This window comes from Erithacus rubecula (assembly GCF_903797595.1).
Source record: "Erithacus rubecula genome assembly, chromosome: 1".
NCBI classification, from domain to species: Eukaryota; Metazoa; Chordata; class Aves; order Passeriformes; family Muscicapidae; genus Erithacus; species Erithacus rubecula.
In genome coordinates this window covers 66091975-66621224 of record NC_136658.1, presented here as the reverse complement: position 1 = coordinate 66621224, position 529250 = coordinate 66091975, and the positions used below count along the sequence as shown (strand labels likewise).

The 529250-nt window shown below is 39.3% G+C and overlaps 9 protein-coding genes and 1 long non-coding RNA gene across 22 annotated transcripts; 5 read left to right on the top strand and 5 right to left on the bottom strand.

The window, feature by feature from the left end:
* Nucleotides 1-33038: 33038 nt before the first annotated feature.
* On the top strand, nt 33039-212044 carry VWA8 (von Willebrand factor A domain containing 8). Its single transcript, XM_079301747.1, has 45 exons — nt 33039-33210; nt 44994-45071; nt 54805-54935; nt 57006-57116; nt 69241-69408; nt 71842-72006; nt 72418-72467; nt 72784-72892; nt 75782-75886; nt 82608-82739; nt 84057-84191; nt 84272-84349; nt 88975-89135; nt 90297-90410; nt 97732-97900; nt 98225-98302; nt 101177-101292; nt 102226-102332; nt 104246-104352; nt 107839-107910; nt 117391-117467; nt 129384-129459; nt 130080-130215; nt 130868-130987; nt 132380-132585; nt 140366-140517; nt 149176-149284; nt 150239-150377; nt 152094-152296; nt 158836-158952; nt 159423-159487; nt 159585-159710; nt 160337-160446; nt 162482-162636; nt 164361-164562; nt 170747-170828; nt 172756-172960; nt 187839-187947; nt 188698-188854; nt 191565-191673; nt 196335-196460; nt 198286-198444; nt 206118-206216; nt 207374-207612; nt 209978-212044. The coding sequence occupies exons 1-45, from the start codon at nt 33066-33068 to the stop codon at nt 210084-210086; spliced, it is 5718 nt and encodes a 1905-aa protein (XP_079157873.1). The 5' UTR covers nt 33039-33065; the 3' UTR covers nt 210087-212044.
* A 23481-nt stretch (nt 212045-235525) lies between these two features.
* Nucleotides 235526-248981, bottom strand: RGCC (regulator of cell cycle). Its single transcript, XM_079301952.1, has 5 exons — nt 248862-248981; nt 248550-248726; nt 239262-239369; nt 237685-237747; nt 235526-236123 (listed from the first exon to the last, which is right to left on the bottom strand). The coding sequence occupies exons 1-5, from the start codon at nt 248896-248898 to the stop codon at nt 236116-236118; spliced, it is 393 nt and encodes a 130-aa protein (XP_079158078.1). The 5' UTR covers nt 248899-248981; the 3' UTR covers nt 235526-236115.
* A 10582-nt stretch (nt 248982-259563) lies between these two features.
* Nucleotides 259564-321087, bottom strand: NAA16 (N-alpha-acetyltransferase 16, NatA auxiliary subunit). 4 transcript variants are annotated; one of them, XM_079301793.1, is made up of 20 exons: nt 320799-321071; nt 308724-308808; nt 306379-306483; nt 305649-305806; nt 304430-304564; nt 298391-298544; nt 296796-296915; nt 294584-294679; nt 290947-291053; nt 271640-271712; nt 271232-271401; nt 270717-270869; nt 268681-268809; nt 267925-268138; nt 266007-266200; nt 265469-265577; nt 264855-264953; nt 264119-264262; nt 261631-261728; nt 259564-261365 (listed from the first exon to the last, which is right to left on the bottom strand). In XM_079301793.1, exons 1-20 carry the CDS (start codon nt 320850-320852, stop codon nt 261165-261167), a joined length of 2598 nt encoding a protein of 865 aa, XP_079157919.1. In that variant the 5' UTR covers nt 320853-321071; the 3' UTR covers nt 259564-261164. The 4 variants fall into 4 exon arrangements, 3 of the variants coding, with proteins under 3 accessions (XP_079157919.1, XP_079157918.1, XP_079157920.1); XM_079301792.1 differs by having other exon boundaries at nt 268681-268805; nt 270713-270869; nt 320799-321069; XR_013773741.1 differs by lacking the exons at nt 259564-261365; nt 261631-261728; nt 264119-264262; ... (5 more) ...; nt 270717-270869; nt 271232-271401 and adding an exon at nt 281046-281217 and having other exon boundaries at nt 320799-321087.
* A 6407-nt stretch (nt 321088-327494) lies between these two features.
* Nucleotides 327495-337983, top strand: MTRF1 (mitochondrial translation release factor 1; the record flags this gene model as incomplete). The annotated part of the gene is made up of 9 exons (XM_079301866.1): nt 327495-327930; nt 330347-330438; nt 331250-331331; nt 331533-331640; nt 331732-331904; nt 333080-333197; nt 334341-334477; nt 336087-336185; nt 337762-337983. The coding sequence occupies 9 exons, from the start codon at nt 327495-327497 to the stop codon at nt 337879-337881; spliced, it is 1365 nt and encodes a 454-aa protein (XP_079157992.1). The 3' UTR covers nt 337882-337983.
* A 6829-nt stretch (nt 337984-344812) lies between these two features.
* On the bottom strand, nt 344813-363544 carry WBP4 (WW domain binding protein 4). Of its 3 annotated transcripts, none has more exons than XM_079301877.1 (10): nt 363406-363544; nt 356995-357067; nt 355525-355587; nt 355301-355424; nt 354285-354497; nt 353435-353490; nt 350530-350596; nt 348415-348554; nt 347169-347398; nt 344813-345858 (listed from the first exon to the last, which is right to left on the bottom strand). In XM_079301877.1, coding segments are annotated over exons 1-10 (1176 nt in total). In that variant the 5' UTR covers nt 363408-363544; the 3' UTR covers nt 344813-345650. The 3 variants fall into 3 exon arrangements, with proteins under 3 accessions (XP_079158003.1, XP_079158004.1, XP_079158005.1); XM_079301879.1 differs by having other exon boundaries at nt 345727-345858; nt 347163-347398; XM_079301878.1 differs by lacking the exon at nt 355525-355587.
* Nucleotides 363545-363557: 13 nt separating this feature from the next.
* ELF1 (E74 like ETS transcription factor 1) lies at nt 363558-448147 on the top strand. 5 transcript variants are annotated; one of them, XM_079301828.1, is made up of 9 exons: nt 363558-363666; nt 412564-412873; nt 421101-421275; nt 429206-429313; nt 429919-430083; nt 434839-434922; nt 437880-438072; nt 439136-439603; nt 447511-448147. In XM_079301828.1, exons 2-9 carry the CDS (start codon nt 412802-412804, stop codon nt 448121-448123), a joined length of 1878 nt encoding a protein of 625 aa, XP_079157954.1. In that variant the 5' UTR covers nt 363558-363666; nt 412564-412801; the 3' UTR covers nt 448124-448147. The 5 variants fall into 5 exon arrangements, with proteins under 5 accessions (XP_079157954.1, XP_079157951.1, XP_079157950.1 ...); XM_079301825.1 differs by having other exon boundaries at nt 363560-363666; nt 447508-448147; XM_079301824.1 differs by lacking the exon at nt 363558-363666 and adding an exon at nt 384769-384945 and having other exon boundaries at nt 447508-448147.
* Nucleotides 448148-451527: 3380 nt separating this feature from the next.
* Nucleotides 451528-476935, top strand: SUGT1 (SGT1 homolog, MIS12 kinetochore complex assembly cochaperone). Its single transcript, XM_079301892.1, has 13 exons — nt 451528-451683; nt 451764-451809; nt 455179-455269; nt 455952-456021; nt 456338-456408; nt 460398-460451; nt 462163-462179; nt 463150-463184; nt 463595-463691; nt 464621-464728; nt 474197-474287; nt 475612-475793; nt 476392-476935. The coding sequence occupies exons 1-13, from the start codon at nt 451640-451642 to the stop codon at nt 476491-476493; spliced, it is 1008 nt and encodes a 335-aa protein (XP_079158018.1). The 5' UTR covers nt 451528-451639; the 3' UTR covers nt 476494-476935.
* On the top strand, nt 465882-473024 carry LOC306800127. The gene is made up of 2 exons (XR_013773763.1): nt 465882-472584; nt 472793-473024. It is a non-coding gene; the product is annotated as an uncharacterized lncRNA (long non-coding RNA).
* A 4499-nt stretch (nt 476936-481434) lies between the features above and the next one.
* Nucleotides 481435-495913, bottom strand: CNMD (chondromodulin). The gene is made up of 7 exons (XM_079314047.1): nt 495770-495913; nt 495426-495560; nt 492896-493036; nt 489771-489884; nt 487031-487184; nt 485689-485891; nt 481435-483370 (listed from the first exon to the last, which is right to left on the bottom strand). Exons 1-7 carry the CDS (start codon nt 495839-495841, stop codon nt 483155-483157), a joined length of 1035 nt encoding a protein of 344 aa, XP_079170173.1. The 5' UTR covers nt 495842-495913; the 3' UTR covers nt 481435-483154.
* A 19616-nt stretch (nt 495914-515529) lies between these two features.
* On the bottom strand, nt 515530-519825 carry PCDH8 (protocadherin 8). 4 transcript variants are annotated; one of them, XM_079303210.1, is made up of 3 exons: nt 517354-519825; nt 517017-517227; nt 515530-516550 (listed from the first exon to the last, which is right to left on the bottom strand). In XM_079303210.1, exons 1-3 carry the CDS (start codon nt 519763-519765, stop codon nt 516177-516179), a joined length of 2997 nt encoding a protein of 998 aa, XP_079159336.1. In that variant the 5' UTR covers nt 519766-519825; the 3' UTR covers nt 515530-516176. The 4 variants fall into 4 exon arrangements, with proteins under 4 accessions (XP_079159336.1, XP_079159337.1, XP_079159338.1 ...); XM_079303211.1 differs by having other exon boundaries at nt 517017-517224; XM_079303212.1 differs by having other exon boundaries at nt 517495-519825.
* Nucleotides 519826-529250: the final 9425 nt, after the last annotated feature.

Below are 529250 nucleotides of genomic sequence, written 5' to 3'. Positions count from 1 at the left end.
CTCTTCAAGTGGATGTTGTATCTCCTTTGTACTCAACACTTTCACTTATTTGTTTCTCCCTGTGGTTGGGGAATAGTGGGATATGTGAAAAAGTAGGACTGGAGGAGAGAGAAAAAAAAGGAAGCTTAATGACCATCCAAAATAATGATGTTCTTCACTCTACTTTCAGCTTTTGAATTTGCAGCTACCATGTTTGATTACAACAAGTTATCTTCAGATCATCTACTTAGTAAGTGCAAACATGGACAAGAAATTATTTCACAAGAAAAAGTAAAGGCATCTGCATTTGTAATAGTTTTATTTTTATATATTTTCATTTTCTTTGTGTTTTAAAGCTTTTTCATACCGCAAAAAAGGGCACACTGACATCTGAGCTTTAGCTTTCACAAAATACATCAATTTACAAAGACGTAGGAGTACTATTGGTGCAAAAAGATCAATCTTATCTACCCATATGACTAAGGCTATAAAATACTCCCATGAAGTTAAGATGGTGTGCCACTAAGCCAGGCCAAAGAATTGCCACAGCAGCTCAGCTCATTTGAGGAACCGAAATTGCTGCACTTCTTTCAGATGTAGAAAAAGGAACTATTTTTGTTGATAATAAGTTTATCAGCAGTGAGTTGATGAACTGCCTTGATGGTAAGAGTGTAACCTCAAAAGGAAGAAAACAAGATGACTTAACAGCATTTTGGTTTTTTGAAGGTAGCTTTCTAAATCTAATGGTGAGCAACAGTTAGTTGCACAAGGATGTCTGGTCTCCTTCCCTATGTTCCCTGAGTATGAGAGACTGCTGAGGAATGTCATGTTATAAAGGGCTTTACACTAAGAAGGAGTGTCAGAGTAAGATTAGTCAGCTCCCCTCCTTCCCTCATGATGCACAGGAGGACCTCACATGATGGTTGTTTACACCTCTCGACATCTGGCCTCTTTAGCCTTGGTCATGCTGGAGCTTTGTGGCAAAAGTCACCTGCCATGAAATATATGTCATTTATAGTCTCTCGCATTCCCTTGCTTGGTGAACCACAAAAACTGAGTCTCTTAAAACTCTAAGAGTCTCGAAATTACTTCTTCAGGTCACACACTATACATCCCCTTTTGCCCTGAAATTCAGGTTCTTGCTGTGCCTCCGGCCCCATTTTCTGTTTGGTCTGCCCTAAATCTTATACCCGTGATGAGATATGCAATTGTGTTCACCTCATTTCATCCCCTGGAGTTCAAACCTTTCCACTTTTTCATAAGTGAAAAGCTAGTAGAGGCCCCAGAAGATTATAACAACCTACTTAGGTTGGAGGTGTATTTCAAGGTCTTGTTGAATAAGGACAGGCATCAGTTGCTGCACAGATCCTGCTGGGTCTAAGTTCAACCTATGCAGTGCAATTCAGCTCAGCCCTGCCCTTTTGGGCTCCTGAATGCCAAATCAGATTTTTCAGTTCTTTCTGTTAGTGTGACAGATTTCTGTCTTTGTGCCCTGTGTGATTTCCCTCTGCTCACTGAGTCGAAGAGCACAGTTCCTGATGAGACTGAGGTCTCTCTGCAGCTTGACTGAACTGGTTGAAAACCACAGGCCAAGGATTTTGCCGGAAAATGTAATTCTGTCAAAGCCTACAAAGAATTTAAAGATAGATGTCATAATCACAGAATTATTGGGGTATTTTTGTTGAGGGGCACACTGCATTTACAGAGTGCCCAGGGAACTGAAGTCAGGCCCAAAGCAAGGATGTGACAACCCATCCTTATGGGGAAGAAAACACCCAAGGTATGTTAGTGAGGAGTAGAGGGGGATGTTCAGTGCCTGCTAAAACAAGGACTCACCAACGGTTTCCTTGGGAAGATGGGAAGCTGGACTGGGAGAAGAACCCTGGAGGCAGCTGGAGCAGGAGCAGAGAGTGGTTCTCCTATCAGGTCTACCAAACTGCATCAAAACATCTCCAACACAGCCTGGGGGTCGACTTAATTTAATTCTGATTTTTTTTTCATTTTGTTCCAAGTCATGTTATTTGTTGCCTGCATTTTCTAAGCAAAATATTGTGGATATATTGGGCACACTTAAACATATGAGCTTTGATTCCAGTGCTGTGTTTGGACATCCACAAGAAGGTCCCCACCACTTTAAGCATTTCCATTCTCTGGGGGTGGGAAAAGGAGCTTTCAATTTTTTTCCTGAGTTGAGGTAGAAAGGCACTAAAATAATGAGCTTTTTGTATTTTTCCACCAGCATTACATTTAGCATATGACATAGCACATATATACTAATTCTCATCCATTTATGCTAACATGAAAGTCCCATCTTTAGTTCACATATAGTATCAAACCTGATTTGAGTAAATTCTTGAAACAAAATGTTGTTCTTCATTCTCTTCATTGTAAACATGCCAGTTGGCCTTTTTGAAAAATAATTTTGCATACCATTTGAAGGCATGATTTTATTAACATGGGTAATTCCTGCCAGAAAGACAGATAGCATCAACCTGCAGTGGGACATTAAAATGAAAAATATTTTAAAAGCAGAACAAAATGTACGTACCTCTCTGGTAATCCTTCAGATAGAACTGAAGTAACAAAATAGGTAATTTTAAAAATAAAGGTATATTTTTTCAGTAACATCCTGTTCAAGTTGCCTTGAAATCAACTACTTTCTGCTTGTAAGATCATCTAAACTATTGAACAAATTCTGCATTTCTCCCAGTTTACAGGGCCTACTGCCTGGAGTCACATTGGCACCTGAGAAATCTTTCTAGCCTACAGCTTTCTTTCATGGACTTCCTCCAACGTGCATTCTTCTTCATTAATATTATTCCTCTTATTAATCTTACAACAGCTTCAGCACATACCTACCTGTAAGCAACAGGATAGTTTTAAACAATTCCCTTGATTTTTGGATTTTACAAGTGGGAAATTATTTATGCAGCTGGAAGAATTATTTTCTAAATGAAGTGCTTTAGAAAGAAAGAACTCACTGAGAGAAAAGCCTTGGAACAAATGTTTTACTGGAGCAGCAGTAGAGTTGTGGAAGGACAACCCATCATCCATTTAATTTTCCTCCAGCGTTATTATTTCCCCTCCTAAATTCCCTATCCCTGCTTGTTCTGCTGGCGTGGAGAATGACCTCAACACCTCTTTCTGAGCACCAACATCAGAGACTAATGTTGTTGAATGGTATTTTCCTTATGGACTTTATTCTGAGACATTGGGGTGAAGAGGGGGGTTTGTTTTTGTCTTCCCACCCCTTTGACTACGTTGGCTTTGTGCTGCAGTCAACAGATATCCTGAAAGTCAGAAGAAAAATGACATGAAAACACAGATGGCTGTAGATGATGCTTACTCAAACCACTGCTAACCTTCACTAACCACCTCTGCCAGTGCTCCTGGTGGAGACCATGAGCATTTATTTAAGGATATTGGTGAACCCGGCTCAAGACATTCTATCTTCGTTTCATAAAAACATCCTCAGCAAGAGTAATTTACTCCAATCTCTTAGACCCCCAATGGCCAGGACTTTAGATCCTTCCTGGAGGATATACTTAGTAAATGACCTAAACCTGCTGCCTGAAATTTGTATCTCATTCCCCATAAATATGTGGAAACCATTCCACGCGTCTTCACCAATAACTTTCGGTGGGTTTAGAAGTTGTCACACACTTCTACTCTCAACCAACCTAATTTCATTCTCATTATTGACCTCTCAGCTCACACTTCAGAGATGTTCCTTCTGGCTTGTTTAAATGCAGGGTCCGTTGGACACCATGCTCCAGCTGAGGCCTCACCTTGAATAACATCAGCCTGGGTTTGCCCAGGTGTGATGGACATACACCTTGATTGATCATCCTGACCATTGATGAGGATATTCAGACATCCTTCCTATTTGTGTGTAAGGAAGAACTTTCTCCTGGTGACATCTCTTTAGATCTGTGAGCTCCAAGGAATATTTCAGGTGAAACAGGGTTTCCTATGAAAATATCACATCGGTGTCAAAAGCTTCAGTGGGTCTACCCCATCCACAGGCCTGATTTGTTTGAAATTATTTGTCATTGAAAAGCCTGTATAAATTACACCCTCCCTGTTATCTTCTAAGTAATTAGAAACATTTAATTTTTATTTTGTGAGGAATATAAGTTTATGTGATGGATCAGTAATTCCCAAGTTCCTTCTTTTGATCCTTATTTAAAGTTTCACTTCATAATACAAGATCTGAAATGATTAAACACAGGATGTGTTCTAACCTCATTTTTACATACGAGCCAAACATGAAGCTTTGCATTTGTGGTTGCCCACTTTGGGATGCCTGGCACAAACTTTTGTATCCGTTACTTTGAACTCATTCAGACTTTGCAGATAGAACTTTTTGACCAGCATTTATTCTAGAAGAGAAAGATAAATGACTAGTAAAGCATGAAGGTTACCAATGTGATAATGATACTTTTACATCATGTAAAAATTAATAAATATACTACTTCGGAAAGGCTCAGAACTAAAGTAGCTGTTTTAGTTAAACAATCTCTAAAAAGCTAAATAAAATCAGGAATGGGAGAAGAGACCTTTTTCCTAGCACTGTAAAAGGAGAGAACAGGTGGCAAAATTATTTGATTGGAAAAAGGAAAGAATTTAGCCCACCAAACAACTTGGCACTTACATGGAGCCATTTCTTTTATTGTGTTCTAATAAGCAAAGTATTACTTTTCAATTACTTTCCAATATAAAGTTCCTACTTTGGTAATTTTTCTTTTCTAACTCTATCAAGGCACACATTCAAATAAAAATTAAAACAGATCTTTTTTAGTCCAACTCCCCTGCTTAATAGAGGAAAGAGACAGAATCTAGATGTGTGGAAGTGGTGGGTAAGTATGAATGCATTTGTGTGGCAAATCTGAATAAGCAACACAATAGACTCACATCCATGGTTCTGATCTTTGGAGATGAGCTAGAGGATACCGAGACAAATTTGTGCCCAGCACAAAAAGAAAAAAACCCCAGAAAACTAGTTTCCCCCAGAGCTGGTGGATGTAGTTCTGAAAACCACAGTATTTCTGTGGCCAAACCAGTGAGGTATATGTTTACTTTTAAGGATGCAGTTTGTCCCTTTTATTTCACTGCCAGCACATGCTGAAAGAACAGTCTCAGTGGGGAACCCTGCAAATTGACAGATTTCAGAAGAGAAATATCTGCTGTATAAAGAAGGTATGAAAGGAAGAAAGGAAGATGTCTGTGAGAAACAGTAGAGAATGAAGGATGTGCCTGTTTACTTTTCTAAGATGATACATTTTTCTGACAGTAACAAATAAAAGAAGTTAGTTACTCCACAAAGACCAATATTAAGTAAAATAGATGCTTTCAGCAATTGAGGCAAGAATAACAAGATTAAAGTAATTCTTACTATAAATCCTGTAATTTAAAATTAAATTATCTCAGGGACAAATTGCTCCAGAAAGTTTTTCACAGATTCTATTAACTAAGTGTGGAGTTGAAATTCTGGCTTTGTTCTAACAGTCTTCCCACATTACTTTCAAGGGATCCCATCAGATGGTTTGCATAGCTATTTTTACTTTCTAATATAGAAAGGGTGTGATGTGACTTAGCAGAAAAGAAAATATTTTTTTGTTACTTTAGCCTTATTAAAGTTATATTTCTAATTTAAAGAAATAGTACTAATCCATGGAACAGCCATAGGGAATGGGAGAACTCCAAATTAACATTGGTTAGATGTATCCAAGCCTAGTTTAGGTAAACTAAAAACTAAACAAAAAGGATATTTCTCTATATTTTAGATTAGAAAAGCTGGAATATACAGGGGTGAAGACTGGTGTTAATGGGTCCTGAACAGGAACACCATTGTGTCATTTACCACAGAAATTGCTCATGAGTAATGCTTGATTTTAGGGAAAAATATTTTATTGTCTTACTGAAGATTTGCACAGTTAAAATTTTTATATTATTAGTACTACAATGATGTGCAATGAGCAAGTATGTATTATTATGAGGGACTTGCAGCTTTAAGGAGTTTATTAATAGAATTTATCAATTGGAATTACTACTGCCAAATAAAACCATGCCCAGGCATGTATACTTCCACCCTCTCATTGATATTTAGGACCAACCATGTTCCCTAGAACCTAATTGGTCCTAAAATCTTACTTCACAGTGGTGAATTGAGACTAGTGCGATTTTTCCAACAGTAGTGGAAATCTCTAGTCACTGGATGGAAAAATTGTGACTGCTGGTGGGTTCAGCCATCCCAGCCCACTGAGGGTGTGGAGCAGTGGGAAAAGGCATGTTTGTCAGTCCTGCTGAGATGCTGTGCAGCATGGGAGACAGATCTGTTTGCTCATGTCACAGTGAACAGATCTGCCAGGCTGTGAAATATCTGAGGAACTAAATCTTCCCTTGTGAGGAATGGTGGAGTGAGGCAATGGGGATTAGCAAATACCCTTTTGACCAGGTGAATAGCAAAAGGATAAATTAAGGACAAAGTTTGAAGATGCTTTATGCTTTATGTTTTTCTGTACTACTACAGTGTCAGAAAAGTGATATGATTTACAGACAACTTTTTTCCTGTGTGATGTTTGTGAAACTTAGAGGGTGTTTCATTTCTGCAGCCTGGTGGGTGAAAGTATGCCAGGTGGAAATGTTTATGACTTGGATGGAAAAGTACCATTCTTATGAACCTAGGAGAGACTGAGCAGCTCCTGGTCAGCCAGATTTATTAGGCAACAGTTTCTAGGATGAAAGCATCTGAATCCCATGGAAACAAGCAGAGAAGGAGTTAGAGACAGGCAGGCTTTAAGTGATAATATTTGTAGATGTCATGAAGACCAAGGGGATGATGAACCATGAAAATGGCAAATCATTGAAATAAATTATTTGGATTGGTTGGTGAGATGAACATAAGCAAATATATTTCTAAACAGAAAAATGCAAAACTTTGCACTGAAATAAAAATTTTGTAGGAAATCTATATCTTTATAAGGGATTCCTTATGACATGTCTCCATTTTGATAAGGTTGTAGGGCTCACTGTCACTAATCAGCCATGTAAGTTCTAAAGCCAGAATCAAATAGTCAATTGGATTTATGGGTAGAATTTCTGGCACTTGTGAGGAATATTGCCTGTGTACTTTGCACCAAGGTACACATAGCAGCAGCATGGCCTCTGGTTCTGTGGTACACAGTCCAAAACAAGTGATTACTGTTTAGAAAGGGTGCAGGGAAGAGCCTGCAAAGCACCTGAAAGACCACAGAACATTCTTTGCAGTTAAAAACTCAGGAAATTTGTCCTGATTAACATAAGAATTTGAGAGACTTACGTCAAAGCTTGGAGGTCACAATACAGAGAAGAGGGCAAGGGGTTTCTTTGTTCCATGCATGATCTATCAGAAACTCCATCTACTTTAAGTTTAAAAGTAGCACTAGAAACAAGGAACAGATTTTAAACCAATAATAATCATTGGAATAACACACCTAGGTTTGAGTTCAAACATTTCAATCAGAGGACTGTGTGTTGTTTTAACAGAAGTTCTTATTCAAACTCAGATGTATGTCATGAGTTGCCCTACAGAGAATTAAATCATCAACTACCACTTTTCTATGTATGTGTGTCGGGTTTGCATGGCCAGATTTTGGTAATGAGGGGGTCACATGGGTGGCTTGTGTGAGAAGGTGCCAGAAGCTTCTCCCATGTCCCGCAGAGACAAAGCCAGAAGGCTCCAGAATGGATGTGCTGCTGGCCAGGGCTGGGCCGGTCAGAAATGGTGGTGGTACCTCCTTGATAACAGATTTAAAAGGGGAAAAAACAGTTATTGTGCAGAGGTAATTGTTGCCAGAGAAGAGCAAGATAAAGATGTAGGAGAGGAACAGCCCTGCAGACACCAAGGTCAGTGGAGAAGGAGGAGCAGGAGGTGCTCTAGCTGCCAGAGCTGAGATTCCTCTGCAGTCCATGGTGAAGGCCATGGTGAAGCATCTGTCCCCCTGCAGTCCACAAAAATCTACAGGGATGATGAGATCCACCCACAGCCCATGGAGGAGCCCATGTTGGAGCAGGTTTGCTGGTAGGACTTGTGAGCCTTGGGGGGACCCAGAACTGCACCCTGTGGAAGATTGACCCATATTTCAGCAGTTTGTTCATGGGATGGACTCACATTGGAGAAGTTGATGGGGAGCTGTCTCCCATAAACATGAGGGGGTCCCCACACTGCAGCAGGGGAAGGACTCCTCTCCCTGACCAGCAGCAGGAACAATGTGACAAAGTGACCATAATCCCCACTCCCTGTCTCTTTGAGCCATTGGGAGAGGAGGTAGAGCTGGAAAGGAGGGAGGGGTGGGATAAGGTGTTTTTAAGGTTTATTTTGCTTTTTATCCTGCTCTGATTTTGCTGGTAATGAATTCAACTAATATTCCCAATTCAAGTCTGTTTTGCCTATGATGGTAGATAGTGAGGGATCTCTCCCTACCCTTATATCAAACCATGCACCCTTCATTATGTTTTCTTTCCCTTGCCAAGCTGCAGAGAGTGGCTCTGGTGAGTGTCTGGCATCCTGCCAGGGTCAACCCACCACAGCAAGTAAAATCTCCTGTAGCATATATAGTATATAATATTTTCTGATCAGATAATCAGCAGGGAATCTTTTGAGTTTGTAATCACAGAAATATGATATATTTTCTTTAGGTCAGAAAAAAAAATCTATTTTATTAGAGCAAATAAGGGCATACAAATATCCTTATCCTATCACAAAAGCAATATATTTTGTCATTAAAAGAGGTCTGGGTAACAATAAAAACAGACTACTAAGAATTCTACAGCTGAAGCACGTTTTCTGCATCTTCCATCTTATTCTCCCCGTGATATCCAAGATAGCAATGATTGAAGCTGTCTTTTTATTAGATATGACAGCTTCCACTGATGAGGGTGTTTGTAATTCTCAGTGAAGAGCAGATGTTAAGATGAAATGTCTTCAGTTCTCTAACCACAGGGTTGGTTTTTTGGTAGACTACTCAGACAGTGGTTCTGTGATCATTAAATACCAGCTCCACACAGTTGTACATCATTTAGAAGTACAAATTTGATAAAAATCAGGCGAGAGCATATGATTACATTTTAGTTGGTTTAGCCGAGCACACAGCAGTGTTTACATTCACTTTACAATTTTATGTTGATTTTATGCTGGCTTCAGAAAGACAGCATGAAGTTAAAGTTGCCTAAACAGAGAATTACTCCCTCCACATTAAATCTACATTAATCTGCTAGGACAAAATTCTCTCTTCAATTTATTGTTAACAAATCAGTGGAATGACTCTGCACCCATATAATGCATTCTTATGATTGCAGTGGCTTTAAGATTTGACATTAAGTTCCCCAAAAGTTGATTCACTGTGTTGTTAAACCACAGCTTGAGAGCCAAGCTGGACTGAGAGTATAAACAGAGATAGCAAAGAGTAATCTTATTGTGCCTTGTCTTCAACAGCAAATGCCAAGCCCTGGGATACCTTTGAATTTGCCAGTGATTTCTGAAAAGAAAAAAAAAAAAGGGAAAGGAAATTCTTCAGCCATAACAGGAACAATTTCAGGAAAAGAGCTGGAGGTAAGGACGGTTTACTTTGAACTTGTTCTTTCAAAGTCAAGTTATGCATCTTTAAATGTAGAGCATTATTTGGAAGAGGTTAAATTCCCTCCAGTTTGACCTACATTGAGTTCTGCGGTTTGGGAGGTGCCACGTCAGCTGGGCACACCAATTAATTTTAAGCATGGTAGTAGTCTTAGTAAATGAATGATATAAAAGAATGAATGACTTCTTTGTCAACTGGCTGAACAATTTTAGAAACCATCAAGGTGAGTTAGTTGGAGGTGGGGTCACAATGATTGTACTATTATTAATAGCCAAAAGGAGCCGTGGTGACAAAGATCTGCTTTGAAATTAGCTTGGGAGGGAGTGTTCCATAAATCCCAAGCAATACAAACATCACCGTGGCTAGTGTAGGAATGGATTTTGGTGACTAATTTTTAAGGAAGAATGCCTTGGCCAGTCTGGTATTACAGTATCAGAATTTACAATGTAGGAAACATGAGAAACAAGGACTTAAAAAGACTGGGCAGATAATGAGCACAGTCTTTATGGTGTAAATCTGGAATGAGACCACTTATATTCATGCAGACAAATGAATATATCTCTGTGACAGCCAGATCAGGTTCTATGCCATTACTCTACATTTTGAAAATTAATTTAAAAAACCTGTTTCAGAGCATGGAATAGTCCAGAAATGGTAGCTTCACCCCTGATCTGCTGGATTTCACACATCTTTTATTATGTGAATCCACAAATTGATGTCTTTGTGAAGAGTCATTAACCTCCAGGTGGATAGAACAGTAGCATGCCAACTCCTCAAAGCACAAAATTCAGTGCTACCAGGTAATCTTTGAAGACCCTTGAAAGCACCACTTAACAAAAATATGCAGGAAATCTGGTGGTCTTTTTCTTCTTTTATTTGGAGATTAAAGAGCTCCATTCTCTTGTAGTTTTGAATGCAGTCTCTCACACACTCATACAGTACATAGGATAAATCTTGCCTGGTTTTCTTGACTATTTTCATCCCACATTGAGAAAACGCATAGCTAAAAATACTTTATGATGCTTTCCAGGGAATACCACCCATGTGTCCCTCAAGAGACTCTTCTTTAATTTCCTTAACCCACATGGTATTCAACATTTCCTGTGACAGACTGTGCCTCCACAAATAAGCTGCATAAGTTCCTAGTATGAGCTGTGCACTGCATACAGTGGAATAATTGCCTTAAAAGAATGTTGAGGCTACAGAACGAAACAGTCATAGAGGTAGGCAATGCCAAAAGTAAGGCAGTCTGTGCAAACTCAATATGGTCCTGTTGTTCAATAGCCTAGTCTGAGCCAGTGTCTCAACATGTTTTTATCTCCTGATTCATTCCAGCTACAGGTACATCCTGCTATTCAGTGTATGGGAAGCCACTTGATATTTCTTTATGTTCATAATTTGTAGTAACCCTTCTCAGTGGCATATTACCTTATACTTGCCATCCAAAAAAAGAGAAGTTAGTCAGCATGAACCTGGCTCACTTGACAAACAAAATTGACCCTGATCCTCTCTGCATACCTTCCCTCTCTGGTGTGGCAATGCTGTGTTCAGATCATCTACACTTTAAGGACTTCCCCTGCTGTGCTTTTAAATACCTCCCTTCAAACAAGATCCTGGTTTCCCTAACAGTGGAAAGCATTATGCAACCCAAGCTACAGATGCTACCAGCTGTTTTTCTGCCTCACATAGTATGCCCTTCACATCTGCCATAGGAAGGAACCTTACATCACCAATATCTATTCTAGAGCTATTACCTTAAGCTACCATGTGGAGTTATTTTCTTGGGTGAAGCACAAAATCCTGCTTCTCAATGCACCAAGACTCTTTATTGAATATCCCTCCTTCCATCATCCTTCTTGACTTCAGGCAGCCAAATCCTACAGCATGGGTCCCAGGGGGAAGCAGATTTTTATCTAAATATCAGGTCTGTGTTTTTTTTCTGTGAGCCAACAACTATTAGTACCAGGCTGTAGAAAAACATCCAAACACCCAAACCCTTTGAACAGGGCATAAAAGACTTTCTGTTGGAGAAATCAATGGAAAAACAGATGTCTAAATGAGTGCTAAGCGGTGCTGCTGCTATTAACAATGCAATGATTAATGAATTCAAGTATTTCAGATACAGTTAACCCTTTTCATAGACTCATCTAGGCATATAAATAGAACTTGTATGATTTGACTTCTTCCTAAGCCACACAAATAGCTTATTTTGCATTGGGTTACAACAGATTCAGGGACAAACAAGGCACTGACATGCAGAACTTTGAAGAACCTCTCTTAGCATTAAAACAGGCAAAACATCCCTCCCTCCTCTCCCAAACCCGCTAGGCTAATGGCCAAAAAAAAAAATAACACCACAGCTTCAAGCAGCCCCAGACACTCTGCTCTGGTTGCTGCAGTCTTTCTGTTTGTCCTCTGAAGGGGTGAAGTAGCCCTTTCCCATGTCTTCTGTGGGTGTGAGAAGAAGACAAGCCCTACCAGCCTATTTTAAGTCCAGTGTCTTTGAGAGAGAGGAAGCTTTTTGGAGTTGGAAAGGAGAGCTGCTGGCTTTGCCCTGAGCTGCTCTTTTCTACCTAATGATATTGAATGTGTCTTCAAACAGGGCTGTGCAGAAGCTGTAAGATGGTTTCCCTCCCCACCACTATTTTCATAAGCTAGTTTTTTTGCTATGAGATCAAACATGTTGCTTATTTGTGTCATACCATCTCAGATATGACTCCTTTGAAGTGAAGCAGTTTACAAAGGTTATCCGCAGTTGTCTGCAGCCTCCACTTTCTCCAGGAGCCTGAGTAATCTGCAGTTAGAGGGATAAGACGCCTGATAATTCTCCCTCCAAAAAGACAGGGGAAAAGCATGCAGAGCCTGCCTAGTGCTGATAGCAATTTTACTTGTTGTTGTTGAAGCTGAGGAAGCTGCAGCTGCCAAAAAAAAAAAAAAAAAAGGAACATTTTTAAATTAAGACACCACACAGACCCAGGAAAATTCTCACTTAGTAACTGGAATGAGGACAAACAGCAAAAGAGAGGTACTTCCTTACTGATTTTAGCAGCTAACTTTCCCTCAAGAGTGCATCAAGCTTCTTTTTTATTTCCTAATCGACTCTCCTGGCAGGTGTACAAGAGGGGAGAAGTGCAAGAGCTCAGTCATCCATTCAAATCTGGTTCACACCGTAGGTGTGCAAGGAAAATCAGTACCATCACTCCAATCCTTGTTTTGCCATGAAAAGGCAAGACTTCAGTGCTCTTCACCTTCTGTACTCAGACAGAGTGGCATCTCCTTTCACACTTCCTCCTGCTTCCACATAGCTGCTGCTTTTGAATTCTGCAGAGCACGGTGTAGGACTGAGCTGCTGAGAGTTACCACAGGGGACTGGAACTACAGTGTAAAAGTGGCCAGGCATGCAGTTATTCGGCTATATTTATCCTGGTGGGAAGGGAAGTGGAAGTAATGAGGAGAGGTATGTTGGCGGAACTGAGCAGCAGGAAGGACATGACATCTCAAAGCAGGGAAAATGCAAATGAGAATCTACTGAAGGCTAGTTAAAGGGAAGGGAAGAAGAACTGAACAGAGGAGGAGTGTATGTATCCAGCAGGAAGAGTGCTGTGGTGTTGTGCTCTGTGCCTCTGCATAGCTTTCCCATCAACAAAGAACTGAAAAGAGTATACAGATTTCTTTTCACACACAGCTTTCTCATTCACTCAACCTTACCACTTCTTTCCACCTCAAGTAAGCAAGAGTACAAGAAGACTGAAATAAATGAGAAAGTAAGAAAGGCACACTCACACTCTTAGGCTTGTCAGACTAAATGTATCATTTCTGCAGCTCCATAGAAGGCAATGAAGCTGAAATTACTTCTTCATGCATGGATTACAGTATTGCGTAGTGATTTTTAGGCATCCATAAAATGCAGTGCAAATAGTTTATGCTCAGTCCTAAGGGTGAGGCGCTATGTTTGTTTACTTCTATTAGCTCATGGTTATTCTGCAATCTCAAGGAAATATCTGCTTGGAAGTTTTAATACAAATGAGGGAATTATTAAAAAAAAAAATAGAAAGTATTTGCAGAGTGGTAAGATGAAAACGTAAAAGTACCTCCATTTAAAGAAAGCTGGAAAAATAGTTTAGAAATATACAGCAGAATTGTGCAAGCCCAGGCAGTACAGAAAGAACAAATAAAGTTATTTTTATTTGTTTAAGACAGGAGAAAATCAGAGAGACATGAAAGGCAGAAGAGACATCATGCCAGACAACTTTCTGATAGATAATGGGCAATCTAAACTTGCTATCTTGTGCTTTTTCTTAGCTTATGTCTGACATCCATCTGCTAGGTTTAGCTGTACATCACACCTACATGGATTCAGTTCTATTTTCTTCCTGAAGAAATAAAAAAAGTTCATTGGGGTGGAGGACAAATGAAAGTCAGTAATCTTTAATGTGGAACAGACTTCATACTCAGGTTGTTTCATGCCAAGTAATCAAAACAAAAAAAAAATTGCAAGAAATCGGATTAACAGGATAAAAACATAAACATTGAACACAATAATAATAGATTTAAATTAAACACAAGTGCATAAGGAGGCTAAACCTTTCAGTCACAATCTGTTGTGTTAGTGTAGATCCACAGACTGGGAAATTCTGTGGTGTCTGGTTCTTAAGGAATAAATGTCACTTTGTGTCCTCTGAATGCATCTGAAGTCAATAGATCCATCTGCTGCCTTTCACGCATGTAGAATGCATTTTCATCCCCTCCAAGCCATGTTTGTTGGCCAGCTTGCTATAAATAAATGACCTGCATGACACATTCATATCCTTGAATTTCAGCCATTAATTTAAGTATGCATATTGCAGTCTCTCCCAGGTACAGGAGAAAAGGGGAGCACCAACAGCAATAGTCCTGAGCTTCTTTGCTTACCATTACAGATTGTCAAATGTGATTTCAAAATATTTGACAAATTATAAATAAAGACAACAGGTAATTTCAACAAGAACAATCTATTTTAATTTCTTTTTGTGATACCTTTTCTCAGAGTCCCTGGTAGCACCTCTGTAGACTGAGGGGAATATGGAGAATAACTTACATCTCCTTCCATTAAAGGAATGCAACACCTTTATTTCATCATAATGTGTTAACTTGTCAAAACTCATCATCTTCATGATACACAATAAAACACTCCTTGATGCAACACAGTACTGTGTTGACACCCAGTGCACCTAGAAGAAAAATTCCCCATAAATTATTTGTACCCTTTGTTGTTTTGCCTTGCCAAATTTTCCCTTTAAAGATAATGTATGTGAGATGTTAATTGACATATTGTTTGGAAAAATTCTGAAGAAACCTCTTCCATTGTATCAGTCTTGGCCTACTGAATTAGTTTTTATTCTTATGTGTTTGTATTTTTCTTTTGATACAAATCATATTTTCTCCCTTTTTTTTTCTCAGAGAAACCTGAATTTTATTCCAATTTTGAAGAAATTCAAGCTAGTTGTCGATAAAGAGTGTCCCATCTTACTAAAGACCAAAACTAAACAGAATTATTGGTCTTTAATATTGCTCCCACATGCAGTAGGGCTGCTTTTCATCACTAGATGTGGGCATGATTTCTTTTTTAGAATAACGCTATTGCTAAGACACCCACACAACTCCCCTCTTGACTTGCTGAATTTCTAACTTATGTTTTATATCAGGTTTTTTGGCATAGAAGCAGACTGAAGACAGAATATTTTTATGGAAAAAAGTGCTCTTCTCAATCAGAAGTATAAGGACAGTCTGGGTACACTTATCCTGCATGACTGAAGTTTCGTCTCTGCTCACATTTTTGGTGAGAACTGAAATATCCTCCACAAGAAATTGTGGATCTCGAGGGAGAAAAGAAGGGAAGAGGCTGCAAGCTATTATTCACCAGGACGTTACGAAAATATCTTTCATGTGTCAAGTGGTACGACGTAGGTGGTGCAATTTAGCATTATCTTGCAACACTACTCGTCTATCACCACACTTTTAAAAACTATCCCTGTCCTTGGCATGGTGTTTACACACAAAGTGATTTCACTTTTTACTTTCCTGCAAAACAAATCCAGGTTTCAAAACAATAGAAGCAGCCTAGGATAAAACTAATTAATCTTTATTAAAATTTGTATACTTATATATACGTATAAAATGGGATTTCCAATTTTTTTATTTCATAGGCACTGATAGAAAGAGAGAATTCTATTTTAATAACCTTAAGAATGACTTTGCAAATCTTTTCAACAAGGATTTAAAGAAAACCCATGCAGTAATATGGAACTGAATTTGGAGGTTTAAATTAGATTATTCTCAGAATGAGCTATTTTACAACCTACTAAAGAAAGTAGCAGGCAAAATGTTCACATGGAACTTTGTCCTTCTATGACTTATGTAGCAATATTGGCTCTGGTAACTCAGGCAACTGATCAACAACTTCACCTTGGCTGTAAATGAAGTGCTGGGAAGAGATTAAAATAAGGAAACAGGAAAGAAGGAGATAATTTCAATAGAAAGAGAATAATGCTTAGGATCATGAACAGACAAGTGGTTTTATTTTTTTGTCAGTACAAGAAAAAGGACTTGATTCTTACAACATGACAGTATAAAGTGGCATTTAAAGAGGCGCCAAGAGAGTTTCAAACCCCTTACATATTGAGTCTTACTGAAAATGCCAGATTCAAGTTATATAGAGGATAAAGGGAATACTTTGTACAAAATAAAACATGCAGACATTATCCTCTTCTGGCAGTAGGGAAGCTTTTAACCTGAGAAAGTCTAGATTGGTTATCTGGGGCACAGCACACTGTTCTGAAAACACATAGTATATATTTTAAAACTACTGGATATCACTGGAGTAAAACCTAGGGGTTTTCAACCTTATAATAGTGACTCTCTGATTCAAAGAGACTGGATATACACTATATATTTACTTGAATATTATCAGTTACAAAGATTAGGAATACAATTCTATTCTTGTTTTTTATTCTATTTTGTCTCCTGTCCACAAAGTCTGGATTGATTTTTTTAAACTCTTTTACAGCAGTAAAGTCCATGGGAAACTGTTTTTTACCTTGAACTGTAGAGATCCTTTCACCACTAGGGCAGAGAGGTATGATCTTAAGAAGAACTAGGTCAGTATGAATCCAAGTCTCCAACACTCTCTACACTTCTAAGGAGACCAGAATGGGAAACAAGACAATAACTAAAATAGTGTGGGATGAAGTCTTTAAACTAAAAGCTCACATAGCAAGTGTGGAAATGTGCGCATATTCTATAAGGCACCTGATGTGGTACCTCTTGGCAAGGTAACTGAGAATTTAGAAAAATAAAAAAATAAGATAATAATCAGTGATTTAAAACTGCACTGATTGAAAGGTGCCTTATCTTTAAAGGGCTGCTTCAGGTCCTAAAGGGATTTGCTATTATTCTCCACTACCATCAGTAATTCCAAAGCAAGCAAGCATACTGTGTTATAACTGCTTCCAGACGATACAAATTTTGCAGGAATGGCAAATACTGCAGAATACAGGTGACTGAGCCATCTCTGCCAACTACTTGATAAGCTAACTATGAAAGTTTTAGGGCAGTCATGTGCAAAACCATACTTTGAAGAAAGATGGAAAGCATCTGAGGTCATGGAAGCTAGAGACTGAACATATGCTCTCAGCCTGATCCTCTTAGTAAGGGTGGACAAAATCTTTGCTGTATAATAGAAAACTGTATCATCTCTGACATTGGTGCAACAGCCACTGTAATATAACAGCCAGCATTGATGCTGGCCTGAACACTGTGAATGTCCACTAGACTCACAAATAAAGAATCAAAAGGTTACAAAACAGAAAGTATTTGTTCCACCATCAATGTTAGCCTTAATTTCTGATCATTGGAATTCCTGGCACATTTCTCTGTAGAAAGAAAGACTCATCTCCAACTAAATCACTATTCCATGTACTGAGAATTAGAAATTGTGATCAAGATAAATCAAACTTTTTGTTAGGCAACACTTTAAGAATATTAAATTCACTGTGTTGTTATTATTTTACAGCAATATCTGATTTTACTTTCTTGACCCATATAGGCTCTGGCTATATGCTTTTTTTTTTTGTTTTTGTTTTTTTTTTGTTTGTTTTGTTTTGTTTTGTTACTGGTGGGAGGTAGAAGGGCCAAGGGGGTCTTTTCTGATACTTGTGTTTTGGCTACAGTTAATGCAAAAGGATCTCCTTGTGTCCCGTGAGGAGGAAAGCTGTGACAAAAAGGTAGGGCCTGTTCCTGTAAACAGTGCTTATGTGTTTATTTCTACTTCTATTAATCCAATTATTTTAGCATGTATGCTCACAGACATATAACCTCAGACTAAGGATTATCCTGTGAAGGTTTATGTACAAATTTGACTTGATGCACTGCAGACACAAGGACATGACATTCCTGCTGAGTATCACCAAGCACCTGCCAGTTCTTTGACCCCAAACTTCCCACTGTCTCTCTGTAGAACCCAGAATGCTGTTGCAAATGCTGGCGTGAACATTAAAAAGCTTGCAATACCTCAGAGGTAGACTTGTCCCTTCTGTGAAGATTAGTTTTCTTGTGGTTTTGAGGGTTTTGTTTTCAAACTAAGCACTGAGGGCAAAACTCTCCTCCTTTGAGGAACCCAAAGCACGGAGCTGACTTCTGCAGATTGTCTGCTCTGAAACTGAGGAAAGCTCAGTGCAGGGACACAAAGAATTGTCAGCTGAGAGCTCATTTGCTGGATCATCTCTCCTTTTTAATTCTGCTTAATTCTATCACTGAAATAAGGACAACAGGGTCTATTTTGGGGTTTAAATGTAATTTATTATGTAATTGTTGCTCAGTAAATGAGTTTACGTGGGATACAATAATACAGAATTTCAACTGTACTTTAAAGTCTCTTGCAAATCACTGTCATGTTTCTACTTGTTTAGGATCAGCGCTGTCAAATATTAACAATATACAGGAAATATGTCCTTTTTTTTCAGGAAATTCTTGTATCATTGAGTCAGTAAAACTGTTTCAGCTTAAGAGAATCAGATTTAAATACCACTTAGAGACATGCCTAACATTTATAAAAACAATAAATATTAGTGGTACATTAAGTGTTTGCTTAAATTCAGAAGCTAACAGACTAACTACCTCTGTGTTACTCTTTTTCTTTCCATATACAACATGATATAACAGCTTGATGAAACATTTACTATTAAACATTTCTGAAAATGTTTTCAGGACATGTATATTCTGTACAATACAGCAATTTTGGGTCTTGTGCAATACTGCAAATAATATATATCTGTATATTCTTTGTATATTATGGGTATGTGTTCCTTGATAGCTGGAGGGAGAAAAACAAAGAAAAAATCTTCTGAGGATAAACAATAGTATTTAATTTCACCAGCAGAGATTATGTTATTTGGTTTTGAATCCTAAACAATTTTATTTAAAATTTACATTTATTTAAATTGAAAATATAGTGGTATCACTAAACTGGTGAAACTACTGATAGTAACTCTATACCTCAAATTGTCCCCTTCTTCTGCTCTATAACTGGAGACCGGTTATAAGGTGCAGGCTGGATTCTTTATTGCAATTTAGTTTTGCTGGAAGGAAAAGGCTAATGGGAATGTCACACTTTTAGTTCCCATCATTAGCTCCACATACTATTTACTTTAACTACTTCTTTACTTCGTCCTTCTTGCCATGGGCAAATGAATGATTCTAGTCCCACTTTCCACTGACAGTATTAACTCCATTTATGCCTAGGAAACTTTGTGAAAAAGAAATAAGAATAACAATGTCAGATCTATGGCAGTCTGGGAACTTTCTTTATTCTCCAGCCACAGTTTGGTGATTGATGCAATTTATTGCTCCAACAGGTCTTTTCCAGATATAAACCAGAATATTTTGTGTCCTTGTCTTGCTTTGTAGAACTGCAACAGTAATTTTCCAGACATTATTTCCCTTTTGTATTTTTCTGTCATTATGCTTCTCTCTCTTCCAGATTATTTCACATATTCTGACATAATCCAGGAAAACAACAGATGGCAACTTCATCCAAGTGGGTGTTATCCACTGCAAAACAGGAGCTTGTTTTCTAGTAACTTCCTGCCTTTCAGGTTAAAAGTTGCAGAACCTACTGCAGTGCTCTAATGTGACTCTTAAATGTGTGTTAGGGTTGGATTGTCTTAGGCAGAGTTAAGTCTGCTGCTTTCAGTAAGATGAGATGGAGCCCTGCCCTCAATCAAAATTTTGAATCCAACCTCACTGACTAGACTTGGATGTGGGATTTCTAATGTGTGATGCATGAGTAGCAGCGATAATGCAGTCCAGCAGAAGAAACAGAGGTAGTATAAAGAAAAGCAGAATATTGAGAAATTGTGTGGTTATGTGGGAAACAAAAAACAGTTGGCAGATTAAAAGGCTTGGAAGAGAGGCAGTAAGAGGAGGAAGGGAAAAAAGAAGGAAAGGAAGGAGGGTCAGGCAAAGGAGAAGGAAGGGAGGAAGGAAGGAAGGGAGGAAGGAAGGGAGGAAGGAAGGAAGATATAGGAGGGCATATTTAGCCATGCGATGGTGTTGCTGAACTCCTCCTGACTAAAGTTCCATTTCTTCAAAACTTTAGGGTTTCCAGTTGTGCCAAAAAACCCCAATGAAAATAAATACTCTAAAAGTTACAAACAATGAGACACATTTTTATTTGACTTCTTCGGATAGAAGTGGGACAGTATCTGTATTTTGCCCTGACAAAAAACTAAAGAATTATTTCCTTCTGGTCCTCAACAAAAAACATCCTTTCATCAAAGGATGAAAGAGAGAGGAGTGCAAATACGTTGAGCTGCTTATGGCAATTAGCCATGAAATGGGAAAGTGCAGAAGCACGAGAAAATTTATCTCCGGTCACAGATAAATTTTCAGCTGTTTTTTTTTGCTGCGCCTTCTCAGCCTACAGCTTAACTACTACAGCAGCTACAACTAATGTACATAATAACTGCTACTGAAGAAAGTGGTCTGTGTTACTAAAAATAGTGTCAGAAAAAAATACTGAGAATATAAAAGCAAAAGTAGGGGATAATCTTTAATGCTAGGATAAAGGGGAAGTAGAATACAGGGCATGTCTTTTGTCACTGCTGAAGAGGTTTCAAAAGGCATATAAAAAACAGCAATTCAAATCAGACAAAGACATAAGTAGTTAATTGGCTTCACCTCACCTGCCTTTGGGTGTCTAAAGTAACCCATTTGACCTGAGCTGGTGAGGCAAAGCTCCCATTGGAAGGAAACAGGTGTTTCAAAGTAACAGTTCATCTGAACTGTACCTGCCTTAGGTTAAGAGGAAGTGTCCTTTCAGGCTGTCTGGTTTTTTTTTGTTTTTTTCTCTAATGTGGACCTTCTGCTGGCTGCTCAAACTTTGGTGACGTTTCTATTTGCTCAGGTTAGAGCAATACCAGGCAACCCAGGATAGGCATTGTCACAACAGAAAGCATCAATACCTTGTTGAGATGAGGAAGACTGTACTGGGTCTGGGAGAACGGTGGTGAGTGAATCCCAGCCAACACCCGAACACCCACACAGCAACTCACTTATCCCCTTCTCACAGGAGGCAGGGAATAAACAAGCATCTGTGTAGCATTGACACTTGGCCAAAGTTAATTCACCACATAAAGTGGGACTAACCAACTTTCTGTGTTAGTCAGTCTTGTACTAAAATCCTTTATTTCACCTACTTGTCAGGAGAGTTTTGTATGTTGATCAACTTGTTGAATTAAAAGATTGCTAAATAATTATTTACAAACCCTGAGAGCTATAAAAGCAATCTGAAATATTGCTATCATTAAACATATTTTGCACTACACGTTTCTTCCATCAAGAAACAGAAAGAATCTAAATGATGGCTCTTTCCCATGGACTTGTTAATAATGAGAAATCCTTACAGAACCAAGCAATAGGATTTGTGAAATACAGATGTCATATTTTTAGTGGCAACTTTTTGACACCACTTTTTGCCTGAGCTAACACACTTGGCAAGAAATTAAAATTAAATTCCACATTTCTTGATACTGACAAGGAAGTAAGAGAAGCGAAAATTCTGATTTACTTACACACATTCCCAAAAACAAGTTCGCTATGTTTAGTTGTCTAAACACTTTTCCTGTTTTTGCTCCAGTTAAATTCTTTGATTTCAACTGCAATAGATTCTTCAATTTGTCTCCCTCTAGTGGATCACCCCTTTTGTATGTCAGCAGATACTTTATTTTCAAATTTTCATTTTTCCATCACTGATATTATGTGGCTATAATGTTGTTATGATAATTGAATAATCTATACACAGAAATTACTCTATTTCATTCCTGATGACTGCATCATTTAAATTTATATTTGTTCCTATTGCCCCAGGTATCAGCTGTCTGGGCTACAATTCATGCAAAGTATTCTCAATCTTCTTCTCATTTAAAAAAATGGCAATTACACTGTATTGCTTTTTGGTCATTCTTCTGTCTTCTAGATGAGTTCAGGGACTGGATCAGTAGAGACCTATGTAAAGCAGCCTTTTAAGTGGTCTAAATTAGGGCCTGGTGAAACAAAATTAACCTAGGCACAGTTAAATCATGTCACAAATACAGAATGCCTTGTCTAAGCCTCCAGCAAGTATCATCTTTCAGCAAAATAAATATATTTTATTGCTTGATGAATATAAGACAATGTGGCCTGGTCTTATTTTTCAAAGGACCCATATGTAATTTGGGGAAGAATATATTTAATTATAACCAATGTAGAATCTGTCTTGGGCTTATTTGTATCATCTGCATTATGATCTTAGTGTTTCTGTGGTGGACCAGAGCCCTTCTGTGTTTACCATCTATAAACCACAGCAAAAGGCTTATTTCCCACCTCAAAGATCTTATTCTACAAAAGATAGGGCAGCCAAAAAAGTGAACTTGGCAAAGAGAAGGTGGAAATGGATGAAGAAAATAAGAACTGATAATTGAATTATTGCTGAATATTATTAGTATTAGCACATGCTGCCAAACATCTTTGTGACAGCTGTATTTTATAAGCAAAGAAAAGGTTTCAGGTTTACAAATGCAGATCTGAAGAAGGAAAATTTAATGACCACTGGTACTGCTGAGTCTGAAGGGGCATAACTATTCCAGAGCAGAAGTTTCTTCCTGTGAATACATCCAAATTATACTGTTGATTTTCTTTCCTTTTGTGCCCATTCCAGATAGCACTGCTGTTCAAGTAGGACATAAAATAGATTCTGTTGTAATTGAGCAATTAGCTGCACAATTAAATCTGAAGTTAGACAGGTGGTGTGAGCTGCACATCAGAACTACTTGTGAAGTTATTCTTGGGTTTATTTGCTCCCTGTTCACTGGACTCCCACCTTTCCTTCTTCAAATTCCTTTTAATACTTATGGGAACAATAATTAGGAACAATAGCAAAAAATCTCACTGTCACGTTCCTGCATACTGAGATACTAAGCCACCACACTTTTACTTGGGCCCATTATCTCACATGGCAGAGCTGATTCATCTTGCACCAGCTTAGAGAGTGGAGAGAGAGGAGCTCATACCTATTCTTACTTCCCTTTTTATGTTTACTTGGGAAGGGATTTCAGGGGTTGATCTGGACTGAAAAATTGCATTAGAGGGCATTAGAACCTTCCCTTCCTTACCTACTGTACTCCCTGCTTCCATAGCACACAACATAGTGGTAATTAGATTGCCAGCTGTTGTTTGTGCAATAGAAAACACAGCCAAAGCACTCTCAAGCTTTAACAAAAAAAATCCTCTCTCCCATGAACTTGTGTAATTGTTCTCCTTGGATCGATTCTGCTAACGCCTACCCACTTGAATAACTGTATTCATTCTTTGAAATCCAAGTATGACTGACTAGTTGCATGCAAACTGGCTTAAGCCCTTAAATTCTAAGCTTTTGAAGACAAAACTGCATCTGACATGCTTTGTGCTGCTCTTGAACTAGTTCAGCACACTATGAAGTAAGGAAATAAAAGTAGAAATGGAGGCAAGGCTTTTAAAATGTCCTTAAACTGACCTTCAGAAAGAACCAACAACGAGCACTAAGAGAAAATTTGTCAATGAAGAGGAATATTGTCCCAAGTATAAACAAAAGCTCCACAATCCCATTTAAGCATTCTTAGAACATTAATCCATTTAAGATATTAGGACAGAAAAAGACCATTGCTGAGAAGAGCAAGTGAAAGTTGAGATGCGTTGGGTTACTCTGTCCAATTCAGACAGCCATATTTCAATTCTGAAAATACATTCAGAGGAATTTGAGGTCTTTTCTTATTTAAGAGGCTCCATTGTGGACTTTAAAAGTGTTTATTTTATCATACAGACACTTGTAAAACATAGGAAAAAATCCACCTCCTAATGTATGAGCTAATGCAGGTAGTTTAATTCTTCTTAATTATAATTTTCACATTTCTTTCACTTGTCATAAAATTGAATCTTCCCAGACAGACTGTCTGATAAAATTACATAGCTAGTTACAGTACATCAAAGAGAATAAGTGAAAGCAAGTTTCATACTCACAGACACTGAAATTCTGAACACTGAAATTGACCTAAAAATACAGAGTTTTTTGTATCTCCTTCCTATTGAGGAATCTATCCCTGGTTCACGCAGTTAATATCTCTAATTTTCAATTTGAACTGTTCCATCTGAATGTGACAGAAAAGTAAAACAAAGAGCTGAAACAACAGATTGTTAAAGGTTTGTTTTTGTCTATTGTGTAAAAGATAATGCTGCTGTATTAAAAATGAGAAGAGAATTCTATGGAAGCTGGAATTTCCCTGGAGGACCTGTGTTCAATAGTTGTCCTGAGAAAGTAAAGATGGTACTTCAGATGTAGACTTTGAGTGACAAACATTTTCAAGGACTTTTCTTTAAGAAAAAATTCGTATCATGGCCTCATAAGAGTTGGCTTGACTTTTTTATTTTATTAATTTCTTACAATTTTTTAGGCCATTCTTTAAAAACAGATTTAATCAATTTTCAGTTTAAAATTCCAGGAAAAAAAGTAATCTCATTCATTCTAATTTATATTAAACACAAGAGACTATACTAATACAACTCTGTGGGATTTCAAATCTCAGCCCAGGTCATTTAGAGCTATTTTAAATCTGCATTTCTGTACATGCATAGGCTGTGAAGGTTTTCATTCTGTGTTCATGTAATGCTAATGCAGTCATGATATGCAGGACACACTGCCTCTTCCCACAGATGACTGCACAGAAAGCCCAATTTTGTGTATTTTATTTACATTGACAAGGTTGAGGGGTCAGACTGCTGACTATGAACTTTCCTGTTAGATGGACCCAGAACATATGCCAGCAGGGAATTCACTGGCAGCTCCATTAAGCAAGGACCTGGTATATTAATCTCTAAATGGAACAGCTGGGTGCTCACCTCAGCTTTCATTCTGGAGTAAATACTTCACTGTGTGCCACTCACAGCTCTGCCCTGTGGCCAGCCAGATGTGTTGACAATTTTACATAGAAGTAGTACTACAGACAGGTCAGATTCAGGAATGAGGCAATAGGTATTTTCAGTAAGTAATAAGTACTTTGGGGAATATGTAAACCCCATAAAAAGCCTCAGGCTCTACTGCACTAATGTTGTAAGTTCTGCAGCTAGAGTATGGTAAAAGCTGTATTCATTAACAGCAAACATGGGCTTGTGAAATTGTCTCACAGTTTATTGAAACTTTGTGGTACATGGAATTAGCCTGTGCTTCACAGGGATGATCCTGAATTATAGGGGAGGAATATTATTCCTGTCTTCAGGAAATCTGCCATTTTACTGATGATGTTGGGTCAATGGTACGTGCCACAAGTGACACTTTGGAGGTTATTCCATGCAATCTTCTGTAGACAGCAAAAGGCAGTCCCTCAAGACATAATCATTAGGAAAAGCCAAGTTGTTTATAAATTCAGGAAAAAGTAAACCTACCATTTCAACATGGAAAGGGATTAGGATTTCAGGTAATAATTGATCAGATTTTGCTTAATTCTTATTGTATTAACAGCTCTTCTAACATTTTGTGGCTCCTTTGAGCTGTGGGCTGCATCAGATAAAGCTTTAGAATATAGGCACATAAGACTGGGATGAAAGTAATGTATTTTACCCAGATACTACCTGTCCATTCTACTAACCAGCTTTGTGTACAGTTGATAACACTTCAGTTATAGAGTCAAACACTAAATACAAACCAGGGGAGTTATTTGGCAGATATTTTACACCTGTGTTGAGGTGGGTGAAGAGGATACCAGATTTCTTTTAGAGGACCCTGACAGCCATGAAGGACACAGGAAGGACACAAGTGTCAGTGAGCATATGTCTGATGCAAGTAACAAATAAATCAAGTAAAACACAAGTGAGCTGATACCCTACCTTGATGATTAATGTGTATCAGAGTGTGGCCAGCAGGAGCAGGACAGTGATTGTCCCTTGTACTTTGTACTGGTGAGGCTGCACCTTGAATCCTGTGTTCAGCTTTGGGTATCTCACTACAAGAAGGACACTGAGGTGCTGGAGCCTGTCCAGAGAAGGGAAACAAAGCTCATGAATGCTCTGGAGCACATGCCTTATGAGGAGCAGCTGAGGAATGTGGTGTTATTCAGCTCAGAGAAAAGGAGGCTCAGGAGAGACCTTATTGCCCTGTACAACGTAGCCAGGTGGGGGTTGGACTATTCTGTCAAGTAACCAGTGATAGGACAAGAGGAAATAGCCTCAGGTTGTACCAGAGGAGGTTTTGTTTGAATATTAGAAAAAATTTATTCCAGAAAGAACTGTCAAGCACTAAAACAAGCTGTCCAGGGAGATAGAGGTATTCAAAAGACATGTAGGTGTGGTGCCTAAGGACATGGTTTAATGCTGGACTTGGCAGTCTATCTAACAGATAGACTCAATCTAAAGGTCTTTTCCAACCTAAATTAGTCTATAATTCTAAAACACACATCCTGAAGTTCCTTAGAAGGTTGTAGTCACTGTCCAAGTATTGTCATCTTTGGATGGCACCAGGATCTCAATTTCTGGATTTTCTGTCTCTCTCTTCTTGAAGGGGTCATTGTCTTTGCTGAAGTGCTAACACCTGAAGTGTCAACACTATGCTAGATAGTCCCTAAATCCATTAGCTCATCCATGCGCATTGTCAATGCATGCTAGGTTTATCAATCTGTGAATATCTGTAAAGCCAAAGAAATCCCAGTGTCTCGTCATCTTACTAATTCTGAAAGAAATTTTTGTATCAATGGCAATGACAACACTATAGTTATAGCTCACACATATTGTTATATATCAACAATATTGTTATATTTCATGTAACAATATCATTTTGGTATTTAATTCCAGAACATTTAACTTCATGCAGTTCTGAAATCACTAAACTGCTATATTAGTTTATTGTAGCATTTCTAGTTTTTGTTAAAAGAAATAAAAATTACAGAAATCAAATAAAAACAACCCTACTGACTCGAAGTCCAAGTAATTCTTCATCAGAAGAGCAGAGATGCCCCATCAGACAAACATGAGTGAACCAGTTCAGTACATTTCACAACTATTTGCACAATTTTCACAACTAGCAGAAGAATACTGGGGGTTCCAGTGGTTCTCAAGAGATGTAAAACAAAGTGGTCATGGTCCTTTCAGCTTCTGTCTCAACCTCTTGTTACTACTGAAAAACAGTTGAAAGACAATGTAGTAATTGGTCACAGCCAGAACAGCTTCATGAGAGGCAAGTCCCATTTATCAGACCTAATTTCCTTTTATTTCAAGATAACTCACCTGATCAAAGGAAGTCATTAGATGTAATCTGGATTTCAGTAAAGCTTCAAATACAGTATCTCACAGGATCCTGCTGGATAAAATGTCCAACTCACATCTGGATAAACACATCATGCAATAGGTGAGCAACTGGCTCACAGGCTGGGCACAAAGGTTTGTAGTGAATGGGGTGACATCAGACTGGGGACCTGCCACTAGTGGGGTTCCACAGGGCTCCATCCTCGGCCCTGTGCTCTTCAATATCTCCATAAATCACTTGGACACTGGGCTGGAAGGGATACAGAGCAAGTTCTCAAATGATTCAAAACTGGGAGGAGCTGTAGGGTTTCATGAGGCCAGGAAGGCTCTGCAGAGAGACCTGGACAAATCAGAGGGCTGGGCAATCACCAACCCAGTGACATTCAACAAGGGCAAGTTCATTCTGCACCTGGAATGGGGCAACCCTGGATGTACAGACAGGCTGGGGAATGAGATGCTGGAGAGCAGTGCCATGGAAAGGGACCTGGGGGTGCTGTTGATGGCAAATTGAACAGAGTCAGCAGTGCCCTGGCAGCCAGGAGGGACAGCCCTGTCCTGGGGGGCATCAGGCACAGCATCACAGCTGGGCAGGGAGGGGATTGTCCTGCTCTGCTCTGAGCTGGGACAGCCTCACCTCCAGTGCTGTGTGCAGTTTGGGTGCCACAATGTCAGAAAGACATTAAACTGTTAGACAGTGTTCAAAGGAGGGCAGTGAGGATGGTGAAGGGCCTTGAGGGGAAGCTGTATGAGGAGCAGCTGAGGTCACTTGGTCTGTTCAGCCTGGAGGAGACTGAGAGGAGCCCTCACTGCAGTTACAACTTCCTCCTGCGGGGAAGAAGAGGGGCAGGCACTGATCTCTGCTCTGTGGTGATCAGTGACAGGACCCCAGGGAATGGCCTGAAGTTGTGTCAGGGGAGGTTTAGATTGGATATCAGGAAAAGGTTCTTCAGCTGGTGGGTGGCTGGGCACTGGAACAGCTCCCCAGAGAAGTGATCACAGCCTGACAGAGTTCACTAAGTGTTTGGACGACTCCCTCAGGCACATGGTGTGACACTTGGGGATGTCCTCTGCAGGGCAAGCAGGCAGTTGGACTTGATGGTCCTTGAGGGTACTTTCTAACTTAGTGTATTTTGTGATTCTGTGATAACTTTTTACTCTTACCCAACATCCATGTAATGTTTTTTTTCATGCTCCCCTGCCACCTTCCCCTTCGGGTTCCTTGAGCTTAATTCATCATTTTTTATTTGTCCCTCTAGGCTTGGCTCCTAATCCTTCTGCTCTGAAGAAGCACAGAAAGTACATCAGAGAAGGAAGGAGAAATAAGAGGGGGAAGTCCAGCTTAACCAGTGCAGTCTTCTTGTAGGTCACCCTTCATACAAACAGAATATGTTGACCTACCTGTTAAACTATTATATATTTCCCCAGTTTTCAGCAGCTCATGATTCACACATACAAAAAAAATGGGTGCCACCAAAAAGCATCTTTTTGAAACAAGAATGACTCTCTTAGCAGAACTCTACTCCTTGATGTAAAGCTCATGTATGGTGAACTACCTCATTTTAGAACTGTTTTCATGTGGGTAAAACCAGATGCAGATTTATCAGGTAGGATGAAGGTTGTAATCTTTATTCTCCCCTCCACTATCCAGGGAAGGTACTAAGTATTTCCTTCATGTGAAGTGGCTGCTCAGCCATGCAGCCTACCCAGTCACATAGGGGTTATAGCTACTCCTGAGTGAAACATTCTCTTTTCTTTTTCTGAAAAGTGGCTAAGCTATTTTTGTTCCAGTTTTCAAAAGAAGTGTTCCGCCTGCGGCAGAAATCCAGCATGAGAAATTTCTGCCCAAATTATTAAAGAATGGTGGAGTAACAAACTACTGAAAACAGATGGAGTTTGGCATAAGAAATTACAGATGCCATCACTCATGGCCTTTATACTCCCTAAGCATTTATAGCGTAACACATATTCAAATGTGCACTACCACTCAGCAGAGTTCTCATTTCTCTTACCTTCTGTGTTCCTTAAAAAAAAACCTAAATACAGGCTTTCTGGCTGTAATACTGATCTTCAAGAAATGTACTTGCAAGTAGCTAGAGGCTATTAGGTCAACCTTCCACTCCCCAGTCAGGTGGCAAGAACCCACTTACCTCAATGCTATGATTTATTACAAAAATTAATAATGACTTTATCCTTACTCGCTGTTTGAGCTCAGCATAACAGTGCAAACAACACAGAAAAACTCAGAGACAGAGGGATCTGAACAGATACCAAGAAAGCTAACAGAGTGGATTTTAATAGAGTAGGTTTTAATTTCTTGAAGGACGTTGCCATACAAACAGATTGCAAAAATCTTTCAATCCTTAACTGAAAAGGTAGTAATTATACATTCTGAGGTGGGAAATCTATCATAAACACCACTTATAGAATGAATTATAGTACTGCCTCTTGCTAAGAAGACTGCAGAGGAAAGAGGTGGATATTCTAAAAACCATTAGATACAGAGAAAGGCATAATAGTGAAAGTTTAGCAAGAACTAGGAGATTTTTTTACATTAGAATCTTCATATCTTATAGGTGGATCCATTCTTTTTTTATATCAAGTTGAATTAAACTAGGGGACAAATCTGGGATTCTAGTCAACAAAGAAACAGCTGTGAAATTCCATTTTTATTTGACTTATATTGTTACAAATCAATTTCATACAAGAGAAGCACCTTCTGGTATATCAAATACTCACTATAGTGAATTAGAGTGGTTCCATGGAAATAATAGTTTTATTTGTTCCAAATTGATACACTACAGAAGAAAACAAGTCTGGCTCTCTCTACATCTATCTAAAGCAACACATTGGTGGCTATAGCTAATTTGGGAGAACAACTCTGTTTAAATCCAAGGAATTAATTTTTTTGAACTGAAAAGAAATGATACAGAAGTATCCCCGTCTTCTAGAAAAATTATTGGTAAGCAAGGCTTGACTTTCTCTCTTAATATCACCAGATGGAATCCACACCACTAGGGAATTGTATGAATTCTAAGAGACTTTTATTTTTTGTTTCTTCGCAGTCTCTGGATATAGTTTCAAAGGAGTTTAGTGTGAGACCTCCCCTCTAGACAAAGCTTTAGCAGTAAATGAAGACTGACTTATTCCCACCAATGCAGTCCAGCCAGACCATTTCAGTAAAATCCAGGCCTCAATGCATTCAGTAGGAGATTTCCTATGAAGTTCAGATGAAGCCAGAATTTCATCTCAGCTTCTCTGTTCTTGTGTAGGACAACTGACTACAACTAGGCAGAGATGATGCATTGTTCTTTACAGTCTGCACCTGTGTCTAATTTAGTCTTGCACTGAAAGCTACACAGAAAAGCACTTGACAGCTACTAGAGAGAATAGTCTGGAAACTGTCAACTCAGGGGGATGCTTTTAGAGCTCTCACTCTTTGGAGAAAGTTCTTTTCTGTTTAATCAAAGGAAAAGTATTTTTGTTAAAAAACTTGACATTCCAAATAAGAGTGCTGTTAAGTCAGGGAATGAAAATATGAAATCGCTGTTTGTTCACCAGTGCTGTAAATCTTGCTGAAAGCCTTCACAAACACACCAGATGCAGACTGCTAAATCCTTCCACTTCATGATAGCACCAAACCATTGATGGTTTTTCCACAGAGAGGATTGAGCAAGAATCAGATGTGTAAAGCCTGTATGCATCAATGATGATTAGCAAGTGAGGCGGATGCCACACTCAATCAATAATTTAATATTGCACAGTCAGATAAGATTTCACACATACAAGAAAAAGCTTGATTCTATACATTCACACTATTACATTAAATCTTGAGTGCTGTCAGGACTGAGTGTATAGACTAAGAATAGTGCAACACTCAAGTTGTGTATCTGTTTGTGTATACATGTATACATGCAACAAAATTTCCACATCATAATTATGCACAGAGATAACAATGTTTCCATTATATCTCACAGCAGCAGTTTGAAAACCAGTAAGTACAGTTTTCTCTTGCTGCAGATGGAAAGTTCGAGGCTGAACTCCAGGCTGAATTTGAAGTTTTGGAAAAGTGGATTAATTCAGAATTTTAAGACAATGCTTTAAAAAGCTGAGCATTTTATAGATATATGACTCAGAAAGGGCTGAAATTTAAAGCATTTAGCTTGACAGGTGCATATATATACACACACACAGAGGTAAAAGAAGGCTTTGTACATTCACAGTATGAAATTACTGTGAAAATACCGTGAATCTGTAAAAAACTAAAATGTCTCCTTATTTACAGCATGGCATAAACCTATTCAGCATCCAGGTGATGCATTTAATTGCTTGCGTATTGCTTGCTATTTATTCCTTTTTATATAGCTATGTCAAAGAGGAAAAATGGAATCTTCTAATTTAATATCCCAGATTGCTAGGATATATTCATAAACCATTCCATTGTTAATTTTCCTCACTGGCCTTCTAGTCTGTTCCAGCAGACCTTCTTGTTACTTAGCCTATCTTTAGCCTCCAGCATTTGTGATCTTCAGCTTACAAGAAATTAGGGCAATATCCATAAAAGGATGTTTCAATTTAGTTTATCCTGCCTTAGACCCAGAAAACAGGTTCACAGACCTATATTAGGTACTAAGAATAGAAATTACACCTAACCAATACCCTAGCCTACAGGAAATGCTGAAGATCATGAAATCTCACCTCCTGTAAGTGTTCAATGCACCCAGCTGCAATGGGCTGCAGAAATGTCTGGGTCGAGACCAACATTCCCAGTTCATACTGTCTTATGGGGGCTTAGAAGTCTAGGTTGTCCAGGTTTAAACTGATGCTTAGCTCCCACTTTAATGTCTTTCCTTTGGGATAATAGTTCAGTGTTGGAAACATGCAGGAAATTGAAGGTTTATGGGAGCAAACCCCTCCCCTGAAACAGACAAAATCTGAAGTACTGCTGATAACAGTGGCGGCTTCACTCTGGCTTCTACTTCCACAAAGGTTCCTCACCGTCTTTCTACTGCTGCTGAGATGCAAGTCTCAACTGGATTTTCCATGGAATTAGGCTTAAGTTATCACGAAAGCTTCATCCTTCCACAAATTATTCTAAAATTTACTCCTGAGCTTTTACATAAATCCAAGAGCACTACCTTTAGCCGGAATAAGCCAGTTTTGAAGTCTATTTCTGCAACGTGACCTTTTACAAAAATCTCACATCTAAGCCAAACGTCACTCCGGAGTAACTCAAATTCCTGCTGAAGTACGAAATGCCTGAATCCCGAGAGAGCAGGCGAGGAGCGGCCCTGGGGCAGGAGAGATCAGAGGTAGGAAATACCTTGGGCGCACGAACCCGCCGCTGCCCGCCTGCCTCTCCGGGCTGTTTCAAACGCTTCCAGCCGCGCAGTTCAGCCCCTCACACAAAAGAAAACACGCTGTCTCTCAGCCAGGCTCCCACCCTCCCGAGGGGCGGCCCCGGTCTGTGGGGCCGTGGGGCCGTGGGGCCATGGCCCCGCTCCGCCGCTCCCGCACCCGGCCGCCCCGGCCCGCGCCCGCCCGGGCCTGGTTTCCGGCGGGACTTTGTGCGGCTGCGCTTCCTTCCCTTCCCCGCGCCGGCCGGGCCGGTGTCGCTGTCACCCCGCCGTCCCCATGCCGTCGCGGGTGCTGTGCCTGGGCGGCGGGCCCGGGGGTCCCGCTGCGCGCAGGGTCCGCCTGCTGCTGCGGCAGGTGGTGGGCGGCGGCGCGGCCGCGGCGCGGTGGGGCCGCTCCGAGGTCAGGGCGCTGCACAGCTCAGGTAACCCACCCCGGCCCCGCAGCCTGCCCCGGCTGCCGCCGCTCCCGGCACAGCCCCGGCGGGGCCCCCGCCACCGCCTTGTGGAACAGGCTGCGGGCTTGTCCAGGCTGCCTGCCGCCCCTCTGCCTCACGCTCCTGGGTGCGGGGGGTCCGGAGAAGGGCAGCAGAGCTGGCGAAAGGTCTGGAGTGCAGGAGGAGCTGGCGTTGTTGAGCCTGGGGAAAATGAGGTCCAGGGGAGATCTGGTTCTCTACAACGCCCTGAAAGGAAGGTGTGGCCGGGTGGGGGTCGGTCTCTTCTCCCGGCTAACACCTGACAGGTTAAGAGGGCATGGCCTCAAGCTGCGCCAGGGGTGATTTAGGTTGGAGTTTAGGAAGGATTTCTTCACAAGAGGTGTGAATAAGTATTGTAATGGATTCCCCGGGACGTGGTGGAGTCGCTGTCCCTGGAGGTGTTTAAGGAACGACTGCACGTGGCATTGGTGCCATGGTGGTGTTCGGTCATAGGTTGGACTCGATGTCAGAGGTCTTTTCCAACCTGATTGATTCCGGCCTGGCATGAAGAGAAGGACAGAGTTCAGTCACAGGCTTGCAGGGACACTCGCTGTGGCTCGTGATAGCTCCTGGTCCAGGTTTGGCCGCAGTGAAGCAAAGGGCAGCCCTGCAGCTCCTGCCTGTGAGAACCACCCTGCTCTGCTGAGCGTCTGTCACTTCTCGCCATGCTTTCTGTTCCTGCATCACATGGCTTCCTCTTTCGGCTGGGGCAGAGCCTCCGTGTTTGTCACTGCACGCTGCCAAGGCTGGTGCGTGTCTGAGTGTGCCGGCAGCATGTGGTAATGAGATACAGGGTTGACCTTGAGCCTGCAGATGCCATGAGGAATGACCTGAACTGCCCTGGAATATCCTCTGGTGACCTTTGAGACAGGTGATGAGCCTGTGCAGTGTAGAAGTGGTGTCTGGAAAGGGTGACATATGGCTGTGGTAACTGACACTTCTCAGGATGAATGCCAAAAGCAACAAAGCTCCTAAATACAGAGGGAGTGATGAGTATTGATTCTGATGGAGGAGTACTTGCTCAAGATCTTAATTACATCCCTTTAATCCGATTTCTCTCCATTTTAATATTTTTTAATCTGTTTATTAGTTGACTAGTTAATTTCTTTAGTTTCTGAGAAGTTATTCAAGAAAGAAGTCTTTGAGGAATTGATAGCCATAAAATTCCTTCAAGAATTTGTGAATAGATAGTATTTTATTTGTGAAAAGTACTAAAAAAACCTGGAGTTATTTAGCATCAAACAAATTAGGGTGAAAGAAAACAAGTTAACAATGAAGTGAGTCGAGTAAAACAAACACCTGAAGAAGGTAGTCGCTCAGCACTTTCCAGCCTTTGGTTGGGAAACAAAAGAACAAAAAGAAATGTAACAGTGTACAGTGGTAGGAAATGCAGCCATGTTAAAAATTTCATCACTTTAAATATGCTGTGGAATGCAGCTGAGTTTAACTCAGTGATATTTGTGAATACACTCTGTATATATGTGAATAGTAAGAGTATTCCCAGTTACAATCAATGATGGTAGGAGTTTTGGTAGAAAGATTTAAGTCTCAGAGCTCTAGAGAGTCTTGCAGATAGTATTAGGGATATTTGCCATCCTGACAGCTGAGACATCTCATTCTTTGTAGTGCTTCCTGCTTTTCTGTGAATTTGGGACTTTGGTATTAAGAATACTGGTTTTTTTCCTGTTTTGTGGGTGATTTTTATATCCATTTAAAAAATGTTTGCGTGTCCTCTTCCAGATTCTAGCATTTCTTTGAGAATACTGAAGTTACAAAGGATGATCTGAAATTTTTTGTACCAATTATGTTTTTGCTATTTCTGTGCAGCAGCTGTAATTACCATTCTTGTTGTAAGTGGGGTTGAGGTTGCATGTCTCTTCCATAAATAAACAAAATGTGTCTTAAAAGGTTGGAAGCTGTTAAGAGTAAGCTAAACAGCAAATTGTGTGTGCAGTAATTTGGATGTGACATCCCTGCCAGGTTGGATTTACTGTCTGTCCTGATGCCTTTTGAGAGTAAGGGAGGAACTGTTACCTGATATTGTGCTGTTACACGTGCAGAAGCCATCCTTCTTAGCTTTTCAGCCCAGTCTTTTTGAAATAAATGTGGCTTGATGGTTCACTGGGGACTGGGGAGCAGTCGCTGAAGCTATCAATGGGTAAAGCTCAAGTGAAGTCTCAAACTGAAAGGCACTGAATGTCAAAAGGGTAATGGCAATATCTAGGAAGGGTTTTGGGTTGCACAAGTTAATTAATGAGGAAAATAAATTATTGTAGCAAATGTTGTAGAAGGCTGACTGCAGAATCATTTTTAATGCAGGTGTCATGTTTCCTTTTAAAAGACTAAAAAGTGTCAAATATTTGTGGACTGTAGAGTTACTTGTGATGAATCAGTTTAAATGCATCATGAGCTAAGTAAAGTGAAGCTCTACGTGACTCAGTCAGTGCACTTATTTGTTTTAATCTGTATGTAAGATGAATATTTTTAAAAAGCTGACAGAATACACAATATTGGAGTTGCTTTAAGGGGCTAGAGGGAACAAACACGGAATTTGATGTAAACTGAAGAGCTGGAAAAATAAAAACCATTGCCAGCCAGATAGTATGAGTAAAGGAACGTCTCTCATGTACTTTCCTGCTCAGTGTACATCAAATAACTTATGTTTTGTCACTTGTGTAGACTGAAATATAACAACTTCTTTCGCTGTTTTCTGCAATGCTGCCTCTCCAGGTTCACTTCCTCTACTTTGCTTGTATGAAATTTCTGGTCAATTCCAGTTCCTAATCAAACTTGTGTTTAAGCCTAAAAAAAAAATCTCAGTAGTACATACAAGTCTATCTGCTGAGTAAAGCAATCACTTGTGGAAATTGCATCACACTTCAGAATCCTGTAATGTATAGGATTCTAAATGATTGTGGTGATTGTGGTAAAAATCGATAATCTGAAAGAAGACAAGGAATTTGACTGTATGTTTATAAATAGGGGTTTTTTTCCAGGTTTGTCATTGTCCAAGGACTAAAGAATTGGTTGATGATGAGTGTAAATACTTTCTGACACATTGCCTTTTCTAATTTTACCCGTGTCATTATCTTTGTTGAAGTTCACATGTTGGCAGCTGTATGTGTGTTTCTGACAATATTTTCTTTTGCTGGCAAAATCTATTTATAAAGAGACTTCATTCTTTCTTCTTTCTCATGACATTCCAATAATTGTTCATGGCCTCCATAGTTGTACTTAGGGGGCTGCATTGTAGTGACTGAAATGATTCCAGGGACTTGATTTATGGTCAACCTTGTGTACGTTGTTGCGTCAGCACAACTCAGAAGGCAGCAAATGGAGATGGGAATTTTCAAAGCCAGTTGTCTGAAAGTTTGCAGAGTTATGCCTGGGTTATTTCAAATTATTCTAACATTTAGAAAATAAAAGGTTCATGGTTAAAAAAGTATACTTTATTAGACATGCTAATGTAGCTGGAACAAAGGAGTGACATGTCAGGTCAACTTGTGTAGGACTTCACTTTTGGTTTATAACTGGATGTCAGTAAATACTTTCTGAGTGTTAATATTTGCCAGTTGTTTGAAATTTATTTTTTTTATGTTAAACAACTGTTACAGGCCTGATATGTGTTGCTGTGTTCTACAAGTTGTGCCCAGTTTAATGCATAAGATTGGAGTTATAGCTGCTTGGCATACTCAGAGACTCAGGATAGTTGTACACAATGCCATAGCTAAATTTTAAAGCTGTTTTGTCAGTTTTGGATAGCTTTTCAGAAATGTGAAATTTCAAAAACATTTCTGTTGATTTTCAGTTGTAGAGTCATTTTGGTTGAAATACATTTTTGAAATTATACTAATGTACTTGTTATCTAAGCTCAGTTTAGAATAGATAGTCTGTTTTTTCTCCACTGAGCAAAATGTACTTCAGAAATATTTATGGAGTTTTAAAACACTCTGAGCTAATTTTCACAAAAGTAGCACTGGCTACAGAAGATTTGAAGGGGTGCACTGGTGATGTGGTGGGCATCTGTTACTGTGTGACTAAGAGGAGCTGGTGGGTATTGCTTTCTACAGACAGCTAGCAGTAACCTCCCACTCATGAGCTTTCATGCTCACGGGGGATTTCAGCCATGCAGACATCAGCTAGGAGGGCAATCTGGCATTGTGTGTGCACTCCTGGTACTTCCTAAATTGTGTTGTTAAAAATTTTGTAACTCAGATGCGAGAGTTGGGGTTAACTCTTTGCTTTGTCTGCCCCTTTCAAGTAGGGAAGAGCTGCAGTTTGGTCACAGGTGGCAGCCTGGATCTCAGCATTTGGAACGGGACTGAGTTGCACATCTGAAGGAAGGCTGGGAAAGTGAGCAGCAGAATTAGCATCCTGGACTTGAGGACTGCAAGCTTTCACTTATTCAGGAGATTGCTGGGTAGAATCCTTTGGATAACAACCATGAAGATGGAAGGAGAGCTCAAAAATTTTTAGAGAAAACTTAATGGCAGCTCAAGAATGAACCATTCAGCAGTAACAAAATGCCTGTTTGGCCAAGCAGGGAACTTCTCAATGTCCTAAAACACGAAAGGAGAATATACAAAAATGCAAGTAAGGACAGAGAGCAGGAGTGTGAAAGTGCAATTTAATATGTAGGGACAAAATCCCTACCATCTTGCCAGAGTGCTGACATTTAGTCCAGAAGGACCCTGATGAACATGAGAACTGGGACAATGGAAACCTCAGAAAGTTTACGAAATATGAAGATCTGCTAGTGGACTAAAGTGTTGCTGGGAAGGGACTAGCTGAGCAACAGCTTTGATGAAAAGGCTGTGGGATTGCAGTCATGTTGAATACAGCAGGGGAAGAGTTTGGCTAGAGTGGCTGTGGAACATCTGTCTTTGAAGGTTTTTGAGATTCAATCAGACAGAGCCACAGCTCATTAGATCTCATCTAGTGGTAAACTGATGTTGAGGTTGAAGATGACCAGTGTTTCTGCAGTGTTTCAATATTTCACGAAATGGACAGCTTAACACCTCTCTCACATGTAAATGTATTACAAATGTATTACAAAATTCTGGAATTTATGAAGTCTGTGTAAGATCATCATGGTAATAAACATCTAAAATTGACTTTTCATCTTATAAGACTTCTGTAATTGGGCATTATCAGACTCCCTACTTTCAGAGTATTGGCCCAAACAAATACTAGCTCTTGCTAAGTGAAGATTGTATCTTCCTGCATGGCTGGATCATAGAATTATAGAACATGCTGAGTTGGAAGGGACCCCTAAGGTTCATTGAGTCCAGCTCCTGGCCCTCTGTGGGTCACCCCAAGAGTCACATCATGTGCCTGAGAGCATTGTCCAAATGCTTCTTGAGCTCTGTCAACCTTGGTGCTATGATCACTTCCCTGGCAAGCCTGTTCCAGGATTCAACCACCCTCTGGGTGAAAAGCCTTTTCCTAATATCTAGCCTAAATCTCCCTGACACAGCTTCAGGCTCTTTCCCCAAGTCTTATCACTGGTCACCAGAGCGCAGAGATCAATGTCAGATAAGATTCTGAGTTCATGTTGTTGATCTACTAATGCAGAAAAATGAATGAAAATTATCTTAAAAATAAATATAATATAATAAATATTATTATATTATTTATTATATAAATATAATAAATAATAATATTATTATCTTTCTGTAGAAACCAAGATTTATTTTTTGTGATGCCTTGAACTATAACCACTAAAGACACTCATTAGCCAGCCCAAAATTGGAAAAAATTGGAAAATCTAGTGTTAGCTTCAAACCTGAAAATTAAAAATAGAAGGTCTAAAAAGAATGTTAAGTAGAAATTAATAATGTTCAGATTTTATGTTTAAAGCAATTGTTTTAGATTTTTAGAGGGAAAGACTTCCTTTTGGCCATAAAATACCAGAACTTTAATGACTTTTTTTGGTTAGCTTGGAGATAGGTTTTGTCATGTAAACATTCATGTATTGCAGTCAGCAGCAGCTGTCAGACTGCAGCATCCTGTTGACAGAAGCTGAGCTCCACTTCATCTGTGTGTGAAGGCACTGGTGGTCAAGGAACAAACCTAAACCTTGTGAGTGCAGGGCATAGGTTTCTGTCCCTCTTATTCATGTGTCTGGGAGGTTTCCAATACTGATGTGAGGTGCAGAATAGGTAACAGTGTTGCATAAACATGGCCAATAAGAGCTGCTGTGAAATGTAAAAAAGAAGCAAGTTACAGGGTTGCCTTTTTTTTTTTCCCCTCCCCTGAACAGTGTACTTGGAAAAGTTAAGGAACCTGGAAGGTATCATTTCTGTTTCTTCAAACTTCTGTTAAAAAAAAAAAAAAAGCTCTTCATGGATTAATAAGAGCTGATACTCTTGTCTGTTTCTTTATGGAAGTGTGCTGAATAAATACCGATTCAAAGCATAATTTTTTCCCCCTCCTTCACATTAGAATAAAATTAAGACCTGGAAATATACATTTGAATATAATATAGATTTCAGACTTTCCTTTAACAGGTGTGGCTTTGTCACAAAGAAATTATTATTAGTGGAGCTTAACACCTTCATGGTTTTAATATTCTCTTGCTGTTGCAGCCTCTTGAAACCAGATGGATAGCCTGTGTACAAGTGAATGTATAATATACTAAGGAGAGTGTGTTAATCTCACCTATTTTCAGTACTCAAGAGGCAGAAGGCAATAAATTGAGCAACCTAAAAACATGGTATTCCTGAAGCTTCATTGTAGTGACTTACAAAAACACAGATAATACAAATATGATTTACACACGAGATTGGAACTATTTGTATTGTGTACTCAAAAGCCTAAATACATGTATAGATCTCTTCTGGTTGTTTCCTTTTATAATAGGATTTCTTTATTTTAAAATGGCCTTTTCAAATGTATTAATTTTATTTTTATTAAAGTGTTATTTTAACAGAAAAATAGCAAGTAGAATAAATCTTCTTTCTACTTTGTAAGTTCTTAATGTGTGGTTGATATGCAATCTTTTGATCTTTATACGTGACCAGTGTTGCTGTAAATAATTTAAACAACAATGGCTTTTTCTTTTCAGCATAAATAAATAATAAATTCTTCAGAATAGTCTCTTCTTGGGAAGTAAAGAGGTGAGGAGGGATAGTTGCTGTGACACTGGCTTTTAAGATCAAGCATGCTGAGTGCACAGTGAGACTGCATGTTCAAGCTTTCTCACTGGGATTGTAGCATGACATCATCCACAGTGGGTCAGAACAAAGGTCCATCAAACCTACTGTTCCATATTGGCCAACAGTGAGTAGGAGATGCTGAGGGAGAATAAAAGCTCAGGGTGTTCATGCAGGGTTCCCTGCCAAAGTACCTTCCCAGCCTCCAGCTGCCTCCTCTGCAGCTCAGGGGCTTGGAGCTGGAGGTGCTGCCTTTCTGTTCAGACCAAGTAGAAAAAATAGGCTTGCTTGTCTGCAGAGCTCTTCTCAGTTACTGTAAAAAACAGATACAATAATGTTGTTTTGGTTTGAAATGTAGGTCTAAAGAAGAGACCATGTCATTCCATGTTCTGCAGTTACTGGGTGGCTGTATGTTCATGTGTGAATTTCCATACTGCCCAAGGTGCAATTCACACCTGTCTTTTTCAGGTGCAGTGGAAAGAGATCATTGCATGTATTGAGGCTATCTCCAGTTGTTTTTTTTTTTTTTTTTTTTTTTTTTTTTTTTTTTTTTTTTTCCGGGGTGTCTCTTCAGTATCCTGTTGCTGATTTCAGTCTTTATGTGCTGCCAATTTTTGACCCCTATTCCATAGACTCTCAAAAGGTCTCCTGTGTCTATATCCTGTCTGTCCCATGAATGGGATGTCCCCTTTACCTTTTGGGTTTTGGCTCTTGTTTTGTTTCAACCATGTTTCTTTGTGTACATGATGGGCTGCTTGTATCCCACTGTCTTCCCCCAAAGACTGTGTTATCTGAGGTTACTGTTTTCTGTGTGGGAGTCTTCACTTCTTGCCCAAGCAAGCCTGATACAGCCTACAAAGTCTCCATCTCAAAATCCTGTGGATATGGCTCTTTTCTGCCATAGTTTGGTAGTAGCTTGTGGAATGGGTTGGAGTATACATGGGCTGTTCCATAATTTGCCATGTAGCCAAAGTTTGGGATACATGTGCTCAAATTATGGGTTTTGCTGATCTAACACTAACATTTTACCAAGCAGGTTGTTATCAGTTCTTTGCCAGCTGGTGAAACATTAGACCAAGCCTGTCCAGAATGACATCTCTGTTCAAAGGATTTGGAAATGCAGTGGAAATGTAGTAACCAAACATGAGTTTTTAAACAAGTACAGAAGAAACAAACAGAGACAAGAAAATAAAGCCCAGGTGGAAGTGTGTGATAAGATTAGTGGGCTAATTCTCCCTATGCACATTTAGCTAGGAAAATGGACTCTGCTGTCTTGGTTTATTATTGCTTAAGGTTCTATTAAACACTGCTAACATTTTTGCTTTTTGGACTGATGCAAGCTGAAGGCAACATTTGTATCCAGGCAGCAACAAACAAAATACTCTGACTGTGTGTTCAGCTCTACTACATCTTACATATAGTTCTCTTCCAGTCTATTTTTCATGAAAGCTTGTAGAGTCCATTGATGTCTAGAATACTTGTGGGATTTTTGAACATGCTTGGATGTGTTGATCAAGGGTTAGTGTGATATGGACTGTCATTTTAAGGGAGTATAGGAAATCAACTAAGGCTTTTCAGTACCATGCTAATAAACTAGGTAACTGGAATTCTATCCTGTAGATGATGTCTATGATATTTGGAAAACTGTGTATGCATGAAATAGTATTTACTATTGAGCTGAGGTAATTTCAGCTAGGAGTTAATTAATCATATACTCTTGTCTCTGTGTGTTGGCTGGAGAATTCTGAGAAAATAAACTATCACTAAAATTCTAAAAAGAGCAGGTTGCCTTACATATCCCTAAGAAATTAAAGTTGTTCCAGGCTGAGCTAATGAGAGATGTCAACTTTTGCAGGAAACAGTGGGCTCCTAGGGTGTTTTCATCAACTTGGAGGCATTTTCATAGAACCATAGATTAATAGAATATTCTGAATTGGAAGGAACCCATAAGGATCATAAACTCCTAGCCCTGAACAGGAATTTGTCCCTAGAATCCCACCATGTGCTTGAGAGCATTATCCACACACTTTCTGAGTTCAGGCTGTGACCACTTCCCTGGGGAGCCTGTTTCAGTGCCCAGCCATACTCTGGGTTGAAGAGCCTTTTCCTGAATTTCTCTTGACACAACTTTGTGCTTCCCTGGTCACCAGAGGTACGAGATCAGTTCTTGCCCCTGTCCTTCCCATCACGAGGAAGCTGCAGACTGCAGTAAGTTGTCCTCTCAGTCTCCTCCAGATTGAACAAGCCATGTGACCTCAGCCACTCTTCATATGACTTCCTTTCATCCCAACACCATGGGTAGCCCAGAGTAAAGAGGTGTGGTGGCCTGCCATGATCCCTGTTAGCTGCTACCCAGTGAGAAAGAGCGAGCCTGGAACTGCACTAGAAGAAAGTGAAAGGGAGTAAAATAGTTTTTCATATTTTAAAACTCAAAGAAATGGGCAAAACAATGGGATAGCCAAAGAGTAGATTTTAGTCCCTGCAGTGCTTGTGTTTGTTGTTCAGTGACTTTAATTTATGTAAGAGTTACTAGAGTCAGGACCAGGGCTCTAGCTACTGCAGGACTTTCTTTTGGACTGCTGGAGAGGGCACAGTACTCTTTGGCACATTTGAAATGAAAATTCAGCAAGGGTCAGGAAAGGAGCTAAAGCCTTAGAAAAATGTCTCAGCTTAGCCCAGCTCTGTATAGAACCCTTCCACTTCTGGGCTCTTGCACAGTCAAAGAAGGGTGCTTAGTTCAAGTGTGGTGAGTGGGAACTGCTTGGTTCTGCTTTCCCTGACAGCCAGGGATAAATCCTTTCCTGCATTTTATACAGCAGTAGTGCTGTTGCCTGTGTCCCACTTTCTGGCAAGCTACTGTTGCATAAAATGTATTATATTGTATTGCAGAAAATGTGGGGACAATCACCAGCTTACTACCTTTTGCCATTATTTTAGGTAAGAATGGAGGGCTGAATATTTATACTCTAGAAGCAGTGTAAGGACCCATGTGCAGGTGTGTATGTTGGGCTGTGAATCACAGCCTCTGCATTCAAGTCAAGCCCTTCAGTTTAGCAGGAAATCAGCTATAATCCTTTCTTCACTGCTTCCTGTTTGTTACTGTAGATGATTCTACTCTGGGTATTTTAAATCTAGCCCTTTGCCATGAATTGTTTGAGCCATGTCAGAGCCTGGGGATTCTCAGTCCTGAGCAGTAACATCTGGGTATGCTGAAAGAGTACTGCATTTGAGTGCAAAACTAGAGTCATGGCTGACTGAAAGGAAAATTACTGCATGTGTCGGAGGAGTTTAATTGTCTCTTTTAATTTGGGCAAGCTGCTTCTCCAGCATCTCGCTTTCTGGTTCCACCATTGGTCTTCCAAACTGTTTGGCTTCTTTCATGGTACTGGAGATAGGCAACTGTAGATTGGGTCCTCTTGGATGGAGTAGGACAAGGGCATATCTGCAAGAGGATTGGATCCTTGTTTGATCTTGTCTGTGGGCTCTGTACTTTCTGCATCTCACTTCTGAGAAAAGCATAAATACATGAGACCATTCCAAAACTTGGTCTCAATTCATGAAAAGGAAGTGTAATTAGTGCAATGGCAAAACTATACCCCTGTGCAGCAGTCTTACTCCACCAATCCTCTCCATCTTCATGTGTGCACTGCAATGCAGTGGAGGCAATGTTATGTTTAGCAACAGTAATGGGAAAAATGTCATTTTGCTAGACATCTTCGTTTCATGGTCTTAATACTTGTGGACTCATTTTTAGGGCCCAAACCCTTGAAAGAAAATGATAAAATAAAAGTTAAACTTTGGTGTTCTTACTAGTCTAAACCTAATTTTACTGGATTTTGGGTGTTGTGCTGTTTTTCAGTGTGACTACTGCTGAGTTGGTGCTTGCCTATTTCCATACTGCAAACTAGATTTCACTTTTAATTTCCATGAGAAAGTGCACAGGGCGTGCCCTGCAATTTAATTCTAGCCTGTGGTTGCAGAAAAATAGATAAGACAGGCAGATCCTAGTGAAGAGACCATTAAGTAAAATGGCCAGATGCTTTAGGTTTGTTGAAACTCAGAGCAAGAAGTGCTTGAGACCACTCAAACTTTGGAAAGGTGCCAAGTTCAGCAGCCATATAGTGAGGGAATGCAGGAAGGGCCTACTGTCATTTTGTACCTCCAAAAGATACTGTTCCAGGCTGCTTGAAAAGATGGGAAAATCATCACCCCTACAAGTGTTTGTCGCCAATAGCTCTACAGGCAAACGTGCTAAAGTTTTGATTTCAGTTAGTCAACAATCATAGCTGGAATTGTGTTCTACAGTGGGCTTGATTTCCATAACTCCCAACAGCTTAAGGGTCTAATAGCGGCAATAAAAGAAAAAATAGGAAAAAGTAATATTAATTAAATTTAAATTGTCCTGATATTCTGAAAAGCAGCAGAGCCTAATTAGTAAACATAAACACATTGGAGGCTGCTTTGTGAGCACATAGTCAGCCTCACAAAAGCAGGCCTATGATTTAAATTTTAAGGACTTTAAATAGTTAAAAGTATCTAAATATGTAAGAACTAAAAGACTTATTTTCTTTATTTTAGGTGATACTGTCACTATTGGAGATGTGTCTTTTAAACTCAAAACACCAAAGAACCCAGAACTTGTTCCACAGAACTACAGTAAGTATCTGCTTTCTCTTTGAATGAGTTTCAAGGCTTTATTCAAAAAAATTCTCCTCACTCAATCACCTCGCTGACTTTACTGAAATGATCTAAGAAATATATTTTGAAGAGTCATGCAGTTTGGGGGAGGCTGTCTTTGCTTAGTTCATTACTGTATCTGGTTCAGCTGGCTGTTTAGGAATCTTAAGTTTGAATATAACAGTAAGAGAATAATATGTATGTTCAGAAGGGTCTTATCCAGAGATTACTTCTAGAAATAATCTCAAGTTGTTTGGTCATAAAACTGTGGCCATTTAGAATTATCATTCAGTTGTGATACGATTATATGTCCTAGGAGTTTGCAGATGTATGGTGTTTTTCTACTGTGATGTTTAGTATTCCCAGTTTATCACATAACTGTTGTCAGCAAATGTAACAGATCTTTGTGATCCATCAAGTTAATGAGAAGTCAGTTGCATGGTCATGAAAGATGCTGTCAAATGGAAAATACACAGCCAATTATGCACATTAACAATGCACACACATGTACGTAAAATTGATTCACGTTATCTTTTGATACCTTATTACAGTCATCACTGGTTTGGAGCCATCCTTATTTCCTGACTCTTCATGGAGAATACATGCTTCATGAGCTTTTCTTTTTGTACCATGGATCACAAGTGGATCATATTTGCATTGTGGCTTTTCTCAGTACACAGGCCAGATGTTTCCCAAGGATCCAGAATGATTAGCTGCCATTTGTTCAGTACTTTCACATGTAGGCTGCTGGATATCCAGAATGCAAGTTAAAAAACATCCCCTAACAACTGATTTTTCCATTCAGATAAATTTGCAGACCAAAGCCAAGCACGTGTGGCATTCTAAAAGGGCATGCAAGTCTTATACTACTGTTTACACTGGGAAAAGCACTGAGAACACCCAGTGACAGTCATTGCACAATTCTACAGGTGGAAATTGGGTGTACTCATTGACTTCAAGTGGATTTACTTTCTTCATTCTATGGCATTTTGAATCAAGAAAACTCCTAGGGTACTGGTCTTTTTGTTTGTTTGGTTTTGTTTATTTTTTAAAAGGATGGCATTGATAATATCAACAATAGACTTCCCACTGCACAGCTGGCAATATAAAAAGTTTACATTGTTTTCTTAGGCAGTAGTGTTGCGGTTCATGAGACAGGCTTTAGGTGGTCCTGCTTGAGCAGGAAGGTTGGACAAACTGGCACCAAGAGGTCCTTTCCAACCACAACCATTCTGTGATTCTGTGATTCCCGATTTTGTAATAACTGGGGTAGTAGACTGTTAGTATTGCCATGTTTAGATAATTGTTTCTTACCTCTATTTTGTCACACAACATTTCATGTGAAATACTTTCCCTTGGAGTCGTATAGCAGAAATGCAGGATCATAGAACACTTTTGGTTGGAAGGGGACCTTTAAAGGTCATTTAGTCCAACCCCCCCCCTGCAAAGAGCAGGGACATCTTCAGCTTCAAGTTTTTGAAGGGGACAATATTAAAAGGAAGATTTTGTTTGCTTTGACTATATGACTGGTGTGAAATCTGCTAGTAGTCTGGTGGCCCAGAACACTGATCTGCATCTGGACTGTGGGCTGCTGAAGTCTCATAACTCTGCAAGCATCACACTTTCTCTTTCCTACCAGGTGATCTAAGGTACCAAAAATTCCCAGTGCCCTGTGCCAACCCTTGTTACAGAGTAGCGCATGAGGAAAGGGTTTCTGTTTTAGGCAGTAATGACGCTTCCCATTCCTCGTGAGTTCCCTGGGAATGCAGCCAAACAGTTGAGAAATGTTGCAGAGTATTATTACTTTTTACAGCTCCTTAAATAATAGATTTTTGCTTTTCACCCTTTATTTTGTATGCCTCTTTTCTCATGTTGATCATCAAGGACATCAGTTGTCTATGCTAATCTGTTTTACTTATAATTCTGTTAGATTGATTTGCTTTCTTGTTTTCTGTGCTGTGCCCAATGTGTTAATTATAACAATGCTTTACCAATCACTATTATATATTTTGTTCAACCTGCACTCTTCACCAAGTTAAATGTTAGCTCTAAGTTAATTTTAACTGCATCTTTTTTCAATTTTTTGGACTGAGAATGTAAGAGAATTATGAAAGTGTTTGGTAGAATCATAGGAGAGATTTTTCTGTTTAATGACTATAAGAAGGAAAAAGTGCTTGAAAACTGATAGTGAAGGTTATTAAGCAAGTAACTGTATGGAATGAGATCTTAGCTAAAATTTGATACCAGGTAATAATAATGTTATTGTTGCTAACATAAGTCTGATACCAAGTAACAGCAACATTTATTAGAACATATGTATTATTAGTAGTTTCTATCTTTTTTCTAATTTTTAATAATCATGATTGAAAGGAGCCTGTGTCATGCTCGGGATACTGTTGCTCATTAGTAGTGATGTACTGAAAGAAGGCTTGCTTAAGTTACAAAATTTTGCTTGTAAACATAAGTATCAAATGAGTTAAAATTAAGTAAGGTAGAGTACTAATGTATTTCATAGCAGAAAATCTATTTCAAATACTTGAGTGCAGTTTCTTTGTATATTTAGACTTAGGAATTTTTTTTTTTTTTATCCCAAGTTCTTTGATTGTCTTACTATGAAGAACAAAGATATATTTGTGTAATGAAGTAGATTGTATTGACTTCATGTTGATTATCATCTTGTTGTGAGATATTTAGAATGTATGTGCATTACTTAACATATGTTTGAGTACTTGTCTTTTTCCTGGGTGAATGACTGCTGTAGATACAAGTTGTTTTGGTGTAAACCAAATGAAAGTAATTGTATGTTTATACTAATTTATAAACTAAAACATCATATATTTTAAAATTTACTTTAGTAATTAATACTAAATTTAAGTGAAAAATGTACTTACCTGATTTCTTTTACACTAAGACTAGAAATAATTAGATAATTTGCTTAAGTGGGAAATATCCCTGAGAAAGTCTCTTACATTGCAATGTTTGTAGTGGAGTAAGAACTAGTAGGAGGGAATTGAAGCAATTGCAGTTCATTTACTAGTAGTGCATATGATATTGTTTTCTAGCTATTTGTCTAAAGTAGAATGTTTCTGCTTTAATTTTTCTGCCAGATAAGAACCATGTTAAAACATGATGATGTTGAAAGTTCATATCTATAATTTGCAGCAAATTTTAGGTATATTATAACATACTCTAAACTTAGCATTGTTTTGTAGGCTTAAAAGTAGCCTTAAGAATATGGAAAAAATCATAACACAGTAAAGAATGTAAATGTATTAAGTACCTACAAAACTTTACATATGTCCTTTTGTAACATAATTAATACCAAAATACTTCTTTGTGGTAGCAAATTTGATTGATTTTAACTCCTTTATTGCACCTTATTACATTTCACAGAAATGGATAGGATAGGATAGGTATTGCTGCTTGCCCCATGTTTCCATGTCTTTGCTTTTCAGGATTTTTGATAGGTCCCTAGCAAGTTCTCTATGAAATGCTCCATTCTGTATGTTAATGTGAAATATTAATTTGTTTTGCTGTTGTTGGCAAATAGCTTTTTCTTGAAAGACGATAATTGAAGGTACATCAAATTGGGGTTCTTTTTGTAAGTGACAAGTAAAAATGAGTCATGCATGAGGGAATTTTATTAATGGGATTTCTGTCAGAACTGTGTCTGACACATTTTAGAAAGAGGGCACTTATTTTTGCACTGCTTGTTCTTTTATCAGTAAAAATTAGCCCTACATTTTAAAGTCTCACTATGTCTGAAAACACGATTGTTTCTTTAATTATAGTTTGGAGAAACTTTGTATGATGGCAAATCCTCAATAGGGCAGGAAAAGGGATGTTCTTCTGTGACAGAACTTTGCTGCTCTGTGAAGATGCAAGTGCATTTGAGAGACTTTACATGAAAATGCTTTGAATTGTGGATGATTAATTTGAAACAGTGTCATTTTTGCCTCAATCTGAGCACCCCCTCCAGTGTGTGATCAGAAGTGACATGTGTAACAAAGGTCTAACTGATGGATTTTGTTCGTTTTTTTTCAGTTGAAATCTATGAAACAGTCATTATTGTGAGGAATTAAAACAGTTTGTGCATGTAATAATCTGTATGTCCTCACAGGATGGTATGTGGACATACCAGGATGCTGGGACTAGTGTATGTTCAGTTTTTGCTCTAAGTAGGCTCAGATTTTCACTGGAATGCATGCTTGTTCTTTTTTGTGTTAACTTTACATCTGAGTGTCAGGAGTGCAACATCTTCTAGACAGGTTATATTGCAGGATGACTGTAATTTCATGCTAACAAATACTTCAGTCATTACATTTCTTCATTCCTAGCCTCAGGGAAGGTGTTTGCAGTCAGAGATCATGATAATTTCAACAGTTTGAGTTTTCATGTGGGCTTCCAACTGTTCTGCTATTTGGGTGTTACCACCTCATCCAGAATCTGAAACAGTGGGCTATTTGTCAGTAGAGCTCTGGAAGTTTTACATCGTTATCCCCATTTTGTCTGTACTGAGTGTGAGGCACAGGCACACATGGGGTCATGGAAACCTACAGAGAAGGTCTGGATGGAGCTCAGGCAGTTGTCTGCACTGTTCTTTGTGCTTCAAAGCAAGGTCAGCTGAATCCAAACCACTCCTGAGAGATGTTCATTCTCCTTGTTCTTAAAATGTGCTTGTGATGTAGATTTCAGAGCTTCACTGCACACTTTGTCCCAGTAATTAAGGATTCTTTCATGATGCAAGCTTATCAGAATGCTTCATTTAAGAATTTTGGGCATACTTTTAGCTGCCAGGTTTATTCTATCTAGCATAATCTTGAAGCAGAGAACTTTTTTCCTTCATGGTGGTTCTGTCTTGCATATTGGAAAACAGTTATTTCTGTTCTATGCTCAATTCAAATGTCTTATGATAATTTTTCTTGTTTTTTATTCCAGGTTCTCTCATACTTTTGGTGCTCAAAAGCAGACACAGTGTGTACCTCCCACTAGAGTCTAAGCTCTGGATAACTGTTCTGATTCTGTAATTTTTGGAGTAGTACGTCCAGTTAGGAATAGTTTCATTTATTCCATGTTGTGTCACAGGGAGAAAGTTAGTCTTTAGAATCCCATTCAGGGTTTCTTCCAGAAAGCTATTTGGTTTTACATGTTTCCTTTATATTATGTTTTAATTTCTACTCACATGGAGAAATATGATTTATCTGTGTAGAACTAACACCTTCCTGTGAAGTAATCAACTCAGAGGAATTGATAATTGAGTTTATGCTCTCATCCAAGAAGTAACTTCCCCCTTCCTAAGCCCCTGCAAGAACTTGCAACTTGTTTCCTTAACACCGCAGGACCAAAAATTTTTGGAATGAAGAGTATTCCCATGAAAAATTTATGAGGAAAAATAGTATTTCAGTGTGAAGCTGTCTGTGATTTAACCACATTATGAGACTGAAAACACTTTGGGTTCTGTGCATCATCATAAAATGGGAAGAGCAGCAATATTTTATTTGCTAAATGGCAGCAGCTGAACACAGACCACATACGAGTGCCTCCCTCTCCACCTTGGCTGTGCTGCCTCCTTCACCCTCTCCTGGCCAACTCACTCTCTTTCCTCATTGTCCCCCAGCCTGAACAAACAGTGAAGTAAGTCTCAGTGAACTCATTTAAAAAGTAAAATAGCAATTCCCTTTTTGAAATGTATTTATGTTTTTAGACAAAGACCACCTTCCTTGTCCCTTCTCCCTTAGCTGTGTTTCACAGCTGCTGCTCCCTGTGTTGGAGGTACTGTTCACAGCCATGGACAGCTCCATCTGAATACCCCTCAGTATTCAGATGGAAGGCACATCTTGTTCCTGTCATTAACTTTTAGCTGTCCTGAAACCAGGAGTCATTTTTGGATTCTGAGCATGCCATGTAGTGAAGGTTCAGGGTATGCAGAGGTCTTTTCCTGCAGAAATTATGTATATTGATGTCTTCTAGGTGCCTGTTGGTTATTATGTGATTGAACAGAGTCATACAGGGACAGGAGTTTTGCTGTATTTTGTACTGCATCTAGAATAGGTATTCTTGGGAATCAATTTACCTGTCTGAACAGTGGTAAGAGTTACACGTCTCCTTCATTTATAGGATTTCTTCTGTAGATGGGACACAAGGACTTGACAGCAGATACTGTCTGGTATCTCAAATGAGTCTTATGGCTTCAGTGATTGTGTCAAGAATTCAAGTATGAGTGAACTGGAATATTTCTGAGGCTAGCATAGCCATTTCAGTCTTGGCTTTATCAAAAGCTGATTTGTGGATCAAACAAGAACATCTGCTGCATTTGCTTCAAAATCTATCTAAAACATTTTCTACTTTTCTTATTTGGGGATTTCTCAGCTGCTCACTTTACAGAATGTTTGTGCATATTCTGCTAGGTGCTGTTCTACTTACCACTTATTATGAATCAATAGAATGCAGTTTCTTTTGCTGTCTGTCCTTGGAACACAGGAATTGCAAATTGTAACACCAACTACTCTCCTGCATGTGCCAGATGGTGTCTTAGAGAATACACTGCAGAGGCTTGCTATGCACCATTCTGCAGATTAGGAATATAGGGCCTTCTATTTAACTGCTGCAAATCAGCAGAATGCCACTAAACAGATTGTGCAATCCCAGTTTGCATTAGATGCTATCTGATTCATCAGGTAATTAATAAAAATTGCTGTAATATACTTGCTGATGCTTTCCTCAGTGAATTTGACCTGTCTTCTAAATGTCATAGAAAATTATTAAAAGCCTTGCAATGCAAAGAACACAGTACAAGTAGTCTAGAATTATATAAATGATATACAAGATACTGAGTATGTGTGTCTGAGTTTGCTTTTGAAAAGCATACTGTGCCTTGGAAACTTTGCAGCACAGATTGCACATACAAGAAAATGATACATTCTAATTTTAAAAAGACAACTGGGCAGGTCAAGTAGGTTTAGTATCTAAACAATGTACAGATATTACATGTTAGAACTGAAGGAACTGACAAGTGGAAGCTGCTCTCTTGACAGTTCACCTTAGGGAATGCTAGCTTAGAATTGTTGGCATCATTTGTAACAGGCTTCCTTTGAGTGAGTTTGCAGATGTCAATGACCTACTTTGTGATTGAAAACATGTATTATAATTGATCTACCTGTCATCACTGTGAGGAGAAAGATGTGACTGGGGAAGCAAGTCCTGTTTTTTTCTACGAAATGTATCAATAAGGAATTGTCTTTTGTGATATTTTCTCAAAAAAAGCAGGAAATTCTCAGACAGTAAGTTGTATTTTTTATATTGCTATCAAAAACTACATTTGGACTGTTTAAGCACAATGATGATAATATAAGGGTCCTTAAATTCCTTAAGGTTTTCATGGGGATCACGTTCTAAGATCTTACGGTTTTTTGAATGCAGTACACTAGTGTTCTCTTTTACATGATAGTTTTTCTTGTAGATTCTGCTGAACATTCTAAAGTTGTGTTGCTATTTATGGTACTATTTTGAAGTGTGAACCAAGTTTTTTCTTGAGACCATCCTAAAAATGAAAAAGATAGCTGTACATATTAATGAGAATTATGCCAGAGGCATTTGTAGTCAGGCTGTGTCAAAGCTGGTTTTGCTGTGCTTCTAGTGCATGCATTTTGACATGAAAGAGTTCCAAGCTTATGTTTCCACTGCAAGCAAAGTACTTTTTCTTTTGAGAACAGCTATTGTATCGTACATTAGAGGTGGGTACTTGGCTTCATCCAGATAGAAGTAATAGTGAATATGAGGTCTGCCCTAAAATTTTAATTGTGCCTTGAAGATAATACTTTTTCTTTGTATTATGGTTTTCAAATTTCCATATCTGTCCAGAAGCAAAGTTTGGACACAGCAGTATGTGATCTATTACCCTTTATTTCCCAAAGAATATATCTAGTAGGAACTTCCTTAATTGCCTTGAAAATCTTATCAAAAGGAGTATGTTATTCCCTGTGAGGAACTGATTTGCACTTGGTCAGCTGTGTGTGGTACATATGCATTGCTTTTGAGCTACAGTACTTCATCAGGGAAGAAGAAAACATTTTACATTAATGTGATCTCACTGCACCATATATGAAAGCTAATCCTAATGACAGTTGTTCCGAAAACAAAACTAGACAATAAGGCAAACCTGAAATGCTTGTTTACAATTGATCTAATAATCCTAATGCATAGATTACTCACCTGCATGTGTACATTGCTTCTGTTCACATTGGTAGTAAGGGTGTTTTAAATTTCTGTCAAAGTAGATGATTTCAAATGGATTCCCTGAATGCTAGACTGAAGACCAAAACCTTCAGTTAGTTTTCCTTAAAATTTTCATTAATTTCCCTTTATGCTTGAAAAATCTTCCTTGATTCTCACACAGTCGTTTAATGCTGTTTCTGTGGTCTTACAAAAATGGATTTTAATTCTTGCTTGCAGAGATTCAGCAATGAGCTGGAACCCCCTCAGAACTGAGCGGCCCTTTTGCCTGTGCCCTGCACATTCTGGTTCCCCTGTATCAGATGTAATACCAGGGCTTGTTTTTGTAAATGTTGACTTGTAATTGCACGTAGTTATCACTGAAAAAATGATAAATAACCAAGTATTAGATTGGAGATTGCATGGCCTCTTGCTCCTTTCTTTCTGTAATTCAGCATCCCAGTCACTGCCCTTGAGCCTCCAGCTTCAAACCTCATCATTGGCCTTGTCAGACTGTTCTGAAAGCAACCATATACATACATGCATCCATAAATCTCCCTTCTGATTTGCTTGTTTGCCTTCTCCTCCTGAACAAGTGCTTTTTGCTTGTGGCTGAGAAAGAGCCAGGCTTTTCTGGGGGATTATGTGGAGGACTTTTCTGGGGACAGGGTGTTGTAGGGCAATGAGTGTGATGTATGGCTCCTTCAGTGTGCTGTTTCTGTATGATGCTTTCCAGTGCTGCCAACATTTGTACACATGTGGCAGATGTTTTAGTTTCATTATCATCAGGTTATTGTTTTTTAAATTAATGTATATGATGTTTCTTAATAGAAGTAAACAGATCTGCTTTGATTTGTTTTATTATGATAATTTTGGAAGCTGTATGGTATAAATGTAGTGATAGGGCAAAGTTTGGATTTCCTTGATCATTTAATTTTGTGGTTTATTGTGTCAAAATATAAACAAAAATGCAGTTGTCTTTTAAAAAAGTAACAAATTAATTTTGTCCCTGGACACTAATCTTAGTCTGGTGCAATCAGAGATTTGGGATTTCTTTGAGCTTCACAATTCACAGAAGCATTGGGATACAGGCTGGATAAATATTTTAAAAATTATATTTTGTGAATATATTATGTGAATGTATAATGTATTTATGTTGTATTAACCAATGCTGGAGAGTTCACTCAACATTGAGTAATAGAAACCAATCTTTATGCTGATCAGTTTAATGTGAAATAAAAATCTGAAACTTTTTTTCTGGTTCATGTTGGCTGTTGTTTTTTTTTGAAGGATGAAGCTGTGCACAGACAAATGCAATGGGTAAGACAGGTGTATAAACTTTTATACATAAGTTAAGTGGTCTGTGTGGAATTCTCTGCTTTTCAGCTGTCCAGATTAGGGCAGTACATCTTCATGGATTTTAATTTTGCAGATAAGCTCAAAGAAGGTATCTAACACTTTCCAATATTTAATAACTTGTTCTTTTCTTTGTGTTTCATAGTGACAGAGTCTCTGGCCCAGTCTGTAGTTCACCATTTAAGATGGATAATGCAGAAAGATCTTCTTGGCCAAGATGTTTTTCTTATTGGGCCTCCTGGGCCTCTCCGGCGATCTATTGCCATGCAGTATCTGGTGAGTATGTTGCTTTAAGTGTGTTGGAGATATTGTTATTAATGTCAGTCATTCTTATACTAGACAAATGATAAAAGGTAGAAAAAGTCCTGGAAGGCAAGCTACTTAGGAAGTAAATCAGTTTTTTCATAAATGTACTTTCCAAAGCTCACTTTTTGTTATAGACAAATAAAGACAAGACATTTTAATACATGTTTTTCTGCTTAAACTCCAGGGGAAATAAAAAGAGTTGGAAAACTGTGTTACCATATGCTATCACAAATGGAGAAACAGTTTGTTCTCGGCATTATGTGTGTTAGAAGATTAAGATATCTGCCTAGTGCTACAGACAACAAATCGTTTTTGCTTCATTACATAAAAAAAAAGAGATGAAGGAAAGGACTTGGGAGAGAAGTGTTCTGACTAACATTTGGGAACAGTTATTCTGAGTGTTGTATGATCCTCTCTTGTAATGTGGGAAGGACGTGCCTACAGCCATCTGCATAAACCAAGGCAGCACCATGTACAAAATTTCACGTTTAGAAAGTCAGTGCCCTTAAATGATCAGGAGATGGGGGTTGTCTGCCCCAAAAAGTGATGTGGGTAGGATTTGGTCTGCCATGAGCTCTTATCTGGGATCTGACTGAGCAGAGGGATCATAAATGGAGGCATATAAACAGTTAGTAAAAGTAAAGATCAGACATTCCTTTAAAAAATCAAAATGTACTAATTCAAAGGCTAGCTCTCTGAGGTAAAGCATAGAGGAGAAAGCTTCTAGAACTTTGTGAAGGAGAGAAATGGTTTTTTAATTCAGTAAACCAGATGTGCTGCTTTACAGTTTGATGCATTCCTTAAAATAAATGGCAAGAGTTTGGTATAACCTGAAAAGAGGACTTGGGAAAGCACCTGATATCCAGGCAGAGGATATAGAATGTGCCTGATTTATGCCACATACTGTATGTGCTTCAGACCTATTAGAAAGTTGCAGCTTACTGGTTCAATGCCAAAAAATTATGTGAAGGCTGGTCTTTCCAGCCTTCTGTGGTGCCTTGAGTGAAAATATATAAGCCTGGAAAACTTCTATTTGCTGTTTCTAAAAGTTGCTATATATTCCTACACAAAACTAATTGTTGAAAAACACTCTTCTTCCCCTTTCAATGAAAAGAAAGTGCAGCTATATCTACCTGCAACATAAAGGAATTGGTGGATTTGTAATCCAATAGGCACTGCAAAATTGGAAAGGAAATAGTTTTAATTGAATTTTATATTTTTGCTTTATATTTTTCATACAACTGTAGTTGAAAGCTGCCTGTTAAGAGAGGTCTGCTAAATGAATGACATCTTTAATTGAGGAGTAAGGGCTAAGAGCATTTCATTACAAATCTGTTTCCTAGACAGAATACATGATAAACCAGATATGGAAATAGCGGAAATATCTCTTTAAAATACAAAGGAATTATTTCTATTCCTTTAAGATAGCAAATTCTAAGTATTTCTTATACTGATGCAAAATAAGGAAAACAATAACCTGAGGGTTCTTCTTTTTTAAATAGTCTATAGTTATACAGATGCAGAGTGCATTTCATGACAGCCAAGGAGGAGAGGGTAAGTATAATATAGTTCATCAGTGTACTGACAGGGCATGTGCAGGCAATAATCACAGCTGCATCACAGTATAGGTGTTACTGAATTGTGAGAATCGAACGTTTCAATCTTTTACAGAAAACTTCTGATTTTTGTTTGTGATTTGTAGATGCTGGCTCTTTTTCAGAGTCTGGAACCAGAAGATTAACCCACAGCATGTTACAGATGTTCAATGGAAAGAGTATATAGCTGGTTATTAAGTTTTTAAAATAGGTTTGGGGAAAATAAAAGTTTATTGAGCAGGAATTCAAGCAATTTTGTTTGAGGCAGAACACACTGTTAGCATTTTAAAAATAAGAGATATTAGATTTTGTTCGGAGTTATTTCAGATCACTGTGCTGCTGCCTAGAGCTTTTTTGTACAATTATACCATTAGGTGCATTTTTAAAGTTGAGTCACTTGGGTTATAGTGTTATTTTTGCAATAACTTCAGGCTGTTGTCCACAGGAGCTGACAAAGCGGGAGGTTGAGTATATTGCACTGTCGAGGGACACCACAGAAACTGACCTCAAACAGCGACGAGAGATCCGAGATGGCAGTGCTTTTTATCTTGACCAGGCAAGTTGCAGTCACACACCACCTAGTTGTTACTCACAAGTTGTTTGAAGTCGTGATTTATGTTATGAAAAATCAGTATGTGGATTGGCATGTTTCTAATCCAAGCAGAAAGTCTTTTGCACAATGATCTCGTTATTATCATAAATGTTATCTTTACCCAAATCTAAGATTACTCTGTCTCTTAAGAGTACTACAGGGTTGATTTAGACAGACCATTTTTGATAAGAGTAAGATCCATTCTGTGCAAGATCAGCACTACTCTTGCTATTTCTCTTCCTCAACACTTGCAGCACATTAGAAGTATTCCTTAAATTAATTTTATAATCTAGTTTAATTGTAAAAGCATCTAGTTCATGTGTTTTATGACTGCTCTGTGTTGTGAAACCCAAGCACAGTAAAGGGACACAACTGGGAGATTTGATTTGAAACCTCACTGCTGATCTGGAATAAAATAAAGATTTAAACACTCCTGCCATCCATCTTGCCCCAGACCAGTAGCTTATTTAGCACAGACATAGACTGACTGTGGTTAGGTAAGATTTCTCTTCAAAAATTATCAGTGGCATGTTTCCTTTCTGATTGTGCAGGTAAAATACACATTTTATACAAACTTCATGTGAAATGTCTGTTTACTTAGATACCTAAAATTTTTACAGAAGTTAGATTTCTAGTTAGGTAGGATGAGTGAGTTCTTGTATGAACTTAAAGGAGTTATGTAAAAGAGTTTTCAATTGATGATGCTGTAGAGGTTAATATCACCATCATACAGGCGAATGGAAAGCTTTGTTCTCTCTTTTAGAGAAACATTTTTCCTTTCTTTTTTTTCCCTTAAATTCCAAATGATCTCTTTTAGCTTCCAAACTTTCAAGAAACCTTTAAATAGTTTTTTTGAAAACACAATAAATGACTTTCAGCAGTGGAAGATCATCAGAATGAAGAATTAACAGTTAATCTAAATATATTTTATTTTAGTTACTTCTAGGACTTCAAATGAATTCATGCTTATCTGGAAATTCGAGGATTGCACAATAGGAGATAATTTGAAGCACTGTACTGTGTATTAGGGCTGTAAATGGCTTCTCATTTACCAGAGGATAAGGCATTTGTGCAGCCTGTGGGATTAACTCATGGACTAATGTCAGCTCCACACCTGTCTGCTGTTATGGACAGTCTTATCCTCACACTAGCTACAGGATAGTCAAGGTAATTGACCCATGGTGTAAGAGCATTAGTTAACTAACATTTGTAAGAGCCCCTGTACTGAGGACTGTGAGAAGCTCACCAAGATGTGTGATGGTCTGTTACCTCTGTATTTGTATGTAGACATTTATCCCAGTGTAAGTATGAGACAGCTTCACGTTGTATAATCTATTTTGAGTCATCTCACTCCAGCATGAACACTCTGGGAAGATTTGCTTCTTAAAATCAAGGTCTAAGATGACCACCTTTCTCAGTGAGTTAGAAATTTTCAGTTGAAAGGTTTTTGCTAAATCCAGCAAAGTAGTACTTGAGACCAAGACTTTAGCAAGATAACAAAATGCTAAAATCAGTCAGAAGCATTTGCGTCTTTCCTGAGCTCATGTTTTACTCATCGTATTTATAACCAATGTATGTTTAAGCTCTGAATGGAACTTAGAAAAATACATACTTGGTATTTTGATGAACACTTTTAAAATACTGGGAACGTGAAAGATGAATCATGAAACATGAATAGATAGTGATGTTGCAGATGAAGTTTTCTCATCCTGCATTTTAGTTAAAGATGCATAAATATGGTACATAGTGATGTTTAAAACCATCATAGATCTAATTATTCCATTCTATTATTGAGCTATAAAGTTTTACAGATTACACTGGTGCTTGAATTTCAGTGAGTTCATTTAATGATTTTGAGGTTTGCAGGTGCTGTACTAATTCAGAGCATTACAGAAGCCAGAAACTACTCTTCTTTAAACTACAGACCATTGACTGAGAAAGGTATTGGTATGAAGCCTTACAAAATATTCCCTAAGGACCTTGGATTGCTACAGCAGGCATAGCTGTAGAGAAGGGGAATTCATGTGATGGACTGAAGACAGTAAACTCTGCTTTTAAGATTTTTGTACTATTTCCTTTCCTGTAGAATCTCATGCTTGCTCTTCATGTCTCCCAAGAGAATACAGGAGGGCTTGCAAGTCTTGTTTCCTGAACATCCCGTGTCTGAATTCTATGGGTTCACTTGTTGTTTCAGATATAGGAGGCTCTTTGTAAGCAAGTCTTAATATAATAATAATGTAGTTATTTTACACTTTGAATAATATACTGTAACAAAACCTGGCATCTTGTGACCAGAAAAAAACTTTAATTTAGTGGATCATCAGGTTTGCAGACACAGAAAGGTTTGCAAAGTTGTCTCGGAGTGATTGTTAAGATGTTATAGTTGTTTATAGCTCTACATTTAATAGTGACTGATTAAATGCTGTAAATTATTATCTCAGAGGTTTCAAAACATCTGCTATATTTTAATATGAAGTTGCAGATTGCAGTTACTTATTTAAAGTATATTTGACAGGTTGTTGTTTAGAAGCAGTTGTTGAAATTCCATATTGAAATATATATTGAAGGGCCAGCATATAAAATATTCTTGCATATCAGCATTTCTTAGTACTAGAGTGAATCAAGTGGGGGGATTGGAGTTAGGTAGTTAGAATAGTTATCTGATGAAGGCTGAAAAAAGGTGTTTATTTACCTCAGAACTAGATAATTAAATAAAGGTAAATATTGAATTATCAAATTCACTGACAATTGAAATACTGTAAAATAAAGAACTTAAGATGAGATAATGGTGAATTATTTGTTTTGATTCATGTACTGACAACAGAAAATTCTGTTTTCTTGTCTTTACTTTGGGCCATTAATTTTGGCTTTCAGCTGTTAATTCACTGTTAAAATCCTCAAAAATGTCATTATTGCTGTTACTGAGCTAATTAGGTAACCTCTTGGTTTTATTCTCTGATTTATTGCTTGGGTTAATTATATTTTATATCAAGTAATCAGTTAGAATTACTTTATGTTGCATAAATATTCAAATGGCACCTTCATATTTTACTTTTATTGATACAAGAGCTTGTCTTGCATATTAGTTTTCTGCTTCTATAACTGACAGTTGAGCTGTCAACTTCATTGAACCAGTAAGAATATTCTAATATCCTATTGTATTTCCAAAACTTAAGGAATTAGATTTGATTTTTTTGTCTTTTTTTTTTTTTCTCCATTTCTGATGTAATTTTTATTTTGTGTGTACGGCTACATAAGTCACATCTCTGGTTTAAACTCATATTGCTACATCCTCTTACGTTAATAATTATTTAATATAATGGGACTTCTAAGGAAATCTTACATTAATTTGATGTAGCAGGTGAATTTGGGAGAGCAGCCAAGCCATTTTGTTAGTGCTTGAGAGGTGTATTGCTCCAGGATTGTGTTGCACACCACGTTGTCCAGAATGCCCGTTTTTGTTTACCCTTTATCTTCCAGCATGTGCATTAAATGAAGGAAACTTCCCAAACACAAACCATGCAATAAAGTGTACAGTCTTTTCTGCTCAAGACAAATTAACTGAGGCTGGAATAAGTAGAAAGATGTCATATGGTTATGTGCTGAAAAATTGAAAATACAATGTCATGTTTTTGAAGATTTTCTGGTTAAGCTGCATCCACTGAGTGTATATAAATTTATCTCTGTCATTTCTATCTGTACAAAATTAGACTGTTTGCAGTGTCTTTGAACTATGTGAACATACTCGTTTTAATACCATACTTTTACATCCCTGGCTGCATCAGCATCATCAGTTATACAATGGTAAAATGTGAAATTGATTGTCAAGATACTAGAAGAATAATCTTCTGACATGACTTGAAACACTTCATGTAGTAAACAATCAAACACTGAGTGACAGAAATGACAGCTTGAACTATTCTGTCTGTTAAATGAACATAACATGAAATCCCCTGGAGTAGCACTACCCAGACTTGAGTTTGGCTTCTTTTAATAAAAGAAGATTAGAAAGGGGATTATAAAATAAAACATGAGATTATTTGAATGAAATTGTAATTGTCTTGAAGTGTGAGATTACAATATTTGATTGTGTGTGTGTATACACTTTGTATGTTTGTGTATAAAAATAAAAAGCTTTCTATATCTTCCTAAAGAGAGGTGTAAGAATGATTCAGTTTTTAACAAAAATTAACCTCTGAGTGGAAATTGTGTGATTCTGTGATTTATTAACTTACTGCCTTGGAGGTGACTGTGGGTTTTTGATGTGCCAGTAAGTTAGCCACAGCCACATTGTCACAAAGTGTAACTCCATGGACTGACTAACAGGGCAGTATCTGTGTACCTAGAACAAGAAATGAGATGGTGTAGTCTGTAGAAAGAAGAGACAAACAATGCCCTCCAAAAGTGTGGCTGTTGCTATTCATTTTCTTATTTTCTCCAACACTGAAAATGAAGAGGGAAATATTAGGTAGAAATGAACAGTATTTGGATGAAATTAATCTTTGTTGATGTTGACATAATGTATCTTTTATCTAAACTAAAAATGCATGTTAAGGACCCCTATATGGTAGCCTCTTAACTTGTAGAACTGATTTTGGTATAATCATTTGCAATATTTAATTCTTGCTTCTTAAAGTGTCAGCATTTAACTGCATTTGTTAGGCAGCTCAGACTCTTATCTTATTTTGATATACAGGGCATATAGATGAATGTCTGTGATGCAATGTGAGGAGTATTAGGATCATGTATTTATAATTCCTTATAAAAAATGTGAGATTCTTTTGTCTTATGATTTTTTTTTCTTACATGTATTTTCTATTCCCTTTTCAGCTGTTATTTACTACTATGGGGGAAGGAGCAATCATAATATCCATAGGCAATATGGTCTTGATGGATGGTGCTCTGAGTCAAACTGATTTAAAAGTGATAACTAACTTAATAATTTTTAGATATCTATCAAGTATTTAATTTAATTTTCCTACTCATCAGGAAGAAAAAATTTTAATTGCCCTTCTCCCTCCTTCCTGTACAGAAGATAAACCTTGCCTAGGTTTATTTCTCTGTAGGCATTTTTGCTAATAATCTGTTAAGAACCTCAGTTTGCTTTCTGTTGGGCCTGGGTTCTGCCATGAGGCAAAATGTTTCACGTGTCTGATGTAACTGTGCTCTCAAACTAAGATACTTGGTGTAAAGCAGCTAAAATGGCTGGACCCTGCCAAGGTTGGGCCATAATTTCTTGTAAATACAATTTGCAGGCACTGTTGCAAAAACACCTGGCTGTCATGTTAGGGTAAGGGGTAATAGAATTAAAAACAGATCACTTGATGTGTGGTACTTCAAAAATGAAAAAAAATTTCTGGAGGAAGGTGAAATCAGTGAGTGAGGAAGCAAAAATTAATGACTGAAATGAAGGACTGTTCCAGTTCTTGCCACATTTATATATTTATGCTCTCATCATATGTTGATTCACTTCCTAAGATATATTTTTCCAGATGAGTTTTCTGATTTGAAACTCAAATAAATTCGGGAGTTTATTTCTTTAGCTGCTTTTCATTCTGTGCCATGGTATAGCATCATGAAATAGATGCTCACCAGTTCAGGCCATTCATCCTCACTGAAACACTAACTACTGCAGACAGCTGGATTCTTTCTTTGGATACTAGCTAGCCTGGCTGACAGTACTCTGGTGTACTGCAATTTTTCTGTCTTTTGTGGGATTTTAAATAAAAAAGGGAGGTTATAACAGCATCTGCTCTGTAATTTTGCTAAACTCACAGGAGAAAAATAGCTATAAAAATACCCAGAAAACACTTGATTAACTCAGTGGGGAGGTAGGCTGAATAGTGAAGATGTAGCCTCCTGCTCCATTACAGAGGAGAAAAAGGTTGAATTAGTTCTTAAGTTACCTTTTTAATTTTGACTAATCTTGTTAGTTACTATTGCATTGATTTTCATTAAATATGAACATCTCATTTGGAATATGGTTAACTCAGTATATTTGTGGCCTAAGTTGAAAAATGTAAAACTGTAGCTAATCATCATCTACAAAGTGAAAAATTTTGTAACAAGAGATAGAATACACAGTTTTGGTGAATGTTAGGCCTGTTTGTCCTCTCCTTTTGGAATGGCATTATACATTCATAACTTTTTTATTAAATACATTTTATTTTAAACAACTATCATATTATTTCTAAAATATTTAAGGAAATAGATAACATTAAGTTTTCATTAAAAGGTGACACTTTAGCTTTTAAAGTGGCTGAATGTGGCTTTAGTAGACTTTTATCTTGCTACACAGTTTTTGCTGATACTTTTATTTTGGAGAAAGCCTGTTCTCATATTCAGTCATTTACTGGCAGTCCTTGTCAACTGTGGAAGTCCCAGATGACTGAAAGTTGGCAGATGTGACAACTATCTCAAAGAACAGTTAGAGCAAATTTGTTATTGTAGGATTCTATTACTTCAGTCCAGTAAGCAGTTGTCTGTTTTAGTGTGGTACAACCAGTTTCTACTTTGTTCAGTTCATAAGGGAAAACAACAGCTGGGGAATTAAGATGCCTTAAAGCTGAATAAATACATTGAAATATAGTCTTCAGTAGAGACATACCATTAGATGTGTCTTTTACACATATCTTGAAAATCTGACAAAGTAGTTTCCCCAGGAGGAGACAGTAAAACCTCCTAATATTCCATTCTGCTTCTCTGTCATTTCTTCTGTTTTCTTTTACTTGTTGGATAGTTCTAGCAATTTAAAATTTAAAGGTTCAATTAATTGTATTGGACTCAAGGAAACAAATTCAGATACCAATTTTTCTGAGTTTTGTGATACTTGTTATCTTGATAGTTTGCAGGGATTCAAATCTCATCTATGGAAGACAGACTATACCATGTATTTAGTAGTTCGAATTTTGTCAGCCTGCTTCAGCCAGTCAGTGTTGTGTTAGCTCAAAACCAGCACAAGTTTTGTGTTGTCTTTACCAGATAGTTGTTCAGGATCTCTTTTCATCGTAAGTGACATCTGGACATTACATTGTTGTGATGTTTGAGATGAGTGAAATGAGTGGAAAGAATTGGGTGGATGAGTTTGTGCAGGATATTGTGTGGGTGGTGGGAACAAGATACTGCATTGGAGGAGACATCTGAAATGTAGGCTGGTGATGTAGAGAATCCTTTCCTCATTAGTTCTCATGTTCACTGAGTTGCTTGTACTGTTGCTTTTCTACATTATGGTTGCTGTGCTTGGGATGTCATGATAAGGATCTAGTTTTCAGAGCAGGGGCAAGTCATCATCTAAAAAACCGTAAAATGTACCTTGATGTAGCTCCTGTAACAGACACTGTTATTGATTAGTGTTGAGCAACTTCTAGCCTTTTAATTATAAAACAGTTCTGAAATTTAGCCTGTTCATCATATTCTGAATGATGTCAAGATTAGAAAAAAGTCCATTGGAGTTCCCCAAGAACCTTTCTCATGGATTTCAGGACAATCAGAATTTTCTGGTATGGAATAAGCATTTTCCTGTGAGAAAAGAACTACCACTTGTGTTCTGGTATGTGAAAACTATACTGTTAAAATTATTGCGGCTTTACAAACTATTTTGGTAAGCTGTATAAAAATGTCTTCTTTCTCCAATGTTTTTGCACTTCAGCGTGTGCATTGTGGTGAGCCTTTTTCTGTCCTTCTTCCTGTTCTGACACTATATAACTTCATCCATATGCTTATACACTGTGATTTATGTCAAAATTGGGGCTTATAGCTTCCTGCATTTGTCATATTTTGCACTGTTCACCATGGTTCAGCTACAGGAAACTCAGTGAAAGGCTGCCTAGGGATGTCTTGTTCCTAAGGTGCTTTTGCCTTTAAAGATTTTTTTTTTTTTTGTAGGTGCAGTGTGAAACCATTGTAAGCATTCTGTGTAATGTATTTGTTGCATAAAGCCACTACAATGTAAGCAGTGCTGTGGGAAATGTTTCTGATAGCTGCAGGTATTCCCTGGAGCAGGTATCCAGGTTACCATCCTTCCAGAGCTCTGGGAGCACAGGTGGGAGGCAGCAGCATCTGTCCTCTGATGAGCAAAATAGTCCCTATGCTGCAGCGACAATAAATCTGAAAGTAAACGTTTATCAAATCCTTGGACTTTTAGCAGGAATTAATATGTTTAATGTCAGATTCAGTGACAAGATTACATGATATAAACCCCCCTGTCAAATTTGTGGTTTATGTTAGACAGAGTGAACAAAACTAATGACAGAGGGGGTCAGTGCAACTCTCTCTGGTTCTTATTACAGTATTATCAAGATTTGTTTCTTTGAAGCATTTTTAAAAATTATTTTCAGTGACAGATTGCGAATTTACTTTCTTTCCTCTGAGTTTTAAAATGCATTTTAGCTGCCATACCAATCCATCAATACACAGCTAAAACTGATGTTTTCAGAGGATGCCTTGTGGTACACCTAGCTCATTGGAAAAACTTAGTACTCATTACCAGCCAGAATGCAGAAATGGCATAATTCAGCAAGAGATATTTCAGCTGTTCTGATCTTAAAAAAGACTTTATGCTACTTTACACAAGAACTTCAGAGGCAGATGAAGTGTGCACTTACTTCATTGTATTCTAGAGAACAATTTCCAGTATTCAGATATGCTTTGAAGATGGAAGAAAGCACATCAGAAGTAAGTTAGTGCCCAGGAGGTGGTGGTGGTGGTGGTATCATTATTATGAGGTGGTTTTGATTAGGAAATAACCCATGGTTGTGCATTCAACCTTTCCTGAATCTGATTGTAAAAGGTGCATATAGGTAGGCAAAGAGCATTTGAAATTTTATTTTCTTGAGAAACAGAATTTTGAATAAAGACTTCAAACAGTTTCCAAGGTCTGTACTTTTAAAATTTTGGTCGTATGCTGATGATCGACAATCAGCACAATGTCTGTAGTAAGCAGCTTCTCAGGATTGCATTGCTAATGGAAAGCATTCTCTTTCTCAAAATTAGTGATTGTTATACACTTCTTAATATTTGCTGTCTACCCCTACAGCAGATTTTCTTCACATACCAGTTCAAGAGAGAGGTTTTTGTTAGTACTGGAAGCCTGTTACTTCAGCATCCATAGTGTGTGTGTCTCAACATGAGTCAACAAGATTCTATGGATACTCAAAATATTTTGAAACCATATGAACAGAATGTGTATTTTCCTCTGGCTAGTAAAAATCAGTCATAAAGTCTTCATAGACTTATAATATGCAGAATCCAACCAGCTTGGCAAATAAATTGTTTGTTAAAGCAAGTTCTGGCTGTGTCTCCAAACTGCATTTAGACAAAATAGCATTTTGTTCATGCCAGGTATTGGACTGTCTGCTGGAGATTCAGGTTTTCTATTCAGCAGGTTGGAGCAGACTTTTGACATGACCAATGACCTTCCTATGGAAGAATGTTAGTAGAAAATTTGTTCTTTGTACACATTTTATGGGATGAGGAGAGAGGTGTTTTGTGTTGCCTGTTAGGCAACATGATGTCCTGAATGAAGGAAAAAATTCATTGCCTTTTTTAAAGAATTAGTGATTCAGTGGAAGAGAAATAATCTGAGCTTTATTCCTTGTTTAATTGGTTTATTCTAGATTCCTCTGATACTAATTATGAGGCTAGATATAAAAATATTGTCTTTTTAAGGAGAGGACTTGATCTGGAGATCTGTACCTGGATTTGCAAGTGCTTTTCTTTGGTACTGTTTACTTGATACATTAGTAATTAGGAATTGTTTCTATCTTAATAGTGATGTAAAAAGTTTATTCCATGGCTAATTTGCCTGTTGTTAGTTATGCTTCTGAATTGCACAGAAGAGTCTTATTGTTTAGTGTTGTGGTGGTGTAACACCAGCCAGAAATTAAACCTCTGCCCTTCCCTCCTTCCCCTTCTGGTGAGAGAGGAACAAAGTCTGAGATATGGATTGAGATAGCAATTTACTGAAAGCAAACAACAATGGAATAAGAAATGCACAGTAAAGGCATCAATATTAACAGCAAAAGTACACACGCAGGGAAAAAAAAAGGCTTTACACACAAAAGGTGTTCACCACCTCATCTTAGTTCTGGCTTCCCCAAAGACAAGATGGCAGGTGCTCCCAGTCAGTGCTTCCCATCCCTAGCTCTGAGTCAATGAAAAGCAGTGGTGGGCAACCCCCTGGAAACCAGGTCACATTGCACCATGCCACCTGTTTCTGGACAGCTCTGTGGGACTCTGTTCCATGTGGCACTGCTGCTTTTGACCAGTCCATGCCTCTGAGCTTTGGTTTGGCCTGAGCTCCTCTCATCCTGGTTTTGCTGCCACTTCATTCCCCACGGCCACTTCCCACCCTGGCACCATGGTGCGCTGGCTCTGCTGAGGTTTGACTGTGCCAGCTCCACTGGCTCAGCTCTTTTCATCACCAAGAGCCACACTCTTCTGAGGAAGGGGATGGGCAGGTGTGAGGAAGGGCAGGGTCCACATGGCAACCTCTCCCAGAGAGAGAGGGGGTTGGTGTCCCAGCTGTGGTGCGTGCTCTCGCTTTGCTTCCCCTGAAGCCACACCCCATGATGACCTGTGTGGTATAGAACAGCAGCCTGGCCATGCCCATGTGGCTCTGAGCTCTGACCCCTCTCCCAATCCAGGTCAAGTGTCTTCTGTGTCTCAGATGGGTGTCTGAGTCAATTGTGTGCTTTAAACCCATGCAGCAATTAATTTGTTGTGCTGAACTCATCTTTGTTTCTACTTTCGCCATATGCATTTGTCTTTCATATATCTGCTTTCGTATGTAATTTTTTGTGGGTTATTTTTGTATTCTGGTGCTTCTTCATTATTCTTTTTTATATCTTCCTTCTTTCTCTCTGACCTATTTTTTGGCATCTCTTCTATTCATCAGAGATTTCCATCTAGCATTATATGTCATGTTCTTCTGTAGGAGTTTAGAGACAGACATGCTGGGAAAAGATTTCATTTGTACTCCCTTTGCAACTGTGCTTGTGTCTAAAATTGTGTTTAAATGTGATAGGAATGCAAAGAAAGACTCTGATGTCTCTAAATGTTGCCTATGCCCAAACCTGCCACATTGTTACCAGCTTAAACATTTGCAAATCAGAAGAAGACAAGAATGCATTGTATTTAAGAGTCTTTTACTGGGCAGTAATTATGAATATTAGCTATCAAGAGTACTTAATGTACCTGAGTTAATGTCATTGTAACAAAGTTGCACAAAACTGTCAGCATTAGAGGTTAGTTTTATGTTCTGGCTCTATGTTAAGGAGCAGCCATATACGAACGACCAACAAAGTAGAAAAGGAACCATTTTCTAACCCTAATTTTTCAAAGGATTATCAAGTTAATGGCTACATTTTTATTCTGGTTTTGTAGAAGACCATATTCAGTCAGGAAACATAAATTAAATTAATGTTTTTAATTTTATCACTCTTTTAAAAATCTGATTATTTGTGGCTCTATTTACTTTCATCATCCATGTTTGGTTTCAACAGACTTACATTCTAATAAGACTAAAGTGATGTACTGAGGATGAATTATGTTAGTGCATATTCAGAAAAATATGAAGGAATACTGGACTTTTTTCTAAACATCTTAATGTAATTGTATATAAGTTAAACTCCCTTAATTGTATGTTTTCTGTTAAAAATGCTATCCCAGAATTGTTTGATGGTGCTGAAATACTCAAAAATGCAGAATATTATGACACATCAAAAAGAAAGGATGCCACATATATTTATATATACTGTGTTTAGTCTAAAATTCTCCAAGGTTTTATATCTTATTCTGTTGGTACAAAATACTGGAACTTTTTTCTCTCAGTCCCCATAATAGTTAGGCAGTAAAACTCCAGCTCATGAATGTGTAGCACTGTTAAAGGTGATCAGATATCACCCTTCCTGATCACTACTGATATGAGCCATGTTGATTCTAACAGAAATAAATGTTATTTTGGGAAAGTTCTTGGTAGATTGGAGAAGTTCTTAGAAAGTTCTTGGAGATTCTTTTTTAACAGGATTGAATTAATTATGCAAAGTTTATTTCTATTGAAATATTGTGGGGCTTTATGTTTTTTTTAAAGTGTGCAGTTCGTGCAGCTACTGAAGGCAGAATCCTTGTTCTGGAAGGCTTGGAGAAGGCTGAGCGGAATGTCCTGCCAGTGTTAAACAATTTGCTGGAGAACAGGGAAATGCAGCTTGAAGATGGTCGCTTTCTCATGTCTGCAGATCGTTATGACAAACTTTTGCAGGTTTGGAAATGCTATTTGGATGCTATTTGGATTTTGGCTTTTTTTTCCCCTCCTCTTCTTGCTAGTGTTGGGATATTATTGTGAAGGAGAGAGTACATAGGAGTCAAATGGGGGAAATCTCACCAAGGTTTCAGTGGGTTTTTATGTTGTCTACATATGAAGAAGAGTAGTCCATGTTAACCTTGCATGAAGCCTGTATGTTTCTAAAATGTGAGAGTAACTGAAATGTCCTTGTGAAAAGATATTTAAGTTGAAATTTTTGCCATGAAGTTCAGATAATGCTTAGTGATGGTAGCCTTGTTGCTAAGCTTTTAAAATATTAGAATACCAAAAGAATGAGGTCAAGATGAGTATCTCTACATTCAGTCACTATATTGGTGCTGTTTTGCCTTTAATTTACAAAAGTATATGTATACAGCAGTCTAAACTAGAAGACGGTTGGAGGCTTTTCCTTTGATAGGAAATGGGGATTTCAGTGTCTGCTATCATTACTTCCTTAAACTATTTTCATTTTTTTGGGCTTTGAGTACCACTGCTTGGGTGGATACTCTTAAGGCTTTTTTTTTTTTTTTTTTTTACAGTTTAAGTAGTAATTTGCATCTTAGGTCCATGTATTGTAGTTCCCAGTCACATATCTGTCAGTCTGACACCTGCTTCCTCACCTTCCTCACCTGTCACACCAGTGGTTAGGTGTATGATTCAAACCTGTGTGGCAAAGCAAGGGCATTTGCAATAAGCCTTCAGTCACTGATCTTGATTGTATGAAATTACCAGCTCTGCTGAAGTACCATAGTGTATTTCTGAAAATATATCATTATTTCTTATGTCTTTCATCTGATCCATGCCTTTTTAAAAAAAAAAATTGTAATATTTAATTAGTAGACACAGTTACTGGAAGCATTATTATTATATATAAAAACCAAGCTTTTAAAATGTAGTTGTATTTAAAAAATTAAAATGAGAATTCAAACTCAGATTTGGTTGTTAAACATCTCTCTTCCTTTTAAACACTTTTCTGCTGATTAAGTGTTTTTAAAAAAGTGCCTCAGGCACACTGATGATAGTATATGAATTAAATAAATCTCTTGCCACAATTCTAAATCTAATATTGTTTTGTTGTTTGGGGTATATTGTATCACATAAAGTAATGTTCAATTTCGCTTCTCCTGTGTGAATAGTTACTGAGTATTTTGATCTGAAGGAAATGTATTCATATTCATAACTGTGTCCAGTTCTGGCCCCTCAGTTTGGGAAGGACGTTGAGACGCCTGAGCACGTCCAGAGGAGGGAACAAGGCTGGTGAGGGGCTTGGAAAACAAACCCTGTGAGGAAAGGTTGAGGGAGCTGGGGTTGTTTAGGCTGGAGAAAAGGAGACTCAGGGGTGACCTTATCACTCTTTATAAACTCCTGAAAGGTGGTTGTAGTCAAGTGGAGTTGGTCTCTTTCTCCAGGCAGCAACTGACAGAACGAGAGGACACAGTCTTGAGCTGCGCCAGGGGAGACACAGGTTGGATATTAGGAAAAAAAAAAATTCATGGAAAGAGTGATAAAGTACTGGAATGGTCTGCCCAGGGAAGTGGTAGAGTCACCATCCCTGGATGTGTATAAAAAAAGGTTGGATGTGGCCCTTGGTGCCATGGTCTGGTTGAGATGTTAGGGCATGGGTTGGACTTGGTGATCTTGTAGGACTCTTCCAACCTAGTCATTCTGTGAATATACAGTTTCAGGGAGGAGTTAACTGTGATATGGATAGATGGACAGCATTTTTGTATGCAAAAGGTCCTTTGCTTGGCAAATAATAATATAATATTATTTATAATAATTATATATATAATATATATTTTATATATATTATATATATTATAATATATAAAAAATAATGTCCTCATGAAGGAGACTAGTTCTGTATTATTTCATATAATAAAGTATAATTTGTGAATGAAGCTTCTGAAATGGAGATTTTAGTTGCCTTTACACTTGTAATAGAGGGAAAAAAAATTTAAAAACCTTGTTCATTGCAACACACTTCTAATGTTTTAGAATAAAATGTATTTTGTGGTTGGTTTATTTTCTGTTCTTTGTAAAAAGAGTGTTGTGTTTGTACATTTTCACAAGATGTAATGTAAGGTAATATCACAACCAGGCACCATCATCTCTAGGGTTTTTGGTCAGAATGCTACAGGTTTGAAAGCTCTACCTAATTAGTCATTTTTTCTGTGTTCATTTTGGAAAAACTTGGTTTTTTTGTCCACAGATTTGACCAGTTCAAATCTTTCTAGTCACTCTGCATCAAAGACAAGAACATTTGAGAGCATTAACATGTTTAGGCTGGGGACTGGGGCTTTTAGTTGAGCTGGAGCTTAGTCATCATAAGTTTTTAATGCCACAATGTGGGTTGTTTTCCTTCCTGTTGCTTTGTTTTAATTTATTTAGGAGCATACAAAATCAGAGTTAGATGCATGGAAGATTGTTCGGGTTAGCGAAGATTTTCGAGTGATAGCCTTGGGCCTGCCAGTTCCTAAATACTCTGGTAACCCTTTGGATCCACCCCTTCGCTCTCGATTTCAAGCTAGAGATGTTTATCACCTGCCCTTTAAGGTGAGTGTAGTAGCAGAAGAGTGGTTTGTTTGTGTTGGGTAGAGATAATGCCCTGATGTTATGTTCTTCTTATCTCACTTCTGAAAAGAATTATTGGATAACAAATTTGTCTTAAAGTGCATTTTTCATATTTTCATATCAAATAATAAATTCCTGGCATGCAGTCTTAGAGTTCCCATGGAAGTTCCCATGCTGTTCTGCAGCAGAAAAGTGACTTCCATAACACAGCCTTACAAGAAAGAATTTGATCTTTTTTTTATTCTTAAATAAAATTAATTCTGTGTCAAGAACTTAGTAGAATCCTCATGTCTAAATTAGAGGAAAAGATAGAAAATGCTGCATATCATGACCTGTGACCCACAGTATGATGACAAAATTAATTTACTCTGTGATTTTATGTTCTATTTCCAGGACCATCTTCAGCTGTTATATTCAATCGGATCAAACATTTCCACTGAGAGGTAATTTTTCATAATTAAAAAAAAAAAAGAATGAAGAAGCTATGTCCTTTCAGGATTCCATGCTATTTTTGTGTCTCTGTCACCACACAGAGACCAGAAGCAAAGAGATTTTTAATACATGTGAGCATATGCTCACAAGCTTTTTGTATGCAGCCTTCATATAGTGAATCCTTAGTGCTTTAGAACTTCAGTCGCATCTTACTTGTGTGCACTCAGAAGTAGTTCCAGCATCTTTTACTATATTTAACTTTTATGCTTTAGTATTTTAAATGCAGATAGCATGTATAAAACTCTGTAATTACTTTTTCATATGCAGAGTTTCTCGGCTCCTGTCTTTTGCTACAACTCTCTGCTCTCAAGAATCTTCTACACTGGGACTTCCAGATTTTCCTTTAGACAGCTTATCAGCTGCAGTTCAGATTTTGGTATGTACGTACACGTGCTGTGAAACTGTATGGGTTTAAAATTTCTCAAAATTAGAGCTGGTTTATTCATTTTGTTAGAAGAAGTTTAGCATGAATGTTTTTAAAAAAGCCTGAAAACTAAAAATAGTTTAAGGGAGAAAAGTCTCAGATATCTCTGGATAATACTTTAATCAAACAAACATATGGCATAGTACTGGAGAACAAAGTATGGTATGACATAAGATTTGTATTGTTTTTTAAATATATCTTAGTGCTCAATTTCCAGCCCACCTCCCCCTCCCCCAATAAATCATCTTACCTGACTGACTTCAGGACATATACAGTATATCTGATGGCACTGAGGTAGTGAGTGCAGAGAAATAAAAACCACAATCTAAAGGTGCTTTGGATTTAATATTACACATGTAAATCGGATTAATTGCATTATGAAAACACTTATTGATCTCCACTAATACCTTAAAGGACCCAAAACAAATATGGGCGTAGGAAACAGTTAAATTGTATGAGATGAAGCCTACATTAGGTCTTTGGGCTGACTGGTGGATTTAGAATGAACAGAAATGGAAGATTATGTGATGATGAAGGCTGTGCATGCTGAAAGATACAGTGCTTCATGGCAGCTAAGTCCAGAGGGAAATAGGAATTGTTCATTTGCAGAGTTCACAGTGACAGGTCAGGCAGGTCAGGACTAAAGCTGTTACAGTGTTTCTGCTTTCCTGGATAGTCCTTTGTGCCTTGGACTTTATAATTATCTGGTAAAAAGTCAAAGACAACATGAAAGATGCCTTCTGAAGGAAGTTATGGACATGAGATCTGTATAAAGAGGGAGGGAGTGGTATGAAGAAAGGTATAGTCAACCCAGAAGGGTAAAGTACCAGGAGAATTTCTCAAACCCACTCTCCAAGATTCAGGTGTCTGTAGGAGCTCTGCATAGTTCTTTGTCTCATGTGCAGTTATTTTATCTATGGTGCTGCTCAGCAGCAGAGCACTTCTTACATATTTTATTGTATTCTATACATTCAAGTATATCAATTACTTGTGTTACTGTGGTGCTCAGTCCCCTCAGTTGTGCTGAATACTTACAGACAGAATTTGTTCTTTGAATTAGGTGTCCTACATTAGATATTAAGAGGTGATGAAAATTTAAGTTCAGTGAAATGAAGTAGTATTTGAAGGCTTTGGGGAAAATACACTGTTGGATTTTGAAATAAATTGCAGCTTTTTATACTTTTGAGCCACAAAGTGAAGAATTATTTTTAAATGAATGCCAGATGGCTTTCAGAATAACAGAAAGGAAATGAGCCCTAAGCTATTATCTTAACTATGGAGTGAAGGAAGTATTTTATTTTACATTAGAGAATGTGAAGTGTTACCATTGTATGACAGTGTCTTTTGTAGATAAATGGAAACTGTTTATTTTAGAGTTAGTTTTAATCACTTGGATTTCTAAGCTGTGCTCAGTGATTTCAAACTACATCATTTTTCCTTTGTATGCTGGGTCAGTGCCATACTCTGCTTCTAGTTTAGTTAGTCTAACTGTTTAAAAGTGTGAAGAGAGTGCATTGTGTTGAGTAGTTTCTTATCTTCTGTCATAGAGTCACACAGTTCCAAAATATAATTTCTTAGTTTGAGAACTCCTGCCTGACAAAAGGGAAATTTTTTTGTAGGGTCTTGTTCTGAAGAGGCTTATTTTATACATTCCATTGTAATTATTACTAATTTGAGATAATGTGGAAAGATTACATGGCATGTCTTTATATATAGATGGAGGGCTTTTAAAATGCAGTAAAGGGCTCCCTGATCCTTGAAGCTGTACGTTAACTATAGTGCAATAAATGGTTTATTTTTACTGATTTTTTAAATGTGGAACATTATAAATAGTGTTACTGCTTATAAATTGAATTACGCATTTCATAAAATATGCGTCTCCTGGCTTCATTTCCAAGGAACTCTTCTTTCAGTTGTGTGTTTATGTAAACCCAAGTGTATAATTGAAAATCAGTTAATTTCATTTGAATTGTTTTATTTGCTTTGATGAAGGCTAAAAAGATAGTCAAATTACTGTTTTCCATCAGTGTTACACACAAGTAATCCTTAAAAATCTGCAAGTCATTTTTGAAGCAAACCATCAATACTTAAGTTAGAGAGTTTGAAATGCCTTTTTTTACCAGGAAGGCTAAGTGCATAATGTCTTCAATAGTCATAAATGCATTTCTTTTTCTTTTCGCTGCAGCAAAATAGTCAAATATTTTTCTAGTTCAGGCAGCAGTTGACAAAAGACTTAGTACTTAAATCTAACAAGAAGATAGTAAAAAGAAGTAGTTTGGCGTTTTTTTCTGTAGGAAGTACAAGCATACTTTTATTCTTTTCAAAACAAAACAGTTTTAATCAAACTGGTCAAAAATTTCTATGAACTGATTTGTTAAGTCGAATTGGTGCAATATAATAGAATCAAAATTAAATACTATAAATTGCTGTGGATGTGTAGACCATTACTGAGATACAGATTTCTTGTCATATGGTTTCTTTTCTTGTAGTACTGTGGAACTCATTTACCTGTGGTGGGATTTGTCTCTCTTGGCCGTATTTGTTTTTAGGTATCTGAGCCAGTCACTGTAGCTTCCATTTAAGCACAAGAAAGGAAATAATTTTTAGGACATAGTTCTTCTAATCTACTTTATTTAAATCTAATCTACTATATTTAAATTATAATGAACTACACCTGAGAAGTGCCTGTTTCAACTTCTAGTCAAATACTGCTTGTAGTGGTCCTTTATATATTGCCCTTACAGTCATATTTTATGTTCAGAGCTCTGCAGAATTTTGGGTTAATGGCTGGTGACAGAATGAGCCAATCATTTTTTCAATTTTTTTTTAAATTTGAATTAGGATTCCTTTCCTATGATGTCAGTCCAGCATGTTATTGACCGGCTTTACCCCTATAATCTTTTCCTTGGAAAGGAAGGCAAGACTGCAGTCAAAGACATGTTAAAAGTAAGTATTGAATTATATATTTGTATTACAATTCTAGGGAGTGATGGATTATGGCAGTAGTTCTCCTGACTAATGGTATATCCTGGTTTAGAGTGAATTTTGGGAGGAAGCTTTAGAATTGGTCTTTTCTGGAAAATAAATTCAAATGCACCTCCCCCAGCTGATTTGGGAGGTACACCTTCTTCAAGAAAAGTGGAAAAAACTGTTTATTTAACAAGCAAAGTACTCACAAACATGGAAAAATGAATAATATTAAACAATAAAACCTCTCTCTGTTCTGAAGAGATGGCAAGTTCAGAAAGTCTGTCATGGGGGGTATCTCGGCTCAGTCAGTCTCTTATCAATCCCTCCTGTGCTGGAAAATGCCATGTCCTGGCCCCTATGGGCTACAGATGTGAGCTCCCGGTGTTCTGGGTTTTCAGCCCAGAGCAGGGCTGATCAGTTCCAAGATAAAGGAAAAAAAAAAAAGGCACAGTCCAAGGAACTTCTCTGCCTCAGCTAGCTAAAAGCAAAGGAGAGCTCTCTCCCGCTGTCCGTGCTGCAGACAGCATGCACTGAGACAGTGAGGAATGCAGGAGAGTGAAAATGAATTTTCTGCACACACAAACTACGCGCCACTGCTTCCTCCTCCCTTCACTCTTGGATCTGGAATTAAAGGTGCAGAACTTATTTCTGGGTCAAACAGACGAATGGGGATACAATTCATCATCATAAAGTCACCACAGGACATGGTACTTCATTACTTCTGCATAGAACCAGAAATCTTAGGTAAATTAAATGACTACATTATTGCTGATGTTTAAAACTTTCAAAACATAATTTTTTAAAAAACATCATAAATTTCATTGTAGTGAAAGGTGAAACCTCTAGGATCTTTGAAATATTTAGAATTTTCATTTAAAGGCTATGGAAAAGTCCTCATTATGTAATAAGTGGTTAATTAATTTGAAAGTGGTTACTTGTATGGTTAAGGTAGTTAAATGCTTAAAAAATACCTCTGTCATTTGACATTTAAGCAGAGATTCAAAAAAGACTGTGGATATCACATGCACAAAGTAAATCCACTATTGCATTATTATAGATTGTATTGGTTTCTGGATTTGGTCTGTGTTATTTTTTGCTTATTGTTGATCAAGTCTGTTTTGCCAATTTGTCCATGTTTAATAGTAGTTTACAAAGCCTATAATGGGTTACAATGGGTTATTTCATTTATCTTTTAAAACTTAACCACAGTATAAGCTTTCTTTAACTTTTTAATATGTTGTAGGAGTTACGTATTTTGCAGAAAATTAACATTAAAACATTTTAACCCGCTCTTTCAGTCCTGAAAATTAGATACTATTTCTACATTCATATTTGGAAATAACCGACTTTGTAGCTAGCAAATATTTGGTTTCCCTAAAACCAAGTTTATGCATCAGGGAGATGTTTGCAGCCCATCCCTGCTGACACGTTCTTTCCCCCTTCTCCCTCCTCCTTTTTGCACTGGAGTTCAGTTCTGTATTCCCTGTGTAACTGGGCTGCTCTTCTACTTGTCTTCCTCAGTTTTGACATGGACAGTCCTTGCATTTGATTAGAAAGCTGTCCTGAATGACTTGCTAGCTTTTCTGAACCATCACAGCTGACTCCTATGGGGTCCTACTACCATTTCTCTGGGTAAGCCAATATGGCCTAAAGTGCAGGACCTGAAGTCATTTGTCACTTGCCTGTTGCACAGGAACTTCCACCTGCATATGAGGAAGAACTACTTTACTCTGTGGGTAACCCAGCATGGGAACAGATTGCCCTGAGAGGCTGTGGTGTCTCCCTCACTGGAGATATTCAAGAGCCATATGGACACGTCCTCTAGGATAACCCTGCTTGAGCAGGGAGGTTGGACCACATGACCCTCTGTGGTCCCTTCCAACCTGACCCATTTGGTGGTTCTGTGTCATGCTTTCCTTCCACCACAGTTTGGGATGATTGAAGTTGCCTATGAAAACAATAATCGGTGTGGAAATAGACTCTTACCTGTTACAGAACAGTAACAGTCACTTCTATCTTAATAAACCTTTATTTTAAATACTTTGTCATTTTGTTTTTTCCTTCAGTTACAGATGGTGAATGTCTTTGTGTTCAATACCATCAGCTTCATTTTCTTTTCTTTTCTTTGTGTTGTACATGCTTTTGCTTCTTGCATAAGACATTAATTTGGCTCGTAATATCTTCTTTCTCAATCATAATATACTTTTAAATACCTCATTAATAGATGTTTCTGCTTTAATCTTTCCTCTTTTTGAAAAAAGTTTTCCTCATCACTTCCTTCACAAACTTATGATATCAACAAGTACATATAATCTTATTTGGAATTTTATTCTATTTGCACACCACAAATCTTGTTAAGCAATGAACTTTAAGAAATACAGAAAATAACTGGTTGTATTGAGGAATGTCTGTTTATAATAATGTTATAATAATAGCAGCTCCAGAACTGTATAAAATTTTAATAAGAGATTATTTTTTGCATTGTCTAAGAATAGTGAGGGAGAAGAGTCTAGCAAAAGCAAGACTTCTTATTTCAATGGGTTTCCTAGGAGTGTCCAGGTAATAACTGCCACTGAATGCTTCTTTCCATGTAAAAGAAAATCTTAACTGGGTGGTAACAAGAGTTGAAAAAAAAATAGTGGAAGTATGTTGACATTGATGGATTAATTTGTGTATTCAATCACTTCTTAACATCAGCTAATATTTAAAGAAAAAAACCCAAATTTCAGGTAATGGAATGTAAAGTTTAGGTGTCAGACTCAGAGGCAGACATGGGGATGTAGTCATATAGCTGCTGACATACCCTAATTTCAGGCTATCTTCCCTTCCAGTCAGCTGTTGGAGCTGAGACGTGAGATAACCAGTGGTTATGCTAAACAGGTAGTTAGTTTGGGCAACTATTAGATGCTCTGTATGTTTCCTGAAGAGATCATATTCTTAAAGCACTATCTTCCACGTGTTATCTTCAACTTGGAGAAATCCTTTCCTTGCACACCTTGCTTAATGAGGCTGCACCAAGATCTAGGCTTTATTTGTAATTCTCAGTAATGAAATGTGAAATATTGACTTATACCTTCCCTGGCAGTGAAGGTAGTTTCTTGGGAGTATTTGTGGATGAGAAACTTTGAGCCCAGAAAGCCAGCTGTACCCTGTGCTGCATCAAAAACATACTGGCCAGCAGGTTGAGAGAGGGGATTCTGCCCTTCCATTCCTCTCTGATGAGACCCCACCTAGAATAAAGTTGGTGAAAAAAGGATGTCTATCAACCAGCGTTTTAATTTGATACAAATGTAACTCCTTGTTTCCAGTTAGCATAAAAAATGGTATTTAAGGATTGCACATTAATCCAACATCAGCAGTGGTCTTTAGAGGTGCTTAACATACAAAAGCATTTGTACAATGCTACAGTTTGCAGCATTCATTAGTTCACTAGCTTGCAACAGACAGACAGGGCAGAAGTACCAAAATAAACTTTCTGATTAAAGTGAACTTTATGATGCACCTTTGTTTACCCTTATTTGAAGTTTCTGCCTTTTGGCAACTGTATCAATTTGTATTCTGATTCTTAAAGATGATCCTTAATTCAGAAGAGCTGATGAAGGAAAACATGAGTTGCTTGGAATTTTGGCCTTCAAAATTATTCTGTACATTGACAAAATACTGACGTGACAAATTATTTTCACTGGCAGATGAACATTTGGAATATAATTGTAAAAATTAAGTAAAAATGTGGTTTTTTCTCTGCAAGACTGAGATGCGGAGAAATCGCTGATTTCAACAAAAACAGCTTCCAGTCAAATATTGTCTAACAATAAGCTTGAAGCATGTATGATGTGTTTCCCATAGCACTGGAGTTTTCTGTATGCAACTGAGAGGCTTTTATAAAACTGATTGGCTTCATTTTGGCTGTGAATTATGGCAAATAAGGGACTCCACATTTTCTATACTTTTTTTCTTCATTGTCCCATAAACTTTTAGTATTTTACTTCAGATTCATTGGATGTTTGGATTTTACTCTTTTTAATTCTCACATGACTTTGTGTGCCTTTTTTCACAGTGTTGGAAGCACTCACTGATTGAATTTTTTTACCTTCTAATCAGGAGAATTTTTCAATGAGATTTTAGAAAAATATATGCAGAACAGATTTGTCTTAATAAACGAGCAAGTTACTTTTAGCCTATATCTCTTTTTAGCTGCACTGTAAAGCCCTTGATTTTTTCTGCATTTTTTCATGCTTTGATTAATTCTATGTTTACTGTTTTGATCTTATATCAAAGTTTTTCTGTTGCCTTTACTCATTTTTGTATTACTTGCACACCCACTTTAATCTTACCTGACCTCCTCATTGAAAACTGTTCCCCTGCCTCATAGTACATAGGAACACTTGTAAGACTGCAATTCTATTTCATGTCTAGACAAGAAAGAATTCTTCAGGATTCTTTTCTCTCTTCTAAGATATTTCTGTTGCAAATTTTGTTCTAAGGAAGGATTTGTTTCTCTCTTACTCCTTCCAAAGTTTTTTATAATCTTTGGGGTTTTGCATTAATAAATGTTCTTAGTGCCAATACATACCATTGTAGTGGAATCTGTCAGACTTCATCTATCAATCCATCCCATCTTGCATTTACAGTTCGTCTTTTACTCTTTGTGAAGTAGTCCAGTCCTCTGGTTCTGTGGAAAATTCTCTTTCCTTCCCATGCAGAATCTTCCAGCCTTTGGATTATTCTTTTGAATAGCCTAGCTGCCTTGTGGGTTCAGCTGATTGATCATCTGCAGCTATGGCTCATTTAAGCTCTCTGTTCTTTTGGCCAGTTGGATTACTGGTGTGTTCTTTGCATTTTCCATTTTGGGATACTGCAAATCATTAGATACTTCCAAGTGGTCAGAATTCCTCTTCTTTTTTTCCTTAACTTCTACAGTTTGCCTTTTCTCTTGTGTTCTTAGGCATGCAGAACCTGGCCTGATGATTATGAGCTGCCAAACCACTTCCCCAGTTTTCGGTGACTGATCTATTCTTTTTGCTTTCCTCTGAGTTGATGAGGCTGCCTGCTTCTGGCTCTCCAAGTATCTCTTGAAATTTCTGATACTGAATGTGCTTGGTAGTTGTTCACTCAAACCACAAATATTTTTTCCTTTGCAGGTATCAGCCTGAACATTTTATAGAGTTAGATTTTAATATGTTGTACTTCTCTTTTATGCCACTCTAAATCCATTTCTGCCTATCATAATTCTAAATGAAGAGCTGCATCAAAGAGCTGCAAACAAACAAAAAAACAACCTATCAAAAAAAAAAGACTTTAGAAATTTTAAGATCCCAAGACCTTTGTATACAAGTTCTGCTGTTCCTGTCTCTAAATCATTGTTACCCAGAATCCAGCATCTGCTGGATTGCTGTAGGCAATCTTGCTTACTCAGTTATTTTCCCTTGTTGGTAAGGGTTTTGTGTACAAGCAGTTGGCAATTTTGTATGTAAGCACTCTTGACTCTATCTGAAATGCCACTAGCTTAGTAAGAATATTGCAATTTATTAATGAAGGCAAGAGTGAGAACATTTGGTAGTTGCTTTCACAGAATTCTAGATGGAGTTTCTTAGAATAGTACTTGGAGATCGTACTCAGCAGGCATTCCTGTCTTCTCTTCTTGTTTAAGAATTGAATGGTGTCTGATGTAGACTCAGCTGTTACAATAAGAATATAATTTAGTGCAGCCCTTTACTAAAGCACATTTATCTTAAATACATGTTGAAACAGTATTTTTGTACGCTTTTGCTCCAGAATGGAAATTTACAAAGTGATGAAGAGAAAAAACTATTATTATAAAAATACATCTCTGTTTTCTTTTGAAACTTAAATAGGCAATGCTATGAATCCTAGTAGTAATAATACTATATGCCTTTTAAGAGTGATTTTACATTAATGACTTCTGTTAAAAAAAACTATTTTCTTAGAATTCTAAGGAGTTGGACAGTACTCCTTTTTCTCTTGTTTACTCAACTTTCACTGTGTTGAATAAAAGGGCTCTATGAATTCAGTAGTTCCAGTTATTAGCTTTTTTTTTTGTGCAGGAAAGTCCCAATATGACTCTCCTTACTGAACATTTTTTAAATGGCTTTCGTGCCTTCTGTGTACAGCAGAAATAAAAATTATAATGCTCAGAAGAGGATTGAGAAAAGTATGTCCTGTTTCATGTCCTTAATATACCCAGAACATACTGAAGGCTTAATTTGTACAGGTTGTCCTCAATTTCCATTGTATGAAGCAACTAGGAAACTAAGTAAATGCAATGCTTGCTGGTTATTTTTATTAGTAGTCAGATGTTTAAATCTACAATTGGTTATAATGAGCTGCAGAGATAAGTGATCTATTATTACACATGCTAAAGGCTATGGTTCATTTCTTGTGTTGTTTTAGACCGTCAGATTAAGAACTTGGCAAAGTCACCATGTGACATTTTCACTTTACATCTGTCACTACAGTCTGAATAAGTATATAGTCTCTCTGCTTTGGTTTTAAATGTAAATTATATAGGCCATCAAGAATGTTAACACAGGCATCTGCAGTGAAAGTTGAAGTAAATGAATTTAGGACTTCACAAAGTATTAATCATTAATTGCTCCAGCATTATTTTAGAAGGAACAGTTTTAAAAACCAGGAAGTTGTATTTAATAAATAATTTCCTCACTCCTGAATTTTACAGCGCTTTGAGCTTCAAGATGCAGAAAAGCACTTGTTTCCCAGGAAGATTACTAGAGTAGAAAGTGTGCATGGAAACAAACCCTTCAAAGCTGATATAACTGTCCAAATTGGTGAAAAAGAAGTGACATTCCAGGTAGGAAATAATATATGAATCAAATTATACTATGTTTTTAAAACTCACTAACTTGTTTTTGTCTCTTCCAGAATTTGACACATTTGATACTTTAAGTCATTTGTACTGAACTTTTTGTAGAATAACACATGGTATTTATTGGAGACACATTTAGATCCTGGAATATAAGTTTATGGATACACATGATTTTATTTCTAGATAAACTTGTCGTTTCCTCCATGTGAATCATTGCAGTTTGGATGAAAAAGAAGCCTTTAAATTTCTTTTTTTTTTTTGTTTTATTGGATTAGAATAGTGGAGAGTACTTATGATGGTCTTAATGCTGCTTTCCCTTTTTCTTTCTATAAAAACAATAGTCTGTCTTTGTTTACACTTGAAATAAAATCTAATGAGTGCTTGGTAATGTTCCGACACAGGATGTTGGGAAAATGGAACAAAGTAATCACATCCAATATGATTAGTTTGAGTTTCTTCCAATTAAGTTTATGACCTGCTAGGTGTTGAAATAAGTTCTTAATCAGGAAACAGATGCTGATCTGAGAATTTGAAGTTCATGTTGAATTTGGAGAGTCTTGAGAATCTGTAGAGAAGGTGAATTAGTGGGAGTCCGAGAGATTAGAATAACATTGGTGAGGAATATCCTAAGAGAGTTTGTACTGTGACAAAATTAGGAGGGGAATAACAGCAAATGGGAACTTTTCAGGAAAAGTTGAGTCTGTAGGAACTTAATCAAGTTCTTTTCTGAAGCAAAGATTTTTGTTTTCATTTGATATACAGTTGATATTTTCTGAAAGTACTTCTGCAGAATGTCTCTCTTATGTTCTCTGAACTGGAGGGCATAAGAAGTTTACAGATGAAACTGTTTCCAGACCAGAGCAGGAAGTGGAAATGTAGAGCAAGTACATTAATGTGGTGAACAATTGAAACTCTTCAAAGTTCGGGTCAGATTTTCACAATGATAATTGCTCTATCTCTTCCCTCTTTCTCTGATGAGCAATGAATATTGGTGACTTTTTTTTTTTTTTGTCTCTGTCATGAAAAGCCTCAAGTTCTTTGCATACTCCAATGCAATTGTATTGATTCACCTTTTAAAAAATTTTCAGGAAGAGTGGGTGAAGGAATTTGTCTATTAGAAAGATGGTTTAATTTTGTGACAGTGTCAGTTTCAAGTTTGATGAATGACAATTATCAGCAAAATATTACAGTAGTTTTGGACAAGCATAACCTAGTTCATACGGAGCTTATAGTTATCACAATATAGCTCATTTATTTTCTGATTTTTTTTAATATATTTTGATTTACTTTTTTTTCTTATAGGTTCCAGCTGGAACAGGAATGTTAAAAAACCATTCTCAATCAGATACTTTCATACGGACTTCCAGCCATAATCAGCTGTTGGCAGAAATGATGCAATCCCATATGGTTAAAGATATGTGTTTAATTGGAGGAAAAGTAAGAATTTAAATTTCTGTTCTCCTTTCTTCCCATGATCTTTAGGATGTAGTCTAATTAATATTTTTTAAACTTTTTAGGGCTGTGGCAAAACAGTTATTGCGAAGGAGTTTGCTGATATACTGGGGTACAGCATAGAACCTATCATGCTATACCAGGTAAAGAAACTGTCTGCTTATAATCATGATTTGAATAAGATCTCAAATGGAGACTTTCTCACAACACTAAAGGTGTTGGGTGTTTTTGCAAGCCCCAGGTTCTGTCAAGCTTAAGAGCAATGTCATAGCCAGTGGTCACTCAGTACTTGTTTGGAAAGAATTGTCTGTCTTAGGTTGTAGTGCACTCTAACCTCATGACATAAGCTGAAAACTTGCAAGATTTAAAAGCAGAATTAATTAATTTGCTAGCTTTTCACACAGAGATCACATGTGTAAGGTTTTCTCCATAACCCTGAGGAATGAAAGTGCTTAAATAAAATATGAAGTCAAGGGTCTCCTATGATCTTATGAGTCAAAATATACCAAATATAATAGGATTTACAATTCTAAGTGAAGCAGGATTTACAGTTCTAAGTGATCATTTACAATGCTGCAGGAAAATATTAGCATCAGATTTAATGCAACATACTGGTCTCTTTCTTCGATCCCTTTTCTGCTTTATTTTTTTTCCCAGACAGCATGAAGACCTCCAGAGGAAGAAATGGCAGTGGCATCTGACTTGAATGTATATTGGCATGTAGGGAGAAACACTGACAGAGATGGGTGGTGAGGTTGAAGGATTGAAAAAATGAGAGGCAAATAGAAAAGAAAAATACTGATGATGATGATGATGAAAAAAGATAGTCCATTTAGTGCTTTCCTTCACTGTTGAGAACCTCCCCAGAAAAGATCCTACTGCTTTTCCTTCCACTTCTATGTGGCTTCAGCTGATAAGGGTGAAGACTGTCTGCATAACGGGAGTCACATGGATGACTTCTGCCCTTTTCTTATGCTTTGACATGGCTGACTGTGAGCAGATTTGGGTTCCAGTGCTACATGTCCTCTTCAGTGTTATGTTCATAGTAATATACGTGGATTCCCAGCGGTGCCAACTATCTTTTGTATAGTGGTCCATTAAAATAGGTGTATAGTTTCTGAGCCAGAGCTACTGTGTGTCCAGCTGCTCTGAGTACTTCTCTCTGTACTTGTCACTGTAAACATAGTTTTAAATCATCCCAGAAAAAGAACTTCTATAACTTGATAAACCTGCTCTACAGCAAGCACACTCTAACCCTTGTATTGTTGCACACAATACAATATTTGGTATTCACCAACAAAATTAGATAATTATTTGCTTAAAAACGTGGCCACTGTTTCTCAACTCTCTGCCTTTAATCAGTTTGGTTTAAATTAATATGAGCAGAAGGCTTCATTTTTGGAGTCACATGAGCAGAGCTGACAATGCAACTGTTTATTTAGTAAACATCATTCTTTGAAAGGCATCTGTAGTTCCTATAAAAATCTAGTAAAGGATTTGAGGTGTTTCTCACTGAACCTTTCCTTTGTTTTTACCAGCTGATTAAGCTCAGAGGGTAAAGGGGTTTTATAGAAAGGATTTTGGTGATATCAAAACAGTATCAATAAAGCAAATCAATGACTGAGAGCTGCATGTTCGCTGTAAATTCCTGTGTAGCCAAGCTAAGACCCACATGTGTATCTATACATAAAAATGTTTCCTAATGTACAATGTGTTATGTAAAGTCAGAAGTTTTTACAAAAAGCAGTGGATAAAAATATGAATGTAGCTGAGCTATAAATAGAATTTCAGAATGCATTTGTTTTTCTTAAAATATATAACCTATCAGGGACTTTGCATAGCAAAGTAATAGGATAATTTAATGATGATTTAACAAATGTTAAATTCATACACTAATTCATCAGTGAAAACTATTAAAAGTTTGATGCTGCTTCAATTCAGCATTTTTTCCTACTTTCATTCAAAAAAGGGTCTTTGGGTTTTTTTCAGAGAGACATAATATTGTCTTGAATCCATTTCTAAACTTAAGGAGCTTTTTTTTTCTTTGGTTCTTATTTACTTTCTGATAATTTTTGCAGGCATAACAATGAGTAGAGGGACATTTACCTTTGGTCTGTAACAATAGTACTGTTTCTCCTGAGGCTGCCTGAAGTAATTAATTTTGGAATTTATTTTTTAATATATGTGTTTATATATATATATGTATGTGTATATAGTCTTTACTTATAATATTTGCTTCATTGTTCTTTGGAACAGAAGTTGATTTAAGGACTTCAATAATGTGAAAAGATGAAGCTTGATATTGATTTCATAGAAAAAAACAACTCTAAAAGCTTTTATGTTGTGAAGTGGGAATCAAATTTACCTAAAGCAAACCTTTTGGAACATAAATCATCTCTTATACTAACAGTTGGTTGAGAGAACAGTTCCTGTCTCATTTGTGACATCTGACATCATTATATGGATTTCTCATTATATGTAGTTCTATGTAGGTAAATTGCTGAGAAAGGAAACTCATCCTGATTAGAAAAGGTTTGTTTTTAAGTTGACTCTTAATGCAGTTAAGCAACAGAAAATGAGAAGCAGTGGCCAGCTAGTGCTTTGTGGACTGTAGCTAGGGAACTTTTTGTCCAAATTGCTTAAAATAAAATATTTTCTCCCCCCCGCAGAATTTCAGAGGAGGAAAAAAGTAAGAGTCAAAGTGATGTTATAACAGTTTTTCCAGCAACTTGCTCCTTTTCTTCCCTAGCAAAAACAGATCTGTAAGCACTTCACTAGTGTTTGTGTACAGTAATGTTTTTGTTTCTAGGACTTTTTTTTTATGCCTGACCTCATATTTTTTCTTTACCAAATCCTTCCAGTTTTTTGTTTGAGAAATGCTAACAAAAGATGAGTCCAAATTGGCATGAAAAGCAGAAAACATAGTCTTAATGCATAATTGCCAAGAACATGATTAGTACTAAAAGCCATGAAAAATGGAGACTGGTTGGAGGCTTGTGTTGCTATAGCTGCTAGAGGGAGTGCAACAGAAGTTATCCCACTTGATTTTTCTCCTAAACATATTTTTTTCTGTATACAAACTGCTCTATAAAATAAACAGTGAAATGTAAAACACAGAAGTTATAATGACTGTTAAAAATTAAAGTAAGTTTTTTGTTTCACAAGGCAATATATTGTTGCCATTTCTTTGCCAAATAAGAGGAATAACTAATTCTTATACTTCAGTTACCTCCCCTCCAAAGGGAGATCTTCTTAGTGTTAGAGTATTTTAAGATTGGTTTTAATATCATATGTTATTTTAATAAAATTTATTAAAAAATGGGTAAGCATAAATAAATAAATAAATCTCTGGGCAGGTACTTAGTCATAAAATAAGTTCTTTACAAAATCTGTGCAGGTGTTAGTAATGGTATTCCTTTTTAATCATTCCTTAACTAAATCTCAGTCAACCATTTAAATAACAATATTATATTCATATTCATTATAGTTCAGAAAATAATTTGCATAAAATTCTCTTCAGAGTTTATATGCATGAAATTAATGCATGATTCTCATTGTTGGAATTAGAGATGAACATGCTGTATAGCAGTCAATTCGTACTGTATGTTCTTTCATGTCTCTAGAGGTGAATTATACAAAGGTGTGTTAGTTAAATATTCATTACAGCATTTACTAGCTGCTGCATGCACAGTTCTTAAGCAAGTCCTAAACCCAAATTTTTCTCTCTCCTTAATAAAAAACTTTCATATCTAATTCATTAATAAAATAGGATAGAGTGACTACAGCCATAAAACAATAGAAATACAACAGTAAAAATATGGTACATTTTGTGGATTTGATGTGAGACTTTTAATTAGATAAATGTGGAAGCACTGAAGGAACCAGACTTTGTCCTGTTATTTTAGGGCTTTTAAGGAAATGTGGAAAAAGGAAATGATTCAGGCCATATGACGTAATGTATTCTATTTTTATTCTTTGAAGTTCAAAGGGTTTATAGGTGTGAAAAAGACATATGCAAAAGCTACAATTACAATAGAAAAAATGTTTTTATCTGATTTTGTGTTGTATTCACAGCACAGCCTGAGGAAGGAATTTAGTCTTCCAGGTCACAAAATTACTATCATGTCTTTGTTTCTCTGGTGCTTACCTATTGTAATGGAACATCTACAACATGTGTGCTGGAGGATATGCTAGATTTTGTCTTTGGTTTTATTCCTTGAGCGAGCATTATTTTGTGATAGACTATATACTTTTGATATATTCTGTGTTATGAGCTTCTGTCTTACTCTGTTCCTTATTCTCTGGTGCTTCCATTGCATTTTCCTGCTGAGAGGTGGAATGTCATGCTGGTTTGTGTTCAAGATTAATGATAAAATCTTTGTTCTTTTGAGTGACTTCCATATGAAAGAAATCATTCTTGTTTGCTCCAGGTGTAAATTGCTGCCCCCTTCTGTACATGGGGCTGTACAAGTGTACAAGTTGTCTTATGCTTGTGTTTTGTTGAAGGGGCAGGGAGGAGAAAGGTTTTTGTTCTTGTTTCAAAGAGGTGATATTGGCAAGTCTAGAACTTCCAAAGACTATTTCACATTTTGTGAGTAGATTTGTGTGTGTATTTCTAATACTCTTTGGAAAAGTAATTGAAGATTTTCTGTTAATCTTCTTATATTCCTGGGAAGAACAGAATGTGGTTTTTTTAAGGGGAAAGCATGTATTCATAAATTAAGAGACTAGATGATAAATATATTCCTCTGATGGACTGATCCTGCAGGATATGACAGCCAGAGATTTGCTGCAGCAAAGGTACACTCTTCCGAATGGAGACACCGCCTGGAGACCGTCGCCGCTTGTCACCGCGGCTCTGGAAGGAAAGCTTGTTCTTCTTGACGGCATCCATCGAATCAACCCTGGCACTCTAGCTGTGCTCCAAAGGTCAGGCTCTGAGCTTGGATAAGCTGGGTGCACGTGATGTGTGTGTTGAGTACATGCCTACTGAGGCCTTCAGTTCCTGCTGGTGAATATGGCTTTGGAACTTCAGGAACACTGTAAAGATCAAGCTGAGCACTGAAGTTTCATAGAATATGTAGTGCTCATTTTTTTACTTAAGATCAGAAGCAGTCCTTAATTTTTTGTAAGCCTAAAATAATACAGGAATTTTCGGCCTGTTGTAAATATAGAGCGTAAGTCTGAATTTTGGAATGACCTAGATTTTATTCTACAATAATGAAATCTAAAAATTAGTAATATTTGTGCAACAATTTTACAATGCAGGATGCCAGAAAACATTTGAAACAGTTTGAGTGCATTCTACTTCTAAATAAGCATGTTATGTGTTACATGGCATGCTTTACATTGTTTGCAAAGATCTATTTTTAAACATTATTTCATAATTCAATAAAAATAAATTAGACTTAGCAGGACCCAGTAATAGCAAATACTATGTTAGTAATTATTTAAACTGGCAGGTCAAATTTTTATGCCATTTCATATGTCTGCATCATATACTGCCTTTTGCAAATTAAAGGACATTTTGAGCTTTAAAAAGCAGGTTGTAGCAAAAATATTTTCTTCCTTCTCTTATTTTATATATATATGTAGAAGGATGGAATAGAGTTTTATACTTGTCTGTGTGTATGCCTTTTCATCTGTTTAGTGTTCCTTTCGGATTTTTAGTTCTGACATGTGCATACATTATAGCTAATTAGCTTCTGCATATCACAAAATAAAAGCTGGGTCTGTAGGTATGTTAATCATTAAAGCCAGATGAAAGAGAGCATTTCAAGAAATAAAAGTATATTTCTTGGTACAAGCATAACAAAAAAGCAGTTTTATGCAATTTATGCACACTGGTAAGACAGATTATTTTATTTTTCATATTCTTACCTTATGGATTTAAACTAAGTTGACTGACTATGCTCTAAAACTTATATATGTTATTTTACTTCCATGCCTGGATGCATCTTGAGTTGGTATCATTTTTTTCTTTTTACTGAGGTGTATTTTAACTGAGATAGCTTTTAAAAACACCCTTAGTTGTTATACGCATTATAAAAATGAATCAAAGTCAAGATAGAGCTTATTCTTTATTTTCAGACTAATACATGACAGAGAACTGACACTCTATGATGGCACCAGATTGTTAAGGGAAGATAGATACCAAAACTTAAAAGAGGAATTGCAACTCACTGATGAGAAACTACAGGAAAGGTAAAGTATCAGCTATGTCTATAGAATGAAAGCAAAATCTTAATTTTATAATTTTTTGCCTAATAAAAAAAAAACCTGTGAAATGCTTTTCTGATTCCTTCTAATTGCTAAAAGAAAAATCTTTTAAATATTGGGTTCCTCCTGAGCTCTGTTTCTTTTTGCAGTATGGAAAAATTATATCCTGTTTAGAGTGCTTGAACTAAAAGGAAAACATTCAATATCCTTTTAGAGAAGGAGTTAGAAACTGAAGAGAAATACTGACTAGGTAAAAAAAATAGCTATATAGCTATATAGTACTTAATTTTGGGACATTTTATTAAAAGTCTTGGGAAAATGAAGCTAAATTGAGGTTATAAACTACCTTTGTCCCATGAGCTAGAAAGCTGGTATTTAATTTACAACTAATATGGGGCAGGAAATCCTAAGGATGGGTTGGGACCCATTATGCTTATTCTTTTTGTTCGTTTACTTCCACTTGTCTGCTAGAAACATTCCACAGATAGAAATGTTTTCCAGTCCTCTGAGGCCATACTTGAAACATGATCAAACACTGCTGACCGATTTTAGTTAAAGGGAGGGGTATTGTTGGTTCTGTGTCAGAACAAATGCAATCTAATATGCAGTAATATATAGGGAGCTAAACATACTGTAAAAAGGATCTATCCTCTGAAAAGACAGTTGAAATTTTACGTCAGACCTCCATGCTCATGTTTATGCTGCAGGATGTGTATGTGTCCAAGCTTTGAGGACACCCAATGGTTTTATAGCAGGGGTACATTCATGATGTGTCACATGTTTTCTCTCAATTGTCTTGCTGAATCTGATTTTTTTGTTTGACTTTCATAGGCCACCCTTTAGAAAAGCTGCTTTTCTTTTACTTCCTAGTTGTTTCCATTTTTCTGGTTCCCTTTTTGATCAAAATACAGTGGGTTTAAAAAAACAGGCAAGAACTGCCCCTACAAAACCAACAAAAAACCTCAAACTTCATTCTAAGTTTTCTTGTTGCAAATTCTATCTTATCTGCAGAGGCCATACACCAAGCTAGATGGTCATTTAACTGCATTGGTTTTATTTGCATGAAGAACTATATGTGAGGGAAGTGTTCTGTTTATCAGGATTTTAAGCACAGACTTTGAAAAGAGCAGCAAAAAAGCTCCAAGGGCCCATCTGAGATGGTGTCCCTACTGTGCATTGGACTATGTACTATGAAATACATCTGTTGTGCCAGTCTGCTCCCTGCTCTGTGTTCATGGTCTTGTCCAAGGTGCTTTCAGGCAACATGGCAGTGGCTGTACTGTTTTGCCTTGTACCCTTTAGTTCATTGCCAATATACTCCAAAAACCTGGGCAGTTCATCACACAATCATCTTCAGAACTGCCACTCCTAGCAGATCAAATCTCTCTCACAAGAATAGAGATTTACATCTGGATCCTGCACATCCTTTTTTGTTCTAACAATGGCTGTTTTGGCAGTGGGCTCCCTTTAATCTTCATTATCTGTTAGGCCATGAGCACTGTCCAAGCTGTCTTCTTTAATGATTGTTCTGCAGACCCTTCTCCTTTGTGTCACCTCTGTATCTACTTTCCTTCTTTTCAGCCTTATTGAGAAATCTTTTGGTTCAGCTGTTCACTGATAACTGCATTGTTTTGGCTACTTTGGAGGCTCCAAAAGTTGGGGGTTTTTTTTGCTTTCCTTGAAAGGCTGTCTCTCTTTCCTTCAGATTTAATGTACGGCTTTTATCTAACCACCTCAATATTTTGTTATATAATGTTTCTGAGTTGCTAAGCTCTTAATTATCTGTTTTACTGATGGTGAATTTTCATTCTGTAATCCATAAGTGAAGGGTGTCTGTTGTACTAGACAGTACCTAGTCTTAGAAACAAACAGATACCTCATTGTGTAGACATTCCTATTTAGCACCGTCTTGGATGTAGATGAAAATTCTTGCTCCTGAGTTATTTGAAATCCGTTTTGCTGAGAATCTTCATCTCCTAGGTGAAGTGTTCAATTTGCCCTTGTTTTCTGTAATGACTTACTTTGAAAAGCTAGGTTAAAGTAATGCAAAATGTGGGTTCTTTGGCTTTGGCTTTGGGCTTTTTGGCATCACTGGATGACTCCTCTGTAGAGAGGGTACTGTTCTCATCAGCCCTTGATGACTGAAGGTGTTCCAGGACCTCATCCTGGTTTTGGTGCCTTTCTTATTCTGAAAACATCACTACCTTTTAACTTAACTCCAGGATGCAGTGTCAATATTTGCTGTTTAATTCTAGGACTGTATTCATTCTTGCTACCTATCCTTTTCAGCAGTAGTTACCAGTCACTGCAAATTTCAGTACCTTCCAGTGATGCAGAATCCAACAGAATTAATCCATCAAATGATATCTGAGGTACTGACAGCTGATTTAATCACAGATTTTAATCACAACAGTGCTCACCATTTCTCCTTTGCCTGCAATATGTTGTCTTTGGAGAAGCTACATAGAGTATGTTGTAATATGAATTTATTAGCAGATTGGCTAGGCAAATTCATGCCTAAATCACAACTAGGAGATATTTTCCATATTGATGAGAGAAATCTCTCTTGCTGCATGCCAATAACTGTGACTAGTGGCCTTAGCTGGATTTCTGGAGATAAGACAGCTTTACTTATCCTGATTTGCAGGATTTGACTAAAGTAATTTCAGTGACACTTCTTTTGGCAGGCCTGTAGAATATATGGTGTCGTTCTCAGTTTTGTTATGACTGAATCTGCAATGTTTGAGTGACACATTGTTTACCTAATTTTCCAATAAGGGAATATTAATTTGCTCCTGCAGTTTTATCACCTTTAATCTTTAGTGCTTCAATAGTCAGAATACTCATATGTGTAGTAGAAGAGAAAGAAGAAACCAAGGGGTTTGCTTGGGTTTTTTAACTTAAAGGGGTAGTATTTCCGGTCACTCTGTAATCTAGAGAAATCAAATGCATCTGTGTACAAATGCAAACAGTATTATAGTAGAGAATGTGAATGTGCTTAAACCATGATGGTGTTATTAAGGTGCTGGACAAAGAGGAAAGTATGGTTTGGTTTTGACATTGTTTTCAGTTTTTGCAGATTAGAGCACTATTATTCAAAAGTTATGTTTTTGACAACATTTCAAAGTTTTATTACTTTTGTAAGAGCTAATAAAGTATATTCTGATTTTAAATTAGGTTAATTATTTTCTTTGAGTATTATGTTCACTATTTTTTCATTATATTTCTAATCAGTAGAAAAATGTGCATTTTTCTAAGAAGAGCTTCAGGCTGATGGGTACAACAGCTCTCTCAGGAGTGACGAGTGCACATAGTGCATTGCCCTTGGGACATTTTGGGATACTCCTTGGTCTGCTGAAAGCCTCTGAGCTACAAAGTAACTAGTGTGTCCACAGAATCCTTTTTCCTATGTTCTTTATTATGCCAGTTTGGCTGTGAAGTTAAGTTAGCAAATGGTCATGGAACACATTTCCTTCTCTGAGGAAACTAAGAATTCATGTTTGTGAGTTTAAGGAGAAGAAAAAAAGCTGCCCTTGAGAAAGTGACAGATGGTCTTTAAAGATATTTTACACAGAAGGAAATTGTAGCTGCTGATACCTTATTCACTTAATGATTTCATGATTCATTTCCCTGAACAAGTTCAGAGAGTAAGAGAAAGTGTATCCAAGTAGTGTGCATATCCAAGATTTCTACATAGAATTTCTTTTGTAATCATCCATTACTTCATGAAGACAGATACTGTAAAGGTAGCACACAGCCTTTACAAGTCAAGCAGCACAGTGTGTCTCAGGATGCAGTATTTAACCTGTTTGTGTGAGTATGCCCTCTCAACACACACAGAGGCTAAGTTCTTGGTGTGGTGAGCAGAAAGGCAGCTATTATAGGAAAATCTAGGAGTAGTTCAAAAACTAAAAGAAGTGTCTCATAATGCATGGGTGGTTTTAATGCCTTGCAAACAGTGAACTATTTTCCATGTGGTTAGGTTGAAAGGCAATACACAGTAGATAAGACAAATATGAAGTGTGACAGGGAGTGAATTTAACAAGCAAAATAATTGTAATTGCTTACATTTTTTAGCTTTTATTACATTTGTTGTTTAGAGGTTTGGCTTTTTTCCAGTTTAATGAAATTTAAGATAAAGTCATCTGTTAATATTAGACTGTGGTGAAGTTTAAAAGAAACAGCAAGAAAATAACAATAGGTCATTTTGGTCCTAGTGTTACAATAATTCCCAACTTACAAAATTTGATAGAAAATGAAATTTATTAAATCATGTTACAGGAAGAGATAGCCAAAAATAATTTGGTCTTACAAAATGTGGCATTAGAAATGCCGTTCTGCATTCTATTCTATTCTATTCTATTCTATTCTATTCTATTCTATTCTATTCTATTCTATTCTATTCTATTCTATTCTATTCTATTCTATTCTATTCTTTAAATGGAAAGCTTCAGTTCCTCAAAACCATGGTCAATAACAAGAAATTTTTTTCCTAAAATCGTCCTGATTAGTGTGTGTGATTTTCATTATAAGAGCAATGGTGGTAAACCTTGGCTGAAATTAAACAGTGATGTCAAAAGAAGGACAATCATTTTATTAGGAGAGTGCCTTGCTGCCTGTACGGTCAGGAAATGTTTAATAAAGAGAAGGATAGAAACTCTTTGCATGAATCAGTTAACATCAAATCTTTCCACTGTGTTTGAGGCTCATTAATTTAAAAGATGCCAAGTTTTTAACAAGACACACTTACTTCATCTTCTTCTGTAAAACCCACAAGATTTCTTGTCATGTCAAAGATTTCTTTTCTATGAAATATAGCTCCATATAGGAGCTCCTCTATATTATATTATTTTTGAGACTTAATCTGGAATTTGATGGAACAACTTTGAAGCTCTTCAGCTGAGCTGATGGAAGATGGGAGCTTACAGAGCACTGAGTAGTTTATGATATTTAATAATACACTTAGCCTGACTTTTTCAGCATTGCAAACACCACTCCAAACAGTAGGCTTTTGAAATAGCCAAATAATTCTATTCATGTTTACAGCCTGGAAGCCTACAGCAGTGATATTGTCCAAGTCTAGAGAGTACGTCATTGAATTGAACTGATATCACCAAGTTAGCTTGCCCTGACTTTGCATCTCCTCTGCTCCCTCTTATTCCCATGCTCTCTTTGACTGTCTCCACCAAGCTCTTTGAGGGCAGTAGCTAGGAGGTGATACAAAAGAAATGCAATCCCTTTACCAGGAAATGATACAAAAGAAATATGATTCCTTCACCTGAAAAGCTGACTCCTTCTTGTGTTCTCTTATGGTATTGCATAAGGGCCAGAATTTGATGGATGCTCTGAAGGAGGGTTGCTTTTTTCTTAGTAATGTTAGGGAAGGTAAGTCTGAAAGTGTATTTATCTGATCTAGGAAATGTTTTCTTCTATAATAAAGTTAGCTAATGTTCCCATACCTTCTTTTATGCTTAGTGACAGTGACATTCCCACTGGTTCTTCTTTCATGTGATGTTTTCAGACATCTATTTCTATTTTTATCAATCAGGGAGTAGCTTCCAGGCTTATGACTTACAGCTGAGAATAACTCATACCACTGCCTTTGTTTGCTTTGATACAAGGGACTGCTGTAATTGCCCTGCTGTATCACAGGTTTATTGTTGTGATGTACAGATGAGCCAACTATGCTCAGTAGTTTTGTCAATTTTTGTCTTTAGTAATTTGGATGAAAAATGACATTGTAACAGCAATACAAACTGCCTAATCAAATTTCACTTGTTTTTTTCCAAATGAACATCCTCTATTTTAATATAAAATAAAATTAATATAAAATTAGTTGATGAAAGCAGGCCCTTCTTGCACAAAATTTGACTGGTTTTTGTTATTTGATGTGTTACTCCATTGTTTCTTCTGCTTCTGGAAAACACCTCAGTTGGTCAAAACATGGTGCTAATAGCACCAAGGTCACAGGTCTGATCTCTGTATGGGTCATTCACTTAAGAGTTGGACTTGATGGTCCTTCTGGGTTGCTATTAGCTCAGCCCATTCACTGATTCTGTGTGATGCTGTGATCTTGCAGGTATGCTGATTAATGAGTACCAATGAGTGCCCAGTCAGAGGAGGTGAAAATATTACAGAGATAAGAGAGACAAAAGATAAGAAGAAGGCAAACATATCAAAATCCAAGGCAGCAGTCTTTTAGTACCCTAACATATACATCTAGAAGTTGTGTATTTAAGTTTGTAGTGCAAGTTCCTATTATCTTCAGTGGAGTCAAGACTGTTAGTTACCAAATCCTCAAGTGAGAACTGGGAAACACTGACTTAAGCTAGGAGGTCAGTTCCATAAATATTTTAAAAGCAATAATAATAAAAGTACCTTTTGCAGCCAGGAACAGTGTGTGTTTTTGTTCACAGGAAGCTGTGGAGGCAGATAGGATGAAGAAGGGAAGTTCAGAATGGTATTAGAAAAAAATTCTGGGCGAAGAGAAATTAAAGCAAATAAAGAACTATCCTATGATGTCTTTGAAGATATGGTTAGGGGGATGCTGAAAGAATATGAGAGGGACAGACTACTGTCTAGTGGCTGGACTTTTGTGCTTGGTTGATTTAAGGAGCCAGGATGGCAATTCTGGAGATCCTGTAAATCTTAATCTTCCACTGAAGAGACCTGTCTCCTCATTCTGACTAAAATGAACCAGGGGCGAAGAGATTGGTTTGGTTTTTGGAGCATAACTTTCAAGAGTGTTATGAAGTTAGACATATTAATCCACAGACCACAAAGAGCATCTGTGAGGGAATGTTCCTAAACTGTTACTAAATTCAGCTTTTCACATTATCTAGGCAAATGTTTACAGTGTCATCCTTTCTGTCAGTCTAATTCAGTAAAAAACGTTGCTCAATACTGCAGCTCTGGTTTTTCCCTGCATTGCCTATAGACCCCTGTTCTAGGTAAAGCACTTGTGAAAGTCCATGAAATGAGTGAGATGTACCCATTTCAGACATACAGCACAGTAAACTGTAGCTTAGTTGGTGATATTTGTCCATCTTGAGGCATGCAGGTCCTGTTACAGATGAAGAGACTTGTGTGCACTTTTGAGCATAAAATAAAAGTGTAAATTAAAAATTTCAAGTTGCTTTATGCATTTTGTGTCTTTTTTTTTTAAATAAAGTTGCATTGCAAGTGATCTGAATATACTATGATATGTTTCAGTACAATGATTTACCTTGTTTTCATGTATTGTAAAACTTTAATCAGATATTTATTCCTTAAGCCAGCTAATGCATTTTTAAACTCTTTTTTGCAGGTCAATCTTTCCTATCCATCCTTCTTTCAGAATAATGGTCATGGCAGAACCTCCTGTCATTGGAAGTAGTACCCAACAATGGCTGGGTCCAGAGTTTTTGACACTGTTTCTTTTTCATAATGTTCAATCTTTAAGCAAGAGTGAAGAAATTGAAGTTATTAAACAAATGGTAAGTACATTCAATACTTTAGGTGCTTACTGGCTATTTGCTACTTATAAAATATTTGCTTGCTGGATTATTTGCTACATATAAAATATATTGCTATTTCAGTATAGTATAAAGGAGCTGAATTTTGAAACTTATCAAATCAACATACCTGCTTATCTTTTAATGGCATCATTCTTATTTTAATATTAAATGCTGCTGTAATAAAAATTACTCATTCGTCATAAAGCAACTGTGCCAATTCTATGTTTACTGCTTATGTGGAACTTGGATATCTTGCTTGGATATCAGAACTTAGATACCAGATTAATACTGTTTTTCTTTCAGATTCCAAATGTACCCAGTGTTGCTGTGGAAAAGTTGTTGTCGGTAACACACAAACTTCGGGAGACAAATGATGCTACCGTGAGCCCTTTCTTATTTTTTTTTTCTCTTTGAATTTACTATCTCCTGCTGCGACTGTTTTAACAAAGGCTAGTGAAACATGCCCAGCTATAGTGTTATTTCAAAGGCTGCCTGATTGGAAAACCAGCCCAGAAAGCTATTGCTGGCAATTACTGTGCTGCATACTATAAACTACTTTGATTTATGGTGTATGTATTTGGAATCTCCATAAATTTTAGGAATTTGCACAAATCCCAGAGAATCAAGAACAGAGCACGTTGTCAGTGAGTTTAGGTATGTGGTTCACAGTGAAACATGCCTGAGGTGCCTTTTGAATGTGTATGAATACCATCACGTGTGTCCTGGTATTTTGTAGTCATCATAAAATGTAGCCAAAGCTCCAGAACTCCTAGCTGTATTGCTGCTATAGGCTATTCTATTAAAGAAGTAATGTCAAGAAAAATAAGTTCTGCTGACAAAGTGACCACAGAATTCTTTAAGAAAACATAGTTAAATCATGGTGAAAAGAAAAAGAAATTATTCCTATGGTAGCTAAAACACAGCATGCCTTTGATGTAAGTAAAATGTAAAACATTTTTAGTGGAATCCAGCAGCACCAGCTTAACTAGTACACAAATCTAATCCGTTGTCCTTAGTTTTCATGATTTTAACATGGATAATAGTTTTTATAGTTTTGCTATTTAAGAGGCTGGGAGAGGCTGTTCTGTTCTTTTGAGCTTAAAAACATAAGTATAAAATTGACTTCTAGGTACATTGTTGGGATAGCTATTAAAATTATTGAGTGAGTTTCCTACATCTAATGTATAAATGTATTGGTTTTGACATACTTGGAGACATACCATGCTTGAATAGAGCATCATAAAAATATTTTACTATGTGGATATCTGTAGAATTGTGAAATATCTAAATGAATTATGTGATCCTGAATGAGAAGTGAGTCACAGTATGGTTCGAGAGAGGATTCTTGTAGATCAGTGTTGACATGAGGCACGTTGGGGACAGCACACCTGTGCAGAGAGATTAAATGTGTGCCTTATGTACATTAGGCTATTTATAGGGTTGTCTGAGTAAATAAGTCTCTGCCAGAGATTATCCTGAAATATTAACCATTGTTTAAAGTGATTTTATTAACAATAGAATACCTGTAGGCTGTTCATTCTGTGGGCGTTGTCTGCGTCATTGTAATTGTTTGCTTGATTTACAATAGAATATGGAGACCACAATCAAGATCCTGTTGAATTAGATGCCTCAAAGATACATATTAAAAAATTGTCACTAACACAGTATTGAGTTTGCAGTTGTTCAATATAAAAAAACCCAGACAAATCAGGTAAATCAGGAGGAAATTTTTTTGACAATACTTTCAACTACCAATTGGAAATACTCAGAACTTTTCATCAATGGTCCTATCCTCTATGGATAGTAAGGATTAAAACATTTACTCTTCCCCCTTCAGGCATGGCTGAGTAGGTCTTGAAGTAACTGACATATGAAATGCCATCATTTACATTGTAGTATCCACAGTGCTGGGTTGTAAACTGATTCTTCAGAAGGTGCTTCACAATCTTCTGTCAGTGAAAGCAGAAGGAGCAGGGGTAGTAATCATTGCAGTTAGCTCAATCTGAATAATTCTTGATTATTGCTCAGAGGTATGCTAAAAATATTATTCTTTCCTTCCTCACAATTTGAGAGAAGTTTTGTGTGATTTCATAGAATTTACTTTTTTTTTTTTCAATTTATTTAAATGCCTTTTTGTCACAGTTGTTGTTTTTCAGGGGAAGAAATTGGTTTGAAGTAATTTCTCATGCTTAAAAATTAAAAAAGGGGAAAAAAGGGTCTGAAGTTCATTAAATGTTGCTTTACTCTATTTTGTCCCCTGGATTTCAAATATCAAGAATTTTTCTTCCAATTGAAACAGCATCATATATTAAGACAATTTTAATGCTGTTATAAATCTTACATAAACTTGTATAAACCCAAACAAAACATTTTGAAATGACCTAATTAAAATATTTCACTTGAACCATGCAAAACACGGTGTGACTTATCAGATCACTCTCATTGTTGTGTGTTTCCTGCTAAAATAAGGAACCTATTTGTATTAGATACCTTCATCCGGTAGATATAATTATAGAATGATTTCTTTCTCAGTCTTTGGGTCTTTCTTTAAATACATGATTGGTTGTTTTCTGGTTCTGTTTGCTTACTTTTTAAAATTTTGCTGTGTTTGTTTAAGGTCTGCCTTCCCTAGCATTGAATAATTTCTGTAAATCTTTGCTGAATCATGTCCAGTTTTAAACATTTGTTTTAACATGTAGACAACAGCAAAGGACACAGTGTTCCAGTAATGGCCTGCCCAGAAGGCGTGTGCAGAGGTGATACAATCTCCCTACTGCTGCCCAGTGTTGTCTTGTTTATATGTCTAACAATCCTGCCAGATCTTTTTGCCAGAGTATTACATGTGGAGCTCTTGTTCACTTTGTGAAGAGCAGATGAGTTTTTAGCACATTGATCCTTTCATAGTATCTAACCTGCTTTTTATTGCTGGTATTAATGTTAGGGTTTATATTGTACATAAAATTCAGTTCACAGCACATTTTTCTTCCTGTTTCTTATCAATATAAAATATCAATGATATTTTAAAGTTCATCTTTTGATGATATAATAATTTCCATGACTGTGACTTACTGCAAAAAATACAGAATTGCAAGTTTGCCTATTAAAGTGCACGAGTTGCTGTAGAAGGCACAAAACATCTATGAATCAGGAGAAAAGTTGAAGTAATTCCTTTTGGATTATGTTTTTCTCCTGACTTGTTTGTTCTAAATCCCTCACACAGATTAAACAATTAAACTACCCTGTATTTTTTGACAGGCACAGTCACTGGCCTCGTTTTTATCTACTCGACAGCTGCTGCGAATTTGTCGTCGACTGTCACAGCATCCAGATGAAAGCCTTTATGATGCTATTAATAAAGCCTGCCTTTCCAGGTAGAACTGCTAGTTTTGGTGGAAGTTGAAGAGCTTCTTGGTCAGTTGCCAACATGCAAGATAGCTTCTAATGTGTTTTAGTAAATTCTTGCTCCTTAAAAGTGGTAATTTCTTAAAAAATATTTCGGTGGTATTCTCAAACCTAGAAAGTAAGTAGAAAGAACTTGGTACACTTTTCCCATCCTTATGAAGATATGTCATTACATTATATAAACTAGGGCACCATTATCAAGCATCACTGCACAGTCTAAAAACACTCAAAGCAGAGCCATATTAATGTCTAGTTTGATCTATGCCTCATGGACACTTGGTTTCAGTTTTAAAAGCTGTATCTAGAAAAGTTGTGAGGGTTTTGTTTGCTTTGGGATTTTGTTAGTATGTTTTGATTTGGGCTTTTGTGGTTTGTGGATATGTTTTTGGGTTTTCTCATCTTTTCAAAAGAAAGCTAGTTGTTATTATCAATAGGTTTGAAAAACTGAAAAGGTCTAGTTCTTGACACCTCAGAGCTTGCTCTTTCTCTTTGGAATCTGAGATCCAAGTGAATTGAGTCATGAGAAAAGGTATTTCCACAAAGCAATTGTTTCTGTTGTGGCTCTTATTTGCAAAGGAATGAGGACATTACAAGCCACCCTACATTGCAACCCTATTGCAATATTTGATAACACTAAAGCCTTTTAAGAAGAGTAGACTGCCACAAGTGTAGTTCATTGCCTATGAAAGAAACTGAATTCCTCTCCTTGGAGATAGGTGAAATGTGGAAGGCTTTTAGTGAAAGGAATAGACATTCAGGGTTTAGAGGTGCAAGTGAATCTTCATTTTAGATTTTAAATTACAGATTACATTAGATTTAGAATTTAGATTACAGAAAATACTTATAACTTTAAAAATAAAATCTCTTAAAATACAACCTCCATATTATTCTCCTTCTTTTAGATTTTTACCAAACCTCGCCAGATCAGCTTTACATAAAAATCTGAAGGATTCTGGTATTGAAAAAGGCCCAGACGACACAGAGAAACTAGAGGGAAAAGATTACTCATGTAAGCTTCTGCTGTTTTTTTTTTTTCCTGCTCTACATGAATGTTATTCAGTTTGCTGGACATATAAAGGTGTATTAGTTATCCTCAAAATTAAGTGCAGTTTGCTTCAGTTATGTCACTGACTTTGTTCTATCAGAATGTGTTGCTGCTCACAGTACGTTGTATTGTCTACTGAATTCCCTTCTTGTGAAATTTTGTTATCCATCATGTTTAAGTTTTTCTCAGTCTATAAGATCAATGGTCTCAGTGCTTTTAGTGCTTTTTCATTTCTTTTCATCACTGATCACTAGTCCTCTGTACAGTTACAGCCTTAGTTTGATCTTAACATTTCTCTGTTCTGTTTTTTTCACCATTGCTTTTTTCTTTCCCATGTCAAAACCGCCTTTTTCTTTTGAGATTTTTGTAAAAATTTTGTGCTATCATTTGCCTTCATTCTGGCACACACTTTGTTATTCTCTTTATTCTGTTTAAATTGCTGTAGTAGTTGCATGTCACCTTTATTGAGCAGGTCTTTGTTTCTTTGACTTATCCTTATCCAACTTGTACTTATTTGCAGTAGCCTTCAGGGCTATGCGTATATTTCTACTTCTGCCATTTTCCTCACTTTTATTTTCTCATTCTTGTATGACCCCCTTCATGCTACCTTTCTATCTTTTCATATCCTCTCTCAGGCAGCATACTGTGAGCAATTTGCCATTTTCCTTTCACAATGTTTTTCCTTTTCTCTGACTCACCAGTGTTATCTCTACTCTTGTTCTTCTGTGTGTTTGTTCCCAGTTTTGAGATGTAATAGATTTCTGTATTTTTACTGTTAGATCTTTCCAGTGGTAAACACATCTTTGGTTTTAATTCATGTGGATTCTATTTTTATGAATTTATTAATTTGTGTGTGTATATAGAAGTACATATGTAGATACCAGTATATTAATGGATTTCTATTATATGCAGTATAATATGTATGTATAACTATATAAAAATATCTATGCACCCATACATATATACATATATATATGCAACCATCTATATATTATTATATCCCTTATTCACATTTTATATATATATAAAACTATGTATACAAAATAATTTGAACCAGTTATGTGATGCTATCTGCTTAATCTTTTTTTAGTCTGAATACATCCCTTGAATTTTCTGTTTTATGCCATAAAGGCAAACAGCTAAAAACAGCTGTCTAGAAATAAGGTATTTTCAGATTTATACCATGCCGCATTCAGATATTAGTAGCAAAAAGAGATTATTTTTATTGCATATGTTATTATTTACACTTATTTGTTATTTCCCTAAGTAGTGAATTTATGGTTCCTTTTATCTAAGAAATTTTTTTAATGTACTTTTTCTCTCAGAGGTGTAGTTGAGGGATATTTCAACTATGCAGTGCTGAAAGGGAGAATCAGCAGCAGCTCTGTACTTGTGTGGTGGGCATGCTCCCCCTCTCAGCTGAGCACCCACAAAGCCACTTGTCACCTCACTCCACAGTGGGACAGAGACAAGGCAACAGAAAAATGGGAGTGTGAAATCTTCTGGCTTGAGGAAATGTAGCCTTAGCAGTATTGGTGATGTTCCTGTAATACAATGAGAGTGTGAAATTAGACCAAGGAAGTGGTCACAATTTCTGATGTTTCTTATGGTCCTTTTCCTGTAAGATCACCTTTTCATCCTTTATTGTAATGCACTTCTTTACAGTTTTAAAGAGAATTCAAATTCATGATAATGAAACCTTTTGTAAATTGATGCTCTTCCAGGAGTTCACTTTCTTTAGATAGAAATAAGTTACTGCAAACCACAGCCTTGTTAAAATTTGTAAATCATTACTTGCTAATGTTGGGTATTGATTGCATGCCTGCTTCGAAGATGTTGTAAGAAATGCATTTGCTTGTTTCCTGAAAAATTACCAGGTGAAATAAAAAATGGGGTTCTGAAGATTGGGTCTGTGACCATGCCAATTTATAACCCAGATGAGAAAATGAAAGTGCCAGATGTTTTGTTTTATGAAAATGCACAAGTAAGTATAAATCTCTTGAGTTCTGACTTGCAAAAGTTCATTAAATGGGTATTAATGGGCATGCTCGTATGTGTAGCAAATAATGTACTAACTAAATTTTAAGAACGTATTTCTGAAGTAGTTTCTTTAGTCTTAAATATTTCTCATAGCTTTTGGTGGTCATTTCAGACATGCATTCATCCCCATTTGAAGAGATTATAACAATTCTGTTGAACATTTTATTTATGTTTACTGCTGCTGGACTGATCCACCCTTAGAGCTGGATTGTAGATTACATCCTGAGATTGTATTTTACAAGCCTGTTGCATATAGTTGTACCTCCCTGGGATGAGGTGATTTTGGCTAAACTCCAGGTGCCCACCAAGCCAGTCTATCGTTCCCCCTTCCCAACTGGACAGGGGAAGAGAAAATAAGCTGAAAAACTTACAGGTTGAGATAAAGCAGTTTATTAAGCAAAAGGGAAAGGTTGTGTGTGGACAAGCAAAAATTAAAACCAACAATTTAATTCTCCATTTCCCATCAGCAGTTATGTTCAGCCACTTTCCAGGAAGCAGGGTGGTGGATGCTTGGGAAGGCAAATATTGTAAATAACAAATGCCTCTATTCCTCTCCTTTTGCTAGCTTTTGTATCTGAGCTGTTGTCATAGGGTATGGAATATACCTGTGGCTACTTTGGGCCAGCTTGCCTGGCATTTCTCCTCTCAGGATCTTGCCCACCCCAGACTACTGATGGAGTGGGAATGCTGGGGAGACAGTGCTGGTGCTGTGCCAGCCTTGCTGAGCCAAAGGTGTGTTATCAGCACCTCTCCAGCTACCAGTGCAAGGCACAGCACTGTGAGGACTGCTAGGGGAAAGTGAACTCATGGAATCATTGAATATGGTGTAATAATCACTTACTAATTAGATATTAGCATCAATTAGTTCATAGTAGTAGTAGTAAAGGTGGTTAGTGAAAACAAGGAAAAAGAAGGGCTTTGTGACTGTGAGTGTTTTGGTTTCTGTTTCTCCAGCACCCCTTTTGTAGAGCAGCTTTCATCTCTGTCTAGCATGGAAGCCTCAAAACCGTCAGACAAAAATATCCTTAGGAAGAGATTTACTTTCTTAATAACTTCTAGCATATTCTGCTACTGAAAGGCAACACTGGTAGCGTGAAAGACGTTGCTTTTAAAGGCCTGGTATGGGTTTTCATACTTTCCTAGTCTTTTTTCATACCTCACTTATAATTTTGCCCCAGAAAAACTATGGTTACATGGGTATCACCCATTAAAGGTAATGACAAACCATACAAGGGGAACTGATGATAGAGTTCTTAATCTTCCCTACTAATATTTCATGTTAGATTTTGTTCTGTGTTGCCATTTTGATAAAGCACTTAATTTGTGTCTGTTGGAAATGAAATCCTGAGTTCTCCTAGCACTTAACTCCTGCATTGCTTTTTCCTTCTTCTTGCTTATAGCTTCAGAAAACTGTGTTCAGTTTTTATTCAGGGAGCCTCTGTTAAAACTGTTGCAGAGAATGATCTGCTCCATATCCCTCCTTGAATAGCTATGCTTGCTAAATGCTGAAGGAAACAGCAACCAAATACCAGTCAGGATAGGTATTCCAATTTCTTAATGAATTCTGCTCTTATTTTCCATGCTGCTACTTCTCAGTTTGGTCATTCAAGTGCTGTAATGATCATTTAAGAAAACCTGCTGGAGACTGAATTTTATTTGAGTTTAGTGCAGTGCTTCATTACCTAAAAGCTACAAAAATAAACTGAAAACAGAGAATGTATATCCTCAGCCCTTTGCAGTGCTGCATGGTATAATGAAACATAGATTTTTGTCTTTGTATGTTTGGTCTTGAAACAATTCACATTACAATGAAATTTAGTTGCCATGAAACATTGCTGTTGGTCCACAACAGATGGAATAGGAATGGGAATATTTTTTATAGGTAATATGCCAAATGCCATTTTCACACAAGGCATTGGGGAACATAATAAAGGATTGATAAAGGTGACACATGTCTACTTACAAGTCCTTTGCATAAATAGCTAATATTAAATGTCTGCATACATCAACATACAATGCTAACTTAAGTCCTGGTGCAAAAAAAAACAAAAACAAAAAACAACAAAAGAAGTATTTCTTGCAGGTAATCTGCTTTGCAGGGGAGCCATAATGTATGCATATTTGTTTAATTTAGGTTAAAAAAAGTAATGAAAAGGATGTATTTGTGCCTTAGCAGTAAAATTTAAAAATGTAATCAGTGTATGTGATAAACTGACTCCTAGAATTTCTTCTGTATCTGATCAAATTTATTCTCTGTTTTAAATTTCTAGTGTGTACACATGCCAGAAAATAGAATATTTTGCCTTGAAGTGCTCTTTTTAAGTTGTGTGTTGAGAATTCAATAGTCTTTTGAAATGCATGGTTAGGATTTCAGGGTATTAAGCTGTCTTTACAAGAGTTTTTTCCCCACCCCCAACCTATTCTGGAGAGATTTGGAAATTTAAACTATCCTTCACACAAAAACTGAGGGTTTCTGTGCTCAGAAATTAGAAGCAAGCTGCTGATTTTTAATTTATATTTTAATCAAGTACTAGAGATGAGATGATAAAGTGTTTATTTAAAGGCAATCATTCATTTCTCTAAGTAGGTTGACTGACCTACTTACGGATGACCTATTTTTACTAGATACAGTGGAGAAATATACACGACTTCATCGCGAGTAAAGTAGTCTGCATTGCCACATTATCCTGAAATCCTTTCTATCCTTTTAAACAAATCAGAAGTGAGACAAGGTTAAATGATGTACAGTCTGTGTTACCTTTTATGATATTGGATATATATATGAAAAAAATATACCTCCAGTATTTTAGCTTCAATTAGGCACATATGAACTAATAATTCATAAAAATTGGATAGGCTGATATTGTATAACATGTGTAAACACTTTCAGACTTGAGCATGCATTTTCCTATCTTTGTTTTCTTTGAAAATAGAGTTTAAGTAGAACAGGAAATGTATATTTGTTATTAAGTTAGACTTGGTGTTTAATGTTTAATAAAATATATATGTGTGATTAACATATGTCTTTTATTCTATCTTTGATTTCTGTAGTGTTCTACTAGAATATTGCTGGAAAATTGGCACAAACTAAAAGAAAGTTCTTACACTCTGGGTGACAATCGTTCAACTAGGCTAAAAGGAAACATACAAGGAATGATTACAGAGAATTAGAAATATTTAGGGAAATCAAGTGCCCACAATGAGTTTGAGCAGAGGATGCAAATGCTTCTTTGTTCTAGTCACTGGATATATCACCTCTGCTATTATTGGCTGAGAGGCTCTTGCTGTGAAATAAGTAGCTGTAAATATAAAGTTAAAAATGTTTGGCCACAAATCCTTGCATTTAAGTTCCTCTGGTACCACTGTCATTAGTGAATGCATATACTCAAGAACATAAAATCAAGTGAAAATTGTGGTTTTGTTTCTGTAGCATATGATGGTAATGGAAGATATGCTCAAGGACTTTCTGTTGGGAGAACATCTTCTTTTAGTTGGCAACCAGGTGAGTTAAATACTTCTTGCAATGCATAGAGCAAACTTATTACTCAATAATGAAATTAAATCTCTGTTTTCTGCTTTGTAATTTAATTAATTTCTACTACTGAGGTATTTGGCCTGTTTTTCAATTCCTTATTTAACCGTGTCCAGGGGTTTTATGGGCACACATTTGTGGAAAATGTAAATGCCGTAAATGTGGTTTATATGTCTGTCAGAGTAAAAAGTCAATGCATTAATCATAGAATATTCTGAGTTGGAAGGGATCCACAGGGATTATAAAAGTATAGCTCCTGATCCTGCAAGGGACCATCCTCAGGAATCACATGCTATGCCTGAGAGTGTTAAGCAAATGCTTCTGGAACTCTGTCAGGCCTGACCACTTCCTTGGGAAGCTTATTCCAGTGCCCAAACATCCTCTGGATGAAAAACCCTTTTCTGATATCCAATCTAAACGTTTCCTGATATAGTAATAGCTATATGTAACATTATCATTAAAATCTTCAGTTAAGGGCTTTGATTATCCTTCTTGACTATGTAGGAAACCACTCTTTTAAAATCTCCAGAGGTAGGTAGGGAGGTGTGCACTTCAGTATTACTTAAATCTCTTCAAGAGCTAAATATTAGTTTTCTCTAAAAGAGTAACTAGTTTGTGTAGTTCTTTGGCTAGTGTCTTTGTTGATCGATACTTTATTGGTGAGGTTGGTTTTTCCCCAAAAACGTAATCCCCCATTAGTTTAGCTGTCCCTCAGCAAGGAAACAATAATTTTTTTAGTAGATGTTTCTCTTTTTGTTTTGTGATAGTCTTTAGAAAATGTCTAACACAAAGCACTAACAATCTAACCAACATGGCAATGAACATAAAATGCTGATTATTACTAATGTGTGTATATTGAAGTATAGTCTCATCTGTTTTGCATCTTTGTTATCAACTAGTATTTACAAAGATGGTGTATTTGAAACCTCTGTAGACTTTTGATGGATAATGCCAGTTTCTCCAAAAGGTTAAAGCTCTTCATAAATAGAAATTTATCTATTTTATAAATGAAACAAAATCTACTTTTTTTTATTTCATAAACAGTGCTGTCTATGTCTGCTTCCAAGCTGGTGTTGAAAATGTTACATAGCACAGATTGCCTCAGCAGCTACTGTTAAGGAATTGCAGGAGCAGGCTGAACTACAGGAAAATGGAAGCAGGGACAGAGTCCTTAATGACAACTTTTGCAGTCCCTCAGTACCGAAGCAAAAGTAGCAGGTCTAGGGACAGCAGCCATGGTCAGCCAAGTGCTCAGTGGCTGCCAGACTGGTCTGTGGTGAATGAGTCAGGCCTGAGATTGAACTGGAAAGTCCAGCCAGCAAGCTGGGATCTGCAAGATACAGGGCCCAGCACAGCATTGCCACAGTGCAGGTTGGGAAGGAACCAAGGAAAGGTCTTGAGTGTAAACGCTGCTCCCAAGGTGTGGCGGACAAATGGAACCCTGGCAAGGCAGGAAAACTGTGTCAGAGTGGACTTTCAATACCACAAGTAAAACCCTAGGTGTAGGGAAAGAGCTTATGTAGATCAGTGGTACAATCAGAGCTCTGACACATGCCTCATTCGGCAGAAAAAATTTGAAGACTATGCAAGTACAATTACTAGGATATAAGATGTTTTTACAGCAGTTATATTCTCATCCCTAATAAGTTCATGCATGTCACATTTTCTCCCATTTTTTGAGTCTGTAATGGAAGACAGCATTAAAAGATTTGACTGGATTGAAGTATTGGAATGTATTGCTTTGATTCCAGACATCAGCTCAGCTGTACCATTGAGTTGGAAAATAATTTGATTTGCTGAGCTTTCTCTTTGGCAAATCAACAATACAGTTGTTGTTTTTTTAATTGCAAAAATACTTTTGAGTACTCCTAGGTTTACTATTTACGAACTTGTTCCACAGTTTTTATGTGTGACTAAGAGGTCAACAGGCCTTTTCTTTTCAATATACTGTTTTTAAGTTTGAAGTGCCATTCTACAGTCTTTCAGAACCACAACAATCATTCTTCATTTCTCAGGAATGATCACTAACCATTTAGAAATTCCTTGGCTAATTCCCGAACTATTTTACTGTAAATTTTTCCAGCTTGTGATGAATCGTGTTCAAATACTTTGCAAGCAACCATATTACATCAATTGTGCATTCATGCAGCCTGTGCAGATACCTCATTGAAGATATTAGACTTTTTATCCATTTTTTGTAAAGAAAATTATTTTAAAAAGGATTCTATTTTTTTTCTGTTCAGTTACTTTTATCAGTTCAGTCTGTATAAGGAGCTGGGGTTTTGTGATTGTTATATATATACATCAGTGTGTGCCTGTGTTTCTCATTTGGAAGAAATAGATAATGATTTTGAGGAGATACAAAGTACTGTTTTGGGTTCCTTTGTAATAACTTCTTGTTAGTGAATGAGTGAATCATGGAAATGTAGTGTAATAACTGAATATTCACATTCTCTGAATGTGGATATTTCAAAACATAGGACTAACATCCTTTTGAATGCTTGTGTCATTTTCTAGATATTTAATTGAGTTGGCATTTACCTTAGGACATAATTTGGTCTTTCAAAATGATGACTGTGTATCTCCATTCGACTGTGATTTAATGTGTAAGGCTTGACCTGTAGTCCTTCTTTTAGAGTCTGGATTTGGTTTTGGTTGATTGACTAAATGTTGTTTTCCACCTTTGCCTCTTTTGTTTGCACAACACATGTACATATACAAAATTCTTGTTAGCTTAAGGCCTCCTCTGTAAGTGTGATTTCTTCTACAAATCTAAGAGCTGACTGATGAGAGCCCTTTTATCAGGATTGTTTTCAAGACACAAACGCTGACGATTAGTATCAGTAAATTATATTAAATTATCTTGGTGGATGTTAGGGACTGGCTTTCTTAATGATACAGAGGAGAGTTTGAAGACAAGTGTTATATGCTAACAGATATTTTTAGAAATACTTGGCTTCTGGAGTAAACTACTTTACAACACTTCATTCATGTTTGTTCCCTTGGGCTTATATGGCCCAGGATTTCACAGCATAGATGTTTTACATGAAATATAAATATTTGTTTACAGTGGTTCATGATTTACTTTGTTTGTTAACTGGAATGCCTTTCCATCCCATATACAAACAAACAGGTTTCTTTGAGTTCTGTGGATAGAAATGAATTTTCTTTGAAATAGAAAGCTATGAAATAGCTTCCAAGTAAAGGGCATGCCATTTTGTCTCACAGTTTTGAATGTTAAATATAACATTTCCCATATTGTTACATTTGAAGGTTATGTAAAGAGTTGTGTTGGGTGCTTTCACCTTTATTAGTCAAAAGTGAGGTCTTGGCAACCATCAGCTGTCTTTAAAGATACCAAACATAGTATTTATAGTTACATATTGTCTATGGCTTTCTGAATAGAGAAGGCTCACAACCCTTGTGCTTCTGAATTGTTTTATTGCCATGAAACTCTGAAACACCCAACAGCATGTTAAGCAAAATTGAAGTGATTTTATTTGGCATCACTCTGTTGCCATGATTTATTGAGTGAGCTCTTCAGAAGTAGAATGAAGAATTCTATGAAGGTGCTAAGTGTTGTAAATAATCTAAAAGAAACTCTGGCAGCACTTGTTAAATGTGTTGATGTGAGTCCACAGTAAGCAGACTACCAGAAGTACATGAGTTATGAGTACTGTGTCCAGCCTAAGAAAGTGATGAGTGGACTGGAGCATCTCTCTTACGAGGAAAGGTTGAGGGAGCAGGGCCTGTTTAGGTTGGAGAAGGGGATCTTGTCAATGTATACCAATACTTTAAGGGTGGATATGGCCCAATTCTTTTCAGTGGTGCTCAGTGATAGCACATGGGCAATGACCACAGACTGAAACACAGGAAATTTCATCTGAATATGAGGAAAAACTTCTTGAGCGGTGGAAGTGAGAGAGCATTGGAACATGCTGCCCAGAGAGGCCATGAAATCTCCTTCCTTAGAGATTCTCAAAACCCTCCTGAATGCAATCCTGTGCAACCTGCTGTAGGTGAACCTGCTTTGGTAGGGCAGTTGGTCTAGATGATCTCCAGAGGCCCCTTCCAACCCCAACCAACCTGTGATTAAATGAACTTAGAAATGTAGTGGCATTCTGGTACAAATTCTAAAATATATTTCCCTGACTCAAGAATGTAATTTCATCCTTTCTGCTGCCTTTCTTTAACTGGGAGATCAACTTACATGAATTCTTGGGCTCACACTAGGAATTTATTTTATTCTTGAAGAATTTAGTAGGACAAATGATTAAGTCTTTCTTAAAGATATTTAAAATGACATGCTTGATTAGATCTTTTCATCTAATATAATATTTTTATTCCTTACTCATTGTGAAACTGAATTAAGTACAGATTGGGAGTGTAATAATATCAGTCATCAAAAAACTTGAAATAGCAAATGCTTGGCATTTTAACTTTTCTAGAAATAAATCTTGTTTTCCTGCTTAAACTTGTTTAAAAATAGACAGTTTCCTCTTCAAGTCAAGAATGTACTATCCTAAACCAATTTTTTATTATTACTGTGAGCATGAAGAAACTGAGCTCCAAATGAGCTAAATTGGGCCAAATGCTATGATATTTCTTGTCTAAGGAATTAGGTATGACAGTTGGAAAACTTGGGAAATATTTCTCTTTGACTTGGTACAGTCAGTGTGTACACTGTAGGCATGCTTTTTAAATGTGTCTGTGCTTACAGTATTTCTGCCTTTACACTTAAACTGAAGAACCAGATTTGTAAAAGAAACAATGAATTTATTTTTCTTTTGGATATTTTTTTCTCAGAGATTCTTTTCATCATAAACTTTTCATATGCTTCTCTGTATTGGACCACAGTTGTCTTACCTGACTGGAAGTGTAATGATTGTATTTAGCCTGCCAGGGCTCTGGGTTGAAGGGCTCTGGTTGTACTTGAGGTCAGAAAAAGGCATAAACTCTACAAGCTTATCTAGAACTACAGTCAGAGATGTAGCCAAAGTATTCCATTCATGATTCCTATCAGGAAATTAGGTGAATTCTTGAGGTGAAGTTTTCTTCTTTTGCTGTCACTGTAATTTTTGTGTGGCTCAGATGATAAACATGCAATAAAAAAATGAGATCCTAAATCACAAAACACTTTTTTAACTGATAAGTATGTAGAATGCAGCTGGGGCAAGAGTTAAAATCGTCACTGCTTTTTCACCACTATTTAAATTTGTTGCTAACATTTGCAAGGTAGCCCTGATAGGGTTGATTGCAGTGATCCTCTGGTAGCAATATCTGGTGCCTGATGGTGGCACACCTTCTGCAGTTACTAAAATGCATTATTCACATCTGTTCCAAGCAGAGCTTCCCAACACCTGGAGTGTGTGAAATAATTTTGCGTAGGTAGTGCAAGTTGCTTTGCTGATAATAGTACCATTTTTATGAAAACCAGAGATAGATTCTCTAGTCTAAAAATTGCAGTCTCAACTAAAATACATGCATTGCAAATGTCTTTGACAGAAACACATACACTGTGGCCATGAAGGGTGGTTTGGTGCCAGACTCTATGTTAAAAATGACGCATTATCAAAAATGTTTCCATTTTCTTTATTTTCATTGTTTTGCAAAAACACTTTCTATGATGTTAGAAACTGAGAACGCTGACATGAGGGCTCTGTGTACAAAAATTGTTAAATTTGTCTTTCATTCTCTAATACTGTAATTTTTAAATTAATTCTAAAATGAAACTTCTTAGGTGATAAACTGCTTTTTTACCAGTTTCGAAATTTATTTAATTCTTTTGTAATGAAACAGGTGCTCTGATAAAGAGAAGGTGCAATTGCAATCTTTCAGCTGGAGGGCAGTACTGAAGAGCACAGCATGGCAACCTCTTTAGCTGCTTCAGTATGACCTGTAAATCATTTAAAAGAAAATAAAAATGAGGCAGCATGGTTTAGATTTTTTTTTTTTTTTTTTTTTTTTTGCCAAGCAGCAGACTGTTAATTTCAAAAGCTTGGGTCCATATAGTCCTTTGGATTATAATTTATTGTCTTTATTTGGGTTATGCAGGGGATAAATTTGTCCCACTACTGCCAGGTCTTCATCCTGAATTGCAAAATGCCTCCTGGGACTTGTAACAACCTCATTTATGTTTGAAACTTCAGCTTCTGCTAGGAAATTAAGCAGTTTCATCCTTCGTAGCAAGTGTTTACAGTATCAGTTAGAAGGATTTTTAACTAAGGGATTATTTTGCCTTCTAATTGCATAATTTCTTGTTTGTTATTCATTAGTGCAGATATTTACTTCCCATTTTTCTATTTCAGTTGTCCCATATGTCTGATTGAGTAAAAATCATCTAATATTTGCTTTCTGAAGTGTTTTTATTCTGTTCAGCTGAAATACCAACACAGATGTTCTTTTCTCTCTAATTAGCACATGTTTATATTGCTGTTAAATTAAGTAACTGCAGTAGTGTGTATATAAATAGCACACAGCAAGTGTTAATGGCAAAGTGGCTTGTCCTCTGAACATTGCCTTAGGCTGCAATAATTGCAAAATTACATGAGATTATCTTCTGAATCCAATCCAGGTTCAGCTCAGTCTTTTAGTATGTTCATAGGAAAGGTAGTTCAGGTTATTCCTGTTTAAATAGTTTACTGCTAGCTGTGTGAGTGTCCAGAAGACCCGGCTTGATCTTTGGCAATCAGGGCAAAGGAGAGTGACTTTCTTGCCATTTTTCTAATTTCTTGTTTCTTAAGTGCCTGTAACTAGAGTTGGTTTTGTTTGTTTTGTTGGGTTTTTTTTCCAAAATGTATTAGTGTTTTCCACATTTCTTGTTCACCTGAAGAAGACTACTACACATATTCTCTATCCCATGGAGGTCAGGTAAATTTGGAACAAACCTGCTATTTCTGGCCTTACACTAATGCATAGTACTTATGGAACAAACTCATCCAAGCTCTTGTTTTTTGCAGTTTCTTAATGGTACTAAAGAGCCCTCTGAATATCTTTGGTCTCTTCTTTCCTTTGTATTATATTGTTACTTCTCAGTAAAGTAGCTGAGACCAAGAGGAGTGGTAACTTGTCATGAAGTAGGAATGTAGAGGGATGGAATCAAAAAGCTTTGACGTGAACTTTGTTCCAGCTACTGTTGCCAACCGAAGATTTTATGTGGTACACCACAGCCTCTGTGAAGGCACACAATGTACCCTCTGAAGCAGTTCAGTCTAGAAGTTGGGCAATGTTAACTTGTTTATAATAGCTGAAACCTGGTGGGAATGCCTTTTGGCTTTTAAATACTGCATGCACCTTTTAAAAAATGTATGATGTTCTGAAATTGAAGTATACTTAAATAAGGGGAGATAATGTGAAGAGTGTGGCGAGATGTACAGATAAAAATGAAGAAGAGTGAGATGTGGTCACAGCACAGCTCCCATTGACTTCACAGGGTTACTTCAGTAACTGTATCTTTTTTAAATTACAGTAACCACTTTGTTTAGTATTAAGTATGTTTTACATTGATTCAGTATGTTGATCTATTTCATCATCTTTGTACTTGCCACCGCTGGCTGGAGTCCCACTCTGCGCTGAACAGGATACGCAGTCTGCTTGGGATCAGTACAGAAACTGTGCAGACATCTGCCCAGCCATCTTTAGCTCCCTTAGGAAAGGAAGCTGCTTTCAGCATGGGTGTTTTGTGCTTGACATTAGAAATATTCCTGTTTATTCACCCATTTGTGATGTGACTGCAAGCAGGAAACGTGAATAAAACTGCCTGTGTGCACCACTTGGGGATTCTTAGCCTGTTTCTGGTTGCTTTTAATGTCACTGATAAAATTTCTCATAATTCCCCCCAAATGGGTATGTCCTGTAAGTTCTTCCAAGAACCTGTGAGCCCAATTTCATCCCCTTTCACAGCAGTGGAGAACTGTTTCAGGTGACAGTTCTCAGAAACTACTGTGAAAGATGTTAAGTGTGTTGCAGATTCTTATTACACCTATATAAAGCTGTAGATTCTTCTGAAGAATCAGGCGGAACTAGATTTGTGAGGAGGCGTGTGGCAGGGCATTAACAGAGTTGCCTTTTCTGTGTGGGAGTCAAGTCTGCAGTAGAATGTAGGTAGTTCTATTTTTGTCTCCTCTGCAGTATTTTTTCCTCTGCTCTCATGGTGAGAACTCTCCTTCTGTGATTTTATTATACATATGTGTGTGATCCACTATTCTTAAAAATGTAGTCAGAGGAGAGACTGTGGTCCCATTTTAAGAAGCTTAAACAGTTTGCAGTTCTGCAGCTGGCAGTTACGATCACTCAGCTAGAACTTACAGTCATAAATATCATAACTTGCAGCTCTGAAGGCTTCTATTTTGTTTCAATGCCAAGTGAAACAGATTAATGAATCTCAAATTGGTTTAATCTAATCTCTTTAGTCTTTCTTTAGGTTATATTTATCTTCTTTACACTGGTGTGGACTACTGGATACATTCATGCAGTCAGAGTGAGAATCTCAGCAGAGCGATAGTGTCTTGTCAAACAGCTTTTGGCTGGTCTATAATTGAGCTTCTCCTTCTACTGTTTCCTTTTTCTTTGCAATCTGTAGCACTCTCACTGGCATTCTGAGCTTCCAAGTCTGCAGTCCCTCCTTGCAGGAGGATAAGAATTTCTGCATGTGAGCTATCACCTTGGTCTGCATCTACATTAGCATTTCAGACCAGATCTAGAATGTACTTTTGAAGGGAATCCCCTTACTGCAGTTCGGTACATACTCATCTCTCTTGGGATGAGAGTGGAGGATGTTCCCCAGCAGCCCACCTAATTCTTTGGTAATTCCTTCCCTGGGAGCAAGTTAGGCCTGGACTGAAGTACCAGTTGCTAGAATGTTTTTGTGGGGCACACCTAATTCACTGTCATCTTTTTCCACAGCTTGCTAGTGCAGACATCCTTCAACAGAGTTATAGATAAGTTTTATCTGTGGAATTCTGATTCCATCTAGGTCTCTTTTTGTAACACCAGTGGAATGGGATCAGCACCTACTACCAAGGCTGTGTCCAAATTCCATGTGACAGTTACACTATGTTTCCTATGACCACCAAAAATTAACTTTGCCCGTTAAGCACAAGACTACTTCCTAGCATTGACATTGCAATGCCTTTGTGAAATAAAAAGGCTGGAAAAACTTGTGTTAGTTAAAGGATGCATAGCATGTGTGACCTAAGTCTAGGGACACAATCCTATTTCTGGTTATTTCTAGAAAGACAGATAAGTATTTTGTGAATATATATATATAAAAAATAAAATACATGTAATCAACTTGTGTTCAGAATTTTCTGAAACAGATAGAAGTTGTATTTACCTATGAAGCAGTATGGAGAGTATTTTAACTGTTTTAGCAAGTTATTTTTTCTGTCTTTGTAACTCTTAAACATATACATCTGTATTATGTCTTAATATTATATTTGTTTAATGCAGGGCGTTGGGAAAAACAAGATTGTTGACAGATTCCTTCACCTTTTAAACAGGCCCAGAGAGTATTTACAGCTGCATAGGTAAGAATGTGTTAGATTTCCATACTTCTGTTTTTATTCATATTTCTCATGTTATCAAAACTCATGTTTCTGAAGTTTAATATGTTCTTACTGTTTGAAAAAGACTCCCTAATTGGCACACAGACCACAGGAATGTGCCTGGCAGAGGCAATAAGTTGACAGGTTGAGGAGTGAGTACAAGAATGTGACGCAATCATTGTTTGATACATGAGGAAGTAGAAGACAAACTGTGCTTATAATTGGGTTTGGGTGGTTTTTTGTTCACAAAACAAGTTATATATTGCTGTCATTTCTGGAAAGATTTCCCTAAGCATGAAGTATTGTGTAAGGGAGTAGGTGTTTGAATGTATCACTCAGACAAGAAACATTTTACATAGTAAAGGCTTTTTGGCTTTTTTCCTTTGGCACTCCTGCTAAGTGCATGTATTTCTTTCTCACCCATAAAAGTTTGGATTAGAAAATTACATCATAAGCTAAAAAACAGACTTCAAGACAATAAACCAAGTGAAAACAATTCAAAAGCTGAAATAATAGAAAATTATCTGCCTGCTTTTTATGACATGAACTTGAAACTAATAAATGGAAATAAAGAATAAATATGTCTAGGAGACATATTTTCAATTGAACTGAATCCCATTTTAGCTTCATTTCTAATCTTTATCTCTTTGTCTTCAACTTCCTCGCTTCATCACCCTGTCTCTTTCCATGATCACTGTTTTTTAAATAGTGCTAATAAAAATGTCGATCTTCAGTATTTTGCCCATTAACAACACAGTCTCTGTAACACTTTCTCACTTTCTCACCCAGATTTTTGTCTTCAAATGTCTTGTACTTCTATTCCTGCTACTTGGATAGCTCTATCTCATTACTTTTCTACTTGTGTTTTCCTTTGTACTCTTACTCTAGACTTCCATCACTTCTATATGAAATACTGCTTTTAAGACCTCCTACTTTCAGCTTTGCATTAGCTTTCCTGCTTGGAACACCCACCTACTTTGTCTGGATAAAATACACTGATTTTTACAAATCTCAATTATGTCACAAAGTACTACAGTATTTCTGTCCTTTTGTGTGTTCTCCATGAGAAGTGATGAAGCAGAACAGTCTTTAATAAGAATCCATATAGCTCAGGAGAATGTTGTATAAGCACCGTGTTTGGGGTTTTCATGTGGCTGTAGATGTGTAAATTACACCATGCTATTTGAGACATCACTAGGAAGAAAAATGTACATTTATTGTCATGCAAATTCAGTATTCTATGGTCTCTATAAGGTACTGCTTATGATTACAGGGTTTAAGAGATAGGTTGAAGCAAGAAAATTAAGCAGAAAATGAGCAGTCCTATGCAGTTTTACAAAAAATAATTTGTGAATATAGAAAAATCAGAAATTTTCATTTCCTGGGTAGCATTTTGGAATGCTATGTGAAGAACTCAGTCTACATAACATTTTGGTTATACTTTACAGGGTGTTTGCAGAAAACCCAAACAGTTTCCTAGTAAGCTTTTAAATACTTTATGGGGGAGATTCAGCTGGTAGCTTATGGCAGAGATGTACTTTATTAGAAAATATTCTAAAATGTGCACTTCATCTTTGACAGCCCTGTATGTTTCTTCAGATTTCCTAGCTAGCTACCATAAATACCTTTAAGTAAGCCAAGGAGAGTATTTCTAAATATGTGATGTTGCTCATATAAATTATAATGGTGCTCATATACCTGAATTACAGATCTTAACAAATTCATGAGGGTAGGGTTTTTTGTTGGTTTGGGGTATTTCACTGTCTTGATGAAAGTGTGTAAGGAGTTCTGCTGTTCTAACTCTACATATGTTCAATAACATTCAAGCAGGGAGTATTTACCTTAAAGGCAATAAGCTATTACCAGGTGTCATTTTAAAATTTCACATTTTATATCTTGTACTTCAAGAAGATGGGAGGAGATAAAAGACAGAAAAAGGGATGTGTATTTACTTGCTGTGTAATTGATTTACATGGGTCAGCCTGACCTAAAGGTTTTCATTGCATATGGAGGTTGTAAATCCTTTCTCTTAACTTTTCATCCAGCATCTCATTGAAAAGTTCTGTATTTTTCAAATCTGTAAGTCTTATAATTCATTTTGTTACCGTAAAGCAGAAAATATTAATGGAAGGAAGCTGCAATTAGATTCAATGATGACAGAAATTAAGAAAAACTGTGTGCTTATTATTCAAAAAGTTGGCTGCTTTCTCTTGCATACTTCGTAATATTAGCAGCTGCTCATGGGTTGACCAGCTCTCTCATTGCATTAACTGTGGGGTTATGGAAACAGGTAATATGACACAGGCTCAGCACAGCCTTTTCCTAGGACTGCACGTGTTAAGCATTTTGCTGCTTTTCTGTGTTAAGGAATCTGCCAAGATTTCCCTGTCATTCCTTTCCCACAAGAGTAAGTTTCAGCAGAGATATTCCATGTTTTGTTTACCCTCCTGGTATGGTTGTTGCACTTTTGTTCACCCAGGACAACAGCTACATGTTACAGAATAAAGAACAGCTTTAACTTGTCTAATATTAAAGAACTTTTAGGAGTTCTTCATAGAAATTAAACATGTACTGGTTTTACAGCCAGTGACTAAGAAACTGTCTGTAAAAGAAAATTTTATATTCTCCAAGCTAACAAAACAGACTTAAGTATTTGTGTTGCTTCTAAATTAGTGAACTCCGGAAAGCCTCATTATTTTATTAACCTTTCTGTTGCTACTTTTGCTATTCTCCTGTGTGTGATGTTGAAATAATTTTCCAGTGGTTCTACCCAAAAATCTGAAGTTAAATTTGGTGGACTGAAATGGTATTTTATTGAATCAGGGAAATAATTTTCATGGAGCCTGATAATCACAGAATCATAGAATGTGCTGAGTTAGATGGGAACCAGTAGGATCATCAAAGTCCAGCTGCTGGCCTTGTGCAGGACCAAGTGTCACACCACGTGCCCTAGGGCATTGTCCAAATGCTTCTTGAACTCAGACATGCTGTGTGCACTTCCCTGGGGAGCCTGTTCCAGTGCCCAACCTCCCTCTGGCTGGAGAACCTTTCTCTAGTATCCAAACTAAACCTCTCCTGACATAACTTTAGGATATTCCCTGGGATGCTGTCACTCATCACCAAAGAGAGGAGTTCAGTGCATGCCCTCATAAAGATATCTTTATTTTATATTTATATTTAATTCTATCATTACTTTTTTATTCTCTCATGATATCTTGCTTTGGACAAAGTCTCTAAACCCAAGAAGATTCCACAGAAAGAAGAAAAAAAAAAACAAAACTATTTTAGAGAACACTCAGGCAAGAACATATGCCCTGTTAAGACTGTAAAATCCTTCTTAGCACTGATGAGAGCAATAGATAAGTATAAAACAGTAAGTTCCCAGCTTTCCTACATAAAAATGTCAGAAGAAGGTATCACAGACTTTAAATAGTTGACTCCTTTGATATGATCATAGAAAAAAAGATTAACGTTACTTCTCTTATCATCAAATTGCTAACTAATTTCACTCAAGAATGTTTTTTCTGGAGTAAGATGTACTTTATCTGTCATTTAAACATTTAAGTTTGCATCTATTTGGCATTAAGTCATACTTTCAAGCTGTTTTTTGTGTTTCAACTACAATGATTTCTCCTCCTTACAGTTACTATTTTTGTGGTGACTATATATACAGAACTCTGCAGCATTTATCCTCTTGTTTTCAGTGCAAGCTTGATTTATTGTTTCAGTTTGGGAATTTTGGAAGGATTTTGTTTTGTTTTGTTTGGTTAGGTTTTTTTTTGGTTTTGTGGTGATTTTGGTCATTATGGAGAGACTTCTGATAGAAAGTTTCCTAAAAGCCTAGGTTCTGACTAGGAAGATGTAAACTTCAGTGACACAATTTTTATGGTAGTTTCTGGTGGTACAAATGAGATGCTAAATGTGTAGACATGTAGATTAATATTTATGTATCAATTTTTTGGAGTCATATGTTGTTATCTGGTCTTAGCTTTCATCAAAATACACTGCTACACTTAATACAAATGCATAAAAAGATAAAATAAATATTTATGTGTAGTTTATTCTGATACACTATGTCGCCTCAAGACCTGTGAAAATTGTCACCTCTGTTCTGCTGGTGTTGGATTTGCTTCGAGTCACATGGCAAGAAAGAGCTACAAGTAACATGGAATCTCTGAAATAATCATCTGCCATCATGAACTGTGCTCTTAATTGCTCTGATAGCAAACAAAAACCTCTCTGTCTTGATAGTGCCTTTACAAAAAATTAGTTGCAGAACATCTGTGCTGTAAGAAACATGTTTTTTAGGTTCAGGAAGGCGTGAAGTTCATTTTTCTATGTCAAAACGTTTTCTTTAAATTTTGATGTACATTGTGCTCCTTGAGTTTTATGAGATGTTCAGAATCTGGACACTGGACACTGTCTTGAGCACCTTGACTCTATGTGGCCCTCTTTAGCAGGGGAGTTGGGCTAGGTGACTTCCAGAGGTGCCTTCCAACCTCAACCACTCTGATTCTGTGATTTAACAATTTCTGCAAGGTAGCAGCTGGATGACCCCAGCTAGCTCTTGTTCAAGGTTTGTTGTAGTAATGTTGTAGCCTTCCAAAAAAAAAAAAAAAAAAGGTAAAATGAGTTTATCGTATCTTCATAAAATTATATAATCCAGCAGTGGTTATTGCACTGGGTGAGACCATTTGCACTGTCCTTAGCTGATGCTCAAATGTGTTATAGGAACAATAGGTAAAGTTGTGAGAATTAAGAAACAGCTTCAGACTCAACATTGTTTTCAGAACACAGAGTATTAATGACATTAAACGTGATAACTTCTAGATAATTTATTTGTTATGATATGCATGTAAATAATGAGTGATTGTTAAGCAGAAGTCTCTCAGATATGATTCCAGCTTCACGCTGTGTCAGCAACAGATTAGCTGTAGCAAATGCAAAATTTGGAGCCCACAATCTCCTCTGCAGACTGCCTATCACAGACATTCCTCTGTACAATTGAAAATGATCAGGAATATAAAGTACTGATCCTTTTCTGTTGTGATGGGAACTTGGTTGCTCTTAGCTAGTGGGAGAACTGGATCCCTCCTCTGAGCTGCTACAGATATTCAACTTCAACTCTGATGTTTTCAGTGTATAAATCTGCATAAGAACATCAGCATCACTTACAGAAATAGAAGCTTTTGATGTGAAGACTGCAGTGTAATCTACATCAATAATTTATTGATGGCTATGAATGGATTTTCTGCTGCTCAAAAACCTCAGTGATTCTGCAGAAAATATGAAATGATTAGTTCCATTCCATTGTTCTCCTTCTGTGTATCAAGAAAATAATCTTCTAGGAAATTACTTTATTATGAAAAAAGATAATATGAATCTTCACAGAGTCATGTGGCAAAAAGAGGGATTTTTTTTAGTGTATGAGGGTTGTTCTCTCTGAAGTCAAAAATGTTAGAACAGCTTGTAAATATGATGCAATACTTTTACCTGAAAATAGAGAATGTAGGAAGTTTTCTTCTTTAGCTTTTGATAAAACAGGTTTTACCCCTAAATTAGCCATATTAAGTCTTAGTTCACCATGTGATATCTTTTTTCTTACAAGTTGAGAGAACTTATTTTTCTAAGCATTTACATATACACTACAGCACTTTATCTTTGTTTTAAATGTGATGTTTGACACTGTCAATGGAGTACTAACTGCTATTGAAATTCTATTTTGTATCTAATGATCTTACTATTCTCTTTCAAGATATTGTATGTTGTTCTATGTGTCCCAATACATTTCCTTCCAAACAATTTGCTTATCACATCTTTATTTGATATCACATCTTCCTGTCAGAATTGCTGTATTTATTCTAGTGACCAATGATTGGAAAGTGTGATACAGAGTTCATTTAAAAATCAACTGCATTTTGTGTTATGTCTTTTCTAGTTCCCTAATAAATTACAGTAATCTGCTGATCTTTTTTCCAAAACCTACCTGAGTTTGCATATGTTATCCTTTTCAAAAGAAATGTAATTTTGGTGCGATCTTTAATAATCAAATTAATGGGGAGTTTGGAATAGGAAAATGAGCTTATGGTGTCCCTACAAGCAATACTTGCTACAAACTGTGCATTAGTCTTTAGATCTTAATTTTCTTTACCTCTTTTTCAGCACATGTAATAAGTATAAAATCTAATTATCTGTTTCCCCTATTGAGATAATTTAAAACTACCCTTTCAGCTGTATTGACTTAAGATTTTTTAAATTGTAATTTAAAAAGCTGTTTCAGAAGCAACAGTTTCTTTGCCCGAGACACAGGTGGACACTAGAATTATAGTGTGCCTGTTCTCAAAATTGCATGTGATTATTATCTCTTGAAAGAGTATAGGACCACATGAAATAATTTAAATGCTGATATAGCTCTGCAGGTCTGTTTTTTAAAATGAATAATACAGAAAAGCTTTCTCCATAGTGGGCTGTTGAAGGAAGTGTTCTATAGCTGCATTGGTTTATTTCAATTGAACACAGGAAAGTGGGGGAGGTGTTGTGTTTTTATTTATTGGCAGCCAGAAACAAAAATCTAGGTAATTTTTCCTCATGATTCATGAGTAATGCATGTTTAGATTATTTTCTTTTAATATTGTACTTTATAGTGTGTGCTTTATCCTTTTGTAGCTCATGTTGGGAAATAAGTAATAAGAGGACACGTTTTTGTCATTGAGATTTATGTAATGAAGCACAGAGTGCATTGATTATATAACAGATGTCCTTATGGTTTTTTACTTGTTTTTAACCTTTTTTCTTAAATACATTTTCAGTCAATACAGAGTTGCAATGCAAAATTTCCAAGATTTCATGCCAGCTGATGGCCCCTGTTTCCAATGTTAGCTTTTCAAAAGCTGGTTGACTAGCTCTGCTGTTGTCAGATTCCAGGTGTTAGAAAGCTACTTCATTTGTCTTTTTTTGTAGAAATTGAACTCAACTTTAATATCCTGCTGCATGGCTGGTAGGAGAAATAGCTCAGGTTAGAAGACCCTGTTGTTTCATTTTGCTCTAAAGCTGAAGTAAGATTTTCTCACTGTTTACTCAATTAAATCTATTCTTACAAGCAATAAGGGGATCTGCAGGGTGTCATGTTTCCCCATTTATGGATTTTACAATTAGGGTAAGTGAATTTTACATGTTGTTTTGGCAGATGGATCACGTACAAGTAATTGTGTAGCTTCAGATTTAAGCATATAACATGAATTAAACATAATTCCTTTTGACCTTTCTTCTGCCACCTGCAGTCATACTGAGTAATGAGTACCTTTATATTAAAAATAATTTCTTGCATTTTAAACAAACTTATGTCCTGCTGAGTAGCTGTAACAGCCTAGCAGTGAAAAAAAAAAAGCTGGATTTAATTATCAGTGCATACAGATAAGTCAAAAAGCCTTTGCAGGGTCATTTTTAAAGAGCAATGAGACATCTGGTTGGCTTTTCAGATACTTCAGAATTTCCTAAACATAGCAGTTAGATCATGCAATGCAATGCCTCTGTCATGGGTTGGCTAAAAAAATTAATTTGTAAATGTCAAAATCATGCAGATTGATTTTTTGTGTTGGGATTGCCTGCTTTTCATCAGGATAATCCATGAGTGGATTAAGTGACCAATTAACGGCTTCAAATGGCCTTTGGACTAATTATTCTTCAAATACTCTTTAAAATTAGGTCACAGCAGATGGATATATTTGTGATTGACATGCAATTGAGAAGAAATATGTACCTATGTACTAGATGCCTCCCAGAAATGAAGAAATTCTAGAGCATGTATTCTGCATCTCTGATTTTTTCCTCTCAACTACCGTAAGGTTTTTGTGTAGTGAATTGGAAAGCCAAACCTTGGTTATGTAACCTTGTTACCATGAGCAGGGACCCCTCCAACACAAAGTTGATTTGCACAAAGAATCTCTTACCCTTTTAGCCTCAGTGTAACTACATACAGAAGCCAGGAATTTTTCTGCACTTGTCAAGATGGAGTAATTCCAGGGAATGTGAGTGTTTGTGATATTGGCTGGGGCCCTGACACTGTGTCCTGTATTTGGGCATAAGCCTTCCCGGGGACTCAAATCTTAAAGTGTTGGAACACCTTTTGTTAAACAACAGAATAACATCTAACTCTCTGAGATTGATGGAAATTTCTCCTGACAGAGTTCATAGTTCTTCTCCAGAAGGAAGGCATTGCTGTCAGTAAAACAGAAACCATCACAGTTTGAGTCATTCTGCAGACCTCAGAAATAGCTGCCTTTAGGGTAAATAATGCAGCAGTAGTGAAAAATAAATAAAAGACAGTGATATGAGCTAATAAAAAACATGAGAAGAATTCTCAGAAGGCCTACAATGAATTGAGTGGTCCTGTCAGAAGAGCTGCTGTATTTCAGCAGTAAATATAGTTTTCTTTTTGTTTTCTTCCTTTTTTAAAAATTTTCTTTTTAAATGGAGCACTTGTGAGAATAGCTTCCTAGATGAAGTAAAAGTACATTCTTAGGAAAGACATTAGTGAGCTTTTCATATTTTTCTTTCCCAATCAGGTGAAGACAAAATCAGTTTAGTTGAGTAAGATGACAGTATGTCAGACAGTTTTCTCACTCACTTCTACATTCCTGCAGCCTTGCTTCTTTGTGTCTGACCTATTTTCATTTTGGGTGCTAAATGTGATGAAATTAGGAGGTTTTGGTATTCATGTCTTTGTCAGAGCCTGTTAGTTATTATTAAGGTGCTATTAGTACTAAGTGAAAGTGAATTGAAGTTTTTAGTTCCTTTCCTATGGGAATTTTGAGTGCCAGACATTTTAGACATATTTCACATTTAAGAAATGCTCCCTGTGTGTTGTTCAAAACGATTTCAGACTTAGTCTGTTTTTATCTTTCTATATTTCGGTGCCTTTACATTTACATAATTCATTACAAAGTGGAAATTTAAGAAGAAACCCTAAAGAGACCATTTATTTTAGCCATTCTTTACTGTGTTTGGGTCACGGTAAGTTTCTGAAGAACAGAAAGTAATGATATTTAGGTGTGTGGCATATGATTCTGAAAGGAAAATAACAGTAATCTGTAATAACTATTGTAAAATCATTCTTATATACATGTCTGAATGTAATAGCCTAAGCAAATACAGGAGTTTCACATACACTTATCAAGCCAATGGAATTAATATTTGACTTACATTTAACTTCTGTAGTACATTGCAAATCCCCCTATATATTTCCTTAAATATTAAGGCAAACTATCAATAAAGCAGAAGAAAGATAAAATAAGAAAAAAATTAGAAGATAGATTCAGGATGTCAATTTTTATTTTAGTTTGATACCTTCTGTATTTTTTCTGATTATACTACTTTTGCAATAGCACTTAAATAAACAGTAAGCTCTTGTAGTGTTGTTTATCCCAAAAAAGTATGTCAATTCTGTCTTCTCCAAAGAATGAGATCATCCTAAGGGTTTGTGTGGGCTGCTGATTATTATGAAATACTAAACACAATTTCGTATTCCATATTAGGGGGTTGTAAGTAATCTTGTAGACCCAGAGGATTAACGTGCTCTGCAACAGTTAATTACTGTTCCATGTTACAGTAAAACACTGTTTAGCATTTTTGTCTTTTCTTGTGTCATCACCTGTGACTGTCCACAGCATCACTAGAGATCTCCATTTCCTGATGTGTTCTGTTCACTTCATTGTTCTTCATGCATTATCTAGAGCAAATTTATGATCTGTAAAGCATCCTGTAATGTGTCTTCCTTTATGTTATTCTTGGCCTTTGCTATCCTTGGGTCCTCTCATTTTCTCACCTTTCTGTTAATTTTAAGAGTTCACAGTTCAAATTTGACAAATTCTTCCCCTTTTTACCTTGTATTAATTCCTCAAATGCTTTTCCTTGTATTATTTCTGACTAATTAGTCCCTGTGACTTTCATATACTCTAGTGTTTGGTTTACAAATATTAAAATTCTTTTGCATCTGCAGTGGTATAGGCTTGAACCAGAAATGTTAACTGATAGTGGAGGTAAGTTGATACATGCAACCTGAGAATTAAGTCCCTAAATATTGTGTATGTACAAGAAACAAAAATCATTGGTCTGTTGTTATTTTTGGATCTGTTATTGATTTCTCTGCCCAGCATATAGATGGGTTAGAGACGCAGGATGACAGTAGAAGTTTTGTTTTTGTGTCCACAGTAGGATTTCTGAGATAATAGATCACTGCTACTGTTTATTTTAGTGATCTAAAAAATATATGTTGCAAGTGAATACAATGATAATATAACTATTAGGGGCAGGGTTGCCTGCTTTTGACAGGGTTAAATGAAGTGAAGGTGATTCTGTCTTTGTAACCTTTCCCCTTCTGGACTGAAGTTCAGATCAAGTAGATAAATATTAGAAGTCTTTCTTTCTGCCCTCTGCTTTATTCCTGTGCATGGGAACTGTGAGATAAATCAACTGTGGTCTTAAAGCTAAACAAGAAATTATTAGTTTTTAGGACAGAAATCTTGCTGAACAGCAGGTTCAAATAAAGGAAATGTGCAAGTTATGCTCTCAGTTTAAAACTGTAATTGGAAGCTGGCCACTTAATAGTTGTGCTGCTAACAGTACTGTTTGATTTCCTGTACCCATGAAGCTTATCAGAATTGTTGGTTTTTACAATACATTGCGAAATTAAAGGTAGAACTAAGGGGATATTTGGAAGAGTGAGTCAGCTAGGCTTAAGCAAACAGTTTTGTTACACAGCATGGCTGTGAAAAGTAAGAGATTTTTGTTGCATCAAATGTTGCATACAGTGTAAAGGTTACCAACCTTACCAATGTGGATCTCAAGCAGCGTTAAGAGGGGTTTTCCTCATGGGTATGATCAGCTCATAATTCTTTTGACACAGACTAATCTAAATTTTGAAGTACAGGAGAAAAGGGATGGCAAAACCAACTGCCCTAAGACTGAATTTCCTGTTGCTCATGAAAGCGTGGGAGTCATGGGGACCTTCTGTCATCACCCATGTCTACATTATTCTCTAGCTCCTTGGTCCTTCTAAACCCCAAAGTAAATGGGGTTGATTATACATATCATGACAAAGGTCTGGGCAAGTATTTTATACAATCAGGAGGGACTTTCCGTAGGTTATGGACATGTTAATGTAGGTGAATCCATTGTGGTGGTGTCTGTTGCTTCACCTTTCTGAATTGCAACTATTTTTCTACTAATCTGTACATTTAGTGGTGATTAATATAAATTAAAATAGTGAAGATTAAGGAATATTTTCATTACAGATATTAATTAGCACTATTTTAAATTTGAAGAAAAGGTAATTGAGCAATTCAAAGACAAACACAATTTAAGAAAAAACAAACTGTGCTACAAAAGTCTCTGTCCCATCTAAGAGCTTATACTGTTTATGATATAAAATGTAGCAAGCTGGTAGAGCTTAATTGATTATAAGAATTATACATTATTGGTTGTTGGATATGTTTGTTTGTAGGATTTTTGCTTGATGATATGTGGAGAACAAGCTAGAACAGTATCAATTCTTGTTTGTCACATAAATTGAACTTTCAGCTAGAAAGTTTTACTATAAATAGTAACATCATTAATGTGCCTGCATACAAAAAATACTGATTCCTTTCTCAGTTATTTTGTTTTCAGGGTTTATGAGAAATGGAGAACTACTGTGAAAGTCCTGGCAGAGGCAGAATACTCATATTTGACCACTAAGCTGGCATACTGTTGTTCCCAGTTATTCAAGTATTCTAAAAAAAGATACTTTTTCCTTTTAGAAAAATAGACTATTCAGTTTTTCATTTATTCATTTTGCACTTTATTGTAACTAAAATTCCTGTGTTTTCTTTAATTAATATCATCTGCTTTTCCACATTTCAGGGATACCACTGTACAAAGCCTTACCCTACAACCTTCCGTAAAGGATGGTCTTATTATATATGAAGATTCACCACTGGTCAGTAACAGCATTTGGATTTTATATTTGGAAATGTTTTTGATTTTAAATGTTGGTGATTTGATTTTTCATGGCATAGTGAGTGAGCATAATAAAAAACATTTTATTAATTTTTATTTGGTCACATTTCCTGTGCTAAATGTGAACAAGATAATAATCTTGGGAGTCCCCACATACAAAATGAGTATGGAAAATAATCTAGTATTAACCTGGCACATTCTAACTGTTAGATTGGTATTTGACTCCTTCTTTGTAGCACCTCACACCTACATGCTAAGTTGGGCTCCACACAGCTGTTGCAGCCATTCTTCAGTTTTCAGCTACATACTGACAGTCTAGATGCAAACTGGCTTTGCACTTCTCTGTCTGCACTCCAAGTTGTTCACAGTCAGGCTCCTCACTTCCCTCCCTAGCACGCCCATTTTCATCCCTATCCAGGAGAAATGGAAGCACACAGCTTTTCTGCTTCCTCTTCCTTCTGTTGTGGTTTGGTCACAGCTTATCCCTATCCTGAGTCCCTTTCTTGTCTCAGTGCCACTGAGGTGTCACTGCAGCTCACTGAGAAATCAGAATGCAGCTCCTTGTAGAGTTCTGACTGGTAGTGATTCTTTCTCTTCTAGGTAAAAGCAGTGAAGTTTGGACACATTTTGGTAATCGATGAGGCGGACAAAGCACCAACAAATGTTACCTGTATCTTAAAAACTTTGGTAGAAAGTGGGGAAATGGTTTTGTCAGATGGAAGGCGAATTGTTGCCAGTAAGTAGAGTGAAAGAGTTTTCTTTGTTTCAGTAAAATGTAGCGTGTTGCTGGTTTTCAGCAGTCACATTGCTGAGTAGCAACACAGACCAGTCCAAATGGATAAATTGTTTGTTGCTCAAAAGTTAACAATTAAAGAATTTACAGTCATTTTCTTTACCACTTTTGCAGTAGCCACCATGGGTATTTTTTAAATTAGCATTCTTGTGAATTTTACCAAAGAATTAAAAAAACCTAAACCCTGGAAGTGTTACTTGATCAAATAATGTCAGATCTATATAAAATCACATTTTATTTACCATTGGCTTCACTATTTTAGTGAAATTAGATATAAAGGGAGCAGGTAGTCCACATCCTAAGAACAGTGGATGCATTTTTACGTTTTTTTACAATTAAAACCCTTAAGTTACATTTTTGTGAGACAAACCATGAAACTTAGAAATAAAAGCTAGAAAGCTCAGTTGAATTATGTGTAAGAAGCTATTGAGTCTTTTTTTTTTTGTAACTGTTCTTCTAATTCTAAGAAGAATATAATTAAATTAGAAGAATTTTTATTATAATTCTAAGAATTCTTCACCTAATCTAATTATGTTCATTCATTCAGTTTTGCAAAGCTTAAATATGCAAGTAATACATTTTATTTCTTTTCCAGATCATGCTCATGCAGAGGGGAGAGAAAACGTAATAGTTATTCATCCTGATTTTAGAATGATAGTTCTGGCAAATAGGCCTGGATTTCCTTTCTTGGGTAATGACTTTTTTGGCACATTAGGTAAGTGATTAATATTAATTTATGATCTTTAATAGACTTGACTAATAGAATATCTGTCTTTAATAATTAGATGGCATGAAGAGATGGGGCCTTATGCATATTGATGCTTTGTTCCATGTAAGACACTAAGACTATCATGTAAATATACATATCTTGATAAAAGTGCCCAGACTTGCCCTGAATAGAAAAGCTGTATGTAATCATCTGTGTTAAAACTCTTTTGTTGTATGGGATCTGAACAGATATTGCAGACATAAGGTAATGGGAAATCTTTGCTAATGAGTGTATAGAGTATGCAAATACAGCAAACAAGTTAACTGTAGCCTTGACACCTGACAGTTCTCTCAACTGCTCACTAGTTTTTCCCCCATATCAAACAAGCATCTCAGGTGCTGTCCTGTTTGGTACAAGAGATGGTAGCTTGATGGATGGTTCTCTTCTTTGCTTTCATCAGTAAAGGCTACTCTATTTTTTCCTGCTAGCACTGTGCTACCTGCTTCTTAATTCTCATTTGCTTCTCCATGCATATGGCCATATATGATAGCTTTAGTAAAATACATATATTTGAATAGATTCTTAATTTATCTCAATATCAGGTAAGGCTGTTCAAATTTCACATCAATGATTTTCATATCAACAGAAGCCTTATTTTGGAAAATTCTTGGTAGGTACCAGAAATTTTGTGCATCAACAAAGATTGCTTAGAGCTTCATCTCACAGCAAAAACAAGAAGTTGCACAGGGGCAAGTGGTGAAGAATTCATTGGCCTGTATAATCTGGTGTTGGTTTAAGCGGGCCTCTGGCATTGTTGCTACATGATTTTGAACTGAATACTCTCCAGACTCCACTGACTGTATAATCTATGTTAGCTTGGCCATTTATGTGCAGGAAACTTAATTTATGTGGTTTTGCCTGTTAAATTTCATCATAATGCTTGATCTGCAAGAAGTAACATACTCAAAAGAGCAGGTGCAAACCCAATTCCATATTATCTAGTAGTTTGTTTTTCAGATGAGGTTCCCACTGAATGTGCATTCCTTGTCTGAAACTCATTGACTCTTAATTTCACCAAGTCCTTTTTCTGCAGGATCTGGTCATGCTTCTTCAAAGTTTTGTGCAACTGTTTAGAGACTTTTTATGAATAAACTCAATTTATAGATCGTATGTTTGGGATCAATATAATGTCAGTTTATGGAAAGAATATTTTACCACATTTCTTACTTCAAGACAGGCAGGGAGAAGAGATAAGATAAATTCAGTATTTCCACTAGACCTCTTAACTGGGTTTGCATTAGAGCTTTCTGCATTTCAAGATTTCTCTGCATTCAGGATGTTGTGATGCTACTTCTTTATAAATTATCTAACTTTGTGCTTTTTCTTTTGTCTTTGTAGGGGACATTTTTAGTTGCCATGCTGTCGATAATCCCAAACCACAGTCAGAACTGGCAATGCTTAAACAATATGGTCCTGATGTTCCAGAGGCAATTCTGCAGAGACTGGTAGCTGCTTTTGGAGAGCTCAGGAGCTTAGCTGACCAAGGAATTATTAACTACCCCTATTCAACTAGAGAAGTTGTGAACATTGTAAAACATTTACAGGTGCAGTACATCAGATTTAATTGTAAACTTGAGTTCATCAATACTAATTTTTTTAATGCCTGAAGGCTTTAGAAAAAAGATGCCATTATTGTTCATGCATTTTTATTGTGAAACACTTGTGAAACACTTTACATTTTGAAAGAAGTATGATATTAAAGACATTCAGATAGTCAGAGGGTAAGGATCACAGATGTACACAGGCAGATATTTTTCTGCATATTTATTCATAGATAGGAAAAAAAAAGTAAATCTGTTTTTCTACTGTGGGAGAAAAAAATGGCATACCATTTGCAATGTTCATACTGGCCTTCTTTATAAAACTCCATATTCAACATACTTCCAGGACAGAGCAACTGTTCATTTTATTCTGATATAAAATTTGTGGGTTTGATCCTTTCCTGTGAACACACAAGTTCCTACTGCATAACAATAATACATCTGAAGTGGATCTTTTCTAAGAAAAATGCTGTGTGGATAACAAATCACCAAGGCAATATGTAGGATTCATTATTACTTCCTGCACACATTTAACTGTAAAATTCTAATTTAATGATGATCTGGTTTTTAAATATTACAGTAAACTCTGACTTCTGTCTTTATAAATTGAAGGATGCTTTTTGCCTGAAGTATTTGAAATATAAAGTGTCTTAATGCTCTTTGAAATAGCAGTGGTTTTATTTTGTTCTGTTTATAATCATAAAGTTGTTAATTTGTTAATTTATAGACCATTTCTTGAATTATTGAGTCCTAGATTTTTTTTTTAGTAGTGAAAATTAATGTAATTTATACAAATAGAATATAATTTCTCACAAATTTTGACCTACTGCTCCTGTGTTTTATACTGCATAGTATATAGCAGGATTGCATGATAATTTTGTGCTTCTGGTCATGAACATATTCACACATATAAAGATACATACACAGATATTCAGATACTGCAGGGTGAAATTACTACTTCTAAAAATCTTCATCTCCCCAGATTTCTGGGGAGAATAGATTTTTTGTGCTCTGTGTTCTCTAGAGTGACATCTTAAGACAAACTGATGCTACTATGTTATCAATACTATAAAGAAAAAATGACACACAGTTACATTCAAAATGACAGTGAAAAAATTACAGACCTCAGGAATATTTGCTGTGCTGCTGAGAAGCTAACTTTTTAGGGTGTTTGTTAAATGAATTCCTTTTTTGTACTCATACCTTTCTGCTGTCTCTACCTTCCTTCCTAGCTTCTTTCCTTCATTCCCTCTCTCCAAGTAAGCTGAAGGTTTACTGATTTCTGTTGATAACCAGTGCAGAAACATAAGACTTAATTCTTGTTTTATTTGAATGTGAGCAACATCTAATTGAAGATTGAAAGAGCTGCATTGCTAATTGTCTTAAAGGCTCTTACTCTCTGCTTCTGTCTCCTTCACTTAAGCAGATTGGTATGGTCACTTCAACCTGACCACTGGGTGCATTCACTGGGGAAGTTTCCCATCTGCTAGGCTTTCACCTCTTTTAAAGTGTAAATATCCAAATACATCTCCAACATGTATCTTTGATTTGTTTTGTACCATTTATTTTCAAGATCCCAGTCTCCTACCAAGAGTGCAACATTTTGTTTACTGTAACTTGTTTTTCAATCTGAATAATAAAAAAACTAGCCAAAGTAGCCAAATGTAAACAATGAATATAAACATAATGGTTATTCCAAAGTAATATCTGGTCTTCAGATAGAGAAGAAAGAGGAAGGAGGGAAATAAAAGTCAATAAAATTGCTGGTTCTTAGGAAGGAAGGAGGGAAGTTAGTCATGTTGTTAAACAATCCTTACAGCAGTTCCACAGCCCTGCTCTCTTTGTACTATTGTGATGATTCCTTTCACATAATTTTGGAATTTTTTTCTTGTGTAAAAAAAGGTTGAAAGTTTTGGAGGAAATAATTGCTTTTGATTACTGCTGTCTGAGAGCACATCTGAGCATTGGGTCTAGTCAGTTAAAAATATGCTGATTGCTATGGTATCAGCATATTGTTGGGCTAATCTCTGATGCTGATTAATTGTGATCTTCAGCATTTAGGATACACATAGGGAGTACAGTTACAAGATTATCCTCCCCTAAAGATTATGCAAGTAGGGAATATGTAGTAATTTAGTTGTAGCTTAGACACTGTGCTCAGAGCTAGGTTGCCTATACTACCTTTTTCTTAGGGGAAGTTTTTTTTGGTGATGCTTGAGATACCAAACTGTTCTGAAGACCCAAAACTGCAGGCATAGGGGGAGTTGTCTAATTCAGATACCTAATTTGATTGCTGCAACTTTTCTTCCTCACATACTGTATCAGGAATTTGGGTCTTGCTGCTCTAGTTGGCAGGTGACCTGGATACAGCCTTTTTGTCTTGCCCAGCTCAGTTTTCAGACTGTCAAATATCAAAAGGCTTTATGTTAATAGTAGCTTATGGGTAAGCTCAGATGCTCTGCCCTTGCTCTGTTGGGTTACCATAAGGTGCCTGTAAGCAGGGTATGCTATGACTGCTTCTCTGCAATCTAATATGCTGTTTTTCATGAGACCTTGGTAGATGTTAATCAGGAAAGCCATGTTAGTCTAGATAAAATGGCAATAGTTTTTTCTCAATAGTTTTTTTAACTCTTTTTAAGTTTCAGAAAGCTGAGATTTTTTCTTATAGTTTATCTTTCTTGTTTATATCTGAGATTGTTTCCTAATAGTAGGCACTAGTCTAAGAGTTTCTGAGCAGTAAGTGCCTAAGAAACCTTCTGGATCTGAAGTTTACTCATCATCACGTTTTAAGGCCTATTCAGTAAGGTTTTGTGGTAAGTTAGTGCTTTTTTTTTTTTTTTTTTTTTATGTTCAGCCAAATTTTAAAAGGAAACTAGGCTTATCGAGTAACAGTTTATTTCTCCTTCTCACTTTGCTGCCTAATAACCTTTTATCCTTTTTGGCCAGTCACAATATATCTAAGTTATCAATTTTCAAGGATAATTAGGTTTCTGCTGGCTTAATCAAAACCAGTGGCTATGTGACAGAGAGGAACTGGTTGAAGTTGCAGGGGGATAATTTATCTGTGTTGTTTGGCAGTAAGTGATGCCTACTAAGGTACTGGTTAATCCATTATGTCTGTCACTCAGGATGAGCCATAGGCATGGTGCTTCTGGCCCTGCTGAAGGACAACTGAGGAGACACAGAGCTGGCAACATTGAGTTGAAGGGCATAGGGGTGTGTGCAGGGGGAAACCAAGAGCAGAGGGGAGTGAGCAGGTAGGCAGAGATCTGTTAGTGTGCAGAGTGGGCCTGTGAGATGGTACATGGAAAATAGTCAGATACCCGAGGGCACCAAGATACATAGGGAAGTGAGTGTTAGTGAGAACACAAGGTAGAAGTCTAAAACAAAATGTCTGGACTCATTAGACACTGAATACCAGGTAATTTACCACTTTCTTTTCAGGGCAGTGGTAGAGATACACTAGACCTCAATGGGTATAGCATATTTAAATTAAGCTTCTTGATTTCTACTAGAAAATTACAATTTTGCTCATAGATTTTACACAGACTGTAGCAATACATATCCTCATGGAATGTTAGATCCATAAAAATGCAGCTTTTTCACAAGTCAAATTCTTTATTAAATAAAGCATACAATATATAAATAAAAATATAAAATTGTTGAAGGCAGAAAACTGTGTTACTGTTTAAAGGAATAGACAAGAATCTAAGTTTGAAAATAATCTAAGGTACACACAGAAGTGTTACTTGTAAGGGAAAGAATCAGTGAATGACAACCAGACAGACTGATAAGAGATCAATATTTTCTTCTAGTAATCTCATTTTAAAAATCAATAGAAACCAAATTTTTTTTAATGTTCAATTTAAACTCCAAAACATTCAACCTTTTTGGGTTTTATTGTCTTTTTCTTTTTTTCCCTTTAAGTGAACTCTCATTTCCTTTCTTCAGTAAGCAGTTGTCTAAGCAGTTACTAAAGAGGGATTAGATTTGTTCTGGTTGAAACTGGAGAACTGTGATTTTTTTTAATTACTGGAATAGAGGACCTTTGTACAAGTGGCTCAAGTGGCTTGTGTTTGTAGAAGCCCTCTGTTGTACCTCAGGAAATTTTTCATGATGTCCTGCTGGCACAAGAGGCATGGAACCATTGAGGTAATTCATTGAAGAAAAGTGCACTGATGACAGAAGTTATGCAATGATTAAAAAAACTATGACATGGAGACTCCTAGGGAAAACTGGATATTATTTGAAGATCTTGACCAAGGTTTCTGCAGTAGTTAGTGCAGGGCAGGTGAAAATGTAGTTCATGAGAAAATGAGATAGCTTGGTGCTAGTGTAATGGTTGTGCTTTGCACTGAGAAGAACAGAGAAAATGCAGTGTTCATCATATAAATGTTGTTTTAGAATGATACTTACTTTTGACTCAAAGGCAATTAAAAATACAGAAGTTAACACTTCTACTACTAAACATTGTCATGAACTTTTTGATTCACCTTACATGTGAAATGTTTATACAGTGTTTAGTTAGAATAGCTGATGGGAGAATGGGTTTCATTCAGTAAGAACTGGACATTGTAATAAGCATGGCACAGGTTGTAGAATGATTTTATATTACCCCACAACAACTTTTATTTTGCTAAGCTGAACTTCTAATCAGAACTTCTAATCAGTCCCTCAGGTTTAGAAAGCAGAACATAATTTAACATCTTTTTATAACAACACTAGTACTAAAATATTCTGTGCCACGTACACCACAGATAAAAAAAGGTTTGCACAAGCTTAATTTAGCAGTGGTATTCTAGTCTATCACAATGACTAGCTAATTTTAGAATTATTCATGTCACAGGTATTTTATTAGTGAGATCAGGTATTTATAAAGTTGGGACAATATTAAACTCCTAGGGCTGATATTTGATTAAGAGTACAGGTCATAACATTTCTGAAAATCTTCTGTTTCCTTCTGTTTTAATTTTTAAGTAGGATTCAAGTATCTGTATTTTTAATACATTTATACAATTCTCTGACTCTTAAGTCTGTTTTTCATGTTCTCTGTACCAGCCTAGCTCACTAATGGGGAAAAAAACAATTAAGGCTGCAATTTTCTAAAATACCTCTTCACAAGTTTATGTTCATCTCTGTGAATGTGCCATACTGAGCTGGAAGGATCTAGATCTTGTCTGAGAGATCTCAGACGTTTGAATAAAAGGCTGTGGAGAAAAAGTGAGATATTTTTAAATGGAAAGATTCTCACTCCCATCCCTTGCCAAAAAAAAAGGATAAAATAAATCAGTTAGGCAGCAAAATTCTAGGATATACAGCAAGTTGGTAAATTTTTTTAAAAATTCTTTTTATTTGGTTTGCTTCATTTACATCTGTGGTGGGCTAACCCTGGCTGGATGCCAGGTGTCCACCAAATCTATTCTGTCACTCCCCTCCTCAGCTGGGAAGAGAAAATATAATGAAGTGACTGTTGATGGAGATAAGGGCAGGGAGAGATCACTCAGCAATTACTGTCACAGGCAAAACAGACTTGACTTGAGGAAATTAGTTTAATTTATAGCAAATCAAATCAGAGTAGGAAGATGAGAAATAAACACAGATCTCAAAACACCTTCTCCCTACTCCTCCCTTATTCCCAAGTTCAACTTCTCTCCTGCTTTTCTCTACCTCCTCCCCTTCAGCAGCACAAGAGACTGGGTAAAGGCAGCTGTGATCAGTTGTTCACATGTCTCTGCCACCCCTTTCTCCTCAGAGGGAAGACTCCTCACTGTCTTCCTCTGCTCCAACATGGGGTCCCTCCCATAGGAGACAGTCCTCCCATGAGCTTCCACTTCCATGAGTTCTTCCCACTGGCTGCAGTTCTGCAGGAACTGCTCCAACCTTGGGGCCTTCTACAGAGTCACAAATTCTGCCAGCAAACCTGCTCCAGCATGGGCTCCTCTCCCCACAGAGTCACAAGTCCTGCCAGGAACCTACTCCAGTGTGGGCTTCCACAGCCAGAGATCACAGCCTCCTTTTGGCATATACCCACTCCAGCTTGGGGTCCTCCACCTCAGTGGCTTTCTTAATCAATGACATCAGTTTCTCTGGGTGGTTTTGTGATGTTGAAAATTCTTAATTTTTCTTATTTTGACTTACAGAATCCTAGAAGAGTTTTAGCTGGGAGGCATCTAAAAGATACTCTAGCTTTAATCCTGCTGCTGTGGGAAGGGACACCTTTCCCTAGACTAGGTTGCTCAAAGCCCCATCCAACCCGCCCTTGAGTATTTCAGGGGCATCCACAGCTTCTCTGGGCAACCTGTGCCAGTGACTCACCATCCTCATAGTAATGAATTTCTTCCTAATACCTGATCTAAATCTGACCTTTTTCAGTTTAAAGCCCCCCCCCCCTCCCGCCTTGTCCTGTCACTACATGCCCTTCCAGTCCCTCTCCATGTCTTTTATAACCAAAGGTCTCCTTAGAGTTTTCTCCAGTCTGAGTAACTCTCTCAGCCTGTTTTCACAGGAGAGGTGCTCCAGCCCTCTGATCATCTTTGAGGCCTTCTTATGGACTCAGTCCACCAGGTCCATGTCTTTCTTATGTTGGAACCCCAGAGCTGGAAGCAGCACTATGGGTGGGGTCTCATCAGTTCAGAATAGAGGGGCAGAATCTCCTCCCTCACCCTGCGCTGCTCTCAGTGCAGCCCAGGACATGTTTGGCTTTCTGGGCTGCAAGTACACATTGGTCATATACAACTTCTCACCTTCCAGCACTCCCAAGTCCTTGTCAGAGCTGCTCTTGGTCTGTTCATCTCCCAGCCTGTGCTGATGATACCCCAACTGGGTGCAGGACCCTGCACACAGCCTTGTTGAACCTCATAAAATTCCTGTGGCCCCATTTCTCCACCTGTCCAGGTCCCTCCAGACAGCATTCCATCCCACAAGCATGTTAGCTGTATCAGTCAGCTTGGTATCATCTGTAAATTTTCTAAGACTGCACTCAATCTCACTATGTCATTGATGAAGATAATAAACAGTCCTGGTTTGAGCACAGACCCCCCAAGGTCTGTACTGACCATTTGATGCACATCTCCATCAGGACCCTGAGCCATTGCCCTCTACCTTCTGCATGCAAACATCCACCCATTTAATTCCTCATCCAGAATAACCAGTCCAGCACAGTAACAAAACTTTAATTGCTGTTAAAGATATTAATGAAAGTCTGATAAATATTTGGGGTTTTTAAATGTACATAGCACATTTCAACTAGTATTTTTCCCTAAGGAAGAAAAAAAAAGTTTGTGAATTTCTGTGTCTACTAAAATCCATCATGACCTAAAATAGTTTTTGTTAATCAAACAGTGTATTATCTGCTTCTCTATATTCAACATTAAGAGTGAGAATTCTTAAATTAATTGTATGGGTGAAATGTAGGAATGTGTGTCATTATGTCTGATCTTTGTGGTTTACAGAAAGCCAATTTTTAAAATCCAGGTTATTATTAATTCTATTCTCCAATGATTACACCATCTTATTATGTGTATAATGGAAGTAATTCTTTAAACCATTAATGGTGTTTAGTGTTAAATAATAGTCACATGCTTTTTTGTTTAAATCAAGTTTAGTGTCAATAATTTCATTCTGACTTGAAATGATGTTTGGGAAAATAAAGGTAAAGATTACTTCAGCACTTGTCTGTCAGTCAAAGTTACTGTTACAGTCGTTCATTTTAGAAGTACTTAATGATATGCTGTACCTTAGTAAATTGTCACTAAAAGAAATTTGGTGGTCTGTTTCTTCACAGAAATTTCCGTCTGAAGGACTCGCAAATGTTGTCCGAAATGTGTTTGACTTTGACTCCTACAACAAAGAAATGTGTGAAATTTTATACAACACTTTGCACAAATATGGGATACCTATTGGAGCAAAACCGACCAATGTACAGCTGGCCAAGGAGTAAGAATAACATAAGATATATATTAAGAAGACATTTTTCTCATGATCACTTTTTACAGTGTGTTATCTTGCTGCTAATTGATTTAAAAACAACCTGGAATTCTTGGAAGTCAATCCTCCACTGGTTCAAATTTACAATCTTTCAAACAAGTTACAACAATATAAATTACTTCATGATCAAGTATTTGCTTATTATTAATATTTTATCTATAATGTCCATGTACATATTAATAGCTTGTAAGGTAAACAGGTATATCTTAATAAAGGGAAATACTTGTTTCTTCTCCTGTGTTTTTAATTTAATTGCAATACTCTTCTGTCCTCTTACTTATTGTGTAAGTCTGCAGAAAAAAAAGTTGTCTTCAGTGGTAGTTGGATTTTGTCTTTGGTGCTTACAGAGGGCTCTACAAAAGTATTTCTCCTGAATGGAGCAGTGCATGTAAGCTCCAAGAGCAGCTTTTGTATGTGTCTGTAAATCACTGTTATCCTGTAATTCTATTACTAGTTGACATATTACACCATATACTTCTCTTGCAGAGGTTAGAATCAAAGAATCAAAACAGCTACATGATGTAGTAATGCCCTCCTGTCTTCAAGCCACCCCTGACTCTCTGAAGGGGTCTTACCAGAAAGCTGGAGAGGTACTTTTTACAGGGGCATTAATTGATAGGACAAGGGGCAATGGCTTTAAACTTAAAGAGGGTATGTTTAGAGCTGATATTAGGAAGAAATTCCTTACTATGAGGGTGGTGAGACACTGGAACGGGTTGCTCAGAGAATTTGTGGATGCCCCAATCCTGCAAGTGTTCAAGGCAGTGTTGGACAGGGCTTTAAGCAACCTGGTCTAGTGGAAGGTGTCCCTTCCTATGGCAGAGAGGGTTGAAACCAGAAGATCTTTAAGGTCCCTTACAACCTTGTGTACTATTTATGGTTCTGTGAAACAAATGTAATATGTTCTTCCAAAATTCACAGAAAACAGGCTTAAGTAGATCATATTAAAAAGCAATTAGACAACTTACTGTCTTGAGCTTAATACATAATTCATTTATGAAGAAACAAATATTTCCCTTTCATGGAGAAAGCTTTATGGAGACATGGAAAATTGAGAAAATTGAGTTTGCAACATGACATGCATACTTTATATTTGCTAAGGAGGGACTGATTTTTATGGCATGATATATTGATAGTGATTCTGGTACCGGTGAGCGATGACTGGAACAATTGCCCAGAGGGGCTGTGGAGTGTCTCTTACTGGAGATATTCAAGAACCTTTGGATGCAACCTTGTGCCACATGCTCTAGGGTGACCCTGCTTGGGCAGGGAGGTTGGAACAGATGATCACTGTGGTCCTTTCCAGCCTTACACATCCTGTGTCCTTGTGTAGGTTTCTCCTGCTGCAGCACCACTGTTATCGTATCTAACACCCTACATATAATTATTAAAAAACTATTGGCAGCATAGTGTCTATGGTGCACCTCTTAATTTTGATGACAGGACTATTACATGCCTGGGGAGCCAGTATTTGAGCAATGTCAAAATCTGTCAAATTGACAGATCACGCTTGAAAGTCTTGCCCTAATTTCTTTGCTGAACATCACTTGGTAATTTCTATTTTAAAGAGTTACAATCTTTGTCATAATTTTTGAGAAATTTGCTCTGTGTATAATTTTAGAAGTATTAGATGTGGGAGAGGATTCTTTAGTAATGAGACAATCAGAGGTTTGGGAGATATAAGAGGAAGATTACTGTAATTGGGGCTGCTCAGTCTAGAAGTGAGAAGATAAAAGAAAAATGTAATTATATTGAATTAAAGATCATCACCTGATCATTTTGAATTCATCACTGAGGTTTTCCAGGACAGGTTACACCAAGGATGATGGACTTAGAAGATCCCCACAAGGTACTTATCAAAAACTTGACTAGGCAGGCAGCTGTGAGCCCATAATTTGTACACTGAAGGCCCAGGGGAGGAGAAACTGCAGAAGCAGTTCACACACAGCTCATAAAAGCAGCTTTTTCTTAAATCTCACCATGCTGAGCACCTGGCTTTGATGATCTAGCTATCTTGGTCTCAGTCTCTCACTTGCATCCACCCCAGCCAGCATTTCAGGTTCTTACCCCTCCATTGTAAGACAACCTTGGGTTTGGTCATGAGATTCACTCCTATGGAGCACATAAGCCACACGTAGATCACCTTGAATCACAGCCACATCTTTCAGGTTTAGGCACAGGTGATTCTGTTTTGAGATTAAAGGAACATTGAGATAATGTCTCCAAATCTGTTCCAGCCCATATTGCAAGCTCCCATGATAGACAGACACATTGAGGTAATTTGGTATATGTTTGGACTGCTGCAGAAAAGGTATTGGAGTACTGACTTCTGTACAGTTTTCCATGAATATGAGAATAGGATAATGGTTAATCTAGTCTGGCCCACTTCCTTCAGAAAAGATGCAGGTTATTCTAAAACCTTATCTCCTTTTTTTCATGATTCATGCCTGAAGACCTTCAGAGATGAAGTTTTATAACCACCCAAGGCAAGTCAGTCTAGTTTCTAAATAGCCTCAGCACTAGAAAGTCACCTCCCAGTCTTCCCTGTTTTTAAAAAAGGCCTCTCTTTGGTTTTATTTTGCTTTTATGCTCCTTGTCTTCACTTGGTGTGCGTCCCTCATTAAGTATTGGGTGTGAAACTGATCAAGTTCATTTTTGCTGGAGCCAAGTACAGTAGTATGAGAGTACAGAGTAGAAATGTATTGGCATTTTGAAAGTCCAACATATTTGTATTCCATGCAATATTTAACTCATCTCTCATTTTTCTAAACATAAACCTCCACATCCTTTTTGCAAAATCCTCCATAGTTCTTACCCCATTTTCACTTTATGCAATCAACTTTCTTCACATTTACATTTTTCTTACTGTATTGGATTTTTTCAGATTGGTTTCGTGACATGTCAGAATCACTTTCCATTTTAAGCTTGTTTTTCTACCTGCTTCTAGCCTCTCACAAGCTGGCAATCTGAAGGTGTGATTTCTATGTTTTTCCAGTGACAACACCATATCCCCACAGATGACTTCTGTGCCCCAGTCTTTTTTCAGTAGACTTTAAAGACTTACCAGCTATCATAATAAATCGCTCAGCAGTTCTATTAAGTAACATGAAAACTGGGATAATAGTCCAAACCAATTTTGCCTGAGGATGTTAGTCATACAACTAAAATCATTGTATAAGAATACAAATCCTGTACAATTAAATTTTGCAATACAGAAGCATTTCCTGGAGATTCTGGGACAGGAAAATCATTATAGTGAAATGCTGACTCCTTTATACAGGTGGTCTCTGGCACATCTTCACAATTTGTGAATTCTTATTTTAATAATCTTTGGAGAAGTCTGTCACCTATTACTGAACTGAAAAGAAAACTTGTATAAATCAGAATTATTTAAATTGCTGCTGCAACATAACTCCTGTAAATATAGGAAAAAAATCATGAGACACACAAGCAACAGGCTAAAATATTGGGTCTCAATAGAATTATTTAGGTATGCATCCAGCTGAAATTGCTGAAATCCAGGGGTAATTAAACAGAAGCTTGCAGTGACCCTTATGGGAATTTTGGATTAGACCCTGGAATTAATATACCTGCTCTTGGAAGGGAGATTAGATAGTGAGTAATGGTCATTTACAGAATGGTTCTTGAAGTAGTTGTAGAGAGAAATTAATTTGTTGATACTAATTTATTTATTCGCAAAATTAGTATAATATATTAGACCTGTAAAGGAGTGCTTTACTTGGTCTTTTTGCTTTTTTCAGTTTTTCACTTTTTTCCCAGGTAGGATAACCATTCTTCAAGGAACTGACATGTTCAGTATTGTCAGGTGTTAAAATACTGTCTCTCCTGGTACCACCTGTCCACTAGTTTATTAATTTTATCAGTATTGTATGTAAAGCAGATGGATTGCCTATGATGGTTTGCCAAGACATAGTAGGTAAAATGAATTATTCATGGTACTAACTCATTATCTTTCTTTATGTGTACAACTACATTTTGTTTTTCCCATTGACATCTGCTATGTCATATTTTTCTGAATTCATGTTAATCTGCCATTTTGATGCACAGTTCGGACCGCCTGCAATTTCTAGGTAAAACAGCATTTAATCCTAATTCTGACATTTATCCTTGATGAAATTGCCATTCTGTATTTTTTCTCCTGTCGCTATTCACTTTGTGCTTCCTATAATTTCAATGTTTGTTTTATATTAACTGGTTTTTTTGTATGTAATGTAAATATGTCAATTTTAACTGCTTTGTTTTTCTCTTGAGACTGTTCTTTTGTGTGGCTTCCCCCCCCCCCCCGCCCCCCAGGTAATCTGTAGTTAATTATTGGATATATCTCATATCATATATATCTGTTGTCAACCCTGTGTGTTGCAGGGCCAGCTGAGAAAGAGGAATTGTCAGGGAACAGGAGTTTTAGCATGCAACAGTTCTGAATGTCTGCTTCAGAATGTCTACTGAATGTCTTCAAATCAAAATATGTTTAGATAAATTATGGAGAACTGGTTGGCAAAGACTTTTCCTGATCTTAGTTAAGTCCAAAAAGGTTACGTGGGATGGAAATCTTTTTAGCTAGATGGAGCACAGGCTGTTACTGAAGGCCTGGAATAATACATTCTGTGCCAGCACTGAGCTGGTTTACAAGATCATGTATTAAGCAGCTTTGTTTTCTGTCTTAGTTCTTGTCCACAGCTGTACTAATATGATGTCTGGCAGTGAAGAATTTGCTTTCAGTGGATCTACAGTTTTACAAGATTCATAGCCATCTTCTAGTATGTTCTCTGAAAGCTAGACAAATAACTTCATAAAGCAGGTTCTGTTGACTGTTTGGATACAGTTGTTTGATGATTTAGGTTTTTTGCTGTTTGATAATTTTTTAAAATACTGTGAAACAAATTTGTTTTCTTAAATCAAAAATATAAAATTGAAAGAAATTGTATTCTATAGGTGTTACTTGAAAAAGTTTTCTAGCAGCACAAGGGAATTACGTTTAGACAGGTCATTTCCCATTTGATAGCTGTGCATGCAGAAATTCGGGCTAAATATTAATTTTTTGTAGAATTGCCCCATCAACTGTAGGTCTTGTGCAATCACTTTTCTGAACAAAATACCTGCCCACATATATATATATATTTCATGGGCAGCAGTAACCATGTGGAAAACCAGGATCTAAAATTAAGGGTGAAAAAACCATAAAAGCAATTTTGAATTTTCCTTAAGCAACAGGTTTTGATACATCCATATTTAAAGAACTGATCAGGAATAATTCCTTAGAACTTGCTTTTAAATCTTGGATTTCTTACAAGATTAACATTAACAAGATTAGATGCAGTTTACCTGTACTTTTTCTGTTCTAGAAATCATTTCCAGCTTTTGAGGAAGGCAAAAATCATGGATTGGTCTGTACACCCCAGCTTGGAGAGACCAATGAAGTTTTAGTACCGTTCTTACCCAGCCACTGCAATTTTGTGCCTATCAGATCTCTTTGTCTTACAGATTTTTGCTAGTGTTGACATTTCCATTGTATTCTATCAACCTTTTATGTAAATGCTATCTGGTTAATTAATTTGGAATACAGCAATGTGGCAGGAGCATCTAGTGAAGTTTTTACTCATCCTGTCACTTCAAGTTATTTTCAAAATCTGTTTCTTATAATTTGAAGTCCTGGGAAAAGAAGGTAATTCCCTTACTTCAATGTGTATCATAGGTATTCATAAGGGGAAGGCTACTAAATTGTATACACATTTTCAGTGTGAATATGTTGTTCTAGTCATTCTGCACCCTCACTTCCTTCCTGAAAATCGTCCAGGAAGCAGACTGATTGTAAGACCTTAATGCCACCAGCTTCTTCAATACTCTTAGTTTTTCTTAGACCAGACTTAACACGAGGGAGCAGTGAGACAGCAAAAAAAAAAAAAAAAAAAAAAAAAAATTGTCAGGCCCTGAAAGAATGGCTCTTGACAAAGAGCTTTGTATTGTGAATTCTGCTTTATGTTTTATTCTGAAATTAAGATCTACATTTCCCTCCTCTTTGCTATTTATGATGATTTGCTCTACTGCCTCAGAGAAACTACATCATTCAGGAACAGGGAGGAGAGCAAAACCTCAAAAATCTAGGAGAAAGTAGAAATCAGTTTTTGTGAAGGAATAGAGGAACTGTTAGCAAAGAAAATCTCCAGAAAGCTGAAATAGAGTGAAAATGTTTGTTTGGGAATGCAGTCTGCAATTCTGTTGCTATAAAAAGCAGGGTATTTGGTTAGAGCTGGTTATTAACATATGTTTTGTTTTAAATTTTAATAGCTATTCATGATCATTAGTAAAGTTGATTTCTAGGATGTTGTCCATGGGAGTAATGTGTAAGGAATTAAAACTAAAGTCCAGAAACTTGTGAGAGCTGATGTTCCACTGAGCTAATGGGAAATAACTGTTGCTGATTATAGGCATATCAGAGATTATGCTATTTGGAGTCATAGAGCAAAAGGAAGTCTCCAGAGTTTTTTGTACACAAGACAGCTTGTGGCTCAAGACATAACCAATGCTTTGCCAACAAATCATTTAGAAACCCGAACTGAAGGCTGAAGTAAAATTCTAGTTCATAGATATCTAAACTCACATTTAGTCTAGTGACTTGACTGCCTGTTTTTCTGGTTGCATGAATAAATGTATCTAAGAATTTTGTATATGTTAAAATACTGCATCATTAATGTTTTTTCCTAATGGTGTTCAATATTGTCATTTGCCATGGAAAAACACAACCCCATGTACTTGGGAGTTTTTGTTTTGTTAGGTTTTGGGTTTTTTTTAAGCTTAATTTCTCTTCTTCATTTGGGATGAATTTCGCCTATATTAGCTAGGTGTAAGAATGGAAAAACGCAGAATGAAGTGAGGAAAAGTGCCAAATTAATCACTCTACAAACATTGATATCTATGAATATTTTTAGTCAGGCAACAAACAGGCAATGAAGACTCTCCTGGCTCTTTGACTAAGACAGAGAATTAATGAGATACTCTTTCCTCATTACATGCCCCAATGGCACATTGCTGGCAGCTGGCCATTTATTTATCTGTGAGCACCAATGATCTATAGCATCCAGACCATTTTCTGTTTGCAAAACAGTGTCTTTGGCTGTCTGACTGCCTTGGCAGATGGTCCAAACACAGAATAGTAATGGAGGCTGAGTGAATGCCTGCAATTTCTGGCTTTTGGTTGCTTGAGGTTTGGTATCAAAATGGTATCAATATACCATTAAGAAATGTTAAGACATCTTTCCTGAATTAGTAACAAAGATTAAGAGATATCTGTATTCAGTCCCTGACTTTTCCCATAAGTTCTTAGGGGGAAAATAAAATAAAACTAAAATTCTCAGAGTTTTATATATAGTCCAGCTAATCTTCTATTTTTTTTTCTTGGGTGGGGGGGAGGTGGGGGAGGAGGGGGCATCCCCTTCTTATTCTGAAAATAATATAGAGAACAAATTAAACAAACTTCTATATCTTAAAGTGCCAGGTTGATTGGTGAGGAGAGGGGAAATAATTGTAATGGTAGGAAAAAGCATAATCAGATAGGACAGAAGAAACCAAGCAGATACTTTTAACAAACAGTCTAAGAGGACTTCCTTAAAATAGACTTTGAAGATATTTATAGAAACTGGGAGAAGGAATGTCGTCTATTCTCTTGCCAAGTCCTGTAGCTGTACAATAATGTGCAACAGCATGTAACACAGAATGCTGTTTTGATAGGAGGTCTCTTTAGGAGTGACTGGTCCCAAAGAAAAGAAGGCAAAAGTTATGAGTTTGTTAGCATGAAGGTATCTGTGCCAATTAATGAAGTCAAACTGCTTTCAGTGGTTGTAAATCACTTCAGAGGAAAGAAAAAGAAAAATTGTGCTGTCTGTATTTTGCTGTGATGCTGCATTGTCACACATCAGCATTCTCTTTTCCTGTCTAAATGAGCTTTGCTGTGATCCACGTATTTCTTCCTTAGATAAAAGATACAGAAATGAGGAAATTAGGCCAAGGTGAGCAAATGTGGCTGTTGAGGATGTCCCTGTTCTTTCTGTAGATTGTAATGGCCAGAAGGCTATGGGATAATCTCATGTCTCTATTCCTTTGCCTTTGTTCATGTGAGCAGTGGCAAAATAAACAGAACTAGTTCACAGAACTTTCATTGCATGCTTAGAGAGCCACCGTGCTTACTGTGCTTACTCTGCTGGTCTTTTAGAAGAGTGAGCTACTGACAGGAGTTCCTTTAAGGGGTGCTGTCACAACCTGCCTGATCCAAATAAAGCAAAGCAAGAGATGGTTTGGATATATCTCATAATTCAGACTGGAAAACTTTTCCTTTTGAGGGCGTATTATATGCATTGTTTCTTCTTTTATGATGCTGCTTAGATTGTGTCTGTATGAGTAGTCCAGAAGGCTAAAAGTTTTTGTGATTTATAATGTAAAAAAGGAATTAAATATTTTAACAGGGAAACACTTTGTGCAGGAGAATCTTCACATATATTTTATTGAAAAAATGTAGTTGTGTGACTTATTTATTCTGTATCACTTACTGGTTAATAAATATAAAAATTCATTTGTTCCTACATTATTTGACAGACTGCCATTACCAGATCATAAGTTTATGGGCTACTGGAAAGTTGACCAGCCAGGAAATGCACAAAAGAAAATGCTGTGTCCATCAGAAACTCAAAAAATAGATGTCAAGGTTCGTCTTCTTAAATATTTTTTTTTTATTCCTATAATACTGGTTTTATGTATTGGGATGTGAAGAATCTAAACTGTAATTAATTTCTTCAGGAAAAAAAGAGTGTATACAAGGCATGGTGCTTGTCACTTGTTCTTGAAGTTTTTACACTGACTAGAAAAATTTCCATTTTTATATACCTAGCCCTCACAGTGCAAGGTGTGCTTGAAAATCAGTAAGCTTGGCCAGAAGTTCTTGAAAATAAGTATTTATAAGGATATTGAAAGTACCTTATCTGAAAACACTTTGTAGTTGTTTTGGATGTTTGGGGATGGCCAGCTACAGGCCCCAGATCTCAAATTTTTGGCTAAGATCAGAGACTGAAAAGAAAGCTGGTTTCTGTTTCTATTTTGCCTGCAGCTGAAGTCTTATGAGTCTTTGGACACTGGCAAGTTTGAATCTTAACTTTTGGTACAATTTGATCTGCAGCCAAATTTTCTAAGTCCTTTTCGGCTCTGAGTTCTAGGATTAACTTCAGTAATTATTACTCCAGTGAATAAGAAAAAAACTGTATTTCTAATGTGGTTTATGGAAGAGACTTAAACATTATATATTAAGAAATTGCCATATAATGTCTTTGAAACAGAAATAGTCTGGTATTTTCCTTGTATAAACTGTGTTTTATCAGTACATGATATCTCCTTATGCTACTAAGTGATAATGGTTGCAAACCATGAAAAGACTAAAGAGGAGAGGCACAAGGTTTCTATACTGTAAAGGAAATGTTAGTGTAGATATTCAGAGTTTATAAAAAAGGCATTTCCTTTTCCTTTTAATTTGTTTAGTAATAAATAAAAAATATTTAGTTGCCTATTATTGTTAATAGTATTACAGCATAAAGAAAGTTTCTGTATTTTCATAAAGAATGGGAAGTGAAATATTTTAGGAAGCCCTCATGGTTATTATTTGTTTTAGGGCCCTGTGTACTTAAATATTCAACGCTTTCCAGTGGAACGACATGAAGCCAGGTCCATCAGTTTCACAGAAGAACTTGCTTTTTGGACACTGCCTTTAGATGAAATTAACTTAGTTTGTGATGTCACGGTAACAAAAGGTACAGTAAGAAAAGCTACCGACTTTTGTAATGATCTGCAGTTTTACAAAGAGGTGGGGTGTCCTGGGGATGAGGAAGGACTGGACTGTTGACTTTGAAAGTGCTTACCAATAGCCAGTGACAGAATATAAAAGGACAATATGAGGGATTTCAAGTGTAGAAAAAACATTCCAGTGCATTTACAGTAGTGTGTATTTCTAGATATCCTTGCAGTATAGTAATAATGATAGCAAATGTAATATTCCAATTCCTAGGAATAATACTAGGAATTAAAAATATGGAGTATGGGATTGAACTGTAGGAATAATAACTTACCTTTTTCCATTTTTTTAAATAGTAGGTGAAATGCAAAAATCATCCACTGAAATGAGTGCATAATTTCAATGAGTCAATGGTCATTGTAAGGATATGCGTCTGGCTCAAGCTAAGAGGAAGATGTGTAATTAAAGTAGAACACAGCCACAAAATTGCAAATTTGTTAAATTCGTATGTTCAACACTGCGTTACTTGACAGAAACAATTATTTTACTTTTCTTCTCTCAATTCAGTTTTAATACAAATCTTTTTACTTGGAGAGGGCTGTGCTTTATTTCCTCTGTGCTTATACTGATTCTTTCTCACTGGACCAGACCTGCCTTAGTTACCTCTACAGCTTATGTCCCAGAGGGAATTGCACCATTGGGAATATTCATAAATGTTTATAGAGTTCATCATTAAGCATGTCTTGATGCCTTAGGTTTTTAGCTTTTATATTTTTCAGATCCTGTATTACTTACATTAGTGAATAACCCTGAATTCCTTACAGAGTGTTAGTAAGCTCTCTTCACATTTTAGTCAGACAAAACAATCCTTCCAGGCCTGAGAACCAAAGTCATCATCAGGCCCAAAAAGTGCAAACAAAAGTAAATTGGGGAGTCACAAACTAGGGGAATATGACTTCATTATCTGAAGGTGTAATTGAACAATTAACCCCTGGTATGCAAATAGACCAAACTTATATCTGTCTGAAAAACTTGTGACCATCTTCCATCTTGAGCATAGCCTCTGCCAGGATCTTGCACTGCCCAAGGTGTATCTGTTAAAGGCCTTTAATAAATATCTACTTTATTCTCTAACTCTGTCTAGCCTCTGTTTTAGGTAGCCATTCCAAGGCATCAGTCTAAACATTATTATGCATTATAAACAGATCTTTAATGATCAGTACTGGAATACTTCTCTTTCTACTTGCAATCCAATTTGCAAATATATTAGCATACTTCCATAGAAATTAAACAGAATTTAGGTAGCTTAGTATTGGTTTCAGGAATTGTCTGAAATTATTCAGGAAGGTGGTTTATGTGTAAAGTTCTGTAAATTGTTTGCATTCAACCTATGTTTAATTATTAAATATATTAATTTAAAGAGAGGATAGGATAGAGAAAGAAGAAACAAGATTATAAACAAACAAAATCAGATGAACATACTAGCAGCTGGCAGACACTGCAGTCATGCCAAACAAATGTGTCTTGGACTACTTGTTTAGAGTTAATAGTGTTGTGGCAAGGTTCTGCCTGTTAACATTTAGTTAATATCAAGAGATCATTTCTTTTTATCTCATGTCACCAGTGGTAATTTTCCAGTACTTTTTGCTGTATCATCTGCCAAGTTTATGGCATGTCTGTTTTCAGAAGAGAAATGCACAATGCCAATAGCCTTTACTTTATTTTCTTATTTCAGAAGAGGAACCTGAAAATGTTCTTTATGTTACTACATGCAATCCTGTTTCCTTGTACTTCATGAACATTTCTAGTAAGACTGGATACTTTGTGGATCTTTATGACCTCTTCCCAAGAACAGTTGGAAGTGTCTGGCAACCTTTTGTGACTGCAGCACCACTGGGAAATCCACTTAAAGGTCAAGTGGTTCTACATGAAGAGGAGGTAAAAAAAAATTAAATTTCAGCTAAATGTTCAGTCATGGGCAAAGTAGTATCATGAGGGTATGTCACTGGGGATGCTTTCTCTACAGACTGGACAAGGCTATGTCCTGCTGAATCTCTTACTGTAATTTTTGCTTGGGAGTTGCCTCCAACTTTAGTTTTTAAATGGAGGTTTTCCTCTTGCACCCTTTGGCTGGACAATGTCCTCTTCTATTCTTGAAGCTGAGTTCTATTTGCTTATCTTCCCTTACTGATAGAGTGAGATTGGCATTATGGGGGAAAGGGGGAGAGTGGGTCAAGTTCAGGAGTTTCAGTCAAACTGCACATGTTCGCAAAGTACGGAGTAAAGTGTTTTATACAAAGAAAAGATCTGCTCAAATATTGTCCCCCTTTTACTTTGGAACCAGTATATAAAAGAGACATTTTCTGAGTTCACCAAGTAAAATGTTGCTTGTATTTGCCTCATATTTGTTTTGTGAATCCTTGTGTTTCTTCTTGTGTAATCTGTGAAGTGTTGAGACTAAAAGGAAGACTAGGCAAGCCTTGATATCAGCAATGCAAATTGAGAACCACTGACAATTTCAGTGTTGGTTTGGCTCAAATACTTTTTTATAAACAACTGTTGCATACTTTGCACCTTCCCTTACTGTCTGAATTTCCAATTCAAAACTTATTTGCCCAGGAGTGGGAAGAGACAAGAGTATATAGTAGGCTGCTGATGTTCTTTTTTTAACATTAATAGTAGTTTATTTTGCTACCTACCAGTCATTATGGTTTGACTCAGGCATTAAATCAGTCCATATTGTTGACTGTTTTTTCCTTTCTTTGAATTTCCCTGTCAATTTTTCAGTAGGTGAAAGACTTCAATCTAGAAGAACCTTTCCTACATTGAGTTGGGGTGTTAATAGTTTTCAGTCATTTCTGGTATTTCTGCAATAAGGTTGTTACAGGAACATTTTTCAAGTGTTGCTGCCACTTTCTGGTGTCAGATGCTGCAGTTAAACTCAGTGCCTTATGAGAAACCCAGTTCTTCTGCCTTTGGTAGAACTGCCTATGCAGGTGCTGCTGTCTATTGGATACTTTCCAATGCAAACTGGAAACAGAGGTTACCTGCTTGTTGAACAGCTATAGAAATATCATTTGGGCTATTTTGGGATGCACATACACTTTTTTTTTTCTAAATAATTCTTGGCTTACTTTGGTGAAGTTGATGCAGGAAACTAAAACAGATGGCAGTCTGTCTGGTATCTAAGAATGTTTAGAATGTCTAACACTTTTTAATATAAAGCCAGCAATATTCATTACATACTAAATCTCCAACATTCCTAGCATTTTGTTTTTAATTAAATCACAGTAGCATCTGGTGTCAGAAATGAAGGTTGTTCCATGAAGATTTAGGTAGTTATCTCAGAGTCTGGTTTTGGCTGTACTCATAGAATATACCTTTTAGTGATGGTGTGATAGATACCTTTTCCAGACTCTGAAATAAAATCTGTTCTGTAGAGAGACTGTGGTAGTTCAATGTCCCTTTACAGATGACTTCAGTCATGCTGTAACCTCATATTTTACTCTGACAAAGCTTAAATATTGCCAGTTTCAGACTTGCCTTTCTTGGCAAGTGCGACAGGTGAATACATTCTGTCTGTAAATAAGCCTGTTTTACACTGGAAAACAATACAGAATTAAAATATTCTGAATGTTGTGCATTATCTTAGGACTTTTTATGCATTTTTACCATTAAGGCAGACCTTATTCACTGTTTCTGAAAATATGTTTCATTTAATTCCAAACTTGTTTGCAAAAAGTCCTGTTCTTAGGACACCATTCAAAGTTAATTTTAGACTTATTGAGAACCTAAGCAAGCAACTTAGAAGACAAAAAAAGAAAAAAAAAGAAAAATTATTCTCTTATATGTTGCATGTTCATATCCATGGACTACGTTGGTAATTTATTTGGGATTGGTTCTTAAGTGAGGCATTAAAACATAGGTTAGAGTGCTGCTATTGTAGTCTTCACAGCCACTGCTATCCTTCCTTATGCTGGGTTCAAGTGTTAGGATCTTTAGTTCCCACTGAATCACAAGAGGGATTCTCTAGCAGTGTAATTTTTCTACACAGAGCTTAGGTTTTATTCCTAAGTCCTCCTGCAGTGGAGCCATGGAAAAATCATATGCTTTGTGCACCTGTGAAACAAGGTGGATGTTGCTGGGTATGAAATTTAATCCATTATTATTGATGTTAGCAGATGAGCATATGGTCTAAGATAATCATCTGGGTACCTTCTGTATTTGCTGGGATAGAGGTGACCTGAAGAGCATTTCATCTTAGCTAAAGTAGAACATTTAATTGCCCTCTGGAAGTGCCTCTCTCTTTCCACTGTCTACAGAAGGAGGCTTGGCATGCAGTCAAGATGCCTGCATTTGGGTATACTAAGATCACTGTCAGGTATAATCTCAGAACTTGCAGCATTCGGATGTTAAGAAAAGTGGATTAGTGGCACATCTGCATTTTGAGCAAGGCTACAAGAGTTGTGCATCAAACAAAACAAGAAAAGCTAGAAATATAAATAACGTATGTGAGGCTTTAGAGATTCATCTGTGTTTAGTTGCACAAAGACTAAGAAGTATTAACAATATTTGTAGAAATAAGAACTTCCATTTATTAAATAAAAGGGCCAGTTGACAGCTGCTATTTCATAGTAATCAATATAACCCATTAATTAGACAATACCAAAAGCAGCTTTTTCAATTTTTTTCTTTTCATAAAGGTCTTTGGAGATTAATGTTTCTGACTAAGTTGTAAAAAAGAGCAGTTTTAAATGGATGATAACCTTATTGGAAAATATGAAATGATGATATTGTGGCTCTTCAAATAAGTTTGTGTATTTTATCTTGTTCCCAGATGACATCCACTTAGATTCAGTAGAGCCCTCCAGTGAAATAAAATGAAAAATCGCCATTTCTTCCTGTCCTTTTAAATTAAAATTTACTGAAAGTAAACTCCTCAGGGTTTAAACTTAATGGCACAAGTGGGAGATTTATCTGATTTTATGCCACATTTACATCTTGGAAGAAAGGATAGAAAATTTTATTCCTCATGGTGGCCATTGGTCTCATTGTGTGCAAGCTGTTTTGACTCTTTTTGTTCAGACTAAACTCAAAGAGTTTGAAAGGACTCTGCAGAAATCTCAAGTAACTTCTTTGTAACATTGGAATTGCATTGATCTTTTCAAAGCAGCAATGCCTCTGCCATCTGTCCTCCCTACAAATACTTCAGGGCCTACTCTAAATTCCTGCTAAAGCTTTGTGTCCCCTCCTCCCCCTGTACACTTTTCTTTCTGCATCTATCACATCTACTGCTCAGAAGAACAACTACAGACAGAAAAAGATTTTGATAACTTTTATGCATTAATTTATATGGGGTTGTAGGAACAAACTGCACATAGAGAATTGATTTGCCCAGAAATTAACAGCACATTTCCAGAATTTTTAAAAAGCACTTTACTGTATTGAAAGGCTACAACTGGACAAACAGAGTAACCTACAGGCTACCTTAGGGAGCATAACAAGCTTTGTTCAGGCAATGTCCTGCTGGCATCCTTTAACTCTGCTTTTATCTTTCTTGGTCAGGAAGTGGGGTGGGGAGGGAGGAAAATACTTTTCCCTGTCCCACATGCTGCTTCAGTTCTGTCAAAGCTCTCTGATAACAAGGGAGTGAGGGAGTCTGTGGCACAGAAACTGACACAGAGATCTGCCTCACTGACCACATGTAAGAGATGGCAACCAGTTTTTAAAAGAAGATTTCTTTTAACAGTTTGTGATCTGGCCATGATGCACAAGTGAGGATCTGAATATGAAAGTACCAGAAACATAGCAATAGTAACTTCTGTAACCTCTAGTCCCCATGACATTCTGATGTATGTCATCAGAACAAAGGCTGTAGTTTCTTATATTTTTCAAAAACTAGTTATTTTCTTTATATTGTATAAGACTTTCCTTTTCTGCAAGTACACTTTATAGTAAAAGTCTGCGTATAAAGAAATGTAGGCACCTTCTGTAGAATGGGAGAAGGCTCATTTTTCATAAGCACAAAGCTTATACTACTACTCATTCTCAAATCACTGATGTCTCCAACACAGTAAAGTCTCCCAAATAATCTGAAAGACACCATTTGCATTAATTAAACACCAGCAACCTACTTGTGTACATTTCCCTACCTCTGAAGATGTGACAGTTTGAGTCCCAAACCATAAATTCTTGCAACAGACTTTTTGCAGTTGAACCTGATGAGCAGTGCGTTAATGTTTCTGTCTGTTCCTATTATTTACAGTGTCAGGGTTGTTGTGTTTCTATATTCAAGGGATCCTTGAGTAGTTCTAATAGAAAAGGTGGGACAGGATGCAAGAGGATGTATGATTTCCCTGCCAATCTAAGGATCAGCCTCAGTCTAAAGCAGACAGTGTATTTGCAAGCTTGCTTGCTTGCTCAGGACATGAACATTGAGGGCAGAACAGGTCAAAACTGACAGTGAGTTTGGGGAGAAGAATACAAGAATTTTAAACTGAGTTACTTGCACTGTCCCACTCTGAAACTTCCCCAAGCTCTCCCCTCTGTCTGCAAAACCATAAGGAACAACTTCCCATACCAGCAAAATGAAGTCACGGCCCTATTTGGTTTAAGAACTTTTTAGAGGAAAATGCTGGCTAAAATAAAAACAGCAGTAAGGAAAGGAAAACTTTGCAGTAACTAAAAATAAAGGCACACCACTTCACAAAATTGGTTATTGCATCTGTCCAGAGTTTGGAATTCCAGACACTGGGGTCGAGAGGTCGCCCAAAGGTTACTTTTCTCCCAGTCAAGAACAAACAGAGCAGAATTGCACACCAATGTCTTCTCCCAGCCCACTTGAAGAGTTGCCAGAGCTGCTCTTGGATGTGTTCACAAGTGACGCAAAAATCTATTCTTGAACACAGACAGAATATACATCAGTCACTTAGCACAGAAGGAAACCATTAACATCAAAAGGGGTGGAGTAGAGAAGCTTTTTATATTACCAACTGGTATCATAAATTTAACACTAAGTGGAAGAATATAATTGATTCGTATGTGTTCTTTATCTCACGTGGAAGTCTAATGCTGTTTCATAATTGTATAAATGAAATATGTCAGAAAACCAAAATCCAAAGCAAATGTCCTATTTTTTTCCTGAACCATATTTCTATAATTTCAGTTTGTAATACATAAGCAAGCTTCTTTTTTTAGAAATATTGAACTTGAACTGAAATTCCCAAATGCTCCAAATAACATAATATTTTAAATATTTTACCATATTTAGCTTCAAATTACTGTCATTATTAAAGTCAAGTCTCAAAAATATTTCTAGTGAAAGTATGAAGAGTCCCCAGAAAGAACAAAACTGCTGTGACTCAGATTGTTTGTATTTGTTTTATTTAGGGGAATTCGTGGGAATGTATGTTTTACTTCCTTAACGTCTTTTGTGCGTTATTGCACATGTTGTACGTAGGCAGTTTACTTTTAGTAAGTCCTCGCAGAACCTAATGTCCTTGCAGAACTGGATGTTTCCTTGAATGGCAAAGAAATAATTGAACCCAAGGCCTAATTAACTTATTCCTTTTTACCTTTTGATTTCATTTTATGTAATTAAGGCTGTCCCTGAATGATTATTGTCTTGAATTCTTAGTTAAACACATTAGGAGCAGCTATACTCCTTTGCAAAAAGAAATGTTTAAAAAGCCCCCATCATTTGATAGTATGTGTTGACCCTTGGGCATTGAATAACAAATGAGAAATCTGAAGTTCAAAATTTAGCACACCATATTTTCATGTGATATATGGAGATTTGCACCATCCCTGTCTGCTTCTGGTCTCCCATCTTTTTGAGTTGTCCTGCTGTCCTCCAGCAGCTGTCCTACCTCTGACAGTATAAGCTGTCAGAGAGTGCAGGCCACAAAAGGATTGTCGCACCCTGGGATATTTAATAGCCTCCACAGTATCAGGAGTGTGAATTTGGAGAGAAGGCACTAAGCTATTTCTTCTTTCACCAGTTTGTCACCTTCAGTGAGACTTAAGCAATAGGTACAACAGAAAAATGGTAAGAAAACATAAAAACTGAAATGAAATATTTTAGTGACTTGACAGAACTAATTGGTATGTCTCTTATCTGTAGCTGCATCTTAGACATAAGCCATACTAGTCCAGTTCCTAGAGGTTATGCAGAAGTGAATGTGATATGTATAGCATTTTATCTATACATTTAGATGCTATTAATAGATACTATTATATCTATACAGTGGAAAAACTGCCATATCATTCCAACCCTTGCATGTACTTAACCTCTTCAATTCGGATTCTCTACGAACTTCAAAATGAGCCAAGAAAATCCAGTTTACGTTTTGCAACAAAATCTAGATCGTCTTTTCAAGATATTCTAAGTGGCTTGAGTTGCAAAAATCTTTCAGATAGATTTGCTGTAATCTCTTAAACAAGCTTGAGATGGACATGGATCTGCTTTTCATTTACAGAGCAATGTTGTGTTGTTGCTGGATACAGGCAACAGTTCCCTTCACCGACTTGTACTCTCACCAGATGCTCAAGACTCTCCTAAGAGAACATCTTGGTGGAGCAACAAAGAAGAGACAGTAAGGAATAGCACCTACTCCTATTATACTAAGTTTTTTAAAAAGCAAATACCAGTGTTGGATAAATAGGGTCATTCAGTTTTTCCTGGTTTTACAGCCCAAGCATTTAATTGTTTACTCTTATGTATGTTTAAATGTCTTACACATAAAATAGCATTGTTATGGAATATTGATATAAAAAATATAAATAAATTTTATGAAGATGCATCTTTAAAATATCCCTTTTCAGGGCTAGAACTGGAAATAATGGAACATTTTGTTGCAATTAATTATGTCCAAAATAATGAACTCAGTCATGATACAATTAATAACTAGGAACAAGGCAAGCTAGATAGCATTTTGAGAAGTAATTAAAGCTGTGGATTCTTCTAAATAAAGAAAAAAAACTAGTGCACTTTCAGAGGAGTCAGGGAAACTCGCTGGGGCAAATCTAACAAACACTAATTGTCCTATGATGGATTTTTATACAGAGCAGCTACAAAATGTGCCGAGAGTTTTCACACAAAAACTGGCTGGTGTTCTACAAAGAAACAGGGTGAGTAAATTATGCCCTTGTATTCAATTGATTTATATCAGATCTCCTTGTGTATATCCCTATCTGATTATTCTTTTCTTGGCTTCCAATTTTATAGAAACCGCCTCATTGTACTGGATGTATTGGAGGGTCAAACTCACACCATCTCACTTCCAATCAGCCTGAAAGCTGTTTTCCTGGTGGCTGAAGACCGGTGGCTCTTGGTGGAAAACGAAACAAATAAGTCAGTTCAGGCTAGTTTTCTTGATGGCATTATTTCTTGTGTTTCATTTGTTTTCAGGAGTTTCACACCTGGTCTCAAACTTGGTTTTTTTTTTTTTTGTTTGTGAGACTGGCTGGACTTAAAAAGTGGATGTTTAAGATTTGCTCTGGTGGAAATGCAGGTAGACTTTTAGAGTAGGAAGTTAAGAGGATATTCCAGCTTCTGAAAGTCTAGACTAACTTTGATTATATATGTGTTAATATTAATTTTAATGAGGTGATATTGGTCTTTAAAAATCAGAATGTTGGTGGACCTATCTCTGGAAACACAGATGTTATCCAGAGTTAGTGCTTGTTTCCTTTACTTAATTACATGATTACATGAAAGTAGTGTTTCTCTGCTGTCTCATTTTTATAAATGCAGACCAAATGAAAGGGTGGAAATAGTTACCAGAAGACAAATCTGTCACTTGCTGGCTTACCCTTTCCTATCTCACAGATGTTTGGGAAATTGTATTTATTTTAGCAAAAGGTGTTGATAACCTTGTTTATAAAAATGTAGAATGTTTTCACTGTTTCAGAAGATAAAAGTCCTGTTTAGAGTGACAAGAGTAATCAGGAATTATTATAAATGTGTATCTTTTACAGGAAATTTCTTTTAACCAAGCGTGCCCATATGGAAGCTCAAGACAAGGAGGTTTGCCAGCTGCATGCATTGAATGAAGAGCCAGCTGACATGGGATTTGGCTTAACAGCAGGTACTGAATGCAAGCTTGGCTAGTTCCTTTTTTTGTTCTTTCTGTCATTTCTGTTTGCAGCTGAACAAACAAGACTCTTTAAAGGTCTAAGTAACCATCTTTCTGATTCTGTTTTTGCCCCCTTATCATGTTTGGTTAATAATAACTTTTCTCAAGGCATGGCACATTCTATACTCAAACTTCAAGTTGTTTGAATAAAGCATTTTTGTTTCATTGTAGCATTCAAGACCCTCAGTCATGGACTTTCAGCAAACAGACAAGCATGTAGAACGGAAAAGGAAGAAAGATGACTAGGCAGGAATTAGAACAGGAATAGAAGGGAACAAATATAGTAATGATTCCAGGCTGTAGACGGTTGCAGGTCTGCTACTCAACTCAGATGAGCTAGAAAACATTTCTCGACCCTTAGAAAAATGCAAACCACCTGCTGTTAAAACAGAGCAGAAGTCACAGTTTCTGTAGTTCTGTTGATAGCATGCAGGAGACCATTGGGGCCATCACACTTATGTTAAAAGATAGGGGGTATTTGATCAGTAAAATTCCGAGATGGGGTGCCAGGCATTGAGGTATGCCTTTCCTTACAGTAAGAAAGAAATCTGCAACAGTTAACATTCTGCCTGGTAAGATCTGTCTATCTTCAAATCTGATAGCATTGTCAACCCTGAGCATTTGATCACAGTGCACAAAATCTTTAGTCTACTTGGTTTAATAAGGCTGGAAGTTCATGTGCATCCCACCTAACAGTTCATAAGTTTTGGTCACTATGTATCAGAGAGATGGAGGAAACAAATAGAGAAACCACTTTATATCTCTTAAAGAAGGAACAAGTTTTTGCTCTGGTTCTTGTGGCTAGTATAACTAAGAAAAATTAGATTAACACAGTGTAAACATGGTACAAACAAATATTATTGAAGAATAATGGGGCTTTGTTTACATAAACAGCAACCAGGTGGATACCAAAAACTAACCATAGCCTAAATATCCAGAATCCATTTTAATTCTTGTACAGTTTACTCTACCAACTTATCAAGCGTTATCAGAGCACAGTAGTTTCCTTCCTCTTACTACCTTATTTAGAAACCATTCTGGAGTATCATCCCTCAGATGGATAGAAATGTTATTGTAATTTCCAGTCTCAGAGTATTTGTGTGCAGTTTATTGCTGCATGCTTTCTGTGCTATTTTTATCCTTTGTTATCTTGTTTCTTCTCTTCCAATCTGAAATGTTATCATATCCCCTGTCTACCTTTTTCCAAATCATCCAACAAACCCCAAATGTAACATCTTCAGCCTGTTCTTGTTCTTTGAGGCAGAATCTGTGGCAGTAGGACTAAAAAAAGCTAGGCTGGTGTGGGTTTACTGCTGGCCCAGACCATTTATCCTTTGAGGGAGGACAGATTTTCTCCCACTGCCATGTAAATAGGATAGTCTTGTGCCCATCGAAGTGGAAACAGTACAGAACTAAAGATAGCAGGTTCTGACTGTGTTGGTAATTTGAGGCAAGGTAAAGGGCTCTCATGGATGCACAGAATAAAATTTACTTTTTCTTAGCTTAAAGAAAAAAGAAAGAAAACCAGACAATTATTTGGACAGAAATGCATTGCAAACAACATTATTTAAATTGCAAAGACAACAAGAGACTCACCAAGAAATGTCACGTTGACACTTACCTGTGCAAACCTATATTTTGATTCTTGGTGCATTTGCATTATAACAACTTTCAATGAGATCACATAATGTTCTGTTCTATTCCGTAGGCTTCCTGCCTCATTTGTATGGTAGAAGGCAAAATTAAGTGGTATAAGCAACTACAAAGCTAGTATTTCCTGATTTTAAGTACTTGACTTTACAAAAATGGAATTACTTCCTTCTCCTCTGTGTTACAGTATAGTATAATCAAATCTTCTGCTTTTTAGTAATTTTATGCTCAAAGTAATAGCCAGTGTTCTATGCTCAGCACTCTTACAGTTAATATTGTTTCCTATTGCACATCTGGATGTAATGACTTTCATTTTGTTTAATTTTATCCTGTTTAGTGTCAGAACTGTGTGTGCCTCAAGCAGTTTCAACTGACCAGCTATCTTCTGAAAACCTCAGTGCAGCTGTGGGACAAAAGATCAGCTCCCCCAACAGGATCTTCTCAGATGAGCATAATTATGCTACTATTGTTATTGGTTTCCCAGACCTCTTGGTAAATACTCAGCATTATTGTTCAATGAAATAATATGGTCTCATTTATTCTGTAACTCATTAAGTACCTGTTTACCAAATGATTTGGAAAGAAGGGAATGGCAGCAAGGGAAAAATTCATGTAATGTACACCATTTTTTATAGCAGTCTAATCTAGAGGGATGTCAGTGGTTTTTTAGGTAATATGAAGTGGGAAAATACAATGCCTAGCACAGACAAAATTCATTTTTTGTAAGCTCTGAACAATGCTGGATAGAGTAATATTTTTAAAATCATGTTTTTTAGTTAAGTTTTTTAATTAAGCATAACCTCTGAGAAAAAGGATAAGTGTGAATTTTTTGCCCAGTGTGCAGCAGGCAGCAAGACTAGATAAAGAAAAAGAAAAAAAGATACAGAAAATTATAGCAAAACTATAAAACCTCTTCATTTCTGAATAATGTATCTAAGTGTAAATATTGCATGTAAGTGTGCTCACTGCCATGACACAGTTAGAAAAGGACCAGAAAAGAAAGTGAAACTTAGCAATTTAATGACTAGGGCTGTTGCAAGGAGTAAAGACAAATACAGGGAAAATACAAGCAGTATGTTTAATTCTTTGGACTTTTTTTTTATATTTGCTGCCTAATGGTACATAAAAAGGGTAGTGTTTATGGAGTAAATAATTGTATGTCATGTTTATTTGATAAATTGGGGCAAATTAGAAAATATAACAGACATGCATTTTGGGAAAGCTAAATGACAGCAGAAAATTCTTTGCAATCCAAAATGATTCAAAAATATGTTCTTGTCAATAAGACAGTCTTTGCAATTAGCTTTTGAGGTTTTCTTGGTTTTATATTACCAGATGGTTTATTCAAGCTTTTCATATTACTTACAACAATACATGTGAGTTTATTGCTGGGAAAGGGAGGTGGTCTAGAGGAGGGAGTAGTAAAGAAGCTGCACACTTCAGTACTAACACACAATGTGGGTGGTGAAGCACTTTTGCCTCTGCCTGATTTAGAGCTGGGTGCCATCTTTTTTCATACACAGTTTTAGATATCCATGTGAATTTCAAAGAGGAACTGCTAAGGGTGGGTGTAAGAGTGATGGGACAAAACTTTCAGTATTTCAGTACTTAGTGCTAGTGGTATAGGTATTTAGTATGAACAAGGTACCTGAGCTCTTATCTGTAATAGAATTGCTCAGTTTACCAAACACTGAGAACTTCAAGATGATTGTTTATGCCAGGTTCTTTCAACCATAGTGGGACATGAAGCCAATGGCTTTCATGTGGAGACCTACACTTGAATCTCTGAACCTGGAACTATGTTCCAGCCTTATAGCTTAGCTTTGAATTTGTTACTGAAATATCTGTTTGTATTTATCTATATATTTATCTATATTAGTGGAAACCTAGCAGTTTTTAGATAATTTGAATCCAAATTAGCTTTTTTCAATGCTTTTTGTTCCTGGTTCAACTTAAAAAAAGTTGATTCAACTTCAGATCTTCAGAGCATCTTAATGCCTAAAACTCATGTAGATGGTTTGTATGTTTTCACCCCTATAGGAGTTTTTGTTGGCAAAATAATCTGGGTCATTCATTGACATGGAGTAGCATAAGATGTAACCACAATAGCCACATTTTATGTAAAATTAAATGAGAAGTGGAACTTGTCAAGAAGTGTTTGTTCTTAGATTTAATAATAGTAATGTTTTCTTCAGTAGACACCTTCTCTTTTGCAGTCTCCCAGTGAAGTGTATAGCTGGAAAAGAAACTCCTCTCTGAGTCACAAACGTGCTTCTCCTTCTGATCCACTTTATTATGGAGCCCAGAGGAAAACAGGAGCTGCAAAACAAACCAATTGTGTTACTTTATTGGCTTCTAATCAAATAGTCAGAATTTTAGCACCTGGAGATGTGCCTCTGAAAGACATTTACCCAAAAGGTAAGAGGTTCATATACTTGTGATGCAGCACACGTTTTTGTTTTTTTTGTTTTGTAATCTACTATCATTCGTTAATCTTTCCAGAATGTTCTTAAATAGTTACAAAGCAAGTACTTGAGAAGGAATGAGTGTAGTTGTACTTTGTTTTAAAATTAACTTGGATCTTACCAGCCTGATGAATTATACTTCTGAGGAATTAACAGGGTTTCTACACTGTGGATATCTCAGTAGATGGGATTTCCCTCTGTCTGCAGAAGAAACCCAGTTAATAGAGTATGATCATTCCAGTTCAGCAATTGGCCTTCACTAATATTTCCAGCTTCTGCTCAGCATCATACAGAGATGCAGTGATAAACCTGTTGTATGACTAACTCAGAATTCTATCCCCAACAGGGGCAACAGGGAAGATTATTTTGGAAATGCACGTGAGCCTGTTCCTCTTCTTTGTCTTTCTCTTCACACTTTCTCAATATTTGTGCTTGTTTTGCTGGAGATGTTGCAGAGGGCATCCCTTCCTCAGGCTTTAAATCTTTTGTGGCAGTGTTGTCTACAAGTTTATCTGGTGCCCCTTTGAATCTGTGCATCTCCACAACAAACTCACAAGTTCATGATTTTTTGTGATCAACTGATCTCTTAATAGGTTTATCCAATGACCCTTATTCTAGCATTGCAGGCTTGGGAGAATAACAGTTCTGCCTTCACCTTAACCATCACCTTCATGACTTGGCAAACTTCAGCCACTCTTGCTTTCTCTCCAATCTGAAGAGACACAGACTGTTTAATTTTTCTCCTGTTCAAGAGAATGGTGCATGAACAACTTCCACATGCAGCTAAACCATTCTCCATTTTGACACAAATAAAGCAGGTGTAGACTACAGATGTTCAGACAATTTTATGCTTCTGTACCAAGCTTTCTGTTATCATTATAACTTTAGCTTCTTCAGCCAATTACTAAAAATATGCCAATTAGTGCTAAATAAAAGCATTTGTGAGTTTCACATTAATTACCTTTAGGAATCTCTAAAGTTCACTATCAAAAGAGAAAATGCCCAGAATATTTGCATATGGTAGAATGGCTTGATTTCATCAGCACAAGAAGCTATTTCTGATTTAGTCTCTGTGTGAATTCTCTGTCCCAGAATAAACATTTTATTCCAAATTAATTCAAACAGAATGAATGATCTAATCTCCCTGTCCTCATTTAACACAGATCAACTTCCCTATGTAGAGAAACCCTTTTATTTATTACCAAGAGGTTAAAACATTTACTTAACTAAAGAAGCCAAGTCAAGGATATCAACAGGGTAGAAAACTTCAGTTACCTCCTTTTGTAACTGAAGGAAAGATTACCTCTTAAAAATATTAAATTGAATAAAGTTAGTTGGAGTTAAAATCTTGGAACTAATTGTACAACTTGAGGCTGAATCCTCTCATACTTTATAAACAGCAGAAGGGTCAGACTGGGCCACTTTCTTTCAAGCCTTTGCAGAAAAAAAACCAAAACCCAATCTGAATCTGAAGTAGATGTTTTAGAAGGTAATCTTCTGAGCTTTTGTTAAAAGTAGTTAAAATTAGTTTTCTAATTTCGGAAGGAGTGAGATATCTTCCCTCAGTGCTTCCAAAAGATACCTAAATTGAGATCTTGACTGCTATTTCTAAAAGCCTTTTAAATTGCTGTGCTATGTAACACCTTGTATTGCTAAATTATCAAAATTACAAACCAGGGGTCATTCTTCATGAATCCAGGATACCAGTAACCTGAGCATGTTATCAATCTAAGAATTGGCTTCTGTCTGACCCAACAGTTTAATCTTTTTTCTCAGCTGTGATGAAATATATTTATGAATAGAGATTGATAGCTTTAAATGTATAGAAAGGTGTATGAGGTTTGTACAGTGTTTTATGACCATTTTTATATTGAAAGATTTCGTGCCTTGAAGATTGTTATCATTGATTTTTCTTTTTTGAATGATGTTTTAATTTAAGAATTACAAAGACTAATTTTAACTGAATCATGTTTAATATAACCTTACTGTTTTAATTAAATAGGACCTGAGCAAGACTCTAGGTTTTCTGTACCATGGCTTTTTTCAGGACTTTTTCAAGACATTTCCATTTATCAGTTAGTGGCTGGATTTTCTAGTGGAGGAGGAGCTACGAGGAAAATCCTACGGTGACCTGTGCTACACAGCATGTCATGAAAAAAATTGAAAAACTAATTAACACTGAAGTAATAGTGCTGATGTAGTTATTATTCATGGTAGGAAGGATTTACCATGAAGAATTACAAGAAGGACTACAATTCTGAATCTGATAGGAATAACAGGTGGAATTCAGTATCTGTAGGAGATAGGAAAAAGAAAAAATCCTAATTCTACATCAAATAAGATAGGCGTGATGAGAAATCTTATTTGTTTTGCTTTCACAATAGAGGGTTTCATTAAGATAGCAGTTCAAAGCTCAGGAGCATTTGTAAAAAGCAAATTAAATGTTAAGAATTACTAGGGAAGAAACAGAAAAATGCAGAGAACCTAATTTTGCTGTTGTACAAATCCATGTGTCCTTAACACTGTTCAGTTTTAGTCCTCTATCTCTAGGTGAGTAGAGCCTGAACTGCAATAAGATCAGAAAAAGACAACAAGGATGAGCAAGATCGTGTTGGCCTACCCTCCAACATGTGAAGACAAGATCAGGAAAAAGACATATGGTAGAGTCCTCAAAAACACATACAGTATGGAGATGTGGTAAACAGCTGCTAGTTTGGAAGTTGTTGGTGGCTTGAGGAAAAAACCATGTGCACTTGTCTGTTCTTACACATTTCAATCATCTAACTACTCCTGGAGACAGGATACTAGATTTGAGGGACCTAATATTGCCCTTATTATGGCACACATGAAAAATATTTCCAAGTGAAGAAGGGAAGACAGAAAAAGAGAAGCATGTGACTTTGTGCTCACTTGGAAGGTGACATAATAAGGTAGTAGCCCTTATGATGCCCATTTGAGATTCTGTTCTTGCAACCTTCTCTACTAGGCTGTTGTTTCTTCTGGAGTTTGCCTCTCAGTCTCACTAACTGACAGAATATTTGATTGAATACAGTCTTGGTCCCTTGAAATTCAATGTTGCTTATTCCTAATTGTGCTCCATTGTTTCTGTGTTGGAAACCTGTAGTTACTTACCCATGAAAGTTGTATCCTTCCCTGGGAGATGGTAAAGGCATCCTGCTACGTGAAATCAATTATGTGTCAGACCCTTGAAGTTCTTGCCCTATTGTCTTCTGTTGCCTTTGAGAAGTTGTTTTATTTTTTTGATTTTGTTTCCATATCTGTCAGATTTTCTTTCTCATCTTCTGGGACAACTGGTCAGCTCTGGCATACAGCCTTCCATTTCTATTAATAATTCAAAGTACTCAGCCAAACTCTAGCATACTCCAATATGTATTACTGAAGCTGTTCCAGGAATAATAAGCAAAGAAATAATTGCCTATATGTTTTATTGGAACTGTAAACCAAATTATAGTTATATTTTAAAATAAATTATAACAAGTAATAATTTCCCCAAAGACTGCCAAATAGATGTATGGACACAAGATATAAACTCAGACAAGAGATCACGGCAAAATTCAACAAAGAAGAATTAATGTTTATTCTAAAAACAAGACTGTAGAGATGAGGGACTATTGAGATCAAATATTTACTTGGATTCTCAACACTTTCTATAGATTAACATAAAATAACAGCCTATTAGTGAGTGTGTGTCTTTGTAAGGATGACAGTAACTGGAACAACATGTGGTGTAGCACACAATGTTACCAAAACAGCCTTGACACATCATCTGGTCCACCTCTTTATATAGGGACAGGATGACGTGTAGTCTCTTCTTAACTGATTTTTGTCAAACAATTGGCCTATTGCATTGCTTCATTCTCTTTGTGTGAGAAAAGCTTTTTATGGTATCCATCTTTCTCTAAACAAAACTGAGTACCTCATGTCACCGTCACTCAGGATGATATTGCTCTCTTTTTAATGATCTTCTCTATAGGATTTGATGTGTTTTTAAAAAAAAAAAAATCTCTGTTTATACAAAAAAAAACCAAAAAACCCCCAAAAAAACAACAACAACAACAAAAAAACCCTGACATTTGTCCTTATAATCCATCTGTTCTGACCTTTTTGTCATCCTCAGGACTCTTTCATGTCACAGAATCACAGAATGGGTAATTTGGGAGGGACCACTTGAGGTCATCTGATCCCATCTCCCTGCTCAGCAGGGTCCTCTAGTTACTCAGGATTGTGTCCAAACAGTTCCTCCCCAGGGAAGGAAACTGCAGTCTCTCTGGGCATCCAGTTCCAGTGCTTCAGCACCATCACAGTAAAGTATTTTTTTTCTCATGCTCAGATGCAACTTTCTGTGCATTATTTTCTGTCTGTTGCCTCTTGTCCCATTGCTTGGTGCCACAAAGGAGAGCCTGGTCCATCCTTTAACACCCTTCCTTTAGATACTGACAGACACTGATGGGGTCCTTTCTCAGTTTTCTTTCCTTGAGGCTGAGCAGGCTCTGGTCCCTCAGCCTTTCCTGTAAGAGTTGCTCCAATCTCCTCTTCATTTTCATAGCCCTCCACTGGACCCACTTCAGGAGCTCCATGTCTCTGTTCTGAGTAGCCCAGAACTGAACATTGTGTCTGTTTTCCCAAAGTTTGATGTCTGGAGCTGTGCATAGCTGTTCTTGTTGGTCAGGCTTTGGCAAAGGAAGAACTACACTTGTTCATGTCTGATGTTCATGTTTCGTCATCAAGATTCTTGACTGCATTTCTGGGAGCTAGCCAGCAGTTCTTGTGTAGCATTTAAACATTTGATTGCCTTTTTGTCCACTTCCTTCTCTGCAGTCCTTTGTCTTCTTATTATCTTGAATTTGTTTGATTTGCATTCTTTCTCTAATTTATTAACTCAATTTTTAATTCTTATCCCACAGTTCTATCCTTTCTAGTTCAGTATCTGCCCTTGTTCTAGATCTTCATCAGAATTTTTAATGTGTATCTTATTCTTCATTACTAACAAAAGAGGGAGCACATTTTAAAACAGTAAAAAAATCATACTTTCATTTTTCCAGATCTTTTTCCCCTGATTCTGATGTGTTTGATATTCCCATTTTTATGAAGATGAGTAAAGTTCATAGACATGCTGCTGTAGGCGTGTATATTATAGATCTATAAATACATTGGATATGCATAAAGTGCTGCTGTGAGTTGTTCTGTGTGCTCCTTTGAATATTAGATCTCCTTGTGCTGCTGATCTTACTGGTCTTTTCTGTCTGTGCTCTATGCAAGCCTGAACGCTTCTGCAGGCAAGGTCAGACTCCTTCATTGCAAGGAGGTGGAAGATAGGTTGTTTCAGAGGAAAATCTAGACTTGTTTTCATCTTGTGACAATGACATTTTGTATCCATACTGGGCAGTGCAATTCTGTCTTGTGGTTTCTTTTCTGAAAAACTGCCTCAATTTACTCCACACAGATGAAAGTCAGCTGCTAACTGGAAGCCACTTCTGAGCCCAGGCAGTACTTGTAAGTTGGCAAAAGCCAGTGTAGGCACATAAACACAAATTCATTTCTGAAGGAAGGACCATATATTAGCTGTATTCATTAAATTGTCCATAAACAGAATATTTAATGCTTAATAGTCTGAGGCCTGTAAGTTATAAAATCTTTGCATACCAAGAATCTGCCTCCAAAAAGAGTGGTTCAGTTTCAGGGAATAGTGTTTAGGTTACTATTGTTGAGAAGTTTTCAAGTGGAAGTCATAAACACAATGTTTTGAAATGTTCCCCAATATGCTTTTAAAGTCAGATATACAAGTGACATTCTCTTCAGTGACAGATCAAAACAGTGAGTTAGGGATTGCAGTAATGCTTGAATAGTGCTTTTGTGAGCAGTGCTGTATTTGTGTGCAATTTTGACATGTGCCATACAAATACGTTGTTCTTTTGTAACTGTGGCTATCTGATTACTCACTATCGTAATAATAAAACAATTCCTTATTTGCAAGTTATATTCCTGTACTGAATATGAAAGCATATCATTTTCTGACAGGTACTGTATAATAAAATGCTTAAATTTAATCTGCTAAATGCAAATGTAATAACCAGTTAATCATGCAGCTGGAAAATAACATGTTTGTTTATTTTCAGATGTCACTCCTCCACTAGCTGCTGGATACTTGGAAGTGACAGATCTTAATTCAAAGAAAGTCAAATACATTGCAATTCCTAGGTAACTGATTTTATTGATTAGAATACTGTCATCTTAAAAGAAGAGCAAAGAGAATTTAGTATTGTTGCTTCAGGATAAACAAATATTTCTTTTGATGGGAAAAGTAAGACTAATTCATACCTAGTGTAAAATTCTGCTAACATTGCAGTATATTTTTATAACATTATGCATCGGTTTTTACTAGGTACTGCTGATGAAAATGTAACAATTAATTAGTAAATATGAAAGGTAGCTTTATCTTCTGATTTTCATTTACTTTATTCATTCCTCCTCTTCCATCCACTTTATTCTCAACCCTCTTTCATTATGGTTTGCAGTCTTTATTTTCTTTTCCATTATCTCTAGGATCTGGGGAAGACAGGCAAAATGATCCAGTGCTAGGTGTTAGGAAACTAGGAATCAAGTTCTGGTCCAATATAAAGTCCACTTTGAAAATAATTTGAGTTTTTCTGTGGTTCTCCCTTTGGAAAGTATACATTCCCAAATATCTTACATGATACACAAATATCTTGTATGATAAATTAAACCAGCCAGATTCTATGGCCTCTGTTTGGTTTTAGCATCTGTCTCTCACAATTGTAGAGAGTGTTTGCAAATGTTTTATTGTATAAAGGTAGATTTTTGTCCCAAATTGTCATTTTCTAATGTAATGATAGTAATAAAGATTTTTGTTTTAAATGGTACTCTTTCCACTTTGCATATTTAAATAGCACATGTATGAAACACACAAAGAATTATTTTTTTATTCTATTCATTTGATGTTGATTTTGGAAATACTTATTTAAATTCAGCCTGGTTCTTTTTTTTTTTTCTGGGGAAAAAATTAATTAATAGAAAATTATTGTTGCACTGTTCACCATTTATAATTGGTTAATTGGCCTACATCTTACACAGTCATTCAAAAATGAAAGACATTACCATAAAAATAACAAGTAATTTTATTTTTCACTAGGATTTTGTAGGAAATAACAGAAATTACACAGCTGTATTTTAACATTAGTCTCCTTAAGCTAGCATTAGGATTTAAGATGTGTATGGCTGGTCTGTGCAGAAGTCCAGATTTAAAAATGTACTCCAGTAAAAACTAATGGGTAAAGTAAGTTCTCATCATATACGTATATGAATAGTTCTCTGTTAAAATCTAACAACCTTTCTTCCTTCTGCAATGTTAGCCCAGTAAAATGCTGAGACAATTCTAGTACATGGTGATTTCAGTCATAGGTATAAGCATATGTTTTGCTCCTTCTGACATTTTTGAAAATTATTAATTTTGCCATTAGTGCAGGCTGCCAAGTCATTTATGTATGTAATTGACAGTACTGAAAAATGCATAGATTTTTCCCTTCATTATCTAAATTTCCCTTCATATTGTGTACTTATTAGGCCCTGTCTTTTATCAAGCTTGCTACAATTCTCTGTACATAAAGCTGTGTCATCGTTAAATGAGTATTTAAGTCTTAATATTTTATTAATGCTCTAGAGAAAGGTGTTACTAAGTTAATGGAAATGTAGTTTCCTCAGTGCTTGGACCACGTTCTCTCTATTTCTTTTTTAGTCTTATATTTTTCTGAAGCATTTTTTTACTTTTTTTATATTCTTAATAATAGTTGGTTTTTTTTTTCTAAAGAGACTACTTTTAGATAGATTAGATACTGTAGTGTATCTAAACAACAGCAGTGGTTTTGGTAACATATTAGCTTTCAGCCTGGTCCTTTATACTGCTTCTTATACAGTCAGGTATCTTTTGGTTATGTCCAGTTTCAATAGGGGGAATGTTTCAGTTAAAATAGGGGGTCCACAGGGCTTAGTTATAGTCTCTCATGAAATGAGGATGTAATTTCATTTAATTGATGCCTTAACTGCAGAAATACTCATCTCCCTTTTAGTTGCAGCTTCGAGAAAAGTCACATTAATTCTTGTTTTTCAGTTCACAGTCTCTCTCCCCATATACATCTTGGCTCTCTAAGATCTCAGATGCTGATGCCCTGCTGGCACCGCTGGGCAAAGTAGGCTTGGTTACTGTGGACATGGGAGGAGGTGTGAGGCTTTGGGAAACTGGGCTGGAAAGCCTCCAGCAGTCACTGCAGGAGTGGAGGAACATGATTGGCCAAGAAGATGGTCGTCCTGTGCAGGTAGGACTTCACAAAGCTGAACTGGAAAACTAACAAAATGAGCTATGGATGAGTTTTCAGCTGGGAAAGGAGTGGAGAGCTGTGTTGAAAAACACTGTGAAGTAGAAGTGCACCTATTAGAAAAATTTGATGGACTTCTTCCCTGAAAAAAACAGGCACAGTAGCTTAATTTAAAAACATTTTGTAACCCTGTAATTATGGTTACTGACAGACTCTTTGTCTTACACTGTTTGTATTTTTGCCAAATTCTAGTGCAATTAAATGCAAATAAATTCTTTATCTCCTACTGATTTTTAACTGTAACTTCCAAAATGTAGAATAATGAAATTAATTTTTAAGAAAATTATATGCTTCTCCAGAGTTCAGATTCTTGGAAAAAAAAAATACTGGGGTTTTACTTTGAAAAATAAACTTGAAACCTAGGTGAAAAGTATCTTGATTTCACAAAGAGCCTTTGGCTAATCTTAATAATTTTCCCAGCTGAGCAGAGTTGCAAGGATCTCCATACAGCCATGTTCTCATGTGGAATGTTTAGATAGATGCTGAAAATACACAACAGATACATGTGTGGTTTGTGTGCATGTATGTATATATGTGTGTGAGTGTTAATGTATTGGCTAATATGTGTGATCACCATTGCAACACAGAGGGAACATTCAGGACTGTTCAGTTGCATCTTTAATTAGAATGGGAAAATAGAATGAGTCTATTCTTAATTAGATGTCTCTCTGGTTTTGGTTGGGTTTTTTTGTGAATGAGATGTATTAGGCCAAAATATCTTTTACTTTATTTTCCCACTCTTAGCTCCCTTTCTACAAGATGTTTTGTGGTTACAGAGACTTGGGCAAGAACTGCTTTTGTTACTGGACCTCAGCAAATGCCATTCATAAAAGTCATGAGAAAAGGGAGCTGTTTTCCAGTAGCACCTTTGTACTCCACACTTATGGCTTTGCCAGTGCCATGTTCATTGCCTGTGCAGTAGCACTAGCACCATCTTATGGTCAGATATAGTTGGTTTACACCAGCCCAGGGAGTTTAACTAGTTTTAATAGCTATTTTTTCGTTTTGGTTTTTTTGTTTTGTTTTGTTTTGTTTTTTTAAATATCTTGTTATTTTATTCAACAATATTGCTATATTCTCAATAACAGCCAGCAAATTATTAGATAATACTGACTTGGAAAGTACATGCTATTAGAAAATTTAAATCTTTTAACTAGAAATTTCAAGTAGCCATTTTAAAGAAGGCTAAGAAGTTTTCCCACAGTCAAAGCAGTTTTCAAAATCTGCTGTAAAATTTCTCACAACTGATAGCCTGCCTCACTACTAGGCACACTCCAGGGTAAAGTCTCCTTAGAAATCTTTCTTTTTTTTCTGTTTCAAACCAGTGACTTGTCAGAACTGAAATAACATGCTCTTTGATTTGTGCTAAAGGGCTGGAACAAAGCTTCCTATGTGATCTTCTGACTTGCATGATTATCACTAACTTCTGTTTCCCTACTTCACTTTTTCGCTTTGAATGGAGAGATAATGAGACCTAAGAATCTTTGTTTACAAAGGCATGGCAGAGCAATAAGAAATAAATTAGGTCTTTTATTTTATGTAATCACCAGTAAGATAATAGATATGTAGTTGCTGTGTAAACTCTGTACTTCCCTAATTGGCTAGAAAGGCTATCACCTTTCCTACTTAATTTATCAGTAGGTCTACACATAAAAGCAGTACTTCATTAAGGCATTCATTTCTGGAAATGAAAGGATTCTATTACCTTAAAAACACATTCATGTAGCTTCCCTGTGTAACTGAGTGTAGCAAGAACATATCTCTCAATCCAGGGACAATTACTTTGCTAAGAATGTTGCAGCTAAGTATTTCCTGATAATTTTGCAAAATTTTGCAACCATGTATTGATCTGATCATTCATGAAAATTATCTCCTTTTGTGTAATATTTTGTGCATGTGCTCGTGTTAAGTAACTTGGAGTCTAATGAGGTTTCTCTAGTTCTTTGACTAAACCCATCATGCCAAATCATCTTGTAGCAGAAACTTACTATAAGAATTGTCAGTGTTCTACATACCACACACCCACCTTCAATTTCCCCTTCCCTTAAAACTGCTGTTATTGCATCCCACAAGACTGTGACAGGCTAAGCAAAGCTTAGCAAAGCTAAACATCCCTTTGTGGTGATGTTCTTAGACAATCCAAGACTTGTCTATTTGGTTGGGAACCACTGATCTGCAGAAGCACAAACTCTTTGAATCTTCCTGACCCTTTAGAGAGAAAAATATTGGAGACCTTTCAATATAAATATCGTTTCAAAGAACTGGAATCAAATCTTCAACCAGGCTTAAGCTGGAACTCTTGATACTATCTTCTAGGGCTGCATTTTTGCTTTCATAAACATGTTAGCTCTGAGAAGGAGGCTGGATATACATAAGCAATGAAAAAGAGGAAAACAAACATCTGTTCCACTTGTAATCAGTAATTAGGCTCCCTTGATATAATTTGTGGCAATCTTCAAAACAGTCAACATTTGTTTTGTATTGTTGACATACTCAGCAAAGTTCAAACTGCTGAAGTCTTGAGGCTACCAAATTAGTTTATCAAAATGTGGTATGTGTTTACCTAAGCCTGCATTTATACAGGCAGGTCAGAATTTTTTGTAATTTATTGAAGTTTTAAACTCAAACTAATACTACAGTATTCTTAAAGAATTAAATTGGAGCATCTGAAATACTAAACCTAAACAAAGTACTATATTTTCTAAAGCTGTGAACTCTACTCCAAAAGCAATTGGGCTTTTTCACTTTTTGGTGTCGCTGACAAAAAGATCACTTCATTATCAAATTTCTGAAGAGGATTTGAAAGACAATTTATTTTTAAAATCTTGCCCTAAAAGTTTCATGGTAATAGGCAGACCTTGATAAGCTTGTGTTACTTTTTGCAGTGCAAGGGTTATTGATGGAAATTAAATACACCAGCACTGTAACATTCTGATATAGTTCAGATATTGTCTTTCAGTAAACACTATTTAGTAGTATGTCTCATTTAGATAAATTACAATGCTTAGACAAAAATAATTAAAAGGTGCATCATTTAGAGGTATTTCAATAGATGTTAAAGTATTTATGTGTGGCTATAGCAAAAAAGTTAGCTAGTTTAGTGCTATATTCACTCCACTTAGTGTTCTCCTGCTGTAGACTGCTGTCCAAAATGTTTCATGCTATGTACTCAGAATGTCATTGTTTTCAGAAGTCCCAGGACATATCCAAACCTGTAGAGTGCATAAAAATGTATTTAGTAAAAGATTGCAAAAGCTTTATCATCTAGTTTATGCTAATGTGTGTCTGAATTCAAAATCAAATTTACAACATTTTTTTAAATCCAGGTGTAGTCTTGATCTAGGTAATATGACCACGCAAAGTGACATCTTGAAGCTGAGGATAGTCTCCTGTCATTTCAATACCAAGATTGTCCAAAGAAGTGATCTGATTAATTTAAGAAAATAATAATAATTCCTGTAAACTAAGACTTCTTAGGGGCCTATTTGGGTAGGGGGGTTTTTTGTTTTGTTTTTTGGTTTTGTTTTTTTTGGTTTTTTTTTTTTTGTCTGTTGTTTAATGTATTTGTTGAAACTGCAGTATCATCTCCTATATGCATGAGATGGGTTTTTGAAATTGCAGTAGTGCCCTCTGTTTGTGGCTATATATAAAGGCCTAATAAGTTAAGTAGTTGTGATTGTAACTATTTTGATTTCCTATGCACTCTTCTCTCTCATTTTCAGTATAGGAAGCCTTCCTTATATGCATTCAGGTACTTAGTTGGAAATTAATTCATATTTATATCTAAGTAAATAGTTAGCAAGGGGGAGAAAAGAGAGACTTCTCTGCTTTTTCCTATCTTTCTGCTGTCCTAAAACAGGGTCACAACTTCCTGGTACATCCCAGGTCTTAAAGGTCAAGACCTGCTTGTTCTACAGTACACTTCTTCTTCAAGGATGGATATTGCTCATGTCTGTTTGGCTTATGACAGAACCCCACTCTAACATAAGTGTTCTGTGTGTTTTTCCTCAGAAACTTAAAAAGCTGTAACATTTGACCCAGGTTATGTCTCCTGTAACTCTAGGAAACTCAAGTGAATTTCCTAGAGGATTCAGGTTCAGCCAATATGATGTCAAGATCATATAGTGTAGGACTGAGCAGAGCAAAGATATATGTGAATTTAGTGGGCACCAGCTGTTAAAAAATTGATAAAGTGCATTTACCTGTGAGCAAGTGCATGTGCTATGTAGAACCTGAATAATACAAGACCTGTATCATCCCAGCACTCTAATTTGTAGACTGATGGCAACACAAATGACACTTATTTGTCAGTCCAAAGGAAGTGTTTGAGAGAGACACTGACACCTTCATGTTAAACCAGGCCCTTCCAAAGAAAAGGATCTGCATGGAAATGTTTTCTCCCATTTTTTCCTCACTTTGCTTTTATGGCTTCACCTGACATAAAGGTTCAACTGGAGTCAAAGTTGAGTACATTCTGGAGGTATTCAAAATGCCAGAAGTCTCGCATTCACTGTTAAAGTTAAAAGAAGGCCAAGCACGTTAAACAAGGTGAGGGGTGTGCAAATGTGGCTGAATGTGTGTACAATATTTATTCACACACAGGTACATGTATATATTTGCAGACAAACACACACTTGCTCATTTTTTTTCCCCAGCTGTCATACCTAGACATAGTTTTTTTGAGTTAGAATTACCTGAAGAGATCATCATAGCTTTGCAGGCAGCCAGTCCCACAGGGACTGTATTTCATAATGAGCAACAATTGAAAGTCGATTTGGATAGTGATTGTCTTACTCCCTTCCTTGAACAGCCTCATTTATTCCATTTGTATTCCATGCAGCTAATCATATAGAACTCTACATGAAGTATTCATCCCTTAAGTGAACTCATATTTTTTTTTATTTTATTGAATGCATCATTTTTTTCTTGTTATTTTCTTGAAGCTCTACTTTAAAGTTCGGGTTAATGTGAGTTCACCTGATGAAATTTGGTTTTTTAGATTGGATGTTTGTCTAAAGAATAATTTATTCTGGAGTTTCAGTGATTCCAACTTGCTAATGGTTACTGATCAGAATCTACTCTAATCTATACTGATAGTTTGGGGGTTTTCTCCATTTCTAAAAAGTGACATTGTACTTCATAACACAACAAAAATCCAGCCTTTTCCTTATGTTAAGAATGAACTGGGCAAAGCTGCAGTTCTTTAATCAAGACAAAAGCATGACCTTTAGCAAGAGTGGCCCATTTTTCTTCCCACCACCCTCTCCTGTTCTCTATTTTCTACTTTGCACCAAGCAGACTTGGTCTTCTGGCCACATGAGGGCATCAGTGGGCTAATAACAGTGATTTCCCTAAATTTTTAAATACTGTCAGTGCAAACCCCATAAATGATGAGAAATGCATGCAGTGGAGTGTTTCTGTGCATTTGTAATAACCATATTCTGCATTCTGCAGGTCTGCACAGGATTCTGAAAATCTTGAAATACTGCAGATTGCAGAGTTATCTAGTCAATAGGTGAATTCCAAGGTGTAGTTTGATAGCATTTCCAGTTCTGAGATCCATGATCCCCAAATCCACGGTTTAGTTCTGTGACCTCTTCCCAGACCATATAATTTATTCAGCTGAGGGCTAGTGGCTGTGTACCAGCCCTTGAATGAAGGCATCTGAGTATGAGGAAGCATGGGACTGGAAAGCTGTGATCTCACAGAGCTGGCTAAATGCATATCTCTAAAAGTATTTATGGGATAAAGCAACTCAGATGAAGATCATTGGTTCTCTGCCAGATACTTTTTCTATAAATTTCCTCAGCTTGAGTGAGGCCCTTGTTAGAAGCACAGTACAGACACATCTGAAATGCATTCTCTTTCCTAAGGAGATCTTCCAGTCTAATTAGAGCAGACATACAAAGAGCAGGAGGAAATAACCTTAACTTTGCTTTAGAGCAGACTGAGCCAGTACAAAGTTCTCTTTTCTTCCTCTGACTTTCCTGTGGAAGCCCAAAGTTCTCATGGGAGAAAATATTATTACCTCAACACACCATATTGAAAATCTCAAGAAGTCTGCAGCAGAGCACATTGCTGACATAAAAGCTGGAGCTCCTAACACCAGCAAAATCCAGCTGTCTCAGCAAGACAAATGCATACTAATAATTATGCCTTTATGAAAGTGGTTCCCTAATTAGTGAAAGGACAAGCATAGGAAAAATTTAAATTATCTGGTATGCTACACTATGCCAATAATAAGAGGCTTTCCTTTAGGAAAGAAAACAATGTAGTAGATACTAAATAATTTCTGCCTCTCTTTCTTAAGGACAGCATTGACAAGGTCCTAGGAATACAGAAAATCAGGCTTCTCTCCTTCCACATGTAAATTTTTTCAACTTTCATTTTACCCTGTGGTATTCAACCTGGACCATTCCAAACTGCCATAATGTGTTCACTTATCTTTCTAGCTGGTCTAGGAGGTGTGTAGTAGCCACAATAAATAACCAAGCTAGACATTATCCTATGAAAATATTTCATAGTGGATTAGAATACTAAAAAGATTATGATCTCACATTTTATAGTTGGATAGAACTGACTAGGGAATTTTAAATAATGACAGAGGAAAATGGACGTTAAACAGGTGTTTGCATAACAGAAGATCCATTAGATAAATGCATTATATTCTCTTACTACTTTATTTAGTTTTCCAGTTTTTAAACCACATGGTGTATATTTGTGGGCAAAATACTCTAATGTATCTGCTGTGCAGAGTTACTGAATTGGTTCTTCAAGTGACAGCATTTTGTTCAAAAAAGAAGCCACAGCAGCATTTTGTACAGTAGTTTGGTTTTCTCAGTTGATGTGTATAAACTTGATTTGCAAGCCAGATACATCTTTTTATAAGTTTCAGTCCAAATCTCCACCTCTTCCCCATCCAGATTCACTTTTCTAAAATGCCACCAAAGTTATGATGCTTTCAACAATTCTGGTATTCAAGGCAAAAGCTTAACGCCTGCATGAATTTTAAATGCTACTTTTAGAATTAAATGTTCTCAGGAGTCAGATAATGATGAAGCTTCATTAGTTCAGTTTGAACTCTTGCAAAGTTTTACAAAAAAGATAGAAAATCAAAATGAGGTCAAATGAAAAAAAAAAGAAAGCATATTAAAAGTTTTATACTGCAGTGCAATAAATGTTTTTTCATTTCAGGATACAGTTGAAGAAACGATGCATTTCGCACATTTTTTATTGTCTTGCCTAAGAGTGAATATCTTTTCTGTGGAAAAATTACTTGTGCTGTTGTTGTGAACAGAAACTATGGTAATAATTTTTAGTACATGGAAAAAATCTTTACATGATACAGTACAAGTGAACATAATACAAGCCATTAGAGGGGGCTTTGCCTGTTTATGCCTTTCTCTTTCTAGTTTGTGTAAGTAGATTATAAAAAGTTTCTTTCTCTCTTTAGTAGAATCAGTTTTACAGTAGAGTGTAAAACCACAATGCAACAGGCAGGTTAGCCTGTGATCTGCCTGATGTGGAACTTCTTTGCTCTTTGAGAATGTAATGCATATATCCATGCTGCTGATAAAGAATGTGTTAGAGGAAGCTATGTTCTTGTGACCTGTTACATGCAGCCGAGGATAATACTGAGAGATTAAGATTGGAGAAGCTCAGGAATAGAAGAAAAACAATTATTTTGTTTCAGGGAAACATCAGTCTTTTGCACATCTGCAGAAGTACATTCTGCATTCCATGGAATACATTTCCTAATCCTTTGTGCCACTGTGGGATGGGTTACTTAATGCATTTTTCACATGGAGCACAGTCGTGTTTTATTACAAAGGACATCTTTTTTCATAATAATGTTTGAGAGTGAAAGCAAGTTTTGTACTGATTTTAATGAAGAAATTAGCATCTCCAAAATCACCCATAAGGCAAAAATCTACAAGGTTTTTCCTTCTTTTCCTGAAATATTCATCTGATCCATGCTCAGTCTTTGTCTATGGCACAAATGAAGAAAGCAAGTTATTTTTTGCTTTATAGTGTTTCTAGTGGGCTTATATGCATATAATCATATTTTTCAGCAATAATTTAGTGCCTTCTCTGGAAAGTAACCCATATTCTTCACTGTCTATAAACTGCCCTGTTTAATATGTTTTATGTTAATGAAAAGGCAAAATACCTGATTAACCCTTTCATTCCGCATCTCAGATATGTTACAATAAGAGTGGATATGTTCTAATTTGAATGTTGGAAGAGTTCTTTGTTTTATGATAGAAACAGTAAATGAAGAACGGGATCTTGCCAGCCTACATCTACCTACTTTCCAGGGCTGTCTAATCATGCAACTAATTAAGCTAATGTATGCTTTCTTAATTGACATTGAACTAAGCACCTGAATTGTATGAATTATATTCTACCTCAGATCTTAGTGCATTCTTTCCCCTATTTTCTTTTGATCAACAGTAAGGAACAACCAGTAATACAGTATTATTACTAATAGTAGAATTAGTGCTTGTGAAAACAGTATTTGGGCACCCTAACATTTTCTTTTTAAAGATTTTCCTCCAAAAATATTCTTTACAGCTGTAAATACTGAAGCTGTGTCCCTGTTTGCTTGTATAATTTGTATGCATTTATTCAGTCGTGACACATGAAATCATGCTGGTTGCATCTTTAGTAAATGTTCTATGTGGAATGATCCACTGAATGCTTAAAAGGACTTAGTAGAGAGGTTGATTCCTTGTAGCCACATGCAACACAGAAGAATTCCATTTCTATTATGAAGATGTAAAAGCCTGTAAGGAATGCCCGGCTCTACTCTACATTCCCAAAAGGATAAGAAATACTTGATTTGTGGAGGTTTGAAGAATGGAAATACAGACTATTTTTTAAATTAAAACTTTCCTCCCTTTACACCTGCAGGATGTTAGCCTGGAATCAAAGTGGTTTTTTCTGGTTTTTCCTCCTTTTTATATCTGGATTATTAAAATAAGTATTGTGTTTTATGTGAGAGGATTAGATATGAGTTCACCCTGTCAGGGCCAGAGATAATTAAAATGAAGAGGTGAAAGGTCTGTTCCCCTGTGCACGAGGCAGCTCACCCCTATTGGAAACCAGAGTTTCTTTGCCATTCCTGAGGCAGAAACTTGCTTTGTGAGCCCCACAAAGGAACTTTCTGGCAAGCAGTCCTGAATGGGAGGCACTGACACCTCCTGTGCCCTTCAGGAATTTTAATGAAGTTAACCCTGTCAGGATACAAAAGTAAGCTGCTTTTGTAAAAGACCATCCACTCTGGCCAATTTGCAGTATTGCAGTGTCAGTTACAGAGCAGGATGGAAGGAATATCTACAACCAAAAAAAATTATTTACATCCCAGTCAGCATTAAGGAAAAAGCCCTTCACATTTTACTGGGAGCTGTCACTCACTGATTTCTTCTCTATTTAAAGCTAGAAACATTTTCAAGCTTGTCTGACTTCTGCTTACAAATTCTAAAAGGCATTTCCTAACCTGTAACCATGAGTTCTCTTTCTGCCAGGAGTTAAGTCTGAGTATATGTTCTGCCCTTTGTTTAGAGAGTCAGCTTTTTACACAACTGTAATGGAAGTTTGGACAGTGAAAGCTGTTGGCTCAACCTCTTGTATGAATCTCCCAGGAATAAATAACATTTCAAATGGGACAGGATGGGAGGAGATGAAATTCCCTCTCTTTCCCTGTCTCCACAATAAATACAACTTGAGGAATTTTAGTCTTAATTTAGTTGTAATAGACTTGAAGAATGAGGAGCTGATGTATAACTTAAAATTCATGAGGGAATGTTGTTAATAATCTGAAACACAAATGACTGAATAATAGATCTACTTAAATGTTCATTTCAGTTGACTTTGCTAAGTGTCTTTTACTCATTACATTGGATGCAATTATAAACATGTTAATAATAAGCTATTAATATACATTCAGTGCAGATGTACTTTGAACAGTACTTGCTAAAATACTAAAGTGCACAGTTGTGCTGCTTGGGATTCTCTTTAAATGGTGAATGCTCTTTTAAAGATTTTTTTTTTTCTTCTCAGTTTTGCTGCAATGTAGAATTAAGGATACTGGATGCTAAAATGTCATTAAGGTCACCTGCACAAAATCAGCTGAAGCTAAATTTGATAATGCTTTTGGTCAGTTTTACTCAGAAAGATTTTTTTGCAATGCATTAGAAGAAATCTGATTCTGAAATCGAAAGGGAAGTACTGTAATGTTAAAATAACTCATATGTTAGAATGAAATATTAGTATGTGTGGGACATCAGTAATTTTAATAATAGAGTACAGGATCCATCTTCATAATTCCCATGCTTTTATTGTGGGTTATTTTCTAATGGGTTCATGCAAGCTCTTTTCTTCCCATAGCTGTGACAGTGTCTTGTAGGGGCAATGCACAGTATATCTGGGTCAGCTGTGTGATCCAAACAAACACAGCCTCTGTCTTTACTGAGGGATTATAAAAGTGTCAAAAATATGCCAGTGCTTCCTTACTCTCCAGGGGTTAATGTTATTAAATTAGATGATTTCACACTGGAATTCAATAGAATTCAATCCCTCATTCACATAACTGGCATAAATATAGTTCTAGATCCACCTCAAAAATAGTTAAGATTTGTTTAGTATACAATATACCATAGTTTGTCTGACCAGCTGAAGTCTAGACAAAACTACCAGCCTTTGGCTCTTCTTCTCAGTGGCCACTATTACAGACTGGTATGTGTTTAATAGCTGTTTGGCATAAATATGGCACAGATGTGAAACACCTAGTTTCACTTTGTTGTTGAGTGCAGTAAATCATGTAACTGACTTTTTTGAGCCTCTTTATCTTCTTCATGAAGGATGATAAGACCACTTAGTTTGTGTCAGTTTTCCCTACTCTGCTCACTCTTAGAATCCCAATGTTGTCAGGAAGGAAAAAGGAAAAAAGAGTGTAGCCATGTAAAACTATTTTGGCATACATTCATTTTTTCCAGAAGGAAGAGGAAGTTGTTCAGATAGCATGTATTTCTCACTGAAAGTAAAATCAGTGTTTAGTTCAATTCCTGCCTGCCTTACTGTCAGGGGTTAATGGATGTGTAAGAGGCAGGATCAGAAAATTAAGTCAAAGCATTAAGAAGCCATGGTATTGGTTTCTTTCTTAATTTCCATTTTTCTTAACCACTCCTTTCATGCCATTGCCTCTTAAGAAAAGCACGTTCCTTTGGCATCTTCCTGACCTGAACTCTTCATATTCTTCTCACACAAAATTTTTATTTTTTTCCATTGAATCTGGAAGACCTACATAACTTGCATCACAAAATCCTTATGAATGCAACCATTACGTATTGTTGTAAGTGCCTGAAAATATAGAAGGAAAATGTGAGAACAAAAATATTTAAAACCAGAGAATAATATCATTGATGATTACTGACAATTAGGACTCTACAGGGAATAAAATAAGAATTGTATATTCCAGGAAAGGATGAAGACTTTGAAGAAAAATCTGCCCAAACAGGGAGTGGAAAAGCGCTTTTGCACTCTGATCGTGAATCACCAATATGTATAAACAAGTTTAGATAATTTACAATTGAAATGTGTGCCTTGAATGTTTTGGAAATAGTGGTTATTTTGGAAATCAAAAGGAACTTTCAGATGGAAAAATTCAGTTTTTCCAGCTATTCTACTCTGACCCGTGCCTCATAGCTGGAGCTCAAGGCTGCAAGACTGAATTCATGTGTTGTTTTACAAAGCCATAATGTGCACACCAGGCAGTATGGAATCTGCACAATGATGGAGTAATGAATAGTGCCTTTCAGTGCATGTACAGCTAGGAAGAGCACAGATTTCTCTTAAGAAGGGGTGATTAATCAAAACTTGTTGAAAGAAACAAAGTTCATGTAAGTCTTGCAATTAGATTCAAATGGAAAATATTCAGGAGGGGACAGGTCAATTCTTAAGCAAGGAAATAATTTATATATTTGAAAAATACCCATCATAACAGTAATAGAAATCTCATTGTAGAAATTACAGTCAGACAATCTTGGCAAAGCTAATGTCCATTTTATGTTTGCTTGAATCCTTTCTCTGCTTTTAGTACTTGCTTGTCTTGTTTTCTCACTCCAGGCAAACTAGGTATTTCCTACCGAGTGTTCTTCAGTTTCTCAGGTTTCTAATCCATGCCTCTTAAATCTACCTTTCCCATAGTTTCTAATGTCAAGAATTCCTCCAGTCCCAAGAGGGGTGACTTACCTATGGCTCTTCCATCTCTTTATATTTGTCATGCTAAAGAATGTATCATTGTCCAACAGTTTTTCTCTTCAGTTTTGTCTTCATCCTTCCTCTGATTTCATGTCAGAGCTTGTTGTTTATTTATTTGTAAAATATATCTTCAATTCAAATGAAGGTATTTGGTAGTGTAACTTCTAGTTTAGAGAGGTGCTTTCAGAGTAGATACAATTTGTTGGCTGTAAAATTACCTTGAAACTTGTAAAATTACCTTCCATAGATATGGGAATGGGAAGGAGAAAAGTCTGACAAGTCACTGAGAGAGTTATCTAAGACTGCAAAGAAAAAAAAAGGAAGTACATCCAGAAAATTATCTTCAGAGGATTCTATGGTGTGCTAATATAATGAAGTTTCTGAGTATATGGTAAATTTGAAAAATAATTACCCCAGCAAACCAATGCTAATAAAAATTAGTTGTTAAAGTATTCAGAGTTGGCAAAATTCTATTATCTTTTGTCTGCATAGGTGATACTTAAAAGTAAATTAAATACTGCAATTCACTGGCATGATATTTGCACATCTGCTGGTGGTATTCCATTCTAAAATCATTGAATTTTCAATTCTTTTATCTATTCAGCCATTAACTATATATAAAAAGAAAAATAGTGAAGAACTCACATTCTTAAGCTTGATAGTTTGTACCCATGTTTCTTTTCTTCTTTCTCAACCAATTTTTTTTTCAAAGTTTGAACAGAAACTAAATGTTGGATGTTTGGTGTTTTGCTTTGGAGAAAGCAAAAAAAATCTTCATAAGATAGAAGATTTTCTATTAACAATATGCCATTTCAAAGTTACAAATACCTACTTTAATGAGATCTAATCAATCAATACTGTTGTAAAATAAGTTTATACTAGAAACTTGTCTAGTGCATGTGTACTAGAAACACTGTAAACAACTTTTACTTGAGAAAGATTTATGAGCACCAAAGCTCTTTTGTCAACAGACCTTTTCACTGAAGATTTAAACAATGCTTGTATTTTGAAATTTTTAGTGGAATTTTCCAATGGAAAAACTTTACAAAAATAGAATACGACATTTGCATCACTGGTTATAGTTATGTTTGTTTGCTAAAGCTTTCTTTTGAAGAAGGAATATTTTTCTATGAGGAATACATTAGCATGGACATGTAAAATTTTTGCCTAATTTCATGTTTCTCATTGTAGAGTAATATTTTGTTTTGTTTCATGAGGCTGAAACTATCATTTTGGGGTTATAATTTTGTCTTAAACTAAATTCAGCAATTTTTGTTAACCGGTGTTTTTGATAGTTTTTAAATCTACCAGTTATGCAAAAAAAGAAGGGTTCATTTTAGAGGAAATCTCTTAAACCAAAAAAAGTATATAACCCTAAGGGTAACAGGCTGTTGTGGTTACATGTTTCTCCCTATACAAATGTTAAATGGATGTAATTTATCAGATTAGATCTTGATTTTACACTAATGACATGGTTCACAGAGGATGTATTGTACCTCTTTGAATTGATATAAATTCTGTAAAGGGAAAGAAAATGATGTTTTGAATAGTTGCCAGGACAGTGTTGTTAGAGCACATGTTTTCAGTTCAAAAACATGTGTGGAATTCATGTCAGCATGAAGTTGAGTCTGCAAGACAGCGAGTTCAAGGATTAAGCTGCTCTACAGTCAAAACCCTGATAATGCCAGTGAACTTCTGAGAAGGCAATAAATCATGGTTATTGGGACACATAAATTCATTGGAGAATTAAATGTATTATGGTAGATAAGAAGAAAGTTAATTTTAAGTGGTTAGAGACATTAATTTTCTATCTCAGTCATTGGGTTTCATTTTTAAAAAAAATCAAGTGGCACTAAATTATAGAAGCTTAGTAAGGGGCAGTTCACATATGATTCATTGATTTACTACCTGACTCAGTTCATAACGGGAAGGGGTATTTTTGCCTTCAGTCACCACTTAAATCCAGCCCCAGCCCCAAGTGACTCAGCCCTGACCATCTGGCAGCTGTTGGGCGTTCAGCTGTGCCGCGAGTCAGCAGCGAAAGTGCCGACAGCGGGCAGGTCCAGAAAACCCAGCATGGGAGACCTTCTGTGCTCCTGGCATTTCTGAGCATTGAGTGAGCCTGTCATTTGAACTGGCCATTTGCTGACCAGTCTCATCTCTTTAGTCCATGTTCATGAAGGGAACATCAATCTACCCATCAACTGTAGGACTGCAGGACTGCGGTTGGGTGCGCATGAGCTGTGTAAATGGATGTGCAGTGCTGTGGATATACAATACTCTGAAAAGTGTTTGAACTGCAGGTGATTCTGTCTACAGAGAGATTTTGAGTACATTGGGCAGTTACCAAGTAGTCTTAATTTGGGTATAGGTCTAATGTGCCACTCAGGAGCCCTGTTTTACTCTACTCTATTCTGAGGTGGAATGTTGCTTTTATTGAACTAATGCTGGTCCTACAGCTACTCAGCACATCTAGTATATTATTATTCGGTTGTTAGGGTGTTGGGGTTTTTTTTGCTATAAGAGATATTTACATCTCTCTTTCTCTCTTTTACAGATAACTATTGAGAGGGAAAGTGGTTTGGATGTCAGCTCCCCCAAACATGGAAAAGTGGATCCATTCAATACACCACATGTTGGTGGAAATATATGGGCTGGTGGAACAGGTTTGTTGTTGTCTTGTGATTTTTTTAATGCATCCTTGACAGATATCTAAGGGAGATTCTGTGCCAGTCAAAAATGGTTTTATAAAAAGCTGTCCTCTGCCTAGAGTATTTTGCCCAATACAGGGTTGCTTTATTACCAGTAAAAGAAAAGAAGTATTTGCAATGTCTAACTTAAACTGTATGTAGCAGACCTCTTGTTCAATTATATTGTTATTGGGTTTTTTTTACCAGTTATACAGAGAACAAGAAACTTGCAGCCACAAAAACTAGGCTGATTCAATTGCCATTCTCTTAGATGTCCCTGTAGCTGCAAAAATTCAGGTAGTGTAGGCAAGAAGTACACAGAACAAGCAAAGTACCTCCCAATTCCAATAGGCCATGATAGTGATTACTAAATAAAGTGATTTGGAAGCAGAGTAAACCAAAAAATTCTAGGAAGAAGACAGAGTCTGGGATCAGGAGCTTTGAGGAGATGTACAACATTTGTATGTTCTATGGTCCCCTTTGTACAGCATAGAAACCATTATGAATCTTGTCTCAAAGAACTATAAACAAGTATTCCATGGGAGTTCTTTATCATGATAGGTGTTTGGTTTTGGAAACATTGGGCAATAAATTATTCAACTGGGTATTGTTAGCAACATTTTTGGAACATGTGTAGATGACAATGGAAGCTTTAAAGAAAATGCGTTCTTATTTTTTTTTATCAAATGCGTGTTCCTAATGTTTTTTTTATCTCAACCATCATAGGTGGGAGAGACACTGCTGGGTTAGGTGGCAAAGGTGGGCCATATAGACTGGATGCTGGCCACAGGGTTTTCCAAGTATCTCAAGCTGAAAAGGATGCTGTTCCTGAGGAAGTTAAGAGAGCTGCTCGAGAGATGGGTGAAAAGGCCTTTAAACAAAGGTAATGTCTAAGTCTTTCTTTTCTTTACCATTTCCCAGAAGAATTTGAAAAAGATGGCTGAAAAGAATTTTGTTTCTTAACTGCATTTATCAGCTTCCTTACCCTGTTCATTATCGCTTAACAGAGATTACCAGCACCTGTTTAGCTATTCTCAATAAGACATGTGGAATGTTTTATTGAATTAAACCACAATCTTAAAATGAATGTGTTATTTGGTACAATAAAACATAGCTAGATGGAGAAGGAGATTGAGATAAATATTTCTCTTTTCAAAAGAAATAGGTTATATGAAAATTTTCTTGAATTATGATGAATACAGATCGTATGTTGTTAGGAATTCATCACTTAGCAAGTGTTTTTTGAAACGGACCACTGCAAACAAATTGCTTCTGTTTGAAAGATCTGTAGCCAGATGGTTAGAGCATGGTGCTAATAATATTGTGGGTTTGATCCCTGTGTGAGCCATTCACTTAAGAGTTGGACTTGATGATCCTTGTGGGTCCCTTTCACCTCAGAATATTCTGTGATTCTGTAATTTCAACTATTTAGCTTCAGCAGCTAATTAATATGAACAGCAGGTCTTCCCAGCATGAGTGTAATAATGTGTGATTACTGATCAACTTTTTCCCAGAATATGCACAGAGATTCCGATTTCTTCCAACAACTGTACTCTCAACTCAGTCTCTGATATTTTGTATTTTAAAAAGCTTTCCTCCTCTACAAAATTGCTTCTGAGCTGCTTCATAATAGAAACAATGGATATGTATGGTCTTGGGTACTGTACATCTGTCTGTGCATATGTCCATATACACACCTGGCATGCTTTGATGAGTTTTTACTGCCTGTGTAGTGATTTACTAAAATAGAGAAAATGGGATATTCTTGGCTCCTGCTACATGCTGTGGGAACAGTGCAGCTATGCCCTGTAAAATCTGGGTATCTCTACATGAGGTGACAAAACCCAAATGGGCTGGCATGTACCAGCTTCAAATGTAGCCTAATATGGAAACCACATTTGACTTGGATCATTATTCTGTACCACTTATATAGTTGTGGGAACTAACAGATAAGAGTAGGGAGATTGGATTTCTCAGGCTGACCAAAAAAAAAAAAAAAAAAAAAAAAAAAAGGAAACTGCAGATTTCACTGCTTTGTTTACACAGGATTATCTGGAATGGAGAAATTTCATATTAAAGTTATTGATGCTTTCCTGGCTAGATAGTATTTCTAGTAGTAAACATTCTAAATTGCCCTATTTGACAAAAACTAAATAAATGTCTAGTCTGGAATAGATGCAGTATTTTTCATGGTATTTTTTCTGAGCTGCCTTCACTTTGGATTAATACAGAGTAGCAACAAAGTAAAATGGCATTTTGTTTGAAACAAAATGTTTCTCTTATAGATCTGAAGATACTGAACTCTGTTGGCAGGATTCATGAAATTAGGTGTGCAGCACTGAAAGTTACTTTTTCCTACCTGTAATGAATAAAATGTGGCTATAATTACTATGTGTATGTAAAACTTTAAATAGAAAAAGACATCATGATAGAGACAACAAAGATTTGATGTTTGATTTTAATATTATCTTCAAAGGGCTAGTCTAAACAGCAGTTCTCAGGTATATTTTATGATCCAGCTAAATAATTTGTGATAGTGTTATAAAAATTTGCCATTAGAAATAAAATCAGCCTATACCTACTTTACCATCCATTTACAGTTCAGTTAAAAACACAGTATTTTTTAAACACTGTGAGTGAGATTATGCTGTTACAAAGTGCTTGTTTGAAATGGGCTGGGCACAAATCAGCCAATATGCTTTAGGTCAGGACTGAACCCAGCCATATGCTGGGGGTGGGATGGGCAGGTACCCAACTGCTGCCTCTCTGTGATGTTGGGTCATGGTAAGTACTGAGCAGTGAGCATTCCTAGCATATCTGCCTGTCCTCTAGCACATTGTTCACTGTTGGACCTCTGTAATTACATTCCAGTGGGGAATTTCACCTGTTCTGCTGAACTATGTTGTTTAAAAGGTGATATAGAACTTGAAATAGACACATTTTGCTTATAAAGAAAGCATGTATCTGTTTTCATGGTGCAGGTGTGCTCTCTTTTACATGCCTCTTGACAGGATGGTGCATGACATTTTCTATGGGGGAACACATTTTTGTTTATGTTCATTTAAAATTTCTTTGTTTCAAGGTTTCTTCATTTAATGAAGCATGAAGATAATATTTGAGACAGTTACTATTTGTAGGTCTTCAAAACAGATTTTATAGTGTGTCATTACTTAACCTTTGTGTTGAAGCATGAATGAGGATATGTTTAAAATACTCTGACTGTGAAGTAATGAATAGACACTTGTGATCCTTTTATGTACAGATAGCAACACCTGAGCCAACAAAACCTTTCAAATTTGATCACATTTTTCAGAACCTCTGATTTACTTTGCAAACTTAAAAGCAGATTAAGAGAGAGTCATAGATTAGTAACTTTAATAAGTTTTAATGTGATACAGTCCCTGTAGATATTGGTGAACATCTGCCTTATCAAAAATTCACAGGAGCGGCTGCCACTTCTCTGATTCTTTTCTGTGTACTTGTGCCAGTCTAAATTTCCCTGTTATCAAGTAAATAAACTTTTAGTTTACAGAAGTAAGTGGAAGATATGCTTGTTTCCTGAGCTATTCTTAGCTCCTTGTTCTTTCCTTTAGACTGAAAGAGATTCAGATGAGTGAATATGATGCATCAACTTACGAAAGGTTCTCTGGAGCAGTCCGGCGTCAGGTTCAGTCACTCCGCATCATCTTGGACAATCTGCAGGTAATCTTAGATTCTCTGATAAAGAAAACACAGGGAGGTCATTACATTAGGCCCCAAATACTATCCTGCTAATATCCTGTTAACATCTGGTGCTCATATCTTTGAAGGCTAAAAACAGGTTTAGGTTATAATCAATTAGGAAAAAACAGTTTCACGTAACTGTTTTAAAAGGCAGCCTACAACTGGATCCCAGTGCTCATCTCTACAAGTTGCAGTATTCCCATTCCACACCTGACAGAGATTACTTACTCAGGAGCACAGTTTTATGACAGAAAATACTACTACACATTATGAAAAGAATTTGTGAAGCTGTGTAGAGCCCAGTCTTTGTCTTTACCTCAATCCAGAAGAGTATTTTTTTAGATGTGAAGTGCAAATGCTATAGATGTTAGAAGAGGCATCCACTCCAGGTAGGAGCTTCACTGCATATGCAGTTGAAAACATTGATTTTTCTCAGGTTTGTTTTAACTCTTGCTAATAGAAATAGGTATAGCCCAAATCTCCTAAGTGGAAACTCACTAAAACCACCAATTTGCCTTTCTTTTGGTAACTGGTGTGGTGATTGTTCTGGATTTTCTTAATACTAGTGTTTATATGCAGGGTAAATAAAATTGTAAAAGCATTGTTTCTACAACAGCATTACTATAATGACATATATACACAGAGAACCATTAGGCAGTTTTATTATGAGTGTACCATTTGAGAGAACTCCTCCTGTACTGAACATTAAAGTTGGGTATGTTTAGGTGATTCATGCACTTAATATGTGTCTCAGTTCAGGTCACAGACTTTTGGCTTATAGAGACAGTTCTCTGTTGAAAAAAAATTGGATCATTTATATCCAGATGAGTTTTTTGCCATGTTTCTAGCACACGTGCTATTGGAAGCACAGCTGGGTATGAAATCAATAAGTGAATCTTCAGTTTGAAGTCTTTTTTTGAGTCTGCCTTTTCTGTCCCTTGGAGCCAAAATTCTTATGTTCAGGTATTGTGTTAATCATAAAAAATAATATATTTTTACATAAGGACACATATCCTCTTGCTTTTTAAAAAAGGTCATTCTAATGTCAAGGCAAAGTCTTATAAGGCATATTATTTTATGAGACTTCGTTAACTTCCTGCCAAAACCTGTCACAGCTAACCACAAAGTTAGGAAATGTAATTTATGATAAAAAAGCAAATCACTGAATTTGAAAAAGCTGGGCATAGAATAAGAGCAATAGTGAAAGAAAATGTTTTGCATTATAAATTTTTATAAAGATTCTGGTAGGGATTTTATAAGAAGGTGGTCTAGGAAAATGAATAGATGATAACAGGAAATAAATGACAATAAGTGTCAGTTGCAAAATGTCTTTTGTTAATAAGGAAGCTCAGTACAAACACGTTTCATATTATATTTTTGAGAGAGGAAAAAAGGTTGTTTGAATTCTTCAGCATGGTGATGCATCCAGCCCTCATGAAGAGCTGTGCATCTGTCTCCCATTATTTTCTGTATAGTTCTGAGTACACTATGAGTTCTCAACTAGAACAGTTTTCTTTCTGTTATCTTTCTGTCAGTCATTCTTCATATCTCAAATAAGAAACCAATGGCAAAGTCGTTGCAGTAAAATTTGCAAATCAAATGTCTATGTGTATTTAACTTTATGAAAATCACAAATTACCTTCTCAGTGGAGAGTGTTTGGCTTTTTAAACTTGTTTGAGTTTGCTTTGTTTCAAACTGTGTTCACATAATAAAAATATGTTGCCCATGTTTGTTTTACCTGGATTTTGTCTTCAATATATGCCCTTTTTATTGTTGCTTTTGTGTGCTTGTTTAATATATATTTATTTGATTAAATTTTACCTCCTTAGAATCAAGAGACTGAGATTCAAATCCAGTTGTCTGTGGCTTGCCAAATGTTAGTAGCAGCAGAAAGAGATTTTTGGAATAGGCAGATCTTGAAAGTGATACATAAACATAGTCTGAGATTGTCATTTCATTGTTCATTTTGCTTTTTATAACATACTAATCTCTGTCAGCTCTTTGAACAACATTATCAAAACATAATGAGTTTTTGTTTATCTTCTGTAGCAGTAGCAAAGCCAGAAGTCCAGGAAATCCTGTCACTGATGGGCTCTTTCTTCTCTCCCCTGAAGCTTGTCTGTCTGAAGTCCAAATTCAAAAGGTTATAATCAGTCAGTCACTCAGAAAGACCTTCTTTAATGTTAGGTGACTTGCTTTCCAGAAAGTACTTCTCTTGTTATTGATTATTGCAGAGGGAATTAGAGGCAACTGTCCTGTAGCTTCTGAGTGTCATTTAGGCCCTTTTTAAACTGGGCAAACCTGAGCCTGAGTTACTGAGCCTGCTGGGCACTGTCTGATTTAGACCATGTAGGAACGTTCTGGTCATAGCAGCAAGAATAAAATAGTAGCAGCCCTATAATAAGCAGGGCTTGGGGAGCTGGCAATTTGAAAAACCCTGTGCCCTGTCAGTAGCAGTTTCATGATTTCAGCAGCTAAGGGAATATTTGTGTCATGTTTTCCCAGAAACAAATGCAGACCACAACTGGCAATGTTTAATACATCCTCTACCATTATGAGCTACATATTTAGATGTGAAAACTTCACATACACAACTTTTTTCTGACATTTGCAGACATAACAGCTGTATTTTCAATTTTTTTTTTGTAAATATGCCTATGACATATCTTCCAGTGAAAAGAATTACTGTAGTGGTACACTGTGTTCAGCCACTACCATATTGATAAGATACAGTATCTAGCACATTTTTCTAATTTCAAAAACAGCACCATATTTTTCCATCAGTATGGTTGCAGTATATTGAAATTGTAATATGTTGTATGTCCTTCCTAGTCAAATATAAAACCAAGGTGTATATATATATTAGTTATGGTTTTCTCTTAAAACTGTAAATGCTTTTAAAGTTAAGTTGGTTTTAAACATATGAAAATTGCTATTAAAAAGGACTTGAAGTTTCTCTGTAATATGTAAAATGTGTGCATTGTATGACACCCTTGCTTAAGAGGATTATTTTCTTCAGCATTCATAATAGGAAACATTCTTAGTAGTTCTGCATGGAAGAGGCAGACACTAAATAGCCTGATTTTAGCATTATTTTGGAAAAAGGTAAGATCAGATTTAGTCAGGATTCTTTCCTATTTTAAGATAAGATGTCAACTCCATGTTCCTCCAATAAAATTTCAGCTCAAATTCTGGCTTTTGTTAAATAAACTTCCGAAGATATTAAACTGGTTTTAGCTACATCCATAGTTAAAAAACATTTTCTTCCCTTCTGAGATTTGCTAAAAGGCTGAGGTTGCCATGTTTTTTGGGAAACATTGTTTTTCGCTCCCATCAGGAAGCATCTGTAAGGCTTTTGATTTTGTTAATAAAAACATTTTTCTGCGGGTTTGTAGTTTTTCTTCCCACTTATTTTCATGGGCAAGTAGTCCATTAATCTTGAGTATTTACAGGCAATAGTCTAAAGTCAGATTTGTTTCCACTGAAACAAAAACTCACACATTTAATCCAAAGCAAAATCAAAGATTCTCTGAACCTGAAGTTGTTACCTGCCTGTTCAGACTACACAAAACTATAAAGATTCATCCTTTCAAATCCCAGTCCTGCACTTTACTGAGGATTTGTAATGTAAGACTTCCTGCTCATCAGAGAGGAGTTGATTTTCATTATTGAAAGTCAATGTTTAAGGCAGTTTGTGTCCTGTTGGATATTTGATTTTCGTGCAGTTGCTGACCAGCAGTTGCTGAGAGGGCAAAAGGATTATATATATATGAATTTAAAATTGTCTTTCCTTGTTTGGCTTACTACTGTAATGAGCAATTTTAAAGTAAAGATTTAAACAAATTAAATAAACCATAAACCCTATATATACAGACTGCTGTCTTTAGTATGTCTTATGTATGATTAACCTATCCTGTCTTATGTTTGATGAAGTTATCCTTTGGAAACATGATTAAATATGTTGCTTATAATATTATAATACTGAAGTCTTAACTGCATGCTCTGTGTACAGGAGTTCCATGGATATTTGAGTTCATGAATTGTAATGTATTTTCATCAAGTTGGGCTGTAGATAACCAATGTCCTTTTAACTAAAACAGAAGAAGTGTTTGTTGGACTGTCTCTCGAGTATCCCAATTTTAAAAGTAGGTTTTTAAAATACGTAGTTAGTTTATACTGCTAATATTGTTTAAAAAGCAGCCATTTACCATTGCCTAAAGTGGATACTCTTTAGTTTTACCATAAAGTCACCCAATGATTTTTTTGTTCAGTGTGACTGAAAACACCAAATGAGTGGTCAGTTATGTGTGTCCCTTCAGTTGTGTGTGTACCTGAACAGGCTTGCACACACATTTTCAGCCTTTTTGCAAGAAGAAGGGTTAACATTTCTGCAGTTCACAGTTAAACTCCCATAAATGAAACTAGACCAAGTTACAGAGGGAACATGTTCTTTGTCAGTGTTGATTTTTCTTTCAGAGGAGAAGACCAGGACAGCTGTGAACATGTGTTTGGATTTATTTGACTTACGCCAAAACTATCACATCATTCCACAGAAATTGATGCGTATGTCATGTGCAGTAGGTTTTAAATCGTCTAACACACACTCACATCACTGACTAAGATTTCTGTTCTGTTGTAGGCCAAGGGTAAAGAAAGACAATGGCTGAGACACCAAGCTGTTGGAGAGCTGGATGATGCCAAAATCATTGATGGGCTGACAGGAGAAAAAGCCATTTATAAACGACGTGGAGAACTTGAGCCACAAGTAAGTATCCAACAAGAACCAGGGAGAGGTGGAGAAGAACTTAACCAGTTTGCTGATTTCCTAGTGGGTGTACAGTATCTGTGGTTAGAGTTTGAGTACATTATATGGATGAGAAACTCAGAAGAATGTCTCTGACACAGAGGCAACCAGAACATGGAAAATTTGCTGTACCTCTTCATATAGTCTTATGTAAATATTTCCTGTTGACCACACCCAGAGAGAGGACACCAATCTAGGCAGTGCTAAATTTTGATCCAATGCAACAGTTTTTTATATTATTTCATATTTTAATGATCAGAAGGCAATTACCAGAAAACATATGTTTTGTTTGCATTTATAGGAAAAAGGAAAATATTTTCTCACAAGCTTAATTTTTGTTAGAAAGTAAGCGGATCCTCTCAAAGTTTTTTTTAAAAAGTGCTTTAAAAATGTATTTTCCTTATTCCATAGTATGAAAATAATTTCAACTTCCACAGATACTTGGATTTACAATAATAAAAATTTTGATAGAAAAAAAAAGAGTGAGGAAAAGCCAATAAAATATGATAAAATTGACTGCCTGATTCAGTGATTCCTTAGAAGCCTTTACAGTTAGACCTATGTGAGTCAGCAACAGAGAAACCACTTGAATCAGACCAACTAAACCTGGCCAAAACTAGTGGGGCTAGTCCATAATATTTAACAGTCATACTTAATGACAGATTGCAGTTTTTAAGTACACTAAGTTGGATTTTTTTAATGGCTGAGTACAGCATCTTTTTGCATGTCAGCTACCCACATGTGATAAATCCCTGGTATTATTTTTTATGCTATTTGGTCTTTATGTTTCTTTGAATGATTTTTGGAATTTGGCACTGTTGGTGTGAAAGATGAGTAATGGAAAAGTGATTGAATCTTAAATTTGTTTCAAATTGTGTTTACTCAATGTATTAATTTTAAGAATTTGTAAAAATAATTCAATTAGGGGAAAAAAGTACCTTTTATATCACAAAAAAAAGCCCAATTTTTCTATTTAAAAGGAGACATTTATAAAAACCAAAATAAATGTAGGATTTAATGGGTCATCTATTCCTTTGTTTCTGGGAAGGCAGGCCACAGTCCATTGAAAGAATAATTAAAAGAATAAAGTACACAAATTCTTTACAAGTAAAAAGAATATTTTTTCTATTTGTTTATATTGTGACTGGTTTTTTGTCAGATTATCTTTAATAGCTTCATACTTGAATCCAGGCACATCTCATTGCATGCTAAATAAAACACCTGCCTTGAATGTACTGTGCCAAAAATTATGAGAACAGGTGGGATTTGTTTTCAGGAAAAATAAAGGTTTCAGCATTAGAATGAAGATGGATCTAGTTGTTAATCAGAACAAGATTTCAAACATTTTTGGAATGTTATTAACCTCAGCAGAAAGTTTTTTACAGTCATATGCAGTTCCTGTTCATGCCAAGGAAAAACATTTCCATTATGAGCCTTGGCAGAAAGAGCAAATTTGAGAGTTTCTTTACTGAAATAAAATGTTAAGAATCAAAACTGAAACAGAAAAAGTATTTTCCTGACAAGCACGTGTGGAATTTTTTGAGGTATTTTGTTTCCAGTCATTGAAGGTGAGGGAAAACAGCGAGCTGAGTTAACTGATTTGAAATAGAAAAATATTTGGAATTTGTGTTGTGGGAAAACACCATCCAACAACAAAACCGAACAACGTTTGCCGCGTAAAGTTTTCGCGATTTGCAAAGCGCACGGTGTCCTCTTTTGGGCTGTGTTGTCCTTGCTGCTGTTTCCCTGCCCTGTGCTGGGCTGAGCTGTGCTGTTTGCCCGGCAGCCCGGGAGCCCGCAGGAGAAGCCCAAGCGGCTGCGGCTGGTGGTGGATGTCTCCGGCAGCATGTACCGCTTCAACGGCGTGGACGGGCGCCTGGAGCGCTCCATGGAGGCCGTCTGCATGGTCATGGAAGCTTTTGACAGCTATGAGCACAAATTCAAGGTAATTGCAGCTGGCCGGGAGCGCTGTGGTTATTGCAGAGGGCTGTGCGAGCGGTGGAAAAAGTGTTTCAGCAGCCAGTCTGGCCAGAGACTGTTATTCATTCCCACGAGGAAATAAAGACATTAATCTATTTCTAGCAACCTGAAAAGTAATACTAGTGAAAGGGTAAGAAACATTACACATTTCAGCAGGGGAGTATTCAGTCTAAGACTTTGATTTAGAGAGATTTGCTGAGGTTTTTTTCTGGTTTTATCTATTTCTTTGAGAAGAAACACTTAAGCCTACAAAACATAAGTAACATGAGCTTCATGACATGCAGAGATACCGCATCCTTCCATCCACCCAGAGTGCACACAGAAGTACTTGCATGGGAAGAGACCAGACTTTGTCTTTGTTTCTCCTCTCTTCTAGTTAACTGAAAACAAGAAATAATTTCTTGTCCTGAAACATACTAGGTTTCAGATGTTTCCAAATTTAATGGTAGCCTGCAAATAAAATGTTAATAAATGTAATGCTCTTTTTGTCTCACTAAGCCTAAACAAAGTCTAGGCCATGTTTCTTTACCAAAAAGAAGATAGAAATGGCAGTCTCTAGTTAATTCTGGACATATTCTGTGTTTAACAGAAGAATGGAAATGTCCACTACCTTTACTGAAGAGCATATCAAACATAAGAATTAAAATACATCTGAACAAAATGTAAAATCTCCTAAACAAAGTTAATAGATACTTAGTCCAGATCAACTCAGTCAGGTCTGCCTCACCTTGTTCCTCCAACAACATTATTCTACAAGTTTCTATTCTTCCATGGAATGCACAAAATCAGGCATGTGCTTTTAGAATGTCTTCTAAAGTACAATCATGCACACTGCTGTTTTTCAATAGAAAAGTCTACAAAAGGAAACAGGCATTATGTTTTTTCCTTAGGCAATAAGGCATGTGCTGCCATCTTCTTTGGCAGTAATGCTTTCTTGCTCTTAAACTTTTTTAAACAGAGCATGCTGCAGAATTTCAAACAAATTTGAAATTATGGTTTTGTTCCCAAAGTCACTACATTCCTGAAAACATAATGAAAATAGCCTGAGTAGAGAGTGATGTTGTGTAATCCTGTTACAGGAAAATGCAGTAACCATAAGCTTCTACCTTAGCTCAGAGAAGCCATGTGGGAACTCAAATGTAATTTAAAAAATAATTGGAAATCAGGGCTTTATTGGTTCTGCTGTTTATGTATCTCCTACTCACTGATAATAGAAAAGGGCAAATATTTACAGTGACAGTGCAACTAGGCAGTGTGATTTGTGTAGCTTGGTAAATCAGGCATATCTGAGCAACACAGATACAAGTATAGCAAAATGCAGGATCATCCACACAGAAAAGTAGTGGGCACAAGGGTAATATCATATACTGTCAACATGGTTTTGTAAAGGAAAGTAAAGTATCTGTGTGTGTGACAAGCAAGGTTGGTTGGTTGATTGGTTGGTAGGTAGAGCCCCCTTGGCCAAAAGCAACTGACAAAGTCCCTCACCAGAGGCTTTTGGGGATAAAAGGGAAAATGTTTAGATAAACAAAATGCTCCCAAAAATACAGGAAACTGACTGAGTGGTCATGTTTTAGTGGGTCAGTGGTGGAGCTGTGTTGGGATCTGTGCCAGAGTCCATGCTGTTATGTTGCTCTGTACATTTGTAAGTGATCTGTTAAACGTGATGAATACTGAGGTGACAAAAGTTGCTAATTATATGAAGTAATTTGAAAAAATAAAAAGGGAAATCCAGCCATAAGAAATTGGAGAAGGACCTGACCATAAATGGTGGCTGGGAAATAAAATGGTAGCTGATGCTTTTAAATGTAAAGTGCTGCAAGTGGAAGAATTTTTATTTTAAATACATGGTGAGAAAGGCTGAGCTTTCTGTTAGTCCTCACTCCCACCTATAGACTGGTGCCCAACAAAGATATCTTGTAATTATGTTGTGTGGTTCTTTGAACACTCCATTCTCACAAGCTGTGAAAAAAGCTAATAGAATATTCTAAACTATTAACAAAAGAAGAGAGAAGAAAGAATGCATGAGAGTTGTTATAAACATCCATAGTGCATTCCCATTAGGAGTAATGCATGCAATTTTTCTCCCCATCTCACAAAAGTTCTTGTAGAGCTGAAAAAGGAGAGTAACAAAGATTGCAATGGGTGTGGAAGTGTCCCTGTACAAGGAATAACTAAATAAATAAGCAAGTTACTTAGTAAGAACTGCTCAGTGTGGAGGAGATAAAAATCAAGGAGCTGATAAACTCTTGACTAAAACAGAAATGGTGACCAGGGGACAATTGGTCATTTTGCTCTTATTTTGAACAATGAATTATGTTACATTCACACAGCTGAGGAAAATGGCTTAGAAAGTGATAACCCTGGAGAAGAATGTAACACAATGGCAGAAAAACACTTGTCCTTATTTCCAGTGAAACTCTAAAGCTGAGAACCCAGAACCCCCAAGTGCATGGTAAAGGAATGACATGTAAAACTAGACATGTAGCCATCATATTGTGGAGTATTAGTTAATATCATTGCAAACTCTCATCAGTTCTGTGATTTTAAAGTCTGTGGGTCAGGTTTCAGAGAGCAGGAGGGGGCAGTGATTTTTTTAAAAATATCACTGACTCCATTCTGTACAACTCTTGACACTTTGCATGATGCTGCTGATTTTTCTCAGGACAAAGCTGAAGGTTTGATATGTCTGCAAAAATACATTTCTCATGTCTGAGAGACGAGCCATTTGAAAAAGAACACACAACTGTGTAGTGTGCAGTTAAAAATCTGCAGTTTATCACTTTTTTCTTTCTTCCTTTTCCTTATTCTCTTCTTCCCTGATTTTATAAAAATAGACTTTTTTGGCCTTCAGATATGCCTGCTGTTATCTGTTCCTGTTGTAGCCCCATCTGCACGATTCACAGCAACATATGCTGCAAATTTGAGGGGTATCTTGTAAAATGTGTTGAACCAAGGGGATGATCTAGCTTATGGGGCAAAGGGGCTTTACATAGGAAAGTTCCCTTCAGCTATCTAACTGCAGTGCAGACTTTGGAAGGCAATTCCTGGCATTTGGTAAGGATGACTTTTCTGATGGTTTGCTTTGTTAAATACGGTTGTGAATTAATCAGGTGGGCTTTTCCTTGGCTGTTTATCCTACCCAGCTGAGCTTTCCCCATGGGTATCAGGGATGATGTTGATTGTCTGATGATCTTAACAGCACTGAGTGAAGACAGAAAATAGTTTCTTCTTGCTTTCTCGTACTAGAAGAGCTGAGTAATGGGTATGTGGCTGCACCAAGCAGGTAATGAAGTTACCTTTTATAAAAGCAGACAAGTGCAGTAGGTCTTTTTCAGCTTTTGATGCTCATGTGGGACATCCTCCCTTACTTCCATTTCCCATAAATGCAGGTGGTGAATCATTCCTTGTCAAGGGAAAAGCAGGGGTGCCATCTTCTGAACATCCCATTTTAGGTGCCAATTGTCTGAAAATGCACAGGAGGGCAGTTTTTTCTCTTTTTTATCTGAGGAAGTACTATGTCTCACAAACTGTACGTTTTTATATCATCCCTGATTACTGTGATTTGCACACATAATGGCAGATTGAGGAGGCATGTCCAGTAAATTATCCAACAGCAATTTTATAAAGCCTTAAAAATATTGTGCCTCAATAAATAGGGTATTATGTAACTGGTAGGAAAAGCCGGAATTGTTATTTATAGCTATATTAAAGGGATATTGAAGATTTTATATGCCTCTTTTAGCATTCTGTGTTTGTAAAATTTACTGTGAAGGCAGCACTGCTAATTCAGGAAAAGAAGAAATGGTCCATATGGTTGGAAAAATAGTTTCTTTTAAATAATAAACAAAAGGTTTGAAATAAGCTCAGAAAAATAAAATGTTCAGTGTTGTCCAAAGAAAAGATGAATTTATAAAGATCTAGCCCTCCAGCAGAGTCTAATTCACACTGCCTTTCACATTCAGCACACATCTTCTTTCAGCTTTTTAAACGCCTTTAGAAATGAAACCTTTTGGCATGGCAGCTGCAGAAGACAAAGTCTTCCATTTTGCCCATTTTAGGCAGCAGCAACCATCCATTCAGTGCAAAATGTGACAGTGGAACAGAGATTGTTTTAACCTTTCCCTATGGAAAGAAACCAAAAAAGTTATGCTATTTCAAGATACATGTTTACATGTTGTGTACTCTGAATAGAGGAGTCTTTGTGTCAGTGTACCTGAGGCTATTGGAAAACAAGCTTCTGTGTACCACAATAATATATTATTTCAATTAAGCTGCACTACAGCAAATGTATTTTGCTGCTGGATTTGTCCTGAGTGACTTTGCTTGAAATTTTGTAAAGCAAAACCAAAGAGAGTTCCAAGTAAGATTGTATCACAACTTTTCTCTCACTTGTAACTCCATCCACATAAGTCCTCCTTAGGGAATTTATAGAGGGAAGCCATAGATTGGCTCTCTGCTTTTCAAAGGCACTTCTTCCGTGCTTCTCTTTAGCTACTGCAAAGGAAGAAAGCTGGCTTTGAGAAAGTCTGCTTGTGCCTGCATGTAATGGGGTTCCCAGTTGACCAGGACTGTGGAGCTGTCTGCACCTTTTCTTTACAATGAGCTCACCAAGATAATATGAAATCTCTGAGAGTTCATTTACTAGAATACAGATCAGGAGAGGTAATCATTTACTTCAGAAGAGATTTTAATTCTTTACCATTTCAGAGTGACCTTCTTTGCCCTAGTTTTGCTCCTCTCCCAAACTCTGTTTTCCTAAATTGTGACAGATTCAATACATTCCCCTGGGCAAACATCTTTCTTCTGTCACCTCTAGAACTTTTCTGTAAGCCTACTCCAATCCCCCCTTCCCTGGGAGAGTGTCCCAGCCTGCAGTCTTATGTTGATTCAAGTCAATCCAAGTCAGTGCAGCTACATTCCCTTGCCATGAACTCATCCAGCTTCACAGTTTGGAGAGCTGAGCTTCCCTAAAGCAAACTCACACTCATTCGATTTTTGTTACTCCTGGTCCTTGACTTGGCTTCCAGAGGAATCACAGGACCATGAGCACCAGCACACGAGGGCTGTTGACCACAGCTCCTCTCTTCCCCAGCACAGCAGGATCTGGAGGCCCTACTTGACCCAGAATGCAGCAGTCAGGATGAATCAAATAGCCACTTCTCCCCTGCTGCCTCACCAAATGTTTTTAAATCACAAATAGCATAGTAAGCTGTCAGCAAAGAAACAAGGAAACTGATAACATCTGTTAAAGATAAGCACAAGTATCGGTGCATGCATGGGCACACACAGAGAATAATAAGCAGCTCTCTGAGCAGGGAGCAGACAGGACATGATGTTCCCAGGTGGATGCCTTTCCATGCCTGCAATAGTTTGCTCAGATCATTTCAGCCTCGCCTTGCCTGTAACCAGATTGCCTGTTCCTGCCTTGTGCAAGAATGTGGAGGGGGCCCTACTGCAGGGTCAACATCTAGTGTTTCATCTAGGATATACAGCAATTCCTCTTACACAAGCTGTCACATTGGGTTTAAACTCACTGTTTGAGATGAAAGCTTGGTCTGTTACTAGTGTGTGTCAAGAACCACAATGATATTCCCAAACAGCAAAGTTTGGCCTATTCCCATGAACTCAGTATGGCAGAGCTGACTCAAGGACAGGCAGTAGGAGACATCCAGGAAAGATCCTTCTACAAAGGGATCAGCCTTTTTACACAGGAGAGGGGCAGCATTTTGCTTTGCATAGTTAGGTTGTTGATTTTAAAAGTGGTACTGAATGCAAAACTGCTCAGCAGAGGATATGCAAGATTTCATAATTAGGAGTCTACCCTCAAGATGTGTGGGCATTTCTGACATTGCATAAGAACCACGAGCACTGTATTTTCTGCTCCATTAAACCTCTGCTTTATTTAGTTCCTCTGATTTGAATAGTCTTTAATTTTTAAAACAATACTCACGCACACATTCCCTGTGCATGGTTCAGGTTTCATTAAACAGGATATATTCCTGTTTTATTTAGGAAGTATTTTTAATGTAACCTCAACATTATTTTCCAAATTTCTATATTTTCATTTGCGGTGTCTTCATATCCATCAAGAAAGAGAGAGTCTGAAGCATTGCTGGTGATAAGAAATAGGTTTTGAAGAGAAAGCACCTGGCAGACTGTAAGCTTTGCATGAGACTGGGTAGCAAATACTAAGCATTTGAGAGCTGAGGAGAGTAGAAGTGGGAAAAGCCAACAGAGCTGAAAGAAACAGGATTGTGTGGGGACTAGATTATATAAAGATTTCCTACGTAAAGGAAGTCTGATTTACGTGGGGCTGTCATAAAATGGTCTGACCTTGGGTGAAATAATCTACAGTATGTTGCACGTTTGCTCTTTAACAGAGTGAGGTGCCACCTTTAGAAGTGTTGTTCCAGCTGCTCTAGCTTTCTTTTGATATATTTTTAAGCAAATTAGTGATGTGGAAACAAAAAGAGCTTTGTCTGTAAAGACTGCTATTTCTCCTCTCTCTAGGACCTGACTTACACCAAATAAAGTGTCTTTCAATAGGAAAGAAAAGACAGAAAAACTGTGAGGAATAGACCTGCCTTTTACCAGATGATTATGTGGGAATTAGGGATGCTGAACCCAGCAGGAACCTGTAACTGTACTTGAAATAAAGAAAACAGAAAGATGAAATACTGCATCAGGGCTCCCTGTCAAGTAAAGGCAGGTCTGTGCCAGCTAGGCAGGGGGAAATACAGACATGTTCATGCTGAGGAATTGCCAGCTCAGGTCTCTCTGGGCTCAGATTTTGGACACTGTGCTCTCTTGCTCGGTGTAGACAGCTCTTAAATCCATTTTTGTCCTGCTCATGAATTCTCCCTGGGGTGACTGACACATCCACAACACAAAGGGCAGGTCAGGACCTTGCCATAACTCAGCTTGTCTTGTTTTTCATGTAACAATGAAGCTCTCACATAAAAGAGAGGCCTTTGCAATATTACGTTATTTGTTCAACGAGATATTTGAACTATTGCAGTTCCACGTGTCAGCTTTGCAGCATCTCACAGGAGAATGTGTCCACACCATCTCCTTTGAAAACATACAGGGGCTCTTGGAACTGGCTTCTTTACATACTTGAGCAATGGCTTTGATCTGTTATGCACAAAAGTAAGGGTACTGATTTTCAAGAAAGAGGACTTGTAGTACCTTTTTTTTTTTTTTAGAGCAGAATGAGGTCACCAAAAAGATTCATCAGACATAGGAGCTACTCTCAAACAATGTGCTTCTTGTTTGTCAGACTCAAGAGAACGAAAATTGCTGCTTTAAAAGAAATACGTAGACAATGTGAGAGGGCAAGGTCTTGATCTTACACATCACCGCTCTGCAGTTGGTAGGATGATGTGAAAAACAGACCATGGAAATAAGGAACTGTTCCTTAATTTCATTATTTAGCAATTCTTTCCTATGTTTTCATGTCAGCGAGAAATTGCAAGTAGTTCCCTTAAGCATCTCATAAGCAGAAACAGAGAACTGTACTTGGGGTCTTTTGTTGAAAATTGCAAATTACCTTTGATCTGTCTTATGTCATTGTGAGCCAAGGGCCATTTGTGACTAACCTGATGATTTGTGACTGATGATGTTTCTTTCTTGTAGTATGACATTGTTGGACATTCAGGAGATGGCTTCAACATCGCCTTGGTTGGGAGTGACAAAGTTCCCAAGAACAATAAGCAAAGATTAGAGATTCTTAAGGTAAATCCTACTGTTAAGTGATGCTGGCAATTAAGGATTTTATGACTGTAAAGATAAAACCATAGGCATGCAAAACATGAGGATAGTAAAATAAAAGACAAGAAAGGAAAAATCTGTGTATTTGCATAAAATTGAAACAGGACCTTTTAGAGACATGGCAGAAAAGAAATTGTACCAAAATAGTAGAAGCTGGGTATGCCTTATTCTGGACTGCTCAACCCTAAAAGTGTCATTTTGACTACCTGTCAAAGGATAGGGGAAGTTCCAAAGATTATACAGTGATATAGATAGCTCTGCCCAAATCATGTGATATTATTAGTGCATAAGTGACTCATTCAAAACTGTAGAGGGATCCCAGGTCAGTGTTTTAGCCTGGTACCTTCAAGAAGTTATGCATCACAGTAGCATTGGGAAAATGTGTCAATGCTAAATTGGAAACATGTTAAATCACAATGGCAAAGTGTATTCTCCACAACTTTTCTCTAGTAGGATGAAGAAAAATTGAATATATTGTAGGATTTACCTGGTTGGTAGCTTGATAGGCTAGAAGCATATATTTGAGCTTCCTTCAAAAACCATTTTTAAAATAGCTCCTTTGATTAGAAAAACCTGATTTAGTAACATCTAAAATTCCTGGCCTTCTACATAGGTAAAAGCTTCATCAATGGTGTATTTTTTTGAAACAGCTCTAACAAAATGTTTTATCATTTTTACTTGTGACTGACACTGTCAGGAAACAGATATTTGACAATAACTAAATCACTACTAGGATTTGGAAGTCTAGTGTAAATTATGAGCCTGCGGGAGCTGTTCATAGCATTAGGAAACTAAGCCTTGTTTTATTCCTAAAATACATAGGAATGTTTCTACTCACACTGCAGCTGACCAAAGTGTTTTACCTTACCTGAGGCGCAGTCTAATTGGGTCCCTATGCGGGTTTTGATTGTTTGTGTTTTTAAGAAGTGCTGCGTGTCTTAAAATAGGACATATTACGTACAAAAAGCTGCATCTTCTTTTCTATTTGGAGCACTGTCTGCATTTCTGATGGATCCCCTAATACAGCAGGGGAATGTTTACTCCCTCCTGTGCTAGCTTTAGTGAATGCTTGTCCCTGAAGTCACCTTACATGTTTCCACGTGGTTACATTGTGCACACAGACCATGCATGCCCACGCCCAGTTCTGCATGAGTGGAGACCACACCTTGGAAGGGACAGAACATGCCATTCGGGAAATCGCCAAGGAGGAGGCTGACGAGTACTTTGTCATCGTCTTAAGCGACGCGAATCTCGAGCGTTACGGAATTCCGCCATCCAAGTTTGCACAGGTCTTGACCACCAACACTCAAGTCAATGCTTTTGCCATATTTATAGGATCCTTGGGAGACCAGGCAGATAGGTAAGTGTGTTTGGTTTATGCCTAGTACTGTTTGCTTTCATTCAGCATAAATCTAAATTGTGCTTTTATTGCAGTGAGTTGCCCATGCTGTTGTTCTGCACTGAGGTCATAGTATCAAAAAATCATAGAATGGTTTGGGTTGAAAGGAACCTTTAAATATCATCTATTCCAGCCCTTCTGCCATGAGCAGGAATATTTTTCATTAGATCACATTGTTTAAAGCCCCATCCAACTCAAGTTTGAACACTACCAGAGATATGGCAAACACAGCTTCTCTGGATGACCTGTGCCAATGCATCATCACTCTCATTGTTAAAGTTTCTTCCATATCTCCAGCCTAAATCTACCCTCTTCCAATTTAAAACTTCTACACCTTATTCTGTCATTACAGGCCTAGTAAAAACTCTCACTATGTCCTTACAAGCCTTCTTTATTGTAAGGCCTCAATAAGGTCTCCCTGGACTTTCCTCTCCAGGCTGAACAACTCCAACTCTCTCAGCCTCTCTTCAGAGCAGAGGTGCTCCATCCTGCTGACCATTTTTGTGGCCATCCTCTGGACCTGTCCGAAAGGTCCATGTCTTTCCTGTGCTGTGGACCACGCAGCACTCCTAGGTGGGGTCTCACCAGAGTGGAGTAGAGGTGCAGAATCACCTCACTTGCCCTGCTACCTGCACTGCTTTTGATGAAGGAAAGTCAGGGTACAATTGGCTTTCCAGGCTGTAAGTGCACATTGATGGGTCACATTCAAGTTTTCACCCATCTCTTTTTTTACTATTATCATTATTACTATACTGGTGAGAAGCTGTGGCTCCTGAGTTGTGTCAGGGAGGAGACTGGCTTGTGGATCCTGCAGACATCCCTTATAGCCAGCACCCTCTGCATCCAAAGGGAGCAGCTGATGCCATCTTCCTGCTGAGCATGTGCACTATACCCTTAGGTAGTGTCACCAGGTAATCATAATAGAGATGTGGTACCTGTGTCATTGCCCAGTATATAGTTACAATGCATGTAGGCATAAGGAAAGAGATTAAAACAAAAGATGCTGGACTTAGTAGGTCTTCCAAAAAGCCAAAAATTTGACTCCGATATTGCACTTGTGTTAGAGACATAAATTCTTTGGAGTGTCTGAGACAATATGCCTAGGTCTAGTTCTACTACATAATTTTGCTTTAAAATGTTTGGGCACAAGGGAAAAAAAATTATTTCTGTCCCAGGTGTTCTTCTAGGTTCTATATCCACTGAGGACCAGTACCTGCAGCAAAAAGCTGATATAGCCACAAATATCAACAGTGTCTTTTCTATTTCTGTTTGAGTCTTCCACTGGAGGAGAATGAAAGAAATCTGAAAGGGAATTGGCCCTCAGTAGATAATTTTAAGCAGTAAAAGGTTGAAAGGTACAACTGCACAGACATCATGAGTTGTGACTGCAGGTCTGTACCTCAGAGCTGCATTATTCATTGAAAGAGAATCCATTCTGAAAGCTTATAAATCTTATAAAACTTAGAAAGTTCCTCTACTTTTGATAGGAATTTAAAAAAGAAAAAGTCTTTGACCGTATCCTGCTGTGTAAGAGATCTTATAATGGCTTAGTTTGCTGGGTATGAAAAATGCACACAATGCTGTCACTGAAATGCATTTCTATGTGTGTGGATTTGCAGAATTAGACAAAGCCTTCCTGTAACTGCTGTGGAGGAAGGAGACAGGAATTCTGGGTTTTTTTAAAGCTAATTTTAAAAGTGAGAATTTACTTAGTAATTTAACATTGAAAGAATAGTATAGAGCAAAATCTCATGCAAAAAGCAGAGAAAAAGTAAATCCCAAGCCTGCTAACTGGACATGAGTAAGATGGGGTTTTTGTAACATGCATCTAGTTTGACTTTAAAGTGGGTTAAGCTGTGAATAAAAATATGTCAGGTTAATATTGACAGAAGAATCCATTTCTATGTAATCTGCAGCAATGTCAAAGAAGAAATACAAACAGCACAGTTAGAACCATTGGACTTGCTGAACTGAAAGAGCTGTGTGTTCATGGTAGTTGATTTAGGATAAGTATCTTCATTTCCAGTGTAAATCTGTAACTGTCCTCAGCAAACCAGTTGCGGTGATGCCTCAAGGGATCACTGGTACCTTGATCAAAATGGAGTTCTGGCATGTCAGAAAGAGAACATGGATAGAAGTATCAGGAAACACTCCTGTTCATGTTGCTGAAAGGAACTCTGTGCCATACCTGCTCTCAGTGTTTTCTCCCTCTGTTGCTTTCCCAAACATTTAATTGCATGGTGACAGCGGTGTGAGGAATCCTGTCTTGTGGTAGGGAAGATAATTTGGGGTGTAATTGTGTCTTGTCCCTCATTCTGCTCCTTAGGCTGCAGAGGACACTGCCAGCAGGTCGGTCTTTTATTGCCATGGATACCAAACAGATCCCTCAGATTTTGCAGCAGATCTTCACATCTACAATGTTGTCAAGTGTCTAAGCATCACTGATATCACCAGGTGTGAACTCAAAGAGGAAATCCACTCCTGCTGGAGCTACAAATACTAAAGCTGAGGATAAACACAATTATTAATAAAATATGTACCCTTCTCTAATCAGCCAAGCAACCATAAATCTACATGATGGCCAGGCTGTTAATTTTTCCCCAGAATCTCTCAAGTGACTTAGCACACTCAAAGAGCTGCATTGGGGCAGAGGATGGCGACAGAATGAAGGTTTTTCCTGAGGGACAAACAAACAAAGGACAGCCTGTGATCATTCCTCTGCCTGCTGTGTTGCCAGCACTATGGAATCATCTCACCCTGTTTCATTAAACATGGTTCACTGGGATTTGGTAATCCTGTGCAAAGCAGATCCAGGCAATCTGTGTCAGTGTTTCGCGTGCATATGTTTGAATGGGTGGTTAACTCCATCTCTGATTTAAACAGGACTACCCTTGCCAGGCAGGAAATCCTTCCTTCCTCTCCCGTTGCTTTCTTGACTTGATGGGCATCAGGGCTTCACCCTGACGCTGGGAACAATGGAGCGGTTTGGAAACAGTGACCATCACATGTAAACATTCATTATCTGATCAGGCACGGTGCTCTGAGTTGTCAGATCTAAAGAAAGTGGCTATTAGAAGTAAAACAGCACAGAAATAGATTGGTTCAGTTCTGTCTATGAAAAGTAAGGGGAAAGGGTCAAAACACTGTTAAGAACCCAAGAGGCAGTGTTTCCAAGGAGGGAATTCCTGCCATATCTCCTTTGCACAGCTGGTGATGCTGCATCCACTGCACTGTCACACAGAATCCCTGGGATGGCTTCAGCACATGGGGGTGACTCCTCCATCACAAGACAGAAAGGTTGCTAGTGCTTTGCTAGAATGCATTCATGGTCTGTTTTTCTTGGATCATTTGAAGGTGAAACTGGAGGAGAGATTTAGGCATGAAAAAATAAGTTATTTTTTATAAAGCAAGAAGAAAGAGTATTTTAGCAAGATTATCTGTATTAGAATGTATTTAATATCCAACTTAGTTGTAAAGACTTATTTTATGATTCATCAGTTGGTGTTTGGTTTGTCCCATGAGGCGATAATTCCTCTTTATCTACTAAAGAAGAGATATTTTGTAGTTCTTTGGGAACAGTGGAATACTCGATGAATTGAATGTATGATTTAGGGGGATGTGCTGATACTCTGCTGATATAAATTAGAGAGTAACTGAAGAAAAGAACATTCAGGAAGAGACTTATAAAAATCTGAAGGAGGAATTGCAATTTTTTTAATATTTCTCTTAGTACTGCAGTTGATCGAGCTGCACCCTGAGCAGTATGTTTGGAAGGGAAGAGGCAGAAGATTAATTTGGCCTCATTAAATACAACCATTGGTGCTTTAAGCTTATGGTGGTCCCTCTCTACTCTGTCAATCCTGCAGAAAAAAATCTTAACCAGAGCATCAAAAATGTCCCGTTGTTTAGGGTGAGTTTCAAAGTCTGGTCAGCTTTTAAATTCTTTATGACAAAAGGGGACGGAAGACATTTTTCAAAGTCTTATTAGCATTGTTATGATAACCACATATGTGAAAACAAAGAGACTGAAGATGCGGTTCCTGTTTGGAATTGGGAGGAGAAGGTTATCTCTGGTTGGAGTAAATGCACGTGTACGCACATACATACAGATGCTGCTGCTAAGGGGAATATGCTTCAAAATAAAAATATCTTGGTCCTTTAAACATAAGATAAAATACTAAATGCAATAAAGAATTGATATATTAATAAGGCTGTTAATAAATACGTGTTTACATGGAAATTCCTTTAGCAAGTCTGCCTTTATTGATAGCAGTCCTGAAAAAAATAAGCTTTTTCTTGCCATTAACAAGTAAATGCACTGTACACTTCCTACATGACTTGTGTGGATAAACTTTCTCACCTCAGATCTACATGCAATAAAATACTGTTATCTTTATCATTAAAAAATTAGTGCTATTTAAGGGTAAAAACTGTAATAAATCCAGTTTTTAATCTTTTGTTTGGTTATGCCTCTAAATTATACTTCATGTATAAGTATCATTTACTATTACCTTTCTGTAGCGTTCGTGGTTTGTTTTTTTTTTTGTTTCGAGAACTGTCTGTGTTTCAGTTCATGTTCCTTGGGCCTGTAGGATACATAAAAGGCCATAAACCTGCCCTCTTTCAGTTTAATGCCATTACCCCTTGTCCTATTGCTACATGTCCTTGCAAAAAGTCCCTCTTCATCTCTCCTGAGCCCTCTTTAGGTACTAGAAGGTGCTGGAACATCTCCTTGGAGCCTTTTCATCTCCTTTGTCTGACCAACCCCAGCTCTCTCAGGCTGTCTTTACAGGAGAGGTGTTCAGCCCTCTGACCATGTTTATGTCCCTTCTCCAGACTCACTCCCACAAATCTGTGTCCTTTCTGTGCTGGGGCCCAGAGTCTGTCAGGAGTGGAGAGGAAAGAGGTACGGCACTAGATTTTGAGAGCAAAAAGAAATAAGTAAACCTTTTTTAAAATTTTCAGTTCAGAAGGAAAGGGCTTGGGTTTTGGCTTTAGTAACATTGCATTGCAGAGCATATTTGACCTGACAGCGTCTCTCTAAATTATAAAAATTCAGGGCAAAATTTCCCCCAGGCTGTACATTGCTCACCTGCTTTAATACCCATCGCTACCCCAGGGACATCAAAGCAGCAACTGTGCTTTTTCCCTGTTCCACTAGGACTTGCAGCATTATTTCACTGCTCAAAAAATCAGCAAACATTCCTCTTTTATGTTCCTGGGATTTGCAGAGCGTCCTAATATGCATTTATTTTTAATTAGTGGAATGCTTGAGAGTAACAGGGCTTTGTCTGGCTAACAGCAGCCCCAGTGGCTGCTCTCATTGCAATGCAGGCACCAGCTTTGTGTGTCACTCATCCCCTCTGAAAGCATGGTAAGGTATTTTTCATCTCTTCTCACAGTTTCATAAGGCACTTTTGCACTCATCAGTTTTTATGGAAAGGCTGTGTTTCAGCAGATGAATAGAGCTGCCACTTGGAGCAGGGCCTGGCCTATCTCTAATGCTTTAATAGCATTAGTCACATCAGCAGTAGTGATTTTAATTACCTCTTGTAATGCAGATTTTGGTCTAATTCTGTTTCTGTATGTAATGTGTTCATACCCACTTGCCAGTTAGTAGCAGTCCACAGTCATTTAGGATTATTATTTAACTTTGGTGCAAAAATTGCAAAAAAAAAAAAACAAAACAAAACAAAAAAAAAAAAAAAAGGAAACCAGAAAGTCCAGCAGTCCAGGCAGATGAGATTTCAATCAGAGCAAATGAAGGTGATGTCTCACTCAAGCATGTGAGATTGTTTACAACAATTTGTAGCAATAAAATTCCCCTACAGAAAAAACAGCTTGCAAAGCAAACTCACCAGCTGAAGGATTTCCTCTTGTAGGAGACAGGGTTCACACCACCAAAATAAACTGGTAACAAATTGCCTAATTCAGAAGTGGTTTTGCTTTTGAGATTGCTGTGTCAGTGTGCACAACATTGTCAGTGAATAAAATGTTTTAAAGTCAATTACATTTTCTGGGAAATAAGTATATGGGAAGATTGCAGAAGAGATTTGGCATTCTTCAGGATGAAGGTGATGGTGGGTTTTTTTCCAAAGAAAAAATTACAACATTTGAATAACTTCATTTTCATGACCATCTATTCTCCACCTTTTGACAGGACAAGCATATGAAAATGAAAATCTATTTTTAAAAACCAGATACTTTAACATTACTCACAACATGCTTAGTCTGAACATCTGGCATGACTGCATGCTGAAAAACTCTGTATCAGAACACAGATTTACTACTACTATTTGATCCTAGTAAAAAAAAAAAAAAAACAAAAAAACAAAAAAACAAAAAAACCTCATTGCAGTAAATGTAAATGAGAGTTGGAAATGTAAAAAAAAATTTTAAAAATCTGAGACATTGACCCTGGTTTTTCCATCCATCACATACAGTTTTTCTTCGGACAGGCTGAGCTGTGCAAATCCAGGTAGAGCTAGAAACCAGATCCAGACTCCAGTTGCCTGAGACTGTGGATCTCTACCAGCTGGGTGTAATCTGGCACCAGAGTCCCCTCAGTTCCAAAAGAAACATAAGGAGAGAGAACAAGCAAGGGGAAAAGGGACAAATTCCTCATTTTCAACCTGCTCAGCTTTCTGAAGTGACTTGGCTCAAATACCAAAGCAAGCATGGTGAGGATGGAGGTGAGAAAAGCAGATGAAGCAGCCAGAAAGATCCACCAGGCTCAGCCACAGCAGTAGAATTTCCCCCAGTGAAAGCCCCAGCTGGAGCCAGGAGAGGCTGCTCAGGGGAGGCACTTTGGGCTCCCAATCACAGTGAGGTGCTGCCATGTCCTGGCCAAGCCCCACTGTGGGCACCGAGCCCCACAAACCCACCCTGGCTGACGAGGGGCAGGCTCAGAGATGGAGCTCGGTGCCAAAGTCAGCACCACATCAGAGCTGTGAGGGCTCAGCCTCTGGCTTCAGACCTTCAGCCCTTGTGCTTAAGCCTCCTCATCAGCAACAGGCATCAAATAAACTTCCCAGGAACGTGCTCAGAACAAATTGAGGCTTGTTAACCTCGTGGAACAGTGGCATAGGGACTAGAACACATCTGTACTCCCTGCATTCAAATTGCAGGAGCTTTCTTTTTAAATATGTACAAGTTCATTCTAGCACAAGCCAAAATTTACTGGCCCCTGGAACCTCTTACTGAGGGTGGAAATATTCACTCAGCACCTATAAACTAAACACATCTCATAAACATGAAGAGAAAAAAAAAAGTTCTTTTTATATCCGGACTTGATACAAAGCCCATTCTTAGCAACAGCGTTTTCAGTTCAAATCATTAAATTAATATTTTATATGAACTACTTACTCAGCCAGGCTGAGTAAGATACAATATTATATGCAGACTGTGGTCTGGAAAAAGTCCACAAATAACATTCATGGTTAGGAAAATGTGTTACACTGAAGGGTGATGTAAAGAATGGTGTCCCACATATTTTTGCTGTCATCATGACTAAATCATGTTCCATGCCATCTGCACCAACATCTGCATTTCAGCTTGGATTGGTTCGACATCTGCAAGGTCACCTACTTTGATTTCCAAGTTGATAATTATAAACAAGTTAAGGGTTTTTAAAGAAATACATTTTGTTAGAAGCAAGGATGCTCCCCTCAAGTGCTGCATTCAGCAGCAGAAGGTGTGACAGAATTTTGATGCACCAAAATGATCATATATTTTTTTCCCATCAGAATTATCTGAAACTGCTCTGAAGGTCTCCCCCATTCCCCGCTGTCCCCCCAGCTCCCTTAGCATTCCTCAAGAGGGTGAACAGGGAATACTGAAACTCTGTCCTCAGCTGTACTGAGGACTGAGTACCTCACTGCATCCCTTTAGAAAGAAGTCATATAATGTGACCGAAACAGCAAAATCAGAGTAGTGATACATAGTCCTCACTACCTCAGTTTTCTGACATGACCCACTTTCAGCATCACACGGTTCCCAGAGACCAAGCCAAATGTGAGGAAAAGGGACCTCACATTCATCAATACATTTGCAATTAAGACCCTGGAGGCCATAGCTATGTTTAAGCACAGATTTCATGGGACAAGGGCTGAGCAGGCAGGCAATTGGCTGTCCCTGGTGAGGATGTGTTCTAAACTGGCTGTCAGCTTGATATCTGAGGGCAGCAATTGTATTAGGAAGAACAAACAGTGGAGTTCATGCTCGCCCAGGGCCATGCTGACCTGGAACACATGGGTCTGCCCCACTGCAGCTGCTCCCCATGTCATCACTGACTTCTCCTTGGCTGTTATCTTCTCATTTGGAGAGGACAGAGATTGTTTCCTGCTCCTGCTGTGATTTCAAAAATTTGCTGCAAAGGTTGTAGCTGAGCACTGAACAGGCACAACTGATGGAGCAATGAAGTGGGGAAATCACTGGAAGTGACTGAAGCAACTGAAATTTTTTTTCAAAAGTTGTCTGACTCTCCCTCATTCTTACATTTTTAAGTCCTCTCAATTGCCATTGCACTCAAGGAGGTCTCCATCCCCACAAAACAACAGATTTCCTCTGTGTTATAGTGCATTTAAAGATCTCAAAACTCCTCTCCTTTAGCACCAACTCAGAAAAAAAAAAAAAACATCATGCCCCCAAACCACTTCCCTCTCTGCTGCAAATAATACTAGAAGATCAAGGAGCCTGTGGGGTCTGGCCTTTTGCAAGCAGGACAAGTTGGAAGCCGGTCTTAAAATTCACCAGATCTGAATTAACACAGCAGAAGCTCCACACCCCAACACTCAGGAGCCAAGCCCTGAACTGCATCCATACCTAAACATGGGCCAGCATTAATGCTGCTTGTGAACTGGGTGCAGGGAGTGTGAATTATGTTATTACACCTTTAGCCATGTGATAATAAGTCTGAAGTCATTAAGGAGTTTATAATGCAATGAAAATAGAGTGTCCTTTCTCCTCTGCTTTTTAATTCAACAGTAAGTTTTTATCCACATGCATATTGCAGCTAAATCATTCAGTTAGAACTAGACAGTGGCAAAGGCCAAAATATAATTTAAAACTAGCATCTTAAAGTGTTAAGCCAATACCTGGAATCACAAAATATAAGCAAAACATTTCCATAAATGCATCTGAATGATTTACAAAGCAGCTGAAAGATTCCAGTGTTTGGTTAAAAGCAGCTCACACCTCATCAGCCTTTGTCCTTCTTTAATCATCTTTCCTGTTCAGTGCAGCTCCTAAGGGGTGTCTCAGGATTGACAGGCAGATTCACAGTTGCTTAGCACACATTAACTCTCATCCACTGGCACCTGCAAGTCCCCTCCACCAAACCCTGACTCCCTTCTCAGCCTCATCCAGATGCTTGGCTAAAAGAATGCACGAGTGGTTTGCTAAAGCAAAACACTGTAACGCACACCAAGCATCTGCAGCAGGTCTCTGCACTGACACCTGGGCATGGCCCTTGCAGAGAAGTGTCACATGAGCCTTTTGAGGTGTTTTGGCTCCCTCCACACAGCACACCTGCCCCAAAATCCGTTACACAAATTGGAGTCGGCGGTGGCGGGGTTTGAAAGCTTCCTACTTCTCAAGCACTGGTGTGTGCCCTCATCAGTCTGCCTCATTTGCAAGGTGGGAGGAAAAAAAAAAAAAAAAAAAAAAGGGAAGCAGAGGTGATTCTCTGTAAAAACAAAAGGGGAAAAGATCCTTCCTTTCACCACCACCACCAAAAATGAAGAGGGAAACCAGGAGAGAAGTTAATTTTCTAAAATAAATGAGAGCAGAAGTAGATGTGAGGGGCTGGCTAGAAAGAGGCAGGAAACAAGTCAAAACCAAGTTGACACAAACAAAAGCAAATGTCCAAGAATAAGTGTGCTTAGGCACAGATTGAGACAGAAGAGACCGAGAAAAGAGCTCTTTTCTATCCTCTGTTCCTCCTGAGTGCTGAGGACAGTGGCTCTGAGTAGGTGTCAGACTCCAGACTTGCTGTCTCCTTATCCACCCAGCAGCTGTTCCCCAGCCACCCTTTGGAGGCTTTGCAGGGCAGCATCTCCCTGGGCTTTCAGCTGAGACCTGCTCCAGAATGCTTCAGAAAACAAGCCCACTTCAGAGGGCTTGAGGCCTCCTGTCTGTCAGCTCACAGCCTGCAAAGCCCAGCCTAACTTGAGGTAATGGGAGACAAACCAAAAGGGCACTGAGCTCTTTCCATGCCATGGAGGGATCTGAAAGCATCATTATTTAACTCAGCTGGCTGCTCCTAACAAAAGACACATTGTTCCTCTGGATGACTTCTTCTAGGAAAAGCATGTGTGTGAATGTGGGAACTCAGACTGGCAAGGCAATGAAGGTCAAAGTTTAGTCATTTTTCCTCAAAACAGGAATTCAGCATTTCATCGCTTTAAAAAAAAAAAACCTTAACCAACCCCCTTTGAATCTCTCAATTTTCACACTCTGTCCAAAACTAGGTAAGCATCATTTGCTCAGCCCTTAAACTTTTTTTAATCTCCAGAGTTTTGAGTGGATCTGGACCCAAGCCATGAGGGACCAGACTCCAGGCCTGAATCTCCAGTTCCTTCCAGGCTGCAATACTCACTGCTGCTGACTTTCCACCATGAGTGATCTAGCCACTAACATCCTCCACTGCCTCAGTAACAGCTCCCATCCTACACCATTCCTTCCCATTTCTTATCTCCTGCATCTGCAGGATCACTGCAGGTGGGAAGAATTTGTGGTTTTAACCTTATTGATGATTGATTGATATTTTCACGTGCGTGCTAATCAGATGTGCCAGTGTGCTCCCAAGCCCCTGTAAGGTGGGCATGCCTCCTGCAGGAAAGGGTGGTGGAAAATGGAACAGGCAGAGGCTTTCTCAGCATTAAAGTATTATGGTACAGGATTACAGTAAGTCAAGAGAGGAATTAAGATTCTTGCAACAAACCCATGATTAAAACAATTTTAATTTAACAAGGGCTAATGCATGCAAATATTTAGGTATTTGAGTATCCCTTTCTAGTGACTGAAACTCCCAAGTAACCATTAGTCATGGAGCCTTGGTTAACACTGAAAAGTGCCAAGATGAAACAAACTCCTCAGGGAGTCACAGACAGAAATTCTATGCATAGGCATAAAAGTAACTTGTTCCATTACAGATGGGGTTTGAACATTACTTTTGCAGTTCAGATTCTGTGGTGTTTGTGGAGACACAGCTGGTGGTGTGGCTTAACCCTTTTCTGAAAAGCTAGTCATTTTATTAATATTTGTTTGATCTATGGGTGATTGCCACAAAGCATGCCAAGAGATACATAATGATCATTTGCTTATGGAAAAAATTTAAAAGCATGAGACATCCCTATGAATCACATTAACCCCTGCACAGCCAGAGGTTTGCACCAGGTTTGACACAATCTCATTGCACCAAGGTCCTCTAGGAAAAGTCCAGCTCTATCTTGCAGGCTCACCTGAAAATAAGTCTCTTCATTCAGGCTGATGGGCTTTGTTAATTTATGCCATTTGTATCTCATATATTTTTAAAAAAGAAAACAGCAATCAGAGGATTTGGGGGGTTCTCTTCCCTTCCTAATGGGCATGGCAAATATGTTGGCTCCTAGATTCAGAGGGCACCATGCTCCAAAGGGCAGCACAATAGCAAATTTCCGCTGGGATCTGAGAGGGTCAGCTCCAGCCCTCAGCATGCAGATACACAAGTGGAACCTAAGGGCACAGACAAGTAAGAAGCTCAATAAAATGGCTAATCCATCATCATCCAAGCTCCTGCTGACTGTTCAGCAGGGTGCCAGCACACACTGACCATTTCTGTTTGGACTTAGAACCCACAGTCAGTGGTCAATTCATTTTTTGCAATCCTCCTTTTCACCACAATACTGTTGGAAAACCCTTCTAATGAAAAAAAATCTCTACAACTTCTCCAAATACAAGGACAGAGTTTGGCATTAAACCCTCAAGAGATTTGATTTGTAAGCAGACACCTCATTGTGCTCTTGTGGTCACTGTCTGGATTTCGCGAGTTTTGTCCCTGAAAAACACAACCTCCTTTGTCTGAACAACTGGAAGAAGGAGGAATATAATAAAAATAGCTGAAAGACCCCCTGCCTTGGAGGTAACTCCATCCTCCTCTGGGTACAGACCACCAGCTGCTGCCCCATGGCTGTCAAGTCCCAGGCCAAATGGGGCAGCTCACCCTTCCCTTGGCTTTGGGAATACCAACAGGACACAGATCCTTCTGCATGGCCCTGGGCCAGGGGAGGCTGCTGTTGGCACAGAGCAGCCCCTGAGCCTACTGCCCCAAGGCCAGCCTTCCACATCCGTGTTTCTAGTATTTCCTAAGCCTCAGGAGTCCAGGAAATCCCAATCACTAACCAATCTCTCATTATCTTAAAACCAAAAATCCCGTTAATGGCTTTACCTCATACTCTGCAGCTCTGGAAACTTGCCCAGCTCCTTCTTGAGTTACTTACTTCAGCTGATGATCTTGGCAGGTTTTTCCCCCAGATCTTGGCTACTGTTCCTTGGTAAAACTGTGCCTAACCCTCTTGTTTTGTGGTTGTCTGTCCTCAGGCTTGACTCCACAGGGCATTCATTCCTGCAGCCATTCACAGACCAAAAGCTGAGCAGGCAATTAATCAGTGCAATTGAGGTTCTCAGGCACCTACAATCAATTAACGACTTCACCATGTGTTCATTAGTTAGGAAAATGTTTCCATGCATACACATGTGATAAAATCACTGTGAGTGGTTAAACCTGCTTTCCATAGCTTAATTTAAAAACTAAGCTTTATTGCAGTGGTTCTCCCATGGCAAGGCTGAAAGGTGCAGCCCTCACTCCTGTGATTCCTTTAACAAAGTTTAATAAAGTTCCATTTACAAGCATCTCTTGTGCCATTATGTGGCATGAGGTACATGAGATAAATCTCTTCAGAGCCAGCATCTTTATGAAAAACATTGTTAGGGTTTCATATGGGGCTCTTTTGAGGGTCAGTGGGATTTAATGACCATCCTTGCTTTCAACACCAAAAGCTGAGCAGGAGCTGTGCAAGCCTGAGACCTAGCCATGGACAATTGGTGGAAGAAAACAGCTCCAAGTTCCAAGGCAAGACACCATCCATCCAGAAATCAGACAGGAATGTAGGATGGGGTATAAACTCCCTGAAGACGTGCATTTGCACCAGACAAAATGTAATGGGCTTCTCCAGCTCTCATCTGTTTGGGCTCAGTTCAACTGTCTCTTATTAGGTGACACTTTTGGGGAGTTGCATCCAGTCAAATCACCCTATGATTTGCCCTTGGCGAGGTTTCAGGCAGGTTCAGGGCTAACCCCACTGGAATAATGCTTTCAGGAGTCACGGACAACACATAGGGGTGCTCATGTCACCTGCCACCATCCCCAGTGCAAAACCCACTGGGACTGGTGACAAGGACATAGGAGACTAAGCTGTATCTACTAAAAGAAAGAACTGGGATTTCTCTATCCCTTCTAAGACAAAACAGAAACAACTATCTCAGATAATTTGCACAAATGTTGCTTGCAGACGAGCTCTTTACCCTGCCACGTTATCCATAGGAGACCATTGCCCCATTGAGCCAGGTGGCTTGAAGGACTTGAAATTCTCTTGGCCATCATTCCCAGGCAGCCTCTGTCTCTTCTTTGTCCTGAGTAAGCAGCACAAGCAGATCTGGGAGTTGTGCTCAGCGCCAGCTGCTGCATAATGACGCACGGACAAAGGAAACCCGTGTTCCCAGGCCTGGCATGTCCCAGCAGAACAGTCTCCTCTTTGTGGCTTCAAAGAGCCCTGCACTATTTACAGCACTTCAGTTTCTGTTCTTCAGCAGTTTCATGTTCATTGAAAAACAACTTTCTAATTTTGCAATGCCACACAAAAAGCACAGACGGGATGGATTTGTCAGCTGCTCCTGCCTGTAAAAAAATAATAATTTTACCACCAAGTCTTCCTTCACCAGACTTTTCTTCCCTAATGTTCCCTCCTACCAAGAGCTTTCTCAGCTTCTGCCTTTGCAGGTGGACAAGTACCTCACCTCTGGCAAAGCACTTTGTGGAGGTGATGGTAACATTGCAAAGGAATGCACAGGGCAGGACTCAGAGAAAGTAATTTTACATTTCTGAGTCTGGAAGAAGCTGTGAAGCCTCATTAGCAGATTAATAGACCTGGGAGCTGCTGTGAGATGACAGTACAGCTCCTGACCTTTTGGGAAGTTTGTGGGAGGCATTGGTTTGTATTTATGGTGAATGCAATAAAGGGCTGCATATTGTTTGCAGCATAGAACCGCAGAATATTTTGGGTTAGAAGACACCAACCCCCTGCCATGGGCAAGGATACCTGCCACTACACCAAGCTGCTCAAAGCTCTGTCCAACCTGGCCTTGAACACTGCCATGAATGGGACATTCACAGCTTCTCTGGGCAACCTCTACCTGTGCCTCACCACCCTCATAGTGAAGAATTTCTTCCTGTTATCTGATCTAAATCATGAATCCGAAATTAGTGTCTCATGATGGGGGAATATTTGAGGGGAAGGTGAGAATGGCTACAAAGGGGCTACAAAAACAGCTGGAAGTATCTGTATGACTGTCATTGCTTACCATGGACCTACATACCTGTCACAACATGCTTGAGATGCCTAAAGTGAAATCAAAGGCTTATTTGAAGTCCAGAATTACTTACTGTCCAGTTCCTTAAATGGCACACTAGAAGAGAGCAAACTGAGAAGATCCTGCAGCGTTTCAGAAAGAAGCTTGTCTAGATAGTGAACACCAACAAAGACAGAACACTTGGCAAAGTCAAAGCCACCAAGTTTAAGTTGGTTATATCTGAAGAAATACTTTTCTTTTTCCACTTCTGAGCTCAAACTTACTGATTTTGGAGCCCTCCTTTTATTCAGAGGTCTACTTTGAGATCACATTAGGTGAAATTTCCCCCTTCTTTTTAGCAAAGCTTCCAGCCCTTCTGGTTTCAGGAAAAGTTGTAAAAATATGTCACAAGTTAAACACAAGTCCTTCTGGTTTCAGGAAAAGTTTTAAAAATATGACACAAGTCAAACAAAGGATTAAAATGGTGTAATAATTTCTGATGTCTGCCCTGAAATCAGGTTTGAGACAGTTTGGAGTGTCCTTGATTTGTTTTGAATACTTGTCATAGCTTTAGCTTTAGCTTCCTAAAATGTTCTTTTCTCAGCAAGGCAGACAAAAACATGGATGACTGTTTGACCTGAGCAGATCAGATACACCGTCCTGAAAGAGAACATGACTTTTGGCTTGGTGGTTGTGTCCTCAGCAGTTTGCTATTTGACCTTTCTTAGCAAACAGCACTTCAGCAGTGGGACTGGGAGCTATTCCCCAGGCAATTCTTTGAGCCACTCTGTCATTGTTAAATATTTAATTGTCCTTTTAAAATGCTCTCCAGATTTCATAATATTCACCATCAAGTGTTTGCACCTTCTTCTCTGGGACATCCTCAAAGACTCCTGGTTGTGTGAGTCTCTTTACCATGGAGGGGAAAACCTTGGACCAACAGTTTCTAAGGTTTTCAAAAAATAAATCAGTACAAACTTGTTCTGGCTGGGACATTTTATAGCTGGGGTGCTGGGGTGGTCTGAAGAGTTTGTTTTCCTCCCTTTGTGCTGCATTGAAACCCAAGACACATGATGAGGGGGCTGGAGAAGGTACTAGAGTGTTTCTGGTCACAAATGGGGGAGATGAGAAGCTTGGGTCCAAATCTGCCTGCAGCCTCCTGTTTCCAAGTCCAGAACATCAATTATATTGGATTCAGAGGTTTTAAGACAATGTCAGCTTTCACCAGAGCTGATTTGGCATCTTGGGGTAAAACATCAAGCATTTGGCATCCAAGGTTAACATGTTACTCAGGCAGAAGCACAGGTCCTTGGAGAGTGAGCACCAGAAGACAAAAATGAGGGGCACAGCCATGAAAAGCTCAGCAAAGGCAGAAAGGTATGCCATAAATTAATAATCAGATCAACTATCCAGAAAAACACAATTAAATTAGATGCAATTACTTAAAGTCAAACAAGTATGTCAAAACAGGGGTAGCAAAATAAGCTAGAGTTTTAGAACCCCTCTATGTGGTGCATTGGAGATGACCAGGTGGAGTCAGCTGGAGTCTCCTTGGAAGTCTTCCCATGCACTGGAAAGATTTTATGATTTATATTCAGTCTCCACCTCAGACTTTGGATACAGACCCATGTCCACGACCAGCCAGAGACTAAGGGCTTGGAGCAGAGCACTGGAGGGAGCCCTTAGTGTATGCTAAGCCCAGAAAATCAGAGTAAGTGCCCATGACAGTGCCTTTTTGTGCCCATCTGACACGTGAACTCAATACAAAATGGAGAACTTGAGTGTGGCCTGCAGGGATCTGAGCAACTTGGCCTATACCCACTGCATGGGAGAAGAATTTGGCCCAGAAAACACAAATCCACTTCTCAAAGTCATTTACATGTTTTGGGGTGAAACAAATCCAAAAAAGGCTCCAAAGGGTATCACAGATGTTGACTGCACCAAAGAGGGTGGAGGGGAATCTCCAGTGAGTCACATTCTTCTGGAAGAGGGACACATGCTTACAAGGAGTCTTTATTTTGGGCAAAGTCAGTCACTACTGAGTCATGCCAAAGCGAAACCACTCAGATGTTCAGGCAGAGAAAAATATCCACATTGCCTTTCCCAAACAGAGCAGGTGGCAAATGCCATGCAGGGAAGTGACAGTGTCCATCTGCAGCCTTGGTCCCTTTCAGAGAGCCCTTCCTCCTCTCTGAATCCTGAAACCCAAAAGTGGGCAGGAAAGAGGTGGAAAGAGGCGTGGGGGTCAAACTGGACCAGTTCAGGTCCCCAGGAGGGATGTGGTTGCCCCCCTGCAGTGAGTCAGGGGCTGGAGGGCACCCAAGTTGCACCACCCTGGCCCTTGTGCAGCTGCCAAGGACAATCCCTCCAGCCACAGGAGAGCCTGCCAGCCTGATTCCTGGGAGCAGCAGGAAATCCTGGGGCAGGGAGGGGTGCTGGGGGCAGCAATGGGGAGCATGGGAGGCAGGAGAGGAGAAAATGGATTGAGGGCAGAGAGGATATCTCTAAAGAAAGCCAAAAGACACCTACACATAGTATATAAATAAATACTTTCCTGTCCCTAATTTTGACACATGTGGAAATAAACCTTTTTTGCCGTGCGTGCTGGTAGATCTGGGAGTGGATCTCAACAGCTGCAAGAGGAGCACACATTCCTCAGTGACTCCTTTCACATCAGGATGAAGGCAAGGAGAGACCTGCAGGCTTCCACCCACTGCTCCTTCCCTCAGCTCCTGCTCACCCAGCAATCCAAAAGCCATGGATATTGGGCAACTTTAGCATCCTCAGGAACAAGGCAGAAGGCCCACACACATCTCAAAACTCTATTTCCTTTCACTGAAGCAGCTTCTACCCCTCCAGGCTGGAAGCTTAACAAAAAACCTTAAATGGTCTCCACTGTTCCAGGGAGTTTTCTCAAGAGAGAACACCTGTGAGTACGTAGGAGGACAGACCTCAGCTCCAGCTGAGGCACCCAGGAAAAAGGCCCACATCAAGCCCTATATTTCCAGCCAATGTAATTTTCCTAGAACTGGTAGGGATTTAGGTTAATCTGGCTTGCAGATGGGCAGAGGCTCTCATACAGGGTCAGGCACAGGAGGTCAGTGTCTTTGAAGCAGGCAGTAGGTCTGAGCATGGCGCTGGCAGTGAGTCAGGTCAACTCCTCATCCGGGCAGCTGAGGTTTCACAGCACGGAGTCAGCAACTTTCTCAGCTCCAGTTAAAGCACAGAGTGAGCTAAATATGAAAAAACTGCCTGAAGCCAAGCCTCTAAAAGCTGAGAATACATAATTTGATGCTAAAGTAGGTCTTGGTTTCTACTGAGCTGGCTCTCTGGTGCACATTCCTGCATTGCCTGCTTCACATTGCTTCAGGCAGGAGTGTCCACTATCACTTGCTCACTGCTTGCACTGTAGCTTGCTTTCTGAAGCAGTGAGCCAACAAGCCAGGTGGATTCAAACTTGCCACGCAGAGACTTGTGTCAGTGTTTGAATGTTGTTTGGGCAAGCTTCCATTAAAAGCAGTTTATTTTGCCCAAAGCTTTAGCAAGGAAGTAAGTATGCCAAAAGGACCAAGACACATATGGCCTATCCATCAGCTTCCTCCCTCTGGATGAATGACATTATTGCTATAATCCATCCATCTGGCATATCTGAAAATGGTTCAGGATCCATTTCTGTCAGCCCTCCTTGGATGGTTGCAGATGAGGGTACTCAAGCCAGAGGGTACTCAAGGCTTTTAGAGGGGTTTCATTCTCCCAGTCCTACCACCTCCCAAACTTCTCTTCATGTTCTGCTGGATGGAGGATGCCCTGGGGAGCCCTGCTCTTGTGGCAGCTCTGTGCTGTGACTGGAATCCTCATCGTTCTCTTGGAGCTGTGGTTTGGACTCCACCAAATCAGAGGCCCAGCAGCAACTTGGCAGAGGAGGAAGGAGAAGGACACAATGTGCTTGCAAAGAAAGAAATAGAAAGCAACAATGCAAATGTGGAAGAGGACAGTAAGGATGGAAATGGAGAAGGCAGCAATGTGGATGCAGGGGCAGAAAGCAATGCTGGCAGTGAAGCAAAAGAAAGCTCTGATGATCCAAAAGAAGAAGTAAACAATGATGAGAGGAGGGAGGAAGTCAATGCTACTGGAAATGAAGAAGGCAAACACCATGCAAAGGAAGAAGACGATGGCCACAATGTCCAAAGGAACCGTGGGAGCCTTTTAGAGGAGCGCATACAGTTGCCTGTTCTGGACCTGCACAAAGGTTGCTCAGTCATAAGAGACCTGATGGACCAACTCATATCCATCTTTGGACAAGGCTTGTCCAACGGCTTCTACCCGGTGCCACAACGAGCCATCGGAGTGGGCAGCGCCTTTGAAGGCTGAGTCCCCATGCACAGGACCTTGTGTACCATGTGCTTGTGCCACTGAGTCCCCCTCCAGGACATGCCTTCCACCTGGAGCTGGATGCTGCAGGGGTGCTCCAGAGGAACTGCTGTGTCCGTGTGGAGCTGCTTTGCACCGACACGAGGGAGCAGCTGGGGGAGGACATGCTGTGTTTCCTCCACCACTCTGAGGAGGAGATGCACCTCCTGAGCACAGTGCCCCTGACACAGTGGTGCAGGAAGGATTTCTAGTGGCGAATGATGGACACCCTGAAGTACCTCCACTGCTCACTGGACACAAAACAGCTGAACCACTTTGTCATTGGCAACGAGAGGTTTCCTATGGAGATCAGTTTGCCCTCCGACTTCCGTGTGGCTGAAGCACCCAACCTCTTCCAGCACCTAGCCAGCAATCCAGATGCCCACATGAAGGCCATGCAGGAGTATGTTCATCTGCTACATCAGCTCAAACAAATGCTGGTCTAAGCTCAGGAAAGAGATCCTCGTGCACAGAGCTGTGCTTGTGGGGCCTTCTAGTTAGTGAATTTACTGTATATATTAATATGCTCTAGTTCCATTCATACAGTTGAATTTGGGGTCAATCTTCCTTTGAGCCATTCAAGCTAACCCCCAGAATGACTGGATACTGTACCAAACAACTTCAGCAAAACTCAGAAACCATTGCTGATACTTGCTTGTGTCTGCAGGGAACTTGACACAGCAGAGGGTCATTGTAGGGCCCCAACACAACTGTGGCTTTGCTCCCTTTGGGGAAAACCCAGCATCTTGGGGTCTTTTCTTCACACAGCCAAGGTGACAGTGGCAAGGTCTCATGGGGCAGCAGAGAAACAGTGACCTGGTTAACACTTACACATGCACATACCACATTAACATATGCTTTTTTTCTATTTCTAATCTGGTTTCATGAAATTCGATGGGAGCATCACACTAGGCTCTGTATATAGGCTAGTAATTCACTCACCACATGAACTGGGGTTGTCTGGAAATCTTACTTCTTTTTTTCCATTAGGAACAAGAGACTGTTGTAATTCTGGCAACTGAGATGAGATGAGGACATTAGTTTCCACGCAAATCCCTATGATATCAGTCTGATTATGGGGGAAATAAAAGTTCAAAAACACAGGAACTGGAGAAAAGCTAAAGAATAGGAAAATGGAAGGCTGAGCCCTTAACTGAGCAAAGCTGAGAGAAGTCACTTTTCCTGTCTTCTCCCTTTAGCGTGGTCAGTTTGCAACCACACATTGCCACCAAGTAGTAGTGCTCCTTCTTGTTAAAAAATCTACATTTGCAAGAGTGGCAGGTCTGTCATCCTGCAATTTGGTTCTCACAAAAACCAGGAAAATTTATTTATCTTGAAAGTATTTACAACTTTGAAAAGATACACCAGAACTGGCCTGGCTTTAAGAAATGGCTTGTAAATTATAGAGGAAACTTCTGACATTATATCAGTGATTTAACAGACACATACTGCAAATGCATTTTTATGTATAGATATAAAGCAGGAATTGGTCTTTTGGGATCCCAGTTTCCAGTCTGTTAGCATGGTACTGCATGCACAGACACCAGCTTGTGTAACTCTGCCTCTGACAGCTCTTCAGAGAAAACTGTTGTGTGCCAGAAACTGAGAAAGCAAATCATTACAGCCCTCAAAATCCTACCCTGCCTTTTTTCTGCTTCTGCAACTTCACCCCTGCTCCTGAGCTCTTCTTTTAAGGACCAATACCACCCTACTTCAGGCCAGGCTTTTATGTATATTGCATATTTGTGCACATGAAGCCCCCAAAGGAAGGGCTTTCCTCGAGGAACTGGCTCAGTTCAAAGTCTGTTTCCCATTTTGGACATCATTATCACCACACCAACTGCTCACCCCTGGATGGAAAGAGAAAAGAAGACTGAGAAATAAAAGCTGCCTGGAAATTTTTCCATCAAAGTCTAGACACGTCATTATGGGGAAAAAATCTGCAACAGAGGTGCTCTGCAAGTAGAAATTCCTGAATAAATAAAGTATCTCAGAGGTTTCCAGAAATGTTTGGGTGATTTTATTCTCCCTTCCCCTCATTTCACGAGGTGCTAACAATGGCATGTCACAGGAGAGCACAGAAGCTTGACTGTCTCACTCTGTTTTGGATATCAACCAATAATCAGAACAAATTTAAGCCACCTTGTTTTTTTTTTTTTTTACATCAGGCTTTTGTTACATGGGAGCCAAGAGACATTTCAAAACAGCTATGTTATTCAAAATACATAGGGAAGTCTGCCTCGTTGGCTTGGTAATGTAGAATTTATTTTTAGTCAAAAAGAAGCCAGTTTTTTAAAAGGTGACTGGAAAAGCACAATTGGCAGAGGTTGAATGGCTTCTTATTTAACCACTCAGTCATGAGGACTAGGGAAGAGTGGCAGATGGTCCAGCCATCACTGTGAGAAAGGCTTGTTAGAGTCTTAAACATGAGTCCATAGACTCATGTGAGTCATTGTGGATGTGTCCTATTAAAGAAACACTAAAACAGATCTGACATTTAAAATATTTAAATGTTTTTCAATCCAAATTGCCCATTATCTGTGTGCTTGTTCCCTTCCCCTCCATCCCCATCCCTGATAGGGATAAATAAAGTAACACAAACACCAGGGCCCATCCTCTGAAGCTGAACCATTTAATTACTAAGTAAATTAAAATTAAAAAACAAAACAAAACAAAACAACGAAAAAAACCCACCAAAAGCAACAGATGTCAGATTCCAATAAACTGTGTTTTGGTGTTTGATGCTGCTCTAGCACAGTCAAGGCATGTACAAGGCTACAGGTGTGCCAGGCAGGGCAGGGGGGACAGGAGCAGAGTCACACCCCAGCCACACCTGGAGAAGGGATGTGATGAGGGAGCTGCTGCCCCTCCATGCACAAGGCACTTGCTGGGGAAAGCCAGAGTCCATGAAATTGTCTAAATGCTTATACACTTTTCCAGTGGCCCCACTAATCAGGGCATGGGGCCAGCTGGGATGCAGAAGGTTTAAAAACCTGGGGAGATGAGCAGGGTCTTATTTAGCTCAGCTGTGGCTCTGGCTGCTGTCTTCCTCTGAGGTTACAGACAAGGGGATCACATCTCTCACAGTTCTTTACCAGAGGAGACCATGTCAATTCTGAGCCACAAAAGAAGATCAAGGAGGAAAAGAAATCTGCAGCCTCTAACTGTGTATCTTCTTTCCTTTTGCCTTCTGTGGATGGACCAGCTGGCAGACAGCCTATAATGTCCATCTTTTGGTCTGAGTTGGGAAGACAGCTCTGCAAGAAGGAGTTTTGTTGGATACAAAGAGATGTAGAGAGAACTGTTCATGGGAAGCATTTTTGTTAAGAGGTACCTTCACAACTGGTGGAAGTGCATTTCAGCAATGCATTTCATCAGGGATCATGTGTTCCTTTATACCTTCATGGCCAGTGGAATTGGAAATAAACATATGGTCCATGATTAAAGCATTACTGAAAACACTAAACAAGGATACTGATGGATTTCTGACAAGTTTCTCAAAACTCTGCAAGTTTTCTCTGCAGTCATCTGGGCTGGAGTTACCTGGTAGCAAGCTCAGGAAAAACCCACAAAGTTGGATCTCCTTATTTCATTTAACAAGGGCTCAGGAGTGTCAGACACACTTGTTATGGCATTTCCTACAAAATTATTTAAAGATTAAGTGCTGTGAGCAAGAAGCTCTAATCCTAAACTCAGCATTAATGCAGCCTTTGGATCCCCCATGGACACAGCCAGCTTCTTCTGGCCAAGCATCAAACTTTCACCTCTCCCTCCAAACTGGGGCTGCTGCATGCTGGAGAGATCTGCCCTGAGCTTTATAGTGGAATTTATTTTTTGTAGTTTGCCAAAGTAGTTTGAGGCAGCTGATATATGGCTGCTAATGTGTAATAACTACTGTTGTATTTGCAGCACATTGTACCAGCTGTCAACAAAATAAATTATCTGGGATGCTATTTGGAGACTGAGAGCTGAGCTGTTTGCCTCTAACAAAAAACATGTATTTTGTTTCACATCATAAACTCTACACATAAACAAACATAAAGCTACTGTACATAAATCAGTTTTCCAAGAGCTTAAAACTGCTAAACTATACACAGCCTTGAGAATCATCTACGGAGACAGATTGCCAGCATCAGAGTCCACTAAAGTTACAGGCTTGAAAGCACAAAATGTTTGTGGGTATAAGCTCTTAGCACCACCCTGTTGCCAAATCTCATGGGGGAAAGAGCATCAAGTCCTGTCCACCCTCATGAATCACTCTGCTTCCCAGAGATGGAATAAAACCAGGGGACAGCACAATCATTCACTCAATTTTAACCAAGGCACTAGGCTGAATGTCACCTGAGATGTTCTAAACAGTGCTCAGAAACTCCTATTTGGGTTGCACAAGAAAGATGACACACTCCAAATTTGTAGACTTTCTGGAGCTCAGCTACACACTGACACAGGGATAAATCCCAGCCCACCTGCAAATTTCACCATGGACTTCAGTGGATTCATTCAGTCCTCAGCCACTGAGCCACACATTATGGATAATTAACCTAGAAATTGTCTGCAGCTGAGATAACCACTGGCATAGTCCTAGAATGCTTTCTATTAAAAAACAAAACAAAATGAAATAAAAAAAGGGGCTCCAGACATCCTACTACAGCAGCAGGGCTGGCCTGACTGTGAGCATGGGGTGGGCAGGAAAGGGACTGGAGCTGGGCTGCAGACAAGGAGCACTGGTGGGGAGCAGCAAATATAAGAGAGTGAGAAGTGCTCTGAGGGTGCAGAAAGCCAAAAGGCACCACAGGCCTGGGGTCAGCCCCGTGACACCCAAGCACCATCCTCAGCCTCCCCGTGGTTCCCTTGCTCCTGCCCAAGGAGGTCACTGGAGATTCCCACCCTGCCTAACAGAGTGGGAACCAGCAGGCAGTGGTGAGGATGAGCAGTGCCCTCCTCCTGCAGCTTGTTCTGCTTCAGAGCACAGGGCTCCCATGGGCTCATCCTGTCACATCCCACATGGGCTGTGCCCCCAGCACCTCCTGCCTGCCCCAAGTGCAGGGCAGCAGCAAGCTGTGATGCAGAGTACCAAACACAGGAACCCTGCCCAGCTTTAGGTGCTTCTGCCCCTGCTCTTCCAGCCCCACCAGCTGTTACACTTCAAGGCCACTCATAGGCAGATTTATTTTAACACCTACACTTTTCTTTAGTCAGAGGATTAAGAAGCCCAAGTGAAAAAATTGCTTAACTGTAGTGTTTTACAATATTTGCTGTAGCAAAGGACCATCATTAGGGGATAATTCAGCCTCCCCCTCCCTTCTGTAATGGCTGTTGAAGGAGCCAAGGGCAACATCCTAATCTCAGTGGTCTATGTAAGTGCTTAATTCAGGCTAAATTGGTCCTGACCTGATTTGATAGAGTAGCAAGATTTTCTTTTTAATGTGAAGATTATATATGTACCACAACATTTTAATTGTTTTGGGTTGTTTTTTTTTTCTTTTTTTAAAGACAAGGGCAACAGTTTTAATTAAAACTAATGATCTGAAACACATTATCAACAGAACCAAAGGGTGGCAATCAGTGTTACAGCCATCAGCTATGGAGAAGGAAATATGCACCTCCACTCTGAAGCCTATTTGAGCATCCTCAGGCCTCCCAGAGAAGACAATGGGCTCTGATGCATTGGGAGAATGGAGTCACAGGCCTCTAGTCTGTAGCTTTTAAAAGCTAAACTAATAAATATTTTAACTTTCCAAACATAGGTGTGAAAGAACAAAAGCAACCAAAGTACTGGGGTGCCTTTGTAAAGACTGGCCTATTTTACTCCCACAGGTCAATCTACAGCATTTGACTAATAGGTCTCAACTTCCAAGAAAGAAAAGAACCTTGAAAAGGTCTGGTTTACAAATTTGATTTACAGTTTAGAATCTAAACTGATGAGATGTAGCAGCCAGGATCATCTTACATTATTGTAAAGTTATCTAGAGAGCCAAAGCTGTTGGCCAGGCTGCAAAAAAAAAAAAAAAAATCAGTAATGTAGCAAGTAACATGGAAAACAGGAGATTTCCCCATTGAGAATATGGATTTCATGCTGTCAGTATGCAGAGCTGGATTTAGTTCAAGAGCTGCTGCAGTCACATTGGCTTTGCTTCCAAACTTTGCAACTTTGGAAGTTTCAGTTCCACACCCAGCATGTACCAAAAAGCCCAGAACTGTAACAAAGAGGAGAAGGCAGCAGCACATGGCCATGGGAGCCAGGAGGGGTCGAGCCCTTCCCTTACAGCCAAGTTCCATCACTGCCAATGCAATGGTTTTCCTCCTAAAAGCTCACCTGGCTGTCAGTGCATCAGTGGTGGTTACAGATGGACACAAACCCAGGCAAAACATACATCCCTCCTTTGTCTGGTCTCTCTCCCTCATTAAGGTCACTCAGCATAATGTGTAACCTGGTATCAGCTTGTACCAAGGACACACAGAGTCAACAGCAAAGCCAAGATAAAATACATTAGCTCAAGTCTTGGATGAGGGGTTAAACTAATCCATTTAACCTTGAATTTACAGTAGGTGAAGAGCACACATGCAAATAATTGTTTCACCTCACCTTCCACAGGTTAAGCTGTGGCAACACATCTGCTTAGTCTAAGCTGCTCATTTCCATTTCTGGGTGCATGGTCTTGGCACAAGAGTGCTGAGGCTCTGAACTTGACTGAAGTCAAATTCAGCATTGTAGCACGAGAGGGAGGTCAAAACAAGGATTGAAAATCCAGCCAGGCCCCTAAGGACAGTGCAGTCTCCAGCAATGTTCCTTTGGGATATAGTATGACAGAACTTTTTCCAGCAATGCATTTTTCACTGCCATATGTAATCAGATGATGTACTTAAGTCATAAGCATCCTCCAGTGAAATGAATCTACATTAGTGCCTTCCTTCTGACATATTGAAAATTGAACATAAACTGGCAGGAATTCAGATAAACAGCTCCACAGAAGATACTCCCAGATTTGCAGCTGATGATCTCCAGATCTGCTGTATTAGCAAGAAGCCTCCACCTGTTCATGCACAAACAAGATTTTAAAAACCCAAACAGATGGTGACTTAATCCCCAGCTCCATCACCACTGACAAAACGAATGCCTTGCTAAAACCTTTGCTGATACTGGAAAAACTTTGAAAATTGGGTGTCTGTAAGGACAAAGTATTGCCATTCCAAAGTGCTGCACTAATGTGGTGATTCCAATCTGTAAAGGGAGACATCTGACTTTAAATACTGATTATAGGTACAGAGTGTTCAACAGGATAAGCAACAAGTGAACATGTAGAAGTGGAAAACTGATGCCTCAATCCAGCCTGAGGATGAAGGAGCAAATAGCTGTCCATCTCCCATCACCTGAGGATCACCTGAAGAGGCGACCCCCTTGTTCATACTGTCAACTAGCATTAACATATAGAAAAACAGGCAAAACTATTGATATTCCAGGTTTAAAAACATACCTCATGCTAAGGATGCTCCTTAAAATGGAAGCACAAGCTTGTCCCTGCTGTCCTGGTTCCCCTTCCCTCAGCTCCTGCTGAGAGGCAGTTCCTCTACACTTACCACAGTCCTACACCAGCCAAAGGAGCCCCTCCACATCTGGGACTGGGATGGAAGGGCAGCACCCCTCTCTAGCTCCACAGAGGAAACACAAAGGACTAATTGCGCCTGTATGTTTACAGCACAGCAGCAGTGAATTTTACACTGCTAATAATGGGGTTCTTGGGATGCAGGAGCCTCTGAGAAGGTCCCAGAGCAAGAAGGATTTCACTGACTCAAACCAGAATCATAACTATTTCCTTCACAAATCTGAAAGTTAACCTACTGCAAGCATGAAACTTTGCCCTCCTAAATCACTTGGCTCCCTTTCTGTTCTAAGGAACAATTTGCCAACAGAATCTGCAGTAGGAAATGCTGAAAGGAATGTTCTCTCTTCAGGAACACACCCCCACCCCACACTGCTCCACTTTACATTGCCCTTCTGCCTGAAAGAAGGAAAAAACCCAAACAACTTCAAGACTCTCTCAGACCGATAAAAATCCACTCAATTTAGATGTTTTTCTTTCTTACTTATGAATACAGCAAGAGGAAAAAAATTATATGGTGTTTAATAAAAGCCAAATATTTTAGTAAATTTTTAGGAAATCTAAAATCCAGGGAGATGGATCTGCATCATCCTTATGGTGTTCCTATTAGGAAACACACATAACAGTAACAGGTTTTCTACAAGCTGCAGAAGGGCAGGTCCAATCTGTCCTTTAAAGTCCCCTAAGCAGGTACCACAGGTACACACACTCAAGGATGACACATCAAGGGGACACAGCAACTGAACCATTCAAGCAACTGCTCAGGAGACAGCTTTGGTTAAAATTAGGCAGGAGCTGAAAGCAGCCCAGCCCCAGCTCCCTTGGTCTGAAGAGACTGGAGAGTAGAGCTCAGGCAGCAGAGCAGGTGTGATGCCTGCAGCTGGAGGAGAGCTCACATAATGACAGTGCCAGAGCCTGATGCATATGGAAAGAACCAGGTTCCTTGTAAAAGCACAGGCTCACCTTCCCTCTTTCAGCAGCACACTGATGGCCAGGAAGTCTTTTCAGGTTGGTTGGCTGCTCCAGACCCAAGGGCCTGGTGTTAGGAACATCCAGACACAAGTGTTTTCTCAGTGGTACAGGACCTCCATGCCTTTAAACTCATGGGCCTAAAGGTCTGACCTTCCACATAGTGAGTGCTTCATGTCAAATGTCAGAGTTTAAAACCAGATTTTACATAGGCTTTCAAATAAATGTTATTGTTCAAATGTCTAGTAAGTCAGTGTTATGTCATTTCTATCAACACAACTCTGAAGTAGCAGTTTGACCAAATTTATTATTTTCTGATTGTATTAAATTTTACATAGTACAAAGTTCTCTTATTTAAGCAACCACATTAAACTAGCATAACAAATTTCGCCCAACAGAAAATATATAATTATCAAGATATTTTAAAGCATGTTGTTTTCAATAAGTTTAATTTGTACTTATATTTCAGAATTTGCATGTTCATAGGAAGCTTCTAGACATTTGGATTCCAGTTCAGGATTTAGTTGCATACAAAAATATATTATAATGGAAAAAAAAAGCATTAAAGTCTTCAACTATATAAAATTACAAATATATTTGCATAAAAGCAACTTTAAATTAAAATTCAAGCTATATTTTAAAGCAAAATACAGCTCTAACATTTAAGTTATCTTATTCCATCTGCTGCAAAATGAAAAAAAAATATATAACCCAAAACCAATGTTGCCAGTTAAATACTTGTAGGAGTTCAAAAAGGTTATGTTCAGAGGGTGTCTTGGGGAGCAAAGTTAGCAGACAAGGGCAGCAGTTCTCACTGAGTGATGTCACTTATCCTTCAGAGGACATTCACATACAAGCACAGTGCTGAAAATTCATTTCACATACCTGAAAATGCAGAACAAGAAAGATCATTAAGCTCTCTATTAAATAAGATTGCATGTTGTTGACATATCAGACACTTGCCTATGCCCAGCTTGCAAGTCTGCCTGACAAGCCAAATTATGTCTTTTTTTAAGTTAACATGAAAGCTGAAATGTTGGTGTGCAAAAAAGACAAGGCAAACACTGTTTTAACAAGGGCATTAGGCTTGGAAAAGTATCTGCACAAAGTTCTGTGTAACCTCAAGCATATACACAACTCCTCAAAAATGTGATGACAAATACCAGATGGAAGTTGGACTTCTTCCTCACTGTACAGTGATATTGTACAAATGGAACTCTGCTTAGATCACTGGAGATTTGTCTAGTTGGGATTTTAAAAAAAATAAAAAATCACACACAAATAAAAGCACAAAGCCACTAGAGCAGGTGGCAGTTCCTGCCTTCACTTTTGATGTGCTTGCAAAGGAAAAAATGAAACCTACACGTTACAGGCAGACCCTTTAGAGTTGCAGCATGGCTGTGCAAGATACAGCAATGCAAATATTTACTGGTTTGGGCTTTCAATTTTCCTGCACAAACCTTCAAAAACTTGGATTTTTTAAAAAGAAGAGTAGTCAATTAAATTTCAGTGGTAATAGAGTTAGTTCAAGCTTACATCCATGGCAGAAGACAGGAAACTAGAAAATGTATTTTAAGTATGAGAAGTGAAACCAGGATTAAAATACAAGTAAGACAGCAGGGAAGCAGGAAGCTCATAAGGGCAGCTGTCTTGAATTATATCCACATCTTCAAGAAATACAGGGAAGGGGAAAATACCTAATTAATACACAAAACTCTCAGTTCATAGCTTCAGAGGGCTTTGTTTATGTTACTATTTAGGTCTAGTCCTACAGCCTGTTGGTTTGGGCTCTATACCCAGTTCCACACAGAAAACCTTCCAACCTGAAACACAACAGAAATGGTATAATGTCCACAACAGAAGAGGAAGAAGCAAAAGGAATAGGCAGAGTACATGGCTGGCAATAGGTGGCCAGTTTTTTGATTGTTTTCCTTTAAAAATCATAATGAAGAATTCATTACTGTAGCTGAAAAATACAAGTTCTAAATAGTGGCAGAAAAAGTGATCCAAATTCCATTCCTGGTAAAGACAAGCACAAACAGGATTTTTGACATTTAGTTTCAGTCAATAGAGACAAATATCTGCTCTTTAAGTCTTTCATAAAGCAAAATCTAGAACAAAAATATTTTTCCTCGTGTAAGGATACTCCTCCAGTTACCCAGCTTTCTAATGAAGAAATAGGTCACCAGCTTTAAACAGAGTTTTGAGTATTTAAGAAACCAGGTGAGACCAGGGATTCATGGAGTTCAGCCTTTGTCACACAGGCTGAACTGCATGCCTTGAACATTCAGGCAAAGTCTGATTTTAGCCTGTTTTACCTTTTTATCCAGATAATGATCCACAGGAGTAGCAAACTAAAAGGAAGCCACATTATATAAACTGTTTCTATTGGCTTTCAACATTCTGTAACAAGTAAGAAGCAAACAACTAATAGAAATCTACTTACTTGCTAGTGTTCTGTCAAGATCAGCAATGAAGTCCTCCAGTTCTTTTGTGTCTCCAAGCTTTGCTGCAAAATAAGGGTCAATACTGTTTAGACACGATATGTTTCTCTGGCTAGAAGAAACGCACAAGCCTCCAAATAATTTTTGGGGGTACCAAACATGCTGTGGATTATCATTAGCAAAGCTCAATAGAGTTGCTGCAATGTCCAAAAGCACTTAGAAAACGTGGGAGACTGAACTGAAATTCTAGCTTTTTTGGTTTTCAAATAGAAAACAACAGATAGATAGCAGCAAAGCAATACTTCATGTAGTCTCCTTGAAAAGAAAAGGTTGCAGTGAAGAATAAGAGATACATATCAGCCAGTCCATGTGTTGGCTACAGTGGCCATCCTTCATCTCTTCAGATGCTGCATGCATGACCCTAATTAACCCTAATGCATTCCCAGTGCTATTCAAATCTCAGCCCTTTATAATCATGACAGTATCATAGGTTTGCTGTGCTGCCAGATCCTTTGATCATACACTATAAATTTGGAACTAAATAGCCACCAAATTTTCCACTCCTGGAAACACCAGAGGTTCCATTCAGCCTAGTTTTACTGCAAGTTGCTTCCTCATCTCATTTCTGTGGTCTTTTCCAAGCCAGTTCCACCTCCTTCTGTCTTCTCATCAGGAAGAACATCTTGTCCTCTAATGTAATTCTTCACCAAATATTTCATGTCAGTTTAATTGGGCTCTTTTTTGCTACTTCATAGAAACTGTTACTCACTACTTCTCCCCTAGCATCCCACTAAAAGAAAGCATTTAGCTTGTGGTTTTTTGTGGCTGGTCACTGTGGAAAAGATATGAAAGTGTGAAAGATTACTGAACATGCACCTGAGGAGAGTAGTTGTGACAAAAGCACCATGCAGTACCTATGTGTGAGTGTTCAATTATTGACATGTTTGCTCCAGGGTTAACTCAAGTTAACCTGAAAGAAACACTGTCCTGGGTAGGCAGATCAGCTGCAAGACAGAAGCCTCTTTGAAAGAGCACAGCTTCAAAGGAGGAAGGAATTGCTAATATATGGCTTGTATAAGCACTGTGTAAGGGCTCTATGGATCTGAGCAGTTGTGTTAACTGGCAGCACAAGGCTTCAGAGGAGTCCCTCTACCCCTGCATTCAAGCATTTTTACCGGGAAATGGGACACTAGCCACTGAGTTGCTTCAGTAAAGAAGTAACAGAAGTTAATAATTAATCCTTATCAGCCAGAAAACTCTAATTTTTTAGCTCAGTGTTTCAAAACTAAAAGAGTTGCCAGGCCACCAGCAAAGTGCAGATACAGAACGTTATTGCCTTTTATAAGCAAGACAACAATACTCAGATCTGTAGTGTGCTCAACAGTAATCCTGAGTTTTGTTTCACTTAAAAAAACCCAACAAAAACCAGAAACAACAACAACAACAAAAAAAAAAAAAACACAAAGAAAAAAAAAGCAAAGAAAAAAAAATCCATGCAAGCTTGTGAATCCTGGCTCCCAGCAAGAAGGTCATATAATTGAGGATTAGGAAGAAATGCCAACAGTTAGAATTAAGATACCTTTACAAGGAGTTACTGAAGGGGATGGCAAGCTTGGAGTAGATGCAGTGGAAGAGTTGAGCTTTTCATCACTGAGACTGAAGCTATTTCTGTAGAGGGAATCTGCACCTGTAAAAAAGAAACATTATAAAGTAAATTTGACACCTTCTGGAAGTTTGCAATATAATTGAAACCCAAAATGCTGACTCTTCTATACAGACTTCAAAGTCTGTAGGGCTCCAATTTAAAGTCTTCAGAACCAGAGAAGTGAATAAATAAGCCTTTTATTGTGTGAAGGCTGCTGCTCCCAATCCCACTGTTAAAAAGAAAGCATCTCTAGGCACAATCCTCATCCCTAGTAAGGAAAGTGTTAGCTTTCCCTGAAGTCAGCACCACTTGAAAAATTAAACAGAAATTATAATTATGCCACAACAGCAAAATTAGACCTGGTAGGACCTGCCTAATTCACAATATTCTGAGAAATCCTGTCACCTAATTTTTGCAAAAGTTAACAAAAAAAAAAAAAACCTGAATTGAGAGCTCCCAAAGACAGCCTCCCAGAATAAAGAATATGTTTAGTGCTGTCCTTTATCCCCAAAGCAAGCACATCCCCTTTCTCCATACATTACTCTGCTGCTTTAGGTGTGGCTTTTTAAATTCTTTTATTCTGTGACACTCTGGAGCTCATGAAGCAGTAGATTGGTACACAAGATATCCTTCAATCTTATTTTAGGTGATCTTTCAGAGGAAGCTTCATATACCCTGGCATGGAACAGAAAAGCACCCAATACCATTTTGATGTTCTTGTATTTTACAGGAGGCCTTGAGTTCAAAAAGCATCAAAAAGTATCTTCATGCACAGGGCACCCCAATTATTAGTCCTGGCTTCACTGGAAGGAGTCACCCTAAAAGAGACTGCTGGCCCTGCAGTTTCAAGCCAGTGACCTGAAAACTGTAATTCTACAAGAAGACACCACTGTGATACAAACACACAAACACATCCATGACTTCCATTTCCTTGGCACATTACTAGGACATCAATGTATGTCAATATACGGTGACCACTACTGCTTGCCACTGAGGCCAGCAATTCTGCTCCCTGCAGCACACACAGCACCTGTCCCTGGAGCCACTGCCTGGGAGGTGGCTCCACTGTGGCACCAGGGCCATTCAAGAGAGAACTGTCACACTTCCTTGGATGCCTGTGCCAGGAGAGGACTGCTTTAGCTGAATTAAGGGTGTCTGGAAGAATCAGCCAAAGGGGGCAGGACCACAGCCTGCCTTGGCAAGATTGCACATCTACACCTCCACTGAATGTCTGTGTGTCTCCAGACAGCAGGCACTGAGACCATCCTCTTAGAGACTCCTCTGCCTCCAGTTCAGCTGTCTTTGGGAAGAATGTGTGTCCACACCACACCTCCAGTAATCTGGTGTCCTTTCCAGCACAAAAGGACCTTCCACAGGAGCATACAGGCACAGTGTCAAGTCTGACCTGATAACTGAACCTACAAAGCCTCTCAGATCCTTCCTCAGCCACAAAAGCTGATTTGTTTCTTCTGTGTCAGCTTCCAAGCTCACCTGTTACAATACACACTGAAAAGGATTGCGGGAAGAGCTCCAGCCTGGAATAATGCTTTCCTCTTTCCCGTGCATTTTGGTCCACCACTGTGCTATATCTTTCATTTTCCTCTGCCTTCATCTCAGATCCTGTTCTGGCAAACACCTGTGACCCACAGCACCACAGAAACGTGACTGATGATGTGACTGACATCTGCCACCTGGGCAGCCACCACTTGGCATTTCTTGTTTATAGAGATGGGTATGCTTCTTCAAACTACCCTCTAACTGCAACTTCTTTACCTTCACTCTTAAGAAGTGCTGTTCTCTCTAAACTTCAGCAAGTCAAAACCCAGCCACTTGAAACTCCAAATACGAGAGAGACTTTGTGAATACAATGCAGAAATTAGATAATTTTAGATAGAAAAAAATGGGAAAAAAAGATAAGTCCTTTTTAAAGTAGCTCCTAAAAACAGGGGGAAAATGGGAAAAGAAAACCAAAACCAAGGGTGAAAGAAACCTGGTAATGCTCTGCAATTATGTGTGTCACCAGTGCTGTACTGCACCACTTGAACCCTGTATATCAACCGATACTTTCTCTCCATTAAAGGTTTGGCAATTTTCCTCTGAAATCAGTTTACAGAACAATTGCCTACTAAGGCCACATTTTTTGCAGCCCAGATGAAAACCCCAGTGACTAAGAAACACAGAATGGAAAATTCTAGCTGTTCAGGACAAAATCCCTACCGTCACCAGAAAGCCAAGTCACTTGTAATAGCTCACACAGTGCTGTAGCCAAGACTGCAATTCACTGGAACACTGACAGAACAGACCAAAGATAAAACACTTTTCAGGCCATTTATTTGAAAAATGAGAAAAAGAATTTCCAGATTAATTAATATTTTAAAGGCTTTATAGTTCATTGAATTAATAAATATACAGAGAACTGTAGTTATAAATCTGAGTATGCTTTTAATGTGAAATCTCTGCTATGAACATCCAGACACCAAATGTAGCAAAAGGCTGGGTTGACATCAGAAAATGTTATTTCATACAGGCTCCCACAAACCTTATGCTGGAAATATTTACAAATAGACAAAAATAAAAATATGACAAAACTGTTGCTTTAAATCTCAAAATGTTTTTCTACCAGTTTCAAAAGGTGAAATGTTTCCACATAATAGTGTTATCTTCTGATGACTTGTAATAGTTTCGGGAAAATATCAACATTTATCTTTCTCAGAGCAAAAATATACTTTAGCTACTGACTGTGGCTTATTCATGCCACCAAGCATCAGAAATTCTAGTGATGTAAGGAGAAATGCATTGACTCTACCAGCAAGGTCACCATAACTGCTGAAAACAATGTACTGTTAAAAAATACTTGTGACATCAGCCACAGAAAAATATCCTCTTTGGCAAAGTGTGGCTGTGGGGCAGAAAGCTCTGGGAAAAGTCTTTGCTCTCTACCAGCTGCCAAAGCCAAGATTTGTTCATTCACCTCCAATAATGGCCCTTGGAAGAGTTCCACTGCCAGACAAATACTACATCCTCTGAAACCAAATAGCCAGGGGCTGATGCCAGGGATCTCATTGCTGCTGTCCTTCCTCACCCAGCTCCTTCTCTCCCTCCACAAGTTTGCAATTCATTACTTATTATTCACTTTGTACATTGATTCTAGTCCCTGTGCTTATATAAAAACTATGCCACTTCCGCTGTTAAAAAAAAAAAAAAAACAACAACAACAAAAAAAAAAAAAAAACCAAACCAAACTCAAATTGCATCTTTAAAAAAAAAAAAACCTTAAAATCTGAGAGTTTTGTCAGTGAGCTGATTAGCATCACTCAAGCTACACTGCAAAATTAGGGGTAGGAATAAATGTGGGTGTATTTTACTTTGGCAAAGTAGTCTGTAGTTAGTATAACTTTACTGTTCTAGCATATGGTTAAACCACAAAATAAACCATGGCAACACCATGCAAATATAGAAATGTCCCCATGAAATGAGCAATTGAAAGGCTCTCAGCAGTAATGGACTGAAGGAGAAAAACCTCAAACTTTTCATTTTAAAAGAGACAAAGAAGTTCAGCTGTGTAGCTTCTTTAATACCATATTCTAATACCATGGCTCAAGATACAATTTTGAAGAGTACAGGAGTTGGTAAAATTCTTGCTGCAGTTTTCAGTGGGGAAGTTTAAGAGAGAAAAGCAAAATCACATCCCTAAAGCTTTCAGAGAGAAGTTTCACAAGTCCACTCAAGTGTCTACAAATCATGAATTCATTATAAAACAGCAACACAGCATTTAATGAACAGACTGCACAAGTAATTCCTGACAGAGCATTGCCTACTTGCTACAAAATCAGAAAAAAAATCTGGAAATTGTAATGTCACCAGTAGAAGTGAGAAATATTCACGATACAAACAGCCTGTTTCGCAATGTGTATGTTTCAGCCCCCAAGGACAGTGTTTATTTTTATCATCACCACACTTACACTTGGCTGCATTGTTTATTTTTGTGGGGATTTGCCTAGCTAACAAACATCTGTTCCAATACTGACAAAAAAATGACACTTTTCTCTATTGACACATCTAAGCACCATTATTTAAAAAGATTTCAAATCACATAGCTACACAAAAGTGATCTAGGAAGCCTGAAATCCAGATGTACAAGTATGTTTTCTCATTATACACAGAGGTTACCTTGCCACTCCTCCCCATGCTTAGGAGCTATGAGGCAGCTTCCAACTCCAGCCCTCCCTTCACTAGCCTTCCTTTCTAATGAGCAGAGCAATGGGTATGCTGAAGTGACAAGAGCAGGAAATCATATGAAAAACTGCATTTCTCAGCACACTGAAATACCTGTAGAGAAGGCTATGCACCTGAAAATTCCAATTTTTCTTCCCCTTGAACATATCAGTAATGTAATAAAAATTGATTTCTCAGATCATTCCATAAAAGGGACTTTCTCCGGAAGAGTCTCAATTCACTTTTTTTATTATAAGCATTTTATTGTCCTCCTGTTTGAGACAAGCCATTGGAAGTGCACAGACACAATCTACCTCCTTTTTGTGTTACAAGACTGGCATTTGCTGCAGAGACCAAAGGCTCATCTGCTTCACATCCTGTCTCTCACAGCAGATGCTGGTAGAAGAGTTTGAGTGGTGCAGCCACACACTGACAGCTGCAAGATGAGCTCTACCAAGTTCTCTCACTGCACACTCCAGTCTCTCTCCTGAGACAGCAGGGGCTTCAGCCCAAGCTGCCTCAACAGCCCCATCCCTTCTGCTGTGCTTTTATCAAGTAATTTTTGAAATAAATATTTATGTGAAATTTTAATATCAATAATACCTTAAGGCAATAAATATCTTTAACTGTTTATGGAAGAAATAACACCTCATTTCTTTGAAACATGCTAACTTGAGTTCCTCATACTGGTGAGGTAGCAGCCACTTTCCTAATGTCACTTAGGAGTCTCCAGAAAACTTTCTTGTCCCCACCCAAAGCATAATTTTTGCCTGACAATCCTATTTAAGCATTTGGAAAATAATTTCCATCTTCAATCATTTTTGTTGCCTTTTTCTTTGCCTTCTTTATGGTCACATATTACAAGACTGACAATGTAAACAGGTTTTTCAGGGTGAGTGCTAATAATGCAGTGCTAACAGATGCTTCACCTCTGGATAGGATAGACATTAGCATGAACACATGGAGACATCCACAGCCACATCCCTGTAAACACAAGTGCTGGCACTACACCAGGCACTGAGTGTTGAAAGATCCTGCTCAACCTCTGCACCTACTTGATGTTAAAAATAAAAAAATTAAGAGTTCTAGATGGACTCAGGATTTCTTTCTCTTGTTTAAGAGCCGTGAGACATTGCCCAGAAACCATTTACTTACCCCTAAAAAAGAAATACAAAGAAACACCACTGGCTATATGAGCACAAGAATTGAATTGATTAATTTTGCAATGCTTTTAACAGAGAGGCAGGAAGCTGAAGAAGCTGAACCTGCCTCAAGAAAACATGGAACTAAAAGTGTCAAACATTTCTGAGAGCATGACAACAGATTATGATGTAGCTTCTCAGGGTTATTGTAACTTTGGCCCAAGAAACACTAAAGCACTTCCCTTCTCAGCCTCTCATAAGTCCAACTTCCCATTCATTATCCTAAGCCTAAACTTGGAAGATGTCCTGACACTGCCATATACTGCACTGGCACTATGCACATTTTACACAGGAAAGCCTGTACTTTTTTTTGCAAGCTTATTTCAACACAAGGCAATAGATAGCACTATCTAATAAGTTCATTAATACAGCTGCATCTACACAAGTGGCTTCTGCCAGCACAGCACTCTGTAGCACAAATCCTCCTTTATCACAGCCGAGATATGCTGTGAATAGCAAAGAGTTATAAAGTATTCCTCAGCTTAGAAGTTCCAGCACAATTAATAACCTCAAGAACAAAGCTGCTGGGCTCTGATTCATTTGAATACATCAAGTTGAAACAGAACTGGTTCTCACTCCCAGTCCAGAATCTCAGGAATGCTGGAGTACCTCAGCAGTCATCATGATTTCCAGCACTGAGCCAGTCAACTGTGGTGGTTAATGTAATACTCCTGGGCCCAGATCATCACACACATCTGCATCTCTGTTACTGCAAGGTCTAGAGTCCATTGTGCTACGTACAAGGCTTAACCACAGCCAAGCCAGACCTCGTCCAAAGATCGATCAGCCAAATGACAGGACAAGATGTGGGAGAACAAAGTACTACTGCACCCACTTTCCACACAGAGTCTTCAAAACCCTACTTTTTCCCAAGAGCCAGAAATGTGTAATATAAGAATTTAAAGTAGGTTTTATTTTTTTTGAGCTATCTCCCTCAGGAGATTTTAAGGATAACAGAATATTTGCAGGATTAACTGCATTGACAGAGATCTTCTGTTGAATTTCTGTTGAATTAAACGGGCTCATGGCAGAAACCCCAGGAGAGAAAAGGCTTTTCTTACCCTCCTAAACAGTATTGTTCTAGTTTGGCCACTTGACATCTGTTAGCAGCTTCCCATGAAACTGAATTTAAGGCTGATTCAGGGGCACTGAAGCAACCAGTGGCAACAGTATAAAATGTTTCCTCCTCCTACAGTTCCATCCTTGAGTGGAAAGATATCACTGCAGGAGTGGCCAAAAGATACATATGCCTAACCTTCAGGCACACCACATCAGTTAGGAGGATTAGATTCAACAACAAACAACAGATAGCACTAAAACACAATAGCCTGATCTGTTCTACACACATGATAAAGTGTCTTGGCACTGGATAACAAGGTTTTGTAAAGATGTAAGGAATCTTCATGAACAAGATGATCATTCAAACTACCTGAAGATAATATGGTTTTAAAAGATTGCTGTTATCAGAACTTGCTCTTCCTGTGATAATGCTTAGGTTAAAATACCACTGCATAATCAAGGGGTAACTGGGCTGAAAGACTAAGGTCATGAATTCAGCACTATACTGGCTAACACTAAATTACAGAAATCAAAGGGAAAATAAACTCAAGAAATACTTGAGTTTGAACTGAAAGAACCTGGGTAAGTAGGCAACTCCCTGCATTTATTCTTAAAATAGGTGTAGGGAGTGTAGCTGGATTACATCAGACACTGGAGCCTGTTTTATAAAAGGAGTTCTTCATAAATGCACAATTCCTCTCCAATCCTACTCTAACTTCAAAATAAAAAGTTGACTGCACTGAATGACTCCTTTAGGAAGAAGTGTTATTCCTGAGCCATGAGCAGAGCTGGCTGGTTTTGCTTACTTTCCCTTAAAATATCCTCAGACTCTGGTGCACCCTCCTGGTGCCTTACATGCCAGTGATTTCAACTTCTCCAGAGCCACTTTTCACATGATGCATCACCAAGGGAGGAACTCTGGCACAGGACAGGATTATTTCCTCATGCAAGATCTTTGAGGACTTTGTATAGAGCCATAAAGCCCTGTTTCTATCCTACTACCCCACTACTGTCTTCAACCTAAATCCATGTGGATTTGCCACACAAATTGTTATTTCCCAGATCTTCCTGAAGATCTGTTTTGCCATTTTACATAAGCATGCTCTTTTCTCACCAGGCCTTCTGCTCTGCCAGAGAACACTATAATCTTCTTCCAAAGATCCTTCTTGTCAATTCTAACAGAGCAATTCTAAGGAGTTTTCAAGATTTAAGTTTTTTGAACCACAGCAGATAACCATCTGTAGTTACTTTGCATTTCTCCATACAAGAATAAGTTCTAGATACTGGATTGGGGTTTTTATAACTCTCAACAGCAGATTACTTTGCTCTGTCATTACAAGTGTCTCAACTGTGAGACACAAGAAGTGTATGTGAGAGGTTAACATATCACAATGATGAAGACTGCACAAGAAATAGTAACACTAGGGCTGCCAGTTTGACTGAGTAAAGGCAGATTTCACCTTACACACCCTCAGCCATCTGAGAGAAAAACATTCATTCTAAATTGGGCACACAGCTCTAAATCCTCCTTGGAGGTAGAGAGATTTTTAGAAGGAGTTCTACACTTGCTACATTATAAAATAGAAAAATAGCATCTTGATCCATCTGTTTGCACAGAAGAAACCCAAAGGCAGTGCTAGGCAAGGCATTCAAGTTCAGCAGGGGTAAAACAATACCTTTGTTTGTCAACAAAATGAATTACATCCACGATGATGAAATAAAGGGCTCTGATAATCTGGAGAATCAATGCTATTGTAGCTCAAGTACTGGAGAGATAGCACTAAGTCAACAGAGCTGCATCTTGAGTCTCTGAACTGATAAAAGGCAGAACAAATATTAGAAGAGCAGTCTTATTATAAATAGCTACAAAACAGGCAAGTTTCATCAAACTTCCCATATAGTTAGGAACTTAACAAAAACCAAAAAAAATAGAAGCCAAACGAAAGACAAACCCCAAACCTACAAGACTGGTTACAGTTTGCATTTAGCAGGACTCACTTCTGAGAAAGTAACCTACAGCTCTCAAAGAGAAGAGCAGTTTCCAGCCTCACTATCTGGAAAAGAAAGGATGCTTTCTCTCCCTGATTAAAGACAGTAAGAGGGGTTGAAATTTTTTCCAAGTTAACTAGGAAAAACTTATTTCCAATTCCACATTTTCTTGCTCCAAGTAGCTTTCTACCCTTTCTGTTCTATGTTCTGCACACACCATATATATCTAGTGTACTTGGGCACAAGCAAGCTTAAAATCAGCATCTCTGAAACAGTGGTAACACTGCCATCCATCCAGGTGAATGAATGAATGGATGGATGGCCGTTCCTCCGAAAGGAAATCTGGCTGAGTTTCCACCTGTTGTGGAAAGCACGTTTTAGCTCACTCACTCTGTCCAGGTGGTTCTGGTTACCGAGACACAGCAGACAGTCCCTGTGGAGCTCAGTTCACTACAAATACCAGGACGTCCTGGTGTCCCGCAGTCGGCTGCTAGCCGAACCTTGTCCCAGAGACAGCTTTTTAGCTCTCCCCTCCCTTCAACACCAGCTCGTAAAAACAACGGGACCAGACTGCGCATCCCTGCGGTTCTAACCCAGAACGCAAAAGAGAAGGCGCCGCTTTTACAGAAACAGACAAGATCCCGCTCCCGTATTCCTGCCTCTCTCAAAGAGAACGATGTGCTGGTTTAACCCCCGCTCTGGAGCCCCCCGCCCCCGGGACCGGCTCGGACAGACGGACGGACCGACGGACACTCACTGTCGGACTCGCTGAGGCCGCTGCCGTCGCTGACGCTGGCGCTGCTCCGCCGCTTCATGCGCTCCAGGTGCTCGCCGTAGAAGAAGCGGCGCCGGCCGGCGGGGCAGGAGAACTCCTCCAGCACCGCGTCGAACTCGCCCAGCGCCTCCGCCAGACCCCCGCCGTCCTCCCCCGGCACTGCCGGGCGGCGGCAGCGGCGTCAGGACCGGACCGGACCGACCCTGACCCCGCCCGCCCCCGGCGGAGGGAAAGGGAAGAAAGAGAAGGGGAGAAGGAAGGGTCCCGCCCGCCCCCTCGTCCCGCCGCTCCCACCTTGCCCCGCCGGGCGCTGGGCTGGAGGAGATTTCATGGTGGCGGCGGGCGGAGATGCCCCAGCGCCGCTGCCGCTCCCGCCGCCAGCCCGGGCGCCGGGCAGCGCCGCCCCTCTTATAGCGCGGGCGGAGCGGGGCGGAGCGGGGCCGGCCCGGGCGGTGCAGGTGCGCCGGGCCCCGTCCCAGCAGTGCCGCCAGCGGGGAATGGCACCGGAGCGCGGCTCCTGCGGAGCGCCGCGCCGCGCTAAGCCCGGAGTGTGCGGGGGCAGGATACAGCGGGAATCAGAGCCAGCTGTGAGGAGGGACTGTCGCGGGAGCACAGGGCTGGGTCAGCCGTACCCAGCCCCACGACTGCCAGCAGGAAGGGCACACAGCGCGACGAGGAGGCAGCAGCTCGCCCGTGGCTTTGCATGCAACAGCAGTGCTGCTCGGCCACCCGCGGGATCCCTTTCCTTCCCCATCCCCGTGGCGTTGTGCTGGAATCTGCCTGTGGTTATTGCTCTGTGCATTGGTGGGCAGTGGGCACGGCCGTAGGGGCAGCTGGGTCAGCTAATTGCAGAGGATGAGCCGAGAAGAGCAGGTGGCAGAGGACATGGAGGGAATGCTCATTCAGAGGGAGTCAGGGCCCCAGGTGCATCAGCCAGGGTGTTCTCCAGTTTTCCTTGTTCTTAGCAGGAAGATTCTAGCCCTTATCCTGAAGTCAGGTAACCCTGATGTCATACGTGCCATACGGAGTGTTGCTTTCATGCTGCTCTTGCTTGTTTTAAATATAAGCTGTCTGAGCGGCTAAAATACCAGTTCTCTGAAATACTCATTGGGGAAGACTCTGTCATGTTTAGTTATGGCCAGGCATACTGAAAACAAACATCAGGTGCTGTTCCATGAGAATGCGTCAGGAGTTAAGATTATGTTTGTGTGCTGATAAAAATATTTAGAATTAGAAGAGTCAGGGAGAAGTCAGAAAAAACATCTCTGAAAATTTTTGACATTTTCAGACATGCTGTCATTGCTTCTGCAAGACACAAAATGAGAAAAACAATATTCTAGACAATAAAACAGATTTGTCTACCTCTCCTTACCAGCTGATATGGAGGCATTTATTTATTTTTGCAGTGAATTAAAAGAAGTTCTCATGGCGAAGTTCAATCGTTATTTATTCTGTGGCTTCCTCCTCTCTGTGGTCTTCCTCTGTTTTTCTTTCTGCTAATAAAAGTGTCTACAAACAATTCTTTTTAAAGAGCATAGTGACACAGATGGAAAGCAAGGTTAAAAAGTAGGGGACAGGGAGATACAAGGGCATGACGTCAATAGCACGAGCAGGATGAAAGACAATGGGTGCAAGGCAGAAAGGGGAACTGTCGAGGACGTGACTGGGCACAGCTCACAGCCCAAAAAGACAAGGACCTGGCCCTACACTGATGTCAAATCTCTTTTGCTCAATCACATCTGATCAACCCTCCTGTACCCTACACATCCTCACCCAGAACTGGTGCTTGGTCTATAGCACAACCTGGCTCAGGGGCAAAAGGTGTTTGAGGTTAGGCTTGAATCTGTCCATTTTCTGAGGAACCCAGGCAAAATAACCAAAGGCTAAAAGTCCCCCTGTGCCCTTCCTGTTGGTTCTCATAAAGATGGTCAAGGAATTTCACAGAATTTTGGGACGGGGTCTGAGGTCATGTCACAAAGAGCACACATGGAGATGAAGGAGATGAAGAAGGTTTGTGTTGCTTGGGGCCTTGCTGCCATGAAAAGGGTAATGACCTGTCAACTTCTCTCTTCTTGTGCTCCTGGTCTAGACCTCCTTTCTTGTGCTCCTGGCCTAGACCTCCTGCATGTCCTTTCAGCAGGTTTTTCTCATCTACTGCTCAGCCAATTCAACACATTAGAACAGCAGAAAATTCATCCATCAAGAAAGTGAATGATTTCCTGTAAAACTGAGTTGAATGGGCTCAGCTGAGGGAGCTAATAAAAAAGGGGGGTGGATAGGTAGGGGAAAAAAAACCTGCTACCCTGGCATGCTCTCTAAATTATTATCTCACATTCAAATTAGCCATTTTTAGAATAATTTATAGGCATGGTGAAGAAATTATTCTATAAACTTCCTTTCTTTACAGCCATGTGTTTGGGAAGTCTTCTTTCCTTAAGGCAACCTGGGCTTAAAACTACTTAGCTGTGTTTACTGCTCCACAGACTAATCTCTTAACATTTCTTCCAGTAAATACTCGTGTTTTCTCCTAAGCAGCCTTGATTCTGCTGAATGCAACTGACACAGCTGGTAAACTTCAATTTTCCACGTAAACCATTAGTTTATACAAGGGGAAACAAAGATTCACTTCTATGCTTATTGGTTCTGTGTCACAGAACATGTAGCCATGCACATCCAGAAATATTCTTGAAAGGCCCCAGCATGCTCCAGCTGCACTTTTGCCACAGATGCCAACAGGAGCAGCCAGCCCACATCTGGCAAAAGGAAGAAGTCACTTTTAAGTGTATGGCCTGAAACGCTGCAGGCTGACACGCCTGGCTGCTCATGTTTATGGAGAGAAACATCCAACACAACTCCTAATGTAAACCTCAGCTACTGAATCCCTCTCATTTTCTAGGCAGCCGTCCAAGCTGCATTTAAAGTGAATTTCTTCTTGACCATTCGACACAGTGTCTCCAGATCCTCCTCAGCTGGTGACGCAGTGTTTACAGTGGTTTCCTACTGCATTTTTAACCTCACAAGCTTGGGAGCCACACAGCTATTTGAATCAACAAATCCTGCCTGTAAATGTGCTTCAGGGAAATGCTTTTAAGACAGGCACTTTGATATAACCAAGCTGCAAGGCATGTGAAGTACTGCTTTTCTAAATGAAGCATGGAGTAACTTGGGACACAAGACTTTGTCTTACTACACCAAAGTGACCCCTAGAATGGGTGTGAAAAGGCATTGATGCCATAGGTTGAATAATCTTGTTGCTTCCAAAGCATGGCCCAGAGATGCCCAGAGATCCATGAACAACTTCTGAGGTATTCATGTAAAACAGGGGAAAAATGAAGAGAAATGTACTGGAAATAGGTTAAAATTCACAGTACAGGTGCAGCACCATATGCACATACACAGAAACTGGAACTGCAGAAGGGGGAATTTGCAAATCTGAAATGGCTGAAAAGTTTTTGTCTAATGAATCATTTCTTTCCACTGCTTCAAAGATCAAGAATAACCCAAAATATCAATTCTGTTGAATAAGTACCATATTCCCACAGTTGAAAACAGATTGTTGTGAAACCTACACATATCATCTCATTGGTATTGATACTAGAGAAATGCCAGAGGGCCGGTCCCTGCCCATGGAAGCAACCTGGAGTTTTCAATATTTAATTTCCACAAGTCTCTTAATATATATTAGTCTGTGAAAATAATAATTCTTTACATAAGTAGCAATACCAAGTTGTTAAAGTAGATAATTTAAAATCTGTGAATGACAAACAACAGCCCATCATTGCCAAACTTCTTGCTGAAGGAAGCAAGGGAACCCCAAATTAAGACAGCTGTCAAAGAGAGAAACAAAAACTGCCAGAGGATGAAAAGGCACAGGTGCCAGCCAGGCTGACACACAGGGAAACCCAACTCCTTGGGCTGCAGAGCAGGAATAGAGCAAACATCACCAGCATAATTTGTCTCCCTGTGCAGCCTGGCCTCAGGCACAGCCCTGCCCTCAGGACACTCCTTTGAAGGGAGGCAGTGGCTGACACTCCAGCCTATTTTATCTTTCATGCTGCAAGTGGAATTGCCTATATGAGTTAATGGCTAAACTTGTTTTGTAGTGAGGAGAGCTGCCTTATTAAACCTTGTCAGAGATGAGCCATGCATTTTACATAGGCTGCCCAACTACCATCCAAGGTGTTTTGCTACTTTTGCTGCCAGCTGGGCTAAATGGAAGCCTATGATCTGTAGCTCAATCCACATCACCAGTGGGAAGAGTGACTTACAGCAATATATAGATCTTGAAAGATTGTGAAATAAAAAATCTTTTGCCAGAGGTCTTTCACAGGACCTTACTTCCTCTTCTCCCAACATGTTCTGTAGACCTTGAGCTGGAACCTGGAGTTATTACAGACTGATACATTTCCTTTTGGTTTTCTCTCTGCCCTTGACTGATGCACAGGGGATGCAAATTTGTGGACCTGCTCACAGCCATTCACAGCTGTAACCATGTGAGCAAACCATACACCTTCCTGCTGAATTCTGCCCAAACCCATTTTCTCTGGCCCATTATCCTTCTAAATTTTCTGCTTGTCAAATTAACCTCCTAAACGTGAACATGACATGGTCTGTGTCTCTTCCTCTGTCTTTCAGTAACTAGAGGGAGAATCCCCTGGAATTTTGAATGGTTGTCTTTAAATAAGTTAATTACACTGAAACATATTTATGGCAGTTTGGATTTAATCACCATTGTCATAGCTGGATTAAAAGTCTTTAAGTCTAAAGCATTAAAACTGATAAAGTAGACTTGCAATCTATATTGACATCACTGGAATATAGAGTTGAATGTTGAGCTTCTGTCCACAGCAAAACCATCCAAGACTTTGAATGTTCTGGGTTAAGGGACTTTGGCTGAGCACTGCCTGGGAAAGGGAAAGAAGTTCAGGTAAGGAGAGGAATGGTAGTGAGTAATTAAGAGACAAAGAAGTTTCAAAATAACTGTTTGCTGACTTGTGGAGGGAAAAATTAAGGATCCTTGTCTCTAAATGAAAAAGATGTTGATATTAATTTGACTCAGAATCACAGTAATTTTGTCTCCAGTTCAATTTCTAAGCATTTTTCTTGTGCATGAGCTGACTTCTTTGAAAGTAAACTGAACTCAAAGGCCAGCCCAAATGTACCCCAACTCCACAAGAGTTGGGTAGGTCCCAGCCAAAGTCTTGGACCTGAAAATATGAGGATTTTTCCTTCTGTACTCAGGAAAGTACTCCCTGAATGCATGGTGTTCTTCACATTAGTGTAACTTAAACCTAAATTTTAACTGTTTGGGTCAAAAGAGAGAACTGCTGACAACCTAACTCCTGGTCACATTTGGAGAAACAGCTTTTTCTATTGAGCTGGATGACAAGATGTTTTCACTTTTTCCTCATTGGTCATCTTTTTTTTTTTTTTCCAGTGATGCCTGTATTTATTTAGTTAGTACAAAATATTAGCCAAATCCTGGAAATAGAATGTGCAGGAGCAAAGGAAATGGAATTGATTGCATTATAAAATTAGAGTTACAAGAGTTAGTGGGCTATAACAGATATTACAGCTAGGTTTGAGGGAAGCTTCAATCTTTAATTCACTAAAAGTCACAGTAAAACTTCATGTCCATCAGAAAATCCTCAAAATCTAGCTGCATAGAACATGCACTGACTGTAAAGTATATAGGCAGTAGATAATGCAGGAGTGGCAATGGAGAGAGGTAAGAAGCTCCTTTACAGAGCGAGCTAACTTCAGATGTTGGAGAAACCAACCAAAACACTGCTTGAAAGCTGTGCTAGTGTTTCTGGATCTCAGTGCAAGGAGGTGGGTGTTGTCTGGTAGTCTTTCCCTGCAGTGCAAAGGAGCCAGCAGAGAACAAGCATAGAGAAGTGGACAAAAAGGCAAGAAAATGTAAGCAAAGGGACCATGGCAGTAAGCCAGGAGGGGGAGAGAGCCTGGCATTTGGAGTGCTGTGTGGCAATTTGAGGTGAAGAAATTGCCTCCCTTCTAGCTCTGTTTTCAGGAAAACAAGGCTGTGCACATATCCTTGCACAGGGAGGTTGCCCATGAGACTGCACAAGGCTGGGTGGAGGGAAGGGTTTGTTCTTCTTCCATTAAGTCCTCCCTCAGCAGAAGCCACCCAAAAGAATGCAGTAGCAGTAAATATGTTTTAAAGGGAAGTGTGGGGGAAAAAAGGAAAAAGCACACTTATGCATGCAAGGTAAGGAATTTTTTTCCTGTATTAGGTTGTGGGCCCAAGCTCAGGCAAACCACTATCTCTACCTCTACCTGGTGCTGCTGCCACCATACCAGGGTCCATATATATGGATCAGGAACTGGAGCTGCTGAATTCTTTACTTTTCTGCCAGTTTTGCATCAAAACCTTTCATGACTACCACTCCATCAAGAAACTTGTACTACTTAAAATACAAATGAAAAACAGTTGTTGTTTTCCACCTACCTTGGCTCTGAATTGTTCATAAATTGAGGAGTTAAAATTGCTGGATACTGTGCTACTTTAGAAAAAAAAGGCAATTTTGTCTGAGGGAGAGGTATGTTCACTCAACAGTGAGTGATTACATACGAGAAAAAACATGGGAATTGAGAGGCTTGTATTTAATGAAAAATATCTGACATACAAACCAACTTGGAAGCAAATTTAAAGCCTTGTGAATAGAAACATATAAGGAAGCTCTCATTTAATAAAACAATAAGACATCTCTCCTAATTTGTCTCCTCCAGTAGTAAAATAAAAGGCAGTGAATTTTTCTGGTAGATATATTTTACATCAATGCTATTTGCTGTGACTAAAAATTACACATTTTGTATTTTTTCAATTAAATTTCACACACTCACATGCACAGGGCCTGTTTGGCTCAGTCATCTGGTACTTCCTGTCCAATACTGCTTGTGGACTCTGTGTTTCCAGAGCCTTAAATCTGGCCAGGAAATAGAGATTCTAAATAGATGCAATTAATAGCTACAATGATAATAAAAAATACTTGTGGTCAAAATACCTAGCCAAAAAGACACTGACCACATTTAAAGGGATAAAACCACTTCTTGCTAAAGAATTCGAGTTAGATTTTCCTGGGAACCCTGAATACCCTTTGCATTTTGTGTTGGTTTTTTTGGTTTGTTTTAAAAAATGTACATGAGTTTCCATTTTGTTGTTTCTACTTGTCCTTGTGTTATTAAACCTATATTTTGAGTTTTCCATGGTGTATTGCACCAATCTCAAGGAAACTTAGACCAGTACAGTCACAAGAACAGGGCAAATTAGGAAAGGCAGAGGGTGCTGGATGTTGTCCCCATCTACCCCACTGAAACAAGCTACCAAAACAGGCTGAAAAAAACCAAGACTTACTCTCCCTCCCATGCTCTGTTGGCTGAAAGGCAGTAGGAAGCACAGGGAGAAGCCAAGACTGCTTGTTTGCTGAAGGCATGTGGCTGCAGAGGTTAGAACAGGAGAGGAGCTCTTCAACTGTTTGTGTTGCAGTAGTGCCAGTCATAGACCAGCACCCCATTGAGTCAGTGACCATACAAATGTGGAACAAAAGCAGTAATCCTTGAGCTTTGGTTAGCCAGCAATTCACACCCCTTTAAGGGGCAGGGATTTGCATGTTTATGGTTGGGAAATAAAAATCTTTGAGTCCATTGGAGCCTCTCCAGTTACCAGTGCACAGGGGAGTGTGTAGATGGGAAGAAAAGAATCGGTGTTGCCAATGACCATGTACTGCATCCAGCCCTTTCCTCTGAGTGAGGCAACCACACTTCATTTTAGGAATAATTATTGAGCCCTGGGTATTTTCCCCATTTTTCTCAGCTTCAAATAATTTTTGTGACAAGCCTGTGATAGTAGAATCCTGTTTTCGTCACAAATGGGAGTTAAGTAAAGCATGCTCTAATTCTCCCAGCCAGAGGGAGGATCCGTGACAGCAACTTCTTCCATATGCCCATTTTCTATTTTCAACTCTTATTTCATAAATAACAGGCTTTCAGAATTGCTCACTCCAAACTGCCCAGCTCTACTAGTTGCATGTCTACATCAGAGGACTTGCATCCAAAGCTAGAGTTCAGAGCATTTACACAAGAGGGAAGCAGATTAAAAAAAATAAAAGAACATGAAACACCACTGAAAAGCAGAGGCTTTGCCACTGCAGACACTTAAAAAACGCAGCTCTGCACATCCAGATTTATCCTACCATGGCACTGAGAAACATTTTATTGTGCTGTTATATTTATATCCAGGGTTACTTGGGCCACAGGTCTTCCTGAAAGCAAATTCACAGAGCACACACCTACTCAACACTTACACAGCAGGGTGCCACGCTTGGCACTTGACACAGATGAGAGTTTCCTGTTATTACAGCAAGATTACAAACCCTCAGCAAGTAGGAGGAGAGAACAGAGGAAAAGAGGTGGTCACCAGAGAAAGAAATAGCTTATGCTTTTTGGAGGATCTCTGCAGCCAGTTTGTATCATGGTAGGCCATGTACCTGGTCAAACCAGCACGGCCACTCCCACTGTGGCTCTTGCTCCTCAGGAAGGCCAGGGCTCCTGGCAGCATGGCCAACACTCGAGAGAGTGTTCTAATAATAGAGTGAAATGAAGCGACAACTTTCTTCTGATCAGTTATTTGTTGGTGCCAGTTCCACAGTGCCCCTGCCTTCTGAGATGGCCAGGATTGTGAGAGACTGGTTACCTCTGACACATGGTAGAGAGAGCCAGGCATGGTCATGGCAAACCCAGAAGGATCACAATTTCTTCTAGAAAGAACATACTTCCTATGATGGAAGGCGTTTGAGAGGAATTTATACCTTCCTAGAATAGAAGGCCATGTACAAAATACCCTGATACACCTATGTGTGGATTGCTCATCAAATACTTGATTAGCCATTGCTATCTTTTCATTATCTATCCATCCGAAATTGGTAGACAACCAACCCACATTTGCCAATAAAGTTCATAATAAGCTGGTGACTTCAAACTGTTCACAGAAGCAAACAGCAAGTACCAGAGCCCAAAATGGAGAGAGATTGGAGAAACACAAAAAGCTTTTAGCAAGACATTGTCATATAAGCTCAGGAAATAACATGGTTGTACATCAACTTGTTGCAGTCTAGGTGGCACTTCAGAAATAAAATTCCCCCTGCAGATCTCATCACTGCAATAACTATTTTTACATGTCTGGCATCCTGAGGTGCCCCTATATACAACAGAGCTGTCCAACCTTCTGATCTTTTATGAATTAATTCCCTATTAAACCAGAAAGACTTCAGTGAAGATGTGAGCTCCCAAAGAGATTGACTACACCTATTGGTGCCTGTCCCCTGGAGGATCACCTTATGGGTCCTTCAGTGTTCACAAATGACACAGCTGAGTGTCGTGGTCCTGAGCAGTGCAGGAGAGCAAGCGACTGCTGACATTCCTGTACCACCTTGGGGACGGAAGCTCTGCACTGCCTGAGCTAATCACCAGAGCACAGATCACCACTTGGAGTAAACCTCCAACCCCTGAGAAACAAATCACACACTCTCTTATGGATCCAAAAAAAATTTGTCTAAAGCAAATCTAATGGCTTCATCCCAGAGGTCTGAATTTCCCTGGACAGGTATTTAGAAATGCAGGGAACGTGTTACTAACAGAAAAGTTCCTCCAACTTCAGGAACTCTGAGAGCTCATTTTAAATACAATCAAATGCATGGATTAGCTAACATTAGATGGAATATCTCCAGTGACAGGATCCTTTGGTGCTTGATGCCTTTTGTGGACTCCTGGATGTCTCTTGCACTGTTTATACTTGCCTCAAGCAAGTATAGTTAACCTGATAGGCTTTATGACAGTTTAGTCATAAACTAAATGTGGAATAAACCCTTGTCTCACACTTGTTCTCTGTGCTAGCTATGGGGAAGAGGAACACAGTGCCTGCTCTGGTCCTTGCTTCCTCCTTTCTGTATTGCTTTAAATATGAGCATTTATCATATTAAATCAGCCCTAAAATGACCACGTATTAATTCTTCCATCTTACTGCATACCTAAAATACACCTGGGAACCTCTCAAAACCTGAGCCTCCTCCTAAGTGCTAACATTCTCAAATACTTCGTCTAGACTTGAAATATCTTCAAAGTCCAAGTGGGGAACAGACCACATGTTTTGTTCACAATAAATTAACTGGAGTGAAGGCTAATCTTCAAGGCCAACACATTCTGCCTCTCTTCAATAGCCTGAAGGCAGGAATGGGGTTGAGCAAAACCTTTTGCACAGGACATGGCATTTCCAAAAAAGCCAATCTGATCATCTGTGGGCTCAGTATGTCTGTTCTTCAATGACACAAAATAAGTCCAACCACCTGTGCTCTGAGCTTGAGATCCCCACACCAATGCCTACAGACAGCTCGGTTATACAAACACAAGTCTAATTCAGACACTTAAGCACATACAAAACAACAACCTCTCTCCAATGCCTGAAAGGAGGAAAAAATAGAAGCATTTTTCCTACACTCTCACTACAAAACACCACATACAAAACTTCAGTGTTTTGTTACTATGAAAATACTCAGGATGCAAGGCTTCCCTCTAGTGGAAAATCCACAAACTTCTCATTAGGAGCTGCAGCTAAGGCATGGAAAAACAAATACCATAACTACATATAATGTTGCTGTTGAAACAGCAAGTGGCAAGTGCATTCACACATGCCAACACGATTATGCCTGAACCTTCTGTGCCACACTTAACGCTTGACCTCTTCCCAGATGCTACAGCTTCAGAGATGTGAGAAAGCACTCCTTTCACCTCAATTGCCAACTCAGGACTCATAGCCATTACTATTTATAGACACACTCTTCAATCTGCTAAATAGTCACTTTTTTCTTAACTACTTACAGAGTTAACGTTAAACCAGTGAATGCTGCAACTCAATAGAAAAAAATGAGAATGATGGGCTAAAATTTCGTGTCCATAAATACTCAAAAATTTGAAACCAAAGGCAAGTGTGTACAAAATAATTTATTACAGCATAACATATGTTGGCAATATTTTACAGTGAATTTTCCATTCAACATTTTTTAAATCTGAACAGATGACACACAAAGGAGAATTTTAATTAGAACAGTTTATTTGTCTTAATAAAATCCCCTCTTCATGAACTGGTATTTGCCTTTGAGGGGCTAGTTAATATTATTGAAATTATTTACATTGCAGTGAAATAAAAACAAACCGAGATTGAATAATTCCATTACAGTTTCCAGAAAACAGATTTTCTGTACAAGCCACAGTATAATTATGTTTTGATAGCAGTTCGTATAGAATGTAAAGCCATCATGTGATATGTAGCCATTTTGTCTAGCAATGCTATGCTTTAAATAGGTATATTAGATTTAAACTTCCATTTTGATGTGTTGTATATTTAATAGTTAATGCACCAGAATACAAAGTAAGAAAAAAAAGTTCATTATGATTTGTAGTCAGCCTCTTTGTGCTCCCTTAAACAGTTTTAAAATGTAAAACGTATTTCTCACACACAGTTTTGCCTTGCAGCACCTACAGCAATAGTATTTAGGCAAGAGAAGTTCTGGAGTATTGGCCATAAGAGACAACTAAGATTTTTAATGGAGGTAATACAGCACACCCACCAGTGAGTTTTTATGATATAGAGAAAAACTGTATTCCCCATTACTGTACCTTCTGCATTTGCCCAAAATTAGAGCAGCTTTTTTCATTCTAAGTGTCAATAGATGAACAGGTGGGGAGAAACCAGAAAGAAGAAGAGAAAAGGGGAGATGGAACAAAGGACAAACAACAGTATTCAAACTCATTATGTCTTCTCAAGGAATTGCTTCAGGATATTAAAACTTTAAAATGTTAAACTGACCATAAAATTAAAGAAACAATCGCTATGGAATACAAGGTAGAGGGAAGAGTTTTCAAAAAGCCTTAGATATTTGTTGTTTCAGGGTTTTTTTACACAAACCTAATCTTCATATCTGTCAACACTGGTTCCATATAAGACACACACCTGACAAAAACATGCAACCCCCTATGCTTTCATTGTCACTGTGCTTCAAAAGAAACCAAACTGACCAAAGATTAAAAAAGAAATCCAACCAAAACAACCCAGAAAAAAAACCCCTAAAGAACAGTAAAGACAAAGAGGGCAATTCAAGCAGCACACTTCAGTCTTAATCTGCTAAAAACTCTCAAATGATAATTTATTAACAAGATATGTTCACATATATCTGCATATGTAACAACACGTATGTGAAAGCAGTCTTTAATATCCATATTATTGTGAGGGAGGGCTGATGAATTATTAAAAGACTTAAACCTGTACAAGTATAAACATGAAAAATGCTGATTAAAGATGTTTACATAAATATTGGCAGTTTTCATTGAGAGGAAAAAAAACCCTAATAGCATACTCCATTTAACTACCCAAATATTTTGTTTTAGATACCTGTTAAAGATATTAAAATACAACCTGGAAAAGTAACCCTGATCTGTATCCAGCCAGCATGTAATGAGAGTCAGAGTTTCATATACACGTGTGCATGTAGGTATACACACACACAGAAGCTTGCACACACTACTTCAGATCTCATTGGACAGCAAATCATGGTTAATGGCTGTGTGATTCACAGATGAAATGCTGCTGTTGTCCTCGTTTGTGGCAGGCATGAAGGCAGATGTAAAAGGAAACAGTTTATGACATGCTGCTTGATATTCTTCACATTGAGCATGGCAGCTTCCAAAGCTGCCATCAAGCAATGCCTCAAAAACCTTTGTCAATGTCTAAAGAAAGAAAAGCAACAGTTAATAAGTGCAATTTACAATTGCTTTATTTCTAAAGGCACATTCTGTTAAACAATACTAGTCTGACCAAACAGGTTTCTCTGTTGGTATTTACGTATCTTTTACTTACAGGAAAAATGCTAAAACTTGCTCTTTCAAGTATTAATTTATCATAACTGAAGCATGTACATTAATTATCCTGCATTAAATTATACACAATTTAAGATCCCACACAGTCAGTGGCTTTATATACTTTATCTTTTACCTTCACATTTTTGTCTCTCATGTTTTTATCCAATCTAGTTGCAACAGCAATTGCTTTTTCTTGTCTTGATTTGTCCAGGAAATACATCATCTTTGCACCTTATCACAAGACAAAATCCACAATATTTAGTTTTCCTAAATGCCATACCACATAGACAGACACATAGAACCTGAAAACTTATACACAGACGTGAATTAAATTTCTTACAAGTTTTAATAAACTCTATTTTCCTCCCTGATTTGTAACTGAAAACTAATGAAACTAAAACCATTTGAAATTTATTAGAAGCATAAGGATTGAATAATACAGGATAGCTGTTCCTGCAACAGTGACATGCCTTACTTGACTGACAGATCTTGAGTAGAGAAAAGTATCATGGAGTATATCAATGACAAACCCTTCAAATCAGCAGGCATAGCTGAACTCCACCCAACAAATGCACAAGTGAGTAATTCTCAGACACACTGAATTCCCTTTAGAAGTACTGGATGTGGAAGATGGCCCAGTGAAAGTTCAGGCCAGTCCATAAGGCAGAACACAGGGCCATGGCTGCTCGCTCACCCGGGGCCAAGGACACAGCTCAGGTACAAGGAAAGTGCAGCACAAGTTTGGTGCTTTGCCTGAACCAGACTACACTGGTGGAAAGAAAAACGCTGCCTTATGGAACTATACAGCTTCTCAGACCACAAACAGTTTACCAAAACTGGTCTGGGCATCTCTGCAAAATTCTGCTCCTTGTATCATAGCTGCCTTAATTTAAAAACCTCATCTTAATTAATGTGTTGGCATTTTGTGTACTTTCCTTTGCCCAAATACAAAGTCCAGACCCACCCCCATTTGCAAAACCAAACAAGCTTAATCATTTTACTGGAAATGTTAAAATCCCACATTCTGGATGTTTTGTCTGTGTTTTGGTTTTGTTCAACTCATTTCCCCATCAATTATTAGTTTTCCCAGTTAAATAAAGTTTCCTAGTTCTTTTTGTAGGTTTGAGAAAATAAGGTGCTAGTCTCAACAAAGACCCATTATTTCCCAAAATATTGGTATTAGCCTAGTTACTCTTGCTTAAAGTTAGGGAGGTTATGGTACAGAAACTGGAAAGAGGTTAGAAGTCTGCTTATAGGTTTTTACTAGTAATTTTAAGCTGAGAAAACACTCATTTGTGCTCTCAGGCTTAGGGTTTAGGTCTTTCAGATCTTCACATTTGTGAAATTTAAAGATAACTTGAAGAAACTTTAAAGTTGTACAGTAGGTAAGTCAATTGCCTCAAACCTGTTGCAGCATAAACAGAAAACTGACACACAGCTCAAGTCCTAAAGCTACTAAGAACCTACCCAGTGACTAGTGTTTGCTACAGCACTGGAAGATGAGAAAATAATACCTATAAAGCAGCCAGTGGGATTCTCAAGTTACAAGAGTGGAAGAACACATTTCTAAGAATTAGAAGCAATTGACTGCTGAGATATCTGTACTTGACTTCTCAAATCTTGAGCCTGCTTGCAAGGAAAGGGGCAAAAGTATTTTGCTCAAAATGCTGTCCTGAAACACACATCTTATAGAAACCAATGAAAGTTTGTGGTATTCTACCCAACTTTCCTTTAGGAGTGATGAGCAATCCTCTGAAGGTAACTTCTTCCAGTTATTCAGGACAGACCCTGGGAAACTTTTAAAGACCAGGTGAGTTTAGCACTTAGTACTTGAACTGTCTGATATAACTACTCTTACTTATGTTTCTTTAATGCTGGAAACACATTTGTTTTCTCTACCAGCTTCACCAGCTTATCATGTCACATCAATATACCAAAACTTTCCATGCTCATTCAATTCCAACTCCCTATGATTTAGCTCCAGCAGCTACTTGTGGCTATTCTATATAAAGTGTCTGAGCGTCAGATTTCAACGTTTTCATTGCTGACCATGAAACAGAAAAGCAAAGGCTGCATAACAAGTTCATCATGGTACTTCCATTGATGCTGTTGCTATATGATAAAGTTATGAGCGGGAACAGAGACATTCCAGCTGAAAAGAAAACAAGGAAAAGCCCTTGCCAATGGATATGGGGTCTTGTTTTATATTTTCTAATACTTAAAAAGGTGTAACCGGAAGCTTGACAGTGCTTCTTAACTTGAATATCTCTGGTGGCTTGACTGCACTTTTTGCAGGTAAGGAGCAAGTTCCTTATTCAGCTAATTAAAAAAGTGAAGTACATTTTTAAAAAATGGTACAAGCAGACAGAAACACCTCCAACATAAACATGCAATTTCACATCTCACTGGAATTTACGTGTGAATTCATAGAATGGTTTGGAATGGAAAGAACCTTAACAATCACCTAGTTTTACATGCCCTGCCATTCCCAGAGACACCTTACACCAGACCAGGATGCCCTAAGCCCCATCCAACTTGGCCTTGCAGACTGCAGATAAAGATTCTGGATTTATATCTCTTAAATCATCTCCTTTTCAAGAACATGAAAAAGTTAGACAAACCTGAGAGTTGGTGCTGAATGGAGGTAGCATTGTGTTTGAGAAATTCTTCATTAAAACTCTCCAAGTTTTTATTAACAAAGATTTTCTGCATTTCTTGAGTTAGGACCTTGCTCACAATTTCTGGGAGGTTACTATGGTCAGACACTAGAAGAGGGAAGGCAGGGCGAAAGAAGCAAAAAAAACCAAACAAACAATAAAAAAAAATTAACAACTGTAGAAAGCATTGAAACCACACACTGCTAAAAGTCCCAGCTTTAAAATTTGTGCACAGAAACACAAATCTAAGATCAAAATGTCAACACAAACATTGCTGAAGCATTTACAAAGGAAATATTCATAAACTGTGGTCTGTCATGTGAACTTTCTATTACAAGTTAACTACACAAATTGTTTCAGTCAGAATCTCTATTCTGTATCTGCCACTTATTTTCTTAAAACTTAAGGTTTTCCAGGATCCTTAGAACACTCACTTTACTGTGAAACCTAGCAAAAACAAGTTGTTGGGTCCACCTGGTGGATCAATGGAGGAAGGAGTATAACATAATATATATACACTACAGTGGGTAGCACAGCCTGTGTTTTGTTTGGTAATGTCATGGAAAAAAAACAATTTTTTTTTTATTTTTCATTGTATCAGTTTCTGTTTCAAGAGTATACATCACAGAAATATGCAATTAAGTCCCTGCAGAATGTAACTTCTTGTATCTTTATAATTATGTATTTCCTACACACATACCAGCTTTAGAGAATTTAATCAAGCACTCATGTAGCCGTGGGTTATTCCTGTTGATAGCAAAAGCTCTTTTGACAGACTGTAACATTAAGAGAAACTTTCCTGTGGGAATGAGAAAAAACAAATATTAGGAAACCAAGATTAAGAATACAGAACATTTTCTCTTCATTATCAATTACTGTTTTCTTTAGTAAATCTTATACAAATACCAGAGACATCAGTTTCTATGCAGAATTGGAAAGAAAGTTCATTTTCCCATTCAAATTGCTTAATAAAACAGAAGTTCTTGCTGCTCAAACTCTGGAAACACTGCATAGATGTTACCACCTTTGGTTACCTCTGGTTTCCTCTAGATAATTAAAGATCATACCTCAAAGACCATTCCACAGTATTTATGAGTATATACCACAATATAGTCTGCTTTTAGGTTTTTTGATATTTAAGGGTGACTAAACAAAAACACTATTTACCCTATTATTACTGGATATGAAGCAACACCTCAGCTTCAGTCAGGTAAGTATTTATTTCAGATCATTTTCCACTACACCTGGATAATGCAGGCTGCATTGAAAGACTAAAACTTTGTAGAACAAAAATAAAATTAAGCAGTACTTTACCTTTTCTAAAGTATATTTCAAATGCTAATAAATGTGTTTCTATATCATCTCCAATAAGATTCTTAAGTGGTATAAGGAACTTAATGGCTTCTTCTAATGGATTTTCTACCTGTTTTAATAAAAAAAAAAAAAAGTGAAATTTATGGCTTAAGATAAATGTCAAATAAAACCCACCAATAGTTTCTGTTATTCAGAGCATTTAAATAATCAGAGGCCAAAGTGAACTGAAGCTAGCTTTCTGAATTAAACTGCACCAATTTTTATTTAAACAGCAAGATTTTTAAAAGTGTTTATTCATCCTCTTGTGTTGACAAAGCATCATTGCTAACTCTGGCACTGCATACGCACAGTGCTGTAATTAAGCATTTAGGAAACAATTAAATACAGCCCCCTTAGACAACTAGCTTGAAGTTTACTGTGACAAACAAAGACAGTAGTTTGTGCATAGCAAAACACTGGCTCTTGCCTTCAAACTTCGTAAATTACAATAATTTCAGTTACTTTTTCTCAAGAGTTTAACATGAAAGAGCATTCTAACCCTTTCCAGTTTTTCAGGAACCAGCTCTTCCCTGGGTCCACTAGTTTCCTCCTCCTCTTCATCTCTCTTTTTCTTTTGATTTTTTTGCTGTCGTTCTCTTTCTGCATGCTTTCTTTCTTCTTCAAGTTTTGCTTTCTTCTGGGCTCTTCTTTGCTTACTAAGCATTTTCTTCAATTCTTTGGCTGAGAGATTTTCTACACATTAAAGTAAAGGACAACATATAAAGTATTTAATTCAAACTCTTGTTTCTCTCAAACAACTCAGGTCATTATTCTTCTCCTCATCTCAATATGGCAAACTTTTAACTTATTTCCACAACTACCAACAGTCACCAGAATATCACCACTACACAGACCAACACTGCTGCTGGATTACTTCTTACAGCCTAACACAACACTTGATCTTGCATATTTTCTCTTACATGGCTGTTACAGAAACCTCAGTGATTTCAAAGGTTAGCCACAAAGTTGTTACATCTCTCACAGTTTCTACCTTAGAAAATGAACAAAGGTAATAATAAGCTCTCATTTTGACTGTAGCTCAGCTTTTTTCTAATGCCATCTAGAAACACCCAGAGAGATTTACACTCCATCTAAAACATGCTAAACTTGCTATTTTTCATTAATACAGCCATGATAACTGCACTGATTTCATGCAAATGCCATGGGATAACTAAATGAAAATTATCAGTTTAGCCAGAATAATACTGCAGCTTCCAGTCTGTTTACTGTGGGTGTTTCACAGAGAATAGGATTTTTTCTAAATGTGGCAAGACACAGAAAAATGGGCTCCCAAGGAACTAACACATCCTTTTTGTGGCAATGGCAGCATGACCACCCTGTTTGGGTCATCCCATTTCTGACATAGGGAAGCAAATGTTCTTTGTACCCCATCCACACGTGCTGCCTTCTCCCACAGAGAAGCCTACTGAATCCCAATGAGCAGCAGGCCAATGAACTAACATGACTGCTTAGACACCACCCATCTTTATGATATACTGCTATCCTCTGTGACAGATCCTCTGTCTGGATCTTATATTATATACAGAAACAAATTAAAGTTGGAGAGAAAAAGGATGCAACTTCGACTGTTCAAATATGCCTCTTTATTATTCATGGGCAGGTATAGAAAAACCTAATTCACTTCTGAATAAAGGTAAGATTTTATTTGCAATATTAAGTGGCATTCTTGGCTTAGCTTCCCTTCTTTCCCATGTCAAATATTTTTTCCCTTTGCAAAAAGCCAGACATTAATTTCACTGCTTTAGTCAACAGCCACTGCAAGGCTGACAGTAAATTCCACTACAGGAGAACTTAAATTTATCTTAAAATAAAAGAAAATAATCTAAAATAATCTGCCATTGAATCCTCAGATTTCCAAACCACACCCCACTGGCTTCCTAAGACTGTTTTCCATTTAATATTAGTTTTAAATAATGTTCTAAATGTATAAATATTGCTAATACATTTACCCATTTATTCTCTGGTCTTCAAGTTGTGTGAAAAGTGATAAAACTTGATGCAGTAGTAACTAGTATTACCATGTAATAAATTAAATACACAAGACCAAAATTAAATTCCTACAATTCAGACTGTTTTCCCACAAAATCTATTGCTTCATAATTAATTAGTTAATAATATTTATCTAATGGCTGAACTGAACCTGATTTTAATGTTCTGTAATATTATTCCTCCCCAGGTATTCCAAAACTACAGCTAGGCTCATTCATGTTCTAGTTCTACAAAGTAATAGGATGTGAACTGAGAGAACTGCTGCCTGTTATCTATTATCTCTTTTCAGTTATTGTGACACAAGAGAAGAAAAACTTGTGTTCTATTTACTCTGTAACACACAACTTCCTTAGCTTAAAGTTTTACATGTGTCATATACATAGGAACCTTCATTAGAGCGTAGATACCTGAATTCACTTCTTGCTCTTTGCTTTCATTGGTAAGAGGATTATCATGGAGCTTCAAGTAAATTTCAATTGCTGATCGGGCAGCCTTGAAGTAGAAGGCATGTTTCCTGAGCACATCTTCTAATCTCAGAAGGTCAACATAGGCACGGAGAGTCATCTTTCTCATGCAGTACGTGTGGAAGTCAAATTGATCATCTGTTATCTCAAAAAAATGCTTTAAAAAAAAAGAAACAATCATATACTCATCCTTTACTTAGTCTACTTTTTATTAGACAGAGGTGAATAAAGTTACAATTTATATTTATAGACAATACTTAACAGGTATAGACATGTCCTTAGAATACTGACTGTTCAAGAGAACCTATCAGTAAGGAAAAAATCTCAGTTAACAATGCCTATAATGTGATTATTCAAAGACTTAGGCACTCTAAAAGCCAACTGAAATGTGACCGTTCTGATTAGAAACACAATTGTCAAAAGTCAGCATAAAGTTAATGTATGAACAGCTGCATAGTTAGGAGATACAGCATTTTCTATTGAAACCTTTTCACTTCAATAATAGTCTTTCATATAATACCTAGAGAAGACATATCCTGCTGCAATAAATCATCAACTAATAACCTGTTGTCAAAAGCCATTATACTAGAAGATTTATATGCTTCTAACATACAAAACTCTGCTGATTTTATCAACAAATATCTTCATTTGTTTATGAGAAATAGTGGGGAAGCAAGGGTGGTGCTTGCACCTACTTACCCTTTCTACCTCATGACACTTTTTCAAGGCGTCACCGTACTTCCCTAGCCTTTGATAAGCTGCAGCACATTCCGTCTGGAACCACATACACTGCATCTCATTAAGGTTCTCCATAGCAGAAGTCCCTTCCTGAAATAAGTGTCATCATCAGGCTTTGGTATTGTAATTTACCAGCTGCATCTTTCAACTGTGGCTGGTTTCACAACATTAAGAACAAACAATGAATCCTTCAACTTACTTGGAACACAACAGAAAATGAACACCTAGTGACTGAGAATAACACTTGTGATATTCTATGCTCCCCCAGATAGAAAGTAGTAGATTGAAATTATTAAAAAAACCCAATTATCTGAAGATTAATGTCTCAACAGGTTTTTAAGATTAACTCATGCTTGTATACACATTCTCACTTCTACAATTTGTGGGCAGAAAACAAGATTATTAAAAATATTCCTTGAGTTCAACAAACAATTTTAGCTGCTTTTTCTCCCATCAGGTGGCATTCACCAGTCTAAAAATCCACCAATATATTCACTACTTTATCATGCAGTATGAGCAATAACATTTCTTAGAACTTGTTTGACTAAATAAGCAAAGTTAGATTTCTACTTGCTATTTTGACAAGAAAAAAATCCTAGGATTAAGACTTAAAAATAGTTGTAATGCTCTAGACTAAGTGAACTGGAAAAACATCCCATATATCATTAATATCAGCCATCAGTGATTTTTCAGAACAGTCTTTATAGCAGAAAAGAGATCCAGTTACACTCAACATTTACTTACTTAGGATGAACCTCAGTGTCCTGTCTTTCTAGATATCTACAATAAAGTTCTGTCTTTCTAATTTAACACTTTTGACAAACAAACATGGTGAATTTTAGCAATCAAATTTTCAGTCATTCCCAGAAATACTTAGCAAGCTTGAATCGAATTTCAAGTGTTATCACACCTAAAATTTAGAAGAATGAAGGACCCTGATTTATGTACTCCAGGATATCCTACAAAGTAGTTTTCATGTTTAGTTCCATAAATTATATGAAAATCTGATATTTATGAATTCAAATTTTGTCCAATGTCAAGAAAATAGAATTTAAAGCGCTTACCCAACTTTTGAGGATAGACTCTGCTTGAACAAGATTTCTTGTGTAATACTAGCTTAAAGGAATGAAATGTTCGAGTCCAAATTATTTTATGTTAATACTAAATCATTATGAATATAGTACACACTCTTGTGCAGTTAGATCAGACGGTACCAAAGGGAAACAACAAGATATCCATCAGATGCATTTCAATAGCATTATTTTGAAGTAGGGCAATAAAAAATACTCCTGGAAAACCACCTTTGAACAACCATTTTTTCCAGTATTTAGTGGGTCTAGACACCTGGAGAACTGCATCTATCTCTAGGACCCCCAGCACAAGAGGGACACGGGTCTGTTAGAACAGATTCAGAGAAAGGCCAGGGAAAATGAAAAGGCTGGAAGATCTGTCCTGTGACAAAAAGGCTGAGAAAGCTGAGGTTCACCCTGGAGAAGAGCAGGCAGGCTTCAGGGAGACCTTACAGCAGCCTGACAGTATATAAAGAAAGTTCGTAAGACAGAAGAGACTTTTCACCAGGATCAGTAGCAACATCAACAGGAGCAAAAGATTTGAACTAAAAGAGGGCAGCTTTAAACTGGATGCAAGGAGAAAAAACCTTTACTGTGAGGATGTGGCAATAACACTGCATTGTAGCTGCCCAGGAAAGTGGTGGATGCCCTGCACCTGGAAGTGCTTAAGACTGGGATGGATGTAGCCTTAAACAACCTGAGTTAGCCAAATATGTCCATAACCATGGCAGTGGCATTGGAACTATTCCATCTTTAAAAGGCCCTTTCCAATACAAACCCTTCAATGATTCTGTGTAGTTCCTTACCACCAGGTGTAGGAGCATTGTAATAAAAATGGATATTAATAAAAGATATTTGATCAAAAGTCAGGAGTGAAAAACCACCAGAGGCAAGCAAAACACCTCTTAATTAAAGCAATATACTTGCCCTTGTGAATTTAGAGCACATCTCCTCTGCATCCTTCACCATATTTGCTCGCAGCATGTATTTAGCACATTTAGAATTGATAAATCTGTCTGCAGTATCCAAAGACTGTGCTTCATCCATCCATTTGGCAGCTTCCTTGATGTTACCAACATGCTGTTAGGGAGAAATTAAATAGTTAACTTACAGAATAGGCCTGCTATTGACCATCTCCTGAAATCTGTATTTGTTACTGGTATTTTTCCATCAGAACCAAAAGCCAGTGTTATTCTCACACCCCCCACTCCCAGATATTTTTTAGAATTGCAATTTGCTGTAAGTTGTGACTGGCTTTGCAAAACCCAAACAAAAGGGTTTTAATTTTCTTCCTGACAAAACAGTGCCCAAAAAGAAACCCACATGAAGACTGATGCCCATAACCACTGCTAACTGAAATGTTACCCACACATTCACACCAGTTTGATGGGTTGATTTTTTTTATACACTAGGTACTCCACATGTCCAAATTCCCCTTTTACCTTGTAAATTTTTGCTTTTAAATAGAATAGCTCTATTAATGTTGGAGTGCTTGCAATTGCAGCATTAATGTAATCCAAGGCCAAAGAACACTGGCCAAGTTTGTCAAAGTGCTGTGCCAGGAAATACCGAACCCAAAGCAGTGTTGTTGGGGGCTCTTTCTCTCCATTTTCTGCAACAAAATGGGAAAGGTTACAATAACCAGTAAAGCTGAAGACTGCATTTGAAAAATGAACACAAAAACAAAGTTTGGCAAATTCAGAAAGTATTTCTGGTAATGATTTTTTTTACTAAAAAACATAGTAACTCATTTTTTTGCACGAAGTATCAGCACTTCAACAGTTCTTGGTAACTTCCATGAGCAGTATTAGTAGTTGCAGGGTGATTTATGTAAAACCATAGAAACTTACCACATGTACTAAAAAGGTTACAAGTTTTCAAAGAGGCTTCATAACCAGTAACAAGCTCCTGGATTGTAGAAACCTACATATAAAAAAAAATAAAAACAGCATGTGCTTAAGTTTTGCTTCACTATCATTTTCACAGAAACAAATACACTGAAAAAATACTTGAGCAAATAAGAGAAACCATACAAAAATAACTACTTAATTTGGAAAAAAATTGGATGTATCTTCACATAGTTTACTTTCACAGGCATTTTGATAACCCATTTTAACTGTGATGTGGTAGGGAAACGGGTTTATCTCAGGCAGTTTACAGCAGAAGGTATTCAAGTGCATATGATTAGTATCTTACATAAAAATTCCAAAGTATAAGTTAATTTATGCTCTTCATTTTTAAGCACTGAAACCAAGCCAATTAAAAAAAAGGTGCTTTGAAAAAGACCATGTGTGAACTTCCCATAACAATGGCAAAACAGAGGCTTTTGTGTTTTTTCACCAGGTTGATCTATACTATTAATGATTTCTGTAGTGTTTGAAAGGTATTTTGTCTAGAATGTAGGTCCCATCTTTTGACAAAAATTTACACATTGATTAACTGAAGGCTAATACTTTCTGAAATCAGACCTTGTCAACAATATCGGTTTTCATTCCTAGGTTATGACTCAAAATTCACCCATACAGTTTTTAACTCACACTATACAATAAGTACAAACACAAGGATTTATGCATTTTATGACAAGTATTCAAATTCCAGGTCCATGGCTTAAAAATGCCATTTAGTATTTCTAAACATTTTATGAAATGCTCATGCTGTTTTGTAGCTTCATTCAAAACATGTCTGCCATATCCAGCAAGGAACCAATGAGCCTCTTTAGGTAACAAGAACAGTATCACAGTAAAAATACGATCTATGTATACACACCCAAAACACAGAAGGGGCTTAAAAACACAAGACTTGACTTAAGCACAGCAGAATAACAGCTACATTCACCATTGGATGAAATCTCCAGATAGCAAATACCTAAAACTTCAATGGTTAAAAGTAAGATGATCCAACATTTAAAAAACTGATTGCAAGAATAAAATATATTTGTTGGGAGACAGCAAAATTTTAGAAAAACACAAACTTGACAATGCATGCTTTCACTTCAAGATATACTTTGGAAGAGAAGGGAGAAGAGAGCAAACCTTTTCTAGAAGATCAAAGTATACAATTTGAAGGATACCACTTTACTTAACCTAAATCAGCACAATAGGCAAAAAAGAGCAGAGAAAGTGGCATGCCCAGTCACACAGCCACTGTAAATATCTCAAAAGTGTAATAGAATGTATAAACACACATTCTGGAAAGCTCTGGGCAAATCTCCTAAGAAATGAGTTTTAGTAGCAAAATCTCATAAAATATAATAAAATGTTACTGGACTTCAAATAACTACAAAGTGATAAAGGAATGTGAAGAAGTCACAAGTAAATGGATGAAAGCAAATGCATTAAGTTGTTCTCTAGCCTGCCTCAGACATCTGTTCACTCAAAGATATCAACACCCTCAGAAAATATTTGAAGATTCTTCCCTCAAAAAAAAAAGTTTAAAAGCAGAAGCATCTGCTTCAGGTAGCAGGACTGCAGTGTGTACATGCAAGTATGTGTTATTTCCTTGCTAAATTTCACCACAATTTCCATGTATTTCCAAAGTTATCCTCACCTGGCTGCTATTAACCTTATAATGAGTGAACTGTGTGTAACAGGAGAAAGACTGCTTCATTTCTCTAATAAGCACACCCAACCACCAAACCCTACATATAAATGTTTAAATTATTGCACACTTGGGATTACAGCTTCACATCTGGGCAAAGATCAAGCTACCACCAAAAAGATGGCATCACCATCCCTGAGCCACACGTGTCTGGCCCCTGCTTTGGCTGAGTGCTAGTGACTGTATCCAGGGTCATGAGTGATTTCCTCCCTGTTCCACCTTGGTGCACCAATGCCCAGTTACTCATTCCATCAGCAGCAGGCACTGCCAATGGACAGACCTGGGACATCTTTGTATGAGGGTCTTCAATTAGCTGACATTAACAGTGAAAAAAAATACTCTGAATCTGGAGGAGATGGAGAATCTCCAAGATGTATTCTGTTGCAAAAGGTGTCAAGTGCTTCTCAATTCAGATGTCTGCAGTAGTTTTGGCTTTAGCAGCTCAAGAAAATACAGAGTAACTATCATCCTGAAAGCTACTAAAAACAATACATTTTGAAACAAGTATTCAGGGAAAGAAACAGCAAAGAAAATGCAAATGAGGTAGTTGGATTATTGCAGACATACTTAAAGAAAATGGCAGTATCTTTTTCCCTGACTTTTTATGCTTATGCTTCAGTCTCTTGCTAGTAATTTAGGAAAATAATTCCCAGTTTGTGCACTGCTTCAGGGAGCAAATGATCTGGAAATATGAACCGTAATTTCTGTGTCCATATTAACTGCAAATTTAGTTGCAAAATCTGTCTCTTGAATTTGCTGTTATCTGTATTCTGGAGTCATTGCTGCTATCCTAAAGGCAGTAACATTTTACTATTTCTAAAAGCTAAAACATTCTTAATTTTATAATTTCCAAAAATTGAGCTGAGCTTTCTGGAAGTACCATGATATTGATCACAAGGTAATTTGAAACAGAATTATTCTAGGAAAATAATGTGTTTGTTGTCTTGCCATTGAGTTGAAAAAGCTTAAGTTATCATAAAACTGTAGCTGAAGTCATCAATATATCTCTCATTTTATTACAAAAAGAATGAATTCCTGGGGTCACCAGTTTCAGAAGCCTCTTAATCTCCGAGCCTCAAACCTTTTCATAGGTCACTACCAACACCTTTCATTCATTACAGAAGAACAATGAGCTGAGCAGCAAGAAACCGAGGAGCAAACGGGCTTTAGTATTTTTTCTATATTCCATGTTACTACATGGAAAGTAAGTTGAATTAAATGACAAAATGAAAAAAAGTAAAGAGAATAGCAATACAGAAAGCTTAAGAAATACTTGCACCAAACCTGAGGTGCGATACATAATGGAAGACAAACTCAAACTCAACAGCTCACTACCATAAAGCAAGGATGCAAATTTTTCAAGTAAAAGACTTGAATTTCTCTGGTTTATTTATGGAACCTAATGACTACATTGATTACATATCCTACTAAAATATTTTATAATAAACTTCTGTTTCAACAACAACCTTCCAAACACCAATACAGTATTTTCTTCAATGAAACAACTGCAAGAAAAGGAACCAAGTTATTGTAATGTACTATAAAGTGGTTAGACTTAAGCTGTGTCAATAGTAGTTGTTTTAAAGACTTCAGCTTCTTTATCAGTTACAAACACTTCATTTAAGTCTTTTTGTTTTCAGTTTAGAATTTAGTAAGAAGTTATGGGCACTTCCAGTGCAAACACAAGTCAAAAGCTGCTGTTTGGGAAACAACCCATGTGTTGACATTTGGCACTGGTTTGAGTCTCTGCCTTTTGATTTCCTGAGGACATATTTAGTATGATCTGCTCATTCACACAGTCAAATGACCAAAAGAGAAACTCTGAATACCCGTAATGAGATGTAAAGTTTCAGGTGCACCCATAAAGCTGCCCAAACAAGAAAACGTGCTACTGATCCATAGATACAAATGCAACAATGATCTTAAGCTTGGAAAAATTAGTTCTGCATTAGTACAGGCAAATCCCCAACTAGATGTGTGTTCTAGTATGTGCTTTTATAAAGATTTCACTCTTGCAAAATTAATACATAATTACACTATTGATTCAGGTAGTGAGTACACTATTGTGCCCTGAATATCATCAGCAGAGAAAAGAACACTAAACAGGGAGTGACAATTAAAACACTAAAATGGTCCATCATCATGCGTCAAATGAATCACTTCTGGGTATAGTCACACAGTAGGACATTGATGCTTTAGAAAACCACTTTAAATGTTTCCTCCTTATGTAATGCCTAAATAATCATACATATCAAAAACTAACATTCCCATGTTGTGGAATTTCTTATGAGAACTGAAACTTTCTAAAGACCAGCTATTCACAGCTCTGTACGGCATCCAGAGTAGTTTTAAATGTTCAGCTACTTTCATGAAAGTCACCTTATTCTCTTTCAAACACAGTCTGCTGCAGCCTACTCCTACACAGCAAAGTGTCTCTAAGAAGATGATGCTGCATCCCAGAAGAAATCTCGCCTCAGTGTCAAGCCTACAAGCTTCTGAAATATCAGTGTCTAATATTTTACCTTGCTATTCAAACCAAATTCAATAGATTCTGTAAATTTGAAACCCTCTTGAGCTGGAGACTCTTCCATGTCAGAAAACTTCGGCTAATGCTTCCCATAACCTCCTACAGAGGGCTAGAGGAGAAAAACTAGACAACAGTTTTTCAGCAGGTGACTGAACAATGCTTCTCTTAAACAACTTCTGGGTACTCATTTGGCAGCAATTAGAACAGATGGGTCCTAGAAAAATAAAGATTTCAGAAGAATTTCACCTACTCAATATTCATCTATCTCAAAAAGCCCCTGAACAAAAATGTAAGAGAAGGATGACAAAGAAGAATCATTCTACATTCAAAAGCCATCTAGTATCAGACTGGAAAAAACCAGAGTGTAAGTCTGGGTGCTTCTTATTCCCCACCTACGCAACAGAACTCATTTGAGACATCCAATCCTGAAGTACATAAAATAATCAGTTGCAGGGAAGAGCCCTGTAACATTCAGGAATCAAAACTGCCTTAGTATGACTGAGCAGGTATCTCTCAAACAGTTAGCAGCCTGAAAGTTATAAACAAATACTAACTATATTTTGGCACAAGAATCAGATATATTCTCTAGGGCAGGCTCTTAATTTCAGCTACAGTGTTACATGGAGCATGACCTTTCTGAACTTCAATATGCAGACAATTTTAAAGACAACTGTAGTGCTTCCTGAGGAGGGCAATGGTTTGCTGCCAAACTTTTCTCCCTCCTACGTTCATAAAAAGATAATTTTATACTGATAAAGCACTTCTGCTGTTCTAGCAAAAGGACATCTAATGCAGAAAAGCCCGAAAAAGAGAAGGAAAGCAGCTGGGAGGAGTAGATACCCTTCATGAACTTGCTCATCCTCCACAGGATGAAGGTCTTCTGTGTTGGAAAAGAAATAGGATGATTCCTAAGAGATGTTCTCTAATCTGGAATCCGATAATCTGACTCAGATGTCAGGCAGCTTCTATGATTCAAAGTATCAATACGGATGGCCTTCACTTGGAAGATGATTTTTCAGGTGGTTCTGAAGCTATGGAGCAGGAGAAGGACTGCAGAAACCAACCTGCAAAGGCAGTATTTCCACAGGTTGCATTTTCACTTAAGATAAATATGATGCATACAGGGGAAAAAAGACCATGTGTTGTTACCCTTCAAAGAAAGGTTATGTCATCTGTCCTTGCAACTTGGAATTGAACAACGTCTCTCCTTATACAGAGAATTCTCCATAGAAGCATCTTTCCTGAAGAAAACTTCTTTCTTGCAGATAATGCATGACAACACTGACAATAGTGACCCTGCTGGTCACAGAAACTAATCCCAAAGCAGCACTCATCAGCAAATCCAACACCTCTGAATCAAATGAGTATTTATTTGAAAAACCAACTCCTAAACATGTAAAAACTTCACTTTAATAGCAGAAAAGTACATGTTAAAGCTGAATAAATCAATCATTTGGTTTAAATCTCAAAGTACAACTGAATTTTAAGTTTCTCCCTTCACTGGCTTTGCTAGGAGTGATGCTGAAAGTGAAAGTTTTCTGGTTCCACAAGAATAATATTCTTTTATTCGGGAATATAGGATTTTGTTGAACCTTGTAACAGCAGTTGAGTGCTGTCCTTGTGCCAGAAAACCATGTTGACACTAACAGAAAGTCCTTGTGGCCAAATTAGGAATATCTTTCACAACACAAAGAAACATCTAGTGCATGCCCTGAAGCAATACTCTAAATGCCTCATAGGAAATGGAGAAGCAACAACAAAAACAAACAGTCTACAATTGTAGAGTACTATGTCAATACTTGAAGTCTTTGCTTCAAGAAGATTTTATCTAAGAGAGAGAGAAGGTGCATGAAGCAGAATCAGTATCACATCATGCAGAAGTGGTATCAATACACCCTGAATAACATTTACGAGCTTAGTACCAAATAAATTAAGACTGAAAAAATATACTGCAGTTGTTCTGGAGAAGATTTAACAACATTTTGAACAGGGTTTGCCGCTGGTCTGTTGCACACAGTTAACAATAAACCAAGCATTTCTTGAGCTGTCTCCAGTATCAGTCCATTTCTGAGACAGTGGTAATCATACACACACAAAGCCAGCCAACACAAAAGAGCTGAAAGCTGAATCCACAAAACAACGAAGATTCCTGCTATGATAAGCTGGTTCCTTGTTTTCCTTTTGATTCTATGGTCTCCAAACCATTCTAAAAAGAACCTTCCCCAGAAAGAGCTTCGCACTAGAAAAAGCTCTGAGACAATGACAGCACAAACAAGAATGTCTGCCATTGCTCACAGAGACACTTTCATAGCCTCCATGAAAAGGGTTACTTAATTGCTTGTGATGGATGAGCCAGAAATACAGCTTGGCAAGGAACTTCTCAAGAAGGGTCTTTGTAAACACTGTGATAGAGGATTCTGGGTTCAGATCAAGTTAAGCTCTGCCCATATGGCAAATCTGCAGCCTGAAGTTCCCATTCCTAAAAAAGCTGATGCTTAGATGTGAATTTTCAGGCTTGCAGAAATACTTAAGAATGATAGAGGCACACTTCTGATAATCTCTATCTAGCATGGCCCCATCACACAATAAACAGTATTTCAGTCCAGTGCATTTTGACCATACCTTTCTGGATGGACAAGGGAAGGAAGCTTCAAATAAAGAATCTGCCAATAGACTCAAAAAGAATAGAAGTTCATAAATTCAATTAACTACGTGGGAGAAAGGGCAGTTACACTTTAGAAAAAGTGTTTTACTACTGCCTAATGAAGACAAGAAGCATCTTCATTTGTAGCCAAGAGGTGACTGGCATGAATTGAGATCTACTTTTTATCCAGGCAAAGAAAAAAAACACACAAAACACATGAGCCAGCTGGCACACTTGCACTGCACAACAGGTTTGAGTTCACACTCTCCCAATGTAATCCACACAGAAAGATGTTTATGGGCAGCCTAAAAAGTTGCATTTCCTATGACCTACTATAATTTTATGTAAATTAGTATTTAGGATCTCGGCATCTATAAGCTTTGACAGTTTAGAGAAGAACCAAAAAAACTCTGCAGCAAGGCTCATACTGGTTGATTTTGTGGTTTTTTTTCAAAGCAACATTTCTCTATTATTTTAAAAATATCCCATCTACCTGCTTCCAAACACAAGATATTAACATTTAGATTTATCCGTGTAAAAAGTAACAGGTGTAGGGTATGCAAATGACTGAGTATTTCCATTCTTAGTCATGGCAGTTATCCTCTAAATTACCTGCAACTCTTTCCTTTGTCTCACTTGAGAAGTTTCTGCTACACAACTTTTTATACAGCAGATACAGATTTCCTCACCCAATGTAGTATGAACAAGCCCACAGAAAATATACAAATAAATTACTCCAATTGTGAAAGTCCAGTCAGCCTCATACAGACAACTTTCATTGCTTACACATTAAGATAACATCTGAATGCAATAAAAAAAATGCACTATCAAAAATATTCTACAACCTTCACACCATGAAAATAAAACCAGGAAAACAGGACAAGCAGCCTTTTACTTAACACATCACCTTAAATATCTTGTTTATCTTTGACATATACAGATATCAAGGATGTAGCTTAACTGTTTTGTGCAACACCCAATGAAAGAGTTGCTTTAAAACTAACAGCAATTCACATGTAGATACATTTCTAAATTTATTCACCTGAGCCATCAATACTCCCTTCCGCTTCCATGAGAAAACCCTTTTTAAATGTGTGCATATGCTCATGTTATACAGGGAAAGAAAAAATCTGTGAACTGCAGTAGAACACACATCTTATGGTATCATGGTTAATCACCAATTTCAGCATTTCTCAGTGTGTAGTGGTTAAGCAGGCTCTCAGGAATTCTGCCACAGAGCTATCAGCTTCAAACAACTGGCTAACCACAAAGCAGTAATTTTGCACTGCCATATTTAAAACCACTGGTGTCCATTGTTGCTAACACTGCTAATAGCTGATCTTGAAATAAAGCAAGTGATACTTTCTCTGGTGTCAGCAGCACAAATGAACACACAGGCTCTCTCATACACTAAACTCCAGAAAAAAAAAAAACCCTCCTCCATTTAACTAATTAAGTCTAGTTTGTATCTGTCATTCAAAAACTAGCTTGTAACAGCTATTCTGTATGCTTGCTCTGCTGAAGCAATATGCCCTGAAAAATAATGCTAGGTACAAGCATCATTAATTGAAAAGTTTATAGCAGCTGTAGTACAATACAAATAGAAATTCAGAGCAAGTGAATACTCCAAGATGACACTGTGGCCATCACACAACTAATTCAATGAAAAACTGGTTTTCTGAAAAGCTTTTGGACAAGTCTGGGGACTGAACTAAAGAAAGCAAGTAATTTCACATAAGCAAAACATCAGCAGGAGTAACTATAAGCAGAGATATCTAGAGCACTTCTTATGGGTCTCCAAATGGGTTATTTGGAGCAGTTAATCCCAATATAGATGATTCAAACTAAAAAAGATCTCTTGATAAATTAGTCCATATAACTGCTGCTACACCTGTCAGCTCCTGTCTTACATGTTACCTCACAGACCTAAACTGTCAGCCATCAGCATGTTTTACACACCCCAAGCTCACTGCAGAGTGGAAGCATCACTGCCTTGCTGTACCTACATTGACATTTCCAAGCCTGTTTCCTGTACTTGGTTTTAAATATTTCCTTGCTCCTCCTTATGATCCAACTGCCCAATATAAATGCTGTCTTTCACTATGAATGTACCAGTTGTCAGCCAGATGCTGGGTAAGTCCACTTACCAGATCATTCCTTCTGGAACTTTAACTCAAAAGCCAGTATTTCCTAACACTTGAAATGATGGAGCCAGTATGAACAAATGGCTATCCTTGATTAATCTTACAGAACTATTTCTTAAAATACAGAGTTTCCTAACAGAACTAATGTTTTTTTAACTTCCGTATGGAATCTACCAGTAATCGGCAGAGAACATCTAACAAAAACAAAAAAAGAAAAAAAAAAGAAAAAAAAATCAACCAATAGTGGCAACTTGCTTGATATTGCTTTAGCTTTCCACATTAAGGAAGAAATATGCCTTCTTTCCAGAAAGGTTAAAGAAAGATCTTCACTGAAGACAGCCTACCTTCCTGTGTAGACAGTCTTACACCTTTTTTTGAGACTGGTGTTTCTGATGTTTCTTCCAGCCAGACATTTTCTCTCATCCAGTATTTCCTCACAGTCTCCATGATTTTAGATACTCAGAAAAAGGGCACATGTGCACTAATGTCGAGCTTCAATGGAATCAACCAATGCACCTGCAACACAATCGACGTAAACCTTGATGTTGACTAATTGAAGATCTTCACTCTTTGGATTTTTTATCTCATGGATACAGAGACCAGCATGTATGTGGAACCAAAGAGGATTTCTGAGCACTGATCAAGTACAAAGAGAATTTTCTGGGGAGGAGGTGAGGGCAGCACTCCAAGATCCGTTTCTTGTGAGGAAGAGTAACAAATGAGGCTGTTCACAGATATTTTTAATACATCTGGACTGTAGCTTATAGATGTGAAAATTATTTTCTCATGTAATTGCTTATACTTCAGGTTATTAGCTTCCAGCAGAAACATTCTGCCAAGAGCCACAGTTACATTCACTCTGGGCAGTAATTCTGCATAAACAACAAAACTCATAATAATAAAGTGGCATTCCTAAATGCTAGTTTTTGCTTCTAAAACATACAAAGCCTACAGCTTATTCCTGAGATGAGAATTGTACCAACTGCGTAAATTTTATCCAAGCAAAAAGATAACAGTAGGATAAATGTCATTTAAATAGTCAAGTACTCTTGCTAATCAGAAGCTAAAAAAGACTGATAAAAAGATTTTATAATCCTCCAAGTTATGCAGTAGACTTTTTAAATGAAAGATTTCACATACCTCAAGGAAACTCAAGGAAAATGAATATACTTTGCTGATATCAATAGTTTAACAATAACAAACTCCAGATACTAAAGCACTAAGCAAAGTATAAAAGCTATGAAACCACTTGCAGCATAAAAGGTCAGCAGCTGGACAGTAAACCTCTTTGCCTGCACAGGAGACTAAGACACCCATGTCACAGTACTTAAATTTACACATAGACTACATTGTGTTGAGACATTTTCCTTGTAAGTGCTCCATGTTTCTCAGCATATAAAAAACCCCATGCATACAGTCACATTTCAAAACCTTTCATTCACAGAGTAGTGGTTTAAGTCATTATTCCAAAGTCTCCACAAATGATGAAAATGAAATTGTTCATACCATTACAGAACTATCAATTATAAGTAAAAAAAGCCTACTATATTTATGTTTTTTAAAACTGTGTTTTAAATAACATTTCAAAGTTGCAGCAGAAAGCAGGTTATCTTGTTAATAAAACCCTCAAAGCACAACCATGTAAGTTTATTCATGTTGGATGAAGTTTTTCTATTATAGCCTCCCTGCTATCCTTCCATGTACCTCTCCTGCTTAGAATGAGTACACTGCAATTAGTCACCCACAGTTCTTACTGCTTAGTCTTTGGTTAAAAGACCAATGACTAGAAATTCACTTTAAAATATATGTTACCTCCAAGTATGTTTATGAATTGATGATGCAAAAACCTTAGCATTTTATGGCAAGATCAAGAATATCAAGTGAATAAATCTTCAATGGCAACATGAGAACAGAGAACTACGTTTCTTAAATATTCTTAAGATACTACTTTTTTCAGAAGTAACTGCAATTCTTCAAAACACATTATCATAACTGGCCCCACTACACACAAACACCTCTTGTAGCGCGTTATCTTTTTTTTTAACCATACCTGTGGACTTCCCAAATTAGGACAGCCAGTATTTTTTCCATGTTTAATCCATCCATCTTTTCAAGTCTGGCATTGCAGAAACGCTTTGTTGAGCAGCTCCACTTTTAGCTTAATGGCACAATTGAGTACAAATTTAAAGCTATACAGACTCAGACACTGGTACTCAAACACTTTAACTGTTCTTTCAGCAAAAATGGCAAGATGGAGAGACAGGGTGGAATGGACAATTGGGAATGTGAACTACTCTGTCCACAATTCAGGGCTCCCAGATAATCCATTCAGAATTGCATGAGAGATTCATAAATCAGTTCCCTAAGAACATAATCTGCTGGAGTCCTAGAAATTCTGTGTCTTTTATTTTCCCCTTCAAAATACACAGTATAGAAAGAGCAAGAACTTTTCTGGTAGAGAATTGCTATATATTAGAATTCCAAGACAAGGATGACAGCTCAAGGGACTTGTATGACCTCACCTCCCATAAAGCAATCTATTTTTGGGCTAAAGGCCATCTTCTCTTTAAACATATGCCATTGTAGCTGTCACTAGAGATCACAGTAATGCATCAGGTACTGGGAATAGCAGATATAGCTAACAGTTGTTAAAAACTGAAGTCCTGATCTCCAAAACACAGCACCATATTTATAACCTCACATATGACATCTGTCAAGCTTAGACAACCATACCTCTGAGCACCTCCCAGCAGCTGTGCATTTACACAGCACATCAAGGGTAGGGACAACAGCACACTGACACCACCAGTATCACACCGATAGTCCCTGCTGCATAGTTACCAACACCAACACATTTGCTAGAACTCCATCAGCAGAAACCTATTCAAAGTGAACATGAGCTATCCGACCTGAGAAATTAATCTGGATGCAATTACAACTAGACTTTTGTCAGTATTTTGTCCTCCACTTTTCCTTCACCATCTAGATGGGGCAAACTCATCTTCAGTAAGCATCTACATCAACAACGTGGCCAAATGATTACTGACTTCTAAGCTGAAAGCATTCTTTACGCAGCTCTTTTTCAATTGAGATTACAAGCAGATGATCACTGACAAAATACCAAATGCACAACACTTCTTTTTAGAATTTGCACTGTGAAATTTTTCAGAAATAAAGACAGATGCCATATGCGCCACTCTGAGAGCTCCAAAATCAAGACTGATGAAGGACTGTACAGAAACAAATCATATGTGGTCGGCAGATCACATCCTCAGCCTAACCCCACTGCACTCTTTAATAAGGCACTTTGGCTAGTGCCTATCTTGAAGCATCAGTTTCACATGCTTCATGCGACCTGCGGTGAACCATGCATTTACTCACATTTAACATAAACCTAATGTGGGTCTGCAGTTACTCAGCTGTGTTTTGAAGTTAATCCATTTCTAAAAGGCAGATTCTGTGGCAAGTTTTTCCCTTTGTGGATAGCCTGAAGCAAGAAATTCTAAGAAGTTATTAGGGCTCTGCTGGAAAATGGATATAAAATTCACAGCTGGAGATTCCAAATTACACTATGTGGATTAGAGATCTCAGTGCTTCTGTATACAGGCATTCATGTGTATCAGCATGTCAGTCTTTACTGTGCCTTTCCGCACTGTTTGCTGTAGGGTCTCAGTGCTGCCAGACCTACATAAAGTGCTCATGCCCTGGCACTGCAGTAGCAGTTCAGATGAGCTTGCCTGCTGGCAAGTAAATGGCTACAAGCTGCTCCTGCACTTCAAGGTGAAACACAGTAAGAAGAAGCATGAAGGTTTGAAGAGACCTCTACAGACTGCCTAGTGCAATCCCTTGCTACAGAACAGGGACAGCTGGAGCAGACTAGTCCTGGCCATGTCTAGTCACCTCCAAGAAGGTAACTTCACTACCTCTCAAGAACCTGTTCTCATGTTTCACAACCTCTGTGACAAAACTGTCTTTTCTTTTGCTCAAATATTCTCTTATATTTTAATTTGTGCATATAATATATTGTTTCTGGGCACCAATGAGAAGCATCTTCCTGTCTTTTTTCCTTCTTGCCTTCAGCTAGTTACATACACAAGATCCCATCTGAGCCTCCTCTTCTCCAGGCTGAACTAAGTCACTGACAAGAATGTTCCCCCACTACTGGCCCCAGTGTTATTTACTTGGGGACACCAGCTGGAGCTCACGCAGCAGATGACAACACTGCGCCTGGCAGTTCAGTCAGTTTTCAGTACAAATTACTGTCTACTAGGGTGTAACTTCAACATGTCTGTGTTATCACAGATGGTGTCAAAAGCCTTGCTAATACACAGGATCAACTGCTGTCCGTTTGTATGCTGAGACAGTAATTTTGTTACAGAAGGTTATTAAGTTAACCAGGCACGAATTCCCCTTCATAAATCCATCCTACCTACTGTCCTTTGTGTGTTTGGTAAAGGTTTCCAGGATTATTTGCCTCATCAGCTTCACAAAGACTAATATCAATGTGACTGGCTCACAGCTCCTCAGATCCTCATTTTTGTACTTAAAAATAGGAGACATTCACTCAAAACCTTAGGGAACTTCATCCATCACAATGATCTCCCAAAGACTGAGAAGCACAGTTGCATTCTCTAGCTCTGTAAAGAGTTAAGAGATGCATCCCAATCAACTTTCATGTGCACATCCAACAGATTTAGATATTCTATCCTCCAGTACTAAAATGCATATATTTAAGAAAGCAATTAAAGTGACACCCACATACTCAAAAAAAAAAAAAAAAATCACAAAAGTGGTGTATAGTCTCTGCTGCCTTAATATACCAAACTTGATATTTCATCAGCAACTCTTAGAAGACTAATAGACGATTCACCAGAAGTGTTGAGCTTGAAATGAGAATCTTATTAGAAAAGATGACAAAAAACCATGGAAAGTGATTTGAATTTTACTGCATTCTGCCTCATGAAGAAGTGTGGAGCTGTATTTTCATTTGTCTGCCTTTTTTTTTTTTTTTTAGCCTAACAGCAAAGTTGTCAATGAAGTCACTGACAATCGGTATCTTCTGCTTCTCCTTGATATGTACAGGAATCTGCTCTTGGACACGTAAAAGGATAAATGCACGTATCCAGACAGCACTACATGCACCAACTTGGCTTCACCCGAGCAATGCGCTGCTGTTCTGTTGTATGCAGACAATTACAGAACGTATGCAGGTGCCTTAAATGAGTCTCCCGATTTAAGAAGTGTCCTATCGGAGGAGCAAAAGGGTCCTGGAAGATGAAAAGATAAATATCAAAATATTCAATGCTTGCCTTGGTGTTAGCAGATATGAAGATGCAGGTTGAGAAGCTAAAAGAAACTTAAGTACCAGCTTGGGACAGGTCTTACTCCCAGGAAGACGAAGCATGCACTACATCTACCAATTAAAGCCATAGATGCAACGCATGAAGAGTAAAGCTTAAACTGCAGATTTAGCGTCAACATCACCATGATGATGCTTATCACACAGTGCTTTGCCTTTACAGGTAACTCTTACCCCAGAATTCTTCCATTTTATGATAGATATTATCCAAATAAAATCAACACGGGGGGAGAAAGGTCTAAGAAAAACATGGAATGAACTAAGTTTTGTAGAGCAGTAAGACACTCACAGGGTTCCCTCAGGATGTCTGAAACAACAGCCAGAGCCAATAATGTGTTTCAAGAGGAATTGCACGAACAGGTAAAGGTTGTTACTTGAGAAGGTGACTGAACATCAGATTATGAACTCAGCCATTTCCTTTTTGTCTATACATCATGGGTGAGGAGAATCTGGTGCAATGCTTTTTACATTTCTGAACTCTGCCTTTAGGTAACCACATTGATTCACACTACTTCATTACAACCAAGGGTTTTCACATTTGAAAAGCCTCAGGCTGCCATATAATAAACAGAAGGAAAGCATAGGAGATTTCCTTAAAACATACAGTGGTTACTTCCAAGAATCATCTGAAACAAACTGGCAGTGATAAATATTTATTCCAAGTACTTTTTAAATACAAAGCCATCAAGACAGTGTTCCATCAAATGATTTCTCTAACATTTTGCAGATAAAAAGTGATCTATGACTGAATATCAGCAATGATGTTCCACTGAACACAGTTTATATTGTATTACAAACTTCCTCTGAATGAGACTCTGATAAATAGTGTAAGACTGAGTTCAGCAGTCTCTAGCACCCTCCAATTGACCTTGTCTTCACTTGGAAGGACACAATCTGGCTGTGTACCAGTGTAGCAAGTTAGGAAGTGATTAGTGCATGCCTTTGGTATCTGCAAACAGGGAACACAGTAACAATTATCACGTGAGAAATAACTTGAACTCTTTACATCCTAACTCCTTTTGCTCCTTATTCACACACATAACCTGTACAAAATCAATTACCAATAATAGAAAAGTAAGCAGACTCAAATGGCCTTTGTCCAACTGTTCATTCTGCAATTCAATGCCCCTTTCCTTATTCCAATATTAGAGTAATTTTATGCTACAGCATGGTATAGAACTGCACTCAGGATACTGAACAGCTGGCATGGTTTTTAAGTATGCAGGTTTTTATAATCAGAAGTTCTATCCACAGCAAAATACATTGATCAGATTAAAAAGACAGTACAGTTTCCAGGCAAAGGATAATTGTTAGCTTCTTTTTTTATGGCTTCTCACCCTTCAGCCTGAACTACTTATGTCTCCTCCAGTCTAGGTGGCTTGACAAAAAAAGAAGAAACAGTAAAAAAGCAAACCAGTTCACATGCTACTTTGCTGCAGTAGCATAACAGCACAAAACCTGAAGAAATCACAACCTCATTTAAAGAGCTTTGAAGGATTAAACCATGTCTTTTTTAACTCCCTCCTAAAACTATGAAGAAAAACGTAAGTCAGCTCAATGACTTGCATGCAGTGATGGATCACAAAGTCTGAAACTGGGTCTTGCTGCAAATGCATGCACAATAATTTACAGCAAAGCCAGCTTAACACTTTCTACCCATCAGGTTCTGCAGTTCTTTTGAAGTCTGCTTTATCATAATGATCAGTGGGTTCGCAATTTCCTAAGAGGCAACAGTATTTCTGGGAGCAAGAAAACCCAGTACTGCTTGTCCCAAGTGTCACCACATCATCTCTGTTACTTTCTCAAACATCTAAGTTTCACAGTTACCAAACAGTGAACAGTGTCCTTTTTCAACCTAATCGTGCAGTCAAATATAAACCTCTGTAGATCAAAAACTGAACACAATTTTTTCCGCTGCAGAATTACATCAAAGACATAGATTGCATAATGCAATATGAAGCATATTTTAACTCATTTATTCAGGAATGATTTACCTGAAAACAAGTTTTTGAGTATACATAGAACTTGGTTGCTTTTTGGCAGTCTTTCTTTATTGAGCATATTTCAGATTCTGATGTCCTTAAGATTAATTTTCTGTGAAACAAACAGCTTTACTTTTCCCACTAATGGCACCCTTCTGAGACTTCACCCAAAGGATCTTGAACAGTTCTACTTACATTGTGAAGGAATATTAAAACCTTCTTTCCTACTTAACCAAAATAAGGCTTACTCTTTTATGAAGTGATGAAGAGCAAGTTGTAACCCACACCCTTCACCATACCAATATTCGCAGAAGTATGGAAACAAATTGTTTCAGCAGCTGAAAACATCCCATGCACCCAGTTGGCACTGCAGTGATTTCAACTTGATTTCTGGTGGGGTATTCATTAATTCTTTCCAGAAGCAGCTGGGAAAGCTTCCTCAATGTTAGTTTAATAGATATGAAGTGCTCATGGAAGAGATACTTTGGGAAGAAACCTACCTAGCACAGCCAAAAGGTTGAGAACCTACTTAGATAATAATGACATTTTCCTGAATACACTGACAAATGTTTGCCTTCTATACAATCACCCTTTTCTCCTTATTGTGCATGAAAGATCACAGACCCACCTGGAGCTCTAGAAAGAAGGAACTTTCTAGACTTAAATACCATTTCTTTCATCAAGTCTTCATATCTACTATGCCACTTCAAAAGCCAACTGCAGTTGACTACATCAAACTGCACTTGTTTCCAAAGAAACAGAGGGGGAACTTCCTTCCCAGCTGGTAGAGAAATCAGAATTTTGCTAGGTATTTTCTAGAACATATAACACAATAATGACTATATATAATCCTCTCTCAGTCAAACTACACAAATAATATATGTGAGAAGCTAGTACTAACCTCCAACTTCGACAAATTAGATACCAAAAGAGAATATTTTCCTGAAAGATACAGCACACACGTTTGCCACAATTTTCTGCCCTCAACCTCTAAATTGTAGTAATTCTAAAATTAACTGTCAGGGACTAAAATTAAAGTTTATCTTAGTTTCAAAGATTCTTATATTCTTTAAAGATGCTTCTATTCATACTAAAGCTATAGGTCATACTAAGCTATAGGTAAACCCAACCACATGAAACGTACAAGACAGCCAGCCTTCATAAGGAAATGATTTGAAATATGACAAAAATGCTTTTGCAGAAGTTAGCAGCACAAACAAATCTCAAGGATGTTTCAAAAAGGTGAAACTCTTGATTTTAATTACTTCTGAGGATGAAGCTGGCAGTTTGAGCAGCACTGATTTGATATAATGAAGATGACTACAAGAAAGGCACCTTTCTGTGTAAGTCTGCCCCAAAATATGGTAGCTCTCTTTCTTTACCCATCATGCCAGAAACTAATTAAGTGCTAAAAATCTTTTCAGATGCCAAATGAGTTTATACATCTTTCAATATCCAGATTCTTCACACTTCAAACAGCAGAGGTAAAACTTCCCTAACATGGACTGTAGTTCTATCTAGAAACCCGATGTATCAAAATTTAAAAATTTCAATTTCATTTCATTTACACTGGTAAGTGGGCACTAGCAATAGGCACTGTATGAGTATAATGTGAATAACACTGATGTTTCAGCTGTTGCTAAGGTGTGCTTGCACTGAGCTGAGGATTGTTCAGGTTCCCATACTCTGTGAGGCAGCAAGGGCACAAGAAGCCAAGAAGGAGCATGCTAGGACAGATGACCTGAAGTAGCCAAAAGGCTATTCCATACCATACAGTGTCATGGCCAGTATATAAACAGGGGCAGTTGGCTGTGAGCTGTCAATCACTGCTCAGGGAGGGACAGGGCACTGGTCAGTGAATGGAAAGCAGTTGTTCTGTGCATCACTTCTTTCTCTTGAATTTTAATATTTTCTCCCCCCTTTTCAATTGCAATAATTATTATTATTTATTTTGATTCAACATTAAAGTGTCCTTTCCTCAACCCACAAGGTTTATGTGCTTCTGTTTCTACTCCCCATCAGGTAGGGGTGGAATGAGCAAGCAGCTGCATGGTACTTAAGTTGACAGTTGAAGTTAAACCACAACAGTATGACACCAGAATTAACTAAAATTATGTCAATCATGGAAAAAGGAGAAATTACAGAAGTGTACTGAAAAATTCATGTTAGAACACTAGCAAAGCAACTCTTTGAAAGAAGAATAATTTTAGTCCAAATAAAGGAGTATTCACTTCTGGTTGAAAAACTGCATAATGTATTTAGGGTTTTTCCAGATACAAACCCCTCTTTTTACCTAGTCATGTATGGAGATTAGACTAGTTTGTAGCACAGATCTGATCTTAATTATTCTGTTTTCTACACACTTTAGTAATGGGCCATAGTTCAAAAATTTATTTTTGGTATACCTTACTGTCAAGTTTGGAAGCAAGATTTACATTTGAAACAACAGTTGTTATGAGACAATTATACCAAAACTGAATTTAGAAAGCACAAAAATTATACACTGAAGTTTCAGCTAAAGACCAAAACAGGAAACAAGCCTTTGTGATAAATACTAATGTATTAATGCAATTCAGAACTGTACACAGAACAACAGCCACCTGATATTATAAATGCATTACTTCTGGTGACATCATAAACCATAAGTTGAAAGAATCCTGTAACACTTGCACTCAAAGCACACAAAATTAATGATTATCTTTTATCTTCCAAGAACCTCAGTGCACTATTCAAACATTTTGATATTAAGTGAATATTCACATATGACAAATTAGAACATTAGGGAAAAAATATTCAACAACTCTAATTGGTGGCTCACAGGAAAAGCTACAAAAACTGTTAGATAATCTATTAGCAATTCAATACAGAAGACTTCATTAAAACCAAATAAATACTAAATTTTACCTTTTCTGGATTGTAATATAAAGATTTCAAAGTGGTAAACAAGGGTGGGCAGCCTTTACTGAAGTTAACCCTCAGGAACTTATCCGTTAGTTCTCTAAATTTTTCACCTAGGAACAAAAGTGTGTTTGGTTATATGTCAGTGGTTGCAAGTGTTATATAAATATATGCACTAACTGCTCTGCAATTCTGGATAACAGAAACTGAGAAACTGCAATGAACGGTTTTAATCCTTGCTGTTATTAAATAAGACAAATACGATCCGGATTTAAAAAAAAAGTAAAAAATCAGAGTAAAATGCTTAAGTTGCTAGTGTTTAGGAGTCTGTTGGCAGATATGGTAACAGACCTCAAACTTGCAGTTTGAGAAAATATTAAGTGCTGACTACAGAGGATGTAGCAAAAGCTATTTAAACAAACACTGAAAATACCCTATTACATTAAGAGTAACAATGGAGATCTTGCAAAAGCTCCATCATTGGAGGTTTTTATGAGAAAGTAAGACAAATAGGTTTTAGGAGTAGTGCAGTTATAAAATATCCTGATTTGAGGAAGAAGGAAGGATGAAATGAATCCTTTGCCCTCTCTTCTAGTCCTATTTTTATTAGTAGGACATGACTTGTAGTATGATGGTTGCTGGAATTAGAAACAAGACTTACTGTTTCAGGAACATAAGCTCCATATCAGAACCACCAGTATCAAAACATACTGCAGAAAGCTAAAAACCTGATTGAAGTATATTCTCAGTTAAAATTACAACACTTGCAGTAAGTGATATCTTTCTGAGCAATGTTGTTTAAAAAAAGAAAAAGAAAAAGCAGTACTTCAAAGAGAAAACATTCAGCCAGGAAAATAGCTGGTTTTCATGTTTTCTTTCCTATGATGAAAGTGATTGTTTTCAGCTGAGGGGGCTGGAGGGGGTGGTTGTTGTTTGGTTGAGTTTTTTTCTAGTATTTTTATTGACTTTATTTGCTTTGCATAGGGATGAATTTTTCCATACTTCAGTGCTTCCTCTGTTGTGGACTTCCGTAACTTTCTCAACAAGGAAGTAGCACACTTCACATAATACTAAGATTCACCCATAAAACTAACAGAACTGTTGAAATAAACTTAACTACAATAGGAACACATTAAGAATTTGATTAACAGATTGGTTTTAGATATTCAGAAAATGAAGACACTATTGCCTTGTATACAGCATTGTCATTTACTTTATCAATTCTCAATTGTCCTACTCTTACTGTTATCAGCAGTGTTGCTAACAAACACTGAGACTAATGAAAGTAATTCTTATTCTCACCTTACTGTACTAAACCAAACTGCTGTATATAGAAACTCCTACTACCTGTGGATGGGGATCAATAACTGGACTGTAAGCATATGCATTATGACAGATGGATTCATTAAAATGTGTTGTCTCACACTACAGAAACTCCCTAATATAAAGAAAAAAATCCATCTCAGTTTCTCCTGTTGAATTTTTCTAATTTATTATCTTGCTGGAAGAATCAATTTAGAATTTAGTAAAGCAAGATTCAAGTTTCCATTAATTACCTATTTACTTAGAGAACACAAAACAGCATTCAAACAAAGCCTAAAAAAAAAAAAAAAACCAAAAAAAACCCAAAAAAGCACACAGCTGGGTAACCACCTATCACAGCTACAATTTAGTCTGAGGCACTCACCTGACCACAGGAGCATAAACAAATCTAAAAATGTATGCACACACATTTGATCAGTAAAATTGATGATACAACCTTCCTCCATAAAGGTGGTTTTCAGCTCAATCAAGAAACTGATTTGTATCAAATACAAGGCTAGGATGCAATGCACAGCAAGGTCTGGACAAGAACTTGTCCTTTTAACATAAACCTGGATTTTAAAGTATTTTAATTTTTAAGGTTAGCTTAATTCTGAGTCAAACAGTGACAGCTGTAACTGGTCAGTGACCACACTGTAACAGTAACTGCATTTAATCAGAAATTCTATCCTCTTGAAACTTGCAAACATTTTTCTGCAAAGATTCCTTTCTACACTTTCATATTCCTGCTATCAAATTTCAACTGAAAGAAATTCTTGTCTCTGGTATTTGTAAACACAGAAAATTATTTAGTAAATAGATTAATCTCTATGGGATCAAAAACAGTCTTACACATTCATGCCTCATAGGCTTAATAAACAAGTAAGCAAAAACAAGTTTTAATTTTGAAAAAATATTATTGGTTATAAAATGCCACAGAAGGCAGCCAAGAGACTTTCCTTGACCAATCTAATAGTGATTTTTGTTTTCATTTAGCCTGTTGTAACAGTGTAAGCAACTAAATCTTGTTACAACATATTTCTACTTCAATGAACATAAGCTGGGAAACTACACTATCAGATGTAAGGCAACCTAGAGCAAAACACACAGTGAAATGAAGTCAACAGCAAACCACACTATTAATAAAGATATAGAAGAAAGCATTTTGCAAGTTATTTCCTTGTTTGCTGTGTTACCATAACAATCTTATTACATAAAAAACCCCCGATTAATCATCACACAGCTTTTCAAATCTAGCTAAAATGTCTTAAAATTTGGACCTGAACCTTCAAAGAAACTGAAGTATATAGGATGACAAAAGGCACAAGTGGCAACTTTTTATGAAGCAGTTAAAATCTTTTGATTCTACTCAGGAAATGCATGTGCATATTTAGACAATGAACAACAAGGAAGTGGACTAGATGTGCTCTGGAACATTTAAAGGTACCAACCAATGTGGTGCTCAGCAAATGAGCTAAACTAAAAACTAACCTTATAAATTTAATAGCATGAGGAGGTATGTTGGGAATTCGCAGCTGATATCAAATTTCTTGACACTTGATATCTAGCTTATGTACTTTCCAAAAGTCTTCTACTGGAGTTTCAGCAGCTAGACAGCTACACACTAATTATACATTTTTATGGTATTTACCATGGCATTTAGTCTCCTTCTATTTAGGAAGAGCACAGCCTTCTTTTTAAGAAGTATATACATATTTTCCTTCCAAAACTGAGGGTATTTGTGCACTGTGTTTCAAAACTAATTTTGAAAGGGCAAAGTCACAAAGAATTTAGCTATAAAATGCAATAATTTGAACTACATAATACTGCAGATATTTTTGTTCCTTTTATCAAATTAGCAGCACAAAGCTGGTTGTCAAATTAAGTTCTAATGGCTCTACAAGAAAGTAGATGTACATTTTTACAGTAAAATATGCATATTAAAGATACAGGAGGAGGTATGCATACATAAACACTCACATCTTGAATTGAAGTGTACTATACCCTACATTTTAACTCTTGAGTCTTAACTTGCATAGAGCAGAACAATTATGTACAGGAACTCCTACAATCTACATATCATTCTGCACTGTGATTTTATCAAAACAAATACCACATAGCTCATATAATATTTGACTGTATGAAGCTTTTCTATCAATTCCTAAAACATAAAAGAACTTTGTCTAATCCAAGAGAAATGCATATATTTGTCTAGATTTGTCTACATTTGTTCAAGTAGGTATTAAATGCACAAGTAAGCATTAAAAACACATTAAACAACTGATGAAAACTTCAGAAAAAATTAAAAAAAAAATTACAGAACAGATATACAACTTGTTACCTGAAACAAAGTTTAAAGGTAATCTTCTAGGTGAAACTGCTCTGGGATGTCTTTTACTAACTTCTTCATAAATCTGAAGCCTCTCTTCTAAAGTGCCTATTATCAGCAAATACAATAGATATAAGTAACAGACATAAAAATCTATTCTTTTAAATGTCTTTAAATGTTGAGAATCTAAGTGTTGAAAATTAACTGAGCTAGACTCCTTATGTGGATTTGGAAAATCTAAACATCTCATGTTATTTTTCTTAAGTTCAAAAACAAAAACTGCACTGAACACACTGCACATACAATACTCAATGACCAGCATTAATCACTCTAAGGATAAACTTTAAACAGGACCATTATCTTGCACATTCAAACACACAGAGCTGGTTTCTTTCAGTTACATATTGTTCAGACCCATTCACACATTGTATTACATTCATAGCTTCAATTAACCCTTTTTTTCACAATGCATCCATTTCAGACACTTGAAGCATTCAGAGAAACGTTGCATTTCTAAACCACAGGTATACAAATAGCACACTATACAAGCATGCCTGTATTATAGGTCCTCTGGTAACTGCAAAATCAGAGAACAATACTGCCAGTGTAAGTACTGAGTGCTAGAACTCTATACACCTTAATGTCTAACAAAAATAAAGCTACTTGAATATTTTCTGCCCACTCCTCCCCTTTCCCCCATAATATGCTTTGGAGCTCCAATGTGGTCAGAACTTAAATAACACTAATCTTTTGCTTTAAAATGTCATTTTTTGATAAATCATTTTTGCTTAAATATTAAATTCATCAAATAATTTAAAACTGAATGTACAGATCAAGGCTACAATACATAAATATTAAATATATCCATTTTTCTTTCGTAAGAAAAACAGTTTATCTTGTCACTGAGCTCAGATGCTGGGGAAGGGGGGGGAATCTATTACCCAGTGTCTCCAAGAAATGTAGAGTTATAAAAGTAACACTAAAATATTGTTTGGACTGGAACTAAAGCATATAAAAGCCCTAATTAAAGTCACAAGTTGGAGCTCCAGAACTTACCATGGGGGAGGAAATAGTCCTAAGACCACCTAAAAAATAAAGTAGCATTATTAGTTGTATAGAATTAGTACAGTTTTAGTCTACATAGGATTTTAATATGCCAAAAACTGCTGGCCTGTTCTTTGTTACAAACTACATGCTTTCATCAACATATTTATTGTATCAGAATAACTGAGCTCCTGTTAATTTAATTTCAGAGACAAGAACCATGGCATTCAACTCTATGGATACACCAGGAAAACCACTCAAAGAGCAACACTACACTCTGAATATATGAAACAAATAATTTTCATTACCCAATCACTAGCTGTGTTCTCAGACCTCCTGAGACCTAATGGTAAAACTTTCTAGAAGAAAGTTGGTTGAGATGTGCAATGCAGCTATAACATGTACAAATAATATAATTGTGAGCTTATGATTTATGATGTCATCAGAATAACTCCAATAAACTTTCACTAATTAGTGAAAAACTAAATACAAAGAAACCATTCCTGTATAAATGTAAACACTCTGGAACGTTATCAGTGCAAAACACTTAATATAGCATAAATAGTTGCAAAATTGTAGTTTTGAAAATTGAGCCATTTTTTCTGGAAAAACACAATAGCAGAAACTTGAGCTGGCACTGGAGTAACAGAGGTTTTAGCACATTTATCACCTTTGCTTCTAAAGTGCCAACTTAAAAAAAGGTAAAAAGAAAAGGTATTTTTTTCAGATGGTCTATCTTAAAAGGCCATCTTAAATAGATATTTGTGTATTTCCTACATAATCCTAGAAAGAGGTACCACCTAAACAAGTTTCAAAATTACAATTTTATGTTGTGGCATAGGACAGCAGTCTGACAATCAACTACTAGACAGGAATTCATTGTCATTTGGTTTCCAAGTTCATATGTGGAAAGGGAATGCTCTTCATATAAGCATCTTAGAAAATGTTACCCTGAATTCCAAGAAGATAAGTACATGCTATTGGTATTTTCATGCATACAAGTTTTTCCATGAGCATTTTAAAAATTAAAGAACATACTACAAAATATTCAAGATCAGAAGATACATAATTTTCTGCCAAGTAGAACTTTCTAATCTAAAGCAGTAGCATACCAAACAGGAGTTCTAAGTGTATCCTGTATCATCCATATTTTCACTGTTATCTGTGTAGCTTAACTTACTGGGTTGTAGGGCCTTTTCCAAGCCTTCATAATAATACCAGTTTTCTGCATTACGCTCAATTAACTCTTTGTATACTTCACCAGCTTCTTTCAGTCTTCCTAACTTGAGTAACATCTCTCCTAGAAATAACACAGTACAGAACTATGAATTGTATCAGAAAATGCTCATGAATGACATTTACAATACTACATATATAAAATTGTTCATAAGCATACACAGATTCTTGGAAAGAAGCCTTATTTTTCCCAAAGGCATTTTCTGTGTTACAAATGCTACTTGAAGTTACCACATATAGAGCTCAGAAACACTCATCACCTGTGAAAACAAAGACTACCTGAATGCCTGTATCTGAGGATTTAAAATAACCACTGGGAATATCAAACAAGCAACTCCTCTTTCCAAGACTTAATCACACAACTAGACCAGTTTTTATCAAGTTGTTTACTTAAGCACATTTTTCACATGAACTAACCAGTTTTTAGCTGGTTAAATCACTCTGGTTTGCTACTAAGTAAATGGTTCTACCAGGTCTAGCTTACGGGAATTAATTTTCACAGCAGCTCGTGCTAGGCTGTGTTACAGGATTTTGACTAAATGTTGATAAACACCAACATTCTCACCACAGCAGCATTTACAGACCAACAAGGCTTTGTCTTTTCACCCCCACTCTGCCACCCAGCAAGTAGACCAGGATGGACAATAAGGCAGGAGCGCACACAACCCAGACAGCTGATCCAAACTGGTGAAAGATATTTTATGCTACTTAGTTTCATACAAAGCAATAAAAATTGAGGAGGAGTGTTGGGGCAGGTAGGCATTGCCTGGAGACTAGCTGAGCATCAGTCTACAACAGTATAGAGTGACTGCATCAGTTAAGGAACTGAGTTTGATTTTCCTTCCTCTTTCCATCACTCCATCTTCATTTCAATGAAGAAGTTCTCTTGCTTTTGTTCTTCCTATTCTCTCCTGATCTGAGAATTGAGGCTGATGAAGTAAGAGGGCAGCTGTGTAGTGCTTAATCCACCAGTCAGGGTCAGCCCATTATAACTGTGCAAGCAAAGAGTAGCTGAATAACACATGTCATTACTCACACACATTCAAAATTTAGTATAAGGACTTCAAATCCACAAAACAACTAGGAGGTATTTTTAACCAAAAAAGTCAACTTCAGTATTCACTTCAATAAGTAAATGCATTAGGAAGCTTGAAAAAGAAATAAGAACTTGATACTTCAGTCAAAAAAGAAGAAAAATTTGTGTTTGCACTTCAAACAGTATTCTTTACGAAATTCTTTTTCATAAGATTAAAACTGGGTTACAACAGTTCTGATTTATGGTAAGCTGCTCTAGTGTCTGTGTCGAACCAAGACAGACTACCTCCATCCACCACCCAATCTGGTAGGAAAATTATTTACTTGTGCATAAAATTGTAAATTTGTTGGTACTAGTTTGCCTATAATAATTGTTACAAATAAATTAAAGACTTGACATGCTGGTTTTATTTTTTTTTCTGCTTTTATTGCTTTATCATGTCTGAAAGCCATTAGCAAAAATTTCTAACAAAATTGGCTAAGGGAAGAATAATAATGACTTACCTTTGATTTCTTCTACTATTAATTTATCACATATTTGCTTTTCATATGTCTCTATATGTTCTAAAGACTCCTGAAAAAGATCTGCCTCTCTCATCACTTGATTCTGATATAAAATCAGTTCGCTATATTCATAATCTATTTTATTAGGAGGAACCTGGGAGGGAGAAAACAATAAATTAGTTAACATTTACCTGTACCTCAAATATATGTAGTATTATAGAAAACAAATTTAAGCTATGGAACATAACCAGGTCTGTTTATATACACCATCTAAACATTAAAAATGTGAAACTCCCATTACTCACAATCAAATCAGATTATTTTAAGGATTTTCTTTGTAATTAACACTTTAGAGGAAGTACGTTATTTCTCTTTTTTCCATCATGGTGGCAACTAATTAAAAACTGAATTATATGAGAGAAAGTAAAGATCACATATTTGCTTTCTGAAGCACTTATGCACTACACAACAATTTTGACATTAGTTCTACAGCAGATGGCTGAGGTCTAACATTAATCATTTTCAGTATACCAGAGTTCTGGATCAAACTGTTTCTAAGAGGAATGACCCATCCATATCTTGACAACTGGAATTTTTCAGAGAACTTACGCTATTTCTCTCTAACCAAATGTTCTCTGAACTAAACTTCAATCCCCAGAAAACACAGTATATAAGCATATAGAGTTTTTTAAGCAACAGACAATTATTTTTAGGTCTGCCTGCAGTTGCAAACCCAGGACTTTCTAGAGGCTGCAGTACAACTAGTGGCTCATCCACCTTTCAGTGCTACACCAGCCAAGGAAGCAGGGTGACATTCAATATTATTCCTTTCAGCATTAACTCCCTGCAGCAGATTTAGACAATGAAAAGTCTTGCCAGTATTAGAGTAATTCTTTTGATACTAAGCACTCTTCACTAATACACAAAACACTACTCCAACTGCAAGAATATTAGCAAGCAAATGCAAGCTCCAGAAAACACTAAGCAGATCAATAAAACTATATAAAATGTACTGTCCCAACAGAAATTGTGAAACACTTATAATCTAACACTATTTTTACATAATTAAAGATGAGAAGCAATTGAGTATGACAAATGTTAATCTTTTTTCCTGTGACACTACATACTTCGTTTCTTCCTGAGCAACCAACGCTTGAAAGTCACATCAGCCACTAAACAGTTTACTATTATTTTCTGGTCCTGAAAAAAAGCTTTTCCTTGGTCTTCAAAGAGACAAATAAGTTAATAAACAAAAACACCATGAAAAGTCAAAACATTATGCTGGCTGAAAGGAACATTCTTATTAAGAATACTGTCCTAAACCACTACTTCCATCCCCTCCCTAAGCACAAATTGATTTTACAGGATTTAACATTTCTGATTACATGCTCTTCAGATTTTGAGAAGCAACTTTTACAGTATTGCTGGGCATTTTTAGAAAGATTTGCTTTTACATGTAAGTGGTCTGAAAGACAGTATAGCTAAATAAAATACTATAAAGGTGTGTGTATCTGACAATGAACATTACTATGAAAATAGTATCATTTAAGTACGTTTCTAGCAGCTAACACCGCATAGCAAATGATCACTAATGGAACAGGACTATATATAGTCAGCAGGTAGCATGAAATTCTACCCAATTCTCTAAGTATCTCTCTTATCTACAGCTTCACTTCCATTTCCATCTTTGCTCAATTTTTAGTCTATATTACCCACTAGAAATCACTAATAAAAATACTGTGGAAAGCATTTTTAACTTCTTTACAGAACAGACACATGAAACAAGGGTTAAGCATTAAGCATGTCTTCCTGTTTATCCTTACTGCAATAGCACAGAAAAAACTGCAGAGCACTAATTTAGTTATTTCTCTTTCACCTCCTCCTAAAATTATCCTGTCCTCCAACACAATGCACATATCTAAATTCCAAATTCCACAAGTAGCACAGCTTTTTGGCACATCATGAATTTAGGCCTTCAAAACACAGATTACCCAAAAAACCATAAAAAATATACACACAATGCACACACTGATATCAACTGACCTCCTCGTAGCTGTTTTGGCTCAGCTGGATAACAAAAAGCAAGAAAACAACAAAAAACCCCAACAAAAACCAAAACCAACCAAACAAAAAAAAAACACCATACCAAAAAATTCAAATTAAATTATTCTTACACATAGACTAGATCTGCCAGAAAGATAGTGCACTTACTATCATTCCATTTAAGAAGTCATTTTTAAAAGTAATTTTAAGAAAAGTCCGTTTTCAAAGATATTTTGAAATCTCAATAACTTAATGATTGAAATCTGTAACTCATCAGAAGGCAAGCGGTTAACAATCCCAGTTGTTAATCTGAATAATCAGATTGTTTTATAAAGAGTAAGATATTCTATAAAGAGAATGTTTACACCACTGTTACTGCTGCTCACTACATCTTTACTCCTCCCTCCCACCAAACGAGTTATGATTCTTGCACAGGAGATGTTCAACTTTCTCCTGAACTCAATTCTGCTGTCTCAGAATAAATTTCCTCTCCTCCTGGACCAAAGAAGGATCAACTTTTCAACAGCAGGTCCCCTAACAACTGTCACTGAAACAATGTGACAAGATGCAGCCAAAACATACCTAAGAGCAGACCCCCAAAACTCCAGAGGTTTTCTGTCCATATCTGTATTTGTGGGCCTGATGCAAAAATTAGGAATAAAATAAAAATTAAGAATAAAAAATTGTTCTGGAAAAGAAGAAAGGAAAAATGGGACATAGAACAGTAAAACAAATTGCATAGCTGTTTTACACCTTGGTTCCCAAAATTTAAGTTCTGAACTGACTCTTACATAATTTTAACTTGGGACAGCACAAGCTGCTACAATTCCTGCAGAGATGTCTACCTTTAACCTCAATCTGTTTTTGATTGAAATATTGTGCATCTGGGCAATTTACAGCTTTCAGATGACAGGCAACATTGATCTTAATACACTAAGAGACAGAAAAGTCACCATTTCTAGTGATAACTTAGCCACTAGAATAAAACTGTCAATGATAAAAAGCAGTTTATCACTTTAATTTGTCAATCAACTTCCTGACAGGACTCCTCCCTTTTTTTTCCCTGCTAAGCAAGCTTCCCAGCTATTGCTCTTCCATGCTCTTAATCCAGCATAGAATTTGTACTAAAATCACCAAGGCTTTTTTCTGTTTACAGTAAACAAAAAGACTCTCTGCCCCTCACAGACAGCTTTCTCTCTAGTCATCTTATCTTGCCATATTGTTCTTCTCATTTTCTAACATTTTGTTGACAACAGGCTCATCAGTAAGTCTTGATTGCTCAGTAATGAGTGCTTTATGGGTAAAATCCCTGCTATCAGAACTAGGTGAATTTTACCTTTCATTCGTAAGCTAGCCCTGAGAACCAGTTTCACAATAAACCAGTCAGACTAAATGCAGCCTGGATCAACAAAGGCAGCTCACTTCCCTCTATTATTCCCCTTCCTCTGTCCCCTCTCACCTCACAGTTGTTCAGTTCAGCCAATCAATCCTCCCAAAGAGTGATTATCTTTCTGGCACTTAGGCTTCCTGAAACAACCCTCCACAAGTCAGCCAGTGCTGCACAAGGAAGTGGTGTGAGCACACAGGAAAAACTCAGATTGCTGGTTTTGGCAACAACTTGCAGCCAGATTAACTGTATTATTTTGTAATACTGCATCTTCAGATGTTAATCACTAAAATTACAGTTCCTTAGTTTTACTGCTTGGTCTTGGCTATTTGCATTCACATCTGAGAAGACTGAGATGCCTGAGCAATTCAAGTAAATAAGTATCACTATCCTACATTACCATTATTTATCAATTTTTGTGACACCAGCATTTTATGTAATGTGTTACATTTCTCTAATTATTAACATGAATAGTAAGCAGCATCAGATTGCCATAAAACTCCTCAAAACATCCATTTGTTAAAGAGTCCTGCTCGTGAGTCATTTGGATACCCTTCAGTCTTTCAATCCTCCTTTTAAACTACCACTCTTCTATGGCAGTCACAGGCAATATTCTGTGAAATCCATCTATCAAGTTGAGTGCATACAAACTACAAGACAAGAGGGGAGATTTGGGAAGGAAAGTAAGCAAGAATACCTTCTCAAAGATCCATGCAATGTCCTGAACTTAGTTATTTTAACTGCAGGACTGAAAAATCCCAGCACTGCAAAACCAGCACATTTGAGGAGTATTGTGGAAGAGCCAACACATGGCAAACCTGAGCTGTGAGTTCACCTGGGCTCTCCTGACTCTTCTGGACCCAACACATTGATTCTCCCTTCCAGTGTTTGGGGTTCCACACAACAGGGAACTGGCACAATAAACTACAAGACTACTTTCCAGAGAAATAGAACTAATACCTTCATATGTAGTTTTAGTGTTTTGACACTAAAGACATATACCACTTAACTGTCTAACAATCTCAAAAGAAGAGGACAGGCTTGATGGGACTAATTTCCTATAAAACTATTTTGTCCAACATTTGTAGCATATTTCTGTCCTTCAATGCTTAAGTAGCTTTTCTACCACCTGCCTCTGACTGACACAATGCTAATCAACAGTTAAACCAGCTCACGTACAAGCACAGGCATTCCTATCTATGGGAATTTCCCGTCTATCTCCAGTTTTATCAGAAAATGGCATAAGTGCTTGTTCTCATCTTTGTTTTAGGGTGAGATTTGAGATGGTGGTAACTTGCACAGCAGACTCAATATAATGCATTCATCTACAGTATTTGCATCAGGTTTAGTCACTAGACTGAACAGTGTATCATGACAGCCCTCAACCAACCATATTTACACAAAACCTTTTAGAAGAGACAACACAGCACCACTTCCTATTCTCTCCAAGGGGCCAATACCACTACTAAGCTCTTAGTCCTTGAAGAGTCGCAGTTACTTATGCAACATTTGCTGATTTTCCATCTACTATATATTCTAACTCGAGCAGTCATTTTGACACCAAACTCAAGACTGGGCACTGCTGACTCATTTGAGAACAACGACTTTTTGGTTGTCAAACACTCACAGAAGCTGACCCAATTTTGATTAAACTTATTCACAGTTTTCACTAAATGCTGAAGTTACAGTTCTTTTGAAATATCAAGCTATATATACCCAGCACCCAGCTTGCAACATCCTTTTTTTTGACCATTTTACAAATACTGGTCTTTCCTAGCCATTTATTTCCTTTCTTATACTTAATCCCATATATAATAACTCAGAAAGGATATGAGATTTTTGTTTTTAAAACACACAGTCTAGAGGCCAGGTAATATCTTAGTATTCTTACGCAGTACTTCCAAGATGCCTCCCCAGCTGAATGGATCTATAAATGTTTCTTTTCCTTTCCACATTGCAGAATAATCAACACATCCACTCTGCTCTGCTAATTTAGACTTTATAGCACTGCATTACCATTAACAGAACAAGGGAATAGTCTCTCTCAAAAAAGGTTCTACTCAGTGATTTTAGGATTGTATCATTTGATATATTCAGGTCTCAGCAACACCAAATGTGATCAAAGATTTTTCAGCTACATGTTCATGTTACTCTGAAACAAAGCATTGATTTTGAGCGCACTATATACAGATGCATACAAACCATTGACAATATTTCCCTCTTTGTAGAGATGTAATGGCATCTAGACTATGGCAGGAGAAAGTATTTTGGATGTAATCATTTACCCTATTTTCTGTAGTCTCACCTACTGTAAAGGAGCAGGATCATCACAAGTTTTCTCTAGTTACAAGTCCCACAAACATTAAGTTACTCTGCATAAGACTACTCTTATCTTCAACTCTAACAGTTTATTGAGATGGGGGAAGGTATTCCTGTCTAATTTGTGTCTGCTGCTAAGGTCCTGGAAATTTTTCTGCTCAAAGTGGAAACCTCCACAAATAACAAATTTATTCCTAATTCATAACTGATTTCTATTTCCAAAGAAACTAATTCCTCAGATTCTATCCCTTATACAAAAAGTGTTTCCTTTCCAGACCAGGAAATCTTACCTGCTGGGTTTTCCTAAACTCTTCAAGTAATTTTAAGGCCATATCATAATCTTTTAGTAAGTGGTATGCAATGGCATATCCAATCCAGGAAGCACGTTGTGTGGGGCGCAGTTGAAGCAGCTGGTATCTTGTCTCCTTCAGTAAAAGAAAAGCAATTTTAAAAGAATTTTTAACCAGAGTTAATACACATTTATAATGACTTAACACCAAGACAGTCAATATTTTAAAAGAACTTTTAAAAGCCCTAAGCAAGCTTGGAAATTCTAACAGCATGGGAAAAAGCAGCACAGTTCTGTTTGATAAATTTGGAGGTTACATTCTAAACACACAAGTCATGGAACAAAGCATAAAATCTATTTGTGGAGACACAGAAGGTGTCATTTTCAAGAGCACATTTTCAAGGCCTAAGGGCCTAAATTATTTCCAAAAATAGAGCTTTGAAATCTCAGAAAGCCCCTTCTATCAGAAGGCAGGAGCTCACCGCCACTGAAGGTGTGGCATCCCTCTCCTAGGAAAAAGGTCCTCACACACTACAGCAACACTTCTCAGAACTTCTTCTCGAGTCAAATCATCCTCAGGTCAGCAATTCTATTTTCCCTTTGCATTAGTAAATTCACAGGAATCAACATCCTTAGTAAGGAGACCAAGTAATGCCAAGACCACAGGTCAGTCCTCTACTTCACATGAAACAGATGAATCAGTTCAGCCATTCAGAAACAACTCATTTTTTGAACAAATTTTAAGGTTACATTTTTAATAATAATCATCACTGAAATTCGAGAATCAGTCATCATGGGGCAAGTTACCCACATACTAACAAGAAACATGGCATTCTTATATTATCATGTGTATTTCTTACCAAAAACACCCTCAGCATTTGCACCCAAAACACTGTGGGGTTCACAATTGCTTGGTAAGTACTTCTACTTCCTAATTTAAGTATTGTCCCTTTTTCTTACTATTTTAGAAAAAAATGAGTTAAGAACTATTTTTACAAAGTCACCAGTGAATCCAATTGCACAGAACAAATATTTCTAGTTCTGCTCTAGTAGAGCTGATGAAGAGCTCTACTGCATTATCTTTTCCTGCTTTCCTAAACAATAGCTTAAAACATTTTTGAAAGAGTAGCAACAGAAATACTGCTAATAAAAGGCTTCACAATGGAATAGAACAAGAGAAGGACAACAGCAATAAGTGGGAATTCAAAGAGAATACTTACTCTATATCCTTCTAAATCCCTCATCTGAATCTGCAACAAAGAGAGATCTCTCAAGATCTGTAAGTTATCTTTATCTAGTTTGAGTGCATTCCGGTAACACTTGATGGCTTCATCATATTTCTTATCCGAACGCTGCAGAAGACCATAGACATGCCAACCTAATGCAGGTTAAGGAAGAAATATTTACAATTTTCCCAAAGTAACTGGAGTGCACTTGTATTACAGGCCAAACAACTTGACATCTTCCTTGAAGATCAGTACCATTACAAATGAAGATGGAGTACTGCAGCCAGACTTTACTAACACAGTGTAAAATATTAAATGCTTCCAAATATTTTTTTTAATGAGATGTCACTGCTCAAGTCATATTCAGAACCCCATGAGCATCATTATACAAACTAAATTATCCAAACTCCAGACTGTAAGAGTTAAGTCACAGATCTATTGCTTAAAACATGCTGCCATAATTACAGTAGGAATTCTTACTCATATAAATGTTTCATTCTAACAATGGAATTTGTGTATACTTTCTACTTTTTTTTTCTTGCCTGTCTGTAACCTCAATTAGACTCCAGATTTCACAGTAAGGAAAAATACAGAGCTTTACTTGATTCAAATGGGAAAACTTAGCATTTTGTGCATCAGAAGTCCTTGTCACTATCTCAGCATCTTAGATTTCCACCAATAGCGTGCCATACCAAACAATCAGGTTTTGCACTACAAAGGATACAGACATGACTCTTCACATCATTACGAAGTCCTTTACGAACAAATTCATACGCTTCCTCCTTCTTCCCCAAGCAGTTCAAGGTCAGTCCTTTCATCGCAAGTGTCTCTGTAAGAAGTATCAGATACTTAAGTTTCTGACTTCCCATATGTCAGCTTCACAGTGCAGATATCCTTTGAAGTTGTTACACAGTGAAGTCCTCCATTAAAATATAATTTAGACCAGGACAGCAGCCTAGCACAGCTGAAGACTATTACATGGAAACATTTTCTTTCTTGAAACTGGTCTTAAAAAGACCACTTGAGGAGCATCACACAAATGTGATCATCACAGACAAAAAAACTTTTATTAATTTAAAAATATACTTAGCTCACTTTGACAAAGTTAACAATAAGTTAAAGCAAATTTAGAGAGCTCCTCAATGTGTATTAAAGTTCCAGATGCAAAGACCAAGGGAAAAAAGGCTGTCACACCACAAGAAACAAAACTGTCACAATCGCTTCCCCTGTTACAGACTTCTTACTAAGTATTAGTTAAGGGAAGCATATTTACTGCTACCATATTAGGAGTGTAAGATCTCAATGCAGTAACATTTTAATCAACATTCTCAGAGGCACAAGATTTCAAACAGTACATTGGTATGACTACCCTCCCTCTTCCCCCATTCTTCAAAGCACAGAGTAGACAAACAAGTTGCATGTCATGCATGCACTATGCTTGAAAGCTGTTCCAGATTCATATTTCAGTTTTTTTGTTAAATAGGAAGACACTTGTTTTGGTTCCTGACAGAAGATTAGTCACTTTTTTCATGTGGTTTTCCTCCAGCTACAACCTCCTCCCCAGTATTAATGGCAACAGATTGATCTCAAGGTCAGCTGTAACAGCAGTTTGAAGTTTTATTGATAGACGCATTTAACATCTTTCTGCACAATACACCTGTAAGTGTATTGTGATGATGACCCAAAATTAGTCAATGGGGTGGGTTTTTATGTTCTTTTTCAGTCGTCCTACATCAATACTGTAAGAACAGAGGAAGTCAGAATACCTTTCAAATAATAAAATGTTTTAAAAAGAATATCCACACTGTGGGAATGGAAGTAAGCTAATTCTGCCTTCCCACACCAAGGAAATAGCTGCCCAGCCACACCAATCTCTTTTGCCACCTTCTCACTAAACTTTTCAAACTCCTTTTCTCTGAGGCTAAGTGTGACAAGTACAGCTTTCCATCAGATTATTGCACTGGCTTTGTTCTGCTTCAGCTGTTCATTCCAGGCTTTACTCCCAAGCTTCAAAGTCATTAGGGTTCAAAGCCCTCATAGTATGTGGACTGCCAAGGCAGCTAGCTGTCCTGGAAAAATTTAAGAGGTAGCAAGAGCAGAAAAGACTAATCTGTATACTGAGACATTATAAAAACAGAAGTGCTAGTAGAGACACGTGCATTAGGTCAAAGATGAACAAACCACTCCAGCTTTTAAGCAACAAAAAAACCTACTTTTATCTCCAGGGAAGTAATGAAGACAACAAAGAAATAGTAGGCATGGATGGAACCATGAAAAAGATTAGTCAAACATTTTGACAAGATACGACAACATCAAATAGGAAAGTAATTTTACCGACACAGTATATGAACACTCTAAGGTTTCTTGAACAGTAACAAAAACCCCAAAAAATTCACTGTATCAGAAGAAAAGACTGAATAATGTAACAGAAACCTGTCTGTAATACAGTAAGACTAGAGTATCCTATTGAGGATGTAAATAGAATTTAACAGATGTTAATAGAAGCAATACACTGCCACTCTGTTTCCTACAATATTTATCAGAGCAGGATCACCAGATTCTGCCTTCAGCTTCAAGTATTAACAGCAATAGTATTACACTTAGCTCTGCTCCCTTTAGGCAACAACTTGGTATGCAGCACAGAAAGTATAAGACTATGAACTTGAGAAAAAACTCTCCACATTTTTAATTTATTGGCAGAACACATTCATATAATATACAAAAAAAGGCTGGCCTTGCTTTAAATAGGAATGCAAGAAAAACCCACACCAGCATTCTGACCCAGAAACCTAGAAAGACAAGCTAGAAACTTCAACAAAGTGTTGCATCCACCAGATATTTTCATCTTCAACATCCCATTGCACCAGGAGTGTTTGACTGAGACAGAGTAGAAACCTCATCTGAATGCACAGAGACTGAAAATCCAGAGTAATTATACAGTCATAACAACAGAATCACACACCACAACAGGCTCCTTTCTTTCCCAATAGTATGATACAGACTAATAATGCATTTAAGATCTTGACAGGAGACAAAAAAAAAAAAAAAAAATCTTGAGTATGCAGTTACCTCCATGTTCAGCAAATTTTGGGTTAGAAAGGATCATCTTGCAGAACTTGAGTCCATTTTTGTACTGTTTTTGTTCGTAACATTTCTGTAAAAGAGGTGAAATACAATCACTGAAATGCATTTAGAACCACAGTACCTTAACATACTATTACAAACGTAGCCATTCATCCAGCAAGGTATGGTGATCAGATCACTAACAAACTCTAGGCAAATACCTACTCATATTAAATTGCCTCTTCTGCAGCAAATATTCTACTTCATGGTCTACTTTTCTATAAAAAAGTAATTACTTTTCAACAGAAATAGGAAAGGGAAGTAGCAATATTTACTTCAATTCAGAAATTCTTAAAACAGAACACAGAGTCAAGAATCTTGACTCAACAAAATTTTTGAGGGGAATTAATTTCATAGTCTAGGCACTCCTTACAAAATCCTATTTCCCCGGCCTAGTGACTTCCCAGAACAAGACATCTCAAGACAGAAGACTTTCCTAGATGCCAATAAAGAACTTTTGGAAAGAAGAGGTATCAGGGTGGGAGAATTTACCTGGTATTAAAAAAAACAAACAAACAAAACAAACAAACAAAAAAATAATTTCAGCCTGCAATAGTACAGCTAAGGGCTACTTACAGATTTACTTAGAATACAATTTACCTAATTACTAGGTAAACTGGCAAATGGTGTAGTTCAACTGTGGGAGCATATGGAAGAAACGATATGTGAACGTGGGTCCCTTTTCTTCTTTAGGAAAATACTACCTAAATCACTATGGTTTTAGTAATTTAACTCAACTACTGATCACTACAGTGGATCACTAAAACAAATCTGTTTAAGCCAGTTAAAGGCATGCTTGTGTCAGTAAGCATAAAAGTGATTTGAGGTCACTTAAGATTTTTAATACAGGAAAACCACCAAACCAGGCAAAACTTGGCACCAATTTCAGTTAATAAAGAGTATTGTCCTGCTGCAATTTAGACAGCTATTCTCAGGAGAAGATATGTCATTTCAGTTATGTGCTTGAGTGCTTTAGCAGTCTCTCAGAGATCATACCCACTCCATCAATCTTTCAGGACAAAGGCAAAATCTGTGTTAAATTAATGTGGAGATAGTAACTTCTTTGCAATCAGAACAGATCATGCCATTACTTCACAGCGTAAAAGCAATACAGAAACACACCTACAACCACTTTGGGGAATTGGCTAAGGTAACAAAACAAGGGCCCTCCCCCCAGTCTGTGAGGAAGGGCTTAACTGCACACAGTTTTTAGGTTCTTGTTGCCTGAAACTCAAGACATTTGCAGTTAACCATGACTAAGTGCAGATTAAATTATAGAATAATTTAGGTCAGCAGGAACCCTCCTTGGAGGTCATGAAAATCAACTCTCAAAACAAAAGAGAGCTAACCTTGATAGTAGATCAGGTTGATCTGCCTGACTGACTTCTGGCAGGATGGCCAGAGAGTTTCAGTCAGAAACAAACAGTTATACTACAGAAATTAATATTTAAACAACAGCAACAGAAAAGCTGAGATTTTTTAACTGAGAACTAGTTTCAATGTCTTTTACCAGAAATAACCTAGGTTGTAGTAAAACTTGGAGTCCCCTCTAGGGGAAGGTGAAATTCTCCTAAGCATCTACTTTCTTTGTGAACTCATGATGCTTAGTATCATTTTTAAAGAATCCTAGGAAAACACCAACAATCTGCTAACTATGCTTTCTAAACTTACTCAAGTATGCCTAAAAAAGTAGCAATAGTGAACATTCATTCACGGTTCTACAACTCTTGCAATGTTGAGTGGAACCCCATATATACAGTGGTGCTTAACTCGAAGCTATTTGAGTCAAGTGTGCACTTAAAATAGATTAACTACTGGAGAAAATCAGATCCATTATCCTTGTTCTGACATTTTTATCCTATAGAGTTCAGTCTTAGGCCTAGAATAAGAACTGAATTGAAGATAATTAGAAACAAATGCGATTTTTGGAGGACAGACAAGATCACATTTTCTGAAGCCCAACAGATGAATGAGAGAGAAATAAATGCATGCCACACTGAGAGGAAATACAAGTTAAATATTCAGTTTGTTGGCTTCCTGATAAGATAACCAGCAACCTCAATTTAGGTTGAGAGAAGACCTCAGAGCCCCAAGTCCAAACTTTAATTAAGTACTGCTAAGTCCACCACTAAACCATGTCCCCAAGTACCACATCTATACATCTTTTAAATATCTCTAGGGCTGGAGATCCAACCCCTTTCCTTGGCAGCCTCTTCCAATGCTTCCAACCCTTCCAAGTGAAGAAATTTTTCCTCGTATCAAATTTAAACCTCCTCTGGTACAACTTGAAGCCATTTCCTCTTATCCTGAAGCTTCTAAGAGAAAAGACCAACCCCCATGTAACTATAGCTTCCTTTTGGGTAGTTGTAGCACAGATGGACATTTCACAGTTGGGAAGCCTGATGTCTCAATATGTGTTCTCAAGTTTTTTACTTATCAGGACAAGTGCGGCTGAAATGCATTCACTAAAATCTGTCCCACTGCATTAAGTCTTTGTTACACTAAAAGCTCGAGTTAATTTGCTGAGTTGTTTTTTTTTTTTAAACTGCCTTATCTGTAGTGCTTAATGTGATGCTCCCCAGCACTCCTTTATGGCAATCATTTCCTGCTAAAGCTAAAACCAAATCATGAATGTTTATACACTTGAAACCTTAAAGGGAAATTGTGGCAAGGTCAAAATGTTATCCAGAACTTCCACTATGAGATGTTCCTGGAAGGATGCTACCTTGTCTAGCAAAAGTCTCATTATACACTTTTTCAGCACTAACTCAATGATATCATTTGCTTGTAGATTGCCATACAATTAATCTAGATATCATTTTGTGTACTTTCAGTTAAGTATCAAGTGCTTCTACACAGATGTCAAACTGGCACTGCATCTGAGAAATAATCATAATTGTAAAGGTAAAAAATCCTACTAACAAGGATACAACAATAAAAAACAAGAAAAGACTTGATTCCTGTATTAAAATGCTTTGCTGCATCTACTTAGCAAAATGGCATTCATAAATTGTATCTGTTGCACGATGTCTTTTTTTTTTAAACACCTAAAATCCCTTCAACTACTAAATATAAACAGAATCAAGGATCTGAATCACTAGCATTACTCGTAAAACAGAAGGACTTCACATGTCACTACTCAATTACATATGTCATCTACATCTTACTTATTATATTTAACTATTTACAACATCAGGTTAGTGCAGGGATGATTTTACAAACTACATCTTCGTACTAGACACAGCATCTGCTGCTTTGAAAAAGGCCCTGCATTGAGAGAACAGTTACATTTTTCACATACATAGTTTAATACAGTTAGGCAATTTTATGGCTGAAGAACATCCCATTATCTCAGACATTAACACTCACTTCCAAGAAGTCATCTTAACAAAAAATATTCTCAACTGGCAACTTGAAGAGAGACTGCAGCTGCAGAAACCAATTCCCTTTCTCACTTCATGGCCCCAGTGCCTCTGAAGGTATTCAAGTGACGTATTATTTCACAAAGTATTTTTATATGAAGACTGGATCAAGAGTAGCATCACATTCAAATACTGAGAACAGCTATTGCATCAAACCAAATAGCATTAAACATAGCAATCAGGCTTCTCTGATCAGCTTAAATGTTTCAATAATTTAAAGTTGTTTAAGATGGTCTGTGACTGTAACAAAGCTGCAGTGGCATTCAAATTGTACAGTGACCCATCAGATGGTGAGCTTGTGTAAAGGGGGCTTGTAAGAAAGATGGGGATAACTTTTTAGCAGTGCCTCTTGTGATAGGCTAAGGGGTGATGTTTTTATGTTAAAACATTAATTCATATTAGACATAAGGCAGGCACTTTTTATGATTATAGTGGTGAAACACTGGAAAGGTTAGGCTGCCCACAGAGGTGACAGATCATCCCTTCCTGGAAACATTCAAGGGGTTCTGAGCCAGCAGATCTAGTTGAAGATGTCACTTCTAATGGCAGGGAGTTGGACAACACGGCCATTAAAGGTCCCTTCCAACCCAAGCTACTCTATAACTCTATGTGCAATTTCTTTAATAACAACCCTGCAATTTAAAAATTGGTTCTGCTGTCTCTCATCAATAACTGATCAAACTCAAAATCCAAACCAACATTTTAACATTATTCTCCAATCCTACTTGTACAGTCCACATTCCTTTAAGACAGATCTGCACATCAATAGGCTGCCTTGCCAGAAACATGATGGAGCGTAAGAACCACCAATAAGAAAAACAACATTTCAAACCAATTACACAATTTTAACATAGCTGCATAAATACAGCTTCAAGTTTTATTAATAGAACAAATGAGAGAAACATTAGGTTGGGAAAGACCTCTGTAATTGCCAAGTCCAGCTGTCACATTCTCATTGAGCCATGCCCCCAAGTGCCATATTTACATGCCTTTGTAAATACTCCCAGGGTTAGTGACTCAACCACTTCACAGGGCAGTACCTTCCAGTACTTAACCACCTTTTCAGTGTGGAAATTTTTCATGTCTAAGCTAAACTTTGCCTGATGCAACTTGAGGTAATTTCTTCTTGACCTGTCACTCATTACCCTGGGAGAAAATACTGACTCCCACCTCACTACCATCTCCTTTCAGGCAGTTGTAGCAAGTGATAAGGTCTGCCTTGAGACTCCTTTTCTCCAGGCTAAACAACCACAGCTCCCTCAGCCACTCCTCAACAACACTTCTTTAAGACATCATTTGTTTTAGTCTTCCTTGCTACTGTACTTCCAAATAATCCTGACTGTAGACCTCTCAGCACTCAACAGCTTCAACATTCTTCTTGCCAGGTAGTGTCTTGGCTCCTGTTGCCAAGATTTTGGTGTAGAACTCGGGGAGAGTTTTGGCAACACCTAGGATTCATTAAAAAAAAAATTCCTCATGCTCTCTCAATGCTCTCTAACACTGATCGAAGTGCTGCTTAAAGAAGAAATCCAAGGACTAAATGTGGAACATCAGAGCCTAAGGAAAAAGACAAGGCTTACACATCAAGCCTTATAGAAAGAATGTTGGAAATCAATTATGCCAGAAATCTTCCCAGTCACAATGGTGACCAAGTTCAGTAGTAGAAAACCCTCAGAGTTATCCATGACACAGATTCTGATCAGCACCTCTTCCTGAGAGCTATCTGAGCTATCTTGGGGCTGATCAAATTACTGATACACATTTCTGACCAAAACCAGGCACAACCAATAAAGGAACATCAGCACACTGTCAGTATTCTTAATTGGCATTTAACTGGAACTTTTAAAAAGCCTTGTTTTACTGCACATCTATAAAACAATGTCATCACTCAAAAAAGGCAATCTATTTCCTATAGCAGCTGACAAAATTAGTTGTCCAAGTACTTTAGATTTTAGGCAAGACTCAGTAGCTACTGCTTCTAAACTAATAAATAATTATTAAATTATTCACCAGTTTGATAGTAAGGTTTATCTTGTTTGAAGGAGTTCAGCATATATTTGGAAATGCTCCTCATATTACAAACTATATGGATATTTACAATACTGATACATTAAAAGAAAGCATCATGACACCAATGAAATTCAGAGTCAGACTAGAAACCTCTTCATGAGGTTTTCCAAACAGCATCCCTCTCTCCACACTAACTTCAGTTCACCTATGTTTTAGAGAATGAAAAAAAAGTATCAGCAGGCCTTCACAAAGGCTAAGAAAGCCCTATCACAAGCATCTTAAGTTTCTAGTCCCAGGGAAACCATTCCATAGTATCAACATGTTTTTCTACCCATTCTCCATAAACTACCAGGATTTTATATATGCATGGCCACTCCATGTCTGTTATTACTCTGCTGGTAAGAGCAGTTAATCTCATCATCTGAAACAAAAAGAGGAAGACAACCTAGACACATCCTTGCTTGCTTTGACTGCCAAATTGGACAGGCCACATCATTCTTCTACAGACCTGGGGGCTTAGCAATGCAGAACAGTGCTGAGTCAGAACACAGACAATGGTGCACAACAGAACAAGCAGCCAGCACTACATGGTGGTAACATTCTGATCAACTTATTAATGTCACAGTAATATCCAAGCTTTCACTATCACTATACTCTGTATACAACAGCATTTTTGTCCCTTAACCAGATTTTCACAATTATTCAAGTTCAGATCATCAGAAGATACAAAATTGGTAGATAATGCAGCTGGTAGCAACAGCTGTAATCACTGCTGTTTGTATTCTTTATTATTGGTGGAATAAAATTGATATTGCAGTTACTATGGGAAAGAACATGTACAAAAAGAGAATGTTTTTCCACCATTTATTGTCATAGACCTTTATAACAGCCCTATAAACTACATCTCTTCTAAAAGGAGAAGCAATTATCAATAAGTTTGCCTTAAACCAATGCCTACTGTAATTTCATGCTATGCACACACACTCAATACAATTTCAATTCCTAGAATATCCTTTGCTTCAAAAGGGCAGAAACAAAAAAACAGAGTAGAAAGAGCTCTTGCTGACAAGTACTTCACATTTGTAACTTTTACACCGCTTGCCTTAATACAGTTCTCTCCTGTTTTATGAGCACGTGTGCCCCTGCAAAGCAAAGACCATAATAGCAATACTAGAAATGAGACAAGCTGTAGCCCCAACAGACACTTTCCCATAGTTTTCAATCTGCACTTTGTACAGAAGTACTGAAGAGACCAATCTGCCACATCTCCTGGGATGAATTGTAATTTGCTTAGCAAGAGCTCAGACAAAGCAGGTGGCTCCACAACCTAGTGGAACTGCACCTGAGAGCAGTTAAGTAAATGAAACCATCAACACCAGCACTGTTTCCTGGGATCTGATACAACACATGGTAAAATAAACATTAGGCTGTAAAAGTTACAATTTTTTTAGGCATCTTCAAGCAAGTTCATGACAATTATCAACCAAAGCCTTCAACATGAAATTAATCACGACATTCCATACTTAACAACAGTGATTCAGCCAAAAATTGCAGGAATAACAGCAGATCAGTACTGATACCAGACACCTGGTACAGGCCACTAAAGGTAACACACAAGTGCTGGATGCAGAGAGGCTTATGATTAAGAACAAGCTCTGCTGCAGTTCTCACCAGAATGTTCTCAGCCTCCAGTTATTTGTGCCTCACCAACACTCCAAGCAAAAGAGTTTATCTTCACTCACAAAAAGAGCAAAGAGGGTCCCCAACACGCACTCCTCAAAGTGTCCATCCAAAGACAGCTAATACGTCATGCAGCAAAGGGCTCCACAGTATAACAACCTTTTTCTTAACAACTTCTTGTTAGGAGCCTGCTGCTTTGCAGTCATCATTTCTAACAAAATCAAAATCACCGTATCTTGAAGATAGGCAAGTACCTCCTTAACTTCTGAATCTTCTATAAAGGTCTTTCTCCCTCTAGAAGGCAATTTCCTACTCATCCTTCTGAGGAGGCTTGGTGAAAGAACCAGGGGAAAGAGCAAAGCACACTACACTGCAAATGTAGACTTACAGTGTATTTGGGCAGTGGCATAACAGCATATTCCTTTTCCCAGAATTCACCAGTTTTCAGTGTATAGGGGAAACTGTCCTAAAAAAAAATTCAAATACCTCTAAACATCTCAAATCTCAGGGCAATTAATCTCACAAGCCCATGTGAGGTCTGTATTAAATTAGGATTTCCAAGTCTTACATTCATCTATGATCAATTTTACCTGTTATGACTCAACTTGCTCCAAAAACATGGAAGCTTTCAAGTGGCCTTTACTTTTTGCACCACAAATAACTTAGAACTGAACTCTTCTTTCTATTCAGTGCTTGTTCAGTTCCATATAAACAGCCAAATAAGAGTGAATTCCAGCATAGAACACCAAGAGACTTAACTCTGAAAAATTACTATTTTTTCAAATAGAAGTAGAAATGAAAGTCCAGAATGAAGAAACAACCCACACCATTCCACAGAAACCTGCTTTCTGAACCTTACATGATGACCTTCACAAACTTCTTTTGAAAAATTCAACCAAGAATATCCATTTGGGATAAAGTCTTCTCCAAATGAGACTCTAACAAACCACTGATAAATGTGAAGTGTGACTTTCCCTTATGAAAGTCATACTGACTGCTACCATTAGCTTGGCATCTATCCTCCACAATTCTGCCATTTCAGTAATTTGCAGCTGGCCAGGCATCCTCACCACCTCGTTTGAAAATTCCTATCAAGGGAACTGCCTACACTCTTCCTAGGCTTCCTGTCCTCAGCAGCACAACCATACCAAGATTCAGTCTTAAGTTACACCAGAAGATTTTAAGTGACTGCTCCAAACTCCTGTCTTTAAAAGGAAGGGATCTTTAATATTAGAAATGTCAAACTTTCACTGCTCCAGTGGTGGATTAATAATGGCTACCTCACCTACGGTGAGGCTCTAATTAGCATAACTATAACTTCCCAATTATCGAGTTTAATAGTTCAGTAACTCCCTCACGTCATTCCTAGGAGATTGACTAGTTGCATGCTTATAAACCATTATTATTTCATTAATTAAAACACCTGTATATTTATATTTCATCAAAGAATGAGTCTCTTAAGGTTATTGAAGAAGTTGGAGTACAAAAACGACATTACAGAGAAGCTGACTAAGTCCTCAGACAAGGCACTTTAAGTAATTTCTAACATTTCCTTACCCTGAAAAATGGAAAGCACATGCCTGAATCAACTGAGCAGCAACAACTCACTGCTGCAAGGTTAGATACCTGCAGATTTTTTGTGTTTTATTAGTCGAAGTCAGCTGCAATTAAAGCAGCAAACCTTATTTTAGGCAACAGCAATACGAGGAATTTGCTAAGAAACCAAAGGATTAGTCATCTACAGGCACGATACTATCCACAGTTCTATTAGGCAGGAAATAAACATCAGACCATACCTGATACTGCAAGAGCTTGGGCTGACACCAATACTTACTAGAAGACAGTAAGCATTTCTTTAAAAACAACTTGGCAAGTGAGCCATAAAAGCATGACAAGAACCCTGAGGCTTTCCTCTAAACCTACTAGACCACTTAGAAAGACTACTGCCATGCCCTGTCCACGTAGAGCTGATTTGATTCCATAAAGCCAATGTTAAACACTATTTCTGAGACAGTTTAAAGTATGGTTCCTGGGTGGAAGAAAAAAAAAAAAAATCAAAGCTGCTTAAACTGAAACAAACTCTGAAGGCTAGTTTACAACTCAATTTTAAGTGCATAAAATAGAAGATCAGGCTAAGTTTACTAGAAGTAAACACAAAAAAAAAGTATACGATACCAAACTTTAGCCTTAACAAGAAGCATTTCTAAGTTACCTTGAGTATGTTTATTTTAGACTACTTTATTCACGTTAAAAAGCCACCTAAGCTGAAGACTGACTTTAGTTAGCAAGAAACACACATGCACTCCTGTATTAATTCTTATTTATGATGCTTTTCTCCTTCCATGAAACAGGAACAGATTCAAATATCCATGCCTTCTGTGAGATTGTGAAGCAGAACAGCTTGAAGCTATTCAGCCCCTTACTCCCAAACAATATCACACCTGTAAGCACCAAGAGATATTCCAGGGAAAGAGCAACTGACTGAGAAAGTCTCTGCAGAAGAGTGGAAGTATGGCCTAAGAAACAAAACAGAACTGGAAAACAGGGCAAGAAAGGAACTTTAGCACTACCTTACAGTAGTCCCGATCAACTAGGACTACTACCTATGCTACAATTGCTATTATTTCCCTAATCACCTAATTGCTAGTTTTAAATCAGCTTGTTCAAGCACTGCCAAGCGTGCAAGCACACAAACTGATCTGACTTAAAGACTATTTACTCAGCTTCTCGAGCAGACTTCCCAGCTTACATTGAACTCCAGGAAGCCACACTAACCAGGACAGCTCTGACAGCTCTGCTGTTATGTGGGCATCTCGTTCAGAACATTGATAACCTGTCTCATGTGTCACTTACACACACCAAGTCACTGCAAAGGATTTCTCATGATGTCCAAACGAGCTTTCCCTTTCACAACTGCTAATTCTCTGCACAGTGTTCAAAAAATACTAAAGTCTCAATAAACGAGTGCAATTTCCTTGCATCTGTTCCAGCTGATTAAATCCCTACATGCTTGTAGGGTCTTATTATGCAGCCTCCCACATAATCCTGGCCCCCAATTTTTGAAATTACTAGGGGTGCTATGGGCATTTTAAATATTCTAGCAGTGCCAAAGTAAGCAAAAGCTGGTTTGATTAAAGAGCCTTTAGCACCAACAAGCTATACTACTAAACAAAAATACTCTAAGTCAAGCAACCTAAGGGTTCAATTTGTAATATGCTGACATTAGTATCCCAGAAAGAAGTGTGCCATGAAGAAGTTAGAGCATGCCAGAAAAAAATTATAAGAAATTGAGTTTCAATAAGTGACACTGTAGGAAGAGACAAGCCAGTAATTTTGTGATCAACACTTTAAGAACTGCATCTGGCCACTACACAGCTATAAGCTTCTGAAAGTTTTAGAAAGCAAGTAAATTTCTGTATGAACTTCACTGAAGTTTTATGTATCTCTCCTCCTTGCCTAAGCACTTATTTCCAACAGTTTTATCCACTGTTTAATATTAAAAAAAAAAAAAACCTGTCTAAAATATTATCTCCAGAAAAGCCATTCTATAATCCAATCAAAAAAAACTTTACAAGTGGCTGCTACTGTGAACTTGTCTGCTGCTAGTAAGAATAATCACTTAACTGTTCTAATATTAGTCACTTATTTTTAGCAGAGAGAAAGAGGAGTGCTAGAATGACTTACTAAGATGCATACCATAAGCATGCAGTAAGCAACAAATCACCATTAAGAACCAGTAAGTCTTTTAAAACCTGCATACTACGAAAAGCAGCCAAAAGAAAACAGCTCTGAAGCACCTGCTGAAACACACCAGCTGCATAGAGTGCAGAAGGTTACACACACTGTTTGAGCTCAGCTTCCTGAAGCCTAAATGTCTACCTCTGAACCACAAAGTACTGAAACTACCTAACCAATTCAGAGAGAACTAAAGAAATTTGTTCCTGCCAGCAGGATTACTTAGTGTGCTGCACAGACGTCCTCTGTCTGCAGAGTGGTAAACTGACACAAAACACCTCGATTTTGCTGCGGCTGGAACTCCATTACTATCACACTGACAAGTTCATGAAAAGGGAGTGTGGTGTTTTCTTGTCTCGGGAGGGGGGAGTGGCGCTTTTTCTTTCCATAAAGTGTTAGCACGATAAAGTATACAGCGACTGAGTTAGAAACTCACAGCTAAAGCGAGCTCCTTCTTCTAACTTATCTCGCAAACACTGAACGTCCTTTGCACCATTAAATCTCAAAGAGAGGAACTCGCCCAGCACAAAGGAGTTGAGACAAGTCCTCCAAAGGACGCACAGAAGCAGGACACTTCAATCCACCACACGTCTTCAACTACACTCAAAACTGCTGAGCGAGCGAACTACTTTTAACCCGGTCCCTACACCAAAGCCGACACTCTCGCTGGAAACGAAGCACAGATGGGAATCAACCAAGCTACAGCAGATCCTGCTGCGCTCGCACCGTGAGCGGTCTTGTCCTTCCGCGCGGCGCGGGGAGGGAGCGGAGCGGCGGCGCAGCCCGGGCTGGCCCCGCAGTCCCGGGCGGGCGGGACGGAGGAAGGCGCTCGGCGGCCCGGGGAGGCTGCCCGGCTCCCTCCCGCCCTCGCCCGGCCGGGGGCCACACCAGCCCTTCCAGCCGCCGACACGAGCAGGGGCGGCTCGCCCGGCCTGCTCGGCGGGCCCCAGACAAAGGAAGGAAGGAAGCGGGGACGAACCGGGGCGAGGAGGCGACGGCAACCCGGCTCCCCCCGGGCGAGCGCGGCCGCCGCATCCGTGTGCGCTCAGCCGGGGCCAACTCCGGCGGCGGGCGAAGTGACCCGGAGGGCACCGAGCCAGGCCGGCGTGCGAGAGGGAAGAGGAGGGAGAAGCGGCGGCGGGAGGAGGAGAGAGGAGCGGGGCCGGTGGCTCACCAGGATCCGCTTGAAGAGGTTGCTCTCCTTGGGCGGCAGCGGCACGGACGGCATGGCGCGGGCGGCCCTGGGACAGGCACGGCTGGCGGGGGTGGGGGCGGCCCGGGAGGGGCGGCTGTCGGTACGAGGGACGGGAGGAGGGGGGAACGCCGGGGAGGAAAAGCCCGAACTCGGCGGGGCGGCGGCGGCGGCTCTTTAACTCATAGCCCTGCGCCGCCCGCCCTCCCCGCCGGCTCCCCCGGGCCCCTCTGCGCAGCTGCCGGGGCGCCTCGCCGCCCGCCTGACGCTGCAAAATGGCCGCCGGGGTCCCCTCGGCGCAGGCGCAGCGCCGCTCCCCTCACAGACGCCCCGTCCGCCCGCCCGGCCCCCGGGCAGGGAGCGAGGATTCCCTCCGTGATTCCCTGCGCGATTCCCGGAGCGGCGGCTGAGGCGCTCAGACAGCCGCCTCGGGGAGCCAGGCTGCCCGCAAGCCTGCCAGGGAGGCGGCGTTGGGAAGGAGCGCAGCCTCTGTCGGCGGCGGGGCGCGGAGAGGCTCTGCGGGCTTGCGGTGCCCTGGCTGGTATTTAAGGAAACAGCAGCAAACTTGGCAGCCGGGTTTGAGCAAGCGGGGACGGCCCCCGTCGCATTAAGGCATTTCAGCAGTTGGTTATGTAAAACTTGCCGACACCATCGTGCGCCCGTAGAACGGCGCCGTTTATTCATCGCTTGGCTCCTTCACCGAAGGAGGTCTAAGGTCTTGTATTTTTTTCTTGTTATTCCCAAAAATCGTTTTTGAAAACAAAACTAAACCAAACCAAAACCACCAACAACTAGGAGCACTAAAACTACATGGCCCAGGGCAATAGTTAGAAGGCAAATTGGTTAAACTGTCAAGGTTACAACCAATTAAAAAGACCATTTTACAGAGAAAATAAACTAGGCGACTGCAATTAAGATCTCTGTTTACATAATTGACCTTTAAAAATATTAATTATATTTTGGCATTTATTTCAAAGTATCTTAGTTCTGTATGGTATGATTAACCACCTACAGTCGCAGATGATGAGCACGATAGATATCCCCAAGTAAAGCAAGTGTATGCAAAACAGTAACTTACAAGAGTCAATTAGAAAATCCGTGTACTTAATATATTTTTGTTTGGTACTCAATAAGTAGATGGCTATGAGACTGAGGATCCCAAGCACCATGTCCTTGACTTGACACAAGCCTTGCTGAAGCTGATGACATGATAGCTGCTTTCCTTTCCAGCTAGCAGAGGGAACAACAGAGTAGACAATTTCTTGGAAGAGAGTAACCTGGATGTCAGCCTAACTTAAGGACTACTAACTAGGAGGGAAAAAAAAAAAAAAAAGTGGCATGTTTAGGAGGCCTCTTGAGATGAAAACAGCAAAGATGAGAACACAATGTGTATATTTTCCTATAGGTCTTCACAGCTGAGCCATCTGCTTATGGACACTTTTTGTGAATGGTTGTTGGTTTCCATATTGTTTTGTTAATCTCTCTAGATGCATGGTCTGTCATAAAGAATATCTCTATTGTGTTTATTTCTCACTTCTTTTTTGTTCTGACATGCTTCTAATGATGTCAGTCAGCAGGGTCAATGATCACAGTATGTGTGTTTTCCACACTCAGTACCCATTTCACTGTTTTTTTCTGCTATATGCTGATTTTTACAAAGCAGGAGTATTACTGACAGGGATGGCAACCTTGGTTTTGCCCTGCAGCTTCATTTTCAGAGCCTATTTATACCATGGCATGTCTTCAGCACTTTTAACAAGTAGCTGAAGCCTTGAGTCTATGAACCCTAGTTTGTGTCTTAGCGAAAGAAACGTTATACCTCTGGTTGGGTTGAATGATAAACAGATGCATCATGGAGAATGGTCAGACAAATATTGTGCTAGATGGACCTTTGATCTGAAGCAATAAGGCTGTTCTTGATAGCTAAAGGTCTCTGTTTCCTGGTAGTCCAAACACTGGAAAGAATGGTCTGAAAGTAGGCAGATTGCAAATAATAGGCAGGAGTTCAATTTGCATCTAGATATGTCCATATTAAAAGTCTGTGTTACAAGCATCAAGAAAAGGAAAGCAGGGAGGCAATAAGAGAAACGTTTGTAGGCTAGCTGGGAGAGAATAAACAAAGAAATGAGCTTTGTGGGAAGGCAGAGCTCCAACTGAAAGTGAGGTTTGGGAGCGCAGTCAAGAAAACTTCTTGTCATTTAATCCCCCTGTGCTGAGCAAAACAAAGTTCTCTCTACAGGCTTTGTTAATAAACAGGACTGTATTCAAGATGCATTTGATTCTGTGACCATTTTTTCCTTCAAACAGAAAGGTATCAGAAGTCTGAATTGTTTGGGCTGAAAAGGGAGGGAGCAATATTGAAGTGTTACCTATATTGTAACAAGTTTGCTGTTTTTGCAGTGTGTGTCACTTTGCTCCTGTGGAAGTTGTGGGGAGATGCTCGCACCCCACTAAACCCAGTTAGGACCCCGTGGGTGACACAGGGCCCGATGGGCACAGACCTGCCTTCAAGCCAAACATTTTGTAAGGCCTGGGGCCTGTTCTGTCTCATAAACCATTCCTTTGCCTCCAGTTTCCAAATTGGCAGGTTAAGAGTGCCAGGTTTTAAAGTACAGGACCACCACATCTATCCCGAAGCCCAGGAGCCCGGCTGTCTTCCTGCTGTCACTCTTTCCTTCTGCACCCAATGTCACCGTGGGCTGCTGAGGAAGGTGGTGGCACTGCCCCAAACAGCCCATGCCCCATAAGCCCTGATCCTCACCAGCTCTATCAGCAGCTGCTGCTTCAGCCATGCAGGTTTTCAGGCAGCAAAACAAACTGTGAAAGGGGTAGAAGCACATCCTTCACACTCAGTTCCCATACTGCAGTCCAAAAGCACACCATAAATTTAGGGAGAGAGTGTATTTTACATGTTTTGAATATGAGATGCCGGCTGGAGTAGAACCTGATTTGATTTTTCTTGGCTTATCCTCTTCTTTTAAAAGCAATTTTGGAGCACGAGGTCTACTTGCAGTTTCAGGTTATGAGGTTCTCGGTTGTTCTCCCAGAGAGTACCTTCCCAATATTTTCACGTATCATGTTGCATATTTAGAGTACCAATGTCAGTATAATTTTATTATTTCATTTCACTGAGCTTTGGAAGTCATGGTAGAAGAAGAATGAAGTACAGTGGGTATGGTGTCTGGCTGATGGCATCTCTAACAGCACATTATTGTGGGCTCAAGCCTGGGGAAGATTTCAGGGTGCTGTTTGCTGTGGCCCTTTTGAAGACTGGACCAGCTCGGGGGTGGGTCCTGTTCTCTGGAAATGGTTTTCCATCTGTCTGCCTTGCCTCCTGTCCCCGCGGGTGGAGCAGAGCCAGAAGCTGTCCTCAGGTCTAAACAAGCAGCTTGTTGTCATTCAGACACTGAGGTTTGATCCAAATCCTACCCATCGATTGGTGCTGTTTTCAGTCTTTTGGAATATTTACCACATCAAATCCCAGTGATGTTTTACATACCAAATACAATAGTCTTATCCTTTTATTTTTTTTTTTTAATTTTGTAGCATAACAGTAGCTGGGAAGAAAGGCATTTTGGTGATTATAGGTATAAAAAACCATTGCTTAAGTATTTTTAAAATTTTAATTAAGGAGGTAGTGGTATAAGGTTTAATAATAGCTTTTAAAATGTCCGCATACATAGTATGTTTTAAAACATACTTTATGACGAAGCTGCAGCTAACTAGCATACTCAATCAGAATTGTAATGTTTATCAATTTTTGTTTGCCTTTAGTAGCACAGTAATAATTCATTTAAAATGGGATTGAATAGTGAGCTATGACACAAAGTGGAGCTTAATATAATTTTATTCCGATTTCTCTGAAATTAATCTTTCACTAATCAGATTGGAAAGGCGGAGGCTGCCCTTGCCGCCGGCGTGGCTCGGGGGCGCGGGTGGCGGCGGGGGGACGGGAAGCGCGTTTCCCGCAGGCATGCTGGGACTGCCAGTGCTCCCAACGCACTTCCCGTCCGCCGGGGCCCGGCCCGGCCGCCAGCCGAGCGGGGCCGGTGAGTGCCGGGTGAGTGCCGGGGCCGCGATCCGAGCGGGGCCGGTGAGTGCCGGGTGAGTGCCGGGGCCGCGATCCGAGCGGGGCCGGTGAGTGCCGGGTGAGTGCCGGGGAGCGCGGCCCCCAGCCCGCCGCTACTCCTGCCTCTCCCGCCGCCTCTCCCGCCGCCTCTCCCGCCGCCTCTCCCGCCGCCTCTCCTGCCCGCTCCTGCCTCTCCTGCCCGCTCCTGCCTCTCCTGCCCGCTCCTGCCTCTCCTGCCCGCTCCCTGCGCTGCTGTCGGGGCTGGCAGCCTCGCTGGTGGGAGGCAGGGGTGTGTGGGAGATGCTCCCGGGGCGCGGGCTCCAGAGCTGTTCCCGATCCAGTCGGTGCGCACTGGAGTACCTCCTCCTGCCGTGTACCTGCCAATGTGCCTGAGTGCTGCTGCATGGCGCCGGTAGCGTCTTTGGTTGGTAGAGATGCATTTTGTAATCTCTGATAGAGTTCATGAGATTGAGAACTCTTTTCTGTCTTGAAATTATTTATTTTTAATTGTTAACTTCCATGGCACAATTACAGTTCTCACTTTTGTGTACTGGTTATGGATTTGTGATGTGCACGACGTAGTTTTAATCACATGAAAAAGTTATTAAAATCTGGTTTGGGGATCATTTAATAGGTCATCTAGTGCTCATAGCTCTGTCAAACTTATATGTCTGTTTATTTTTATGCAGATGTATGGCAACCCCTCTGTGAAAAGGAGATACCTTTTTCTTTGACATAGCAAAATTATTTTGAGACTTCCAACTTCCTTGAAGGTCTGTGTAATTTCATTACTCTTTTTCTTTCTTTTTTTTTTTACTTTTAAACCCAAGAATTTTATTTCTGAGAGTTCAGGCAAAGCAATAGAACAAATTTGTTATTATTTGAGTGCATGGCTTCTTAAATACACCAGTAGAAATTAGCTAGATGGCTGTAATTAATATGTTTAATGAATTAAATAAAATATAACATTAATATTTTAAAATTGAGTTGATGATGGTCAGCACTTAGCCAAACAAAAACAGACCATGCTGATCTAGAGCAAGTCCATATTCATCAGCAGAATTAGGCCTCTTTGAACTGAGTCCACTCATGCCTAAATCCAGGATCACAGATGATGAGCCTGATGTGCCTTTTGCTGTGCTCCTGGTGAAGGGAACAGGATCCCTCTGCTGCAGTTGGTTTTAGTCACTATAGCAATCCAGGAGGGGAATCATTTGCTTTCTGTAAATTAAAGCAGTCTTGAAATTGCTGCTGTGGGTTCAATAGCACCTGCTGGCTAGGAAATGTGGGGAGGGTACAGAAGTAGAATAAAGGTCCTTGCCTCCTCCTGTAGGTAGTAAAACAAGCATTCAGACAAGATGTAGTACTTCTGGTTTTACTGCACATTGCTCTTTCTTCATTGTGGACAAATGGATGAAAGTAAATAGGTGAGAATAATGGATGAGTTGAGTTGAATATCACAGTAATTTGTTATTAAAATGCATGAAGATGCACAGAAGGTCTTGTCACTGATAAGCAAAAAATAATTGTGTCGGGAAACTGAAACGTGTGTTTCTAGGAGATCTTGTTGCAAAAAGGTTCATGTTCTTATTTTCTCAGAATCCACTTTGTTGCAAAAATCAGTGGGCAGGTGGGACTGTGGCACTGGCAGGGTTATTAGGAATGCTTCTTTGTATTTTAAACCTTTTCTGTGTGAGTAGTCCTAGAATAAGTGTGATGTCAAGTTAGTCTTCCTGATAGAGCCTCGTGCTCCAATATAAAATTTTAGAGCACAGTAGTAATTCATAATACAGTTTGCAATGTTGATGATATAAGATGAAGAAGAAATTATCTTTCATATGGCATCAGTAATGCTAAGGGGACCCTGGGTCCTATAAAACTGTCGGCCAAGTGTCTCAGAAAGATACAGGAGTTGTATTTCAGAGTACCTGCTTCTTACTCACTTTTTGGATGGAAAATATTATGTTGCTTAAGTGTAAATATATCACAGTAAGGAGTATATAGGGGGCATAAAGCAGTTCTCCTGTCTTCTTCATATATGAGTGAGTTATTTTTCTAAGTGCATTGCAGTCCTATTGACTGATCTGTTATGTGGTCATCTACTAATCTCCTTTTATGGCAGTGGATATAGTTTGGCACATAATTCTGGACATTTCTTATATTCTCTATATAGAATTCTTTATCTCTGATATTGATTTGTCTTCTCAGCAACATCTTTCTTTCATTAGTAAGGCATGAAATGGTTCAATTTTTCCAATGAGACATATGACAAAATGAAGCTATTGTCTGCAAATCTCATCCACAGGAGCTTTTCCGTAGTGTAAATAAACTGTTTGAGGAGGTGAGAGAGAAGACTTTTTCCAACTCTCAGTCAGTACAATGGTGGTGATGAGAACTTCTGGTTTAAACTGGGACTAAAATAGGAATAGTTTTGTCCATGATAATTGCATTTGTGTCAGTGGAGTCAAACCAGGATATGTACTTGATACCTTCCTTGTGCATGTTTGTTGTGGGTTATTTTTAATAGAATGCTTTCTTTTTCTAGATAATAACACTGGCCACTGTTCTGTGCACTTTTAATTTCAGGTAGTGGAAAAATAAGGAACAAAATGAAGCCTTTCCAAAAGGTTTGTCTTTTCAAGAGCCTGCTTGCCAATTGCTGCTGTCACAGCCAACTTGACAGCTGTCTTCTCCCTCGTGTGGCAAAGAAGATAGGCTGCATGGTGGGACTGCACAACCATGGATTTTGGAGGCCAAAGGCTTTATTGGACACAGCTAGATTCACTCTGTCTTTGAGCAGTCGGCACAGGAAAAACCATCAGGATTCTCAGGCTTTGTGGAAGCATGAGGCTGTGCAGAAGTATCTGGAGACTCTAAGCAAGGAGTACCAGCAGGTTAGTCATCAGTTAAGCGCAGACTCGTTAAATGACTTTGAGCAAAGAGCCCTGAGGAGAAGATGTGCTGATCTGTCCCCCATTGCAGCTGCATTTCAAGAAATCAAAGAGGCTGAAAGAGAAGTTCAGGAGTTAGAAGCGATGTGCACAGGTAAAGGCAAACACATCTACCTGCTTGCTTCAGAACAGATGCTGTGCTTGTGATAAATTTCATTGCCCAGCCTTTGAGGAAAGCTCCTGAGTAAGTTCAGCCAGCCCTGGAACACTCCCTGGTTCTCCCTGCTCTTGGGAGCTTGTGTGCTGAGAGGGCTTTCTGCATCCAGCCATATCCTTCTGGTTTTCATCTCACCTCACTTTAGTTTGAGGTCTTAATATGGCAGTTTTGGGAGAGTAGGGATTGTCTGGAACCTCAGGGATACCCATCTAACAGAAATAATTGGGAAGCATTCATTTTGAGGTTATTTTTTGGTTGAATTGAAAGCAGTTTGAACTGGAGAAAAAAGGTAGCGAGCCTAAAACCTTTGATAAGATGCAGACCTCAGCTGTGTTATTTAAAATGGGATTCCATCTGACCAGTTCAGTGATATTTATTGAGCAAATGACATGAACTTTCATTAGACTCTGAGTTATCAGCTTCCAATTTAAATGGCAAAAGCTAATATTTCTTTGAAAATATTTGGGGAGTCCTATAAGGAATAAAAAAGGATAGTTGTTTAAAAAGCTGCTGCTTTTCAGGAAGCTGCTGTTTTTCAGTAGACTGCTACAGAAGTTGGGGTAAAAAAGAATTAAAAATTGTCACTTTTTTTTGTACCATCTAGGAATAAGAAAGTACATAGGGAATAAATAAAAAAATTACAAAATAAGTAGTGGTGTATCATTTGGGGAAACAACCCAAGTGTTATTACAAGTGTGAGGAGGTGCACACAGTTGAAGGAGGGGAAAATCAAAGGTCAGGAGAAATCGGTATCCAGCAGTGTAAATGGAGGAGGATGAAAGTTCATGGTGCTTTTCAGAGGGAGAGCCAAAGGGTGTGGACAAAACAGTAAGAGCCATTCTGAAATTAAGATGTAAATGTAACTTACTTATACAGATAGAAAACACTTGTATACTTTAGTTTTAAAAATAAATAGTCTTTTTTGAAAAAAAAAATATTTAAAATATTTTAATCCTCAACCCTCTCTAATTCTCTTCACTGGAGAAAAGAGGAGAAAGAGTGAAGAGATAAGAGAAGAAATTTAATGCTGAAAAATAAATGTTCTTGGAAGAATTAAAAAGTATTAAGAAAACTTTGGAAAATTCATATTTCAAGTTAGAAAGGCTGTTTTTGGATGAAATAAATACAATGAAGAATTTTTCTAATTCCATAAATTATGATGTGGAGGGATGGAGCAAGTTCTAGTTGAAAGAAGGGAAAAGAATGGTAAAAAATTACAGCCAATAAATTAATTAAATAGAGCCAAACAAATTTTTGTCTGTACCATTTGTCCTGTGGCCAAGTTAAAACACAAATGTCCCCTTCATTTGGCTGTTCACTGTTTTCCACTTAGCTCCCTAAGTGACTCTCTTCTCCCTAGTACCTGAATTCCTGACAATTGATATAAGATTTTATATTTGCAACACTCAGTGAAGCAGAAAAATATTTCCCAGTTTCCCTCTGGTGATGTGAGTCACAAGGTAGGTTAAGTGAATTCTGTTTTGCAGGGAGGTAGGATCCTTTGAACCTGAAGCTCATTGGTCACCACCAGACCATCTCTCAGTGCTGTTGACAGTAGTTAATTTGATACTCTTTATCTTACTCATCAATAAACATTTTGGACCAGCTAGAAGTGATTTGAGAGTCCAGTTTTGTGCTGCATCTGAGACAAACCTAGGGTTTCCATGCTGGCCACAAGGCAGAAAGTTTTCACCTCCTCTTTGTTGCTTTCATCACTCACTTTTTCTCCCAGCAGCTCAAAGCTGGCTTCAACCATTCCCTCCTCATTTGTGTTGGTAATTGGCCAGTTGTAATTTAAATCTAGTTCCACTCGGTATGGTAAAAATGTGCGTTTATTCAATCAGATTTGCTTTTTAATTTCATTGAGTTGAATTATTTCATTTTCTGGTGAGTAGAAATGTGGAAAAAAAGATGAAGAGGAGAGGGGGTTCCCTGTTTTAGCAGTGACAGGTTTTCTACTTGACTCCAACTGTCTTCCAAGTTCCTACTTGTGTATAATCTATTGCTACTGATCAGCATTTTTTGTTACTGTAACCTGGAGCCTCCCTGGCAGAAAAGGCTTGGAGCTTTGAGCTTTACATGAGAATGTGTCATAGCTTGTTAGTTAGCTCTAAAATGTGGGAAGGGCAGTCTAATCACAAGTAAAATATCTGCTGCTCCTTCTAGCACTCCTGGAAAGTATCATCATTGAGTTAGCATGTGCATCCTAGCTTGGGGTGCTCTTATTTGAGTATTTCATGCTGGCAAAACACTACAAGCTTTTCTGTGCTGCAGTGCCTGTCATTGGACAGCTGTGTTATAATTTGCTCAAGGTGAGATTGGCTAACAATCTATTCCTCTCATTGGAATTTAGAGCTAGACAGCAGAGATGAGAAACAGCTTCTAGAACTTGCCTTAGAAGAGAAGAAAGGCCTGGATAAAAAAATGAACATGTTGTGCAGGAAGGTGAGCCTGAGGTAAAATTTTACAGCTTTGTGAATAAAGATGTCAGAAAACCTTTCCTTTATGATCTTACCAATAGATTTTGACACTCAAGTTCAATGAAACAAGTCCAGCTTCTGTATTCTTCCTGAAAAGAAGTGGCAATATTAATTATTAGTAAGCTTCTTAATGACAATTGTGTCTTAGAAGATGATTAATTGAATCATTTCTCTTGCTTGCTTGTCTCTGCAAGTACTGAAGTGGCAGGTCTGTGCTACTGAGACTTGACATGACATTCTAGTAACTGTTTGTGGCAGTGGAGCATGCACTCTTGAAGGATTTCTGATTGGAACTTACAGTCCTTCATTTACTCTTCAGCTGACAGCACCCCATGAGTGGGGGAAATATAAGCAAAGAAGTTGAAACAGTTCTATGGTGACCACTGTGTTTGGGCTCATTTCTATACCCAGACTGAAATAATATAAAATGTGACTCTGAAAAAGGAGATTAATGTAAAGGTTGGCTGGGTTGGCAATAACTTTGTCTTCATAAGTAGCTGGGGCTGGGGTGGGTGACTTGGCACTGACTTGGCAGGACTGAATTTTCAGCTAGCTTTCATGTGGATGCACTAGCATGTTGCATTTCCACACTGACTGCACTGAGTTGCAATGGTCATTGGACAGTTTTTAGTCCTACTTAACTAGCTTGCTAAAGGAAGTCAGTGGCTGTGTGTGCTCAGGCTGTGGCAATTGTGAAAGCTGACTGTAAATTTGATTAAGAGAAGATCCAGGGTCATGGAGGAGATAACGGCATTCTTTTTTTTTTTTTTTTTCAGCTTTTCCAGCTTCTAGTGCCAAAGGAAAAATATGATAGAAGTCCTGTCATATTAGAAGTGACAGCTGGCAGAACAACTGGAGGTCAGCAAAGCCCCTACAGTGAAGATTACTTCCAACCTCTATCCAACTCCATTAAACCTCTTATGGGTTATTCTTAATGCTTTTTTTATACTTTTATTGACATAAAGTAATACTTTCTAAAGATGAGGATTAACCTGCCTAATGACTGGGGTTAGAGTTGCAGCTAAATCTAAAAACTGCTGTTTATGTTTTAATTTTTAGGGGACATCTGCCAACAGTTCACTAAAGAGATGTTTGAGATGTACCAGAACTACGCCGACTACAAGCGTTGGACGTTTGACATCGTCAACTATACGCCAGCTGAGATCGGTACAGCAGCTCTTCAGAGGTTCCACCAAGACAATGAAATTGAAAGCAGTGTTTCTCTGCTGTATTTGTCACACACTGTTTGTCTCTCCAGGAGGCTTGCATCATGCTGCTGCTCATATTTCAGGAGAGAATGTCTACAGGCATCTGAAGTATGAAGGAGGGACTCACCGAGTCCAGCGAATCCCTGAGACAGGCATGTCAGCAAGAATGCAGCGTATTCACACTGGGACAATGTCAGTCATTGTCCTCCCTCAGCCAGAGGAGGTAAACTGTTCATTGGCATGGTAAGGTGGTGCTGAACCCCTGCTCATCCATTTTGGCATTGGACTACGTGTTATTTAAAACCATGTTACTGTTTTGGGGGTTTCACTGATGACCAGGTGCTTCATCCAAGTCCCAGCAAATGAACTGCAACTGCTCTGACTCTGGGACGTGATAGTCCTTGGCTCTGTACCTTACATGTATAAATGGATCATCAGAAGCAACTTTGCAGAGATTTGCTGTTGCCTGAAATGGCTTGTGAGTGAGTGATCATTTCATTAAGTGTTCCAGCCCCAACATTGACAAGGCTCACTGCTATGAGTAAGCCAAATTTAAATTATATCACCTATTAAGACACAGAATATGTCCAAGGAAGTACTTGGTGTTGCATAGTAATGTGATTCTGTACATCCTTTTAATTTTTTTTGTTTCATTTAAATTATTGGTGTCCTTCTCTGGTAAATCAAGGACAGTCTCCTTTGAATGTGAATGAGTATGTTGACTGGTCTGAGATCTTACTGATACCAACAGTTCTCACTTAGACCACCAATTTACACAGAAAAAAAAAAAAGGCAGCAAAACCCAGATCCTGTAGGCTTTACCTGCACCTTCTCCTGCTTCTTCATAATACCTTCCTTGCAACATTGATCAGATCTGAATGTTCCTTTCCCATCCACTGAGCTCAAACTATGGTCCAGGTCATCATGGACTCCTATTTCCAGTATGGCAATTCTTACCTGAATGGATCTAGATATAACTATTTTCTCCTCAGATGGTTCTAAGTACTGTTGCAAGAATCATTCAGGCTTGACTCATGAACAAGATCCTTGCACTACTGTTTAGAAGTAGTTTTTAAATATTTGCTTATTTCTTAGTCTCTCTGCCAAAGCTAGTGGTTTTGCAAAACAGTGATTTTGTTTTGTTTCACACACACATATACTTTTTTTTGTGAAAGAGCTGGAGTAAGAGTTTGAAAAACTAAGTGAAATCTTTAAGGCATTATTTGCTTTTCAGAGATATTTGCCACTGCATTTTTTAAATTCTAATGATTGACTGTTACTTAGGAACAGTTGTAAAGGAGCAATTTTTTGATAAGAGATTTCTTATTAATGCTGAGTGTCACTGACATCCAAATATTTTTAGAATGAGCAAGAAGTAGTAATTTTCTTTAATTCTAGGTTGATGTTAAAGTGGATCCCAAAGATTTGCGTATAGACACATTCAGAGCCAAAGGAGCAGGAGGGCAACATGTTAACAAAACTGATAGTGCTGTGAGGATTGTGCACCTTCCCACGGGTGAGTCTGGCTGGACTTTGTACTTTTAATCACACTGAATCTGTATCTTGAAGCTTGTGATCCTGCAGGTTGTCTCTTGCAGAGCTGGACCTTATACCAAAAAAAGAGAAGTAGCCCCTTCAGGTTCTGTCTGTCTTATAGCCAGGCAGTGTGAGAAAAGGGCTGTGTGCCAGGGGCAGAATGATTATGCCAGTTTTGTCTTTAGAGGGAGTGTGTCATGAACACTCTGTCTTTGAAGGATGAAAGAGCAAATGGAGGGTAACAGGGACAGGGTAAAAGATGTAAATAATTTGCACTGTGTGCTCTGTACCTTCAGCAGTAATGGCCACTGGCAAGCAAGGGCATGCTTAGCCTAGCTGGAATCTGTGCAGTAACATGACTGATTTAAAAGAAGGCTTGAAGATTTTCAGTCAATACTAGATAATGCTGTCATGTGTTGGATAGAAAGGAAAATGTATATTGATGAGAAGGTACTGTGTAGACTGGACCACTCTGTCTTTTTTGGGATGTTTTATTGAAGCTCAGTGAACTTCTCTCTGTACAGATGCAGAATCGTTTTTAGGCATGGAAATTCCAGTAGTGACCTGAAAACAGCTGTTCCCTATATGCCTTTTTCTTTCAGAAATCAAATAAGAAATTATACATTTCTTTTAAAGACCTTTATTTAGTTTTATCTCATTTTTCATAATTAAGTTCAAGGCTCACCAGTGTTGATTAGACACTCCTTTCTCCTATAATAATGAATTTTCCAGTCTCCAAGAGCTTATCTGGACTAAGATTTTAAAAACTTGTGTTACACTCTTTTAAACATGCTCTTGTAGACTGTTCAAATTGTATTTTTAACATATGGCACCTAATTGGAGTGAACTCAGTTTCTAGAGGTAATGTCAGAAACTAGTTTGCCTCATGAAATTTTAAAATATCCCTGACTTTTCTGTAGCACAGAACAAAGCCCCCCGGTGCAGCTGTGACAAGTTTAAAAACGCACTAATGGTTCTGGCCAGTGTTTTAAAATGACTTTTTATCCTACAGCTGGAAGGCCCTACAAAGCAGCACTCCATCAGGTTTCATTTGCCTAATGCATTAGAATTAATTCAGCGTGTTTGTTCTTTGTCATAATGGGCTCTTGGGTGCTCTGTGCAGGACTGGCAGTGGAGTGCCAGCAGGAGCGGTCACAGCTGGTGAACAAGGAAACAGCTCTGCGGACACTGAGAGCCAAGCTGTACCAGCAGGTCATTGAAAAGCAGCTCAGTCAGGAGCAGAGCTCCAGGAAACTGCAGGTGAGGACAATGGTGCCTGGGAGAAGAGAGGGTTGTGTTGTAGGTTTGGTTCTGATCTCTTTGGGTGACAGGGACAGAGCAAGTGAGAGTGTGTCTAGCTAGGGGTGCTTGCAAGGGAGGAGAATCTTGTACTTAACATGGTAAGTCTGTCTCTACTTGCCCCAGTTCAATGCTATTGTAGACTTCTCAGGGAATGGAAAGAAAACATCAACTGTGGCTGGAAAGAAGAGTCATTGAAATTTTTCAAAAGAGAAAATACAACATAGTGTAGTAAATGGCCCTGTTAAGAAGTTACATTCGATGAAAACTACGATCACTAGCTCTCAGAAATTTCTAAAGAGAGTGTTTTAAGGCCATTGGAAGGTTTTGAGAGAAACAAGTAAATAAACAGTCCTGCCACTATGCAATTAAGTAGCTGCTGATTTGATACAGTTTAGGTAACCTTTGGAGGAAGAGACAGCTTCCGAAAGAGTTCCCTCAAGTTAGGCTGCAAAATGTGCTTTTTTCTCAAAATGTCTTGTCATTCTTTTCCCATTCTTTGAGTATTTTCCCATTTGTGGTTCAAACTTCAACTGTGATCTATTGGAATGGAAGTGCTTCACAATATTACTCAGTACTCCAGATTTTCTAGCTCAGCTATTAAATCACTTACTTCAGGTTGCATTTAAGCATATTGTCCCTGCAGATTATTAACCCCACGGTTATAAGCAGTGAGCCATTTATCTTTTGTTATTAATTTCAGTCTGAGACCCTTCAAAGCTGCATAAAGAACTTAGGGTTTTGTGTTAATATTTGTATCAATATTTATATCAATATTAATTTATATAATACGGATATTAATATTTTATATATTTATATTTATTTATATTTATATTACTAGTGTGGAAAATCAGGCAAAAAAGTAAATTACCTTTCCTAATGTTTCAGAATTTGTTCCAGAAATTCCATAATCTAAAATACATGTTGAGTACAGATGAAATTTTCACCAAATCCCACTGAAATGACACCTGTTTATTTCTTTGAGCGTTTTTTAGCATTTAATTCTCCCCTTTAGTGGAGACCACATTGTTTAGTGAAGTGTTTAATCCCAACAGTGCTACATTTGGGTTTCTGTTTCAAAAGTTAGAATTGCTGTTTGCACTCTCACACTTCACCACTAGAGGGTAACTTAACTTCTTACTCTAAATCTCTTTTGGTGCTGATTTCTAACAGCCACACATTGACTGTGCTGTTTCTTATTAATGGAGCCATTTTTCATTATTTTGTGTGGAAGCTGCAACCCCCTAGAAAACCCCACTTGTATATTTTTTGAAGTAAGGACTTTTGTACATTACACAACCTTTGAGAGTTATGTGGTTCTTTCAGCTACAGAGCTGGAACAGAAATATGCTGGAGGATATAGAAACTTGGTCTGTGATACAGAATCACAAACAATACAGTTCAGTAATGCCACAATGTTTTAAGAAATCCCATGTGCCAAGCCAGAGACCACTAGGTTGGTAGTTGGAACAGGCTGATCCATTACAGTTTATTTTAAGTATCCTGTTCTAGAGAAGTATTTGTTCTTTTAAAAACGTAACAGATTTTGTTTTTTCCTGCTTTACTGCAGTTGGGAACAAGAGCCCAGTCAGAGAGAATTCGTACTTACAACTTCACCCAGGACAGAGTCACTGACCACAGGATCTCCTATGATGCACGCAATATCAAGGTAAGGATTGTTTGTGAGAATGTTTAGATACTTAGTTTTACCATAAGAAGAAAATATTAACTTAGTGAGCATATATATATATAGTATAGAGTAGCCAGTTGTGCTCTGACAGAACACTACATTTAGAAAGCTTTAACTTTCTTTCCTGCCTTCTTGTAGTCTTAGGCTGCAGCTCACTGGCCTACTTCTCTGTGTGTTTTTCTCCTGCTATATGAGTGGAAAGTGATCAAGCATGTAGTCCTCAATGACATCCATGAGTCCTTTGGCCAAACTGGACAAGTGACATTTGATATTCTTAAAGCATAGTATATCAAAACCAAAAACCTGACAGGAAGGACTTTTTATTTTTGTTAGACCATTCTTTCCTCCTCCTAATGCTGGAGTAAAGAATGAGAAAAACTTTAATGTTTGCATCACAGGCCACAGTTAAAAGGAACTGAAACTGAATGTTTTCATTTTAAGATTATCTAAGATCTTTTTTCTGAGTAAATATCTACATATGGCTTGAATCTTACTGATTGTTCAGCCTGCAAGAGAGAAAGCTTTGGGGTGACCTAATTGCATCCTTCCAGTACTCAAAGAGATCCTACAAGAAAGAGAGAGATGTTTACAAGAGCACAAAGTGACAGGACAAAGGGGAATTACTTCCAACTAAAATAGGGTGTATTTAGATTAGATATTAGGAAAAATTTCTTTACTGTGAGAGTGAAGAGACAGTGGAGCAGGTAACCCCCCAGTGTTCAAGGCCAGGTTGGATGTGGCTTTGAGCAACTTGTTTTAGTGAAGGGTGTCCCTGCCCATGGCAGCTGGGGGTTGGAACTGGATGATCTTTACTGTACCTTCCAACCCAGGCCATTCTATGATTCTGTTTAATGGGGGGTTTTACAATGGAAAAAAAAAAAAAAACAAAACCCAAAACAACCTAATACTGGATTTTTTTTGTACTAAATTTATGATAAACAAGTTTAGGATGATCCTCAATGTTTTGGTTTAGGTGTCCAGTTTGCTGTAAGTGCTGTTGCATAAGGAGCAACACTTTTTAAACTGTACCCGCAGGTGTCCTGAGTAACTCCAGAGAATGCAGGGCATACTGAATGGTTCATTGTAATTGGAGTGCAGAATACCATGGCAGAAGAAATAGTTCCATGATTGCATAAAAGTGGCTTTTATTAGTCAGTTACTTACTGTTTGGATCTTCCTGGTATGAAACTGGAACCATAAACTGCCTAACTAAGAGTTAGTTGAGCTTTGCTTGAGAAACAGCCTCATTCTTGCCATAGACAGCAGTATTTGAAGGAGGTTCCTCAATCCTTGATTGTTTTTGCAGGGAATTTTCTTCTAAGTGCAAGGGTTAGACAAAAGCAGGGCAGTAGCTGTTATTTTTGCTGCCAGAATGCATCAGGCAGCTGATATTCTGCTACTGTCCACCACTGCTGCTTTCACAAGGGAGAAACCTGCAAGGATGAGCAAGTGGAGGGACTGCAGGCAAAGTGCATTTCAGGGGTTTGAGTAGTTGGTGTTTCAGAGTAATGCTGGAGGACAGTCAGTAATACTTTTGTCTACTTTTTTTTCATAGGAAATTCTAAGTGGGAAAGAAGCACTGGATAAGCTAATCAACAGACTATTGGAGTTTGCAGAGATAGAGGCTGTCACCCAGTATCTAGAAAATTTGCAGGCTTTAGAAGGAGGAGGCTGAAGACCTCAAGTAGAATTAAAACAGAATTGTGTTTGGTAGCCCAATAAAACAGATGTGTTTGTCAGATGATATGTTGATTAAAACGTTTTTCTCTGTTTTTCAGTGTGTGATCCAATTCTTTTTGTATTTCGGTGCAAGTGTGATGAATTTATTGCAGCAGCCCTGGCAGCCTGGAGTTCTGTGTGCACACTCCTCCTGTCTTGGCAGCTGGGCTTTTTTAAGCTGGTCCTTCTCTTGACAGTATTGCAGCTGGAAAGGCACAGAATTGTGGTGGTGAATAAATACCATGTAGTGCACTTTTTTTGAGTGGTGGGAGATGTTCCTCTCCAGGTGAAAGAAATGGAACTACCCTAACATAGCCTAGAACTTGGCCTCATGAGTACTATTTATTTTTCTCCATTTATTTTGTGAACTTGATAAATTAAATCCCTTAGAAATAACTTTGTATTATGATGCTTTTTTTTTTTTTTTTTTTTTTTTTTTTTTTAGAGTAAATATACAAAAACAAAAGAAGTGAAGGGTCCAGAATGTTAAGAAAGAAGTCTGTTAAATTTCTTCCAGGAGTACTTGGGTCAGCTTGTGCTGGGACTGGCCCTGTGCTGCAGTTCACTTGCCAGATTGTGGCATCCTCTTTTCATCCTGCTTGTCCTAGGTTCTACTGGAAAGCTGCTCTGTACTGTCTTCTGCATGAGAAGAACCAGTTCATTGTTTCAATTATGCCTTGTTTGATTTATATTTGCATATTTATTTTGTAATCAGGAACAATGTGTGAGGAAATGTTCTTCTAAAGGGTGTAGTTTTTATTGCTGTATATAGAGCAACAACTGTAACATTATTCAGCTATATTAAGAAAGAAAGAATTTGTAACAGGAAGAAAGCAGGAAAATTATACTCAGTTCTTCCATTCTGCAATTATTTTTCCATTCTTGTGTGTGTTCTTATCAGCAAGCTTTGTCTGACAATTCCAACACTTTAATTACGAAAGCTTTGGTGCTTCGGTTCAGTTGGTTGGTTTTTGGTTTTTTTAATTGGCAACTCTGCAAGTCAATCAGGAAACTTATTACCATACAATTCAGGATTCATTTGGACTTTGAGTTCTTTCAGTAAGCAGTCCAGAAAAAGAACTCTCCAGAGAGATCTGCAACTGAGCTTGTTCTTCTTGCAGTGCTAACAGACTGGCAATAACTAGTATGATCAGCTGTAATAGGAGAATATCCAGCTAACATGTTATCAAATTACCATGCTCACTTCCATTATGCAAGTAAATCCACCAATTAATTTTATTAATTATATCTCTCAAACATTTCTGAGTTTCTCTAAGAAACTTGTTAAAACTTTTTAAATACTAGGATTCCACTTTCAGGATTAGTTAGTGTCTATGAAGTTCTTTACTATGAAAAATTACTGAAACACTTAAAAATTTGAGCCTTGTTTCTTTTACTGGAAGATAGTGATATTTCTGGAGGATCTTGTGGATATTTGTGATTGATTAATTTTCTGTAGCCCTTTTTTGTCAATGGTTTTGTGCAGAGTGATGAGAAGAGGGAAAGCAGGCAGCATCTCCCCTCCTTACTAAGTTTTGGATGACCCAAATGTAGGTATTGAAATTTAGAAGCTGAGCCCCTTCTGCCAGCCTGGCCCAGGAGATCCTGAAGGGTGTTTGTCCTAAGCTTTTCCTGCAAATACACATACACATACACATGTGTATGTCAGCAAAACACGGGTATGAGAGTTGGGATAGAGTGGAAACACTTCTACTGGAGGCCACTGCCTACAAGGCTCTGCTTTGCTAAAACCAGATATATTTGCTTCTCCTTGTTGAGAACATGTTATTTGAAACTTAAAAAATGCTTGAAGTTGTATTTTGTTATAAGCTCTTCCACCCCAGCCTTTCTGTGGGATGTAAGAGCTGAAAGACCATGGCCTGGCACTTGTCCTCAAGGAAGAGATGTGCAGCATAACACTGCTATTTCTGAGGGGTTTTCGGGATGGAATATTTCAGCTTGGGCTTTTTGGTTCCTGCAAGCAATCAGGACTTGCTACAGCAAAATCCATAGCAGGAGAAATTACAGTAACAAAGTATGGGGGGGAAAAGGGAAACAGTTTCTTGGGGAGGAACAAATAGCCCCAGGGAACAGCACAACAGAGCAAGACAAAAGTTCCTCTGCCCAAAACAGCCTTCTCCTGCAGCTTTCCTGCCAAAAAGTTACAAAATATGAACTACCACCCATCTTCCTGGCTTCCCCTCAGCACCGTCTGGGGACCTTACCCCACAGACATCACAGTTGGTGCAAGGCACCACCTTCACCACTCTGCAGATCCTGCTGATTGATAGGAAACACAGCTCCTGGATCTCTTTCATGTCTCTGCTGAGGCCTCAGCAGCAGCATCTCACCCAGCCAGCAGGGAAGCCAGACAAAGCTGCATGTGCCTGGAAGGAGCAGCCCTTCCATGGCAGGGGAGAGATGGATGTTTACCCTCTGCAAAAGGAGGGCAGCCCGGGTTCCTCGCCTCGATTGCTTTCACTGAGTCATCGAGTGTGTATCTGACCCTCAGAGCACTGCTCGTTGTTCCTAAGGCCAGCAAATATGCAATACTGAATCACAGTCGGTTATAATCAAAAAGCTCATATATTCAGCTTTATTTTGAATGTTACTAACAGTAACTACAACAAATCTTAACCTGAACTCAGTTAAAAATTTAAACCCAGAGTTTTAGTTACTCATAATCGATGCACAGAATAAATCAATTTCCAGTTACTGCTTAAGATGCTATAGGAAGGCACACAGACATTCTGTTGGTAGCCACAAAATAAAAGTATTTATTTTTAAAAAGCATTTACATATTTACAGACCTATTTTAGTTTATATTTACCCCAGGCCCCATTTTAAACAGAATCTGCACCCCTAAATTTCTCAGGTTGCCCCAAACCCCCTGAACAGATGCACGATCATAACGCAATTGGTCAAATGAAAGTTTTATTCAGTATTTTCATATAAATTCCACTTCAATTGCTTGCAGTATTTTGTAATTGCAACTGAGAAGAGAAACCAGCTGTTTAACTTTGCAGACATTACTTATAAACTAAAACAAACACTTTTCAATCACCCCAAGCAAGCTATTAAAATCCACTGTCTCCAGCCCATGATCTGTACAACACAGTCTGCTGGTTTTTGACACAGGCTGTTTAGGGTGTTACAGGTAAAATCAAATTTGCTTTGAGAATCCTGGGGATTCCCCACATTCTCCAGGAATCTCTGAATCTGGCTCTCTGGGAATCTTGTTGGGCAAATTTAGCTTTTTGAGATGATAATTTGCAAAACTTTTTGCTTTGTATGGAAACTTTTATTTAGGTTCTATGCTGAAGCATTTCACAAAGCTAAACCTGTTAATCGCACAAACAGTTAACACAAAATCTAAGTTAAATAATTTAGCAGATAGAAGGTAGGGGCACTTAAGAGGTAGATAGAAGAAAGAGTACAGAGGTCTGGCTGACAAAACAGAACCCAGGGGCTGCCACAGCTGATAGAAGGAGGTATAGACACAGCTTTTGTACCAACAAGCAAAAAGATCTAAGGGCTGCAAACCCTGTACGAGGAATGGAATAGAATAAGTCTTGGGAAAAGGAATTACCAAGCAAATCAAAAGAGCACATGTAGTCAAGTCACAAAATAGCTTGTGTGCTGCTGGAAAACAGACAGGGTTCTTCAGGGCACAGTGCACACAGGCAGCAGGAGTGCTCGTGGGAGCCGGGACCTGACACACAGTGGCCACAGAAGAACACGAAGCTTTCTGGAATATCAGCAGAGCAGGGGAGAAGGTGAAGGAGGACACCAGAAACATGACACAGCAATGATAGAGATTTGCATATCTGGGAATACTGGAGGAAGACAATTTGAAGACAGCAATAATATGAAAAGTACTAAAAGATGGAAGACACAACTCAAAAAAAAAAAAAAAAAATCAAAGAGACCAAGCATCATGAAATTGTTTTTCGCTCCCTTTCTGAGATGCCAAAACAAAATTTCTTTCAGGGAAGAAAAAAGAAAAAATATTTTTATACATGCAAAAGTTAGTGAATTTAGCTTAGATACACCATGACCAACTATCCCACTTCTAAAACTGAATATTGGAACTGGATGATGCTGCAGGCACAGATTTTATCTATGAGGGTCAAACGAGACTTTATACTATCAGGAAAGTGTGGATTTCAATCTACAAATCCCCACATGAAGGATTAAAAGGTATTTTAGCCTAAATAGGAACAAGGAATATTCTATGGGTAAAACTGAGCAATCTCCGCACAGCAAATGTCCAAAAAAATGATTTTTCTTTTTTCTGTATATGCAATATATTTGCTTCTAAAAGCATCACCAACTTCAGGCAGGCCCTGCTGTAAAAACACACACAAGTCTTACGCTGTGAAGCTGCCTTTCTAAGCAGACAAGTTGCATGAAAACATGAGGCAAGGCAAGAAAAATCCACAACAGAGAACTGACTGGCTCAAAACCACACAGAAGAAATCACCATCAGAAATTGCAATGACTCCCCCTTGCTCTCTGACTCTCCTCATATTACTCATAATATCTATGACATCATATAAAACCAAGGGTGTAGTTCTCACTCAAGGAGCTTGCAATATAAAACAGCCAAGCAGATAAAAGCACTCTATCTGATAGAAAATATATCAGCCAGACAAGACAACACTTGGCTGAAACAGTAAAAGGAACATTCCTTTGCCAAAAGCCAGCACAGCCCAAAGAAGGGTTAGCAGATGAGGAGCACAACTGTGGCAATACCTAGAGGGTTCCTATAGGAAATTTCAAAAGCAGAAGAGTTTGCAGTGAGATAGGACAGAAGGGAGGGAGATCTGTGCAGAACAGCTGTCCTGGAAAAGCAACGTCTGCCTTAAATCTCACACAAGACAGTATTTTTGTGTAGAGCAGAAAATATTTGGTTTAAATACAGTCAGAAAATTGAATGACAGCACAATGCAAAATTAAACAATGGCTTAGAATATACCAAAATTCATTCAACTGGCCCTTTACATAATTTACATGTAAGATCAAAGAATTAACTGGTCTCTGACTTTCAGAGGTAGTGGAGAGCAAAGTGCTGTATTTCTTTGTGAAATGCAGGCTCTAAAAGTCTAAAATCACATGTATGGTATTTAAACTAACTTTACTATCTGTGAGCAAAGAAAACTTTTAATCTTTTTTCCTAATGTTCTGGTTTGTCTATTTAACACAACACAAAGACCTTTGGCTCATATTACAATCAACAGCAGCTCCACAAGGAAACAAGTTTTGAACACTCATTTTCAGATGTCTTTAAACATCTGCTCAAGAGATTTAGTTACAGGTATCTTAAATCGCTGTCTGTGACCACTTCAAAGCAACAAAACATTTTAAAGGAAAGATGCTAATGTTTTGGGAACCTCACTAAAAGAGGAAAGCTACCCTCCTCAGAGGGTATTTAAAGTGAAGCCTACAAGAAAACACTATACTATTCAATAAAACTAATAAATACTAATACTAATAAACCAAAACAACTTTTCAGAAATCATAATAAAATGCATATACTTTAGACTTGGAGTAACAAAAGGATGATGAGCACAGCAGTACAAAAAATATCTAAGAAAAAAAATAATTGTGCTTGAAAGGAAATGATGACCAGTGGGTAACTCAGCAGCTGGCAAAAGCAATGGAGCAGAGAGAATCAGAAGTAGTGGTAAGTCACTGGTAAGGGTGCCCATGGCAGACAGTGTGTGGGGTCATGTGAAAGTAAATGAGGTTTAGGGATGTAGCAAGAGTTCCTTCCAATATGCTAAGGAAGTATTGGTGACATCATGCACGGCCTTAATTGAGGTGAACTAGCCCAGGAAAATCCAAATGTAGTCCAGGCAGACTCAGGCTGGTGAAGAGAAGTACTGGTGGGACACTGAAGATCCTGTCACACAAAGATGCTGTTTGTGATTTCAAAAAGAGAAGATGTGATGGATTCAAGATGAAGGAAAGCTACTTAGCTCAAGGGCAGGACTTGTGCAAACTGGAAGAGTAAACTGGCCATAAACACAAAGAAACTTCAAGTTAGAGCATGTACTCCTTGGAGTACATTCTGTACTGAATGCTCTACATTCCTGCATTTCAGACCTGGAAGCATCCTGCATGTGTCCTGCATCTCTAAATGATAATCCAGGGCCAGATATTAGAGCAAACTTTCAGATTTATCAGAACAAACATCAGACAAAATGCACCAACCCTGAGGAAGCCAAGAAAATACATGAGGTTAAATACAATAATTAGTTCTCTTCTAAACACACAGTAGAAGTCACAGAATAGAAAAAAGAACTTCAACTTCCATTGTAATACACAATAAACCAGATTCCCTGTCTTGCACTCCTTTCTCAATTGATACAACAGATTAAAAGTTGTTTTCTCAAATTAATTCAAGCTCAGGAGTCACCAACTCTATTTTGCTAGATTCTTGACAACTGCCAGACCTGCATGCCTTTTTTTTATGATTGAGACTCTCCTGAATAAAACACCTTGAGCTTTAAGAATATTGTTTTTAACAGATTCATTATTTGAACCTTTATGGGTCACTGTTGGATGGCTAGAGAAGCAATGAGTGCAGCTATATTCTGACACAGACAATGAATCCTGGTGATGCTAAATGCAAACCAATCTCACCAAGTGAAGAAATCCAATCTACAATCCTTGAGAAAATATCCAAGTCATCTTGGACTCTACAGCCATAAGCTCTGCTGATCTTTTGGTTTCCTGCCCTATGGTACTGAGAATGATGAAGCTTCAATACACTTAGGCCCTCTTAGCTTATCAAACACTGCAACCATAAAACACACACTTCTTATCAACAGAAAAAACACAGCCACCTCAAAAATGGCCCTGTATGCTGTAGCAGGGCCAAGTCACTAAAATATCAGGCAAGTGTTTTTTGGGCTAGGAAAGACACAAAAAGAAAGCAAGACTAAAAAAAGAAAACTTGATAAATAAAAGGAAGAAAAATTTCAATTAGACAACAGTAAAGCAGGAGACAGGAAAACATCACAAAAATGTCTACTCCAACAGGGGTGGCTCTGGTGCTGTTACTACAAGTTAGGATTCAGCAGGGTTAAAGCTTCTGCAGTAGTTTAATACATTTACCATGCAGATACACAAATAATTTTTCAGAACATCATTTGGAAAGGGTGGCACTGATGTGACTAACTCTTCTAAAAAGAGCTTCTAAATGATCAGTTTGAAATGTTGGCAGTCTCACCACCCACTCTTTTGCAAGCAATCAGACACAGGTTAGTAAGCACAATATTTTACTCATTAGTGGAGAAACTACACCACATAAACAATCTTGGGGGATGATTTTACTCTCTAGTGTATTCTATTGATCCAGTTCCTCTATAAAAATAAATGGTCTGCTTCATTTTTGTTAGATTAAGGATTACTACATTCTTACATATTTAGAAAAGGAGTAAAAAACCTTATGTATCTAAAATAGCATACACAGAGCAAATAGAACTTGGATGGCATGGTTAAAATAAAGAACACATGTATTTACAATATTGCATAAGTAATTTAACACAAATTTCCATTCCAAAACCAATCACATCAAAATAAAATAAAAAAAATTAAACTCATGTATGTTTTAAATCCTTAACTTCTATCCAATATTTTCTTTATAAAAGCCTGTTTAAAATATTAAACTTTTGATTCACTCTAGCTTAAACAGAATCTAAAATGATTTGTTAAGTATTACTGATCACTTAGTCTTTGTCTTAAGTTTCTAGATTTTCCATTTTCAAATTTCCTCTTCTTAAATGTTGGCACTCCTTCTGTCAGGTCTCCAAGGGATGTGACTGTCTTCTCTTTAAATATGACTGTTTCCTCTTCAGGATCCTCTAGCACTGGAGGTGCTACATTGTCACTCTCTGAGTTGGGAAGCTCCAGGTCCACTTTTTCACTGGGAGAAGAGAGGAAAATGTAAAAGGGTTAATCTACACAGATAAAACAACATGGTGTACTGCAGACAGCAACAGCTATTTTTATTTGACAAAACAGCTTTGAGCTAGATGCAGTCTTCTAGTCATCATGACAGCATCAAGAAAAACAAACAAACAAACAAACATGTTCTTTGTTACTTCTGTGTGGGCTGCCATAAAAAGTAACAAACTAACACCTCATTCTGTACAGAATTTATAGCATGGCCCATGTCAACAGTCCTACAAGAGATAACAGGGCTGTATGTCTGTAAAGTTAAGAATATTGAAAGACAGTAGACAGTGAGTAGTAGCAGTGGTTCACTGCCAGAACACCATTGAGTTGTTTTTCTCAAGTGTCCATTCTGAAGGAACTGCATGACAGAAGAGAGACCCAGCTTACCAAATCAAACAGCGACCCTAAGCTGAAGAGGCAGCTTTGGAGGGCAGGATCACAGCCAATACTGATCCAAACAAATCAAAGACAGCAACTAAAAATGACCTATCAGTTTTGAGGGGTCAGCAGCAAAACACTGTGTTCCACAAGAACACAGCTCAGGAGTCAAAGGAGCAGTTTAGCTGGTCCAGTTCAGGAGGTGGTAGGTGTATATTATCATCTCCAAGAAGTGCATCAGTGCTTAATTTAGTATGAACACTGTCGGAGGTCTGCCTGCTCAAGAACATTGGAGAATGGAGTAAGCATAAGGAAGAAGGCTCTTTTCATTCTCCAAAACCTATTTGATAATAAAATCAAATATCCAAAACCAGACACCTTGAGGGACCCACAAGAAGAAGCTGACAAGAAAAGAGCATACTTCACAAGAAAAAAGCAAAAGATCCACCACAGGCATTATGTAGAAAAACAAAACAACCCTCCTGATCAGATGCACCTCATGAAAACATCTGCAGTTCATTGGTCTGACATGGGGGAGAGAGAGAGAAAGCCCACAGAAACTCCTGGGGCAGCTGAATCAGATTGTTGAAGGAGATGATGTTAAGGAACATAAGCTTAGAGTAACAACATTCAAATACTTGATACTCAGCCTCTGAAAAAACAGTGCATGACTATGATTCTTAAATCACTTGAATATACTTTGTACTCATGGTGAACTTCTACACAAAACACCACTTCTATCTGCAATGGAGTGCTATTACTTATAATAATCATAGTGAAAAGAATTGTATTTGGGCAATATTTCCAATCACAGTTGTGCTAATTCTTCCAGAATTATAGGAAAAAGTTTCAGTTCTTCAAACAACATTATGAAAATAAGGATGGTAAAAAGACACTCACCCTGCTTCTTCTTCTTGTTCTTCCCCTACTTCTTTGAGTGCTTTCCATTTTCCATAAGGGTTGGTCTTATTAGACCCATCACCAGAGATTTCTTGGGAAGCTGATGTACTCTCCTCTTTATCCACGGTTTCTTCTGACTTAACTTCTCGCCATTTCCCATAAGGGCTTAACTTTTTAACTTTAGGAGATTTTTTCCCTTCCTCTGATTCTTCGCCATTATCTCCTTTCCTCTAAAGAGGAAAAAACCTATCTTAAGCAAAAAAGCCTAAATAAAAACATAATGTAGCTTTATTTTACATCTTTTATTTGCTATTATTATTATTATCTACTTATTGTCTACTACTCATGCTTTTCAACCAAGAGTAACTTGAAAGAAAAAATTAATATTGTGATAAAATCTACAAATTTTTCTTCTTGAGCTTTATAGATGAAAAAAAAAATCTTAAATGTTACAAGAAATTAAAGCAGGAAAATCCCATCTACCAAGGCTGACATTAACAAACTTACAAACTCATTTGAAAACAAAACTTAGCATATCTTAAAATAAAGATGAAAAATTTCACATGCAACTTTCTCTACATGCAGATGCACACACTTATTACTAATACCTGGTAGCAGTTTATAATGATGCCCAATGATACAAAAATATGAATTTTACAATTAACACCTGTCTAGGAATACATTTTATATTTAAACCATCTCTGTCTGTTCTGAATTACCAGCTCCAGGGACACCATCTAACCCAACCAGAGACATAATCATAATTTTATGTTTTAAATATATAATTGATACAGATTTTGCACTATGTGCTATGTTTTTTCTCAATTTAATAAGGAAACTACTATCATGCCATTTTCAGTCCAAAGAATTCCCTGAAGGTGTATTGGCAGTCACATTTACCAATGAAAAGTTGAAGTCATTCTCACACTGAAATCCAAACCATTTTGTGGATTATTTCAGAGAGATGACAGCGACCTTTCTCACAGAGAGCATCACATGCCTTGTAGAATTCAAGGTACTTCTGGTGTGTTGAAGAAAAGATCATGCTTTCTATTCTGGAACAGTGCCACTCATGAGCCAAATAATTGAATAAAGATTCATTTTATTAAGAAGTGCAAAATTTTACTTTCAGTCACACATTTAAATCTCATTTCAGTATGTACAGCCTATCACAAAATATAAAAGATTCAGTTATAATTTCCTAGTATAAGACCATACATGTAAAATAAATCTGAAGAAAACATACCTTGAAGTTTGTTTCTGAATTCTCTGCTTCATTCTCACTGTCCTCTGAGTCTGATTCAGATGTTGTTTCTGCAGCCTTGTCATGCTGACCCTTCTCATTCGAAGAAGAGACAAAACCATCCGGTTTCTCCCATGTGGATACTGTCCAAGAGATTTGAACAATCACATTATTTATGCTTCTCATTTTGATCTGCTATTGCTTCAACAACATAACCTTTCAGAAGCAGTGCTGCCTTATGCAAAAATACAGCAAATAATTTAGCAAAAAGCTTTTGCTATGTTTGGTTTGGTACATTTGTTTTAATAACCATAATCAGAAAGATAACATTTCTTCCCAGCAGACAGTCAGGACAGCCAAGTTCACTGTTGATAAAGCTTGTTATAATTAGTTCTTAGAAAAAAACATCACACACAGCAAACCGTGACCCACAGGACTGTGGTCCCTCTCATCCTTCCACAGGACAGACAAATAAAGTAATGGCTCTGTAGATGTGCCTATTTGATGTGAGCTGTTCACTGATTACAAAGGCAGGATAAAGTAAGAATGATAACTGCATGCTACAGGTCTCCAGGCAGCAAAACCCTTTTCCAGTGCTATGTTTCATAGTAACATTAGGTCTCTAATTAAAAGAGCTCTCAAGCAAACAAGGAAATACAAACATCAATCTGAAGACAAGGAAGTATATACAGGATATGTACATACACATATATCCTCATTTTCAATTTAAAAGTAGTATTCCAGTAAATATACTGAGAAAAAATATTCAAATAGAAGTTGAATCAATGGTCTTAAAACTGGTTTTAGTAAGAATAAGGCAAAAGTATACCAACTTTCAGTCTATAATTTTATATAAACTTTCAGATGTTAAAAACCCTACTCTTTTTTCCTAACTGCAAGGAACACAACATGTAAGTGTCTAGATGTATCTTGAAGATACAAGAAACTGGCAATGAATAACTTTGACAGACAATGAACATCACAGTCTCTTAAGGGTATTGCTGTCGCTTCACTTCAGATCAGTAGATGAGCAAGTCCACTTTCCCAGGTGCCACAAAAAGAGTGGAGTAGGTGCAGCCTCCCAGACTTGCACCACCAAGCCTGAAGGCATCAGTCCCCCTAAGTTACATGCCTGAAATGAGATACTTACAATATTTAGAACAGTTAAAAATTTATCTTGTCATCAGAGGATGGGATTACAGTTAACAGAACAGAGAAGTAATTTTTAAGCACTCCCAAGATACTTAGAGCTATATAAGTGAGGGATCAATTTGAAATCTCAAAAGCCAAAATTCTGACAAACGTGATGATTCGAAACACATTCTTCACGAGTGTCATATGTCCATGAAGTACTTAAAGAACAGCAAACATAGGCATAAAATGTATCTGAACTTGGAAGACAATGTTTAAAAATAACATCTCCTTTCCCTTTCAAAAGAAATTGCAAATCATTTAGGCAAGGAAGTGGCTCAGTGAAAAACTGAAAGGCTTTGGTTTTTTCGTTGTATTTTTTTCCCCCTCTCTATTATTGGCATCATTAGCAATGCCACTTCATACCCAACTGCAGAATGAAAACTCATAGCCAGCATAAAAAAAAAACCCACTTGCTCTCCAGAGAGGCATCATTGACCTTAAAATTATTCAAATAGATTTAGAAAACAGATGCTGTTCTGAGGGAGTTACCTAAAAGCTCCCCATGTAGGGAAAAAACGTTGAAAAAAAGGAGGCGGCAATATTCTGGACTTTCTTATCAATGCTATGTCAGCAAGAGGAAAAGTTTAGGAGAGTCTTAGTCAGTTCTGCATGCCCATTTACACAAAATCCTGCCTTCTTTCAGTTTCCAAATTGCAATTCCAATATATATATAATAAAGACAAACTCCTAGTTTAAAATTACGAGTTGAATGTCAAAAAAAAACCTGTGAAGCAAAAATGTATGCACACTGACAGTGCAGTCAGAAAGGCAGTGCTGACTTAAGCAACTATTTTATTCCGACTCAGACAGCAGCTTAAAAAATACAAAACTTAGCATAAAATGCAGTTATTTGCAAAACAAAAAGCTTTTCTGAAAATCCTCTCTCCTGAAATAGAGCTTAACTGGAAAGAAAGTTCTCCTTACCTCCAGTTTGTGTGTTATAGTAATAGGTATGACCATCTTCAGTGACACCTTCCACCCACTCTGCTCCCTAGGAAAAAGATACAGGAGCTCATGAAAAAAAGTCTTCAGGATCAGCCAAAGCATCACTTAAAAGTCTATTCAATCCCTGAGTACATTTTGTCTGTGATCATCTTACTAGTTTAAAGCTAGAATTCTTAACATTGTTGACAGTATTCTCTTTGACTCCAACAAGATGGAATTCTAAAATTTAAAATACTGCAAATGCACCTACACAATTATTTCTCAAACAGTAGACAGTTAGTATGAGGCTGTATAATAAATGTTGCCATACTATTTAAACTTTTATATAGGCCATTATTTTACATGTTTAGGTTTTCTGAAAGTATTCACCCCTGCGGCTGTAATTTCCTATTTGTGTCTGTCTTTGGAGGAGACTGCTTTAACAACTCTCTGGGAAACTTAGGCCTTTGTAAGGGCTACAGAAAACTAGTACCAATAAATTTTATCACAAATTAAATATACAAAAACAAATAAAAATTTATCCCAAAATAAAACATTACAACAAATAATTATACAATCAAACTTTGCATGCCAACAATTTTACTTCTTTACCAAAGCACCAATTTCAACAATACACTCCTTTCCCCTACTGATTAATCAATAAACATGAAATGTGGCTGAATGTGCTGGTATATCTTTGTGGATATGTAATTTATAGCTACAGCTATGTAATCAGTCATTACACATGTCCTAACATCTTCCTTAAAAAACCAGTTTTCATCCCCTCTTACAAGCACACCTACTTCCCTGCTCCTTAAGTACCAATACTCTGTGTTGGGCAACTTCACCACACTTTGTTTTGGTATCAACAAATGTGTGTGTGCATACAGAGATATACAGACAGGCTTTTGCACACCTATACATTTGCTTAAGCTCTTATTAAAACTTTGGGTTTTTTTAAATAAAAACACAATACAACCAGAAGTTAAAGTTCTTGCACCTACTCTGCAAACAGAAAAAAATTCTACTGGTAGGTTCAGAGCAGGCAAAGGCACAAAAGCCTTCAGAATCAGGTTTTCTCAAGGTTTTGCCCTTAGAAGTTTCAGAGTGCTGGTTTTGATAAAAGAAGTGAAAGGAAAGTTTCTTTTAAGCATAAAGAGGATAAAAAACCCCAATCTTAAGTATTACCCCTTTTTTTTTTTTTTTTTTTTTTTTTTAAGTATTAGATCATGAGCATTTGCAGACCTGTTAGAGAAGTTTCCAGCCAATATCTGACACTAGGCACACTGAGTGCCCCATGACAGAAATGCTAGGAAGCACACTGTTGTCTAACTGGTCATAGGCAGCCTTCAACATGCCTCTTCATTACCCTGTTCTTCCCACCTCTTACCAAGTCTGAGCAAAACCTTATGTACTGTAAAACCAAGAGGGCTCCTGGCATGACATATTGCAAGCATGCCCTTTACTTTCTGGGCAGTGAGTCCTTGTTAGAGATCTGGAATGTTCCCAATATCCTTAGCTCAGACTAAATAAGGGAGCAATCAAATGCTTGTTTTTAGCCACAGCAAAAATAACCCAAGACAGGACGAAGTCATGGAGCACAGTGAGGGAGGAATGGCAAAATACAGCTGTGTGGTGTTAGAGATACTGGGGGCTGAAGGTGTGAGCTTCTGATATGGCTAGGATGAGCTAACTTCAAATTGTTGCCAAGAAGGGAGTGCCTTCTCCCCTCCAATCTGCTCTACCCACATTGGCATTTTTTCTGATTATTCAGAATGCTGATAGCAAGGAAATAAGTCTCCAAAGCACTAACCTAAATTCTGATGCCTCCACTGCCTGAACTAGTTCACTGTCAGGGTAAATATGTACCAAGGACCATACAAGATTAGTTTCAGGACCACATCTTTCAGTGGAAGGCTACAGTAAAGACTGACTTTATATATTGCAACACAATGCCTTGACTGGAAAGATAAAGTAGAAGTGCTGATTAACAAGTTGTGCAAACCCACAGGACAAGGGAATCAGAAAGCCAGAGTTGCACACAATGTGATGATACAGAGCTACAGAATGTTGAGCTTTCTGAAAACACCAGGCTTTTTTTGAACTCTAGTGTAAAATCCAACACCGGCAAACTCAACAAAACTGATATCCAATTAAGTGCATATATTATATCAATCTTGAAAACAGGGAAACATAACACCACAGGAGTGTTAGAAAAATCCAGGTTTTGATGCTGCGAAGGATGACAATCCTGGAGTGGTAAGTATCGTGAGAAAACACATTAATCATAATAAGAAATTCTTTGGCCTTTGGATTATTCTGGAAGTTTTTCTGTGCCTCAAATAAGGAAAATTAAGTAATGTACTAAATTACTAATTTTGCTGAATAATTGCTTGCATATAGGTTCCATGATCATAAGAAACACAGTAAAAACACAATTTATTATGTAACTGTATCATAAAGCAAACACAAAAAAATGAGCATACTTTTTTTTTCAACTACCTGACAATGCAGTCTCAGGGTTGCCTTAGATAAAGAAAGCTTAACTACTTCAACTGTGCAATATTTAGTTTTTATAACTACTTTTCATTCAAAAAAGGTTTAACATAATTTATTCAAAATTTCCCAAAAGCTTTCAATTTTATGTGTTGAAGCATAAAAGTATATTCTGCAGGAACCCAACCACCACTAATTACTTCTCTTTCCTTGACAGACAAATTAGCCAAATAGGATTCCTATAGTAAAACTGCAGCTAATCATACAAGATTCTACATATTCAAATTACACTTTCCTAAGTTTATAAAGGGCAAAAAAATTACTCTTCCTCGATCAGAGGAAGACTTGTAAATTGCTTAGGCTATTTAAGTGTTTATAAGGACAAAAAAACTATGAATAATTTGATTACCGTTTGTGAGTTTTGAGAGTTGCCTTGGAATCCTTTAGGTTTCTCCCACTGTGATTCTTAAAAAACAAAAGCATATTTCACTTATTTCATATCATTCAATTCGTTTTATATTTAATAATCTTGACTAAATGCAGATCTAATTGATATGTCACTGCTGTGTGCACACATATAAACAAATTATATAAATAGATATACACCACACTGGAATATGAATAATCCTTGACCAAACTATGGTATGAACAATAAACCAAAGTATCATAATTACAGCTGGCTTTACTGGAGCTAACAACCCTCCAGACTCCATTACTATGCCTGATACAGAGATACATGATTTCTGTTTTTTAAAAAAATTAAGAAAATATGAAATTATGAAAGATTACAGTAAATACTAACATCAATCCTTACATTTATAAGAATTAGTTTGAAACATTCTCATTAATCATAAAAGAGTGTTGCTTTTATGTTCTAAAGTAAATCACAATGTGCAGCTCCTCAAAGAGGCCAGTTAGATAAATCATGTAAATGTGCAAAGACACAATCAGTTTATTTCACATTCCTGATCACAAAGCTTCTTCAAGAAGAACACAGCTATCTTCGTGTATTTTACCTCTGGCAGGCTAAACATTTCCAGAAACTGTGGAATTACTCCATTTTTCCCTTATTAATCAACAGCAAAACCAGACTGAAATTCTGGATATCCAAGTCTCAAATGTAAAATACCAAAACTCCATCTAAGTGTTTACATTTTAATTAACAGCATGCTACTGGAAGAGCAGAAAAGCAAAAAAAATGCAGCTAGTCTTTTCTCACTTGTATTCAATAATTCTATCTGCTCCTCAGTAGTTTTTACCTCCAGTTTTTGTGTTGTAGTAGTATGTATATCCTTCAGGAGATAATCCTTGCACCCACTCCTTCGTTTCAAGTTTTGGTGGCATTGAGGCGTCCTGAGGTGTCTTTTTTTTCTTTTCTTTCTTTTCCTTCTTCTCTTTCTTTTCTTTCTTTGCTTTAGTTTCTACTGTGTTACTCTGTGTTTTACTCTGTGTTGAACTGGAACCTACATCATCTTAGAGAAAATAATATCCTTTAAAAAAGAGTATTCTGAACTTAAATATTAGTCACTCTTGCTCAACAGAAAATAGGAAACTTTGTTCTTATGAGTATTTTCACTCATGAGTGAAAATCATTAGTATTATACCCACAGCAGGTGCCCTTAAAAGACTATATTAAAAGAATCTTGCTTTGTACCACAACTATAGCATCATAACAACGTCCAAATTTAAAATTATGAGTAACAAAGAGAAAAATCATAAGGACCAATGAGCTCTAACTAAACAACAAAAGAGAAACTAAAAGACTTATGAAAAAGACAGCTACTTCAGGAGCTTGAAACTACGAATTTGTTTCTAAAGGATAATGTGTCTTCAATGTACAGAACAAAGATATTTGCTGAGCTGCAAGCTCAGGAGATTCCCATCTCCACTGCTTCACAGCAGTAGGAACCCAGCTTTTCCTACTCATGGGAACTTTTGCCTCCAACTGGCAGAAGTGAAACATAAAATTAATCAAAGGAAGCTGCACTGCTGATTCAAAGCACCAACAGAGCCTAACTTTCTGTTAATACATTGTTTAATTTTTCTACTACAAAATTGATTGTTTCATGGGTCAGGGGATACCATAGCTATAAATACTCTGTACTGCAACTTCTACTACTGGCAATTTGCAGACTCTTTTTTTTTTTCTTTTTTTTTAATGAGCAACAGTCCTGGAGGCTTCCTCTCTTGCTCCTAAACCTAATTTAAGACAGAATTTTTCTAATCAATACTCTTTCAATTCTGTCCTTAATCTTCTAGCAGCTGTATGAACTACCTGGCTTAATTCCAAGCCTTTTCATGTCTTCTTGATATGCTTTCATTGCAGCCTCCTCCATTGCTGCAAATTCTTTTGACATGTTTTCTTCTTCTTTTGCCTTTTCCAAGCTTTTCTTCCTAATCTGAAACAAAACAAAAAGCCCCCAAGAGAATAAATGAAACCAATCTGATAATGGAAGAGAGTAAAAATAAGCATTTGTGCAATTAAGATATTTGAGTTACCTCACTAATTCTCTTTGCCACATTTTCTTTATGATTCTTTCCTCTTTCATGAAAATCAATGCTCTTCAAAGTAAGAAAAAAACCAAGAAAAGTAATATGTATTATACAATTTTAAAACAATTAATTTTAGTTACTTTAAATGTACTTGGTCTAATTTCAGTTGAACAAGCCTAAATGTAACCTGTTCTGAGAACATTTACAGCAAACACTACAGCTCTTAAATAGCTACAGGAATACAGGGATACTGAGAAACATTCAACAGAGAAATGATATAATCTCATAGTATATTTATACTATTTTTTTTCAAATAATACTGTTCATTACACATGCTAGAGAAAAATAACAGGGAATCTGGGTTCCCTCTTCATGCTATCCTTCCATGTATCATCACAATTTTTTCTCCTGTTTTCATGCAAACTTTTAAAAACCGTATCGGTTATTTAGTATTCCAAGTATTAGCTACTGCCCTTAATTACACTATGCTACCCCTCAGAAATAGCTCATGAATTTAAACTAGTCTGCAGGTTCAAAAATCTGAAAAGGAGAGAGAGAAGAAAGTGGGAGTGTTGGATAGCCAAGGATAATGGAACAGTCTGCAAGCCAAAAAGCTGCCAGAAAGACTGAAGCCAGTAGGAGCTGGAAGGAGTTCAGAAGCTCAGGTACAACAGTGGTAGTCCTCATGTGCTTCTCACATGAAAACATCAGTGCTCATTTGGGTGGTCAGATGTTAGATGCCTAAGCCTGACCTCTGCACAAACCGATGTGCAGGGGATTCACATCCTGGGATGACTCATCTCGTTTAGAGACTGAGTTTGTAAGTTGCTCAAATCCCTCCCTTGACATCTATTTCTCTTCACCTACTCCAAGAAGATACCTACAGTTCATGTGAGCTAATCAGGTATCTTAAGTAAGCCAGAGGAAGCTCAGCTCTAGGAGTACCCCTGGAATCCAGTCAAGAAGGCAAAACTTAGTACTAAGGAAGACACCAATGTGTCCAGTAGTCTTCAAAAGGCATCTGGAAGCCTCAAACACCTTTCTGTAACCCAGTAATGCTTCTGAGGGTGGTGTGAAATGAAAGAAACCTGCTTTAAGAGCTCAGAGCACTGGCTGTACTGTGCCTACCACATACAAGCAGTACAGATGCCAGGTTGTGCTTTCTACTTGCACATGAAAGTGAAGGACAGGCACAGACAGTTTCAAGACAGACCAATGTTAAGTTACAGAGCTCGAAGAGTAAACAGGGTCAGATATCTAGTCCTTATCTGTACTGCCAAGGAGAACAGCACACAACATCTTGTATGTGGATATCTGGCTCTGATGTAATTTACTTTAAGCACCACAGGTCTCACAAAGGCATTTTTAAAGAACAAATTTCATGCATCAACATAGTATCAAAAAGTGATGTTTAAAGCCTGAAATTCAAATTCCTAATATTTCAAATAATGGACATAGTGTGATAGACCATCGTACAGGTCTGTTGTCTGCTATCCAGCACTTGCAGTAATCGCAGAATTTTTTAGGCTGAGATTTCCAGTAATCGGCCCTGGGGAAAGAAAACAGAAGATGTATAATCTGAAACAATAACCAAAGCCATAAGTTTTCATATTTATTTGTACATATCTTCAGAAACGAAATCTAGTCTTCCTTGGGTGATTAAATACTAAGAGTTTGACTTTTTTTTTTAAACCAAGTCAGGGGAGCCAGTAGCTGTATTAACAACTATGTCTCATAAAGCACAGTTGAGTAGTCAGATTTTGACCATCTGATCTCCAAAAACTGCAGAACTTTTACAACTGAGGCAGTGCTGTAAGAACCAGAAATACAAGACAACGCAAGGTGAAGATAAACAAGCAGCTCTGGACACCCCATTTAAATGTGGAATGGTCAGAAAAGAGCAACTTGCACTGTTTTTCATAAAAAATGCTGGATACTGTACACAGTGAACTCAGCAACACAAAGGTGCAGTTCTGGACAACGCTGAGCTACTGTGGGGAATGAATCCCGGACCAGATTCTGACCTGTGGGATCACAGACAGCAGAAAATTGTTTGGAGGTTTCAGTGAAAAAACGTAGGGATTTCTGAACCATGCAATTAGATAAACAAGGAAACTTGGGGAAAACTCTTCAGAGCTGAAAAGTTAGTATATCAAAGTATTTAACAATAAAACCAACAACCTCCAATGGCTGTTTCTTCACCAAAACCAGCTTCCTAATGCCAGATGTAGAAGCAATTCTATTTCTCATTGACTGGCAGCAACAAACACAATACTCTGGTTCACCAGAACACATTTGAGCAACAGACTTCTGTGTTTTTAAGTTAAAATGACAAAGAATGAGGGACAAAATTTTAAAAATATTCATGAGACATTCACTGAGAATATCAGAAAAATTGAATCTTGGCCTTTTGTCTGAAGACCACTGTACAAAGTTCAAGGAAAATACTTCCTCACATTCTTATTCAATAAAACCAAAACTTCCTCCAGGCACAACAATAGCATCCTCAACCCTTATGATACATGTGAGCAGATTTTTAATTACAAAAACAGACCTGATCAACTCAACTCCTGCAATTTAAGCAGATATTGAAATACACTCTCTCACCACTGCTTCACACAAAAATACAATCACCAAGAGACTATGATTATTCGAAAGTCTAAGCACAAAGGATGTACTCTGCAAAAATGTATCAACCTATAAGCAATAGTGTGTTAGAAATGTACGGCTTTTCAAGCAATTTCCTGGAAATCTAGAAAAAAACAGCTGGGCTTTCTCCAATTTAAACAGAAATCTGCTCATCCCTAAATGCTGTACTTTAGAGCTGTGTGATTACTTAGTCACACATTTAATTAAAAGAGTTTTTTTGAGGCTTATACACAAACATACTGGGGCAAAGCCCAAGATGCTGTGGCTGGAAAACTAGCTGAGTGGGAGGGAGAAATTCAAAGCTCAGAAATACCTCAAGATCCTTTTTCCTGCTTGAGCTATAAATTGTCTCTAAACCCTTTGACATCATCTACAATAAATTTCCAGTTAAATGAAGGGCTAAATTTCCTATGGCAATTGACCAATTTTGACAAAAAACATAAACAGTAAAAAAAGCCTCACTGTATGTTCTGGATGTGCAAGAACCTCTGCCTTCTTCCAAGTTTAACCTAAGACAGGAGGCTCTTTCTCTTCAACAGACTCAAATGTGAGTGCTAAAATTAAGATTGTACAGGTGCACCCACCACAAGCCAAGACCTGAGAATCTGATAAGCTGTATTTTCACAGCTCTATTTTACACCAATTTCTTTCCTATATGCTGCTGGCCACCACATCTGTTGCAAACCACTGTAGCAATACATACATAATCACTCTGGAGAACCTGAGGGCACACATGTGGCTTCAGCACAAATCCACAACTTGATAAAGGTCTTTTGGCTTCATCTCCTATTGGTTTTCATTAAAATTAGAGTTGTCTCTCTACTGTTACATATAAAATAAATGTAAATGGTAGTGTGCACAGATATCTTAAGAACCTTAAATCCTGCATTTCATAATTAATTAAATTAATTATATAAATTATGATCTCAATTCTGTGGCTTATGAGCATGAGGAATCTTATACACCAAATAATTCTCTTAAAGATTTTAAACTCAAGTTCACACCACTGGGAAAAAAAAGAGCAAGTTCAGCTGAAATGTCCATGGAATAACATCTGCCACTGTAACAACAGTAGAACTTGCAAAGTTTCAGTGGTGCTGCAATGAGAGCAAACCAAAGAGGAATATTTGGAAAGCAGCAGCAACTGAAGCAAAAACCCACTTTATTGAGATGCTACAAGTGCTTCATGGACTCCGGTCAACATTCAGATCCATGACAATTTTTTAAGTTTGCGATTGTTTTATCAATCTGACAAACATAGGCTTGAGAGTAAATGCTCTTAAAGTAGTACAGAGTTCTTTTATTCTTGAACAATTGTGTACAAGTCATGGGAAACACAGTTATTTTATAAAGTCATTGCAGTCAAAATGGTACAGCTTTTAAGACTCTTTGTCTTCTGCCAGAAGTAAAGTTAAGGTTGATTTTTGTTTTCAGCTCTGCAGCTGGGCCAGCCTCCTAAGTTAGGACTAGAAAGCTGGCCAGCTGGCCAGCACCAGTATAACTCCCTTTCTTTCCTTCATAAAACAAGGAGACAGTCTAGAGCACAGCACGTCTGCCTTGTCCAGGTTGCAGGGTTGTGTTTAGCACACATTTCAGCAGGTATGAAAGAAGGGAGCTTAGTGACACAGACCCAGAGAGGTGTGCCAGTTTTACTGCAAAGCTCTAACTCGGGGGAAGGGTTCTAGACCAACTCTTTTTGGAACCTGACTTTCCAGAACTGGCTGAGCAAATCAACTTGGTAGCCTGCTACCAGGGAACAGGGCAGCACCAATACAGGTGGGTACTGGGCAACTGCTGTAGACTCATCCAGACTTGGAAATCCCATACTAACTTGCAACCAATTTGTGTCTCCTCAAGAATGATGATTTTCCTTCAACTTTTACTGGTTATACCACTCAGAATGTACAGAAGAAGAATGTACAACATTTTAGGGGGCTAAAGAAAAAGGAAGGAAAAGCAGGAAATGAACATCAAGCTGTTTTTTTGAAACTCGTGAGATGACAAAGTCTTGGCTGCAAAGCACAGAATGCAAATTGATCAATGTTAAAAACATTTTCAGATTTCTGAAATTAATTTAAAACACCAGAGTGAACAAGAAGACAAGAAAGAAGAAGTAACAACTCTGCATTAACAATGCCTGTCCCATTTGCCTTCAAAAAGGTATGAAAATAATGTAACTCATCAATATCTGAAACTCAGGTATTTATACTCTGCACAACACATTTTTGAGCCAGAATAATCACACAGCCTACGCTTCAGTGACCAAGTTATGCATCCCAGTGCAGGAACCATGTGTTTGGGAGTATGCAAAAGGACAGGCTCAGGAAGTAACCTGCAAACTAACTCAAGTGCTGTAGTCCAGAGCCCTGAACCCTCAACCTGCAGGCTGCTTCTCCTCACATGTTACTGTACCATTAATGTTCCAACAGGTGGTGCAAGCAGCTTTCTTTATACAGGGAAGCTTAAAACCTCTCATAAAATAGATTTCTTGAGCTGAGATAGCTTTGCTAAACATGGAGATTGTGCTGGAGAATTTTATTCTACCATGTACTGAAATCAAACTGGTTTTGGTGGTTCTGAACATAATGAAAAAGAATTTTATTGTGCAAACAAAAGCTGGAAGCATTTGCTTTAAATAGCTCTGTTCTAAAATATTTGACTTGAAATCTGGCAGGGACGCAGGGGGTTTGTATAAGGGATGTATCTGTCCAAATCAGAAGCCCTTGGGGGTAAAAAACAACATACACAGGCTCAGCAGTCTTCTTCGTTTCAGTATCTACAACCTCCAAACACTTTACAAGAATGTAACATCTTACAGCTTTTTGCAAGTTTGAGCACTGAAGAGCTGCTACATTGTCTTGAATACACGTCTGTGATTAAGTCAATTTCTTGACTACACAAGCAAATTAATTCAGGGTAGATATTGTGGCTGTTCTATAACAGTCACTCAAAAGGACAGAATCTGCTTTTATTTCTGAATGCTATTTGGAAATAGTGCATACTTCTGAACAAAAGTAACACCTCTGTAATGCAAAGAAGTAGAAAAAAAACAAAAGAAAAAAAAATTCCGTGTATTTCACAACAGACCCTCATGGGAAGCTGTTGCAGAACAGCTAATTCTAATTCAAATATCCCTTTATTGGTGACATCTAAAATTGCAATGCTAAGAGTGGCAGAGAAGAAGATTAAAAAATGTTTTCTTGTACTATGAAGTAGGTGCCAGTGTTATGGCCCCTCATGACTCACACTCCCTAATAATTCACAGCAACTCTGTTCATTCATAGTGTACTAATTGCACCCTAAAAAACTCTTCTTAGTTAAATACCCTCAACTTTTTTAAAGGTATTTCAATATAAAGCCTAAAGAAAAGGGTATCCCTGACACTGTGAGTACATAGGACTGTCCTTCTGCCTAACCACAGCTTATTGGCTTTTTAATAGACTACACAATATATATGTTTATATGCGGGCTCCTACAGAGCAGAACCAGATGGGAATTTCAATCACATGAAACATGGCAGTTCTCTGAAGGGCTTTGCTCTTCTGGCCCTCAAGTCAATTATATTTTTTGCAATCCCTCCATAAATTCGAATTCACAACCCAAATGTCTGCTTCTTTTTATCATTATATTAGGCCCCTGTGAACTACATAAAAATTACAATATCCAATGGAAAACAGAGTCTGCAGAAGCTGCCCAGCCTGACCTGTATTTGCATGAAACCAGACCTCTTTTCAAAATTGTAAATTACAAAATCACAGAATCATTTAGGTTGGAAAAAACCTTTAAGATCATTGAGTCCAAACCTTAGCCCAGCACTGCAAAATCCACCACTAAACCGTGACCCTAAGTGACACATCTGCCTGTCTTTTAACTACCTCCAGGGATGTTGACTCAACCACTTCCAATGTCACAAATACTTTTAGCATACAAGAATGCACAAAGATATCAGGGAAAGCAGCCTTCTGCATGTATGGAGCTCCAATTCTCTAGGTCATCTCTTCTAACTTCAGTTGTTTAAATAGTCAGGTAGAGTTGTCTCAGTTTTCCCTGCCAATAGATGGAAACTGTCATCTCAAAAACAGCACTCTTTGCATACTAAAGAGACACTTGAGAAGCATGTTGAACTCCTTAGGTGCGTGTTTCATCCTTATACAGGGAACCTAAAGTGAACTGCCTGAGTCAGCTTTCAAAAGTTAAATATCTGAAGTCAGGGATATCTCCTGAGAGCAGAGGTCTGCTGCTGTAGATGCAGAAGAAGGATATGGGCTGTGTCAGGAAGAATGTGATAAAAATTAGAAGAGAGGAAAAAACCAGCAACATAAATTGAGTCAGGAATCGGTTCAGGTATAATTTTAGCAATAACTAAAATTATGAACACTGCTGTACCTGATACCAGTCTGCAAGGCAGGCTCACACAGCTCACCATCAAGCACTGCCCCACAGACAGACCTCTAGAGAAATTTTTGACCGGGTTATGATTTCTTTTTTTTTTTTTTTTTTTTTTTTTCAGTAGAGAAGTTAGGATACTTTGAAAAGTAACAGAAATAAGCAAATAGACATACCATGCTATATGCCATTCTCACCTAATAAAGACAGCAGCTTGGATTTTTACACATGTCCTCCCCCCAAGTATTAACACAAATTTCCTAACTAAAGGCTTCAAGCAGGTAGTGATGGCCAAGGCACCAAGACAATTTTCTTCCTTACGCATCGCCCAGAACCAAAGGAGGCAAAGGAGGCCGCAAGGTGGGGGGGCCTGGGAGAGAGAGGGAGGTCAGGGGGACGGAGAGAGGGGCTAGAGGAGTGCGGGGGAGTGCGGGGAGAGGGAGCAGGGGTGAGGAAGGCTACAGAGGGTGCAGGGTGAGAGGCCACGGGTGCCATCCCCGCAGCGCTGCCCGCCCGCTCTGCGGGACGCCGAGCCCCGCCGGCGGGAGGCGAAGCTGCCCGGCGTGTGTTGGGGCGATAAGAGCAAGGCGGCGCAGCAAAAACAAACAACCTGAAGCGAGCGGCAGGCCGGACGGGAGCAGAGGGGCTGCAGCGACAATGAAACCCTCACTCGGCGGGCGGGGGTCGCCGGCCACAGACGGGGCACGGCCGTAGCCCCACCAGCCCCGACCTCCCCACGGCCTGCGGGGCCCCGGCCCGGCCCGGCTCCGCACCGCGGGCCGCCAGCCCTGCCCGACCCCGGCTGGCAGGGCGGGGGGCTGTGCCCGCTCCCTCCCGGCCCCCGGCACTCACATCGCCGCTCCCCCGGCAGCCGCGCCGCCGCTCCGCTCCGCCGCCCTGCGCTCCCCTCCGCTCGCCGCGCCGCCGGGCTAAGATGGGGCGGCGCCGGCAGAGGGAGGGAGAGCGGCGACGGGAGCCGGGAGGGCTCAAGCCGCGCTTTGCTCCCCGCCCTTCTCCAGCTCCTGCCCTCGCCCGCTCCTCCTCCCTCGCCCCCGAGGAGGCGAACGCTCAGCGGGAGCCGCCGGGACAGGGAGAAGGAGTCGCGGCCGCTCGGTGAGTGCCGCCCGCCACCCGAGTCCCGCGCTTGGGGGCACCGGGAGGCTCAGCCGCCTCCCCTGCGGTGGGGAGAAACACCGCGGGCCACGGGTTCGAGCCCCGCCGCCGGCAGCGCCCTGTGCCGAGCAGTCCCTGCCCCGCGGCGCCCGTGGGAGATGGAGTGGGGAGAAGGGCGGTGATAGGGTGCGAAGGGGCCGAGGAGACAGCGGGGCCCGGCCGGGCGGCAGTGCGCGCCCCGGGGCGGCGGCCAGCGGAGCCCCGTCCCGCCGGGCGCCGCTGCCAACTTTTCTGGGAGTTCGGCGGTGCGTGTGTCCGGAGGACTCCTGTTGCGTGCCGGCTTCACCTCCTCCCTCTCCCCGCTGCCCCTGTCGCCGCCGCCCTTTCCCCCCTCTCTGCCGCCGTCGTGGGGCAGCCGTGGCGGCGGCGGGGCCGCGGGTGAGCGGGCAAGGCCGGCGCCGTCCCGGGCGGGGGGACGGGCACCGCACGGTCACACCCGGGCGGCCCCGGCACATTGGCCCCGGATCGCCTCCTCCGCTGCTTCCCCCACAAATGAAACTCACCCCGGGCTGGTGCTCCACAGCACTGCCTCACCCTCCCCTCCTCCCCCGCCCAGCCCTGTGCGACTGATCTCCCCACGGTTCTGCGAAAAAAAGTCGTGTTAATTCACCGGCTACAGCTGGCAGCCTGTTTGCTACAGTCACGCACAGGGGTGGAGGAGAAGCCTGCGGAGTGAGTCATGGCTGTAAGAGGCCCTCCGGTTGTTTATGGCAAAAACAGGGGGATGTCTATTTCAACATGTGGGAAATACGGGGAGTAAGAGTTGCCTCGATCCGTCCTACAAGGACAGGGCAGTGTTCCTGTAGCTAGCACCCCCCGCCCCAGCTCGCTCTCGGGCTGCCTGAGAAAGGAGGTGGGAGGTTGCCTTTGCCTTTTCCTCTCACAAGGAGGGCTTGTGGTCAGACTGTCATAGCTAGCTGCAGGAGTTTTGCATTTGTCAGCATTTCCATTATAAGTGTACTTTTTATGTAGTTCACAATATGGCTATAAATAAATTCTCTGGGTTGAAATTTGATTGGTGGCCTCTTCTCCATCTAAGCAACTTTTGAAATTATTCTGCTTAGATGCTAAGTGGAAATCCATGGAAAATACTGGATTTTTATGTTTCTTTCAACTTTAAAATTTAGCAGCTTACACACATGGGCTCATTTATAACTGTTAGTCCAAAAAAAAAATCTTTCCTCCTGAGTTTGTTAAATTGGGGAAGAGTTTAAAGGCTTTGCCTCTGTAGGCATTGATCGTTAATTAGTGCAACAGAGACTCTGAAGACTCTTACCTTGCTACCTTGAGTGACAGCACCCACCTACAGAAGGGATATGGGACACTGTGTGTCCACACAGCTCTAACCCCGGAGTGCCAGGGTAATTCCAGTGCTTCAGCACCGTTGACAAGAAGCTGGTGTCAAAATCAAGGCAGAATACATTAACTTCCCTCTGTGGGATTTTTTTTTGACTGTGTCCGTTCAATTGCTGCTTCTGAGAACAAGCCCAGTATTTAGGAGGTTTCGTTTTGTATACCTCTGTATACGCACTGGCTCTGGCTCCCGTGAAACATGCCTGCCACCCAGTGGATGTCGCTGATCTCTCTATATATTCTATACATTTACCGCCCCTCCCCTGTGCCCAGCCCTAGCCCGTCGGTAAGTTTGCAAAGCCCAGGGCTCAGGATGCCGGGCTCATCTGTGTGCCGCGGGACTGTGCCCGAGGATGGTGTTGGTCGTGACAGGATGTGCCAGCGTCCTTCCTGGGCACTGAGTCTGGGCTCTGGTCTTCCCGGACAGCAGGTGTGTCCCCCAAGGTCTAGCAGCTCTCTGTAGGGCAGCAGTGAGAAGAGCCAAGATGAATTAGGCAAACAGCTGTGTGCAGTGGTAGAGGCAGCTTCATGGCTGAGACAGCTGGAGAATCAGATTTTGCCCTAGCCCTAGCCTTTGCCATTGATTTCCATGTAAACATGAAGGTTTTTGCTCGTGGTCTGTTGGGTTTTCTGGGAGCCTGGCCTGAATCCCTGGGATCTGCTTCATAGTTATGCTGAATTTATCCATCTGGAACAGAAGTGAGTGTCTGTTTGCTCTCTGTGTACAGAAGATGTTTTGCAGGTCTAAGCATGTTAGAAATACAAGCCTTGAGTGTCAGAATTGCTCACTCAGAGTCCGTAGCTTTTTGCTTTAATCTTAGTTTCTCGCATTAAAAATATGTGGGTAACAGTATCCTTTATCTTACAGATTACTGTAGTGATGAGAGCCGTAAAAGAACCTGAGAGAAAATAAATATTTTCCCCTGTGATTTGAAAGTGTGTGGTAATGCCCTAGAGAACAAGGGCAAAAAGAGGAGTTTGTGTGTTAATTATAGCAAAGCTTCAGTGGGAAAAAATGTGACCAGGTCAGTTGCAAATACAGATTGATCTAATTAGAGATTGATGCATATGAGCACTAGGAGACATTTTTAGTTACAGTAGGCCACTTAGTACTAATACATTCTAAATTCTGCTTTGCTTATTATGTTTTTAATACTACATTTTGTAAGTAATTTCCTAGATTTTCTTTTCCTTAGTTAAAGTGCCAAAAAGCAAATAGGCGGCCTAGAGTAGCATATTTGTGTCACTGTCCTTCATCAGCAGGATTTGTAATGTGACACCTGTGACTCTGCTGTCAGAGCCCCCTGTTGAGGGTAGCCAGTGGTGGTTGGTCATGGCTGTGGTCTGTGTTGCTCTGCTTGCTCACATCCCTTGCGTTGTCTGATCTGAAAATGCGCACAGTGCAATTTGCTTTTGGACATTTGACCAAATGCAGGTGGGCTTTTCATGGGGGCAGCAAAAGGGGGACCTCCAATATATGGCTCCACCCCTCATTCAAATCTGTCATCAGGACATGGAAGAGCATTGTAGCCTTTCAAGTTTGCCAGATGCCTATTGCCACTGGGAGACAGCATTTTCCCTGGTTTTTGGGTGGGTTTTGTTTGGTTTTTTTGGGGGTGTTTTTTTTTGTTTTTTTGTTTTTTTGTTTTTTTGTTTTTTTTTTCCAAAACAGCTCAAGTATTTTGGCTGAGTTCTTCTAATCCTAGTCTGCCTTTTTCTGGACCCCTCACTCAGAGGTAACTTCTGCAGCACATGGAACAAAATTTAGCCTAAGGCAGACATTCAACTTGGAAAATTTCAACCCAAGCAGTCAAAGTCTGGCCAAGTTACAAGCAGCTGGAAGCAGCATCTTGCATTGGAAGTGTTCAGCAGCTGCCTAATAAGCGATGCTACAAGCTTCACCCATCCTGTGTATATGTTTATGTATGTGGAAATATGCTGCTGAATTACAGTGTTATTTGGTTGGTTACCTAGTCTACTAACTGTTCTTTTGGTTTGTTGAGTTGTTTTTTTTTTTTTCTTACTACAAAAAGGAACCTAAACATCTTTAGTTAATACTATGAATGATTTTCCTTACTGAAATTATTCATTGTTTTCCTGGCTGAAAAATTGAAGACTTTAAAATGGAGCCTCTGAAATAAATGACAAGCCAGGGCTTACATGTTCTGAATATTTCAAAATGACTTAATGATTGTTAAAGACTAGTCTACAGTAGACTTAAAGCAACTTGCTTCCCAGCATTTTGAATTGTAAAAAACCCACATCTCCCAAATTCCTAAGTTATTCATCAACTGCTCTATTGTAGCAGACTCACCCTATATTGTGTCCCTGATATATCTATTAAGTCTGCAGTGAAGTGTGAGTTTAAAACAATTGTGCCATGGAGTCACTGTGGAATAAATACCACAAACATTGGCAAAGTTGCTTCATAAATCTTTCTTAGTTTAGAGAGGAACTTAGGCGTGACTTTCTTCTATGGGAGTGCAGCTGTTTCTTGTGAGGTCCCCTGGGGGCTGGATCTTGTTGTAAGGCTGGTTAATTTCAATATATTCACAGCTTTTGTGATGATATCGCATCATTACCAGCATATTATGTGCAGGTTTGTGCACGTGCAGAACAAGTTACTAGTACACAATGCCCCAAATAATTTTTTAAAATTATTAGCGTCCATCAGAAGGCATTTTTCATGCAGCCACATACAGAGAAACCAGGATTGTGGTTATGCCAGCATGAGAGGGGACTGTCTTCAAACTGGTGATTTATTGAAAGAGGGCTTAAGAATTTATGCAGAGAATCATCTCAACAGGAGTTTTCATTGCAATGCTACAACTGAAGTGTGGTCTTTGGCTGTGTAGCAATATAAATATTGCATAGAAGTAGGAAAGTACGTGGCATTAGTAAGATCACAGGAATTCCATGTCTGGTTTTGCTGCTCACACATGAGGAAGGATTTGAAATATTAATAGGAGCACAGTGACAAAAGTGATCCAGGGTTTGGAGGCCAGGTGTCAAAATTGCAGATTGTACTTATGAGAGGAAATGATGCCTGTATATATCATACATGTGTGTAAGGAAAATACATTATATTTATCTCTCATCCAGTGTCTGAGAGATAGTTAGGCATGTTGTACTTTGAACTAATTAGTAGCAATGAGGGCAGTATTGTAGTGGATTTGCTGTTGCTGAGAGTGTTTAATGTTACTGGGATTTTCTTCTCAAAGATGTGCTTTCACTTGCTTTGATGGAGGATGTTTCCAGTGTGTGTAGAAGGGGGAGAGACTGTACTCCATTCACCTGCTTTTTTTCCTAGATTGAAAAAACAAGATTACTTGCATTGCTTTCCATGTATTGTAGCACATATTGCTATCTTGACAAGGTTACAAGAAAATGCCATACTTCAGAATTTGGCTGGTGTTCTCTTGGGTGAGGAGAGCCTTTTTTTTTTTTTTTTGTGCCTAATTTGACTTCTGGGAGTGTGATTAATTCCCTCTGGGGTATCAGCATCTGGAGGCAGCTGGTGACAGGATATCAGGTCCTCACTTTACAGAGTCCCCTCCTATTCCCAGGTTGGTGTATCATCTTTCTTTGTTCAGGGTATTGTCAGTTATATCCAGGGATGAAAAAAAAAACGATTTTGCTTTTAGATAGGCAAGGGCATTGCTCAATGTTCAGAAGTCAGCTGCTCACTGCTCTCCCCTTAACCATGTCTCTGTCCTTCGGGCATTCCTCTCCTGCAGCCACATCTGCTGCAAGCAGACAGAGGCAGGCAATGTGCACATGGCCTGGCAGCAGAACACCCCTGGCAGTCACTAAAACAACAGAGAGTATGTTAGTGAAATAATTTTGTAACTTGAAACACAGCTGACTGCCTGAATCAAGTTGAAGTATTACCTGCAACACTCCTTTTCAGGCAGCTTCACAATAAACCTGAAGGTTTAATTTGGCCTGGGAATTGAACTTGAGCCTAGATAGCTATGAGATGGTGCTTTAGAATTCCATAGTCCATTCTTTTTGATATAACAAACAGACACATTTTTTCCCTTTGGCAGCTGAACTAAGGCCAATATACTCTAAAACACTGAATGATTTCTTTCTGTAAAAAACTTATTTTATTGTATGTACTTTAGCGTATATGGTGTCAAAAGTCTGATGTTCAATCTTTTACAGTGGTTTTGGTTTGGCTTTTTCACTCACACTTTAAGATATCCTATGAAGGTTTTAAGGTAATAAAGTATTTTCTATAAAGGATGAGTTTACTAGAAGTTTTGTCATTGAGATCAACTGAAACTTAAGGAGACAAAGTTCTTGTAAGTCACTATCTTTACAGTTGATGTATATGTGAGTGTTTCCACTGACTTCTAGGGTTTGGCCCATATGCCTGTTGCTATGTTCATTTTAGTTAATAATAATGCACTATTGATTTCTAGGACATGCAGGAGCTGACCTAATAACAAAAGTGCAAATCAGATTGGGTGTTTTCAATTTCAAAGTGCTCTAGTCAGGCTATGTAATTAGTTTCTTCTCAGAAAATAGTAGAATCAGAGAACAATAAATTTGACATTCTATTTTGATGTTTCAGTACTTGGATAAAACTTGTGTTAATGTAAGATGATAATAAGTATTACCACATTGTGTCTGTTTTGGAAGTGCACTCCTGGGTTGTAGTTTGCCACTTTGTGACATCTTACTGTGTTTGTAATATTTAGTGAGTTTCCCTTTCTTGTTGTGAGGTGAAACAATGTTTGAGGATGAGATTAAAATTGTAAGAATTGTTAAGTGTCCATCTCAGAGGCATATCAGATTTAAACAAAATACTGTTAAATAGTTGATCTATGTAGCTGACTGTATGCTTAACAGCACAAATTTATATGTGTAGGATGATTATGCACCCTGAAGTAACAAATGCTAGAAATAGCATAGGATTGTGTTATCTGACTGTTATTTGATTTTCCACCTCTCCACAGCCACTGTAATCAGAATGGTCAAGTTAGGTGTTTATATGGAATTTATTTCTCAAACAACAGTTTGCTGTTGTGCAAACTTCCCATTTGGTTCCTAATCCAGCACACCTGTGGTCAGTGAATATGTAATTTTGCCCACTCTTCAGAATTAAACTTCCTTCTTTTATTTGTATGTGTGTACAGAAATTGTTTTTTCTTGTTAAAACCTAGTACTAAAACCCTCTTGTCTACTCTAGGCACTGGATATCCTGGGGTTTTTTTTCCTCCATGAATACAATGGTGACATTAAGCTGTTACATTGTCTGGAGTTCCTGGTGATACAGGCATCAACAAAATTTAATGAGGTGTTTCAGCTTGCTTGACCTTGTTCTGTGACTCATTTGTATGTCATAGATTCAGGTAGGAAGCCAAGCACTCTCCAAGTCCTGGCAGAAGGCTGTTCACACGGTATCTGCTGCTGCAACTTCTGTTTTTCAGCATCTGCTGCTGCCCAGAGAAGCACTGCCACCGTGCCATTTCCAGCAGCTTGCACATTAGCCTGTCTTGGACAATTCTGGGGTGTGTTTGGGCTCTTTGGAGAGGGGACATGAACTGGTAGTGGAGCAGTGGAACTGTTGGTGGAAAAGCTGTAGGGTTCTGCCACTTGTTGCAGACCTTCAAAGATCTTTTCCAGGCAAGAGGGTATTGAGCAGCATTCTGGTATCTGTTCTCTGTTCTTTGATTCTGTTAAAAGGGAAAGTTCTAGGAGAAATTGAAAGGTCTGTTGTTTTTAAGTTCCACTGTTGATCAAGAGAATTACAGCAGATTTGTTTGTTTTAAGGGAAGCTGGGGGTGGACTTTGTCACCAGTTTGCTGAAGAGGTGATGAGGTTATGCCGTCCTGTGTCATGGGATTTGGTATTTTTTAAGATAAATGGCAAGGGAAGTGGTATTGTGGGTAAGAGAACAGCAAGACTGGTCAAAAAAAGGATGGTGACAGTACTTAGTGTTCATGTACTGCCATAGGAACACTGTCTGATCAAGCTTTGTCACTGTTGAATCCAACATCCAGTTATGTTGGGATAATAATGTGTTGTCTAACAAACAATGAATCTCTAGAGCATAGTCCATAGCTGTGATGTCTGCTTGTCTTGTGCATCAGTCACCCCCTCACCCCCAGCAGCTGGTCACTCATCTTCTGCTTGCATTTACTGCTCCTGACCTGCCAGCTGAAAACAGGAACCCTTCTGTTTCTGCCAAAATTATTTAGCTTAACTTACCTGGTTAAAATAGTAGATTTATTTCACACAAAATTAAGTGAAGAGCTTAGGTAGCAAAGCTGAGGCAGGTTCTGGTAACTGTGCTGCGAAATTGCTGAGGGAAGGGTTAAGGCAATCAATGGTGTGTTAGTAGAGATAGTGGAAATGAGATGTATCCACAGAATGTAGAACTGTAAACCTTTCTCAAACCTTGTGCTGGCAGACCTGTGCCAGCATTTTACTTTTGTGTTTCCCTCTGGTAAAGGGGAATTATACCCACATGTAGTTTAGCACAGAGTATAGATCCCCCAGCACCTGCTTACCTCCACTGAGGTAGAGCTGAGCTCTTTTCTTACGTGTTTGGATTTCCATGTGTTCTGGGCAGCTGCCTTTCATTGAATGCTTTTTCAATTGAAACCTTCATCTTAAGCCATCCAAAACAAACGTCTAGGGGCTTTTTCTTTTCAGGTTTTCTTAGTAGACCTAATTTTGTGGGTTAACAAGTTTGGTCTGAAGAATTTATAAAATGCCTACTAAGAATTTTTCAAATTCAGTTTTCAAATGCTGATATTATAAGGTAGCAAAACTTGGCAACCATTACAGGGTATAATATTTTAATTAATGAACAAACTGGTTTCTGATCATAAGTATGCTACAGCCATGATGGTGAGAGTCAGAAATACACTTTTATATTATTTGCAAATGACCGTTTCTGAAAATTTTTCAGGACACATCTATTAATGTTAAATTGTTTTCATGTCCTTAAGATCAACTGTACCAGTATACTTCTATCATTATTATACTCTTTTGGGAGGGGACAGGGTGATTGCATCATTGTGTACCTCATTTGAGGTGAATTATTGCAAATGCATTGCCTAAAGTCTGTACATTTTGGGGCAGTCTAAAGCAAAGACAGACAGAACAGATTTTCAGGACTGTTGGCATTAAAGGTCTTCGTGTGTTTTCTGTGGAAAACCATTATGTTAACCTTTGTAGATCTTGTGCTTTGTGCCTTTGAGATAAAAGCTGAATCAGAAATGGGGGTTTGTGGTCTCTGTTTTATCATTGTGTGTGACTAGCAACTGAAAGATCAAGTCATACATGAGACTGTTACTGTACAAGTCCTCCACTGTGTTTACCAGGTAGGTGGGGATTTTGCTTCTTCCCCCAAATCTACATGTTAGTCAAAGAAAACTGCTAGTTTCATGCTTTCCTGAAGGAAAAAAAAGAAGTATTTTTAGAGAGAATGACTGCAAAATACTGTGTGATTCTTCACATGCTTTCAGATTCAGACTAGGTTTCAGATCTCATGCCTTTGCCTCAATACCTGTCAAAAATATTACTCTTTTTTTATTCTTTAATCCTCTAGGTCTCCTGAATTCACACTTTCCTTGTTTCAGATGGACATCAAGACACGTGGCAACATTAAACGTAGTTAGACACTATGTAGTTTGTTGGAGTTTCTGTTTTATGATGTTATAGATAACCAAATCAACTCCCTCCATCTTTTTTTTTTTTGGAGTTGGAACATGCATGTTCATATATAAATTTCCATTCTGTATATGTTATTACTGCTCATGGCTGAGCAGTAGTCATGCTATAGGTGTTTCAATAGGCAGAAATATTTGTTCAGGTGTCATTTAAGGGAGAAAATGCATAATTGTGGCTCTTTTGCATAGCACTGTTTGCAGGAGGACTGCTTTTTAGCAGAGCAACCTATCCTAAATAGGAAGTATTAGGGAAACCACTGAATTTGTATACTGTGTGTAGATGTGAGAAGTTGACATTATGAATGCTGTCATTGGTGCTTTGTTGTTTGTGTGCTCCAACTCTCTTACCTAAGTTTTTTGAAATCATGGCTTTCAGTTTGTTGCTGAATTGGAGACAAGTAAAACTAAAAATTCTGAAGGTGTTTTTGTTTGTTTGTTTGTTTTTCACCATTCTGGGGATGAATCTGTTTTTTGGGATTACTCATTTCATCTTCCAGAAGAATATTACTTACCATCTCCAGATAAGCAGGGAGGAAATGACAATTGTATGTGGATTCTGGCTGGAACATGATCAGAGCTCGGGTGGCTTAAAAGCAGATGTCTCCATGCTTTTGCTCTGGAGAGCCACCACAATCAAATTTTCCTATCTCTGTTTAAAAATGTATCTTGAATGTTCATTTATATGCCTGAAAAATAGGGAATAGAGCTGGAAATGAAAGAAAATAAGGTAAAACAAATTAGAAAGGGAAAGAAATAGAGAAAGGCAATCCAAACTAGCTTTCTCCTTCTAACCATAAGAACATGAGCCAGGGAAATGAGACACAGAAGAAATTGAATAGTCCCACTGGTAAAGTTGTGATAATTTAAACTCCTATTGAATAACTGGGAGCTAGGCCAATGCTTGCAGAAGACTGTTGAGTTTTATTGATTACCTGTAGTGAGAAATTTACATCCCTCTCATCTAGCTTAGTGTGTGGATATTTGTTTACTGATGGATTTTTTGGTGTCCTTTTTAAGAACAGTGGTACCTTTTGTTAAATGTGAGAAAAATGGACTCAAATCTGAATGCTTCTACCAAATAGCATTGAAGGCCAGTTACCTGTAATTGCATCTTACATTTCTTTCCCCTTGGCTTTTGAACGTAGTGTTAGAGTGATGTAGTTTTGAGGAGATTAAGAGCATGAAATGTGGACAAGCAGTTTTTTCGTGTAATTAATGATCGGATTTTCTAAATGAATGGTAGCCATCAGTGAAGCACTAGAGCTTTCCCAGTTGGCTATGACCAAGAGTTCAAACTCAAGAACTTCCAATTCCTTTTGGACAGTCAGGACTTACTTTGCTGTGCTTTACAAATGAGGAGGGAGGTACAGAAAGACCTGAGCAGTTCTGTGGGGAGTCAGATGTGGTTGTTAGCTTGGGATTGGTGCCAGTGATCACACCTGAGGGGAAAGTAATGGGGAAACTGAGGCAGTAAGGCCCCATCAGGGATGTGGAGAAAAAAAGTATATGACTTAGCAGCCTTCCACCTGCTCTGTTTTATCTCTGTAGTGATATTTGTTCTATTCTTCCCCAGAGGATTTCAACTCTTTGTACTTTTGGTGTTTAATAAAAGTGAAAATAATGAATGACAAGGAGATACCTTTTTGGGGCTTTGCTTCCATAGCTAGTAGAAGTGTATTTCTGCTCTGCTCAGAGTCAGAGAGATGGTGTGGATGAACAGGTGCTCAAAGCCAGGTTAGGTGGGGCTTTGAACAACCTGACCTAGTGCAAGGAGTCCCTATCCATGATGAATAGGATGGACTAGATGATTCTTAAAGGTCCCTTCCAACTCAACCTATTCTATGATTCTGTGATGTTGATGGCAGAGAGGAGCTTTGTAACAAAACAAAATATCAGTAGCCCTGTGGAGAAGGACTTGGGGGTTCTTTTGGATGAAAAGCTGGACATGAGCCAACAAGTGCATGCTTGCAGCCTGGAAGGCTGATCACACCCTGGACCACAGCAAAATTGGTGTGGCCAGCAGGGTGAGGAGGCAATTGTCCTCTGGGAGATCCCAGTTGGAGTGCTGCATCCAGCTCTGGCCTTCTCAGGAAAAAAAAAAGACATGGACCTGCTAGAGCAGGTCCAGAGGAGGGCCATGAAGATGATCAGATGGCTGGAACACCTCTCCTACACAGTCAGGCTGGGGGAGCCTGGGAAAGAGAAGACTCCAAGGAGACCTTATGACTTACAGAAAGGAGGGATAGGGACTTTTTATATCAGACAGTGATAAGAGGCAGTGATTTTAAGCTCAAAGTGGGCAAACACAATTACTAAATGATTATACACTGTTTCACCCATTCCTCTGTTTGGCTTTGTCTATGTAGGTTAACAACTTTTTGCTGCGTTAGCTCTGACCTGCAGATCCTCAGGTCAGGATCTTCTTTCTGCCTATAAGCATGAATTATTCCCTGGGCATTGTACCTGTTGATTTGTGCCCAAAGCAAGGTGCTCTGTCCTTTTATTTTCTCCCTCTATGATATCCAGCTACCATCTCACCACAATGCAAATCTGCATTTTCTGAAGATGCAGGTAGCATTTTTCCTGTTTGCTGTGTACTGAATTTTCCAATGTTTTGTACAATTTTGTTCCATAAATCCTGTACCTCCAAATTCGACTTTTGCCGGAATGATGCACAAATAACTTACTTGGGTAACTTTGAAAACATTCACTAAATAATGTCATATACTTGAGTAGAAAGGGGAAATGTAGTATATTAAGGAAAATTGTATATTTTCAGAAAGTTAAGTGGAAATAATGTGCCTAACACTATTAGATTCACCTGGAACCACAACCCTGAGACAGATTATTTAGGATCTTCTGGGGAAGCAGCAGCCTGCTGCATGCAAGTAAGAAGAATTAAAGGGTGCTTGTTTATGGAGGGGAGTTCATTTTCTCATGAAGCAGTAGCAGGAAGTAAGCTGCTGCTAGCTTATGCAAAGCAGCAAGGGATCATATCATAAAACCAACAGGCCTGAGGATGAGAGCAAGTACTGAAAAAAGAAACAAAAAAGTAGTTTTCATTACTCTTTCTCCTTCCTCAGTGAGATAATTGACTACTGTCTTAAAAAAGGTTATTTTAATTATTGTTATTCTGAATATTAAAATTAAATTAGTTTGATGTTACTTTTCAGTTACTTACACAGGAAGATTTCTGTGATCTCAGTCACAAGTGGTATATTTTTGTCTGTTATGCAAAGCTGGAAAACATTTCTAATGAATCTTGCTAAATATGGGGAACATTAAAAGGAAAAGTTCAAGAAATAAAATTAGTTACAGGGAAGCAGTAGATGAGACACTCTGAATTTAGGCTACAGTGCTAGAATGTGGGCACTTCTGTTCCTTGATGGTGGAGTGAGTTGAAATCACTCATTTCTAGTGGGGTGTTTTTCAGAGCACACATATCTTTAAAGCTGATGGACCTTCAATAAATGCAGAAGAAAATGCATTATAAGGTTAAACATATATATTGAAATGCTTAAGAGACAAAATTAGACTGAAATAATAAATATAAATTATATATAGTGCTTTGAATGTAGCATTGAGAATACTAAATCTTTGTGACAGGTTATTTAGGGAGAATATTGAGCTGCTTCCATTAATAACAGAATGACCTCTGTTAGTAGAAAGGAGGAAAATCACATATGTGAAACTTGCCTGCCATAATGCCTTCTTGTTCTCTTAGACTCTGGTTCCCAGTTTTGGTTTCAGGGTTCCCTAAACCACAGAGCCAATGAAGATGATTCCTGGGAGGCTTTTGGAAAACATGTCATAGTAGCAGCACTTCTCTCTGGAACTGAACCTCCATGCCTGTTCAGGATATGAGTGACTGCTGTACCTTGTTTTTATGGGCAAGTGAAAATAGTGGACGTGATGGTTTGGTTTCTTGGACAGATCCACAGGATTTGCTGGTAGGACTGCTTGCCTGGCTGAAGATTAGCTTAGAGGTGAAAGCTGTTGTTTTTGTGACTTGAAATGTAGCTGAGAGATAAAAATGTTGTCCTTCCAGCAGCCAGCTCCCCTTCCCAGCAGCACTGAGCTCAACACCCCTCCTTTTTGTGTCCTGGAGTCTTTGTTTTTCTTCCCTCTCTTCTCCATGATTTATGCATTCACCAATTGGTTAATGTAGCATGTATTTGGATAGGTAAGCCTGCTACTAAAAATATTATTTCCTGAACAACCAAGTAACCAGGTTGCGTTTCTAGCTAACTGTTCTTTAATAGCCAGGTGTCTGCCTGAGTGAGTTGCAATGGAAAATTAATTCATACACATGAGCTTACTTTTTTTCATAATTTATTTTCTATCTCCTGCCTCTCCAAATTACTGCTTTTATCTTTCTCCATTAATTAGAGCAGCTGGAAGACCAGTAATAAACATACTTTCCTTTCCTTTGTGTTCACATCCTGAGCAGTGGAGAAATACCCTGTTGCATTCTTGTAAGAATCTAAAATATTCATGGAACTCTAGCTCAACATTTTTCTAAAAATGATGTTTATCTGGATTTCTTTTAATTCCATGAATTTGGTCTACATCCACACAGGGAGTCAGCACAAGTATGAGGTAGCCAGTATGGCCTGCATAAGGTGGCAAGATTGAAAGGATAAAAGAAATTGGAATAGAAGCAAACACTTTTTCATCTGAGTGGAGCAGTAGAAAAACTTGCACCAGCCTCCCTGACACAGCATCTGGCAGATGCCCTTTTTCTTATTGTCCAAAACACAAATGTGGATAATAATTCCCTGGTACTTCTTTAAGACATCAACAGTAATTTCCTGTAGCACGGCTGGCTTTCTGGGACTGTGTGGCCTCCCCAGCCTAACCCTCTGGTCTTTAAAAGAAAATTAGTTAAAAAAAAAAAAATAAGAGGCTGCTGCAGCTTTGGGTCCAGAACTGTGTAGCTAAGGGCGGTGCCTAGCTGTTCTTCCTCAGGAGAGGGTTTGATGAGGAACATGGTGATCCCTCCCCTTCTGCTCCCACCCTGTCAAGAGGCCGAACAATAACAGCAATACTGACACTGCTGTGCTGTAACTTTGGCATGTGTCTGTGCACTAGTGTCTGGGTGTACCAAATACTTTATCTGTGATTAATAGCATTCCTTGCATAGAAACTTCTGAAAATCTCAGAAGTTCTTGATTTTTATACTGATAAATACAGACATTAAAAAATCCACCATGAACACTGTTTTGGTTTTATTTTTTCTTCTTCCCAATATGTTTATTATTCATGAATGTGTTGCAACATCCAAAAATGTAGTGAGTGACTCACAGAATGAGCAGAAGAAAAAATACAGTAACAGCTTTTTAATGGCGATTTTAAGCAAACTACAAAGTGTCCCAGTTAAGAAACCACTGTTGGACCATATAAAATTTACACAGCCCTCAGTTTTGTGTTCCTTCTGGATGTATTTGCAACATAGTTTCACTTAGTATGTATTTCTGCACATTCCCATCTCTGATTTTTTTTCTTTCTTGCAGCAGGGATTACAACATTCCAACATCAAAAAGAAAAAACTGCAGAACAACCTGTTTACAAATAGTTCTGGATTTTGTGTTAGCGTGTGTAAGAAAGGAAAAGAGCAAAGGCCAAGTTAATCACTACTGGTGCAGTAACATCTCTAATGGTTTCAGATTAAGCTAGTATTCTTCAAAAACTATCTTTGCAAGGATTCCAGAGCAAATACAACCATCCTGTTAATGCATCTTTGAAGGAGTATAATAGTGGGGGATCTGAAGCTTCTGGGATGATGTTGGGTGTGCCGTTCTACTTCAAGAATCAAAACTGACTGACTTTCTGGAAAGATTGGTTCTTATTCTTGGAAAGTCTGGACTTTTTTTCATTCATATGATTTTGAATGTTATCAGTATTTATAAATTTTACTTCATGTCGTGTACCCCCTTTGTATCTTTCTTGCACAATAGTGGGAAATCCATATTTGCTTAAAAGCTGTGAGTGCAAATCTGTTGAGATAGATAGGCAACCTAATGCTTGTCTTTCTAACCAGCTGTACCCACAAGTGATCATTTCCTTTGCAAAGTTAAGGATCTAGCATAATCTTACTGCAGTCAGGGTTGTATAGATTTGTCTTTTATTAAAGTATATTTTAAAGGAATTATCAGAGTTGATACTCATACTGTGTGATAATTTGGAATAAAGACATGATATTGCTATGCCCTTGTTGGTTCTCTTGGGATATTCAGTAATTCAGTAACAAAAATGAGTTCATTTTGGCTTTGTTTGTTGCAAGTATGTTGTAGTGAGGTGTTCTGTATATAAAATAGTGTTGCCTTTATAATGCAAAGCTGTACTTGGGCCTTAATTAGAATTATACTATTTTCTGCCTTGTTTCAGTAACAAGTTGTGCCTTTTCAAACAGTAAGCTCTTCTAGATTTTAAAAAAAGTAAATCCAGATAGAGTTGGCTCTTTGTTGGTATAAAATGCATTCCTCTGTCCATTTCCTTCTGGTTAGTTACCTTGTTTCTTGTAGGGTGTTCTTGTAGCAACTGGCTTGCTGGAACAGTTTCTGCAGATGGCATTCAAAATTGTAAGGAAAGTTGACCTTTTTGAATCAGTTTAGTGATTCTGAATGAAGAACTGGAAATTAGAAAATTAGAAATGAGCTGGATTTTAGGATGCTGAAGCTTTAACTGTCTGTCTGAGTGTGGTTACCAATAGCATTAGGTGACACATGATGATTTATCATTTTTCCCCTGGGAAAACTTGGTAACATTTCATTGCAATTTGCAATTGCAAATTTTGCAAATATTTGCAGATCATGGTTTAACTCTTTTTGTTTCATTATTTTTGTGGGGTCTAAAGCTCATTGAGAGAAGTAGTATGAGATATAAATTTGTCCTATCTCTATTTTCATTTCTTTGTGTCACTTGCCTTTGAGCTGTGGGTTTACAAGTGTGACTTTTGTCACACTTACTGGCAGGGGTATTTATAGGTTTTAAATAACTTTCAGTGCACTTTCTGAAACAAGCAGACAAGGAGTGTGCAGAGGGAGGATGGAACAAGAGCTAACTCAGGTCAGAAAGCCATGGGTTAAGCAGTATCTCTCTCCCTCCCCTCTGCCTTTAACATTCCCAAGTAATTTTTTTTTTTTTTTTTTTTTTTTTTGTGACTGTTGTGCAATCATGTGAATCTTAGGGTGAGAAATTTATCTGAGTGCTGGCCCAGTGTACTAGTTATTACTACCACAGAGGGAGATCTAATATTCTTGACTGGCAGTGCTCATCACAGTCTGATCCAGTTCAAGAGCAGCCAGCATTCCCCATCCACCCCATTCAGCCTTCTGCCACAGTAAGGCATTCAATAGAATCAGTGGAAGGCTTAACAGGTACCACATGGATCAGAACCAGTGCAAGGAGAGGATGGGAGGGGGAAAGTGTGGTTGGGGTTGGTAGAGAAGTGCCAGGGAGAAGTTAGAGCCTGCAGTTTCTGGCTGAGAGTGAATAAGATTGTCCTGTGTCAGAGCTGTATCTACTACTTGGATTTTTGCAATTCTTTTCCTCCACAGCTTGCTTGTTAGTAGAAAGGGGAATATACCCAGATTCTCAGTAGAGGCAAACCTATAACAAAAGGAGGAAGGGAGGAACTTGAAAGAGTGAGGAAAATTAGATTTTCCTAGAGGCTTGCCATTGCTGAGATGTAACCTAGGAATACCTTAGAGGTGATCCAAGAAGAGTTTGTGCAAGGCTGTACGAGGTCAGGGGTTTGAAGCTGTGTGGGATGTTGCTGTGCTGCTGGCAAAGGCAGCATCTTAGCCAAATCTGCCTTCAGTAGGAAACACTGGAGGCACAGTTGAAAGGACAAAATGAACGAGGTTAAAGCTGCCTGGTGCTTGATTGTGAATCCATTTAATTTCAGACACCTCTTTAGCCCTTCTGCTACCAAGGAATGTTTTCTGGAGACTTATGCTATCAGAGACTTGAGAAAAACTCCCTTGTGTATTTGTAAAGATGATGTTTACTCTCTGAAGGATTTCAATTAAACATGGATGGCAAGGATACCTTCCCTCTCAACTGTTGAAAATATAGGGGCTTTTTAATGTGCACTTTGTTTAATTTCACCTTTCTTTTCCAACAATTCAACTAAAGTTCAGAAGACAAGCACAGGGTAAAAGTAGACTGTATTTTCTCAAATTCATTGTGCTCTACTTTCACAGTGTGCATTAAAATGTCACTAAACTATTAAACTATATAACTAAACTTTAAATTGCAAATTAACTGATAGCTGCATAGGTTACTGTACAGGTGTCATCACCATTTCTTCTCTGAGATTCTTTTCTATTGAAATCTTTGAAAATGCAAGTTTGTAGATGGCAAACCGTTGTCTTAAAAATATCAAAAGTGTATTGCCTGAATTTGTGATTGTGTTTTTTAATAACACAATGGTAGGAATTTTTCTGTGCCTAAAGTCCTAGCACAGACTCCCTTTGGGCATAGGAGTAAGTTACCTTATCTCCTGATACAATTTCTATGTGTGTAAATATTTAGGTCATTATGCATTGGTCAGCATTAGAAACCCACAGCAGTGTCAGCCTGTGTTGAATGTGGGAGGTGCTAGCCCACAAACCCAAAATATCAGTACAGTAACACTGTGATAGATGCACATATTTATTGGATTAAAATGTGATAGCACTGCTACTAATGTTTTTTGGTGTTGTACACAAGGAGAGAAGAAGGTGCAGGAGTTTGGGTGTTAAGACTTGGGTGAAAGCAGGTTCCATACACAGTGTCATGTTGGGTGTATCCATTGCTCAGGTGTTCTTTAGGGCTGTGCTTGTGAATGGCATTGTTGGAATTTTTCCTTCCTTTCCAGAGACACCTGAGATAAACTGTTTTGCAAAGCTTGAGATACTGGGATCCTACAAAAACAAACACAAACCAGAAGCTTCTTAAATCAGATTTTTATGCAGTCTTGAGATAGAGTTTGATGAAGCTCCAAGTTTGCATGAGGTGATTGTATGAGCCTGAGCTAGGAGCAGGGTAGTGGTATCTGCTGTTGCAAGAGTGGAAAGGAATTGCAGCATCTTGAGCTGCTTTAGGAATGGTACCGCAGGGTGTCACATAAATGGGGGCTTGCTAGAACTTCTCATGTGGTGAGCTTGTGTATAATGTAGCAGAAAAATTAGAAGAACTTTTGGATCTCAATTTTCTGCTCCCTTTACTTCAGCAGAACAGTATTTTCTCCTCCCCAACCCCATCCAAAACTGAAAGCTGAACACAGTCACAAACCTTCCTTTTGGCTTGTTTTTATGAGACTAAATGGTATGTCTTTCAGGTGGGGCAGGATACCTCCAGAGCACATCATTCTTGGTGTGTCCTCCTGTGGCTTCAGTTTCAGGCTGCCCCATGTGCGGGAGAGCTGCTTTGTTCTGCTCCTGTGACCCCTGGCAGCCCAGCTCATCCTGCCCTTGCAGACCTGTAGCTTTCAAAGTCAGTTGTGAAGGAGGGAGATGATTACCATAGCAGGGTGTGAAAAGAGAAGCAGCTTGCTTGGGTTCTCACTTGAGGCTAGCAGAAGTGAGAGCCACATCCAGGCCTGCTGGGCTTCACTGCTCCCCTCAGAGCACATGATTTGGCATGTGTTTCTGTGGGAGCTGGGGCCAACAGCGATGTGAAAATTGTATTGTGCATTATTTATTTATTTATTTGTGCAGCCTTAACTTTTCTGCTGGTGGGCTCCACCCTCTGCCGCGCTGTGCGGCTGCACAAATATTTGCTCTGGGAAACAGTGGTGGGAGTAGCTCAGTGCGAGGAATATGAGGCTGGGATGGAGTGGAGGGCGAAAGCTGTTTAAATTGGCTTAAGCTGTGCTGTTGGTCAGTGTCTAGCTATGTCTTTTGGGCAAACGGTGATCTAATTTTCATGGAAATACTCATCACAGCAATGGGCAGGGTCACTTCTTCTTCAAGCCAAAATTATAATTAGCAAGAAACCTGATACAGTTCCAGAGATGAACATCCACCTGTATTCTCTCTTGCTAAATATGTTTACATTTTATGTATGCTTTTAAAAAACATACTGTTTCCAGATTTAGCTTAGAAACGGCAAGATGTTTGCATAGTTTGTGCTGATACATCATTATGAAATGATTTTTCAATTTAGTTGATCGCTTGGATAAGAATGTGTTGTTTCTTTCCTCTCTAAAACATAACTATTAGACTTTCTTTAATTATTAAAATGGTGCTCTCCCTCTGCCCATGTTATAGTTCCTAGTAACCACTGTGCACCTGGGTCAGATTTCTTCCCTCTTTGCCTCATGATTTACAAAGGGTTTTGCAGCACAAGAAACAAATGCTTTTAGATGTAAGATTGGATTAGACTTAAGTTGTTGGAGAGAAGGAATATAAATCTGTTATGAGATGTGGAAAATATATAGTGACTAAAATAATGACACTGTTTTCTTCTCATGAACTTTTTTCAACTGAGAAATACAAATGAAGTCATATTTTGATAAAGACCTGTAGTGAAGATATTTTAGTACTGACTTAATTAATACTTTTAATCAGTAAGTCATAAAAATTGTACTGCTTCTTCTTTTTTCACATCTTCCACTAAAGCAGGTTGTAAAAACAGAATGATAAACTGCATCTAATAAAATTATACATGGGTAACTGCCCTTCAAACAATAAACTGCAACCCAGTTTCAATTTTAAGTGCCATGCAGGTGTCATAAGGACTCAATTACTTGGAAGTAACCCCAAGATTTTCTTCTTGGTTATTAAACATAACCAGTAGTTGGAGATATTAATGTACATAGAACTATGGGATTTATGCAGTGCAAAACTTGTGGGACTATTGTTTAGTTACTGGGAGTGCTAGTGACAGATGTCCTGAAATATATTTGAATTTATCGGTTTGCTACAAGAAGCTGCAGGTTTTTCTTACTCTCATCTTCCCTGCTCATTGCAAGGTCGCTCCTGCTGCTTCCTTGCTTCCCAGCTCCTTGCCCTGCTGGTACACCCTCTCAGTTGGCTGCATGGCTTGGGTCCCTGTGCCATGCCTTCCCTTACGGCAGTGCACTGCTTTGGACTCTACTTTCTGGGCTTCTCTGGAAAACCAGTGCACGTGCCAGCCTGCAAACAGAGCATGAGCTTACACTTCCTACACAAACAAGGTGGAAGTGACCCTTTCCTCATCCTCTGTGCCATGTTTTTAAGATTACACTTCTGTCAGGCCTGTCAGCGTGCCCTGTGTGATTGTAGAGCCCGTCCCAAGCACTACACTGCTGTGGGCTAGGTGGCTTTCAGCATGTTGTTTACTGGGCACAAGGTTTGTTTACCGGGCACAAAGTTTGTTTAAAGAACATGAAGAGTGTATCAGAAATTTACCAGGAATCCCAGGAACCCCAGCTCTGGCACTGGCTGTCTGTCTCTGCTCTATTGGTGCTTGACTTTAATGAAATTTCCCCAAGCTTTTTGGCCCTCCAGTTTCACTTTTTTTCAGGGGTTAACCAGTTTGGTGTGAGCAAGATGATATTGGTTGAAAAGACAGAAAAACACAGAAACACAGAAACGTGTTTGTTCATTTAGTTTAGGATGAGAGAACAGTCTTAAACAGTGCCAGGGGAGGTTTAGGTTGGACATTAGGAAGAATTTCATCACGGAAGGGATGGTTAGACATTGGAGCGAGCAGCCTAAGAGGGTGGTGGAGTCACCGTCCCTGGAGGTGGCACTGGATGCCATGGTGTAGTTGGCAGGGGGGTGTTTGGTCATGGGTGAGACACGATGATCTCGGAGGTCTTTTCCAGTCTAATCGGCGCTGTGAGTTATTAGTGATGGAGGGGAGCGAGTGGGGTGCTGTCAGGCTCGGAGGCAGCGGCGGGAGCGGGCGGCGCGGGGCGGGCCGGGCGCGCTCCGCACACGCGGGAGCCGGGCCGAGCGGAGCCCGGCGGGTCACGCGGCCGCCGCCGGCCCGTCCCCCGCACCCCGCCGCCACCTGCGGGCCGGGCCCGGCGGAGCGCCGGCCGCCGCCCCGGGGCGTGTCGTGTCGTTCGGAGCCGAGCCGCCCGGCCCCGCGGTGAGTCACCGTCCGGGGCCCGGGCACCACTTCCCCCTCTCGACAGGAGCCATTTTAGCTGCACGACGCTGCGGGGAGGCCGGGGCGGCGCCGCGGGCCCCGCGGCCGGGCGGTACGTGCTGCCCGGGCAGCGGGAGCGGGCGGGCAGGGCGCGGGCGGGGGGACGCGGCGGCTGCCGCTGCCTCGACGGGCGGCCGCGCCCGGGGCAGCGCTCCGGGCCGTCGGGAGAAACTGCGGGGAGGGGGAACTTCTGGAAAAGCGAAATATAACTTGGGCCGTGAGTAAAGGGACGTCTCGGGGCAGCAGCGCCGTGAGCTGCCTGGAGCTGAGCCTGTTGCTGCGGGCAAAGGGCACCGCGGCTGTGCTGCTCCGAGCAGCGCGCTGCGAGTGTGACAGCTGCTTTGTAATTCTGCTGCGTTTTATACTTTTGTCTCCTTTTAAGCGTGAGGGGGTGCCAGGCAGGCTGCCGGTCTGAGCCCTCCAGCCGCCGCTCAGTGGACTGTAAAATACACGAATTTTATTTATTCTGAAGCTGCGTCTGCCCAGACTCGGCTAGCATGAAGCAGAGCACGGTCCAGGGCGATTCGGGCAAAGTGTTGGCTATCAGCGCTGCGGCTTTGAGCACCTTCGCTCCCCTGCTGTTCCCCCGGTGTGGTCCGTGGTCCATTTAAAATGGCAGATTTAAAATACCGTTTCAAAGACAGATCGTTCTCTTTGCCCTTAAATTGAAGTTCTCTTTCTGCCGAAACAGAGCCCTTGGCGGCAGCCGCCACCGTGTCGTTTCAAAGTAGAAGAGTTAAGTTGTTACGCGCCAGGTACTCACCTTTTCCTGAAAATGATTAAGAAATGGAAGTTATGGTGATGGTGTGCATGGCAGGCCAATTATAAATTAGACTTAGTGATAGTTATAAAGGGAGAAGAAAATCTTGGAGGTAATTGTGGTGCGTCAAATTGCTTCCTAAACTTCCAGTGGATGAAAACCACTTCGACTCTCCTAATTATGTACTACTGAACTCTAGCAAAGTGTTTTGAAAAAGAATCACTGTTTCAACACCTTTGTTGAATGAAAATGTTCTTCTTTAGAAGTTTTGTCTGAGTATGTAACTTTGGACCCTGTATTTCAGTCTGTCACTCTAGAAATCAAATTCGATATTTTCTTACTGAAAATTAAGTGACAGGGCACTTGAGCTGTTGTGCACAGAGCAATACTTTCCAGATTCGTGTACTGTCCCGAGCCTCTATCTGAGTATTATAATGGAGTCTTGCTTAGTGCTGTGATCATTGCAGGGGAGGGACAGAGGGAGGCAACCATTAAGTAAATGGTCATGTTTTGGGTGAGGCTGTCTCTTGTCTTCAGCCTTCCCAGCATTCAGCCGTATCTTCTTTGGCATCTTACAGTACAATGTGTTTTCACTATATTTTCATTTTACATTTTGCTTTTTTTCTTTTCTTTCTAAAAGCAGCAAGTTTTGCAAGTGTTTGGGAGATTTACTTAGTGCATTGTTAGATGTTGAAAAATCGTGGACAAAATTAAAGAGGAACGACTTGAAAACAAAAATTTGAGTTAGTAATAGAAGTTTTTTTTCTGAAAAATCCTTAAAGATATTTGCATCTTTCTTTTTATCATCATGACTTTTATTTTCAGATGTTGGGGCCCTCTGCTTACAACAGGTTGAACATGACCTTCCCTTTCTTTCTTTCTTTTGCACCGGACCCTGTTGAGATATCCAACCCTAAAAACTTTTTAAGTTTTCTTTTTAAGTCATCTCCCAAGCTGCAGCTGCTTATCTAGGGCAGGAGACTTTTTGTGTTCTGAAGGGTGAGTGGCTGCTGTTGCTTTCTCTTGATCAGGGCTTCACAGAGGAGCAGTTCCTCTTTGAAGGTGCAAAAGCTGCCATGTTAAGTCTCTCTATTCTTGTACAAGAACTTTGCCAGGGCTATGGATGCATCTGTGGTACAGTGGTGGAGCTAGAAAAAAGTCATTTGAAAGTCCTCCCAAGACTTATGAACGACAGCTTGGACAGATCTAGAAGGCAGAGAAGTGGATTAGAAGGTATAGAGAAACGATATTAGATTTTGTATAGCTGAAGCTCATGTTTGTCTCAAAAAAAAAAAAAAAAAAAAAATCCCACCTTTCCCCTCCCACACCCAAGACAGGGATCTTTCCATTTGGATTGAGATTGTGATTGTTGAGAGGGCCATGGGAGTGGTGTCCTTAGATGCCAGTTAGTATGAACATTATTTCCAGATACCTCCTTTTACAGAAGTGTTGGTTTTCTAATGTGCTCTTTTCTCATCCATTGAATATTAGAATTGTCTAGTACATGGTCTTGGTCCTCAAATGACAAGAAGGTAAGAGGCAGACATCCAGATCTGAAGAATGTTGTTGGCCTGGTATAGCCTGATGTTTCAGGATTGCTGCAAACTCATACTTCAGTTGAGTGTGTTACTTTTTGGACACTTGATGTATGAAGAAAGCCAGATACGTGAGGACTATTTCAGCACAGCAATATTCGAGGGAGGGAACTCTGGTGGGACTTTGCTCATTGAGCTGATAGAAAGAAAAATAGAGGTTTTCCCTCTGTGTCTGAGGAGAAGCTTTGATCTCCAAAACAGCTTTCTCTTCTTGCAGGTGTTAGCAAAAAATTCTCAGGTTTTGCTTGCAGATTTTGTTGTTTTCACTGACAGTTTTGGTAACTCTCTGGAGTTTTGTTGGGTGTGTAAGAAGGAGCAAGGACTTTCCCTCACCACAGTGATTCAGCACAGGAGTGGCAGGAGGTGGAGTTCACCTTTCCAGCCTTGGTTACAATCTGTACCATAAGATCTGAAACTTTGCTACCATATGCCAGTGATTTATGGTGCTTATAATTTTGATGTCGCTGACGTGTTTTAGAGATTATTTGCATTCTTAAATCTTGCTTTCTTAAATCTCACTTAAGTGTTTCTTCACAGATAAAGTAGTTGACAGGGACTGTACATACTGGAATTTTAAGTCTTTTTCTTATCACAAGTCTGCAGCAGCTGTGTGAAAGGCTCTGGATGTTCTCACTTTCCTGACCTGACCTGGCTAATCTATGTAGAGGTAGAAACAATTTATTCTTCAATATGAGCCTTTGGCAAAGCTTCTTACTGTGTCAGTGGTGCTGAGAGGATCCCATTGGATAGGGATCAAAGTTTATGCATTCTTACCTTGGTGTGCTTTAGGCCTTACCTGTCAGCCATCTTCAGTGTTGTATCAGAGGGCTGGAGCTCAGGTCATTTATTTGTCCTTAAAGAGATCACTTCTCTTGTGTCGTTTGTGAGTTTGTGCTAGATTCAAGCAGGCTTCAGTGTAAAACTGATAGTAGTTTTGTTAGCCTGGAAAGAACCTCCAATTCCTAAATTTGCATGTAAAAATTATTTCTCTCTGTTTTGAGGGAAAAGATATTATGGTTAGGATAATTTGCTAGGAATAGGAATGCCAAGTACATAGGTTGGAAACTGTGGGAAAAAGTTGCTTTGGGGTGGATTGAATGTCACTGTCTTCATCTATAATTAGACATTTTAGTCTATTTCCAGAACACCCTATATTTAACTCATCAACAACATTTCTGTGTGAATATACCAAATACATTTTTTATTTTGAGAGGAATGTACTGCAGTTCTTGAATGTTATTAGTCTACTAATGGTTTCATTGCCTCACTTATGAGCTCCTTCCGCATTTCTTTCACCTTCTTGCGTGGTAGTGGTTTGACTTCTGAAGTGGGCTCAGTATAAATGTCATGCCACACAACTCTTGAGCTTCTGTGTTGGAAGAAAGGGGTGAGCGTGGATTATTCAAACTTTTATCTGCTCTTGAGAGAAAGAAACATTTTTACTTATTGTAGCTGCATATACTGTTTTGTCATTTTGTTATGTTCTTCTAGAGTTACTTTTGTTTTTCTTTAAATCCTTTGACAGACTTCAGCTGACAGGTTAGAAGAAAACTACCTTGATTTTCTGAGCTTTGTATGAAGTCACTTCTTCTCCAATTTTTAGTTTTCTTGGTGTTTATTCAGTTTTAAACTGCAGCTGGGGAAAGAAGCAGCAAAATATGATTGTGAAACTACAGTTACAATTTGTGATATCCAGTGCTGCCCACTGTCAGAAAATTAATGTTTAACTTGCCCTTCCAACTAGACTCAATTTCAAGTTAAAAGCAAGTTAACAAGGATACTGTCAGTTTCCCACTCTTTGTGCCTTTTACATGTGCTGCCCTACATAATTTTGGAGCTAACAAGAATAGTTTCCCAAGGATGTGATGACTGGTTTGTTTTTAGTGGAGGCTGTCTTTCCAACCAGAAGATGACCCTCTTAGCTTTCATGAAAACTGTCTTGAAGGCACTAGGACTTGCACATTGTCTGCTGATGACAGAATTTGCCTGGCATTGTCCTCAGAGGTGGTGGTTACATTATCCACTCTCATCCTCTTGATACGCTTTCAGTTTTGGGCCGTCATTCCCCCATCTCCAGAGTCTCTGTAAACTATTTACTCTCTGTATCTATTCAAGCTTTTGTCCCAATTTTGCCTGCAAGTTAAGCATGCAAACGAGAGTATTAGCTATCAAGAAAGTAAAAAAAAGAAAACTAAAAAAAAAAGTGAACCTTATGGGCCATGGAGGGCAAAGGGTCGCAAACTGCACACATTGCAAGAATTCACTTCCCTGTCTCTCAGTGCCTCCAATCCAGCTTGTTCAGAGCTATGTGAGCACAGCAAAGAGCTCCAGGTACTCTTGCTGGTGAGCTATTGAGAGGCCATCCTGTTGGTTCGGGTATTTTCTTCTAAAGACCAACAAATGTTTATTTCAAAAAGAGAAAAGAAGGAACTGTAGAGAGGAAGTGTCTATTTGGGGACCTTTTTTCTTTACAGAAAAAAAGATGGTTTAGTCATATGAATGAAACTGAAACTTTCTGTGTTGAAAAACAGTCTGAAGTTTGCTGAGGACAGTTTGCAACATTTTCAAAAGTGCTGGTCCTTTTCCATGAAAAAAATTTATTTCTTTCAGTATCAGTTCAAAGCAACAAGGAAAAAAGTTGCTTTTGAAGCATCTAAGTGAAACACAGTTTTAATTTGTTTGAAAGGGCTGTAATCTGAGGAACCTGATCTAGTTGAGGATGTCCCTGCTCACAGTAGGAGGGTGGACTAGATGACCTTTAAAGGTGCCTTCTAACAAAAACTGTTCTATGATTCTTATGCAGAAATCATTAATTTAGACAGTTTAAATACGGACTATGAAGGGATTTCTGGAGGAAAAAAGCATCAAGAAAGTAACTTTTGGCAGAATGTTTTCCTATTTGAGCACTTCTGAAATGCATATATCTGGTTATGACTGCTTGAAATAATGCAACATTCTACCATTTGTTTATATAAAGACCTAATTGTCTTTTAGTGTGGTTCTTCAGTTGACATGTATTAAATCATGTTTCAGTGGTACTGGACTAGAAATAATTCTCAACAATCAGAAATACTGAAAAACTTTTGCCAAACTACAAGACAAGAGCTTGGACTTGAAAATATTTGGTTTTTTCAGTTGTGACAGGTTTATTTGCAGGAAAGGTTTAATACTTTTGAAGCAATGTAGCTAGAAGGGTATATTTGGTGTCTAGATTCAGGTGTTGGTAATGTTTAAAGTGTCTCTTACAGGTGCCATGTGTTCAGCTGGGCTCTGGAAGCATATTGTTAATTTGTGCTTTTAGACTTCATAAGCAGAAAAACTGTGATGACATTTTTTTGATATATGATGACATGAAATCTGTGCATTTGAGGGGAGAGACAGTAGCAGTTATTACTTGCAAATAGCTGGCTGGGTAAAATCCCATTGCCTTGAGAGAGGAAGGCCAGGACTACTGATGCATGCATGCTGCTCAGATGCAACATGGCACTAAAAAAAAAGGAGATAGAAAAAAATCAGTGTGAACTCTGGTGGGTTCATTTTTGTTGCTTAAATGAGGATCTCTAGGTGGGGTGAAACCTCTACTGTGTGGAGAAAGCAGTTTCTTTCTGACAGGGACTGCCTTTGGAGAACCTGTTTCACTGTCTGTCATGAACAAGCCTAGTATTTATTAACTAGATGGGAGAATAATGCTAGTGCCTTGATACTGGCTCTGGTATTTTCACACACCATGTGCTTACAGAGCTTAGGTGCACACTGAAGGTGCTTCAGCCTCAAACCAGCTGCTTTTTCACTCATAAGTGAAGGCAGCATATGTAACTTCCCTGCTGGCTTGGTGGCACATCCCATTAAACCCACATGGCAGCGGTTTATGTGGATGTGCCCTGGAGCACAGGAGGGAGGTTTGGGCTAAGCAAGTTTTACTTGGATAGTGAACTGTCCTGGAGGTGATGGGTTGTAAGTCCTGAAACAGCTCATTTAGCATCTGCCCAGGCCCTTAGCTTGCCCTTAGGTAAGGCTCAAGAGTAAAGCTTTATTAGTTGAGGTAAAGTTGCAGTTTAAACTCTAGACCTATGTTTTTGTGAGTATGCAAGCCTGCACCAGTCTAATTTAATTTAAAATGTCCCTTTTGTGAAACAGTCAGAGGTGGCCATGTCATTCCTGGATGTTTCCTTGGCAGAAGCACTCATCCACCTGCTTGAGGACTGCCACTGCTGACAGCATAGATTGTTTCCTAGTGCTTTATTGCCTTCCCCTCCTATCTGCACTCCAAGCTGCTTTCCGATAGCAACCTTTTCCTTATCTGGTTCAGCCAAGATGAGCCAAGTTGGCAAGTCAGATGTCAATGCCACAGAAGTTGCTGGGCTGGTTGACTGAACTAGGTTAGGGATTGATTTCAGAGTGGTGGAGCTGTGGAGTTTGTAAGTACTGGAGTTGAGCAATAACGGGAAGGACGAAGCAGCACAGTTGCCCTTGGTAAAGGACCATTTTTCATGGGCAGTGCTTCAACAAAGTAATACCTTAGTATGATTGACTTAGTCTCTTCTACACATCACATCAAAACTTGATTTCCAATGAGTTATATGAACACCACAGCTAGATGCTTCTTATTGAGAAGAGGAATCTATTAACTAATAAATAGTTATGCCCAAAGATATGTAGAGGCATAAGTCTCGATAATGTAAAATGGGAGAAAAAGGTGTTTGCTTGTTAGTTTGGGATCATGTGCAAATAAAAGCTTTTGGTGAAGGCAGAATCTTGGACTTCTTTGTTCTTTTTACTTCTGTAAGAAGAAGGGGAAGGAAGCACAGAGATGAGAACTGCATTGCTGCAGTTTTGAAAGAATGTTAACTTCTTTCTTCATTTAAAAATATTTTAGTTATTTCTGTCTGCTAAATCAAGTTATTGAAATGAAATGATGACCTTTGCTCTGAGCCTGAAACAATCCAGAAGGAAAGCAGAGAAAGCAGGTGTTTGAGAAGATTAAACCTCTTACCTCAGCTAAAAAGTGTTCTGATAACGCTGTGGTTCTAAGGGTGCCGTGTTCTTACTGAGCTAAAAATGTAAGAACGAGGAAGAATTTTAGAAGTTGATTATGGTCAGTTGCCAAGAGCAATGCCATGATAAATTATTAACTCATTGCACTGTACTGCCTTGTAGTGCAAACAGAATAGCTGGTTATTGTGCTCTGCTTGGTAAGTCAACACTGTAAAAAATTCCTCAGTTATCTGGAAAATGTCTTCTTTGGGGTGTTTATTAAAGGGATATGGTAGAATTAAAAATCATGTGCCTCTCTGCTGAAGCTGGTTAAAACCAGTAGAAATCCACAGAGGCAGTTTCTTTATTTCTGTCTAAGAGCCTGATCAGTGGCTGTCGGTCGGCTTGGTTTCGCTTTTGCTCTTCTCTTTTCGCAGTGCTTTGATGAGGTGTGATCCCTCCTACCTTCCCAAAAAACACACCAGAGCCAGGCAGTTGGGCTGTTAGGTGCAGAGACATGTGGCAAGTTCACTCATAGCTGTTCTGCTGGAAAAGCTGTTCTGTGGAGACCACTCTTGCCTTGTTGCCTGTAACTGAGTCAGAAGAACAAATACCTTGCTGATGCCATGCAGCAGCAGTCTCAAGGAATAAATTTTCAGTCCCTTAAGAATTAAATCATCCTGATTTTTGTTCTGCTTTTATAATTTTAAATACCACAGCATTTGTCTTTGCAGTTTTGCTTAAACTATACAGAGCTTGGAAACTTAGATTATGTGCCTCAAAATAATTTATAAATGAACATTCCATTCCCCCTCTTATATATTAGCCCTATGCTTCTTGCATTAAATTTCTAAGTTAATTATCTGTAATTAATGTAATAGATATGAATTTCCATGTAAATATTACTTTTTGTGTTTGTTATGTTTAGAGCTAGTACCGTATGAAAATAAATACGAGAATTTTGAAATGTTTGCTGTGATAAAATCTGTTGTTCTGTAGCAGAACACAGATAAGCTTTCAGGGTTAAAAAGAATACCCAGCTTGAGAGCAAACCATTTCTGGACCAGTGTCAGCATCTGCCACCCTAGTTTTCTTAGGAAAACATTGAATCTTGCCAGTATATGTTGCAAGATATGACCAACGTGACTTACAAACTAAGAAGCAAATCTGCAGAATGCTGTTGGCTACATAGTATTGTTGGAATCTGAGATGGAAAATACTTTTTTTTTTTTCTTCAATTCTCCTTTTGCCAATCCAGCAAAATTTAGAAAGGTTCAGTTCATGCTGCAAGGCTTTTTTGTTCAGAAAGACTTTTGAGCAACTTTTTTTTTTCTTTTTTTCTTTTTTTTTCTTTTTAATTTGTTGGCTGCTTGAGGTTACTTGAGTACTTGTCAAGGGTCGGAGATGTGTCTTAAGTGGATGTCAGAAATGCTGCCGAAGCAAACGTGCTCTTAGTGTCTCATGGGTCCTAGTTTGGGGCTTTCATTCTGATTTCCAAGGCATGAAGTAGTCAAGTGTTCAGTGACATGGAGTGATGTAGTCTTATCTTTTGAGGCAGGGGACACCTGTGGTTCTGTGGAATAACCCAGGTGGCCACAGAGCTCATGTGGGAGTGCATGAAAGCCAAGCCAATATGCTCTATCAGAGGAACCTAACTGAGGAATGTTTCTGTGTTAGAAATTAGGAGAATTTGGGCTCTGTTCTTCTCTAGGGAATTGCAAACTTCTGACTTTGAGGTGGCTGCTGTTCTAAGAGTGCCAGTCACCAAATGAAGGCAATTTTATTCAGAACTGTTTTGGAATGGCGATGGAGACCATGTTAGGATGGAGCACCTTGGTTCTGCCAAGGGTGAAATGTGTCAGATACTCCTTGAATTCCAATGAAGATGTGTACTGCTTTTAAGTTTATGCAGAAAATTCTCCTAGACTACAGCAGTATGTGGTAGTGTTAAATCAACTAAATATCTACTGGTTGATATAGTTCCCAACTTAACTACATGACTGACATATCTTGTGTTGCTTTAATTGGCAACCCTGCAGATACCAGCACAAAGTTGGTTTTCCTCCATTTTATACTGCCCACTGGCCATTGATGAAGGAAGAATGGGAGGCCATCTTAAAAATTACTCATCCTACCTGAAAATAGTTTTTAGGCCGACTAAGGAGATGATGTTTTCTGACAGGTTATATTATGAGACAATCTAAGACTGAACAGAAGACCACTTACGGAGGGGCTGAGTATAACATGTTGCTCCACGTACAGATAGTATAGAAGTTACAGCTATGCTGGAGTTTCTGCTTTTCACTGAAGTTCTGCTTTGTCTAGCAGTTGGTTTTTGTGCTGACTGTACCAAGCGCTTCTTCAGGGTTTCAATTTTGCCGTAGACTGATAGGTGTGTTACTCCAGGTATTAGTGTTGGAAAAGCCCTGTAGATCGTTAACCTGTCCTGTTTCTAGGACAGGGTGGCCGTAGAAAAGGCTGATACTGTATTTGGCAGTGGGTTTTTTGCCACTGGTCGTGGTTCACATCTGAAGATTTCAGAAAGACTCTTAAATATTTCATATGTTAAGTAAAGCGATGGTGTACAAGTCTGGTTGAGAAAGACCAGACCTGAAAACCTCCACAGCTGGCCCGCCTGTTGCCCTGGGCCCTGTTAGTGCCACCAGTGTTTTGTACACTGCTTTGGTGGCCTTCTGGGGCCGCGTTTCCATACGCTTGACCTGTTTGCTTCTTTATCCATCCATCTGGCCGGCTTTCCGCATGTGGGCCTAATTTGCTTGGCTTTTTTCTGTCTTTCTGTTTCTTCAGAAGGTGTCTCGGAGCCGCGTTGGCGCGGGGACAGAGCCGGGCGGGCAGGAAGCGCTGGCGGCTGGGCCCGGGCGCCCGGCTGCGCTTCCTGTCGGTTAAACCACGGCAGGCGAGCAGATGCTCCGGAGATGGCAGCGCCGCCTGCCCCGGGAGCCATTGTGTCACCAACTGTCCTCCCTCCAAAGCCCTGCCTCGGGCACCTGGGGGCAGGAGCAGGGCGTGTTTGGCTCAACAGAATGCAGGGCTTGGGCTCCTGAAGCGTGAATTGAAAGGGAGTGACTGTGGGAGTTATCCCAACACAGCGAGAGCTGAGGTCCAGTGCTTCGTTCTCCACTGCCACCAGCGTGGGAGTTTTTAAATCCTGCCAAGAAATGGCCAAGTTGGGCCTCGAGTCATGAATTTCACAAATGTCTTTCTGGACAGGTTACCTGATCAGTTTTTATTGTAAAATCTGTGATCTTTGGAGGTTTTGTTTGTTTGTTTTTTCTTTTTAATTATTATTTTTTCATCTCAATACACTTTTGCTTTTGAGACCGCTCTGGCTTTCAGTTAAACAGCTTTTTAGAAGTGCACAGAAAAAGCACATAAAACATTCTGTTGTAAATGATGTAATTTTTTAATGTAGGTTGCATGATTTCTGAAAATATGTATGCTATTGCAACATACTCAATTTACTGAAACTAGAACTCTAGTAGTAGCTACCCCAGCACCAGATTTTAGAGAACTGAGTACTCTGCACATCAAAATTATTTTAGAACTGAAACTGTGCATACATTGCAGCCTTTTTGTCTTATTTGGTTATCTTTTCTTCCTATGTGACATCACAGCTCCCAGAATATTGTATTTTTTTCTTAAACTCTGTTTGTTGGCTAGCCAGCATTGAGTAGGTACGTCTTTGCCATGTGATAAAATGTTTCTGTACTTATGCTCTTTAAAATAGAGGGTCTCAGCCTGAGGGGCACATTGCTCAGGGTGGGGAAGAGTGGAAAGGTTGTAGGGGCACTGATATTGGATGGGTAAGGGGTTTGGGGTTTTTTGTTGCACTTGGTTTAGGTGTTTTTCTCCTGCCTTGTGTTGGGCTATGGGCTGCTCTGCATTGCAGCCTGCGTGAGAGGTTTTGCACAGACAGAAGAGCTGCTGTCACCGAGGCAGGCACTGCTCTGAGCTCCTGGTCCCCTGGGCTTCTGCAGGGCAGGAGTCAGCACCATAAGGGCAAAACTCAGCATTTGCCTCTGTGAAAGGCACCAGCTCTTGCATTTCTACCACAGCTGCACTGGAAGCCTTTCAGAGCGACAGGATGATTCTGCTGGCCTTTCTCCCTTCCAGTTTTTGAGCACTACTGTTCTCCGTACTGTCATATTTGAGAAAGGAAAAATACATGCAGGGCACAACCTCTGAGGGGAGCACATAGTAAAATGTCCACAAAACCACTTGAAGTGTATGGCATCTTGAAAAAAGACATGGATTTGGGGTTTTTGCCCACCCCACACAATTCTGGTATTATTTCACTGTATCAATGGTCACAGTAAACCACTGAGACTTCACAGAAGCAGATGACACAGAAATGAAAAAAAGAAAGCAGAGTGGTGGATAAATTAAAGGATGGATCAGAAACTAAGTAAAGCAGCCTGTCTCTGCATTACCTTGTTTATTGTACTAGTTCATCTTCCATCTACCCCTCAGCTTTGCCTTGTGTTTTTTTCTTTTGCTTATTTTGCTGCTTTTTTTTTTTTTTTTTGGCTGTTTTTTTTTAGTTCTTTGGGTGGAGGGTTTTGTATAGTTTTTTGTTTGTTTCATTGGGCTTTTTTGTGTTTACTTTTTTGTTTGGTTTTGTTTGTTTTGTGGTGTAGGATGGGTGGTTATTTCTTCTTTTTTTTTTTTTTTTCTCCTGACTCTGTATAAGTTGAACATTTTACTGGGAGAGGAAAGGGTAAGTTAGAAGTGGTACAGAAAAAACATTCTGCCTCTGATTCCTATGTTAATTTGTGGGTTTTCATAACAGAGATGATGTCTGCTGAGGAGCTTCTTGTGTGATGAGGCTGTGGTGCTGCAAGAAAAGCTGGAATGTTTGTTTTCCCAGAGACCTAAATGAAAATTGTCAGAGGACTGGAACAGCTATCCTGTGAAGAAAGTCTAGGAGTTATTCAGCCCAGAAAAGAGAAGACTCCAGGGAGATCTTGCTGCAGTGTTTAGATGGGACTTGTAAGAAGGACAGAGATGTTTTACCAAGTCCTGTAGTGCCAGGAAAAGGGGCAATTGCTTTTGACTGAAAGAGCATAGATTTAGATTGGACATAAGGGAGACATTTTTGTCAATGAGGGTGGCACAGGTTGCACGGAGAGGTTGTGGATGCCCTGTGCCTGGAAGTGTTCAAGCTTAGGTTGGATGGCACTATGAGCAATGTGATCTAGTGACAGATGTCCCTGCTTCTGTCAGCAGGGTTGGGCTTCAATGATCTGCAAAGGTCCTTTCCAATCCAAACCATTTTCTGGTTCTCTGCATTGGTTGATGTCTCAACTCCTGATAATTTAGCCAAGTCAGATGTGACCTAAGGAAGGACCTTTCATCTTCAGGAGAAGCAACCTACCTTTGCTCCCATTCATTATATGGAAAACTTAGAACAATCTCAGTCCTTTCTGATGGAAGCGTTTGAGGTTCTTAGAATGAAGGAAAGGTAAGAACAATCTTATCCTTGCGGGGAAAAGCTGCTGTAAGAGAAATAAGTCTCCTCAATTCCCCTTCTGTGTATGATACTGTAAGGGTTTCTCTTTTGTGAAGCACGAGTCGACTTGTGCAACAGCCTCATTCAGACAATGCCTGAGAGAGGGGGCAAGTGCATGCTGAAATATCTGTATTTCTCTCTGCAGAGCTGAGGGGAGGTAGAAAGAGGTCTCTTGGTTTGTGAGCCACTGGCTGTGGTGAGATTGTGCTGCTTCCTTTTGCAGAATGAGGCCGAGTTGGGCACACAGCTCATCACGAGGTCACGGGGCGATTTCACCTGGTGGTTTGGTTTCCCCCCTAGCTCTGCCTGCTGCCTTGCTTTCCCCCACAGCTGGGGAGTCAGGCTGGCTCAGAGTGCCCAGTGGTAGGGGCTGCAGCTGGATGGCACAGGCACATGCACAGCAGCCACCTCTGGTGTCTTATTTAGTTCTGCAAAAGACATGGGAACTTGAATGATGAAATGAGGAAGAAGTGAGGCTTGAATTTCTCTACCCCTGGTTTGTGGGAGCTCTGACAGTTTCCAGAATACATTGATTCTGTAGGTGTTTTCATGCAACACTCATAAATTCTGTGTCAAGTTCATTTCATTAGCAGTGAATGTCAGTGTCTCCCAGGAGCAGGTGTGTGCTCATATGAGAGTGACTTAGGCTTAGTGTACACTTCCCCAGACATTACGAAATGAGAAATACTGGCATGTCCAGACACTGCCTTCCCTGGAGGGACTTTTGCAGACCCTGTTCCTTTTCCATAACACTCTTAAGAAAAATCTTTTTGCTTTTTTATCTTGATCTTGTTGGTCTTTAAGCTGTGCTTTGTCATTGTTTGAAATGCCATGGTGGGAATTGTTAGTCTAACAACAAATCAGAAGATAATTTATACTCTCTTAATAGCCAAGTTCAATAGTTTGAAATCCCCCAGACTACTAGTCTCCCTTCTTAATCCCACCCCATGCAAATACTTTAGAGCATGAATTTAGGCTACACTAATCTGTAAAAAGAAAAATGTACAAATGGCATGGGAATATTAGTTTCTGTCTTATTCTGCATAGCTGCAAGTTAATGTATTTATTATTGTAATTATGCTTAGCATCATGAGGCATATGCATTTTTAGAATAATCTGAATAAATATATTGCATTTCAGAGTGCATTAAAATTAGGAGTTTAAAAGCCCAAAGAGCTAACTTTTAATTATGTTTTGAGTGTACTTCTCCGCTACAACTGTGTAAGCAGTCTCTCACCTTAAGAAGGTTTTAAAGGCATGATTTTAGACATTCTCTGTTTGGTTCTTTAAGTAAGACTTTTTTTCTGCAGACATTTAAATTACTTGGGTCTGTAACATGTTATGTCCTGGATGGATGTTCAATACAGCAGAAATGTCTGCAGTCTTCATACTGTTAATGCTGCTTCTCGAATTCAGGCAGCCTTCAGTGCCTCATTGATTTAACCCAGCAGTGGCTTTTGGGGAAGAGCAATATTGAACAAATAGGTGAAGGGCATTGTTTTTAAAAAGGCACTTGGTTCAAGACTCTTACTGTGCAGGATTCAGAAGCAAAGACACTGTCATACTCCAAATCCAGGGGCTGGCGGATGAAAGCTGGACCCAACAATGTGTGCTTGCAGCCCTGAAAGCCAACTGCATCCTGGGCTGCATCAAAAGCAGTGTGGCCAGCAGGGTGAGGGATATGATTCTGCCCCTCTGCTCTGCTTTCCTGGGAGCCTACAGTTCTGTGATTCTGTGAAAACAGTGCAGTTCAGTGAATTTCTGACTTGGAACCTGAAAGGTAATGATTACCTTTTGAAAAACTGGCTGGAATGAGACAAACATGCAAAAGGGAAATAAGAGCAGTGCAGAAGCATTTGCCTGTCAAAATGTTATTCTTAAAGCATATCAAGTGAGTAATGCTGAAGATGCTAGTACGGAGAAAGAAGGAAAGATGATGATCAGAATTGGAGATAAAGAACTCAAACCTGCAGCTTCTCTGCAGGGATGAAGGAGTCACTTCTGGAAGGTTTAGAGGCAAGCGAATTGTGTTGCTTTTTTCTGTGTACAATGGGGAGATACTCAGTGTGTCTGCACTGGATAAGATTATTGGTATAACCTGCACATAGAACTCTTTGTGCTATGTGCTCCACACCCATAAGTAGTTGGCTGTCTAGTAACAAGGTGGTTTGTGTACCAAACAAGTTACAGCAAGAGCCTAAGGTCTGGGTTTTGCTGGTTGTTTTTTTTTTTTTTCCTTTGTTTTATTTTTTGAAGTCCCTCTGGCTATGTAATACTCGCATTTTCTAACCAAGACCATGTCCCTCCCTCCATGTCTCTGTGTGTGTTGGTATTTTCTGAAAGTTGTATCCAATCTCAAGTTCAGTTTTAAGCTAATGTTTTGAAAGTATTCCTTGAGTTCAGAGCAAACTCATCAGCAGATGACTTTGCTCCCTTTCCTGCACGGTGCAGATCTTACCTATTGTATTTTACTTGAGCATATTTGGAGTGTTTTGTTCCTTCTTGTCATTCTCTTTGGTGAGCTGTGACGCTGGTACAAATTGCCCAAGCAGAAAGCATGTCCCAGCTTAGAGCTGTGACCCATGCTGAGGGAAACTATGCAGTTACAGCTTTCCAACCCAAATTAGCCTTTACCTTTCTACCCATGAATTTAAAAACTTATGTCCTTCAGTCTATAGTTTTCAATAAATTAATTTGTTTTTTGTTAACCTTTAGATGACCTGTGAATTGTAGCTACAGTGACCTGTAAATTATGATACACTGGAAATCAGACAGGAGATTTCACCTCACAAAGAAGTAACAAATGTCTTGCCTTGGGAGACTCTCTTAAACTTGTGGTTTGTTTTGGGGTCTTATTTAAGAGACCAGTTCTACCCTGGCCTACATAGATGCTGTCTGAATTACCATAAAAACCTGTTTAAGCCAAAAATTAAGTTCAATGCTCTTGTGCTAAAAAACTCCAGACAATTATATTAGAAAAGACAAGCAGTGAATAAGAATACCCCAGACTCATCAGACCTGGGGGTTAGTGGGAGGAAGTTCAGAAATCTGACTGAGGGCTCTGACTTCCCTGTGTGCAGCTGTTCCTTATCAGTCTGCCTGATTGTAGGTACAGCTTGGTACTTTGCACCTCTGCTTAAATTGCCTTTCATTGCAATTTCTACAGAATTTTGAATTAAGTAATTCTGATTTGGAATCAAGTGATTCTGATGTAAGGAGGTGGTGTCACCTTTTCTTGGGTTGGGCATTTTTGCTGCTTTTTGAGGTTTTTTGAATCTATACGAAAGCTCCATTCAAGTATCAGCTTTGTGATTTAGACAGTAGGAGATGTACCTTAATTTTTCCAAGTGATTTGCTGATGGAGATTTGTCTCTCTCATCCCAACCTCATGAGTAAATTCCTGCCTGTGTTAGGAATAGCATTGGACTCTCCAAGCCCTTAAACAAAAAAATTCACAATACTACTTGTCTTAGTTCATTCATCAAACTATTTCAGAAAAAAAATTCTGAAAAGAAGTAGTCTTATTTGTTGTGACTGAATGGGTGACAAAATGGACCTTTAGGGATGCTTAGGGAAGGTGTGTGTTGAGGCACTGTACAGGTGCTCTGACTGGTTACAGACTGGAGAAAACAGGTGGCTTCTTGCCTGGTGCAAAAGTTCTCACTGATTAATTCCTGTAGCATAGCCATTGGAAATGCGTGACTGAGTACTTAATTTCTTATATTTATGGGTAGAGCTAAATGAGGATCTTTGTGGCAAATACTTTAAAAAGCTTCAGGCATGGTTTGCAAAAACATGTTTTAACTGATAAGCTTTATAACTAAGACTGAAATATGTATCTGTATTTTACTCACATGTCATTGTTAACCACAGTGCTAATTTAAATATAAATAAAAGTGTTCTTTTAAATGAGTAGAATCTCTTGAAGACCAAAATGCTTGTCTAGGTGGTGAGTTAGAGCAGCTTATAGATAAGTGTTAGTTGCAGTGCTTCATGGTATGGGCTGTACTGTTTCTCATTACAAGCCCTCTCGGCCATTTATTTTTTGCTTTGGGTTGATTTGGTCTGTGATTCTTAATTGCAGATGCAAAAGTTACTTAAGCAAAAATTTAAGTTAAAGCAGCATGTAATTAAAGTTCTTCTTGTGTGTTTCATTTCTGCTCTCTTGAGTTAGTTTGCTTGTAAGAGTGTAACCCTATATTCTCAGCTTTAACAAGTGGAGCACTGGTCCCAAGAATGAGGTTGCCTGAACTGGATAAGTTGTAAGAATGTACAAACTCATTTGTTAAAACTCTGTTTGAGTCGAAGATGCATGATGAGCATGTAGGAAAGCTAAGGTACCTCTCATTCCAGAACACATAAAACATCTTGTGTAGTTCTCTGTAGCACTACCACTGCAGCTGATGGCCATGGCATGGCCATGCATCTTGTGTAAAGAGGGGAATCACTGCTCCTTTAATTTCAGCATTGTAGAGTTTGACTTGGCTCTGTCTAAATTGTGGTAAATTAACCTAGTCTGTGGAAATAGGGTTATCAGGACACCTTCCAGAAAGGGAAGTTGGGCTAAGAGCCATCAGGGACATGGTGGAACAGCCAAGCCAGCAGCAGCACCCCATCCTGCCTGGGCAGAAGGAAGCCAGTGTTGCTGGGAGAGCCGTGGGCTGGAAACACCATCTCCTTGCACCATTCCAGTTACATGCTGAGAACACACCTGTCTGCCTCCTGCTGTAGAGCAGGGTCTGAGAGGAGGCAAGGAGTCAGTGGAATTACATGATCTTGAACCCAGAGTGGGAATTGGGGTTTCTCAGACCTGCTGAGATGAACGGCAAGTGCTTCCAGAGCAGGGTTCTCCTTGGAGGTAGGGTCTGCAGGTGCAGGTTTGTTTCTGTGGTCATCTTGGAGCCTCTGTTCTTGGCATAGCCTGCCTGTGTTCCTCAGCTCCTAAAATGAAATCTTACTCCAGCAGTGAGGTAAAAAGAAAAAATGACTCCTCTGTTGCAAATGTTTTGTAGGTGATGCAGTGTGGAGTAAACATTTCTGCTCTTGGTAGAAAGGGTTAAGCATTGAGGGCAACAGGTATAGGCAGACTTAGGTATGTGATATGTTGGACTGTTTTGCAAGGTGCTATAAATGTTGGCTCCGTGTAATCTGATACCAGGGTAGGACAGGCTAACCTAATGGAGGAAAATAGACAGCAATGTAAAAGAACTGGAAATTCAAGTCTAGCTGACTAATACCAGCCTGCTCCAGAGGCTTTTGACTGTTCATTTTGCTGACAGCTGACAGCAAATGAGAGGCAAACAACAGAAACATGGACTAATCTGCTCTGTATTCTTACATATTTTTTTTAAGACACTGCAAAGGTAAGACCCTTTATATTTTTCAACCTGGCACTTGGTGAATGCAACCTTGAACATCACCATTGCTGACAAGAGCAAAGTACCAAGCTGAGGCTTGAAGTACAGGTCTGTGAATTTGGGAAAGGGGAGACCTCAGCAGGTTCTGTGTGGATCAGTTTGTGCCCCTTTCTAGCTGGTGCACATCCATTAAATTCAGACTTCTGAAACTGCTCAGGTACTCAAACATAGGGATGCAAATCACAATGCTTCTATGGCTATGTCAGTGAGTAATTTTGAATTTATTATAATATTTTGTTTGTTGCACTTTACAGTCCAGTTAGAAGAGGTTTTTTAAAAATTAATTGCGAAACAAGATCTACAAAATGCTAAAAATCTGTGTTGCAGAAGTTATGATGGGGTTTTTACTGAGCTGGGTCCTGTAACAACTTTGGCAGAACACTGAAAAAGTCCTGTGGGAGTTTAACTCCCTGCTCTAGAATTACTGATGCTTAGCTGGAAGAGGTTGCCTGCAATAAGAAACTTTTAACTTGAACTTGATCTCTGCTGGCCTCTTTTATTTATTCTTTCCCTCTTTTATATATATGTGCTGCTCATTCATAGTGCAGCTGGGAAAAAAAGTTACTGTTTTTGGCCATCCATTTTTCTTTGGTAAACTTAACTTTTATCTGCAGGTAATTTAAAAATAATGACTGTGTTACTAGTTTATGGGCAAAATAGTTTTTAGAGAGCGATTGACAGTTTTATGTCAGTATTGGGTACAGACTGGCAACTGGTAATTTGTGAAGTTTGGCACCCTTCCAAAGCAATTATATTTAGTTTCTCTGATCTTTCTTCCTCCCGCTGCCACTACTTCATTTTCCTGTGTGTGTGCGTTAATCAAAAGAGCAAAATCTCTCAGGGTCAAACAGTTCTTCCCACCTCCACCCCTCTGTTACAGGTTTCCTCGTATCCTGTTTTAGCTGTCTTGGGGCTCAGCCCTTCAGCTTTTTCTGTACTGGGATCTTTCCCTTGGAAATCAGTAAAATTTGACTTATCTGCAGCTTTATTGTTATAGATGCTTATAAGCTTGTGGCCTTAATGCTCCATAAAAGGTGCTATTAAATGTCAGAAACCACTTAAAGGTGCCTTTTAAAGCATTTATTTTGTGTCACTGGAATAATATATTTGGTTTGCAAAAATTTTTGAACTAGATACAGGATCTCATCAATTTACTGTTTTTTGCTATCTTTTTTTTAAAACAGCTTTTTGAGATTTTGTGCAGTGTACAAAAATAGGAAGATATATTTGACACTAATGTTACTTATTAATGCTGGTAATTTGCTTATCTTATTACAAGACATAAAACCAGTCCTGTCTCTGTAAATTTACTATTGGATAAAATAGCGTATACTAATTGTTGTAGGAGAGAAAGTAATGAGACATCTTTTGTTTTCCTTTCTGTCTGTAATTAGTATCACTTACCACTTGATGAGCGAGCCTAAGTGGACATTTGCAGTGTCATATCCAACTTGTAGGCCATAAATTCAGGTTTTGCAAAGTTTAATGTATTACTATTTTTCTGGTGGAGAATATGTAAATCCAAAAGTGTGCAGTTAACAGGAATAAAATAACAGCAAAATCCTGCATTTAGAGATGTGATTGCAATCTTCATTACTGAAGGTTTATCCTGTGTTAAGACTGCTCTTTTCCATTGTTTAAAAAGAAATCCTTATGTAATGGGGCTGGTTTGGTCTAATTACATTGAGCTGTTTTTAAAACATTTTACAATTTTCCTAGGGTTTTGACTTCTGTCATGTCTGCAGCAAGAAGCTTGAGCAAGCACATCTAGCTGATGCATTTTTAATTGCTTTCCTTTCATCCTTTCAAAATTGCTTGCTTCTTTACTAAATTGAATGTCTCCTTGTTCTCATTTTATTAGCTGGGAAATATGATCACCTGATTTTTTTTTTTCTTTTTTCTTTTTTTTTTCCAATAGTGATGAGTTAACTTCAAAAGGCAGAATCAAGGGGCAGACCAAGTTAGTGACTGCCAGGAGTTTTGAACCAGCAAGCCACATTTCCCAGCCTCTGCCTTTACTGGATATTAGCAGTTTTGTGTACCATTATGGAAGAGCAAGAGGAGAAGCAGATCTTTGCTATGAATGTTATGTTTTCAGCTTTTCCTTGGATCCATACTACATTGCTGAGCAAGGCCATGGTTTCAGAAACATTCCTTATAATGAAACCTGATGGTTTTGTTAGGATTAGAGACCTTTAGATAGTCTTACAGAGAATTCTTAGAAATATGGGCAGCCATGCTATTGGTTGCCAGGGAGCTCAGTGTGACAGTGTGCTTGTGGCCAGCATTTTTCAGGTGCTGAAGGCCTGACTTACACCCCTCTCTCGTTTTTGACAATGCCTATGCACAGATTTTAGCTTTCCAAGACCAAAATGTTCATATTGCCCTGAGATGTTGGTGCTGCTCCATTCCCTGGCTGGTAGACAGACCATGGAATTCTTGCAGGCTTGGCAAACTGTGTCCTGTCCCCATGCACTCCCTGGGGGGACACTGTCCTTTTAGGTGTCCTTTTAAGGGGATGGGGGGGCAGTTCCTCTTCTTTGTTTGGCTTTCAGTGGGTGGGGGGAAAGATCAAGCTAAATATTTTCCCAGCAGCACTGGAGTGTTGATGAGCAGCAGTGGGTAGAGGTGACTGAACTGGAAGCAGAGGAGGAGGACATTGGCATATCCCCGTGTTGCATAGAGATGTGGGAGATTGTGGGGGTTTTTAAAAATCTTTGCTAGGCAAAACAGCTGCACTAGAAGTTAAAAGTCAAGTCAGTAGAAGGGCACACATTTCATAGATATGCTGTGGTGTATGTGTGATGCATGTGCACATGGATGTAAAGCATGTTTGTGTGATTGCAGCTGATCCACGTGTCCCTGCAGGCAGGTAGAGTAGGGGCTGGGCAGTGAAGCAACATTACATGGCTTTTATCTAACTGTAGTTGAAATAAGTGATTTGTCTGTGACCTGAGGCTTCAGTAACCCAAATTCAATCTGAAAAGTTTCAAAGCTGTATGAGTAGCCATGTGATGGCTTAACCACTTCTGAAAATTTACCCTGCTCTTCTCTTTTCGGTGTCTAATGTGCCAAAAGTTGGACAGCTGCAAAATGATGTTTGAATCCACTAAACAGTTTTGATTGGGATGGGAGGAGAGCTGGGGAAGGCGGGCAAGGAGGAGAAGAGGTCCATTCTCTCACATGATTCGGGCAGGAGAGGTGGGATGGAGTTGTCCCATCATGAGAGATGGGTCATGTTCCATCTCCTTAACCTCTTGTTACACTATGCAGTCAATCTATGAAAATACATAGTATAGTTATTTTCATGCCTGGGGAGTGAGGAAGCAGGAGAGTGGATTTGGACTCCCTATTCCCCCAGAATGTCCTTGATCCCTTGCTTTAGGTCAGCTAACTTTTCCTTCTGAGTTGACACTACTTTGCTAGAGTAGACATTTCAGAGAGGTGACTAAAACCCAGCCTGACTCTTCCTTGCCTGCTCAAATTAGGGAGGCTTGCTCTTGACAGATTCTCAAATACTTTTTTTTGGAGCTCAGGAGTTTCAGTCATAAAGCTGGGGAGAGCATGTCTCACCTCAATATCTTCTGGGTCGCTCTTTAGGCCTGGCCTGTTAGTGGTAGGCTAATCTTTTGTTGTTGCAGCATAAATCAGTTATTTACAGTGCTCCACATCTACACACCTATGCTGATTTGGGACTGCCTTGACACATTGGCCATGCTGGCAGGAGAGGATAGAGAGGGAAAAAAGCCTCAACCATGCTTAAATTTTTTCAGCTTTCCCAGCAGTGCTCTGCCAGGTTGCTGGGTTTGTGTACAACAGCTGTGTTACATAAATGTGCTGAATAAAAGAGACTTTAAAAATATGAGGGTACATGGGAGATTGGAAGAAAAGGGTTTTCAGGGGTGGGGGAGTGTAAACAGTGCTGGAGACATTACTGGTAACAGTCTGGAAAGGAACTTTGCCTCAAATTAAATATTCAGGCTAAAAGATATAGTTACAAAAAATAGATGAAAATATGATTTTTAATTTTTCTTTTGTGATGGCAAAGAACTTATTGCTTGTGTTTGTGTTTTTTTGCTGTCTTTTGAGTAAACATCTTTTATGTCAAGTGAATTCATTTCATTTCTTTGATATTGACTGGATTTTATGTCAGTTTTGAGGTTTTATTCTTGTTTATATTTAACAGATAAACCCTCTTACTCTCTGTCCTCCTTGCTGTACATGCACTGAGAGCCTGTGGTTTCCAGATGGGCTGTAAAACAGGGATTTATTGATACTAATGATTTCTTTGTCCTTAATGAAAGCTCAGCAAAGGTCACTCTGTTGGCTTTTATTCTGTCAGCTGCCCTTTGTACGGTGTGCCCTAGGCAGCATGGATGCTCTCAGAAGACTTGAGTCTGTTCCTTGTGTTGTTTCTTTCCTTCCTTAGTGCTACCCTCTTAACCATGTTGTTTTTCTATCTCCTTTAATTTGTGTGAGCAGCTGAAATACTGAGCCTTCACAAACTTTTTGTGCCAAGTGGCATAAATTAATTTGTTCTGCTTTTCATTTCATCGATGCAGATGCCCTGGGTCTAAGGGCGTGTTTCAAATCCCTTATCCTGTGCAAATTTGTAATATTACTAAATAATAAAAATCAATTCATGAAGAATGACACAGAATACTAAACTGTTAATATTTGTACTTGGTGTGGACTCTGTATAAAGTCATTGTTGGTCTGGGATTCATGCATTAGCAGAACTGCAATATCATTCATTTTTGCCATCCTTTTTAAGAAAACCTGACTCTGTGATGATAGTTGCTCATTATCTTAAAGGGATGTGACTCTTCAGAAGGTGAACTGACCCTGGGTTGAACTATCCTTAACCTCCACTGGTAGAATGGAGTTAGAAATTCGAGTGAAATGATGTGGTTACTGTCCATGTGTTTGATCTCACCTGAGATGGTTTTCTGTCCTGTTCAGATTTCCAGGTGATATCTTTAATCTTCCCTTTCTTCTCAAGTAGTCCCTTTTTGGCCTGTGTCCATGATGGTGTAGAGGAGAGAGGGTTCAGCTTTGCATTTCTGTTAAGTCACAACTTTGACATTTCTAGGCTAGTGCTAATGCTGCAGACTGTCTTAGGAAATCAGTGGGAAATTCCAATCTCAAGTGATTTGTCCCCATGTTGAATGAGTGGAGCTGTTTCACCAGTAACTCAGAATTCAGATCTGCACTCGAATCTTAAAGCAGCTAAGCTGGTTCTTATTTTAAATGTATGATCTTATTAATTTCTTGAGAAAGGCCGTGTAAGATGATTACAGTCATCTTTAGTAATTCTAAACAGGACTGGATCCAGTAGCTTGCTGGAGGCATCTTTCAGCTCTTCTGGGATGCTCTCAGTACCAAGACTTGAGTCTTCTAAGCTCATAGCTGACCTCCAGCAAGTTTTTGGGTTTCTGCCTGGCACTTTGATGCCTGCTACACCTGCTCCAGTGTGGTGCCATTATCTTATTTTGGTGTTCTGTATTACAGTGCTTGAATGATGAAGCAGTGTGGCTTATACTGACTGATATTATCAGGATTTGAAGGAGAATTTGTGGATTCCAACATGGAGCCTAGTTACAATATTGCAGCTTCACCATTGTGACCAAAAACATTGGTTCTGGAGGTATTTCTGAGAAGCGTTATTGTCTCAGTTAGTCCTCAACAGGCTAGTACTAACGGAGGTTTTAAATGGTGAAGAGTGGTGTGAAAAAAGTTGTGATGTCTAGCTAATGTCTAGGACAGAATCTTACAGTCTGTTTTCTGGGATACCAGAGTAGCACACTAAGGCTTAGATTGACTGAATCTGCTTTTTGACAGATTGATTGAGGAGCTAGGTGTTGAATTCGGTGGATGTAGGGAGTTTCCAGGGGGATTGAAATAATTTGAGTTCAGTTTCAAGGATTAAGCAAAATTAAGATGTTTGTTTATATTGTTGTGTCTTAATGCTGCTTTTTATAATATATTTGTACAACAATTGGTAAAAACGAAAGCAAAACCTTACTTCCTCTGTAGTTCTGAAAATTTGATGTTAATTTTATGATAATATATGTGGGGTTCCCATTCTTCTAGGATTATTTGTATGTAGTCAAGCTTACTGTGGATGTGAATAGAATTTACACATTTTAGGCTGTTTGCAAATCACGTATGTTCTACTCACAGATGCATGTAAACTCAGGCAGGGGATAAGTAGCATTACACAGCAAAAACAATAGTCGTGTTTGTGTTAGCCTATAGACAGCAAGACCCTGTGATAGATGGAATAATGAAAGCACAGTTTATAAAAATAGATGTGAAGGAAAATATAGCTGATTTAGAATTCTGCTGGCTTCTGTGAAAAACTGCTCTTGTTTTCTATATGGTAGAGAAAGTAATGTGGGTTAAAGGAAAGCAGTTTTGCATTATTTTGCTGTGCCCTTGTTGCCCAACGGATCATTTGCTATTTCAATACACTGCAACAGAAGTAATGAAAAATATCCTGCAAACAGTAATAGTCTGAGTCCCTAACCTTTATAAGATAGACATAAATATCTATCTTTATAAAATAGATATAGGCATAAAAGTTCACTAAAGCCTGTTCACTCACTAGTCTTTGGATTTGGTACTAATGTTGTGGTTAGATTTTTTATTTTTGCAACAATATAATGTATAACTTGACTTTATCTATAGAGCTCTTGTGTTTGGGGACGGGGTGTAGGGGAGAAAGAACAATCTGACATCACTGCATCACATCACTGCAGTGCAGAACCATAAAACAGCTTTTGACTGACCATTCCTACAGTGGTATCAGATGGTTAGGAGTTTCATGTTAGCCTAAAGTGTGACTGGTTTAAGTAGTCTTTGTGTCAATCAAATGCATTATGCTGCCGCAGTGTCTTCAACGATATTAAATCAGGATAACTAGTTTTGCATCAAGAGTTTTATTGTTTCTTTTTTAAAATAAAAACTAAGAAAATATTTCCTTATGGCTTTTAGTAAGTTTACTGCCACAGCTTTTGGATCTTATGCATGTAGTGTACATTTTGGTATTGTAGTATCTACTGTAAAATATTTATGTTTTACAGAATAATGAATATTTTACATTGACTCTATTAATTGTTTTTGACCTTAGAAAGTTATTGGGTATTAAGAACTTGTAGCCTTTGCTCATGTGGCTTCAGTTAGTGTAATGGCCATGATTATAAGCCCTTGCAATATTCTGGCTCTGGACAATTAGCTTAACCCCCATTTAAACAGTCACCATTTGGACAACTGAGGGAAATGCAATTGTTGTATTTGCCTGTTTCCCTTGTGATCCATTACAGTGAAGTTACTTTTCACTGTATAGAGGGTGTGACTTAAAATATTATTTAATTTTGTTGGACATTTACAATTTATTCCTAATCAGGAACCAAAATGGAAGGTGTGCGTCAATAAATTTCCTTAACTGTCTTCTGTTCTGAAAAACATATATATATATCCCAGTTGGCATAGATTGACCCACTTGAATCTCTGTCTGTAGGCAATATTAAACAATATGTTATATAGTTATATGCTTTATTTTCAGGCTGATATACAGGATGGTAGAGTCTAGAACAGGCCGAGTTGTGCTTACTCGCACTATGCTGGCAATGTGTGTCTACTTCCGAATGGTATCCACATCTTCTAAAAGGCAAGGCCAAATAATTAGATTTAGGGAGGTCACCCAGGATTATATGGTTGCATGTAATGCTTTTAGTGCCATAACCCTGCCAAAGTATGGAGAAATCCATGTTAACTATTCAAGTCAACCAGTAAAATGGCAGGTGCTGAGGTTGAAATGGTTCCCACAGCACTTCCTTCTCTGTTCATGCATGCAACTCTCATTAAAGCAAATATTCTGTAGTTAGGGTTGTGGCTACTTTCACAAACCTTTTAACAGCTAATTAGAGAACGCTTTGGAAGTTGGGGAGGTTCTCATGTTTGCATAATCTTGGGTTTCCTGATTTCTTAGAAGGGAAGGATCCAGTGACTTAAATGCCTAAATACTCTGCCATCACTACTTAGGAATTTGGGAATACCACAATCTATATAGGAAAAACAGCTGTTACATTTCCTAGAGTGAGGGAGTACAAGTCTCTGACATGATCCTCCCTAATTAAATTGCTTGGCACTGGGGAAAGGAAGATGCTCTTCATTTTTTGAGTTTCAGCCTACTGCAAAAACAAGGCAAAGTTAAACCTCCTGTACAAAGACAGATGCTAATCATCACCAATGGCACTGATGTTGATTTTCCTGGGCGTCTCACTCTGGATGGGTATGTGTTAGACCTCTGCCCCTTATTCTTTTGTCACAGCAGCTCTTAATCAAAGACAGTTTAAAGAATTTTGCTCAAAACACTAGGAACCACACATTTTTCTTCCTTTAAAATATATTGATTTAAATTCCTAGGCACCATACTCTTTAGGTTCCTAATTTTAGACACCTGTTCCTGTTATTATTTTGAAGTAGTAGATCTTGAAATTAGTTTCTGGATCACCTGAGTTGTGTACAAAGAGTTCTTTTAGCGCTTGCCTCTCTCCCCAGAGGTGGTGCAGCAGCCTTGGTCAGCTCACCCTAACCGAGTTCACCTTTGGCACAGATGAGTAAGAAGCAACGTAGAAGCTGTGGGCACGCATCCCTTCACTGAAGCTGTTTACATTCTGTAGTTGAGGTTTTTTTTTTCTTTGTACTGTGCAGTTTTTTTGACAGTTCTAATTTGCCATGACGTGGTCAGTGCTGTTTCCTTCCGGCTGCTTGCGAGCCTCTGGCAGCGATAAGGCTGCGTTTACAGTGCATTTTTGACATGAAGCTGAAGATCTGTTTCATGTGGGGACGTGGGCGCTCTCTGGGTTGTACAAAAAATTTTTGTATTGGTTTAATCATTTTGACACAGGGATTCAAGATCCAGAGCATTTAACTTGCAAAACAACAACTTTGCTAAATTTGAACTGTATGTGAAGAAGAAATTTGATATACTTGGGATATCCTACAGTTGAGTAGGTCGGTCTGAGTTTTGTATTTTTACTTTGAATAACCTATGAAGATGAGAGGTACTGTTGAATGTGAAAACTGTATATCTGAACCAAATGAAAATACGGATTTTCTTTTCGTTATCTTTTGTAACTTTTCCTTAGTCTCATGCTTTTAATATGAAACACTTTGAAACTGATGTCTTATTTCCTGAAACAGTGTTTCAGATATTGAAATATCAATTCTAGTACATTAATCAGTAAAAGCAATACCTTTGGAGACACAAAAGTGTCTGACTTCCTTGGATGTAGATACAACAGTTTTAATATGTGGAAAGCTTTATTGCTGCTGCTACTATTTCACATTTTTTTAATGATGATTTTTTTTATTTTTCCCTCCACAGTGGTAAAGGCAATCAAGGTGGGAAGAACAATTCAGGAAAGGATTTGCCTTGGTTTGTTTTGCTTTGAGAAGAGAAGAACCCAGGAACACCGATGATCTAAGAAAAACAAACATTGATACTCAATTCATTTTGTGAACCTGCCTTTCTGCCCAGCTGGACCTCAGTGAAGCTCTCTATTCTTTCACATTCAAGAACATTTTTCTTTGTATGTGGAGCTGAGACCTGGGAATGCGTTATTATGGCAGCAGTTGTACAGCAGAATGAGCTTGTGTTTGAATTTGCCAGCAACGTCATGGAGGATGAGCAGCAGGTATGGGATGGTGTAAGAAACCATATTTGTACAAGTCAGTGCTAAGAGTAATATGAAACAGAGTTAAAAATGTGGTGTGAAACACGAAAAGGAAACATTGAGGTCATTATTGTTGCAGCAGATCTTTGTGCTGTTTCAAAAGCTTCCTGTTGCTTCCTGTAACTTGCATGTGTGGAACAGAAATTGGTTGAAATGTTATAACCCTGCAGTATTGCAGAGACATCCTCCTCCAAAAATATTTTTCCTGTTTTGCTGATTTGTGCCAGTAGAATCCATGCATGTGTGATGTAGAATTCCCAAAATTACAGTATTTTATAGTAATTTTAACTTCTCTAGTGTGCTAGGATAAAATTCTGAGTAGAAGTAATGGTCGCACTGCAGTTGACTGGAAGGGGCAGTATATACCTGTTCACTGTTATTTACAGATGGGTTTCTAAATTGTGTTACTGCAAGCTGGCTATTTAGAAATAAGCTTGAAAGTAATTTAAATTGGTTTCTTTTACACAGGGAAAATATGTCTGTTTCTACCTGAGCAAACTCTCAGTTAGGTGTTGATTATTTAAACCACATCCTGCGAGTCCTGAAGCTTCAGTGTAGGATTCCTATTGTAAAAATCATGTGGCTTCTCTGTAGCTGGTGGTTAATATTAGAGCTTGCATTTATTACCAAGAAATGTGTGAGCCTTTTTAAAAGGCTAAATGCCATGACAAACTGTTCCTTTTTTGTTAATGTAAAAAGCATTTATTCTCCTCTCTTAAAAAACCTCAGCTTTTGGCTTTATAATCTTGCCTCTGGTTTTCTGTGTGTCCTAATGTCTGGCTGGGTCACTGGCCTGTTTCTGCTGTCAGAGTCATGCGATCATTTCAATGGACTGAGTGTTGTCTGTCTAAAGTGCTAACTCAGTTTTGGGTGGAATTAGTAATGTAACTTCCTTCCCTGTATTTTTCCAGAGCTTGTGGTAGCCTGGGGATTTAGATATGGGAATTGCACAAGCGTAGTTGAAAATGAGCCATACTTATTACCTCTGCTGGTGGTTCATTGCTAGTTTTACTTTACAAACCAATAGGAGAGGGCAGAATTGAGGTAGGGAGAGCTACTTCAGTGTGGTTCCTGGGAGGGGTAGTGTAAGCAGATACGATTTTTGGTTTTGCTTCTTACAATTGTAATTACTTCAGATGCTCACCTGAGAAACTTTTAAAAATACTAAAGAGCACTCAACAGGACAGTAAAACCTTTATAAACAGAGCTTTCTCTAGCTTCAGAACAAGCTCAAGCTTGATGTTTATCTCATAACCCCCCTAAATTCTGCTCTGGATGAAGTCTAAGAAAAGATGCTCTGTAGCATACCCTAAAGGTGGTGAAACCAAAGATGTGAAAGGCAAGAGATAAAGGGTGCATAGCACAGAGTCCATTGCTGCAGTCAGATGCAAGCTCCTTTTACATCACTGAGTTCACTTAGTTCAGGTATCAAAGATGCAGCTATCCAGCTAGCTGGCTGCCTGAAGGTAAATCTTAAACGCTCAGTTGTGGAAGAGAAGTCCTGCACAGGCAAAGACCTGGGAAGCTGGAACAAGGTTTAGTTTGGCTGAGGGTTCATAGTACTTTAGCCTAAAAAGACTGCTTGTAGCTTGTACCTGATTGACCTGCTTATTACTACACAGGAGCTATTGCTACTCCTGAAGTTTTTAAATTCTTAGATTAGTTGTATTTAGGGATGGATAATACAATTAGTGTAATTTGCAAAAAATTTAGCTCGGTAAGTGCTCTGTCTTGGGCAAAAGCATTTTTTGGATCTTCATCATATACAAAAGGTGTCATTTAACTCATCTTTGGATAATTGTTTTTGCAATGCCCCCATAAACTGGCATTTTAAGAACTTTGATACTTTATTCTTGTTAAAGTTCTGCCTGGAGTTCTGTTGTGCCAAGAGATTTTGGGACATGGAACAGCTGTGGGGAGAGATTCAGGGTCTAAGTGGCAACTATGCTCAGTATTTCAGGGAAGTCGTAATTCATGGCTATTTTGTTTAAATTTTTTTTGTCTTGGTTAAACAACCATAAATTATGAACTGTCCATTTTCAAATGTAAGCATTCAGCATTCAGTGGCAGATGCCAATGGGAGGGGCTCAATCACATGGACTCATGTGAATGGGAAAGGCTTGCTCTTATCAGCTTTATCCTTTGCAGTTTAGAAAAGAATGATTTTGAAATTTTTTGTTAATTTTGGAGTGTTTGTTTATCACATAGTAGATCTCTGGTGAGGGAGAAATGAAGTGAAAATATCCTTACTTTCAGAAGGGAACAAGTGGCTTGGGCTAAGGCTGCTGATAACCTGTCTGGCTTCTGCTACCTGCCAGGGATCTGGTTATAATAGAGTTTGCTCTTTTTTTTTCTCTCCTCTTTTCTGTGTTTTTCTTTTGTTTGTTTGGGTTTTTATGTTGTTGTTGCCATACAGAGAGAGACTGCACACAGAAAACTAGGCAGGAGTTTCTGCAGGCTTTGGCTGAGTCAACACTGCTGCCTAAACCTGCTTCTCTTTCTATCTGCAGCTTCTCTCAATACCTTTTCATTTAGTTCTTTGAGGACTTAAAACTAATGTGATGTTTGATCAGGACATTCCTAATTTGAAAAGCTATATAAAAGCAGCCACAGTGGCTAGATCCATAGTAGGAAGTTTTAAATGGTGCCAGGGAGATGTTGAACCATTACAGCCATTGCATTGCTAACATGGTTCCCAGTATGACTGCTCTGTGTTGGGCTGTGCTCTCTCAGGTGGCTCTGATGCTTGTAGTAACCTGTGCCTGAAGACCCCTTCTGTACCTCTAGCTATTGTTTCTCTCTTCCTTCCTTCTGATAAGGAGGGGTCTGAGACCTTAGGTTGAGCCATGACTTCTGCACCATCATCTCGTGCCTACCTTGGCTCATCCATGTGCCCTGGTATCACCAAGGGCTTTCAGATTTATTAAGCCACCTGGCCAAGATGAAGGTCTAGTTTTTCTCTTTTTTTTGCTATTTCCAGCTCCTGCAGAAGGTTCCTCCCTCTTATCCACTTGCAGTTTTATGAAGACTTTAAGGAAACTATGAAACCTGTAATGCAGTTGTCTTCCCAGTAAAGCGATCATCATGTCTGCCTGCAGCATCTCTGTGCAATTTGGTCCCTTCTCAGATGCTGGCAACACCTTTAAAGTTGAGCAGCTGCCTCTGCACAGGGGCTATCAGCAAGGGAAGAACCAAAAGCTGTTTTCTAGTCACTAAGGTCACTTCCCCTAGTTCTGTTTTGGTTTTTTGGGTGTTTTATCTGCTCCTTTGGGGGCGGATTGTTTGTTTGTTTTTTAAATGTAAATGGCCATCTGTGCTGCAAGTCTGAATGCTATTGTTTGGTTAAAAAGACAGTTGTTTTTTCCCTGAGATTGCTTTCTCCTTTTTTTCCCTCCCATGTAGCTTTTCCCTTCTACTATCTATTGCATGTATTTCTTCCCACCCATCACTCACTGGCACAAAATTTAATCCACATCAGTTAAAAGCTAGTCACCTTATTCCTGGGACAAGTTGTCATCCTTAAAGACTGTATCAGAAGACGGTACCTCCAAAGCAGAAGAAATCCCCTTCCTTATTTTCCATTTCCCTGGCCAGTATTGTGTTTTGATCTTCTGTCAGTTGGTAACAGTTCATGAGACAATTTTCAGAGAAAAAAAGAAACACTTTGTCAGCATGTCAAGCACACTAAAAGAGTTAGAGAGCAGGAAGGAAGATTGCTGCCTTTAGTCCCTGGAGGAGCACCAGGTTCAGTTTTTAGGGGATTGTGGAGTATAAACAATGCTTTCAGGGCCTGCTTGTGGGACTTTCCACGGACTTCAGCATTTATATGAAGTTTGCACTCCTCTAAATTGGTAAAGGTCTACAAGCATTTGGTATCTAAGATTTGGAAGATTTTAGCAATAGCTCAATTGCTTTATACGTCCAGCAGATATGGGAGATGAGTTGAAGCCAAGTCAAAGCTTTGCTGGAGCTAGGGTGTCATATTTTACCTGCATTTTATATGAGAAACATGAAGCAGCAGAAGTAAGAGAAGTTTAAAAACACAAATTATTCTTCTATGGATGTCTGTATTGATTTCTTGAAAATAATTGCTGACACTTTAATTTGGGACCTTTTTAGAACTTCGGGATAGTTTGCACTCTTCCTTTTTGCTAGGGCATATAGAAGCATGCTTGTACTAGAAATAAATCATTTTGTAATCTTGCTGTTAGAGAGGTAAGTTAATTTGTGTTAATTGAGTCACTACCTTGTAGGTCTTAATTTAATGCTTTCCCTGTGTGTAATTCTCATTACACACTAGATTTGAAGTGACCTGTAATAAAAAAGGGATATTTTGCAGTTCCAAATGTGTACAGTTATTTTTGTGTCTTACAAAACACCAGATCTAGAGGAAGGTTTAGTGTGGCTTTCAACTGGGATTCAGATGCTTTCAGTGAAATCAAGAGCATTATAAAAGTATCAAGGTGATAACCTCACAACAGTCATGTGTGCATCTGTATACATTAGTATTAGCTTTTAAAACTGAATGAAAGGCTTGTTAATGAAATCATAACCAATTGCAAATACTGTATGAAAAAGCAATGACCACTTCAGCAAAAATGCATTTCAAATTATATTGGTTTGCAGTTGTGTGAATGCTTTTCTCAATAACAGCATATTAGAATTTGTTCTTTCCTTTTCATAACCATGGCAGGAAGGAAAGTCCATTGATTGTACCACTGGAGGGTATGAGTTGGAAGCAGTTATAACAATAGTTTTAAAATAAAAGGTCACAAGAAGTGATATCTACTCTGATTCTTCCAGTTCAAAACTGTGACTAAGTTAAAGAAAAACACATTAAAAGTGTGTTTACTATGAGTGAATGCTTTTCTGTTCATCTCCAGTCTTTTGGAAGCATAGTGTGTCAACAGCTTCCTTGGGTAGTCCAGCACCAAGTTCAGGTGAAGAGGGTGTTGCCCTGTCATGGGGATTCACTGCCTGCAGGTAGACACAGTGGCCACATCAGAGTATGTGTATGATGGTTGTTTCTAGACATTTCAAAATACAGTTAAATCTTTGCAAGCAGCTTAGACCTGGTCAAATGCATCAAACCAAGTACTTCTGAACTGTGTGAAGCAGCACAGTTCATTACCACAGGAAACATTCTGGTCTGTAGTAAAGTGTATTTTAGAAACATGTGGATGTTTGGGCTTTTGTAACTAGGTTTCATAGCAAAGTGGGTAGGGTGGAATATAAATAGGGCTTTGAGTAACTTATTTGAAAACGTGAAAATCAGTTGACTTTTTATCTGTGTTTTGTTTATTATTCTGAAACATTTTTCTACAACTTGTCCTCTCAGAGGCCAAGCCAGTGGTGAGAGCATCAGTCATTAGAGAAGGACAGTGCTGAGCCAAAGTAATTTTCTTCTCCAGAAGAAGCTAATGTAAGGCTTATCTTGAGCACAGGCAGTTTGATCTGTGTCTGCAGACACTGCAGCTGTTGAGCTGGTGCAAGGGCGGGAGAGGAGCGCGCCTCGCTGCGCAGACGGGCAGGGAGGAGGAGGCTGGCCACTTGCTGATGGCTGTGCAGGACACAGATGCTACACCAGAAACGAGCCCCCAACCCCTCTGCCATGTCATAGTCAATGCAGAGAAACAGGTGTTTTTAGGGCATGACATCCTGTCATAGCACAGGGGCCTAAAACTGGGCAGGGAGATTGTGCCCTAGAAATGCCGTCTCTGTGTGTTGGCTGGGAAGGGAGCTTGGGGTTCCTCGCTCGTGTCTAGGTGCCTGCACCATAGCTGTCTGTAACTTAAATCCCAAAAGTTATGTATCATGGTATATTACTGAAACTGAGGTATTTAAACTGTTTTGAGAATCTAATGGTATCTCAGGAATGAGGCTGTAATAGACTGACTTGTAGCTTATGGAATGTATTGTTGAAAACAAAACTTTTTAAAAATACATTTATTTTTTTATTTTTATTCTCTCTTTACAGTGTTTTATCTTTTTTTATTGATATGGCTTTTATTTAATCAAATCTATTTGTTTATTCTTGCCTGGAAGCAAATAGGATCAAGGATATTAGGGTCAGTAAACAAATAGGATGCAAAATGTCTCCATTACTCTTTCTGAGGAACAGAAAAAGTACAGTACAGACCTCTTGGCCATCAATGATTTCTGTTTTCTCAGCTCCAGAACCATGCAGCATTGGTTAGAGGTGCCCACAAAGGTGTGGAGTAGCAGCTGTCCAATTGCATGACTTGATATACACCTGTCATCTGGTGATAAGATTGCACAAGAGGAGCTTAACTGGTCTGCACTTTGATCATGTTTATTGATTTTTCTCCCATATTGCTTTCTTTTGAAACATGTTTCCTAGAGTAGGTCATTATTTGTTGGGTCTTTTTTAAAAATTGTGGTTTTGTTGCCTTTTTTGGTTTTGTTTGTTTTTGTTTAGGAGACTGTCCATGATAGAAGCCCATTAAAATACTCTTTTTGGGTTTTAGTTCTTCTTTTTTTCCTGGTTGCCCTTTACCACAGTTTTTGCTGAGACATGTTTTACAAAACACAGAGCAATTTAAAGTGGTAATTACTGCCTTTTAAAACTTCTAATTGCACTTTCTACTTTGAGTACTTAGAGCCCAGACTCTTTGCTAGGGGAGGCTCGCTCCCATAGCTGCTGTCTGGGTTGAGCAGATGGCTCTGATACCATTTTCCATCCGCGACGGTGTGCGTAGTGGCAAGAGTGAGAGATGAGTAATTCTTAAACAACAGCATAATCATACAGTTGTTTTTTTCCCTTGAGTTTTTAAGTTGTGTGGTTAAAAAACCTGCTTGGTCTTCCTTCTGATACCTGGAGGGAACCTACAGGAAAGATTGAGACTATATACAAGAGCCTGTGGTGACAGTGCAGGTGGGAATGACTTCAAACTTAAAAGACAGTAGGTTTAGATTAGATATTGGGAAAAAGCTCTTTACTGTGAGGGTGGAAGGGTACTGGAATAGTTTGGCCAGAGAAGCTGGGTATTCCCATCCCTGGAAATGATTAAGGTTAGGCTGGGTGAAACTTGGAAGGTGTCCCTGTTCATGGCAGGGGGATTGGAACTAGATGATTTTAAGGTTTCTTCCAACCCAGGCCATTCTGTGATTCTGTGATCTATACATATCTGTGCTCTTCTGTGGAGGGTGGGACCAAATGTACGCATATTAGTTTTCTTGGAAATATGTTTTAACACCTTTTTAAGGTTTTTTCTTCTTTTCAAGCTTGACACATTCATAATATGTTTCATTTTTGTAGTCAGGGAACCTTAGAGTTACACTAGACTTTCTTTGAACCTGTTCTGCTATCAATCTGCTATGACTTTCTTCCTGCAAATGACATTTTAAAACACTCCCTTTGAAAAATACCGTGTCTGTAGTACATGTTATTTGCTGAAAATCTCTTCCTGTTGAGTGGCTGTCTTTTCAGAGAGTGTGCATCTTGTTATTATTGCTGGTCAGTTTGATTTCTGTTTCCCAGCTGCCTCTTTTCTTCTGTATCTGATGCAAAATTACTATCAAGACCAAAGGATGATGTCCAAAAGCAGATTTAGGAAGGAAAGTAGCAAGAGATGTGTGGTGTCAGTAATATTAAATTATTAAAGCCATGAGAATTAGAGAGGAAATGTATTACAGCACTTACATCAACCTGTTACACCCCTACCTTCTGTAGCAAGTGTCCCCTAAAATATGACTTTCCAATAGTGTCTCATAGGAAATTTGGTGCCTGTGAGAGCTTTGTCCAGTCCTCACAGCCACAGGACTCCTTCACGCTCAGACTGATGGGAAGAGCAAAAGGTGAAGGTGTTTGCAGCAAGTTGCTCACCCAGTATTAATTGCCAGGAAAGTGTAGCACTTACTGTACCACTTCTCTGTGTTGTCAGCTTTAATGCTGCAAATGTGTGTGGTGCAAGTCTGGTGTTATGTACTGAAGTACAGAACAGTCAGTATGGTGGATACAGCAACATTCCACCTCTGGCTCCTGGTGGGACACTGCTGGTATTTGCTTTCAGGTGCTAAAAATCCTCTTGTCCTTTAGTACTCCCTCCTGACAGTTTAACATCCAGGTAGTTTAGTACAGGTCTGTTGAAGTATTAGTCATTAGGTGGCTAGATTGGAGGCAGTCTAACTAATATTTTGTTGTTTATTTTTTTCTCCACCCCCGCAGCTTGGTGATCCATCTATTTTCCCAGCTGTCATTGTGGAACATGTTCCAAGTGCAGAACTCCTACATAACTACTCTGGTTTAACCTGTGTGGATGAACCTAGTGACATGATCACTGAGAACTCTCTGGATGTCGCAGAAGAGCAAATCATAGAAGATGACGATATCACCCTCACAGGTTGGCAATAAAACCATCTCTGTGCCATGTCTTTGCACCAAGATGGCTGTGACTAATGGAGGAAGAAAGTTTAGTGGCAAAAAACAACAGGGAGCAAAGTGAATAGTGGTATTTAATGCTGTTAATTCTGTACAAGACTGAGAAAATGGCATTAAGATTGTTAGCAGGTGGCTTGCAATCCCAGTTGCACAGCTGATAATGGTAAAGAGTTTCATCTATCAACAGTGATTAAGGCAGAGTCCTGCTCGGAGTATACCAACAAGGTTTTTCTTTGTTGTTCATAGGTTTTGTTTGTTTTTACTTAATAGGTGGTACATTCCTAAGTAAACATACATACCAACAAGTAGTACATCTACTCAAGCTGTATATTCCTGCTTTTCACTTCCCAAGGGTATACAGTTACAAATTAAAATGTACATGCTAGCGTGACTTACTGGTGTAAGTTTACTCAGAATAGTATTAATTTTGGATCTCTAGTAATGATTCACTCCTAAAATACCGATTTTTCTTTTCTATAAATTCTGTTAGAAAAGGTAGCCCTAAAGAACAAACAATTTTCAAGAGGAGAGCTCAAAGGTCTGTCACATGTGTTAAGAACAACCCCGCACTGAATGCATGTGCTTTTGCAGAAAAAGTCTGAAAGGCGAGGTAGATACTTTACAGAGAGAAGGTTTCTTGCAGCCACTAGGCTCCACACGTGGACTGTCTCCAGGGATGGAGACAGCTTGCTGGTTTCACTTATGCTTTTGACATTATTTCCAAAGATATGCTCTGATATAATCTTTTACTACCAAAAGCAAAACAGGAACTCAATATAATATGACATGAGGAACAGTTCACAGACTAAACTGACATGAGCTGTTCTCAGTAAATGATTTTATCTGATGAATATGGCTCCTTTTTTGTGATAGTAGTGAATTATCTGTGTACAGACCATGACCATACGAATAAGTTAGGTTATTATTCAAGAAGGCTTTCCATACTCCAACAGTATTTCATGTTGGGACCTCTTGCCAACTTACTGTTCATATTAATTATTCACACTACAACTGGCATTTCCCCAGTGTGTTACTTAAGCACCACTTAATGTGTCCGTATGAATTTCATAGCAGATCATTTTTGTGAATCTATATTCACTGCAATATATTGTGTGTGAATTTTTACATGCATGAGTAATTGTGAAACTCCACTTTTGTGAATGCTCTTGTTAACCTTTTCTTAATTTTTTTTTTTGTTTGTTTTTTTTTTTTTTTTTTTTTTTTTTGTTTCTGGTCACTTGAGAAGGGTATGCAAATTGCTGCCAGAAACTGAAAATATTTAATCCTTGTAGCCGATGGTGTCCAAGGGTTTCTGGGATACTTTGGAGGCAGACAAGTACAGTATTGTTCCCATCATCCATTATAATTCAAGAAATCTGGTTTTCTTTAAAGGCAAAGTCCTTAGAAACTGAGAGCTGCCCCTTTGCAGAGATGGTTGTTGTGAAGGAGATGTTAACTAATAATCTGTTCTGTAGTGTCCCTCCTGTGCACGCTGGGGATTTCCTTAGAAGGGGAAGGGGATGAACGCAGGCAGAGCCAGGAGCAGCACTGTGGCTGGAAAGCTCCTGCACAGGACAAGGCTGGCAGCACTGCTAGCTCAGCCCCTGGTCCCTGGCAGGGAGCCATCCAGCTGACTCTAGTGGGGCAGAATTTGGGGTCTGGGGGTGTGAAGGCACCCCACAGGAGGAGACAAGAGGACAGTGGGGAAGGAGGCCCCTGTTAGCTCCCTGCCCAAGCATTGGACATTGGACAAGCACTGGCTGTGGCCACAGCTGCCCAGATGAACTGCAGGCTGCTGTGTGGAAGAGACCCCAGTTCAAGTACAGCTTGCTGTTGGCTGCCTCTGAAATGGGGCTAATCACAGCTCAATTTTTCCACCTACTCCGTTTTTCAGCTGCTTTTTTTTTTTCTCTCTTCTTTGAAGTTTCCTTCTTGATTTTGTTTGCTCTCAACAGTGAAATGTGTTGTTTTGCTCTTTGAAGTTAATACCAGTCTTTTCAGTCACTTCTACGTTATGCCTTTGAGAAAGGATCAGACATCATAAAGACTTTACTAATTCCACATTAAAATATTAATAAGACTGAAGTTCACAGCAAAACAAAACTGAAACCACCATAATTTATGACTAAACATTACTGAACAATTACTGTTTAATATTAAGGATTTAGGTTTTTTAAAATCACTAGTTTTTCAGTACTACTTTATGACTGTCATCCACTGGGCTTCTCTTTTCTCCTAGATAAACAGAAATTAGCAGTAGGCCTCGTGAAACTGAAGCAATCAGTTTTTAGGGATATGTATGCAGAATAGTGGATGCTGATAGGTTTTTCATCTATAGGACATAGCTTCAGTCCTTCAAAAGCACAGCTATCACGTGTTGGTGATTACTTACCTGCCATATAAATTATAACCTGCAGAAAACTGTAAGAACAGCATCTGTTGCACATAAAACCCTGCTGAGACATGGCCAGCAATCAGCTTTTTACCTATGTTAATGCTTATGCTGTAATTTTTTTGTAATTAATTGGCAGATGTGCCTTATCACTCTCCTCTTTAGAAGCACTTTTCCCTGGAAGAACTGCAATGGCAATTTTATGGTCAGTTTGTTGCCAGACTTATGGGATTTTAAATGATTAACCATCATGTAGTAAAGGGTGATTAACAAAATTAATCGGAACATTTGGCTTTGAATGAAGTTTTATCTCTAAAGGGAATATTGAAATATTTTTTCTCTGAAATATATAGGGGATAATGTTTTGTGCAGAAGAACTCAAGGCCAACTTGTCAGATGGTATAATTTGCTGTACTTGATATATCTTATTAATGTAGCTAGTTATGGATATAAGGTGCACAGGAAGGAGGAAACTAATCAGATTATGTAATTCCTGAAAAGCTTTATTTTTAATTCTTGTTGTAATTTTTTTTAAACTTTTTCAATTTTGGTGAGTTTAATTTATTGAAAACCACAGTTAATCAGAGTCTGCCATTTTATGTTTCACCTGTTTGGCATTGCTTGTTTTCATGGGATCAGGGAAGTGTCTGCACTGAGACAGTCTGGGGGGGAGGGGGTGAGAGAGCAGGGACAGAAAATTTGAGTTTCGATGACCTGTGCCCTCGTCTGAATAGGGAGCATGGTGTGCATTTTCATAGATTGATAATGGTTCTTAATAACCCATTCATTTTGCAACATTTTGGAGTTTGGCACTATTTGCCTGGTACATTTTGTGAAGCTCTAGCAGTCCTGCACAAACACAACTTCTTTGGGGGTCATTTCTGATATTACAAAGAAATCCAAAGGAGTAGGTAGGTGAAAACTGAACTTCATAGTGTTAATCTGTGAGGATTGTGAATTGATGAGATGCCAGTTGCAAAAACAGGTTTTGGTTTCAGTTACTTTGTAAAGAAATTATTCACAGTTGCCTGTAACTCTGGTAAAACCAGAGGGTTTTTTTTTTTTAATATACCTCCTCAATGAGATAATTTTCTTTACCAATTGTAAAGCCTTATTTAAAAAAGAAAATGGTGATTTGCTGCTCCCCTGAAACACCTGTGTTTTAAAACTTAGTCTTCCAGTGTCAGATCACAATCAGCTAAAAGTGAATACTAAAAAGTGCTTAAATTTAACAGCCAGCTATTCTGCAAAAAAAGGGGGTCTGTCCATGTCTAACGGCTCTCTTTCTTCTTTTAGCAACTTTAGATTTCTGACATCTTTTGAGGTTCTGCAGTCCCTGTTTTTGTCTCTAATAAAACCAGTAGTGAATTTAAACACAGCTGTGACTAGCACAGCCTTTATCTCAGCTTGGAGGACTACTGCTGCCCACTCTCCAGAGCTTCCAGCCACCAGGGAAGCAATGGGAGTGGAAGAGAATTGCCCAAAGTAGTGTGAAAATTTCAAAAAAGGCACTAGACAAGAGTAGGGAAAACAGGTCTTTGAGGTGGGGAGCTTCCAACATGAGGCATAAATTCAGAGCAGAATGCTGTGTTTGGGCAAGTCCTGTGCTGATGCTGATTCATGGGGAACCTGGATTCACAGTAACTAGGCAGAAATTGGCATGCAGATACAGAGGCTTATGTTTGTGGCTTGCTCAGATAAACAAAAACTTGTAGAGTACCCTGGGAAAAACTGAAGATATTTTTAGGTGTGGTTTTCCACCTCCCTTTTTCTTCTCCCTTTTTCCTCTTTTTTCTTACCTATTTTTTCTTCCCTGGTTCTTTTTTCTCTTTAAATTTTTTTTTTCTTCCCTCTCCCCCTTTATTCCTTTTTTTTTAAAAAAGCCTCTGCCTATTTCAAATAACGTTTGAAACCTAATACTTTGCAGAAATGACACTCCCTGCTGTCCCATTTTTTTAGCTCTGACTTTGGCAAAGAGGAACAAATAAGCCATTTAACTCTAGTTCTTCTTAAAATTGGGACTATATCATAACAGCCAGTGATTGGAATACCATTCTTCAGCATTATGGAAAAGCTAAAACAAGAGACACAGCTTGCCTTTGGTAATTGAGCTGGTTATCTCTGAACACTGTCTCATGTTGAAGGATGCAGATGAGCATCTTGCTGTTAAAATGACAAAGAGGTGATCCTCCACTTTTTCTGTGAGGTGCCCCACACCTTGTTTGTATCAGCTCTTGAGTTCTTGTAATTTAGCTTGCTAACCCAGCAGTACACCCAAAACCTTTTCAGACATTTTACAAATCTCAGTTGTCTCACTGTGTGGCCAAAAAAGCTTGAAGCCTGGCATGTGTTAAGTGACAGAAGTTTGGGTCATGAACCAGGGCCAGAGATGGGAGCAAAACCACAACCCTTGGTTCTTTCAGCAGCAGGGAAATATTGACTTGTCTTAAACCACTTTGTGAAGTCATCTTCTCAGAAGATGCTTAAAAGATGTTGGCAAGAGAAGTGGAGTGGTTAAGAAACTTAGTATTGCCATCCTGTGTTTGTGGATAGAAAGATAGTGCTGCTGCTTGTAGAGGAATACATCTGGTCCAGGTGGCTCTGCTGGCAAATGGCAAAGTGAGATGCAGATTGAGCTCAGGGTGGGAGCCAGACACAAGAGGCTGTGAGCTGCCAACCTTTGGGAAAATGAAGTGCACCAGGGACAGACAGGCAATGAACAGCAAGAGAGAAGCTGGGAATTGCTGGTCTTTTGTATAACAAAGAAGACAGGTGATGGCAGCAGGCTGGATGGACACAGAGAAGAAGAGGGAAACTTGCCCATGGGTGGACTGTAGGGCTATAAAAGTCCAGGGATTCCTTGGTTGGGGTCCTCTTTGGGGGGCACCAGCTGAGGCTGTTTCTGTGTTATGTGCTGTGAATAAATGGCTTTATGGAAGGAGACATCTGAGACTGCCTTGGGACACCTGGGGTTGCACTAGTGAGGAAGCTGGTCTGGTTGTGCCTCTTCCTCCTCTGCTATTATACAGAGAAGAATTGGCTCTGCTCCGTCACATGAAAGCCAGCAAGTCGGTTTGGTGCTCCTGCAGCTCTCTCTGAGGAAAGAGCAGGCAGCAGCAGCAGCTCTCTCCTCCCTGCCTGCAGAACTGAGAACCTGGGGGTACCATTGCTGGCTTTAAAATTGTGCATGGTAAGCCAGCCATCCTCTGTGATATTGACTGAGCTGGTTAGTGGCAGGCTAACCTTCCTGTCCATTCAAACAATGTCAGAACTGAAAACTGCTGCTTTGGCAGTGCTGTGTGTATTTACTTATATTTGTATGATGTGACATACTTCTTGAGGTCCTGGTAATGCTGGTAGATGATACAGGAAGTTCTCATCCAGATAAAACTTAGAACCAGAAGCATCAAGTCACCAGCTCCAAGAGTGTATATGGCTGCAGACTGAATAGGATGTACATGTTCTGTCCCCTCCTGATGGCCAGGCATTCCCTAGGTGTTCCTTGTGTGCCTCTTGGGGCTGGAATGCCCTGGGTCTGAACTCTTGAGCCTGTCAGCTGCCTGACATTGTCAGCGATTTGCTGCTCTCTCTTGCTGCCAAGGTCAGGACCTTAGTCCATACTCACTTTCTCTTCACACTATCCTCCTTCCCAGCTCTGTGCTTCTCATTTCCCAATATTGTTTGGAGATGTCAGCCAGAAGTGCAGATGGATCCTTAACTGTCCAAATGTCTTTGCCCGAAAAAGGGTGGAGGTGACCCCATAGAAAACAGGGTGACTTTCTGTGTGGATCTGGGGTTCCCAGCACCTGTCTACTTTATTCTGTATTAGCCTGAGCCTCTTACACTAGAGGCTCAAGGAAAGGTCCAGGAAGTAAGGAGGCTTCTGTAAATCAGAGCTTGTAGAAGAGAGTAGGGCTGATGTGTGGGTGCCAGCTGAAGCTGTAAACATTTGGTATGAAACCAGTGGGTTTCGTTTGGTTGGTTTTTTAATTATGTAATTGCCTAGTGCTAATTGAACTGGTTACTTTGTTGTTGCTGTGATATTTTTAAGGTTAAAATACATAAATTCTGGCATAAACTTGCTTTTGTGTGCAAAAATATTCGAAGATCATTACATTGTGTTTTAACATGTATATTTGCTTGCTCTGTCAGTCTGTGTGGTTTTTTGGTTTTGTTTTGGTTTTTAATGTGACTGCCACACCCAAAATTCCTCAACTCTTAACAGGGAGAGGAGTGTAAAGCCTGTGAAAGTAGCTGAGGTTTCTTGGTGTCCTAGAGAGGGGAATACTAATGTAGCCCTTTTTATTGTTTTGATAGATGCAAGTGAATTCCCCAAACTTGCATCAAGTTCATGTCAAAGGATAACGAAGTCCAGCCCAATCATTTCCATTCAACAAGCAGTAATTTCTAAAAGGATGTGTTGAAAAGTTCTAAATGTTTATGGTACCAGGAACTGCCATCCATGTTATTTTTCATGCTACAGTTATTTTTAAAAAATCATCTGGTAAAGTACTCTTAAACAGTTAAACCAGTATTGTCTTCTTGGAACAGCTGTTATTTTGCAAAATGATATATTATTGCATTTTTTTTTTTTGTCGTGTACCCCCAGATGACCTAACATGTATCTTAAGCATTATAATTAATACTCAGGAGCTTTGGGTTTATCTAATGGCTGCCCTCATGAGGTTGATGAGAAATTGTCTAGAAGTAAAAAATTTTGAAAAGGTTGCCAACCTTCTATATTGCTTTTCATATTTCATGTTTGCTTTCCAGTGTGTTCTTGGAGCCTGCACTGTTAGTCCCACATGTAATTCCCATGAATTTGGTTGGTTTAGGATTCAGCTACACCTTTACATCAAATGATTTCTAATAGAACTTGTGGAATATTTTCTTGTCTCTCCTCCAGGCTATATGACTGAATAGTTTTGATGGGCATCTCTTATTTATGGAGTTCACTTCTTTCATAGAGCCACAGAATTGTTAGGGTTGGAAAAGACCTCTCAGATCATCAAGTCCTACTGTCAACCCAGAACCACCCCCATGTTCACCATTAAATGTCTTCAGGTGTCATATCCACATGTTTTTCTAGGGATAAGACATGGGAGCACCATAAGAAGTTACCAATATTGTGTTTGAATAATCTCTGGAATATTGCTTGTGGTATTGATATTTCTTAGTTTCATGGGTGTTGTGTTTTACTGCATGTGATTGATCAACAAAGAGAGTGGTTAAAAAGATGAGACAGAAACAAAAGGGTTTGCTTGGGGTTTTTTAATATATGCAATCTGAAAAATCTACTGTACTAAATAAATGGAATTATCACACTGTGCATTTTCTCCAACAGCTAATCTGTTGCTACACATCTAGTAGAAGACCATCTTTATCACTTTTTCTTTTTTTTTCTTTTTTTTTTCTGGGAATTTAATATGAATAAATATCATGTTAGCTTTAAGTGTAGTTTATAGGTTCTTAAGAATATACTTTCCTTCCTTGCTTTTAGTTGAAGCATCTTGTCATAATGGAGATGAAACGATGGAAACAATTGAGGCTGCTGAAGCTCTTCTTAATATGGACTCCCCTGATCCTATGTTGGATGAAAAAAGAATGAGTAAGTTTTTCTATTAAAATCTAATCTGTATTTACCAGGTTTATTTGTGAAAGGAGGAGGGATTCAGTGCACCATGGGTGCATAGAATTGGTAAGATGTTTTAATAATTTCCAGATAGCCTTTATGTACATAGTTTAGGTATCAGAAATCCACTGTCATATGGAATCAAAGATTTCATTGCCATGCCAGAGTTGAACAGGAAAGGAAAAAGTCAAAAATTACAGAGAGAAAGTGTGAATGAATTTGGATAGATTAGATTCCAGTATTTTGTTTGTTGATGTTTGTGTTGTCAGCATAAAAGAATGTACGCTTACATTTAAAGATTGCCTTAAATGTGAATGTGTGATCAGCAGATTATTGTGTTTTTTGTGGGGTGGCTTCTGTCGTTAAATTGTTCTATTTTAGTAGTGCTTCTGCTTGTGTAAAATGTTGTTGGTACATATATTGAATTATAAATAATTCTATTGAACTATAAACTTCTCTCATTTGAAAGGCTTAAGTGTCATAGTTTGATTTCATCCTATGTTTAAATTTTTGCTCCAAAGCCAGCTTTTTAAAATCCTTGTGACTGTTTGAAAATACTCCTTTTGTCCTTTCCCCTTAAGCAACTATGTTTGGAGCAACTGAAGAAGAAGAAATGGTGCCTCCTATCACACATGTGTCAGTGACACTCGATGGGATCCCTGAGGTGGTGGAAGTTCACCAAGCCCCAGACCCTTATGCTGAATCACCAGAGACTCCAGAATTTGAGCAACCAAAGAAGAAAAAAGGTAAGATGCTACCAGAGAACAGCAGTGTGGAGCAGGAGAGTAGTGAGGTGGCATGGTTGCTTCCTTTTGGGTATCTGGAACCATTCTGGGTGTCAGGCCAAAATAACTGAGTGAGCTCAGAAATTCAGGGAAAGCATTTTCTTCCTGCATAGTGTGAGCACATGTACAGATGCTTAGACTAATGATATTGTAGAGGTAGCAACAGTGGCTTATCATACAAAAATCTCTGCTAATTCTTATTTATAGTTTTTTCTTCAGAACAGAATTGCAATACAAGCCATAGAGCTTTTGCTGCTGTGAATCTGTAATAACTTTCATTAGCTCTTGCTTAGCTTCAACTGAAGATACTAGATCAGTTCGGAAAATGGGATGAGAATGGGGATGGACTTTCAACTTTTCTTAAATATTATTGAATTTTAAATTATTAGTAGTAGCTGCATGCCGCAGTAATTGTTATTCCCATTTGCAGTAGATTACATTTACATAGTGTAGTGATGTTCCACTGCATTCAGTGCTGTGGCAAAGAGCCATGAAGTGGTGTTAGCCAGACATTCTGCCCCTGTTTTACTACCCTGCTTCAATGTAGACCCCATTAGAGGCTCTGAAGCTGGTGTCTGCAGGAAAAGGGAGTCAGTCATGCAATACATATAGATGTTAAATGCTCTTGCAACAAATCAATGTAAAAAGAAAAATAGATGAAGAAGATTATGTTTCTGGAACTAATCCTAGGGCTCATCCTAGAGTATGAGGACTTTAACAGGTTCCCCTGTGTAATAGCCTTCCAGAATACAGCTTCTGCTACCCAGCCATACTCCTGTGGAATAGGAGTGCATTTCTGCTGCTGCTTTTGCTGCTAATTCCAAATGTTGGGAATTGTTATGTGTGGGAGAGACCACATTGGCCTGTGAAAGTCCTGGGGAAGCTTCCTGAGCCCTGTGTGTGTGACAAGGTCTCATAGGGATGGGTGTGGGTCAGGAAGTCTCTGATTCCCCTAAGAAAGCTGAACTGAAACTGCTTTGGAGGAGAGCTTTACCAGCAGCTACCCTGAAAGTGCTGCTGGGGAAGCTACTGTGGCTATGCACACTACTGTGAGATAACCAACTGTAAGAGGATTTTGAATTGGGGGGTTTTTGTTTGTTCTTCTCTTCCCTTCTTTTTTAATGTTGACTGCTGTGTGGGTCAAAACAAGGAGCTGCTGTCTGCCAGACATTTAACCTTTTTGGTTTCATGTTTTCATGCTCTTTTGTGTTGTGCTTCTGCTTACTCCCACTCCTTCCTCCTCCCTAGCTGTAGAAAACCAGTTGCTTCACAGAAAATGTGTATTTGTTTTAGAAAAAAAAAATGCTGGAAAGCATTAGCTTAGTGTTTCATTAAGTACTAGTTTTCAGTGAACTTGAGGCTTCATAAAGTAGATGGTATGGTCTGAGTGATGTAGAAATGTAACTTCAAAATGTCTGGGGATTTGTAAGGCATTGTTGTACAAGAATTGCTGCAAAATGTTGTTAAGTTTGTAGTGCACTTTAGCATAATGTGCAATTTGGGGGTTTGTTTGTAGGGTATATATATTTTTTTTAAGTACATTCTGTTTAACTTCCTTTGGTCAGTTTTGAGGTGTGGCAAAGGATGGTGATCATATTGCCCTGTCCATATCACTTATGATTTTATAGGGCTTTTGCAGATTTTATAGACTTCTTTTATAGACTTCCAGCATATATAATCCATTAGCTAAAGTTAGAGGGATGCACAGTGCAGAGCATTGCCAGCTAACTGGGCCAGACTGGCACTGCCTAATAGAGCTCCTCCAAAAGAATGTTCACCTGAAGCAAAGTGGTGTTTTCACTTCCTTTCCTTTTGGCCTTATTGCTGCAGCAGGAGAGCTGGATCCATCCCATCTGCTCAACTCCAAACCCATGTTCAGCATGATGTTTGTCCTTATGAATGTCTGAGCACTGAACTGCTCAGCTATGGATCAGAAAGACAGGAAAAACAAAGGGATGTTGGACAAAGAAACCTGGAAATTTGCTGTATTAATACCTTCAGTTCTGTGTTTGCTGTGGAGGATATCTGGCAGCAGGAGGACAAATAAGTTATAATCATAATATTTTACATATATGTAATTTAATTTGTTTGTATGTATGTAATTTTTTTAACAAAACTCACTGAAAATAGTGCAAGAAAATGGATTTTTACATTTTCTGGTGTGGTATAAAATATTTAATCAGGATGAACATTTGACTGCCTAATATCACCTTAACTTGTAGCATGAATTTCTAACCTGAAGTGTTGTACAGCCTGAAAATAGGAAAGTGAAAACACCAATTGTAAATCAAATTAGCTATCCAAAATTATGGTAGGCCCACATAAGGATTAGCTCTTGCACACTTTTTATCCTCCCTCTTTTATCCTCCTCTCTTCCTTTCCTAAAAAGGAATTTACTCTTCAGAACAGCAAATTCATGCTCTATTGAAGTAAAGGAGGAAGCATGCTAGTGCTTAATGTGTTTTTGAAAAATATCTTCTTTTAAACGAAGGAAGCTTATCTGATATGTCTCTGTTACTGTTTTTTGATGGTATCAGTCAGTGGTTGCAGATAATAGTTCACAGTGTAGTATAAAACTATCCAAATAAAGTATCTCTAGTCCAGATATACAGCAGTAACAACAATATGTTTCTGTAACCAAGTTTCACATCCTTCACTGATTTCTAAATTTGGATGGGCTTCTTAGAGTCCTGAAGTTTTATAGGCTAGAAGAAAGAGAGCCTAGAATTGCTCTTGCAGTCCTATTCCTATGTAGTAGCCTAGGTTATCTCTAATCAGAAGTGCATAAATTATATGGGATCAGTACTTAAGTTTCCTGAAGCTGAGTAGCAGTAGTTCAGTCCTGACCTAATTGAGCTCTCATCCACTTAATTTCCTTTTAAGAACTGGACTCATTTAGACATAATGTCCAAATTAGTGACATCAAAATAACACTCTCTACTCCTTAATGGCTACATTTGCACCTGTTCAAGAGGGGAAATGAAACAACAGTCTTCCCACAGCTCTAATGGAGAAAGCACTTAGACAAAGTTACCCTGAGGGACATCTTGTGCCTTAGAAGCTCATCCATGCGAGTGACTTTGTCTAGGATGTTTTAGGTAAAACTGACACTTCTGCAACCTGCAGTGGTGATTGGAGAGAAGCTGCTAAAAATATACTCCAGTCCTTCTTTATCCTTTCATATCATGATATATGTAAAAAACCATGTATATTTTCCTCCCTCTTACCTTCTTTCAAATCAAGGATGACATTACTGGTAAAAACAGTGGGTGTAATTTATGTCCCATTCTGAGTCTGAATCCTGTCTGGATGAAAGCAAGAAAATTAGAGGACTCCAGGTTTAGTTTACTCACGATAGCCCTCTCAACTAACTATCCCATGCCTCTCCTCCCCCATGCACTGTCAAAAAAAGAGGTACAAAGATGGACTTAGCAAGACTGCTAATGTCAAAAAGTGAGTGCTTAAGCCAAAGTTTCTTATTATTTCTCTGTAAATACTGGAAGTTTAAGATGATGGAAATAGCGCAGGCTGGCACTGAACTAGTTTGTTTGTTTTTTTAGAGCTAGTGAAAAGCCCTGTCTCACTCTGCTGCAGAGGTGTTTCCTTACTAAAACAGCCACTCAGAACAAAACCAAAACTGGAAAGTTAGAGTGTATGGGATTGCACAGACCTTTTGGTCTTGCCTCTTTAGAGCATCAATACGTTTGAAATGTAATAAATAGAGAAAAAAAAAATTCCTTTAGACTTTTAACTATAACAGTATTCTATCCGAACTAGAAATACGTTTCTCTGAGTCTTGTGTATGCTTAGTCTATTCTACCTCTCAAAAGATTGTAGGTAATAGTGTAGGCAATGTCAATGTAGTAATGGTTTGCTGCAAAAAACTCTAAAGGCTTTTGATTAATTATGTCACCTGTAAAAGCTGCCATTGCAGGGAATGAGAACTAATGAAACAATAGGTTCAAGGTTTTGTATTGAGAAGTATTTTGGCATGACTTAGCTTTTTTGTTCCTTCTGTGTCAGTAGTTGATTTCTCAACATTTTCGAATGAGTGCTCTTCATTTTTGTAATCAGTTTTAAGTAACTTCTTCCAGGGAGCCATCATGCTTATGAGTTTAAAAGCTGGTGTTTTTTCAGAGCCTGTTACTGGTTCTTCTGATCTTCATAAACAAGTGACTTCCCTTTACCTGCAGCCACTGTAAAGATGGTGTAAAAGACAATATGACTGAAAAAAAAAAAGTTTTTTTCAGATGACAGCATAGTTTGCTGCTGTCAGTGTACACTTGCAATAGATTAAACAAGGAGACAAGCTTGTTTTGTCCCTGACTTCCATTTTGGCAATTGAGTGAACATGATAATGCTCTGTATTTTGTCTAACTTTTCCTGTTTAAGCCCTTACACATAGTTAATAGCTTATTTTTCTCATCTTGTCTGTTTCAAGTGCTCTTAAGAGTACCTAAATAGCACAGAAATTTCCAATGTACATGGACTTCAGGAAAGTGCATAGTGCAGTCTTTTTTTAGAAGTACAGTCAGAGCATAGGAGGTCCAGGCTGCCATAGAAAAGATGTTTAGCACAGAACTAAGTTCCTGACTTACTAGAAATTGAATCATTTTTGAATTGGAGAAGCAAATCTTCTCTTCCCCTTTTAGGTCCTTTTTTTTTTTTTTTTTTCCTTCCTTAAGCTGAAATTAACTTACTGGTGATTTATTTCAGGGAAGAAACCAAAACCATCTCGTTCTGAGTCTCCTACTACAACTCCAAACATATCTGTGAAAAAGAAAAACAAAGATGGAAAGGGTAAGTCAAAATAGTCGTCACCAAAATTTTTAGGAGAACATTGTTTTTGAGTGATCTGTAAAAAGAAAAAAATTCACCAGTTCACTTGTGATGTAAACATAGGTCTTATGTTCAGGGGTGGTTAACATCTCAAGGCAAGGAAAAGATGAGCACATGAGTTTTCTTGGTGAAATACTCAGTTCCTTGGGAGAATAATGTGTTTGTCACTTTAGTTGCAAGGGTTCTTGGAAACTCTTCAACATCCCTGCAGAGTTTGCTGTGTTTTCAATGAAGTCTTGGGGAGTGCTTTGCATTATATTAATGCTTCTTAGGCTGTGGTTATTTTGACAGATGATCTTTGAAAATGTGTTCCATCTGTATGTGTCTAATTCTGCATGAGGCTAACCAAGGCTGCCAGTTGACAGCAGGAAGTACCGAGTCCTGAATTTTGAAAAAAAAGTTATACCACAGCTTGAACACTCTGGCAGAAAACTTGAGGGTTTGATACTTTCATTCCTTCTGTGTTTAAAAGGTAGAGATAAAAATAAATGCCACATAAGTGATCCAATAAATCATTTGCTCAGCCTGAACTGTTTGGTAGTGCCTGTGAGTTTTGCCAACAGCTGGGTTGCTTTGCTGTGGGTCCAACACTGCACCCGTGCCCAGGCTGGTGTTGGAAGGGAGGGCTGATTCCCAGCCCCAGCGAGCTGTGCTGTGCTCAGTGGGAACTGGAAATGAGCCTCTCCTGTGACACAAGTGCCTGCTGGTACACCTGGGCACAGATGCACTTGCCAGGACAGCAGCCTAGCCAGTCCTGGGCCCTGGTGGCAAAAGAATGTCACACTCTTGAGGTCAGAAAAATCTCTATTCTGAAAATGAGTATGTGGGGTTTTTTTTTCTTTTGAAGAGGCATTTTCTGCAATAACAGGCAGAAAAACCTGTTGGCAATCAATAAATATTTTACATATTAATGCCATCAATTTAAAATATGCATTGTTGCTTTTTTTTTTTTTAATTAAACCCTGATTTTTGCATAAAAATGAAATGAATATCAGAGGAACATCCAAGTGATGCTCAAATGAAATTATAGAAAATATGGAAGCAACTAGCCACAAAATTAAAAGGCGGAAGAGTCTAATAGTTCTGTTGATGATAGCAAGGATGCTCCATAATTCACATTTGTCCATTGTTAGAAAATTGTTAATTCTGAAGGGAATAAAATGGAGCACGTTGCCTGAAACCACTGCTTGTTATGAAAACCATTTGTTTTACATTTTTAGGAACACAGAATTGAAGTAAAAAACATAGTAATGTAACCATCCTTGGCAGGGAGCAGCTAGAAAATCACAAGAACTGCCTGTCTGTTACCTAGGGGGAACTTGTAAGCTAAAATTACAATGCCATGATACAATGCATAGAAAAAACTGATTTTTCAACATATTTCTTTTTCCACTGTGACTCCGAAGAGGTTAAATATTCTCCCTGTAAGTAAAGCAAACCTGTTTTTTGCAGCCAGCCCTCTCCACAGTGATTTTTAGAGGCTAAACAGTGACAAATTTTCAGGTTTCTTTGATACAGTTGAACATTTTTTATTCTGGACTACAACAAAAGCCCCTGGATTAGATGGTAAATGGCTGGGAATGCTCTCATACCTGTCTGCCATTGTGTCTTGCCTAAGCAGTCTGTCTTTGCCTTTGGGGTATCTGAAGGCCAGTAGGCTGCTTTAAGTAAGCTGGGAGACATTTGTTGCAAAGGCAGTGTTTTTTCTCTAGGAATGCTCATTTTTCAAGCTTCCACCTGCCGAAGGAGCTGCTAACATTTTTGCAGTGCTGATGACTTAGATGAATACTTGCTAAATATAGCTTATAATATAGCATTATAGGAATTTCAGTTTTTAAGAAGTCTGTTATTGAAAAAAGTTCAGCCTGATGGCCATTAAAGTTAAAAAAAATCTGCTGGGCTAAATTGAAGCTATGAAAAGAGATCCTGTCACCTTCTGATGTGCTGGGTGTAATTTTTTGTGAAACTTCAGCACATGCTATCCTTGCTGTTTTTGCACAGCTACTTGTGGGAGGTGATACAAGAAGTTTTTTCTTACTTTCTCAGACTAACAACTAAAAAGCTTATGTGCAGCTTCAGATTCCCAAAAGAACATCAAACACTAAAAGCCTTAAAAAAAAGCAGGAAAAAGGTTCTCATTAGTCATATGAGTTTAGACTCCTTAAATGTGGTTTAAAAAAAAAATGCAAATTTTGTGCTAGTTTTAAGTATTCACAATCTGTGATTTTAATACTCTTTCTTTATATGTGGTAAACACTGAACAGATGTGACGGATTTCCATAATGAAGTGTTTGTCCCCCCTTGTTTGTAAAATGAAATTTGAATGTTGTCTACCAGCAAGCACAAGCACTCACTGGATTAAAAAAAATTATCTTTTTCTGTACTTTGCTGTTGAAGGTTGCCTACCTCAGCACATATCACTGATTGACCCATATAAATCTCATTGTTAAAGGCAAGGATTTTGTTTAGCCTTTTAAAAGATTATAACACTCACCTTGATTCAACAAAGCATTTAAGCAACAGCTTAATTTCCAGCATTTTTAGGGGATAGAACTGAGTATGTTCCTTTTCAAGGTAAAGCAATAGTGATTGCTTCTGTAACTGGATTAGGCAGGAGGGAAATGGGCATGTGTGTGACAAATGCTGTCTAATGTTGGTGGTTCAAACAGTGTGGCTGTTGGTTACAGAGTGGCTGGGGTATTTGGACACCTAGATTATGATAACTCACAAGATTATACCTTCTCTTCCCATGCCTTTACATCACTAGTTCCTAGTCTTGATGATGTAATGTATTTTGTAAAGATACCAGCTTCTTAATTTTAAGAATTAATAAAATTTGTGTCATTAATAAAATATGGAAAAGTAACTTATTTTTTCATTTGTTTGTTTGTTTGATTTCTGAAATTCTTTTATTCTAGGAAATACAATTTATCTCTGGGAGTTCTTACTAGCACTGCTCCAGGACAAAGCTACATGTCCTAAATATATCAAATGGACTCAAAGAGAAAAGGGCATTTTCAAACTGGTAGATTCCAAAGCTGTGTCCAGGTTGTGGGGAAAACACAAAAACAAACCTGACATGAATTATGAAACAATGGGCAGAGCTCTCAGGTATGTGCATTTTTAATAGCAGACTGTTTTTGTTGTCTTAGTGTTTGTGTGCATTAAATGCCTCGTGTAATTTGAATAACGGAAAATCTAGTTTTCTATTAGTTTGGGAAATGAAAATGTTACTTCAGCAAAATAAATTAGCTAACTAAAAGTGACCCTCACTAACCTCAATTCCAAATCAGTCACCTTTAGTTTCAGAATAGATATTTTTCAGTACTGCTGCTGCATCTTCACAGTCAGACACAGACTAAGTAAGAGACTGAAGATTTCAAGTGAGGCAAACCTTTTACATAAAATTTGAATCTCTTTACCAAAAAAACCACCAACATTCATGTGTATTCATTAAATTATTTATATTTGTTGCACATGATTCCATCTCCAAGGGAAAATTAGTTTTAGAATTCAGTTCTAGTTTCATTTCTCTGAACTTGTGTGTACAGACAATTCTAAAACATAGAAGTGTACCACTGCCTGTCAGGCTGGAAGTTTTCTCATACATAAAAAACTGTGCAAAGTAGACAACCATGGAGCTTCAGCCTTATCAGCTGATTGATAATTGTCCAACTGAGCTGCATGCATTTCTTTTCATTTCCCATCACTTTGATGTGAGTGATTTCAAGTTGTTCTACTAATTTTTAAATATTTGAAATAGTGCCCTCCTGTCCTGTTCCCTTCACTTTGTTGTAGCTAAAATATCTGCCTGTGCTCACTGGGCGAATAAACATGAATTGAGATAACTGACAGAACTGTAGGAGGCAAAAGGAGAATTGGAAGTTTCATGCAACATTTTTACAAAATGTGAGTTGATAGCAGATCTGCCATGTCATGGAGTTCTTCTTTTTCTCCTCAGAGTTATCTGAGTTTGAAATTAAAAGGTGGCATGAAATATCAGTAAAGAAAGTTGTTTGAGGAAAAAGTATACTATTAAATTGGCCACTTTTGTAATGAAGAAACTAGACACAGAAGTTTTTGAACTTGCTGGTGCTGGAGTTTTGTTTTTTTTCTGGGAGTTTTGTTTTTAGCAAAAAACCTATGTAACCTGATGTGTGTGCACTTTAAACAGATACTATTACCAAAGAGGAATCCTTGCTAAAGTAGAAGGTCAGCGCCTGGTATATCAATTTAAAGACATGCCAAAAGACCTCCTCTATATTGATGATGACGATGCGAGCCCTAGCACTGAATCATCAGATTCAACTCTGCTCTCACCTGCTGTGGCCAACAGAAACCAATCAAGCAGAACTAGAGCATCTGCAAACGCAGGAACAAAGGGTGGATCAACCTCAGTGGCAAAAACAGGAAACTCAAAGCCTGCTAAGCTGAAGGAGCAAGTAGAAGTTGTACAGCAGCAGTCACCTGGCTTGGCTTCAGAAGTTTTGAGGACAATGCCATCTCCACAGCCAGTACATCCCACTCAGCTTTTTCGGACAGTGCATGTAATGCAGCCATTGCAGCCCCTCACAGAAGGACAAGCAGCTGTAACCAGTAATGTTCCAGATGAATCATTGAATTCCTCAGTTCAGAATATAAGGTAAGAAAATGTACAGAAAATAAATATTTGAATAATTATAAATTCACTGGATGATGCCTAGATAGACTTGATTCTTTGTTTTGCTTCCAAGAATTCTAGTCTTCCAGTTTGGTTGAAGTGAAATGTCTTTGTGGCTCATTCTAGGAATTTAGAGTTGCTACAGCATAATATGACAGGTACACACATAACTGTACTACCTATGGCAGAGGGAAGCTCATCTTTTCCATGGTGTTAGGCCCAATGCATATAATTCAAAAAGGAAAAATATACAACTTCTCTTTAAAATTGACATTGTCAGTTCTGTCCCACAGCAGAAGCTGTGTTTTCATATCTGCTTTTACACTGGTGTCTTAGCTTTTGAATTATAAATGGTGGGTCTGATTGATACTTTCAAAATTATTTTCCTTCTTGCTTCTTAGTTTTCCTTCATAAGAATTTTTGTCATATTTTGTATTGTCCCCAGTTACAAGGGTAAGCTCCATATTACCTGCTGTAGCATTTTACTGCTGTTAAAAGAACAAGTTCTTCTGATTGTAGGAAACAATTAAGAGAATAATCCTTTGGGATCTGTGCATCTGCAGACATTTGGGAGACAGTTATGCTTCCATGCTTAATTTGTGAGTCAGCTGGCTAACACTACACAGCACTTAAGCATCATGACTTTTTTGTACCAGCCCCTTAGTAGCAGAATTTACTTGTAAAAATGGATGAGAGCAATATAGTAAAAAGAAAGCAGTACAGACATAATTGAGTCTGTAGTGAACCATATAAGTCAGCAGAACAGTAACACTAAATATGAATCGGGGAAACTTCAGCAATTTGCAGAGTTAAATAGCTCTAGGCTAGACCTACTCTAGATTATGGATTGCAAACAATATCAGTGGTATAGATAGTATGAACAATGGTAACCACAAACAGAAGTAGCTGTAACACTTAAGGCAGGCAAGAAGTCCAACCTAACAGTTGGAAAACTATTCAGTGACATTATGACATCCAATTATTGCATTACAGTATTTCCCAGTCAGACCTTGGGTAATGACCTAAGAGAAAAAGCAGTAGAGTTGATACATGTGTTAAGCTCAAATGAAACAGAAGCCTTAAATCCTTAGAGTTCTGTATTATGTTGGTTCACATTCATTGTTTTTAACCAGAACATTATTCCCTGAAGTCTCTAACTATACTTAGCCAAGATGACAAAGTGAAGGAGTTAAAAAAGAAGCATCAAACCTTTTCAGAATGGTATAGAAGTACTGCTGATTAAGAAAGTTTATACTACAGGATCTGAGAGTTAGAGTGAAAATAAAAACAACAATCTAGACTTTTTTTGTATGCTTTTAACCAGGTTGGGACAAGCTGCAAAATAGGTGCTGATGAGTCCTGTGCAATAGACACTGCTCATTCCAGGCTCTCAAAATACAATTTATAACAGATATATTTCTGCTCAGCTTAAAAGGGCAAGCTTCAACTAGTTAGTTGAGGTAGAATGACACATTGGACATTTTTCAGAACATATGTTTTGCATCTTGTTTTATAATAAGGCTGAAACCAAAGTTTGTTCAGACAGCTGTAAGTCTTAGGCCAACGAATATGTTTGTGGACACATTCTGAATTGCTGCAGCAGGTCTTCCATAAGGGTTGAAATGAATGGTCTGCATGATTTGAAAATGTACAGCAGGTATGACTGTCATTGTAGACTAAGAATTGACAAACCTTCTGATGTATGCACACACTCTGTGGCATTGTGGTTGAAGTCACTTTTTAGTGTGGGAAGCATGAGGACAAATAGCAGCTTTGGTTGCCAGTTGCTGTTCAGTGACTGGGGCATGTAAATAGTCAAGGTCATTTGGGCAAAACAGCAACCATGGTAATGATCCTCAAAAGGTTTTCTGATGCATACTGGTTAATGGTTGGGCTATGCCTTGAAGCATGAACATCTTGAACCCATTTAATTTGCCTTACGCAATTTAGTTTCTAAAGTTTTACTCATGTAAATGTTCACCCTTCTTCTTCATGGAAAAAAATGTGTTTCCCTCTGCAGCAATTTGCTTCTGTTCTGTTGTGAGAAGAAAAAAATAATAGAGAAAATATTGAGCATCTTTGAGGTCAAAACAATTGGTTTCTTAACACTTAACCATAGCCTTCAGAGAATGTTTGAACATGCATCCTTGCGAAGAGACTTGGCAAAAGAGTAATGTTTGAAGATTGTTGTGAAGTGCTTGTGTCATCATCCCTGACCTGCACTGGGGAACACTGCCTGATACAGACCACTCCCAAAATATCACTGGGAGAGTGTTGCAGCCCAAGGCCCAAGTTCCCCAAGGCCTCTTGGCATTTCTCAAATGGGCATGTCAATGTAAATCTGTGGTTGACTCTTCATGTGACTTCATTTATAGTTGCACAAAGCTTGTATCTTACTCTGAAGTGGAAAGGTCTTGGCTTTTGGATGGCTTTTGATGTGCTTTTTGGACAAGTTTTGGTGCTGCTCTATGAAAGGAAGACAAGGAGAGTTGTTACTTACAAAGGATAAAAGTCTCTTCTTCAGCCCCAGTGCTTAAACAGAAAGGCTGTGATGTGCTAACTGAGGCTTGGGAAACAGGGCAGGAGCAGGGTCAGGTCAAGCAAACTGGGTTTTGCTGACTGAGGAAAACATCTAGTATCCCCAGTGGGAATATTTGGAATTGTAAACACACTGCTGGTCTGCAGGTCTAACTGTTCTGGCTTGGTGTCTGCAGGCACAGTTATTGCAGTCTCCAGTCGTGCAACTGGGAGCTGAGTTTGGCACCACATCTTTCCAGTGAGAAGACAAAACCAAAAATGCCTCTCTGGATGAGCATTTTATTGCTTACTTTTTCCAATGTGCCAGCTATTATGAGGAATAAAAATTTGATTTTTTTTGAATTTTGTGCTTGTAAAATTATTCTGTTTAAACCAGAATAACTTCCACAGGTTAACCAGAAGACCTGGGTTATTGGAGTAATTGTCTTTGGCCTTGGAATTAGGAGGCACCGGCCTGGGATTCAGCTCTGTGTACATTGGCTCACTCTGAGCATTAAAGGGAATCCTTTCTGTTGCTGCAGAAAATGCACCTCTCCTGTTGGGCTGGTGACTCACCTTGCCCAGGGCATCCTCCAGGGCTGAAAGGTGCCCATGTTTGGACAAATAAATTTCTCCCTTAAATGATGAGGACTGCAGATAAGAGAGATGCACTTTCATTTACCTTTAATCTAGAGTAGTAGTGATTTAAGATGGAGTGAAGAGAGATTCTTATGTTGCTTACAGTTCAGAGAATATCATATAGGAAGTAATTTTTAGTTATATGTCTGTCTGTTATTGGCTGTACAGGTCATGGTAGTGAACCTTCTAGCTGGCAGCTCTACATACCAAGAAACTTGCAATTAGCTGACTTCTGAGAGACCCTGTGCAAGTTTTGGCGCACTTCAGGTTTTAATCTATTTCTATCAAAATTCAGCTTACAGGGTTTTTTTTCTGTGCTTGCAAGTTGTCATTGTGATAGCTTGGACAGAGCATGTTAGAAGACCAGAATCCTGACTCAGTTCTGTAGCTGGGGGAAAGCTAATACAGGCCACAGAGGACCAGTGGCATATGCTCTCCATGTTCACATTGAATGGAAGAACCTTGACATGATGAATCAGCCACAGTTCTCATCTTTATCTTTTTGCAACCTTCAAAGTAGAAAATTATTTCTGAAGGTGACAGAAGCATGGATTGCAGTGGCAGGATCCTGATTCAAGAGGAAGTAGCTGAACACGAATCGTGTTTTCTCAGGGCGTGAGCATTCTGTGTAAGAGCAGCGATGAAGCCAAGAATTCCTGAGGGAGGTGCTGGTCAGAAATAGGCTGATGTGGTCTCAGTGAGCTTCTGCAAGAAACTGATTTAGCTTACAACAGGGTGTGTTTCTCAGAACACATTTCCAATATGGACAACTTCTATCACAGCAAAGACTTTGGTTATAATCAAACATTTTGATTTTCCTATAGCTGAAGAAGACCTCTTCTTAAGCCCAGTTCTGATTTAATTTCTGTGGTATGAAAGAAGGCGTCTGTTTATTGACAGAAAGGACTACAGTGTCATCTAATCAGATTAATTTTGTTTCTGTACAATAAGATATCCATAGAAGCTCTTTTTCTTTGGCACTGCTGAAAGAGGTGGAGGCTCTGCAAGTCTGTTAGTAGCAAAGTTCCTGAGTTTTAATTCAGGTGACTGTGCAGTTTTGAAAAATTCTGGAAAGAAGATTGTTAGATTTTGTGGTTCAGTAAAAAGGACACCTTGAGAGTTGAGTCCTCTGCCTCTGTCCTCTCTTACCTCTCTCTGTGTATTTCTTAATATTGCTTTGTTTCATGTTATTACTGTGCTTGAAGTACTTGGTTTGCCTTGCCTTGCAGCTTCAATATTTTTGGTATCTTCTCCATATAATAAATTTCACATAAATTACCATAAATAAACTTGTTTTTCTTCCCTGTCACTATTTACGTTTTGATGAACTAATAAGATACTGCACAATTCTAGGCCATTAACAGTAAAAAATGGCCCAATAAATAGATGATCATTTTCTGACAAGCTAAAATGACTTCAGGATTTTTGTCATTCCTTTCTCAGTTGTAATCAGATTGTTTGTTTTATGGCAGCATTTCCTTTCCATCACTGTTGCTCAATGTTCCTTTTATTTTTGAAACCTCAGCAGCAACTTTTAAAATAATCATCCAAAATATTTGTACCTTAGAGAAGAAAGGCTGTTAGCAAAATGCCAGTGAAATTCAGAAATACAGCAAAATATAGACTTAAAAACACCTAAAATAGTGTAGCCCAGTGTTAATAAATCACCTTCATTATAGTGTACTTTTTTTTTTTGGTGAAATAGACAAAATTATTAACCAAGCTGTATATTTTCCAATTGTATTTAAGGCAAATTATTTAGGCAGATAGATTTTTAGTTAGTAATCAGGTGTAACAATTAAGGCAAATGTCTTGCTTGGCCACTATGAGCATAAATAAATATTTATGGTGTGCTTATACAGATACCCACTGCATGCTTCCCTTGTAGCAATTTCACACAGTGTGTGTATGCATATATGTGTATGTGCAGGTTGATATGTGTGTGTATCACATATTTGTATCTTGGCTGATGGAGAAGACAATGCATCTGGAATAAACCTCAGGCATGGAACTGCCTTTCAAGAGAAATAAAATTACTTAAGATCAATATGCAGATACTAATTAGAGTGTGCTGAGACAAATGGTCTGGTTTCATGTCTTAGAGCTGTTGCTCTTAGTGCTTTGCAGATACCTTCACTGATTGGATGCAGTGCACACATTTTGAGTTTATCCTTCAAAGCTACTTGGTAGATAGCAGCTTTTATATTTACAAAACAACTGCAGAACAAGGAAGTGGCTTCAAGGTAATACCTGCAGGGTATACTAGCACAGGCTAGCAGCTTCAGCCCCTACTTTCAAAATTGCAGCTACTGAGTTGTTCTTAATCCTTCAAACTCAGGGAAGTTTCTGCATGGATTAAAGTACTGGCTTGGTATCTCTTCTGATACTTTTGATGCTTTTCTAATGGACAGTGTTAGTTATCTCTCCTTCATAGCTGCTCCAGTTGCATTGCTGGTCTCTGTAGACTTTCCTGGGTTGAGCTGTACCTATGTGACGTTTTGATTTTATTACAAGTTTATTTAACTGTAGGTAATTTGGGTTTTTTATTATTATTTTTATTTTTTAAAGAACCTAGTGGATGTCCTCATCCTGTTGCTACTTCTGACAGACAGTAGTGACTTTTCTGTCAAAATCCCAGGGGAATTGCTGAGGGAAAAAAATAATTGGCACTGATAACCCTTAGGAGACTTTATATGAGCCTTGGTACTGTCATTCTGAGCCTTGCACTTTAGGCTTGGTTGTTGGTATTTGCTGTGCCAGCACCAGGTTCTCTAGATGTTTGAAAGAAAGAAGCAATCACTCTAGTTGGTGTCTCACCTTTAACTAGCCCCATTTCCGTAAATTTCTTCCTTGAGATTTCTTCTATTGAAAAAGGAGCTCAAGATTGACTCTGATGTCAGTCACATCAAATTTTGTGTCATAGTTACTCCTTGCCAAGGATTTGGATTTGGTTTGCTGTAGCAGTATTGCTGGGTATTGCAACTGTCTTTCTTGGGAGGAAAAGAAAGCTACAGATGGCAATTTTGTTTCTTTATATGAGTGCTGGATAAAAGATTGCCTGCAGCAGGGACTGGCAGTTGGAGGGTGCTCAGGGAAGCACCTATGTACTCTAAGCCTGATACCAGCAGGGTTACTGGGCCTGCTCTTGCTGGAGCAGTCTTTGGAGCTCAGCTAGAGGCCTTTCCCAGAGGACTGTGCTGAGTGGGATATAAGGAATCCTATTCGTATATTCCTGTACCTGTCTCTGCTGCTGCACTAAGAAAGAGGGAATGCAGCTCCCTGTGTGGTTGGACTATGGCCAGCAGCAGCATCTGCATCCACATTGTCCCATAGCTTCAGCACCACTTAAGTCCTGCTTTGGTAAGCTTTTTGTTGCAACTGTGGTATCCAGAGTATGGTTTTAAATTGAAGTTTTGAATATGCTGAATTGGGTTGGACTGGTCAGTGGTTAAATGCTGACATGTAGACTTTCACAGAGCTGTGAAAAATAAATTCTATATGAGTAGAAGGACTGTAGAATGGAGGACATTCCATGGTTGATGTATGGCAGACAAGCCTTATCTGTGGTCCAATCTTCAGAAAGAAGAGCAGGCAATATTGTGCATGGATGTGAAAGCACAAATGTTGACAGTAAATTACTTTCCATCTAAAGTGATTTTGACAGGGGTAGAAACAAGCTGGGGGTGGAGATAGCTTGTTTTGTTTTGTTTTGTTTTGTTTTGTTTTTTTTGAGAAAACACAAGGGAGAACTTAAGACTAAAAAGGGGGAGGAGGGCAGGCAGGATTAAACATTGTAGAGAACTCTGCAGGACAAACAGAAGGAAAGAAAGATTGCCAGAGACAGCATGGCACAGTGAAATGAAACAAGCTATGGAAGGATCTCTAGGCAGTTACCCATCCCTTCCTCTCTCTCTTTCCCATGGTAACCATTTATGTTTTCCAGGGGTTTTGTTTTGTTTTAATTTGTGTGTCTGGATTGTGTTTCCATGTTTAAGTCACTGCTGTGCACTGCAGTAGCTGTGTACTCCAGCAATTCAGCTCTTAATCCTCTAAGGCTGTCCCCACAGCTCTACACCTATAGACAGTAATGTGGTACCCAAGTCTGTTAGCCTGCAACTGATGAAATCACTGCTAACTTAAAATGATGTTCTGGAAAAAGATTCTGATCAGTTATTTTACCAGAAGGTGTGTGTGAGCCTGGGAGACAGAGAGCTCTGTGTCCTGGGAGTGTGGCAAGGTTGTGCCCTGACCCTGCTACCATGTGGATACTTTTGAATATAGTTAAATGGATATGTGGATGTCAGGACAATCAAGGCCTGACTTGAGAATTATTTAGGCTTGTGATTTATTAGTTGCTTTGCATAATTTTTGAAACTGATGGCAGCTGTCTAGTGGGTTGTGCTTTTGATGTTGGTCAGTGCTTGATATGGAGGTCTTGGATGTGATTCCCAGGTTTTCTGATGAGCCACTGAATGTCTCAAAGGCAGGCTGCTCAGCTTGGCAATGGCAATATTATTCATGCAGGGTACCTTTGCTTTGGGAACTATCTTGCTGAGTTCAGGGGTCAGGTCCAGTTCTTGTTTTGTTAAAGAGATTCTGCTACCTCTTGGAAATGTTAGGTAAATTAAATGTTTATGAGGCCAAATGCTTTTTTCTGTAGTAAATCTATAATTATTTTTTAAAAATTCAGCATGTAAGTGTTCTGACCCAATAATCTTCTCTAATCTTAGCAGGACTTTACAGACTCCAGCCCAAGTTCCAGTGGTTGTTTCTCCTGGAAATCAACAGCTGCATACTGTAACACTCCAGACAGTGCCTCTTACTACAGTGATAGCCAGCACAGATCCAGCCTCAGTAACAGCAGCACAGAAATTCATTTTACAAGCCATTCCTACTTCCCAGCCCATGACGGTTCTTAAAGAAAACATCATGCTCCAGTCTCAGAAGCCAGTCTCACCTCCTTCCTCGATTGTGCTGAGCCCAGCACAAGTCCAGCAGGTGCTCACCAGCAGCGTGCAGACAATTTGCAACGGAACAGCCAACGTGGCCTCGTCTCCATCTTTCAGTGCCACCACGCCCGTGGTGACGTTCTCGCCCAGCAGCTCACAGGTGGTGTCTCAGCCATCGGGCACGGTGATCACTTCGGTCATTAAAGCACCAGACACGAAGCAGGTTGGCTTAGAAGAGGAGGAAAAGGAGGAGAGTGACAAAGTGGAAGATGCTGAGCAGTCAGAGCAGAGGTTCCAGCAGCAACCATTTGTGATGGTAGTGTCCAGTTCGAATAACTTCCCATCTAATGTGCAAGTGAAGCAAGAAAATGAGCCATTGGAGCCCAATTTGTATTGATAATTAAATCATTTTAAAAAAAGACCCTGTGGATGATTATTTTCATAAATGTGATGGGACCTTTTCAGTTATGTATATATGATTTGATTCTGAAGCATGATGTTGCAAAGCTACTCAATTTCTGCAGTTAATTCTTAGAACTCATGCTTTAGGATGGATTTTGATTTTCTGTTAATTGCTAAATGTCATATAAATAAAATTATATATTACTCATTTTTCAAAGTACAGGCATGAAGGAACATGCTTTTTATGCTATGAAAACTTTCTCCTGAGGTTGTTGGCCAAAGTTTCAAACTTCTCTCTTATTTTGTTGTCAGTCTGTTGCCCATTTACATTGCAGTAATGTTATTGTAACCTTTTCTGTTTAATCTGTATGTGTATCACCTTTGGAAGCAGCACTTAATTTTAGTACAGCAGTTTCATTCCATGTGTTTGAATTTTTATGATCGAGTATCTGTTTCATATCAGTGAATGACATCAGTTTTAGACTTTGATAACCAGGTATCCTTCTTGTATTTTTTGCAGCACAAGCTCTTGTGTGTGCAAAATTGAATATACACTCCTATTGAGAGTACTCGAAACATATATTCCAGTAATGGACAATGCCATGTCTATATTTTATATGAAAACATCAGATATATTTAATTACAGAAGCTAACGGCATCACTACAGGTGCAAATTTTTCATGCCATTTTGCGACTATGAAACTTAACAATCTCGCTTTCTACTTCAGATTATTTTGTAAGGGGGGAGGGAAATTAAATATATACAATTTATGCAGTTTTTTTGGAGATTAATACTGCTAAGAGTTCTTGTTTTTGATTGTAAATACTGTATATTCAATGTTGCAGGGAAGTTTTTTCAGCTAATTTTTTCCATACAAATTTTTGATAGATGCAAATAAGATCAATAAGATTGTTATGTTTAGAGGTCTAATGTTATATGTATTCATATTACTGAGTGACTTTGTATTTAAAGACAAATTTTTAAATGATGGAGCCCATTGAACCTTGGGTCCCTCTTTTGTATTTTTAATTGGTTTATTATGAAAATAAATCAAATGGAAAAACATTTTTCTGTATTTACTCTGAAATGTTTTTTTTATTATAGTATTTTTACAATCATCATAAATAACTAAAATACAGTGAGGAACAGGACAGTGTGGTTAGTCGGTGTGAGTGTGGTGGAACATGAGCAATTCACAAATCACTTCTGAACTGACTTGGACACAGTGGTATCCTTTGAAACATGTATATTTTTGTAGCTGTACTGATGGTTGAGCTATAGCTAGGAACTGGACTTCTCCTTTTCCATCACTTCCCAGTACGTTACAGACAAACAACACGAAATTTTGAGTGTAATTTGCAAAGATTGTTGTAGCTTGTGTGATACAACTGACAGCCCAAACTATTATTGGGACTTCAAAAACTTCTATGTTGCAGTGTTTAAGCAGAGGGTAAGTCAAGAATAAATATGATGCCTACTATTATTATTCTATCAGTATAAAATGAAAGTGAATATGACTTTCTATGACTGAATTAATATTGGAGTTTTATTGATTGGTTGGTAAGGTTAAATATAACTTTTAGCACTAGTACTAAAAAAATCCTATTAGAAAAACTAATAGGATCAGAACTGTGGCAGAGGGAGTATGGTCTTGCTGTTTGGCAGAAGAAACTCTACAAACTATTGAACAAGCAGTTCTCTGCCACAGCTGCAGTGTTAGTTCAATGTTTGTTCCCTCTGACTCTGCAGTCAGGCTTCCACCTGCAAACCCAGCCTCACCCCATTTACAGGAAGGCTGGTCATACCCACACTGGTGGTTGTTTATCTGGCAGTGCTCCCTGCAGCTAGGGAGTGCTGGCAATATTTTTAGGAATGTGGATAAGCATTGTGGAAGTGTATCTGGTAACAGTCCTCATCCCGAGTTATGTTAGATTGATTGAAGCACTAGAGAGGGAGGCTAGTTTTTTTAATCAAACTATTCAATAGGGATGTTTTCCTATACTACAAGTATTTCATAATTTTAGGAAACTTGAAATTATAATGCTTGACAGACATTAGTGGTTTTTGATACAGGGAAATTGCATTGGTGTTTACTGGGAGCGTGGGAGGGAAAAAAAAATTGCACCATAAGGTTACAGCTTCATCAACAAAACTTCATGCCATAGATGCAGCTAATACACAAGGAAAATTATTTGTCAGTTTAGTTTATGTCAGTTGGAGAAGTGGAGAAAATCTCCAGCAGCAGTAACGTGTCTCCAGCAGCAGACTGTTGTGTAACAGACAGTAAAATGGAAATCACTCCCTCCCCATATCCCATGGGCTCCGGTGTGCCAGCTGGGTGGATCTGTACTTCAAACTCTCTTTGCAAAGGAAGGGAGAAGCTGGAGTAAATCGTAAAATGAGAGCTCACATTAGGAGTTTGAGCAACCCCTCCCCTTTGTGCCTGTGACAGCGGCCAAACAAAACACGACAGCTAAAATCCCAGCCACTTGAGTCAGAAAATAAAAATTGAGGCCGCACTTCTTTTCCACATGAAGCCACGGAAGAAAAAAAGGCAATTTTTTATTTCTGAGGCATTTCACAGAAGGAAATGCCATCCTTCTGCTCCTCCTCCGGAGGATGGAGGCCTCCGGCTGCCTTTGGGAAGCCCTGTCCCCACCAGCTCACGCTGAGAGGTATTTCTGGCTTTTATTCTGATTTGCACAAAGTAGGGATCTAGGTGGTGACCCACAAAAGGCTGGTTCTCTGATTACTAAAACTTAACACTTATTATAAATTTTAACAAGTTACAGATGATATAACTTTTTCATTAATTAGTACTGTAACCCCTACTGCTAGTGGTATCACGAACTGCACCAGGGGAGGTTTGGGTTGGACATCAGGAAGAACGAAGGCAAGTAGATATAGGAGTGGGCTGCCCAGGGAGGTGATGGAGGTGTCCAAGGAGGTGTTTAAGGAAATGCTGCACTTGGCCCGGCTCACATGGGGGTGTTCGGTCAGGGGCTGCCCTCGATGATCTCCGGGTCATTTCCAGCCAAACTCATGCTGCGCTCCCTGGCTTCTGCCGCCCTCCCTCAGCCTGCGCTCCGCTCGGAGGAGCTGGGCAGCGCCTCCCGCTGCCGCAACGACCTTTCCCTCAGTTCCTGCCCAGCCCTGCTGACTTCACTCCTGGCGGCTCCTCCACACAGCCAATTCCTCTGATGATTGTCTTCCCTTTTCCTTTAAAACGAAACTTCGGCCACGCGTACAACGCTCGCAGCGCAACTGCTTAATCCTCACTGGGGCAGTGACCAAACCCCGCAGAATTTGATGGAAGCCCCGTGAGCGCAGAGCCCGAGGGCCGGGCCGCGGCGGCAGAGGAGGCGGCTGCGCCGCGGGCAGGAAGCGGCGGAAGGGCGGGGCCTCGGCGCCGCCCCGCTCCCGGCAGCCCTCGCGCGGCGCGGCCTGGCGCGGTGCGTGCGGCGCGGGCGCCTCGGCGGCTCCAGAAGTTTCCCGGGGGCGACGGCCGGCATGGAGGAGGGGGCGGGAGCGGCGCCGGGAGCGGCCCCGCCGCGGTGAGCGCCCTCCCCGGCCCTGCCTTCCCCGCGGCCCCGCCGCCCGCCCGCCCGCTGACGGCGTTGTGTTTCCTCGGCAGGTTCTCGGACGCTGACGTGGACCGGGACCCGGGGGCGGCGGCGCAGGTGAGGGCCGGGCGGGGTCCCCGGAGCCCGGTGAGGTGAGGTCGGGCTGCAGGGGAGCCCGGCGCAGACCTGGCACGGTACTAGTGCTGCCTGTGGGGCACAGAGGGAGTGGGGGGGAGCGGAACAAGCCAACTTTCTCTTCCGTGTCCGTAGATGATAGTTCACATAACTGAATCCGTTAAGATTTGTGCGTCTAAAACCCCCAAACTTGTTGAAGGAGGTATTCCAGCTTAGTTTTTATTCTGCCCTGGTCTCTTTTTTTCCTTTATCTCTCTATTCTGTGGGCACCACGACCGATCTTACTTTCATCTCTACAGAAAATAATTTTAATGTAGTGAGAAAGATGACTCGCTGACGTACCCTCCCCACGGACGTGGTAGAGTCCCCATCACTGGAGGCTGTCCAGTTGCTACATGCTCTCATCTAGGCAGGCGTTCCCATGAAAGGCTAGATGAGATGATCCTTTGAGATCCCTTCCAAGCTGGCTTGTTCTATGACTTTATCAGTTAATATGTTTTAACGTGTTTTCTAAGGTTATTTTTACTTAAAACAGACAGTTGATGAGAAGACAGAACTGGAGGGTGGATAAGTATTTAACTACTTGAGAGGGGAGAGGATGTTAAATGGTTAGTACTGCTTGAAGAGAGTGGGTGGTAGAACCCTTAAATGATACTAAATTATCTTTCCACAAAGAAAATGGTGAAGCTAAAATTTTCAGTTCTTTGGGGTTTAGGCTGTACCTTGTAGAAGTTTTTCAAAAGATAAATGACATTTAAAAACCTGTTTGGAATAGTCAAATCTAGATGGCATAATAAAATTAATTCAAGATCTAAAAATATAGAAGTTTCACATTTTGTGTTTAAAAAAACCCCATCAGCAAACAAACCAAAAATCCCTGACACCAGAATGTCTTCAGAAATATTAAGGAATACTGTCAGAATGTGCTTTTATATTTTTTCCTGGATTAGCATAATTGTTTTCCTTTTTAGCTTATATTTCAGTTATTTGTGCATTCAGTGCTTCAGAACATTATGTAACACATTCTATAGGCATTATTTAATACCTGAATAATACTGGTGTCAGTTGTTAGGCCTTGTTTTCAAATTCATGGATTGAGTAGGCAGACTGTGCTTGGTGGTCTCTGAGCTGGTAAGTCCCACAGCTCAGAGTAGCATTTTGCTGATTTAGGGGCTCAGGTCTCCAGGTGCTGCACTGTGCTTGCAGGGTCCAATGTGGGGTCTCTATGTTCTTGTGCTTAATATCTCTAATCTGAGGGACAGTTCTGTAGAGATGGTGCTGTGTAATGTTTTTATGCCTGGTTAGGCTTCTGTCCAGTTGGCCTGGCATTTCTGCGCTGTCCATGGGATTTTGATTGCTTTAATTACTGGAGGTTGTACTTTGGCTTTCTGCACGTGGATCTGATGCAATTGAAAGATCATCATCCATCTTTTAATACTGTCTGAATTATAAAGTTGTGGACTCATGAATGACTTCTCATTTTAAGTTGAAAATGTAGGGTGCTGTGTGGATACAGAAGGCACCTTTAATTCATGCAAACTATCAAATTTACAGTGTGTTTAGAAACAGATCTGCAATTTGGTCACATGGTAAGGGCCTTTAGAGTCAAAATATGCAGAAAGCACATACTTGAGTGTGAGGACAAAGTCTAAGCTTGTTCTGAGTAACTGTTGCTGATGTCCACAATCTGGAGTTCACAGTGCTACTCCAGCATTACTTGGCTTTTCATATAGCTTACAGGAGTTTCTTGCTCCATGTGTGTGCCTGAATGAGGTGTGGTGACTTGCTGATAAAAAGCACACAAACAAAGAGAGAAGATTCACATGTTGGAAATGCTTGGCTTGGCTTTGCTTTCCTGAGGTGAGGGTTAGTTTTGTAGGAGGATCCATTCATGTGTTGCCGGCTCTTATCGGTGCGTCTGTCATCAGCATAAATCACAGCAGGTAATGTTTGGGGGCAGAGGTGATCTGTCAGAGCAGTGCCTCTGCACCTGGGTGTGCCTGTGATGTTCAGAGTCAGACCCTGCTTGGTTTCGAATGTCAAGTATTTCACCTCTCAGCATAATATGAACCAATTTAATATGTGTGTTGCCTCATGTCCCAGCCATATGGAATACCTGTAGCCATGAGTATTTCCATAATGACAGCTGCTTTTAAATGACTTTAAAGTTCAGGAAGGCACTGGTGCAGTTAGATTAAGTTACTGTTGTCTGCTGCCTGCCCCTTTCTTCAGAGACCCCCAACGTTTATGTGCTGTACCTCTATAGAGGTGTATGGATCTTATATAGTAAAAGCTTCTGCCACTGCTAGAAGAAGCTGTTCTGGCCCCATAAGTCTATGTGGCATAAGCACTTTATGTGACATCTGTTAGAAAAAGACACTGGTCTGAATTAGAACTAAGGCAAGTCCTCCTTCCCTTCTTTTTTCTCTGTCTTGGTGGGACAGAGTTTTGGCAACTGTGCTGTACAAATATTTCTGCAGGTTTAAAGCTTTTATCTTAGCTGCATTCATGCTTGCTAGATTCCAGGTGGAAGTCTGAGTAAAGTCAGCTTAGCAAACAGAGTTACTGTACTGTAGCAATGTATTGTAGTCACTTTTGGAAGACTGACTGGCTTCTAGCAAAGGGAAGAACTCTCACCAATAAGGAGAGAACTGGAGATGCTCTTTCCAGGTGCATGCATCAAGTCACAGTGATGTTATTCTGTATGCAAAGTCATGAAATTTTCTTAGAGAGAGCAGTGTGTTATTATTTCAATCCATATATCCAGTGTTTGCCTTAACAAAGGACTACTTTATGCTTATTTCCATTGTGCAATAATACCTCCTCTGAGCCCTGTGCTACATAAGTCTTTCATTCTGCTTTTGTGCTCAGCATAAATTGAAACAATCTCTTACAGCCTACAATATGTGTTATATGGTATTTCATAGTATCTTATCTCCGTACAGCTGTTCTGACATACTGTACATTGACTTCCAAATGTCTAATACTACACTTCTCTCTCAAATCCAGCAAACCTGTGTACAAGCATGCTGAAAATTGTAGGAAGGTTTTTGGAATAGAGAGTATCATCTGTGTTAGACTTCCTGTTTAGAGCATTTGAAATCCCATTTCCTTTGCAGTAAGAGACAGTCTGCTTGAATTTGGTATAATTGGCAGGTTCCTTGTACTTCAGGCTGTGATGTTTAGCTTTGTGCTTGAGAACTAAGCAACAGGTAAACAGAAATGCCAGTTAGGATTTTATCTTCTGAAATGTCTCTTAGTTGACAGAGTTTGATACTGGGGTTTTTTTGGTTTTTTTTTTAATGAGGATTTCTGAAGTACCATTTCATTTTTTTTAATGTGTGTTTACAGGAACTGACAACAGCTTTGGAAAAGAATCCAGATGATGCCGAATGTTATTGTCAACGAGCTTATGCTCATATTCTTCTACAGAAATATGCTGGTAACATCTTCAGTCTAAGAATCCTTTTACAAATGTATCATAACACATGTTTTACAGGAGATGTCTTCAATCTGAAGCCAGAAACAGTAATGAAAGAAAGTGTTATCTGTAACTTAATATGCTCTTTTTGGTGTTTGTACATAATCTTGTCATTTTCTCAGATTGTTTTGTTACAGCAAAACTCTCAGTGAAATGAGTTTTCTAGAGTCCCAGCTTTCTATTTGATTCCAGTCTAGTATTACCTTGGCAGCTTTTTATAAGCAAGCTTCTTATGCAGATTTCAAGATTTTTGCATTGTGTCTTCCATCATTGTGTTCTTGGTAGTGACTGAATCCTGTCATGGTAGGAATGTGATGAGTGAATAATGCCTGAGAGAAAGATTGACTGAATAAGATCTGGTTTATTTTTCTTCCTAGTAAAAACCAAACAAACAGAATCAAACTTCAGATCTAAGTAGAGGATTTCACTAAATGAAAGTCATGCTACATCTTATATAAGAGCTCTGCAGCTCCGTGAGAGATTAATGTGTGGCAGTTGTGGCTAGACTTAATTCAAACAGTGTGATTTGAGTGCAAGCTAAGAAAGATAACATAGGAATGCTAGAAAAATTTCACTAAAAGACTTGACAATTCATTGCTTTTTATAATATTGTGTTTCTCAACTTTAAACTGATTTTCAACAGATGCAGTTGCAGATGCAAAGAAGTCTCTAGAACTCAACCCCAACAATGCTGTAGCGCTCCTTAGAAAAGGGTATGTATCATTTATGGTACTTCAGGAATATTGTGTAGTCTGTAGGTCAATACTAGAGCTTGGATATGGTTCTGTGCAAGCTTTTTACAACACTGAGGATGAATAAATTCAAAGCCATGCTGCTTGCAACCCATTTATAATAAAGCCATTTAGTTTGGGTGATTATCTTAATACTCTCACAATTCCAAAACCACAGCTTTTTCTGTAATTTAAATTCCTACATGTCATTTTAACCAATGCAGCTTGTTATCCATAGAATGTGGACTACACTAAAAGATAATCAGTGTTTTCTTCTGTTTTTCTTTATTTATGGCAGGTTAGGTGAATATCATATCAAAAACTATGCATCTGCTTTGGAGTCTTTCAGAGAGGGACAGAAGCTGGACAGTAAGTATTAAAGTTTCTTATGCATACAGTACTCCTTGTGTTAAAATAATAGGTAATGTGTTAGATTAAAATGAAGACCAAAGATTTTTTATTTAAGGGCTAATGTATTGTGTCCCTAACATCAGCCATCTGACTTTCGGGAACCTTTGAGCAGTCACTGCATGAAAGTGTTAAACTGTTTGTAAACGTGTACTGAAGTTCTTAGCAATTAGTAGCTGATTTTTTTTTTCTTCATAAAATAGGGAGTGTTTTCCTGCTTCCTGGAGGTTTTGAAGATAAATAGTAGCAATGTTGTAGTGTTGAGTGTCATAGAAAATTTTTTTAATAGAACAGGCTCTTTACATATAACTGGAATTTCCTCTTAAGCAGTTTGTAAGTTCAGTCTTTAGAAAGAATGTGCAACTTGGTGGGTATTCAAACTGACAAAGTGGATTTCAGTTAATTGCAGAAGCATATTTATTATATATCGTTTTTCTTCTTACAGTGTTGGCTTTCCTGCTGGACTTGGGCACTTTATAGTTTGGGAACACTTAGAATGTTTTTAAAACCGGACTTTATTCAATAGGCAGGAAAAGAGTACTTTAAACCAGAAAGATTTGGTAGACCACATAGGAAAGCACAAAACAAAGCATTGCAAAATGGTTGTGACAGCTTTCTTTTCTCTCCTATCCCCCTGTTATAAGTAAAACCACCTTCTCTCTTCCAAACAGCAAGGAAAGATGGTAAAAAAAGGCATCTTGGAAGGTGATGCAAAGTGTGCTAATTTGATAAGAATTGTCATAGTCTCAGATCTTTCCAGTGTGTTGTCTTATCCATAATAGCAGTGGCTGGGACACATAGGCTTAGCAAAAATTTAATTACTTTGCATCTCCCAAAAAAATGATCTAATCCTCTGATTTAAAAGTGGAATTTCATGTAGTTTGTGCTTGATGCCAGGTGGTCATGCTCTTTAATACTCTTGTGCTTGTTTAGCCTCTTCTGTCAGTGCATGAAGTCTGCAGAAAACTACTAATTTAAAAGTCTTTCTTCCTGGATGAATGTGTTGAAGTGGCCCAACAAAGTGTCTGAATGCTGAAGCAATCCAAAGTGAAATGGCAAAGCAGTGTTGAGCCAGTGGTAGAAAGGGGATGTGATTAAACTGCAGCAACTCACAGCTGTCAGTTTAGGCTGCCCTGGAAAAGGAGTTGAAAATAAGAAATTTCATTAAGCTCTTTCTTTATTGATAGTTTGGATAACGAGGTGATCTCTGTGAATTTTGCACTAGAGACAGGTTTGTCTTTACAGTCTTGTCAAGTTCTCTATTTAGTAACTTTCTGTGAGAGGAGGAGATTCCTTCCACTGACCTACAATGCTTCCCTTTCTTGGTAGGTAACTTTTTGTGTATCTCCAAGCTCATCACTGCTGAATTTAATTGAATGACTAATCTTTATTTTTTGTATTCTTGTTCCACCCCAGGCAACCAGTATCAATTTGAGGTTTTTCATGTGCATGGATAACCTCACATTCTTTATATGTCGTGGAGTACAACACAGAGTTACAGTTATCTTTTTAGATAAGTCAATGAATACCAGGGTTCTCTTGGCTAAATACAGCACATTTTCCTGTGTTGAATTGCTTCATTTCTACCTTCTTGAATTTAATTTGCTGCTGTTTGGCTGCTTACTCATTTGAAGAGTTTCTGAAGCTTCCTGGCACTTCCTGATTGCTCTCTTATCTGGAGATACTTTCTGCTGTGCTTCCTCTATCTCATTTCAAAATTCTGTAGCCTGCTGTGAGATGAGGAGTCTCCTGAAGGCCTTTTTAAAATTACAAACTTAGTTGATTCTCTTTCATATATTGCCTAATTTGCTGTCAAGTTTGTGTCAGTAACAATTTACCTTTGTGGAACGTTTCATGGATCCCGGGTGAAAACAATTGTGAGCATAGGCATTTTGGTAACACAATTAACTTCCAGTTAAGCGCAGCTAATGCCAAATGAACAAAGCACAGAGGGAAAATTTGCAACATACTCTAAGCAGGTGATGGAGAGACTTCATCTGTTGCTGCCTTGGTAAGAATTGCTGTGGTGCTTTGCTGGCAAAGCTGGTTTCTTTGCCACAAAAGTGGGCAGAAGTACATGGATACGCATTTCTGTTCTTCACTAATGTAAGGGCTGCTTTAAATCTCAATCTGGAATGCTGACAAGGATGAGCTTCCCTCTTGTACTTACCACTGGTGGGACTGACAGGCCCAGGGTACCACAGCAACCCTCCCATTACCCACCTACAAGGATATTGAAGTAGGACTTGATGTGATGGGCTCTGGAATGTACAATGTTTCCTTATTTTACTAAATAACTTTAGAAAGCAATACTCCTTTTGTTCAGCCGTACTATGCATGCAGATTTTTGCAGTTCCTATTGCCTTACTTGAAGAGAATGAGTGTAATCTGGTACTCTTCAGTGGGCTATGTGAGTTTAAGAGAATTATTCTCATATTTTCTTGGGGTTTTTTTGCTGCAACCACTGAATGAGTTTAGTAAAGGTGGAATGTGACAACTTTTTAAAGAAATTTACTTTTCTTGTGTTCTAAGTGCTAGTAGATTTTTAGTAAGTGAAAACCCAGGAAGTTTTCTGAGCTGTAGTTATTCATAGAAATGAGTTATCTGGAAGGATAATAAAATTTTAGAGGAAAAAAATCATTTGCTTCATATTAGAAAATGGGCCAGGATGCCGAGAAAGAGTGTAAACTTGGAAAATAGGGAAGTTTACTCCAGAGTTTTCTTTTTTGGTTTGTATTGCATAGCAGTCTAGTCATAGGACATGGTTAAAAAGAGAATTCCTTACCTGCTGATGAGGGAGACTGGATCAGTGGATACTTTGCTTAGGCTGAAAAACTTGGAAATCTTTAGGTTATGGTGCTAAGTTTTGAAAATATTAATTAATTTAGGTTTCATGGGAGCTCTGGTGTTCATATAATTCTATGCTCTGACCAAAAGTAATATTAATTTTGAACTTCCATGAGTTTGTTTGGGACTTTTTGCTGTTGTTTTCCATGTATTTCCGAGACTGTAGATTCCACAGTCTCTTTGGGAGGCCTGCTTCAGGGTTTGCTCATTCTTTTAGTAAAAATTTTAGGTAACTCTTAAGATGTCTGGTCAGATGGCAGAAGAAAAGGGGAGATTAAATGGCTTGAGAAGTAGGGTAGCAATTTTATGACCTGAGGTGCACCTCAGAATTTATGTGCATTTTATATTTGGAGGATTGGGGTACATGGTATAGCTGCAGTAGAGTCAGACTTGGTGTTAGGTGTGTGTCTGCTGGGAACTCTTGTCAAGCTTCTTTGTGTCCTTTGCCTCATAGTTAACAGCATTAATTCACTTGTAAAATAAGAAAAGGTTCAGCTCTTCTTAGTAGTTGGTCAGTATTGTTGCCACTTCTTTACTTTCTTAACTGTCAAAGAATTTTTGGGAATATTGTTGAAATAAGATAATTGCTCTGTTGTGACACTATCATCTTTTTAGCTATTTCCAGTGATTTAATTTCTATCTGGGAGGCTTGCTTCCAGGAGAGAGTATTTGATATTTGTCAAAAGTTACACAACTTTGGATTGTCCACCCACAAGACTGTCTCTCCTGACATTTCTCTGTTTGAAAAAGTAATTTAAAGAAAAATGTGTAAAACTGTACTTCTTGTTTTCTAAACATTTACATAGGGGTTGAACAGATTGGAAAGCAATAACGTATTTGTGTCTGTTAGACAAAATCTAATCTCCTGCAAATTAATTAGAATTTAATTAAGTATAACACATAGTAGAGTTGTATAAAAATACATAAAGCCTAAGTGGAATGACAGAGCTTACAAGAAGGTAATAGGAAGTAACCCCTTTTTTAGCAAATTGATCCAAGTTTGGGATGGTTTTATTCCAGCTGGGAACTGAGAGGCCTTTTTCTTCATACGATACATGTCATGCTTGAAGAGTTTTAATATTACTGTGTTTGGTCTCTTCTAGATGTAGATGATACCTTTACTATTTGGATTAAAAGATGTGAAGAAACACTAAATGGTAAGAAAAAACATGTTTACTTAGCGAGGGATTTGATGTGCCTTGTGTTTGGAAGCTGTGTGTTTTTTTCCAAGATTCGCTGCTTTACTCTTATTTAAAACAAAATTATTTGTCTTTTCTCTTTTAGAAGTAATATTTTTCTTGGAGTAAACACCCTTAGCACATGTATGCTTCATTCAGGTTTATAGGAACATTTATATTGGGTTTTTAGTGTAATAATTAAGTGTGCCAGGAGAGTGCCTATTTAAAGATCAGACTAGCGGGATTAATTTTAACTTATTTTCATACACAACAGTGAACTAACTTTAATTGTAGAAGTATGTGTCAGCTTGCTACCTAAAGCCTACATCAAAATAAGTTTTCAAGTCTTGCAGGCAGTGAAGTTGGAAAGAGAGAAATTTGGAGATTTTACTTCTTGGTTCTGTGTGGAAGTACCATAGGTACTAATGGCTGTTTTGGTGACTTACCCATGGTAGTCACTGTGTTTGAGTATAGTTTCCTTTCATATCTTCCTATAGTCAGACAGCCCTGAGAATTAACTCATCCACAGAGCTTAAGGGGGATTTTGATGAAAGAAAGCAAAATAACTTGTGTAGTTTTTTCCTCTGCCTGTTGTGACTTGCCCTCCTCTCTGTTCTGCACTCTGGAGAATGGAACTGTAGAATATGTTTGTGTCAATGTGTTGACTAAAACCAAATAGAGGAGAGCCCTTTTGTGTTCTATAGGGACAAGCAGATTTCTGCTTTGTGAGACATTTTTTGCTAGGTTTAATTTTATTTGGAGGAATTAGATATGTGATTGGCATGCATGGTCTTTTTTTGTGAAGAGTTACTTTGGGTGACAATTTCTTCTGAAAGAGATTATAGTATACCTTTTTCTTTAATGTTGTATTTATATTTTGTGAATATAAATATCAATTCTCCTGTTTTATACTGAATATTCACTGTTTTGTCTTTATTGAACCATTTTATTAATTCCCTGATACACCAGCAAAACAAAGCAACAAACCAGCCAGCAAAGCAGTAACTGATTTCTTCATTGCAGTTGTTAATATTTTTCTTTTTTTTTTCTTTTTTTTGTTAGTCTGCATTATAAAGAAGCAAGGGGAAAGTTTCTTTCTTTTCAAACATATTTAATCTGAAATATCTTAGAAAAAATACTTAGAAGAGGGGATAATGAGCTATAGTTTAGATGCAAGTTTAGATACAGTATATTTATGGTCATCTGAGTGAATTTCTCTGCCAAATTTCCATTTCATTCCCCAGTGGAGTTTCCCTAGCATGAGATAAAAATGTGATGACAGTTTGTGCTATTCCTGGGGATGGATGGATAATAAACCTAGTGCAGACTTCCAGAAAATTATTATTTTTAAAACTTTTGTTTCCTGTGATGTTGTTTTCATTAAAAAAGGCCTGTATCAGTTTCAGGTAAGCAAGGGAATGTAGTGGAAAGATTGTTGATTCAGTTAATCAGAGCATGCTTTATGCTAGAGTTGTTGGTTTGCACAAGTTGCTGATTGAAGTCTGACTAAAAAGTAGAGTGTCGTGAAAGTAAAATACTAGAGGTAGAACTGACATGTTTTTACCTCCTCTGCTGTTGAGACTAGAGTGAGTGCAGGATGTCTGGAGTAACTGAAACAAGTTAGGGTATGATTGTGCCTTGTAAGTTCAGTATGTCTTTTTCTGAAAATGCTTTTTTTTTTTTTTTTCAGCATCACAGACTGATTTGGTAAGATGTTTTCCTTAGTATGTTTACTGTTTTGACTTTTTTGTTATGCTACAGTATATTTACTGCATCAGTGGCTTCACTTCCAAACTTTAAAAAGAAACTTTCATATTATATGCAATTCTGAAGTATTTAGCTTTTCTTCTAAACATAAGTGCTTTTGAGACCAAGGCTGCAAAATTGGAATCCTGAAAACTCTTAGGAATGTTTAACAAATCTGGCAATTGCTGTGCATTCATTGAGGTAAAATTTAACTTCCTAGATCACAGTCTGCAGCCTAATTTACAAATCGATCTGTTGTGGTTAATTGTGTTGTCATTTTTTCTGTTATAAGCTGCTCAACTTTCAGATTTGGATTTTTTTAATTGAAAGTCTTCATAGGAAGTGTTGAAATTGACCTCTCCTTCTGGATTTTTTTTTTCCCTTGGGAAAAAAAAAAGGCTTTGCTTTGGATGTTCTGCTCACTTTTTAATAGTTACCTAAATTTTTTACATTTTAAGAATGGGGTAGAGGAGAAAAATGTATTGGAAGCATGGTGATAGTATGTAAAGGCATCTTAGATTTAGAAGGATTTTATGTTTAAAAGTTAAACCTTGAGTTCTCAGACCTGTTTCAGGTTTTCTTCATGATTTATTAGCAGCGTAGTCACTGAATGTTTTCCTGGTATATGTCTTATCCAGGAAGAAATGAGTTTAACTTGAGCTTAATTGCTATTTATAAAATATATTCAGGTTACAGACTGACATATTTAACATGAATTGAAACTTTTTAATTTGTAATCTGCTATAAATTACTAAACTGAAGAGTTTTACCTGTAAGTTAATGTTCACATGTAGATCAAGGAAGGGGAGCAGTTGGAATCAAGAAGAGGGGAGCAATTGGTGAAAATTATTTGTGCCTTGAAAAGCACTTCATGGTGTATTTTCACTTACACTGATGTAACTTTCTTTCCAATTGAATGTGCTTGGATTAGAATACACAGCAGCAGCCCCTGCCACCAAAGATCAAGTAAGTTGACTTCAGCTTTACTGTGAAATTTAAAGTAATTAATATATTTGCTCTTTGTCTTGGGGATTGGAGAAGCAGGGTGTAATAGGTTTTTTGGGGTAAATTTAGAAATGTGGTAGTCCAAGTGAAGTGTTTCTCAGTGCCATCACTTTTGTTCAGACTGAATGGCAGACTTTCAGGTGGTTAAACCTAACAAGGAGAGAGTGGAATAGCATCAGCATGCTGGCTTCTGTTTTTTCATTCTCATGCTGAGCTTAATTCAAGGCCTGTTCCATTGTGCCTGCTATAGATAATGTCTTTGAGACATAATATTCTGAACTAAAAAGTGAATAATTTAAGAAATTGATTGAATTTTATATGGTGTGTGATAATAAAAAAAAATTGTTCCTTCTTCTTTTCTTTTTTTAAAGATATGACTGGTACCAAACAGAGTCTCAAGTAATTGTGACCATAATGATCAAGAACGCTCAGAAGGATGATGTCAGTGTACAGTTTTTGGAGAGAAAGGTGATTTCTATTGGTTATTGATACTCATCCCTAAATTCCCTGAGATGCAGTACTCCAGCCAGTGAACATGATATGCTGCAGTAGCATGAAAAGAATGGGGTGGGAGCTGTTGTGCCTGAGCTTCTCTTCTATACTGTTGTGCTGCACAGGAGTGTATGCCCAGTCAGGTGATTTGGGATCGGTGGCCACAGCAGTGTCCGTAGGACTTAGAACAAGCAGTATGAGGTGTGCATGCTGCAAGGGAACATCTGGGTTTCAGGTGCCTCTGTGGAGGGGTGGGGGAAGAAGTGATCTGGATTTAAACATTAGACTATACATGCAACTGGAACAGGACTGGGCAGAAACAAGGTATTCTCAAAATAGGTATGAATGAGTAATATTTTGCTCTAGGACAATTATATTGTCCTAGAATATTGGTGGGTGGATTTTTCTTCCTTTTGGCACCACTAAATCTGTGGCAGCAAAATATGTATTTTAAGGAAGTACAGTCATCTCTTTAATTATCTACCAATATTCTCAACTTCATGAAATACCAGACGTACTTGGTTATTATTATCTGTTTTGGGTTGTTAAAATAGTCTGAGCACTTGCTCTGTAGTTTGCTTGTATTAGAGGAGAAGCTGCAGATTATTTTCATGTTCCATTATTAATGTGTTGATACTCCATTTGTTGCGTAATTCCTTCCCTAAAGACTTCAGATCAAGCTGAATAGATAGTAGGGTTTTTGAGTACATGTAGCAAGAACTGAAATCTTTTGTTTGTTTTCTTGTGTATCTTAGAAACATCTTGTCCATTAATTCTGTAGTGTAATGGCATGGTCTGAAATGATATTGATTTAATCACTTAATCTCTGTGTGAAATGACTGTCCTTTATTTGAAAATGGAGCTGCTGTCGAAAATGACCAGAGAGTGTTTTTAACTTTCAACAGATGAATGCGTCAGTGAGACTTCCATCAGGTGAAGACTTCAACTTAAAGCTTGATCTTCTTCATTCTATAGTGCCGGAGCAAAGTACGTTTAAAGTGCTTTCGACAAAGGTAAGCTTCTTAAAGTGTAAGACTGTTGCAGTCCTGAAAATGTTTCTATTCTATTGTCTTGTCTCTTTGCAACAGTCTTGCTTTTCATACAGAAATGCTTTTTCTTTCTTTGAGGTGCCTTTCAGCTGGTGGGAGGCTTTCTAAACTCATGCAAATATCAGAAATATGATGGTGCTTATTGAAGTGTAAGTGACAGAGTTATGTTGAGGATTCTTTCACTTGTTGCTAGAGAAAGAAGACTGATCATCACTATTAAAATTCAGGTGTTAGGAAAGCATGAACACCCATTTACAAAACTTTCAGGAGCCTTGCTTGGTAAAGCATCATTATCTTTGTGTGCCCAAGAGAAAAGTCAGACTTGGAAGATTTCAGTGAAATTGTTCTCTACCCTTTCATGGTTTCTCACTGGTAAAGGTTAACCATGCAGTTAACTGTTCATGGCTTTTCATGAGAGCATATTCCATGTTATTCCATGCTGCTCTTGGAATAGTACATGCCTGGAGACACTGGAAAATGGCATGATGTGAGAGAATGCTTCTGTCCCAGCATTTTGCTGCTTTTTTATTACAAGTATAGAAAAATAAGACACAGTGGCATAGCATTTCTTGTTGGTGTAATAGATGGACAGACATATGCTTTGTCCATAGAGCCATGCCTGAATCCCCAATGCTTGAATATGATGTTGCTTCTTTTGTATTTCAGCAGTGGTCCTGCAGAGCTTACGGAAATTCTTTCCATAATTGTGTGCTCATGTTCCATTTTACCTGTTCTGTTCTCAGAAAGGTACTTACAATAATTCTTGCATCATTTCATGGAAGAGGGACTTAAGGATGGCATGAGAGGATTACCACACAAAGTTGGTCTTGTTTTTCCACTCATTGTACAAAGAATCCTGGGCAGGTTGTGTGATTGAGCACTTTACTTATGCCCCCACAGTGTAAGAGCTTACATGGCTCAAAGTATGCAGAAAATCTGGTAGTATATTACTATTTGTATAAATTAGAGTGGAATGAAGATAGACCTTGTCAGGAAGAGTAACTGTGAGGTCCTGTTTTCTTCATGTTCTTACCTAGCTTGTGTTATATATTAAATTCTGTCTTGGAGGTTACCATTACTTTCTATGGAGGTGTTTACATGAACTCTGAGCACTGTCTTTCCCACACTGCCATCTCTAGCCTGGACTTTTCTCTGAAATAATCTCTAGTAGTCTACAGCCTGGTTTACTTTGAGGTTCCAAAATTGGAGTGAAAGCTCGAGTTATGTTCAGGCATTGTCTGAATGCAAAATTTTGCATTTATTTTCAAATGTTATTGTTCCTAAATACTTGTGAGACACTATTTTTGAGACAAAATGGGTAAGTGGTAACACAGAAGGTGTTCTAACTGCAGAAGTCAGAGCTTCAGCATGTCCTTACTTTTGCAGAGAGGAGTAGTATAAAGCTGTTTGTGAGGGCATAGTGAAGGAATACAATTTAAACCATGTCCCAGCTGATTCTTGTTCTGACCACCAGATGGAGTCTGGAAATAAAATAAAAAAAAAATTAAATGCAGATCTATGTTAAGTATGCAAAGACTTCTTTACAGGTTTAGAATATTTTCCTTAGAAAATATTAAGCACTTTAAGGTTTGATTACCTTAGTGTTTGATTACCAGAAATTCAGTTTTCTTAGCTTTGTGTATATACTTGGCTTTTATGAACAGCATGGAAAACAAGCAGATAGTACTTTGAGTAAATTAATCTTACTGATCTAAACGTCTCAAACCATTCACATATTATTTTGTACTATTTACATGAGTCCTTTTGGAGGGACTTGGAAAGAAAGACATAATCTCATTATCTTCCCAATGACATGAACTTGTTACTATGCACTCCTAAAGAAGTTGAGTTTTCATAGGATAGAAACAGACCTATTCCTGTGGATTAGTAATTTCAGGTGAGAATAACTTTATTTATTCATACTGCTTTATTTTGTCCTGCTGCTTTGAATGTGTGAGCCACATTGCCACTAGTATCATATAATCATCACTTGGCAACAAAGGCTCTGGCCTTTCTTTTTCACTTACACAAGCAAATATATGAGAAAAGAGTGGAAGGTAAGAGCATGCTATGTGGTGGGTAGTTTGGGTCCAGTTGTGCTTTGTACAACGAAAAAATTCAATGAATAGAGCATGAAACAACAGAACTGGCAGAGAGTATTTTTGGAGCTAAGAGGAGCTGTAGAGAGTTTTCTCAATACTGCTTGAAATTCAACATCACTTGACAAATGGAAGGGCATGAAGGTAAAGATGCAAATTCAGGAACAGAATAAAGCCTTAACTGTATTTACAGAACTACAAATTCTAAAGTGATTGCAGAGAGCAGACACTCTGAATTGTTTCTTTCAGCAAGTGTTGACAGTGGTGAAAAATACAGTTGCTAACGTAAGGATTGTTTCTTCCCCAGCAAGGAAATTAAAATTGCACCTTTCTATCAATCCATGCTGTGTCAAGCTCTGAAATACAAAGTCTGTTTGGAAAAAAACAGAATTAGCAAGTGTTACAGAGGTAACATAGGCAGATGTTTTGAGCTGTTTCAATAGTTTCTGTTAGAGCAGAAATAAATTAGTGTTTGTCATCTGCAGACTTTGACTTCAAGCTCTGTACGAGAAGATGTGAAATACTCAATGCCAACTCAAGAGCAGCATAATGTGTGGATGAAGTCCAGTTTTGAGATAAAATCTTAAATTTGTCTTCATGCATCCTCTAGTATTTTATATTCTCCAATTGTCAGCAGTTTTGCAGATGATACATGCTGCCTTTAATAGTGACTGTATCTATTATTGCCATACTTGAAGCCTTTTTTTTTTTTCTTTTTAACCTAATTAGAAAATATATTTGTTGTTCAATATATAATACTGCTGGCAAATTCAGCTTTGAGTTGATCATGGTTCCTGCACACATTTAGTGGCAAGTTACTTAGAGTTGCTTCTTGTTCAGGGTTTAATGCTGATGGCCTAAGACTTCAGGTTAATGTTTGTGTTAGAAAATACTGAATAGCTCTGAACTGAGCCCTTGATCATGACTAGATCAATTGATGTTATTGATTGTGCTCCTCATCTGTCAGAGGTGTCTGACTGTAGCAATCTGATCAAGCAAAAACTAACAGCTGCTCCTAAAAGCAGTGTAGAAATTTGAGATTTGTGTCTTACAAATGGAAGCTGAAAACTTGCATTCAGCATTTCACAGGAGGAAGGCACCTTTAGTAGTGCTGCTTGATTTTTTGCTTCTTTCCAGAAGAGGGAGCCAAAATGTAAAGGCTGGACCACGTTTGCTCCTTGCAAGTTGCCTGGGTGCAGTTACCCTCTGGCTCAATGTGCATACTGTCATCATGTTCCTTTCATAGAAGGAAAAAGGCATAAAAAATTTAAATGAGGGACTAAATAGGTTTAAGAAAAGACTAATCAATCTGTATCAGTCCAGAAAATGTGTCAGAAAAGTAGAAATGCACAAATAGTGTAAGGATTTCTACTGTTATTAAACATGCAGAATCAGTCTCGCTCTCTTTCCCCTCTTCTGCTCAGTGTATTAGTTAGTGTATTTGGGATTCCAGGGGAGCATTCTGCAAAGTTCTCCTAGAAACCTGTGTAACATGAGCAGTTTCTTTAGGTCTCCTGATGAGTTCTCCGTGGTGCTTGGAGTTTTCTTCCCCTCAGACTTAGGAGAGTGAAGATGACTGTGTGCTTTTAGCTTGTGTGCTTCTGACCTTGAAGGAAACTTGAGGTAGGGCTTTCTGGTTTTCCCCCTATCTACAGACAGGACAAGTACTGTGAGTTTTCAGTTTGTAGTGCCTTGGGCTTTTTGCAAGCCATGACTTGCAGCAGTGTAGAGCTACTTTTTCAAGTGGTAAAAGGTGGTTTCTTTACCCTAGAACTGTCCTTTAGTTAGAGATCAAAGTTGTGCTGCAAACTAGGGTGGTGTTAAAAAGCTTCAGCCTCTTTTACAGTTGACATTTTTGCTTAATAGAGATGTCTGAGGTAGAAGCACACTCCTGCAGCTTCATGCCAAGAATATGGTTGTGTGCATCAGTGGAATGTTGTTTCTTTCCTTGAACCAATATTTTGCTTTGCAAATGCTGAAATACCCTGTGAAACTAACTGGAACCGATGCTTGTTGCTGAATGTAAGGGAAAAGGCAAAGAGTGAAACTGTTTTACACACTCTTGGACTGTCATCAGAGTCTCTATTCAGAGGCAAATGTACACAAATAGATAAACAGAGGAACAGATTTATTTTGACTCAAGTTGGGTCTTACCATTGCAGTCCAATCCCTAAAAGGTACTTTCCTGTTTAGAGTACGTGCATTAAATTGCTTGTAGGCACTTGAATGCAGACTTGGCTGCTCTCATGTACTTATTTTCCCTGTGAGGGTTTCTTGCAGATTGCTATCTCCCATGTATATTCTTGAGTATTTTCTGTAAATTATAAACTAATATTTAAGATTAAGGGATAATTTTCTGAAATTTCTTGCATCTTTTAGGCAGGGCTAGTTGGAGTAGGATAGACCAGATAGAAACCATCACTATGATTGGCATGATATTGACTTACTTAACAATAAGTTTGATTTTTATTCTTTTCCTTCTATATGAATGAAGATGGATGTGAGACAGATTTAGACATGGTAATACTCCAAGAACTATTATTTTATACAAACATATAAATCAGTGCCCATGCTTTATATAAGTGCATAAAAGAAAACGATCCATAAAGGGGTTTATCTGTCTCAAGAACTATTGGAATAATGATGGTTTACATGGAGAATTAAGTGACAAATACCTTTAGAATACCAAAATTATCTCTGTTGCTAGCTTCTCTAAAATTCAAAAAATTCGTGTTGGCTATGTGACACCATTCAGAGGAAACTTGAATCTTTTTCAAAGAAACAAAATAAATCCCTTCCTTTGCAGTATACTCTCTGTAGAATAAATTTCTTAATTATCTTTTGTATATGATAACACTGTAGAATTATTTTCATCTTAATATATTTTGTTTAAAGTTAAGGACCAAAAATCTTGGAATTTAGACTACAAGCAATATATAAAAGGTTGCTGAATCATTAGGGCACCAAAACTGTAGGTCTATGTGCTCTTAGAGGTACACTCAAATAAGTCTTACATTTTTAGAAGATTTTTCTATTTTATCGTGCAGAATTCATGAGATGATCACAAAAGGACAACTCTAAACCCTTAAAATTTACAATTTAAGGCGATCAGTAGTTCAATAAGTAACAAAGTAGTTGATTTGAAACACTGAGTTCTTCTTTTCATTTGTTTGATACAGCAGAGCATTAGAATTGAAAAGAGTATTTTTGGTGTGTCTTAAAATTAATGGCTGGACTGTTGCTTAAGCTTTGCCAGTTCTGGTTTCTTTCATCCACCTGATCGGAGATTGACAGAAATTTGCCAGTGGTAAATGAACTTCCCCTTATCATGGACTGTAAAATATAAAACACAGTAGAAATTAGGAAAAAAAATAATCCCTTGAAGTTTGTCAGTGTGCTTCAGAATCTCCTTTTAGAGTGAAAGTTTTAAAAATTCTTCCCCTTTTAATGTATCTCAGCTAGACTGACACTGCCTGTCCCAGAATGTAAATTCAAGTGAAATCAAGTTCATCGGAGTTTTCACTTTTAACAATGAGTATCTACCTAGAAAATAAATGTTATGTTGATCTTTACCAAAGGGGAGGAATTATTTCCTAAAACTAGATCAAATGCTCTTTTATGCCAGTCATCTTAAAATAAGGTGGTAGTGTTTTATGTTTATGCTATCAATGAAATGGTTCAGACCAGCTTTGGAGAATAAACTGTGGTGTCTTTCCTGATAGCTGGCACTTAGATTAAGCTGCAAACAAGTGTGTCCTAATCTCTGGTATGTTTTAGAAAATTGATTATTTTTATGACTAGAAAATTCTGAGTAGAAATTGACCTGTGTCCTGTCACTGTCAGTGGTGTTTCTTCTAGATGGTAAATCTCATCTGACCCTCTTCTCAGAGGGGTAGGTGTCTTTCAAGATGATATTTCAAACAAGTAATGCACTAATTACTCTCAAAGTTCCATGTGTCTTTTCCTTTTTGCTTTGCTCCCTTTGAACCCAAAACAAAGGGATTCTAAAGAGTAAGTGTATTATATCTGCATTTGGACTTTTTATAGGTCTGGAATACTGTGCCCCATTGTAGGTGTACCAGTGCAAGAAAGGCACTGATATAGTGAAGCAGGTCCTTTTGGGGCTGCCAAGATGGTCAGATGACTGCAGGGCTTGAGCTAAAGGAGAAGCTGAGGAATTAAGCTTGTCCTTAAGTGGCATGCAGAGCATTTAATTTGCAGTTAAATTTTCCTGTCTTATATACTAAAGTTGGCACGAGGCACACAGGCATACGTTTTATGAAATATAAATGTTGAATCAAAGTAGTTGGCAAAGTGTTGATGTATTTCTCTTGCCCAAGTGAATTTTTTTCAAAGGAGAGGAGAAAGCTAGATATGACACAAATGTCTGCTGATGTGTACTTTTCTGTGTGATAGCTATCAGTATCTGTACTAAAACGTTCATTAAAATGCATTTATTGCCATTTGTGCACGTAATTGGGACTCACAAAGTTGTTCCTTCTGAGATCAAATAGAGCTCTCAAACTGAAGAAACATGTGCCTTCACAAGCAGAACTTTTAAACTTTATATTTTTGGAAAATGTGGTTGTATAGTACGAAGTTAATGATTTCCCTAGCTTTGCTCCTGCCTGCCACTTCGGCTAATGAGTAACTTCAATTGAAGTGGATGTAGTAGACAGAGTAGAAGTTTAATCATGTCAGAAATACATTGTCTCAGTTCTTCTGTGTGTACTTCCAGCCTGGCAGGGTTGAAACGGTTTAGAGTTAAGAAATCTGTACCTTATACTGGGAATTAGTGTGTGTCATTGGCTTCTCCCTAGGGATGTTTATCATGCAGTACTGGTTTAGTGACAGTTTCAGAGAGCAAAATGTAAGAGCTAGCAGATTAGAAAAGAAGGGGGATTACCAGAGTAGCAAAACTAAAGTTCTTCCTTATTTTCTTCTTGTGCATGGGCAGAGTACTGTGATGAATAGCCAAAGGACAATTAGCCAATAGCCCTCGTTGAGGAGGATTGTATTCTGAGAAGAAAGAAGTCCATGTTTAGTAGCTCACATCAAGCATTATATTGCATTAGAGATCACTCTTGGTATGGATGAAATAATCTGTGTTTGAGATAGTGGAAGGTATTGGTAGAAAGCCTGAAGGGCACAAGGAGTTAGTGAAAGAAAAGCCTAAACAGAGAAATTGAAGAAGTATAGGGTAGAGCAGTTTCAGTGTCAAGCATCTGTTTTTCCCTTTTTTCCATTCCCCTAAAACATGCTGGGGAATGAACTAATAAGTAGAGTATAGAATGTTAACGTTGGAGCCTCAACTGAAATGCACAACTCAATCGATAATAGTCTCCTCAGGTTGAGAAGAATTTATATAAGAAACAGAGGAGAGTAGTTTTAAATTAATACTCATGTTTCTCTTGTAACTAATTAGTTCCTTTGTAAATAGCTAATTAACTTAAATGTTTGGCTCAGGAGATCCAAATTCGCTGGGGAAAAAAACTGCTAATTCTGCCACTTGTGGAACTACTTGACTGTCTTATATGTAGACATTAAAATCTTTTTTGCTTCCTTAAGCTAACCACAGAGCATTAGATTTATGAGTGTAGGTGCTAAAAAATGAACTTTAGGGTTGCAGTTTTCAAAATCTTTTTAAGAGTCCAGTGGAGGTAGCTTTACTGACTTCTTTTATTTTACTGAAGAATAATTATTCTGCATTGTTTAACAGAAGTCTCTGCATCCATACAGATTGTGATATTAAACTCTGGAATACACGCCTTTTTTAGGGATGATACGTTGGTCATCCAGAGTAAGGACATTTTGATTTTATTTGGCTATTTTTGGTTCTGTGATGTTATTTTAAAAATGGATAGTCTAATGCCTAATTTGTGACTTGTAAAGTGGCTGAAAATATTGAAAAAATCCAATAGATGCAGAGAGTGAGAAATCAAATACATGTGTGTGTTGGACTTAAAAATTTACTGAAGCTGTCCCCTGCCTTGAAGGACATTTCATGCCTCTTATCTTAAACTTTTTGTTCTCTCAGTACATGTTATTGGTGGCAAATAAGTATTTAAACTTGGGAATTTGTAGCTTCCTGAGGGATAAATAATAAAAAGAAACATTCATAACTGAATATTCTGTTTCTTAAAATTCATCCTGATTGCAAACATGGAAGCATTGCAACTTCATTGAGCTAATTTTTTCTATTTTGGTAAGATAGATCACTCTATTGCTTACCAGTGATTGATTTGAACAATTGATTAAATAAAGTTCAAATTTCAGATCAACATAATGCTGTGCATTGAGCTTGCTGTTTGAATCTAAGGTTAGCTTCTACAGTGGTGCCTTTGTTCTTGGGTCTGCAGGGATCCCCAGGTTGTAGTGGCTGCAGGTAAAACTAAGAACTTGCTTCTGCTGAGCTGTTCACAAATAAAGAAGCACTGAAGTTTAGCAAGCACTGATTTCAGTTGATTAATAGCATCAGATGAACTTTGTGACATCTCCTTAAGTGAATTGGAGTGACATTAGAGAGTCGTTGTTTTGCAGACATTGTTTTGCAACTTTGTAACCAAATGAGAATGTTAATTATGAAAAAAACATTTCAGTATGGTTGTCTAAAGAGACCATGTGAAGTTGTGAATAGGGCATGACATACTTCACTTAATTTTGTTTCTCCTATGATAATTGCAACCACATCCATTTTTAATTGCCAGTTTTGTCGATGAATACTCAACGATTTTCTCCATAGCAGTGTTTGTTCATTGAACCAAATGAATACAGCTTCTGAATTTCTCCAGTGGGAAGATCTGCATAGTCCCAGGGTGTTTCTCTGGTTTGTGTACTACACATCAAACATGGAATTTCAAACATGGAATTTTTTGGTAAATGAAATGTAAACTTCGATAAAGTTGGATTTTGTATTCTTTCAAAACTGCTACTTACTAGAGCTGACTGCCAAGAAAGGGATGCTTGAAAGGCATACCTTGGAGCCTGGCAATATAGAGACATTGGGACTGATCATTACATTTGGGATGCCTTAATTTACAAAAAGAATCAAATGAATAGTAAGCAAAATAAAGTTAAGTAGTCCTAAACAAAAGGATAGAAGTCTAGTACAAAAGCTGCACAGGCACATGGGAGCTTACTTGATGTCTTACTTGAACTCAAGTAACTTTGTCTTGTAAGGTAGGTAAATTTGACTGTGATACAGGCTTCGTATTAGAGGCTGTGTTTCTAAAACCAAATGTATATATTTTCTTACAGCTACAGGATCCAACTACTTTGGAGCAGCTTGGCAGATGTGTTTGCATCTGGATTCATTTGTCTTGTGTTTTTGTAGGTTGAGATAAAAATGAAGAAGCCAGAGGCTGTAAGATGGGAGAAGCTGGAGGGCCAGGGAGATTCTCCTAAGTTAAAGCAATTTACACCAGGTTTGTTCTCTAACTATTAAGTATTAAATGGTTTATTTGTATTGAGTGAGTTACAGTTATTAATAATAATTTTGCATTGTTGTTTATAAAATCACAGCTTCATATTTGCAGTTAAAAGCCTAATAGTCTTGTTTTCACTGCCAAGAATTGACAGAAAGTCTGCAAGCCACTAGTGAAACATGGGTATTAAATTTAGTCATAACTTCTGTTAATCTGATGAATGGTAAAGGTATATGCTTGTCATTAATTCTGCTTATCTGTTCGGGTCCCTGTTTTGCAGTTCTGTATGTTTTTAAGTGTGTCTGTTGTGGTTTAGGAATGGTACCTCCCAATTCGGTGCCCCACTGGGACTCTCACAAAGGACACTGTCATGATCTCACTCTCCTTTCCCCTCCTCTTTCTCACTGCAGTGGGATGGAGTTGGGAATTGGAGGCATTGTAGGTGAAGGGTTGAGATAAAAACTATTTACTGGAAAGGGCAATTAAATTAGAAAACAAGCAGTAACAGCAACATCATTAATAACAAAAGGTTACAAAAGAGAGAGTGATTTACATGCAAAATGCTCCAGTGGGCCCTGGGTGACCATGACCTGATGATGGATGGCTTCCCCCTCCTCACACCTTTTTCTTGACTGGAAGCCCTGCCATTCTTCTGGGATGGCAGAGTCCCTTAGTCTCATCTGAGCAATGATCTGCCCTGGTGTATCTTCCTGGCCATTCCCACAGAGCTTCAGGCCCCACCCCTCACCACTCCTGCAAAAAAATTAACTCTGTTCTGGCCAGACCCAGGACAGCAGCTGTTATGTTATGTCACCTGTTGCTTCAAATAATTATCATTTCCTTAAGTATTGGATTTCTCTTGGAAACTAATTCATTGCAATTTTTCAATACAGATAAGCTATTCTATACAGATAAGATATTCTATCTTCAACAGAGTTTGAATTCCCTGATTTATTGATTTCAGATTTTTTTTTTTAATTTAGCTCAACTTATTATATGGCTCTAGGCTGCTGGTTTTTTTTTTCTGTTAGCCAATGTCTGTTGCCTCATTTTGGTTTACATTATCTGTGCTGCTCTTGGCCAGCTTTTTTTGTGTGTGTTGGATAACAAAATTATATAACTGTTTACTTAAAAATAAACTCCTGCATTTCTTAGTCTCCTTTTTCTTTTTTTGGTAGTTTAATGCTTATATCAGTTCAGAGAAGTCCATTTGCATTTTCATGTCCCATTATCATCTCTGATTCATCAGGTACATGTGTCTGTGTTCTCTGCCACTCTCAAAGTCGTGAGAAAATGCTTAGTTAACTAACACTTCTCTTTTCAGATACCCAGCACTTATACCCATCATCGTCTCACTATACAAGGAACTGGGACAAACTGGTAGTTGAAATCAAAGAAGAGGAGAAAAATGAGAAGTTAGAAGGAGATGCTGCTTTAAATAAACTTTTCCAGCAGATCTATTCAGATGGTACAGATGAAGTAAAACGTGCCATGAACAAATCATTCGTAAGTCTTCATTCTTTTCTCTGAAGAAATGTGTGACTTTTGCACACTGATATGATTTAGTAAATTTTGCATATGTTGGGAAAAGCCTCTGTTACCCATATTTTGGGCCTATAAATGAATGCATTTTGGCCATGGTTCTGTTGGAGATACTGGTACAATTACTGTCACTGAAAGCTACAGAGATGTACAGTAGTGAATGTGACTTTTTCAGTCCAATCTTGTGCTTTGTCACTGGTCTCTTCATTTCACTCAAAGTGTTATCAAAGGAAGTAGAGGTTTGGCTCATACAAAGCTTGAAGACTTGCCAGGGGTGAAAGGATCAAATTCTTCTTGATTGCTTGAATCTAGTTTAATTTGCAGACAAAGATATGACTGACCCTTTAAAAGCTTCTTGTTAATGAAGCAGCATCTCAGTGTGTCCAGTAGTGATAAAAGTACTGTTGGGCTGGAGATTATGGAATGTTGGCTCTGTTAAATTTTATTTCATAGGTGCACAATTTCTGTGTAATCACTACTCTTTCAAGTTTGCTGTAGGAAGTGTGGCTTTTGTATTACTTGAATTTGCAGTAAACTAAACAAACTCTCTCTCATATTGCAGATGGAGTCTGGTGGCACAGTTCTGAGCACCAACTGGTCTGATGTTGGTAAAAGGAAGGTAGAAGTAAATCCTCCTGATGACATGGAATGGAAAAAATTCTAATCCTATTTCTGATCCTTACCATCTATGTGTTGCCATAGTCATGTACTGACACCTATGTATGGACATAGCATTCTTGGATTCAAAGCACTGAATGTTCCCTTGAAAACAGGAATTGTCTGTACATTTTGCGTGCTTTAGAAATTCCTTCATCTGCAGATCTTAAAGATATACTCAAGAGTGGAACCCTATTTTTATCATCTCTGTCTTAATTTCTGGGAATTGGGTCCATCAGTCTAAATTTTCTACCACCTTTATCAGCTCTGCTCTTTGGGATATGGTGATCTCTAATGGCTGGTCAGGATCATTGCCTTACACCTGGTATTTCTGTTCAATAACTTATTAGATCTTAGCAATTTGGGTAAAAACACTTTTCACAACAGTGTTAAAATTGTTTGCTCCTTAACTCTGCTAAATAAAACTGTAAATACAACTTTTTCTATAAGGAAGCTGCTTTATTTCATTTTTAGCATTTTTTTTTAATAGGGGAATCACTTAGGGCATATAGGTAAGGATGTGAATGTACTGCTTCAAAAGAAAAACTAACATGGAGCAGAATGTGCATTTGGTGAAGAGGATGAGATTACTATTCTTGATGCAGACATTAAATAGCCTCTTTGGAGTCCTTCCACCTGTGTGATTAAGTTGAACTGTAGTCACAGTCATGGAGCATGGCAAATTTGTTGTGACTGGAAATTTTTACGGAAAAGTAGGTCCTCCGTCTGCCTTCTAGATTAAAAATAAATTTACCTGGAATCAAAGCCAGCAAGCAGTTGCTTTAAGTTTTGTAATTTCTGAATACTAGACTCTGTTTAGAGAATAACTTGTATGTCCTTAGTTGTTTCCATCAGTGCAGCTTTATTGTCATGATCAAATTGTAAATAACAATAGAGAAAAGTAATTGAGAATCTATGTACTGTCTGTGCTTGTACTTCTTGTGTACAAGTTCGCAGGGACCTAGAGAAGCTCAAAAGCCATCTGGATATGCTCCTGGGCACCTGGCTCAAGATGCTGCTTCTTGAGCGAGGGGGACAAGGGCACTTCCAGGGATGCCTTCCAGCCTCAGCCTTTCTGTGAGTCCATGAGAGATGAACTTAGAAAATTGTGCTAAACGTGCCTTGTCCGTGTGCCACTGTCTCTTGGGAATTCAGAGACAGCCAAATGTTCTGTCATCATAGAAACACCATGAATTGCAAATATTGACAGCAGCATGAAAACCATTTCATTCCTTGCTAACCATTGGATGCTGTTTGAAGTTTGCTATTTTCCTTGCTTTCCTAATTACGTAGGGTTTTCCTGACTGTTTGTTATTCTGCCTGTTGTCTTTGTATTGGACGTATTATTTTCTACAGTGTCAATTGGATGAGCTTGGTAAAATAGAGAGGCTGTTAGAACAGGTGTTTTTAATAGGATGAGTGAAGTCTGCAGCTGTTAGGTATTTAATGATGATTGAAAATTAAAGAGGAGGAAGGAAGGAAGGATATATTTTGTTCCTCCTGAGGAATAGGAACCTAGATTTTACAGTGATGCTAGGAAAGTGCACTGGCTTTTTCCCACTGTTCTTACTATGCCTGTGCAATAGAGAGATATGCTGAGACTTTAAAATCTCACAAATGTTAAAAAGAGAGAGGTTTTTTGGATGTAGACTGTGACTGCAAGTCTTAATATAATTGCAGTTTCTTGATGCACTTAGATCATGATTATCCTGGCTGGGCAGTGGTTTCTTTTGCTTCAGAATTGATACAAGTTTTCCAAAGTTCAAATTTGATAACCTTCAGAACTGAATGTTACCCTGCTCTTTGAATGCAGTGAACCAAGGTGGATTGGATTTAGGGAGGGTTTTGTGTGCTTTACCTCTTAACATTTACTGAACAGTGTCTGCTTCTTGGAAGAGTGTCTCAAAGCATATACTTATGACATGTTTCAGAGAAGATTTTTTGCTTTGGTGTGAGGCTTTTTTTGACCTTCAGAGAATTCTGAGTAGCTGGTTGCTCAGTATGTAGAGCATTTGCCTGTCCATATAGGATGCTAACATTGGAGTTGATTTGATTTGGAATAGTTACTTGAACTCCATTCTCCCAGATAAGTGCGTTGCTGCTTTTTATTTATGCGCAAAAGCATTTCTTTCTTTTTAATGTAGAAGGAAGACAAAGTCTGAGTGCTTCCCTTTGTCACAAAATTGGGTTCTTGTCTCTTGGCCAGCCTTGCTTTATAAATGTCATTCAGAGTACTTAACAGAACTTAGTAAAGGCTTGCTGTGGGGAAAAGCCTAGGTAAAAATCTCTTAATGAAAAATTAAAAAGTAATTTGAAGATGTTTCTGCCAATCAAGTTGCTCTTACTTACTGAAGAGAACATAGCAGAGGTTCCTATGTCTTTCACTTACTGAATGACCATGGGAGTATTATGTCAGATAAACACAGTATATTCTTGTATTAAGTGGGTACTGTTTCACTGCTTTGAGATTCAATTCACTTAGCTTAAGGCAAAAAGCAAAATAAAATGCATTGCTGCTTAAGTACTCTTGAGGCATATGTAATGCAAATATAATGCTTTAGCTTCAGGCTAAAACTTGTAGCAATCAAGTGGTAGAGCTTCCTGTCCATCTCAATACTGTAAGCCAAGTTTGCAGGTCTAGACATAATTCCAGCATGTTTCTGAGCACAGGCAGATAATCTGTGTGTGTTCCTCCTTCAAGTTTAGGTTAATCAATAATGGCAAGTCTTGCTGCCTTATAGGCAGAGGGAAATGTGTTTGTGGGGGAGGGAGAGATGTTGGGTTTTTTGTTTGGAGGGGATTGGATTAAATAAGTAGACAAAATTTCTTTAGAAAGCTGAGGGAAAGGTGCTTCATGAACTTAATGAGCAGTGTATTTTGTTCTTGTCGACACACACACACACATAAAATTGTACCAGAATCTGTAGATCAATAGAATGCTAGCAGTAGCTTGGGTGTTGAATAGAGGCTCTGAAAAAAAACACTGACAAAAGGAATTTCCTTTGGGACTGGAGAGGGTGAGTGGAATATGTAGCGGCACTGATAATGAGTTTGCTGGAGGAAGAGAACTGCCTGCAAGGACAGAGTGGATGATGTTATAATTGTGTTCAAACTGCTTGAGGGCTTCTTTCCCAAGCCTTTTGGTCTTCTATAGATAGTACTGTCTGGGAGACTGAGGCAGTTTCACCTCAGTGCTCTGATTTGTACTGATGCAAATACTGGAATGGGACAGCAAGATGAAACAGTTACCATTTAATGCCATAGATGGGATTGCTCTTTGCTCCTGTTCTCGGGGAAGATGCCTGCTATAGGTTAAGGCTGCCTCTCTCGTCTTTGAAAGAGCAGTTGGTAGATGTGTGTTTGTAAAAGGCCAGCTGAGCCTCTCAGAAGCAGGAGATGGTGCTCCTGGTTGTCTCTTTTGCCTTTTCTGACCAGAGATTCTGTCCACCCAGACATGTCAATCAGCAATTGCCAACTGTAGTTTTATGCTTCACTACTTTTTTTTTTTTTTTTTTTCCCTACACTGGATGGAACAAGTGATTAGTCTGTTCTTCACTGAGACTTTATTGGAATTTTTTATGGTGCAGTAGGGGTGAAGTGTTACATGGGAAGAGAAGCCAGATTGCCTTCCTTCCATGCCTCCAAGCTTCTTTTTGCTTTTTAGTGTAGATAAAAGTGGAGGGTGATTCCTGTATGAAAAAGGACAAAGGGTTCATTTGTTTTAAGTGTGGAGAAAGGGAACTGTTGATATAGAAAAAAAGATTCCTCCTGCCTTCCCATCACTGGCTTTCAATCTATGTAACCATATGGGATTGCTCTCTCTTTTCCATCTCTTTCACCAGCTTGAATTTATCCCCTTTTTCTGCTTTAATCTGCTCTGCCATTCTAATCCTTCTAGGAAAATCACATGGATAATTAAGTTTTAAGGATAGTGGAACTGCAGTGTTGTGACAAACATCCACCCACCTGTGGTGGGAGACACTGTTGATGACAAACTCATTCTTCTTCCCTAAACTTTGGCCAAAGGAAAGCCTTCAGCTGTTTTCTGCTGGCCCAGGGTCAGATTTGGGGAACACCCTGTTCCATACTTCCCCAAATGCTGTGACATGTTGTAACCTCTTTAGTGTGCCAAGGTATTACATTTGTGATGGCAGTGAGAAACTTCAGCACTGGTAGTAAATACTGTACAGCAGTGAAAGGATCACTGTGGAGGGTTAGAGCAGGAGTCTGAACTTCAGCTGCAGGGAATATCACAGTATCTTTTCACTGTTGGCTTTTTGGTTTTACTGCTGTGCCTGTGTTGCCTCAGAACTTTTCCTTCAAAATCAGATGTTATGCTAAAGTAGGATTTTTTCCCAACCTTGCTACAGCATGAGATCTTTACTTTTCTCTCTTTGAATCTGATATGAAGGTAAATAGGAATTTGCTTGCTTGAAGCTTGAGTTGGAGAAGGTATTTTGTTGCCTATCTTCTAGAAATAGATAAACGTTATGGTCACTGGGGCTTTTGTGGCGTGGTGTGTAGATATGTTCTCGAGACATTTGTGCTATGTGTGACAGCTCCATATCCAGAGCAGGATGCTTTTTTTGCTTCTTACATGCTTTGTGACTGCTTACAGAAAGCAAATTATTACAAGGTTTTGTTAAGGAAGAATTAATTTTGTTAACTATGTGTAGAGGTGGAAAGCACCTACAAGAAAGTTGTTTTTGTGTCTTCAGAAGGAGGCTGTTTGTTTTATTGGGGGACACAGGGAGAAGCAGATAACAGGTTGCCTCAAGATGCAAAAGAGAGCAACAGTCTAGCTTAGACATACACACAGTCACATTTCTCTGCCTCCAGTGTTTCATTTGATGATGCCCTTCTTTTCAGACAGTTCTTGAATGAGTATGTGAAAGAATTGTTACACCTTCTACATTGAAAAAAGCACAGAAAGCAACTGGAGGTTTTTAATGTGTTTGTTTAATCTGCAATAAAAAAAAAAAAGGAAAACTGACTTTTCTAAGCATATGATAGACATACTTCTAAAACAGCATAATGATCAAGGTCATTTTCAGTTTAAAAAGCAGAAACTCAAATTTAACAGGCCTTAAAATCCCACTTTAAGAAGTTTATAATTTAAATATTTCAAAGCAAGTCTGTCCTTCAGATTAAGGGAAGGTGAAGTTTATACTAAAAAGCTACAATAGAACAAAATGCTGAATTCTATTCTCATCTTATTCTCATTTAACACTTTGCTTTTTAGATATGCAGTTTAGCATTCCACATGAGGTTGTCTTTATTTTCTTTAAGCCATGATTATGTCAAATTAATTCCTCTTTTCTGTGTGTCATGCAGTGTTAATAACATTACTGGGCTTGCAATATCTCAAGAGCTGTTTAGTCACAAAAATGAATGCTCCAGAAAGCAAACCTTAAGAAAAATGGAACCATTTTGTTAATAAAGATGATGTAGATGGCTCCATAAACTTGGTGGTAGGGTTCAAGATGCATAGTATGGATAAAGGCTGTGCAATACCACTATTTTTGTTTTTCAAGGCTAGAAATACTAAGTTGTTCCACCTTTGTGTGTTTCAGCTTAGTACCTTCCTTGGAGATTTAATGTGTAATGGGATCAATCCAAATAATTGCAGAGTTTGCCTCAACAAAAAGGGTGAGGTGAGAAAGGAGATGGAAAAAAAAAAAAAAAAGGCTTTCATTTTTCCCCCTCCCTTCTGGTAAACAGTTTTTCTTTTGGGGAAAGATGTGAGCTTCAGCAAAGCTAAAGGAACTGGTGTGAATGGCTGCTATCCATGTGAAATAAAGAGGGGTTGTAATCTTGTGTCAAAAGTGTCTAGTTCAAGGATTTATAAATAACAGGGGCTGTTGTAGATTCTGAAGGGTCTTGAGACTCCTTGGTCTGCAATTGCATGTAAATACTTTTGCTGTAGTAGCTGGATAGCAGATACTTGTTAGACACTACAGTGGTATCATGGATACAGGATTCTTGAGGCTGGGGCTTCTTTGATGTTGGGATGTGTGAAGGGTTTTGATTCTGCGGCTGCTCACATTCCCTTCCACAGCCCCTTTTCCTGCTGTTTGTTTCCGCTTTAGCACAATGTGCGCTTTCCCGTGTCCCCTGGAGCAGCTTTGTGGGAAAGGTGGTATGCTGTAATTGGTTTATAACCATTCATAATGACCTGGCAACTCTGAATAGCAACAAGGAGCAACTTAACTTGTGATTTATTTAAGCTACATGGATTAAAGGCACTCCCAAGTGTACAAGTTGAGCTAGTTTCTTAATTGGATGTAAATTTTCACATACAGCTTGGAAAGAGAGGAGTTTGAAAGGCTGAATTTAGATGTATGGGCAAGCTTCTGGACTGCTAAACCAATTATGAGCAAAGTTTAATATTGTCCTATTTTGGGATGTCTCAGTTTTTTTATTCAGGAAGTGCTAGTATACCCTTGCCCCTTTTAAAGCTAGTGGAATACTAACTTGAGATTTTAATTTGCAGTTGTAATATCTGACCTTGCTTTTGGATGTAGAAGAACAAGCTCTGATTTTGTAAGGCAGGATCGGTATCACTGCTTTGGTTGTAGTCTTTTACCAGTTCATTGTATTCCTGCTTATTTTGTCAAGGCTCCAGTTTTGGTTTTTGGTTGTTTGTTTTTTTTGGCCAAGGGGTTTTGTCACACAACGCCCATGATCCGAGCAACCCACCAGCTGCAGGGCATGATGATGCGGCAGGCGGTGCGGCAGCCCTGGTAGTTGTAGGGCCAGGGCTGGTAGCCCATGAGGGGCTCGCAGATCCGCTGGCACTGCGTGTAACTCCGCCGGCACTCGATGCAGCACACGCCCAGGTGATCCAACATGGGGTCAAAAGCCATCCCTTCACCTTCCAGCTGCTGGAATGTAAAACATTACATGTCATCCTGGTGCTCTCGTTCTCATGGAATAGCAGAATGCATCCATGCTCCTGTTACCCCCACAAAGGGTAAGACCTGCAGTCTTGGTCTGTTGACAGAACTCCCACTAAGTGGCCCATGCATCTTGCTTTATTATTTTTCTTTTTGTCTTGCTCTCTTTGGCAGTAGTGTAGAATTGGTGCAATCACCCTTGTAAAATGGAAAGAACAACAGGCAGCTCTAACTTCATTATTTTTATTCTACAGTCCTTGCAAAAGCTCCAGCAACGGTAACCTCCTCGCAACCTTTAAATATTAGCAATGGAAAAGATTTCAAGATAGTTACCTGAATCTTTCATGAAGGTGAGAATTCCTGAAATATATTATGTGATTTTTATGATTAGTTTTAGTTAGTGTATTTTAATGCTTTTTACAGCATTTCCTCTGGTCCCCTGCACTTTTCTGAGGATTTGGCACTTGTCTCAGTCTGATTCCTTCCCTCCCACCCCACCACATTTAGCTGCTTGGTGGACAGTGAGAATTCTGCCTGTTCTGTAGCTGACAGTTAGAAGTTAAATGGAGCAAAGCACGCACAAAATACATGGAAGTCTTTACCCTTCAAAATTCCTTTCCTCATCTCTGGAGGAAAAAAGGTTACCAGATATTCTGCTTTTGGAAACTTGGGTTTTTCTTTGCCCATTGGTTTTTCAAGAAAAGCAGCAGTAACGCACAAATGTTGAAGTACCAGTCCAGCTTTTTACCTAAGCATTTTTCATTCATTTTCGAAAAGCAGCAGCACAGCAAAAAAAGTCACACAGAAAGGTGCCCACCCCTTATCTGGGCTTGTTCAGGACACTAGTGACAGCTGGGCGTTTTTACGGACCCCAGCAACTCCTTCCTAGCCTTGAGAGTAGAGAAGATGTTTTCTTTTCAAGGATTCATCATCCTTGAAATTCAGATACCTGCACCTGAGCTCATCATCCAGGCTCCTCTTACAGTGAGTAAAGAGAAGCAGCTCTAGGGAGGATTCATTTCATCTTTCAGGAAAGACCTGGAGCATGATTAATGGTCCTTGTCAGTCCAATGACTCGGTCTCTAAGAAAGCCTGTGAAGGCATCGGTGCAGGGGCTGTTGGTGAAGGTGAGTCCGACTGAGGGCAGTCTGATGGCTGCATCTGTCTGGCCATTCTCCCTTTGGCCCAGCTGCCCTTTGGCTAGAAGAGCAGACCTGTTCTGCCTCCAGAGGCAGGGCAGCTCAGACCTCATGAGATGGTCACGTTAGTAGGTGTGAGGAGAAGCTACATTCCAGGGCCACTGCTGTTTTACTGACCTCGTGAGAGAGTCGATTTAGATCCACTTTATTTGGAGTGATTAATTTAAGTTTAATTAAGGGATGTCAACTCGGCAGAATGCTGTCACAGTATAATGATCTCCTGCTGTTGCATAAATATCAAGTCAAAGCTGGGACTTACTTCCAAAGCAGGAGGCATTTATCTTGTGACAGTGTTGTATTAAAATGACTTACTCCTGCTGCACCAAATGGTGGGTGTAAATTGTCTGGCGCTGGTGCAGCAGACTGGAAGGTGCCTCCTGCACAGCCAGTGTCCCTGCAGCGTGGCAGAGGTGTTGGGACACAGCAGGGTGGCTCCTCTGCTCTTTCTGAGGGCTGCTGCTTCTTGAAGGGTGAGAACAAGTTTTACAACAGTCATCCTCCACCCACTGCTGCTGTCTCAAAACAGATTCTTCTCTGTCAGGTTCTTGCCTGTCTAGGGTTGCTTATCCTCAGAGAAGAGGCTGATAAAGAAATTTATTTGGCTGGACCTTTATCTCTTTGTACCCAGACACTTCTGTGTTCCCTGTAGCAGTCATGTCTGGTGCTAATTTCTGTTTGAGAACAAAGCCTATTTCTAGCTACTGGACTCTCTTCACATAGTAAATTATAGGGCTCAGCTTTCTGATCAAGACGAGCTTTGTTTGTTTCTAGAAGGTTCTGCCCTTGTCAGATCTCCAGTGCTGTTTCCATATGGACCTGGAAACCTCAAAAAGCAACTTAAGGCATCAACTTGCCTTAACCTTGTAACCTCAAGCACTTGTGCTTGTTTCAGACTGAAATCTAATGAAAACTGGGAGAAGAGGACAGAGGGAAGACATTTTTGAGCTGCTCTGCTGTTTTACCAGTCTGTTATTTCCAAGAAAAGCTGAACAAGCAAAGACTGCGCAGATTTAAAAAGAAAAGAAAAAAGACAAGCCCCACATTACCAATGTTACCTGCTCAACACAGTCCTGGGCTCTGAAGGAAGATTGCAGTGTAAATACTTACATTGTATGGGTTGTCTGCATTAAATGTTTGATCAGTTTCTTGTGCCATTGGCCTGGTTTCATTAACCTGGTGGCCAAGTTCTTGAGTCAGCTGCACAGCTTGTGACCTGGGGTTTACTTCTTCAGAAGCAGCTTCCAAGTCTTCCTCATCAAAGTTTGATTCTGATTGGCGCTTGTTTCTCTTCATTTCTCTCCATTGGTTATCTGAACAAATAATCACCAGAGGACAATCTTACCTTGAGTGTGTCCTTGTAGTTACCTAGTATTTCAGTGATTTCTTGAAAAATTAAAAAAGGAGAGGATGGAGGGCAGAGAAAGCCAAAACTGTGCCTTGGCAGCCTTGATATGCATTGCCATGGGAGCTGCTGCTTGCCTTCCTATGTTGTGTCTGCAGCCAATGCCAGTATGATTGCCTTTCCCCACCTCCCACCTCTCCCTGAGGCAAAATGTGTGTGAGGAGATTTGTTGGGGGTTTTTTCACCCAGCCTGTAGTCACTGATACTAATCCAGCAGCAGTTTCCAGCACTAGCAAGACCAGCTGTACACACCTCACTTTTTAAAAATATTTTTTGGCAGAATGGTGCCCTGCTCTGAAGGACATCTGGCTCTGGGCAGCTTTGATACTGCTTTTTTGTTGCCCAGTGGGATATGCAAGAGCATGAGGAAAGTGGAAAATATTGGTAGCTCAGATCCACAGGTACTCTAAAATGTGGTAATTGTTTTTTCACATGTGTTGTCCCACCCAAGTGTTCTGATATTAACTGGACGAAGGAGGAATAAATATTTTTGAGCCTTCTCTTTTCCTAGCCTGGAAGCTCCCTATAGGAGTTGCCATCTTCCTGTGATTCCTGAACATCTTTGCTAAGCTTGCTTATGGTCCCCGAGTTCAGAGCTGGGACTGCCCCAGGGTCTCATAAACCATCCACCAGCAGGCTGGCTTAAAGCATCTTCCTTCCACTCCACTGAATTCCTCTGAGGAAGCGGGGTAGAAAACAGGACAGGCTATGGTCCCCAATTCCTGGCCAGTGTTTCTGCTGCCTGGTGTCAGCTGCCTACATGTTTGTCTTGTCTCTAGAAGGAGGCTGACTTCTCTTGGAAATGTTTCATCTCCTAGCAAGTCACCCAGTTGGGTTGTGCAAATTGTCCGAGTAAATACAAGGATGGAAAATATCAAAGAGATTAACTCCAAACCCACAATGCTGGCACGAGCCCAGAAAGGTGAGGGCAAGGGAGGAGAGGAGTCTGGTTTCCCAGATGTGCTAGTTTTAGTAGCAAACCTGATGTAGGGAAGGCATTTAGATTAAGGGAGGGATAACATACTTTTCAAATAAAAGAAATGTTACCTTTGGGATATGTTGGTCGCAGCCAGAAAATTGGAAGATCCCTGCAAAGCTCTAAAATTTTGGGGCTTAGGAAGCTGTTATGCTTGATAGGCTCATCTGCAGCCACCCAGATAAGGGAGTTTTTGTCAAATCTCACAGGCATGATTTCATCTTCCTGCAAATAGAAGAGCATAAATCCTTTGCTGCTCAGTGAGCAGTCATGTGCCTGCTTGCTGTTAATTCTTGAGCACCAAACTGTGTAATTATCCACTGCAACTAATACTGAGCATCCTTCTATGTCATCAATGTGAGCGGATCGTGCTGAGCCACAGCCTGGGGAAAGGCTGCCACCACTGAAATAAGAGCAAAGCCACTGTCAGCTTTGCTGGGACTATGATTTCACCCATCTCACTCCTGGAAGGCTTCTGCCCCACGCATGAGGGCTGGGTGTCAGATCTTTTAGCCCAAAACACCAAAATTTCAGGTGGTGGAAACCAAACATCTACCATCTTCAGCAAAGCAGCAATGAAATGCCAGCAAACCCCAAGCCCCTCATTTTTCTTATGCCCTCTTCTCATTTGACATACTCCGAATATATAACTGTATTTACAATGTGTGTAGGGAGGGTGAGGGGTGGAATCTCGTTCAAAAGTTTTAGGGAGGATTATAGCTTGAGAACTGCTCCAGCTTTCAGTTTTAAGTCAATGTGATCGGTCTGATTAAAGGTCTTGTTTGGTAAAAGCAATTCAATTGACCAAAAGCTTGAAGTGCAAGTTAAAGGAGCCTGCCTTTTTGAAGTGTACCCTGCAGGTTTTTGGTTCATATCTTCAAAGTAATGTAGGAAAATGCCAGTGATTGATTCTTTAAAGTTGTTAGTTCAAAGTATTATTTTACATAAAAAGTGTAAGTATTTTATAGCAACGGTGAAATATTAAAAGAAAACTAACTTCTGAATCATGAAAACCAGCATGATTTCAAAGTTAAAATTCTAAATTGCTTTCATAAAAGTCATCAAGACTTGTTATATAACTGACTAGATCAATTTATTCCCTTGAGTTGTTGTTTCTTTAGTGTGTTTATTGATTTATTTTGTAGGTCTCAAGTAATTTAAGTTTGCTATCCAATCTGTCTACTGCTCTTTATTTATATTCTCTCACTAAAGCTTTTATCAACATCAAAAATATCTTGACTCTAATTTTCAGAAATAAAAACATCCTTTGTTTCTGTTTGAAATGATCCTGGCTTGTGAGCAGCCAGAACTTAGCTATCTATAGAACTCTTATTACTCAACAATTTTTGTAGATAATGTTGTTATAATGCCCATTGTAGGAAAACAGCATAGGCATACTTTCTCCTAAATACTTCCATAGCAGAAAGATGACTTGGCCTAGAAAAATAAATACTACTTTCTCATTCCTGTAGTACATCTAGCCTGGAAAATCGAGTGACAGGGAAAAGTTAATGTCTTAGTGGTAGCACTAAGTCACCTGCTTGGTGCATGCAATTCATTGCAACAGTCACATAGGTGATGCATCTTTGGAGACGATGCATAAAAAACAGGGCAAGGAAATAGTTTTACTGTCACCATGTAGAATTAGAAATAATTTTTTGATTATCTAGGATGATGTCTTCAGGTCTGTGACTTTGTTTTTACAGAAAGATGAAAAATTCAAACTTTGATTTCAAGCAACAGCACTAATTAAGTCAAGGCCAGCTGCCTTTAAAATAAGGCAAGGCAGGCAAGATGGAGCTGTCTCTCTGGAATTCATGCAAGTTCTTTTTCCCATCATGGGGAGAATCCTGCCAGCTTCAGGAGGTTTTGTAACATTTGCCAGCCTTTCTGATTCTAGTAGGAGAGATCTTTTTCCCCTTCCTTTTAAAGCAGATGCTCAGTAGTCACAGCACCACTGCAGGGAAGTGCAGCCTTAACAGCACCTCTCTCCCAGCTAATTCTGTCTGCCTTTATTCTCCCAGGAGCAGAGCAAACCCAGGGAAGGGGACTGTGGATCTCCTCATGTCACTGGAGCCACTCCTGTGTGAGCAATGAGTCTGGGTGTCTGAGTGCTGGAAAACTCAGGCTTTGAGCACATAAAGCAATTGGCTTTTTGGGCAAATATGAGGAGGTTTGGTGGTATCTGGGTGAGAACTGAAGCTTCTGTGCTGGTTGTGATGCAAATACTATGAAATTTTAGTTAACATGTAGAATTTTATGCTAAGAAGGCAAAATCATATTTTTTAGAAGAAATTATTTCTTCTGGGTTACAGTTTTAATTTTTACCATGTTTTCCACAATTCCCTTTTACTGACTAGAGTGATGGAGTTCATGCTTCTGCTCAAGAGCATCGATAGAAATCTCCTGTGGTCTACCACTGTCCTCCTTTGCATTGACTAAAGAGCTGCTTCTTCCACACCCTTCCTTCCAGCCTTGTGCACAGCCTGGTCTCAGCACGTGCTCTTGTCATGGAAGTCTCCTGTGGATCGGGTAGAAATCAGTCTGTGGCTTCCCCACTCACTAATCTGCAGCCTCTCATAATGTCCCTGGACACAATGACATGCCTGACACCAATCTTGTTTTTCTTACCTTTTCTTACCCTTTCATTCCTTGCAACCAATCAATGAATCCTCAGCTATCCTACCCTACATTCAACAACCCTACCATGAGCTTGAGTGGCTTTCAAATGCCATTTTCTACTTAAGTACCTCCTTTAGGCTCTCTCTATACAAAGATTAGTTTAAAAAAACCCAACAAATAACCCCTTACCAGCTCAGATGAGAGGCTTGCTTTAGCCATAGCATCAACTTCAGGGATGTGAGCTTTCGGCTGAGCTTTGATGTAACACTTTTCTCCTTCAGCAAAACGGATCCCAGTTATGCCCTGCAAAAGCAGAAGGCAGGGAGTTGTGCACGCCCCTCCAGCTCCTCACCACCCCCAAGAAAGTGCCACTGAATTTTCAGTCTGAAGGTTAACCTTCTTCAAAACCAGAAGCAGTAGAATGCTCTTCCTTCATCATTGTAGCTTCACAATTTTGGTCAAATTGATCTAGAAGTTTTTGCTAGATTTCTGAAAGTGGGAGGGGGTGTTTTATATAAGTGCTTCCATGCAGGCTGTAGGCTACTTGGAGTAGCTCTGTTAAGGAATTAGTTGACATGATTTGAACTGTAGCTTAGCACCTAACGTAGGCAGTCTTGAAATTGTGTTAGCTGGTGATGTGGTACCCTTGTGACACAGTTCTACAAAAATGTGGGGGCACCTTGGTTCAGTTTGTACAAATTAAGTGACTATGACAGCAAAGGGAAGTTGTGATGGGCAGTTTGGTGCAGAAATCTGTGTGTGGGACTTCATCTGGCCTACCAGGGTGGAATGCAATTACATAAACCATAAATGTCTAGTTTTAAGCAAGAGAAGGAAGCAAGTTTCCTGCAAGTCCTGGGACATACCTTCCAACCAGAACGTCAGGCATCAACATTTTGCCATTGTCTGTAGTTTCTATGTTTCTACTGTAGGTTTTTGGGTATCCATAAAGGAGTTCTCTTCTACATTATAAATAGCTCATTGTAAACGGCAAAACTTCTGTGTTTTTCATGTGGTTGCACAAGCTCCAGTCAACCACCTAAATATAATTACCTAGTGCCCTTTAAGTTGTGCTGGTTTTCTGCCTGGCCTCTAGCTGCCAGGAGAAAGGGGTGTAGGTGTCAGTATGACCCCTCTCATCATTAAACTGTTAGAGAGCATCCTAAGGAGGGCAATGGAGATGGTGAAGGGCCTTGAGTGGCAGCTGTATGAGAAGCAGCTGAGGTGCCTTGGTCTGTTCAGCCTGGAGGAGACTGAGGGGAGCCCTCACTGCAGCTACAGCTTCATTGTGAGGGGAGAGGAGGGACAGGCATTGATCTCTGCTCTGTGGTGACAGTGACAGCACCCCAGGGAATGGCCTGAAGTTGTGTCAGGGGAGGTTTGGGTTGGATATCAGGAAAAGGTTCTTCACCCAGAGGGTGGCTGGGCACTGGAACAGCCTTCCCAGGGCAGTGGTCACAGCACCAGCCTGGCAGAGACCAAGAAGCAGTTGGACAATGCTCTCAGACACAGGGTGTGACACTTGGGGATGGTCCTGTGCCAGGGTTGGACTTGATGATCCGTGTGGGTCCCTTCCAATTCAGCACACTGTGATCACATGCAGCATGAGATGGATGGTACTGGGGCAACTAAGCCTGTCCTGTGTGTCTGCAGGTCCTGTGTAGCCAGACACACCCCCTTCAAAACAAAATGACTACAAAAAGTGAGAGAGGGAATGGCTATGCAAGGATGGACGTTAGGACATAAGGCTTTGTGGTGTACCAACTGTGCTAGGAATACTCTAATATTGCCAAATTCCAAGCTTTCTCTGACCATGCAGTCATGCCAGCAGTGCCAGGCAATCTGCTAATGTAAACACTAGTGTTTTTACTGGTGATGTAAATAAAGGGAGACTTGGAAGCACATGTCTTTACTTGCTTTCAGCTTCGTGTGGACTGCTGGCTGAAAACCCAAGTGGCATCATCCCTTTGCTGAGGTTGTCCTGGCCCTCTGTAATTACAAGCAGGCACTATCCCTGGGAGGTTCCTTTAGCTGATTGGTGTTACGAGCTGATTCATGACCTGGTTGTGACAGGCAGGACCTCACCAGCAACACACGTGGAGGCAAAATGAATTCAGCACCTCTCCAGTGCACTGGTGCCTTTGTGCAGATGTCACATGGCAAAGGCAAATGAGAAGAGCACGCTGTGGATGCTCTTACTCAGCTGCTAATAATGTTGCTATGGTGATGCTAATGAGAGTTGCATAAAGGCAGAACCACAGCTGTTGGGAAAGTTGGGGTCCAGCATCTCTTGGCATGGATTCGTTTGTTCTTGCTGAAAAGCCAAGAAGCTGGATTTCCTTGCCTTTACAGATCCAGCAAGAGAAAGGTGAGTCCTCTGCAAGCAGAGATGCTTCCTAGCATCATCATCAGCAGCAGCATCTTTATTTTAGGTGCTGTTCTGACTTGGAGAGTGCTTAACTCTGAGAACCTGAGTTTGCATCTGAGAACATTTAACTGCAGGGTCTGGGCCCTGTAAATGTGTTCCTGCAGGATCACATAGATGTGCCTTAGTAGCTCAGGGCACCTCAGAGACCCACTGTATCCAAGCTGCTGAGCTCTGCTTAGGTTTGGCATCTGTTAGTGCAGGCTCTGTGCTGAGCAGCCAGAAATTGCTGGGCTGCCCAAGTGTGTTTGCTGTCAAACACAACTTGGTACAAGGATACATGAACTGTGCACAGCACCTGGTGTTTGGTGCAAGGATGCATGAACTGTGCTAAATGCCTCCATCCTCTGCCATGGGGATGAACCCAGGCCAAGCCATGGAGAGCAGATCCCATCCTTGATCTCAGGGCAAAGGAAGCTCCCCAAGGCAAGCACTGTACAGTGGTCTTTCCTTGGCTTACTGTGTTGACCCTACACTCCTCAAACAGGGATGTTTGGGGGAGGTGGTTTTGCCAGTTCAAACCACATGAAATCATGCAAGGGTTATGTCACTGCCTGACAGAATGTTTTTCTAGTAAGAGCCCGAGGTCATGTGTCACACACAGTTCTGCTCAGTGGATTGAAAATGCAAAGTATTTACATGGAGCCAAACCTGATGCAGCCTAATGCACATCACTTTCCGGAGTGGTACCTGGCATGGCTGGTTTCCAAAAAGCATTTAGATTTTTGTTTTGGAGGAAACTGCCTGTCTCCCTGTGAAAGCAAGCCAGGAGAGCAAAAATGTTTGTGTGGATGGCTGGAGGCTGGAACCTGAGACCAACTAGGGTAGGTGTCCTTAAGAGTACAGCTCTGGAGTGTGTTACATGAAGGACAAGAGTGGCACTACTTACGATCTGAAAATCATGGACTTCAACAGCCTCTTCACTCCCACTTCCTGTTTTGAATGTCTCTAAGTTGTTCCCAGCATCTATTTCCATTGATCCATCTTGTACTTTTCCATTAATGCTCATAGTATAGTGAACGTTGTACACCTGGAATCAATAGAAGAGCGGTAGCACACGCCAGTAATTACTTACTGCCTTCCTCCTACACCAGGCAATGGGTCAGTCTGACTCTCCTATCCCTATTTAGCTCCTCAATTTTGCTGCTGCAGGCATTTGATAACCCTCCAACAACCAACACTGCTCTACTTCAGCGTTGGGGCAGCCAGCCCTGAGAGGTTCTTCGGTCTCCATCCTTGCTAGTTTTGAAGGCTTGACTGGAGAAAGCCCTGAGCAACATCTCTGACCCCACAGCTATCCCTGCTCTGAGCATCAGGCAGGACTAGAGACCTGAGATCCCCCTTCCAGGGAGTGCTTATAGTTTTATTTCAAAAACAATGTGGGGTGAGCCCACACCCATGTTCACTCTCCCCTAAAAACCTTCTTCTAGGACATTTAGGAATTGCTGTTATGCTGGCATGATTCCCAAAGGACAGCAGGTGTGAATGTCCTACCCTGAAGGAGCCAACCCCTATTTATCTCTTAGGATGTTCTGCTGAGGCACAGGAAAACAGGTTCCTCTTGAATACAAACATACTTCCCAGCTTGTAATGGATGTGAACTTTGTTTAAATTGGATGTGAAGTTGTATAGACTCGTATTTTCCTTGTCAGCATATTTGCCCTTATCCTATTTTCAATGAGGAGAGCTACAGCATGGTTTGTATTTGCTGGAGGACCACAATCTGTGGAGGGGTTTTGTGATTCTCTTGTGCAGCTCTGCTAAAAATGCTGCACAAGCAGTTTATTTTGGGTCTTAAAAAAGCCTTTACAGCACTTTAATGAAAAATCTACACTGACAGTTAGAGACAAATTTCTTCTTCTCTCACCTTTGCTCAGGGAAGTCTAAGGTGCTAAAGATTTATGGTTCCTCAGCTATGCACAGCCACTCCCATATTTCTGCTTTCTAGGACTCCTGTTGAATGTGGTCCATAAAACCAGACCAGTGTATATGGTCTCCCCCATATACAGGGGCTGAGCTAGAGCTGAGACTGATCCTGTCAGTTAGGGGAGAATTTAAGGATATAAAAAAAAACCCAAGAATTCAAAATTTGCCTTAGTTTTTTGGGGGGATTTTTGTGTTTTTTGGGGGTTTTTTTTGAGTTTTTTTTAATGGTTGACTCTGGATGTAATTTTTGCAGTTGCTTCCCAAACATTTGCAAGTCAAGTGCAGCTTTCTGAGTTTGAAGGCAGCTTGGAAAAACAACCCTCAGCTTTCCTAATGTCTTCACCTAGCGATCAACTTTGAAGCGTAATGAAAACTGTGAATGTGACATATTTTGTATGGCTGAATTTAGATGACAGAAGCATTAAAAAAGCGAAGCATTGTCCTGTACACTACAAATGCACCCATCTGCTCAGAGCTGACAGCACTGTCCCTTGCCTGTGTCACCATGTGCATGCCTCTCCCTTTTCAAAAGCCTAGAGAAGCACATGGTTCTTGCAGCAGGTCTTGGAGGTCAGCAATATGTCCTGTCTTTTTCTGTAAAACCTTGTACTTTTCTTTCTGATTATCTGAATTATCCCTATGTGTAGGGATGTATCTCACAGGGCCACCTTTGCTCTGGCTCCTGGAATTCACACAAGGCCCTCCTTGATGAGGGCTGGCATGTGGCCAGAGGCAGTGCAAAACTTCTTCCAAAGTAAACTCAAGGGTACTAATTTGATTTATGGAGGAAGTTATATTCATGTGTGGACCATCATGTTTCAAATATGTTTGAAACACAAATTCTGTGTAAACAGAAAGAAAAGTTAATCTGTAAATGTGTTCTAATGCTCTGAAATTTGATCATCAGCTTCTCAGTTTCATTTTTTGCATAAAGCATTTCTCGTGAACCCCAGAAATCGTAAATAATAAAACTTAACTTTAAAAATTGCTCCACAGCTGCAAACCTATGTGTATGTACAGTCATACAGAGCACCAGAACTAATGGTGCCTGTTAGTGGGTTAATTTATAACATTACCTACTTGAGGGTCCAGGTAGAATCTGGACCGAGAATGCAGATGGCTGTGAAAAAAGAATTTACACATTTCAATGCTTTTTTTGTCCTAAGAGCAGGAGTTTGCCCAGCATATGAATCTCTGGGGACTTGTTGGGGTTTGAGTTCACTGATGATTTGTGAGCAAAAATCAATGCAGAGTCTGTGCTCTCAAAGATGTGTTCCGTGTTCGCTAATAAATGTGCTTCCAGGAAGCTCCATCCACACAGTCACCAAAGACCGTGATTATGGCTTTGGGGTTTTAGGTGTTTGGGATTTTTGAAAGCACGAAAACAAACCCTACAGGTCTGTCGAAGGAACTCTGTAAAGAGCTCGCAAGGAGCGCTTCCAGCCCGTGCCTCTCCCAGGTGCGAGAGCTGCCCGCCGGCCCGCGGCGCTCACCTGCCGCTCCGTGGCTTTCCAGAAGTAGAAGGCGCCGATGGCCCCGGCCAGCAGCAGCAGCGCCCCGGCGATCAGCACGGCGGCCCCGGCCTTCAGCAGCCGCCCGGGCGCGGGGGGCGCGGCGGCCGCGTACGCCTGCGGAGAGCGGGGTGGGAGCGGGCAGGGACCCCCGACCGGGACCCGACCGGACCCGCTTTGTCCCGATCCATCCCGTTACACCGCGACCTGTCCGGCCCCTCCCGTTCCCTACCGTCCCGACCCGCTCGGTCCCGTTCCATCCCAACTCACGCCCGCGCTGTCCCGATCCCACCCCGTCCCGCCCGGTGCCTGCCCGCAGCACTCACGGGGGGCAGGCACAGCTCCACATCGTCGGGCCCCGCTCGGGCGATGGGCACCTTCTCGGAGCCCCCTGCCATGGCTGCCGCGGCAGGGACAGCAGCCCGGGCTCGGCCCCGGCCCCGGCCCCGGCGGGGCTGCACCGCCCCGGCCCGCCCCGCTCCCGGCGCCGGCCCGCCCAGTCCCGGCCACAATGAGCCCCTTCAGCTGCTCCCGGGGCTGTGCCCTGCTGCCCCATCGCCGGCCCCTCCAGCCGGCCCCTGGGCCTCCTCTGCAGCTTCCGAGCAGGGCTCGGGCTGCGGGGGACACGGGGTCGGTGTGCGGGGGACACGGTGCTCGGGCTGTAGGGGACACGGGGCTCGGTGTGCGGGGGACACGGGGCTCGGGCTGTAGGGGACACGGGGCTCGGTGTGCGGGGGACACGGGGCTCGGGCTGTAGGGGACACGGGGCTCGGGCTGTAGGGGACACGCACCCCCCGCACGCCGTGGCGGAGAGGAGGGGTGCTCCGTCAGACAGACGGCCGTCATAAAAAAACAAAAAAAAAAACAAACAAAAAACAAACAAACAAAAAAACCCAAACAAAAAACCCAACAAAAAGCAATAAAAAAACCCATACAGCTTTTAAAATAGAACAAGGTGTTAACTGATTTTCTGCACTTGCCACAGGAATTCACAGGCGCTGGAGCTGGCAGGCTGCTGGTCGGGGATGCTCTGCCGAACACCTCGCTGACTGGCACAAGCCAACAGCCTCCGGCTGAGCCCCGTGTCCAGGCTGGGCACAGCCTAGGCAAGGGAGCAGCGAGTCCGGCCTGCTGCAGGCTAAGTGAGGGGGTAATTTAATCTTTCCATCTAATAAGGATATCTTGCACCCTTATACCTGAAGCACATGTATCCCTAGGATTTCTTCTATTTCTTGTTAGTCACCATGCTCAGCTTAGCCTTTTTTTGAGATCTGAGATATGGTAGGATCATAAATTTTGGGTGGAAGGAATATTTGTCTGCATCTGTTGGCTCATTCTAATACTGCACATAGCAAGGTTTTAAGGGCTACAACTGGCTCTATCTGGCTATTCATGTGTTTGTCCATGCTTGTGTTTCCTTCATGCCCCTTATGGATGTCCTGCCTGTGCATACATGCACATGCATGTGTCTGTGTGTGTGCATGCTTTGATGCTGGAAAATAAATTGTACTGGACCCCTTTGGGGCTGGTGGTGTCCAACACAAAGCACAGCATCCTTTGCAAGGCTGGAAACTGAGGCACAAACACCAAGAGTGTGTGATGAGGGGCAGATCTGAGTTGTGGCGCATCCTGCCCTGTCCTTCTTGCTCAGTGACTCAGCTGCAGTTACCCAGACAGGCAGCAGTGAGTGGGGGTTCATCTGGGGAGACCCCACTGTCTCACTCCAGAGCAGGAGAGACACTAACCAGCTCTGCTGCAGCAATAGTTTTTTTCAAAGTACGTGTCTCTATTTATACTTCTCTTCCCCCTTCTTGTCCATTTTGCTCATCTGGCAGGTTGTTCAGTTGTTACACACTACTGACATGTCCCCCCCCCCCATCTTAGAATTTCTGGGATCTTAATAGTGGAAGCCAGCTGGTGACCTTGTCACACTATGGCTCATCCCACAAAATGAAAGTCTGGCCCTCACTGTTGATTCCTACACCTGAGTCTCCTCTGTGCCCCACTCCATAACAGCGAAAATCTTTGTTTTTCCATGTCTGAATCCCCTTAACTGACTTAACCAGTAGTTGAAAACCCATCATCAAGCACTGCAAAAGCAGAGAAAGCTCAGGCTCTCCTGACCACCTTGTGTTTGCTTGCTTGGGGACTGAATCCCAGAGACTTACGATTCCCATTTTCCTTCCCTTCAACCTAAATTCATCCTTTCCGTCGATTACTGTCGTTAACGATCAGACTTTCAACCAAAATTTAACGGGCATAGTTGCTGCTGAAAATAAACACAATCACAGCTCATTAAATCAAAACCAAAGCCCAGTGTGCAACTTCCTAAACTAGGACATATTCCAACCCGCTCTTGAATGACATACTGTGGTAGTTCAGGCTAATAATAAGATTATGATCCTCTTCATTAGCAAGTATTTTGTTACACCAAAAATCTCGTGAATGGATATGTCTGTCTTGGCAAAATGTGAGAATCCCAGCCTTTGATCTCAAACCTTCATTTAGCATCACTGCTTTAAAAAGACAGATTTATTTTAAGGCCCTGTGCTTGTCTCCCATGGGAAAATGTGCCAGGGAAGGAGTGCTTGCCCAGGAAGAGCTGCTGCTGTTCACTGGGGTTCAGCTTGTTTGAGCTGTTTCCCTGAGACTAAGGAGAGGAAGCTGCTGTCCCTCCCATCCTGGCAGGAATCTGAGTGCCCAGTGGCTCCTTTCTAGGGAGGTGACTGGAAGGACAGAGGGAGGCTGAGCTGTTTTGCCTTACAAAAGTGTGGCTGAGGCTGCCCTGACAAGGACTGTTAGCAAAGACACCACCAGTGCAAGAATGAATAGGTGGAATTCTGTGCTGGATATTCATGGAGGGGCCTTCACTCCAGTGCTGTGTGGTGAAATGCAATGTCCCCCCGGAGCAAAAAGAAGGGGTTGGAAGGCTCACCCCCACCCTACTGATGGGTCAGCAGTGGCTCTGGCAGGTTTGAGATTTGAGAAATTCCAAGCAGTGGTGCCAGCTGTAAACTGACCCCCAGGGATTGGTGCCTGGCTGCTGGTCCTTGGCAGGCTGCAGTCTGAGATGGGTCCTGCTCGCCTGGAGAGTGTGGGTGGGAGAACCAGTCCTTTAGGAGGGAGCTGTTCTGCCTACACCCTGGGAGAGAAGCTATGCAGCATTTCTCCTCATGTCAAGGTGCAAATTCCCCAAGTAATCCTCCAAACATATTTTTCTCATGCAGGAAACAATCCCATATTATTTTTCTCCCAATTCAGAGCATCACTGCCTCTTATTCTTTTGTTCCACAGACAGATGAAGAGCAGCATGAAATTTCAAGCAGTGGAAAAAAAATGCTCCTGTTACAGGGTTCACAGCTTACCACCCCTAGTTAACCCCTATGCTCACACTTTGCCTTTTGTGTGGGCACAGAGCTGTTTTCCTTGGAGGGTGCAGGGAGTGCATCTTTTGCTGTTTGATTGATTAGGTGACAACAGAGAAAACAGGAGTTTTTAGACAGATGCAAATCTGTGCAAACAGCTCCACATTCAGCAGCTCCAGACTCTCTGCAGAGTGCAAAGATGATTGCAGCAGCCACTGTTTGCAGGGCTTAGGACAAAAAAAAACGTGACTTGCCTTTCACTGGCTGAACCCTTCATTTGCAATAAAGATGACGGTGATAGCAGTGTCTGAGCTCAGTCTCCTCTCTAAATAACATGTGTGTGCTCAGCTGGATTAAGCCAACTTCTGAGACTGGAAATCATAATAACAGTCTTTTACAGGACAGCCTTTCTGGTCGTCTAATACTATTATCCTCTGGGCTGAAAAGCATTCCAGAGCACTTGGAGTGCTACGATGAATGTGAGGCTGTTTAGCTGATAGTACTGGCTTGTCTCAGGGAAGCACATTTTCTCATTATTTTCAAGTTTAAAGAAAAAGTTTAGAAGAAGAAATAGAAATATTAAAAATGAGAAGGATTTGGTCATGCTGTGTGCCTTTCTGAAAGTCTCTTGTGATGCCTTATGCATTTCATCTTCATTTTCTAAGTGGTCCAAATAGTTGTTTGAACTCCATTATGGCCTGAATTAAAATTTGTGAGGGTTACTGAGACTGGGCACCTGATTCACTGCTCTTTCCATGGCTTTACTCTGCCATAATGTGGTGCCAATTCAGGTTCCTCATACTTGATGTCTCTTCAATAATAACCAAAGTCTTTGGGGGAAAGAAATTCTACAGAAAAAGAAAATGCTGACTTTGGTATTGTGGTGGGCTGACCCTGGCTGGGTGCCAGGTGCCTGCCAAGGTCCATCACTTGGCTGGACAGGGGAGAGAAAATATAACAAAAGGCTCACGGGTCAAGATAAGGACAGGCTGAGATTAGTTTCATTTAGTACCAATCCAATCAAAGTAATGGGACAGGTAATGGGGTCTGTGGTCAGTTCATCACATGTTGTCTGCTGCTTCTTCCTCCTCAGGGAAAGGTCTCCTCAGACTCTGTCCCTGCTCCAGTGTGAGGTCCCTCCCTTAGGAGATAAATCCTCCATGAGCTTCTCCAGCATAAGAACTTCCCATGGCTGCAGTTCTGCACAAACTGCTCCAGCCTGGGTCCCTTTATGGGGTGCAGTTCTTTGGGAACAGGCTGGATCCTCTAAAGGATCACAAGTCCTGCCAATAAACCTGCTCCAGGTGGGCTTCTTTCTCCGTGGGGCCACAGGTGCTGCCAGGAGCTGCTCCAGCATGGGTTTCTGACATTGTCACAGCGTGCTTTTGGCATCCATCTGCTCCTGGAGCACCCCTGCCCACTCCTTGATTGATCTTGGTGTCTGCAAGGCTGTCTCTCTCACATATCCTCACTTCTGTCTCCATTTGCTGTTTTGCCAGCTTTTCCTCCTCTTTCTTAACTCTGTTACCCCAGAGGTGCTGCTGCTGTCCCTGATGGGCTCAGACAAGGCTAGCAGCACATCTTGGAGCTGGCTGGCTTTGGCTCTGTTGGACACTGGGGAAGCTTCTGGCAGCCTCTCACAGAAGCCACCCCCACAGCTCTTCTGCTCCTAAAACCAGTTATTTAACTTGTGACAGCCTAAGAATTTTATCAACTCTAAATATTGTTGCTGGCAATGAGGCCAAAGGATGAAAACCCACTTATGTTTGTGATTACCACGGCTCTCATCTCTGTGGTGTCCCTGGAAACTCTGCTGCTCCAGGGATGCTCTCTTTTCCTCCTCTCCTCCCCCACTGACACAGTCCTCCCTTCTTGACCAGCAACTCATGAAATTTCAAACCCATTGCTTTTCCTGGTAGGCTGTGAAATTCTCCCTGGAAAGCCCTGCAAGGTCTATGCTTTAATGCTACTCTCTGGAGAAGATGAGCATCCCTGTTTGTCCTGTTTGGGACACATCCCCAGTGAGACATCCCAGTGCAGCTGAGCTGGCCCCAGGATGGCCTTAAGCGTGTTTGGTGCAGGATGCTGCTCATCCCAATCCTCTCTCTTCTTTCCTGTGGTTGGGTGAGGACATATGGCCTGTCACACTTTGCTCTTCCTCACCCCAGGACACTAAAGGCTGATTTGTTTTTCCTCAAGGCTGGCTTCCATCTATCCATATGTCTTCATCTTATTCTTCTTCATTTAGCTAGTGGCTGTGCCTTCTGTTTTCCTTGAATTAAAAAAAAGAAAATAAAATAGCTAGCTGTCATTCCTACCTTTAACAATGTGGTCTCTTTTGTAGCTCTTCTGTGCAAATTGCTCACAGGCTACTGTCTTTCTTAACTTCCAACCCCAGCTTCGTGCTTTGGAGGTAGTTATTATCTTAAACAACTTGGTAGCATCAATTTGTTTCTTTCCCAGAGGGTCCTTTACACTTTGATGAGAAATCTGCTAAGTTTCCTTTTGCTTTGTGACTAAGGCTGAGCCTAGTTGTTTAATTTTTTTTTTCTTTCCCTCACCCAAAAGCAGCCATGAATCAACTATATTTCTCTTTTTCAATCTATGGACTGCTCTCCTAATAATTTCATGACCTGGCTTTAGAGAATATTTCCAATGAGATTGTCCCACAGGCGTCTCCTGCACCAGAATGTTTTTTACAAATCCAGTCTCTTGAACTGTGTATTTTACTCAGCCTTCTGACAACATTTTACACTTTTTTTTTTTGCTTTCATCACCTCTGTGAGACTTTTGAGGGGGTTCATTCCAGCAGATTTAATCCTTATCCACCTACTTTCTGTTCTATTATTTTGCCTCTCCATCAGTTTGAGGCTTTTTTAGCCAATCTACAATAATTCTTCCCCCTTTACTTGAATTTTTTTCCAAAATGCCCTCCCTCACATCAGATTTCATAAACTCAGCCTAGGAGAGTGAAAGAACCATGAGAAATGTTAGTGCTGTGGGGCTTTTTGTCTTCACAACTCTTTTGCTGAGCCTCATGGCCCTCAGGAATGACCATGAGATTACAACATGTCCATCAAGGTGTACCAGGACCTCTGTTCCCCACTGAAGGCTGTGAGAGCTGCATTGCCTCTAAGGACCTTTGTGCTTAGGCTGGAACATGGACAAGAAAAGGGTGAATTCCTGCTGAAAGTCCAGCATACAGTGCTATGATACACTTTCCTTATGAAATGAAGCACTAGCAACAACAACAGTTTTGAAATGGCTATGGGCCAAATCTCCTATCTCAAAGATGTTATTTGGTAAGCCTGGAGCAGCAGGGATGTCATCTATGTCCAGTGTGAACTGCTGAGGGGAACCAATGCTTGAGAAATAGCATGAAAAAAGCTGTGGACCTTTCACTTTGAGCAGTTTGGAAGAGTGAGGGATGGAGGGTGGAATGGCAGCCTGCGACCCTAGAGGCCAGGTGAGTTTGGAGAAGGAACTGTGAGCTGCTCTGGGGCTCACAGCTGCAGCTGCTTCCAGGATGCCCAACACATTCTCAGGGCTTGCCTCACAGCACCACATGCAGCCATTTCCATGGTGTTACCAAATTCCAAAAGGGGAACTGCCAAATAATTTAAACTCCACTTGTTATAGGCCATCTGCTCTGGGCCGTGCATGGCATGGGGGAGAGCTGAGGGTGGCATGGGAAAGCTGTCTGATTGGAGAAGGGGTGGCAGTGCCCTTTGTCCAGCAGTTTGTCCTCCATGTGGGATCCTTGTGAGCGCAAGGGCAATGCCCAGCACACTTGGCTGGGGGACACTGGTGAAGGCTGGGGCTGGGCATAGACTTTCCCTCTTCACCAGCCAGGCAGTCTCATGGCTGACAGACCTTGTGGCTACTGCCTCAAGCAGTTCACCTGTCCTTGCACAGTGTGTCAGGGACAGCAAGGACTTATCATCAGGGCAGTTTTGGGTCTGGTTTGGTGAATAAGAACAACTAGCTTACAGAGAGCCAGATAAATACATTCTGTAGCATCATACTAGGTGGACAGAGCTGCCTTGCAGCTGCCCTGCCTTCCTGTCTTCTTTCTCCTGCAAATGTCTCTCCACCATCCATGGCCTTGGTGGCCCAGAGGAGATGCTCAAAGCAGCTGATTTCCTGGCCTCTGCCCATGGAAAGCCAAACCTGTGGTCCTTACCACACATGACTCCCCTTTCTTGCGCCAGAGTACCTTGTGGCCACAAGGGACACCCGCCTTCCATCCGGGATCGGCAAGTGCCTTCGTGGGAGAAACGCCCTCTGTGCAAACTTGGCCTGATGAAAAGAGCTTTGTTGCCTCAGCTAGTTGGTGCTGAAGAAAGCTGGCCTCCAGCTGTGGCAACACAGTTTTAAAGGTGGAAGTGACTGGCACAGCATTTGCTCAGTGGTCGATGCAGCTGGGTGGTCCCTTGTGTGATGAATTAGTTAATGTGTGAAGAGCTCTGAGGAGGGTGTAATGCACTGAGCGTTTCTAGTGCCTTCTGAGGACAATGCATTTTAAAGATCAACTTGGGTTTGCCTGCAATGTGATTTGTTTAATTATTTAAAAGCCATTAGCATATTTTCCTCAAGGGATGGAAACTCCTCAGGAAAGGGATCCTTACAGCAGAACAGAGATTGCCATTGTAGGGGGAAGGTCTGCGCTCACACCCAGCCACCAGAATCGATCCCACCTTGCTGTGCAAATACCCACCTTCCCAGCTCTTGCTCAGTTTTGCTAAGCCTGCTGTGACAAATGGCATGTGCAAAGCTGACTCCACTCTTCTGAAATCCCAAGGCATGGTGCCTCTCCATCATTGCTCCCCACCTTTAAATGCCAGCTTGGAAGCTCTGGCTCCTCTATGCCATCTAGAAGTCTACCTGAAACCTCCCAGTTCAGAGGGAAAAAGCTCTCAATTGCTCTCAACTTTGAGAGAAATCACCGTGTGAGTAGATGTGTGTGGTACTGGACAGGGTGAGGTGGTGAGGCAAAGCTTCTCTTCAGCATCACCGTCATACCTGGAAGGAGTTATACAACAAACAAGCTGAGCAAGCACCTCCTATTGCCTCCTTCTGTTGCACTGAGTGACAGGCACTGACAGAGGTGCCACGCTGCCTGCGGAACAGTTTGGAAACATTTTGGACATGGTATGAGAGAGCACTAAGGCTTTCCTGTCCTCAGCATGGCTCATGCCAACTTCTCCATGAGGGGCCCCTGTGGATAAGGGATGTCACCTGTCTGACAGCTCAGAGATTTAGAGACCAAGGGGGACCTTGCTTCCCTCAGCTGGGACCACACATGGCACCCAGTTTTCCCAGCTCTGCTCGGTGTGGCAGGTGCCGATGTGCCTGGATACTGGAGCTGGCACCACGTTGCCTTGTGTGTGCTGGAGACTGCAGCACTGCTTTCTTTCACTGCAGCACAAATTGCAGGGAGATCTCTTAGATTTGTTTGACGTTGTAATGGGGGACCCCAGAGACTGAGCACTGTTTACACTGGCAAGGCCTGATGACCTCGTGGCATTTGAGCTGGGTCACCGTAGATTCAAATTGCTGATGATTTTTACTTTGTATTTACCCACGAAATCTGGACTCAATGCTCAACTGGGGCACGGTGGATGGTTTCCACGAGGTCCATCCTTCAGCCAGTTTTACAGCTGAGTTGGCTGAGGTGCAAAGAGGTCAAGATCCCCGAGTGAAACACACCAAACAGGAGGCTCATTAAGGGCTGAACTCTAGACCCATGTTCCCAGTCCTCTGCTCTAATCACCGTGTGAGACATGGGAGAGCCTCATGGGGCTGATGCTGATGAAAGAAGAGTCAACAGCTTTATTTTGCAGCTTTATTAGCAAAACGATGTAGAGCCAACGTGCCTGACTCTATTATTGAACCAGTAATCTCCGTGTGCTTACATCCAGAGCTTCCCAGCCATTTAACTAGGAGTCTGAACAATAAAATATGTTTGGGTAAAGCAGAGGCAAAGCAGGAGGTAAGCTGTCTAATTGGAGAAGTTGCAGCAGGATTCTCACCCCAGGGGTCTGTCCCTTGGGATTAATGGTTTGCTGATATCTGGGCTGCGTGGCACTGCTGCCTTGCCCTGGGTCTCACCAGGGCTGATGGCAGGGAGCCAAAAAACAAAAAAATAACTCCCCAAACTCTTTAAACAGGGCAGATGAAGATTTTTGTGCTGTCAATGTGGATGCTGTTGGGAGAAATAAGCTGGAAGTTTCTACCCTGAGATGTACAGTTGTGGCTTCTCTTGGCTTGCAAAGCCACCTAAGGATAGAGTGGGAAGAGAGAAATACAGTCTTTTCTCCTGACACCAGGCTGTCTCTGTTGGGACACCACACTGTCTTGTCCCATCCAGTTTTAAAGCCCTGAGAGTTCTATTTCTGGTGCTCTACTGAGGAATCTGGACAGGCTGGATCAATGGGCCAAGACCACTTGTATGAAGTACAGCAAAGCCAAATGCCAGGTCCTGCCTTGGATCACAGCAACCCCTGGCAGTGCTGCAGGCTGGAGACAGAGTGACTGGAAACCTGGCTGGTGGAAAAGGACCTGGGGGTGCTTGTCAGCAGCAGATGAACATGGGCCAGCTGTGCCCAGGGGGCCAAAAATGTCAGTGGCATCCTGGCCTGGATCAGAAATAGTGTGGCCAGCAGGTCCAGGGCAGTGATTGCCCCCAGCAGTCAGCACTGGTGAGACCACACCTCAAATACTCTGTCCAGTTCTGGGCCCTCAGTACAAGAAAGACATTCAGGGGCTGGAGCAAGTCCAGAGAAGGGCAATGGAACTGGGGGGAATCTGGAGCACAAGGTTTATGAGGAGGGTCTGAGGGAGCTGGTGTTGTTTAGCCTGGGGAAGAGGAGGCTCGGGGAAGACCTTACCACTTTCTACAACTCCCTGAAAGGAGGTTGCAGCGAGGTGGGGGATGATCTCCTTTCCAAAGAGACAAGAAAAAGGACAAGGGGAAATGGCTTCAAGCTGTTCCAGGAGAGATTTATATTGGATATTAGAAAAAATGTCTTCACAGAAAGGGCTGTCAAACACTGAAAAAGCTGCCCAGGGAAGTGGGCAGCCTGGAGGTATTTAAAGACATGTATATGTGGCACTTAGGGACATGCCTTAGTGGTGCACTTGGCAGTTCTGGGTTGAGGGTTGGACTTGATGATCTTAAAGGTCTTTCCAACCTAAATGATGCTATGATTCTATGATTCAGCTAGTCAGAATGATGCCTTCATGGCAAATGCATGGGTGCTTGTTGCCCACGGCATCCTCTCCTGGTTTGGCAAAGTAGTCCCAAATCCATGTCTATCCAGGCATGCATCTGTTTGTGGCATGCCAGGGTCTTGGGCTTCTGTCTGTAGCCCTTCTCAGATGCAGGCAGTACTGAGCCCTCTACAAGGACAGATTCCTTTTCCCTAGACAGGATGCCTGAACTAGTCAAGAGAAGAATGTAGCAGCTAGAAGTTGGAGGAATCACCATTCAGAGACACCCATTTCTTTTACTCCTGTGAATGGGACACTGCTGGTTACTGGCTCAGATGCAGACCTTTGGGGGCCACCAAACAGGTGATATGTGTCCCACTACTAGCCAGTTTTCCCCTGCCTCTCCCTCTGTGAGTCTTTCCAGATGAAACCAAGTCACCGCCCCAGCTCCTGTCCTCCTGCTTCTTTTTCCCCTGTGATCCCCATTGGAACCATCTACTGATGCTGATGAAAAACTGAGCATGGATAAATAAAAAAGAATAAATAAAAAAGAATAAATAAAAAAGAATAAATAAAAAAGAGTATCCAAATGTGCTACTGCTCAGGGACTGAATCAGACACATAAGCTAAGGATACCTTGGGAGGGCCATCACCCCAGGTCAGCTACTCCACACCACAATGCAGGTCTCACACAGGCTGAGGACTCACTGTAAATCCAGCTAAAGTACTCAGCTTGTTTTGAAATCCACCTACATCCTTGCTTTTTACAACCTCGGGAAGAAAATGGCAAATTAATCCTTTTTTTAAAAGGATGAGTCGGTTCCTTGTCATTCTCTGCGTGGCTCAGGAGATGATAGTTTCTGCTGCATAAATACAGATTGTTTCTTTTCACAACTTCCCTTTCATCAGACTGATAGGAAAGCCTGGAGGTTGTTAAAAAATGTGAAAGAAACTTGCTTCCCAATTAAGGTCAACCTCTTTTATCAGAGTCTTTGCATATAAACCTCACTTTCATAAGGATTTCTGTAAACTCCATCCCCAGCTCTGACAAACTGGGAGATGCCCAAATCTCTGAAGGAGCCGGAGAAGAGGCTGCCTTCTTTCCCGGCTCGAAGAGCAAAGCAGGGATCTGATCTGTCATGATGACTGAGAACATGTCACAACAATCTGTTTGCGTTCTTCAGGAAAGAAAAACATCTTTCTCTCCCCAAGCTGTAAGCTAATTTGGAGATTTTGCAAGCTGACATGCAACCTGATTAAAATGACCTCAGGCCAACAATTTTTCTTAGGCAGCTCCACAATTAAAGTCTAGACCTATCTGTAGCTGAGGGATTTTTTTTTTTCCCTTCAAATCCCTTTTAGGGATGAGAGTTCTGTGTTTTTATTTTTAAATCTACATATTTGGAATTTTTCTTTTACACTTTGCTTCTACTGTAGCAGAATGTGCTAAGGGGATCTATATTTTTTCACATTTTGAGCAGATGAAACTTGTACACAGAAGCCCCAGTTTCTTGCCTGCTGGAAAAATATACTGAATTTTGGAGGAAATAATACATGAATAAACTCGAGGACTCTAAGAAATACCCAAGGCACTTTGTGGCCTACATAAATCTGCCCTCTGAGGTAAAAATTTTGTGCCCTCAATTTTACAAAGTCAGTGGATATTTTTGTAATGACCATCGTACTTCTACTCAAATCACTTTTTTGTTTTCACAGTTAATTAAGCAGTGGGATCAGCTTATTAATCTGCCGAATTTTTGTGAGCTCAGAGATTTGTCAGGCAGCAAGCAACAGAAAATAAATAGGAGCCTTCTGGCTGGACATTTTTCAGAAAATGAGTATTCCCTAACTAAACTCAATTCAGTGGTCTGGGGAGATTTGGTGATTTGTGCATGAGTGTTTTAATGCCCATTTCTTGAAAAAAATCACTGGTCATTTGTCATTGGTCATTCATTGGAAGTAAATTCAGGAGGTATTTTTCTTCCCCTTTGCTGATTTGGCTCAGCCTGGATCATCATCTGGTTTCTAGCTTGTCAGCTGGCTAAAGTGATTGACAACTTGTGTTTTGCTAATGCTCTTCACAGAGTAATGAGATCCCCTAAAGGGTTTTACTTCTGAATTCAAATTATACACTTTTGAATTACCAAGTAAACTAGACTGACTTGAACTTTTTAGCATCACTGAAATACCCTGTATAGCCATGGATATTTGTCACTGGTTCCAGGCCCCGGAGCTGGGATGGGAGCTTTCCTGGGTGCGAGGGTGGGATGTGACAGGGAACGCCGGTGGCTTTACCCTGGGGACCCACAGGTGGCTTTACCCTGGGGACCCACAGTGGGTCATTGCGTGCCTGTCCCCAGCCCAGGCAGCTCCCTGCCTTGTGTTTCCCTGGCTGCTGGGGGGCTTGAACACATGGGCTTTTCTCACCTGATTGCACCACCCTGCCTTGGCTTTAGCTCTTACAAGACTGCTTTTCTCGGATTACTTCAAGAGGAATTTGCCTCCTGGCCCATTTCTTTTTGCAGACACTGCTCCAGCTCAGAGGTGGAAACTTCCCCTGGGGAGGTGAAGGAGATGTCTCCTGGGAGCACAAACCCTAGGAAAGTCAGATGGATGCTGTCTCAGTGCTCGCAGCCAGGCTGAGCAACCCTCCCTGCTCCTTGCCATGCCGCAGGAGAGTGCCTGTTCTGTTCTGCCCTGCCATGGTCTGCTTTCCCTACTTCTCACAGAGCCTCATGCCCCAGTCCCAGTCCCGAGTGGGAGTTGACAGAGCCCAGACAGTTGGCATCTGTTTCGGGAATAATAATAGTGCTTTTGGTGAATTTACACCGAGGGAGAGAGACACATCCCTGGCTCAGCTTGCTCCCAGGACCCTGGCCATGCAGCAGCTGGGTCAGAAGCTTTTTAGAAATCATAGAATCATAAAATGGTTGGGGTCAGAAGTGACTTTAAAGACCATCTTGTTCCAACTACCCTGCCTTGACAAGGAATACCTTCCTCCAGACCAGGCTGCTCAGAGCTCCATCCACCCTGGATCTATGACTTCTAAGGGGAACCTGTTCCAGTGCCTCACCAACCCTCATTTCTTCCCAAGTATAATCTGTACACAGCCTCTTTCAGCTTACAGCCATTCCACACTACCCGTCCTTGTCAGGAGTCCCTGCCCAGCTCTCCTGCAGCCCTTTGGAGGGGCTGTGAGGGCTATAAGAAGGTGCCACAAGGTCGCCCGGAGCTGTCTGTTGCCCAGGCTGGGCAGGCTCAGCGTGCCCTCTGCAGCCCGGTCCCGCCGCTCCGCGTGTGACGCCGGCGAGCCCCGGGCTGGGAACCATAGGGAAATACGGAGCTCCGTCCCCAGGGCGCTCCTCGGCCGTGCGGACACCGCGATCTCGGCACACCCCGCGGCCTCCGGGCTTCCCGGCGGGGAGCCGGGCGAGCCCCGCTGTGCCGCCGCCCCGCGCTGCCCGCACCGCCCCCTGGCGGCACCCGCCGGCAGCGCCCCGCCTCAGGGGCCGCCATCCCGCCGGGGCGCGGCGGAGCGGGGCTCCGGGCAGCGCCAATCCCGCGGGACGGCCCTGCTGGAGGGCCCGGGGAATGGATGAGGAGCATGGGCACGCTTGGCTGGGCTCCCCCGCGGGCTGCGGGGCGGCTCCGTGCGGGGCTGGCACCCGCTGCTGCGCCCGGGCAGGTTCCTCCTATCGCATCCCGCATCATCCCTTCCAGCCCCGCTCCCTTCGCGCCTCACGCTTCCGATTGTCTTGGATTAAACATTACCAGAGGAAATAATACTAATAGCCTTTCACAGCGAAGAAATCGACTTCTAAGGCATTTGTTATGGAAAGGATTATAATAAATTAAATGCTTAAACTAGCACTGTGCAAGCATTTTTGTCTTGGATCAAAATGTTTGCACTGGCTGTTTAAACATTTAATTTATTATAATGAGAAATATCATTGTAAAAATAAGCATGTTAATTAAACCTGAGTTTTGCAAATGTGAGTCATCCCATGTGGACACAGTATAATGAATATAGACAGGTAGAGTCTGCATGCCCTTTTTTTTCTCATTAAGAAAATTAACATTTACATCTTTAAACCCTGCAGCTATTAGTTATTTTTAATGAAATGTGTTGCCATTTCAAAGTTAAGCTCTTATATGATGCAACCAGATACTGCTAGGTCAGGGAAGAACTTTGCAAATTAAGTTGCAGAGAAGTTGTTTGGCACACATAATTGATTAAAGTTGTTACATGGATAATCAATTAACGCAGTTAAATAAATAAAGATAAATAACTGCTAAGAAAACCCAGGTCATGCCAGGGTGGTAAAACAAAGCAGTACCCCGGCCATCCTGGGGCCCAAAGGAGCCATGAATTTGGAAGCAACAGACTGAACCTCTTTGTTATCATCTGACAGGGACCGAGGGACCGTGGGGACTTTTACAAAGGCATTTGAGCAGTGATGGCTTGCTGCTGGTGTGGGTGAGAGAGGATGGAGGCAAGACTCTCTTTCTCTTTGAAGTGAAGTGACTGGAAGAAATTTTTTCTACCTTCTCATACCATTGGTCTCTGGTGCATCCATCTGGTCTTGTCCTGGATTCATTGCATGTGTCAGGTTGTATGTTGATATGTAAACAAAATGCACTTGGATTTACTCCCAGCTCTCTCACAGATACCTGGCATAGCCTTGAACATGATCCTTTACCTCCTGGAGGTTCATAAAATCTTCTCAGCTCTGGCCTTGCAAAGGGTAGAGGTAGTGTTACTCTGTTTTAATTAACATCCTGCCAAGCTTTGTATTCACAAGTATCTTGAGTCTCTTGCTATTGTAGATTACTCCAACAGTCAAAGGTCACAGCAGACTGCCAGCCCTGGATGGATCCTGTTTCTGAAGTGATCTATCTGCTCAGGGAGAGAGGAAGGGGGAAAATCTTTGGCACAGAATAGAAATTGAACTCTGGCGAGGGAGGAGACCTAGGTGAATTCTTTTCTAGGAGCAGCAGAGAGCTGGGGATGGAATGCTTCACTTAGAGCTCACACTCACTTGTGTAGTGTTGTCCCACAGGCTGAGATTCAGGCAGGAAATCTGTAGGCAAAAGCAATGTTAAGATTTTGGTTTGCAGAGGTGCCTCTTTATGCTATTTTCTAGCTAGTTGTCCACTGAACCTGCTCTTAGTGTCTGCTGGAGGACTTTTGGAAAGTCAAGGTTCCTGAATTTCTTCCAAGTCCAGTGGATATGTTTTGCATAGAAAAAGAGAATGAATTAAGCTGAGGATCCTCTGTACATAATGAAATTTCTTATTTAACTGGGGATCATCCTCTCAAACCTTTGTGTGTTTGCAGCCTCTAGACAGCTTAATCCCCCATCATGTGGGTTCCTCTCTCCTATTTTCCCAAACTCCCTGCTTTTTTGTCTTCTCACTCTGAGTGGGAGAAGAGTTTTCCAGGTGAAGGGAGGAAGTTGTTGCCCTTTCTTATTCTTTTCTTGTCTCTCTGTCCCTCAGAGCTCTCTATCATCATGGCCTCTGCAAAACTCCCCTCTTCTTGCAGGAGCAAATTTAAGTTATCCTGAAGCTATGTTGCTTTACCCACAAAGGAGTATTTCTACACAGAGCATGAGCTGTGGAAAAAATGGAGAACTTGTCTGCAGGGACCTTTGGGCTGGTTGCTCTTCATGGTGAGAAGTAACACTTCTCTTCAGTTACTTGTCTGCATTCTTCAACCTAAATTTGGGCTTAGAAGACAGTTGAAGAGTCAATGGACATTACCACTAGTGATACTAAGCCTTCATTATCCACAAGGCAATGTTTTCTCCTTGACCAACCTTGAAATCGATTAGAAACCTACAGAGGTTTTACATTACATATAGGCTGATCTACTTTGTTGGCTGCTGCTCAAAACCACAGTCCTATTTTCTTTCCAGGCCCTGGGGCCCTCTTCTCTCCCTTCCCCCTTCCTAACATTTGCTTGACATCCAGATGAGCTAAATGTGGAGCAATCTACCTGATTTTGTTACTTTGGTACCTCTGTCCATGAGCAGATGACTTTCCTGGGTGGTGCTGCCAAAGGAATCAGGGGATAATGAAGCTGGAGCTGGAAAGGATGGACCATCCCCTTAGGTGACAGTGCACTCACCTGAATTTCTATATCCACAGGGTCTGTACCTGTGTTTAGGGCAGGTGCTTGGTATGGTGTCTTATACAATGGTGAGGTAGTCAACACAGTTATGGGAGACTAGAGAGCACTTGTGAAAAGAGAATACAGGTGCCTACTGCATTAGGAGGAGTTCTGCAGCTATGGCATGCACTGCAGGGACCAGAATCAGGCACCTCAGTGGCATTTGACTCCATCATATCTCAATACATAAAGCATCCTTGAAGGCATTCACATGGCACAGGACACAAAAGCAGGTGAGTGGGAATTTGACTAATTTTTTGGCTGAAGCACCTGAGAAGGCATTCCTGGGATCTTGTCTCCTTGGTGTGGGTGGTGGGTAGACTTTGGTCAGCAGCCAGAACCTGTCCCCATTTCTCACTCACTCCCTGTCCTCAGCAGGTAGAAAATCAGATGAAGAAATCCTCATGGGTCAAGATAGATACAGAGAGATCACTTACCAGTTACTGTCATGGATGAAACAGACTTGACTTTGGGAAAATTAATTTAAATTATTGAGAGTTAAAACAGATTTGGAGGTCTGTCCAAGGTCCATAGAGTGTCAGATGCAAGCCCACAGTCCCAGAATATCATTGGGGCACACAGGGGACATACTGCACTTATGCCTTAATGGCTGTGAAGGTGTACCTGGAAAAGAGTCTGTGGGAATAATCCACATCCATGTTTCATGTCCTAAAAGTGCTTGTTTCTCCCCAGTGACTGCGGAGGGTGAGGAAGGTGCTTGGCTCCATTGTAGGTGACTACCAGAGATTTCAGCAGGAGCAGGCTTAAGCACAGTGTCAGTGCTTTTGTGATGTCCTTCTGCTGTAGCCCGTTTGGGCCATGGAATCAATGCTGGCTCAGTAAAGAAATACTGTCTCTGTGTCTTGGCACCCATCCTCACCTCTTCCCTCTGAGCCAGGGAAAGGCAGAGAGGAGAAGGAAGCTCTTTGTTAGCAAGAGGTTCTGTGGTCATACAGTCACATAGTGCGACATAGGGCTGATGTCACGTCACACTTGGCATAATGGAATTTAACTGATAGAACTGCTGCATTAATTTCTGAAGTATGTTAGAAAAAAATCTCAGTTATGATAATAAAAAACTAAAAGAAAAAAATAGGACATACACAGTGAGATAGCATCAATAGAGCAAATGTTTGATCCAAGGGACTTAGCCCAGGAGCTAAGCCTTAGGCTCTCCTCTGCACTCAGCTGCACTTTGGGTGGTGTGTGCTCTTATCCAATGGAGTTTGGAGACTTCCCTCACCTAATTTTAGGCATCTAAAACTTACAGGAGTCTGTACTGCTGCCCCTTGCCCTTACAAGAAGAGGGGAGATCAGGAGCTTCAGTGATGCACCTGAACAGTCCCCATTGCCTGGCCAGGCCAAGATGAGACGTTCTCAGAAGCCTGTATCTTTCCACTAACCAGAGAGTCCCTGTGAAATGATGGGCTCAGATTTAAATAATAAGTAGTATTTAACACTAAAATTCCACATTTTACAGTATGTGGGATGCCAGAACAAATAGATCCCATACCCCAATGAGACTGTAGTTGCTTGCTGGTGTAAGCTGTTTTGGGAACAGGAACAGGTGACTTTATTTTCCTACTTTTTGAAGGCTGCCTTGCATTGGGGTGGCCCAAACTCCTGCCCAGGCAGTGAGGAGTATCAGTCCATTCACAGAAAAGCACAAGCTCTGTTGCAGGAAACAGCATGAATTTGATGCCAAATCAAATGTGACTACCTCCTGTTGGCCCTTGCAGGGGAGCCTAGGAACCTGTGTGAAGGTGCCGGGATATGTAACCCAGGCTTTTGAACTAGATGAAGAACCAGCTTATTAGACAACCCTGGTTTTTTGGGTTTTTTTTGACAGAAAGTCTTTCCCTCCCTGAGTTCAGTTATGACTAATTACTTCCCATGCAGGCATTGCTGCTCTGCATCACTGGTGATTAGCTGGAAGGAAGGCTACCAGCTTTCCTTCTCAGCACCCATCCTCCAGCTACTACTTCAGCTCTAAATTTAGCCAAAATGACCCTCTAAGTTCATTAGATGCATCATGATTTTTACTACCAGACTTTAGGGGATTCACCAGAAATGCTCACCTATTTTCCTGACCGTAGGAGATGTATCACTAACATAGCTTCCCAATTAAGTCTTGCATCAGCCTGATTTAAATTCCCTCCTAGTACAATCTCTGAAACTCTTTGCCTACCACAAATCTTCACACCGCGGCTTTTATGAAGTCTCAGTTAAAACTCTGACCTCATGTGCATAAAAACTTGGTTGGATTCTGCCACTCTTGCTATATGGGGTTGAGAAAGCTGGAAGTTGGGGGAGAAAGGGGATTTTTGTTGGTTAAGGGACACACAGGTGAGATAATATTTTCTACTTCTATTTTGAGACAAAAAGCCACATAGAGCCTCGTTTATATCTAAGGTTTTCTATTTCCTTGGTGAGTCATATTCTATATATATGTACCATACTAATTAGATAAATAGTTAAAGAATTCATGATAAAACCCCTACATACAGATTTTTTGATTCTTGATTTGTACAAAATGTGAAATTATGTAGTCCACATAAGGAGCAGTTCTCTCTTCTGGAAAACTTCAATCAAATATTAAGACTTCAGTCAAAGTATTACTTCTGGTATAAGCATTTTTTTTGAACACAAGAAGAAACATTCATGCTTCAGATTATTTCATTAAATGCTATTCTATACCTGATTTCAGCAGAAGGATTTGAGATCTGCTTTTAGCTTGAAACCCATAGGAAGGAATTTCAAAGTTCTGTATTACTTTTTTTTCCAGGCCAGTCATTTCAGGGAGGCATAGAAAATGTCAATATAATCAACATTTAAATTCCTGTTTTATGCACCTTTCCCTTGAAGTATAAATATATGTACACAAACACAAGCTACTGTCCTGCAGTAAAGCTGCTTTAACAAGAGGTAAACATTTGAGCACACACCCATAGAGCCTGACTCAATGTCTGAGCCAGAACAGAAAGCAAAGCACTCTGGTGGCTGCTGATGCAGAGACATGGGCACAGCACGAACATTTGCTCTGATGAGCCGAGCTTCACTTGCTTCACTGAAATTACACCACTCCCTGCCTGTGAAGGATTGAGCTGGAAAAGCTCAGACCAGGCAGTGACAAGCAAAGGCTGGCTCTGTCACCCAAGCCTCCTTCTCACCCAGCATTAAAAGCTTTAGAGCTAAACCTCCAGAGGTATTGCCAGAGACCAACGATGGGCAAGACTAAAAGTAGCACCTTCCCACTGCATTTCCCAGCACAAAATACTTTTGCTGACCTGTGAAGACCTCTATGCTCCGAAGCATGAAATCCATGAACAGAACCCTCTGAACATCACAAAAACTTTATTAGTGTTTATCAGTGATACAGATTACAGGAACCAAAGGCAATTAAATAACACTTAAGTTGACCACAGACTCAAGAAATACAAGTCACATTTGGCAAGGCAAACTTCTCAGTACACTGGGTTGCTTAGGTTATTATTACACCGTGAAAGAGGAATTTCCCTTACAAGATTCTACATATTCAGGATATTATTATTGTTATTACTGTGTCTTTCAGACAGCTCCTTTGGCAAGAATTCCCATTTTTAAGTTTTATTATATAAAAATATAACAAATTTTCATTATGTACAAACATTACATTACACAATGTACAGGTTAAAAACACTACAAAAAATGGCAGGCCATGGGTAAACCAAAACCAAAAGAAAAAACCCCAATGTAGAAAACATGAAAAGAAATTTAAATACTGCACATTTCATAAAAATTACATTAACTACAAACAATTTTTTTTGTTTGCAAATATCAAACAGTACTGATCTGATTGGAAATCTTTCCCAAACGACTTCATTTTTAAGGCACATCTTGCATATTTACACATACGACACCGGATCTGGTCAATAACTTAAAGGCTCTTGGGAGTGACCTAGTTGTGTGCGCAGGGAGGGGTGCACTTGAGGGGAGCACGCTGGGCTATGCCTTCTCAGCGGTCTCAGTCTGGGGGCCCAGGTATCTAGTTGAGGGGGCTGGGAAGAGGGGCACCCCGATCTCCTGAAGGTCGGGGAGCCGTGCGGGGCGCGGCGGGGAGAGGAGCGTGATCGTCCGGTCAAAGTCCCTGTGCAGCACCTTCTCATAGACACTCTGAAGCCCGACTGTTTTGGGCAGCTGGGCTTGATAAAAGTTGTCCCTGCGAAGGGGATCCCTGGGCAAGGACGTGCTCTTGCAGAAGGTGGAGAGAGGTGCTGAAGGATGTGGAGAGGGATGAGGGTTGGCTCGGCCACAGGAGGGGCTCCAGCAGCGGTCGGAGTGCCCCAGGATCTTGCATTCAGCTGTGCATGCCCACAGACCTAGAGAGAGATAGGGGAGGAGAAACCTGTCGTTACTGCGGGAATAAATCCACACTGTTCACAATCCTCAGAGTTACCAGTCACAGGATGATTCACTGCACTGACGGGAGGAGTGGGGAGGCGATGCTTTACAGCATAACAAAAACCCCTGCTTGGTTAGGTAACGTTGTTTTGTTAGGGACACTCCTCACATTCTAACTTTAAGGGAACCTTTTTTTGGGAAGAAAAGACAATCCTACAGCACTTCCAGGATATGCTAATTAGTGCTGGGCTCTCAGCACAGAGAGGAACCAACATCTAACAGCCTGCTACAAGATGATAGGCAGTTTGGGGCATGCAGTGTCCGGCTTCCCCTTCCAGCTGCCCCGCTGATCACTGTGCCCCATGGACAGATCCCTCCGTTCACCTCCCCACCCACCCATCTTTCTGTCTGAGGTCCAGTGGGGCGCAGGGGCAGAGCCCTTACCGTTCTGCATGTGTGTGATGAGATCTTTCTTCAGGGCATCTCCACTGATATCTGAGTCACTGTCATTAAAATCACTGTCACCTTTGCCGCTGTCTTTGCCACTGAACTTCTCTGCCTCCCGGCCAGAGATGGTGTTGAAGGAGTGCCCTTTCCAAATGGCCACGGGGGGAGCAGGCTCCTTGTTGTAGCTTGGAGCGGCAGCAAAACCCTGCTGGTGGGGAGGAAAATCAAAGGAGACATGAGAGAGGGGAGTGGTGAAAGGTAAATCAACATTAACTACACCTCTGCAATTCACATCCTCCAAGACATGCCCCACTTCCCTGTGGTGGAACCTTACCTCCCCACTCTGTCCCCTCAGCCTCTTCTGACCCTCGTAGAGGCAAGTGCTGTCGCTGCCGCTCTCAGTGGTGGAGATCTCTTCAGCAGCTGGAGAGGGGTCGGGGCTGGTGAAAGGGGTTTTGCTGGGAAAGGTTCGTACCTCAAACATGTTCCCCCTCTGGCTGCCCTCCTCCTGATGGCCCTTCTCCAGGTGGGAGATGTCTATTTGGTCCTTCAAGGCAGTGTTGTTTTTGATGTTGTTCCCCTTCTTGCGCCTGTTGCAGGTGGTGGCGATGGTGATTATAGCCACCAGGAGGAGGGTGCAGCTGCCTGCCAGGACAATGATCACGATCAGAGGGATGTCCCACTGCAAAGCCTTTCCTTCCCAGGAGCTGGGCTTGGCTATGTCTTGGATACTGGACGGAGCAGTGGCAGTCACTAGGAAGTTGACTGTGGCAGTTGTGGCCAGGGGAGGTCTGCCATTGTCTGTCACAGTGAGGATGACCTTGAATAGCTGACCCAGCTCTTCAGAGAGGTCACCCCTCAGCACGATGTCCCCAGTACTTGGGTTGATGCTGAAAAGGTCCTGCTGGGACTCTTCCAGGAAGGCAAAGGTAAGCTCGGCATTGGCCCCATCATCTGCATCTCGAGCTTTGATTTGGGCCACCAGGGAATCACGGGAGGTCTTGCTGGACACACCGATTTCCACAGTCCCGTTGGTGAGCACCGGGTGGATGATGACGGGAGGGTTGTCGTTCTGGTCCACCATTCTCACTTTGACAACGGTGCTGCTGGAAAGCTGCGGGGAGCCACCATCAGTGGCCTGGATCCTCAGGTCCAGCTGCTTGAGGATCTCATAGTTGAATGTCCTGAGGGCATAGATGGCCCCGGTGGCGGGGTCCACCGAGACGTAGGTGGAGATGGGAGCCCCCATGACCTGCGTCTCCAGGAGCCGGTAGGTCACCTTACCATTGTGGCCAAGGTCAGGGTCACGAGCCACCACTGTGGTGATATAGGCGCCCGGGGGGTTGTTCTCTGGCACAGCCACCTCGTAGAGGGGCTTGGCGAAGAGCGGCGCGTTGTCGTTCTCATCGCTCACGCGCACTGTGTACTGGCGCACGGTCTTGAAGGGCGGCGAGCCCAGGTCCTCGGCCACCACGGTGAGGTTGTACTCGGGGATGCGCTCGCGGTCCAGCGCCGCCGTGGTGACGATCATGTAGCTGTCCTCGTAGGCTCGCTGCAGGGCGAAGTGGTCGTGGCCGCGGAGGCTGCAGCGCACCTGCCCGTTGGCGCCCGAGTCGCGGTCCGTGGCGCTGACGAGGGCCACGAAGCTCTCGGTGGCCGCCGCCTCGCTGACGTAGGCCACGCCAGCGGCGCTGGCGGCGCCTCGCAGGGCGCTGATGCTGATGCGCGGGGCGTTGTCGTTGACGTCGGTGAGGCGCACGACGACGGTGCAGGTGGCAGCGCGGGGGCTGGCACCGCGGTCCTGGGCGCGCACGTCCAGCTCGTAGGTGCGGGTGCGCTCGTAGTCCACGGCGGCCTCCAGCGTGAGGCGGCCCGAGCGCGGGTCCAGGCGGAAGAGCCGCCGCGCCTCAGGGGGCACCTGGCTGCTGAAGGCATAGACCACCTCGCCATTGGGGCCCTCATCAGGGTCAGCAGCATCCAGATCGAGCAGCAGGGAGCCGGGCGGTGCGTCCTCGGGCAGCTCCACCGTGACCGAGCTCTGGGCAAAGGTGGGGCTGTTGTCGTTGGCGTCGAGGACACGGACGTGCACGGTGGCTGTGCCCGAGCGTGCTGGACTGCCACCATCCTTGGCCACCAGCTCCAGGGTGTAGGAGGGCTGGCGTTCACGGTCCAGTTCCTGGAGCAGCACCAGGTCGGCACAGCGCGCCCCATCTGCCCGTGTCTGTGCCTCCACACCGAAGTGGCTGTTGAGGGAGACCTGGAAGCTCTGGATGGAGTTGGAGCCCACGTCCTCATCCACAGCCACCTCCAGCGGGAGGCGAGTGCCGGGTGCAGCACTCTCCGACACCTCCAGCGCCATCTGGGCATGGGGGAAGCGCGGTGCATTGTCATTGATGTCACGCACCTCCAGCTCCACGTGCACCAGGCGGTAGCGCTCCCGCCAGCAGCTCACCACGTCGAAGGCCAGGACACACTGCGGGGCTTGGCCGCACAGCCGCTCCCGGTCCAACCCCGCCTCACCGATGCTCAGCTGCCCGTCCTCCTCCCGCACCCGCACCAGCGAACTGTTGCTGAACTGCCGCATCAGGCGAAAGCTCATTTCCCCCGGCGCCTTCACCGGCATCTCGTCGGCCAGAGTACCGATCACCGTGCCCGGCGCGCCCTCCTCGTCGGTGCGGTACCTCACCGTCTTGCAGCGGGACAGGGCGAGCAGGCAGGCGGCGGCCAGCAGGCGCAGTGGGCTCATGGCAGCGGCGCGGGGCTCAGCCCGACGGCGCGGTGCTGTGCTATGCTGTGCTGTGCTATGTCGTGCTGTCTTGGGCTGCGCGGACCGAGCAGACCGGGATGGCTCGGCCGCCGTGTGCGCCCCCCGCGCCGCCGCGCCGCCTTTCATAGACGGCGCTATGCAAATGAGCGGCGGCGGAGCCAATGGCAGGCGGCGCGGCGGGCGCGGGCGGCCCCCGGCGCTCCGGCCGGGCCGGAGCGGGGTCGCGGGGCGCTCGCCTTTGTTTTCTTTAACTCTGCAGGGTCTGCGGGCTTTCTTCTCTTTCTCTTTTTTTTTTTTTTTCCCCTCTCCCACCGCACCGTCGCTATTTCTTTCCCCCCATTCGTTTATTCCTTTTCCCCCCTCCTTTCCTCCCCCTCCCTTCTCTTCCCTCTCTCTCCGGAGGCGCGGCAGCGGAGCTGGCGCGGGGAACGCGGAGCGCGATGCGCTTTGGGGTTTGTTAATCCTGCCAGCAAGTCGGGACAGGTGCCGTGTCGCGGGATGCCGCGGCGTGCCGTGCCGAAGCATGTCGCGCCGTGTCGTGGCATGTCGCGCCGTGTCGTGGCATGTCGCGCCGTGTCGCGGCGTGCCGCGGGCGCGGGCGGGGGCGCGGGGCGGGCGCGCATTAGCGGGTGCGGGGGGCGGCGGGGCGGCATTCAGCTGCGCCCGCAGTGGTGTGTCACTCGCGTGAGAGCCTGTGATCAGCGCCGTAAGTCGCCTTTCAGGAGGTGTCCCCTCATGCTTTAGTATGCATGTCACCGCCCGGGTTTCTTAAGCCTGGGGCACTAGCAGGCGAGGAGGAAAAAAAAGAAAAAAAAGTTCCAAATAGGATTTAGCATAAGCTTGAGGAGATTTGGAAAGGTTTCAAAGATCAGGCTGTATCAAAGGCTTATGAAGCCCTCGTTAGCTGTAGAAATATAATAGCATGGCAGGCTATCCCATTCGAGGAACCAATGTCTGTATTATTTCACTATGACAGGCTAAAGGGAGAGAAAGTTGAACAGTTTCCACAGAGGAGTTGGACTAAGTTGAATATAATGAGCAAACGCCACATGTATCCATTATGTCCCTCTATTCATTCCCAATCACTGCCATAACTCTTGACTAACACGATGATGAGCGCTGAATTACACAACAATGCCCTGCTCATATATTAAAATACAATTAAGACCTATCCCCTCCTGGTGCCCCTTTACGCCTATTCACAGGATTTTCTTTTTGTCCTAATAGGGCCTCTCTGGGAAGCAACACCAGTCTCGTTCCAGAAGAACAAAATAACAGCATGAGGCTGAAACTGGCACGAACCGGGGGGAACGAAACCATCTGCCCCGCAAGGCACCGAGGCCGTGCGGCGGAAGCCAGCCGCAGCCTCCCGGCCCCGCAGCGCTTCAGCAGCGCTGGGGAGAGCGGCTGCCGGCCCTTGGGCGCGGGGGGAGAAGGGCTGACGGGAGGAAGATGGGGGTCCTGAGGGGCAATGTTCTCCGGGGCAAACCTCATGCATCTCCCTAACTCCTCTCCTCACTCTCCTCCCTCCTCTCCCTCTCTACCTCTCCCTCTACTCTCCCTCTCCCTCTCCTCTCCCTCCTCTCCTCTCCTCTCCTCTCCTTCCTCTCCCTCTACCTCTCCTCTCCTCTCCTCCTCCCTACTCCCTCTACTCTCCCCTCCTCCTCTCCTCTCCTCTCCTCCTCACTACCCTCTCCTTCCCTCCCTCCTCCCCTCCTCTCCTCTCCTCTCCTCTCCTCTCCTCTCCTCTTCCTCTCCTCTCCTCTCCTCTATCCTCTCCTCTCCTCGCCTCTCCTCTCCTCCTCCTCTCCTCTCCTCTTCCTCCTTCCTCTCCTCTCCTCTCCCTCTCCTCTACTCTCCTCTCCTCTCTCTCCTCTACTCCCATCCTTCCTCTCATCTCCCATTCTCCTCTCCCTCCTCCTCTCCTCTCCTCTCCTCCTCCTCTCCTCTCCTCTCTCCTCCTCCCTCTCCTCATCCCTCCTCTCCCTTCTCCTCTCCTCTCCTCTCCTCTCCTCTCCTCTCCTCTCCTCTCCTCTCTTCTCCTCTCTTCCTCTCCGATGTCTCAGGGAACTCAAGAGATGCATTTTGAAGGAAGAGGGTGACGAACGGAATTCGGTGCGGTCCAACCCCGCGCCGGTTTCCTTTGGAAACCCGGGATAGAAGCGCTCGGCTGAGTACACGGAGCGCTGTAGCATACCGGGGGCTCATCCCAGGGATTCCATCCCGGAGATCCATCCCAGGGATTCCATCCCGGGGGTTCCATCCCGGGGGCTCAAGCCCGGCGTTCATCCCGGGGGCTCATCCCGGGGTTTATTCCGGGGGATCAGTCTCGGGCTTTATTCCGGGGGATCAGTCCCGGGCTTCATCCCGGAGCTCCATCCCAGGGGCTCCATCCCGGGGGGCTCATCCCGGGGGCTCAAGCCCGGCGTTCATCCCGGGGGTGTCATCCCAGGGGCTCATCCCGGGGTTCATCCCGGGTCTCATCCCGGGATTCATTTCGGGGTCTCCATCCCGGGGTTCATTCCGGGGTCTCCATCCCGGGGTTCATCCCGGGGTTCATTCCGGGGGCTCCATCCCGGGGTTCATTCCGGGGTCTCCATCCCGGGGCTCATCCCGGGGTTCATCCCGGCGTTCATTCCGGGTCTCATCCCGGGGCTAATCCCGGGGCTCATCCCGGGGTTCATCCCGGGGCTCATCCCGGGCTGCGTGCGGGGTGCGCGGGGCGCTGCGAGGGGCGGCACGCGAGCGGGGGGCGGCGGGCTGCCCGCAGCGCCGGCTTATGGAAATGGGATTTAAATCGCGCCTCGGCCCTGGCTGCGGGGGCGCGGGGAGGGGGGCACGCTCCGCCGCCAACAAAAGCTCCCTGAACGCGCGGTTTCCATACGAACAAACCTGCGCGGAGCTCTTTTCCCCTGCCCGCGGGAGCCCCGGGGGGCGCTCGGGCCGGGGTCCGCACCGGGCAGAGGTCCGGGCTATAGAGACCGGGACCGGGCTGCCTGGGAACGGGGCCTCTGGTCGGGAGCGGGCAGTGGGCAGCGGGGCGGCCCCTCGTGTGTAACAGGATTATCTTTGCCATTTCAAGTTCCATACAGCATGTAATTTATTTTTAATTAGGATTAGGTCGAGCAGGGAAGGAGAGCAGACCTTTCCCCCCACCCCCCCCTCCCCGCAAAGGCATGGCTATTCCACGAGGAGCTCTTATTCTTTACAGAAAGGCCAATCAATCGATAAACCAGGACCTGTGCTCACCTCCCACGCACTTTGCAGGAGAAAAGGGTGAAAAGGGCTGTATTTTCAATGTGTGCTCAAATATCTGAATCAGAAGGGGAGGCTTGGAAATCCTCCCCCTTTCCCATTCATCCGGTCTGGCTCTCACATACCACATTCTAATCAAACCTATTTTCAAGAGGGAGACAGTGGGGTCTTGCTCCTCATGCCTTTATTTTTTTTTGTTTTTTTTTTTTTTTGTTTTTTTTTTGTTTTTTTTTTTTTTTTTTTTTTTAGATTTCAAATGCACTTTCTGCCGGCTTGGGTTATTCTTATTCTACTGTCATGACTTCGATTTAAAAAAAACCCAAATGTATCAGTCTCTCTGCCTTCTCCCCAGTAGAGTCCACCACAGAAATGTTCTGAAAGGCTAGTGAAGAATCCTGTTCTACAGCTCAAAATAAACATACGGATCAGCTGCATTAAAAGCCCTTCTTTGAAATATTGTGGTTAAACAGCCCAGATTGGTTGATTGCTCCATGCGGGGACATATGTTCTTGCAAACTGTGCGTATTGTTACTAATGGGGATTCTCGCACCACAGCCTTTCCTTTGAATCTGAGGCACTGGTGGTTTCTCTGGAGCTGTTGCAAGGTTGTTTTAATAATTTACCAGCTCTCTAGCACTTAGCGTTGTTGCGGAGACTCAGAGTGTGCAAAGAAGGAGGTGTTTTGTGGTGTCCAGAGGTCTGATTTCTGCTGCCAAGCTCCTTTCTGTACCTCTTCAGACACAGAAATCAAAGCTGCTCTGCTAGGCAAAGGAAAAAGCAAGGCTTCTCCACGCACCTCTGTGAACTTGGGCTCTTGGGTGATGCTCTCCCCAAGGAGGGGGAGCACTCCTAGACCACCATATGTTGCCAATATCAGTCAAATAAGTGATCGCCAGCAAATCACTCCAGGTCTCTCATTTTCAGCTTTAAACTTGCTTCATTTCCCCCCCCTGATTCAACCCTTGGGAATAAAGTTTGTGGGTGCTTTTCACTCTCCTCAGGTAGTTATTGCCTTACAAAGGGTGGTAAAACCCCAGGATCTCATTCTGTTCTTCACTCCTCCAGCTGAGCAATGACACTTTACTGCTTTTTCCCATCACTTACAGCACAGTATGTTCACATATGTCTCAAGGTGTCAAGTGTTCCCAGTGCAACAGGGTAAGATTTCCCTCCTCTCAGCAGGTGCCTGGGATGCTGCCCAGGGATCTCTGTTCATGGAGATAAGCTAGAAGGTTTTATGTTTTAGAGGTATGAGGGAGGGCAAGGTTCCCATTGAATTCCCATCTATCTCAGGACCTCATGTACCTTGAGGAAGAGTGTGCAGCTTCATGCAAGCACAGGGCAGTCTGCTTCCCTGTTCCCAGGAGATCTTAAGGGCATCAAGCCTTGGCTGTTGAAGGTGTCCCACTCTGGCTCTCCCAACATAGGCTGTATGGTGAGTGCATGTCCTGGGAGTGGTGGGGTGGGATCCCATTGTAGCACAAGCCCTAGGGTGGTATGACTGTCTCCCAGGAGAAGCTGGGCTGCCTGAGCTTGGTCTCCAGCTGGTCCTGCTCACCCCCATACTGGAGGGTCTGCTTGACCCTCTCTCCAGACACGAAGTTGAAGTGCAACATGTCCCCCCACCCTTTGTCTCTTAGCTTGCAGAGTAGTGACATGGTTCTCCCTCCCTGGAAACTCATCTCCATGCTCATCCCTGCCTCTTTCTTCTTGGGCATCCCCACGGCTTGGCTGCCTTGGAGTGATCTACAAAAACAAAGGAATTCCTTCTGCTTCAGGGTCTAAACAATCCCCCCTGTTTAATCATTTTTGCTGAAACTAAGGAAGTGTGGGTTAACCTGTCAAGCTCTGCCAGCCTGGGCTGACCAAAACCCCTGGAAAACAAAAGAGTGGAACGAAGCGAGGCAGGGTTTTGTTGCTCTCTGCCTGTTTGTGTTGGAGGGTAGCAAGCAGCATTGTGCTTCTGTCTCCAGCCATGCAGCTATAGAAGGCAGGGCTGCAAACCTTCCCGTGAGCTGTGGGTTGGTACCAGGGTTATAAATCATCCTGATCATTTGTTTATTTGCTTCAAATGCTTCCCTGCTTGCATCTCCCCTCTGTGAAATGTGGGTTAGAAGAAGGAGTTTGTTTTGCAGAAGAAAGAAATCATGTGCCCGTACCCCCCACCCGGCAAACAGTTTTGATTCCACAGGGAATTTATTTTTTAATTGGATTAATTTCTAGCCTCTCCCGGAGTAGCAGCTGGGGTCTTTGATTCAAGAGGTTAAAACAAAGAGGCATGAAACAAAAGACCAGTTTTCTGCATTCCCCACACAGCGTGGGCCACGTGCGAGCTGCCTAGAAGTATCCTTGGGGCAGTGCATTCCTAAAGGTCTCCCCTTGCTGTCCTCGGCCAGGGTCTACTGCAGCTTTATTGGGGGTGTTTCCTGGTCTGTCTTGCCTGCAAGGTATCTGAATAAGAGGTTTTTGCCTCCTAACTCAGCTTATGTTCCCACATAACCTTAATTGATGTCCCTTTCTTTTTTTGCTCTTCTGCCCTTCCCTTTTCCAGCTCTCTTTACCCTCTATGTTTTCTGCCCCAGAAGAGATAAATGAAACTTTTAAGCTGTTAAACCAGGAGACAGATTCTCATGTTCAGTTCTCAATTTTCTCACCTGGAGCAGGGCTGAGCCCCACCAAGGTCTGAGATATTGAGGTATTCAATTGTCATTGAACACTGTAGAAGTTGAACATATTTTAGCTTGACTGAGGGCTTGAGGCTCTCTCAAGTTCAACCCCACACATCTACAGAATGGGTGCATTGGACAGGTGACAGCCCAAATCCTTCTGTTTGCCCACCTCAAGGTCTGTTGGGAGATCAGAGATGCCCTTAGAAGTAACTACCTTTATTAGGCACATCCCTTCTGGCTATTTTGCCTTGGTGCCTTTGGTTTTAGGGAGTGCAGGTAGCAGAATAGTTATTCGTGTCTGTCCCCAGTCTGGACCTTTAGGAGAAGTGCTTACCTTTTCCATAGCTTGTGGTGTGATCAGATCATGGGGATATTAAAGAGGGGAGTTGCACAGCTTCTCTCCCTGGCTGTTGTGAATTGGTGCTCCTGCTCCATGGCTGCTGCTGCATGCCTGGCTGGGATGTCTTTCATAGCACTTTGAAGGTGTCTGGACTGATATATTTGGCTTTCCTCCAGCAGCTCCTTGTTTCCTCCTGGGTCTCATTCACACTCTCCTCCTTGAAGGACTGTTTGGAATTTTAGGCTCTTACAAATGATGAATGGGTGGAAGAAATACACCTCTTAGCTCCCAGAAAAGAAGTACAGTCCTCTGTGAATACTTATGTGGGATGGTTGTGGTGGGCTCCACTGATTTCTCTGAGAAACAGCTCCCTGGCTATTTGATGTGCTAAGTTCCTTTCTGCATGTCCTTCTGCTGCCCCTGCCCAGCCAGTGTCACCCACCCAATGCCACACTAAACAAATATGGCCCAGTCTCTCTTAGGGCTCTGCTTCCTACAGTTTTGGATGTCCTTCCCAGCAAGATATTATCATTATGCAAGCACAAGGATAGTTACATACATGACAATATATTTTTACTATGCCCATAAAAATAGCCTTCCCATTTCTCAGCTATCTGTATATTTTTTGGATTACCCTGCACATGTGATTTCTCATCCCCTCCACTGATACACCTGGCATAGGAGGGGACATTGGAAAGCAATCCTTGTTGAGGTCCTGGAAACTGAGAAGCTGCATTAGCGTGGTGCCATGCTGGAGCTAATTAGCCCAATATCACAGCGGGGTTAATGAGTTTGGGCACAGTGCCACAGCTTTTGATTCCCAGGCTGGGGGGGCCTGCAGGTTCTAGCCCTGCTCTGCCCCCAGTCGTTTCCCAGAGGGTTATAGTGAGAGGCAGCATGGGGGGAGAACACGACAGAGAATCAGGGACTCAGACAAGTGCCATGAGTCCCTTCCTCCATCTCGCCTCTCCTTCCCCCCTGCTTCCCCCCCGTCCTCCATCCTAATCGCGCCTCAGCTTGCAAAGGCAGAGCCCCCAGCTGTGAAGGACTAAGTCTCTTCTTCTCCAAGCTCCTGAGCAGCAGCCGGCTGTGAGCAAGAGTGTGCCTTGTGTCGCTTCTGTTGAAGAGGCTGTGAGAGCAGGGCAAGAGCTCAGATGCAGGCGGCTGCCACTCCTGGCCTCCTGCCAGGGCAGGAGCACACTCTGCGAGCATCCTCCCTCTGCTGCCTGCGCCCAGGGCTGGGAGTCTGCCCAGCACCGGGTTTCATTTTGGCAAAGCGACGAGCACCCCGCAGCTGTAGGATGTGGGGGAGTGGTGGTGAGCTCCATCAGGCTGGTCTCCCTCATCCTGGTTTTGGGATCATCTGCCTTTCCAATGTGCAGAAGGGCTCAGTGTTAAATGTCCCTCTCTGCCCCCGTCCTTAATGTGTTGGTGACGGATTTCATCTTCAATGTCTGCCAGGGTGTTGCTGCCTGACGTGTGGCCAGCTCCAGGCAGAACACGGCAGGAAAACAGCACAAAGCTGTACAGAGGAGGATGGAGAGCAAACACATCCCATTACAAGAGAGATGAAAAGGCTTTAGATATTCCTACTGAGTTGATGAGAAGCAAACTTTTCAGAAGCTTGGCAAATCTGGCTCTTAAATCATTTGGGTGCTCTTGAGTGTTTCCAGGATTTTTAGTTTAAGGTTTTCTGCTGCATTTCATGAGTTTGGAGTGTTGCTCAGGATTAGATCAGACTGCTTTTTGAGGCCACTGGTAGGCTTTTTTGGACCGTATCTGTGATTTTTTGACCTCTGCAGCACCTCCAGACCTATGAAACATTCCTGTACTCACAGCTCATCTTCCATGCGTGGCATTTGCTCATTCCCCGCATACGCTTCACTGGAGGGGTCTGGCTGAGGAGGCAGAATGCTGGCCCAGGGTGATGTGACCTGGGGCTGGAGCTGATGACAGAGTGGAGAGGAGTAGAGCTGTTTCTGTGGCTGAAGGATGCATGTGCACCACAGCCCTGAAGGGCATGTTTGCCCATCTTCAGGAGTCAGCCAGTCAGTCCCCAAATGTCACCCATCCCTCCTGCACCTGTAAATGTGCATCACAGCAGGACAAGGAGGTGATTTGGAATCCACTGCAGTCTCTATGTCTACATCTACAACACTGAATAAAACTCTCCATACTCTGACTCTGCTTAGTTTACTTCTGCAGACATATTCTATGAAGATATAGCCCTTTTACAATTTGTGGGGAATTACCTGTTTGCCTTTTCAAGTTTAGCCATTTGGTGCCTTCACTTATTTAACTCCCTTTAAAAAGAGGTGCACATTGCTACCCCATGTCTGTGTTTCTTGCATCTGGAAATATAGACACCATCACATATTGCACACGTGATTCTCAGGAAAAAAATATCATCTGCCCCAGAAGTCTGCAGAATTCTGTTCTGAAAAGTTAAATAAATTGTTATCGCTTCTTAAATGCCATAATAAATGTATGGAATGATCTCACATAAAAGCTGGAGGCTTAAAGAGTAGGTGCTAAAGAAATGCATCAAATTAGACCAAAAAAGAGGCATAAAATCTATGTTATCCCAAAAGATAAGGGCTGGAGGCTTAAGCGACTTTACTGTTTGCTGCTGTACTAAACATCAAATTCATTTTTCTGCCTAAAAGAATTTGCATCTCTGCAGTGAGCAGATCTGAAGGCTTTGTTTTTCCAGAGAGGTGCATGGTGGTGGGAGAAAAGTAGGAAATGATGTAATCAGGCATGGTGTGTAAGAAAAGGGTCACAGACGGGTGAAGCCTCACTGAAGTTAAAACTAACAAACAAGCAGTTGGAGATGCTCTTGGAGCATCCTGAACATTTAGAACTGAAGAGGTTTGAGTCTGCCTCAGCAACATTATGTATGTATATGCATGTGTTATATATTATAATGAATGTGATAATTACAGGAGATAATTTATAATATATGTGTATTATATATGAGTGCCTTCTCAGTAGGCTAAAACAATGCCATGAGAGTGCAAAGAAATGTGAAATCTAATTACTGTAGCTGTGTAAGTGAAGTAATGAGGAGCTTGAGAGTGTGACTGATATGCAATTAGATACTAAACTAATGAGCAAGCTGTCTACAGTCCATCAAAAGAGTGAGGGAGGCTTGTGCAAGACACCCCTGGCATTGCAAAGAGGATGATATTTCACATCCA

Coding starts and splice junctions, on each gene's coding strand:
- RGCC (XM_079301952.1), bottom strand. CDS start 248,898: ATGAAATCTCCTCCAGCCCAGCGCCCGGCGGGGCAAG. Junction 248,727..248,861: donor CCAGCGCCCGGCGGGGCAAG/GTGGGAGCGGCG, acceptor GCCGCCCGGCAG/TGCCGGGGGAGGACGGCGGG. Junction 237,748..239,261: donor TTCAGTAACTCCTTGTAAAG/GTATCTTAATTC, acceptor CTTATTTTGCAG/CAAAGCTTGGAGACACAAAA.
- VWA8 (XM_079301747.1), top strand. CDS start 33,066: ATGCCGTCGCGGGTGCTGTGCCTGGGCGGCGGGCCCGGGGGTCCCGCT. Junction 170,829..172,755: donor AAATACATTGCAATTCCTAG/GTAACTGATTTT, acceptor CTTGTTTTTCAG/TTCACAGTCTCTCTCCCCAT. Junction 172,961..187,838: donor AAGATGGTCGTCCTGTGCAG/GTAGGACTTCAC, acceptor TCTCTTTTACAG/ATAACTATTGAGAGGGAAAG.
- CNMD (XM_079314047.1), bottom strand. CDS start 495,841: ATGGCAGGGGGCTCCGAGAAGGTGCCCATCGCCCGAGCGGGGCCCGAC. Junction 495,561..495,769: donor TGGAGCTGTGCCTGCCCCCC/GTGAGTGCTGCG, acceptor CGCTCTCCGCAG/GCGTACGCGGCCGCCGCGCC. Junction 485,892..487,030: donor GCGACCAACATATCCCAAAG/GTAACATTTCTT, acceptor TTATTTGTTCAG/ATAACCAATGGAGAGAAATG.
- PCDH8 (XM_079303210.1), bottom strand. CDS start 519,765: ATGAGCCCACTGCGCCTGCTGGCCGCCGCCTGCCTGCTCGCCCTGTCC. Junction 517,228..517,353: donor TGAGGGGACAGAGTGGGGAG/GTAAGGTTCCAC, acceptor CCTCCCCACCAG/CAGGGTTTTGCTGCCGCTCC. Junction 516,551..517,016: donor CATCACACACATGCAGAACG/GTAAGGGCTCTG, acceptor ATCTCTCTCTAG/GTCTGTGGGCATGCACAGCT.
- NAA16 (XM_079301793.1), bottom strand. CDS start 320,852: ATGCCGTCCGTGCCGCTGCCGCCCAAGGAGAGCAACCTCTTCAAGCGG. Junction 308,809..320,798: donor ACCTCTTCAAGCGGATCCTG/GTGAGCCACCGG, acceptor CCTCTTTTACAG/AAATGTTACGAACAAAAACA. Junction 271,713..290,946: donor TATATTACAATCCAGAAAAG/GTAAAATTTAGT, acceptor TTTTATATGTAG/GTTTCTACAATCCAGGAGCT.
- SUGT1 (XM_079301892.1), top strand. CDS start 451,640: ATGGAGGAGGGGGCGGGAGCGGCGCCGGGAGCGGCCCCGCCGCG. Junction 451,684..451,763: donor CCGGGAGCGGCCCCGCCGCG/GTGAGCGCCCTC, acceptor TTTCCTCGGCAG/GTTCTCGGACGCTGACGTGG. Junction 456,022..456,337: donor GTAGCGCTCCTTAGAAAAGG/GTATGTATCATT, acceptor TATTTATGGCAG/GTTAGGTGAATATCATATCA.
- ELF1 (XM_079301825.1), top strand. CDS start 412,802: ATGGCAGCAGTTGTACAGCAGAATGAGCTTGTGTTTGAATTTGCCAGC. Junction 429,314..429,918: donor GTTGGATGAAAAAAGAATGA/GTAAGTTTTTCT, acceptor TTTCCCCTTAAG/CAACTATGTTTGGAGCAACT. Junction 438,073..439,135: donor ACAATGGGCAGAGCTCTCAG/GTATGTGCATTT, acceptor CACTTTAAACAG/ATACTATTACCAAAGAGGAA.
- WBP4 (XM_079301877.1), bottom strand. Junction 354,498..355,300: donor AAGGCTTGGAATTAAGCCAG/GTAGTTCATACA, acceptor ATTTTCTCTAAG/ATGATGTAGGTTCCAGTTCA. Junction 348,555..350,529: donor CTATAACACACAAACTGGAG/GTAAGGAGAACT, acceptor TCTCTTGGACAG/TATCCACATGGGAGAAACCG.